This window comes from Falco peregrinus, chromosome 11, assembly GCF_023634155.1.
Source record: "Falco peregrinus isolate bFalPer1 chromosome 11, bFalPer1.pri, whole genome shotgun sequence".
In the NCBI taxonomy this organism is placed as follows: Eukaryota; Metazoa; Chordata; class Aves; order Falconiformes; family Falconidae; genus Falco; species Falco peregrinus.
The window spans coordinates 13,797,802-14,358,587 of NC_073731.1; the positions used below are offsets into that span (position 1 = coordinate 13,797,802).

Genomic DNA, 560,786 nt, shown 5'->3' on the forward strand with positions numbered 1-560,786 from the left:
CGTATTGCACACCAGCCCTGATTCAGTCACCCAGCTAACATCAACACGGATCAGTTTCCCTTAGCCAGCCGGCATTCAGCATCTTTCTAGAGTAAATGCAAGGTGGAGCAATTATTCTGAGAGCATTCTGAAGAGAAAACATATCAGATAGAGCTAAATATCTACTAGAAGGATTACACAGTTTTGAGTAAAATCTACCATAATAGAATTCTAATACTGAAATGGGTTTCGAATACAACAATACATTTCTGATTTCTCAAAAAGCACCATGGGAGCTGAGATTGGGGTATTAATAGCAGAAAGAACAAAAGGCAATAGGCTTCCCACACCGTATAATTCTTCACGGTAAGACAGTCTGACCCTTGCTGTGCTTACTGTTTATGGATTTCTTGGTGTAATTTTCTGTTTGAGAGAGCTTAACGGTGATCTACACTTTGTGGACACTGTGTAATTCCATAACTAGATAACTGCTACTCCAAAACATATGAGAAGAATAAAAGCATTAAGTCTTAGAATAGCTAATTTTTATCCTTTATTTTAGAGCATATGGCTAAGGGGTTGATCCCCTAAATACAAAAAAAAGCAGAAAAATGTAAAGTAGTAAATTCCAAGGAACCTGTGTAAACTCTTCCCGCACAGAATTCATCAGTGTGTTAATTCAGAACTGCCAGGTAAATAGCCTTCAGATTAAAAAAACCCAACCAACCATGATGGTGATTTGCTCGCTTCAGCCAGAAGCACGTTCTTCATGCCACGCTGCTACTGCGTACAAATTATTCAGTCTGCTGTCCAAGACTACCAGGGCCCTATCTGTGCCAGCATAACCAGACAAATAAGTACAAGCATTTCACCCCAACACCAATGAAGGCAGCTGAACTCCAAAGGTTCACAACAGGTAAAGGGTTTACACAATGCTCTTCTAACCAGTCTTTTGTATTACGTCGCTGCCAGTATGTAGGCCTTATGGAGCAACTGTAACAACTTCTTTTGTATTGGTGAAGTGCTGAGCGAACTAAGACTTAGTCAAATGCTGAAAAAAAAACCCAAAATAATAATAATAAAAAAGATCTTTCTTTCTTTCAGGATATGGAACCTGGTCATATTGCTTAAGTTGCAACAGGCCCAGGACACTCGGGACAGTCTCTCACAAGGGCATTAATTGACCAGAGATGACAGACTGTGCAGCCTTCACCTGCAAGCAGTTCAGCAATTTGTTCATGTAATTTAGCAAGGATAGAGAAGTAATACTTGGCTTTTAAGTATCTACTTATTCCAAGTTTATTTGGATGTTGTAGCCAGCTCTGATACAGAGTTACAGTCCAAACCCACTCACGTACAAGAATCAAGCTCTATTTCTGTATTTGTCCATGCTGACTGTGCCAAATCAGTAAAAGAAATATCATCCCCCGTGTGATTGGCATACAAGTTCCTCATCACTCCAAAGTCATAGCTAGTATCAAGAAATTCAGAATCACTGGGCCAGGCTGAGAACTGTGCACCAACCTCTGCAAAGAAAAGAGTGCAAACCCCTGCTACGGTGGAGAGAAGTCACTAGGAGCTTTTCCGTGCTGTTTTTGGTAGACAGACAGGAGAAAAGGGTAGTGATGTGTAAGATACAGTACAGTGTTTGTGCAGCACTGGAGCTAGTGAGGCATCTCCTGTTTTGGTTTCATGCTCTGCCCCTACATTACTTGGCCATGATGCAGACTCTGCAGACCCTCTCCTCCAGCAGTAAGCTTAAGACCTCCTCTGCAATAACATCCACCCATTTCCCCTCAGACAAGCAGCAGATCAACACTGTGATAAATGCTAGATCAAAAGCTCTAGAACAGAAGGGAAAAGAGCAGAACAGCCATGCCACCTTGGACTGCTGAACTCCATGATGAAGCCTTCTCTCCCTCCCCCTCTTTCAAGTCTTGTTCCAGGTCCTGAACAGTTAGCAGCAAAGATCAGTGAGGGGACACGTGCTCCACACCAGCCTCCTTCCAACACCCCACCAGCTCTTGTCCAAAGTTGCGGTGGTGGCTTAGTATTTGATGGTACTGGGAGGCATGAAGGGGGATGCAAGACTTGGGTGGAATGTCCTGGCATGCAACAAGGGAAATTGCTTTGCTCTTTTTTAGGACTAGCACTAGCCAGACTCTCTTAGTAGCCAGGCTGCGAGCAGAATCTAGCAGTTCATTTAGTGAATTGACAGTGCCCACTTTATCATCTTGGACACAGAGCTTTCAGCAGAAGTTAGTTTTAGTTACTGGCCCAAACTGTGGGTACAACAAGACCAAACTGTTCCTCAGAAACAGAAACAGTAGACCTCTCTGCCGCAGTTCCACAGCTGCATTCTCTTTTTGCTCCAGATCAGCCCTGCATCAGTGACTGCACAGTGCCAAGATATGACATATATGACTCAATGCTGAACTAATGCTTTGGCTCAGTATTTGATTTTCACAAGAAATGAAAAGCAAATAGACATGGAAGATTACTGAAAGGACAGATCACTAGCCAGGGTGACTAGGCTCTACACTAGACTGACTTCTTACAAGCCATTTAAGTTTCCTAGGGTTAGCCGGAGTACTGTTCTCTCCATCTCGCTAAAAGGGTGTTTGATTTTGCTTGCAATGTTGCAAATGTGGCTGTTCCCTTGCAGAGCTATTTGCCCTTTGGGAAGGGGATCAAAGCATGCAATCATATTTGTAAAGCACTGAAATACTTGTAAAAAAGTGTTACATACAGACTATTAAGAGGCTTTCTGTCAGTATTAATTTTAGAATAGCATAAAGAACCTTTTCTACCAGAAAAAAAGCTGCCTATGTGTAGGAGAAAGGGTCATACACTTATTTATTTCACTAAGTATAAATAAAGCCAGTGTGTGGCTGCTGAAGGAGAACATGAACAAAATAGACCCAGAAGCTGAAGGTTAGAGTTTAAAAGACTTCCATTTAAGTTTCAGCAGCCTTGAAAGTAGAAACTCTCCCCTATCTCACGTGGCTACCTCTTCCATAGATTAGGTCTTTGGTAGCATCCCAGTTTCACATCTATATCTATCCAATGATCAATGGACAAAACTTACTGAACTGCAGCATTCAGCAGCTGAGAAGTAAGGGTGAGAAGAGATGTATAAAATAACTATGAAGACTTCTGGTATCTGGCTGAACTGAAACTTGTTCCTAGATAAACTAGCAGCTCCTTCAGTTCAACCATTAAGATTCCTTCCCCTTCCAGTGGTATTTGAAGAAAACCTCTCTGGGAATGCTGCAGCATCAGAGAAATTGCACAAGACTTCTGTAAATTTCTGGGTTAATAGTGAGAACTTAAAAAAAAAACAACAAATACTAAATGCCATGAAAATGAGTTTGCTATCATCTCTTTAGGCAGCAAAGACTACACACAATGTCACTCTTCAAAGAAGTTTTATATTTGATATTGCTGACAACAATTCTATAGACAGAAATCAAATGCACAGCATTATGCAACTGTGTTACAATACTTCAGTATAAGGCATTCGACTTAAATGCTGTGGGAAATAAAGCAAGCAAAAGAAGAAACACTTCTTTAACAGCAATGAGAGGACCTGACGCCAGGAGAGAGGCAGCCATCCTAAAGGCACAACAAACAACTGTGTAGTGCGATTGCACTGACCATCCTTCCACTCCACACAGAAGCAAAAGAAGTTCTGTACTTCACCGGAGCATTGCTCAGTGTGTGTTCTTGGCTTGCCTGGCACTGATCAAGCTAGCTTGCAAACCTGATGAACAGTTTTCAGGCTGTACTTGTCTACAATAAGTCTGGTTGAATCCTTGCCACCAATCTAAATCTGCGGGTCTTGGAAAAGTCTGATGCTGAGATCTCTTAACTGCAAATTTGCTACCTATACAGTGCTCAACACCTCATATCAACAGACTATCACCATGCAACAAGGACAGCAGCAGCAACACTGACCAGACCAGAAAAAACTTGTATTACTTCTTATATTTGGCAAAATTGCCATTTTGGCAGCTAAACTGTGCCCAGCCTTGCCCTACTGAGCCTCATGGCCCACTCTCTGACCTCAGTATAGCCAATGCTTTGGCACAAGGACCATTTCCAGTCAGAAACTGGGCAGGGTCTTTTCGGCTCTAAGATCACCAGGCCACACCAGCCTGCAGCTGCTGAGCTCAGTCATCATCTTTGCTTTTAAAGCACTCTAGACAACCACAGTGCTGCACAAAACACACCCATTTATTTAGCCAAATGACATTAGGTCTGCCTATTACATTGATGCAGCCAAACTGACGTTTTTATTGATCCAGGTACCCTGTTCAATGTCCCCTCTTCATTATTTTCCATTTGTCCAATTAATGTAAAAGGAGAAAAGAAAAATAGGCTGTGGCAGGACCCTGAATCAGCCAGAGCATTCATGTAGAACTACTCTCCACCTTTTCTTTCAAATGAGCACATCAAAGGACACCAAGAAGCTCCCAATCTCTAAACTGGAATATGCACGAGTTTATCAGGCTCGAAAATAAGCCCACTCTTCAAACAGAAAACTGAGGTGTGCTTGGTGAGGCAGTCAATAAGAGTTTCAAAGCAAATCCTCCCTTCCTCATCACATTGTCCTTGTGGAAAGAGGGAGGGATTCTGTCTTTTCTGCTGGAGTTCCCCTACCCGTGTCATTGCTCTTCTTTCCCTCTAAAAGGTTTCCGTAACTGAGAAGAGTGCCTATTGTTTTTTCTGAGAGAAGGTGCAAATGCTGCCAACGGTGTTTTGCGTGAGTGCAGCAGCTACAAGGTAAACGGGCAGCTCTTCCTCACTGCTACCCTGCTACAACACACAGCACTTGAAACAAACTGAACAAACCAGGCAGGTATACCCTGTGCTGCAGACGCCCTCCGTCTGGTTCCCTTTGCATCTACAAAAACCAAGAACTGCCCTAGCAAAGCTCAACTGACATGTCCAAAATCTGCATTAATGCAGTACAGTATACCCAAGATACTGAATTTTCCTTGCAGCCAAGGGTACTAAAAAGTCATTTAGCATAAACAGAAGACCTGGAAACAATCAACTCACTAAATTTAATTCGGTGTTAAACCCTGACTTTTATTGTCAGATTTAATGGGCAACTTAAAAATAAGCCATGAAGAGCTGTAAAGACAATATTCTTCTCCTCTTTACAAAGAAGAAACTAAACAGAAGGCAGCTGCCAATAAGGTAGCATTTGTTTTAGTCACATAAATAACATCTTCCATAACCTCCATTTCTTGATGTCAACAAATGACAGTAATAGAGAACCTGAGATAACAGCAGGTCTCCATGAGCTGAGAGGTAACGTTGGGTCTGCAGTGATGGACAGCTGAGCACTGTGTGCCAGATGGCCTTAAAACCTGTGCAGTGGCTTGGCTCATTCTGAATGGCTTCTTTTTACTGTGGGATATAAATGGTACATGTTTACTATGCTGTGTGGGAATCAGAGGGAGATGGTTTGTGTAACAGCTCTATTTTTTTTTGTTGTTTTTAAATGAGATGTGTGAACCTGTAATCCAAATGTTTTTTAAAAGCTCTCCCTTTTTACAGCTTCCTTTCCCAGCTGCCAACATGTTTTATATCTAAAAGCTTTGAGAATTTTCATGATTGAAGCTATTACATCAAGCAACAGCAATTGTAGGGTTGTTCAGTGTTTATAGATATATTAAATTGGTTAGCATGGGGATGGCTTTGGTTCCTAATTTGTTCAATTTCTGTCTTTTCTGGTACATTTCTACCAAGATCAGAATACCAGAAACAAACTGCACAAGCCAATCAATATCAGATGGTGAACCCAGCAGATGAAACTGTGAGAAGTACCTTTTGAAGAGTGAAAATAGATTTTTTTTTGTTAATTAAGAGTCATGGAGCACCCCTCTCGCTCACCTCCCCACCATCCAAATAGGACATCTGAGATGGTGTATTTGGGCTAGGCTTTTTTCTCTCATTTGGAGTCATTTCACCAGCTCTACAAAACAGGCACCCAGCAGGGTAAAACAATTACCCAGAAGGTTTCCCATTCTAAGGCAAGATAGGTTATAATGGCTAATCTTGGGGCCCCACCCTCTGTCTCTCAAACAATTCTGTCGTTCTAGATGCAGGTGAGAAATCATTGTAATTAATACATATTTCTCAGTGGTAGCTGAACTGTCCTACCTTGTATACATCATTTGTCCTCCTTGTTCCAAGAGCACAGCAGCATCTTACTTTCAGCAGTATAAAGGGAAGATCAAGTCAATTAGTTGTGAGAGGGAAAAAAAAGCAGTTTCTCTTGCATATAAGAAGGGGACAGCAAGTACTGCAGAGATTAGGTGGCTCGTTACATTCTTTTTTATCTCAGATTTTAAAAGGCAGCAAAAAATTGCTAAAATATCATCATAAGTATTTGCTATGAGTCTCTACAGTCATACCAAAGTCCAAATGCAACAAAGAAGTATTAGAAATCCCATGTGAAGCCTAGGTGCCCAATTTCAAATCAGAGAACTGGTGCTTCACGTGGCATTTAGAATGCCGCAAGCATCAGAGATATGCCCTTCAGAGATGATACGAGGCATTGGTACATCTCATTACCCCTTACACTTGAAAAATCCAAATGTTCACTCCACTACTGAAATTTTTCTGCTAGACCTAGCCTCACTTGCAGAGGGCCCAACCACAAAGAATTTGTTCTTACAGAAAGAAAACCTTGGATATGAAGAGCACTTTCCTTCCACTGAGTTTCCTACACTGAAGTAAACAAAGCCCAACCCTTTTCACACAGGAAAATCATCACATGCGTGGTGCGTGGATTAAACACAGATAAATCACCCACTATACCTCTGAGCACACTGGCAACACTACGCATTTCTGTAGCACGAAAAAACTCCAATCATGTTCAAATGAGATTGCTGTCTCCATCCAGACTAGAACTGCAAGTGACTGAGGTACAGCAAACTACAGATCGTCCATCGCGCAACAGTAGCCAAGGCCATGTATGCCCTTAACCCATTGCAAATGCAAAGTAAAACCACTTCCACCTGGTTTAAGCTGAAAATTTATCCTAAGTTACCATTTATCACCAGCACTTCAGTAACACTTCACACGCATTCTCCTCCTCTTGCAACCATAGTCCTTCACACACAGTACCTCAAATATTTGTTATTATGTGACTGTAGATTTAGGGAGGCAGCACTGAAGTTGTTTACATGGAAATTTGAACAAGCCATGCAGAGTAAGAGTCTCAGTGCCTTGGGAAGTTTTCAGCTACAGCATAAACCAGATGCAATTTTCATGTCATGCATGAATGATGGCATTTACAGAAGGACAACATCCCCTGTTATCACACCAAAGTGTTGACTGCCCTTGAAGAGAGAGAAATGCCAGCTCCTCCACCAAAAAAACCACCACTCCTTGCAACACAAGATTTTCTCTTAGCATTCTCCCACCTAAGATCTGACCAAACTTGAACATTCCTTACCTCACAGAAGTTAGCAGAATCACAGCCTGTGGCAGCCTGCCAGCACTCCAAGTAAGAGTACTCTGATCTGTGCGGTCTGAGTGTCTATTTTCTCAGCCTAGGCTGATTGCCTTTGAGCTGGACCCTCAGCTGCAGTGACATCTTCAGAGACCAACAGCTGCAAGGGATTGCACCGATTACTACAACAAACTAGCACTAAAATGGCTGTGAAGTCTCACTGCATCAGAATGAGACACAGATAACCCACGAGGGAGATGTGAACTGGAATGGACAAAGACGACACACAAAATGAATACAGCATTCGCTGATGTTAAAGGGCAGTCACCCGCCCTGTCACCCATCTTTTCCTTGACCTTTGCAAGCCCTAGCCAGATCCTATAGCTTTCTGTAGGGTCACTAGTCAGGATGAGAACAAACCAACAGGCAGCGTTTCGAGTCAGCCTGACTCGTTACACTCAAGGCACAGCCCCATGTTTATATTGTGTCCATAATCCTTGGGTTCCAAGACCTCTCCTAGACCACAAAGCCTCTGGGATTCTAGATTAAAGCCAGGGATAACGTGGCAGCACACAAGGAACACAGACTTCACAAGACAAATTTCTTAAGTTTTATGTGATACAGGCAGAGAACCACAAACCAGGATTCACAAACTCCAGTTCGGTGATACAGCAGCTTCCTAAGCCCGCTGACGGTGCTAGGGAAGAGCATGAGGGGCTAGACCTGCCCAAAGGCTTCAGCAGGTATATGTTCTGCCCAGCTCACAGGCTGCAGCTACTGATGCCGGCCTCAGCAGCAAGGTTCGCCAGCAGTAACTGTGGAATGGCGAAGGGGCCCATGCTAACAAACTGGAGCTAACAGGCTGTAACTGGTGCTGTGGGAGCGTGGTGGCAGCAGCCCCAGTGACAGTGTTGCACAAAGAAAGCCTAACGGGAGTGCTGGCTGGCATGCAGGATGGGGGAAGCAGCGTGGCACGCACCCTAAGAAACACCTGGAGTCCAACAGTGTGATTGGCAGAAGCAGTGTGAGGGCTCTGAGGGCTTTCTTTTGTCTTCAACGCAAGTGGTTATCGCCTACAGACAGTTGTACTCTCAATGGTACAGGCATGACCTGGGCCTGCCTAAGCTGCTGAAAGGAGCTCGACAGTAGAGACAATCTACTCAAAAAGCCAGTGCTTTCTAGACCTGGACTTGGACAGTGAGCCAAATTCTGTTTCAGCTTTACCAAGAAAAGCCAGGTGACCAGAAAACAAATGAGAAAAGCAGAAGTGGGATCACAGGGTGAAACTAGAGAAGGAGGCGTCTAGTCCAACAGAAGCTGCACACAGGAATCACACTCTCCTTTTCCAGATGTTTTCTGTGCTCAACAGCTGGGAGCAACTGGAGGTGCAATCTCTGCCCTTTATAAGGGTTAGGCATGAGCATATGCATGTCAGAAGTGGGAGAAGAGATCTCAGGGTAAACTGAATAACTCTGCTGTAGACGCTCCTCAGACTCTGCATCTTGAGAGACCCAAGCTAGAAAGTATAACCCCAGTTAGCTCTGCAGTCTAACTCTGCAGCAGAGGAGCTGTCTGCCTAATAAATAAAGAACTCCTGCAGAACATGGATGGCTCAGATGCACCTCACACACACACACACCCCCCCCCTCACCCCTTAACTGTCAGTGTAGGGGGTGTTCTGAGCTAAGCACCCTCCCCACTATCCCAGGTGCTAACTGACACTGGGCTAGGAGAAAACCCCAGAGGTAAGTTCTTCCTTCCCCCAAAAGCCTAGTGTAAACCCCACTCACTAGACGACACTAAGAATGCCAGGGTAAGAGCCCGAGTGACATGCCGGAAGGCTTGAATCACTGCACAGCCTAAACATGCCAGACTTTACTTCCTAAAATTGCTTCTGCACTTGTTGAATCATCAGAAGAGCTCTCCTCACACCTATTGCAGTTTAATTGGTTTGACTGCAGGTGACCAGGCTGTATACAACATTCAACGTACGGTGTTACAGTCTCAGCGCTTGCCTTTTTCTGCTGACAATACCTCACTAAGCATGTCCGGAAACAGGAATACAAGACTGAGGTCAGCACAGGGTGCAGGTACAGTGAGCTCCATCATAGCACCCACCATCCACATTCAGTTCATTTGACGGCTCTGCTGGGGCAAAGGAATGGTCACCCTGTTTTCCTCTTTTCCTCAGCCCACTGGTTCCATTTGCGTTACTGCCACACAGAAAGCAATGGTCTTTACTCCTTCACAGTTCAGTCACCTCTACTGTTCTTCTCCTAACTTTGAGCCAAACTTAATTGTTCATCAAACCAAGTGTGCCTTAGGCCCTTTAAATGTGCAAGCAGTCCACGGCTTCAAAGAGCCACTGAAGATATTGTTCAGATCTCATTTTCACTGCATTGCCCACAAGATACACGACAATGGTTGGACAGACTGTGCTGTCTCAACACCGGTCACTCCCCAAGTTGCACTTTTTCCCCTGCTTCTGCTGTTACCCTGTGTTCCTCTGGCCTCTTTTTTCCTCTCCTATTTTTCTGTAATTGTTTAAAGGTCTTTGGGACGGGGCTTAGCTTTTCATTACATACACAGTAGAGTCTTGAGTCTGATTGGAGCTCTTAGATGCAATGATACAAGTTAATAATAATAGCTGCAGAACAGTGGTAATACTCTCTAGTTGTGATAGGCATGCTGGAAAGATTACTTGATGTTTATAAAGCTCTTTGAGGCTCTTGGATGAAAGTCAAGCTAGTGATACACAGGATTTATTATTCTATTCAGCACTTCAGTAACCAAGGCTAGCATCTATTCTAGTTGAAAAAGATTTTTACTATATTGTAAAATGGAAACAAAATGAAATATATAGAGTGCATGGTGCTTTATATATAAGGCACAGGCAGCACAGAAACAGAATTTCATTATTGAAATGGATGTAGCTGAAGCTGTTACACACAGCAGGTATAAGACCAGATTCACTGACCTCTTATTCCATTTAATCAAAACTGTTAGTATATGGTTTTCCAAAGGCCAAAGAAAATTTCTGGGGTTTTTTGTTTTGTTTTGTTTTGTTGAGTTTTTTTATCAGATATTTCATGAGTTTGCAATAAACCTTTGTAGCTGCTTATGATGTGAATCTCAAACAGACTTGACCAGCAATGAAATGACAATAAAGTGGATGTATGCTTGACAAACAAAACCACAGTTCTTCTGTAATACTGTGTGCATTTAACCACCAGATCGTAACATTCAAAGGGGCTGCACTCCCCCATCACAAGTTTCTGCTCATTTCACAGCATCCCCCACTGCTCTTTTTCGACACAGGTCCCCAGTAAGTTCCCCCCTCCTCCAGTTCTGTGCTTGCTGAGCACAGAGGGTAGATGATGTTGTTTTAATGGTGCTAGTTATGCTATATGTGGTCTTGCTGTTTCTAGGAATAGACATGCTCAGACATCAATTAACATCTAATTGCGGGAATTAATCTTGTTCCTCTGCCTCAGACGCCACAGAGATCAAACCAAGCCCATTTGCAGCTCTATTTTTAATTCAGTGGAATTATAGTTTTTCCATCCAGCGAAAACTAATTAAGTGACATGCTGTCCAAAGAATATACAGTTCAGGGATCAGGATATTTATGAAGAAATGAGATAAGCAGGAAGATTGTGCCAATAGATCGGCACAATCACTGTGCCAAAGCAAAAACATCTTTGTTACTGCAAGTCTTTCTTCTTCATCACACCTTCTCACCAGTATTTCTCTTCACACCTTCCTGCTTGAGTGATCCTCATGGAGGCAGTGAGGGTTATGAGCGTGGCTTTGGAAGGAGCTTAACTTGCCACTGTAGCAGACAATCCCTGATCCTCAGGGTCAGTCTGTGCATAGGGGCAAAACAAGCATGAAAAGATGATAAAACAAGGAAGTAGAGGGAAAGGATTTAAAAACAAGCACTATAAAAAAAAAAACCAAACCACAAACCAAAAAAAAAAAAAACCAAACAAAAAGACAAACCCAAAATGTTTTTGCAGCACTCACTTAAAGCAGTCAGCCACCTTCTCCATTACCTGCTAAAGAGAGAAACTGCAGGCCACAGACAAGGTTTTGTACTGTATTTTGCAAGTTTTTGTACTGAATGAAGCCAAGTAGTTTTCAGCAGACAGCTCCCAGTCTTAAGATGCTGCTCCAGTTTCCTATGTATATAAGCAAGGAAGACTTGAGCTTGGCTGGTGAAGTTGGGATAGAAACAGGCTGGATAATTCAGCAAGAAAAGAATAGAAATCTATATAAGAATGAACCTGCAACAGATAACAATCAGAAAGCTATTTGAGCCTGACCTTCCAAAAGGGCTGCATGAGGTAACTTGGTCATGAGCCTGCACTTTGGGGCTGGGTCACAATACCTTCTTATATTAAACCTAAAGCAGGTGAAGAAAACATTTATGTTCACTTACAACACAGACTAGTGACTTATATTTCTTACTGTATGGAAAGGGAATTTGATGGCTCCTCCAGTTTTCAGAAAAAGCTGAACAATTCCTGCCTCGCTCCTAGGTTAAATTGGCAAAGCCCTAGGTTAAATTCCAAGGTCAACTGACACGACATGTAGCTTCACTCATTTTTACTGCTTGTGTCAGTCCAATTATTCACTTGGCTCCACAGCATCAGTGGCTAGAGCAGAGCTGATCTCACCTGAGGCCATCAACCCTATGCTTCCTTCTTCTGTCATTTGCCAAATACAGCATGCCTAGTAACGAATACCATCAAACCCCTCCTTTGACTTCATCATGCTAAAGGAGAATGTGGAACATTCCCACTTCAATGCCTTCATAACAGCTCAGACTCACTCCAGAACTGCATCTTAAGGTAAAGGTGCCAGAAAGATTCACACCTTTTCCATTGGTCACTCTCTGTGTGAGGAGCCCATTTGGAATGGATGAACAATAGTAAGCCCTGCACCCACAGAAATTTCAGAATTTTCCAAGAAATAAAAAGGGTGGTGGAGGAGCGCCACCATTCCATCTGTGCTCAGACTTTCAAATCCCACTTTCTTACTTTAAGGAAAAAAAAGAAAAGCATGGTGCCTAGAGCTCTGGCAACCAGACTCATCTTTCCCACATTGCATCGTAGCCCTAAATGTGACAAGTGTTGGTGGAGGTTTGCTACATCACACCTGATTCAAGAAACTCCTGGTTCCTGCAGAAGGGGAAGATGTTCAAAAACGAGACCCAGTTTGGTGAAACTTTCCTAGGAACGGGTCAAATTTACACATGCTTATGTGTGAGTGAGAGACAGGCAGGCTGTTTGTAGCCATCTGCAGTAAGAAGACAAGAAAACCAAACCCATTTATTCAACGCACATCATTAGTTACTTGATTTCCTACCAAGCAGCAATAAACACTCTTCTGCTGCTTCCCATTCCCCTCCTCCCAGCGTTTCCATTAGGAGCTCAGACATCAGGAGTGGGAAAGGAGGGAAACAGAGACTCTAATTCCATAAACCAATTCCAAGTTCTCCAAATACTGGGAAGTATCAACCTTGACTTATAACCTCTGTGCCCCCCGCTGTCCTTACTCATTGCTGACAGTATAGCCCCAAACTACTAACACCACATCATGAGAACAATTTTACTTGATTGCTGCTTCTACTACCGTGTTGCTAGAGTTTTCCCTTTCCCTCCTAATTACAACCCCCAAATCACTCCTCACCAACAATCCATACCATCACAATCCAGTACTTTTCTGAAGCAAGAGAAAGTCATGTGATCAGTGAGAGAGCTGAAAGAATCCATTCCACAGTGTTTCACCCTATCCTACACCCAACATACTTCCTTTAGGAAACTGACATTGCAATAAAACAAAAACATGAAGAAAAGTGAACCCTTCCCAGCACAAAGTTCTTAATTCACTGTCACTTAATTCACAGGTGAAACCCCCACAAAACACATAAAGCAAGGACCATTGTAACTGAATAGTAATTACCTCTTTTGCAAATTACACAGAATTTTCTGGTAAGAAGAAGCATGTGCTATCACCTTGGAAATATATCTTATGGTACAGAAGAAAAGAAACAATACAGAATTCAAACTCTCTGATAAAGTGACCTTAATGTAAACCCTAAGCACAGAAACAAAACTGTAAAAAGTAAGCCACGCTAAGGCAAAAACATTCTCACATTCAGAGATCTCTTTTCTTTCTTTCTTTACAGACCTCAAAGGCACAGACAGTGACACCCTGATCCAGAGCAACCGGCTTACTTTTTCGGAGTAACAGATACACACCTGCACTCAACAGTATAACAAAGTGTTACAGTTAAAGTGGTGCAAACATGAGAAAAGAATTCAAATTGCTAAACACAACATGGTTTGGGGAATATGCCACAGGCATGGAAGTAATGCTAAAGCACACCAGCACTTTCCACAGTATTTGTAAATAACAGCCAAGACTTTACTGACTGGGAAAGAAGGGTGTTTAGATGAAAGACTGCAGTATCCCATTTCAGACTTCAGTTGCAAAGCAAATCAAAACATGACTTACATTCCTACCTCAGTTTCTCATGTATATGGTGATGATACTAATATCCAGACACCTTTTAAAAGTATTTTACTATCTTTGTTTGACAAGTGCAACATTGATTTTTTCATGCTAGTCACTTCTAGCATATTCATTAGCTCTACTTGAAGACATCACAGCTTTACTAGAGACACCAGAATGCTTCATAAATTTCAATTACCTGAGACAAATCATTATTACTATTATTTTATTAACTCTTGTCTAATTGCCTGTTGTGCATACAATTATAAAGTTAATATATGTAAATCCCACTTTAGAAGTTATTTCTGTACCTTTTATCTGCATACCTAGCACATGTATACGCCTGATTAATTTTTTTCATTAGCTTTAAAATCTCCATCCTGAAATTTTCACTGTGCTTACATACAGTAGTGTGATTTAGACATTAAAACATGATTTTTTGGGTGATACTCTTTACTTCAAAAGCAGTCATTTGTGTCAGTGAAAAAACAAAATCATCTTACCATTCAGATGTACGCAGAAATATTTATATTCACAGGAAATCTTGAAAAAAGAGGATCACATCATTGTTTCCTTGGGGTTGGGTTTGGTTTTTTTCTTAGAGAGGAAAACAAAGGCAGCCACCTTGTTGAGTCTGGGGCATAATTAATGGATCAAGATCCCAAATTACTAATCAACAGCTTTCAGCTGTTGCCTCTTGATGGCAATGGTCTGCTTTTATAGCACATCTGACAACTTAAAATATACACCTAAAATAAGGCAGCATTCCATTTTAAGCGTTAATCCCAGGACTATTATTAATTTGTAAAATAACTATTGTGTTCCTCAAGGCAGGGATCAGAACTCTGGACTCCCAGGTGATTGAAGTACTTCGTGTGGGAGCCAAGCTTCCTCTCCCCATGTATTATTTTCTTCATGGTAGCACAGCTTCAATAACACAGGTAGCAAGTACTCTGCCTCTCTCCCAGTAAGCTACAGGCTTAGAGTATTTCTGGGAGTAGAGAGATGTGGCTTTGAAAGTCATGAGGTTGCAAAGAAAACGTCTCTCACTTTCAGCACAGTTTCTCTGACAAGGTGTTATATACCAAGATTACACCTCCATCTCTTCTCCTACAATGATACATTAAGGGGCGGGGGGGGGGGGGGGGGGGGGGCGGGGGGAAGAAAGAAAACGCAGCTCTCTTCTCTTTGAAGGCATCTCTGCTCAGTAAAGAACTCCAGATGATATCCCAAGTGTTTCCAAATTAAACACCTGCACTCTGAAGAGAGACAGGATGGATGATAAACCCTTCCATTCAGAATTTCCTACTGGTTAGCTCTGTCCTGTGTTCAAAACACTGCTCTGAAAGTAATTTTGATATACCTAGCTTTTCCTACACCTCATTCAAGGAGTTCTAGTGGGATTTGATGCAGGTTTCAGATTCAACTCCAGGGACAGGTGATTAAAAAATAAAGCATTCCGACATTTAAAGTGCCACGCTTCATTGTGCTGAATTGTTTTTGGTACCTAGCTCTCAGAAACAGACGTGACGAAGCTGTACTTAACTTGCCTTCCCCAAAGTTAACAAGCATGTGAACGTTAACACAGCAAGGTGTTTTTTAAAAAAAAGGGGGTGGGGGGAGAAGGGTACAAAACTGAAATGATGGGAAGTGGAAAACAATGGTAATATTAAAATATGAGATTTCAGGTAAAACTATAGTAGTTTTACAACACTACACAAGCGTGAGCAGGTCCTGTGCAGACCCATACTCTTCCCTGGAGTGTGGCAGAAACAAGGGAACACACCTTGGGTGCCAGGATGCATGTCAGCCCCTGAGGGTTGGATGGGAAATGATGAAATCATGATGGGAAAAGCTGGGAAAACAAGAGATAAATCCCGAAGGAATCACGGGGCATCTCTTGTTAATAAACACGATGACGATGGAATTGGTGTCAAATGGAACCAAAGTAGCGTGTGGGCTGTGACTGTCGTGCCGTGACTGAGACTGACCTCGGCCCCACGGCCCAGCCTCACCTCAGCCCGGGCAGGGCCGCAGCTCCGCTGTGAAACTGCGGGTGGGGGGTGTCCTCGGCAGCGAGCCCCCGGCGCCGTGCCAAGGACTGAGGTGCCGCCGTGTGCCGCCTCTCACCGTGGTATCTGATCAGGGTAAGGTGCCTCTCCCTGGGACAGATAAGCGACTGTTCTTGTAAAAAGCAATCCCGTTATGAATCTGAATGGCCTCCAAGAGAGTAAGTTGTTTTTATCATCGAGTCTGTCTGTACAGAACACACCAGATCGGTTGCTGGAGATAAAGCAAAGGACAAGGTTTAACAAAGATACCAAAGGGTTTCTCACAAAGCTGTGCTCAATATACATGATGTCCATGGTTATTGATACCGTGGACAGAAAGAGGTGGCCACTGTAGATCATACATCTCCAGAGGGCAAAGGTCTTTCCACAGCATTTTTTTATGTGAAATTTTATCTGGTGCCCAAAAAGTCCCAAACGGTTCTTTCAGCTGTGTTTCACTGAGGATCCTAGAACAAAATAATAAACCCTTAAATATGTGATTGCATTAAGCTCACAATGTCAACCTTAATACATCACTGTTAACCATCTGACAGGGTGTGTGGAGATCAGAGAGCGTTAAATAGTTAGTAGGTTGCTTTCCCGTCACCCTTGTCTTGCCCAGCGGTTAGGCTGCACTTGCTTGGGATACTCTGAAAGAAACAATGTGAAAAGAGCAAATCCAAACATTGCCTCAGCTTCCAGAATGCTGATGATGGTGAAGCTCATACCGTAGCTCAGCTGAATCTTCCTTTGAGGTCTTGGCCAGACAAACTGTTATTTAACTCACCTGCTTTTATTTTTTAATAAAATTGTCTTTAAAATGTATGAGGCACATCGGAGAGGACAAGGTGTACAAGGACAGAAAGTGCACTGTCAGCCAAATAAGCAGCTAAATGTAATAAATAAGTAACAAGAAGAAGCAGAAGGCTCTGAAAGATGGGCCAATAAAGTTGCGGGAATGCCCAGGAGAGCAGTCTCGTAGAAGAGCAAACACTACAACTTTGCTCCCAGACAGCCACCCAGCACAGAGGACGTGGAAGAGAAAGCTACAGCTGCTTGGGGCAGATGCAGTAAGACTCCAAACGCAGGCACAGGCACTTCCAGGGTTAGAATTATTAATGCTTTACATAGAAGTAGTCGGACAGATGCTAATTACAAGTCACAAGGGGAAGGACAATGGGTTCCTACTTGCAGTGACTCTGAGCTCTGTGTGAGTGTTCTACAGCAATCAGTCAGTCTGCTGTTTCAGCTCGCTAATGGCTAAGGCAAATTCAAGGAAACCTGGAATTGTCCCCTCTTCTTCCTTTCCCTTCCCCCAAGATGAGAAGGGCAACACTCACCTTTCCCTAATGTCCTGTGTCCGGGAAGTCGGAGATGCTACACAGGATTTCTAGACCTTTACAGAAAGGGCAGTAAGTAACATGCCCAGGCTGCTTGCTTGTTCGTAAGAATTTAAGTGAAGATGGAAGTGGAGGGAGGGACATGACTACGACCTGCCACAACTGATATATACAGAAGTACACAGGGAAAATCCCGACATCCATTTGTTGGAAAGTGATACGGTCATGAAACTGTTAAATCTGAGTAGTTGATGCCATTATTCCCAAATGTTTCACTGATTTGTTACATCGCCAAAAACCTCCGTTATTAACTGCCCAGACTCTGTGTGCCCTTGGCTTCACATTTCTCCATTTAAATAGATGGAGACTGGGGAGATATTTTCAAAGAGGAGCTGTAAATTTAAACTATTTGATTTTCAGAGGTGCTGAGATTTCTTATCTGCCAGTGAAATGAATTGAAGGGGCATTTGCTCAGCACTGCTGAAAATTAAGGTGGTTTTGCTCAGGTAGTGCATCAATTTGAAAATAAAAGCCTAGTTTACACACCCAGGTTGAAGATTTTGACCATGATTTTTATCAAGCATCAGTCTAAGGCCAAGTGCAAGATGCATGTGGCACATGGAAAAAAAAAATCCTCTTTTCATACTTCACAAATATTAAGGGCAGCAATTTTGTCTCAGCTTTTCTTTTCAGTAGCACAAGGTGCTCTGGAGATTAATGGACCTGCTCCATTATGTTAGTACTTAGGTGCTCATTAACACAGTTGTCCCCTTTGGGGCAGGGTGAGGAGGGGCCTGAGGACTGATAGCTGAAATTCTGACACTGGCTGTGGAAAGCCCTTTTCTCTGTTCCTTAAGTGGGGAAAACCTATTAAAAGATTTGTTTTACCATGAAAATGCAGGAGGGCCTGTGGTACATTAATTTTTCATATGGAAAAGATAGAAACAGGTTGCAAGTTTAAATAATTTACTTAGAAGAGGTAACATCCCCTTTTTTATCTAAAATTCATTCATTTTTCAAATATAGATGTATCTGAGGAACAGATTACTGCTGGCTACTGAACAGTTCATAGTGGGTATGGATTTGCTGGCTCAGTGGAAACCCCAGGTGATACACCAGCCCCTAATGCCAGCTCATCCCACCACAGCAGGATCCCGTGAACAGCGTGGTGAGGCAGAAGGGCCCTGTTGGTCAAGACTTCTGTAGCAAAATGCACAGGAGAAACTCAATAAACAATCCCTTAAAGCAGCCTAAATCCTTATGGTGAAACCCTTCTGAATTTATTCTCAAACTGTCTAAAGTTGATATTATTCCTGGACTCCCATCCATAAGGATTTCTGGGATATTCTTTCACACTGCAGTTATCAGGCAAACGGCAAGCTTTGCTGTGCTTTAGTCATCCTGCTTCCTGGGGTTAAGCTCTACGTAAGGAATAGGAACACCTCCCAAACATTTTCTGGCTACATAGTACAGTATTTTTAAATCTGATAATTATGATTAATACTATGCAGAGGGGTATGAATGTAACAGTGCTAAATAGAGAACAAAACCAGAAAATGTTTGAAATGCATCAAAAACATTCAAAATACTTCACAACAGCAGAAAAATGGGAGACTGTCTATTTACAAGCAGTCTCATCTTTCGGAAATCTCCATCCCAATACCAATGATGGAAGCCTTTCTTTGCCAATAGTTCACTCTAGTTAAGAGACTGAATCAGAAAATAAAATCTCCTGCTGCTTTCAACACCTTTTGCATCAAGAAAGAACATCACAAGCATGACAATAAAGTCTGTTTTTTAAGGCATTGCTCTCATGCTAGGAAAAGCATCTTTGGAAACGCCACCGTCTCGAGCCTCCCACCGTGCCAGGAACAGCATTAGCAAAGAAGCTGGCAGAAGATGAGCGTGTTAATCTCTGGGTGGTATTGGGGTGTAACCACTCACACAGGTCTTTCTACCATGCAAGGTCTACTAATAAGGAATTAGATCAGTGTCTCTCATCTCTCACTACAGAATGGCCTTTTAAAAAAAAATGTAGAATAATAATTGTTTTCAAAATTCCACATCGCAAAACCATCTAACAGATGGCAGCTGACAGGGAACGTGGCTGGTTTGACCTAACTTACACTTCTGAGGAGCAAAGAGCATTCTGCACTTGGGATGGATAGCTAAATCATGCTTATATTATTTGCTAATGATTAGTTTGTGAGAGCTGATTATATTACATACTAGCTCTTTCCCAACAGCTGTATGACCTCATGTAACAAGCCCATATCAATCTGATTTTATATTATGAACGTTACAGTGCCAGTGATGGCTATGAGTACAGTCCCTCTGCTAAAATTTTTTCACACAAAATGCTCAGTGAGTAGCTCTGGGTGTGAGATCCACTTACAGAAACTGTTATCTATTCAGAAACAAAATTCAAACTCAGTGGGTAAATAATTTGTTGCGGATAGCTCATGTAGATCAACAGTGGCAGGCTGGGCATACTGTCGCTGTTCTTCTCTGTACCCACAAAACCCACTTGTAAGGGTACATGCTGCACATCACATAAAGGACAAGCAGAATATCAAGCATTTTCTTTAGGGAAAAAGTGAATGTGATGCTTTTGTCAGCTGCTTCCAGCAGACAACGTGAAGCTGTGGGCAGGAAATAGGAAGCTCTAATACAACAAAGCTTTTCTAAAGGGCAAGTCAAGTAAATGCTCTTTAAAATTTCCAGAAGAACAAGCACATGTTTTTGCAGGTAAATCTGCTGTCCAGCTGGATCTGTTTACTACCTGCCTTATCTCAGAGACACAGCTGAAATAATAACAGGGATTTTGATGCTGGCAAGTTGCTTAAATATGGCTCATTAAATGCCAGGGTGACTTGGGAAAGTGAGGAGTTTGCTGTAAGACACAGTAGTGTCAGTATTGGGGACTGGTACATAAGACTGCCCTCGTTGCGGGCAAACTGTAAGGGCTGTGTGCTCAAGGGGCTGGAATGTGACTTGGTTTCACGTTGAGGAAGGGGCTTGAGGACATGGGAAAAAGGGCAATATGTATACATCTGAGAAGCTGTGGATGGACAACCTAGTCTACATCTTTACCAGTGTCACTGTCACATTAGATGGTGGCCAAGACAAGATTTACTCTTCCAGAGCTTTTATAAGGAGCTGAACCTTGGAGACAGGCTGGAGAGAGAAACGTTATGGTTATGACGTGGTGCTTTTCTCATTAAAGAAATGTGATTAGTGTTATTGCTTACTATACATCCTAACCTTGGTGATTTGAAATCTGTTTCATGCTGACCATGTCCCAGTGCGCAGGACCCTGCTGTGAAGGCAGTTGGCTACCCAGGAGGGACGGTTATTGACTCCTCCTCATCACCCTCACCCAGAAAAGGAAAATAACTTCTTTATCTGACCTCTGCAGGAAACCTGAAGCCTCTAACAGCCTTGGCAGCAAGGTGATCTAAATACTGGTCAGTAGGAATCCTCTCACTGGTATCTTTTGTCCACTGCTGCCAGCCCTCAGAGCACACTTGGCTTTTGCGCCCTCCAGGGAAGACTCACACTTTTCTACCAGCTCCTGAATCATCTTTTTACAATCACACACATAACAGAGCAAATGGCTATTCACTGAAGCTTGGGACTTTTAACCAGGACTTTTCTATTAACATTCATTCTGAATCCTTATCCACAGAGGTGAAATGTTGGGCTCATATTGTTTATTGCTCCACTTTAAGTAAAACAAATGATTCTTCATGGAAGGGAGGTACTGGCACGGAGGTATCAATCACAATCCTAGTCTCTAATCCACAGCTGTGTTAGCATGTGGGAACCAGAAGAATGCGTCAAAAGAATCAACATGCCTTTACCCTTCATTATATAGTAATAAAGAAGAATTTCTGAATCTGTATCTGACTTGCTCTTTTCCCTTCTGTTTTTCTGAAGCAGGGCAACAGAACATACACACACTGAGGTATCCAAATCCAGTATTTAAGACAGCAGAAAACTGATTACCACACTATGCTCTGCCAGTTCTCCAGAGATCTTATAACAGCTCATAATTGCTAATTCAGCCTCAGAAGCCCCAGTGAGATAGGCTGGAGCCATTATTTTCATTTTTAAATATGAGGAAACAGAGTGAAAGGTTATGACTCATGGAGCTTTGCTTCAGTAAGACATCCTGGAAACGTAGCATTGCTGCATTAGAGCAGACTAGTTCATGACGGCTCGGCCCCCGTTCTCACTGAACCCCAGAGCAGCGTGCACGCTTAACTTAATGGTGTTGGTCACACACTCGCAGTTGCCACCAACAGATAGATCAGAAGAAGCTATAAAATCCCAGGGCATAAAATCCCATCATTCCCAGGGCATGCACTAATCACTTTTACTAAAACCAGTCTCCTTCTTACTTGCTGCATATACCTTACGTTATTAGCTGTACAGCCGCCAAACTTTAACAAGCCAGAGAAGGGTGCCTTCTTCCTACAGCTTGCTTTATGTCATCTTATGGTACCCTCCTGGAAGATAACTGGGAGGATCCTTCAGATGGAGAAGCTAAAGCTTGGCTATCCAGGTTTCTAGACAGGTGCTGCAACTGTTTATTTTTTAAAAAAAAATAGAGGCACCATCACAACTACATTTTAATGAATTTATGACTGCAGTGCTCAGTGCTGAACCCAGAGCTATTTGTGTAAGTTAGGTACCTATCCTTGGTGCCTTCTAGAGGAGGCCCTACAGCTTTTGTGTCTGGTTCCTGTTTCATCACTCTGAGCATTAGAATTCTGGATATCCTTAAAAAGGTAAAATTACATCTTCCAGTGCCTTTTTGTGTTCCCAGGATTGGACAAGCATTGGAAAAGGAGGCTGGGTTTGCTTTTGTTTTCTGCAGCTGTAATACTGAACCGAAGTGCCTGAAGATGACACACCTAAAAGCCCTTTGCACTAGCTCATCCTGAGCCCAAAGGAGGAAAGAAAACTGTACCTTACATTCGAGCTGTGGAACCACAGTAATTAGTCTTTTATTAGGGACCCCACACACACACACACTTTTAACTGCAGCCTCTGTGTTTTTTCCAAGAATATCTAGAACTTGAAATCAAAAATATTTTAGATTGTTTGCTTTGCCTGAGACCTACTGTTTTTTAACTCATCACCCACTAAAAAACTTCTTTGGGTCCTTTCTCTAGGCTCTATCAAAGGGATGAAAACAATAAGGGATTCTGGTGCTCATTTTTCTTTTACCTGTTACAGAATCAGGATAGTCTGCTAGCACTGTTGTAGTGAAAATACAGCTCTCCTTCAAAGTTTTTAGAATGACAAAGGAGCTGATTTTTGTTGTTGGTTACAAATTAATTTTAATGGATTTTTTCTTCATCCCTCATTAGACAGGAAGGGGAATGTTTCAGATTACCACTGTCCCCTGCAGTTTTCCCTGTTCTCCCAGGGAGGTGAATGTATCCAGGAGGCAAACAAAACCTGCTTTGGTTCTCTCTAAATATTTGAATACTCGGGATTCCCTTCAAGGGTTTTTGATTTAGCTGCCTCTCCTTCTGCATATACATTTAATTTGATCTAAGAAGCTCATCCAATTTTTCCGCTGAAAATACTGATAGTCATGTATCTGATTTACCATGGCAGTATAGAAGACAAGCGTTTTTCCATGCTCAGCTCAAGATAGCTTTGTAATCCATCTTCTTCTCCTGCACCTCCGTTTCATAGTCATCTCAGCCTTGCAGGGCTGCAGTTTGCAGAAATTAATGCCATGGACATTACTATACAAACCACCTCTCTGTTTTCTGGGACGGGATTATTCATACTGTGGTTTATCCCTAGTATGGCTGCGGAGGTAGTGCATTGCCAGGTGGGCTGTCAGGAATAGTGTGCAGGGACATCTTCCAGAGCCACAAGAAGTAAGACAGAGTACAGCTGTGCACAGCAGCTCTGCACAAGCTGGATCTGCACGGATGCCGTACGGAACCATTGTCTCCACACCTGCAGCTCTGTGCTCCTGGTTCCAGGGCTTGTTTGTTCAAGCCATGATGTAGCTGCAGACCTAGATCCTGGCTAGCACCACACTGGATTAATGAATCCCCTCTCTGGAAGACTGGGGAACACTAGTGTGACTGCAAGAGCCAACCTAGCTCTTGTCCAGTGCAGGTCTGATTTCAGTCAAGCTTATTATCTGGCCACAGACATTGGGTATATTATATTGTGCTCTCAGGTGTACCCAGTAATACTTGTATAGGCTTCTCATCTCACAGGTTCCCCCATTACCATTGATAATGGAGATTTTACTACAGGATCTCTCTCCCATCTCTTATCCAATAGTATCTGTGTATATGGGAAGAACAAAGGAGGTAGCTGAGATCTGCAGACTTGTCAAACAGTGCAACTGCAGCAGCTCAGTATGCATGTTTCCATTCTTAGCTGAATGCATTTTGAAAGAGGTTCCAAAGATGAAAAACTGTCCAGATATGACTTTATCAAACACAGCTTCATTCTTGGTTCATTTCTTGCCTCTCATGCTTTACTTATTTACACACAGGTAAGACAGATTCAACCTGGAGCAGAGCCTGTCCTACGTTTTCAAGAGGCTAGGGAATGACCAGGCAGAGTGCCAGGACTGAGCATGCTACTGGAGAAGACACCTGACACAGAAAAATGGACTGGTTTCTCTAGCAGGGGTGCTAAATTAATTAACTGTAGTTTATAATACATTTGATATGCTTTGGGGCTTTCATGTTCAGGAAAAACAACACTTTGGAGGGAAATAACAGTAAATAATTTTTGAACTAGCTAATTATGACTACTATTTCTCCACTTCCAGCTGTACTCCCAAGCCCTTGGCTGTCCTTTCTGCCCCATTTGTGTGCGTGATTTCCTTCAGACTGATTTAATAGAAAGCATCTTTGCATGCACATTTTGTTTCACTTCAGTATCTCCAAAACTAAGCTTCTTTGGGATTTTTGGCTTCCTGTATCTGCTTTTTGCCACAGCTTCTCAGTTTTCTCTTTGTTTTGGCTGAGATACAAAATTTGAGGTTCTGAGCAACTTTGTTTATTGAGGTTCCACGTTTTGAAAGAACCAGAAAATAACTCATGTTTCTTCATGGAAATTCTATTGGCTGTTTTCCTTTTTAATGCCTCTTCCATCTCTGTCTTAAGGACATGTACTGCCCTTTTTATTTATTCTAGTTCTCCACATCTCTTTTTTTCTTCCTATTCTTTCTCACTTTCCCCCCACTAACCTTTCATTTCCTCTGTCCTTCCAGCTTCTCTTCACTGAGGAGTAGAAGCTCCTGTTCTCCTCAGTCCTGAAGGGTTTTTACTTGCCATGCTTTGCATGAAAAGCCTTCCACCTTTAAAATGCTTTTCACCTTTAGAGTAGAAAAGTATACATTGGTGTCAGGCATAATATTTGAATATAGTGTTGGATTTTGAGTGTTTGACTGTCCTCTGTGCTGCCTCCTCTTTCTGTATGTCATTCTCCAGTATTGTCCTAACTTCCTTGGCAAGCCATAAGGACACAGTCGTGTTTATTCAGAAGTCCCACTTGAGAGGTGAAGCCAACTTCATGGTTTGCTGAAGCTTACAGGAAGTTTTGAGGTGGGTATTAGCTGACTAATAATCTTAGGAGAATTAGCAGTCTCCCAAGTCAAATCACTATCCTGCCAGTAGCATCTGACAGGCTGAGAAACCCATTTGAATGCAAGAAGTATGTACCCAGATTCACCAAACAGCATTTCAGGGGTGGGTGTTTAAAATTAAAACTATGTTTTGGCAAATAACATTTACATCCATAAAATGTAAGCCTGTAACTTTCCACCTGCAGCCAAATTACAGCCTGGTAGTCTAGTCAGAAATGCAACTTTGAGTTTCACTCTTGAACCTATCAGACGAGGCATAGCTTTATCACTTTTGAGCTTGTACACTACAGAGAATTTAAACTGCCTTGCAGCTATGGATGGTAAATCCCTGACCTGACACTGTGGTGAGGGACACTTGTTTGCTGTTTCCCTGCTACAACCATTAGAGAGTGCTTTCTCTGGATCAGAGTTTGCAAAAGTATTTCCTACGGATCTCAGGCTAGCTGGTGGGTTAGTTAGCCTCTTCTCTTTCTGTCATCAAAAGAAGAGTATAGGATGAATAGAAAGAGACCGTGAACATGGAGAACTGCAATTATTTCAAGTTCATGTTTTTACCAGCTGTTAATCACACCAGCAGTTTCCTCCTACTCTGCTTCATTTGCTGAGCCTCCTCATTTCCTTTAGCCATGGATTAGTGCACTTGTCAAGCAAAAAGGCTCTCACTAAGTCCAAGGCTCTTCCGAATTTAGTGATTGTCAACCCTGACAGCCTTTCAGCTAAGTTATGTTTTAGCAACTCCATTCACAGTAAAACAGTCTGTCACCTAGCTGAGATACCACATTAATCCTTGCTGGTTATATTGTGGGATAGCCACTTTCCTGACACATCCTAGTGCCAAAGGGACACTTGCCATAAAATGATGACCCAAAAGAGCAGTAGCAAGGACCAGGAAGGAGGAAACAAAAATGTGCAGAGCTTAGAATTTATTCATGTAAGATACTTAGTTTTGCTTGTTGGTTTCTACTCCCTCTCAGCAGCAGTTTTTTCCCTTAACATAAACGTTTCTTCCCACCCACATAAATTGTAAATCTGATGTCCCAGGCTGAATTTAGTTGTGCCGTTTAGTGCAGGCACAGCAGGCTAAGCATCAGTATAAATACACAGACTTCTGTAAATGTCTTGATTTTTTTCCCTAGTGAAGCCATAAGTCTTGTTCGTTAATCTAAATCCTGCTAAAGGGAAATTTAGACAAAACAGTAATTGAAACACAGACATACAATAGTGAAATATGAAAGACAACCTCTTTCACCTCTAGTTATGAGTGAAAAAAAACCCTCAGCACCCCAAGTTAAGTTTCCTATGTTGTCAGATAGTTGCAGCAAATCTTGAGCAAAGGACATCCTGGGATGGAATATAGTCATTGCTTTCTCTGGATTTAAAACTGCAATGAAAACAGGATACTGTGTTTTCTGCTGAGAGACCATTGTTCTGTAGTTTCCATTTTCGTGTAATAGACAATGAGGAAAGTCCATTTAAATCCACAATCCAGCCTCTAGTATATAAAAATCAACTTATTTTTCATTTGCTTCACAGATTTAAGTGCTTTGCCACAGATCTGTCTGTTGTTTTGCTACCTTACCTGTTATTTTGTGTTTGAAATTATATTTCAAGCTCCTTGAGACAGGAATCCCATGACACATTTTGCACTATAGAGATGTTTAGAATGCGTTCTTAAAAAATGTACAAAAAGGAGGAAACGTAACATGGCAATGATTCTGAATTTCACAGGCCTTCATTAATGCACATCTCTACCAGTTTGTACTTCTCATAGCAAGGATTCTGGGGTAGACTTGGAATTCAGGACTGCAGGTGGGTGAACTGTGAGGAGAGACTATAACCGTGTTGTTTTTTTTTTTAGTTATACAGATCTGCTAGTAGGCTGTCACCCATGTAAGTAAAGACAAATCTCTCCACTCAGCTAGCTGATCAGAAGTGTTTTCACCAGAGATATGACTTAACAATGGAAGTCATTAGCTCAGAAGGCTTTTTATAGTGTTTCTTGAGCATTTAAAGATCCTTTGTCTTGTGAAAATATCAGCTCTTTGGGAAAGAAGTTGCCTTCAAGCCACATGTGTTCCACTGTTTCTGTCTTTCTCAGACACCGAATTTTGCCATTGCTGGAACACTGATACTTCCTTCTGATTTTACATGGGGTTTTATTCCAGGCATTTTTTGTAAATCTGCATTATAGAAACTAATGTTGATTCAGTCACAGAGTTTAATGTTACATTCTCAACTCACTACGCCTATCTAACCTAGCTAGGCACAGGCAGTGCTCAATTCCATGGTACTTGAATGCCCTGGCAGAAAACTCCTCGACAGTTTTCATTAAGAGTAAATAGAGTACGCCAGACAATTGTGCAGTTGTGAGATCAAGTCCTTCTCAAACCTGCCTATAATCTGCGCTGGCTGTGCCACTCTGCTGATTGCTTTTGCCAGAGTTCATTTTCTGGGTGACACGGGACAGCAAGAAGCAGAATTTCTGAGAAATCACTGCATTCTCAGTCTCTGGGCAGTGACAACAGCAGCACAAACTGACCTTATCTATCACTGATGAATGCTCCCAATAAACACAAACAATGCAGGAAAGCAGCTGATATTGCAACTTCTTTGGTAAAACTCTGTGATTTAGTGTGCAATACACTGGCGCTTACTGTGTAACTTTGCTATGGAACTCCAGGATTTACAGCAGTTCGCACTGTGTGAGAACATTGCCAAACACTGTGATTTGTGCAAGGCAGAACTGGAAGAGTAGAAACCATGGGTAAATATAATACATTGTATTTGCTTGTTTTACTACTTTGTTAGAGCTTTGATATGCAATTGCCAGTTAGCTGACAGCCTTGGGGAGCTGGATCAAAGAACGCTCTCACGTGTGCATGTGCACCTGCATTTTTTCATACATACATGTGCATATATTCATACATCTTGTTTATCTAGAAAGGTGGGTGAGGAATTAGACATGTTTATACAGTAGTAGTTGTAGAATCAATATCCATGAGTTGATTATTTAATTGGTTTTATTACTATACTATTCCTATTTTTGTTAACTTAATGCTACTGTATTTCTGATGCTTTAGAGGTGTGACATACTAATGGAGTACAGGCAATAACTACAGATACTGCATATGCCACAGAACTTAGACTGTACCTTTTCCTGATTTATAGCCTTTGGGTAACCACCATCTGCCTGATTTTGACTAATAGGAGGGAGAAAGGACGAAGAGTGGATTTGGGTTTGAGGGGTAGAACATGACAGTTTATGTATATTCTGTTTTGAAACCACATGGAAGATAATCCAAAGACAGTTTAAAGTAATAAATTTCTCACGCTAACATTGTTTGTTACCATTAACTCATCTTTGTTGATGATATGCATACACTATACCTCTCACAATCATGATGGCATCTTTCAGTGTTTCTTTCCAACATCTGATGCCACTGTAATAAGACATTATATGAAACTCCTTTATGACTATGGCTAAGCATAGAAAAAATCTACTTGCTGCCTGAATGATAAACATTTAATGCCATAAACCATACTGTGCTGTGCTATGACAGGTCTACTCAGAACTGGAAAAAGCAGTGTCTACTTTGCTTGGGGTATTTTTTTTTCAGCTTGGTCTGAATTGGTGGTTCTTAAGCACCGGAAACCATTGCATAGGAGCAGTGCATAGCTCCTGTCCTGAAGAGTCCCACCTAGTTTGCATTTCTTTGGGCTCTGTTTTAGCCTTTGATGTCAGCGTGACCTGCTGGCTTCCCTGATTCCTGCTGCTCTCTGCAAGGTGAGCCTTAAGCAGGCCGATGCGCTTGTTCTTTCCCACTAGAGTCACTACACCACTAACAAGGACATTGCCCTAGTATGATGATGTGAAAATGTGAGGTCTTCAGGAAAAGATAAGTGAGGCAGCAGAACAAGTGCTTTATTATGAACAATATTTTTTAGATTGTTGGGTTTTTTTTTTCCTTTTATTAAAAATCTTCTGACCACCCAGATTTGACATGCCAGTATCATTAAGAAACTCTCATATTTTGACGTTGCATGGGTTGAACTACGTTACTGTACTGCATTACTGAAATAGCTCAGAAAAGATCCTTGAGCATGTAGCATGTTGTTAATTTGCTGCAATGGAAGAAAATATTTCTGGTCACTTCAGGGGAAGGGGAGGTCTCTTTACTGTGATTCCCCAAGCTTTTCCATGGAAATCATGGCATAGTCAGCTGCGGGGAGTAGGAAGTCAAAGCTGCCTGCTTGTAATAGCTCCCATCTTTGAATGCTCCTGTTCAATATATGATGCCCTCTGTTTACTCTTTTGTGTTTCTCCACCTCTCAGTATTCAGATACTCAGCTTTAAAAGCTTCCCCCAATTTAACACAGAGCCCCTGATGCATCCCTAACTAGAAAGGATAATTAGATGAACCAGGCACACAACGATGCTCCACTAAGGGTTGTCTCTGTGGCAAACCTCTGAAAAGCAAAAGATAAACTCCCACTGGAATACACAAAGAAGCAGTAACCATATAGGAATTATGATGCTGAATATATCAAAGAAATCAAGAAAAATATATCTCAGGATAAGTCAGTATATGCCACGCATCATCAAGGCTTACACGTTCTCAGCTTGGGCTGTGTGTTTCTTACGCAGGTCACAGAAAAAGTGTTAATGCCAGGAAAAAAAAAAAGAAAGATCAAATTCTGCATGAGTTAAAAGCATCTCAACACACAGGCACAGCAAGTAAGCCATGGAGCAAAATGAGCAGGGTGATATATTGCAAGCTGACGCTTATAACGCCTGATTGCAGCCACAGGGGTACAGCCCTTGGTTCCCCCAGCCTGCAGCCTGGTCTTCTGACCACTACTATCTGCATCATGAAGAAAGGAGTAATCAGACCCCATAGTGCAGGAAATCAGTCATCACATGAAGGGATAATTAGAATTTCTCTTTGCCTGAATCTTATACCAATCCTGATCACCAGGGTTTCTGAAAATGCACCTTAAACAAAAATTAAACAGTTGTTTTTTCCTTGCCTTCCCCTTCCCCCACCCCCCACCCTCCATCCTCTCCCCCTTAGGAATTGCTGTTTTTTCCTTGCCTTCCCCATCCCACCCCCCAGCTCCCCCGTCCCCACCCCCCCTCAGGAACTGCTTCCTGACTTGACTCTTAATCTTCCGTCCAGGACCACTCAACAGGTCATGCACGCTGACAACTCTTCCCTTCAACTGAGGCATTGGACACTAGTCCCTGCCAACAATAACTGATTTGACAGAGCAACACATGGGTGACAACATCTACGCTAGGAATAGTTTCCTCTCTTTTTGGAGGCAGTTCAGACATTCAAAAACTGGTCAGATTTGTTTTGTAATGCACCAGTCCATCATTCGGTGAAAGTGAGTTAGCAGTTTCCAAGGTAATTCCCCTATTTCCCTGCTGACAGCTCTGACAGGAGCCCCTGGGGAAATAGCCATTAAGCAAACATCTGTGCACTTCCTATCTGTCAGCATCTCACCAGCTTCGGGAGTGGGGGCTGACGTGAAGGACCTGCCAGCCTCACCAGAACCCACATTCTGAGATTAGCAGGAACTCTCACTCAACAGTGATAAAGACCCAGAGGTATTGAACTGCACAAAGTGGCAAAGTGCTGTTTTCCTAAATGTATTATGTTCACCTTGATACAATCTGTCAATTTTTACAATAAAAATTTCCCTTGAGAACCTGCTGCAGGATTAGTATTGTCATCTGTCTGGTGTCATCTGTCTGGTGATGATATGTTGTATTGTCATCTTGTCAAAATGATTAAGTGAGCTAAAAAGCTAAAATTTTAGCACTCTCATGATAAGTAAAATGCATAAAAGGGTTTTTTTGTTTGTCAGCATCTGCTGTGTTTTAGTCATTTGGCTCTGAAGGAGGAGGGAAAAGGCAAAACACGGTGGTGAGAAAGACAGGTAAGGAAAACCATTAATTTTGAGGAAAAAAAGACTGCGATCTGCCCATTGACCTTAAGATTAAAATCACTCAAAACCCAATGGGCAATTCTACTTTCATTTAAGAAGAAAACAATAAAGCAACTTGCTACTTCATATTCTCAGAAATAAAATCTACACAACAGCTGTTACCCAATAGTTTCTATAGTATTTTCAGGGGAGCAGAATATGTTATATCTTCCTTGCCATAAAGTGGACCAGCCAACCCTTCCAAACTACACCTGAAATACACCTTTGCATAGCACCTAACAGAGAATATTGTCTTCAGTTAGACCACTAGTGAAAATGTGATCTTAGATCACCCTTAATATTCATTAGAAACAGGGAGGTGTTGCAAGTGACATTTGTGAGGGGGGCTGTACTACAGTTATCTTAATACAAACGTGCAATCAAGTTGAAAATTTTTGATATTTTGGATTTAGATATTTCACAAGCTTCTCAACTGAATAGAAGTCAACCATTAAATTTGATGTACAACTGCTACAGGCAACCGTGGGGCATTCTCTATGGCATCTTAGATTTATGTGCCTACCGCTATGTCTCACCAAGACAGCATGGTTGATTTGGCCTGCCTCTGCTGCGATCAGCAGAGAGAATTAAAGATTATATTCAATACAGGTAAGATAGATATCCACCAGCTTCAGTGTTCAGCCTATTCCCACTACCTATGTAGTGACCCAGGATCCAGCAGCCTTGGAAAGCAGATGATCTGAACTATTTTGTCATCTCCTAACCTTAGAAATTGTTACAGACACCAACCTTACTTGTAGGTCACTTGGTTGATGTGGCCCTGAATATTCATGTTTCACCAGCTCCTTTCTGTCTCTTCTTCAGAGGTAAAAACCTTGCAACATATAAGAGCATCTCCTTGACTATGGGTCATGATAGCTTAAAGTGAAGTGCCAGGCCCTTTCATGAGCTCCTTCATAAATGTAAGTCGGGCCAAAGGACCATTTTCTGAAGATGAATAATAAGCCTTCCTCTTTACTTATCCTGTTGAGAGAATATTTGAAACGTGTAATAGTTAAGCTTAGAAATCATTGTGTTTAAGTTACTGGGACAGTCATTTCCCTAAACAGCTACCACTGGGAACTGTTCAGAATTCATGCTTGGAAAACAAGAAAGAACATGCCCTGCAGTATTAGTAAACTTGCAGCTTGTGTTTCTGAGGTTGCCAGTATTAAGGATAGAAAGGGAATAACATCATCTTCTTTGAGCTGAGGTTTTAATGGCCCTAGTCATGTGCTGTAACCCCCAAATGTTGGCCCATCACCCAAACAGATTATGTGCAAGCACGAGAGACAGTGGAAGTTCTTGAATACACCATCAGTCAAATCTGAATCTGGCAAATGCCAGAAGATTATGGGATTTCTTGCTCTAAGTCATGGGTCTTAGTCTAGTTTGAAACAAAAAGAAATATCAGTTTAATGGGGAATTCAGCTCTCATAAAATATGTAGGATAATATATGTATGCTTATATTATTACTCCAAATTCCAGAAAAGTAGAAACTGCTGGCTGTTCTAATCAGGGGCTAATACTACACAATTGTGCCAGTTTGTTTTTAAGACTAAAATTACCAACCCTGCATCCAGCATTCTCTGCCCAAATACTTCTGCTGGTCTGCAGTTGGGAATGATGCTTTTGACAAAGGAGCTACCTGTATTTCCTTCCATTCAAATAAACCTTTTCACCAGTCCTATGTGACAACACGGACAAAGAAAATGTTTGTGTAGTAATGCCATGCTTTATTTCTCTTTCAGTAGTTTGAACTTGAGAGCCAGAGAACAGAACTGTCACCAGTAAAAAGCCCTCCACGCTGGAGTTACAACAGCACAAAGAGGATTGAAAACTGCCAGGAGCAGGACAAGAAAGCATTAAACACATGGGAAAGAGTTAAATGTACAGATCAACTGGAAAGCTGTTGACTGGGAATATTTGTATACCCTTACTGTTATCTCCTGTGTTTTTGCTGAAAAACACATTTATTCTAACAGCTTCAATTCCAAAGGCAGCACTTTTTTATCCTCCTAGTAGGTTTTAATCTAGACAATACTACGACAACATTAAAAGCACATTTTCCTTTCCTTTTCCCTTTCCTCATTCACTTCCAAGGGTGGCTGCTTCTATCTGATATTATCATTAATAACCAGAGAAATCAAAAGCTTAAATGTTGGCAGCAAATTTCTACTGATGCTATATAGCTTTGAACATGGCTAAAAGAGCATTGTGACATATATTCCATTTATATTAATAAACTCCCATTTATCTGTTTATTAATAGTGAAACTATTAGCTTAAAAATACATCTATAAAAGAGTGTCACCTCCATTATGTGATGCTGAAGTCTGAATGGTTCAAGTAGCAATAAAACTACACTATGTCAGCACCTTAGCAAAAATATCTTTTCACCCAGCAGCTGATAACAGAATGTGATAATGTCATGTCTGAGTTAAAACAACAAGGATATTTATGTAGTGGTCTAGCACAGAGTGTGCAGCATAAAGAAAACCTGTCAGAAATACATCTATTTGTAAAACATTCTCATTTCTTAAAATACACATCTTCGGTGTTCATTTCATTAGGCTGTTAGAAAGCAAGACCTTTTGAGATCCTTATAGTGGCATCAGTTTAATACATTGCAATGATGGATTGATAGGAAATTGCCTTCTTAAACATGATGGACTTGTAGAACTGCACTAGGGAGCCTCAGGTGTTCCTAAAGCAAATTTCTTACATTCTTACTATGCCCCTTATTGACATATTCAAGTACATTTGTTTGTGTGTAATCTCTTCATACATGTTGTGCCTAATAAAAACATGAAATCAGGCTGCAAAATGATGATCAAAAATAAATACCTCTGAACAGAGCTGAGACTTGGTGTCATGCAGTCTCCAAGGCACGGGCAATTTAGGGGTAATTGTTGCTAGAATCAGTTTTATATGGTTTTCAAGCAGCAATCCTGGAATCTGCAGCAAAGCTTACTACCTAAGAATGCAACAGTCCACATTTTCAAAGCTCACAAATTTTCTGAGTCAAATTAGGGATCTCTCATTAGCGAGGAGCGTGCATGAACACAGCTGGTTTGCTTGGAGCCATTTGCGTACATCAGGTATGCAGAAACGTGCAAGTATGCATGACCTACAGGTAGAGAAGTCTTTATATTAAATAAGCACAGCTGTGTCTCAACCCATCTTGTTACAGGTCCCACAATTTGAGAATAACTGAGGCACAAGGCAGTAGCTAAGGAGACAAGGGAGCAGACGCACTGGAGAGCAGTTGCCTCTCCATGAGGGTGACCAAACCCCTTGGCTATTCCATAGCTGTGCCTCCCTGGCTGGGATTGCATGCAGCACACGCAGGCCCTGAGCAGCAGCTCCTGTCTTCTAAAAACCACACTGCAAGTGGTGATGAATGACTGCGAATGAAACCAGGGACAGGCAAGCAAGTCTCAGGTGAAGGCATACTTATGACCCGACAGATCTGAAAATGCAAACCCCATTCCACAGCGCGCAGAAGCGTGGGCCATCTCTGCTAATAAATGGAGCTAAAGTTGGCACTGTGACACATCAAACTTCCCAATGACTCAGCTGCATGAAGGGAAAATTTTGTGATGTACTTACCAAATGGGATACATTGGTGGTTTTTTTTTCTACGCACCTTGGTTCTTCTGATGCTTTTGAGACAAAACCCATGCACTTTTCCAGCTAGAAAAGAACAGCATTTTTTTAGGGAGAAAAAGGGAAAAAGAATGGCAAAGCACAGAAATACAGAGACTCAAGTAAGATCTTATATGATTATTTCTTTTTTGCCCTGAGCTATAAGGCAACCATTGCCTACTTTCCAGGAGATGTAATTTGCTTAGCACAGCCTACGAGGATATTTAAGCAGCAGTTAATAGAGAATAAATTACAATGAGTAACAAAAACGTCCTGTTTATGTGCATTTTGCTGCATACAGTGAAGATAAAATGATTGCAATCTGATATGTATCTGGTCTTTCCAACTCACACTCAAACGATGTGTCACAGTGTTTTAAGCTTCAATTGCCATTGCTCATTAGCAAGTGAGTCCATCACTTGGAATTAGAAACAACCTCGAAATAAATCCTCAGGCTGTAGCATCCAAACTGACTCTGCACTCTGCTACTCTCTGGAAAGGTAGCTGTATTTCCACTTCAGTCTGCATTCCCTTCACGATACCTACCTGCTGGCGATGATTTTACAAGCCTAAGGGCAAAGATAAGCTGGACCCTTACCAGAGCAAGAGGAAAGAATCTTTCTTCCTAGCTTTGCTCTTATCCAGCTTTTTTTCCTTTCTCTCTAAGTGTATTTTTTCTTCTAGTGTAATACATCCAACACTTGCTATGAATTCATTATGTTGAACACAATAAAAATTTTGCCTGAGGGCTGCAATGGAAACTTTCCAAAGCCCTCAGGAGGCCTCTGATTTGTGAAAATTTAGCAAAAATAATTTACCTTCTCTTAACTTGGGACACATGGCCTGGCAATGCAGTGGCTTCAGCACGCGCTGCTTCTCATTGACTGGATTGTACCACTTGCTGGCTTACATTCAGCCTATACTGCATTAGACAAACACCATTTCAAAAGCAAGGCTTCCTCACATCAGTGTTACCACATGCTGTGTCACAATTTAGTAACTGACCAGGGTGGCAGCTTGTGCTCCAAAATCCACACATCCATTTTTTTTTTTAAATGAACAGTAGTATCTGACACTTTAAGATCCCATTTTTACTCTCAAAATGTAACTGTCAAACTTATTAAAGGTTGTATGGCTAATCAACACACAAAAGAAATTAGATCTAATCATATTATGGCATTGTATGGTTTGCTGTGGTACCTTAGCTTGATCTTACAACTTGGTATCTTACTTCCATCTTTTGAGTTTGATCTCTCCGCTTCTAGGTAACACGGGTTACACACATTTATGAAAGGAATAGCATGACACACCTACAACTGCTTAAAAGGTAACACAATAGTGGAATGTATTGTTACTGGGGAACAGTCACTGCATTAGGGCATGAGGGTCTGAAATCCAGGCAAGGCTTACAAAAATTCTGTTCAGTATGTGAGGCTGATAAGCCAGGCAGATAAAGGCTTAATACTGATGAATCAAACACTCAGTGCTCCCACCTTTCATGGTAGTGCAAAGGAAAGCAAGTGCTAAATACCTCTGAAAAGCTAATCCTTCTTTGGTTCGTTTGAAAACAGATTCCCAAGTCTCAAAATATTGGCCCCCTTTTTTGTGAAATGAAGTGAAATACTCATTCATACAGTTCTTCCAGAGAGTACCAGTGGCACATCCTGGTGGGAACCTCCGGCAGCTCTTGTTCTCAACATTTGCAGGAGCTTCATAGATGCTCACTGGCCTGAAAGTCACTGCGAAAATAATTTCTATGTTGATACTAAAATCATGTCACTAAAAGTTAATATACCAATGATGATGACATTAATTTCCTTGTCATGCCAGGAAATCAATCCAGTTCTGCCAAAACTCTTCTACTCGCACATGCAATACATGAGCAGCACCAGACAGGTTCTAGCATTATTTTAACAAAACTACAGACAAGCAATTAAACACAAAAAATGACTTTATTTCTCAAATCACACCCCTCTCATTCTTGAAAAGGTGCATTTCTAATTGTCACTATTTTAAATATATTTTATATTTTCCTGTGAAGTTAAATACTGTAAAGAAAAATCTCAAAGAAATAAATACAAGCCACAACAGTTTCACTTTATGATTTGCTTTGAACATTGTCTGGTCCTGCATCTACTCTGGTGAGTTTTGCTCTCTTCGAAACTCTTCATCAAGAAATCCAGAGCCAGCCTTCCTTGCTCTCTAGAACCCTCTGCTTATCAGCTGTTAATACAAACTGTTAATACAATGCTAGAGCATGCACAGAATAGGTTATAGCTGTTTAATAATTCTATAACTCTCATTACAAATACACACATTGTTACTAAGGATACAGTTGTGATGCTTTTTTTCCCAGATGCTCATAGAAAATTTCATGTTACAAAATGCTCATTTGATGATGTGCACGTCTGCTGGTGAAAAGGAAATCAGCACTAACAAGGTTTGCCAGGTTGTTCAATGGATAACTTGCAAAACCAGACAATTCCCAAAGTTATTGATTGGATCACTGCAGCACAATCTGCAACCATCATTTTACCTGAAACCTAATTAGCCCAAATGGTTGGCGATGCGTGTCTGTTATGGTATAAATTGTTACCGAGGTCATCAGAACATGCCATGTGGGGTTTATTCTCGTATGATGAGCACAGTCCGATGCAATAGCACAGCTCCTGCTAAAGGCCAGGAATGGAGGTCTGATGACACAATTTTTAGGATGGTTGTCACAGTAAAAGAGAGGTGAAATTAGTCCAGTGCAGGCAATATCTTCCTTCAAAGAGCTGAGACGAGAAAGTTGAAGCACTTCCCACATCAGAAGATGTGCTCCTAAGAAGTGTTTCTTGTAAGAGGCATCAGTATGAGCCTGGATGGGTGCGGCTGTGCATCCATCCCAGTTACGTACCCCATTTGAGAAAGTATTCCTGAAAATGCAGTCAGGGTTTGGCAGGCTGATTTCACTACATATATATGCACTTAAAGAACATTCAAAGACTATGATAAAGTCTGAAAACTTTAGCTGAAACTTGTACCTGTTCACAACAAGGTCTGAGGTAGTTTAGAACCACTCTACGTTTAGGAAGTATGAGAAAGAAGGAAAGCGATTTAATGCACAAAACTCTCAAGATACAATGATAACTACTACAGAGCAGGGGAGTTTGACCATATAGTTTTAAACCACTGTCTATCAAGAAAGAGGAGCACCGACAGAAACGAGCGGAAAAGCTCATTAAAAGCTGAACTTCTATTTAACCTTGCTCCTTATATTTGATTTATGATCTTTGAAGGAACAACATTAACAGTCACTTCAGAAAGAAAACCAATGATAAGAACGGAATTGGACAAAGCAGAAAGGAAAGGAAGTTTTACAAGATATTGGGCAAGGTTAATAGACATGGGTGCAGAATTGTGAAGTAACGCTATAATTCTCAAAATGAGTTCATGTGCTCAGTGTGATGTTTGAATCTCTAGACAGCTGAAACACCTTCACACAGGAGCGCTGAAAAGTTATGAATTCTTTTGAGGTTCACTTTTGATTATGCAATTTTTTTAGAAAACAATACTTATGTACAACACATTGACCAATGAACAACTAACAAATTCAGTGTTTATCTGTTGCATCATGGTGAAAGAGAAATACTTAAATTTATATTTAAACTTAACTTAGATAAGCCTGCACAAAGCCTGAACCACTGAAGTTAACAGAAAACCTCTTACTGATTTTCCTCTTAAGGGTAACAAACAGATTGCAAACAGATTATGGAAGTAAAGCTCCAAAAAGGCTAGTATTTCCCATATCTGTAGATAGCCAAATAAAAATTTTGCTCACTAGCACTTGACAGGCTAGTGGAAGTTGCCTTTAAAGTCTGATGTGAATGAATGGAGATGAGGATATTTTATTCAGCATATGACAAAGAAGTAAAACTAAATAAATTTTTAGAAATCCTTATTGTATTACAGTTTGGAGGAAAATTCCAGGGAACACCACAGCAAGAGTGGTATGATGCCAGGTAGGGAGGAAAAGAAAAGAAGTAACAAGCAGACTGGTGCAAGCATGTAGGAAAAAGTAAGAGCTACGAAGACTGGAGACAGAGCTAGCTCAGTCCACAAGAATCATATTTGAGTTGTTCTGCCCATACAAGCTACTAAAGCCTTGCTCCCTCCCTATGTTTTCTTCCACTTTCTTTGTAATGCTCACATTCAGATGAGTGATAGATTCCTTAATAAAATTCCCTGAATTAAAAACCCCAAACCGTAGAAACACATCTTTGCAAATAGGTACTTCAACTTCGGTAACACGTACATTTTCTTAGTTATACATGCAGAGATGCACACTTTTAAGTCCATACTGGTCTCGCCCCCAAACTGCTCCCTCCAAGTCTAGATCTTTCCGTGATATGTTTCTAATCTAATCATCAAAGTCCCATGAACTTTGTATTACTGCATAAAAACATTTAAAGTATTTACCTCTCGGAATTACTAAGTGACATAATTCCTGAAATAGATCCAAATCATGCAACACCAATGACCCATTATTAAAAATGGCATAAATAAACTCACAGAATGACTCAGATGCCATCATGGCCTGCAGGAAGCAGAAGAAACCTGCCCCTATTCTCTAGCAATGAACCCGCCGTAATTGTTTCAAAAGCTGTTTCTCAGCGTGACAAATCTCTATGAGAAATTCCTGTGAAGTATTCTACTACCTTTTAGCAGCTGAAAATAACTAAAAAACCCAGCAGACAGCTATAAAAGATGCCAAAACCCAAATTCTGTGGCTTGATCATGCTTCAAAAGCACAACCTAAAATTTTTATGTAAAGACCAAAACTTCTGAACACTTATTGTTAAAGACATTTATTGGATTCTAGGTACTAACCATGAATCACCTAACTACTATAGTTCAGGAATAAAAAGACAACAGATACGTGATATAGACCAAAAATGATACGAAGGAAATGAGGGATTTCTGGTAGGTGTGCAAGTTCCCTGCTTCCTCTCTACAGAAAGAAGCTGTGATGACTACCATTCACTTGGATTACATGGCACATAATTTTAGATGCAAAAATCCTCACCTGAACAGTAATACTGCCCAACTTGATATCTCAGGAGTCACCTGGTACTTTTTGGACACATAGCATTCACTGTAAAGACCACACAGGTCAGTTTTGTAAATTCCTCAGGCTACTTAATATAGACTGAGGTTGTTGTGTATCTCCCAGTTTTCAGAAGTCACTGGAAAATTCTGAAAATCACGAGAAACCTGGTTACCTTCTTTTAACTGAGGGATGTGTACCTGCACAGAGAACAGATGTGCCAAGATGATAAATATAAAATAGATGAGTAAAAGTTCTAATGAGGAAAAGTACTTACATTGCACCAGCAGTGCAGCTCTCCTCCATATGATAGCCCAAGGCCTAAAGTAGCAGGAGTCACTGGGGAGGTGTGTTTACACCTGTGCAGGGTGAAGTCACCAGTCATTCAGATTTTTAGCCAAAATAATCTGAACTTCAATTCCCATGACATTTATGTAATGAATCAATTATAATTTTTAACAGAAAACTGACTTGAATTATTCTATTAGGCTGGAAGGAGCCCAAAAAGAAGTATCTCTCTGACGTCTGGCTGGGTGATGGCTAATGCCAATGGTGTGTAGAGCTGATTCTTCACTTACTTCCACCACTTGTATATATCATAGTCATTAAACACATACAGTATCATAAAACTGGTGTGTCGTTGTCCTGGCAGTCAGACTACTGGTAAATGACAGATACCTGCAGTTTCCTCGTATCGTACCACAGTTTTTAATTTGGGCTTTTTTTTATCTAAGAAAAGTTGCAGGGTGACTTCAGAACTGTTTTTCTAGTTAGCATGTTCAGAATCAAACACAGACCCAGATTCTATCATGGAATACAGGTGGGACTTTTACATTACCTCAGCCAAAATTTTGCAATGAAAGCTTGTGAAGGGCTGTCTGCAGAAGAATAGTCTGCAGGGCTTTTTTGAGCAGTGAACACCAGTCAAATGAAGGCTCACTCTGTAAACACTGTAAACCATAGCACATCAGATAGCTAGGAGGAGTATAGGTGTGTTCTTTGGAGAGCACCCGTCTTTGAGATGAGCATTTAGCTTGCTGTATTTTATACACCCCACTACAGCCGAATTGCCAATACCTAACTGGGCAAAAAACAGCTTTGGACCTGCTCACCCATATCTTGTTTAGCCATTGGCACTTTTTAAGCAACCATGAAATAGTCAGCATCCTGCCATACCACAAATGTAGCATTTCACACTTGCCTGCACAATTTTTTTCTCTCCCTCTCTCTTTTTTTTCCCCCTTTTAGTTTTGGAGCTTTAGAACCTGTTCTAAATTCAAGGTAAATAGCTACTAGCTCAGTTTAACACACATATATATATATGTATGAGTATTTAGGTTCTCCTAAAACTTGAGCCAGGACTTTTATTGCTGTATACTGAACAAAGCTTTGGTGGAGCTTCTATATACATCTGCGATTACTAGTACAACTCACAACAACAACGACCAGTTCAGAGAGAACTAAGGATTCTAACCTAAATACACCATTAACTGTGGGGATGGGAACCAGGCCTCAAACATCTTCTGAGATCTAAAAATTATTATTTCTGAAGCATGGTTTAGTCCTCTGGCAACTGATACAATGCCATAAACCCCTAAACATTTACTTTTAAGTACACCAAATCTTACTGGCTCTGATCATTTGCCGACTACTCCAGCCACAACAACAAAATTACCAATGTGTTCTCTGTCCATTTGAGAGTATATTAACACTTGTCAAAATATAAGCCAATAAATACTTTCACAGAGAAACGGAGTGAATAGCTTGTCTACTTTGTGTGAAACCACATCTAAGTTCTAATTTTTTATTGAGTGTCTCTGAGTGGGCATCACTGTACAACCAGAACTACAAAGACACAACAATCAGACAAGTACGGCACTGACTTTGTCTTCTGATTTCCATACTGACTCCAGATGCACAAAACGTTGCTGAATAATGAGTAGATGCTCGCATGAATGAGGTTGGAAATCTTAATTTACTTAGAGTGGAACAATTATAGACATCTTTTGCTTTCTTTCATGGAAACCAGCTCTCATCAAGTCAGATACTAAACTGAAAATTCTCTAATGTTATAATTAGTAAAGATGAACATGTATTACATTCATTTGAATTTTTCAGCAATGCTGAGAAGCACTGAGCTCTTCCACAAGTTGTCATAATAAACAAGAAAAACTGATTTTCATGGAGAAAAAAGAAAGAAATAGAGCTCTAAAAGAAGGAAACTGCAATGAAGAACAGTTTTTTCTCTAACAAAACCGGTGATTCCTCCTTTGTATTGTCTTTTGCATTAGACTTGGATTAACTTCTCTCATTGTAATTTCATTTAACATGCCATTTGAACTTTTTTTGGAGCTGATTGGCAATAGAAACAGCTCTTGGAAACAGAGCTGCACAATTTTTGCTCACTTCAGAAATGAATTTTCCTGGATAAATCACTTTTAAGGAGTTGATATTTGGCTGTACATTTCTGTGAATAAAAATCTTTTAAATGCACTTGGAATAAGTTAATTAAATAAAGAGACTTTAAAAAGAGCTTGGTTGAGCTCCATATGAGTTGAACTTAAGTCTGAATTCAACCTAAGGAAGAAAAACAGAAAATGAGGCCTGGGGAATTTAAAGGTACTAAAGTACTGAATAGAACTAATGGCTCAATAGTGACAATATAGTTAGTTTCATCACACAGAAATCTCACAACAGCTCTATTTATAGCTTCTGACAAGAAAGCAACAAATACTTGGTCAGTTCTACTCTACCCCTGTTGCAAATAAAATAAGAGTAAGCGATAACACAGTTCTGAATCATAAAGTCATTTAGGTTGGGAAAGACCTTTAAGATCATCAAGTCCAACCATTAACCCAGGACTGCCAAGGACACCATTAAACCACGTCCCTAAGCATTGCATCTGCGTGGTTTTTAAATGCTTGCAGGGATGGTGATTCCACCTTGCCCCTGGGCAGCCTGTTCCAATGCCTGACCACCCTTTCACTGAAGACATCTTTCCTACTATCCCATCCGAACCTCCCCTACGGCAGCTTGAGGCCGTTCCCTCCTGTCCTGTCCCCCATCACCTGGGAGAAGGGACCGACCCCCCTGCCCACAGCCCCTGCCAGGAGCTGCAGAGAGCGATAAGGTCCCCCCTGAGCCGCCCCCTCTCCAGGCCAACCCCCCCCAGGTCCCTCAGCCGCCCCCCGTGAGCCTGGTGCTCCAGCCCCGTCCCCAGCCCCTGCCCGGCTCTGGACACGCTCCAGCCCCTCAGCGTCCCCCCTGCAGTGAGGGGCCCAAACCCAGCCCAGGGTGCGAGGTGCGGCCTCACCAGGGCCGAGCACGGGGACGGTGACGGCCCTGGCCCTGCTGGCCACACAGTCTGTGACACCAGCCCGGAGCTGGTGGCTCCCTCGGCCCCCTGGGCACACAGCTGGCTCACAGTCAGCCAGCTTTTGACCAGCACCACCAGGTCCTTTTCTGCTGGCCAGCTTTCCAGCCACTCTTCCTCTAATTATAGTATTTCATCACTCTGATAAACCCTGATATTAAGCCCTAACAGCACAGCTTACTTCCACTGAAAGGAAAAAAAAAAAAAAAGGAAAAAGAAAAAAATGATTGCAGAAGAATATACAAGAACTACATCTGACATCAGGAGTCAATAAATACAGACGCTAATTAGAAAGAATGTGAACATTTACACCAAACCACAAATCAGTTCTGTGTGGTATCTTCGTCACTAGTAATGTGTTGCTGACACAATGTTTAAGACAGGGACCTATAGTAGGCAATACAGATGTTAGGGGTCTTTGCTGGTGGGTAGCGTTAGAAGACCAAACAGAGCTCAGGTCTCTTAAACATTTCAACATTATTTCTTTGTATAAAAAGGTAAACGATTCCCACTAGAAAATATGAAGTTGGGCAGGGCTTGTCTTAAAAGCCTGGGAGCTCTGTGATCACACTGGACTCACGTCAGTAGCAGGTTCTAAGAGCAACTCAAAGAGAAGGAACAAAGACTGTGACAAAGGCCATGTGTGACTGAGAATCAGTCTGACACCAGAAATTTCTATTCACCTGTATGAAGGGCAATGCAAAGTTGTTTTTTGTTTTGATTGACTTTTGTGGGTGGGAAACTGGAGGGTCTATAGGACCTAAGAGTTTTTGCTTTGGGAATCTCTCAGATCTGTTTAATTCAGATTCTTGGCAGAGAGTGAATGCCATGGGAAATAAATACACATTTCTGTTCAACAGTGAGTCATAGGACTAGATCAAAAAGATTTGCAGGAGGTTATAATCTACAAGACTTATTTGTATCATAAAAATTAATTGTGCACATCAAAGATTACAAACTGAAAATCATGCTCCTTCTCTGAGAGCCTAGACTCAGAATAGCTGGTTCAAACTGCTTAAAATTTTTTTTAACCATTCTCTACAATGGTGACTACTAAAGACTAACAGCTAGGAAGTTACGTCCTTTGCTTATCCACAGCTTGAGAAAAGCAAACTTGTGTGATAAAACCATCTGACACGGAAGGACTTATCTGCCAAAGACAAGACATGCTCCACGCATCTCAGTAGTTTCAGCATGGATTACAACCAGAATAGAAAAGTTTTCTGGTTTTACTTTTCAAAGCAAATAATAATAATAATAATAATAATAATAATAATAATAAAATTCCATTTTTTTTGACCTAAACAAGAGAGTTGTGTCCCCAGTAGCTGGTCTCAATTCATTTGTGCTCCAAAGGCTGTTAAGCCATCAGGTAACCAGCAGCCCAGACCAGGTGCTGGCCAGCATGAGCAGTATCCTGCCTCGGAACTCCGGAATGTCTGAGGCAGCTGTGGCACATATTACCAGCTATATATAACGCGATGGGCTTGCATCTTCACCGTCAGGCATTCGCAAGTCAGAAGACAGCAGTGGGAAAGGAGGAGGTTGTACGCAAATGTCATAACTCAACTGCAATTTGGCACTGAAAAATACTGTAATATTATTGATAAAGCCTAATCAATTTTATTTGAAACAAGAAAAAGGAAGCTTTTCTCCTTCAAAGTTTATACTGATTCATTGCTATCACTTGTTATATTTCTTCCTGTTTTAGCACAACCAGTATCCAACAGGGAAATTCTTTCAAATTAAGTAGTGTGATAAATTAACATCCTATTTGCTATGTTGATATAACTCATTTTATCACTATGGCTATGCAAAGGAAAACCATATTTATCCTACACTAGCTTTGTTTTCTTCTGACAAGGCTATTCATTACCACAAGACATTCCAAGTTCATAAAACTGGATAGCTGACATTTCCAGTATAATATACTTCGTAAGGAGTAACAACTCTCCTAATCAATTTTGTCAATTACTTCAGTGTTTGTCTTAATACAAAATCTCTTTATCCCATACTGAAAGACCAATGTGGAGCTCTTCCTAAAAGTCACATAGATCTGGAGAGTAAGAGACTGTATCATCAGTGTGGAAACACTCAGAATAAGCAAAGTAGCTGGCAATGTAATCCAAACAGACATAGATGGATAATGGATTCTGTGATTGTAGTAAGAGCCAGATCTTTTACAATACAGTGTAAAACCATTATATTTTATGAAGATTATGAGAACAGTTTACGCACGTAAAGCCTTTGCATTTTTAGCTGCAGACTGTAAAACATTTTTTGCTTGGAAAAAAATAAGTATCAGCAAATTCTTCTTTTTGTATTCAAACAGCTGCTTGTAGTGACCAGATGCAGTTTTACTTTTCTAAACCAAACATTTTTAATGACCTGTTGCAAGCTTTCTTAGGATCAGAGGTAAAATTTAAGTAATCATCTTCAGGAGTGAGAAATTTTTTTCTTCGAAATGGATGCTGGCTTTAGGAATTTCTTTTTGGGTGTAAGAAATGACAATTTTGTACTTTGAAAAGTCAGCTAAGGCCAAGATTAATATAGCATCCATTAATTAGTTTGTTGATATCATGAAGGCTTGTCTTGTCATCCCACTGATGAAAGAGGGAATTTGCATCTCAGCAGGTAAACACGTTTGATACTTCCTTAATCTACTGCACAGCGTTTGCTACGGCCAAAAATAAGAGACAAAGTGGAATACAGAGTCAAAACAATTTAGAAAACAGATTGCTAGTTACAAAGGAATATGAATGAAGAATAACTTTTAAAAATAACATATATTCTGGACCGATGTGTTCCATAAACATTTTCTTTGCTAATGGAAGCCTCCAGGGAACAAATACTTATTTCATATGCCTTCCATTCTGCTCAAGTCAGTTTAGATTTCCTCTGTAACTCTGCCTTTTATTTCCTTCTGTTCTCCTTGCCTTGGTTAGATTAGAGAGGTAGGGTGTTAATGGGGTACTTGATGAAGATTGAAGACCTATTTTCTCCCCCCTCGGAGACCAGCCTGATTTGAACAAATTGAGGAGAGTGAAGCAGTCTCTTCTTGTCCTTGGGAAAAGCCTTTTCCATTTCAGTATTTCCAGCTTTCAGACATGGTCCCCTTTGTTCACAGAGAAAAAGAATGAAAAAGTGCCAGCACAAGAAGGTTCTGAATAATTTCATATAACGTCAGCAGGGCTGCAAAAGCTCCCCTTCAATCTCCTTTATGGTTGGTGAGCATGTGAACGCGAGGTGGATCCAGGAGGGGAATGCAGGGAACTAGTGCTTGCAGCTCGAACAGGGTGAGGAACAAGCTGTTGTCCAACAGTCCCCACCTCTGTTGTTGCCACTTCCTTACCACTCTCATCCTTGTGGGTACTGTTTTGTGCTGGACACTCAAAATGCACACAGTGAAAAACCTGGAGAAAACAAAAAACGAAAGTAAAGCAAAACAATTAAATGCTGGCAAAAGTAAGATCAAAGTAAGATGAAGTCTATACGGAAGCATGCAGACCAGATCAGTGCTGAGGTACTTAAATTAGAACGTTTCACCATGAGGTCAAAGACATCTATCCATGGGCCATAAACATTATAAAGTGATACAAGCAGAGCAAGGGAAAGCCTTCAAATCATACCTTTACATATGGCACTAAAAATCAGAAAGACTGTTCCAAAGCGGATAGAGATATTTGCAAATGATTTTTTTCTTTGCCAAGTAGTATCTCCTACATGCTATTGGATGATGACAACAATTATATTGTCTTCAACATATCTCATGATCTAATTACTTCCTCAAAAGACTGAATGCTCATCCACACTAGAAATGGAATTTAAATAATCGCCAATATGATTCTATTTCAAGATTGCCCTCTGCTGTAATAGCAATGGTAGCTCTACAGACAGATCCTGGAGGATGTAGAAAGGCATTCAGTGTCCAAGGAGGCTGCTGCTTCACCAGATGAAACACTCCATTTCAAACAGGGATTATTTTCAGATGTTTCAAACAATACCTGGGACCAGCGTACAGGTGACTGTACCTTAAAGCAAGAGGACCATTTGTTCAGCATTTTTTTCCAATTTATTTTCTACTTTACTTACTCTTACTTCTACTTGTTCTTGAAGTGCCTGGGAGGAGAAGGGGGAGGAACTCTTTAAAATTGTTACAAAACTTTTTTCTATATGATTTCTCATTGCTAGAAAATGCACAGCTCTGCCACATACTAAACAAATAAATCTTTTTTTATACTGATTTAAAATTTGCTATTTTCTCATGCATTGTTGTTTTATAGCTAAAGCTTGATGATGAATAAAACCTGATTTTTAAAATTATTGTTTTAACTTAATTTTGTGTGCTTTTATGACATCTTCTATCGTGCTTTTTGCAAGCATATCATGCCTTTAAGGCTCTTCTCACAAAGAAAGGTAATCTCTTACAATCTTAACTGCCCTTTCCCAGACCCTTTCATGTTAATGTGGGCAAAATTAAACACCATAAACAAGACACAGGTATACTACATACTCATACAAGACTACAAAATATTATATTTTCTATCCTTTCTTAACACAACCAAAAATCTTATTATCCTTTTTGACCACCTCTGCTCAAGTGCACACTGAGCAAATGTCTGCAATGACATGTCTGCAATAGCCCCTGGGTCTTTTCTGAGGCAGCAGATAGTTAATTTGAATTCTGACAGCATACATGAAACTAATAAAAAAAAATATTCACAGTCACTGGGTTTTTTTATCCCTATTATATTTTCTTGTGCCTCCCAGTGTAAGGATTCTTGCCAGTTTTTATACAGATACACAGCAACGCATGTTTGTATTTCTATAGATATACACATGCTCACATAAAGATTTATTGCTATGCCTTTATATATACACATATGAACAGATTACAAATCTAAACCCTTACCCACACGTACACGCAGTACACAAAATGTTTTTTCTCTGCATTTCTTCTGGTGAATTTTTTTCTAAAGCTGAACTAATTTCTACTGTGGCATGAATTCTCTCCATCTGTTACAGTTCTTGAGAAGCCAATTTCTGGCATTGAGCTACGCTTCTTGAGAAGCCCTTTTTATACTCATCCTGCTCCCATGTTTTTAAAGTAACAGCTATTGTCATTTTTCCAGTTGTACTTATCAGCATCAGGATTTGCAGAAAAAAAAGATTCTCTCATCAGTGCACCTCTAGACGCTGCTTTCCTTGAAAGGCAGCACAGTCTAATGAACGGGATACAGGTCTTCAAAGTAGAAGATTCTATATTTCTACTGTATCCCAGGGATAGTGTTTCTCATTTAAAACTTCGCATAGTGATGCATGCTTTTTTAAAATATAGTATGGATACTACTGAAATTTAGCTAATACTAGTCTATAAAGTGTGAAGTGTCTGATTCTAGAATTGTAACTTTCATTTTCACAGATTTTTTCACACTAAATTCTTAATGCTCACTCAGCGCCTGGCACATCAACAAGCCTGCATTTACGACATTGTTTTCAGTTACTCTGCCACTTCAACATATTCAGAATACAGCTTGTGAAAGAAGCAGAGGGCAGAGAAGTACAACTGAGCTCATCTGCTTCATCCAATATGGGAAATATTTAGTATTACTAAATTATGTATTTCTAAAACAAATTATCCTGCACGTGTTTCTCTCAAAAGGCAGAGATGACAATTCAGCATCATCCTCTGATCAACGGCCTGTTATACTTCTCATGGATATTTATAAGAAAGGTCTGATGCACAAAGCAGGAAGGCCAAGTACATATACACTGGTGCAGTAATTTGTAAGATAAAGCTCTCACATTAGCACCAGGTGTCCTTTCCAGGTCAGTAACACTGAAGAGAAATAACAAGATAAAACTTACATAGTCAAAGTATCAGGTAACCTGCCTGACTAATAAATGATGACAAGCACTACGGAAAAATAATTATTTTCTTCATAAAATGTAGGATGTCTGGAAGCTCAAGAAAACAAAAAGTTGCACTTCTATCATGTTCTAGCATACCAAAAAGCATTCAAATGCCAGGTCAAAAAAAATCTGTGAACGTCATGTCTTCCAAAACTTGGAAAACATGGCAAAGGAAAAGATGAGTTTAAAAGAAGAAATCATTCACAAAAATGGATAAATTTTATGGGAGTTTTTGCAGTTCAAAAAATCAACTCTTTCCTTTGGGAAGTATAGATTGTACTTCAAAGTTCAAAGGTACATGTTGGTATAACAAGTAGGGAATATTTCTGTTACATTATGTTAACTATTACAGTAAAATTCCTTGATGAGAATTTGCTGCCATTACCATCTTTTGTTTAAAATGAGAATGATTTGACATAAAATACAACCAGCTGTGGGCAAATAATTCTGGAAACTGCTTGCATTCTTACTGAAGAGACTACCAAGACTCTATACCAAGACTCTATACCAAGACTCCAGAACAAACCAAGACTTTGGTTGCACTGTTATTATTTAAATTGGAAGTATGAAAAATATCTTGGTGCCTTCTTTGGCCAATAAAAATTTAGGGCAAAATGTTACAGACCATCTGTTTAATATATATAAAATGTAATTTAGTAATATGTGCATGCTGATCATGTTCCTCCTTTAAAAGCTATAGGAGCAATAATTAAAAAAAAGTGTTGGGTACAGATTTTAAAGACAAGAGAGGAAAAGACCTAGAACAGCAGCCTGTGTTTATAGTTCCGCTAAGCCATTACATGAATGGCTGTAACCTCAATTTGCACATACTGATCTTCGCTATAGTTACGCAGTGCTTCACATAAGTAACTACACAGGGTATTAAACTGCTTGGAAATAGTATCCAATTCAAAATTAGAATTGTGTTTAAAAGCCTATTACTCTTCAGGGCTTAAAGTTACCTTTAAGAATTAAGAATTGGAGGTAATGTTTCCTGTAGGCTGATTTGCTAAGTTTATGCAATGCACCTCCTTTTTTTAATAAAGGAATGAGAACTTATGCAATGCACCTCCTTTTTTTAATAAAGGAATGAGAACTTACAGACACTGGCATAAGAGCAAACAAGACTGTGTATGGATTAGTAATGGATAAGGCCCTCTTCGTACAAGTACAACAACCCTGGAGGCAGCTTCTGACTCAGATGTATTTCTAAGAACTCACTGATTAAGACTGAACGGTACAACACAAAAGACAATGCTTAGGACAAAAAAAATTGTATTCCCAGTTCAGTTGACTGGTCAGCTTCTTTCCAACTGTCTGCCGAGAACTAATGTTGACATCTGGTGGTTCACGTTTGCAATAATTGCTCTAAAATTGGATGCGAACTACACTATTTGACAATTCTCCCAATGCTTAAGAACCAGCAAACCCATATACTAAGTATGATCGGAAATCCTGACTCCTAGAGTTGACAAACTCCAGTTACCACAAATGTAATAGTGCTACCCAAAGTTCATTGTGAAGTGTGAAAGTACAATGTTTTGTGGTGAACAAGTGTGGGATGCAGACATGCATGCATACACACAGAAGCAGCAGGTTTTGGTGCCTCATAATCTTGTCATATAAGGTCCTAATCTCACAAAGACATATATATTCTTAAATTCATATACGGTATATTGTTTCACTGAAGTAAACTGTAAAATCTGGACTTCATCTGAGACAATACACAGCAATTATGAAAGACAGAAGCACAAGTGAAAAAAAGAGGATGATACTGCGCTTGGTCAGTTAGGGCAAAATGTGGTTTTTTTCCTGTATAAAATGAACTGGAAAAAAAATTCTCTTGTTTGGCCATATTGGTTAACTGATTTACCAGGTATGAAAATTAATTATAACAATCTTTTATAAGTAAGATTTTCTTATGAAGGAGATTTTTCTTACGTTTTATTCGTTAAAAAGATAACATAAAGGTGATAAAACTAAGTAACCAGAGACTATACACATTTCTCTAGTGTACTAAAATGGTATTTTCATCATTCATCACAATAAGCATTAATTTAAAACTAAACCCAATAGGAAACTTGATGGCACTATGGAAAGTTCAAAACCAGAAATATTTTACTGTACTTTGTCTGTAAAAGCCCCAAAATATCCCCCAGACTGGCAACAGTGCTTCAGCTCTATAGGGAAGATGGTAACACAGTTCACAAATACTCAAATAAGAAAAGCATTTGTTCTTATTTTGCTAGATTGCTGGAGCAAAAAACTGAAGCACGTACATTTTAGAAGTCACTATCAATTTCAGTGCAAGATACAAAAACCTGTACTGTTATATATTAATGAAGAATATAGGTTTTCTTAAAAGTTCCTTACCTCATTAGCTGTGTTGTGAGTTCCAACTATCCTGATAAAAGATGCAGGCTGTTTATCAAAAGTGATTGTTTGCCAGGATCTAAAAAAAAAAAAATATCCAGAAAGACATACAATTATTGCACACGGTCACAACAGCTTGCAGTACAAAATACAGACAATCCATTCAAGTGACAGTACATACTATTATCACTTAATAGGGCAAACACAGAAACACCTTTCATCACCTGGATTTCCAGCACTCCTTGTTCATTTTTATTTTTAAGGGCCTTGACTCTGCTTATGTATTTTCATACATATATACATACTACTATAATTTATATGCAGGTATAATATTCATACTATTGCTGAAAGGTAAGAAAATGGTAAAAATCCCCACCTGAATTAAAGTCTAAAATCCTTGACTAATAACTGTATTAGATAAAAGATCAGATAAATAAAAGTAAATGCATCCACCTTTTAACTACTAATGAGAAATCATCACAGCTTGGTTGAAAAAAATTTGGGAACCACCCAAAAACTCAAAGAAAATCCTCTTACTCTAAGTGGAGCAGTGGAGGCAGAAGAGCCAAGCTTTCCTTGTATGGGCCAAAGCCCTTGAGTAAATTACAAATGACATTAAAGCATTTGCAGTCCAGGTTGTGAGGATTTCCCCATCCTGACACAGAGGCAGTGGGGAAAACAGACCACCCTCGCAGAACTGGAGTATACCTTTTTGGGCTAGAGGTGGATTGGGACCACTATAATCTCCCCTCCTCATTCATACTCTTCTGATCTGGCTGAGGTACACCACCTCAAGTAGCTTAACACACAGTAGTAAAAAGATGATTCCTACCATACATTTGTGCTCGCAAAACATGCTAACAGCAAAACAGAAGAAACAAAAAGAATAATAGGAACTAGAGGTTTCAGTTTAATGCTAGTTTTTCACTACGCTAGATTAGTACTTGAACACATTAGAATTTCAATTATTTTATATTCATAAGGCATGAAAGCTAAATCCAGAATTTAACCTTTCAGCAAAACTAGACTCTATCACAGAAGGCTTCAGAAATAAAATGTAATTAAGTATAACTTGATGAACTCAGTACAGAAGAAAAGCACTGGGTAGTTTCCCTGTGCGTTCTGAATACCTTCAGAAGTGTTCATATAAGAAACAAGGGACCAAAGCAAAACTGGAGTCAAACACCAGCTGCCACCAGCAGACGACCCCAAAGCCTGGCAGCACGAACAGCCTGGTCACTGACTGTTTCTCAGGCACTTGAATTTTCCCTTAGCAGGAAAATCTCTTTGTCACAAACATAGCATTTCTGGCTTTAATTTAGTCGACTATTACTTTTATCGCTGCTGTCAGGTTAGATTTGCTTAAAGAAGAGTATGAGCCCAATCAAGACCTAATTTCAAGTAGTTTACTGGCATTACTACGTGAAGTAATGGATGTAATTAGAGCTACACATCATAATAGAAAGGCGCAGCCTGTGTCAGGCCTCAGAGGCACAGCAGTTATCTATCTAATGGCATGGTTTATTTTTATCTCTTATGTGGCTACGTCCTCCTTCTTTTAAAGCTCAGGCTGTTTCTTCAAGCTCTAAATAAAACATAAAATGAGAATGGACTATTTTCTTGAATGTCTCAAGATCTGAAAGACTGTTATGATTTAAACATTTTTTTTCCCTAAACAGAAAAACAGTTCTTCTTGAGTTTCCTTCTCGTATTACTCTAGTATACCAGGCAATCTTCATGGCCAAACGTAACTCGCTACCTTGAAGTAGAGTCCCAAGGATGAGTGGCTGGAACAATCAGACTGCAACGCTACTTCTCCTAACAAAGTATTGCCATAGTTTGCAGTATGCATATGCTTTCCCATTTACATGCCCACGCTTTACACAAAGAGAGTGATGATGTAAAAATCAGATTTCTCTGTTTAGTGGTTTGGAAAATATTCTAAAGCCATTCTAAATAAAAGAGTTAAAAATCCCAAAGAAGCTATTAAGCACAGCCTATGCATTCCTAGCCTCCACGGTAGAGTTCATGTTCTGTGACAAGAAAATAGTTAATTAGGGATCATAGAATAGAATATAAATGAGTCTGTATTTATTTATAGTACTTCTAAGCACTAGTCCAATACAGACTGCAAGAGTTCAGTGCAGATTTTCCAAAGATGGCAGTAAATGCCGTTGTCTGTCATATGAAGTGACAGCAAAGAAGCTGATGCATCTATCTGGTAATGCAGCTGAAGAGGATGACAGATATCTAAGAGAGGCTGAGAAAAAGACCTCTGAAGATCCTTTTGACAGCACACTTCTAGATTAGCTCCTCCAGGAAGCTCCATGGTTTTTGCACTTCCCACAGCATTACAGGTCCTTACTTTCTGCTACAATGTTGTTATTGAGATAGGATTATAATTACCCTCCTAATCATATTAAAACATGATAGAAAATAACAAAAAAAATAATTCTTGTGGATGTGAGACTTGAAGGGAGATAGGGTTTTCAATAAATTTGGTCCTAAGAATATTTACTGTTTTGGTATGTGTCCATTTTATTTCTTTCCCATTGGAAAAAGAAAGTAAAAATTATAGACAACCTGTAGAAGAGTTATTAAAATTCAAGTTATTAAAATTCAAGAATATTGTCATTAGGGAATTAATACTTGATGGGATAATGAGAAAATTAGGTGTCTCAGTTTATTTCCTTAGCAAAAAGGAAAAAACAAAATAGAAAATAACTCAAATGTATTTGGAAAAAAGCCACTTTTGAAATAAGCAAGGCAAACCTTCACTAGAAAGTTGCACTGATTCTGACTGTAACAGTACATTTGAGAACACAGGTACATACAAAGCAATACCCTCCAGTACAGAGATAATCATGCAAAGAGATCATTTATGCAGTGTAACTATACCCACGTGGGAAGAGAGATTACTGACAAAACATTATCAAGGCATATCTGCCCTCTTTTTGCATTTTTTGCTGATATAACAAATTCAGTAAGACTTCTATTTATGTATCAAGCCATAACAATTTCAGTGGCGTTCCTTGATTAAATTAAAGACATCATAGGTAAGCCTTAGGTTTCCTTTTAATCTTCTTGTTTTATTACTAGTTATCTCTTCTGATATTATTTTCGGTCTCCCTGTAGAAATTTTATTTTGCAAATTATTTTGTAGTCATGCCATGCGTATGTGCTTATTTTATACCTTCCTCAAAAGAGCTAGTCTTTGTATCCTCAAAATCGCTTGGGAGAGTCTTTACAAAAATTTCCTCCAAACTTTATACAGTCTTCTATTGATTAATACATAAGTCACTGTATTCCAGGAACAGTAGCATCAAAAAATATCATAAGCACCTCATTTTTGGTCTGGGATTCTTCTGTGTAGTAGATGCTACTTCTTCTGTGTAGTAGATACTACTTCTGTGTAGTAGATGCTATTTCTTCACCTTTACTCCCCATATGCCAAACAAAAAAATCTTTCAAGCTGGTGGCAATACATTCACCTTCTTTCCCTAGGACACAGTCATAAAGAAGCTATCAGAACTTCTCCTGTAAACTGATATTGCTGTCTCTGGACTTTCCACATTTCTGTACTCCATGTTAGTGACCCTATAACAAATAGATATTTCAGGGTTTAGCTTTTTTAAATATTTGGGAAGTGTTGATTTTTTTTCTCTGCTTGCTGGTTTATTCATTTTAGATTTTCTGCTTAATCTGCAGCAGTCCCGGTCATCCCTTTCACAACAGCAATAATCACTACACGTAAGCTGAGGTTTACATCTCTAAGAGACAACTCGGGACTAGCAGCTTACTCTGGTTTATCCCAGGGTCCTCAAGCTGAAATGCAGCACTACAAGTTGTTTGGCTAGCAAAAGTCCCCCGATACCACAGCTCCATTTTCCAAAAGAAATTAGCTTTGTTACAGTCCTACGGTGTTTTATTTAACACTCTACATCTCACCCCAGCCACCCGACTTCTAACTCTCTCGTTCTGCCCAACTCCCCAAAGGAGATGCAGTAATTGATGATTAGCATTCCAAAGCCATGCTTGCATCCTGTAAGCCTGTCATATTTAATTACATTTTAACTATATTCGTCTTCTATAATAGCCTGAACATAATTTAGATAATTATCTTTTGCTCTCTTATTCTCTGACTCTGCCTGTCTCAGAGCTCCTTGCAATGAAAATCACTTTCTTGGCTCAAACATATAAACAGACTCTTGGGCCAAGTGCTTTCATCTCTCCAACAGCTGTCACTGAGAACTCAATGGCTTTGTGCATCCCACAATCTCTTCACCATATTCTATTCAGAGGAAGAGGAAAATCATTAGAAACCGCTCCACTTTCATGTTTCTTCCCGTCCTTTTCTTTTTATTAGGCTATTGCAAGAAGAATGCAAGAAATACTGATGTCCAGCTAAATTATAACAATAGCTTGGTATTGCTTAGGCTCTCTATAGCTCCAAAATAGCAATTCACCTCTTAAAAAATTTAATGGCTTTTCTCAGCATTTAGAATGCTTCTCTACTTATTTCTATGAAGAGCTGCCATCTTTCTAAAGATTTATTAGATATAATAGGATATAAATAGTGACCCTTCCCTGTAATTTCCTTCTTTTCCAGAAAGAACAAATTAAGAAAGAAGTGGAAGCTTATCTTTTATTGAGGTTTTCCAGTGAGCCACTGGCACTACAGAATACTACCACGCTGTGGGATCACCAGCACAGCACTAATAATAGCTGAAACCAAGTTCAGGCCAAAGATGTAAGATGAAAGAGAAAGCTGTTACATGTCACTAACATTCATCAAGCTGTAATAACCACATATTCATATCATGGCTTGCTTTGGGCTAGAGCATGTACATTTTGTGTGTGCGTATTGTGCCTCTTCACTTTCCAAGGTGATATACAACCTCCATCTTTTGTTCCTCAGTCCAAGGAGAAAAGCAAATCAGAGTTGGAAGCAAATGGGGCAAAGAATAACACACCCTGAAAAATGTCAGTTACCAGCAAGTAACCTCCATTTTCCTTTCTAATGCTTGTCCACATATGCCTTGCAAGTGACATAACACTTCTCAGCTTATTTGGCTGTGGACTTTTTCAACTGTGACTACATGTCTTTTTAATGAAATACAGCATTTGTTACGATGGAATAGTGAGGAGAGATTTGTGAAAACAGATGACAGGAAAAGGAAAGAAGATTCATGTTGTCTTTCCATACACATCAGCCTGATGACTGTAGTGATGTAAACAGAGCGAGTAATCACATGTGATGCTGCCAAATCAAAAATTGCATGCACACCTAAAGCAAGCCAACTAAGACTCGAGAAGCACCATAGTATGTTCTGCCTATGTTTTATACCCCTTGCTTTATTATGCATTTTATGAATACCATGCTAACCTCTACTACGGAGTACCTACAAATAAACACAAAAATATGCACTAAAAATGCTGTAACAACTATTGTTACATAGAGGTTTTTTCCTTATAAAATACCAAAAAGTTCTATAGATACCTTATAAATTGCCTATAAAACCATGTTTTCCACCATAACAGTACTAAACAAGAAAGTGAAGTAATACTCCTCTCCTGTTAAAGCTGTAATTTAACTACTGATTCAGAGTCAGATCTATAGAGCACAGAAGTCAAACCGGGTGGCTGGCTCAGCCACCCCCTTTCCAGCCAGCCTCCCAAGCCACTGAGGGGAAGACAAAGCATAAGAAAGAAAATATTGTGAGGAATCAAAGGTCAACAACATTTTGGTTTTTAAATTAAAGTCACATTAAGGTGCAGTTCTACCCCTTGTCTACCTCAACTGAAAACTGAGACCTAAACCTGAGTTTCCATCTATTCTGCTGTCACCACGACAGCACTCTCAAGAGGTGGCCTGTCAAATGTGGTACTTCTAAGGAAGCAAGGCAGGTGCAAGCTAGAAGTAACAGCTTTCTCTCTGCAGCTTCCAGAGGCAGAGACAAAACTCGCCTAACAATGCACCTTGGTTATATTTATGCTATAGTCCATTGATGAGATAGCAAATACACTTTACCCAGTCTAACAGGGAGGAAAAAAACCAAAAAGGACTTGAAGTACTAATGGCAGAGGTAACAACAATGGTTAAGAGAAATATAATAAGAGTCTAGAATAAATATGAGGATAATAAATACAAAAAAATAACCTGTTGCAGCATTTGTTACATAATGGCTTTATATATTGACAATAAAAATATGTATTCCCACTTTTTGGGAAAAATTCCCTCAAAAGTTTTTATTCTAAAAATATTTCCCATAAGGAAAAACATAATTCTGAAAGCATCTGAACAAAATTTGTATTTATTTCTGCCCTGCGATTGGTCCCTCACACCAATCCAAACAAAATATCTGCCCTCTATAAGAACACTTTACTAAACTAATATGAATATTTTATTGCATGTGATTTATTGTAAAAACCAAATATGGGCTTGATAAAGCAGACCTATTAGAATAAAATTTCTGTCATAAAATAGATTTAATGAAGCCTATACCGACTTTCTGACATCTTTATAAAGCTTCTAATGTAAAAGACTCCTTACAGTAACCCCTGCTTTCACAGCTTCAGTGCTGACATTTTTGCTGTTTTAGAAAAAATATTACATAAAGAAAATGTTAAAATATAGCAAATTGAGCAATGGTAACACTGAATGTAGTAATTATTTTTCTAGCTACATGTAATAACCAATTTTCAAAATATATCCACATGCCAATGTAGACAATCAGCAGCATTTTTGTACTGCATAAGCTCATATAATTTAGCTTGCTCACATATTTTTTCAATTTTAACAGTTTGTCTTTCTGTGCTTCCAGAAATACAGTTTATATTTTAAAATCTTTCACAAAATTAAATTACTAGCCATTAGCTGGCAACTGTCTGGCAGAACACCATGAGCCAAATTTCTATGCCACAGCAAGAACTGTGCGTATAGTATCTAGACATACATCATTGGGGGATGGCAGTGGTGATGGATGAAGGCTGTGAACTTGAGTAACTTGACCTAGGAGTTCATCTTACGTATTTTTGTAGGATGGAGAAGACAATCCTAGAAGTTGTACTGCTTTTGGTTTTCTTACTCATTAGCAACAGTTATTGCTCCTGATGTTCACGTAGATAGCAAAGACCTGAGAAGCCATCCAATGCATTGACATATCAGTAACAGAACTAGTGGGTTGCTTTTAACTTTGAAGACTTCTCCACCCACCCCAGTCTTACAAGAGGTTGTAAGCTATTTTTATTGTGTAACTTTTCATACCAATAGAATAGTTGATTAAGAGCAAATATATAAACAATATTTTTAAAGATATGAGACAAAATCATGCTCTCAATTAATCAGTTCCTTTGTAGCATGTAGACTAATACTGTGTTTATGGCACTTCTCTCTTACATTCCCTCGGGTGTGATTTCATGGCCGACTCGTAAAAACTTCACATTTACAGCAACTGCCCTTCTATTACTGTTGATAACATCTAATTGACATGTCAAACCTCCAAGGAATGCAGTAAATTGAACCACAGACTCTAAGAAGAATAAAACAGTGAAAAAAGCAAATCAGCATGTGCCTCCTCATAACAGCAATACAAGCAATACTGAGGTTTGCTAATGGAAGGGAGGAAAACTGTAACCCTTTCTGCTACCACACTGAATTATCTATTAACCTCAAGGTCAGAAAACAAAGCATTGTGACCTCAGACTGAAACTCACCTAGAAAAAAAACAATGAACCCACATTGATGACTGCAGTCATTTTAGACGTGAAACTAAAGTGAACTAAGACAGACACAAATAACAAATACAACTTTTGCTTCTGTTACTGTGTTACAGAACAGAAAAACAATAGCTCCCCTCCCAATAGTTTCTGGTAAACTAGATTTGAGTATTTAATTTTTAACTCTCTACCTTAAAAATTATAGACAAAGAGCTGGGTAAAATTCACAAACATTATTTTAAAAGCAGAGGAAACCTGAGTCATGATGAAAGAACATAAAATAAAGTCAGGAAAACTTGTTTAAGTAGCAACCAAGGTAACAGGAAAAAGGCAGAATGACTTTATAAATATGTAGTTGAAGTGTATGAAATCCATTAAGAAAGAAAATTGGTTTACAGGGACACAGGAAAAATGACAAAATGAAATGAGGTAACATGATGTTCGCTACTAGTATAAAGAAAAAAAATCCTTACTGTGGGAACTCAGTGTGATAGAAGAGCAAAGAGCAGAATGGAAGCACCATCCCTTCAAGTATATGAAACAAACTGATGGAGCATTATTCTAAAAAAATATACCACATAGTGCAGAAATCCCCAAAGGATGAACCTAAAGATATAATAATTCTTCCATTTTGTGATTTATGGATATAATCTGTCCTGGTAAAAACATTACTGTGAATAAATCAATGGCTTAATACTGCATATATCTCAACTCAGGATATTTGTAACACTAAAGACCATACCCGTTTTGGTCAGCATAAGCACATGCGTACTTTTCAGAGTTTTAACAAAACTAGATCCTGAACATCAACAATCTAATTAGGGCAAACCTCCAGATTTGTTGTGTTACCATCTGACTGGCCTCCTGACTGTACAAGGTGTCAACAGATGCTATATTTAATGGCTTTAACTGCAAGAAAGGGCTACAGAAAATAGTTTCACAGGACACATCTATCATTCGGATAACTTTTTTGTAGTAATATTTATTTATAAAGGTGCTGAGGGTATGCATGCGGGTATGTGCATGCATGCACATTTTCAGATGAGAGAATATTACAACTCAGTGAAGGCAATCCAATGTACTGCCAGAACACAGAAGCAGTAACCCACATTGTTGAGTCCTTACCCAGAAGCTGCAAATCTGCTCCTGTGCTGATTGGAAAAAAGAAACCCCAAAATTTCACTTAACAGGATGCAAGAGGCAATTAGTATGCCCCTCCTAGTAAGGAAATTAGGATTTCTGTTACACTCAGTGAAGGTGGCAGTAGTTGGAGAAGACCTCTTAAGAGGACAAGATCCATCAGAATTGCTTGTAGGTCAAACTGGGACCTAAATGTTTAGGGGAGGAATATTTAAGTACTCCAAGCCTGTATGAGCAATCAAACACAGAAGGAGGACGATAGAGTTTACAAATATCTGAGAGGGGCAAGACACACTAAGGTAAAGCGGAACAACAGAATAAAGTTACAAGAGGAATAAACCTACTATGAGCAAGTTTTCTTAGACTGTCAAAGAGCTTCTACGTGGCAAATAACAGAAGGTCGAACAGGCTGTATATTAAGTGGGGCTGACCACTGTAAACAATGGTGTTGTAAGACAGAGCAACAGCCAAGATTCCAACTACAACTTGTAAGAGAAAATTAATGTTTACTCATAAAGCAAACTTTAATTCTGGCAAGACATTATTTATAAGGTTTAAAAGACACAGTTATTATTTCCCATCATCTTCACATTTAACCTGCATCTCCAAAGTAGAGTTTATGTACTGATAAAATATGCAATACGTAACTCTCCATCTTACTGATAAATAATATGAAAATACATTTCCTGAAAACCCCTCCCGCGTCTAGCACCTGCAGTAGAAGCAGCGGTTATCCATAAAGAGTGAGAACTAGCTTATACTTAGAATGTAATCTCTTGTAATAAGAACAACTTAAAATTTTGCTGTTTTATCACAGAAGCTTTAGAAAATCATCTGGCAAAAATCAAAAAGGCAAAGTCATTGGGAAGTGTAATTTCTACTGAAACATCAATGTAATAATAAATAATAATTACAAAATAATTATAATAATGAATAATAATGCTTCATGAAAGGAAATAAATGTTTGCTTTGGTTTTTATTTTAAGTAGAAGACTATGCAACAGATATTTCATACACACTTGATTACCACTATTTAAAAAGAAGTATTTTTCTAGATGATACATTATAAAGTAATGATACGTATATCTATCTATATCATTAGCTTGACAGTCTTTACTGTCCTCCAAAGAGATATTAAAGTCCTCAAAGGCATGGGAGAAAAATACAATGTCTAAAAGAAGCAGGTACTGATACTATGGGTGATACTTGGTATTGCTTCTTTTCTCTGAGGCAAAACAGAGCTAATATTTGAATTGATGTAGTATGATGTTTTGTTCACTCTCCTCACAGTAACATGCATGAAGAGGAGCTGAGAGCGCGCCAGCCGCATGGCAAAACGGAGGAAACCAAAACTTCAATGTGTATGGCGCATGCAGAGCTGCAGTGAAGCAAGTGTACGCCAAAACATTCAAGGGAGACTAAAACACTGCAGTTCCCAACTCCGTGCTACTCTGTTCAAGGCTTGTTCAAAAGATCTGTGCATATTTGTGGCTGAAAAGTGAGAATCACTGTTAAGAAACATGACTTAAAAGAAGCTAGATCTTTCTTCAATCAAACTAGACTCGGCTAAAATAAAAGCTGGCAAATGAAATGTTAGATGCAGAGCTTCCACACTTCTGAGAGGCGGTTAATGCTCTGAAATGGAATACAACTCTGGTTTCTCTCTGTGAAATCTTAATTCTTCGTGGTGGGTCTTAATTCTTAATAAGGTGCGCCTGTGAAGCTAGAGCCTTTTTCTTCTTTTGCCTTATTATAATCTTTCAGAATGTGAGCACATAAACACAAGGAAAAATATGTATTTCAATGCCTCTATCGTTCAGGGCTTTTAAGCTCAATAATTACACAAAATGACCCTTTAAATCTGTCTGACTTGCTCCAGTAGGCATTACTAGTAGCATAATGAACAGATTAATGAGAACCCTCAGTTTGTTTTTGTGAAGTGAGACTTGAAATTGAGCTTAACAACGTAGCAATTTCCCAGACATCTTGCCTGAATATATTTCATCTTTGTAGTGTACGAAGGTGGCTACAGTGAGTTCGGCAACTCTGGAGGAGGCATTAGGATTCCACAGAGTTGCTGTGAAATTTGTTTCATGTAAAATACGATGAACCATGGTTGAAATATATTGTTTGACAGACGAGGTACAAAACCAGTTTTGCTGTGAAATTAACTTCATGTAAAATAGGATGAAGTGTGGTCAAAATACTCTGACATTGCAGGTACAAGCGCAGTTTCTTTTATCCTGTTCCGCCCCACCACCTGGGAGCTCAGGCATGAGACAGAATTAAGGATTATACAAAAATTAGGAAAAAAATGTTATTTTCTTTTTCTCGGTATGACAGGACAGTAGGTGCATATAGTACTGATGGGAAGTGATGTGAGCATACAGTCAGCTGGAAAGGCAAGAGAGCTGAGAAATGTTCAAGATGTTTTGTTATGAGAGAAAACAGTCCTGTGAAAGTGGTTAAGAAGAAGAATGATGGATGAAAATGGTTGTGAGGGAATTTAGAGATGGGATCATGGAGTGAAGTGAAGAAACTTGAGGAGGACAGGAGGAAAAAGCTGCTATGTTTGTGGCTAAGTATAAGAAATAACAAATATGAGTAGGTAACATGCCATGTGCAGTTACAAGGAAAGGTATTCACACACTTCAAATATTATCTCTATAGCAAAAGAAATAATCACATCATGATAGAGATTAGCCTGCTTTCACGGAAGTATAGCCAGAAAAAAAATCCAAAATTGAATTTGTCACTAACATTGCGTAAAACAGAAATATTTTTTCACTTGAAATCCTTAGACAACATGTAAGCCAGTTTTCTGTACATCAGAATTGTTAAGACCATGACCTAGATCTCTCCAGGTGCTCTTTACCTGGGATTTTTTATCAAAGGAAAAACAGCAGTGCCTGAAAACTAGAAACGCATATAGTACTTTCTAGGACAGAAATATGAAACACTGGACAAGAGCACTAAATCTCAATGTTGAAAATAATTCTTGAAAAAAAGATCAGTCAGAAGACAGCTAATAAATCTTGCATTCATATCCCAAAGGGCTTTTCATGTGAAAGTACTAATTACATTAATATAAAAACTATAGAAAAAAATTGAGGGGAATTGAGCTGAGAGTTTAGGATTTCAAATAGCTATTATATAATAAAAAGATAATAAGCAATGGAAACATTAAATGAAGTTTGTAAGTTCTTAAACATTTATCATAACAGCAGTATACACTGAATAACAAACTGAGTACAGCAGGGAGAAAAAACCCACAAAATATGTTATAAACTTTCTGAAAATGAAGTCATGCCCTTCACAGGAAAATCATAAAACTGTCCCAAACCAGCCATATAGACAGCTGATAACAACTACCTTAGAACTGCCCATCAATAAACAATATTCACTGTCTCCCAAATTCTATCAGAGTATTAGAACCTTTTTTCCTGCTGGGGAATTGGACATGATATGTCTGCTGCCAATGGATTAGATTCATTTCACAATAACTACACAAGAGAACTTTAAAGAACAGTACTGAGTTGATAACAGTCGTGATAGCCTGTTTCATATTTGTCTTTGCAGGGCTTATTTTATTAAAAGTGTCATTAACTCTGAGGTCTGACTCCTACTGGCCTTTGGTATCTTCAGTTTTTCATCTGACTTTCAGCCTCTTTGTCAGCAAATTCTTCTAACAAGTGCAGGTCTCTACTGTTCAACACTAATACATTCAAGCCCACTTATCATAAATGTTTTAAAAAATAGAATAGAACATGACTGTTTTTCATTACTGTCATACTGTGTAGAGAAAAACAGCTTATTGTGGAAAAGAAAAAAAAAATACCCTCCATAGAGCATTTGAAAATTGACAATTACACAACCAGTATGCATTAATTGGCTCTCACTTAAGGAAGGTACACAAGCTTTGCCTGTGAAGATAACAGACATCCAGTTTCTGTCTTCAGCCTTTCAAAACTGGGAGAAGGTTAGAAGTAGCCTGGCAGTTTCTGGCTTTGAGCCCTAAATTATTAATTTACACAAAATATTACATTAAAAATACCATTAAAACAACCCAAAGCAGCACATTGTCATTTTAAAGGGGAAGCTCATGCTTCAGTAGGCTGCCAAACCCAATATATGTTATTTAAACATAATTTAATTTTCTGTCTCATTGTTTTGTTTGCCACTTACTGATCATGAAAGGTGTCTGTTGAGGTCTGTGTTTGCTACCTTCACGGTTCGTTCTACCCCTTGTGCCAGAAATTCAGCAAGATGATTTGGAGACCTCACAAGCCACTTGCGACACAGCACACTAATGACTTTCACAAAGGACTGTAACTCCACGGAAAAACTGGGTAGACAGAAAGGCAGGCAGCAAACAGCAAAGGAAACAGCTCTTACCCACACGTCTTCAAAGACAGGGAGGTGAATAGAGAATATTACTAGCAAAGTAAATTTTCTCATTGCAGGTATTCTGTCTCCTCAAATGTGGGCCCCTGTGAAATTCTCCCATGTTCTAACTCTATCCACGTTCATTTGCTACTGCAGCGTATCCAGAAAAGCCAGTGAGTTATTTTTCTGGAGTCTACCGCAGTATAGTAAACACACAACTAATGCCAAAAAGGGTAAACCTGGGATTTTGAAACCTTACTAACCACTTAGACTCTACTCACATCTCCAAAGTTTGTAAGAGAAACAGATGTAGCATGGAGTAAGCTTTTTGGAAAAAAAATATCAGTATTTTAGCCTGACACAAATACATGCATAATGCCTCCTAGCTGACTGTTGCTCTGAGGTACTCGTCAAACCGGCAATCACAGTCCCATACAAGGACACACCTGCTTCTCATTTTCTGTAAACAAACACACATAAGCCTATGTGAGGACAATTTTTATACCAATGCAGGTGTAGTTCTTTTTGGGCTGGGATGTCAAGTATCCATCAAAAAAATTAGGATTTGGCTGACACAAAAAATAGTTGCAAAATTTGACCACATTAGCAAAAGATTTGTTTTGTTTCCTCCAGGCGAAAGAGAGCTGCGGCATTCGTAAACATACAGAGAACAAAATGATGAGGGTACTGTTGCTTCCAGCCCATTAATGCTGTAGTCTGGTAAGGCAAATTGCTGAACGCAGGAATCTTTAACTGCCTGCCTAAACCTGATGATGAGTCAAACCCAGGCACAGTGCATGCGTTCGATTCTTGCCTTTCCTTGGGGAGCGCCTGAATCACTTGACTAAAAGGCATTCAGAGGCAGATTTCTCTGCTGGAGCTTTGCTGTTTGCATAAAATACCAATGTAATCATGGTAAGAGGAAGGACAGAGACAGAAAAAAAATAAGAAAAAAAATATCTATTGCATCCAGCAGGAGTATCTTTACCATTCACTATGACAGTAAACCAGACAAACTGTACCATCTCTGCCTCACTACAACATCTGTTAATTTTGGTTAAAATCCAACTTTTCAACTCCTCTGGTTGTTGTTCTTGTTAAAATTACATAAAGTGAAAATAACTTGTTTGTTTTCATGGCAGAAAATTCCATGTTTCCAATATGTTTTGAGATGATTTGGGTTTTTTTAAACTTACAGAAACTAAATCAAAACCTGTTCCTATCAGTGAGTGGTTCAATATTTTCTTCTTCATCAAGATGTCCCTGTCACTATATCACAACCTCACCCAACAATTCTAAGTGAGGGCCTTCATTCACTGCATGAGTCACTGAATATCTCTTCCGTTCTACATCCAACTATCTTGAGCGCTATCAGTATGACTTTTTAGGTCATAGAACCATGTTTTAGTATTTTTCAGCAAAATAAAACCGGCCCAGTTCTGACTGTATGCAGCTATGATCCTCTGTACTTTACAGACCTGTCCTAACAGTTGCAACATTTGGCAGTTACATTTTATATATATATATTTACATTTATATATATAGTACATATTTTTCTAAATGACACATACACCTATTTATACAGTATTTAGACTTATCAACCTGCCATCACAATCAAAGTAGTTTTTGAGTTGAAGTCATTTCAGCATTGCTGCAAATCCTACTTGAAAAGAAAATCAAATATATTTAAAGGGTTTTCTGTGGTGGTGTGACTAAAATAAAAAGTCAAATTTGCTGATTTTAAAGAGAAAGAAACTCAAACTGAACATGAAAAAGTGCTGTCAAATGCAAAGAAATCACCTGAAAATTGAGGGGGAAAAGGTGTGTGGATCCACAAACCTTTCCACTTATCTCAGTTACAGATGACACAGTATTTAAATGTAACTACAGAGGATAGAAAACTTTTGAAGAGACTAAGATTTTTTCAAATTGGTGCTTTTCCTTTACAATTTTCTACTTGTTAAATTGAATTGTACTGAAATCAAATGAGCTTTTGCAATTGTAAGCTTCAGAACCAGGTCTTTGTATTTGTTTTGACTTACAGACAGTGCTAGAACACTGAGTTTGGAGACCTCAGGATTAAAGGCTAGCATTTTGCCAGCTGGATGCATGTCTCTCAGAGCAGGAAGTTAGGCAAAATGCAATTCTCTAATCTGTGTAAAAATAGTTCCTGCAGCCACAGCTTTGAGAACTTCCAGAGCACCCAGGTTTTGAATCAAGATCTTGAAGTATACCATGAGAAAGCAGCTATCTTTATTTCAGGATGCACGTACAGTTGTCCAAGGTTAAGGCTTTTAAAAAAAAAAAAGAAGTGTAGTTTGAACGTGGTGAGTGGATACCTGAACTGGGCAGTCAACCAGCAATTCCATCTGCCCTGCGCATACTTAAGCAAGGGCTCCTTCTGACTCTCATATGCTATTAGTATCAAAATGTACCAGCAAAAAGTGTAAAGAAATGCTGATTCTATGTCTGTCTGTCTTTCTCCCCCTGGCCCTCTCTCTCCCCCCTCTCTGTTTCAGCTTTTTAGTGCTCCCAGTGCTGGAGGCAGACAAATAGATGCATTTTATCTATTACATTGAGATGCCTTTAAGAATGATAAAGTCTCCTCTACTCTTTCGCCAGACCTGCAGGCAGAACCCAAGTTTTCTGCTCATCAATACCCTGCCCTTTACAGACAGTGGAAGGACATGTCAAGATCTCCTTCAGCAACATGTCTAGACCGCATTGTAACATGTTTGAATTGCACTATTTGTTAAAGGATGGAATATAAACTTCAGAAAAATCTCTGTCAGCAGTGCTGCTAGAAAGGACTGAATAAATCTCTTGCTTGATGTGACAAATTAAGATGGATCTCTAAATTTGTAAAATCAATTTTGTTTTGGTTATCACAAATACAGGATGGGTGGGGGCTGTCCCCATATGAGCTGATGACTTCAATTTTGTCCCAGAAAAGAAAGGAAAGCATTATCAGGGGAAACTGACTTGAGGAAAAGGAGGGAAATAATATTTTTCTGAGTCTGAGTTTCCCTGGGGATCCGCCAGGAGATCATATCTTATCAACATTCACTGAATGCTGAGCATACCTGGCTTCTGGATATGTAACATAAATTTGCAGACTGTCCTTTCAGTCCCATAACAAGTATCCAGGTCATTCTTAACTTGGAATTAGAACTATCAAATGGTTTAAGAAGGCTATCAACACTGGATCGTTCCTCCATACTAAAAGAATGGGTTTTATCAGCAGATCCAATAATTGCAGAAAAGGCAACAGCACTATACATGTGGACAGTATTCATGCTGGATTTCTCTTCATTTAAGTATACAAATGAAAATGAGACAATTTTTCTCTTTTTTATCTCTTTTTAAGAAGTCTTTTTTTTCTATGACATGGTCTTGTTCAGAAGCAGAATGCTCAGTGCATATAAGTCAGGTACTCTGCTTTTGAACAGAGGCAAGGTCAAGCTCAGGTAACTTTGATACTATGGTTTGGTCCCTTATCCTCACTCTCCCTACCTCCTTCAAATATCATACAACACAATTATATGCTCTGATAAGAGAGAGAGGCATTTGATTAAGAAAATCCTTCACCAAGCATGCTCTCTTTTCTCTCCTACCATGTTTTTCAAGGTGGGGTGATTTGACACCAAGGTCACTAACTATGTGAACTCTGGAGAAACATTTCAGTGATCACAAAACCAAGGGTATGGCAGGCAGACTGTTTCTGAGAATGTACAATCAATCAGATTGTTTGAAGATCCAGTACTGATGTGGATCTTCGGAACTTGATTCTTGTTTCAAAGTCTAGATATTTATCCACACTAGAAGCCGTTACCTCCTAAAGCTGTATTTACAAGGGTCTAGAGTTAGTAACCTACAGATTATGTAATGAATCGTTCTTTCACAGTCAGAAAGGCACCTATGTAAGTACTGAACAAAAGAATAAAAAAACCCCAAGTTTCCAGTTCTGACTTTATGCAAATAAATGGAAAAAAATAAACTTACTTGCAGGAAATTTTTGTGCGATCGGCCACCATAGTCCACTGTTGCTGATTCGTTGAAACCTCAATGTAGTAGCTGTAGCTCCGATCATCACAGTCCCAAAGTAGCAACCTGTGTATGAAGAAGTTGTTTTGTGATAAGTGAAATAAATATTAAACCAAGCTGCTTAATTTTTCCAGTCCTTTATTTCCTTCCCTTACTCCTTTATAAATACAGCTGGAATGTGCCTCTAACATTGAACAAGGTCTTTACTGTTTCTGTCATCTCAGACATGAGTGTCTCTATTCTTATTATCCTAAGGCCAGTAATAAACTCACAGAATTACAATAACCATCTTACTAACATTAATCTATTATATTAATCCAATTATTTTTAATTTATTTGAAAGTCAATAAATAACAAATTTATTTGGCATGTTGCATTGCCTGCTTTAAACCTGAATCAAAGATCTGTTAGGAAAGTTCAGTTTAAGAGGAGACAGAAAAAAGATTCCAGTGACTAAAAAGATTATGCTGTGTTCTTAACTGTATTCTCTTTTTTTTTTTCTATATATATCAAAAATATACCCCCCCAAAAAAAACCCGTAAGAAAATGGGAATTCCCAGTCCTGGTTCATCATAATGAGGCGAAAAGGCAATGAACTGTTGATCAAATTGCAAAAAAGGAGAAAAAAAAAAAAAAAGGAAGAAAATAGAGGTCTCAAGGACTCATTCCATACTCATCCTAACAAATGTGCAGCTCTTCAGGAAGGGCACTAAAGGACATATTGAACAGCCTTCAATTTCCATACTTGTTTCACAGAGGAGAAGATCTAAAGCATCAGGGATGTGATTTAAGTGCACCATTCTCAAAAAACACATCTGGAAAATGCTATATCTTCTCTACTACATCTCTTTATATGGGGATTATCTCCCTGTTGTAAGAGATATTTGAAACCTCAACATCATTCCTCAATTTAATTTTATTTCTAAGGATACAAATTAAAGCAAAACCAAGAACCTTGCCTCTCCTCTCCTCTCCCCCTCAGTGGATGAGATCGAGATATGTGTATGTAAGAAAGATATCTAGCACAGAATGCCTTTAGCAAAACCATGAAAAATTATATCCTGCATGTTTGCAAACCAATACGGAACATCCTTTTTTCCAATGAAAGATCCACAAATGCGAAGAGGGTATTTACACAACTTAACAGGCCAATGGACTGGCCATAACAGAGGCAGACACATCTGCAATTTCTTCTTAAAAAGCAGTTAAATGTTGTTCATATGTTGAGGAATAGATGTGTTTTGGCCTATATTTTACTTAAAACATTTGGCTGGTGTCTTTCCACTGATTAGCTGGTACAGAGTTTAGAAAACCTAACTGCTGTTCTTACTATTCTCATGTAAACTCAATGGCAAATGTGATACCAAAACCCAAATTTCAAAACTCTTTTCTATTTGAGTTAGAAGTGACTGGAGGCAAAACCAGCATGCTGCATTTGCCATTCTCTGAAACAATGCTCTCTCATCCACCTACCCAAAGTTTTTGAATTGCAGTATGCTAAGTGAGCAAACCACATTATGTCTGTCACGGAAAACTATTTTTTTCTGATTTTGTTTTTCTTAAATTTCTTACTCTCTGAACCCTTACTCAATACATCAATGGAAAATAAAGACTCTACTGCAATATATTGGCTGTTAACAACTGCTGCTGTCTCTTGATCCTCAGATTCATGTCAAAGTTAGCTAACACTTACTAGAATTACTGCTTAAATCTGACCGTGTGTTACAGAAGCAAATGAACCTGCTGTAGTCAACCCAAGTACAGCTAGCTATCCAAAATAGCTGTAACTGGAATGATGTGATGACCTAAATGAGAATAGCTACAGCCACATGCACAGAGAAGTGCGAAAGCCAAGTAATAGAGCTAACCAGGGTTCCTTCTCTGGCTATGAGGAAGAACTTCCACAGATCAGCATGTTTCAAAGTGCAATAGATAAGGAAACATTGATTGTCAATGAAAATAGCAGAGATACACATAGAAAGAAAAGGAAGTTGTGCCACACTACAGACTTTCCCAGACATGGAGTTTCAAGCTGTCTCTCTTCAATTGCCTTTCAGAAGAGCATCCAAATTTTGTATTATAAATCCCTTTCTTCCAGTTGAGAGTCTTTCTTGCTTTCAACTGCTACCTCTTCTGGGAGGAATATAACTGCAAAAATTATTGCTCACTCTTAACATTTAAAAAACCAACACTGCTAGAGGGAGGCAATAACCTAGCCAGTTGCTGAATGCACAATCCTTCCTCTTTAGAGAGAGGTGCTGCCACAAGCAAATGTTGGACCGTCTTTAGAATCTGGTTATTAAGAACACGTGTGTCTGCATCTTTGCCCCAAAAGCCAGTGCCATCACCTTCTTTTCAAAATAATCCAGTTTAGCTTTTTTTGTTTTAGGTTTCGGAATCCCAGCATTCACAGTGGAATAAGGTCTACTGGACAAACATTTAAAATAAACTCCCTAGATGCTCTCAATCGAATCCAGCTCATTAATATTAAAAAACCAAAAAGCTAACAAAAATAGCTTTAAGAAGCTAAAATAAAACACTTTTAACAGAAGCCTTTTAGCATATATTAATACTGTCTTCTTGCAAATTATAAAAATTCATAGGGATGACGGAGTAAAAAATAAAAATAATTCCTGGTGGCATCATGAAAGACTTAACACCCCCCCATCCCAAAACAAAGCCACCCCAACTTCCACCACTCTTCCCCTGCTTCATCAGATCCTCCCCATTCTGCTTTTCTATAGCTCGAAGGTCTCCAAATATGGAAGAGACTGAATGAAGCACATATTTTGTTTGAAAAAAACCCACCACCACCACAAAATCCTATGGATTAAAATTTTGGATTTGATAACTACTAATAATCAAGAGATTCAGAGTTGATTTAACAGCAATATTTAAACCAAGCCTTCTAAATGACAAAAAGAGGGAAAAGCAAAAATATACATAAATCTATTTTCTTTTAAAAAAGGCTATTAAAATGTAGCTAATTATGCTTTTCAGTAGGATGTTTTTCATCGGGGGGCTCAGTGTTGTTTCCTTGATTCATGCTTTCAAAGCTATAATCAACAGTTTGAATATCAGAAGCACACTGGTGACTAATTTCAACTAATACTAATTACTAATACTGTAATTAAAACACAATTGGCTGGGCTTTAGAGCAAAAGGCTAACAGGACATATGTGTTCCTTTTAAGAATGCATATAGTTGCTCTCCCCCAAAACAACCTAGCCCAAGTTAAATAGGTTTAGAAAAGCATATGGCTTAGAATTATTACAAACCAAAGAATGAGTAAATTCAAGTTGGCAAAATCTTTCCCAAAGTGACTTAGCATGAATGCTAAATGTAGATTTTTGTTTCTTAGGGACTTGTGAAACTAAAACCCAATTTCTTTCTTCACCTCCCTGCAGTAGGTTTTTTAGAAAAGACTAGGGAGGGAGACTGATGTCAGGACCTATTTGGAATTTACTCCACATGAAATACCTTTCTGGATAATAAGCAGTGAAAACCTTTTTGGTGATTACATGAATATTCACCAGTGTACACAGAGCATAAGGGCCACATTTTATGCCAGGTACAGTAATCTTTGAAACACATTCCAGGCAAACTACCAGGCTAAACTTTCATATAGAAACTATGTCTTGCTATGATGGATATTGAATGACAGGAAGAAGAACATTCCACTTTAAAAGTCAGAACTATACTCATTGGGAATGCATCTGTTCACAGCAAAATTGCCGTGTTCCTAGGACTTTCCGTATTAGAATAAAAAGCTAAATTAGCTCTTGTTAGTAAATCTTGCTTTTAGGATTGAGAGGGAAAAGTGAGATGCAGCTTCATCCAGCTCACGCCCTGCAACACTCTGAGATTTAAGCATATTTCTCATGTGGCACTTCTGTATCTGAAATCTAAGCCTGTTAATCATATAACATGGTACTGTTATCTACATCACATGCTGATAATGCCCCATTTTATAAAACAAAAGCTTTTCAAATATAAATAAGATTTCATATTACAGGTGTGTGAAACTGATTATATAGGCTACCTGTTACGTCAAAAGATGCTGCAGTACTTTTTTTAAACGTATTTCTCTAAATGTCATGCATTGCCCTATGATTGATTGTTCTGCATTTACACAAGCATTTTGTGCCATCTCTGATTGCTTTTTATTCTTAGATTTCTGTGAGAAAGATTGTCATGGTTTAGTTCAGCCTGTCATATAACTACATATACTCGAGCTGTTAGCAGAATACCAAACAACAGTCATGCACCTGGTGGGATGATACCTGCTTCTTGAATACTGGAAGTTAGTAGTTACCACATAGAGCATAAGTATTTGCTAGTACTGTGTTTGTAAACTACTTGCATACTTATAAAACCCCAAAGAACAGAAATTAAAACTTGAGCTAGCAACACTTGTTGAAAGATAAGGAAAAAGAAAGAAAATCAAAACTGTATGGAAAAGATACTTTTTTTTTTTTTTTATACAATTGTCTACATTTTTGCCTCCAGTTGTCTATAATCCCCTTTCATTTTCTACAGATATTTATGTTTCAGTAGTTATCTTGCAGGAAATCAATCTTTCTTCAGGATCCTACAGATAAAATTCCTCTGTGTCTGCTATGTGCTTATATGATCATTTATTCTGAGTTACAATTTCACTCTCAAGTCAGGCAAGCACAGAAAATGAGCAGCAAAGAAAGAAAAACTTCATAAGCAGAAGTGGTGTGGAAAATTAGGAAGCATAAGAGATGTATATGATGATGGCATAAACAAACAGGAAACAGATTAAAGCTAATTGATATCATTTGTTAATTTAAAAATTACACTGAATATGAAAAGCAAGACAGCTGGCTATCACATATTCATATTAGTAATAAAGTCTTCAAATAGATTAAACTGGGATAAGTTGTTAAAATACTTTTACAAAGATGCAATTAATATACTCAGAGTAAAGCTGCTATTCAGGACTGATTGCCAGCCTCTGGGAAGACTAGGGACATGGGCAAAAAAGAATCTCATGAAACTCAACAAGATCAAAAGCAAAATCCTGTACCTCACCCAGCCTAATCCATTGCAGTAAACAACGCTACGGTCTGTCTGTCTGTGCTAAAATTTTAGGGCACCTCCTATTCGATATGACTCCCAAGTCCTTAGTTGCCTGCGTGCCCTCCCAGCAGTGAAGGCTAACAGCATACCGAGCTGTAGGAACAGGTACTGAGCCAACAGAAGAAAAGGAAGAGATTATGCTCATTTATTTGACCCTTGTTAGATAAAACATGGCACATTGCATCCCATTTTGGACCCAAATACAATACTGCTAGACCTGGGCCAGTCTAGTAGAGGACCATCAGGATCGCTGGGAGGCTGGAGCACATGCACTGTGCCAGAAGCTGAGGAAACTGGCTTGGTTAGCTCAAGAAGGTTCCTTGCTGGCCCTAAACCTAACAGCACTCTTTGGTATCTGAGAGCAGGTTATCAAAAAGACTGAGCCAGGCTCTTTACTGAGGTGCACAACAGGAAGAACAAAAGACAACGTTAAAAAATCGAAACAGGATGTTCCAGATGGACTAGAGGCATAGGAAAAAAAGAAATTGCATGGAGGCGGGGAGTACATTGGAACAGGCTACGCAGAGAAGTTGTGGTATTTTCTTCCTTGGAGATATTCAAGATTTGAGTGCATAAAACCTTGAATAGGATGATCTTTCTTCATAGCTGACCTTCCTTTGAGGAACAAGCCAGGCTAGATGCCCTCCTCAAGTCCTTTCCAACGTGAAGGGTTGTAAGCTTCTATGACAATGGGATGACTTTTGCAGAAAGCATGCATACAAGATAGACTCCTGAAACATTACAACCTCTATGCATTTCTAATGCATATTTGAGTACCAAGAGATGTTCTGCCTTTTTCATACTCAGAATTTAGTTGCCATGGCAACATGTTCTGACTTGGAGGCTCTCTCCAGTGGTATTCCAATTTCTATAGACTAAAAGGAGCTCGTACCCTTTTTTCAAAGGCTCATATATTTACGGTCTCTGACAGAAATATATTCAATGGCACATTCATGTCCCTGAACTTAAAACACATGTACTTTAATTCCTAATTATTCATTTAGAATCCAAACCCAGAGGTCTAATGACTCAGTTTCTGGGGGTACAGCAATTCATGTCATTCTGCAGTCATGCTGTACAGCCAGCCTCAAGAAAATGCTCCTGGAAATTTTTTTCTATTAGGTGGGAAGGTGAGATCAAGGCCATTTTCAAGCAAGCAAACAGCAGGAAAACAGGCACCAAACACTGTTATATTAGCTGTGGAAGACATTCCATTCAAAGAAATCTGTTGCTTTCATTAAGACAAAATATTAAGATTTTTTTTCTTTATGTTTATACATAATTTGATTTTCATATCAGTCACGGATCTCCTGGTGTTAAATAAAGAGACCATTGTCACCATCTTTAGCATTGCACAGTACAAGAACATGTTCTAGATCCTTGCCAACGCTGTAGTTACCACATAGTGAAACCTTGCTTCCCCCACTCAAGGAGGCATCTTTCCCTTGGCTGCCTATGATCTGCAACAGATGCGGCTGTAACTCAGAACACTTGTTCTTCTAGGTAAAACACAAAGGAAGAGATGACATAGTGCTAGCATTTCTGTCTCTAGGCAATGCAAGTAGTCCCCTCTGTCAGAAGATACCCTAGATGACGATGTTTATTATTGTTGTTTTTTAAGACAAGCTATTCATCTTGTTTCTACTATACATGCAGGAAAGCAGACAAAGAAAGAAGATTCTACCCTTATATGTGTACAATGCAATACAACATAAATCATTAAATGCCTATTAGTTTTAAATTATGTAATGCTTAGTTGTTGGTTTGGGTTTTTTTGTGGATTTTTTTTTATTTGCTCTACACACTTGCCAATTATGCAGTTATCATTTGTTGGTAACCTAAAGTCTAGTTCACCTAACATACTAATAATGGAACATTAAAAATCTTCTGCTCAAGAATAAACCCTAGTAAGGTCAAATTTTTTGCACTGATTTGAAGAGATGGTATTATTCACCGATTGAAAGACAGCAGAAAACAGTAAGTTAGGAAGACAGGGACTATGAACTGAGAAACTACACATTTTAGTTAATGCATTCCCCTCTTTCTCCTTTATGTGGCCAAAGCTTCCTGCTGTTACTTACATTTCAGTTTAAAGTGGCAAGAAAATTATGTAATTACATTTTCAATTACCTCCTTTAAGAAATCTGAGTACTGTGTCTTCCTGTTTTTTTTGCTTGAGATGCAACACTTAATTGAACATTAAAAACACCAAACAAGAAAGCATAAAACATTCATTGTCAAATGCTGCCAACTACATGCATTCTTTCACGCAGTGCGAACAATGCCAGACTTGCATTATGCATAGCATCTATAGCTAGTATACAAACAAAACAGTACTTTTGTTAGGTTAGAGATTTGCCTGGATGTCTGATTTTAAACTTTATCTTCAGAGTTTTATAACCGTCATAACAATGCCTCAAAGCAAACCAGAAATTGGCAGTTATAAAGGAACTTTCAAGTCTCACTTGTTCATCAGTTAGTTCGAAGAGGCAACTGACAGCTGGACAGCACCAAGCTAGCTCCTAGCAATACGCACCTATGTACATGGTCTCTGTTGTGAGCCAGTACCTCACCTGGGGTTTCCAACTTTGCTCACTGTTATTCTAACTTCAGAAACCTTTCTCTTTCTTTCACGGTCACAAAGAATACAAATCAAGTCCCTGACAACATAGTCTTAATTTACAAAGAACAGGAAGCCATTAAGATAAGGATTTGTATGTCTGATGTTATAAAACAAAAAATAATTTACAGTCGGAGATCTGAAGTTGGCAAGAATATTTTTGCCTTCACCTGTGAACAATCCCTCTCTCCAATCTACTTTCAAAGTTTCTACATTAAGCAAAAGTTTGTTCTTCACATGCTTACAAACATCCACTGTAGAAACAGCCCAATGAACTTCAGTCCAGATCTAAAGATATTCACTAACCCACCGCTGTAAAGCAATGTTCAGGTTACGGTGCCCTTATTATATACTCCATGTTCAAGTAAGAACCGGTACTAATTGTATAGTGCAAAGGAAACCTGGCTGGCTCGAGATGATGGCTTTCTTCAATAACTGTTTATGTTTTCACAATGAGGCGGATATGAGGAACTGCACCTACTTTGACCACAAATGAGGCTGCAATTAAGTTTCTATTTTAATATAAGTATATAACTTTAATCTTACAATTTGACTATTAGTATTATTAAATCTCTGAAATGTAATATTTTCTGGAATTGCTCTGCTGTATCTCAACACATAAGTCACACATTTAATTTTTAACATGCCCATTATACTGAAGTAAGAAGCCAAATGACAACTACTAAACTAGTCCCCTAATTACCATCATTTCCAAACATCATATATTCTAAGGAAAACAACAGTGTTCAGCAAAAGTTTCACTGCTGTCCTTAATTTAGAGAAAAATAAACCCTCTTACCGTATTGATCCAATCATGTAGGGCTGTGCTAGCTGTACTACAATAGCTCCGCTCCCAAGCTGATGGCATGTGTACCCAGAATCCCAATCATAGTTTTTTGTGTCTCCATTCAATAAGGCATTCCGACTGCGACTTACACCCTCTATCACACTGGCACAGTCTGCAATTGTTGCAACATTTTCAGTGGGAACTGTGAATTAAAAATACAAAGATGAGAGACATACAGTCAGAGAACAGTTCAGATACCAATGGTCTTTATTTCTAGCAAAGAATAGGGAAAAAGGAGAAAGAGAAAAAAAAGGATGAAAGTATGATCAACACAATGAAATTTAACTCTTATTTAATACAAACTATGAAACAGAATCAAGTGGTACAGATAATTTTTATAGCATCGATCCCAGAATAGCTTGCTAAATTAACAGATGGATTTCTGTCTTGGTGATATGAAATCAGTCCTTTAATACAACTGGGAGAAAAATACCTTATGTAGCAAAACTTTTAAAATTTTAAACTAACTTCTTCCTGTTTTCGTGACGAAAACTTCACCCCACCCCCGCCACCCCCAAATAAAAGAAAAAAAAAGAAAAAGAAAAAGAAGAGAGAGAGAAATAAGTGGAAGATAGTTTAAAGCATTGATCTGGACTGTGGGAAGCCAGGACTCAAAGTCTTTGAAACCAGGGCTTGAAGTCTCACAGCTCAGGAGACTATCTCCAACCCATACCTGCTGGCACTTCTGACAGGCTCTCTGTCTGTGATCAGAAATTGCACCCCAGAAATTAGAAAATTTAAATGCTTTTTAATACTTACAAAATCCTTCAATACAAGTATTGGACTACAAGAGGGAAGGAGACCAATAGGTCTGCCAGACAAATGGAACAGCAAGCACAGAACTATTTCTCATTCAGTCAAAAGACAGGATAAAGAGAAGATTAAATGCCATAAAAAAGAAATTGTAATAGCCCAATAGCAAAAGAAAAGAAAGTACTTAGAACTCATCCTACTGAAAAAAGGAAGGCTAAACCACAGGACAATGAGTTTCCTCCAGGAGACAGTAATGGAATCATACAGTACTTCCCCCCCTCCCTCTTAATTTCATCAAAGATCTTTGCTGGATAATTCTTTTTTCTATCCTATATGCAGCCATAAAAAAATGCCAGCATGCAGTAGCCCACTATGTCAAAGAAAGTCAAAGATACTACTGCAGAATATCAAATTGGCCTTCTTTCATTCACCTTACATGCAGTTATTTGAATATTAGAGGGAAAATACCAAATTAGGGAGCTCAAAGAATTTTCAAATTAGTAAAAGCATTCCTGGGAAAATCACGACAAGAGGAAGGATGTTTCAGTGGGAAAAAAAAGTAAGATTACAATTCTAATTGCACAGGCCAGTGCTAAACTGCTACCCTGTGCTGCAACATGTATAATGAACTTTCTTTCACCTCTACAACCCTCTTGCAATCAGTGTACATATCCAGCACTGTGGTCCATGTGTCAGCGTCCTCCAAGTTCAGTTCTTCCTCCTCCCTGGTACATCCGAAACTGAACTCTCTAGCTTGGAAACTGCTGTTATAAACCAAATTAGATAAAGGATAATATAACTCTTTACTAGGCACTTTTAGAAGCAGGGGAGCATTACATGCTTGGCAATAAAAAAAAAAAAAAAAAAAAAAAGGCTTAGCGTTGGGAGTTGTTATTCTTTAGCAAAGGATGTAACTTTAGTGTTGGTTTCCAGAAAGCTTCCCAAGGAGAGGAATGCTCTTCTTGTATGTACTTAGTCCTGCTTAATCTGACTTAAATCAACGCTAAGTAGTTTCCCCCTTCCTTTCAAATCAAACAATATTCATAATATAGTTAGAACCTGACATAATTTCAGCAATTTCATCAAAAATCAAGACAACAGCAGCTCCTCTGGGAGCAGGCTGTGAGAAAGAGGTTTATTTTCTTGCGCATAGAGTACTTTTCCAGCACTGTTTTACAAGCACTTCAATACTTGGTTTTGGAACCTCCTATTATTTCCCTTTGTTAACATTCAACCAAGCATGGTACTTTCTTTCTGTTTGTAATTTAGAGAGAATCCTGAGCTTTTTGAACATCACCTTCCAGCAGGATGGCAGATAAACATGAAAAAAAAAAAGAAAAAGAAAAAGCTATTTGAGACACCTTAGGTCCAGCACTTTACTAAAATGCTCAGTTTTTAGTTAAACTCTACAACTTTTCAAATTCTCTCTCAAAAAAATAAACAAGACTGAAAAATGATCCTCTCTGAACATGTAAAAATCAAGGTTGCCAGTTGAGCCTTTTTTGGGGAGGAGGTGGTGGTGGTGTTAAAAACACTGATTGCTTTATCTAAACGATAACAAAAAATCTTTCAGCACAGGCTGCATTAAAAAAATGCTAAGATTTTGTGTGACAGCTTCTGATAAAGGACAATCAATCTGTGTGGTAACGCAGTTTGGAAGACAGAGAAAGAAATAAGTTTAAAAAGTTATCTGAATGACAACGATCAATTTAACAAAATTTTCAAATTCACAATCTCTCATATAAAACATTTTTGAAAGTGAGAAAACCAAAAAAAATAGAATAACTAAGACTTCAAATGAACACTGTTGGAATTTTCACAAGAAAACAAATGATGTAGTACAAGTGCAAATGTACTATTTTAAGCTCACTGCACGCATAATAATTACATGATTTTAATAGTTGTCTGTAAAATATATATTTAAAATACTACAGCGTCTGAAAATGGCTGAAATATAGCTATGTGAAATTTCAGAGCTAATTGTAAGAGTCTCCAGCACCCAAAAAAAAGAGATAAGTTTCCATTAAAAGCTAGGATTTTACTTGTGCTGGTGGTGTCAGGAGCGTGACCTAAAAACCACCAACCAACCACCACATCATAAAACACACAAGGGAAAAAAGTGCAAGCTCACTGCCAAGTAATAATCCAAGGCAGTGGAAAGGCAACGGTTTCTGAAAAATCTACTGTACTATCATCTCTGCTCATAAAATATTACTAAACCCACCATATTATTCTTCTGGAAACCTCTTAATTCCCTATTACTGAAAAGAGACGTTCAGAAATCCCCAAATTCTTACGGGGGAGCAGGTGGCAGACATTAGAAGTACTTCACTGGGAACAGTCTGAATACAGCAAAGACTAACAATGCGAACCGAGAGCGCTGGCACTGAAACAGAGGTTGCCCTGGCTTCCTTTTCTTCCCCTTTTCCCTGGCAGCAAGGGAACGTTGAGTATCCATTTTACATAGGTATTAAAGCATCTATATATATTGCTGCTTTTTGTAGGAAGAGGAAACTACTGAAGTCTTGGTTAAAAAAAAAAAAAAAAAAAAAAAAAAGTAAAAGATGAAGTGTCAGAATCAATGTTCATGTTGAAGCTCTATGGCATGTTCCGGACCCCCCCCCGAGCTATGTGAGGCGTTACCTGAACACAGCATTGAACACAGCACAGCTCTCTTCTTCCACCCTTTTACACCTTCAGGCCCTCTGAGCATTGTCCTGCTCTTTCTCACATCTAGATTTCTGCACTAATCCGTGACCTCCTACGATGATGTTACCCTGATTAGTCAAAATCCTTAAGAACCACCCAGAAACTGTCTTAGTGTGTTTTTAATAGAATTCTGTGGTCTTCCCTACAAGGGTTAATTAGAAAGTGATTCTAACTAATTGCAGTGTGCGGGAGGTACCATACTCTTCCTTCTGTCTAGGGGGGGGGTCTGTCACTCCCTATTTTGAATATTCATTATCATCTTTTATATCCGCTTGATGAATTTATTAAAAATACCATCTGGTGGGGACTCTGCTCTGTGCTGTATTTTCAAGTCTTCTGGTTCTCTTCCTTTTTCCCTTTAGAATTCCTGCTTCAATTTAGGTCACTTGTTTACAAAAACATACTGCCAAAACTAACAGTCTTGTTTCTTTTTTTTTTTTTTTTTTTTTTTTTTAATCCACCAGCTACCCAGCTTTTACTGGAAACAATGTTGTTAAGAGAAAATAAAAGAGGGGATTAAAATATGGAAATTATTTTTTCACACTGTTCATACAGCAGTTTTTCTCCAATAAATCTGATTTTCATTTATGGAAAAGATGTGTGTTAGCAAAGCATACACATTCTGTAAGCAAACAAAACAGAGAAGATTATTGAGGTTACAGGACAGTAGCATCAGAACATTAAAACTTACTATCTTGTCTCTTGGTCTTATGTTACAGTACAGAGCAACAAACAGCTTGGCAGTATATTTAATTCTAGTATAGTATTTTTATAAGGGATTGTCATTTTCAAGGCATGACTTAAGGGCCATCTATACTGGCTACATTTAAAGATAAGACAGATATGTCATTCAACTGTCCTCAGAGATCCCACAGGAGAAAAACACAGCAGGAGTGTGTGGTTGCCTCAGTCTTATTTATTTATCCTTTATGCTTCCCCACCCCGCCACCCCTTAATTTTTAGCAGACTTGATTTTCTGTAGGAATTTTTTTTCCCCTGATGTATTCAAAAAAATTAATGCAGCCACTGTTAACTGCTTCCATGTCTGAAGTGTAAAGTTCTTCCTTTCACCTCCCAGTCTGGACAGGTCAGATTTTGCTTTCTGCCCATCCATTGTAACTTCACTGCAGTCAATTGGCTAATACTGGGGGTACGGGACGGGACAGGACATGATCACACAACAGAAAATCCACAAATAACTCTTTGCAACACAGAAAGGCAAGAACAGAATGGATGCCTGCACCAGCTCACAAAATCAGTCAGCAATGAACCTTAATTACTAAAATAAACATAGAGACAGCAGATACACTAAGTAGTCGTACTTTATAGGAAGGCAGTAATTTAAAGCATTATGGACTGTTGAATATACAAGCAACAGTCAAAGATTCTCAGCTAAAGTGTCATCATTGCAACACAACTGTTCATTTTACTGAATTCTCTTAAGACACAAAACTATGTCTTTGTGAAGAAACTATAAACAAGAAATTGTACTGGAAAAAAATAATTTTTGTTTTAGTTAATGTAAAGGAGTGATTTTTCTCCCATGCTGACATCTGTTAAATGCTCAGCTTTCAATTGCTCCATTTTTAATGGTACAATTGCATTCCTTCTCCACCTGAACATCAACTGAGCTGACAAAAGTTTCCTCACTAGGAAGCGATGGTTAGATAAAAGAAGCCTGAGAGCAAAGAAAAAAAATCAGGAATGTCAGTATTATTCCAGGGTTCAATTTTATTGTATTAAATAAAAGATACTGGGCATTTGCTTTCATTATTTTCCACATGCCAGAAGATTTTTTAATTCTTACCTTTATTCATTTAGAATTAGCACTTGTTTATTTGCTACACAGTAGAAAATACTGAGTCTACAGACTTTTCAGTTAATTAGAAGTATAAAGTCCTGTCTCCTCTTCCACACATTCTTTCTTATTTTCTTGAGATGAAATTTCCTGATGATATTGAAGATTCAAATGAAATGTAGCAATCAAGAAATCAATCAAGAACTCAAGAAATACCAACTTCAAACAAATAGCAACAGTGTTTCCACCTGTTTCAGTGGAAAGCTTTCTGCAAGCCATATTTAGCTGGAAAAGAAAACCCCACTAATATTTGTCTATGTCCAACTGTCAGGGTGGATTAGAATAACCTTAGAGAAGGCTGATTTTTCAGTTGATATATGCTAAAGCCTATGATTTCTGATCCAGTAAGTTAGAACAAACCCATTCAAGTCATTAGAACTGGCGATTGGCTGGCTACTGGGCTCCTTCATTAAACATTCTGCCTGAAGAAATAGCAACTGTTTCAGAAGAGCCCTAGTAAGTACACATCCTTCGTCACAGCACTGGAAATAGGAAGTATAAAACAATCAAATAAAAAGAAACTGGAGTCATACGGACAGATCTCTGTTGAAGAATGGGTAGCAGTAACCAAACCAACCATGTAGCTGCCCTTTCCTGTAGCAAGAAGAGGGGAAAAAAAAAAAAATCCCTGCTGTATTTAGATAGACTTCAAATTTTCATAATTTCCTAAGGCTATGCTTGCAGCAGGGCTGACTTATGTTGCTGGGTAAACCTGCATGGTTTTTAAAGAAGGCTAACCTTTAAAAAAGGAGAAGAAATGAAATACGATAGCTTTGTGTGGAGTCAACATTAAACTAGACACAAAAATAGCAACTCTCACTGCTTCCTTGGGGAGAGAGAGCATGCAATCTTTTTCAAAGCTGAACCACACACTAGGAAACTGATAGGACTCGTTTCTCTTGGTTATACATTTAATTATTATTTTTTTAGATAACTACCAGAAAGTAAGAGACAAGTGATTTTTTTTTCCCATTTAATACAAGTTCTCCTAAGGCACTGAACAGCACACAAGTGAAGGTTCACAATGATTCATAAGTACTGAACAGCATTCCCTAGAGGGTGACCAAGGACATTCCAGTGTTTTACATCCATCTCCTGCTCTTCAGTCATTATTCACTGTTCTCCCTTTCATGTGTAACGTACAAGTTACAAGACAGTCTGATAGACTGAGACAGACTACAGATAAACACAACTTCATATTAAAGCCTTCCACATCGCACTCCCTATGACCTTAACAAGGCTTAAAATAGGATGGTAGGCTGGTCAAACCCACATGCCTGCATAGTTCCTGACTGCTCCTCAGCACCGAGTACTGATTAAAAGACTAAGCATGGTTATAATTTTTTTCCAATTGAGACAGAAAAGAGGAAGTGGTTCCTATATTTAGGTGGAAGACCCCCCTGCCCCCCCCCCCCAAACCAAAAGAGGCACTACACAGAACCAGCCCCTTACACACTGTTGTAGCTTTATGCCACTGGGCAGATCAGAAGCTTTTATGAAACACCACGTCCCACCAAGTACTGCTTCTGCCTCCAAAGGAGTACGTCTCTTCCTTGTAACAATTTTCATTTGTTTTGGATTCTAGATTAAATATTAATGACTACAGACCATTTAAAATTTCAGAAACGGAAGTTCATTAAAAGCAAACAGTATGGTTTTGAATTTTAAAAAGATATTTACATCCCTGTTAAATGAACCAGTTATGTCACACTCATGAATCTAACACGTAGAACTGTTAACTTACACATTTAGAGATAGTACTATGCCAAAAGGAAAACTACATCTCAACCCTAACATCTGCATTAGAGAATAATTTCATTCAATGGAATTAATTTCTGTCACTTACTTCATCTCACAAGACAACAAAGTATAAAGCAACACTAAAACACCACACAGTGCTAGAAAGAGCATTTCTTGCTACTTTTACTTCAAAACTGTTACTCAACCACCAATGGGTCATGTCAGTACCACATCCAGTATTGTATAAAGTAATTGCATCTTTGGTATTAACTTTTATGTCATTAATAATTTGTCATGAAAACCATATACGCAAAACCACAGCAACATAAAATTGCTGTTATTATGAAAGAGCGCTTCATTTTTACTATTTGTTTACCAGCCTTCTAATCTTCACTTTACAGTGACAGCCGTTACATAGGTACTATCCATCAGTCATAATGCATCTGATATATTACCCTCTTTGTATATACAGCTTTCTGATCAAGTTGAACAGGTTTCACAAAAAAAAAAATAAAATATAATTACTCTCAAATCTCCAAACAAGATCCCTGAACAAATACTTCAGTAGCCTTTTTTCTTTGACATGAGGTTTCAAATGACAAACTCTTTGCATATTATCTTCAGCATCATTTTGGTAGAAGTAAGGGTCACAAAGTTTCTCTGAAAGGACCATAGGGCCTTCAAGGGCTGACCAACATCACATTTTCTTAATAAAACAGGTTATAGAAACAGCAGCTGTGTTTGTTCTAACCTAATTTAATACCATATTTAATACTATACTGGACAAAAACATAAAGCCAGGAGTATTACCTAATACTGGTTTTCAAGGGTCAAAGATTAAAGCTTCTACACTCAGTCAAGCTTAAGAGCAACCTGCTCTGATTGCTGCACTTATGTCTATTTTGTGGAGCTTTCTTAACTGCTTTCAGTTCACTCTACCCTATCAGGTCACTGCAGAAACAGAAACAAACATTACAAGTCCTCATTAGAGCAATAAAATAAATCTGTGCCAAATACACCATTGGTAGTCACACTGGTTTTTTTTACAGAAGTGGAACTGGGACAGCCTGCTTGATCAAGGGAGACAGACAACATGCTACCTTACAGTAACCACCACAGGTATGTAAAACAAAGCATTAAATGGAGATAAGGTCACTTTGATGGATCAAAGCTGTTGGGAATATTTTTGGATAGATAATGTTGATGGCCATAAATTCTAGTGAAACAGCCACTGTGCCCCTGCACCATTTCACAACCAGACTGCCCTGAAATAGTCCCAAAATCTTGCCATTTGTCCCTTTCTCACCATAAATTCTGCAGGGCCATGTATCCAACTGTTGCTACCTCATTTACAAACTGAAGTTCATCCACATCCCTCTTTCAATTAACTACTCACTGTATCCTTACTCTTTTAATTGGCCATTAATTGTGTTGACTCCCATCTCTTTAATATAAGATTATAATATATATAATTATATATTATATATTATATAAGATTATATATAAGAGGGCGATGTGATTTTGAAATGAAGGGGATAATGGCAAGGGTGTTGATTTCTAGTCCAGTCCAGGCTAGTACTCAGTGGTTACTTGAAATTGTGATGCTGTAGAGCCCTACAGGCCTCTCTTTGCTTATTGTAGATCACTTCAAATGACGTATGCATACAGCAGCTTGATTAACCCAACAGAGTGACAGCACAGTTCCACTGATCACCATGAACGAATACTTACTATTAAATGAGTACCCTATTTCCCTGTAAGATTCTGTAACTACAGAAAAAAAAACCATAATTGGATAAATTTTAATAAAGCCACATAAAGTCTCCATCCCCTAGATTATCTTTGAAACTCAAGAAATGCTGAAACAGATCAAATAGTTTGTCTCACCAAAATGCTCACTAAAGCCCAAAATGTCATGGAGTATCTCAAAGAAAAGCCAACCATGATACAAGCACACTTCCATGAACATGCACAGATTCACTTACTTGCCTGCTGTTACAACAAAACAATCTTTGAGTTTACACACACACAAAACCCAAATACATTATTTGAGTCCTAAATTAGGTATTTGCTAAACAAGACTGATAATCTTACATCAAATACATACAGATGTATGTACCACTTCTTTGCACACAGTACTCTAATTTTGTATTTTTAAAAATTCATAGCTGGCAGTGCTAAATATGAAATTTTTAAGGTTTTATCAAACTCAAAACATTTTGTTTCTCTGTTAACCAGCTTACTGAAGGTAGCTGTTTTCTTTAAACCCAGTTCGTCCTTAATGCTTATTCTATTTTCTTGTCAATAGCAATGGCAATACTGCTTGCAAACTCCCTAAAATAAAGGGAAAACGTTCTATTTGCATTATGGAACAGCTTGTACACTCTGGGGCTATATAACATAAAAATCAGTAAGGTGTGATTTGTCAGGCTACTTACTCCATGCTTCTAAAACAACAACAAAATTACACAGCACACCCCATGAATCAGGTGCAACCATGCAACGCCTTTATATAATGGATTGGGAACAGGCTGAAGGAGTTGGGTCCCATTTTTTCACAGCTAAATATTTTAGTTTTCTCAGAAAAAAATGTGAAAGAACTGTGTCTTATTAAAATCTTCCCTCTCATTCTTTTTTGAACACTGCTTTCCCTTCCATCTATCTTATGTGCATACTTTATTTAAATACATGTTTAAAATCAGCATGAACTCTGAGAATTTTGCTGAAATTCTCGATTTCATGCCAGAAGTAAGAAACTGTGGGAAATCCCACCTAAGCAGCTACTAAAAGGCACACAAAACTCTTCCCAATGGATTTCAGAATCTCACTTATGTGAGTTTATATGGAAGAAAGCACAAAAATCACCCTGTTTGGACTATTAAATCTTACTTTGACATAGTTCACCATTCAGTATTGTTGGTCTGTTGGGGATTTCTACCTTAAGTAATGCAGTACTATGTAGAGGTACTTAAATCAGTACTATATAAGCTGTCCGGAGCTCCAGAGGTAGCAGAGTGCCCCATCAACACAACGTTCAGAGAATAAGGGAAGCCAATATAACGTTCTGCCATGGCTAAGCGTGTCTATGACTCTTTGGGGGAAAATCAAGCATGAGAGTTTACTTTCAGCAGTTGAAACTAGGCTGTATAAGAGGCCCTAAATGCCCAAATCCATCTTCACTGCAATAAATAGCTCTGGTTACTCCATCCTCATTACAGAATTCAGGCTAACCTAGCGGGAGGTAACATCAACCATACTATGACATGCAAAGAAAAATTGGATTAGCACCACAGCGTGACTCAATTACCAGTGGCTTTGTCAGCAGCAGTTGATTTAATTTGAACTTTAGCATTCCTGCAGCATCACTAATTAATCCACAGAACTGGAATTTCAAAGAAGTTGCAAGGACTAGCCAACTAATTTTATGCTTACCATCATTTAACTCAAGTTTTCTGTGTAGAGTAAGAGTGCAATAATGAAAAGACAAGTGTTTGCAACAGTTCATATAAAAGGAAAACAATTTTATCTCTTACCTATCAGACCTTTCTCAAGAGTAAAAGTTTTGTTCGTGAACATACATTCAAATGCCACAATATGGAAAACTTTGTTCACTGTGTTGTGGGTCCCAACAATTCGAATATACCTACAGGGGGCGAAAATAAAAAGAACAAGTAAATAGTACACGTTAAGCATGACAAACTTCTATGCATTAAAACAACAACGATTCGGTTGGATTATATTGTGCAGACCTGCAAGAACAGAGTAACTGTTAAAAAAATAAAATAAATTAAGAAAAGGATTAAAACCAGTATAAATTTCACAGCAAACTTGTATCTACTGTGAAATCTATATATCAAAAAAATCTTTCTGGACTGATTTGCCAAGAAAAGCAAAATGAAGGACCTTCTGGTTCAGAAATAGATGGTTAGTGTAAATGTGTGCTCACAGAGTCTAATCACCATCGTCATCATCCCTTTACCAACTGCTTTTCATCAGTATGAAAGATTTCTTACAGCCAGGACAAACCCAACAAATCAGTGAGGCTTCTGCACAAACGCCAAAAATCACTTCCATTTTAATATGGCTGTTTCTAACACTGGATGTACAGGATAGCAATGTCTTTGCTGGTGTATCTTTAATATTTATTATAAATAATAATAATAATAATAAATATCTGAACAGTCAAGTGTTATGAAACAAAGCTAGCTCTGTGTTTCATTCCTGGTTGTATAATTTATACTTCTAGGCTCTAACTGAAAATCAAACAGAGCTGCTCTTGAACACTGCAACCTATTCACCTTCTGTATTACCCCAGAGTCTTCACCTTCTATAAACAGCCATTAACCTCGATTCAGCCTGATTCCTGCATTTTCCAAGTTCTTACTATAAATTTTGAAAAATCCCAAATGGAATATTGCATACCATCTCACAAAATGTCGAACAAGCAATACAGAAACCTACCTACAACAAATACCATTACCCCACAAAATGGGTTACCCACACCGCAGAAAGCTTTATATTAAATGAATTAATTTCATTTAAGAAGTGTCAGAATGTAAGAATCTTATGCAATATCCTCGGGTTTGTGGTACAAAACAACCTTTCACTTCGGTAGTGTAATTATAATTCCAACATAATGGCCATTCACCAACAGCAACATTTTGGCTTGTGTTCTTCATCACACCAAGTTGAAAAGGTACACAGCTTTCAGTCCTGAGATATTTTTTAAAAAAACAATAAAAAAACCCTCATAGCTCTTTACTGTACTAATGTTCAACCTCCTTCTACATTTCAAGAATTGAGTGCCTTATGACTTATAAGCAAGCCTCAATGACTGCTATTACTGATATTTGTCTATCACACAGAGAAAAAAATCTTCTAATAAAATAATTTTTAAAAATCCACCTATTACATGCAAATAACTGCAAGACAACCAAGTTACCTGATTATCATGACACTAAAATTCCCAAACTCTACTCCTTTTTGGTTATATTAGCTTCATTTAAAAACCCCAAAACTATTAACATATTTTGATTAAAATTACAAAACTCATACACAGTATACTCAAATTTTCACTTAAAATCTTTTTTCATCATCATTACTTGAAACAAAAAAGAAGGATATGCTATTCCCCAATTAATATTAACTTGCAGATCAATTAATTATCACAGTAGCAAATTTCCTGCAAGTCATTCTACGTAGAAAAAGTAAAAGACGTGAAACCGGAGAAAATAAGTATTTTTCATAAGGAAAAGGTGCATCTGTATTTTAAGAGTATAGCAGAACTTCGCCCTCATTATGTAAACTGTGATGAGTACCTGCAAAAAGCATCAAAAGAATCTTGGCTGACAGTCAGGGAAGAGCAGCTCTTGCCCCAGACCTGCCCATGTGAACAAGTCAGTTGCTGCAATACGATACGTGAAATGCCATATTTTGGGCAAAGCCACATCAGCTTCAGTTTTTCTTAACACACTGAAGATAATTTGCAGTGCTTTTGCAAGTGGCACACAGCCAGGTACAGCCACAGCAAAAGCATGGTAGACACACAGGAGCAAGCCCTCAAGGTTTCTACTCACAAACCTGACCTGCAAAACTGGCACTGATGATCCGCTGAAAACATTATAATCAAATTATTCAGGGGGCTAACAGTTCGCTGTTCAGAGAAAAATCAACCTGAAATTTGAAAGAATCCTTCAGTTTTAGGAGATCTGGCAGACATTTTCAGCTATGGTCCAGTCTTTTCATATTATTTTCTTTTTGTCAATTCACGAGCACAGTATGAACCCTAAATACACAGGAAATGACCAGGATCCAACAACAGCAAATGTTCTGATTCTATCCAGCATCAGAAGCACAGAATTCAACTAAATACAGGAATAATCTTGGAACATTTATCAGTGCACGGGGAGGCCAGCTCGCCATAAAGACTCCCTCATCGCTCAGGCTAGAAAGGTATTGATGGGAGTTGTGCTGCTTGGACAAAAGAGGCTCCAGGCTAACCAATGGAGCATTACTAATGGGGCTACTTTGACATACTTCAGTTACACTGCCTTGCTTTGAAGAGTTTAGAGAATAAACAAAGTAACAATAGGAACACAAGAAACTGCTTCATAATTAGCCTTAAAAGCTAATTTATTTAGACTTTTTGTGTTATGAAATTGGAACACCAGAGCAAACTTCTTGATTGTTTTTGTCTGGTTTGGGTTTTTTTTAAATGTATCAAGAAGGTTAAAGACAGACAAGGCTCAAATAGTTTGCCAGGGGAAAAGCATCTTTATCATCCTGCAGGCTTAGGTTAAATAACGTATCATTCATTGGTTGGCAAATACTCTGCCAACAACTAGAAAGGAAGAAAGCTTACCCGTGTACGCTACATAGCCTTTAAGGCTTTTTGAACAACAGGTGACAAAGCCTCACATTGCTGGAAAGCTGAAATTTTGTGGTAGCATAAAACAAAATCCCATCCTTAAAAATAATCATGTATACATTAATCTTCTAAAGTATACTATTGTGATATTGTAATATTATTGCAAGGTAGAATATAATGATATGAGAAACCCCATCCTTTCTCCCCAGTACAATAATTTATTTTTTCTTTTGTTATCTCTCTCAAGGTCAATGATCAGCATGATTTCCTGCCTGAATCTTGCATTCTTCTACTATGTAGAAATTAAAATAATGTAATCTCAAAATTACTTTAAACGCCCTAACTTCTAAAATCACATTCTCAGATTTTGCATAAAAAATGTGGCTTATTATTCCACCTGATGCACGATACTAAAGCCACAATATCCTGAGACTGTAATCTTCCTTCAAATAAGGCAGAAATTATTAGAAATGCCCAGTATTGCCAGGTAAACAAGCTGTATCTGAATTTCAAATATCTCCAATGAAGAGCGGTATTAAAGGTACATAACCTGTTTCAGAAGAATCAGATGAAGACATTGTAAATACTGCAGTAGTACATCTTAATGAGAAGAACACTAAACAATGGGTTGAAAACAAAAAGTTGGCTCAGAAACATGATAGTGAGAAAAAACTGCAACGTGGACTTCAATATGAACAACAAAGTCTTAATTCAAAGCACGTAAATTTCAGAAGTTTAACATGTCTATTATAGCTCATGACATGCTTGAAAATGTGCAAATTTTCCGAAGCAGTTTTCTGCCAGATGGAAATCCAAATGAATCATGATTAAAAATAAAAGTATCCTTCAGGCAAGCAGACTATGTGTACCACCTCATCATTTCCTGGAGCGATTTGTTAGCTGGAATATAAGAATACAGGCAACAAAATTAATATGAACAATTATTCACCAAGTGCAAATTTGACAAATGCTTAAAATGCATGGAACCTGTTCTGTGTGATCACTTACTAAGGTTTTTAAACATACTGTAGTGGTTTTGGCTGGGATAGTGTTAAATTTCTTCATAGTAGCTCACAAGGTGCTTTTCATGCTGAAATCAGTGTTGGTAACACCGAGACATCTCCGTTCCTGATGAGCAGGAACAGCTTCAACAGCATTCAAGACCTTCTCTGCTTCTCACCCTGCCCTGCCAGTGAGTAGGCTGGGGTGCACAAGGAGTCTGGAGGGGACATGGCCAGGACAGCTGACTCCGACTGTCAAAAGTGATACTCCCTACCAGGAACGGGGCAGACGTTTGGAGTGACAGTGTTTGTCTTCCCAAGTCACCATTACGTGACATGGAGCCCGGCTTTCCTGGGGATGGCCGAACACCTGCCTGCGATGGGAACTGGTGAATGAATTCCTTGGTTTGCTTTGTTTGCATGTGCAGCTTTTGCTTTACTTATTAAAGCGTCCTTATCTCAACCCACGAGTTTTCTCACTTTTACTCTTCCATTTCTCTTCCCATCCCACTGTGGGGGAACAAGCGAGTGGCTGCGTGGGGCTGAGCTGCCCACGACAGTTAGCGCACAACACCACATTACTGCTTTTGGCTCTGAATGGCAGATACAGATACCTGCAAGAGTATCACACCTGCAGATAATTAGGTACATCGACAGAGATGAGATGAGTGAGCAGACTCCGTGTACAACTATCTACAGCAAACTAGGAAGAAAATGCTCAGGCCAGATGTATGTTTGAAAATCCATCCTTCTCTCTATCAAGTGTAGGGAGATCCTTCTGCCAACTTGGGCTCCAAAGTTGGGACTCTTTTCTTCAGAACCACTGTGAATACTGGTGTTGACAATCTCTCTTCATGTAATGATCTGTTCTTTAAGGCATTTGCTCCAAAAGTGGTTGGAATTCAACTCCTTTTTCTAATAACAGGACTTCAAACCTAAGGAGTGGTCCCTCCTCACAGGGAGCCAGGCTAGACTGTGACTGTGACACCACATTCTCTGCCGCTGTGCTATGCACACCAGACAAGGTGTAAGGTCGCTCAGTGAATCACAGAGAAGTATCCAGTTCCTCACTCGGGAACCATAGTTTCATGTCCTATACATTGAAAAAGTTACAGGTTGAACACCATGCCCCCTCCAGGGGCTCTGGTTATGAAATGACTATATTATGAGACATCATCATGAGATCAAAGGATACTTAATTAAGACTGCAGGAGTGAAAATTTCAGTAACTATATATCTTTCAGAGTCCCACTTCGAAAGTTTCACTGTCTTAACATTTGCTTTCTATTTACATATTTATACAAAAAAACACATCCATTAAAAAAAACAATGAATCTTAGTTAACTTAATATTTTCTGCCTTGCAGCTAAGGGGAAAAGAAACAAGCAGCTGCAGGACTGGAAGTGCTGGAGCGAGTAACTTCACTCTCTATATCCTCTGTATGCTATGAACAACAATTCAACCCATATGGAAATCAAATAAAACCCCTAACTGCATAATAAAAAAATTTATTTGATTTCAATTCTTTTAGATACTTAAGTGCAAATCTTACATAGTCTTGCAATTACTTCCCGCCAGTTCAAGTAGTGAGAACAAATATATTCACCACCTCTAAAATGAGTGGTATTCTCCCACCTCCAACACTACATGCTTGCAATTACTAACCAGAAAAAACAGGAAACAACTAAAGATCAAATTTTTAACAGACAAGATTTCCTGAAATACAATACAGGGATCTTCCATGCTGATTAAATCAACATAAATGTGTATACTAATTATTTTTGATAGCTACACAAAGTCATTCTTCTGTAAGCTCATGTGTTTGGCAAGCATGTCATTAATTAAAAGACAACTACTGACCAGACTTACTTGTGTATGCTGAATTTTAAAATAATTTAAAAGCGCTGATTACCACAAGATGGAAGGGGTAAGTAGCAGAGAGCCCAAACCCTGAATGAATCAAAAACCTTTACAGCACTTTGTTAGTGGTCGACACAAGCTTGGGCAAACATGAATTATCTGAGACATAGGAATGATGAAGAATTAACTATATAATCAAAATCCCAGTGCCAAACTATGAATTTTAATTATATTGCTCACTGAGGAAGAGACATAGCAGACCAAAAAAAAAAAAAAAAAAAAAAAAGACAGACATTAAAGACACTACAGGCACTTTTTCCAGTGAAATTAGAAATTTTTCACTTTCCTGTCAGGAACAAAGCAGCTTCATACAACACAAAGTTATCTATAAATCTTTGTGTGATAGCAGAGTAAAAGAGTCATAATCCAATGGCTAGACTAGCTCCTCCGTCAGTGGACTTCAAACACAACTTGATATACTGGGGGAAAGACAGAAAGAACCCTGAATCATTCTTTAAAGAGAAAAAACTTGATCACTTTGAGGGGGCTTAAAAGTACTACCCTGGCAGGTAAACAGGACTGCAGCATGAGAATTTTGCCCCTTGAGAAGACCTTTTATTTTGGTTTCTGGCCCTGATTGAGAATAATGGATATTGATAGTATTTAGAGTGCTCTAAGAGTTTCATCTTCACAGACTTCTCGTTACAGTTAGTCATGCTACACCTGGCCCTGAAATTCCCACAACAGGAATACCAGAAAAATCTGTATTATTTTCCCCCCAAAAAAGAAAACTATTTCTTGGTAGAATTTTAAACTACTAAAATTTGAATTAACTACCTGGTTTGACTAATTAGGCACCCACCATCTCCTGCTTTTCCCAGAGCAATTCCTCACCTTTACCTGAAATTCTGACGGGCACAGTGTTGTAACTACAAATACATTTCTGAACAACTGTGTTATATTTTACTTCTGCTTGTTACATTTGTACAGCTGACACATTTAATTCAGATAACAGCTGCTGCTGAGCACATCACTGATTCAGCTCTGGACACCCTGGAGGACTACTAATACCAAAGCTCAGCTGCCTGCGTCACAACAGTACTTAGGATGTATGTGTCAAAACATAAAATTATGCAGACTCTAGGATCCATTTTAATCCTTCATTATAATAACACCAGTGAGATACAGGCAAACTCTGGAATACATTAAGCACAGATTCCAATCCCTTGAGAACATTGAGACAGAAGACTGAGTAAAGAGAGGTAAAGGAAATTAACGTATTTTGCACTGATATCCACTCTTAAGTTACTATCAAAGCAACCCAGAACAGCAACAGTGAACTAAAGTAAAGAACTAAATCCAATAAGTACAAAGTGAGCTCTTACAAACTTGGCATTTCATTTTCCTTGGTGGACCATTTGGTATGAGACATCAGTGCTAGCCCTACACACTTCATATCTTCTCTAACTGTTTAAAACCCGATAACATTCACATTCCGATCACTGTCACAGAGATCCATGAGATACAGCCCCCCACACAAGGGCATTAGAAGACATTCTGCCTGTCTTTTAGAGGAAAGGAAAACAGTGCTATTCACCGCCATCTAAACCTCATTTATTGACAACTCCATAAAACATATAATCCTTCAGAGTCACACAGCTGAATCAACAAACTCACGGCAGAAGAATAAAAAAAAAAAAAAAGGCAAGGAGGAAAAATCTATTGCCAGAATTAAATCATGTGGAAGAACAGTGGACATAAATAAATATTTAAAATAAAGAATTAAGCCAGATCAAACACTGAAAACATTTCTGTCTTCTGACAGGAGACAAGTTTTCCTGTGTTTAAACAAGAAAGTCTAACAGAGTTTATTTTACACCAAAGGAAAACCCTGCTGCAAATATAGAAAACAACAGTGACAAATCAAATAAAACACTTACACAAGACAAAATCATTGAACTCTAGCGGGGAAAGCATACGTAACACCTGCAAATCCTGTACAGTAACAAAGATTTTCACCTTTGCAACTGATGCAAACACAAGCAGCAGTGCAGGACCTTGAAAACACATTTCTCTTAGTAATTTGTTAAAACACATATCCAGATATTTTATGCTGCAACATTCAAGTGGCTAAAAATATTGATATACAATAATGACACAGGGTATTTAATTGTTTGTGTACTATATAAGCAACATATCAACAAAGCAACCATTGTTTCTGAATATACTTAACCAAATCAACACTTATGTGTATGGGAACATCAGTAACATTGGCATGATGTGATAACACATTTTGTATTCCATATGCAACAATAACAAGCTTCCAAATGGTAATTTTTTTCATTACTGTTTTCCAGGTATTTAAAAAAACTCAAACAATCAAAACCAAAAAGCCCCAAATTTGAGGCAAAGTTGCTTAAATCTGCATCTTCAGATTGTGCATCTCCAGTACCATCCAATTTCTAAAACCTGAACTTGGCTTTGCACATTTTGTTTCAGGTCAGAGCTCAACCCAAAAGAGCTGTTTCCTGTTATGGGCAGGAACCTGTAATTTCACCTGATCTCATAATGGCCTTCCACCACGTGAATTCAAAATCTGGTAGGAGAAGATAGTACGACTTTGATGCCATGAAATCTGTATTTAAACCCTATTCCTGTTCTGACTTTGCAGCCAAACCCAACTTAAATATCACCTCCATTTATCTTTATGCCATCTCTGTTGAATACATAAAACTGGACCCTAATAAATTTTATAGAAAAAAAATAATTGTTCTTTTAAACAGAGAAGAAAGCAATGTTCCTCAGGAAGTCTGGTTCTAGCACAAAGTGGACATAGGATTTAGAGAGCAGACATGAGCTTGCTCTGCATACCTTCCAGGATGGTGTGACATGGAGCCAGATTCTTTCCAAAATGCCCATAATCTTCAAAAGGACTTATTTTCCTTGAATCAGCATATCCTGACATGTTTTCATCACTTTGGGTCAATTTAGCTTAGGCTTCATTATACAGATACACTGTAGCATCCATATTTTTAATCAAATAGAACAGAAAAAAATACAGGAAAGTTCTGTTCAACGACATCTGAGAACGTTTTCCATTTTCCTCAGCTTCTCAAGTTCCATCACCCTTTGAATTTAGCATGCAATAATTGTTCCTTGCTCCAAGGACCACCTCAGTAAGAACTGTCTAGATCTAGACTGGAATCAGACTATATCTAGTATGACCAAGAAATACTTGAAAAGTATTAGAATGAAGTGATCTAGAAGCAAGTCGATGAAAAAGAGAGATCTCTACCTGCATCAAGGTAGCTCAACAAAGAAATAATTGTGGTTTTGACCTGTGTTTAAAGAAACATGGAATTTAGAAATTCTTCCTATAAAACTGTAGTGAAGATTCATACAGAAAATTGTACTCAGCTCTGGTGTCGCAATATCTGACAGACAGCGATAAAGAAGGGTGGATTTTTTAAAAGAGGATGAAACTGATAAGAGAAAAGGTAGCAATTAATCTAAGAACCCTTTTTACATAAGGTTTCCTTGGATGAATCATCACTAATCAGAAGTATAGCATGTCTAGGTATTTGAGCAGAGAAGCAGAAGAGAATAGCAGCAGACCTCCAGGGCTCTTAAAAAGAGATCATAAATGCACATGAAGAATGAAATGTTAAAATAAATAAATAAAAAATAAAATAAAACCCAACCAGGAACCCACACCCACCCACCCCAAGAAACAGCGTAACTTTTTACCTACTAAGAAATATATACAAGGAGATATGCAAGGAATCCTATCATTTGTTATGTTAAAATCATACCAGCAAGGTCCTAAGCAGTACTCAAGTGGAATTAGCTAAGTACTGGTAACATAAAAAAGAGTGGATGCATCTTTGAAATCAATATTTTTTATAATACAAAATTTGTACGTACGGATACAACTCCTTGTAGTTCAAGGTGGTTAGAAAAATCAATGCAAAGTATTACTGGCTCAATTTTTAATTTGCTATACCAACAATTTTGGAATGTTGAAATGTGGGATAATTCATTAAGCTGAGTCTGCCTTACACATTTAAAACATTTATGACAAAGCATTTAGTGTTAATGTTCAAGTGGTTTAGATCTGAGGCAAGTACGGCTTTGTTAATAGGTTTCTGAACTAAGGGTACAATCATACACTTATTAAAACCCTTGTACTATCCAGTGATTTACAGATTTACAGAGATTTACAGATGCCATGCCAACAGCAGCTGTCACTTACAAGCAACATCAACTTACATTCTTCAACAGCAGGAACAATGTTTATAGGAGCAAAACCTTTAAAAAGAAAAATAAATCACAAGTAATGTGCTGCTTAAACTAGTGGAATGTCAATTCTGATCGCTTTGGTGTTCTTTTAACATACTTAAAGTGTGCTACACCTCTTCTGCTCCTGACAAAACACAGCTTAACCAAACTCTTAACTATGACCATTCTTTAGATGCATTTCAGAAATTATTTAGTGAAGACAAATTCAGATGGAAATAGTATCAGACACCACAAAATGAAAGAGAAGTCTCATTAGAAACTATAAAACACATTTTTCATACGGTGAAACAAATGTCTGATGTGAGACAGATCAGTGAAAGTATCAACAAATTATTTCTAAATTCACTAAGTTCTGCATTTTATGAGAAATATCTGATATGGTATCAATTAGCAGCATCACCTGCTACATACATATATGGTTACTATCTCAATTAAGCAGTGTCTCTAATCTGCATTGCTTACACTTTCCAGCATATTCAAGACCTAACTGCTAACTAGTGCAGGCCTAAACTGAGCTATAAAATAAAGGACAAAAGAAGTATTATTTATGGGACTGTTCATCAGACATGGACAGTGCAGCAGATTCAATCTCATAAGCTTCACAGGTCTAGTTATTTTTACATCACGTTATGTTTTACTGGAAATAATAGATAACGTGGCGACAGAAGATTATAAATTTGGATTACAAGTAGGTCTACATTAACCAGCACAAATACTCCTACACAGCTCAGCAGCAGTAAGGACAGAAGAGAAGGGCAGTGACTTCCATTCTGTATACCTGTATACAGATAATAAAATCTCCAGAAACTCAAGTTCCTGTGAGAAGAAATGAATAATGGTTAAAGACAGAGCATTTAGGACACACTACTACTATAATATAAGTATTCCTTGCTCTTGCGGCTTCTCTTTTTCCACTTTTTTTTTTTTTTTTTTGTGATTTGTTTTAGCTGTAGAGTAGAACCACATTTATCATACACAATTTGTCACATTTTTCTTACTGATTTAATAAGCAGTCAGGAGAAGTGTTCGATTAATTCGGAACAGTGCTTTGCAACATTTCACTAATTCAACTGATTACAATGGATATTAGCTTACTGAAACACTACTATCAGGTTGGAGCAGTACATTGGGTACCATAATCCCAAGAAAATGTTATCGTTTTGTTAAAATGTAGTTCTTGATCTCCTACAATATGAAAATAATTTATGTTTGGCATATCTGTGAACTACACCACTAAAACTTGTGAGCAGGTAAGCAGACCTGCAGAAAACAGAAATATATTTACTGAGCTACTGAATTCAGGTCTCTCTAACCAGATCCTTAACCAAAGAAAAATTTGATTTAATAACCAGTAATATAGTTCTCTTCATATGGTAGAACATCTGAAAATAATAAAGGGTTTTAAATCTAATGTAAATCCTAAAATCAATTTGGAGGCAATGGAAGAACAGAATAAATGGTAACCAGAAAAATAAAGTAAGACTTTTCTTTTAAACCTTTTTTTTTTTTTTTAAGAGTAAAATAAAGTTCTCACATGTCCAAAATTTGCTCAGCACTAAGCTGCAGATAGGTTCCTTCTAGGTGATACTTACCCATCATAATAAATAAGCACCTGAAAATTAGCCATGAAGTTTCATTCTGTTGAAACACTCCAAGTCTAACAGCTGAAATTGCTATGCTTTGCATAAAATGATTAAAATCATTACAATTCTGGAAATAAGTTTGGTTTTGTGTGCTCTTTGGCTCACATCTTATCTTTATGCTTATCCTATGCTGCACTGGAATAGTTTGCTGATGATTCCAGCTCAAATGAAAGACGACTGAACATCTTTACCAATATCTGCAGTAAAGCCAAGGTGCAATAAATCAAACTTCTGCATGTAATTCTGTATTAATGCATCTCCCTCAATCATCCACCAAAAAGCTTCCACTGTTTCTGTCAATATATGCAGCTCAATTCATGCAAGACAAACTGGTGCCAGAAATACCTAGAAAATTACTGAATGAAGGAGTTGCCTTTCATTTTGTCTCAAGACATTAAAAACATACTTCCATTGAAAAACTGAGAAGCTAGGATGTATTTACGTTCAAACAATGTTTCACCACAGTTATTGGATTTTTTCCAGGAAAGCCAAAGAGTTGCTGGTTGCCACACCATCACCTGTATCAGTGGTGGAAGAAATACCTCACTGTGGTGAATGCAGCAATTTGTCATTTATACAACATCTTCAGGTCACCACAGCTTACCATAACAGGACAGTAACACCACAATACACTCCGACTGTGTTGCAGTGAAGGGTATTGCCACTGTAAAGACACTTCTGTGGAGATAATTTTATGAAACTAACTGGGCACTGTTAAAGGAGATGACATTGTTTATTTGTATCAGTAACAGCAACAAATCTGCCTTGATCTTCCTTTGTAATACCTTTTAAATACTTAATAACAGATCCCACAGTGCACTCAAAGGACATGAAAAAGTCAGTACTTGCCTGCACGCAAATATTTCTACCAGTTGCAGGATGACTACTTGTGCAGTGAAGTAAGTTTTAGGGTCATGGGAAAAACACCTGGAGTACTAACTTCCTTCACTATGAACAAAGAATCTTTTATTTGGGAATCAAACAGAGCTTTGTCTGGATATTTACTTAAAGACACAATGCATAAGCCATCATCCTGTTAGCTATCTATATGTTAAGGAGTGCCAGACAGAGGTTTCATCAGTTATTTCAAAAAAGTGACATAACCTTGCTGTGGATAAAAAGTTCCTACTGAAAATACTGAAAGTCACAAATTGATAGGCTTTAGAGCCAAGTTATGACAAAATAAAGGCTTACTAAATAATTCTAATGGTCTAACGAGGATCCTGTAATGTAACAAACTTATCTCTTCTCCATAAAAGCCTGCCTTTTTCAATACAGAAGATATGTAGTACTCTGAAAGGATAAACTTCTTTTTCCAGTTTAATGCTGTCACTGAAATATTTTCATTGCTCATGAAGGTACTGTATTAGACCCCAATTCAGGTAAATCTTCTTCGTATTTTTTCCTGTAGCATTAAACATGTTCAAGACAAAAACCACTCAAATGTATCTCTAAATAACAATTTTTTCTCTATATATAAAAAGAAAACGCAAAAGGTATTTTAAGTGCTCTGATCCTTCTGAACCCTTACACCACAATATCCCTGATACCTTTTTATAAACTTTGGTCCCACATCTGTTTTCACCTCGATAGCAGCTGATAGCAGCAGCAGCAAAATTCTGCCCATAGAGCACATCTCTAGCACTGACAAACCACAGCTCCCAAAACAAAACCATGACTTTGGTCTGCTTTGGAGTATTCCTGAAGTTACATAGGTAACCCTTTAAAATGTGACAATCAACTATACTTGAACCAAAAAGTCAGAAGTAAAAAAAGGAAGGGGGGATAGATTTTTCAATAGTCCCTATCCTGCATAGCAAGTGAGATAGCGGGAATGCAATTAGTGATTTAGGATATTAACTCTAACAAGTTGTACAGCCTATCAGAAACCTACAGTTACACATTTGTGTTGGAAAAAAAAATAATAAAAGAGTTGAGCTAGTGTATTCACACGCTTGTTTCACCATACCTACCCTCAGTCAGTCTGAGAGCTGACTGTCGTTACTACCTTGCATCTGGCTTTCCCAAAGTGGCTATGAGCATACACAACTCTCTCATATGCAAAATCCAATTAGATCATTACAACATTACACTGGAACAACTGCCACTGAAAGGCATTAGCTTGTACCGCATCTTCTTCAAGAAGATTCTTTCCTCTAAGTAACACAATTCTTGCCTCAGAAGTGACAGCAGAGCTCTGTGGTAAACAGGATCTTTTACAGGAATCTTACCATGCAGTTATGTGAATCTCGATTCTGTAGACATAACCTTCATTAGCATATGAATTCAATTTATCTGAATGTGCTATATTACCTTTTAAATCATCTACTTCACTTTATTAAACTGATAATTTGAACTCAGTACTGCATTATTTTGATATGCAGCTAAAAGAGAAGTTTATGTATTTTATTCTTATATATTAACATAGTGAAAACATGTTTCAGGAGGCAGCTCTTCATTATACTTCAGTGCATTATTCCTAGCTGTAATTGATGTCAGTTATGACTAGGAGGCTATTATCAGGCTATACTATCTTTTCCCCCATAACATTATTATTCTCAGTATAATTACATAAATCTCTGTTTGGAAATAGAAGCAATCAATATTATTTATTGCTGTATTTTCATTAACTAGAAATTTACAGGGAATACAGAACCGTGACTTATTTTTGTCCTTCATGGAGTGGAACCTTTGAACTTCAGAACAACGGTTCCCCCGTAACATGCCCCTCTGGCCTTCCTTACCTATGCCCAAAGTCAAATTTTCATACTTCATTTTCAGACCTGTTACTATTACCTCCTCTTCTGAGCTCATGCCTGCTTTCCTTCACCTTGGCAGCTTACTTAGTGTTTCCCATTTCCCTCCTAGGTCATGTATCCTGAAATAGATGATATATTCGATACATTTAGAATGAATCTTGATAGACTTAGAATATAGCCTCCAAATTTTAGCTGAAATCAATAACTAACCTGTGTACTTTTCACCATAAAATGTTTAAGAATCCTGCTGCTTCCATATTTAGCCGGTAACTGTGGTATTGATTTATGTAATGTATGCCCTTTCATGTAATACCTATCTATCTACTTCATATCTGACCACAGAGCTTTCCCGACTTTCTGCAACTCCCAATGGCTCAATTATATCAACCCTAAACTCAAACTTCCTGATCATTTTTTTTTTAATATTACTTTATATCACTGGTGGGTTTTTATTACTCCAGAGAAGGCTGGTCAGTGTTTCTACCTAAATACACACAGCTGAGACTCAATATCTCACTTTCAGATTCTTAACATCAACTCAGGAGAGGGATGAATAAGCCAAAAGTCATCAATAGTGCCAAAATATTAGTGAAACATTGGGTCATAGAAACCTTTAAACTGGTTTCAGGGAAGGGGTGGGGGGGCGCAGAAAATGCAGTGAAAATTAATAAACAGGCAGTTCCATATTATTCTATACTTATTACATTCCATCACATCTTTTAAAGGAATTTTTTTAAAGTAATATTTAAATGTAACCAAAAAACCAAAAATTCTTTCCCCATGCAAATGAGATCTGATTTTACTGCGACACCTCAACATACTTAGTTTCAGACTTTAAAATACTCATGTTTTGTGAAGGGAAAAAAACCCACAAAAAACCACACACCAAAGCAAAAGAAAACCACCAACATTTCAGAATTGGTTTTCCCCCTTAGTACAATGACCTCATGTTTGAGTTTACCTGGTTGGAACCTACCTGGGCCCCATAAGGCCATTATGGAAAGCATAAAGGGGCATTACTACACTTCTTTTGCTTCTTATAATACAAAACTCTGCTCTCCTGCACAACTGCAGCATAATTTTGAAGATATCTCATCAGACGTGCATTGCCAATGTTAACTTGTAAGAGTTCAAAGATCACTTTTATTATACACTATTGTTGTAGAACACCAGTATTCTAAAAGGTAAACTCTCTGTATACACTTTTAGTTCCACACCTACAGCTTTGGTTTTCCACCTCTGTAAGTCGCACATACATAAACAGAAAAGGACATCTACAATGAATAAATAAAATGTAGAAGTATGTTTTATTACACTGCACATGGAGAGCACTGTAGCTGCACCTGTACTATGGCTCTAGCCATATTTGTTTCAAGTCTATGAACATGCCTATTCTACAGCAAAAAATTCAACCACAAAATTACTCACATTCTCATCAATACTAATGCTAAAGGCCTGAGACACATTTAAATTAGAACTCCAAGTTAAACCTTCATGACTTTTAAAATATTAAACCATCAAAATCAAAAATATATTTGTAGAGGTGTTACATAAATTTTTGCTGTCATGTGCCTTTCCAGAAAGGGACATTCCAGACCTGTACTTAAATAAAGTTTTAGACTCTAGACAAAACTTCATTCAAATACAAGGCTGAATCTGAAAACCTGGTGAACCCTTTGGTCTGGAAAAAGCAGCCTTGCTTCCACAAGAAACATATAGTTTAAACTACTCATTTTTGAGAGTGAGTTCATATGTGACTAATGTAGCCCTTTCTTTTTAAAACAGAAAAAATATTTGAAAGATTCCGTTACCAATTTTCTTCTATATTTATTCACATATTATTGTTAGTGTCATGGGGTAAAAATTAAGCTCTGCACCAGTAACCAGGTTAAGCAAGCCTGATTTTCCTTACTGTCCATGGATTAACACTCTTCAGCTTTTCTTTTTTTAAAACTGTTCAAGACCTCTTTAACATCAGTATTCTCCACAATATAAAGAATTCACTGTATTATTGATAACCAATACAGGCTTCACTCGGTGTTCTTACTTTATAATAAATCCATTCTGAAATTTAATATTAAACCTGTCCCATGCTGTATGAGCACGTAGTTAGCAAAAAAACCCAACCCCCTTTATTTATCAGTGAAGATTAGAATGATTATACGTCCTAAAACAGGATACATTTGGGACAGAAGTCATTAGCGCTAGCCGTCATTAGCACACTCCTTATGCAGAGAACAGAAATGTACCAATACCAGCAGCCGCCTTTGACGTCCCCAAACATAAAGAAAAAGTTTCTACAACTGTATCTGAAAACTAACTGGTGGAGACTCCTGAAGGGGGATCAATTATGTCAAAAATGTAGCACATCAAAAATGACATCATGAAAATATCTGCTCCTCCCACCCATTATAGAATACATGATCATATTCACTGGGGATACCTAATGAAAATTACATGGTGTGTAAATATATATGCATACACACACATATACGGTACACCTAAAATCACTAAAAAAAAAAAAAAAATTAGCACAAAGCTACAGTTAATACCTAGAATGGACTTGATGTGTTAGGTAAGGAGCTTCAGATTTCAAAATAAGAAGTTGATTTAACATAGCACTCAATTACAAAGATCCAATAAAATGTTTTAAAAGCCTGAAAGAATAGAATTATGCACCTCATCTGCTCAAAGGCAAGCACAAAACCACAAGATCCTTATGTAGTGAAGGTTGAAATGACAACATGCAATTGATGATTGAAGAAACTTTATATAAATTCAGGCTCTCTGATGTTTTTGAGGTGGAAAGAGGGGAAGGTTAACTTCCACAGAAATGCAGGTCAATCAGATTACAATATCAGACACAAAGATAAATCATACTTGGATATTATTATTTTGATGTCAAGCTCCTAATTATTTTTTCAAGATTTTTGGTCTGCCTGCAGTGTTTTGGTTGGTTTATTTGCTTTGGTTTCTTAACATAAATGTCTTGATTCAGAATGGATGAACCTTACAAAACAATGCATTAGCCTCTTCCAAGCAGGAAAGAAGTGCAGAAGGGACATCCTGGCATTTAATTTAATATCAATAATATTGCTAGTTAATGTTCACATTCAATAAATTTGTAAGTGAAAATATGGAGCAGGTAACTAACATCTGATGCAAGTTAATTCCAACTTCACAAACATACTGGTTTTGACAAGGCCAAAACTCTTACAGCAAAGAAATTCATTCTCTTTAAAGGACACCCCACACAAGACAACAGAAGATTTGCCAGAATCATAAAAACTTCACCTTATTTAAATCTTAAAATACATGACAAACTTTGTAAACCTACCACTTGACAAGAACTATGTATTATGATTATTTACTAAGAGTTTGGGCTTTTTTTATCCACCTCAATTGGAATGAATCATTTTATGAAGGTACACAGCCTACAAGTTTAAGAGTACAGAACACAACAGTCAAAGGGGGAAGTTTTCAAGTACCAACATGAAATTACAAAGCAAACTGCCTCCTCCAGATACATACATTACTTTGTGCAGAAATCCCCCATCACGGAAGCAGGACCAGAGATTATCAAATGTAAAGGACAGATGACAATGACCTTGCCATTCTCAATCTCAGACAAAAGAGAACATATGATTTAATTCTGTTTCACTATATTGGTTTGAGATTTTTTTGCTAACCTTAAAATATCAATGTAGCTCTTATTCAATTCAAAGTCTCGCCTCCCCCCCCCCCCCCCCCCACCCCCCCCCCCCCTTTTTTTTTTCTTTATAATGCTTGCTCTGCTGAATTTAATTGCCTTGGCAATGCCAGAACACTGCCTGATCCTAACAGGTCAGCATTGATCGCTCTAAACCAATTGGTTCCTTCATTACAGGGAAAATGAAGTAAAGAGAAAAGGCAGGTGTGCTCCCACACAGCCAGCTGGACTTGCCCTTCTTCTCCCTCATTAACTAGCAACCAATCGATCAGGAACCTGCTCAGAACCCACAAAAACTATTCATCACTTCTGACATGGAATGGTTTTAACAGGTCAGTAAAGTAAAGAATATTTGAGGTATCTATCTTTAGAGCCTTTAGAGCTCACATGGTTTTTTAAACAGACATCCAAGAGAAAGGAAAATTGAAACGTTACACTCCTATACAGTTCTAGCCTAAACCTTGAATGCAAAATGAAATCTCTGTCAGTTATTTGCCTAAAACAAGAATCTGTGGTGTAGGGTACTTGATTTTAAATGTTCTTTATTGTGATGAACTTCGATGGATAGAGAGAAAGACCACAGCTGGGAGAAAGAGCACAGATGGCCCCACTCCCCCTTCCAGCTCGTTCTCCTGCATTTCCATGTTCTTTAGTTGTACATTTCAAAATGCCAGTGGATGTTCATTCTAAAGCTTTACACATAATTTCTACCTCCACCTTTTAAAATATTTGAACACTGTATTTCCAACCTTTGCACACCACTTTTTCCTAATAGCTTTCCTATCAAGCTCCAAGACTTCATTTGCCTATACAATTGCAACAGAACCTTTACCTCATTTGCTCAAAATTAAGAACTGTTTAAATTACCTTTAAAAAGTACTCTACTTGAAAAGTTATCTGTACTGATTAGCTCTTAGTTTAGTCAGTTATTCATGTTGGTTCTTCCCTTTCTCTGACTGTAAACTCTGCAGAATATGCCTTGCTGTTACGCTTTGCCCACGAGAACAGGTTTTTAATTTCACGTTACTATCAGTTCAAAATACTGTCACCAAGATGATTCAGAAGAAGAACTCAAAAAGATACTGTAATAAATATATAAGCAAGGAACAAGACATCAGAAAGGGAAAAAATCACGAACAAGTCCAGAAAAGAGCTAAACAGAGCATAAGGGAACAAGAAACTAACAAAGGGAAGAGGCAGCAGACAATAAACAGAGTGAAGAAACAAAGCAGAGTGGTACCACTTTGATTGGGAAAAAGAAAATTCCAATAGAAGGTATTGGATAAAACATTGCTCTTCTACTAAAAGAACCGGAAAAAAGAAACAGAACCAGTATGTCACTTTATGGTACACAAAATGTGAGGAAAAAAATTTAAGATGGCAGCAGAACAGAGGTGTAATACTTGTATTTCCAAATCAGCCTAAGAGCTATTTCTCTCCCAGTTATGTCTACCATCTCACAAATTACAAGAAAAGGTTATTATTTTGAAAAAATCCATGGAAATGAATTGACTGAATCCATAGAACATCATAAGAAAAATTAGGTGTTTCACCTGTGTTCTTTGTAATAGAAACAGGATATGATCGGTGAAACTTATTTCATCTGGGAAAAATTTTATCCTCTTCATCCATATTAATTGTTAATTATGCAGTAAAATGGAATTACCAAGGATAAATAAATTAACAAATTCTTTTGCTAAATGTTTCCTCTCCTATGGTAACATACAGAATCAGCTTGCTTTCTGCTGTTGTTTTTCACATTTTCTCTCCCCCCTCCCTTCTCTTTTTAAACCTTTGAAGCAACCATCCTGCATATCATTCAAAGGCCGTGATTTCTTAAAAGATGGTATTGCTATTCAGGAACACAGTCTCCTGGGAAGTAAATCAATTTACCAATACATTACACTATATAAAGGGCTATTCACATGACCCCAAGTTAGCAATTTGGATTCTGCCTGAGCTCCAGAGGATGATTCAGGTTCGTCAGGTCTGGCTGGGTAATACTTTGTCATTGAATCACACACAAACTTTCATGAGTAGATATCTAACTTAAACAGAAATTGGATGATTACACCTGCTGTGACTATTTGGCAACATGTAAATAGTTATACAGATGTTGAAAGAGAAGTATGAGCAAGCTCAACAACTGTTTTAAAGCCTGTATGATGAGGGAACTTAACTGATCTTTCCCATGAATAGTCAGAAACTATCTTCTAATAATAAAAATACATTCCAGTAGATTTCTGACAATCCTACTAAAAGAAATAATAATAATAAAAAAACCAAACCAAAAATTGACATACTACTGAAGAAAAAAGACCATTTTTCCTTTGGCATTTGAAAAATCAGTTAAATCAAAGGTTCCCAAATTCTTTGGACAAGATGATCATCTTGATCTTGACAATCCTCCAAGTTTCTCAGACCTCTGGATACTCTATCAAACTTACTAGAAAGAATCTATCTTATAAGTATCAGATTAAAATAAGTGTGGCTTTCTACTGATGTGTCTCACAGACTTGATTGGTTTTGACACAGGCAAGCTTCAAAATAGGTTTCTCCAAAACTGCGGTATTTATGAAGCTTTTTGCTGTCTCTGCCTGACCATTTTCTGAAGAAAGATCCTGCGATGTCTGATAATATTTAGGCCTTTTTCCGGTGAAGGCATTAACAGAATGCCTTTCCTATATTTGGCGTCCGTCATTACTTTATGGAACCAGGTACATACAGTATAAAAGAAATGTGCTTCACCATACTATGTCCCCACAAACACTGATCAGTATATCATAGTTTATATACCATGGAGCTAGATTATCCCATGAATCACTTCCAACTCATGATACACATGCAGACAACCAGAACGCCGAAGAAATATCAGCTTTTAGGAAACAATACCGTACTGACCCTACAGTTATCATGTTGTTTTTACTTGCATTACCAATTTGAGTCACACATAATCTAGAAATCAAGAGTCCAGCAGTCACAGGAAAAAAAGTGGGCTTAAAAGAGAATTTAAGATGCCATTTAGTCCATCCATCCTGTCACACAAAGACTAAACCACATTTATTATACTCCAGACAGATATCTAACCCCTTGTTAAAATTCTCCACTTATCAAGCTTTCACAGCCTTCACAGACTGTATTTAGCCAGTGTGACTGTTTCTTAGTGCCAAATCCAACTTTTCCTTGCTATAATGATGCCTATTAGTTCTTGCTCATTATGAAGATTATATTCATCTCTTGTTTTGTACAAGTTTTTTATCTGAAGAGGTTTTTCATGCCTCCCTTCAGATGTCTCTTCTCTAAAGCAGTCATTAGCAAGTTTGTCCATCTTTTCCTGTAGGTCTGACTGTGGTGGTTCTTGACGTTCCCTTCTAGACCCTTCCAAAGCTACTTGAAGTAGGAAATGGTAATTTCCTCAAGGGTCCAGAATTAGCAATTCAGGTGTGACTAATTTGAACAAATTATGCTAATTCATATTACAAGCTATATGCCTGGTTATATATTAAAATATAATTTTTTGCAACAGCTGATACTGCAGTCCCATGTCCAGTTTGGCATTGACTAAAAACTGATCCTTCCGGTGCTGAAGTGCTATTCAGCCATCTGCTCCTCACCCTCATTCTTTAAACTGTATTTTCCTGCACAGGTATAGATTCTTGCACTTTTCTTAGGAAATTGCATTCTATTTATTTCAGATTGTGTCTCCAGTTTGTCAAGATACTTTTTAACTCTAATTTTGTCTTTTCACACAACTGCATCTCCTCTCACAGTTTCATGCTATCCTCAAATTTAAGAAGCTGTGATGGTGTTTTTCGTGTCTAAGGCATTATGCATACACTAAAGCAGTACGGAACAGAAGAAAGACCCCATAAAAATCTCACTTCTTATACCTTTCCATTTTCTATATCCATACAACTATGATTACAAGAAGTGCTGCTCCAGTTTTATATTCGCCTTACTATATTTTCATTTAGACCATGTTCTCCTTGCTTGCATACTGAAATATCATGTTATTGTCAAAAGCTTTACTAAAGACAAAATATAACATGTACTGATTTATTTCTTATCCATGTCCTGTTTTTGTGTCTTAGAAGGAAACTAAACTGACTACCTGTTATTGACAAATCCAGTTTAGCTGACAGTAATTTCTTTATCTTTCAGTGCCTACAAACAATTTGGTTCAATTACGTGCTCCAATATTGTTCTGGAAGCTGAAGCTGCTGTATGACACAACTCCTTAGCTCCCTCTTTTTGCTCCTTTTAAAGAAGGGAAAAGAACAAACTTGGTGCCCACTACCTGTTTTCCATGAGTTTATGAAATCAGTAACTTTATCAAGCTAATAGGCATAATTTACAGCTACTAGTTCAAAAGCTTTTTTCTGGTGACTAGAAAGCAAGTTATATGTTTATATAAAGAAATAAAATGGGAATTAGAATATAAATTATGGTACCAGCAGAACAACTTTATTCCTGGTTCTACGATTACTAATTGTTAACTGCAACTATTACCGCCAAGAAATTGGGGGCTTACATATCGCAAATTTTCAAGGACAATATCTGATTGTTAAAGTTTAGCTTATTAATCATATTTCCCAATGTGCAGAGAATTTTATGAATGACAGAACAAGTACTTCCCCTTCCTTAACATGATTATTGCTCCTTAACACCTCATGGTGAAATAAATATGGAATTCTGGAATTAATTTCTGCGTGTCATGGAATTATATATAATATAAAAGTAAACAAACTTCAAAATGGAACAGAAAAATTATTCCTTAACAAATAATATTCTCTAAGGGGCACAAATTAAGAACATGAACAAAAGGAGGTAAACACACTGACAATATCCTTTTTTCCTTTTTTTTTTTTTTAAAAAAAAAAACCATTTGGAAGCACTTAAATTTTAAACAAAGCCTTTCAGTGAGAATATTCAGCCCTAGTGAGAAAACCTGAACATAAGCCACAGATGCCAATAGATCTGTTCTCTAATTTAATATGATGCAATAGTGTCCTTAACAAGACACCAGTGAAGGCTTTTCAGAGAATTCCACTGGAAGGCAGAGGAGGAGAAAAAACTTTAAGTGAGAGACTGCCATATTCTAACTAACCTTTGTACAGAAATAACTTTGATACCTTTCTTCTCCTCCTCCTTCCCCCCTCACTGAAAGATATAGCTCGCCTTACTATTTACGCTATGAAAAAAACAAGAAGAAATCTCACAGCTTTCTGACGTCTTGAGAAGATTCTACTCAAAAGAAAAACCTCTGTAGGTGAGAGAGCACCTTACCAGGAAAGCACAGAAACTACTGTTCGACACACACCATGACCGAAGTTTTATACCTTTGAAAAACAAGCCAAACTTATTTATTAATTTAGTGACTGAAATTATTAAAGATGTGATATCTGATCTGCTGGTATCTGCAAAGTGTCTGTAAAGGATTATCCATTGTTTTCTACTGCAAACTTTGTCTAAGCATTATAGAAAAAGTGTCTTTCAAAGTCTGTCTCATCATTCCATATCTGGAGGTTAAAAAAAAAAATAATTAGAGGGGAACTATATAAGAAGAAAATATATATATTTTTAATAAATGTAAATTGGGTGGTGGAAGGCATAACAAATCGAAGCAAGGCAATTATCTCTGTATTGTTCTTTCATTGTACAATAAAAATAAATATATGTTGAAGTAAAATGATGTGAAGTTTGTTTGTATTTGAAATAATTGTTTTATAACATGGCTAAATGGAAAGCAAAGAGAGAAACTATGGTTTGTTTCATGCAAATACCTGCATGTTATTTATACTATGGTTTCAAAATTCAGGGGCCCAAAGTGAGTAACCAGAAATTCAGCCCTGTCAATAACAACTCCTTACATGCTTTGCAACAAAGAAGTGAGAGCTGCCTTCCCACTTTAAGCAAATGGCTGCTGCTTTTAAGATGTTTTTACACTTCAGTAACACCAGCCTATGGTGTTGGTAACAGATCAGCGTATTTCATGTCGGCATTCTTAGATTACTTAGATGCAGTAATCTTTGGGTAAAAGAACAAAACTCAAACCTGGGAGACAAATTCTTACCCTAGAATCCCTGAAAAATTATACTCTGATTAGAGAGACACTTACAACCCTGCTGGGGCAGCTGAAGTTACTGCCCTGCAACTAGAAGTTACAGGCTGTTCGTATAAAGCCGTTTTCCTCTGCATTACAAGAGACACAGCACACAGCGTTGCATCTCAAAGAGACTCCAGCCCCTGTAGCAGAGGGAGCAGTAAATAAGAAAACATTCAGAGATTTACAACAAGAGGTAGTTAGATAAGACTGAGATAATAACATACGTACATTTGTTTAATGTAAGTGTAAAGTAAAAAAGCTATCTTCGCTCCTTTAGACATACTATATATTTCCTGACAAGAACAGCCTCACAAATAGCAAGAGGCTAGATAAAATCCAATAATACACTTCAGAAAGCTGAGTGCTTTAATTTTCAAAATTGTTATATCATCCTTTGATGACCATAACCAGGTAACAGAAGAATGAGCAGTATTCCACAAGACAGATTAATTACCCACTCTGCTTTTTTAAAGATCAGTTATTTTACATTCCCTTTTCCTCCATGTGATACATAAATCTTAAAAGAAACCAACAAAACATACTGTGATTTAAAAATATTATTTCAAAACCTGTCAAGTTTGAAAAAACAGAATGCAACAATAGACCAAGTTAGGATTGTGAGGAGAAGATTTCCATCTTCTGATCTCATGACCTGAAAGACATCTCAAGTTTTCCTCTTGGCACTGAGTGATGGGCCTGCCACATAGACATTGCTTGGATATTATTTTCTTCAAGATATTCTAGTCCTCCTAATGAGGAAGGATGCTAGGTGAGAGACAGTGATAGAATAAGAGTGTAAGTTTTCAAGGGTGACAGGAGGAAGAGGAACAGTTTCCTATTCCACTCAAACGAAGTGCATATTCTCAAATTTCAATATTGTATATAGATGAAATTATATACTGGTAACTGTGCATCATACTGAACAAGTATGAAGCTATGTCTTAAGAAAAAATGTCTTTAAGCACACTGAAGTTCTTACTTTTTGACTATTAGACCCCACAAAAGCAGCCTTACATAGGAGTCTTTAATCAATGCCCATGTACCAAAAAAATAACCAAACACTAAACATCTTCTCTCATTATTAAGTTGCACTACAGAAAACCATGGCTTAGGTAAAATCAAGCACTACATATTCTATGATCTAGTTACATGGAATACCAACCTATGCACACGCATTTTGCACTCTACCTACTCTTCCAGTAACTTGGTGAACATTGTCAAGAAGGATCAGGAAAACTCCCAGCCAAGACTTTAACAAGCACGGAAACAAGTATTTCTAACTAAGGCACAGAATGTCAATGTAGTGTTTGGAAACAGTGGTTTTCTTTACCGAAAGACCAGTGGTATCCTTAGTACAGAGTATAAGTATATAAGAATATAAGTATATTCTTTAAGTATAATTTAAAACTTTTTCAGTGTAAAAATAGATAAGGAAGTAAGGATTTCAGTATCTTTTACTACATTCATTCGCATTTTATGTTTTAGGCAATCGCACCTTACTTGAAAATTTTGCTTGTAGCACTTAATTGCTTTTTCTAATTTATAGGCACCTATTGTATCCCAAAGCAAGATTCCAAACATACATACTATAATCAGAAGCAGCAGTATATACTACATGTCAAAGAACACCACACTTGAAAATTATCAACAGATATTTTGGGGCCCAGTCACTAGTCAAGCTAAAGAACAACTGTTTGCAAAACCTATCTGAAAAAAACAATACTACTACTGGATCAAGAACCACACTGAATAATGTTATTGCTAAAAGATTGACACAAATCTGATTTAAAACAAAAAAAATGAAATAAAGATTAAAAATAAGAAGTAGCACTCAACTCCCAGTAAGTTCCGTTCCCTAACACACTTCCACCTGCAGCATGTTGAGTCTAACATGCTTTGTTCAGCTCAAGTACCCCAGCACATAAATGCTCCTATACTGCTTGCATATACTTGCATCTTCCTGATGTTTAGTCCCAAATAAGAGTTCCAAACCCAGTTCTGCACTCCAATGTCTTGACATTGCAATTCTGGAATTGTGACCAGGAGAAAGTACGGCATTGGAAGAGCAGTACTTCCATGCAGTTTTAACTCAGGTCCATTAAGAATGTTCAGCTCACATCCAGGCTAACTTCTGCAGTGCTGCTCAACCCCTTCCCACCCAAGTTTATTATATCACAACAAGCACAACACTGGCACACGTTACAAACAAAACAAAACAGGAAAAGGAAAGTGACTGCACAGCAGGAGTGGGCATTGCTCTCTGCTGGATCGTCTGGAGTAGGAAGGAACAGGGGGGCAGAAGCTTCCAGAAAGGTCCATAAAAGTCTAGCTGAGTCTGCACAGGGTCTGAGATGGTATTATTGATCTACTCTACTTCTGAGCAGCTCTCAAATATACATCTCGAAGATGTCTCCATTGAACTTTGCAGCAAAATAAGATTAAAACCCAGGCACTGAAGAATGTTACCCATTATATTACCGCCCCTCCCATTTTCCTAATTGATAACTGCACTGTAATTTTAAGCCAAGGTAAAGGTATAGTCGACCTCCCAAAGTAAACCTGATGGTTCTTTCTCTGTACTAGTACACTTCACTGTAAGAAGTGAAGTCTGCACATCGTTAAATGTAACACCTTTCCTTTGACAACAGGCTGTTCAAACTGCAAAGTTACAGTAACAGTTTTCTAGCTTCAAGGTTTCATCTTCCTTCATTTCAGACTGTTAACAAAGTTTAGCACTAGAATTTCAAAGACTGAAAATAGCTGTACTGCACAGAGGAATTTACGGGTTCTATTTTTCATGTCATTATGGAGGACACTGAAATGAAAGTCAAGACACTGTGTTCATAGTTAATTTTCACTCTGGGATCATTCTTTTGTAGGAAATCTATTCACTATGTATTCAACTAAAAGAGCAACACACATCTACTTACTTTATTATTCTGCCAATAGGTAATTCTCTATTTGTAATACATACATATACATTTTTCTGCCAGTGGTTTGCTGTTTCCCTGTGAAAAAAAGATGAGCTCTTACCCGTGACCACAGTTTACCAGTTGACAATCCAGCCAACACAGTGAAAATGCAAAAGACTGTCTAGACTAAAGCCTTCAAACTCTGAGGCACTCAGTACACTCTGGGCATTACAGAAGGGCCACAGCTATCAAAGCTTCAGTAACCCTAACTTCTTTGCTGACTTTAATTAAGCATTAACTCCTTTTTACATGATATCTCAATCAAAACCTCTAAAATACACTAAGAAAAGCATATTTGGAAATCAAAAATATTGAACAACAAATTTAATACCTGAGATCCATTTTCGTATAAGCTGCTTGACAAAAAGCTTCAAGAACACTACATCTGTAGCTTTGACACTTGGAAATTTCAAATAACATCAGCAAATTTCACTTTTGAAAAAACACTGTAAGTCCAAAAAAATGAGAATTAGTTATATTTCTTTACCACTCTATTGAGTACATTTTTTAGACTCTCTGCTGCTTTTCCCATCACCCACCACCTTCAAAGGGTGGTAGAAAGGACATCAGCAGCAGATTGTTTTGCTAGTTACAATACTGCCCTTTTGTTTGTAGCACAGACTATGGTTTTGATACGATAAGAGAATACGCAACAATGAATCAGTTCAACCTTTGCCTATCTCAAAGATTAATCTATTCAGCCCATTACAATACTATCTTACTAATAATATGGATGCAAGAATAAAATCAGAGCTAACAAAACTCATTCTGCAGCTTCCAGTCAGTACTTTATCTCCACAAATACTATTTCAAATTAGTTTTGGTTTGTTTTTTTTTTTCCTGAGACAGTAGGAAAGAAGAAGGTGGGCAGGCAATTTTTTCCAGTCAAACTTGTCCTTCAGTATTAAGACAATTGATACATTTAATGTACTTCCAGATCCAACAAAACATGGTTTCCAAACTAATTCAATGGCATGTTATCATTCCGACTTTCAATATGTTTATCTCCAAGAGATAAGGACCCAGAGCAATCACCTCAAATATGTCACTTTCCTTATCATACGGTCCTCGGTAGGGGGTCAATTTTGGCGATGACATAAAAGACGATGCCGTTACAGCCTCAAACACTATTAACTTAGCAGGAATGGCAATGTCTCAAATACATTGGCCTCTCAGAGAAAGAAGATAAAGGTTAAAAACCAGGATGCAAAGAACACACCAGCATCACTACCAGACTCAGAGAAGACAGCTGCACAACTTGTGCACTATGAATGCCTAACTTTGCAAATGTATTTAAATCAGTTTTATTTTTAAGCTAAAATGGATATCTTCCAGCAAGAGATAGATACAAAAACTAATTTCAATTAAATTCTCTACTCACCACATTTGTTTCCGAACCAGCAGTATCACATGGAAAGAATATTTCTCATAGCATAGATTTGATTCTGGAAGTGTCAATACTTTCAGACATCAATCAAATCAAATAAAGACATTTTCACAACTAAAAACCCAAAACACCTTAAACCTATCTTTCAGAAAAAAGGCAGGATGTTGTTAAATAGATTTCCCTTTTTCTGAAGGAAGTGGATACTCCAGCAGATACATTAATAGTCTGCAATACACAATAAAAATTCCCAAATTCACCACATCAGATATTATTTTATACATATTTACATTTCTGCTCTCAATGTCAGTTATACAATAAACCAAACTCCCACTATTTGAAGTGTAAAGCTGTAAAATGCATTTTTAAAACTACATCATTATTCACATTGCTAACAAATTTCCTATGAAAAATATTTCTATGGAACTGTACAGCAGAAACTCTCAATTTACAAGGAATTTAGGAAAATTAATCTTCTGAAAGGGTAATAGAGTATCCTTTGTTTGCTATCACATTAGTCTGAACAGCACAATTATATTTAAGAACATATCTTTTGTCTAGCCATGTCGGTATACAGAAAAAATAAAACCAAACCCAAATTACATTCTGACCCACATGTCTATACCAGGGTGCAACTGCACCAGCAAAAAAATGGTAGGAAATTAGTATAATATATAGCAGGAAAACAATACTTTCTCTACAAATATTTGATGGTGGTATATTTATACTGCAAACTGTTAAAGACCCAAATAAGCCACTAAAAGTTGCTTGTAGGGTTAAAGCAAGAGCAATCGAAGGCTACTTGATTTCCACATGACAGAATCATCATGGTGATTTAAGATCCTTAACTAATATACACCAATCTCTCACACTTACGCTGATTCGCTCTGCAGCCCTCCTGGGTGATTCCCATGCCTGTGCAGCCTGAGCAGGAGCTTTTTACACCCCTCATAAAGGTTACTTTACTATACCACATCCCGCAAAGTATACTTTGTTATAGCATATAAAATCTGCGCCAGAAAGAAAAAAAAATGCTTCTTACAAGATACACACTACAGTAGACTGGTACTGTTGAAGTTCTACCAGGGGAAAAAAAAAAGGGGGGGGGGGGGGGGGAGTGTAAAAATGTGGATAGATTCCTGAAAGCAAATGTTTTCTTCCCCTGTTATATTTAAGAGCAATAGCTACTTGTCACTTAAATTCTGATAATTTTCCAGCAGACCTACACTCTCTTTTCCTCTTCTCTTGCACAAGTGTTGGCAATAGCAGAACCTTTTATTTCTAATATACTGTTCATATTTGCCTGTCATTCATGTTGAGATTTAAATAATGAAGACTACAGATATTAGCAATGTTATGTCATTTTATTTGCAGTTTCTTTTGGCTCAACAGATGTACAGTGGGCTCTTCCAATATGCCATGTTTTATGAAAGTTAGCTTAAAACAAGTTATCAGTTAGTATATTTATTGTGCAAATTGTGTATAGGCTGGGTCTAAAGCTGTGAAAAAGTCTCTTCTGCTATCTTTCGTACCGCCTTAGTCTGCAAATAATGAACAGAATTGTTAAATCTCTGCATTGCACATAAAAATCCTCCAAGTCCTGCACCCTCACCTGAAAGATTCCTGTGCATCTGATGCCCACATACCTCAGCATATTCAAGTAAAACTCTTCCCTATGTTCCACGTTGCAGGGACTACATACGCCCCAATTCCCCACTCCTGCCCCACCGAGTTACTCATCCACCTTCCTCCATGGAACCTCAAGTGCTTCCACTTCTTCTCGATGCCCCTCTTCTACTTCAGGCACGCGATCCATGTGTTTCAACCTTTCACTTCTATGCTAAGACAGGTAATGCTATACTCTAAAGGGCAGGGCTCAGAGTTCATACTCAACTTCTCCCCTACATTTATTGATGTTTATTCCTCTCTACAAACAGTAGGGAGACTCTGTGTGTCTATACACATATATGAAACTTAGGCTCTGAGATGTATAAGCTAGACGGCAGGACTGTTCTAGACCTAGAGGATAGGGTATTAGCTGTTGTTTTAACTAGTGTAAAAAATTCACAGAAAAACACAAGATGGAAAATATGAGTGATTAAAAAATCAGAAAAAACTCCAGCAGCATAGCCAAAGCTAAGCTAATATTAGCATCAAACTGTGCCAGTATGATTCTCCCTCACTTATTTCATTTTTTAAAAGCATTTATAGCTCTTCTGAAAAGCTTCAGCTCAGTGAGGCCAGCTAAAATGTCAGTGGGTAACAATTTCAAATTCACAGTGAAAAGACATTTAAAGTCACATTTAGTTATATGATTCATTGCTATTGCTTTAATATGCAATGAACAAGGCAAATCAGAAAACATATAATTCGTTCTGATATTTTTTTTACACATGCTTTACAACAAGAAGAAAAAAAAGTTACACCTTTTAGTTCTACTGAAATTTGCAAAACATTAGTAAAAGGGATAAAACCCTGCTGCAAAGTGCCTTGTGGGGAACAAAGGCAATTGCACATCAGTAGTAGGGTTTAGAAACTTGTTAGATATTTTACTCTATGCAGATGCCATACAAAATATCTAAAGTACTAACAAAATGTTTAAGTTGTAGGTTTAACTGAACAAAGCTTGAAGTATTTAATTTAGAATCCTCTAAGTAACAGTAACTGATTTCCTTTATATGTAGTATTCATTTCATTTATTAAGCTATTCAGTAAAGCTTTAGGGAGTCATAACGTTAAGACATACACATGTGCACAAAAATCAGTAAATATAACATTCTCAACTATGCTTTAACTTCAACATATTTTAAAAATCGAACAGTTTTTAAAAACCAGTTTAGACTAATGGATTTAATGCTACAAAAAGCAAGATTTTTCCCTAGCTAGAAGGGATAATTTGATGCCTACAGTGTGTTTTTGAGCCTGCTAGTTACCTACGTTTATCCCAAGAAGAGGGCCATTTATTTGTCAAAATGTAATGTACATTCCCTGGTTCCTCAAAGTAAAATATAATACAAGTCTGCAAACGATGTATGCATACAGTTGGAGCTGAGAAATCAGGCTGATACATTAAAAAATTGTAAGACACTGCAGGACACCTGCTCCATTATTGCTGAGGATGAAAGTAGAGAGTAAATGACGAACAAGAGTGAGGGACATAATAAAGTGGCATGATTCAGGCATTTGAATGCTGTATTGTAGGACTGGGCACAGTCCCCTGACAGGCTGCAGAGTTCTCAGATGATGCCCAAAACCTGAAGTAAAACAGGCTTTTCTCAAGTGCCCATCAAGTAGGACTCCCCAATATTTGAAGCCCGTGCTGTCACTTTATACTCAGAATGGGAAACTGAGTTCAAGAGAACACAATGAAATGGCAACTACAGTAAACACAATACTGTATTTTAAACATAAATTTAAGAAGCATAAGTAAGGTTAATATATATTAACTTGATTTTAGCATTTCTAAACTTTTAATTACTGGATTTACAACTTTGCAGAGAAAATTTACACTGAAAATTCACATGGAAAATTCAGTAGTAATTTCTGAATTTTAAAGCTAATACATCTGTCTATCATACAGTTTAACACTTTAATCCACGTGGGCAACAACACACGTTCATCATGTAGGCTTGATAACTGAAGTTAACTAAGAGGAACGAAGGAGAGCAGCAGATACTCATTCTCCCCCTGATTGTCAGTACAGGTGAACAGTACACTCAGCAGGTTTCACATACATTTGCTGCCAACAGAGGAAAGCCAACATTCCAGAATTATCGGAGCTATTTTAAAATCAACTGGATGAGAGAGACAGAGCAAGTCAGTCAGATGTCTCCTGGGTCTGTTACCCAACCTCTTCCAAGCCACCACCTTACTTGATATCAAAGTTCAAGATGTCTGAAGGTGCTACTAGTTACAAACAGAAATGTGGCACAATTAGCAGTGTTTGGTTTGATTTTGCTTCTACTTCACTTACATATGCTCATACAGACTTCAGATTTTGAAAGGTGAGATTACTTTTTAGTTTGCTTTATTAGATTTCCTTTGTGTTGAAAATCCTTCTGCATTTTAAATGAATATACATGCTTGGGAGGGTACCACCAAGATATTTACCATTAAACCAATTACGAATAAGGTACTTACTATCTGTGTTGCTAATTTTAAATGGCAAAATACAGAAAAATATCACCACCCCTAAAATATCTGAACTTCATACTTAACATACTGATATTTTACCTCATTATATCTGCCCATTCTGTCATTAGGCCTATGAATTTCTAAGAATCAAAATGAAACAGTGACTATAAACAGAAGAATCTATTTTATCAAGAAGTACACCTTCATCTGAAAACCAAAGATGAAGTATAGTTGGAAGGTAAAATATTTTAAAACAAGTAAAATTGGAATACGGTAAATTTGTTCACACTACCAATACAAGATATAATGATTTCTATAAACCTTAATAAAATACCCTTTTAAATAATATCAATTAAAATAGGCAAAAGTATAATTGCTGTTCACACACTGATGCATATCCTGACCTCTAAATGATGACAGCAAAAAAAGTAGAAAAAAAACCCACCCCAAATATCAGCAGATTATTGCACAGCTAAATACCTCCTGATTGCACTACCTCCTGATACACAATTTCCAACCCACCACTCAAAGACAGGATATTTCCTGACTAGTCAGGGTGTTCAAAGGCAAGTACAAACCCCTGTGAAAATCAAGTATCTCATTCCTCGCAGTTTTGCCAAAAGAGAAAAGAAAGGGGGGGGGGGGAAGGGATCACTATAGTGAAGTGTCTGTAGGCACTACAGGCTACAGCATTTTGATTGGGCAGGATTGTTCCTAAAAACAAAGTTTTTGGGAAAATAAGTCTCCACAGCTCTCCCCCATCCTTTCCTCTCTATGTCAACATATCCTGGGAAAAAGAAAGTATATCCTCCAGTGCCATGATGTTTTCAGATGAACAAGAAATCAGGCAACTATCATTTAGGGCATTAGCCACAACAACAAAAAACATAAGGGAAAGGAGATGGAGAAAGAAAAGCAAGTTTCAGGCTGAACCAAGTAACACAGTGTAAGCAGAATTTCCCTTGTTATCAATCACTCGAGTCACAAGAATCCAAAATGTTTTCCTTCTTATTTCAGGGGGTTCAAAGATGCAATATACAACCCACACACCAGCACTTCTAGTATACCTAAAGAAAAACTCTGCTTTGGCTGACTTCCCACATAAACTATTTCCATTAAATTATGCAGCAAGTGCATCCGTTTTTCTTTTGACCACGCATGTGCAATGTTAACCCTTACATTTTTATGTAAACATATGAATGCACCTACAATAATGCCAAACAGAATATAGTTATGCTATTGTCATAAAGCAGGCTTATGAGAAAAATCCAGACTATACAAAGCAAAAGCAGTTGCACTTCACTTACAAATAGCATAGCAAGTGTAAAAACAAATGAGCAGGATGAAGGTACCTGTGATGTGCCTATCCTGAATACTTTAGCAGCTTGTCCTATAGAAAATTTTTTATTACTGCCATTCTTATGAAGTCATATTGTACTGCAAGATGAGAAAGTAGATAAGGAGGAGAGTACGGTTAATGGAAAGTCCTCCATCAGCTTCTCAACCTACAATAATACATGGAAACTAATAAGCAGAATTGCTACTTTCTTTAACAAAGGCTGTAATGGTAGGCTTTCAGGTGGAGTCAAGCCCATGAAACAGGTCCAGGAAAACATCCCTCAGATGTGCACTGGAAGCTTAATGTCTAAAAACCTGTATGCAACACTTCTGTAGTTCTTGCCGTTCACTTAATGAAAAAGGAGAGAGAAAAATCTATGTGAGGTAGAGCTGCCAGGTGTTTGGGGTGGGAGGCCCTTAATATTAGGGGGTTTGGTGTTTTCCAGGACCACATAAAACATCTAGACAGCGCTTCTCCTAAATAATTCACATGACTCAGAGGGTAATTTTTTACTTCAATCCTACCATGTATGCAATATGATTTTTTTCTGACTCCCTCTTTAAGACAATCCTGGGAAGCTAGATTCCTTTCTAGAGTTTCCTCACTTCCTCCTTTCTCTTAATTTCCCCTACATAAAGCTTGCTGATATTTAAGTTACTGCAATTTATTTTTTTTTTTTTGGGTGCTTTTATGCCTGAATACTTTCCTTCAAAGTTTGGGAAACTACATGCCCTCAAACACCACAGAACAGAAAAGCAGCAATGAAAGCATAAATATGCTCAACCCTTCTAGCTTGTTATTTCCAACAATAACTGTAAAGCTGTCCAACGCAAACATGAATTTCAAAATAAAACCTTATTAGTTAAAAGCAGAGAAAACAGTACACTAGACAATGCCCCACAATGACATATATTTCATGTTTCAATTAAAACCAAAACAAACAATGCACTCCTCCCAAAACATATGCTTCAACAGCTAATGGTCAAGTCATTTTTACCTGACCAACAAAAGATAAAAAGTAAATTTAACTAAGGCACAGTTCTTTGAAAAGGAAATTTCAGCTGTGGGCCTCTACTTTTTAGCTACTACTGTAATACACATAGTGCAGAAAAAGCAAAAGCTGGCATTTTCTCCACATCTCTTGGTATTCAACTGTTAAATTTAAAAACAAAGAGCTCTACCTTTCAGTTTGAGGAAATAAATCTAATTCAGAATTAATACAGAATTCTGTACAAATTCAGAATATACAGACAGAATTAATACAGAAGTCTAATCATCTGACAGGGTTAGAATTAAGTACTGTAATATAAAACATAGTGATAGGGACCAATAGTTGCAGACAAATTCAGTTCTACTGACCACAGATGAGCATGCTGTCCAGACACATTTGATTTCAGAATAGTTTTCCACACAGAAAAAGACTTTATTTGAACTTGCTGAAGACCAAATACTCTTTGAACCAAGCACTTTATATTCATGGATATTTTATTTTCCTTACATTCAAATTATCATGATGTGACTATTTGTTTTCTCCTAATCAGGTAACTCAACTTTCTACTGCTGACATTCTGAATTAACCTGCTAATTCTCGTCATAAACTCTCATCAGCTAGCCTCAAAATAAAATTAGTAAAAACAGTTGAGCTGATCTAACAACTTCTCTACCATCTGAAAGGGGAGGTCTCACTCCATTTCCAAGCTTATTATTTCAGGCTTCTCACCACTTTTTTCTACTTCCAGCCAAGGAGTTCTACCTCTTTTCCTCGCGAGACTTCTGCTGCTTATCAGACCGTGCTTATTCACTTAATCAACTCAACTCATTATGAAGCAGAAAACTATGCTGTCATGGATCAGTGAGTTGAAGCTGTTCATGCAGAGGCCAGACATGCACCAGAGCCAGCACCGTGGAGAGAGGCAACTGATCACCCAAGAATGAGGAAAAAGATCTCCCATCCTTTTTGACATTCCCAATATCCAGCTAAGGATTGTACTTGCACATACAGCTAACCTATCTTATGAACCAATTAGTCTCTTAAATTGCTTCAAAGTGGTAGGAAACAAAGATTTCCTCACTACTGAGAAGAATAACACTGAGCATTTCAGGAGATTAAGTGAGGAGACACTATTCACATCGCCAACTTTGAGCACTTCGCACAGCATTGCAATTCATATGGTGCAGCTGATGTACCTGGGATGATAAACAACATACTTGAAATCACATAAGCACCTAAAGCAAAGTAGAGAACTGTACTCGACACTTAACTCCCATTTTAGTCTTTTAAAGGAGAATAATCTGGCTAGCCTAGCTATTTCTACACATCCCTATAACGGTGAATCCACCTAATCCTAACTAATGAAACTTAATAAAGTTATTTAAGACTTTGTAGAATCCAAGTAAGCATCAGAATTCTAGACACAGGCATTGTTTTCCAGATATACTTTATATCCTTTTCTTTAAAAAGAGAATAAAGTAGGCATTTCCTTCCAAAATTGCTAAAGTGTGAGTATAACACAAATTGCAACGTAAATATATCTGAAGCAACGAAACATATAAAACATTAAATTATATTACTAAAGAGACGTTTAACTAAGAAAATTATCCTTTGCCAAAAATTTAGTAGCAACATTCATTAGTTCTTCCCCCAAGATGCAACTCTTCTTATTCACACTATGCCATTTCAGGTCTGATTAAAACATAAAATCTCTTTAGGAAACGTTAAGACTATATTATACCACAAATTACAGCTTATCTGTCAAACCATGATAATACTGTATTTCTTATCAAACAACCTGTATGTCATCTATTACTATGTATGAAAACTCACCCTAAAATAACTTCACAGTTGTCAGAGATGACTGTATAATTAAAAAAGTCCATGGTTCAGTAAGAAATACATTCAACAGATAATCATGATAGGTTGCACTGAGCTTTACATCGTATACCTGTTTAATGGAAGACATATGGCAACATTCACTCTTACTTCCGTCGCTCACTGTCTTGAGCTTTCCTCAATATTTCTATATGTGACAAGAAAAAAAAAGAGGCACGTTGGAATGTCCTGAACACCTGGAAAATTGGGTCAGGTAGCCGTACCATTACTGCTGTTCCTCCCCTAGACTAAAGATTAGTGGTGGCTAAAGGGAGCTTCAGTAATGGGGAATTTGAATAGTCTCGATTACCACAACTTCGAAGGTAATTAAAACTGAAATAATAGACTTTATGCAAAGGCTCATACCAACACTTTAACAATGGCAGAGTAACAACAATTCAAGCTGGCTTGACAATCTGGTCAAAGAGGCTAGAAAATTGAAAATGACAGATAGTGTGTAAGCACTGGATCACTGAGGGAAATGCTTAAACTGGGAAGAACGGGGGGGGGGGGTGGGGTGGGGGTTGGCTGACATACTGTAGTTTTAAAAACATGTATCAAACTTTCACTTCAGTAAACCAGATAGTTTTCATTTTTATTCATGGACACACCCCGATAAGGCATTTGAAAGCTACCCAACCTGTAGTCATTAAACATGCCATGATTTCTCCCCGTCCCTCCCAAAGAAAACGAATGACCAATTTTTTTTCTGGCTTTACCTTCGCTGTCAGTAATTTTTTTTTTCACCCGCTATAGCCGTGGTCTCCTAATAACAAAATACCATACTAGTGAGAGCTCACACAATGTAAACCATTGAATTCCAAAGAAGAAAAGCAGCCAAGACTCTTAGAGCTTTCCATCAGTTGTCTAATTTCAGTAAATTCAAACCTTTAAAAACTCTACAAAAAGGTGTATAGAAGTACTTTAATTACCTGAATCTATACCAAATAGAAAAAACATTCCTGATGAGATCTGTGGGCTTGAATGCTGAGGTTTTAACTTCAGCAATGGGAGACAGGAATTAAAGTACTACTACTGTAAGTTAAGGCAACATTTCACTCCCTTGTTTGGCAATTACACCAATCTTGTTTCAGCAAATGCAACATTCACTTCGGCTCAACAGAAATCATATAGGTTAAAAAAGCCTATACAACTGGTCTGCAGAAAATCAAGATTCAGTAGAAGCAGCACCTACATCGATTCAGTACTTGCTTCAAGTCTTGTCTATAAGTCTACTAAAAAATAAACACAGGAAGAATTATAAAGAAATATAAAACTAAAGAGAAGGAAGAAAACAATAGATGCATTGAGAAAATACATATTTTTAAGAAGAAAATCTTACAACCTATGTTTATCTTCAAATTTACTTTCTAAGTAACTTCTCATGAACCTGCTTGCAAAACAAGCATTAGGAAGTCTTATTTTAGGTGTTTGCGGTAGGTCTGGTTTTTCTAATTGGTTGGGGTTTGGGGTTTTTTTTATTGGGTTGCTGGGTGTGTGTGTTTCTTTGGTTCTTTTACATGTGATTAAATTAATGCTAAAAACAATGCCAGCAGCATTTTATTTTGATCTAGCCATATATGGAATTACATGAATTTGAGCAAATTATAACCTTAAAAATTTAAGTAACTTGCAATGAAACCATTACTGTTATTCAATCAAGTTTCTACAGTTAAAGTCCGCATGTTAACTGTAAATTAATTTGCCATTTGAAGAATATTAATCATTTATCTGTTTAGCGTGAGGATGCAATTGGAGATTTTTTTTCTGCAAAAAAAAAAATTAGCAGTTGCATAGCACTCTCTAGTGGCAAAAGGTGTTCAAGACAACTAAATCTTTGGAACAATTCTGGCTGAAGAAGTTATCATTTACATTATAATTTATATCACTTATATATCGTTTCTCATTTTTGAGGAAAAAATATGTTATTTTGGAAAAGTGCTTAGGTTTGTGGTGGTTTTTTGTAATTTTTGTGTTGTGGTTCTTGGTTGTTTTACACTTTACAATCTCTCACATGCAACTTTTCTGACAGCAATGTTTCAAATGTCATCTTTTTGAAGACTAGTGATGCTGAATCTAATAAGATTCAAACACACCACACCAAATCAGCGGGACTCCAGTTTTCCATTTGGAGGTTCGGGTATGAGATAGAAAGTGGCTCACCCAGCTTTCCATCGGCTAGGAGCAAGCAGTGCGCTGCAACGGCTGACGGCAAGGGCTGAGTACACTCTGATCAAAGCAAACACAAAAGCCATAGATACCAAAGGCCCTGGGATGTAAAAAGAACTTATGTATCTAAAAAACTGATCTTGCTTCAAGAAAGCAATCAAAAAGGTTTACATCCAAGGAATCACCTAGTCCTGGAGGAATGTACAACTCACTGGAAACCCCCCAGCTGGGTTAGTTTCTTTGCATGCTTAAAATTTAGATGGACAAGCTCTGAAGCATTACTGACTTCTGATACTTCGTTCCAGTTGATGTTATGACCCAGTGACTTGCTAGAAAAGTCCTAATGAGCCAGAAATTTTCTTTTATTTTCATTATTATTTTAAAAGCTTTTTACATTAGCAGTAAGCAACTCCTGTTGGGAATGCAGGCTCTCTGAACACCCTTCTTAAGACTCTCATTGATTTTATTAGGAGTTCCTCTGAGTAAAGGTGTATATTTATTATTTTGAAAAGCTACCCTGGCAGTAAACAGGTACTTCTGACACATTAGTATCATAGCTTCACAACTTCTGGAAAACAACACAGACACAAAACCAGCCCTGAAGTGTACCAGTTTCTAACAGGTATCCAGAATGCCAGAGAACTATCTTCAGCATCAGTATTTCTTACGAACTCATTGCTCATGACACCTTAGGAAGTACAGCTTATTCCTTTAACAAGAGTTGTATTAGAAACATTCTGATGGTTTAAAAATTGCAGAAGTATTGAGATCTAATAAAAAGCCTTAATTCCACAATAAGTTAAAGCACTGATCATTGTCAGCATGCAAGTCTAAAACACAAACTGCTTCCCCATAAAGAACTTTTCTCTCTATCCAGTCTCTGCTAGAACAGTCTGCACCACTTAGTTTTCATTTTTAACAGAGTGAAAACAACATGCTGGAGGGTCATACCAAAAAAAAAAAAAAAAAAAAAACACGTGGGCTTTTTAAAAATCCACGTTGATCCTTTTTAAAATTTTTACAGAAAATATTCTTATTTCAGGCTGTCATACATTTATTCTAAATTAAAAGATATTCTGAAGCATTTTTGATTTTTTAATTAATTTTAAGGAGTACATAACACTGAACATGCAGTTGTTTTCAGAAGGGTGAATTTAGGAAGGAAATTTATCAGTACTTTATTCTGAATTTCTTCTTACATTTTATTTAAGGAACAAATTCTTGTTCTTAGATATATAGTCTTCTAGATGATGAACAACTTTAAGTAGCCCTGTACTATATAAAGCATTTGTTTTAAAATATTATTACATGTGGTATCTAGCTAACTAGACATTCAATATTTCCAGTCCCATCTTAATTGTAAGCAACTTCTTAAATTTTATGTTGCATTACATGTATAAGCTGAGTATTATACTACCATAAAATGTGAATTTAAAACAATTATTAATTATATTTGTAACAGACCTTTATTTAATCTTCCTGAGAGTAGCCTTAAGATCCTTTTATGTAGGTTTATGTGTGTGTCTTCACGTATATATATATATACACACACACACATAAATATGTGCATAGGTGAGTGCATAGGTGCTTTATACTGCCACTGAAATACTGTGAAAATACTGAAGGCCCAATCAATTCTACATTTGCTACACATTATTTTATTACAAGACAACACCAAAGGAAAGAGTAAGGGAATCAACTGCTTATGTAAGAAAATCGGTTTTATTCAACTGCTATTTTATTGTCAGTAAGAAGGCTTAAATTAAAATTCAGTACCCTGCGTGGGGTTAAATACATAAGATTCACAGTTTTGTTTGCTACTGAAAGACGTGACTGTACATTTCATGTTAAACCTCTAAATTACTGTAAGGATGTAATGAACAGTTTCTCACAGGCATCTTGGCTTTTGGTCTGAAATTACACCGTACATGTATGATAGCTCTTCTACACTTACTGCTCCAATATAGTGTCCAGAACTACTGCACAGACTAAAAAGCCCAGTCTCTTGCTCCAAGAGGTGCTCTTACAGTATTTTATAGGAATAGGAATTTAAAGTGTTAGCATGGTGTCTCAGAACTGTGACTAAACGTAGTATTTTGCTGGCATCTTTCCTCGCCATCACACTCTGCATATAAACAGTCAGAACAAAAATGACTTGCGATTTCCTGCTCACATTCCCATCTCAAAGCTGATCTGCCTCTGCATTGCAAATTTTAGTATAATACTAAAGCCTAAGGAGCAGCAGGGTTTTTTTAATCTGGTATCACTATTTTTATCAACAGGCAAGCAATATAAACCTAACCAGTTTTCATCCTCCAGCCCTTGTACTCCTCTCTATGTAAGAATGTAGATGGCCCCAGTTCAACAGAAAAGCATCCAACAGCAGAGACAGAAACGCCTTTCTGGGCCCTTAATGAGGTCTCCAGAGCCCAAGGCAAACCAATAACAAATTGTACTTTCTACACATTGGGAAGTGGGGGCTGTGAGGGAGGAGGGGAAGAAAACTCTGGAGCTTGTCATCTGAAATTAACTGAACTGGGCCATTCCAGGAAAACACTGGTAAATAAGCCCTCCTCATCTAAAAAAAGGTTTTACACCATGAAAAAAAAAATATTTATAGCAGTAATTTCAACCTGGGTTTTTCAAGAAGAGCTTGCCGTTTTTCTTGCAAACAATAGAAAAATCCCAGAGGAGCAATGCAGGCAGCAATAAGGCAGACTTCTAAAAAGATATCACTTAATTTCCTCACTCCTTCCCTTGCACTATTGCTCCTCTTCCACTTTTATTTAACTGAATATTAACTCTATCGCTGCAATATGCTACCATAAGGTTTCACATTCTGTAAAGGTAGTAACATTAATGTTTCACCAGCCCCCTGGGAGGGTATTAGATCTCTGCAGGTTCACCATTCGTTCCATCATCCTAAAAACTGTCAAGAGATGCTAGACAGCTTGGGATGAACAAAATGGCATCAAAGATCAAGCAGAAAAGATTTTAACATATTAAAATCTCAACCTGGACCAGAGGACAAACTTTCTATATAAGATTAACTGATACTGCATTTCTTATTCCCTAGAAACAAAGTGATCTTGGATTTGACAATTGCTGAATACATTTTGCTTCACTCACTTATGTATCTTACATCCTACTAAAAATCCAGCAACTAATATTCATTGCATCTGTTTAATATACAGCATCCAAACCCTTCATTCAAGCACTAAACCCAAAACTTTGCAACTTTAGATTGTTCCATAAAAAAAAGCAGATTAGACAGTATCTTTTAGCTTTTTCTCATCTGTAAAAGGACAACTACTACAAGCTAACAGAATTTTTAAGACTACCTGTATTCAGAAAAAATATTATCCATCACTCTACAAAACCTAAAGAAATGCAGTGACATCCTTTATTGCTTCACTCTGTATCGTAACAGAAAATGAAAACATCTATACAGCTCACATGTTATCTAGCGTGTCACTGAACAGCTTACACAGAGAGGCTTTTGGCATGTCAGGAAAATTACTACCAAAGCTCTCCAAATCAATCATTTAACAAGTTGAACCTCATGCAAAGAGCTTTCATAATCTCTAGAACACTCCGTTCAAACGAATTGCAGCCATGCCTTTAATGGACCTGATGGCTCCCATCTCAGGTGCGCTACCTCCAGGCTATTCCCCTGTTCTGCGCAGCAGTGATTGGGCACAAAAGCACAGGATAAACTCTTCCAGAATTTGGTCTTGAGATTATTCTGGCTACACTATTCATTTTTAAGGTCATCTGAAACCGGACATACTGTCTGCATTACTAAAGTGTTAGATCTGTCACTAGCACGACTCCAGTCCAGCCCAACTGGCGCTCCCTTCTAAAGCACTGCTTGGGTGGGGGTGCGCACAGGCCAGAAGCTATCGCCCCCATGGGCAATGAGGATGGTCAGTCCATTCTGGAAGATGAAAAGAGTTTGATAGGGTAGATGTGGCCAAACTGTGACAGTTCATTACAGGACTACAGAATGGACAATGGGGCTGTTTAGTTCATGAATTTTTAGATGCAGTTATAGACTACTTGAAAAGGTTTCAGAAGTTTTATACAATAGCTACTAGAAAGAGCCATACTTTCTAGGAAGAATAATAAATTCTGTTTTTTCAGCATTCCTAAGCATTCTCTAGGCTCGTCTTGCATGACCACGTTTCTACATTTTGCACGACACTTGCTCCAAATCCCATCTTATGTACACAGCTTACTTCGCCCTTTGGCTAACACCCTCAGTTTAGAAGGCTTTCTTTACTTTAAAAGCTTATCCTCCTATTCTCCTCTTCTGTCCATGCTTTCTAAACCTCTCCAATCTCTTCTGAGACTCACAGGCTACACAGTTCTTAAGATCTTATTTAATCCCCCTGATCAGGCTAATACTGTATTTTTAAAGAAAGCCTGGAGAAAGCCAGCTGCCTTTATCTAGGATGAAATAACTGTTTTATTTCAAGTAAAAGCCATAAAATTTGGATGAAGAAAGAAAACAGTGTACCATTTGCTTCCCTTTAAACACAATAATTATCAGACTGATTTTCTGATACTTTGAGAATAAATCAGAGTGACATTGACAAGAACTATATTATCGTGCATTTATGTATTAATCCAATTATGTTATCCAAAGATGCACAAAACCACTTTACAAATAATCTTGGCTACCTGACAGATGTATCTGCCATTTCATTTGCTGAAACAGTTCCAAATCTTATTTAGCACAAATATCACATTGTTTTCACATCAACAAAACATTCTTCCTAATTCTGTTGACACCACTTAACCCATTTATTACCTCTTATGTACAGCTTTGAAAATATTTACCTGCAATTCAGGAAGAAGTCCATTCTAAAGCACTGTGTCTGAACACCTGAAACACTATCCACAAGAAAATATAAATGACAAAAAAAATTTCTTTCTTCCTCCTACAGTGATGTTAATTTGTACATATTCCTCTTTTATGACAAGTTGTGCATCATTAAGATGACATGTGCTAGTCTATTCCATCTTCACGCAACTTTTGCTTGCTGAGTTTAAGAGTATTTTAGCCAACTTTGATGAAACCACTGTATTAAGTGGGCTGGAGCTCATTAACAACTGAAGAACTGACATGTTTGTATATAACCTTCTTGACCCATTAATCAAGATAACTACAAAGTCAACATAAAAGTTCTCCTTACAAGACCAGGTTGGTAGGAAAACTTCATAGTAATGTCAAGTCATTTCTTTTAGCCAATGTCTGAAGTAGTACAGACTGATTCTGAAAATCAGAAGGTGGGAGGAGGAGAAAACTGTAGGAGGAAGCAACCCAAAAGGTGTTCACAGGACCTCAGAAAAACTCGCCTTTAAAAAGGCCCCTAGAAATAGGAAAAACACTGCAGAGAGACCTTAAAAGCTCAGTGCCGATCCCATGCACCTTGTATAAAAGAACTCTCCATTGTTTGTGACTCCTACGGTGACCTCTGTTTTCTCTTAAGTACTGCAACTACTTCAAGTAATTTCCATGGTAACAGCATATAGTTCCCAATTTTAATACCCAAACTGAATTCTTAACTGAACAAATGAAATAAAATACATAATTTACCTCCTTATGCAGATATAATTCACTAGAAGCTAAAATGAACAAAGATATTCAAGTGCAGTTATGCCTTAAAAAGAAAAGAATGTAATTTTCCAGTTTTACAGCTTTCAGAATTCTGCCCGAAGGATTACACTCAGCAGTTACTCAGCTGCAAAATATTACTTCTATTCCATAGATCTTGAATATGAACTATTAAATCTATTAGATCAATAGTAATTCCTCCCATCTGCACTTACAAAATTGATATAATGACCATAACATTTTCATACTGAAACATTTCCTTTTTAGGTAATAAAGAAGAGAACAAATATATTCAACTTTTTAAATTGCATCATGGCAGTTGCATACAATGTAAGCCATGAAGCTACATAATAAAGACTAGATTATGAATTTCACCAAAATGGCAATTTTAAATAACGTACCACTGAGCTTACTTAAAAATAGAATGAGATAACAGATGTTCTTCGGTGCCTAGATGCCTCTTTCCCCCTGCAATTTATTTTTTTATTATTTTTACTGCAACCACTAAATAAATTTGGTGATTTGTTTCTGAACAGCTCAAACACTGGTCATCCACAGCACAAAATCAGAAAAAGTGTCAAGTAAGAGTAAACAGTCAAACAGACTTTTCAAGCAGAGTAAATAGTCAGAGAAGATACATTTTAGAGATCAGTTATTTTTTGAAGATTTTATAAAAGATATACCAATGAAGTCCTCCAAGTGCTCAAGAACAGTACTTCTCACTCTCCCCACCTCCCATAAAAAAAAAAAAAAGTTTCAATGCCATTACGCCCAAGCACACAGAACAAAAAATGCATCACATTTTTAACTGAGGACCAATAATTGCCAAAGCTAATAAAGGAAACAGGCCAACCTGGACACACACTCAAGTTTGCATTCCACGGACTGCTTAAAGCAATTTTCCTTAGCCTACGCTTTGGAGGATTCTTTAACAATAGCTGTTGGAACAAATGTGCACTAAACAAATTTATAGCACAGAATAAAATGTTCAGTCAACTCCCCAGCTGCTAAATGTCTTTTTAGATTATTAATGTCAAATTAGTATTGTGTCTAAAATGCATCTTTTGAGAATTCCAACTTAGAAATGTATTTAATTCAAGAAGCCCAAACATTTTATTAAGTGTATGTGATAATTCAGCAACTTGTTGGATAGAACCCACAAAACTCAGATTTTCTCCAAAATACAAGTATCTCCTCTCAATCACCTTATATCTGTTGACAAATACAAGACAACCACAACACAGAAATAGATGCCAGTAAAATACAGACTGTCCATTGTCCCTTGAATAAGAAGTCTAGACTCATCGGTATTTAAAAGATGAATTCCAGAGTTCCATCATCTCCCCAGTTTACCAGACACAAACCTAAGGGCTTTCCAGTCAAAACACTCATGGGTTTTTCTTTCACACTTCCCTTATCTCATGTTGATGTCTGATGTATAGAAATCCTAGGTTACGTGAGCAGAAAAGCCATACTGCCACCTCTATCTCCTACCTACATTCCCTTTAATTAATTTGTACTGTTTCTTCCCCCTCAAAAGCTTAAGCGTTGCACATTAACTAAATTCAGAGCGCTGTTTCTGAAAATACTTTCCAGCAGTAATTTTCTTCCCCACTATCAATCAGTCGTTTCCTGAGCATGGGTCTTACCTGCACAGGCAGGCCCTTGTATTAACATGCCTCCAAAGTAGTATTAACCCCTTCCATCTCATGCATATCTCCAGTTCATAACATGAGCACTGCTAACAAGAAAAAATTCCTAAAGGAAAGAGGAATTATTTACATCATTTAACTGCAGGCATTCAGCTTGGGGAGCCACATTGTGGGAAGAGCCACCTGAGGTTCCCCAACACTATCAGTGAACATAAAAAGATTTCTCCAAAAGGCATTTGAAACACCACGTTGAGGTTCATGCTCTCTGTCAAGTCCTGCAGGAGATTCTCTGCTCTCTATTAATTATATGTGCAATGTAGCAAGATTAGCCTCCTCCAGCAATTTGTGTTACCTTACACTGGCCTCTAGAATTACTTTGCTGTGAAATTGGCAAATTATTATCCTTGTTAGACTATTTCTCTGAAACGTTATACACTTCTGTGCTGTAACAGATTCAACAGTAGTGGTGTCCAAACAATTCTTATGCGCCAGAAGATTAAATACCTAGCAGCATACTTTTCTGCAGAGAAACTCACACATCACATGAAAACTAAGGTGACCATCTGCACTTCTCCAGCAGTCGCACTAACAATAAGAAACAAACAGATACACAAGGAAAGCTGGCTTAAGAGCAGTCTCCGAAATTTTTCATTGAAGTCTCAGTAACAGAAGAATTCTTCATAATTTACTAGTTATGAAAAACATAACTAAACCAATTTTTGTCAAGGAAGAATGAACTATTGGCATGGATTTTGGCATACTACTACTCTGTAAACCAAACCGTGCAAGTTGAAATTGAGAAATGCAACTAAATTTTCTAGAAGAGAGGCATTTTCTAGTGACTTTGCCACAGCCATCAGCAAAACAGAAAGATGTGTCTCTTGAATGATCAGAACAGTTTGGATTTGATTTTCTTTGCATTCATAATAGGTGACCGGAAAAATGAAAAGTTTTGGTGGCTGCAGATACTTTTCCTGCTAGCTTGCTGGTGTATCATTGCTACAAAACCCACAAGCTCAGCTTGCATACGGCACTGTGAACTTTTCAAGGATGTCTCATTCTTTACAAAATGCTGAGAGACTGTCGGTCAGTTGTGGAAACCGCTGCTGACCCAAAACCTTATTGTTAGACTTACTTCCAGACACCTGTGGGGAAGACCAGTTAGGTGCTCCATCTGATGGTGCCAACACATGCCCACATGACAGAGGACAGTAAAGAATCTTCAGTATCTTCCCAGATCTATGCATCAGGTGATACACAGCTGACGCAGACAAGGCACAGGTAACAACAATCTTTCCATAATACAAAGGATAAAAAGGGTTTAAGAAGTCTGAACAATAAATTTTTTAACAGTGAACAGCAGCTTCTGTTAAAATGGTAAATTACATGCTCTTCTGTGTAAATTACATGAGAGTACGGTAAACCCCTTTTTCTTGACTGTAATTCAGTACTTGTGAGCAAGTCTGACTACTGTTGATGACAAGAGGAACATTCTCTTACTACTAATCTGCAGTATGTCAATCCGCACCAAGAGGATAAAATACATTTATAGTTTCTGGTTTCACCCAAGAGTGAGTTATTTCAATTTCATTCATTGTCACTCCAACGTAATAATACAGATTTGCCATACTGAACCAATTTGTTTCCCTTTCATTTACACACTTACCTATGAAGGCAAGATGAAATACGACAGAGGAAGTCATCTCTCTTTACAGCTGTTATATATGCTTTATAATTTACTACAAACTGGAATCATCACCAATAATGTCTTCCAGCCCTTCGCCCCATTTTGATCTACCGAAGTTTTAAACCCAGTTTTCATCTAAATAGACATTATTTAGATGTATATAGAAGAACAAATCCTTCCCTTAAAAAGAGGCGATGAAATACAGCTCAAATGGGAAGAGTGTCTATGTATACACCTATACACACTGTTTCACTCAGATTCAGTTTTCCTACCTATTAAATCAAAACCATAATTCATGGTCTTGTTTTTAAGTAGCGTGGGAGCTAACGAGCCTAATTTCTGTTGGTACAGTCTCCAGGTCTGCAGATGAAAGTAAGCTTTTGAGGGTAGTCAAATGCCAGGGGCAAGGGATCACTACAATATTGCACATCATTGGGAAGGGGGCTGAGAACAAAATAGTGTTGTTCCGTCACTCTGTAACACTTTGATGCACCCGTATCTCAAGTGCTTGTGTAGAGTTATGGTCTCCACACCTCAAGGAGTACACAGTAGAGTCACTCAAGCTACACGGAAGATCCCACAATACCGGAACTAGAAGACACAAGCCAGTAAAAGAATTTTCTAAATGGACAAAACTACTTTCTTTTATGCAGTGGTTAATGAGCTTTTGGAATTTGCAGCCACTAGAAGCTGTGAAAGCAGTTGGTAACAGCCCAATCAGAGAAGGACCTTAGATAAAAGAACGGACAAGAAATCTATCAACATATACTAACAGGATCAGAGGGGTATAAGGAGAACCAAACACAGAGGATGGCCAGGCTCACAGTCTCTCCCTGACCAGCACCTCCTGCTCTCAGGGTCACAGACAAGACACAGGGTGGGGTGCCAGTTGATCTGACTCAACAGGGCACTTAAGTTGTTAATGAGAATGCAGCTTGATTAGCCAACTTTGCAATTTGCCATTAAAAGAGACAGGATAATTGAATTGAACAGAATACAGATTTAGAAATCAATATTTAATACACCTTCCATTGCTGCTGTTATTCCCCAGTAGAAACAACAAAGAAAATGGTATAAAGAAAAGTAATGAAGCCACTACTTTACTGATCACTACTGATGTTACTTACAGTATCTAAAATTTCCAAGATCTTTATTACATCTCCAGTGAAGTATAGAAACATTTGTCCCAATCTTACAAATGAAAAACATGCATGAAAGCTGTAACATGAAACATGAAAGCTGTAAAACTGCTTCATGGTAAAAATCAAAACATAAATGCAGAATCTGGTGTTTTACAATGATCACTCTTTCTCTCTTTTAGCAGACATAACAAAGAATAATGTAACTGCTTCCATTAGCAGCCTCATAATGATAAGTTACACATGGTTTTCCTGTAGTTAACCCAACTGTAACACACTATATTAAAAAAAAAAATTTCACTTACACTGATTTTTCCAAATGTTGTATTTTCTGTCTGATCTCTCTTCTATTGCTTTCTTTTCTTCACTCACCATTTCTGTCAGTTGAAGATGCTTACGCACACTTTCATATGTCTTATCTCCCATAAATTTGGTTCTCTACAGCACCTAATTTGTTCATTTTTATTTATTTCAGCTTGATTCCTCATTTTCAACTGTTCACATGCTGTCTTCTTCCATATTAGGGGGTGAATATTCCTTTCATGGAACAGTAAACTATTCAAAAACTGCACCAAATGTAGCCATCAGCCTAATCCAACTGAAACTGAAATGAGAAAGAGCAAGGACAGTCCAAGCTCAAGCAGCTCAGGTTTACCACCAGTTCTACAAGCTTTTGTTGAAAAAAGGACACTGAATAAAGCAGTTTAGTTTATAGCTTTCCCATTCATACACTGATGTATACCTTTAAAAAGTGCTGCCCAGAAGATAATTTGAAATTTGCAAACAAAGAATCAAGTTTAACAACAGACAAATTTGCTTTACTATAAAATTTTTAATGTCATCTAAATTATTCTACAACCAAGACTGGCCTAGTGTTGGTTGACAGGTGGCTTTATGAAGTTCAAAACTGAAAAGTGATTCCATATAAGCGTATTACTTGGTTTTGCATATACAATTTGAGTATTCATAATGTGTAATTCTAAGTGTGGTACAGTGTTTCAGATACACGTCAACAAACCATGCCCATTATCTGCTGAGAAATGCAGAAAAAGAGAACTGATTTATACAACGGTATCAAACAACTTCAACAGATGGCCATCACTGATCAACAAACTAAAATAAACCAGAATTCTTACAAATCCAGCAAAACAAGATTTCCTTTTGTAAAAGCCTGTCTTTGTAAATACATATGGCAAGTTTTCACAGCTAATTCTAGCTCTTGGAGTGTAAAAGAAATCACGGAAGAGGATTTAAAGAGTGTTGAAGATGCCTTTTAAACACAGATTTGTCTTATGCAACATTAACTTCAAAATAAAACTTGCTGTAGAATTATTATGAATAATTTGATAATTTAGTGTTTAGGTGTATCTTTATGTATCACTGTCAAGTTGAAAAATTACTGATAATTTTCACCTATGTCAGATCTCTTAGAAGGTGAAACAGCTTGAAAACAGATCTAGAAACAATTAACAGTTTAAGAAACTCACAATGAAAACATCAAAATCCAGAATACATAGAAATTCTAACTACATTACAAACCTCCCTGCTTATTATTATGTCAAACATGAGAAATGTATTCTGGATCTCTTAAAAAGTTAATTCTTTCCTCTAAACTATAAACCAAAAAGAGAAAAATATACTATACTTTTTTATAATTTGTATCCAACAAACTGGATTGGCAGGCACTCTCTCACATTTCTCAGGTATTTCTATACAAGCCATATTGACCCCTCTACACACACTTTTTCAGACAAATTTCCATTTTCAGAGGATGAGTTGTCTGGCAGGTTGTTATTGACAGCTTAAATGCACGACAGCTTTTTTTGCTTTTCCTCAAATCTGTGCTGGGCTCTTTAGGTTAGGATAACTGAAATTGCTATGGCAGAGACAGAGAAGGAATTTGAGAAGAAAAAAGCTGCCTTGATAAAGTTCTTGATGAAAAGTGTTATTGATTACATCTGTAGAGAAATGAGCTTCTAAATCACTAGGACCACATTTGGAGCTGTAATTAGAAGTGTAAGCTTAAGATCAAAAGTATACATATCCTGAAATGAGGAAAGGGATCTTTTAAATCAGTAAACACTCGGTCGCAGATGAGGCAATAGCTTTCTTGATCCTGTGTAGATGATCTACATTGTTTGAAATATCTGAGACTATCACCTTATCTTAGGAAAAGAAATAAAATGCCAGACTGAATACATACCAGAAAAAAAGATGTTTCAACATGACAGACAGAAAGATAATCTAGCAGCATCTAGCCACTAAAATGGAGGCTTCAGGAAATAATTTCCTTGTATTTCACTAAGTTAAAAAGCAAGGTATTGGAAACATACCAGTAAAAATTTTCCAATATGATCACCTTCTACTAGAAAGAGTGATCAGCTCTTCTTCCCACCTCAAAAAAAAAAACCAAAACAAAACCAAAAAAGAAAACTGCATGCCTGCAGTGAAAAGTGATTTGTGAAAAGAACATCAGTGAAAACCCTCTAAGGTATGGAGTGACATTTCAAAATTGCTTTCTTTTAATAATATGTTTCTCTAACACAGGCCAAGATAATTTTTACTTATCTCTGGACATTACATTATCACTGTATTACACAGGAAAAGATGTTAAGATTTCAGTTATCCAGAAACGAAAAAAGCTAATCTGTTTTATGCAGCAAGGTGCTGGTTTTTTTTCTAAACTCCGAAACATCAGCATATCTGCACAGTTCGAAATAAAATATTTACACAACATATGCTTCCCAAAGCGCAGTACAAATAAAATAACTAATCAACATGTTGCCTATGCAACCATTTGCATTTCTCAAGTGCGGTAACTAAAGTAAAGATGGTTCCGGTTGCCCAAGTTTAATCATTCCATTTGCAAGAAGTCCTTTTATAAAGATATTAATGACTTCATGATGAAAATTTTTTCAAATGTTTTTCAGACTGACTGAAGCCCTTATGAGAGCTCCTGCCAGCAACTCTTAGTCTATGTTTTCCGGTTAGGTCAGTGATGTAGAAGGATTGCATTTTAAGTTAAAACAATTCTTAATTCAAGTTGAAATAAATGCTTCTTTTGGATGTCTGCATGCTTTTTCTGAACACCACTGTTCCCTACTAGGGGAGGGCAGAGGACGCAGAATTGCTTAAAAAAGTCAGTGCTAAATTAGAACTGCAGACACTGTTTTCTTCTCAGATTACTTCAAGTACCTGGGACAGTGCTTCAACTGCTTTTTCGAGTTAACTCCTCACTTGTTTCAACATCTCCTTAAACTGAACCATACTTGGAGCATGTTTGGCAAGTTATTATGCACTAAGTTTCCACCAAGCACAGTAAAACTGCAAAATCATTATCTACTACAGATAAGGATGTCAGAGACCTACTGGTAAGGCTGAAAGTGAGACATTGTTGTTTAATCAGTAGCTAATTTTAATGAGCAACTCTCCCAAGTGGAAAGAAAATTAAATGACTGTACCATAACCAATATAAAGTACAGGTATCTGAAGCTGCCTGATCAAGAACAGAATTAAAGAAAAAAGTCTTGTCTAGCCTGTATTTGAAAATCACATGTCTTCGCATGTCACTACCTGCAAAATAATTGTGCACAACTACTAATACTTCTTAGTTTAGAACTGTGTTAATACTGAAACATTTGCTCTCCCTACGTTTTGCCTTTTTCAATCCTCAGGAGACAGGAACTACAATTTAATTTGTCTCCACTCAGGCAGAGGGTTACAAATTGTGTAATCATTAGTAGCAAAAACTATTGAAGCACTGAACAAAAACCCCACCAAATATCATCAATGCTTAATAAAAGGAAAGGCAAGAAATCCTCTCTGCACTGATAAATACAGTTAATACACAAGTACACCTTTGAAAGCAAAATAATTCTGCACCACACTTTCTATACAGCCAAATACTTTAAGGGAAACACAAAGCACTTAAACATATTATACTATTACTAATTCAACCTACTAGTATTAGAAAATCTCAACATTTTTCAATTTAAATCAAAATAAAAACCAGGAAAAAGCATATGCTTAAATAATTTCCCACATTTACAGCATTACTCTACAGGCATCTAGCAGTTCTTTTAATAGAAACATACTTTAGGACCAAAAATTTATGCAGTAATAATTAATATTTCCCTTCTATTAGTCACATTATAACACCTCAGGAAGAGAGAAGACAATAAAATAGTAGCAAATGAAGATTAAAACTGACCTCTTTCATTACCTTTTCCAAATTCTGATATTACTGAAAAACAGCATTACATTTCAAACCACAGATTGGTCTGGCTAGGCAAATATTCACCTAATTCAAACTTGGCATCAACCAATGTCTGATGAAACATGGAAAACTGAATCGGGAAGAAATTCTCAATTATGTACCATCTCTGTACTTGCTCTCTGTATAGCAAAAACAGCAAGCCAGAACGAGTCTGTAAATCTGGGAAGTTTAGTATACAAGCACAATATACACTAGGAATAACAGTTTCACTAAAAGAGTTTAAACAGAAAGAAATTAAGTCTTCTAATCTTTTATTATAGTGACATCTTGTGGCTACATTTGACTTATTTTGAGACCTCAAATATTTTCATTTTCTTGTAATTGTTTTAATGAAGTTCTTCAAAATTTGTGGTCTAGGAAAAAGTAAAAAGATGAAGCCATAAAACAAAAGTGGAAGGATGAAAAAAAGTGAGAAGGATAACACAGAAGGCAGCACTGCCTGTTCAAAGATCTTTAGAGGTGTTAACATTCACTTAATGCATTTGCACTTTTTTACCCGCCAAAAAGAGCGCTATGGCTTAGAATCACAGCTCTGACTACGACCTTGATTTGAAAATCTGCCTTTTTTTTCTTTTTTTTTTTAAATGAACTACTGTTGCATACCCATATACAAACTGATACCCACATGGGTTATGAAAAATAACCTACAAGCAGCTGTTACGATTTTTATCACTGATTTCTTGAAACAACACAAAACTGTCAGGCGAATGAACTAAGTGCTATATAAGAACTTTCTAATATAATAAGATGGTATTCATTATTTAGGTTAATGACAGGGTACAGAGTTGGCTTAATTAACAGGTACATATTAAAAATACTTGGAAATAGGAAAGAAAAATATTAACCTCAAAAATCAGTAACAAACCACACAAGGAAAACAAACACACAGGCACTCTCTTCTACCTTGCCCAACTATATTAAGAGGACACTGGAATAACTACAAACCTGACATTTATTCCTAACTTTTGACAGGAACCTGCTTACAAGATTATTTTCTGTCTCCCATCTTCCCTCTAAACAAAGTCTTCAGCGCTACAGGAAAATTGCTATAAGTGCAAACAATGAAAACAGTTCCATATAAGAATTACCCTAAAATCCCGTGCTCTTATCTGCTTTTTCTGCATAGTATATAGCTGCCCGATTTTTAAAAGGTGGTGGAACAATGTCTTCTAAAAGCATTTAAAGGACAAAAGAAAAGTCTAAAATACAATTATGTCAATAAAAAGCCCAGGTATTATACCTAGCATTTTCTCCTACTTAAAAAAAAAATAATCCTCAAAACAGAGCAACACCTTCTCACCTGTTATACTAAGCTTCAATGCCTAAGAAATAAACTTCCTTGTGCAGATTAGTTTATATATCCAAATCAGGAATTACATCCTACAAATCACAAATAAATCATCTTCTGTGTGTGAGAAAGCATAAACAATCTTCTCATCTTCTTTTCATTATATAGTTTCAGAGGTTTTTGTCACTGCCCTTCCATTTTCCATCTACTAATCTAGACAAAGTTTATGGTTGGCAAAAGTTATTTAAACCTATTAGAACACAGACTGAAGCATACAAGTACGTAACAGGAAGAAGAAAAGAGCGTAAATAATCTTATTACATTACTTACTTGATTCTGCCTAATCAGTTTGGATGGCTTGGTACATGCTTTGCCAAGTACAAATTATATTTCATGGGCAGCACAATAATGCCCCCAAGGAACACTATTGTGAATATTCCATAACACCCCATGGATCAAAAAAATCAAAGTCATGATAGAAACTATGACACACAATACAATAAATTACTTGTTAAGGAGATTGAACTGGTCTTAATTCATTGCAGTATAAACTAATTTTTTTTAACAATTAAATGCCAGAAGGTTGCTTTTTTTTTTTTCATCCAGCTAGTGTGAACGAGGCATTGATTATAGATTTGAAAATGGACAGATTCACTTGAGAAAAGCGGAAGGTTTTCAAAAAACAAACAAAAACCCCAACCTGCACACATGCAAACAGAAGATACATTCCATCAATTTTTATGCCCATGGAAATACCTGAATAGCTTCTTAGAACTCAGGTGAGCCCTTCTATATTAGTGTAGCCCTTGACAGCTCTCACCTTGCATAACTAATATTAATGTGAAAGGTAACTCAAAAAGTCAAATAGCCTTGCCTAATGTTACAGGGCTCATATTCTCTTTAAAATCTATGTTTGAACAATTTCTCTGGTGTATCAGACACAAACAAGCTGTCCTTCAACAATGTGTACAGAATCTGGCGTGTTCTACTCCCTTGCTTTGAAAAAAAGGTGTGTAAATTAAAAAAATAGAAAGGCAATAAACCTAGTCTCCAATTCTTTGTTGTTCCTCAAAATATCAATCTATACAGTGATGCCATAAAGCACTTTGAGCTAAAATAATACTTTTTTTTAAATTAAAAAAAAATACCATCTATCTAGACCTATTCTGGTAAGAAACTGCACTGTGAAGGATACTTAAGTATATCACCTTCTGCTGAAAGTGAATACAAACCTTTAAAAAAAATTACTGCACAGTTCCCTAAGTGGTTGCTGGCAAAAGACTGCTATTTGCATTACCAAGACAATGCAAATGCAGTGCACTCCTCTGTATTGTTGCCCATGAACAGGAAAATTTTAACACTAGGACTTCTCACACTGACTCAAGGGTATACAGCAGAAGCAGTGTTGAGCAATATGAAAACATAACTAGCTTTAAGTGTAAAGAATATATTGATTAACCTAGTGCTAATGTGAGTGATTTGCTGAGTTACATTACAGTCTTCCTTTAAAAATGGGGCAGGTATTTACATCATCAAATTAAATAAATGGGAGTTTTTTTCTAAACAGAGCATATAAAACATTTAAAACATATCTACCCTTTGATAAGCATGCATAACTTCTCTGCAAAAACAGAATATCAAATATTAAAATAATATATTCTGGCAATCTCGTATTAGCTCATATTTTAAATTGGTGCTCACAACACTGGAGATATCCCTTTTTTAGATAAGAAAAAACTGCTACATATTTTAGGATTTATATTTTGTGTATGGTAGCGTCCTAGAGATAACGAGTCTAACTCATTTAAGTAAACAAAACTACTTTAAATACATAACCACCAAAACTTGAAATTAGAGACAGAAAAAAAAAGTTCAGTACCCCTTGCTTACTTCTTTCTAAACAGAATATTAATTAAAAGATAGATAAAGAAAAAGTCTCCAATACTAATACGTATGCGCACATAGCCTTCCCCACACAAAGCCTCTTTTTTGGAGGTCATGTGGTCCAAAACCCTGACCAAAGCAGAGCCAACCTTCAAATCTGACCTGATTAATTATATTAATATAAATAAATAAATACAAATTCTTAAAGTGGAACTCCTCAAAGAACTGTTAGCAATTTTAGGTCTCTAATTACATTTTAAATAGACTTTTCTTCTTATTTGGAGGAAATAATACATCAAGAGAACAGTAAATTATAGCCACAGTACTTGTACTTTTGACTAGCAAATGCACTCTTACTATAACGTAGGCTTCAATTCATTGATGTAAAGACAGATTACAGAACAGTCGTATCTAAACTACCCTGAATTATCATGTTGACTCACAACTGAGAACTTGTATTGCCTTAAGGTTACTGCTCCCTAACACTAAGTACTCATAAACTTATGCTGCTACATGACTTTCTCTTTAGCTCTTTGACTCACTCTTCAAAACAGCTGTACCTCCAGGGAATTCCCCACCACTCTGTGGACAAGATAACGAGGAACAGAGATTTATAGAAAATAAAAGGTTTACTGGGCATCATGGATCAGAACAGGAAAATTTTAGAGACATGAGGCCTATGCGATAAGGCAATCTGTGCTGTAGTTTCCTGGACAGCTATATACTTCAGATACCTGCTAAAACGAAACTGCGGGGGGAGGTTTCCAGGTGAGTTTGTGCATGCATTTAAATAAAAAATATATAGCTGTCCTGGTTTTGGCTGGGATAGCGTTGATTTTCTTCTTAGTAGCTGGTACAGTGCTGTGTTTTGGATTTTATGTGAGAATAATGTTGATAACACACTCATGCTTTACTTGTTTCTAACTAATGTTTACTCTAAATCAAGGACTTTTCCGTTTCCCATGCTCTGCCAGCGAGCAGGAGCACAAGACGCCGGGAGGGAGTAGAGCCAGGACAGCTGACCTGAGCTAGCCAGAGGGATATTCCATATCATGGAATGCCATGCTCAGTATATAAACTGAGCCACCTGGGAGCCACCAATCGCTGCTCAGAGACTGGCTGGGCATCAGTCAGTGGGTGGTGAGCAATTGTATTCTGTGTCTCTTGTTGGGTTTTTTCCCGTGGGTTTTATTACTCTCTCTCCTCTTTGTTGCAATTATTATTGTTGTCGTTATTTTTACATTATTTCCATTATTAAACTGTTCTTACTTCAACCCACATTTAAGCTTTTTTCTGATTCTCCTTCCCATTCCAACAGGTGTGGGGTGTGGGGTATGGGGTTGGGGAGTGAGCAAGTGGCTGCATGGTACTTAGTTAGTGGCTAGTGTAAACCACGACAATACCTATACACACGAACACACCACATGAAATGAGCTCCCTCCTAATAATTTGCTCCTTCAACAGAGGGCAAGCCACTTACAGATGATTAAGAGATCATTGGAGGTCCTTTGTGTCAAAAAATGAGGAAGGTACCTCCCAAAACTCTGGAATAACTTCTCCCCTCCACTCTTCCCTCCTGTACTTTCAGGCAAGGCTACAAAAAGCCTTCACCAAAACAGAACAATGATGCTCCCAAAACATAGCGCGCACACACACACAAGACAGCTGAGGGGTGTGTGTGATACACAGATAAACTGATGCTGAAATAGAAAAATCACTTGCAGACAAGTCTTTGGATGAGGCCAAAGAATAGCTGCCCTTTTGAAAGAAGATTAAGGAAAGTCCCACCATAACACCCTAGATCTCTTCAAATCTTCTTGGTAACATGATGGAACCAAAATAAAGCTGTGCTTACTAACTATCCATCCACTTTGCACCACATTGAGGTCACAAACACAAAAAGAATATCCCCATAACCTACAAACTCCATGAGGTACTTCATCATTGCTAGAGGATTTATCACAGACACCTTTAAGTAAAAATTTATCAAATATGCACACAAACTAAGGGACAATGCCAACCATTTCAGAAAGAGAAAACAGTAAAATCAGAATCAGAATGTTTACAGGGAAAAGATGAGAACATATTTGTCTGTATCGGGAAAAATAAGTTTCAAGTCAGTTACACTCATTATGAACTTGAAGGACAAGAAGGCTGAGAGAGAGTTATTTGAGGACACACACACAACTGACCACCAGAAGATTCTTTCCCCATAGAATACAACTGCTTGCCAGCAACATCAGTAAAGACCAGAGAAAGAGCTCATTCCTTGGGAAAAAGAAAGCACTTCCCCTCCTTAGGGATTCCAGGAGTTGCTGTCCTGATTAAAAAGTTTATGTCTACAGAATAATTATTACAGTAGAGGGAATTTCCTCTTCGAGCCTATGACCCAAAACATAATGATGGTAGTAACATCGTTAGAATCTACAGATTGTGGCCTCTCTATCAATGAACTTAATTCAGTTTTTGGGTAAGACAGCTTCCATGTGATTATAAGCTTTTTCCACAATTCCCAGCACCTACAGTAAAAAGACATTATCTATCACCTTAATAAAGATTAAACCCATCTAGTTCCTTTGGTTTACACAAAGCATTGCTCAAATCTCCTTAGTCCTAACTCTCCCCTTTCACTCTTTCAGAACCGTTTAAAAACTCTTCCAATGCAACAGCAGAAAATATAACAAAATACATAAAAATACATTTCCAAGTTCTATAGCAAGCATGTAAACATATCCTAAACTTTTTGGCAGTCAAGGAATTATGTTTACTACGGAGCAAAAAAACCTGCATCAGCTGCAAGAGGAAAAGTGCATATGACTCAAAAAAAAAAAAAAAGGAAGGAGAGACATATGTAGTTAAAGATGGAAGCACCAGGGTTTTCAAAACAGGATGCCTGCAATTTATCACCCATATTTATATTACAAAAGCATCCACCAATACAGGCAAATATATTTATTTTTAAGATAGTTGATGAAAGTAGTGTATATCATGAATAGCCTATGTAGCAAAATCCAGAAGCTTATTCTGGTGTCTACATCATTTAATTATAGCCATGCAACATTACATTGATGAACTAACCTGCAGACACGGGCAGGAAAATACAGGTTCTGCCAGGACCGACAGAGGTATTTAGAGTGATCAATAACCCGAATCCAGTCTAATTCATCCATGGACACCTCAATGTAGTAGGAATAAGACCTATGGATTGTCAAAAAACATTGGTTAGAATACAAGCAGCCACATTTAAGTATTCAGTTTTAACTTTCTTCTGCATTTTCAGTTGTGCTGAAAAGAAGGCTATTTGTTCCTACCAACAGACTTGTTTCTAATACATCTAAAAGGTACTCCTATTTTCAAACTAGCTTTGAAAATAAATTCACAGGCAGTTATTGTAAGACAGGGATGTTCAACAAGAAGCCACCATGCACTTGTACAGTTGCTAAAACATCTCTTTTGGAGATATTATTCATGTCTCCCATGAGAAAGATGCAGTTAAATGGCTGGCAATTTAAATGACTAGAAGTGTACATAGGTTGGAAAGGATCTCTAGAAAAAGCGAGGACAATCTTAGAGCAAGTTCCTTAAGGCCTTGGCTGGTAAAGTTCTGCACACCTCCACGGGCTGATATCCATAACCTCTCTGGGCAAACTCTTCTGAAGCTCAGCTACCCTGCTTTGAATTCCTTTTCTAATATTTAATAGGAATTTCTCCTGTTGCTTGTGTCCACTGTTCTATGCCCTCTTAGCACAGAGCTGTAAAGGAGTGTCTGGCCCTATATTCTTCCATTAAACAGGTGAAGACAGCAATAAGTTCCCCATTCTAAGCCTCCTCCTCTTAAAATGGCAAGTTCTCTCAAGACCTCCTTGTACATTGTGTGCTCAGGCCCTCATTATCTTGGTGTCCTGCTGAACTCACCCCAGTATGTCATTATCTTATACTGAGGAACCCACAAATGAACAAAGTACTCCAAATGCTTCCTTTTCTATTTATCTTAGACAGTTGAGCTGCTGGGGAAAAAAACCCAACTGGTAGTTCCGGTACTGTAACTGATAAGAAGCAAAAGAAAGTCCAACTGCAAACTTGCCTCAGAAAAAGAAAAAAAATCATGATTACACAGAAAGAAACTAGATTCTAGACCACTGTACCCTCAGTATTTATGAGGGCAAAAACCCCTAGAGTACAGGTCTGTCTTGTTTGATAGTCTGCCAGCAACAGTGGTTTGTTCTACAAATTTCAGAGGAAGGGCACAGGACACCAAGCAACAGAATTTTTTTAATAAGCTGCCCCAAGAAGAATGGGTTTTCTCTGAGTTTCAGCAGCTGCTGATTAATGCCTTGCAGATGAGGGGTGTTTTGCTAATCACAAGCTCTCTAAAAACTGCTAAAGAAGTCCTCATTATTACTATATCTCTAATACTTTTTCAAATTTTATAAAATTGGTTGATAACTGGTTTGTAAATTCAGTTGATCTTATGGGACAAGTAGCAAAATATTGTATGAATTAGCTCCTTGTATCTCCAAAGTTTTACTTTTCAATGTTTCCCAAAAGAATAGAGGAAAAGCATAAATTTCAGTTGAACTGAATTAGGAGAACTTACTTGAAACAATTAAATAGCTAAAAATTCACGCAGTCTGTTTTGAATATTTAATAACTGTAGTTCACATGTTTAAATATTTTTGTTTATGAAAATAAAAATCAAAATTAATAAAACATTAGTACACTGTTCTAAAGTAACACTGTTTAGTTAAGAAAACAAAACGCAACTGTTTTGCAATTCTAAACTGTTAGTCTGGAAGTAATATAAAATTAATCTTTTATCAGAAATGTAATAATGTGTTAAAAGTATAAGCAGCTTGTTTTATTGTCTTTAATAGAAAATTGCTTATTAATATCTGCATGAGCTGCCTACTAAATTGTAACATTTTTGTCATGGCAAGTTATAAAATTAATATATTCAATTTGTCATTGAAAAGAACATTCCAATTTTCCTACTTAAGCAGTCACTCAATTGTTCAAATATATATAATTTGATCTTTCATGCATTCCCATAACAATCTAATGTAGCTAAGCAAAAATTGGCCAAGGCATCCATGATAGCTCATACTTCATCAGTCTCACCATGAAATGGCTTCAAGGAACTGCTGTAGTTAGTTGGTAATTCACATTTTAAATAAATTTTACTAACTCTGAATTATTGTCGGTGTGTTATTTCTTAACAATGTTGATATATTGAAAAAATCTGTATGAACATTTCTTCAGCGTCTGGAATATAAATATTTTAAAATTATTGTTTCTGCAAAGGAACTAGAAAATTGTTTTTAAAACTAAAATAAAAGCAGTTTAAAACTAAGTGCCAAATAGAAAACAATATCATGTAAACCTTCATTAGTAATATAAATTATTTAATGAAGACACAGAAAATAAGTTAAAATATCATAAGTTAGTTTAGTATCACAAAGTATGTTTTGGTATGTAAGTGTCCAGAACTGCATTTAAAAAACAGGTTGTTTTCAAATAAAACTTCCATTGTCATCTCCAACACTGTATCATGCTGCTTCCAGAAAATATTTAATTAATATTTCACATTGATATATTTCACCAGTACAAAACACATTACCTTCCCTTTTTATATCAGCTTAGCACCTACCGACTATCCCTGTCCCACAGGAGTATTCGTATGTGGTTGATTATTGAAGGCTGGCCTAGTTTAATTTCAATTCCAGAACGGCAGTCATCATCGATCGGGTGTCGAGAGAAGCCATGATCCAAGTCATAGTTCTGAGTATCCCCATCCAATAAAGCAGACTTCAGCTCCCCTTTTACAACCTGTGCTCCATACTTCATTGTTGCAATATTTTCCCCTGGTACTAAGAAGAAAAGAAAATACTTAATTTTTACTCTGTCATATCGCAAATTAGATGTTCTGAACATCAAGTGTATTAGGTCATAACAAAGATTTATTGATAGTATCCTTTCTTGGCCACAAACACATGCTCAAGGGAAAAAAAAACAAAACAAAATAAAATGAACCTACAAAGAGAGGCATTTTAGAAATTCTGCTTCTTCCATTTCATTTGATGCCCCCTAAGTCTGTTACAGTAATAATAAGTAGTGATAATTTACTACCATGTAGTATCTATACTTCCGGTCCCCTTCATGACTTTACAGAATTGTATTAGACCTTCCTTATTCAACCATCACTTTCCTCCTGGTTTTAAAGTTTTGGTGTATTTAGTCTCTCCTTGTGACCAAGCTTTCATCATACCTCCCATCATTTTTTTGCCCCTTTCTTTCCTTCCACACACCCCCTAATTTCAGCTGTTGGTCTCTTTTGAGTTTGTGGTGGTGGGGTTTTGGGGGGCTTTTTTTAAGTGGAAAGAAACTAAAAATCACATAAAATGTTCAAGATGTGGATGCATCATGAATGTGCAAAGTGGTATATGTGCAAGGTATTTTGGTAGCTATACAAGCTTCTCGTACTCTGCAAAGCTAAATGAACCTGACAGAAAACTTTTGGCTACCTGGGCTCTGAACCAACACGGTGAGGCAAGATTTTATGCCGTAGTTCCACAGTAATAAACCTGTTACATCCTAGGAACAGATCTTCCATCAAGATAACTGGGGATAATGATCCCTAACTCCAACTACAAAACAATACATTGATGAACCAGCCTGTTAAGAAGATATTTTTAACATTCTTGTTTGAGGAGAGACACTAGAAAACACGATCTGAAAGTTAAATGATGAAAAGCTGCCCCTGAACTCTTCTGGCAGGTTCGCAACAGAAGCATCAATTTTAACAGGATGTGAAGTTTAACATCTAAAGAACGGAATCTGAAGTGGTAAAATTTTAACTATATTGTAGTACTACTACATAAAACCATCAAATGCACAACTGTGAAATTGCAAGTGGTGTCAATGTCTCCACAAGAAGTCCCAAGAGCCTGAAGTAGTACTAAAACAACACAGAGATTTGATTCTCTAAAAAGCTGCAATTTTGACAAAGCTAGAAGCTTTGAGATTAAAAGCATATTATTATTGAGACATGAATATGCAGAAAAAGTCAGAAGATATCATTTAACTTTTTTCAAATTGATCTATTGCACCGTCAACAGAATGTCTTGCATGACAAGACTCTTAACAATATCCTAATATTAAACTCATATGTTTAAATATCAGTATCTAACTTCAGACAGAGAACAAAGGGAAGATGCAGTTCTAAGCAAGCAGTTATTTTCAGGGCTTATCACACCTGACTGACTACAGTGCACTCTCAAAGAACGCAGTCCTGGTTTCGGCTGGGATAGAGTTCATTTTCTTCTTAGAAAAGGTTAAACCACAAACATTCAACTTTATTCTTTGCTGCGGGGCCAATATTCTCTAAAAATCACCCATTAGACAGCAAACTAACAGTATCTTTCTAAAGCTCAGTGCTAGATACTCTTGCTGAACTAACAGAAAGCACAGACAAAAGTAAAACAAAAGGCTTCTCTCACTTTTTAGACTTCCATTAATATGGCTTTGGAAGATTGGTTTATACTATTTGGGCAAGCATGTAGAGAGGAAGAGAAAAATCGAAAGTAGTGGAGAAAAGATGAAAATCTCCATGAAGCAGAAAAGTCACCATCAACATAAAACAATTTAAGTATCATATATCCCACAGCCAATGAATTTCTATTTTTAATGTTTTTGCAAATGTTTTTCTATTGAAATAGTACTTCCTCCAGGAAAACACAGTTATTACAACATTCATGTTTGAACAATATCTGAGATACAAAGCAGCAAAGTATGTTGACTAATATTATTTGAGGAACAAAACATCAAGAACAGTATATAGTAAGATATTTCATTAAGTAAACCTTTTAAAACACGTAACAATAGATAAAACTTCAACACACAAATTAACCATGTCCTTCAGACAACTAAAATCATTAAATAAGAAAACAAACAAACAAGCATACATAAAACTTGATGCTTACTTAACATGCCCCTGTAGTTGAGGTCCATGTCCCGACTCTCAGAACGGATCTTAATGGCATCTAGGATGGCATCAGGTGACAACAATCCAGAAGGTCTTACAACATTTAGTAGTTCTGTTAGACTCATTAGTGGCAAACGCACTGCTTGCATGATTTCAGCATGGTCTTCCTTGGGGTTATGTTTACACCAATTCATCAAAGCTTGGAAAATGTCCTTCTCAGGAGCTGCAAATGAGTCCCTCAATACAATACTTAGAAGAGCAGCCTGGAAAAGAAAAAACAGGGGAAAAAACAACAAAGGAAAATTAAGAGAAATAAAATTAAATATATTTTTTTAAAAAAGGGGAGTTAAAATAAGGCAAAAATTAACAGGTATTTTAACTTGTAGTCATTAAAAATAATCTCCAAAGGAGCAACTAACTGAAACTGTAGCTTTAGTTACTTATGCAAGAATTCTAGAATTCATCATGTAAATAACAGGTAACATTGCAAAACCACTAGGAGAAATAAGTCAGACTTGAAATGTGAAGAACTATTCAAGTAAATTTAATCCCAGTTACTACTTCAAATTTACTTTGGAATTTACTTTACAATTTAAGTAGTGATTTGGGGATTTGGTAGTACAGTTCAAAGCATTCCTTTAAACCTAGGCTGGCATAAGAACACTGATAAGAAAAATAGGCTTGGAATTGCCTTTTTAAACCATTTCTTACTACCCGAGATTCCCACCCCCTGACTCTTTCTCTCTCTCTCTCTTTTGGTACCAATTTGGAATCAGCAGGTAAAAACTTCAGTGGCTCTTACTCATGCAGAAAACCCACTGACTGCAAAATGAGAACAAAAAGATCTGAACAGCTTTTTGATTGTCACTTAGCTAGTAGAATAATTAAAGTTTGCCCAAGAAAAGGATAGATCTCTCGTATATATACCAGGACTGGCTATATGCTTCCCAATGAATAATGTTTGCTAATTTCTGTATTGATAATATGCTCTCAAAAGCTCAGATTTAACAAACTGCATCTGAAAGAGCACAGTAAAGAAAAAAAAAAAAACAGAACATTTTTTTCCCTACACAACTAGTAAGTCAGCAGAGTGTTGCCTTATTCAATGAACTGACCCATCACAGCTTTTCAACTGAAAACACTTTAAGAAAAATAATAATTAAACCATCATTCATTCAAGATGCTCTGCTACTTCATGTGAACACCACTTGAAAACACTCTTTCACTATTATGTCCAGCTCAAAGGCCACTCCAGCATAAGTGGAAAATTTCATGTCGTAGCATAGCTTGACTCAGGCACAAATATTTACACATCTCACTACAACAAAACCAACACACACAAAGTACAAACCACCCAGCAACAACATATACTATGCAATTTCAGAACATGATGTCAATCAGCAATATAAATCACAGCAACCTCCAGAATGGTTTAGCTTACACAGTAGAAAATCACCCGTCACTGAGGCAGCCCATGTCAAGAAATTAACAGAACAGAGTATCTTCTACTATCTTCAAATCTTTGCTTTATATCCCCTGGGTAGCATTCAGAAGCCAAATTATATTATTTCAAGAACGGATGAAAAAAGACAAATTAATATTTGATTGCCTGCTCCCACCTTTTAGAATACTCCATCAGATTTACTTTATTCAGCTATACTGACTGGTCAAAATTAAATGCTAAACCATTCAGCACAGATCACCAGGATCTGCAGTTCAGCTTGGCTTGAACTGTGAACATTTCTAACTGTCACAGTTTTACCAGTATAACATGATACCTCTTAACTAGCATGTAAACTTGCATTTGGTTTCCCCATTAGGATTTCATCATGAAGATGTACACAGATTAAAATTAACATTCCTGCAGGGAAAAAATGCAAACAAAAGATATACCTTAGAAAGTGACAGGAAGCCTTCACTGGAGAGCACTTCTTGCGCATTTCTGTCCATGAACATACAGCACATACAAGTTAATTTGGGAAGGGAGTAAAGACTGGCAACATCAAATGTCATACAGACATTCTGAATATTAAGTATTGTGCAAAGATACTCAGATGTGGAATCCTCCAGTTCTGGGAACCCATATTTATGTGCCAGGCTCAGGAAGTCTAGGAGAACCTCCTCTTTCTCATCTCGTAGCGTAGCACGACCAGTGTAAATATATTTCAACAGCATGGTAAATGCTTCTGCAGTGGTGTCCTGAAGAGGGATTTCTGCTTCAGGCTGAGATTCTCTCATTCCACCATACAACAATGCTCTATAAGGAAGATAAAATTTGAGAAATTTATATCCTAATAAAAAATAGGCAAAAAATAGAAAGAGAAAGGAATAAATTACTATTTACAGCCAGGGGAATAAAAGGGAAGATGGTTTAAGAATCTACAAAAGAAAACCCCTTCTACTTGCCATTTAAAGTGCAGCTCTGCTCTGAAAGCAGCTGCACAGGAATAATATTCTAATGCATCATGGTTTTATTCTACACAACTGCTCCATCTCTACTTTGAACAATAGCTTGTGAAGCATAAACTGAGATATGATTCTCATACCTTATTTTTTTTAATATAGTGAAATCAGCAAGAAAGAAAAAAATTAAAAACTTTCAGAAAGCAAGTGAAAAATAGTTTGCCACTGTAACAGCAGTGGCAGATTAACAAATATCAGGATTTCTTGATCCTGTTGATCCTCTATTTCTTACTGTAAACCCAGCACATAGCAACTCTGATGAAATCCTGAATCTGGAAAAAAAATCAAAGTACTCACAATTATTTGTTAAATATGATAGACAGTCTGAACACAATTTGCATTAACACTTCAGTTTAGTTATTAGCTTATCACTCTGACAAAATTAACTGGAAGATTAGCAGGAAGTTTATTAACTCCATCTAGAGTGAAAAATGCCCATCTCTTAAAAAAGTTGGATTAGTATTATTCCTAGGTTTAAGATATATGTTCTAACTTGCATCAGCCAGACCTCTTTAAACACTCAATTCCAACGCATCAAAATCAAATTTTCTAATTGAGTATAATCCATAGAAGCACAACATCCATACTCTGAGAAATCAAACCAATTTTACAGCAGAACTTTCCTGTTCTGAAGTTATCTTTCTCTTAAATTTGCGAAACTACCTTCAAAATCCAATTTAATGAAGGTCAAAAGAGTAACATCATGACATGGTATTTATCTTTTTATATTTGGACACAATGATTTGAAGTGCTGGGAAACATTCACACAGAAAAGGTCACACTCAATGGACAGATGATTACACCCTGAAAAGTTCATAGAGAAACAATGTTTATCTTATCTGCATGAAAATTTCCTGCCAGCCCGACAAAAAGCCATACTTCACCTGAAATAATGGCACCTAGCAGCCAGGATCACTCTGTGTGCCGGAAAACGTTTCTTCTCCACAATAAAGGTAACGTCACTATATTCTTCCCCATTCATCAGAGCGCCAATATGCTCTGACAGAATGTGAACGTGGTCAATCTCACCCACAGCTGTGTAAGGACGAAGCGGATGGCTGTTACTCATCTTGGAGGGATGGTGATACTGGTAGCCTAGAAGGAAAGAGAAAACAACCAGTATCACAGAGGGCACAAATATTAAAAAATAGCAAAGATCAAGCTGCAATTACCAAAAAAGCAACTAGTGTAAGTTACCATATATTACAAGAAAAATTAAATCAAGAGGTTTTCTATTGAAGTTCATTTATAACAAGATTTGATGCAGCTTCTATCAACAATTCTAGCCGACAAAATATTGCAGAGAATTCTATCACCTTGTTCTGTCAATCCATTTATTTAAAATAAAAAGATTTCAACAAAAGGAATTAAAAAATAGATTATTTTAATTAGTTACCTTTATAAAGCAATTTTATCTGAATTAAAATGTACATAAACTATAAAGAAAAATAATTAGACCGATTAAACATAGTCTTAACTCCCAAGTCTCTACCAAAATCAGTGACAAGTGAAAAATGTTCTTGCAGAATTCAATCAATTTTCCAGAAACGGGAGAAAATAAACAATCAGGACAAATTTTAATAAATAACAGACAAAGTCTGTCAGAGAGCAAGGCTTTACAATGTACAATGCAATTTTCTTACCCTTTCCACTCAGTTTTCTCGACACCTTCTTGTTCCCTCATATACATAAGAAAATAAGCCCCCTAAACCCTCTCAGTCATAAAAGTAGAAGGCTGTCCACTAACATACAACAGAGTAATGCGTTAGTCATATCTCCTATGGAATTACTGTGTCGCTTCTTAATTCACTAGAGATTTTAGTTTTGTTCGTTTTGGTTTATTTCAGCAACACAGGCTTTCTGTAGTCTCAGTGGCAAAAGTATCCACAGGAGAATTTAGGTCTTAAATCAGCTTCTACTGTTACACTTTGGTTTTACTTTTAACTAAAAAGAGGCTGGCTATTTTAGATAATAATCATTCATATTTTCAGAGACACCTTCTGTGCCCCAATGACTAGCCACTTTTCAAAATAGGCACAACCCGAAGAAAGATGGTGTAGCATGAGAAGCAGGAAAATGATGAGGCCATACCCTGCACACAGCTAACACATTAATCTTTCAAGTGAAATATTCATGATCCGAATGCATTTTTAAGCTATATTTTTAAAGTATTATGAGAAAATACACATCTGTTTCCAGTAATTTCTACCCCAAAAAAGAAAAGAACACACATGCATATGGGGTTAGGTATTATTTGCACTTTTCTAACACCTGGAAATACTTAACCCAAAATCAAGATACTGGAGAAACAGTCCCAAAGAACTTTAAAATATATTACTTTAGTTTAATGATAGAAATAGGTAGATAAAAATAAGAAAATAAGATTTGAGAAAAATACAGCATACTAACTTGATAATACAGATCACAGCAGAAAAGGGAACAAGCCCCCAGCTTTCCTCAGGTTGTTTCTGCTACTTGAACCAGAAGCTGCGTGCCCCTGGTATGTAGCCATTACAGCATGGAACCAGCATTACTGGCTGAGATACAGCAGACAGCCTAACCATGGAGACAGAATACCGTGCAGCCACTATTCTTACCCTGACGTGAAAGTAAAATAAATTTTATGGTTTTTCATAATAACAGACCGTTTCTTCTATTTGCACTGGTTAATTCACAATTAGCTAAGACAACTCTGCACTGAAGAGTTCAGATATTTACCACAACATTATTATTTTAAAGTTTATAGACAATAGTAAATTTTAAATGCCCTCAAAATATAAAGCCTTTTATTACACCAAAAGAGCAAACAAAAGGATGTATTTGTTATTCAGCTGCAAATCTCAAGCCCCAGTACTCCTCCAAGACTTCTGTATCTTACACATCTGTAACTGCTGTTGTTGATCTTCATTCACAATAGTCAGGCAACCCAACTATGTGCAAGTTACATGCACATTATCAAGCAACTCTGTACCATCTCTCTTCTGCTAGTTCCCATTTTGATTTATTAGGGAAGTTGATGTATGATACTTCACACATGTACAAGTACAAGCACATTTTAATTTTAAAATCCTACATCCTTCTTCTTTGTTTCCTTCATCCACTCTTACCTCTAAAAAATAAGAGCAGGTATTGTCTGCATAAAAACAGACTCTAAAAGTGGTAAAGATAAGGGAATGCCACCAGCTGCACACAAAGTTTGCTTCCAGTAGCTGTGGCTGTTGGCACATGCCAACAGGGTGAAAAGTTAAAGGGAAAATTGTTTCCATTTCAGGTTAAATAAATAAAATCAAAATGACACTTCCCTCTCCAAGGTACATAAACCTCTCACTAAACAAGGATCAGTGAATAGAAGAGGGCAAAGTCTGAAGTGTGGACACTTGCTAATAAGCTGATGGTGCCAGTTCTTATGAACATCAGGACCCTGGTCTACAGCAAGCGGTGAAAGTAGAAATTTAGAAATCCCTGTGTGTAAGCTGCAAAACAGATCTGTTTTGATCTTTAACGCTCTCCAAATTGCTAGTACAATGTACTATTCTAAATTGTCAGTTTCAAACAAGAACGCACTAGTCACAGGGAATACAGGCCTCAAAAGATGGCTAAAAACCTCGGGCTGAGGAGACTTTCAAAAGCTTGAATGACACGCACTGTTGGAAACTGGAACTTTATGAAACTATGTACATGCCTTATATGTTTCCTGTGAGTAACGCTACTATATTGAAGAAGGGCTCAAACTCATTTATTTATTACTATGCATTCCCAATGCAAATTTCATCTGTATTGTGGATTTTCCTTATAAAGCAGCCCAGTGAGAGCAGTCCCTTTAAAATACAGAATCAAACAATGCGTGACTTCAGATCTCCCCAGACTGGATTCGCTAATGGTACAAATTCAGTCAGGCTTTGAAGTGATCGGCACATTACTTGTTTGAGGAAGTAAAAAGTAATATACTGCAGTTGTGGCAAGGTGCTATGTGCTCACAACTTCCCCGTATAGCTAAACATATATTTTTCTAGTTGCAACTCAAAGCATTATTTATGATTAAAAAAAAGATGGCTGCTGCCAGGAGCTTGGCAAAACCCTTCCTGAAGATCCCTCTGGCATCTTGTGTCATTAAACAGCATCACCTTTTCAGAGAATACAGATGTTCACTCTTCCTAGCAAAGGATACTTAACTTGAGAAAAAAAGGCCAAGCCATTTACAAGCCTTTTGCCAGCACCATAACCTATTTCCAGGAGGTATTCAGAGCTAATTAGCTGTTTCAGGAGTCAGCTGCTGCAGCTTTGTTCTTGCCACAGAAATAAACAAAACAAAACAGTACTCAGAGTCTGAGGCACCACCAAAGCTGCCATAATCTCAAAAGGCATCTGTTAAGTCTGAAAGCATACAAATCACTTCTGTCCAAGACTCTATCAGAAGACAGGCTTCTTGGTGGCCATCTTCAACAGAGAGCTCATGAAAAATGTGGCCTTGTATTTATTACATAAGGCAATATGCAGTATTACACAATGTGTGTCGTGGCTAGAAAAACAACACCCCCTCCCCCTTCAGTTTTCAGCTTGCTATATTTCTTTTTAGTAAGTAATCTGTAACATGTCACAGCATCGAAAACATGATCTAAAAAATGCAGAAACACCAGCAAAACCCCAATGACATCTTTGCTAAACAACTCTCATACCAAAGCTGCAATAAAGACCAGTACTCAGTCACTTCCCTCCCTCATTTGGGCTATGACTAAAACATCGTCTCCGAAAAGCAGTGCTGTTTCAATGAAACATGGAGGAATTGTTGTTATACCAGGCAGAGAAAAAGGAATTTAAGACATTTTTCATGAATTATTTTGATTTTTTATATATATAAAATAAGTGAAAACTGTCTACATAATTGGTAACACTATTGATACTTTAGAAATAAAGGCAAGTGAACAGACTATTCATAGAATTTTAAATTTTATGAAATAAGCCTGGATTAAGAACACTGAGCAAATAATTTCATACCCTTGAAACATTCCATTCCTTACATCATCTAGTTGCAGCTGGCAAGATAATACAGATTTTGTCAGAATTACACAAAGGAAATTTTCTTAAATATAATTCTCCTACACCACTATTTTATTTAGAAATAGCAACTGGTTCTCAGTTGACTGGAAGGGATTTGAGTAGTATTTCAATTTTTTATAATTCACTACTTCATAAAATGTTTTTCTGGGCTTTAAATAAATTCCAGGTAAATATTACTTTAATTACATTTTCTGTTAACAGTAGACTCCCAGAAGACGGTATGACAGTAAGGCTACTGTATAAACATGAAATTGTTTCAAGTCATATGGTTTGGTTTTTTAACGGATATACACATCTTTTTATACAAAAATACTTCATTTTCATAATTCTGGTACAACAAGATAACTTCTCAGGAAACGGGTATTTTTAGTAAATATTTCAACATACACTGAGTATAACCCAAATAAACACTTTCAGCCTGTTGGAACCCTGCCTACAGAAGCAGCTTATTTGTATTTCTAAATAACTGTAATGAAACTGACTAGGAATTTTGTAACAATGTAACAGAATGTAAATTGTAACAAAAGGAAAATAAAAACACTTATTCTGATACTTAGTATCCAATAATAATAATAACAAAATCAATGCAGTACAAGTGTAAACATACAGAATGAAAGGCCAAGTAAATGAAATTCACAGAACTTGTAAGTTTCATCCCTAAGTTAAAAGGAAAGCAGATGTTAAGTCCCCTTAATGGTAAACAAACACACCATTGAATCACAGCAGTTTAAACAACGATTTAGTACCAAATGTTTTGACTTAAAGCATATGGGAAGTCCTGCACTGCTCATCTGCACACACATTCCCATTACTTAAATGTTCTAGCGCTAACATTTTACATTCTGCTCAGAGACATATTCCTCTGATAGAAGAGGAGGAGTAAATTTAGCTAGGTACAAGGAACAACACACTAAATGCAGATTATTTATTAACACACCTATAAAATAGGCATTAATGCACTTGATACAACCTGGTTAAAACTGCATACAATTAAACCTTTAAGTTAAAGTCTCAAGAAAACGTGCTGGTCCACTCACCACTAAAGCTGTCTGAAGATCTACAGTGGATGTAGCTGGTAGGCAGATGACCAGCTTCCTGAAAATTAGGGTTCTTCGCCATTCTGAACAACAGATAGATTGAACAGCAAGCTCATAGAAACGCTATTCAACAACATCCAGCTGCACAGCAACAACTGTACCATTTCCTGAAACAACACATGAAATATATACCATTAGAAACCGGGGCACGTAGCCTATGGCAAAGGTGAGTGAGATGTGTATTTCTCAGTTAAAATTTTTGTGGAAATAAATTCTTTAAAAAAACCCTCCATTCTATGGGAAAACTTCTAACAACGTTAGAACATAGCATTAGAATTTTTGTTTTAAAGGCATCACCATTTAATTTTGACCCTTCATTTTTTAACCATCAAAATAGTTGGTAACATATTGCCATTCATTTTTTCATTGTAAGCCACAAAAATTTCATCCTGACATTCTTGATATTAACATCCCTGAGAATACCATTCTCCTACATGGGTGTTCTAACTAAACCAGGTCTATACAAACTCTATCATACGCATTTTATTTCCTACACATCCAGTGTTCTCTGAGTGTTCTTGCCTAGCTAAAGGTTTTGGGGGGTTTGTTTGATTTTGGTGGTTGTTCTTTTCACAGTACTTAAGGCAGCTGCAGGTCTTTCTCCCGTGCAAGCCTTTAATTTTGCAAACCGGAAAACAAAACAAAACTGTAGGGTGAGGAAATACAGAAATATAGAGGCTTTATTTGTTTAAATACATAACCAACATGAGTCTCTCTCAGCAAGTATAAATTATTGTTATTCTTTCCATCATACCCTCCAGCAGGAAAAATAAACTTTATTTAATTTGCTAAACAGACGATACCTTGATCTATGAATTCTCTCACAAACAACACTCTACTCTCTTTAAAGTATATGTTCAGGGGAACAAGGGAAGAAAAGGAAGAAAAAAAGCATTTTTAGGTAGTCTCATAAACTGGAAAGCAACCACATCTTAATCCAGCAAACTGAAAACAGGTATGTGACAACAAAGATCTCCTGGTGTGAGAGAATAACATGTGATATATAAATATTTGTTCCTACAAATAATGTATGTTATCAAGTTGGCTTGTCCTACTAAAATACATGCAAAAGCCATTTATGGAAACTCTTGTGGGTTGGTGTTTTTGTTGGATTTTTTTTTTGGTTTGTTTTATTTTTGAGTGAACAGATCCCAACAGAACAGTATACTTCAAGCACCTGACTTACAGATTCATAACAGAAGATGTGTGAAATATAGCTTCATTGTTAGCAGGCTCAAATTAAATCTTAAAACACATAGAAAATTAAGTGATCCCAGCACGGGGCTTTGTCAGGGTTCTCTGTGCTGTGCTTTAAAAACAACGCGAGCAAAGAGCATCGCTGGGCAAGCAAGATTACAAGCTAACATCACATTATTTATTTTTTTTAGGTCTGATAATATGACAGCTTCTTCTAAGTCGAAAGTAATTCCAATGAATCACGGCAGGGCGTAACTTGCTACTTAAGTAACTACTTAAGTAGTAAGAGCGTAGAAGAACCTGTGAAAATACCGTACGTGCTATCGAGGGGTCAAAATACTGAACTAATATAGGGAAACGTTCAGAAAAAGCCCCGACAGAGTCCGGCCAAGCGGCGGGGACGGCAGACGCGAGGCGCCTCACAGCGCCGGGGCAGAGCGCGGCCGAGCGACAGCGACCGCCCAAGGTCGCGCCCGGGGAAACCGGGGCCGCCCCCCACCCCACGCCGGGAGACGACCCCGCCCGCGGGCTGCCCCCGCCTCGCCGAAAGCCGCTTCGGGTGGCCGCCCGTCATCGCCTCATGCGCCCCGCTGCCTCCCGGCGGTCGGCGCCGCCTCGGCCCGCTCCCGGGTCGCCCTGCCGGTGGGAGCCCCCGGCGGCAACACACCGGCCGGCCGCCGAGGGGCTGGGGCCCGCCGCGGGGGAGGCCTAGGAGCCGCCGCCCACTCATCGCGATCCCGCTCGGCAGGGGGGACGGGGATGCGGGGACGCTGAGCCGCGCCCGACCGCCGCCCTCCCCCGGGACTCACCGGCCCCACCGACGACGAGGCCTCCACCCCCTGCCCCGCCGCTGTCTCTACGTCAACCAGCGCGCTGACGCCACTTAGCAACCGCGGCCGTCCTCCTGCGTGCTGACGTCGGCCAGCACCCGCGGGAAGGGCGCGGAGCGGGTCCGGCGGCGGCGCGCGCTCGCCTCGGCTTCCGTTGTCCCGCCCGCGCGGCGCCCGCCTTCCGCTTCCGCCTGCAGAGCGGGGGCGGCCGGCGGCAGAGCGGCTCCCGCGGGCCGGGCCGGGCCGGGAGCCAGCGCTTGGGCGGGGCCGCGGGCGCCTTCGCTGGGGGAGCCGCAGTGCCGGGGCGGTTGGGAGGCCGGGCTGCCCGCCGGCACCGCCTCGGCGGCAGTGAGGGGCGAGCCGCCCTGCGCGCGCCCCGCGAGGAGGGGAACCGGGGGCGCTGCGCCGGCCCTTCACGGCTGCGCCCGCCCGCTCGCAGGCGGCAGTCGCCCCGGCAGCGATGCCCGCGTTTGTCAGGGACCGGGCACCGGCCCAGGCGGCGGGGACAGTTACCTGCCTGGCCCTCGCCAAACGGCAGCTGATGTTTCACCTGCCCCGTTGCTCCCACCTGCTGTTCCTGGGCTGCGTGCACAATACGCGTTCCCGTTGTCCAAGTGTAACGGGCCGCTTCCCGGGCCCTCGCCAAGCGGGATGAGGCCTCTGCGAGGGGAGCACGGGCTCGTCTCTGCGTGACCATTAATTTCTGCTGTGCTGCATGAAGCTACAGTTAGGCCCTCTGAGTGGCAAAGTGCTACATGCTATTTAATTCCATGCTTTAGTTAGCAGAAATTAAATGTTGCCTCGAAAGAAGTAAAAATTGTGTTGTCCAAAATCAGTGAGAATTTAAAATAATTTTTCACTAATTTGTACATCTAAAATCTTTTAACATTTTTGCAGGCTACAAGAATCACTAAGTTTTTCTGTAGTAGTCTGTTCTTGGATTTCATAACAGAGAATACGGGTTTTGATTAGTTCTCAGTATGGCAAGCAGCAGTAATTTTGTTTTTGTAAGAAAAACATACCTTGCCCATTTCACGATAATAATGTAACTAGTTTGTTGATCCCAGTGGGTTTTTACTAGTTCCCTGTTTATTAGCCCAGCATCTATCACATTGTGTACATTTTTGTCAAGCATCTAAAAAAAAAACCAAGAGCTATCCCAAGCTTAGCAAACTTGCTTAGAGTAACTTTGATTTGAGTACTAAGCAGAGAACCTTCAGCAATAGCCTGCTGCTCCTCATGTACTTACCCAGTGAACTAACCATGCACACCCTTTGACTTACTCATCTGATTTATGAACTATCCCGGTTTTAATTACTGGATTCCATACAATTGGGTCAATAGCTTTTCCAGTCACACCTGTACTTTGAAGCATAGCGAAGTCTGAATGAAACACCGCACGTTGATAAAACATGAAGTTACATGCTTGTAAAATGTTGAGACTTTCCTTGCCAATGGTTTGGTCATAAAGCTTTAGATGATACCTCTGTATTGACAGAAAAAGTTTTAGACAATGTCACTTAGTCTAACTAATTTTTATACTCACACAATCTAATGAGAGATTCTGAATTATAAGTGTAGTTAGCACTTGTGCTTCAGATGAGTTTTACTTGATTTTAAGTTCCTACTTCAGAACACCAGCATCAGAAGGGATGTATATGGAAAACACAGTTTAGCCATCAAAACCTACGTAAGCTGGAATCAACTGACTGTTCTGTCTCATGGGTGTAGCTCTCGTGCTTCTTGGCCCTATTCTCATCCTACCAATTTCAGAAGATAACATACTAAAGTTATGCTACAGTGGTCTTCAAATTAGAACTTCTCTTAATTGCTGCTGTGAGGTGTTCTGCAATATTGTGTACCTTTTTTTAAAAGTAGGGTGAGGTTTCATAAGTCAGCTGAGCCAACCCTTCTGCTAAAACTAACAGCTTTACTCATTCAGGAAATTAAGGAGCCTTAAAGTGGCTCCTTAAACTGGCTCCTTATTTCTGCTTAATAAACTTGGCATAAAACCAACAGCACTCAAGAAAAATCTTTGCTACTTTATTAAGCTGAATTAGCCTGCTTGGGGCAGGGTGTGCAATGTCAAAAGTCCCACATCTGGGAGGAAGAGGACTGTGAGATCATGTGGTGACTGCTATTAAGACAGCTCACTTAACTCAGATCTCACTCCACACAGTGGTAACTATATGGCCCTGATAAAAATGACCTAACATACGGGAAACTGATCAACCACACAAGGCACAAGACAAGGAACAGGCTAGGTATTAATTCTGGAAGTATAGGAGGGTAGAAATAGAGACTGGAGCCATGAACCAACAGTGTTTATTTGTTGTAGAAAAAAGGCAACCTGGAAAATATTCAAGAAGGGAAAGAATCTATTCTATATGAATAACACTGACAAGGCACCACCTAAAACACAGTATCTGTAGATACTGTAGAGACCAGCCAGAAAATATCATACAAATGACAATTTGAAATATCGGGGTTGCTTCCCTAACAAACAGGAAACTGAAAAAAGACTATCTTTTGAGTTACTATGTCTACCTTCCAATGAATTTATGATTGCTTGCACATCCGTAGGTGGTATTAAGCAGAGCAATAGTTTTCGCATTGCTTTTTCTAACACCTAAGGCTCAGATGAAGCATATAATCTATTTTACTCATTTCCAAGAGTAAACAAAATTATCTTGGATTAAGTTTTATGAAATATTTTTTCATGTGGAACTGTAAAATTAATGAGTCCATATAAAATAACTTGTTAAAATGAGGCAGGCAGAATTAAGGATTTTTCAGATAAGGTGACAGGACAGCAACACTTGGCATTTAAGTAATTAAAATCTACATTAGCATAGTAGAAATCAAATGCAGTATTTTCTACATTTCTGTTTTAACCTATAGGCCAGGAAGTTATTAACTCCAGACATTATCGTTAAGTTGAAAGTTATTATTAACTCCGCACATTATCGTTGACAGTTATTATTATCTCCGCACATTATCGTTAAGTTACTAAAACATCCTGCTGATCAAGTCACACAGTTATCTTCACTACTGTACTCCCAATTCATACTCTTATCCCCAGATTTCTTCTCAAAAAAGAACCCACAAACCAAAACCAATGGCCTTTCAGTTATCTAGGATTCAACAACTAGCAAAGCAACAAGTCATACTGCTTTAGAATTATTTTGTAGTTTTCACCAATGCTTTATTTGGAAGTAAACTGCAATGCCGTTACACTATTCAGGTCACATAAACGAAGACTTAGCAGGAGCTAAGTGCTACTCAAACCAAAGTAAGATGGGACAGAGGGGTTTTTTCTTTCTTGGAACGACCAACAGGATTTCAAAGCTTGTAATGGTTTACCACTGTCTAACGGAAAACAGTGTAAAGTGAAATACTCTGTGTAACATAATACATGTTACGTTTTCCTGCTGTCTAGAGGTACCATTTCAGTAACCATCACTTATTTTGAGAAGGTAGATCAAAACATCTGCTAGTAGGAAACTGTTGTTTAAAATACTCTTTCTGATTCATTTCCTAATGCAGAATGTACAGAGCATTTTAGTTAAATATAGCTCCAGACATTCATTGAAGCAGAAATTATTATTGGAAGACATGAGAAGGATCATTGCAAGTTAGCAACTATGAGACTTCTTATCCTGGCTCTCAATCTGCAGCCAGAAGCTGAAAGACTGAATTCTTTCTGCTGGATGATTTATTGCCTCCACAAAGTTTCTTGTTCCAGGCAAGGCTGTTTAAGGCTGCCCCTTAAAAGAGTTTTGCCTGGTATAATACTAAGTAGATTAGGACTTTCATAAACATGCTACTACTCAAGTCAAAGTGAGCCTGACATTTTATTTTCTAGTCTACAAACACTGCATGAAGCCTTCAGGATCTTTTGACTTATTAAAAAAAAAAAAAAGAATATTCTGAAGGGCTTTTTTTTCCCCTCCCTGTTGAAGCTCATCAGTAGTAATACAGGAATTTTTCTTGTTAGTTTACATCTAAACAGCATGAAATCCAGTGAATTTCTGGTCACATATGTTGTGATAGTGTTTATTGAAATATTAACATAATCAGTGTTCAAGAGGAGAATCTGTGTAAGCGCTCTTCCAAAAAAATGGTTGAGTATTCCTAATCGGAAACTAATTGCAGTGGCATCATAGGGCAAGAAAAAAGGAATTTAAGTACAGTGAGGTCCCAGGAGATAGCTTTAGAGGAGAGTGTGAACATGACTGATTCCTCTCCATTACATGAGAGTTTCACAAACACTGTTACAAATTTTCTCCAGGGGGCTGAGAGTGTGTATCTCTTATACAATATACTTTATTAGAACTAAGTGAGAGTCACCATGTGTTTAGGATTCAAAATTTCAATCCAGTAGCCATCCGGATCCTGAACAAAGGCAAGTCCTTTCATTTTACCTATTAGGGAAAAAAAAAAAAAAAAAAAAAGGATGAAGTTAAGACTACATGACTAGTTGTTAACATCAAATATGAGTACTTGGATTTTTTTTTCCTTTTCCTTTTGCATGAGAATTAGTTCAAATTTAGACAGCAAAATCTGAAAACAACCAGATGAAGTTTTAACCAGCATTAGACCTTTGTATGCTATACTGTCAATCCTTCTCTAAAAAAAGCTATAGTTTAAAGCCACTCTGAAATTCTACGTCCTGTTGGTTGACATTTTCTGCATATGCCCCTCTAAAGTGTTCATCCTCTAAATTCAGAAAAATATTTTTGTGCTCCATGATGCTTTGACATATTCTCCTAAACTGGCTTTGCCAGTACAAAATCCTTTGTTCCCCTGCCCTATTCATACCCCATCATTCCTGCGTCCACACTGAAGTTTTATGTTCCTGGGTTTTGTCTGTTTCCCCCCACAGTGTGGTTCACAGTACACATTTACATCACTTCACAGAACACAGAAATGCAGGGCAGCACTGTTTTAAATATTACTGTTGGAAAAAATATTACTCATTAAAACAGGGTTCCCAAAAGTTGTCTTCAACAGTAGATCAGGATAGCAGAGCTTAACCTGTTATCTTAAAGTGTTAACCACACACTTTTAATTATACTTGCTTTATTAAGCTAATTACTGTAACAGAACCAACCTAACTCTCAATATATTCTAGCTGCAAAAACTTCTGAGAGAACAGTTCGATCCAGTAATGTAAGAAAAACAATTAACATTAGGTTTCTCAGCCTGCTCCACAAAACCCAAATGTGAAGTCCAAAACTTCCTCCCTCCTTGGCATTTACTGCATCAATTTTATTTCTTAATGTTAAAAAACAGCTTTTTGTCTCCCTGGCCCTTGACCGCTTCCAGAGTTCTTTCCTGTGATGTATTCCATTTACAGTCTAAGCTTCCCCTCCTACATACTTAAGAGTGTGCAGTGATACAGAAAGTCAGGATCTCTCACTTCAACTCTCTCAGGGTTCAACAGGTGTTGAACAAATTAAAAAGGGTTCAGAAACTCTAAAATGCTAGAAAAAGTTAATTTCTTAAATTAAGAAATCTGTGTTCAAGTTAAGTTCTCAGCTACAATTTTACATTTGCTTCAGCTGAGAACACAGTGAGTAAGAAGAAAATCACTTGGCTCTTTTCAGTTAACTTGTTCTTATTCTTCTAATGAGGAATCTAGCAGATCAGTTCCAATACATGTAAACTGAAGCTTCATGTACTAATGTTATTTCCAAACTAAAAAAGCCCCCACCGTTAGTACAGGCAACAGTCTAGTTTCTATAGCCTGAAGGAAGAAGTATCACAGATTTGTGCATGCTACTGAGTGTTAGATGTCCATTTTGGAACGCATCAGTCATAAAACTCATGAGGTCTCTTCATGAAAAAGAATCCAGCTGAAGGACTCCTCACCACTGATTTCTGCATTTTAGGCTACTTTGACACAGCCTTTCTTTGTTTATGTACCTCTAGATATACGAGTTACACATTATACATTTTTTACCTAGTTATACAAGTCAAATATGATACAGACTAGTGAGGCTATTTCTACCAAAGCTGACAAACCAGTTAAAATGGTAACAGCTAGTAGGTGGCATTAGGTAGATTTAAATGAGAGTAGCTAGAAAAGTTAAGAATTACTCAGTTTTAATGGGTGGGAGTAATTATGTCTTCTGAATCATCTTATTTTCATACGAAAAGCACCAAACAGATGCGACGTGTGAATTTGATCCACATCAAAGTAAATTCTGCGCTAACTTCATACAGTAGCATACACAGTGAACTATGATAACAACAGAGCACGTGAATTTTACTGAAGGTCAGACTACATATAGAAGACATGTAACTGGATTGATTAAGTATTGTTATCAAGATGGATCTATTGCCAGTTTTGCCCACTGTGTAAGAAGGCATAGGGATAATTGGTTCTAGCACCTTCTGAGCAGTGACAACTACTAGAAACGTATTACCCAGATTCCCAGAAGATCTACTATATAGAATATATTAAAAACAAGGAAAACAATTGACTTGCATTTCTGATCAAGACTTACCATCATCTGGTTTCTTCACAAATTTCACTCCTAATTCTTCAAACCTCTTACAAGCTTTATTGACGTCAGGGACAGCAATTCCAATGTGCCCTGTGCAACAAGGTAAAAAGAGTGAAGTACACTGTAAGTATTGCTGGGCGTTACAGGAAAAAGTTTGCTCAGCATTTCATGTTGTGCAAAAAGTTTACATGCTGTAGTCCACATAAGATGTAACGGTATACAAGAAAAACATTGCTTCCAGAAAAAAACCAGCATTTCAGGTATTAACATTATACTCCTTCAGAAAGTTGGCTTTTTGATAATGCCTTTTAAAACAGGAACTTTAAAGTTATCTCATCCAGTTAAGAGGAGAATATTAGATTTTCAATAGGAGAAAATGAGATTTTCAATCAAACTGTTTTATCTGTATTTCCTTTCTCCAAGCATGCCCACGTAAAAGCACTTTGTTGCATTTGCTCAGTTCAACAGTACCAGGAGTTTATCATTAACGCTGCACTTGTAGAGACTAACACTAGCACTATGCAAGGCCTGAGCTTACAAATCAATTCAGAAGCTTTAAATGTCAAGCGGCTAGACTGAATACGAAACTTACTTCACAAGCCAGTGACCTATCAAGCATTCAAAATATCAAATCGAGTCACATAAATACTATCCTCAGTGCTACAAACAAAATTCTTCTAGCTTAAAATGGGTAGTCAGTGGATTATAAAATAGAAATCCAAATGCAAATCAGTCTAAACACCGTGATAATCAGATACACAAGAGCAATTATTCTTCATTCAGTAGTTAATATTAGCATGTGTTTGCTTGCCAAAGGATTAGATTCTTTATAACTGTGCCTCATTACTCTGAAACACATTTGTTTACCTATTTTCACTGTCTTTCAAAGCATACATGCTGGAAGCGATAAAGGATGAGATACAAGTTCCCTTCTTTCCTAGTACTAGTATGTTTTCTTCAAAGCAACCTACTGGAGAAGTCTTTTCATCCATACAGGCTTCAAATATTTTCTCTGCTGGTTCTCATAAAAAAAAAAACCACCTACAGCATATACTTACCCAATAAACTTTGCACAGAATTTATATAGATGCTTTCTAAAAAACAGCTGAAACTCCATTTTCCCCAATACATGAGGGAAAAAATGTAATCACAATAAACCAAAGCTTAAAAACTACAAATACAAAAACTAAAGACCTACCGAATCCTCGGGGATCTGAATTGCCATTGTGATAAGACTGATTTTCATCATATTCAGTGCCCCAGTTGCTGTAAGAAGCAATTATAACATATTGAAGAAAAGCATTGAAATTAACAAATCCTAAATGTTCAGTTTCCTTAGGAGGATTTCTCTTAAGAAACCAGAGAATTTCAGCTGTTGGCTGTATTCATTAAACTATCAAGATTTTCCTTAGTCACAGGTCCTAGTGATAGTCTCGGAGCTAATCCAGTCATGTTCACAGCCCTTCACTAGTATTCAGGTTCTACCTCTGAATCAGTCAGAAACACTCCTGTCTCATTCAGACTAGAGAGCAGGCTGTGCTGCATGAGTCAGTTTATCTACCCATCACTAGGGAACAAACAGTGAGGGTAGTAGGTCCTGAAGCTAAGCATGACATCGTGGTATTTGGGAGATTTTTCCTGCAATTACAATCATTAGTAGCATTAACCAAATTGTCCTGTTTACGGGAAGGGTATGTTTTGACTTAATACCTCTTTTGATTAGATTCCAAAAGCAATAGTTATCTGTTATGAGGATGCTCTGGGGATCCAAAGAAAGCTCTAACCACACTGGGTTTTCCTAAATTCTGTGGCTTCCCTACGCAGACAGCATGCACACACAAAATATAGCAAGCATTATTTCATATTTACGTACCACTGTTCTCCTAGCACTTTGAAAGAGCTCTGAAAAGACAAAGATTAAGCTTGCCAAGTATTTTAAGGCTATATGACAGCCAAGATGTTTCCACAGTAATTATTACATTTTTTATTCAATCCAACAGGTTTTACACTCATCCACTTCTGTTTAATCGCTGTTAGCTAAATGTCATCTCTCATTATATTAATACTTACTGTGTCAGTTCAAGTGTAGCTTTTCTAGAGAATGTCCAAGCTGTTCTCTCAGTTTTATCTTTCGGGATATCATTTTTATCTTCATACGCCAGGAAATAGAGCGAGAACTTCATAGTAGGAAAGTCAAATTTTTGAAGCAGGCTAAATGGCAACAATTATTTTGCAATAGTAACTTATAAAGGTCATCAGGTAGCTTGCAAATAAACCAAGATGCCTCCCCCACGAGACAATTATCACTGATTTTTTGCCTTTCTGCCTGTAACCCACATCTTAAAGTAGCTACGTTTTGAACTATCAAATAGAAACACTCCAGAACACACTACAAAACTACACAAATGAGAAGAATCAGCTACTTAACAAGCCAAACTATCAGTAACGGAATAGCAAAGCCAGTACAAAGGCTCATGTCTTAAGGCTGCCTTTCTGTTACCTGTCTGTATTTCCTCAGGAAGATCTTTATGTCTATTCGCTTTAAAATATCACTAAGAAATAAAAAGATTTACTTTGAAACTTATTCATTACGGGGAGCTTGCTGACAAAGTTTAAGAACACAGCAGGTTTAAAAACAAACATACTTTTAGATGAAATATTTTTACAATTTTGATAACTAGTATAATAATAAAATCATTTCAGGTGTGACACTTTAAGCAACTAAAAAATACTTGAGGTATACATTTTTATGTAGGACGTTTAACCAGAACAAGCAGGCATGCAAAGTTAATTTCTTTTTGGCTTACTAGATTTATGGGTTTTTTTTCTTACACCCACATCTTCACTAAAGTGGAAGTAGTTTATTTTACTTTAGTCTGTACTCATTTCAATATGTTAAAAATATGCTGGAATTTTGTTTTAAAACAATTAATTTCACATGTCAAGAACATGCAAAGAGCCTTAGCATAAATGTATTGGGCTACTGCAGGGCATCTGCCTCCTACAAGAGACTGAGTTTGGACCTTGTCTCCAGCTCCCATTGCCTTGGTCTCCTATGACCGGAGGTGGTCATAAGCCACCTCCAAGAACTAGTAAAAAACTTAATTTCAAGGCTTATGGTAATGATTCCTGAGTATAAGCACTGTCATAAAAGTTACCCGTTAGCTGCAGGCTCAGTGAACAGGAAGTAAGCAAGTTGTATACTGATAATTAATGATGTATTTAAGAAAAAAAGAAATTTCTAGTCAAGGCCAGTATTAGTTCATTTGCAGCTTAGTCATTAACTGTGCTGTGGGAGTTTGCAAAGACTGCCAGACTGTCCAGCTGGGCATCAGCTCATGGGCCAGCACTGTTTGTGTAGTTACACCAATTAGTATAATTACATCAAAATAACAGAACCCTTTTATTTTCAGAAGAATAGTAGGAAAAAGCTAACATTGTGGCATACAACTTCTACTCACGTCATTCCAAGAACTCTTGTATAAAAATCCAGTGACTTCTTAGGATCCTTTACTCTTAACATTGTCTGCTGCAACAAAAAATCCTGTGGGGAAAAAAGATTTAGGATTTTTACATCAACCGGAATTTAGTTATGGGTATAAACGAAGATGCCAGTTAATTACAAATCTAAACCTAGCAGGTTTAGAAGCAACAAATTGAGTACTGCTTTAAGTGTAAATAAAACCTTTTGTCCTGTTCCTACACATACAGGTTTGTGTTAAATAAATATGTCCTTGTAACATAATATTTAAAACAAATAAACAAAACCACCACTGGAATCATTAGATCTATATTATCAGTGGTATCAAAAAAAGGGTATCAGTCATTCTTATACAGAGCTGTGCTGCATATGAACCACTCCGCACGCAAGCACACCAGGCACGTGAATATTTCATATTGGGCTTCACCGCACAGAATTTGAATAAAGCTAAACTCCTGAACTCATTATTTTTATTTTTCCATTGCAAAGGCGTTGAACTTCTATCAAGCTCCATGATACCTAGGCAGCAAAACCAGCCTACAACTCTGTAAGGCTGTTTTCCTCAAGCCACTGGATAATTTTATATACCAAAGGCTAAGGAACATCTAAGTGGCTAACAGTGAATGGCAGGGCAGCCTTGACAGGTGTGCTAAAAATAAATAAAAAAATTAAAAAGACAGACATAGAACAACTGAAACGTAATGACAAGGTTCTCCTAATTTAAAAAATATATATCTTTGGGATGTTTTGGGGAATTTTTTATATTTTTTGGCGCCCCTGGCACGCCTGTCGAGGAGCCCCCGGTTGCCCGCGGCGCAGCAGCGCGGGTGCTCGCCCTCCTCCGCTCCTGCCCCGCACCAGGCGGCGCGGCGCTCCCCGAGCGGCAGGGCAGCCCCCGCAGGGCAGCCCCCGGCCCCCCCTTTCGCCCCCCCCCCCGCACGCCGGGACCCTTCCCGGCCCCGTGCCGCCTCCCGTCCACCGCGCGTCCGCCCGGCAAAAAGCGGGGGAAAGGGGCACCCGGGGCGCCCGCGTCCCCCCCATCCGCCCCACCTTCGTGCTGGCATCCGGCTCCGAGCAGGCGCCGTAGGCCGCCTCGTCGGTAAGGCCGCTGAGCTCCGCCGGGGCCGCCATGTCGGGAGAGGAGGAGGAAGAGGAGGAGGAGGTGGCAGCGGCGCCTGCGGGAGGGTGGTGCTGCGTTCCGCTCCGCCCGCAGCCGGGCAGCCGCCTGGCAGGGCCGTCCGCGGAGCCGGGGGATGTCCCCGATCGGGGTCAGCCCTGCCTGTTCGCTCCCATAGGCGTCCCCGGGGAGCAGCGTCCCCGGCCGGGGCGTCGCTTAGCTGGGCGCGGAATGAAGCCGTGGGTGCCCCGCGCGGCGGTGACGGAGCGTGCCGCTGGCACCCGGGGGTACCCTGCGCACCTCTACCCGGCTCCCATGGAACGGGGCTGCTTCTGTAAATCCTTCCCACTGGCGGTGTCCTGGGGTGCTCTGGAAACCTGGCCTTGCACCTTCAGCCCCCCTTACACACACCCCCCGCTGCGCTCCTGGTGCGGGCGGGTGTGGGCTGCTGCCCCTGCCATCGAGCGCTGGCTGAAAGACTTCGAGCAGCGTTTGGCATCCTTCAGTTACCCAGTGACTTTTATATGAACAACTATCTCCGGTCTGAAAGACAAGAATAATATTTTAGAAACTCAGCATGAAAAACGGGATTTAATACTCTGGAAATTAAATACACTTTTGATAATTGAGAGGAAAGCACTTCTGCAGTGCAGAATTCTGGCTGCGTTACTTCAGTGACTTCCACAGCTGCACGCACTTGGGCAGCGCTGCAGGCTGGGGCAAGGGGCTGGGAACTGCCCGGTGGGAAGGTGGGAAAGGGCCTGGGGGGCTGGTCAGAGCCGGCTGGGCATGAGCCAGCTGTGTGCCCAGGGGGCCGAGGGAGCCACCAGCTCCGGGCTGGTGTCACAGACTGTGTGGCCAGCAGGGCCAGGGCCGTGACCGTCCCCATGCTCGGCCCTGGTGAGGCCGCACCTCGCACCCTGGGCTGGGTTTGGGCCCCTCACTGCAGGGGGGACGCTGAGGGGCTGGAGCGTGTCCAGAGCCGGGCAGGGGCTGGGGACGGGGCTGGAGCACCAGGCTCACGGGGGGCGGCCGAGGGACCTGGGGGGGGTTGGCCTGGAGAGGGGGCGGCTCAGGGGGGACCTTATCGCTCTCTGCAGCTCCTGGCAGGGGCTGTGGGCAGGGGGGTCGGTCCCTTCTCCCAGGTGATGGGGGACAGGACAAGAGGAAACAGCCTTATGTTATGCCAAGGGAGGTTTAGATGGGATATTTGGAAATAATTCTTCACTGAAAGGGTGGTGAAGCATTGGAACAGGCTGCCCAGGGAGGTGGTGGAATCACCATCCCTGGAGGTGACTAAAAACCACACAGATGCAATGCTTAGGGACATGGTTTAGTGGTGGCCTTGGCAGCCCTGGGTTAATGGTCGGACTTGATGATCTCGAAGGTCTTTTCCAACCTAAATGATTCTATGGCTTAAAACGAAGCCCCGCGCCAGGCAGTTTATGGTATCAAGCCATGCGTGTCGCTGCACACAGCTCTTGGGTCGCCAGCACAATCTTTACGACAGAATCACGGTTCAGCTTCTGGGGACCGAACCGTGGTGAAGTCGCAGCGGCGCCTCCGTATCTGCGGCTCCCGGGCGCGAGCCGGGCGGCGGCAGTCACGGCCCCGCGGACAGCTCACCCTTCGCACGCGGCCGTCGCCCTCCGCCGCGCTGTGTAGCCCCGGGGCCGAGGCGGCGCGCGGGGGCGGGGGGGCGGCGCGGAGGGATCGCGGCGCCGCGGCCGTAGGCAACGCTCGCTCGGCCCTCTGAGGGGGCAGCGGCCGCTCCCCTTCCCCGCGTTGTGAGGTGTAGCTGCAGCCAGGTCGGTGAGGCTCTTCGCCTGCATCGCTCTGCCAAAGCAGCGGTGCCGGTTAAGGCACGTCAGCTTTTCAGAAGAGAGCCAAACGTCAGTGTCACTCATGCTCTGTGCTCGGGAATCCACGGCTTTTTCTTCCCTCCCTCACCTCATCTTGCCTTCTAAGTCATGTGCTGGAAACCAGACTCGCTTTTCTTGCCTGAACAGGTCCCGTAGACAGGGTGTAGGGCACCCTGGAGGGGAGGAAAAATTTTTAACGTAAAAGCACGTTTGGTGCTAGGATTGGGATAGGTAGCTAGGTGGAGTTCATGATGGTTTTTGAAGAGGTGAAAACCTCAGCTGACCCACCAGGTGTCTTGAGTGCAGGCATTTGGAGAGTTCAGGGAGAATTCCAGCACACAATCTACTCTGTTTTTAAAGAAAGCTGTGAGACCCCCACCCCTCTCATCTTGGCCTTCAGGGGAAGGTATCAACTTGAAGACAGCAGTTAAAAGGCTAGGAAATTAACATCCAACCTGTTCCACCTGAGTGAGTGTCAAGGAGGAAAGCACCATGTTGACCTTATATATGACCAGCCAAGTCAGATTAAACATGAAGGAAAAGAATTAATTTAGATTTTACATTTTCCCTTTTTTCTTCCCTGCTTTCCTAAGTTGGGTTTTTTTTGGTGTTTTTAATGCAAGAAAGAAGTGAATATTTTCTGCAACATGATTGTATGCCAAAGTCCATATAACAGTGGCTATTTTGCTAATCATGGTCAAAAATAGGGAGCTAGTACTGGAGCACCCAGGTGTTGCTTTTCATGTTAGCCTCACTCCTGATTTTCTTTTTCCTGAACAAGGCAAATAATGGTTGGCTGCCCTAAGGTATCATAAGAACTACTAAGTAGTTCTTGGTGGTTGTTTTAATTGTTATGTTAATGATACTCTGAGTAGAATAGCAATTTCCATACTTCTGGTTCTTTCTGTTATACTAGGTATGACCTTAATGGCATATCTTAACATTCGTTTTAAAAAATGTTTCTCTATTATAACATCCCTGTGAAACTGAACAAGTTATTTTTAAAAGAAAAACTAGACACACGGTAAGGACTTTAGATATAGCTTTACTGATGGTTACAGCACCTTAAAACTAGTTGCTCAATCCATGTGTAGATTTGAGCACGTTGAATAAAATGTTCGATTTTCTGTATATTTTTATGACTGATAAGATCTATTGAGTGGGACTGATGGCAGCCAGCAAATGCAAGGGGATGAATATGCCCCATAATAGGAAACATGGAGAGAGGATTTTGAGCTTCTTTGTAGCCCTGAATTACGGGCTTGGGTTTCAGAGACTAAATTTTGCCCAGGCTTATGTTCTAGTGGAGTACAAAGGGAAAGAAAATAGAAGGACTCACCTTTGCATAACAGCATACTGCCTAGCAGTCAGCTGTGAATTTACTTCGTTTTCCTCCATTTTAGAAACCGCCATCTACAATGATTAACCTGCTGGTCCCTGGCCACAGGAGATGGACTGAGAAATTGTTTTCTGCTGTTGAAGAATGGCATCCATTCCCTGTGAACTGCAGTGTTATAGGGCTTAGGCACAGAATTAAGAGAAAGTCTAACTCTTTTATTATGCTGAGGATGACTGATGCTAAAGTAAAGGTTTTCTACTGAAAAACACTACCAAGCACCCTCAATCTTGCATTACTTCTGCAAAACTTACAATGTTGAGAATATTATGCATGGTGAGGCATTTTGATAAAAATCATGTGTAAGTGCTTATGTGAGCAATGCTTTGACACCTGGTATGGAAGTGTATCAAGTCTTTTTGTAATGTCACTCGTTGAATATGTGTATATATTTTGCAAACTAAAATTTAAATGAATCATTTATATTCTAAACTATCTATATTTCTCAGTAATCATAAATTCAGTGAAATTATTTATATTTCAAAAAATGTGTTATATAGAAAGGTGTTCACTCCACAAAATATAAATGCATGGTATATTATTTTTAAAAAATCTTTCTGTAATCATCTTCAGACATTTGTAGGCTACCATAAAATGTATATAAATGTCTCTTGCCCTAAAAATCTGAAGAGGACCTGAAGAGACTATGTATATTTATATACATAGGAAGTTAATTTTGAGATGCTCTTGGGTTTTGTGGTTTTATTCCCTACCTTGCTCTTCCTTCCAATCTTTTTGAAAAGGTAGACTTGAACAAACTGGATTCTTACAATCACAATTATTTTTTTTTCCAGATTTTAGAATGGAGGGAATACAAAAAAATAATAAAGAAAGTTCAAACACTGGAGAAGATGCTGGGCCCGGTCTTGCTGCCACAAATAGTGCTGGGCCTAATCTTACTGCAGAGAGTTCAGTGCCTGCTCCTGTTACACCAGAAGATGCTGTAGCCAAATCTGTTTGCCCTGCTCCACAAATAGCAAGCTTGTCCTCTTCGCAAGAGTCTTTTTCTATTGCAAGCCAAAGGTTGTCTAAGTTTTGCCGGAGCACTAGTGGAGTCCTGGCCTTGCAAGAAATTTTAAAAGAAAAACAGGTTTAGTATTAAACCTTAGTTCTTGAAATAGATTTCTTTTTCATTTCTCACATGATTAAATCAAGGTTATATTAATTCTTTCTTTTTCCTTTCTTTTTTTTTCCCCTTTCCTTTTAGTTTAAACTCAGGGTATTTATTGAATTATTCCTGGTAGAAAGTGACTGAGTGTTTTTTTTCAATGTTTGCAGTATTTTAATGTTTTATTTTAAAGTAGTAGAGGAAGGAAGCAGGCAATATTAACTGGATAATTTACACTGAAGCAAAGCTGTACTCATCTTAGTTTGTGCAAATATTTACCCACTCTAGCTACTTCAGTTTTAAATTTAATGTTGTGACCTTTCAGTATTAATATAATAAATTGAAATACTGATTATGAAAAGTAAAACGTTAGTGTGGCACACAAATATCTTAAATTCTAGGTGTAATAAATTTAATGTTTGCTTTTCCTTGACATATCCGCAACTTTATGTTTTATAATAATTCTTAATAATTTGTTCTTCTGTCAGCTTCCGAAAATTGAGGTCTTTTTAAACAGCAGGGCAGTTATGTAGTCTTATAGTACAAGACAGTAGATTTCAGCATTAGTTGCAAGTTAAGTAGCAGGTTATTCTTGTGATCACTTGGTATATTTTTAGTTTGAAAAGCATGTTTAATGTTTTAGGCTCGATACAAAGAAGCAAGAGAATATCGAAGAGCAAAAGTTGATGCTTCATATAAATACATATTTGAAGTTCTCAGTGTTAGTCTAGGTTTAGACTTAATAACTGTGGAAGAAATGATTTTGGATGCCCCTTCGGTGAGTCTGTTCTGTATGTTTGTTGATTTCAATTATTAGTCAAAATATGTAGCAGATTGCCCCTTTGATATGAAGTGTTATTCATCATTTTGATTGTTTCTGCCAGAAAATCTGATTAATAAGGCATACAACTCATCTAAAATGATATCTGACTTAATCATTCTCTTTAGTTTCCTGGCAGATTTGAAAATATTCCCAAGCTTTTTGATTGTGGCTTTTTCATCTTTCTCACCTCAGGGAAGTTATAATTACTGTTGTTATTTGGACCCAAGAGATTCTTGTCACATCCACCAGTTCCAAAAGTTTCATCCATCTCAGACTGACATTATTATATTCTAAAGATGATTGTTTTTATTTGCTAAACAAGTTGTTACTGAAATGCCAAAGATTCTGCAAAAAATATGTGTAACTTCATAGGAATATTTTGAAAATTAAGAGTGTTATTTTAGTAATGAGGGAAGATTAATCCTGCACCATTTAATTACTGTAATTACATTTGGAAAGACCCATTAAATACTTTCCAGTTTTGTGTGCTTGCTTTGTTTTTGAATGTTTAAAAGATGGGATAAAGTGTAGAGTGAGTAGATCCCAGACCTGTGGAACTTCTGAAAGTTCAGTCATTTCTGTGTATCTTTCATAGTATTTCAAAGAGATTGAACAAACAGGAGCAACCAGCCAAACTTTTCTTTTAGCAGAGTATCAAAACTTGGTATGGCTGTATGTGAAAAGATTCAGCACTGGCCTTCTCTGATTGCATGATGCTGTTTTTGTCTGTTAGAAAAATTGAACTTAGCATTAAAAACTCAGCCAGATATTGTCTCCTTTGACCAAACAAATCAATTGTTAGAACTTCAGCTCTTCAGTTACAAGCCAGATTTAGTCCCAATCCAAATATGCTGTTTATTGTTTGATTACTGATATTTATATATCATAAAGTGTACTTAAACAGCCCTGGTTTGTCTTATGCTTACACACACAGAGGTGCTTTAAGTGTTGTTAATCAACTAACATTTCTTTTATTTTTTACAATTTCTAGATGGTATATACTGTTAGATGTTCCTGACTTCATGTAAAACTGCTGTTCTACACTGAGTTTGACTAATTCAGAACCTTTGGGTTCTTAGGCTTTTTGGGTTTTAGTTTTGCTTTGGTTTTGGGTGGGTTGTTTTTTTTGCTGTCACCAGGACCATCTGAACATTTTTTATGGTTGGAAAGGTGCCCGTTTTAGTTTATTCATAAATAGTTTAGGTGTCTGGGACTATGTCAACATTGTTCTTTAACAAATTTGTCCTAAGTAAATTCTGATATATGTACATGTCTCTGACATACGTGAGTTAATTTTTACCCTTTAAAGCATTAGCCTATATATGGATTTGCACAGTGAGTGTTTGTACCACATGGACTTGAACCAGAAGCTGTGTGCAGAAGCAGCAGCCACAGGGACAGCTCCCATCCCACTTCCTGTGTAAAGGCATGCAAGCCCTAAAGTTACTGTTCGCTTTTCTCTTCCTCTCAAGCTGGAGTGCTTTTTCTAGTAGTGAATCTTCTTCTGATTTTTGTCACTGTCCTTTCAGTACCTTACTAACTTTTCTTTCACTATTTTGGGGGGGGGATTTTTTCTGTATTTTTCTCAGTTTTAACCCTGTTACTCACTAGTGCCTATTAACCAAAGTAAAAGCGCAGCATGCATTTCTAGAGCTAGCTTGCTTTCATTTCTTTTATTTTTGCACAATGTTGTCTTCTCAGAAGAGTGGGTTTAAATTCTGTCCTACTGGGTGTCACTCATTTTCCTATCACCATTCTGATTCAGATTTTGTATTTGTTTATATGGGGGAAAAGGTCATGCTCATAAGAAATATACCACATCTAGAGGTGTATGCTTTGTGCTGAAACAGCTTACGCATCTCCAAACAAACTTGCTACCTGAATTTCTGACTTTTTTTTGATTGAGAGGAAACAGGAGGTCTCACTACCGAAGCTGAGAAGTTGGACAGTTTGAATGCCCAGTAACATATTGTTGAGTCACTCTTCCTTGCAGATAACTACAGAGATTGTGAAAGAAGCTGGATTTTGATGAGATCGGTACCTTCTGATCTCCTCCAAACCTTTCAGTGCTTTTCAGAGCGTTGTTCACTTCCTCCTAAGTCACATACCCTGGCTTTACCAAGACATGCAAGTTTCCCAGGGTGGTTTGAAAAATTCAGATTTTAGAATCCCTAGTGATAATTTCAGGCAAATTCTTCAGAATGATAATCTGTACACAAGCTGCATTTGTTTCAAAGCTTTGCATCCTTGCTATCCAAAGTAATTTGTATAAAATAACAAAATCAAAATGACCATCTAGAGACCTGTAGTGTTTTAGGGTGACCAGTTTATGGACAGGTACACCAAGCTAATTATGGGGCAGCATGGTCTCCCTCAGATATGATCTCATTGTCCTTCCAGAAGTCAGCAAAATCTTTGTCATCATTAAAAGATTTTGGAGCCAATGTGGCCAATTCACGTCCCCAGAATAAAATCCTCATGTGTTATGTTACTTGTCTTTTACAAATTATCAGGGGTAGAGTAGCAACAGCAGGGTATGTCAAGACATGCAAATCTGCTGTGTATGTTTCTAAGTCTCTTATGACCAGTTACTTCCAGTTGATACTTTGAACTTACAGATCTCTGTGAGTGATAGACTATCTTCCATTGTCTCTGCATTACTGGACAAGACTATAAACATTTGATATACAGTTATCAGGAGCTAGGTCATTTGCGTGTGCAGGTTCAGTAATTGAAGGCACTATTTGAAAAATCTGTTACGTTGTTTTGTAACTCCTCACAATATTTGAGGATAAACATTACAGGCCACCAAAACTTTCAACAGTGGCATGGTTGGTCAATTTATTTTGCATGTCTTAAAGGCACATAAATATATTTTGAGTAACAAGTATTCACTTTTTGATTTAACAGTTGGAAGCCTTTGATTCGTTTTTTGCCAAAGGGGGAAGTAAAAGTCTGAAAGTTTTCTATCAGGAAGGAGAAGCACCAGGAAAAGGTATCCACAGAGGACCTGAGAGTACCTCATATTCTCTGTTTTCTGACTTACACATGACATTGTGTGATAGTGTGAATCTGAATAAACAAAGTACCTCAGTCACCAGCAAATTAACCCAGAATCACAAGAGTGAGCAAATTCCTTTTTAAGTGCAGTACAATGCACCAGTATTGATTTGTAAGACATATGTTTAGTGTAGATCTTTAATCGTGGTTAATTACAACCATGAATTCTGCTGATTTTGGTAATCTTACACACAAAAGAAGAAAATAGATTATTTCTGTGCTGCATTTTATTTGACTATACTGATTTAAAGAAGTGACACCTGTGAAATTCTTTTCAGAGTGTGGTCGGACAATTCCAGGAGTTGAAAAAGGAAGTAAAATGATGCGATTGTATGTAGACAACACACCAGGCAAATTTGTAGGACTATGCTTACATTTTGTTCGTTGTAAGAATGACAGACGTATAAATGCAAAATCTATACATGAGGTATTCTCTTATATATTTTAAAACCTAAAAACTTTAAAAGTAGCTATTTTTGTTTCATTATTTGTTTCACTATTGTCACGAAGTTACTGGTAACTGTGTTTTTGAATGTTAAGCTCTTAGCATGTTCTTTGCTCTGTTTTGGGTAGACAGTGAATAGCTGTATTACTTCATCAAACACTCGGGATATCTTTGGATTCAGTGTCTTATAGGACTCTTGTTAAATAAGGCAGAATTTAGATAAATTTCTCATTCTCCTTGCTGGTTTTGAAGAGGTTAAAGCCACTAATTAAATTTTAGATGTGATAAAAATCTCTGAACTAGAAGGCCTTGCTGAGAAGGCTGTTGCAAATACCAGCAGATGAAAAATTTACTCATACCTTTCTCTTTTACCTGTCTTTGAATGTGTGAAATACGCGTTTATCCTATGCAAATTATGTAGCATGAATTTTTCTGCTTTATAAGACAAATCCTTAGGTAAGCGTGAGCTTCATTCTTGTTTATAGCTACATGTCTTAATATTCGGGCAGTGCTCAAGGGACTGTAAATTGGTAAGAATCAGAGCTGCATATGTATCTTCTAATTAATATGACTTCCAATTCTTCAGACAGAAAATCTACTATTAATTTATATACTTTTTATGTTATATTAAAATGTGTTATTGCTTTTGAGAGCTAAAAAGCTGAAGGGAGGAAAAGCACTATCAGAAGATATAAGATCTGTCTTTATCAAGAGTCTTAATATGGGTCATAAATATTGCCTTTGCATCAAATTCCTTACTGAAGTGATGAGAAAAGGAAATCTATGTTCAAGGAAGTTTGTTACATGAAGTCTGTTAATATTTGCACATTTGAAGGATATTTATAATATTGGAATATTAGAAATGGTCAGAACTTGTAATGTTTAGTTTTGGAGAGCAGACAGAAATTTCATCTGAACCAAAGTAATGTACGTTCAGTCAAATAACTGCTTCTAATGTAATTTCAGATATGGACATTCAGAACATTTTTGCTATTCACATATCATTAGATAGTACCTAATTGTAGATGGGCACATTTAGAATATTTTTAATTGCTCTGTACTATTTAAAAATTTCCAAACTTTCTATATGATAGGGAAATAACTGAAATTACAAAAATATAACATGGCAGCCTTTTAAAACTCTGTTCAATCATTGTTGATTTCCCTTTTTATTGGAAGCAGTATCTTATTGTCATGTTGTAGGTATCAGTATTTTATAAAGATTTTGTCTCCTGAAATTAAGGTTTTCAGTGGCATATTGGAATGCCTTTGTAAAAAAAATACACTGATTTTATAATACTGTTTCCAGTCTGAGCTACTGCATTACTGACAATCATTCTGTTACGATGCAGGATATATTCTTTGGTGTTTTGGATGCCACTGAAGGACTCCTACGTGGTGTTAGGAATATGATAGAAAAGATTTTTCTCCCTGCTATCCTCACAACAAATAATTGGGGTGCTTTAAGGCAGACCAAACAAGATACAAAAGACAAAAGGAGTTTGGTGGAAACAATTAACAGATACCTTTCATTTTTAGAAGGTAAGCATTGCATTTAGGAAGCAATCAAACTAGAAGAATTCTACTTAAGTATCACATAAGCAAGGAAAAATAAAATGATCAATCACTTGCATAATAAATACTTGGGTCGATTTTTTACTTAAAAGTTACTTAAAAGTAACATACTACTAGAGTATTTTCTTAAGGAGGAACACTATTTAAAATAAGAATTTTCTGCTTTATATGAGTGCAGTAAAATGGCTATTACATTGAAACAGCATTGATTACAGACACATATTCCCAAATTTAAATTGCTTACACTGTTAGAAATTGATTTTAAAGTCTTAATTGGTGCTGTATTGTAAGTGGTTTTTTTTACAGGGGTTGTTTTGTTGTTTGTTTTTTTTTATTCAGGGGCTGCAATAAGCATTGAAGGAACTGTTGAGTTGAAAAAAATAGATTACATTGATTTTTCTATACTTCAGTCCTTTGAGAAAGTAACTGCAGTAGCTGATAGTCCTGACATGATTCACCAGCTAGAGGAAGTACTTATGATATGGTATAGACAGATTGAACAGGTAAACTATTGTTTTAACATATCAATCCAGCATGAATATGGCTGGATATGTATAAATTATATATGAGACTTGCCTGAAGTTAGCTGAAGGCTTCAGCTGCATCTCCTCCTGCATAATACAAGTACTTCACTTCTACGCACAAGTGAAGTGGTTAGTCTTTATCCGAAGGAACTTTCAGTCTAGCAAGAACAACTGTTTCTGAACAGTTAATACACAAACATTAAGAAGGTGAGAACAGATGGATGCAGGAGTAATAACACTGAGGGGGACCACATATATGTACAGTTAGGTATACTCTACACATTACATCCGTTAAGTTTCTGCTGCCGGTCATGGTATGAGATACTACTCTTTGAAAGGTCTTTGACCAGGGCTGGTATGGCATTTTTTTATCCTGTGTAAATCTTACATGATAAGGTCTCAGTTATCCAACAAACTAGTGTCTGAGGCTTCCGTGATAAAGCACAGAACCCTTTGTCAAAATACAGAATCTGTGTAGACTGGGACATGCTCTACTGATAAAGTCATACCATGTTTAGTGTGTTTAGCTCACAAGAATGAAAATATAAAAGACACGTAAAAAGAGCTGATTGAATATTTGTCAACATACAAATGAGTATGTTTATGACTTTATGCCTGATATTTAATGTTTTTATTAAAATAGTTCTTCAAGTTTTTTACAAATGAAGTTACATTTGGTTTATTTCAATTCATAAATTCTGATTAAAGAAAAAAATATGAGTACATGCTGAGATTCACACAGCTTATGAGAGCAGTTGAACAGATGTATTAACTGCATTAATTTCCATTTAAGAATATGATTAAGTACAATTCAGACTTAGCATTCTTTTCCAAATCTGAACTGTTTTCACGTGTCATAAACTGCAGGCTTGTGCCTTTTTAAGTTAGTATCCTCAGAGTGTTTCTCCTCTTCCTTATAATGATTTGTCTATTCTTTATAGTAGACATTTGTTTTTGTTTTTTTTCAAATTGGTTGCAGGCTCTGATTGAGAGTAAGCAGGTGAGGAAAGAAGCTGATGATTCAGGTCCACTGACTGAACTACAGCATTGGAAATGTATGTCTGCTAAACTGAATTTTATTATTGAGCAGATCAAGAGACCAAACTGCAAAGCTGTCATTAATTTTCTGAATGTTGGACATTCTAAACTACTAAGGGTAATTATTTTTTCTTTTTTTATGTTGTTTTTTACTATGCTAGACAAAGCTTCTGTTATTTATTTTGTTTCATTGCATCTAAGAGATTTTCTGAGGAGAACTGAAAGGAAAATTTAGGTATGGTGCTGTTACGCTTAATATATTAAGAGAAAGAACAAGACATTTTTAGAGAGACAGACAAAAATTATCAAAAATGCTAATAAGTTTTATTACCTGCTTTGACAATGCCTTTTAAAAACTCATTTCCTAAGATTTACTTCTGGCAAATCAGAAATTGTTTACTATGTATGAAGTTTTTAACAGTACTGTTTTCTCCCTAGATGTGGCAGGAGTTAGATGCCAGAATCACAGATGCAGCGAATGAAGCAAAAGATAATGTGAAATACTTATGCACACTTGCAAAAGTTTGTCAGCCACTTCATAACTATGATGTTGTAAGTATTCCTTTACACAGAATGCCCAGAGTGAAAGAAAGCCTTTTTGTATTGCCTAAGAGTAAGCTTTTCTAGTTTACTTTTCTATTTTTGTAATTTTTCTGATTTTTTTTCTAAATGCCTGTCAAGCTAGATGTTAAAGCATTAGTTTATTATATTACATAAAACATAATATTTTAAAATATGTATTTTATCAATAAACATAAATACATGTGATTGCCTAGTAAGTCAGTCCTGCTGCCAATATTATTTTGAAAATGAGCTGAAACAGGTACATATTTTATAGTGCAAGAATCTTAAAATATGTCTTTCATTGAAGATTCCATGTGTCAAAAAATAGTCACACAGCTGTAACCAAAGTACCAAAAAATCTGTTATATAGAGAAAATGAAACCTAATGAGGTCCTAAATAGATAATATAATATTTTGCTTTTGAAAACAGTATTAGCTGTTTCTATTTGCAGAAGTACTAGCCAGTCAGAATTTAAATAATTTGTTGTCCATGTACATTAGTCAGCCCTAGTTCAAGGTACCAGTTATTACATATATTAACTGTTACTTATTATAACAGGTACATGTTTCAAATGTTTGTTGCAAAATAGGGTGATAGGAGGAAATACTGTGGGGAAAATTGTTTGTTCTGGTTTTTAGTCCTCCATGTATTGGTCCTATATGCTTCCTGTTCTTTGTCAGGAGGTGTTGCATTTCTTTTGAATTTCTGGCAGCTTAGGATCCTACTACAAAGTTTTAACTGAGGGGAAGTGAAAAGACACTGATAATTTATGACCTAGAGCTGATACTGCATGGAATAGTAGAAGAGTATGATAACATCTTCAGCTCTTCGGAGTATCACTAGAGGGTGCCAGGTACCAGGACATAATGATGAGCTGCTTCAGAGGAGCTGTGAAGAAAAATTCTTTTATCTTAAAGACAGACAGTCATCTGTCTTTAAATAGTTCATCATTTTACTAATACAGGATAGTTAAGTATAGTTCTTAGTTTAATCTGAAATAATTTGGATACATCTGAATTTCTGTTTACTCACTTGGAGCACTGTTACACAGATGAAGATAATTTAGGTGGGATTTTCTATGGTATGCAGCTTTAAAATAATTACATCCAAGTTAAATATAACCTCTTTTAAAAAAGAACTACATTCTGGATTGAGTTGAATTTAATATCTGATATTGAAAAGTATTTTAAGTATTAGTGGATCAAGAAAGATGTACATGCAGGTGTAATATGATATTTAATGTGGCATTTAGTACATGCAGTATTGCACAGTCACATTTGTAGCTGAGGTTGGTTATGAACTAGGTGTTTAACTCTGGACTTAGAATCAGAGAAATCTGTAGACAGCCAGTATTCAGGGTTTTATTTTTTGTCAAGGATTAAAAAGAAAACCAGTAGACTCAGAATCTCCTGATTCCATTTTGGGGGTGGTGATAGTAATGAACAAAATGTGGACACTGCGGTTTGGTTTTATACCACATAGCCTTTCTTTCACACTCCTGCCAAATGCAAATGCCTGCTATGTCTTTCCACAATATTAGTGTGTTCACTTTGAGTCTGCAGACCAAAATTAACTCCAGGAGCTTGACTTGTTGTTGAGGGCTGACAGTCAGAATTACTTTTTCTTGTTGCTCTGAATTGCAACTCTGATAAGACGTTGATAATGTTGATGAATTACCATTTTTTTACCTTTTTTCCCACTCTTTCTTTCCAAAATACTTTGGAATTGATTGAATTGCAGAATGCTTGTAATACCATAGTTTGATTTTAATGATATGATCAATGATTTCTTTAAATGTGTGAAAAATATAGATGTTTCATGTGATGATAGAATGATTTAGAGACTCATTAATGAAATTAACATTGTGACATTTATTTAATGATTTTTGTGAAATGTCTGAATGAAACATTTGATGTAATGTTGTTACCACAATGTAATCTCATAGACTACATTTAACAGCTGTACTTGAAGAACAGAAGTATTAATCACAGACAACCATTGTCAGCTGCCAGAAGAATACTTGGTTTTGTGCCAAAAAATGCAACCTGTACATTTTGAATCAATGTTTGATTTTGATCATCAAAATAGCATATTACAATATTCATGTTAATATATTTAATCTGATTTTTAACCAGAACATCTGCGTTTTATTGTTTTTATTACTTGAGGTTTAAAAAATTATTGAGCATGATTACCTTTTATTTTTATTTTTTTCTTTTTACAAGAAACCTTTTGGTAACATGCCATGGCATTTTGAAATTGGTTCTTGTGATTTAGGGGAAAGTGTAATTTAGAATTTGTCAATAGAACAGAAATAGAGCTGGTAAGAATAGGAAGTAAAATTTCTCTTAAAACTCCGCTTTAAGGTATCAATGACACACGGAATACCAAACTTGATAAATGCTATACAAATGATTCACCGTGTTTCAAGATACTATAATACTTCTGAGAGAATGACATCGTTGTTTAGAAAGGTAAATACATTCACTATAGTATTAATCATAAAAATGATGGTGTTTTTTTCAGGAAAAACCCCTCATTTTCTTTAAATGAGTTTTTTTAAATCAGGACTTTTAAAAAAAATCGTAATAATTAGGGGGTTTCTGCATGGGAAAGGAAGAGAAGCCTGTTGATCAGGGGAGGATTGAACTTGGGTTAGAGTCTTGTCTTCTGGAAGGAACTTTGTTGTTATTCTTGGTTCAGTGAAATTAATTTTTTCTTACCTTCTTGATTAATCTCCTGATGTGAATTAATCTGCTGTTTCATAACTTACTGAATCCATAAAGATTATTTTATCATCTGCCTTGAAGACCTATTAAGCAGATGGCTGTTGGTCTGACTAGGCTATTCCTCCAAAAGGTATGAAAGACAAAAGGTTCCTGTTTTCAGAAGCAAGTCAAACTTGAAAAGTTAATTGAATCTTAGGTCATAAACTTTGCCACCTTAAACAGAAAATTAAGACCAGCTGGGTAATTATACCAATGTCTTTTTCCGGAATCCAGGTATTCACTGCAAGGGAGGATTGTTTGTGTAATGGTTTTAGAACAAAGAAATCCCTTCATAACTAAAATACACACCTCCAGTAAGCATATAGGGGAAGTTCCCAGCAGACCCTCATTACACCACTTTTTGAATAAGAACATCCCAGATTTTAGTGTAAAGTTTTGTTACAATTCAGTTTGAACTAGGATATTAAGAAATATGTACTTTTTTGAGGCTATATTTATCCAGGGCTGGGGCTGTTCTCCATACATCAGATGTTAGGTATGGATTATGCAGCAATGTTTATATTGCCTGTTATGTAATTTTTAAAAATATGTTTGTGTATTGATACATATTGACACTTGCTAGTGTCTATTATTGAATGATCTAAGAGATTGAACATTTCCCTACAGGGGCTAATAATAAACTGGTTACATGAAGTTGTGCTAAGAAAGAGCAGGGAAAAGGATATATTTTATTCTGTTGGCTTAAGGTCCCCTTTACTGTTTGCTTCCATTTAAAGCTCATCAGATGTGACACTGGAGGTCCTACCTACAGCTTCACCAGTCATTGTGTTACAGTGTGAGGCTGCCTTTGGTGCAGCAGTTTTCAGTCTACTCAGTTAAGGATTTTTAAGACCTGCTTACAGTACTTTCATGTGTCAGGAGAACTGTGTCGAATTGTGCATGTTATTTAATAGACAAAAATATTGGCTGCCAGTAGCTGTTCTCTAAGATGTGTTTTCTGTATCTGTATTCACTCTCACACTCCTCTCTTTCTGTCATTACAAACTTTGGATTATTGTGGTTGAGAAGTAGAAGTATGTTCTCCCCTTTTCATACCCATGGGAGACCAAGGTAAAGACATACTACTAGAATAGAAAATTGTTTAACAACAGTCTTTAAGGTGCACACACTACAAAGTGTAAAGATGGCAGCGTTAAGTGTAGAACAGTTAGAGTTCTATAACTTCTATTTGTTCTTGAGTTATGGTTGGTGACATTCTGTGTTTATGCATATGTATTGCTGGACTCATAGTACTTACAAATACTTCCTGGGACTTAAATACACTTCTGGAAGTGTTTTAAGACTTTTTATAAAGTGTCATGTATGTTATATATGCTATTTAACCACTGTTATACCCACTGGTGAAATTTATCTGAACTCTAGTACTAATACATGCTGTCAAAATGTTGTTAGATTTTGCAAAACAGGTAAATTTCCTTATAAAATTGAGACCTACTTGTTTTCATTTGTCTGCACCAGGTTACAAATCAAATGGTCACAACATGTAGAGCATATATTACAGATGGTGGCTTGTCTCCTGTCTGGGAGCAGGAGACATCAACAGTCATTGGAAAAATTAAGGTTTGTATGGTGGCATTTTATTATTTACCTATCAAACCTATTGATATGCACAAGGAAGTCCATATCAATATGTATCAAGTACTTCACACCTCTTTATTGTTTTATGTTATGGTGGTTTTGAGTGTTTTTCCATTTTTTAGCCCATGGATGTTGTTTGAACTTAGAATGCCCTCATCTTTATCAGAGTGATCCATTGCTGATCTTGGAAATGGCATCTTTGCTGTATGTGCTACCACGGAATTTTGTCATCCAGCATAACCCACATTCTTCCCTCTTGGTAGTATCTGATATGGTACCATCTTCCTCTACCATGGGAAACCTGGTATTTGAATAGACCCCTGCTTTCTTACCATAGCTCCTTCCAATACCAGATTTTCTTGGCGCACCATGAAAGTTCAGTGCTATGAGAGTCTTCTTCAGCTGGTGGTGACATATTAAGAACAAATTAAGCACATGCAATATTCTATGGTAAAAGAAGTCCAGCTGTGGGTTACTGATTGCCAGTGCTGACTTGATTTCTACCTTCTCCTTTATCACACCTCAGCTACTGACTTCCTGTTTTACCCAGAAAGACATACGATTTCATAGTCCTTTAAAAATTAGGTCCAGAAATACAAAAGTATGTGTATTGAATGTGTCTCTCCTGAACTGACAGGATGATATGATTCTAATAATTCATCTATTTAATTGAGGTTATCCTGTGGCTGTTCTACAGCTGACAAACCATCATTATTCTATGAGAGAACTATAAGCCCAGTTTCTAATCATGGTGATCAGTCTTCATTCTAGTATTCGTATATTCCTGAAGATCTGAACATTCCTTTCATTGAGGACCTTTTTTAATTCCCTGTCATTCATAACCAATTGTTATATATATCTATATATGCAGACAGTCTGGTTACTGCTGCTATATTGTGATTAAAATCTGCTGGTTTCCAAGAACTGACAGAAGATTTTGTATTCCAATGATTATAGACCTTACATTTCTCACCGGTCATTATTTTTACATCTGATAAGGTCTTAGTATTTTAAGTAAATAAGTGACTAAGAAAGACGTATTATTCTTCAATCTCACTTTAACTCAGACTTGTCAACATACTTTATTTTGTATAACCAGTTTCCTCCAAGTACCCTGGTAGTTCCAGACAGACTACCCTGTTATGCCAAATTCTGTCCTTATCCAGAGGACAATCTGACCATTCTTAATTAAACTAATGGCTTTTGTTAATATTCAAATGTCTCCTGTAGAGCAGGAGTCATCACCTGCTCTTCGCTGGCCTCTAAACCACTCCGTATTTTAACATGAACTAAAATTTTCCTGTTCTTTTTTTGGTGACTCATTTCCCAGTCTTTCACTGTACTGTACTGTTGTGTGTTCATATGTTGTAAATATTTGCTACATGTACTGGAAGAAAACCACTACATGTAAGTCATTACTACCTGATGACTGAAACTAGACTCAATGACAATTAATCACTTTGGAATGACAGTAGGTTTGAGTTCTCCAGTCTCTTACCCATAAGAGTAGCATAATGAGTACAGTATTTGTCCCTTCACTTTTTAGGACTGCATGTTTCTGTTGAAAGAATATCAGAAATGCTTTCATGAAACAAAGCAAGAGGTTTGGGAAACTCTGGGAGAAAAGGCATTTGATGTATCAGAAATGTATATTTTTGGAAAATCTGAAGCTTTTTGTAGGAGATTAGAAAAAGTGAGTATACAGTGCCCTGTTGTTATCAGTAGAGAAGGGGGGGCCTTTCCAAAGAACAGTTTTCAAGGTAGATGCTTGTCAACATACACGCTCTTAATCATCCTATGAAGGAGTTTTTAACTCTTTATTGAGATAAACTAGGCACTGGCACAAAGTAATCCCAATATTTTAGGCAATTACTGCACTATGTCTTTCTGAATTTGTCAGTTTGTTAGTGTGGAAAGACATGACCTAATTGATCTAGATTTAGATCATTATTTTAGGAGGTTTAAAATTACATGGAAAAATAATGCACTTTTGCTTTTCTGAATGGTGTCCTAAGGCATCAAAAACTCCTGTTACTGCCAAACACAGTTCTTCAGATGATTCTGCTACTTGGTGTGGTCTTAACATTTAGCTTGCTAACCTGATGAAAGGATTTTAAACTAGCATTCATAGAGTTTGCCTGGAAAAGATAATAGGTGCTCCTTGGTGCAGAATAAGGTCAGATGACAGATAAGAGGATAATGGGACAGTCATCACAGGGTAGGAATTCTGTAAATCTTTGATGTTTTTCCTTATGCAGTATATATACTAATCTGTATGGCTGCAATTTTTTATTTTGTGAGATCTCTTTGTGCCATCAGTATGTGTATGTCATGTTTTAACTCTTTTTCCATATTACCCTATTGAATCTAGCAGTCAAATATAAAAAAGAAATGCTTTATCGTCAAGAAAAATGAAGATTCTTTTACCTTGTGCTGGGTTGTGGTGAGAACTGGTAGTGAAAATGGAATTAGCTATGCTTTGTTGAAGATACTTGACTTAGAAGCTCAGAAGCAACACATTTCTGAATGTAGCAGTTAGAGAAGTGGTTATTGTTTATTTTCTTTTACTCAGGTTTTAGTTTATAGATGAAGTAACAAATAATATGTTATAAGCCTGAATATAATGTTTATATTGCAGATTACAGAGATGTTAACTGTAGTACAAACTTTTTGTACCCTGAGCCTGTCTGCCATCGAAGGGATAGATGTGGCAGTAGAATTCAAAAGTATCTACCAAAGTGTTCAAAAGAAACCATATGACATCCTTGATCCACAAAAAACAGAATTTGATGTGGATTTTGTGGACTTCATGACAAAGATTGAAGATTTAGAGGTAAGTAATATTGCTACCAATAATTTACTTGTGGAAAAATCTGCACTACTTATTCAGTATCTCCCTGATACTGAATGTCACTTAGACTTTGGAATGTGATTAGGCTACATTGTTCTTCTTCCAGTGAACATAGAGTTTGTATTATTTTGGAGGGAGGCTTTCTCTGTTCTTTCTTCTCCTTCCAAAGGGAGCTGTAAAATATATCATAAAGTCCTCACTGAAGGTTGTCACTCAAGCAGCGAAAACAACAACAATTATGAGACCTGACAGAATGATCTATGTGAAGGTCGTTTATTAGCCTGGAGACTGGTGGTTAGATTTTGCATGGAGCAAAGCTGCAACTGTTTTTAATACAATATAATTCTTCACTAAAATTGTCTGGCATTTTAAGAGATTACTTGACTGACACTGGCTATTGATTTTATTAGCATAGACTGATGAAGGCTGCTATTTTGTGCTTTAAGCAGTAACAATTTCAAATGCCACTATGTTAAGAAACTATCAGACATAAAAATAGTATTATATGACCAGCAAAACTATACTAAATTATGTACTCTTTAGATACGGATACAGACGTTTATGCGTAGCTGTTTTGGGAGATCTTTGTCTTCACAGCATGCTTTTCAGTTACTTCAAAGGTATTGGCAATTATGTTTTGAAATATTTTAAACTACCTTCAAATTACTCATTGGCACAATTTAAATAGCACAGCTAATTTTAGAACAAAGGGCGTAATCAAGGATTTTTGAATATTGGTGTTCTGAACCATGTAATTGTTGTAAAAGACATATTTTAGCTTTCTTATGGGAATCAATATATTCCTCTGATTTTTAATTTTATTACAGTTTATTTCATATATTGAAGAGGATGCTAAAAGAAACACCTAAACCCCCACCACAACAACAAAATAACCCACCAGGGCAGAACTTTTCAGCTTTCTGAATCTTGCTCAAAGCAAAAAAATTTCCCAGATCCAGAAGCATTTCCTAGATTTGTGCTTCTTTCATTTTATGTAATTTTCATTTACCCCAAAATAATAATAAAAAAAATTTGTGGTTTAGAAATATCATTTGGGGTTCTCATTTTTAATACAGGGTTCAAAATCTAGGACTGCCGTGCCTTCAAGAAAAAACAGTACATATGGTTAGTTATATTCTTCAACAATATGCAGCAGAACTTGAAGCTACTAAAAAGGTATTTCATTTCTTTGCAATACATTTTAAACATAATGTTAAAATATGAGCAAATATTTGAATAGGTTTTATTTATTCTATTTCATTTATTGTCAATGCTCAGTCATACTTCTGTTTTCCTGTTACAGAAAACAGACCTTAGTGTGTAGGCAAAATATGATATACATGCTTTTGCAGGCAAATGAATCATCACAATTTTATTTTTTTTAACCAAAATCTCTTCTGTACTCCTTCATCAACTAAAGAAAAAAAAAGTACGTTCTTTACTGGCTGTGTGCATCACTTGCATATACCTTTTGGTTTTTTTATTATATGAGGCCTCTACAGTTAATTTGCATGTGTACATGGCTATTATCTAATGCTGTAACAGTATAAAATAGATATAAAGTGTAGGTAAATTGTGTTTATGTTCATTATAAAGTAATTTTCCATGATTTGTGTAGCATACCATGACTGTAGCGTAAATGAGAATTAACTTCTGGAGACTGTTCATAGCACTTGACCTTAAACTTTTACAGAGGAAGTCATCTAACCTGACTTTATATGTCTGCAAAATAAACATCTGCCTCAGAACTAGACTTTCATACTCCCTTTTTTCTCAAGAAAGAAACAAATATTCTAGAGACAATTAATCTGATCTATTTTACTTGCTAACCTGAAGATTTAAATAATTCCCTTGAAATGGCCATTTTGCTTCAATGAGTATAAAGGGAATTTAGAAACTGATTCCAGTTTGATCATCCAGACTGATGCAAATATATATTTTTAGAGACATTTACATGAGGAGCCAAGTATCTGTAAACTGCACTTCCTTAGAAAACCATTTCTCCAAAAAGTGACCTAAAACTGTAGCTTGGCTTAGTTGCTCTGAACTACTCGTCATAGTTGTCCTTTCCCTATCTACTCACTGTATATAACACTTCCTGAACCTCTAATTACTGGCTTAATTTGATAAACATGTTTTCAGCAGCACTGCCTGTTTAACAAATCACTGACCCCACCCTTGGCTGCCTTTTCCCAGCCAAAGAAAAAAAAAAGGTATGTTTTCTGAGGGGGTTTCATCCAAGCCAGTTCCTCTCAAGTTCACCATGAAGCTACTTTAATTTCTTGTGTTGGGACTGTGCAGGAGACAGTATAGGGGTAAGAAGACATACCAGTAAGTGAAGAGTTGTGTCTGCTTAAGCAGTACAGCTGTTTGTGTTATCACAGCATAAGTTTGTGTGCCTGAAGTTGGGTGGATACAAATATTCCTCTTTCTTCTGTTGAAGAATGTTGTCAATATACTGGGTAGTTCTAACTATTTATTAGATATTAATGGATTGCTATTTATCCTTGCCAAGCAAGTTTTTTCTAATAAAAAGTTGTTCCTGCTGCAATACTGGTTCTAACATACTTGAATAATTTGTTAATGCAAATTTTGTATGTGATATTTCTAAGCCAATTTTTTCTTTACTATAATGTAGCTGTTCAGTGAGCAGGCCCCACCATTTTTTTTTATTTTTTTTTTTTGGTCACCATGGGCTGTGTACCCAAGAGTGTCTATATGCATGTTGATGAGAAGTTAAAAGAGCATATCAGAAAATCATAGATTATCCTGAGCTGGAAAGGACCGACAAGAACTATTGAGTCCATCTCCTGAAATGTTAGCTATTAGTCAAGTATACATGTCTGAAGAACAATGTTGATGTTTCTATTCAGTTAAAGCCTTTCAGTTAACAATACAGCTTAGGCCTCTTCTAAGGGCAGTTCCCAAGCAAAGGAGGAAAAGCCTGAAGGGTTCTCACAACACTTCCTTACACAGCTTGCTTTCTCATCAGATGGCTCCAAAGTTACACAGCTACACCTGTCAGGCTTGGCCTTGAACACGGGCTGCTCAGCCCCTAGGTTTGCAAGGCCTTTTGGTGTATTCAGGGCTCTGTCATAAGTAAGCACAGCTAAGAAGCAGCTTGAGATAATGAAGACAGGAGACATGATGGTAACAATGTGCACGTCTCAGAAGTGTAGCAAGTGGGGGAAGCAATACATTTTTCTCTTGGTGAACTTTTGTGTAACTCCCCACAAATTTAATCTGTTTGGGAGAGGCAGAAATTGTGATACCAGAAGAAAAAAATCGTTTAACGTTTCAACAGATCTTTCTGTGTGTTTAATGAACTGTTTTTATCATAGCTTTACCAAATTCAGAAAGATGACCCTCCTCTTGCTCGAAACATGCCACCTGTTGCAGGAAAGATACTGTGGGTGAGACAGCTATTCAGAAGAATAAATGAACCAATCAACTATTTCTATGTAAGTTGATGTGAGGAAAAATTAGGGGTTTTGTGTAACATTGAACTTTCTGGCTATGATGATGTCACTTCTCATATGCTAGGCAACCTGTTTATTTGTATGTGAATACCTAGTTAAAAAAATATGCTCTGTAGTAACGACTGTTGTAGATCAAAGATGTAGTGTTAGAATAGAATAGACTATTCCAGTTGGAAAGGACCTACAATGATCATCTAGTCTACCTGCCTGCCCAGTTGAGGGCTAACCAAAAGCTAAAGCATGTTACTAAAAGCATTGTCCAAATGCTTCTTAAATGGCATTGGCCACCTCTTTAGGAAGCCTGTGCCAGTGTTTGACCATAATCTCAGTAAAGAAATGTTTCCTAGTGTCCAATCCAAACCTCCCCTGATGCAGCTTTGAAGCATTCCCATGAATCCTATCACTGAATACCAAGGAGAAGTGATCAACACCTCCCTCTCCACATTCTTTCGTCAGGAAGCTGTAGAGAGCAAGGAGGTCACCCCTCAGCCTCCTTTTCTTCAAACTAGACAAGCCCAAAGTCCTTAGCCACTCCTCACAGGACGTGCCTTCCAGCCCTTCCTCCAGCTTTGTTGCCCTCTCTGGGTGTATTCAAGGACCTTCACATCCTTCTGAAATTATGGTGCCCAGAACTGCACACAGTATTCCAAGCGGGGCTGCACCAAAGCTGAATACAGTGGGATAACCACCCCTTTTGACCAGCTGGTGATGCTGTTTGATGCACCCCAGGATGTGGTTTGCCCTCTTGGCTGCCAAGGCACCCTGCTGACTCTGCTGACTGATCCTTTCTGCATGGCTGCTCTCCAGCTACTCCTCCTCTAATTTATACTTGTGCTCCTTCCTAGGTACAGAATCTGGCAGTTAGACTTGTTAAATTTCATCCCATTAGTCATAGCCCAATGCTTCAATCTGTGTAGATCCTTCTGCAAGGCCTCCTGTACCTCAAGAGAGTCAAAGAGAGCACCTCACAGTCTGGTATCATCAGCAAACTTGCTGATGGTGCATTCAGCTCCTGCATCCAGATTGTTGATCAATATATTGAACAGAACTGACCGGTCACCAGCCAGATGTAGCCCCATGCACTACTCTAACCCTTTGAGCTCTGCCCTTCAGCCAGTTCTTCACCCAGTGCACTGTAAACCTGCTTATCCCACAACTGGACAACTTCTCCAGAAAGATGCTGTGAGGAACAATATCAAAAGCCTTACTAAACTCCAGAAAACCTATTTCTTTTACTTACCACTTAATTAGAACCCCAAGCTGGAAATCTGCAGTGAATTGTTCATATGTCTGTCTTCATGTTGCCCAAAGAACTATTTAATCATTCCAGTCAGTAGCATTTTTCTTCTTTTTTAAATGGACCAGACCAAGGCTTTTACATAAGACTTTTGTCCTGGGTTTTAACAGAGTAACCATCTCTTCTGTTCCTCTAGCCCCATACGGTTCTCTATGGATAATCATGTCTCTTTACCAAGTGGCTTCTAGAAGTAGCTTAAGGCATAAACATGGACTGCCTGACATCCTGAAATTGTTTGGTATATGTGTCTGGTACCAATGAAAAAGCAAGTCTATTATTAGGACCCACGCAATTCTGTAACTGAGAATCTGGTCACCAGTTTTACTGCAGATGATCTCTGAACTAGTCTGGGAACAGGGAATTCCATTACTGAACATCTCATTCTATATTTTCTGTACCATTTAATATACAAATGAAGATTGGTACCAGACATTTGAACGTTAGCATTATGGCCCTTAGGAATTTGTTGGTATTGTGCTTCCTTCCTTCATTGGAATAGTCAGCATCTTGCTATACTAGGATCCACTATAGCAATAATTACTCTTGAAATGTTTGAATGATTTTCCTACAAGGTATCTAGGGTCTCTTGCCAAGTTAACTTCTGTATGAGGGAGGTTTTCACTTTCCTGTTTCCCTTGGACGGGAATAATGATCACTTAAATCTGCTCCAAAGAAAACAGGCATAAATATAATTACTGATTAAAAAAGGACATTTTTAAAAAATGCATTTTTAGTTACTGATCAATTTGGAGTAGAACTGAGTAACCATTTTACTATGAATTACAGATGTTTATCACAGTATAATAATTGCTCTTACATGTGTTAAATATTTAGTACTTATTACAAGTTCTAAGTGACTTCATTGCCCTATAAATTTGAATCATAAATATTTGTTGCAGTTTTTAAGACCTCTGCAAGTATAATTTATAATAATAACTTATATAATATATAGTAAGTATTTAATTTGATAAAAACCCAAATAGTATGGTTTTCTTTTGATATGATTTTAATTTGAATGTATTTCTGTATTTTAATAGAAAAAGTCAAATATCTTGGAAAGTCCAGAAGGTAAAGCAGTTGTTCGATTATACAACAGAATTGCCTTTGTATTGGTGGAATTTGAGGTAGTCTATCATAATGCATGGATGAAGGAAATTTCACAATTACAATATTGTAAGTAATTAAATAAGAACTTGGGGTTTTTTAAACTTTCATTAAATGCTAAGTTGACACAAATCAAATAAGTTTTAAGCCTTATTTACCCTTAAAATCTGCAAAATAATAGTGATCTAATAAAGGCGCCTAATAATACAAATCTCTCTCCCTTACTGACCTTGAAACTCGGTTGTGATTTAGTAGACTCTGATAGGTGACTGGAAACACTAAAAAATCTAAAAGCACACAGTTTTTCTTTTTTGTATTGAAACTCTTTATGTATACCACTCTTCCTGTTTTCTTCCCACTATAATAATTTATACACTTGTATTATCTCAGTCCCTCTCAGCACAATTATTGCTTTATGCCTAGAAAAAATGTTTGATAATCAAGCTTTAACATTTAAGATTAAATGAGAATTGAAGTAAAAAAAAAAAAAAAGGAGTAGATTTTTCATGTAAATTGTAGACAATCTGTGGGCTTTAAAATTAGGAGTAGATCTGTAAGAATAACATTTTATCATCAAACAGTCAACAGAGGCTTTTGTATTGCTGTTTGGACTTTTCTTTTGGATTTTTGCAATATCCTTATGTAAGCATTCATCCTCATCATCCTTCAAGATACTGAGCATCTCATAATAGTGTTGTTTCCAGGTCCTTAGAAAATAAATTTCATAATTTCCAACTTGACCTAAGAAAAGATATGCCACAAATAAGACTGGATCTGACACTTGTTTAGCTTATGAGGAGAAAGGTTATATATGGCAGAAAGCTAATACGGTGAATGTCAGTTGTACATTTTCTTTAATGGAAAACAACATGAAGATATTTCAGAAGTAACCATACATATTTAATCACCATATAGCAATATTAGAATCTGTGTTCCATAATACTTCATGTAGCAGAAACAGTTGCCTTAGAAACTGATATAAAAATGTCTTTACAGCCTTACAAACCACAATATTTGTACGTCATCCTAAAACTGGGAAGTTCCTCATTAATTTTGATGCCCAAATTCCAGAGATTGTCCGAGAGACCAAATGTATGATAAAGTTGGGTCTGGAAGTACCGGAGCAAGCAAAAAAGTTGGTGAAAATAGAAAATAACCTGAAGTCAAAAAAGTTGCATTTAGAGGTAAACTTAAAAATTATCACGTTTGCTGTTTGAAAAAAAAAAAAAAAAAAAAAAAAAAAAAAAAGAATATCTGATTAACCATAGAAATTTTTCTATGGTTAAATAAAGATTAAAGATTGGTATGAAGTTCTTTAAGGTAAATTAGTGGAATGCACAAGTGGAAAGTGGACATAGAGGATCTCATTTGAAAAACCTCTACTAACTTCTGTATGGACTAGTATATACTTAAATATAAGCATGTATAATTCTTATATCCTGTGGAATGTTATGTATATTCTGGTGATGAAATAATTAAAGCTAAACAAGAAGTGTTCACTCTCTGAAAATCAATAAAACATAGTTTTACAGAGTTTTTGAGAAACAAAGATTGGAATTCTTCTGGATTGGAAGATACCATGAGCCACAAAAACATCAAGAATTTTGCAGGTTACCTGCCAGAGTAGTCAGATTTCTGATACCTGTAGTATTTGCTATTGTTATAGTATTTTGAAAAGTTTGTATCTTGGGGATGAGGTGTACCATACAAGATTTTTGTGTGCCTAAGGCATAAGACAAAAGGAAATTTTAAAACTGAGTTAATATGTGACTTGAATTATCTAAAGCATGTGATACTCAGTTTCAATAGGATATTGTAACTTAGAGTCACTAAAGCTTGAGCTGTCTTTAGCTCCAGATAAATATCATACTTGGTCTGGCTTTGTGCATAAAGAATGTGTTTCATGAAGGCTGCTTTCATTCTTCCTTGTGTAGCTTGATATGTATTCATTACATGCCAGAAACGATGTACATAGGTATGTAATGTCTGTGTGAAACTCTACAGTTGTTTTCAAATGTAGTCTTGTACTGCTTTCCATGTTTTTTTCTGATGATTTTATTGTATAACAGGCCGTTTACTTCAGAAAAGAAAGCACTTAAAATATTCTTCTTGATACTCTCCTTTCTAAAAATTAACAGGGTCTTCTCCAATGTTATGAAGATTTGTGTCAAGAAATACCAATGATTTTTGTAGATCTAATGGCACCAGAAATAGAAAAGGTTGGTATTGCAAAATACACTTCAATATACCTCAAAAGAAGCTAGAATAACTAAGTAACAGTTTATAATTTTAAAATACTTAGATGGATCTGCATGTTGTGAACTTAATGAACTTCACTCAAATCTTTTAAGATCAAAAATTTACTCTTTGCAACCCTCATACAGTGTTCAAATAATGTGTATTACAGTAGAATAATTTTAGTACCTATGACATGTAAACCCCATAGAACAAAGAATATGCACTTTGTGGGTCTATTTATCTACACAAATCTCCAGCTTTGGCATGGAAGTAAATTATCATTTAATATTTCAGTTTTAGAGGTTTTCATGGGAAGTTGTGCTTTTCATTTAGCTGAAATACTAAATGTCTTGATTCTTGTCGTTGCATGGAGAGAATTATTGAGTCAGTCCCATCAGTGATGTGGAAAGGTTATATACTGCAGTAAAGGTACAGTTTTCAGTTTTATTGGAGATGCAGGATGTCTATCCTACAAGCTTTTTTTTTTTTTTCCCAGACACTTGCAAGCGTATGTATGTAGCTGTTTTAGGTAGCTCTTCCCTTTTTTGGTTCTAAATAATAACATTAGAAGGTTGAAGAGTTTGCGTAAGTTTCTGTAACTACATAGTTGGCATTTACTGAAGTACGAGAAACAAAAAACTTGTCCTTGCTCTTAATAGATAAATAATAAAAGACCAAGAGATAAGGTGATGGTAGTCTTCACTGTAGTGATACTACTGTAAACATGATTGTATCATAGAGGGAATAACACACCTCTGTATTTTAGAGGAAACAATTGACAAAAGAGAAGGATGAATATAGTACAAACAACAGGAGATGGCAATGTTTATTGAAGAAGTCTTCAGTGTATAAGAAGAGGAAAGCACAAATCCAAAGATGGAATGAGAAAATCTAATCTATGGCTACATTGCTGCCATAATTGGACAGCAACTCATGTAGAGCCTTAAACTGTTTCTAGATTGGCTATGTTGGTTACCAGTAACAGTACCATCCCAGCATTGTGGAGTCAAATATATTCCCCAAAACATATATATTATGGTGATAGTAATGGCTGTATTTTCAAATAGCTGTGTGTCTATTTGAGTTGAATTCATTGTTTTAGCAGTGATATAGACATAGCAAAAAGAAGCATTAGGGTGGAGTCCAGGCTGTGACTTGGTAAACATCAAGATGAAAGAGCAGATATGATAGGTGGCTATTTAAAATTAAATATGAGCATAACTGGTTCAGAGTTTCTTCAGCAATTAAGCAAAATTAAACTTCTGTCATTTCAAGGATGATGGGGTTCGCAAAATATAAAATTGTGGTGGTTGTATACCTGGCAATCAGTGAGAAGTTTTGGAGTGCTAGGCAAAAATGTCAGGGGAACTCTGTGGGAGAGTCTGGAAAGATTGATTTTCATAGCCTGGTGGTAGTATAAGACTTCCTTTTCCTCGGCGTCCCACCTCCTTTGAAGGTACAGATTCTGCAGTGAAGGAAGGATTTTGGTGTAGATCATACAGTGACAGGGTAACAAGCTGATTTCAGCTAAATGCTGAACATCTTGATGATAAATCCAGTAGAAACAGACCACAGAGAACCAAGAAATCAGTAAGGGAAATGGTACGGAAGAGAGGATTTTTTAAAAAAAAACATTGAAGCTATAAAAAATTTGGAGAGGATCAGTGTTATTCAAAAGGGTATGAATGAAAAATGTCATTAGATATGTACCTGAAGTTGAAAGAATGTAATTATACTGTTGAGAATGGTCAAGATATATGTTAAAGGAGCAATTGTAAGATCAGTAGTGGACTTGATTTTAATTTTAGGAAGGAGTGGGAACTACTGAAAGAGACTATCGGGGAGAACAGGAAGGGGAAGATCTTTGCTGAGTGTGTATGCTTGACAGTTGTAGACAGAAGCTGTAGTATGCACTATCCTCTCCTTCCCCAATATTCCATAAATTTATTTGACGTTTTCCTTGAAAAACCATAACCTTCCTTTCAAAACTTAGGTGTAGCTCTTTCTTTCATCAGTGACATTAGTGATTCTAATAATGACATTTGTTTATAATTTTCTTTAAAACAAAAAAATCCCTGAAATTTTATTTTTATACTTAGATGGAAGCTGTGTTGACGCAAGGACTTACCATGTTGACTTGGTCATCTGTGACACTCAAAAGTTTCTTTCAAGAAGCTGATCAAGTTCTGAATAGATTTAAACAGCTTTTGAAAAAGGTATGCACCTGATCACTGTATAAATTAAATGACAGTTTAGAGAAATCATTTTTGGTACACTGCTTTAATTTTCTTTGCTTTTTAAAGTATGGTGGGGTTTGGGTTTTTTTTAAGAATTATATGTACAATGATTCCCTGCCATTATTGCCCTCAAATGTTTGACCTTTGCTTCTGTTCTTGCAGTAGAATATATTTCCATTCATCCTCAGATTCTGTGATTGCCACTCTGATTTTGAGTCAGCCTCTGATTCTCTTTGAGTGCTTGTCCCTCAGTGCAATTGCACACAAGATACCTCCATTGTCCAGTGGAGAACTTCTTAGCATTAACTGTATTCATAGCAGGCATGCCTTGAAACTGTCTCCTCTTTGAGGAGCCCATAAAATAATGAAGGAGAGCACGCTTCTCCCTCACAATTTTCTGCATACTGACTGAGTCCGAGCTCTTTTCCTCTCAGAGTTTGCCACATGATTCTGAATTTTTTTCATTCCATTAACGTGCTTGAGGACATGTATTGGTTCTTTTTCTTTTCAAGAGTTTACGTTGGCAGTCAGGTCATCCTTCTGTCTTGACGGTTGAACTGTATGGCTATGATCTCTCCTAGCAATATCATAAATTTTGTCTCCTGTTGTAGGAGATTGGTAGTTCCTGTTGGGTATATGTATGGCAGAAAAACATAGTTATAGTCAAGAGCTCTGTTTGCTGCTTAAACAAGGATTGGCTATGCAAGAAATTAACAGTTCTCTGAGCCTGAGTATATGTGAAATAACCATGTCTTTTGTAGGTATTTTTCTTAAATTTGTAGGTTGCGTACCTTTTTTTGCTTTCTTACCCCTCACATATCAATGCAAAAAAGTGTAAACCTTCTTGGATCCTTGATTACTGTGAATGGGATATTGTAAACAAATAGAGAAAAAGGGATGTAAAACAGAAGCATGAACGATATTATAACAAATATCCCAGAGATGGGATATCGCAGATGCAGAATATTTCAGGTAAAAAAAATAAAAATTGGACAGAATTCGGTTTTATTTGGATTCTGCCATGAGAAAGCCACTTCACTATAGATGACTGAATGCTGATAATGTATTTTAGAATCAAAAACTCAGTGAAAAGCTGTGTTGACTAAAAGAAGGAGAAGCACTGAAGACTTACACATCAAGCAAGTTATTGCAGGGACTGCCTTGCCTTGCAACTAGACTCATGGCCAGTAAGATCATGAGCAAGGATCTAATGATCTTCTATCAGCATAGCTTGTTTTGTTGCTGTGTTTTATTTAATCTAGCAGCAGTGTATCCTGCATAACTGGAATGGTCTGGGGTCTAACTTACTATTACTGCCTGTCTGCCTAAAACTGCAAGGATTCTTTGGGAATCTAGCATGGATGACATAATGAAGCAGGACTTCTCTTTTACTCCATCAGTTTCTGAGCTTTCAGGACAGAAGTAAAAGAAGTTTAAAGAAACTACTCTTAGTCTTGGGACCGCTTTCTGATGAAGTTCTTGGGGTATAGGAGATATTTTTTTTCTTTGTTACTCATTCATATAATCTTCAAGACTGATCAGCTGAAAGAGCTCTCAAGAGATGCTCATTCAACAGCTAGATCATTGCTGTTATGGTGCAGAAGTAGAAAACTACTTATACTGTCTGTGAAATAATTTCAGTTACACAGTGAATTTAAAAATATGGTTCTGATAACCAGAAATCTGTGAAGTGTGTGGAAACACCAAATTCCTCTAAGGATTTCACTTTCTCAAGGATTCATACGTCTCAGTTTCCCAACACAGAACCAGCAGATATTTAGAAAATTACAAGATTTTGTTTTCAAAGGACTGCCTGAAATGAAATTGTGCACACTACTAATCTTTTTAGAATTCTGTTATCACACTGTGCAAGATTTAAATGCATAGAGTCCTAGCAACTGAGTTCATGTCTTCTGTGGCAATAGTAACCATATAATTTCCAGACTTATATCTCTTTTTTTATTGTTTGTATTCAGATTGTCTGCAATGAAACATGTTAGCAAAAGATAAATTTTTTGTAGGGTACTTGTCTCCCTAAATCCCTTCTGTAGATAATGGAGAAAAAGGATAATTCACAATAAATGTAGACTATATTTAGCCATTGTAAATATCCACTAAGTTACCATAACCCATGAGGCATTGTTGTGCTTCCTTTTTTCTGTGCTTTTCTCATATTAAAGTTTTTACTGTTAGTGCTTATACCCTGGTGTGTTTTTTTTCTGTTATGGTTTACTTTCTTAGAGGATTTTGTACTGTAACATTCTTGCATTTTCACTGGGTAGAGAGGTACAATTTTTTGTTTTCTGCAAACCATTGTATACCTGTTAGAGCTCTCTGAAATAGAATATGTTATGCTTTAAACATAAATGTACAGTATTAATACAACTTTTTATTTTTAGGTCAATGATTTAAGTGAAGTGCGTATTGATTTAATATTAAAAGAAATATCAAATACTCTTTTAATTGCCTTACCAGTAGATGGTCCTATCAAAGTAGAGAATATGTTGATCTCCAATGAGGTGTGTGCCACTTTACATCTTCAAATTTTAATTCTTGCGTGTGTTAGAAAAAATGCCTTAGTAAATTAATATAAACCTATAAGAGAATTCTTCTAACTGTAGAATTACAGTTTTTTTCATTAAAATATTTTGGTTAAAATATTTTATATGAAGATAAATTGGTACTTAGATATTTGAGATACTTAAACTGTAATATTTCATAGATAAATTTTATTTAACTGCTTCACAATTAAATGAGATAATTTTTCTTTGTAGGAAGCTACTCAGACATATGCAGCCTTTTTTCACCCCCCTGTTTTTTCCAAACTGTTTTTTAAGGGAGAAGGCAAAAAATACTTTCGAGCAAGTACATTTGAGAATACGAATGAGGCTAAAAATGTATTTAGTTAGTACATTGGTGCAAATAAATAAAATTATTAAGGACATTTGAAAGAATATTTGGGTGATTTCAGATTCAGACTGTGACCTTCCTTCAATATCCATGATTTTCTTCTGACCCTTAAGAATATCATTGCATTTCAAAGATGGAAATGTTAAAAAAAAAATAAAAGCAGCATTAAAAACATAGTGATAATATAACAGAAGTTTTTGATAATTTTGAATAAAGATTATTGGTTTGGTTTCTCAATTTTCTTTTAAAACTGTGGTTGTTCTGTTGAAATAGTCTCAGTCTGAAGAATGCAATATTCAGGGAAATGTTCTGGCTTTCCATGAAGAACAGTAATAATACAATCAATGATACTGAGATAATTCATTGATATTTTTATTTAACAGGCTTATACTAAAGAATGTTCCCAGTTATTAAACTACAAAAGCATGCACATTGAAGATGCTGTTCAAGAACTAATATCTATATTTGAAAAGAATTATGAAATTCAATATTCTAAGAAAACTTCAGAAAAACATGTATTACCAGGTAGATAATGTTGAATATTTCAATAAAAATTTCTGTCCATAATTATGCAGGTTTAGCTAGCACATATAAAAATTTAATTGTTTTAGCTAATTTTCTTCAGACTTCTCCCTCCCATTAAGGTTTCATCTGTGTCTCAGTTCTGCCTTCATTTACTGCTATTAAACTAAACCACTAGCCTATGAAATACAGAGGTAATTCAGTATTGGTGGGGTTTCTAGAATTAAACTCTGTCCTGCTTAGATTAGCAAGATCTTTGCTCTAGAGGAGAAATGTTACGGCGGCATTTCTCTTAGGCACTCATTGTAACTTTTTTTTCCTTTCCATAAGTGAAATACAGTGTTTCCTTCTTAGCTATCTCAGGTATTTGGTACTGTCCTTCTCTTTGTGACTTTTCTGCCACAGCAGAATTGTATCTCAAATACCTGTGCTTTGCTCGCCAATCACTTTAAATTAGTATAGTCAAATAACTGCTCGTGTACGAGACTCACAGCTGATCAATATGGCTGGTTCCCGCTGCTCTGGGGTGTGTTACTAAGATTTTAGGAAGTCCTTTACCATTAGAGGAGAAATAGTTTATAGCTGGAGAAAAATATTTTGTTTTAAAGAAAAATTTTGAAGCTTAATCAGTAATGGAGCTCCTTTTCTTACACAGGATTTTTTTATTTTCCTTCTGGGTTCAGTTTCCTCCAGGTATAGAGGCACACTCAGGGTCAACACTTTAGGTAGTTCAATATGATGCAACCAGAAAAAAAATGATGATAACATACTTCTCTGTGTTTTGTTAAATTGTTTTTAATGATTTGGGGGAGGGGGGCTATTTCCAGCTGATACATCCATGTCTGCCTACCTGTCTTTAATAACATATGTGTTGTGCATGGTGTTCATTAGACTGAGGCTTATAAACTGGGCTCTTAACCAGATTCCTGGTGTGAAAAAAATGGTGTGAAATACAACCAATTAGCTGATCCAGGTACTACTAAAATAAAAATCAATATTTTTTTGCCTGTAAAGAGGGGGGACAACATGCTTCAAAGGAGAACACAGTGTTCAATTAACAGAAAGTTAATTGAATGTATGTTTTTTAAATTTACAGCAAAAGTAACACATCTAGTGTCTGAAAATAATGCAGGAGAGAGAGAAAATACTACTTCTGCAGCTCCTCATGGTGATAATAACAAGGGCAATAAGAAAGACGATGAGTTTAAAAAGGTATTCTGTGATAAGATGGTATTTTTTTTTCAGGTCAATCAGATTAGTAAACAGTATCTTGAGTTTTGGTAGCTGGATATCAGTGTTACAGAAAGACATCACATAGAGAATATAGGATGTCATGTAAAAAACGATGAAATAGCTTCCTTAAAAAGTTAGTTTGGGGTGGATTTTAGCTTTCAAAAATATATTCCATGTTACTACAGTTATCACCTTTATAAAAAAAAAATTCTTGATATATGGAAAGTATAAAATTTTGGAGAGGCTTTCTTTCTTGGGTGGGCAGAAACACTGATCCTTTCTGTCCTCCTTTTCCAAATTCACCCAGAAAGTTCGCCTTTCCTTGAAGAATATAATCTCTTCATATTCAGCAGAGAAGGGAAGTGGAAATGGAAAACAAAGAGTAACAAACTTGCAAGCACAAATGCAATAATGGTACAAGGTTGCATTCTGTTATTTTGTGCTAGTGATCAGTACATGTTGCTGTATTTTTATGTTCTTCTTAATCCAGTACAGTCAGATTTTACTGTATTTGCCTCTCTTTTTGAAAAGGGCAAGTATCCACCAATATTATTGAATGATTCATGAAAGGTTTTTTTAATACCTTTTAAAAAAGGTATTTTTTAATACTCTGAAGGAGTATGAAACTTCAGCCAGATCTTGGTATTCTGTCTCTGAATAGACAATTTGAGTTTCCTCAGTTGCTATACTCTCTTTTTCATGCAATTTCTACTTACTTACTTACAAGCTGTTCCTCCCACCCCCAGCTTCTCCCCTTGTTTTTCTTACATAGCTTACAGCATAAATTCCTTTGGACAAGAACTATTATGTTTGATTTAAAACCTTTTGACATAATTTTCAGGTTCCTGTCTGAGCACAATATTAAATACTGTGTGTTTATTCATTACAGAACTGTAAAGAGATAGTTGCTTATTTCAGTCACCAGCTGCTAGACAGCCTCCAGAAAGCCACCCAACTGTCTTTGAATAGTCTTAAAAAAAGAATATTTGTTTCAAAGTAAGTTGCAAATGAAAGCCTTCAATAGTAATACCAGAGCAAAGTTATTTAACTACTGTGTTAATATATTAATACAAATACACATTCACACGTGTAATGATACATGCACATGTATCATCAGTCAAACAGTTCCAGACCTTTTGGCCCTTTTAGCTCAGCCAAAACCTGGAGAGCACTCACTTTGTTACAGCGATGCTTTGGGCCCACACTTTTCTTTTAAGCTTTAATTCTTTTTGTTGTCAGTTATAGTCTATGTACTTTGTTTTGGACAAAAAATGAAGTTTGTTTCTACTATTGTTTCCCCACTGCCTGCACCTTTTTGTTTTTATTCCCATATATTTCCATTGGGATTGCTTTTTGCTGTTAGTACAATTTATAGTCCAACATAAACAAGTAGAACTTAAATGACCATTCCAGGTCATGTATGGCAGTGAGCCCATATATTCATCTCATTTCAGATTACTTCTGCAAGCATGACTATGCACTCAGAGTTCTTTCCCATGGGTTAAAGATCATCCATGCACTCTTTATGCATTCCATATGATAATGGCAAGATCCATACAATTTTATCATTCTCTTATATTCAGTATAATTTCTATAGATTCTTCTCTGCTTGAAGAGGCATACAATTCAGAGACATAATTGCTTCAGTATAATACATTCTATGTTGAAAAGCCTACTTAGAATTCTGTTAAGAGCAGGTGAAGCTGACGGTGTTTTGTGATTAATGTATGTTGAAGCTGGTGTTACTTTTTCTTTTTCTAAGGACAGTTTTCATAGATAATGTACTGAAGTCCTGATCTTACTGAAGTAAATAGGAATTTATTTGGCTGTGTCCTTTATATTTGTCTATGCTATCATATTGTTGAATCTTCCCTTATTTGGTCACCGTGTCTTGTCATAGCATTTAGAAACTGTACTTTGCGCTTTGTTTTTAATTTTAGTTTTGAGTGGGTTCAGGGCATGTATTTATCAATTTGCAACAGCTTGTCATCTTTGAACCTTTTCTGTTCTGTTGACTATATCTAAAATGTAATGAGGTAACTTTTACTCTTGATAGGCTGCTGCATGAAATTGTCAGTAAAACCTTCTTATAACCTAGTCAAAGCACTAGCAGAGTTCCATCATTATTAAACTGAGATATTAAAATCCAGAATCAGAAAATATTCTGGATTAAAAAAAATATCATGAAAACAATGGCTGGATCCAAGGTAACCTTTGTCTGAATGATGGAGCTCTGGCTATTATCTTCCCCTTTAAACAAGAAGCTCCTATAAGTTTTGTCAAGTAGTTCTAACTCAATGTGAAAATTCTCCATGAAGGTTTGCCCAGAAAAAGTAGCTCAAAATTATATTTCTAAGATAATTTTGGAGGATTTCATGGTGAAGTATTTACGACATGTTTCAAAATAATTTTCAGCAAAATGACATTTGGGAGAACAAAGTTTTCTGCTCATCCAAACAGATCTGAAGAGGTTGCTCCTTTTCTAAAAGCAGAAGTACACCTTGCTGCTCCCAATGTGGTAAGTTACGTGTCATATCGTTAAGGTAAAATATGTGCCTTTGTTATCTCTGCATTTGCCCAAGCACAGGATGTGGGTGCACTTGCACTGAACCAACATCCGTTCCAAAGGAGAACAGTTGTTCAGGCCATTCAGTGCACTGAGAGCACTGATGAAATGTGCTCATGCTCTTAGTGTTCCTGGTTCCTGTCTTAGTGGTTCTTGCAGAACCTGGCCTTTTATTGTTCTTGTGTGTTTCAGCAATTATACTGCAATCTGTTCATCAGGTTTCTTTGCAGAATAATGAGTTCTTCTTTATGTGTAGTAGTTGCATTGCTGGAATAGATTTTTCATGTTCGTTTTTTATTTTAACTGTTCTGTTCTTTGTGTGATTTAAAACTTTTGTTGAATAAAAATAATGAACAAAATCTTTACTTAGTTTGGCTTTAGTCATCTCAATAGGAAGTAAGATGACCAGAAGGAGGATCGCTGGACAAAAATGAGAGTGTTCAAAACCAAGAAAAGGGCTGTGGATTTCTGTGTGCAGAGATCAAAAAGGCAGCTTGATTGCAAAGAATACATGCATTTGTTTTTCTTTTGTAGATAACTCTGTGTTACCAATATGTATTTTATTTTCTGTATGAGAAGGTAACAATATTATTCATTGTTCTTATAGTAAAATATTAATGAAATTATAATTAATTATATTGAATTAATATATTGAATAAAAGCTAATGAAATTATTAAAAAAGAAGCTTTTTATTCTAAGGTAATATTCCTTTGACATTGAACTGGTGTTCATATTGGCATTCTGTTGTACATTCACACTATTTCTGTGTACATTGGAAATATAAGGTCTGTCAAAGTCTATAATTTTTACATTGTTGGTATTTGTATAAGCATAAAACCCCAAGCTCCACCCACTGCAAAGGGAAGTGCATCTGTCTTTCCAGTCCTCTGAAATGCTTGGCTGATCCAGGGCAGTAATCAAGTAGTGCTAGGTAAAATCCCACTTTGCTAACACTGATAGGATTTTGCAAGATCCTTGCTTTTGTGCATGCAACTACTAAGTCTGTGAAATTGACTTATAAAACATCAGAGTCACTTTTAAACAGTTTATATCCCAGTTCTGAACACTCCTGTGGATGATTTCATCATTTTAAAATGATGGCTTGCACATGAAAGCTGTAAGATGATGTTCTAAGGACTATATTTGAGGATTGAGTATATCACAAGAGTGATCTTCTGAGATTTTACAAGAAACGCTGTTTTTCTATTTTTTCTGGGATCACTCTCAGGTAGGTTCTTCCTTCTGCTCAGCATTTTGGCGAAAATTATATGTGCCTTTACTCCATCTTATTCTATATAGAATTATTTTCAAGCAAGGACAGGACAAAGTCACAATTAGCATTATTGTTCCCAATACAGTTTAAAAAGTAAACAAATTAGAGGGTGTTCTTTGACCTCAAAATAAGCCAACGTGAAATGGTGTGTATCCACAGTAATAAATGCTTTTCATCCTTAATCCAAGAGCTTGCATTCAAACTGTGAGTTAGGAACAGCCACTGTCATGTTTTATGCACCAAACTGCCTGATTTTTTTCTGGGAGAGTGCTTATTTTGCATCATCCCAAACTATGCTAAGGGAGCATCCTAGCATTTATATGCAGTGTGGATGATGGCAAACCAGAGGTTGTGTTTTGACCCTATTCTGTTTGCCAGTTGTTTTTGATTCAGATCAAGAATCCTTGTTTTCCTTCCAGTTCTTTTTACCATGTACTCTGGTAGTTGAACATGAGTTCTCTTCCTCTTCTGACTCAGGTATTAGATGGCTGTCAGAAATATGATACAAAATCATTGCCAAATATACAAGTTGAGATTTTCAGGGCTACTGCATCAAGTGCCATTAATTTGCTAAGTGTTGTGCTCTTGCAAAAGTTTTTGAGGTAATGCTACCTTTAGGAGAAAAGCATTCAGCATTTATTCAACTAGGACCTTTGACACTTTGATCCAGGTGATTTTCATTGAATCATAAAATGGTTTGGGTTGGAAAGGACCTTAAAGATCATCTATAGTTCCACTCCTCCTGCCATGGGCAAGGATACCTTCCACTAGGACAGGTTGCTTAAAGCCCCATCCAACCTGGAACCTGGCCTTGAACACTTCCAGGGATGGGGCATCCACTTCTCTGGGCAACCTGTGCCAGTGTCTCACCACATTCAAGGTAAAGAATTTCTTCCTTATATCTAATCTAAATATACCCTCTTATTTGAATCTGCCTGAAACTAGTCATGGAGTCAATATATGTACGGATAAAGGCTTAGAAGAGGTTATATAGCTGTAAATCTTTAAAATGAGCTGTCCATATATATTTTTATCACCATCCCTCATAACAATTCTCTGTCTTAGAATTTAGGATCCAGTGGTTAAAAGCAACAGAGAGAACAATCTTGGCCTACAATTTTTAATGCTTTATGATTTTAGAATGCAGGAAACAAGGCTTGTAATGTAGTCCCACACACTATAAAAATTCATTATAGAAATGCTGTTTAAAATACACTAGGAATTCTAGAAAGAGATGTATTGGGCTTTTTACAATTATCTAGTTACACACTTGCTTGTCATTTTACCCAAAGTATGACTGTACAAATAGATACTAGGTCAGTACAGTATGTTTCATTTCTTTACAGGCAATTTTGAGCCAGACAAACTGTTAGATTTTTCAGGTTGTCTTCTGGGGCAAGTTCCACAATCCACTGTAGGTGGAGTAAAGCTGAAGTCTTAGAAAATTACAATCAGTTGCATTTATTTCAACAATATTTCAACTGTTTTAAATAGGTAATGGTTCCCAGTTTAGATGAAATACAGCAAGCTGTCAATCGCATGATTCAGTTAATACTGGAAGTAAGTCGTGGAGTCGCTCAGTGGGGACAGAGACATTTGCAAAATTCTCGTTTGCAAGCAGAATCAAGCACACAGCAAGTATCATCAGCAGGCTTTGGATCACCACAAAAAGTAGCCAAAGAAGGGGAAAGTAAGTGGTGGCTGTTTTGTTGTTGTTGTTTTTTTTACTTTAATAAAAATGCCATGTAAAAGTATTTGTGAATAAGCTCAGTTTTCTTGAAATCGAATTAATTTGTTAGGTTTATTTTTCAGAAATAGCTTTTCAGGCTTACATAAGCATTAGAGCTCTGAGAAGCAACAAGTAAAAAATTAATCAGAAAAATTGATAGATTCCATATCTATTTAATCTGAGGCAAAGTAAGCTTGTTAATTTATCTTTTTACCTACTTACTGTGGAATGTAGTCATAATGATATAGTTGAAACCATAAACAATGATTGTAGAATAGCTCTCATTGGAATATTGAGATAGAACAAGAGCTAGCTTAATAATTAGATTTCAGTAAAGATTTTAATGGCTGGCTACATTCCTAGGATGGATTATGAAACGCTTCAAGTGTTTGTTCATGTGAATATTCAGACTGTAGACAGACCTGCATCCACCTTAGATACTTTTTTTCTTAATAGTATTTCTAAGTGTCTCTCCGTATGCTTTGCAAGCAGCCATAAAAGCCCAAATACATTTTTACCATCAAGTTCTGTCAGCTTCTTGACTCAGCCAGTGATCTGCAGTACAGTTTTATCTTTGTTGTGAATCCTTTGGAAAGTCTTTAACATCTTGGGAAGTTTTTCTTGTTGATAGTCCAGAGCTCAGACTTCATTCTTCTACTGCTGCTTTGTAAGACTTTAACCTCTTTTAATGGGCTTCAAGGAGGGTGGCAGGAAACTATCCTCATCAGATAATCATGGCCTTTCCCTCTGCTGTGTCAAAACACAACATCAGCAAGTAACCATTTTTATCACCCTTAAACTACTCCTTGGCTATACTGGGAGTGTATGTTAATATTTGGCTAAAGAGATCTATGGAGTACACTGATAAAGATGGATCAATCTGAGGCTTTGTTTCCAGTGACCAGATCTGTGAAAAGGTCTTCAGTATAAAAGAGAACCTGGAATTGCAATAAATCCCTATCATTAAACAATGTATGTGGTGGGAAGAGTGGATTATTTTCTCCATTCTCTTAAATCTGGTTGAAAATGCTCAGGCATTGTTATGACAGAAGTGGCTTATTAGATCTCAGGGATATTGGTGTCTATGTTGACCCTGATTGTCTCAGTAATTCATCAAAGATGAAGGAGAGACATAATACATTGTGTGTATTTTCATTCTATTTGAGTTTAGTTCTTAAAGGAGACAGGGCTCCTGTTTCAACATCCATAATGTAACTGAAGCAGCAGCTACCAGTGTTCTAAACTGCCTACAGAGGTTTAGGAAAACCTCTGAACTGTTAGATTGTCTTTTTTTCTTTTTTTTTTTTCTCCTTTATTTTTCTTTTGTTCTTTTGTCCTCTATTTTGTTCTTCATCCAGTTCTAACCTTTCAGGTGACAAGTGCAGCTCAAAACATGACAAACTTTATTTCTGCACTCATCAATATGTGACTTGGCAAAGTTTTGCATCTTTTTTGAACCCACTAGGTAGAATAACAAGTTATTTATTTGAGCATGTCAGAGTTCAAGAAGCTTACATTTTTTAAGGGGTTTGTACCATTAAAAAAACCTTTAATTATATGAATTTGAAAAACAATAAAATAACAAAGAATGTTTGTGAGGCCTTGTCACCTTCTAGTAACCATTACATTACAGTGGAGAAAATTAAGTTTGTGAATTAAGATTTTCTTTCCATTTGGAAATGTTCACTCTAGAATGATTTTACTCTAGCTGTGTAGTATCTGACCTGAACTAGCATTTGTTACTTTTCTAGTAAGCAGTCAGACAAACATTTGAAGAAAGATATTCAGCCTTACTGAAAAGCATCATTGCTTAATTTGGTATGCATAGGTTTAGAAGAGAATTCTAATCAGACTTCTAATGGTTCATTCATTTACATATAATTTTATTTTACAGAAGGAGCTGAGGATGTTGTAGTCATCAGAAAGCTAAGAAATTTTTACTCAGTTGTTGCAGAACATGAAGATATTTCTAAGTTAGTTCTGCTCCTCTCCTCTTCTGTGAATTCCATAAGAGAAGTAGCTAGTGAAGTTCTGCAGGACTTTCAGAAATATAAGGTACTGTGGACAGAAGATAGAGATGCCAAAGTTCAGGTGAGTTTAGTGATGATCACCTACAGGAGTGTTCTTCATTAATCTTATCTTTTGAAATAAGAAAATATTGATAAAAATAAAATTAAGCAAAAAGATGTAGAAAACACATTAACAGCTGAAATTTTTATTTTGTCTTCTAGTAGTAATAGCAGTGTATTTCTTAAGCAGAAGTAATAGCATGCTACCTAATTTTTGTGTTGGGGTTTGACTTTTCCTGCTTCTGTGCCATTCTAGATACTGATAAACCAGTCCTAATTTTTTTAATTCCTTTAATTTTGGTTTGTTGAACTCTGGATTTTAGTCCACAAGAAACTACTCCAGTCTGACATGATGTATGCCTCTCTGCAAACACACTTAGCATGGGGAAATAAACAAGTCAAGTTAAAGATGTGCCTGCAGGGCTATGATCTTACGGACATCATGGAGATGTGGTGAGAAGAGTATGGAGGGATGGAATGGAAAGATACAGGCTCTTTAGGAAGGACAGGCAGGGGAGATGAGGACAGGGTGTTGCCCTCTGTGTCAGTGACCAGGTGGAGTGCATGGAACTCCACCTTGTGGATGGATGCGGAGCTGACCAAGAGCTGATGGATCAGGATTAAAAGGAGGGCAGGGACAGGTGACATTATCGTGGGGTCTGCTACAGGCTGCCCAACCAGGAAGAACGAGCAGATGAGGCCCTCTATAGACAGAGAGAAGTAGCCTTACATTCACAAGCCCTGGTCCTCATGAGGGACTTCAACCACCCCATTGTCTGTTGGAGGGACAACACAACAGGGCATAAGCAACCCAGGAGTTTCCTGGAATGCCTTTACGATAGCTTCTCCAAGGGATAGAGGAGCCAAGAAGAAGGGGTGCTATGCTGGACCTTGTTCTCATCAACAAGGAGGGGCTGGTGGGGAATGTGAAGCTCAAGGGCGGCCTTGGCTGAAGTGACCACGAAGTGGTGGAGTTCAAGTTCATTAGAGCAGTGATGAGGGCACACAACAAGCTCACTGCTGTGGGCTTCAGGAAAGCAGACTTTGGTCTCTTTAGGGATCTGCTTGGTAAAGTACCATGGGATAAAGTCCTGAAGAGAAGAGGGGCCCAAGAAAGTTGGTTAATATTCAAGGATCACGTCCTCCAGGCTCAAGAGTGATGCATCCCAACAAAGACGAAGTCAGGCAGAAATGCCAGGAGGCCTGCATGGATGAACAAGGAGCTCCTGGACAAACCCAAACACAAAGAGAAAGCCTACAGACGTTGGAAGCAAGGACAGGTACCCTGGGAGGAATACAGAGAAATTGTCTGAGCAGGCAGGGATCAGGTTAGGAAAGCTAAAGCCCTGACAGAATTAAATATGGCCAGGGATGTCAAGGGTGACAAGAAAAGCTTCTGTAGATACATCAGTGATACAAGGAATATGAAGACTAGGGAAAACATGGGCCCTTTCTGGAAGGAAATGAGAGACCTGGTTACCCAGGATACCGAGAAGGCTGTTGTACTCAGCAACTCTTTGCCTTGGTCTTCACCGGCAAGTACTTGCTCCAGCCACACTGCCCAAGTCACAGAAGGCAAAGGCAAGGACTGGGAGAATGAAGAACCACCCGCTGTGGGAGAAGATCAGGTTCAAGACCATCTAAGGAACATGAAGGTGCAGAAGTCCATGGGACCTGATGAGATGCATATACATGGGTCCCGGTGAATGAAGGGGCTAAGCCACTGTCCATCATATTTGAGAAGTTATGGCAGTCCAGTGAAGTTCCCAAGGACTGGAAAAGGGAAAATATAACCCCCATTTTTAACAAGCGAAATAAGGAAGACTGAGGGAACTACGGGCCACTCAGCTTCACTTCTTTGCCCAGCAAGATCATGGAGCAGATTCTCCTGGAAACTATGCTCAGGCGCATGGAAAATAAGGTGGTGGTTGGTTACAGCCAGAACAGCTTCACTAAGAGCAAATCATGCCTGACAAATTTGGTGGCCTTCTATGACAGGTTTACAGCATTGGTGGATGAGGGAAGAGCAATTCGTGTCATCTGCGCCTGGACTTATGCAAAGCATTTGACACTCTCCTGTATGACATCCTTGTCTCTAAATTGGAGAGACATGGATTTGATGGAGGGACTACTCTGGGGATAAGGAATTGGCTGGAAGGTCGCACTCCGAGTTGCAGTCAATGGCTTAATGTCCAAGTGGAGACCAGTGATGAGTGGTGTTCCTCAGCACCAGCACTGCTGAACATCTTTGTCAGCATCGTGGACACTGGGATTGAGCCCACCCTCAGCAGGTTTGCTGATGACACCAGGCTATGTGCTGCAGTCGACACACTGGAGGGAAGGGACGCCATCCACAAGGACTTTGACAGGCTTGAGAGGTGGGTTCATGCGAACCTCAAGAAGTTCAAAAAGGCCGAGTGCAAGGTCCCGCATGTGGATCAGGGCAATCTCAAGCACAAATGTAGGCTGGGCCATGAATGGATTGAGAGCAGCCCTGAGGAAGGCTTGGGGGTGCTGGTTGATGAGAAGCTCAACACAACTCTACTCTGCTCATGAGACCCCACCTGGAGTACAGCATTCAGTTCTGGGGTCCCCAGTGTAAGAAGGACATGGACCTGTTGGAGTGAGTCCAGAGGGGGGCCATGAAGATGCCCAGAGGGCTGGAGTGCCTCTCGTCTGAAGACAGGCTGAGACAGTTGGGTTGGATCAGCCTGGAGAAGAGAAGGCTCTGGGAACACCTTATAGCAGCCTTCCAGTGCCTAATGGGGGACTACATGGAAGTTGGAGAGGGACCTTTTACAAGGGCATGTAGTAATAGGGCAAGGGGGAATGACTTTAAACTGAAAGAAGGTAGATTTAGATTAAAGGAAGAAATTCTTCACTGTGGGGGTGATGAGTCACTGGCACAGGTTGCCCAGAGAAATTGTGGATGCCCCACCTATGGAATTGTTCAATGCCAGGTTTGTTGGTGGGGCTTTGAGAGAATAGGGTATTCCTGCCCATGGCAGGGAGTTGGAACTAGATGATCTTTGAGGTCCCTTCCAACCCAAACTATTTTATGATTCTATACCACTACCCACAGAAACTCCCACAGATCGGTGCTGGCAATTGTGCGCTTTTCTCTATGGAAAGTGTTTACTTTGAGTTTAATACATATTTTTGTTTACCACCCTTCCTGTAGTTATTTTAGGAGGCAAGTTCTGCATTCTCTAGTCCAAGAATCCTCTATTCAATTCTTGGTTGTTTGAATTCTAAATTGAATTTTCAGGTGTAGTAGAAAAAAGTATTTTCTACTACAGCAAGAAAAAGTTAGTTTCCAGGAACTGGAGGTCCGGCTTTTGCTTCCAAATATTTCACGCTGTCTTTCTACAGTGGAGTTGAAATTTTAAGTTTGAATTTAGAGGTTCAGTAGAAGAAATCTGGCTTCTTTATCTACTTTATTGAGCCTTTCCTTAACTGAGTTTTCTGTTCTTACCTTTTCTGTTTAATACGTTACCTTAGATACATGTAGATCTGTGAATATCACATCATGTTTTCAGTATCACAGTACAAGTTGTGCAGTTTATGTGGACTAAACCCCCCCACTTTATATGCAGACCTGAAAAACTATTAGTCTAATTAAAATTTTAAGTCTAATCAAATATTATTAGTTTGATCTAGTTACTACTGAAGAAAAGGATACTGCTACAGAGAAAGCCTCAATAATAATGCAGTAAGGTTTCATACACACATGCTCGAGCTTCTACATTCTTTCTTTAGCATTATGATGACTCTTCCACTGCCTGTCTGGGTACTCCTAGACAAAAGAATTTAAGTGGGAAACACCTTTTGGCATTTATTATTTGCTCATGAAATTTAGGCACATTGAGTACAGCTGTTGTGTGACATTTCCGAAATGGAGCTTTTCAGAATCACAGAACCTTTCTACAGTTGAGTTCTGCTCATGGAACTACTTAGAAGATGTATTTTATTGTGATTATTTCACGTGTAATTGGTCTAATGGGGTAGTCTTTCTGTAAATGTGAGCATGTATTTTTTTTGTTTCTGTTTTGTCATCTGTTTTCCAAAGGCAGTAGGCACTTAGCATGTCTTAGATATGTCTGTTAAATTTGATTGGAATTTCCCAACAAGCTTGAGAATTACTGACAGAGAAATTGATAATGAATGCCTTATCACATGCATTATACTATGTTAGCAAGGCTACAGAAGGCTAAAACCAGGAATAATATTGGTATATATTTCCAGTAATTCCCAAATAACTGTTGCCACTTTTTTAACCAAAAATATGAAAAAGGACATTTGTTGATTGACTTTTTAAACTACACACAGCAATTTTTGGCTACCTGTCCATGTCTGACTGAAATTAAAAAAGAAATACTTCACTATGTTATGTTTGAGCAAGAGATGGAAGATTTTAAACCCATTATTCTTCTTGGTCCAATTGAACTGCATACAGGTATGATATTTTCCTATCATTTTATGTACAGAAAAATAATGAATATAATAGTCATCTTATTTGGTTTGTTCTCAGAAATACATGTATACAATATGACTTGAAATTACTAAAGAGACCACTCTAATCAGCCAGAGCTCACTCACACCCTTCTAAGAAATCTGACTTGAAAAAATCCTCCATTCCACTTGCCTTCTCCTCTTTGGAGTGGTGAAATTCAGTTTTGGCATGGTTGTGAACTTATCACGGAGTTTTGCTAAAGTGTTAATGAATATATATTGACATTTAATTTGGTCATCTCTGGCACCAGGTCAGCTAGTGATCATAAAGAGCATTGGAAGCATAAATCATAAGACTAGCACATAGCTGCATTATCTTCTTTTTCACTTTTGGTGCTTGTTTCAGCAGGAGATGGCTTCTAGCCATTCCCTTGTTTAGCATCCTTAGCTCTCAGAGTATCATGTATTTTCCTGTCCACCTCTAGTGTCTTTAAAGTAAGAGAAAGCTGGCACCAAGACTTGGTGTTGGAGTATATTCCCTCATACAGCATGTGTTTCCTCAGTTCTATACTGCACCATGTTTCAGTACCTGGCCTTCTGTGGCCGTGACAACCTGGTGTACTCATTGATCATGTTACTCTAAAGAACAGTTAGGGGTGGAAAAATTTTTTCTCTCCAGACAACTGCTTGTTGAAGAATTAAGCTGTTTGTGCTGACAAAGAAGCAAGGATTTAAATGGCAATTATCCATCTCACCTGACAGATTATTACATAGCTAATGTCTTCTCTGAACCAATGTCACTCTTCTTTTGGTTTTTGATTTTCTGTGGCAGATGTTTTCACAGTTGCTATCTAGGGACAAGTAGAAAATGTTTCCCCAGAAACTCTCCAGATATCATTGTGGCCATGTTTCTAGTGAGCAACCCCATCGTCTGAGAGATTAGATTGAGAAATAATCTCTGCGCAATTTGTCTTCCTCGTACATTAGAGAAGACAGAAGCCACACACTTCCATTACTAGAGTTCATTTCAGAATCTTGGTGGCATGCTATCCCTAGCTTTTTTTCTGTGAATAATTAAAATTGTCAGACTGTATATCCTCATCCAGTTCCTGGATACAACTCTTATGAATGAAACCACTCTGGAGCCAATTAATTCACCCTGGAAAACTCTTGCTGTTTATTATTCTGTGACCAAGAGTGGTAAGAAAAAGTGTGTTGCAAAGAGTATGGATTTTGTCACACTACTCCGTCATCTGTGATCACTGCATCAGAGGAAGCCAAATCCTCCAGGTTCAGGAGCAAGGATATTAAATGTTTTTATGATCTGGGGAAACAGGTTTGGATTGTTTTGTTGGGTTGTTTGTGTTGATGGGGTTTTTTTTGACTCAAGTTTGAGAATTGATTTATTATCATTTATGTATTTTCGCTTCTGGACAGGATACAGTACTTTTCCTGAATTACCCTGGCCTTTAGGAGTCAGATTTTAATGTTAATAGCCCCATCGTTAAAGAAGAAATTCGGATACAGTACTTTTCCTGAATTACCCTGGCCTTTAGGAGTCAGATTTTAATGTTAATAGCCCCATCGTTAAAGAAGAAATTCTATCTGCTCTAAAATTTTTGTGAGCAGAAAGGCTATATGCTGTTAGTATCTTTTGGTGTCTTTCACCAGAGTGAAAAATGCTGTCTACTAAAATATTAATATATTCTGATAGTAAGTTACGGTGCCAGTGATTGGCTTTTCTGTCTGTTCAGTGTTGGTTTGTGTGTATACATTAACTGCATATGACGCCTCACAGTTTTAGTTGGGAAGTATTCCAGATCCCAATATTGAAATTCAAAGATGCCACTTCTTCAATGGGTATAAACCATTTAAATATAACTGAACTTTATGCATTTGGTTAATATATATCCAAGGTATTCTATGAAAATCTACATTAATAAATAAACATTTTTGTCATTATTCATCTTCTCTATATGTTCTATTAGATAAGCTTACCAACATGTTTTACAGATATCATAATGTACAATAAACCAACAGAAATATATTTAAGTGTAATTGAAATTGTTTTAAAATGCAGTAATTGGATTGCCTGTCTACATTTCCTATTTGCTGTTAAAGAACCATGTGTGATGATGTGGGGCTTTTTTACAGAAAATATTAAGATGTAGATTGAATAAGTTTTTTTCAATTTTTTATTTTAAATCAGGACCACTGAAAACAGCTTTAGCAATTGAAGCCAAAGCCTGGAAGATGCTCCTCTGTCATTATTTACATGAGGAATATAAAAAAAAAATGACAGACATGATGTCGTTTATAACTGAATATTTAAAGAAATTGTCTCGACCTCTGCATGACTTAGATGATGTCAGATTTGCAATGGAAGCTTTATCTATCATTCGTGATAATAAAATACAAATGGATATGACTCTGGAACCTATAGAAGTAAGATGATTTTTATTTTTTTAATCTCAATTAGTATCTTGATAATTATATTATATAACAGGAGTCATAAGATAAACTGAGAACCCAAACAATGAGTTTACTGTCCTGAAGGATCTAGGCTGAAAATGGGAAAGAAAGTAAGATTTTTGCTGTTATTTTTATTATAAATTATGAATCGATATCAGATACTTTGCTAGACACTTTTGTTTGTCTTCATTAACAAATCTATTGTCTACCAGTTAGGAAATTATAAAATATGAAAATGATAAAATATGCAAATGATCTTATTTTTAAATAATGCCATGTGTGTATGAGGAGGATAATAAAGCAGAAGATATGCAAACAAATTGCAAATGAGAACAAGCGATAAGAAAGGGTCATTCTGTAACAAATACTTACACAGGCATTTGACAGTTTGGCAAGCATAGTAATAAATATGTATAAATGGCAAAACATTTAAAAATATGCAGTGTCTGTAATTATTCAAAGTCAGGAAAAAATCATCAAAATCTGCATTCAGGTGGAATGTAGATCAGTAGAATAAAAATACCACTAGGATGATAAAGTTTATGTATTTTTAATATTAAAATTGTTTGTAGATTTTTTTCCTAGCATTTCATCCAATACATCTTTGAAGAAATACGTTTTGCTGTTGTTCCCTAGTTCTTCATTCATCATCCTTATTTAAAAAAATAGTAATTATGCCTAAATTACATTAACAGATTTTATTTGAAATGTTTCTTACAAATTGGATCTGTGTTCCTGGAAATGAACTTTAAATGCATCATTCCTAAGGTTTTGCTTTTTCATCTAGGAAGCCTATGCCATTTTAAATACTTTTGAAATTGACATTACAAAAGAGGAATCAGAAGGAGTTGATACACTTAGATATTCTTTAAATAAATTACAGACCAAAGCTGTAAGTATATAAAACTGTTACTTTCCATTTGTCTTCATGTGCTTTTTCCAGATTATAAATGACAATGTGGGACCAATTGTGACTTCACTCCGTCTTCTCACACGGCCTCATTTGCACACTAGTGTCTACAGCTTTTATTAGTGTGTTCTTTTTCTAATTTTATTTTTATAGAACTCTTCAATATTTAAGTATTATTGTACATTTTAGATATATACTTAAAACATGCAAGAAAATGAGACATTTATTATGTCCATCTGCTCTTTCTGCTCTTTCTCATTTCTAGTTTTTGTGTCATTTGTCTGATCAGGAAGATTACTACCCTTAGATAACCTCTTTTTAAGAGGTGCATAATTTGTCAGTGCCCTTACCCCTAGGTGGTGATTGCATTTTACCTTTATTGCTCAGAACAGCCTCATATCCCTCAAAAGCTCAATGTTTATTGAATATATTCTGTAATGTGGAAGGTTAGATGGAAATACATACATATTTTGTTGGAACAATTAGGATTAATCACTCTGGAAAGGGCTCAAGCTCAAATGTATTTTACACTTATATGTCAACCAGCTTGAGAGAAAAACCCAAAAGCTTTTTAAAAAAGGATAAGGAAGTTGTTAAAGAGAAGGCTGAGCCATCCATTGAGGAAGAGTATTGTAACATTTTGGGTTTTGTGAGTTCTTTTGGAGTGAGGGAAACTGAGAAAGAGATTACAATATTCCACTCCCCCACCCCCCCTTTTTGTGTCCTTTTGTTCCCCCACCCCCTTGTAATGAAAGACATTCACTTAAAGATGGAGGGGAGATTTTCTAACAGGTTTTCGTTGGGGTTTTTTTTCCACTTTTTGTATCAAAAGTTGAACACAGCACCATAAAAGGAAAGAAAATCTATTTAGCTTAAAATAATTATTTTTGTTCAGAATTAATAGTTTTTATTTATAATTTTGTTCTATATATAGCTCAAATATCTGTTCCTTGTTTTTTTTTAAAGAAATAACTTTGATTTTAATCTTTTGTATGTCAGACCAGAGTTCAAGATGAGCTGGTTCGAGTTCAGCCCAAATTTAAGAGTCATTTGCTAGAATCAGTCGCAGTTTTTCAGGAGGATGTGTCAAACTTTGAAATGTCATATGAAATGGTAAATGAATTTAGTAGTTACCTGTAAGACTTGTACGTAGGTTTCCAATATTTTTGGTTTGAAGCAGTTGGGTGCCAGAATTTTATTTTACTCAGCTACTGGATTTTTGATGCAGTGGTTGCTAAGCAGCCATCATTATAGGTCAAAATCTTCAGTATAAAGAAATAATAGTGCACGCTAATCTGTAAGGAAATTAAAGAATCCCTGGTGGTAAAAATCACCATGAAATCTTAATTAAGAAATGAATTTAGAAATTGATTTAGAAATTGTAACACATGTTGTGGCACCTTTGCTTGCACATCAGCATTAAAGAGATGATCTTGGCCCACTCACCGAGTATTTTATTTTCAGCAAAAGAACAAAATCTGAAAAATGGAAGTGTAATCTTATTGAGTTTAAGCTAAAGAATTTTTCAATTTCATAAAAATAACATTACCAGGATACAAAACTTGATTGGAATTTGACTACCAAAAAATATGCATTTTATGATGACCTGTAAATTACAGTAGCTTTCAGTCACTTTGAGAATTAATACTCATTTTTTGTTAACTGCTTGTTTAAAAGGAAGGACCTATGGTTCCTGGTATTCCACCTCAGGAAGCCAGTAATAGGCTGCAGATTTTTCAGGTAAGAAAATGAACTGTTGAGTTTCCAAATAACTAAAATTAATCTGTGGTTGCTTATCAAAACAACTTTAGAAAAAGACACTTCTACAATCTTTGATAAATGTGTCTTGGTGGATAGTTTGTGTATTATTATGTTAACTATAGTTTCTATCAGACAATTTTTTTTTTTAACATGGAAGGACTGATGATTGATTGATGTGTAACCTTGCTTTGTTCTTCATGTTTTGTGAGCATAAATTATTGATTTGAAATAATACAAGCAGTATAAGAGGGAAAAGTCAAGTATAACAACTTGATAATGACTGAGAAGAAGCCAGGTTATGTATCAGTCACATAACCCAATCCTTTAATCTTTTAAAGATCACACTTTCCATTAGATAATTGTCTTTCAATTTGATACTTGTTTGCTATGAACCTTAGTTCATAGGTCCGTAACCAGTTTTTAATCTATTTTTAATCCTTGTTCCTTTCTCTGCATGTAATAGTACCTTGAAGACTTTTTCAGCAAGACTTCTGTCAGTCTCTTACATATCGTATAGACTCAGTAAAAAACAAAGTCAGAGTTTATGAAATGCACTAAGTAACTAACAGAAGGTGTTTAAACTTCCTAATGCATCTAATATGTACTGAAAATGAAGTGATTTTGGTTGAATTTACTGTATTTATTATTTTGCCAAGAGAATGCTTTGTGCTTATGGATAGTAACTGCCAAAATCATTCTTCATTCCATTTTCCTGTGGTGATCATATTCTTTGGATAGCAGTTATACTATGAAAGTAATTGTATTTTTTGGCACTCTTCAGTAGTTGTTTTCAGGCTGTATATTTTATCAATGCAAATATTTTCTTCTTTTTTTTTTTCCCTCCCTTGATAATGTGGAATTCATTTCACATCCCATTTTTATAAAATGCTTCTTCAAATTATTGCTTCTTACATAAACTTTCACTATCTGAATTCAATATATGGATTTGAGTATTACCTTACATGAGCCCTGTTCAAAATTTTAGATCAAAAATATTTTCAGACATTTAAATATGATCCTAATAGAATTCTTCTAAGACAAGTTTAGAACTGTTTAATTTATTATTAGACAATTTTAAATTTAAACCGAGATTATAAACATACATTTTGTCTGTACGAATCCTAATTTCATCAGGCTAACTTTGATGAGCTGTGGAGAAAGTATATCACATACTCAGCTGGTGAACAGTTGTTTGGATTGCCTGTCACAGACTATGGAGTTTTGCATAAAGTCAGGTAACTGTGGGAATACAGCTGACTTAGGTGTTTAAGTATGTTAGAAAGGCTTAGGATACACCAAAAAGGGAAATAATTCAATATGGAAAGTTTCCATTGCCTTAAATAAAATAAAAAAAAAATATAAAAAATCAATGATAATTTTAGAGGTCTAATGGTGTGCATATAAAAAAAATGTATTTTTTTATTATGGTAACAGGACCATACCAAATTATTTTAGTACATGTATATACTATATAAAAGAGCAGAACACTATGCCCCAGAAATATATATATATAAAAGTAGAAGAGTAAATATAGTATTATGTATTAAGATATGGTACAAATAATGAGTAAGGAAAAGGCAAGGAAAGGTCAGTGTGTCATATATGAAAAATATAACTAGAGTTTTTATGAAAGTCTGAATTTTTTGAGCAGCTGTACAAATCAGAATCAGATTCTGACATTTTTGCACCAACCATTTCAATGGTTTGATGGTGATTCACAGCAGATGAGGATCTGACCCTTTCTGGCTGTTTTTAGATCATTGTTTTTGTTTGGATTCAGAGTGCTTCCAAAGTAAATCGACTAATTGTCCCTATTTGCCATGCTCTGCTTTGCACCACAGAGACAGCTCAGGGTATATAAGCTAAGTTAATTTTGGATAAATGGAAGTTTTATAGGACTAGACTAAAGGAAAATTTTCCCCAAATATGTTTAGTGTGTATATTAGGTCTTTAGCACCAACTGTCTGCTCTTTTTTGTTGATTTTATTCATGAAGTGTTCTTTTCTACATTAAGAAACGTAATGTAATTGATCTACCTGAATTTTTTGTAGTAATATTGAATATGCCATCTATTTAACTATTGAGAGATATCCAAATAGCTGATCAAAATTGTTATGATAATTTTTTATTTTCCCCACAGGAAAGAGTTAAGCTTGCTTCAGAAATTGTATGGATTATATGACACTGTAATAAACACTATCAATGGTTATTATGAGATACTGTGGACAGATTTAGACATTGAAAAAATTAATGCTGAACTTCTGGATTTTCAAAACAGGTATGTTCATAATATAATTTATAACTGATGTTAAATGCATTAAGATTTAGATGATTTCAGTAAAGCTTTTTTGATATCTTTAAATACAAAACTTCCATGGATAAGGTTTGTCATAAAGTAATAAGATTCTTCAGGGAAGAGTGGAGTAACACTATACTTGTAGTTAACCAGCTTTTAACCTGCAGTTTTGATAACTGAAGGGCATACGTTCAGTTGAAGAGTCAGTCTCCTTAGCTAAACCAACCAAGAGGTTAGGAGAGCTGAAAGTTTATTTGTAAAAGGTAAGTTCTTCAGTTTTTCAGCCAGGAGATTAGCCCATTGATTTTAAGTTCATTGGTTCTTAGGGTTCAGAAGTATTTTCAGACCTTTTAATTTAACCGTATTTTTAATTTTTTTTTTTAAATTACATACATGAATTTAGGAAGAAATATAATACAGAAGACTAGAACAAAGATTATTTTACAACAGAATAACAGCAGCGAGTGCAATTGCCAGCTCTCCAGCTACCTATTAGAGTCCTGTTATAAGCTTGGCAAAGTCCATCCTGAAACAACTCTAGCTTTCTCGGCACTATCTTTGCACCCCCCATCCTCCTATTAGAACAACATTCTAGAAACTTCCATTATTAATTTCCAAAATAAAGGCATGGCTAATTGATGTACATTTTTATTTGTGCCAGTATTTGGTATTTTAGAGTATATCTATACTACAGTTACAGAGTGGTGCCAGCCTGTTATAGCACCTGTAAATCAATCTTAGATAATGTTAAAGCCTAATTTGTGTTCCAAATTATGTTGTGTTCAAACACCACGGAGTTCCATAAGAGCAATACATTGTATTAGTCTCTGAAATTGACATTTGTTTAGTGTAGTTCAACTAGAAGTGTATAACAGGGCAATTACTTTTGTAACTGCAGTGAAAAGCCTTCAATATAAATAGTTTGTTCTCAGGCCATTAAGTACTTATCCCACCTATTTACCCATTATTTCCTTCCATTCTCCATTTTGTCAATATATCTTACCTCTTGGTCTTACTTTGGCAGTTTTTCATGGCTTATCACACTAACGCATTCTGTAATTGAAAATAGTAGCATAACCTTCCTAAACTAGGGATAGAGGATCTGTAGTACAGAATGCGTGGGGTTTTTTTCGTTATTAGCTTCTAGTACGTGTTGTCAAGGTAGTCTAGTAAATACATGTTTTTCTGAAGGTTAACAGATCTATAAAATACGCCATTATAAGGCATAAAATTGGTAAGTGAAAAATTTTGATATTTTTGAAATTGCACTTTTGACAGAGTTGAAGATTGGGTCATAGATTTGCATTATTTCTGAAATTTTAAGTGGAAAACATTAAACAGAGACTAATAACTTTTCAAGGAAATACGTGCCAAAGAGTATTCTTTCCCAAATTTGAGGTTACATATGCTGACAGGATTTCAGGGATTAAGAGTCTCTCAAAGAAGCAAGACATTGACAGACATCTAATTGGCAGTATCTGGTCTTTGGGTAAAACAGTATCTTCTGGTTCACAAGAATCAGTAAGAATAAGAGGGCTCCCGGCTCTGGACCCTGCAGTGTCGTTCAAAGTCTGCCTCTTTGCTGTGCCAGATTCCTGTCCCAAATCACTGAACCTGACATTAATCTATCAGCTAGCTTCAACTCTCAAGGCAGATTTCTTACAAAATAACCTTAAGTACCTATGAGTTTTGTAAAAGTTAAAACTTCACGGTAGTCCAAACCCACACAAAATACTTTTCCCCCTCGGAGAAGGGCAGGCAGGTATTAAACATTGTTTGACAGCAACCAGGGACATAATCAGCATGACTGTACTGGCAACCACACAGCACTGACATAGTTCTAAACCAGACACAGGCTGCTGTATTGTACTCGCTACAGAAAAGATGAAATTACATCAGTGGGAGGTAGAGACGTAAGTGACAAAGGCTGCAAAACCAAGGGAAATGGGATTCAGGCTTTATTACTTTTTTTGCTAAGGATGTACTTTATCATTTACATTAAGACATTCCTGTGGTGGGTCAACTGCTTAATTCTTAGTGTGTAGGCTCTGTAAAAATGTGTTCAAAGAGGTGAATATTGACTTAAATGTTTCGCTGGGGGTTTTTCCATGTTAAAAGTATAAAATTTTCATTTTCTTTTGGAATCGTTTCAAGACTACTAACAGAAGGTAGAGGGAGAAGGTGGTCATATCTTTCCAATTTTCACATCTGTCTGAAGTGTATGTTAGTATGTGCCACGTGTATTACTGGTATTGTAAATTGAAGTAAATATTATATTTGTACAAGGATCACTTATGTGAATTTTAACAATTTGGCTTGGGTTTTTGTCAATAGTATCTGTGATGATAAGCAACACATAAGCTATGTTTTCATGCAAAAAGCAATATTACTGTTTATTTACAAAGAATATATCAATGGTTAAAACTTAAATATTATGTGGTTTTAGTAGGGCATTTGCATTTTTTTCTAAAAAGGTAGACTAATTGACACAAATTGGAATTTTACATAGAAAATGTTGACTTATATAAGCTACTTCATATTTCCTCATCTATTTTTAAAATGTTTAAACGATTCTTATTTTGACAAAAGAGGCATTTACTACTGCATCAATTGAACTCAACTGCAGGTGCTGTAGATTACCTAAAGGACTCAAACACTGGCAAGCATTTTTAGATCTCAAGAAAAAAATTGATGATTTTAGGGAGTCTTGTAATTTGTTGGAAATTATGACCAACAAAGCAATGAAGCAAAGACACTGGAATCGTATTGCTGAAACAACAGGACATCAATTTGATATAAAATCTGATTCATTTTGCCTTCAAAACATCATGGAAGCACCAATTCTTAAACACAAAGATGATATTGAGGTAGGTACATACATCTTTTCCCCCTCCTTGTTTATTTTAAATTGTCAGCAAAAATAATATGGTTGCTTTTAAAATTATCACCTTTTAAAAAAAGTTTTAATTCCTTAAAGTCCCTGACTCTCAATCAGACTATGCTAGTTTAAAATAATTTATATTTTATTTAGAAGTTCTTATCCATATGAACAAAGAGGTAGCAGCTGAAATCTTTGGATTCTTATTTCTAGGTAATCTCCTCACGTTCTTGCTGGCCCTATTTTCTATGATTTTCTTAGCCCTTTTTAAACAGGGAAAAAACCCAAAGAATACTTCAAATGATCATGGTCACCTAATTTTTGAACTCTGTAGTTGCTTTAAAAATTTGTAAATAAATCAGAAATTTTTGAGGAAGGGTCCATGTTTATTAATATTTAATATTAATGCTTTTCTAGATCTTTATACATACAACTTCATGAACCACACATCTTCAAAAGAATCCTCACATAACCTTAAAAAACTCTCAATGGAGTTTGCAAGTTTCATAGGGTAAATATGCATGCAAAAGCTAGTCTTATATTCGTAGTTGATTTATATGGAAGCATTCCAAGGTGATCCACTTAATTTTGAATTAAGCTCTGGTTTGAATACAATATTGTACTTGGTCACCTTTCCAACCTAAATTCTGTGATTCTATAAATAGAAATGGGATAAGAGTAAGAGTTCATCTGTTGATGAGCCTACATCACTATCCTAAACCTTGTAAAAAAGACAATTCAGAAATCTTGTTATGCAAAAATAACAAAATATGAAGCCTCAGAAATGGTATATCCATGCATTTCCAAATGTGCATTTTTCAGTTATATATACATGTAATTTGAGTGAGTAAAATTAGTACCGTGATCTCTGCATGTGTGACACATTTCTGTACTATTTTATAAAATTTAATATATTGTTTTAAAATACTCTATTACTAGATGTGTACTATAAGGAAAGATTTTATTCCTGAAGAATGGAGATTTTAAAAAAATGGTTCTTTCTTTGCAGGATATATGTCTATCTGCTACAAAGGAGAAAGATATAGAAGCCAAACTATCTCAAATAGCTGACATTTGGGAAAGCCAAATTCTGAGCTTTTCATCATTCAAAGGGAGAGGAGAGTTACTGTTAAAAGGAACTGAATCATCAGAAATTATAATGTTGATGGAGGACAGTTTAATGATTCTTGACTCTTTACTGACCAATAGGTACTTCTAAGTTGATTGTGTATGGTGTTTTCAGAAACACACTGAGATAGAAACTGTATTATTATTAGGCTAAATCAGTAGTAAATTTGAATGGAATATTATTTTTTAATGAAACAGAATGTTACAACGTCCAATGAAGCAGCTTCCCAGGTGGAAGGCTTTCATGTATCAGTAGCAAACTATTGTCTCAATATATTTGAATGTAATTGAGCTGGTAGAAACTTTCCATGAGATTCTTCTTGCTCTAAGTGAAACAAGTGTTGTTCAGTTGTGGGGGTTTTGTGTTGGTTTTTTTTTTTACCATTTATTTATTTTATAATCTATCTTATAATAGCTTTATTTAGAATTAAATAATTTCTGCTTCTCATCCTTTTTTAGATACAATACACCATTTAAAAAGGAAATTCAGAGCTGGATTTGTAAGCTTAGCAGCTCTACAGACATAATTGAAAAATGGCTGGTTGTGCAGAATCTCTGGATTTATCTTGAAGCTGTTTTTGTAGGAGGAGATATCGCAAAACAGTTACCCCAGGTAAACTTTAAAATGCTTGCCTATTATTGTGTATTAAAGGGTATCTGTATAATAATCATTATATTATATATATAATAAAAATAATAATTCCAACAGATTATGTTGTGAAAATACTTATGTTTTTGCTATATATAGGAAGAAAAGCTTTTTCAGAATGTTGACAAATCATGGGTAAGAATAATGCAACGAGCTCGTGAAAGCCCAAATGTAATTAACTGCTGTGTCGGGGATGGGACTATGAAGCAGCTTCTCCCTTATTTACATGAACAGTTGGAAGTATGTCAGAAATCACTTGCAGGGTATGAATTGTTTGATTTTTAATGCATTTTTTGTTTCTAAGTAGTTTATATGAAATATTAATAGTATTTCAGTCTTACTTTCACTCTTATGTAGAAAAAAACAAAGAGCTGAAATATTCTAATAAAAATCTTGTTCAATTTTAAAGATACTTAGAGAAGAAAAGACTACTGTTTCCTAGATTCTTTTTTGTTTCTGATCCTGCCCTTCTTGAAATTCTTGGACAAGCAAGTGATTCTCATACAATTCAGGTACAACCTTAGTGATTATTTTTTTTCCCCCTGCTTATAACAAAATGTTAGAATATGGAGAAGCATTTAGTAAGTTAAAATTTAAACATTTTCTTCTTATAAACTTTGCTAGAGTTTTTTTTTTTGTTTGTTTTGTTTCTTGCTCTGTAGTCTTTAACAAAATATGAAATGGATATCTGTAATTAAAAAAAAAAAATCTTCAGAATTCAGAACCCTAGAATATGGTCCCATCAAGTGATTTGCTGGTGACTCTTCTCACAACTAAACTAACAGAAAGGACCCTGTGACAATTTCCTGCTTTGCATATTTAAAAATTAATCCAACTAGTCTGGGTTGTTCCTAGGGATTGATTGAGATAAGAGCATTGATATTACACAGTAGCTGATCTCTGCTCTGCTAGATCACCTTATGGAAACTGTAAAAAAACCCAACACCCTAGCAAATGGAGATAAAATTGTACACAACCATTTCTGTAATTATTACCTACAGATGGCCAAAAATTCATCTGTAGGTTCAGATGAACCTTTGCAGGATAACCTAACTTGACTTTTTTTTTTTTTTTTCTGTTTTATAATGCTATGTATTTACAATGAATGGTTTCTGAATTATCCTTACAGCCACACCTGCCTTCCATATCTGACAATATAAATGAAGCGGACTTTCACCCAAAGGATTATGATCGCATACTGGCCGTCATATCAAGAGAAGGAGAAAAAATTCCAGTAATTCTCTGATTATTTTTTTTCCCAGAAATGTTGTTAATAGATAAATCATTCTATTATTGAACATAAAAGTATGCAATAAATTGTATTATTTTTAATTACAAATGAACAGTGTTGTGTCACAAAACTATAATAAATCTTCATTAAAAATTCCTAGTATGATTTATTGAAATTAAATCAGTAATTGTCTTGAATAGAAATGCAGCAAACATTCTTGAACAGTTTGGTAATTATGTTCTATTTTGTACCTTTTGCTTTTACTAATTTTTCAGTTGGATGCTCCAGTGATTGCAAAAGGACCAGTAGAGCTTTGGCTACAGGATTTATTGCATATGCAGCAGACTTCATTGCATGGCATAATTAGGGCAGCATATTACCAAATTAGTGACTCAGGATATCAGTTGCTGAATTTTCTTAATCAATTCCCAGCACAGGTGAGATTACAGGATGTGGATTTTTCTGTGCAGTCTGGATGGTGTGTGGGGGGAGGTGGGATGTAAAAAGCATATGGGAATGTCTATATGAGGAAGTTTTCATAGAGGAAACAAAGATAAGGATCTACTCAGTAAAAGTCAATCCTTAATGACTGCAATTTTGATATCCTATATATAGCATAACATTTTTCTTGTAATCTACTTTAAAATGACTTTTTTCTTCTCTTGGAGAATATGAAGTAGATCTTATATCTGCTATGATAGATATTGAACCCCTTTCAGAAGCAAATAAAATTTTATGCATACAATGATTTCTCTTTCATAGTTTAAGATTGCAAGAACTACAGTTATGATTATTTATCTCCTAATTTACAAGACTTACCTTATAATTCATATATTTGTCACTCCTGATAATGCAGTCCTAGTAGAAGCCTACCTTGAAGAATTCTAGTTTGCCTACAGACTCAATCATACTGATAATGTATGTTTCACTAACAAGTAATAAATTGTTTCCCATCCTGTACAAATTCTGACTCTCTAATTTTCTAATCTGTACAGTGCCAGGTGTTATTCTTTTAACAGATATTCTGCAAATACTAAAACTGGCCAATACAATCTTAAAGCTATATTTATGATGTAATTATGTATTATCTCAGCAGTGTTTATTTTTAAAAATCTCTTACTTTTCCTTTAACAGATAAGGACTCTGTCTTGTCTGCATGTCAGACATTTTGAAGTGGCTTTATTACCATCTGCAAAGATCTTCTTTCCCATGTCCTGCTAATCCAAATGTTTTCTGTGCAATTATTTGGGGTGGGGATTGGGGGTGAACTAGAAAATGGTCTTTGGCACAGAAATCTAAAGTACAGAGAAAGAAAATCTGTGTTATAGGACAGAGAAAGAATTGGGCAAAATACTGACAAATATTTGAAATATTTTCTTCAAACTGCTTTTTTCTTGTCTCTTTTGTTATTAGGTTGAATGAAAGAGTGACATTCAAAGATTTTTATTTTTTTCCTCTGCTAATTGGTCACTCTAAGATAATTTTTTAAATTTTGTTTAGATTCTGATGATGATGGCCTAATGGTTCTAAAATGGGGGGATATTTCCTGCTACAGTCTCTAACCATGAACTCATTACAGGTATAGGGAGTCAGAAATGTAAAAAGAGTGGTTAAGTCAAATTTTTAGGTCTTGGCAGTTTGTGTATATAGAAATGTGGCAAAAAATGGTATTGGTACGTTTGTCATGGATATGCCTGATCATCAAAATGATCTGAGACAGTAGTTTACACACAACATCCTGTAACTCTAGATATATTTGGAAGCAAAATAACTTGTACTTCAGTGTGCTCTAGGCTGTACTTCAGTTGTGACAGCATGTTTGAAAGATAGCGATCCCTCCCATATTCAGTAGGAATGCACAGGAATTTTTTTTAATGTTCTTCAATTAGCTACAAAATTGGCAATGAGAAATTTTCAGGACTTCTCCCCACACTTCAAGACCTATTTACGTTTGCGATACTGGAGTACACTAAGGGACTGTAAGTGAATCTGAGACTCATCCGTAATCTGTGTGTATCTCACTATGTGACAAATTTTCATAAAAGCTTTTAAATGTTTTCTCAGGAGTTTCCAGTACCACAGCAGAGCCAATTAACTCAGGCACAATATCCTGTTGAGAGAGCATCGTGCCGGATGTAGTGATAATTTGGGAGTCTCTTCACTATAATTTATTGTCCCTGTTACACCTAAGACTTCTATAATAAGGATAGTGTTCAAAAAGTGTTTTGTATTTTTTTTTCACATATTAAATTTGTAGGTTGGATTACTGGGAATTCAAATATTGTGGACACATGATTCAGAAGAAGCTCTACAGAATGCTAAAGAGGACAGAAAAATCATGCGAATAACCAGTGGGAGATTTCTGGAGATTCTGAATATGTTGATTAAGCAGACCACACGTGATCTTTCCAAGTTTGACAGAGTGAAATTTGAAACGCTTATTACAATTCATGTGCATCAGTGTGATATATTTGATTGTTTGGTAAAGTATATATTTTGATTTCTGGCAAATGCATTTTCTGTCATAATAATTTTTCTTACATGTGGTAGCTACAGTTACATGTGTATGTGTGTGTTTGTAAGACAGATATGTCCATAATCTCAACATAATAAAAATAGCACATAATTGCTTACACTAGAAAAAAACCCATCAGTTCTACCATCTCAATATTTGCTCCATTTTTTTACACTTTTCTTAGAATATTTTAATTTTCCACTTCCTCCTGCAAAACTATTTTGATAGACAAAAATGTTCCAATGTGTCCTTCATTTGAAAAAACTGTTGTATTACTCTTACTTGCATAACTAAACAAGTTGAGTTGGCTGCGGGTCTTGTAGCTTTATTATCATAGATAATTTCCTCATAGGTTGTTACAGAATCTTAGTAGTTGGTACTAGGCTGGACTTTAGCTCCGCCTATTCCAGAGTTAGAGCAATGATGGCAATATCTTCCATATCTATTGGTTTCTTCTTTCTGTCTCCCCTACACCTTCAGAGAGCAGGCTACTGGGATTTCTCTTTCTGGTTCCTAAGGAGAACACATAGAAGACAACAAAAACCCCTACTGAAATCAACAGATAACGCCAATCCTACTTCAGCTTTTTAGATTGTGCTAAATTGTTTATGTTCCATTATTCATTGAGGAATGTCATCCCTCAACACTACATCTCTCATGTATTTTTACTGCTGACACCAGCTTATTAGATCCTACATAATTTGCATTCGATGCATCAGTCAGATCCTTCCTTCATCATGCCTTTTGTCCTAATGTGTTTGGCAGATTCAGCAGTGTTTGCTAATTTCACTTGGAATGTGAGCTGCACTACCAAAGCAATTTAATATTTATTTAACACAGGTGTTGTAAAAATCAGGTTAAGTGATCAGGAAATTTTTTAATATCAGTTTAGCATACATCTAAACATATGTGATGCTTATATGTATTTCAGTTTACTTGCAGAAGCTTTACTTACAACTTACTACAGGAACTTTAACCTGAGTAATCACTCATTATTCTCATACAAATAGGCATTTTATCACAGTTATCAAAGACAATAAAAGTTGATGCTCAGTTATACACTTATTTACTTGCTTTTAAGGTAAAAATGCACATTGAATCACCGACTGATTTTGAATGGTTAAAGCAGTCTAGATTCTACTTTAAAGAGGATTTCGATCAAGTTTTGGTATCCATTACAGATGTTGATTTTGTCTACCAAAATGAATTTCTTGGTTGCACTGATCGGCTGGTTATAACACCTCTTACAGACAGGTTAGAAAAACCAATTATACATAATGAATACTTTTAATAGATGGTACATTCTGAATTAAGTCCTGTGTGGGCTAGGTCATTCATGAAAATCTTCTCATACATTAATTTTTTAATTTGTCTAATATTCACAGTTTTTAACACACTAGAGTAACAAAAGATAAAAGTTTTTGCTTGTATAAGTAAAGTTTAAATGCTGTGTTTTGTGACTTTTACCACTGTGAACCTCCTGCACTCACAGAAATCAATGGAACTGCTTTATGAAGGAGTAATGTTTCAACATAAGAGTTACAGAATCTATCGCATAACTCATTGTTATCTTATATATATTACACATGTATCTTTCATATGATTTAATAAATTAATATGAATTAACATTTATAGGTGCTATATAACTTTGGCGCAGGCTTTGGGAATGAACATGGGAGGAGCTCCAGCAGGACCAGCTGGAACTGGTAAAACAGAAACGACGAAAGACATGGGAAAGGCTCTGGGAAAATATGTAGTTGTCTTTAACTGCTCTGATCAGATGGACTTCAGAGGTCTGGGTAGAATTTTCAAAGGTAAGACTTCTTCATGCAGGATAAGAGAGACCTCCACAGCTGCAGTTAGGGCAGGTTGCTCAGGACCTTGTTGATGTTAGGTTTTGAGTATCTCCAGGGATGGACATTCCACAACACCTCTGAGCCCCTATGCAAGTGTTTGACCATCCTCATAGTACATTTTTTTTATACTTTCATTGACTTGGAATTTCCCACATTGAAACCTCTGTCCATTCTCTCCTCTTCTTCCACTGCACCTCTGAGAAGACCCTGGCCTTCTCAGTGCCTCCTGTTAGCTAGTTGTGAACAGTAATAAGCTTTCCCCTTAGCTTTCTCTTCAGGCTCAACAAATCGTGTTTCCTCAGCCTCTCCCTCTGTGTCGTGTCCTCCAGCCACTGACCATCATGGCAGCTGTCTGTGGGACTCATGCAAGTATATAAATGTCTATTTGTAAGCCCCAAACCAAACACAGTACTCCAGGTGCTATCTCACAAGTGCAGAGTAGAGGCAAGCAATCATTTTCCTCAACCTGCTGGCTACACTCTTGTCCAATCTGCAGCTGGCTTCCTTTGATATAAGGGCATAATTCTGATTCATGCTGAATTAGTTGTTAAGCAGGACACCAGGTCATTTTTTACAAAACTGCTTTGTAGTCAGTCACCACCAAGTCAGTACTGCTGCATGGAGTTATTCTGTTCCAGATGAAGGTCCTGAAGTTCATAAGGTTTCTGTCAGCTCATTTTTCAAATTTATGGTATTGCATGTACTGAGAAGCAAGGAGTGAAACTACTAATTTTAATTTGTTGTGTTTGGGGTTTTTTTGTTTGTTTGTTTGGGGTTTTTTGTAGCAAGCAAGTAATTATGGCATAAAAGTGCCTAAAGCTGTGGGTTTTAAATGTAATTACCCCTTTGAAATTAAAGCTATTCATATTTTTAAAAGATCTTGGAGTACATGACAGAATCCCGCTAAAATTACTTAGTCTTCACTGCATAACAATAACATGCCCTAAATTAATTGTATAAATTTTTACTTTTAAATAGCTGTCTTCCAGTATGCATGAAAGAAAAGCACTGCATACTGGTACTTCAGTATTATTTGGAAAAGAATGCTGCTACAAATTTTCTCATAAAGTGTTGCTAAAGGTACAACAATTCTCTTGTTACTTTTCCAAACTGAAATTAGGCAACTGTGAAATTATTCCTTCATGAAAATGTTATTGTTATCAATATAGTGTTTCTAGATTTCTCTTCCCATTTCATTTTCTTTCTCTGTTGTCCTCTTTTTTCATTCATAGACAAGTTCACACAGAGCATTGTCCACACTTTCTATGTTGTTATGTCCTATACCATTACATGAAAAACTTGCATTTTAGTGTGGACTTCAAATGGTAATGCTTAGACATAGAGATATATGCTTGAAGATTAATATTTTCTACCTTGTGAGATTCAGTTTTATTTAAACCTCTAGCTAGTGAAAAAATAATCATAATTTTAGCCTTTATGATTTATAAGAGGGAAGTAAAAGGTATTGTGAAGGCTGGAAGACCCAAATGAAAATAAAAAGTGATTTTTTTTGTTGTAACATTTGGGGCCAGTATTTTGTACTCTGCACGTATTTTTATTTTTTTAGACTAACAGCTTTTTGTAAATAATTGAATTGTCATTTTAAAATAAAATAGTACAATCACAGGAAGATCTGGACAAAAGATCTGCCAAATGCCCCAAGACATCCACAGATTTTTTCTGATTCACTTTTAAGCAATTTGTATACATCAGCAAGTATTGATTCAGATTGATATTGAAATAGTCAGTTAGGTTGGGGGAAGATAGGCCTTGGCCACAGGGCAATAAATAAAAATAATCTTATTTAATTATTTGAGGCAAAAGTAATCTAATTCAGATATCTCAAATATGCATGAAGAACAACAGATAATGAATTTTTCTGTCCTTGTTTTAGGTCTTGCACAGTCTGGATCTTGGGGATGTTTTGATGAATTCAACCGAATTGAGTTGCCTGTCTTGTCAGTAGCAGCACAACAAATCCACATTATTTTAGCAGCAAGAAAAGAAAGGAAAAGGCAGTTCATTTTTTCTGATGGAGACTGTGTAGATTTAAATCCTGAGTTTGGCGTTTTCCTAACAATGGTAAATCTAGTAATAATTCTAGAGAAGTGACAAATTATGCTATTAATTAAACAGTTAAATGGCAAGGTGAAAATAACTGATTTTATTAAGTGATGCTGTTGCTATAGAATTAGACTGAACTACTGGAACACATAAATAATCTGAATATTCATGAATTGCACGTCTTCATTTTTACTTTAAGATTATTGAAAAGGTTCATGACTATGTCCCTTTATTACTGTATTGCAATTCATTGAGTAAGAGTTTGACCAAACCTTGAGAATTCTCTGTGCTCACTAAGAGAACTGAAACACTAATATACTTTAATTACTACGTTAGCTTGAAATGCCTTGACAGTATTAGTGAAGAAGATACTGTAGGAAAAACAAAAGAACATTCACTTCCAGCAGGAGATACAGGAAAGATATTTTTCAGTGACATATTTCATATCTAATGGGTGCTTTACATGGATTTATGAAAAGAATTCTTTAAGCCGATTTACAGCAGACATGCATGATTCTGGAATAAACCACCCTCCTTGTATTGTGGTGACAACAGGTCTTTTCAAAACCCGTGCAAAAAAAGTTATCAGATCCTTTGATTGGTGGTTACAGGATGTGTCTAAACTGGTAACTACAATGCTGCATGTCCACGTTTGTTCTTCTGTGGCAAAAGGGGCACATTCTGTTCTGTGCATCAATACTGGAATCAGTGCAGGCATTATGACAAAACCATGTTTCTTATATCATGAAGTTTTTATGGGTATTATGAGATACATTGTTCCCTGTCTTATAATGATTATTTGTTAAAAAGAACTGCAGCATATATAGATCAAAGTTAGGTCCCACAGCTGAATGGATAATCTGCGCAAAAAAGATATGCAAGGTAACACCTATAATTTTACACGAGTTACCATTACCCAAAGGAGAAACACAAACTCCTGGATTTAGAATATTAACTTTCTGAGCATGCTGCCTTGTTCCCATAGGGTTCCTGAGGCTTCATAGCACTAGTTCCTGTAATCTCATGGGCAGGGAATTTTATAGTGTGTGTTTCCTAATGCCAAGGCAGAAGGCAGTCCAAGATGACTTTATGGGAAATTAAAATCTTCATCGGCATGTTTGAGTGCAGAGTAGTAGCAGAGGAGGTCATAAATATATTTTGAGTGCTTCTCATTTTGTAAATGTCACCTGTGTGATGTCAGAGTTATCCCTCATGTTGGCAACAAGTTTCTGGAAATCTTCAATTAGTCAGACTTTCTTGGGCATTAAAATTTTATTTCATATGATTTTGATGTAAAGTTTTATGTTTAAATTTTGTTGACTCTTATTTTTACTGTGTCATTTCAACATATTTTTGGGTGTTCTTCAGCCATTATTAAAACCAGTTCTGTTAATAAAAGGGAATTACAATTTCTTACTATGATTCTTACTTCAGCGGGTAGGATTCACTCATAAACTATTGAACATTCAGTGAGATTTTGTACTTTAAGGCTAGCCTTTCAGGCACAAGAAATAGAGAAGGGCATCCTAATTTTTTTCACCACAGGCTGCTTGTTATCTCTCTTTTTTTAAAAAAATAATATTATTTTGGGTCTTGCTAGACACTGGATTTTTAATATGTTAAAACCCCTCCCTATTCTGCAATATAATAATGAAAACTTTGTTCACATTGGGAATACACTAAAAGAAATCCACCAACTAGATTGTATTCCATGAAATCTTAACTTTCTGATTTTTGGCTTGTTATGATAAAAAAAATTAGCTATTAGTCTGGTAATTATGCAATGGTTACTAATTCTTAGTTATGGTTGATGGGTTTTCTTTACATTTTAATCATAAGTAGACAAGAGTTCTAACTCTGAACAGATCTAGGTATTTATGCATAAATCTGTCGAACAATAAAAAGTATGTTATTTTGACTGTTATAAATAATAATGCATTATGTTTTCTTATATAGAATCCTGGATATGCTGGACGTCAAGAACTACCAGAAAATCTCAAAATTCAGTTTAGAACTGTTGCAATGATGGTTCCAGATAAACAGGTACAGTTTCTGAATGAATTAAAAGAAAAGTATTTTACTTTGCTTACCAATCTTTAGAAAAACTAATGGAATTTCTAAAAAAATTGTATTTCAGATAATTATAAGAGTTAAGCTTGCAAGTTACGGATTTAGTCATAATGTGATCTTGTCTCAGAAGTTCTTTGTTCTTTATAAACTTTGTGAGGAGCAGCTCTCTAAGCAGGTAGTGTTATGTATTCCTTTCCTCTTTGTCTTTATATTTACGCAATACAACCCCTTAGGTTTTGGGTTTGCAGATTGTTTTTGAAGTATCACTTTTATGCTTTTTACAAAATATTGAAGTAGCTTAGATATAATTCAAACAAGTATTTGTCTAAAATTTTTGAACAAATATCCATGTTAATTCACATATATGTAGTCACATACATGCATTTGTCTGTTAAACAATGATAGTTTGTAGTTGCAAGTGCATGAGGCTCTCTACCTGAACATGGCAGCCAAGTGAAAATTGAGCTGGTGATGTAAGAATTATCCAGGGCTGGAGAAAGTAGTTGGAAGTTGGAAACCACAGGGGTAACATCTTAAGTTTGATTTAAGTTGCCCTTCTTCCCATAGCACTGCTTTGATCTGAAGTCTTGACTTTAAACTGCCTTATTTGGTAAGACCCAACCTGGAATGAAACTTATTTTTTTAGAATCCTGCTATACAGAGCTACAAAATAATTGCTATATGGCATTATAAATGTTGAAGTAAATTAAATTTAAATTAGAAAAGAAAAATACCTCCTCCCCCTTTCCTGAAAATGAGCTGTTTATTCTTCATTTATTATAATAGAATAATTCCTAAACAACAGCAACAATTCCTATTTTAGCTACCTTTTCCAGGCAGGCCAACTTTACTATACAATATGCAAATAAGGTTTGATGTACTTATGAAATAAATCTGGAGAACTTGTCACTGATGCATAAGCCTTTTCCCACTCTTTAGGTACATTATGATTTTGGTCTGAGGAATATCCTTTCAGTACTGAGGACTCTTGGATCTCAGAAGAGGGCCAGGCCAAATGAAAGTGAATCAAGCATTGTTATGAGAGGGATAAGAGATATGAATCTTTCTAAGCTGGTAAGAATCTAATTTTAGCACCACGTAGAGGCAAGTCTACTAGTTATTTCATGGGGTTTTGTAGAAGATTATGAAAAAACTCAAACATCCTTTTCTTTAAAATTGAAACATAATAATCATCATGTTATCATTAAATAGCAATGAGAGTTTATTAGACTTGCAAACAGTGCTCAAGGTGAAAAGGTTCAAGTAGGTTAATAGTGGCCTACTGTACTGACTTGTGCACAGACTGATTACTGTACTGTAAGTAATCTGAACAATTTGAGTGTCCACTAAATTAAACTTTTAAAGGTTTCTTTCCAGACAGGATGTTCTTTCCAATATATGCTGCAAGTGTTTTACAAATAGATTTAAAAAATAGATTCCAGTGTCTACTCTGTGGGAAATTTCTTTCAGTTTTGAATTTATTTCTCACATGGCATATGGATGACATTTTAAAAATGCTGTTTTTGTAGTGAGCTGTCCTGTTTGCTGGTTGTGTTTATGAACATAAGTGCCTGTATTTAGAATATATATTCTTAATTTTTGCTATTTTAAAATAGAGATTAATTTTTATTTGAGAACATCCTTTGGATATCCATGCTTTAAGTACTTAGTAACTTTTTTTTGGTTTCAGATAGATGAAGATGAGCCTTTGTTTCTCAGTCTTATCAATGATCTCTTTCCGGGGTTACAGTTGGATGGCAGTACTTACACTGAGCTTCAGGCTGCAGTAGCTAATCAGGTTGAAGAGGCAGGATTGATTAACCATCCATCATGGAATCTTAAGCTTGTTCAGGTAAAACATTTTTTTCTAAAACGTTTTTAACAAATAGGAGTCAGAACACCATGTTAGTAGTTAAACCATTGTCTCACTCAATGACCTGTGCTTCTAATATGGGAAAAATCAAAGGTTGTGTGTACACCACACTAAGGAAGACCAATCCAAGGGACTTGTGGATTTATTTCTTTAAATTATGCAGAAGAAGAAGAAAAAAAAAAGTTAAAACATGCTATTAACTTAGTCTTTCCAGATATGGTAGTGCATCTAAGTTATCTGAATGAAGCAGCAAGGCACCTACGCGGATCTCTAACGTGAGTTTCATAGCCTAGAGTAGGGATAGTAGGGCATAAGAAAGATTGGGAGGCATTTTGAAGGCCAAAGCTGTAAATAGAGTGAGAAGAAACATAGCCAGGGCACAACTCCTGCTGAGTAGGAGGAGAGAGCTAAAAGACTTTTATAAGGGCAAAGAAAAATGTAAGAGGTATGTATTTCTGACTTAAATATGTTTCTGTAATGGAGAAGAGTCTTCATCATGAGTTTGAGTGGACATTGCAATAAACAAAGTTTTTTTCATGTGAGTTTTGAGAACCTATACACTGATCAGGTAATGATCCAGCTTACCTGTACTAAATTGAAAGAGTTAAAGTATAAGGACGCATACACCATATATGTCTTATCATATGCTGTGACAAACTTATGGAAACCTATAACAAGGTTAAGCATGACAAGTGAACATACATGTAGGTAATATGAAAGAACCAAAAATAGTGTCAGTAACAGGAGTGACACTGTCATGCACAGGGAACTGTTTCTCTCAAGGACATGCATGACTGAGAGATTAAAGCTATAAAGAGGTTTAGAGGCTTTCTGGACTACAAAGGATGTAAACAAGCCCAGCTGCTGTAAATTTGTATCCGTAATGTTCAAAGCAAGTATCCTTCTGAAGTGCATTAACCAACCTCAATATTGTAGAAAGATCTCACCCAGGTGGATTTATGTATCCCTTTGTTATCTGCATGTAAAAGTTTTAGTAAAAACGAGTAAGAAAATACATGGAACCTGAGTGAGAGACTGTAGCAAAAAGTTGTTGCAAACAACGTTGTTTACATAAAGCAAAAAGTTGCTTATTTTTGACATGAAAAACACTTGGTTATTGGCACTTGAGGGATACTGAAATAGACCTTGTGCACTGGCAGTTTGCTAGGAGCGTAGTGTGTTTTTTTTTACCTTATGTTGCAAGCTTTTTAGACCTGGGGTGTGTTCTGATTGTAAAGCAAAAAAGAAAAAATGGTTAAGGTGTTGCAAGAAATTCTTTTGATTTCAGCATATTTGTAAGACATTATGTTTAGTAAACTAATGATTTGATGACTGAACTGTAATTTGGGATTATGATAATTTGTGTTTAGTGTGGGATCATCTTTATGATGTGTTGTTGATTAATGAATATGTATTTATTTAATTTGAAGGAAAAAAGATGCTTAAATGGCTTTCTGGACATGTACTCTGACATAACATTTAAATGGCTGACAGCTGTATTTCTGACATGCAATCATGTTTGAAACTAACTGAATTTATTATTAAAGACAGTTAACTCATGTTCTGATGAGCTTTATGCCAACACATTTCCCTATACACAACCTTCTTAAAAAAAAAAACAAACATTCAAATGCAGCAGACTAACAACTCAAGAAAAAAAGATCAGTCATTAACAACTGTAAATTGACAAGCTGGAAAGGTAACTAGAGCATTGTTGCTCTTTTGTCTTTTTGTTCTATTCTTTTTTGAGAACACACTTTAATTATTGGTGATAATGATGCTATTAAACATTATGGGTTTGTTGGTTTCGTGTGTTCTCTGATTCCTTGTTTTTTTCTGCATGCAGGCAACAAGGTGTGAACGCTTTTTCTTGTAATACCATGCTTTAAAGAAGGATCAGCTTTACTTTATTGGCTGTATTACTCATTGAGATTAAGCTTATAGCCTTAATTAGTGAAATGTATTTTTTTTTAATTTCATTAATTGATCAAATTGATTTTGGTTTGTAAAATTTGTCAGCTAAAGAGGAACTATGTTTTCTTCAAATATTCATATTTTACTTATGCTTACTTTTTGAATAATTGTTAAACACTGTTAATGGTTAAGACTAATAACCTTTACCACTTCCAGTGGCTGAAATCTATATTGCTTTAGACTAATTTATTCGTCATTTTCCTGGTTGCCAAGCTAAGAGTACAGCTACAATAACTGACACTTAAGAACATTTTACCCTGTCGAAATATGTTTGCATTTTCTTGAAACACAGCCTCAGAATAGACACTTTCTGAAACTACAGGCCTTGAAGTCCTAGGAGTGTTTCTTGGCTGTAGAGTCATAAATTAGAAACTACATCATTGGCTCTTACAAACTAAGTATCTTAAAAGAAACTAGATGTAAACCAAGAAAAGCAATCTGACCTTTGTGCTTATTACCAGGTGTCTGAAATTTCCAAACTTGTCTACCTTAAAAAGAAAAAAAACCAAAAAAACCCCAACAAAACCAACAAAAAAGCCCTGGCACATGATTTTTTGAATGAGAGCAAAAGATACAGTGCATTACAGTATTCTAAAAAGTGCGACATTCTTCCTTATGTTACTTCACAGCAACTAAAATATCATGTCTCTGTCATCAAAGCAGAGTTATATTTATGGCTCTGCTCAGACTCCACCTAATTTACAGAAGGTTTTGCTCCGCATTCTGCAGGCTGGATCCATATTGTCCTTCACATAGCTTCACACTAATGGCCAGCATAATTTTTACACGGCAGAAAACATTTTTGGCCATCCTGCTTAAAGTCATGTTCACCATTTTATTCATGGCTTAATATTTCAATATTTAATATTCAATATTTCAATACTTAACAAATTCCATCTTCCACTGGGACTAAGAAGTTTGAAATTGTCAAGTTCATGGTGGATTTGATCTTAGTGTAGATTTGTGGTGCCTGTAGATCTTCCTGGACTGATACAAGCCTTTATTCAGCTTGCAGCAGCAGCTATATATGCTTCTCCTTACAACATTCTGTCATCCAGGAGGACTACCACTTATTGGTTCCTTTCGGTTGCTCCAAAAGGAGATAGTTGTGTAGGCAGACTGCCACTTCCATAGCAAGCCTATAGCTAATAGTAAAAGAAAAACAGAAAATTCAATAAAGAACTCTCCTGAACCTAAACCCATCTGCAATCCTGGAGGAAGTGTGGTCCCTGTGTTTATTTTATATACTCTGGTGTTTTAGTACTGTGGTGATTAGCCATTCCTTTGTTGCCTTAATATTTTGGTAACCATTCATTTTTTCCATTGGAATAATGCAGAAAATCCTTTTTAAAATCTGGTAAATTTATTTTCAGTTTCTTTGAAAAATTTAGGCAAGATTTAGCTGTGTAAACTGTTTTATAGTAAACCTGCTTGGTGCTTAGAAGATCAGGATGTGAAGGTATGTACTATTCCACAAAATACTGGAAATCAGGAAACAAATGCTGATTTCAGTTCTGAGCATATAATTTGTATGTCTAATCCATTTATAATCACTATCAAATGTATTAAAAGCAAGCAAAAATCTTCCCAAAACATTTATTTCTTAAAATATTCTGATTTTTTAATAGTTGTATGAAACTTCTCTAGTACGTCATGGGTTGATGACACTTGGACCTAGTGGATCTGGAAAAACAATGGTCATAAGTATATTAATGAGAGCACTGACAGAATGTGGCCAACCTCATAGGGAACTGCGTATGAACCCTAAAGCTATTACTGCTTCTCAGTTGTTTGGAAAACTAGATGCTGCAACTAATGATTGGACAGATGGAATCTTTTCTGCACTGTGGAGAAAAACACTGAAAGTTAAAAAGGGTATGTAAATACTTTCTTTACAGTATCGTAAACATACCTCTTGAATGATATGTTGAAAAAAGCATCTTGAATTTGCAAATGTAGTGAAGTTCCCCCTTGAGAGAGCATGGATGAGGTTACAGTTCAATCCTCAAGAAAAGGCAACAGTTTAAAAATTTATTATTTCAGTAGTACATCATTAAAAAATTTGTTCATTTCCTAGTACTTCAGTTCTACAGTAAAGATGTGGTTTTTGGAAGCTGTTAAAGTATAATTTGGATTTACTTGTACTAATTGCACTAGTTTTAAGGTAGTGGGTTTTTTCCCATGGTTTTTCATACATTGATTACCCATGTATATATTTCAGTATTTTAGGATTGGGATACTGAAATTCATTTTCACAGTGATTCATTTGTATCTGAAAAAGAACATTTATATTAAAGAACAGGAATTATTGTAGGGAACATTCCTAGAAGGAGGTTCTTTTTTAAAGAAAGTTGAATTTTCTCTATTGGGAAACTTCTATATTTAAAACAAAGCCAGAATTGTAAAATTTGATAGCCAAAATTTAGGCATTTTCATCTATATTTATGTTTCAAAACAACAGAAAAGCAGCTAGATTTTCAGAGTTGATGAGTGATGATAGTTTTCATTAACTTAACTACCATCCTGTTATGTGAATATTCAGTGGCTTTTGTTTAGTGGCCCAAAGAACCTTTATTTTAGCAATAAAATGCTGAATTCCCCATTCACCCTGTGCTGTTAAGGAGGATGGGATGCAGGGAGGAAGGAGGAATTAGATTAGGTTGGGGAGGAAGAAGCTGAGTCTGGAAAAAGAAATGAGGTGGGGGAAAAGTGGTTTAGTTTTTTGTGTTTGTTTCTCGTCATCGAAGTCTATGTTAATTTGCAATAAATTAATTTTCCCTGAGTCTGTTTTGCCTGTGACAGTAATTGATAAGTGATCTGTCTTTACCTCAACTCACAAGCATTTTCACCTTATTTCCTCCCTCTGTCCTGTTGAGGAGGGGGAGGGAAAGAGTGGTGCAGTGTCTGTGAGGCAGCCATCCAAGGTAATCTCACCAAAGATGTCCAACATTATAAAGATATACTTGTGCCCTCATTTGCTGCTAATTGTTTCAAAAATAGTTACTCAAGTATGCAGTTTCTACAGTAATAAGCATCCATGGAGATGGCAGAAATTACAATAAATAAAATACATTTTTATATGTTATTTAAGTTTTAGACCATCTTTTGTAAACTTATTTTCTTGCTTTTTCAGCACGGTGATATGAACTGTATCTCTTGATTATTTTTTCAGGTGAAAATGTGTTTCTGATTTTAGATGGTCCTGTAGATGCAATCTGGATTGAGAATCTAAATTCAGTTTTGGATGATAACAAAACCCTCACTCTAGCAAATGGAGATCGAATTCCTATGTCTCCTACATGTAAACTGTTATTTGAGGTCCACAACATTGAGAATGCCTCTCCAGCAACAGTTTCTCGAATGGGCATGGTCTATATCAGTTCTTCTACCCTCGGCTGGAGACCAATATTGCAAGTAAGATGATCATTTCTGGGTACTCCTAACTTTACATTATACATTTCATACAGAAAAATATTGTGGATGTTTTTCAGGCATGGCTGAAAAAACGTTCTTCTCAAGAAGCTGAAGTTTTACAAAGTTTGTATGATAGAATCTTTGAACCAGCATATAGATATATGAAACTAAACCTTAATCCAAAAATGGAGCTTCTGGAATGTAACTACATTATGCAGGTAAAACAATACTGTGCAAGTCTGTATGAGGTGACTGACTATAGTAAGCATGTAGAAATAGCAAATAGAACATCTAATATCAACAAAATTTAATTTGAAAAGATTGTTTCCTGACAAAGAAAACCTCCAACTCAGCATTTGTTTCTAAGGCACTATAAGAAGAACTGTTACAGATGTGCAGAAGAAAATTTTACTTCTCTTTATTGCTTTCTATGTAGGCTAGTGTTCTGATGACTGGAATTTGCAGGCTTCAGTAAGTTTTCAGAAGCATATGTTTGATAAGCTAGTGGTCTCATTCCACTTCTTTCAATATTAAATAAATTGTGGTAAGGGTCAGTCTAACCCTACAGGTAGGGTCAGCAGCGAGTGTGAAGAATAATTCTAATTATCTTTCTGTCTCCAGATGTGATAGCTGTGATTCTGTCAGTCAGGTCTTCAAGGTCAATGTAGTTATTTTTGCCTGTCTCCTCCTATCAACTGGAATTCTACCTTGAGTGGAGTCCAAACTTCATCAGTGAATTATTAATAATAACATTATGTTTTTGGCAGATTTTGCAAGACTCAGTCCTATGCTGTATGTCTCCAGATGATTTGTTAATAAGTTTGTTGTCATCTGCAGTTTCTAAGTCACCAGAATTTCTGTTTGTCCGTGTAATCTGTTTTATACTCACATGCTCATAACAAATCCAGTGGTGCCTTTGAATAAGAGGCTAGACAAGGTAATATTTTGAATAAGACTTCAATTTAATAATAGTCAATTTGCACCCAGTATTTCTTTACTATTTATTAGGGATTTAGTTTCAGATTTTCAACAGTTTGAAAATATTGCTGCAAATAATGTTCACAGTAAATGCTGCAAAGATTAGCTGTGCAGTATTAAACGGAATTAGGATATCTATAGAATTGAAGTCCACAGGCAGAAAGTATGTAACTTTCCAATTATGATGATAAACAGGATGGACATGCTATACACAAAATTTTTAGAGAAAGATATTTTTTTTCTTCTACTTCTGTTATCTGTGAAACCTCTGACTGAATTGATGTTATCTTCATGGAAGACTTTTCCTGGGACTAGAAGTTTCTATGTTATTTTTGATTAGGGCTTATTAGGAAGCGTGAGCAAGTCAGTGTTCTACTCTGTTTGGTCAGGGAAATATTTTCCTGATTTAACCTTTGTTGAATGTTTCTTCCTGTGAATGAAAATCTCTAGCAAGTTTCTTTTTATTTACAGTATAAATAACCCTTAGTGGATCTCCATTCTGGGGCTTACCTAAGAACCTGTGAGACCAGAGCTTTTACCCTACTTGATCATTGCGCAGATTCCCTTCCTCACTTGCTTCCCCCACCTCCAGTGTTATATTCACTTAGTCTTGATTTCTTCTCCCATCAAGGATTTTATTCTTGGTGTGGTGAAGTAGGGCAGAAAGTCATGTTGGTTTCTGTGCTGTGCAGCTGCTTGCAGCTACCAGGATTGGGCATTAATTGACAAGGTTTCTTGACAACATTCTGCATTAGTCTACATACGTCTGATTTCAAGGATCTTCCCCCATTTCCTGGATCTTTCCTCTAACAAGAATGTTCACCAAATTATTTCTGGGCCCCATTTTTTCCCTAAGACCACTTCTTTTGGAAACTCTTCCACACCACCTCTCCTTTTAAGATCCTGGTTTTGCCATAAATGGTCTCTGTGCAGAAGCACTGTACCTTATCAGCCCCCTGACTGCTGGCTCCTTTCTGTATCTCTTTATCAATTGTGGTGTTCAGGATGTCCTGCTTTTTTGTAGGTCAGGTGTTTTCAAAATGTATAACCATCTCAAATCTGTTGCGTATAGCAGATAGCAGACTTGTATTTGACTTACAAAGTTCAGTTTTGGATGTACAACCAAACATTCACATGTACCCAATTATCTGCCATTTCTTAGCATTCACTATTTAAGCTGCTTTTCCATCTCCAACAGCTTCATAATGGTTTTATATAAAAAGTGATCTCACCTTTGCTTTCCTCTGTGTAACTTCCACTGACTTTCTGTTTACTATCCTCTGGTCCACCTCCTTAGGTAGAAAAATATAATTTACCATAGGGGATTCAACACATGTTTTTCTTAGAGTTATCCTGCCTTACAAGCCTATTGGAAAAGTCAATAAATGTGTAGCTGAAGGAAATCTGATAGATATGGTCTGCATGAAGGAACACAGGTGTTCAATAAAGTTCTTTACCAGAGATTTACATGGAAGCTAAGCAGTCATAGCAGAAGATAGGAGATTCATTTCTAGATAAATACCTGATTAGAAGATAGGAAATGTGTGACTGGAGCATCAGTTCTTTGGAAGGACAGAGGTTACCATTGATCCGAAGGTACTTTTGCTGGGACCAATGCTGTTCAAAATGTTCATAAGCAATTTGGAAAACTTTTAGTTTAAGGAGTTTACTGATGATACTAAATTATTTAGAGAAGTAAGGACAAAGCAGCTAACCATGAAGAACTCTAGGCAGACTTTATGAGACTCAATAAACAGGTAATAAAATGGGAATTGAAATTCAGTGTAGATAAGCATAAAGGGGTTCACACAGGGGAAAAAACAAACTGTTCAGAGCCATGAATAGCAAACCTACAGAACATCTTGCCAGACAGTGTTATAGGTGATAAAAGTTTATGTAGGTTCAAGACCAGTCTTGATATTTTCAGGGTGGAAAAGTCTGTAGAGGATTTCTAAACCCATGAAAAGTGTATTTGGTTCAGAAAACCCCACTCGGAAGAGATTACCAGCAGGAAGTACCACCCCTAGTACCACCACAAGCTGAAAGAGTTTTTTCTTTGTTTTTACTCTTCTCTAAGGGTCCACTTTTGGTCACTATTGCAGATGAGATGCTGGGCAAGCTGAAGTTTTGATCTGATTTGTGGCAAACATTTGTGTGTGTTTATAAGTCAGTTTAATTTTTTTCCATTTTCTTTCTTCAAAAACTTGTTACAGAACATTGCTAAGACCCAGAGGATCATGGGAAATTTTGGACTTGAGCTTGTATTTGAGGGAGAAAAAAGATTTTGTTCAGATAAGCTGGGACACAGCCTGTCCTGGAAATAAATAATTCTATTGTCCTCTAAAGAAAAGAAGTGACATTATTGTAATGTTGTGACATGTAATATTTCTCTTTATACTGAACTTTAAAGTAATCAGAAGTGTTCTAAGTCCTTTAGGCTACATTGAAAGTATAACTTACTGCATTACTTCCTACTTTAAGTATGAGATCCAAGACAGCATGAAGAACACTAATTCCAAGAGCTGATTGAAAATCTGCTTCACTGTTAAAAAAACATATTTTGAAGCAAAGTCCTTGACACTGCCTTGTATAGAAAAGGGAATATTAGTGACGTTATCTAAGACATTCAAACATCTGGTTTCATGAGTGACATCACAAAATTGTAGCTAGCAAGTTACTAGATTTCTGGAATATGGAATCTAGTTCCTTAGAATCATAGAGTGAGGCAATCATAAAATAGGATATTGTAATCTATTTTTAAAAACACAAAATGGAAGTTAATGTGATAGATACTTTAATTGACTGTAATTGAGATGAATACAATAGACAGATGTGGAAAATTCTTCCATGGTTAAAGATGGAAAGAGATGGATAGGCCCCACCTACTTTTGGAGTTCTGAATATCTGACTAAATATTATAAAATCCCTTGAAAAGCTGTTCTGATACCCTAGCTCTTAAATAATATTTATTATATAGTCACAATTTTAAAGGACAGTTGATGATCAAGTTACTTACATAATTTTAAATTTTTTTCCAGTTTTTTATACATATCTTTAACCCATTTTCTTTGGTTTGTAGTTCTGAATTTTATGTTATTCTTTGTACCCTGTATTGGTTTTCAAATTAGAATTTAAAGTTTAAATACATATAAATAATGCATGTGCACCTATGCATAAAATTTAAAAATTATTATGTAATATATTCTTAATGCATGATATTTTAATGTATTTTCAGTCTATTAATCTTCTGGAGGGTTTGATTCCATCAAAGGAAGAAGGTGGTTTATCAAGTATATTTCATCTGCATAAATTGTTCTGCTTTGCAATAATGTGGAGTTTAGGTGCCCTTCTGGAGTTGGACAGTAGAGATAAACTTGAAGCCTTCATTAGAGCTCATGATAATAAATTAGACTTACCAGAAATCTCCCTTGGCACCAGTCAAACAATGTATGAGTTTTATGTTACTGATTATGGTAAGTAAAAGTGCTAACATTCTGTTTTATAGTGGCATTTTAAAATTTATTATAGCTTCTTTGAAATTTAAAATTACTCCTTTAGTCCTTATTATACAGTCATATGAGTGGAGATTTTTGATGACAGTATAGTAGTAACACAGATTCTGTGTGCAATGGCTCTGCAGATGTGAGAATTCAGAAACAAGGGATAGAGTACTCATTGGTAACATTTTCTTATTTCTTTTGGTTTTAATTTCATTCTTGCACATTTCTTTCCTATGAACCTAACAAGCTTACAATTTTTAGATAATTTCTGCTTAAGCTGATTTAGTCTAAATTAACATTAATTTTGTATTTAACTTTCTCACAGATAATATTTTTGTTTAAAAATATAATCTGATTTTAATTCCACTTAATAATTATTATTTATCCATGCCTGATAATCAGTAATAAATCTTACAGTTTTATAAACTGTAGTAGTGTGATATTTTGAATATTGTGAATATTATTTTGAGTAGTGTGTAGGTATTTTCCATAATGAATTTATAGCTTGAGTAACACACACACAACCAACGTCACAAAGATCTTGCTGTTCTTTCAGAACATATTCTCACTTGAATATATCTATTTCTCTTGTATCAAAAGTCAGGTTATTATTTTTTTTGCCAGCCATGTTAATTTAGTGTACATATACGCAATCCATACTCCCATGTCCTATAATTTTTCACCAGCAGCGTGAGAACGAGTTTCTAAGTAAACATTCCTTTCGGTTGGGGTTTTTTGTTTGTTTGTTTGTTGTTTTGTTTTTTTTTTAAATTTAGATAGCTATATATAACTTCAAGAAATATGTGTATATTCAGTAGGATTGTAGATTAATTAGAGTTCATGACTAAGTACATCCTTTGTTAGATGTGTTTTATCTAGATTCGAGAAGATTTATCCTTTTTTATACTTTCTAGTACTTCCCCCATTAGCTCTATGATTAAATGGTTTTTTTGTGTGCTAACAAGAACATGATCAAAATATGGTGAGATATTTTCCTCTTTTTTTTTTGGCCAATTCAGGTGACTGGGAGCACTGGAGTAAAAGAGTTCAGGAATACGTTTATCCAACAGATCATGTCCCAGACTATGCATCTATTCTTGTTCCAAATGTTGATAATGTCAGAACTCAGTTTTTAATAAACACAATTGCAAAACAACAGAAAGTAAGTACAAGATTATTTATTTAAGTATATACCTACTATACGAAATAAATAGAAACTTAAAGTAACTGGGGGTTGCAGTCATTCTCCATATTCTCTCTTTAGTCATTGCTTGCCAGGTGCATTCATAATTTACATATTGGAGAGAACATTCCTCATACAGCTTTAACTAGTAAGGAACAATCTGGTGTCGTGGCTTTTGACTCAGGCCACATTAAACAATAGTTATTAAAACATATATAGGCCTATTTTCAAGCAGAGGAAGATCTGGAAAATACATGTTTTGCTTTAGCACAGTGCTCTTAATAACCCTGGAAACTTCCTATGGAAATCTCTGTCAGCTTGTGAAACAGAAGTCAATGGGCTCCCTCCTACTGAGCTGGAGGCAATATCAGAAATACCACAAGTGCATGAGCCAGTGCTGGAACCTCTTTTTTTCTGTAAAATTCTAGGATTTGGACAGAAAACTTGTTGATTTGGTTTGATGAAACTGTTCCAGAGGTCATAATGTGTCTGTGTCTTTGATGTATCTGACACAGATTATGAAAACGCACAAAATCTTTGTATTTGGAAACATATTATTAATCTTTGTACATTAATGCCTTGGGAGATATTGGTTGTATTTCCAAGTACATTCTTTTGGCCACCATTGCCATAGAAATAACAAACATTTGCATCTTCCAAAAAGAGTCCCTAAAACCTGGCATTTTCCACAATTTAGTTTTTCTGTGGTGTACAGTTTATATCTTACTTTCTTTAGTTGAAAAGTTTCAGTATTCAGTGTGCAGTTGGACTTGTCTGTACTTCGCTGTTGATCAGAATGTTCCCCTTCAAGGAAGCAGTCAGCTTTGTTTTCAAGCATTTTTTTTTTTTCATTTGGTAAGGTTTGATTTAATCACATATTGAACTGTGATAGAGAAATATCTAGATTATTTTTTTTTCTCCCCTGGATCAGATCACAGCAGCATGAACTTTCTTTCTAACTACAGCTGAATTACATGCACTAGATGAAACCAAAGTGGTGTTTTACAGGTCTGACTTCCTTTGTTGGTTCTGTGAGTTTCTTACTATCATCTGTGCTATGATGGTCAATTGTTCATTTGGATGTTCAAAAACAGGATGAAGAATAAGACCTTGTGGTATCATTGTGGCTATCTGTTGGAGAGCATTAATTTAAAGCAGGATCTAGTCAGTCAGGAGTATTTGAGCATGTCAAATCTGCATTATCAACTTTTGCAAACTGTTTAAATTCCTTTTATGGGGTGGATATAATAATTAAGATAATACCATCTGTCAAAAAGGTAGGATGAAAATCTGAGCTACAAAAAAAGAATGGAGGAGTCTTAAGTGTCTGAAAACGAGAAAAGGGAGCAAGGTTCTTATCTACCTCACTTTCATGAGATTAAGTTGGTGATTTCTATAAAAGGCTTAAGAGAAAAGAAGGAAGTATTAATCCTTTGGTTCAGCAACTTTCTGATTTAGATTCAGATTTTACCAAGACAATAAGGAAATGAGGAAAGACTTTCTTCTTTCTCAACACATTTTTTTTTTCAGGGAAATGATACTTAGTGTACAGATTAACCAGAAAAAAAAGGTCTATAATATTATATATTTAAATGTAAAGAGAAAGCTGAAATGAAATACCTGCTATCAAAAATACCAGCTTGAAGCAAGAATTTTCTGCACCTTTAATTATAAGGAATAAGCTGCCAGAGAAGCGTAAAAATTCTTTGAAAAATACAAATATATATAGTGAGGCATACATTAAGATATCGTGAGTTGCAAGAGAAAAAAGTACCATATCAGAAGCATTAAATGCTCCTGTTGTATGTACTGCAGTGATAAAGAGACAGAATAATTATATTCTCATCAAAAGGGAGTTTGTTTCTGATAATAACACAATCAGTAAGGGGAAACAAATTTTGAGAAAAATTCCAAGATTTCCTAACTGTTCTGTGAACGTCCTTGGCCAAAATCTGCATTGTCAAAGCTTGATATCCTGAGTGATCTAAAGGCCCTATGCAAGAGCAATCATCTTGTTAAAAATATTCTGAAAAAAACGCATTGGTTTCATATTCCTGCATGGCTGTTTACAGAAAGAGGCACGTCCATGAGCAGGCAGGCAGCGAAATTCAGTACAAAAAGCACAGGTCAAATTTGGTTCAAATTCTGAAAAACATACTTCTGTTAGAAGACACATGGACTCTTTAAGGATCCAGAAGGCCTTTCTTGCTAGGTCAGTTTATGTCAGTGTAATTAGGTTGGAGAACCTGGGTAATAGGCATAAAATTCCAGTTTAGGAGGAGGGGTGGATAGGGACCACTGTTCCTTAAAGGAAGGATGGTGTTCTTTTGAGGAACGTTGAAGAATAACTGCCAGCTTTGAAAACAGGTAATGTGCCTTTGTTGCTTTTAAGTAGGCGTGCTGCTCAGTTCCTTTTGTGAGCGGAGCATAAAACACATTCCAGAGTTAAATTGTTTCCTCTCCTACGAGTTTCATGGGCCTTTCTAACAAGGGACATGAGCAGTATAATATCACTGCAAATCAATTTTATGTATCTCCTCAAACATTCAGTTTAGAGAAAAAGATTGGGTCAGGTATTTCAGACAATATATAGAAACATAAGAGGAGCTTCAAAAAGGACTGCATTTCCAGAGGTGGAAAGCAACGGCTTTTTATTAATCTAATTGTTTCCCAACTTTACTAACATTCACCACAAAGCTATAAATGTTTCTGGGTCAGCTAAGACTTCTGTACACAGTTCAGTATCTGTTATTCTTATTTGTAATTATTGTTACATCATGTTTTTACAGACCTGTAGAGTACCTCTTTTAGTAATATGCTTGAGAGGGGATATAGCTAAACCTAATCTATACTGTATTGTTGATTTAAAGACAGTGCTGGGAAGAAGGAATTCTATTACAAGCATGTGTCAAAAGGATACCTATAGCCAAATCAAACAGCAGAATTTTATATTTAAATTAAATGTCACAGACTACTTTCCATAGTAAAGAAAGCTTTTTCAGGGTCATCCACTACAAAAGACTGCTGTAGTGACTGTGTTGGTAAGTGGACAAAGTTAGGCAACTGGAAAAAAAACCTCTAGTTCATTCCCATTTCACCCTTTCTCTTTTGACTGTAAATAATGTTCTTGGAGAATCTGGGTGGGATGAAAAACACAAACTGTGTCACTGCATATGGAGACACAAAAAACCTAACAGAATAATGTATCATTCAAAAGTAGACACAGAAAGTATCCTTTTCTCTAGAAAAGGTCTGTTATATGTATTTAAGTTTTGACGGTACTTATGCGATGTAAATATCTGTTACAGGCAGTTTTGCTCACAGGAGAACAGGGAACTGCAAAGACAGTCATGATTAAGGCCTATTTGAAGAAATATGACCCAGAAGAACATTTGTCAAAATGTTTAAGCTTTTCATCTGCCACAGAACCATTTATGTTTCAGGTAAAAATGTAGATTTTAAGCAATTCCTGCATAAAATTTCCTTGCTAAGTATTTAAAGTGTACTTAATTCTGATCATAAAAGAAGTGATTTAGATATAAAGTCTAAAGGACCTTTTCCCTCTTTTTCCTTAACTCACTTAAACACTTCAGAATGTTCCACAAAAAATAAATTTTGCAGATCAGAATAAAAAATAGTCACACATAGAGATACATCTATTTATGATTGCTGTGGAATTCTAATAATCCATTTTTTGCTGAAGACCTTTCCTTTTCATTTTAGAATAACCAAAATTTTTGGTTATACTTCTTCAGTTTTTTTCTTGATTTTGTCTTTTATAACTGTAAATTTTATTTTTGTTGAATAAAACCAGATTTCAACTCATAGATCCTCTTATTTTTCCTCAGCTCAGCAGGGACTACAGCCTCAGAAATCCAACCTTTAAGGTCCCCTGGCATGGCAACTTTGTTGAGATTTCCCTTTCCCAATATAACTGCTAAAAATCTACACAAATAGAAAAAAATACTACAGATAATATTTTCAAGTGATTGAAAGGATGATTTATGCCACTTTGGTATGGTTCAGTACTACTAATTTGCTAGAATGTGATCCTGTAAGTTGAATTGGCTTCATTACAAACTCAAAGCAATGAATTCATGGTGACAGTCCTCCAGTAAGATAAATCATCTTGGAATATTTCTTGATTGAAAACTCTGCTCATGGAGCAAGCCTTGCAAACTCTGTTCCAAAATCTAGTGTCTCTTTTGAAAAGATGATGTAAATGTTATTAAGAAAATGGTGAAAAATAATGGCTTGAACATCTATTTCTTAAAATTCCAAACCAATGGAATATCTGCTGAGCTCTTCTGTTATGCATAAGATCTCATGGTGTGGTTTGTGTCAAACTGTGAGACAGAATAAGCCAGGCATCCTTTCGTGCATGCAAGATCAACTGAACAGTCAGTATCTCTGTCTCAGTGTCCATTACACAGTGTATTATGGGTCTCTAGAACATTACGGTCTTGAAAACAAAACCCAGACTTCGTCCTCTCTGGTACAGTCTGTGGAAGGATCTTACTGTGTCTTGTCTCTGCTACAGTCCTGTAATACCCCAGAAGATATGCTCTTTCTTTTCAGCTAGCTAGCTGAATACATAGCTCACTCTGCTCATTTCCAAAAGATGTAGCAGAAAATCACTTGAAATACTTCTAAACACTTGAAAGACACATTTAAAATAGCTTTTTAATTTTGAGTCATCATTCTGATGATATTTGAAAGACTGGATGATTTTGGATGTGTTAAATGTGCTACAAAGTTCTTGATTTCTTATATAATCACTTTCTCTTAGCAGTTTCTGTTTTTCACCTTAATCACATATCTCCAAAGTGGCACATTAATGCTAACAGTGTTCTATATGTGCTTATCTTAGAACACTCAGATAATTATTTTCTGTTGTGAGAAGACAGGGCAGAAGCATTAGACAAAATTTGTATCTTTCTGTTTCAAAAAGGCTATTCATGCTTCTATTTTTATGACGGCATATGCCACATTCCTCATATAGGGTGGCATTTATGCTTGTAAAACTAAAAAAATATTTCTCTAAGAAAGACTTTTGCTACTGTCTTGTAAGGTATTTATTTTGCCATTGTTTATGTTCCAAGTACCTTTAGAAAGACTGTAGAGCTTTGAAGATGTATTTCAATGTCTTGTCTATTGCATTCTCCTTCTTATTTAATTCAAAACTCAGTCTTAAAAGATTATTGCCACCAAAATGTTAAAATACTGCATTACTTGGCTTACAACATACCTGGGAAATCATTGTAAAAGGAATGTTTTTTTTTTTAAATTGCCTATATATGGTTTGCAGTTGTACTGCAAATATAAAAGAACTGAGCTTAGCTAGGGGAAATCCAAAGCAATCGTAATTTTCAGACAGTGCATGACAAAGTGTCTGAAAGTAGATTCCATTCCTTTCCAGAGCTACCCTTTGGAAAGGAGATTCTTAAAAAGTTTCTAAATAAGTCCAGTATTTATAAAAATTATGCTGTAGATAATGAAAATATTATTTCTGCTTGTTGATATTCTAACTTGCCCATAATTAATACAGTTTTGATAAATCCTTCATTTCTCAAATTGTGTGTGCTATGTTCCCACTGTTTCTTACTGATTTGAGAAGCAAAAGAGAAAACAAGATGTGCAATAAAATTCACAACTTCTGATCTATTAATTTTCTTTTAGCAATTTCTCTTGCATTAATCTTGATGTGTTTGAAAACTGAAATACAATTCACAAGAAGATGTAATATTTCATACAGACGTAGGGTATCATACTAAAGTTAAGGTCATTTTTGTTTGCTGACTCCATGATAATAATTAGCTTCAATACTAATAATTAAATAATGTCCAAGTTTGAAAATGTTTAAAAAAACTTCTTTGGTAGCCAGAGGTGAGTTGCAGTCCTAAGGCCAGGGAATTACGTAGGAATGAGTATGAGGAACAGGGGGAATAGGGTTCCTTAATAATGAATTAAAGACAAAACTACCAACAAAAAGAGGAAACCACTGGATAAGTGTTATAGCAGAAAGCAGTAACACATTTTTTAATAATACATTTTAAATATTGTTGCTTTAGATGCAAACCAAAAACTTTCATTAATTTTTAGAGGGCAATAGAGAGTTATGTGGACAAACGCATTGGAAATACTTATGGACCTCCTGGAGGCAGAAAAATGACTGTTTTTATTGACGATATCAATATGCCATTTATCAATGAATGGGGAGATCAGGTAACTTTAAGAAATATGACTTATTCTCAAATTGTTGTGCTTTTATATATATACACACACACAAATCAGTGGACTCCCTCAATATTTTAATTAACTGTAATTATTGCAAATACTTTCTAATTATGGTACACCAATTAAGAAAAAATGAGAGCAAATTAGATTTACTGAAGAGACATGTAGGATAATGGTATCATATCTTGCATTATCTCTACTTTCTCATGTTTTCGTAAGACTAAATAAAAAGTGTCACTGTACTCAAGTACCATATTATTAATTTCAAGATTGGCATTCATTTGAGAGCAACAGAAAACAAACTTTCTGCAAAACAGAAGTGTAATGATTTGGAGAAAGTAATAAAGTCTGTGTCCAAATTCAAGGGTAACACACTGACTTGTAAACTGGATTAAAGATTTTTGGCTTTTGATAAGCCCATCTACAGTCTGGGTGTGTAACATTCATATGCCTGTACAGGCCCAAAACATAGTAGGTCGGAAGTATTTCCAGCCCAGGATGCTAGGTCTTCTGGAATGTCTATTCTAACATGAAGACCAAGTATACTTACATGACTTTTTTAATTTGCTCAGAGTAAATAACAAATGAGAAACCTGGGGCTTCTGTACACTTTTGGATGCTCAGGCTCTCTGGCTTCTGTGAGGCTCACAGTTCGGATTAAAGCTGTTCATAGCATTGAACTGGTTTGTTAACAGTGTGGGTCTAGTCATGACAGTAGTCTTGGGCATGTATTTACGTAGCAGTATGAATATAAATAAATCTATGTAGACTGAATAGTTCATCCTCTTGACTTTAGAAGGCTATTTTTGTCAAAACGAAAGCCAAGCCTGTGTTTTTAGTGTCTCTGAAGTGGAACCTGGCCTTCTACCTAAATGCCAATATGTTTCTATTATTTGATTTGCATTGTGTGGTCTCACTTGAAAGAACTTTAATGGTTTTCTTTATTGAAATTGAAACTAGCATTGAATAAGTCACAACACTGAGCTGCTTGACCATAGTCTAGATCATAGGTGGCTGTGTTTGAGGAAAAGCCCTCACAGGCCCAGGCAGTGTTCAGTGATAGGAATGATCTCCATTATGGACCTCCTCTAGGTCTTTTGTTATAGCCCAAAGACATTGTTGAAATATTTTTAAAGGGATGATGGTTTGTGATTGGTGCCTTGCTGCATATCATGTGGCTTTGTTGGGGTATGTGAGCACAGGAGGCTGGCTGAATATCATTTGAACAGTTACTGTGGGGACAAACCCTGATGCTTCCTGATACATGCAGATGCTGTAGAGTGGAATGTGGAGTGAATAAACTTTTGAGGATAAACAGCTTCCTGTTTCAAAAAAAAGTTAATGTTTTGCTTCAAAGGAGGCCTAAGGAAGAACTGAAAGACATAACTTGAAAATCTGGAGCTGAATGTCCAGGACCAAAATTTGGAAAAGACCCAATTTTTTTTCCAGTTCATTGCCTTAACTTTATTTAGTTAAAAGGAACACCAACACATTTTGTTGATATTAGATAGTAGTACAACACTGAAAGAATTTTCCTGTTGCTTAATATCATGTAAACCAAGATGTCCCATATGACTAAGGAAGATATTTTAATCTGAGTTTAGATTAAAGTTAAAACCTCTCTCTAGGGATTAGTGGTACAGTTACAAGAAGAAATTAAAATATCAGGGTATGTTTTTTTCTTATTTGATTTTCCATCTGTACAAATTACATAAACTTACAGGTAACAAATGAAATTGTTCGTCAGATGATGGAAATGAAAGGAATGTACAGCTTGGATAAACCTGGAGACTTCACTATAATTGTAGATGTACAATTAATAGCAGCAATGATACATCCTGGAGGAGGCCGTAATGATATTCCCCAGCGTTTAAAAAGACAGTTTTGTGTATTCAATTGTACATTGCCATCCAATGAATCCATCGACAAAATTTTTGGTACTTCTTTCTCTCATTTTAGTACAATTATTTTTTTTCATAATTAGCTTACAATGTATAAAAGTCTGTTCTCTTTGTCACTTCCACCATGCAAATTCAGAGTACTTCTAATAAAACAACTGAAGCTGTATTACAGCAAAAATAGTGCTGTGGAGGAGAAATTAACCCCTTGAAATGCTTATTTTTCTACTTTTGGACAAGAAAAATATTTACTAAGAAAGTAATGGCATTTCCTGGAAGAATATGAGCACTGCTATTACTATGTAGATTATACTTTAATGTCTGTGCTGCCTGAAATGCCTTCTGTTGTTAAAGTTCTCAATTCTGTTAACTTTGTCAATATAGTATATTGTTAAAAAACCCAGCACTTGCTGCCAGCTGTTTCTATTCTTTTTCAGAAAAGCCATGGACAAGAGAGACAAAACTATTTAATCTGTAATTTGAAAGCAAATTACTGTTTTATATAAGGACTTACATGTCTTGCTCACAACCTAGCTTATTATATCCTACAATCTGAGATTAACTCTATATGGCATTTTTTTCTTTTCAGGTATTATTGGCTGTGGATACTTTCATTCCTGTAGAAAATTCAACCCTGAAGTATGTGATATGGTGAAAAAATTAGTCCCAACAGGCAGAATATTGTGGCAGCGGACAAAGGTATAAATTACAGAGAAAGTTCTATCACAATCAGTCTAAAGAGAGTACCTATTAATGCAATTTAGGCACATACTCGTTGACAATGTATCTATAATGAGAAAAAAAACCAGGAGAAAGATGGTCTGAGAAAGTTTTGGAGATATAATCTGGAAAAAATCAGATTTCAGTATACAAGGCAGATGAATGGAAATATCAATCCATTCTTTCCTATAGATTTATTCGTGTTACCCAAAGCTTTAAATACTATTGCTAAGGAACAGGCAGTGAAATTATTTATAAATTATAATGTTTAATTTATAAGGCCCAGAACAACATATGAAATAATTACATGTTATAAGAGTTGAAGTTTTAAATTTAGTGCTAGATCCTGCTTCCAAACAAATGAGATATATTTATGACTTCTTAGTTTTTCCACAGTATTATGTGTGAAATTTAGTAGTTTTGTTATGTATACATTTTATGTTATTAATTATACATTTATAATTTATATTTTTCTTGATTCCTTCTAAATGTTACTGGGTTTTAATATTAACAATATTTTTCTTTAGACAAAGATGCTTCCTACACCATCTAAATTCCACTATATCTTCAACCTTCGAGACCTTTCTAGGATTTGGCAGGGAATGTTAACTATAAAGGCAGAAGAATGCAACAGCAGCGCTGTCCTGCTAACACTTTTTAAACATGAATGTACCAGAGTAATTGCTGACAGGTATAATAACTATAACTTTTTATATTTAATAGGTTTAGACATTTACTTAATTTATGTTCATCAATTTGTATAACTGTAAGCCTTCTTAATATGATAACCCTTTTTTCTGGTTTCAGCTGTGATAGAGTTAATTTTCTGCTTTCAAGTTAGAAGCAATATTACTGACATTTACTGAAATGTTCTTATATTTTTGTATTTGTTCTGGGGAATTTAAAAATACATGAAAGATATGTATTTGTACAGTTATGTTATATATTGGGGGGTGGGGGGAGAGTGTTGCCATCCAGTGTCGTCTTCCATGCTGCTTTTAGATTCTATAGTGGTTAGTATTAGAATGTCATCACTAAGAACCTCAAACAATAATGAAGTATATAATATATATCTAGGCTTTCTCTATACCACAGTTCTTCAGGATTCTTTGTCTTATTTGAAAACGCAGAGCACTGTGTACATCTTTTTAATGTTTCGCCTATTTTCCTCTAAGTTGTATAACTGAAAAGGAAAAGAAGTAAAGATTAAAATTTCTTTTTTCTGTAGTTTGACATTCGAAGTTGGCATTTCCTTTTTCTGGGGTCAAGGTGGTTATCGCCTTTTATGTTTATCAGTTCTACTGAGTATCATTCTTGATTACTTCTCAGATAATCACAGCCATAGATAATTAGAGTCATCAAAGATCTTGATCTTTATTAAAATAGTCTTGAACCAATCAAGTGAGGATGATACAGTTTAAACAATGGAATGTAGTCACTAGTATTTGTATTTGCAGTCTTTTATTTCAATTTGCAGTAGTCTGCCCGGCCCCCTCCTCCCCACAGTGTTTATTCCCCTCTGTTAATTATAGATTTTGATGTAAGAGGGATTGAGAAAGAAGTCGGGTTGTAGTGACATACATTATCTTCCTTTCACTATTCCTTGTCTCATTGCAGTTTCATAGGCAGTACTGTAATAACATAAATTATGCTATTGTGTGGCAGGTTGAAAGATGAAAAAGGTCACTCAGCAATGTCTTTTTCAGAAATCATTCATCCTTTTTCATCTGAGAAATTAAATGATCTGTCATTGCCTAGTTCTAGGTGAAAGTTGGAAAGTCAAGTTGGTTTTATGTTTTATGTTTTATGTGATTGACTATTATACTTTAAAGTATGGAAGCATTTAATTCCTGTGAATATTGCCTAATTAATTTCTGTAACTATTGTTTAATATGTACTGCCTAATGTGCAGTTTTCTTTCAAAAGTTACAAGGTTTTTTTAGTATTGAATTAGCTGTTTTTCTCCCTACATAATTACAAATAAGTTTTTAAAAATTGTACTAATTTTGATTTTTAGATTTATTACTCCTGAAGATACAGCCTGGTTTGATAAAACTCTTAATAAAGCAATTGAGGAATATGTGGATACAGACTTAACAAAAGTACTCCAAGCTGAACCATATTTTGTAGATTTTTTACGGGAGATGCCTGAACCAACTGGTGATGAACCAGAAGATATTGTGGTTGAACGACCAAAAATTTATGAGAAGGTATTTTATTTTAGACCTAAAATACTAGGTGTCAAAGTTTTCCTTTAATTGTTAAGTATATTATATTGCTGAACTCCTATCATACAAAAAGTTTTATTGAATACCTACCACATTTTTTGTAAAGGTATATCTAGATTTTTCTGGTTAGTATGCAAGAAATCATGTTAGTAATGTTAAAGTTAATAATGCCATATAAATATAGTTTATTTGTTCTTAGTCTCCTTGCTCCTTTTTTTCCCACCATTAGCAGAAAAGTTCTGCTTAAACACAACTACAATCACGGCAGTGAATTAACAAGATAATCTCATTGTGTGTGGCCAATACAGGAGCTCAGGTTTGTGCAAGAATGTCAGTGCAGTTTTAAATTCTGAAGGGTCATGCTAGTATTGTTACTGATTTATTTTATTTGATTTGATTTTCTCTAGATTCCAAGCTTTGAATTTTTTTGTGAAAAATTGCAAATGTATCAGAGGCAATACAATGAATCTGTAAGAGGATCATTTCTTGATTTGGTGTTTTTTAAGGACGCTATGACACATCTTATTAAGGTTTGGGGATTTTTACTTTTTTATTAGTTTAACTGTTGCAACAGTATTCCTGATTTGGGCAAGCTATGATCAGAGGCCACATTCTGAAAAGTTACTCTTATCCCCAAAGTTGCTTGCCATCTTTGCCTAGTCATTTTAAAGAACTAGTAAAGAACTACAGTCATTTTACCTGTATGCATGTTTTGCAATAAATACCTTATTTTATATATTTGTTTAAGCTTCTCTGTATTCAGAGGTATGTAGATTTTCCTTGATAGGAAAGCTGAGGTCATAAAAAGGCACGTTTAAGTTTTGTATGTAGAATGATTTTTAATCATTAAGAATTCAGTCCAAAGGCATCTGTACCTGGCAACTGACCAAAACAACGTGAGAAAGAATCTGATTAGGTGAGAGACATTAAAAGAAACATAAATCGGGGCTGCAGTAGAATCAGTATGTAGGGTAGAGGAAAGTCTCAGTTTACAATCAGTTGAATGCCTATTCGGAAAGGAAGATATAAAGAAAGAATTCATCTGAAATGAGAATCCAATTCATGGGGGGGGGCGGGGCTCAGCTAAGCATAAGATCTCTTTGAAGTGCTGTGCCTCAGGTTTAAGAAGTTGTGTTAGTTATCTCAGGAATTATTTTAACTTCATGATCTGTTCACTGAAAGGCAAAAGACACATAGAAGCCACAGTGAAACCAAAACAGGAGATGGTTGGTTCTCTAGTTGACCTCAAGTGAACAAAATTATTTTGTTTGCTTTGCATTTAAACAGAAGAAAATAATTTTAATTACAGCTCATGTGATGCTAGGTGATTTTCAGAAGACCTTGAAATCTCTAATACTCCATTTCCATAGTCAAGTTTTAACCAGAATATCTGGAATATGAAGTTTGGTAGTAGAAAGGAGCCCTGCTGTCGTTATGGTGACAATAAATATAGTCACCCTCATAACTGCACATTTAGACTTCTATTTAAATATAGTTATCTGGATAGGCTGAGAGGGAGATGTGCGTAAAACCAAAATTTCTTCGAAGGAAAAATTGAACAGAATTCACAGGTTTGATGTGGATGCCAGTCTTTTGCATTTTATACTTAATTTACATGAGGACCAAAGGCAAAGCAAACTAACATCTTAAAAGTAATGGTGCACTAGCATATAATAAAACCAAGATGTGATATATACACAGGAGATGTGTAAAAAAGCAATAAGATAGTAAATTTGTAATCCTGCTTTTGTATCTGTGAGACTTGTTAAGAAAACTGTTTCAAAGGTAACATTGAAGGCAAATAAAATAGAAGATAACACTGATAGTTAAATGTGTCCGGGTCTTTCAGACTCTTAAAAATATTAATGCAGTGTGTTTATTTTTCCACCTATTTTTTTATTGCAATTTTTAAACATATTTAGGATCATACCTTCAACATAAAATGAAGCTTAAAATGTCTCCCTTTATGCATTTAAATCCTATGGGTAACTGATTATAACCATCTGAACCATGCAGCTTCTTCATTAGCTACACAAAATTCTTGAAGAATGTACAAGTGCTCTTTTGAGAGGAAGAATTTTCTGCAAGCATCCTTTTAATAATTTTACATTGTACCATAGTAAATAAAGTGTAGATTATAACAAATTTTTAATTTTGCTAATTAACATTTTAATTTAAATGTATTAATGAGCTTTGCTTCTATTTTTTCATGTATAGATTTCCCGGATAATTCGGACAGCATATGGAAATGCTTTACTTGTTGGAGTTGGTGGTTCTGGAAAACAAAGTCTTTCAAGGTTGGCCTCCTTTATTGCTGGCTATAAAATATTTCAGATCACTTTAACCAGGTAAGCAATGCAAGAAATAGAAATATATAAATCCAATTTATGTTATTAATTTCTCTTTACACAGTCATAACCTTATGTTTTTAACAGTTGGGGTTTTTTTTTCCACGTTTAAAATGTGGAAAACAATAAATTCTTAACATTGGATTATGTTTGAGCTGAAAAAGCTGGACCATGAGTTAGCTATTCCTGAGCCAAAATACATGTGTTTACAAAGGATGTTTGCACTATCGTTTATAAAACTCTATAATATGAAGATAGCATTATTCTAAGTTATTTTGAATTAACAAGTAATGTTTCTTATTCCTCCTAGATCCTATAACATAAACAATCTGTCAGATGATTTAAAATTATTGTATAGAACAGCTGGAGTAGAAGGACAAGGCATCACTTTTATCTTCACTGATAATGAAATAAAAGAGGAGTGTTTTTTAGAATATATAAATAATCTCCTGTCTTCAGGCGAGGTAAGAGTGTCAACATGCCAGGCAATGTACTTTAGAAGCAGGAAATTGCAGAATTTGTTTCCACTAGTTTATTTATTTTGGTAATAAATTGTAGAATCAATAATGATTAGCTCTAAAATATCTGAACTTTAAAAGTAAGGAGTTATGTTGGTATGAAGTTCTTTATTTCAGGTAGGCCAGAAAAAGATAAGGAGCTGTGGTGGGTATTTCAGTAGCCTTTATTAAAGGAGGATTCACTGGCCAGTCAAGATCCATACTCTTCCTGAGTTAAGACTTCCTAGTTTTTAATGGAGTAACATAAGACTAAATCACAGACGAATCTTGGTTTTATTGTGTCTAAACTGTATATATGCAGAGAAAGAAATACAGCTTTAAGTAGAAAAATATTTATAAACTCTATAATAATTACATCCATGCAATTTATTTTCTTATCAATTTTAATTTTATAAAAAGATTTCTAATTTAATTGCTCGGGATGAATTGGATGAAATCACCCAAGGATTAATACCTGTGATGAAAAAAGAGATGCCTCGGTGCCCTCCTACCTTTGATAATCTTTATGAATATTTTCTAACCCGGGCAAAGAAAAACTTGCATGTTGTCCTCTGCTTTTCTCCAGTAAGTTTTTTCTTCATATCTGTCTTGCTTGCTACCATTAGCAAACTATCCTATAAGGTGCGACAGGATTAGTAAAGCTTTATATTTTTAGTGAGATTTTAATACACATTAAAATATTACTGAATTCCAATTATAATTGCTGAGATAATAAAAGTAATAGTGCAGTTGTCAGAATTTAAAACCAAAATACTTTAAAATTAGATCATTCTTTACATGTCAAAGTAATTTTCACTTGTTCCTCCTGGCTTATTCTTTCCTAATACAAATTAATGAACATCCTAATACAAATCAATGAACATATTTTTGTGAAATTCTTGCTTGTTACTTGAAAACAATAATTTAATGGAAATTAAAATAAGTTAATTGAGGTTTTAAAATATTAAGCCATATTTATGTTTGTCATGAACTTCTTTCTTCAAATTTCAGAAAATATGGAAAATTGGAAATTTAGCAAAATACTTACAGAAAAGAAAAAACTGCAGGATTTTCTAAGCAGAAAATTAGCACAAAAAATAGCCTGTTTAGTGATTTATGCAAATTAAATATTTTAATGGACATTATTAAGTATCATATCACAAATTAACAGCGTTACTTTCTTTAGGTTGGTGAGAAGTTCCGTGCACGTACTTTGAAATTTCCTGGTCTTATATCAGGATGCACCATTGATTGGTTCAGCCCATGGCCCAAGGAAGCTCTTGTAGCTGTAGCCAGTTATTTTCTTTCAGAATTTAATATGATCTGCTCTTCGTCAGTTAAAACAGAAGTAGTGGAAACCATGGGTCTCTTTCATGATATAGTTTCAGAAAGCTGTGAGAATTATTTCCGAAGGTAATATTTTATACAAATGGAATAATTTATCCCCAAAGTATTGCTACTGATAGAGTTTTTTAAGCTCATGTTGTATGAATCGATAAATGTCTTTAAAGGCTAATACAAAAATAAATCTGCTATATCCATATTTGCAAAGGCTATGAAAAATAATTACTATTATGTTGCAAATTAATTATCTCAGTTCCCACTACTCAGCAATCTAATGTTGCTTTTGTGGATACAAAGCAATGTAATTGGAAGTAAGGATTTGCATTCTGAAGAAATTTTATATTGACTGAATGAAAGACTTGATTTATATAATCTTCTTTTGGATTGGAATTAATCGGATAGCTGTACATTCCAAAAATATGTATGAAGTTGATGTTATCAATATACTATATTTTAGGTATAGAAGAAGAGCTTATGTAACACCTAAGTCTTATCTCGCTTTCATCAATGGCTACAAAGAAGTTTATACTGAAAAATTAAAGAGTATTAGCGAACAAGTTGAACGTATGCAAATTGGTAAGCAATATAGGGATATATGTGTTTTTCCATGCATGGTCTCCAATGATCTGTGTTTTTAATATTAGTCGTCTTATTCAGTAATCACTTAAAATCAGTTTTGCTGGATCAGTCCAAAAGTAGCGGCCTATGAGAACCATTTCAAAGCCTTCTAGCTCTTACCAACTCACAACGATTCTCTTATAAAAATGCCTCAGAGAAGGTGCCAGCTTTTAATCATTCATCTCAGCATTATATTAAACTTTATTATTTCCAATTTAGCATTTGTAATAGACAGTAGAACCTGGAGATGGCCAGAGAGAGCAGCTGATTTACTACTGTAGAGTGAGGTATCTCTAAACAGTTATTAATTTACTTCTGGACTTGTCTATGGAAATTCTTGCTGTACAATTTGAGCACTTCAGAATCGATTTGTTTCAGATTTCTACTGTAGAATAAGTAGCTGTTATTTGTGGTCACTTTATAACTAGGAATCTGAAATACAGAAAAGCATGATTAAAATGTCCTTCTAATTTTGGATATATGTTTGAAATGGCCCAATTTTTCACATTAGATTAGTACTTCTTGAGTTCAGTATACATTTCAAATTCTCTCCGGTTAGCATCTAGACGTGCTTCAGTAAATCTGCAAAAGCAACTGAACAGCTTAGAAAACTTGGTCTTCTTGGGAAAAGATATTGTATATCAATCTAAAAGAACAGAGAATTCTACATAAGAATTTTCATACAAAGATAAAAGGTGTAGCATTTAGACTATTAAAAATGCAACTGGTACACTTCACATGAAGAACATAATAGAATAAGAATGTGTAGATATTTATTCAAAAACTGTTTACTGAATTAGAGTGGACTGTAGAGGAGTAAGTGATCCTCAATATTTTCACATTATGCAAATTTCCCTGTATGGATCTGTTGCCATTTCTAGAAGTCAGAACTTATCATCAGTCCTGCTTGAGATGCAAAAAAAGTCTGAGAACCTTGAAGATTTCTGACAATGAGTAGGGTTTTTTTAGTCTTTCTCCAGTTCTTCTATTTTCAAAAATAATTTAAAAGAAGTAACCAAAGTAGCTTCAGCTTTGTAAAAAAAATTTCACATGTAGTGAATTTGTCTCTAATTCCTTACACGGTCTTCCAAACAGGTGATGAGGTACATGTACATTATATCATTGATGCTCAGAAAATCATGTCTGTCAGCTTATGGGCAATACTCATGCCAGTTAGGAGGTATTCTAAATAGTTTTACTTGCATAAAAAAGATGTATTACAAACCAACAAAAATACTGGTTATCCCTGCCTCCAAATATACTATAAAGTTTATTGCATTCTAAGGAACTTTCTCAAAAAGTTTGTTATGTATTATTTTGCTATCATCTCACACATCCCTCCTTTAATCCTTAGTCCTTCATCGCTTAATGTCAAAAAGATTTAGAAGGTTAAAAAGAGTAACCTTGAAAGTTGTTTCAATTTGTTAGGAGTTTATCCTGATATGAGATTTAAATTTTATGTTATTAAACTCAGATGAGATAACATCGCTGTTTTCATCTCCTTGTTGAAATATTTTTCCTGTATGTCTGGATGTCTGGGACAATTCAGGATGCTTGTATTGCAACAAAATTGTAAGAAATAGCTCAATCAATACTGATTTCTAGAAAAGTCCCTGGTGCGAGCACACTGAAAGTATGCTTGTCAGCACTGTAGTATCTTATGAGCAACTTATTTTGAAAGATAGAAGTAATCTCTTTTCTGCTTTGTCACTTTGGGTGAGAAATCTTGTAAGAGAGATGAGGGAAAACTGAAATCCAATGACAAATACCATTATTTCTGAATGCTTCATGTCTTATGCTGTCTCAGAATCAGTCTGGGGAATCCTTGGTAGAGCACCACATGTGTAGATAGCATCTTTTCATATAGAACTGTGGTTCTACAGAAGACCTCAGTTTAGCTTCGACAAATTGGGTGTGTCATCCATTTGAACAACTTGTTGCTAGATCTGCTAATTGTCAGAAATTTCATCTTTGAGGTGCTGAGTACTGTGGCTTAGTATCTTACTAAATATTTTTATATTTTTTCTATATTCTCTATTTTTTTGCTAGTTACATAAGACATGGACAAAAGATGAAGACTACTTCAATTTTCTCTATAGGATTAAAATATATGGTGCCTTTTTAACTTGCTTAGATAAGCTGTAGCTGATATCAATAAGGTTCTTACTTGGAGTTCTACATATCCCTCTGAAAATTACAGTTCCAATTTCTAATGCCTAAATCAGGCATTCATTTATTACTACAAGCACTAAAAAAAAAAAATGTTTCTTGTGATTGGAAGTATGCAGGGTACCTGAAAAAGCTATTAAGTTTTTTATTTGTAGCAGAAATTCTTCGGTTCTTCTTATTCTGCATGTTCCCATTCTTTGGCCATCTTTCTTTCCATGTTACAATCCTAGAGTGCAAAGAATGTTAAAAGAGCAAAGGCTATTATATCATTCCCTTTTATAGCTTCCCTTTCAGAACTTTTTTTACAGTGACGTGAAGTAACAACCATATTGAAAATTGTTGCTGTCAGAGGAGTGGGAGGTAGGCGTAGAATGTTAGTGTGTATGTATGTATCCCTTACAGTATTTTAAGAAGTGTCATATGTCTGGGAAAAGGAAACATTCTAAGACATCTCTCATCTCCCACTCAATGTCTTTCAGTGAATATACCTTTGGACTTTATTGTTGAGAGTGGCAAAATAACCTTTTTTTTTTTTGAGGAGTAATAAAAAGCCCGTAGAATGGCCATAGCCTGATCATGAGGCAGCTGTGTCAGAAGAACAAGAAATGTTCTAGGAGACACTGCTCATCTGTGTGAAATGTGGCAACAGATAAGTGGAGAGTCATCACAGCGAAACATCACACATCAAGTGTGTAACTGCAAATGGGCTCTCTCTGACTCTAGCTCTCAGGGAGAGAGGGATATAAGGGGAGTGCTTCCAGGCAAGTTGTAAGATTTTAAGATTCAGTAATGAAGAAGAGAGGAGAGGCTAGAGAGCCTTCAGCATGCAATGGGAAGCTCAGGATCAGCCAAAGATCTGTGCTCAAATCTATAAGCAAGACAGCATGAATGCATGGGAAAGACTATACGTATAATTGTAGAGGGAGCAAACTTACCTCTTTCTGGGAAACAGCGTAAGGCTGAACAGTCTCTGGATGGTTGCTTCAGCACACATAAAAGCTATAATGGGACTGGCCCTAAGCCAGGTGGGTGCAGAGGCTTATATGTGTTTTTCTGCACTCTGTCACCAGGGACGAGAGGGTAAACTTAATATGCAGGAGCTGGAGGTCATAATCTTGCTGTGACCTTTGGGTTCGCTTTTGTCTCCATTTCTTCCCTCTTCTTTCCAGAAATAACTCCTTAATGGAAGGCAGTTATGAATCCTAATATTTGTGTCATTTCCTCATGCAATCATATAAATGCAGTATCAGTCTGCTGTTCTGATTGTCCTGTGACTTCATAACACAACATATCCTTGACAGATCCCCTTTTTTCCTTGTCTCTACTTTTTTTCCTTTCTTTTCCCTTTTTTTTTTTTTTTTTTTTTTTTTCCTCCCAGGACATCTATGTAATGAGCATAAGGATATATTTTGTTGCAAATAATATCTCAGCTATACACTTCTAGGTACTGTTTACAGCTATAACAAACTAAAACTAAGAAGTATGGATTTCTTTTTTGAAGAATCAAGCTTATTTATAATAATTTTGCACCTTGTGAGATTATTTATATTTATATATTATATCCGTGAAAAGTGAACAGTAGGCACAATCATGATAGCATAACTATTTATACCCACTTTCTCTCCTTTACACAAATTAAATGAGTACACAAGGTACAAGGCATTTTGGATGTAGGGCTGGATTGTATTATCTAACTAGGAAAAGAACGCGTTTAATTTTCTGAATTTTATCTTTTATTTAATAGGTCTCTCTAAGCTGATGGAGGCCAGTGAATCCGTTGCTAAACTCTCTCAGGAGCTGGCCATTAAGGAGAAAGAACTGGCTTTGGCATCTATTAAGGCAGATAAAGTAAGTACTTAAGTGTTAAAGAGCAAAAAACAGCTGATAGCACCCAGGATATATATAGTAAAGTGCTATTGCAGAATCCTCTCATAATTTGTACAAGCCAAAAAATGTGTACCACAGTCTAAAATGCACTCCTATCTCTGTGGCATGTTGTTTCAGCATTTGCTTCTGAAAGTAAGGTACTTTAAGACTGCAAGAGGTTAAGTGCCTTCCTTGTTTTCCTCCCATTTCTTACCCACTTCTATGAGCATCAGGTTTCATTTTTTATTTCATGGGAGGTTTTTGTGCTTCATTGACATTTGTTACATTTGGGGTTATATGTGCGCTTATTTGCAGATAAGAAGTTAACAGATGATAACGGGACTTTACTGTTTAAAAATTGCTTAGAAAAAAGTTCATCACAGTTCAGTTTCATATTTTGTCTTTTACATTAACAAGGTGTCCATGTGTTCATGAGATTGTTGGTCTGGTAGAAATCTAGTTTCCAAAATGACTCTCCAGAAAGGTATGTTAGGGAATGTATTAATATAGGCATTCTGTTTTCTGAAAGATACCATAATGCTGTGATGTTGCTTATTTAGTACGCACCCGAGAGCAAACTTTTGGCCAGCAATGGCTAAAGGGTCTGCCTTTAATCCCATAAGAGAAAGTTATGACAGAAAGGGATGAAATCACACTTCTCACATTACAGGATTATGACAGATATGCTGTTGGAGCTCACTTTGTTCAATATTTATATTTGATACACATTTTGAAATAGCTTTCCGGCATTCATGCACATAGCCTCCTAGTTGTCAACTTTTTCAAGAGAGCACTACTAATGAGTCATCAGAAGTAGTAGGACCAATAATAAAATAACATACATGTATTGAACTGCATATATTATTATTGTTCACATTGTGTATATTTCTTCCTTGTCCTTAGTACTGAGTCCTATAGAAATCAAAATTGAATTAAAAAAAAATATTAAAAAAAAATATTGAGGTTTTTTTGGGATTTTATCTGTCATGTTTTTCCACTGGTATTTGACAGTATTATTTATGTTCTTGTAAATGCATAAAGTGTCAGCCTTGACCTTATAGCTGATACTGGTCCAAAAACATTCTGACACCAACTGTATGTCACACATGTACAAGAAAATTAAAAACATATTTACTGAAGAACTAGTCACAAATGGATAACTTCATTCTGTGAATTCATATGGGGCTGTTCTTTGAATAGGCTTATTAAAAGTGAGCTTTTTAGACCAAAGGAATAAAAGGCTGACTATTGGTGCAGATGGTTTGCCATCTTCCATTAGTTTTATTGGCTATACTATTGTTATCTGCAGATTTATAGTGAAAAAAGAAAATACTTATTTTATTGAAAAAGTATAGGTTCAAATAGGATAAAAATCCATCATAGGCTAAAAACCTGGCTGTAAAAGCCACTCAAAGGTCTTCTATCCATTATAAAAATAATTCATTTTTTAGTATCCAACTTCTGCTGGGAGAATCATAAACTATTTCTCTGTAGAGATTCTGTAAATTGTATTAACTTTTATTCCATATTTATATAATGCCATATATACTGTTAGGGTTAGCTTTATATTTTTCTATATAATAGCCTTTACGTACTGGTTTTCTTTTGTGCCTGATAACTTAATCACTTGTTCCATCATTTTGATTTATATATTTTATGTGTTTATAATCATTTCAGGTACTTGCAGAAGTCACAAAAAGTGCTGAAGCTGCAGCTACAGTAAAAAATGAAGTCCAAGGCGTGAAAGATAAAGCACAAAAAATTGTAGATGAAATCGATTCAGAAAAAATGAAAGCAGAGAGTAAACTGGAGGCAGCTAAACCAGCATTAGAAATAGCAGAAGCTGCACTGAATGTGAGTAAAATTCCCAACATTTTATTTAGTATAATACTACTTGAGTCACCTGTGAAAGAAAGGCTAGAGCCACCAACATGCGGCTGTCACTTGGGTTTGACTGCTGTCACCAGCTCTTCACAGTTATTGGTCATGTCTCTGATGAATATTTCTGGACCTCACATTTTTTCCTTAAACAGATACAGAGTATTTGAAAGTATTTGTTCTGCTTCCACCCTAATACTTGATCATTATGAAGAATTTCCAAAAGTTACAGATGCATTTAGAATATGTTATTCTGAATACAGGAGAGTACTTCTGTGCTAAGAAAAAAATGGTTTTTCTTCATACTTAACCACTAGTCTTTCTTTTAAGACCAATGAAAGGCTGCCTCTTCCTTCACCAAAAACCCCTTACTTTGCAGGGAAACAGGAAACAAAGGGGATTTGTGGTGATCAGTATTAGGTTAAGAAATTTGGAGGCATTGCTGTACTACAAGATTTCATTATTCTGCTCTGGACAATTAAAAAGTAAAGAATTATATATTAAATTTTTAAAGCCTTCTGTTCCAGTTACCAGAATTTGTGGCAAAAAATATTGAGTGGGAAAAGCCAGAAAAGGAGCATTTTTTGCTCTTACACTGACATTTAGATAATGAGATAAATGAAACTTCAAAAAATGGTCACAAAATTCACTTGCAAAATGTGTGGACTCATTCTGTGTTTTCTATAATGTGTCTGTAATTATTCCTTCTAGACAGGTAGTAGCATGCATGAATTTTGTAGACAGAAATTAATATGTTAGTTTTGAAGTTTGCAATCATTTATTTGTGTTGGTTATTGAACTAAGCAAAGTGTCAGTGATGCTGCTAAACATGAAGTAAAAAACCTGTATCTCATATCTATAACAATTTAAACCCCATCAAAACCAATAAAATCCACCTCAGAATAAATGACGCTTAACCCTTAAAAATCCCAAATACTACTACTTTACCAAGGAAACTGCTTTTAACTAAGTCCTATGCAATTTTACAACATACTTTTCTTCAGACACTTAGACTGACAAGTTAAGTTAATGCTGCTGTTCCATGTATTTAAATTTTATTTTGAGTGATGTCTTTAGCACTGGGAAAATATTCTTGTATAATATTTATTAATTAAAATTAATAAAGTTTCATGAATCTATGAAATTTATTAAAGTCCAGTTACTCAGTTTTTTGTATGTGTGTAGTACAAATTTGCCTCAGAGAAGGGTATGACAAACAAACATTAAAATCAAGATTTTGAATGGGAAAGTAGACTAATGGTATTGATGCAGGATTCTGTTACATTTCTTGCCAAACAGACCATCAAACCAGTGGATATCGCTACTGTTAGAAAACTTGCAAAACCTCCTCACCTGATTATGAGGGTCATGGACTGTTGTCTGCTACTATTCCAAAAGCATGTGGACCCAGTTACCATGGATCCAGAAAAGCCTTGCAGCAAGCCATCATGGGGAGAATCATTGAAAGTAAGTAGAGTTTTCAAACATTGTTTCTTAAACATCAGAAATAACTTGCATATCAAAGAATTTATAATGCCCTTTGCTTAAAACAGGACAGAATTTTCTAAAAAGGCAAATACATGGTTTTAAGATAAGCATAGTATATAAACAGAGTTTATTTGGTAGCAAAGTAGTAGGTGATTTGCTTAGAGACTTTTGCCGTAGGAGCTTTAGATTTTCCTTGTCCTGTTCCTGGCGTATGACTTGATGGTAAAGAAATAAGTCATACTAAACATGTTAACCATACATGAGATAAGGGCATCCTGGAAATAAAACCTCCTTTTCCTTGGTAACTTGTATGTTACACTTAAACAGTCTTTTCTGATTCTTTAAGGCTCCTTGATTGTCTGAGAGATTATTTGACTGACTAAGAGATAGTCACTTTTCCTATTCTGCATTTCAATATTCTGTGGTCAGACAGTCATCTCTTCCTTCTGGACTTTGATCTTCTCTTAGGAAACCCTTTGTTTCCATGCCTTCTCCTGCCATTCTTTAAATCCTGGTCTACCTCTATTAGTGTGATAATTTGCCAATATTATTGCCTCATTTTTTTCGTCATGCAAATAAAGAAAAAATATGTATTTGGGGTATGAATAGAGCTCTTGCTTTTTCTTTAGCCTTTTCCTGGAACTAAGAAATCATCAAAACTTTAAATTTTCCACTAATATAATGAAATGGGATAAGCAGTTATTCCATGAGTTGCCTTTAACTTCTAAAACATTTGTTAGAAAAAAGTTAAAACCAATGATTTCCCTTTCTGGAAGAATTTAGATCACATTTCAGAAATGCATAAGCAGGGTTTTTTTTTGTATTCTTTAGATATGTATCTCTGAGGCTTTATCTTTGTTCAAGTTTTTTATGAAATGCTGCTTCTTAAATGCTTTTTAAATGGCAACACAGGAATATGGAAAGTACATCACTAACTTTCAAGCCTTGTTACTGGAGTGTAACTGCTTAAAACTGAAATAATTGAAGGCATGTGGGAGGTGTTACAACTGAATAGCACACTTATAATATTAACTATATGAACGACTTCTTTTTACAGAAGAATTTTAGGAACTTTTTTTCAACATCTCACCTACGAACAAGCTTTTGAATGTAAAATGTGTAAATAGCTTATAAATATCCTGTGTTGGTTTTTGCAGCTTATGAGTGGCCCATTCTTGCAAAGTCTACAGCAGTTTCCTAAGGATACAATCAATGAAGAGACAGTAGAATTACTTCAGCCTTACTTTAATATGGAAGACTATACACTGGAGCATGGTAAAAAGGTGTGCGGTAATGTGGCAGGACTCCTCTCTTGGACACAAGCCATGGTAGCATTTTATGGTATTCACAGAGAAGTCTTACCTCTTAAGGTAATACATAATTTCTTGCCTTGTGTTTCCTTTCCATGCAATTTAATTTAATTTCCTTTAATATTAGTAGGATGTAAAAAATATTTTTAGATAATTTTATTTAGATATAATTGCCTGTGACTTAAGGATGCCAAAAGCAGAAAAACCACATCTCCTACTCTTAATTCTAGACGTAACACAGAACAAAAAGTTAGCCTAGATTAAATTTATGTGCTCTCGTTTACTGTGTACAGTGAACGGTGTTTTCAGTCTTTGTTTTTATTATGTTATAATTATTTTATATTGTTTTCAAAAATTTGCATGAGGGTCTTCATTTCTCTTCTAGAGTCCTGCAAACACAGCTTTGCAGCTATTTCATCTGCTTTGTTTTCAGACAATAACTTAGAGGGAGTGCAGGACTGAGATCTTGTGTAAATATTGGCATTCTAGAGAGATTCAGAGCTCGCATTGGTAAAGGATTCATGTTGTGATAGCAGCAACCAAACTGAGGAAAACATTTTTAAGAGTATTTTTTACTTTAGTGTGGGTGTTCTTTTTGATGTTTGTGAACAGTTGAATAAAGAATTTTATCAGAGGTAAAGACCTTATAAAAACTCTAAGGCAGTAATTGTTACTTTTTGGATTCTAAAACAAGTATTTAATCCCTACATGTAGCACAGCTTAAAAAAAAAAAAAGTAGTAAAAGAGGAAAAGATCTGAATAGTGACTCCAAATCTTTTCCACATTTTTTGTTCACTGGTAGAAGTGTTATTTACAAAAGCAACTGTAATGCAGGTGGATGATTCAAAAAAATTATTTAATGAATTTCCCATGTTTAGCATAAATATCAGTTTAGGAGCAATGATTCACTGGTTTTGGACCCTGATTTTCTAGGGAGTAAAAGCTATATTAGTGATACAGAACCAATTTCCTGTTGTTGTGATTGTTGATTGCTACAGAATATACAAATAAAAAAGGAATAATAAAGAATACAATCAAGCAAGAAGATTGAGTGATTGTTCCTTTAAGCTAATTAATATGTACAGATCAGAAACCTTACTTCCCTAATCAGCTTCTTCAAATGTAAATTTTTTTAAAAGAAATAAAGTTGCCAATATATAATAGGAATCTTAAGTACTACATCGTTACTTAACAAAGAAACCCATAACTGAAGTATATATATAACATAGTTTTCAGTTTAAATATTTTTAATATAAATATTAATATAAAAGATTTTTTTATATTATTGTCTCATGATTAAAAGCTAAACAGGCTTAAAACAATTCATCAAAGTATATTCAAATCTTGTATGATTATTGTTTTAATATTTCTTCTCTTTGCAGGCTAACTTGGCAAAACAGGAAGGCTACTTGAAAACAGCTAATGCAGAATTAGCAAAGGCTCAGGAGGCACTCGATGAAAAGCAAGCTGAGCTGGATAAAGTGCGAGCAAATTTTGATGCAGCAATGAAGGAGAAAATGGTGAGATAAAAGTATTTTAGTATTATGAAAAATGTTTGCATATAATGCTGTTATGTAATCAGGAATTGATACAAACACACATTTAGGGCCTTCTGCCTTGAATGACGTGGATAAAGTTCAGATATAAAAATAACAGATTTAAATCTGTGTTCTCCTGTATTTCCTTCTTTCTGTAAATAAAAACGTAGTAGACGATAGTTTATACATGCACTTAGAGTTCTCAAGAATGAGTTATAAATAAATAAAATAATCATAAGAGAATGAAAAAAATATATAAAATAACTCTAGATTTTTGCCTTTAATATAAAATTATGTAGAACATTTTTATTCCATTTTAGGACTTACAGAATGATGCAGAAACATGCAAAAGAAAGATGCAAGCAGCCTCTGCACTTATATATGGACTGAGTGGAGAGAAAGTTAGGTGGACTCAGCAAAGTAAAGAATTTAAATCTCAGATTAACAGGTATCAAATTCATCAGAGGAAAAAAATGTGTAAAAACTGAAGACCTAGTAAGCAATTTAGTAGATTTAATAGCTGTACGTAATTTTCCTCCTGGAAATCTTGATATAGTTACACAATTAAGTGAAATATCCTGATTTTTTTATTTTTCATAAGTGAATACCTGAGTGTTGAGTGCTTGTATTTCAGTTCAGAACAGTACCTCTGATTTTGGAACTTATTTCCAAAGGGATTATTTTTAGTACACTAATATGCCTGTATTACAGTTGCCTCTCCTGTCCCCCTAACTGCAGCTTTTTCCAATGTTACTGGGGAAGCGAAACCTTCAGATAAGCGGGAGGTAGAGATGATCTAAGGGTGGAACTGAGAAGGAAGAAGGAAAGATTCTTAGCCTAATACTGAATAGGAAAAGAAGCATCCATTTTGATTTTAATTATGACATATTTGAATAAAAGGAGGAGGCTTGGAGACCAGACTCTTGTCCTGTAGTCCGTGTGTCAAAACACATTGGACTGTAGGCCTTATTCTGAGAAACTTGGGAGTCCCCAGTGTGTTGCTGTCTAAATGACAAAATGTTGAGCAGCCTAGGAGCAGAGGTCCTAGCTGTCTAGAAAACAGGTAATGTGTCAAAATGGTTGCTAAAGGTAAAAACCCTGAAAGTTTGGGCTTAGCTTCTGTGGAATACATCTGTTCCCATAAATTTCGTATGGGGAAACTGGGCATTTCTGGTAAAGTCTGCCCATTCCAAGAAAATTAAGTTGGTTTTTCTGATAAATATTGTATTGCAGGCATATTTTTAAGAAATAAACCAATTTCCTGCTTCATTATTGAAAGAAGGAATAGTTTTCGTCAGGGCCTTATTAACTTGTAGGGATGAAGATAATATTTTCATACAGTACTACTCAAGTTTTGCCACAAAAATATTTTGAAAACACAAAGAAACTATTTGTTGTTCTCAAAGAGCAACAGTTCTCTCCTTAAATTTTCTTCAGAACAGAAATGTTATGTTTCAAAAACTGGTTGTCTACATCAATAGAAACTGAAGTTGTACATCACCTTTTAATTATTATTTTGTTCCTTTTCTAGACTTGTGGGAGATGTTCTGCTCTGCACAGGTTTTCTTTCATACTGTGGACCTTTTAATCAAAACTTCAGGAAGCTTTTGCTTAAAGATTTATGGGAAGCACAGATGAGAGCCCACAAAATTCCCTTTTCTGAAAATTTGAACCTGATTTCTATGTTGGTAGATCCACCAACAGTAAGTTTTTGGTGCTTGCTAGGTTTCATTTTAATTTTAATTAATATATTCTGTGACTGTTAGCCAATTTACTGTTATGCTTGCTTAGAACAGAACTATAATCCCCAATATTTCTGTGCAGTGTAGTTCAGTGGTTTACAAATGTTCTTGGCAATTACCACTAAAAATTTGAGTACTGAGTAATTTTAGACAGATAAACAGGTGACATACTGGCAATTATATAATAGTACAATAATATAGTGCACTTTCAAGTACCTTATTTTGAAAACCCATCACCACAGCTATAGATCACATCTACTAAAGCTGTGAGTTTGGTTGTTAGCTTTTTCTGTCAGTATTATCTGGGTCTAGTTTCAAAATTTTTATATTAAAGAGGACATTTAAAATAGAATTCATAAAGTCTTTTCACTGTGAATATATGAAAAATCAAACAGGAGACAATGCCAGAATCTTCAAGCTTCCTGAAGTCAATATTAAGCTCCCAAAACGCTCTCAGCCTGGGTTTCTCATACTTGATCCCAACATTTAATTTGGATGTCAAGCTGCCTTTCGACTTTCTTACATTTTTAAAATCTATTTTTTGTCATACTATATAAATGTTAAAAACATCCATAAAAATAAAAACAAATGGAAATTTTTTTTCCATCTACATTAATCATTTTTCAGCAAGTTCAAGTATGCATCCCATTTAGCTTGATGTCCCCATTATTTCTTAGGAAAATCATAACTGAAGGATAGTTCCAGTGAGGTTTTATTCCAAACTACTTTTTTTTTTTTAATTATTATTTATTCTATTCTTCAGATTAGTGAGTGGCATCTTCAAGGACTGCCTGGAGATTATCTCTCAATTCAGAATGGTATCATTGTCACTAAGGCAACTAGATATCCACTTCTGGTAGACCCACAAACTCAAGGGAAATCATGGATTAAAAAGAAAGAACAGGATAATGAATTACAGGTGAAGAGTGTTAAAGGAATAATGTGCTGTATTATATTCCTTCAAACATTGCTTTAGGGTGTGTTTGCATTTGAGTCAGTGTAACTCTCATACATACATATCTGAGATAACTTCAGATTGTATGGAGACTGATGATGGTGTAGATGCATCAGCAGGGAACTTGACAAGAGCTGTAAATCCCATTCAGGAACTTGGAAAAGATTATATATAAGTATACACTGGTATGAAATCTAGCAAGAACTATGAAAGAGAAAGAAGTAGCCTTCTGTTCAAAATTGGTGTGTTCCCTATACAGAGTGCAAAGTGGTGAAAAGTGTAGTAAAAGAGCATAATATGAAATTATTAAGTGGGAGTAAATCTGGGAACTATTAGCAACATTACAGGCAAAGGCAGAATAACTTACAGCTTTGAAAACATAGGCAAAGTACTTGAAGTGGTGCAGTCCAGAATTTAGAACCCGAGATGAAACTCATACATGAAGTTATGGCTACAAAAGTAAATTGAGGAGAGCCAGTTTAAACCAAACCCAAGACAAATTTGTCTATCCTATATATTACTGCAATTTGAATAGCTCTTAAGCCAATAGGGTTAAATGTCTGCTCATGAAGTATGATACAAAGATGTTCATGTGTCACCTGCACACAAATGAATTTTTCACAAATTGAAGTAGCATGGGAAAAGGAATCTGCATTTAAAATCCTTAACCTGAATGTTTCAAAATCTCATATGTCCTCCTGAATCTCAATATTTGGGGGTTTAGGATCTCTAGATTTTGAAGATTTAAAGTGTTGGAATAAAGTGAACATGAAGTTCATGCTTATTGTTTTATCATTAACAAAGCAAACTACCAGAACCACAGAAAAGCTGCGGTTGGAAGGGACCTCTGAAGGTCATCTAGTTCATCCTCGCTGCTCACAGCAGGATCTACCAAAGGAGGTTGCTTTGTGTCCAGTTGGGTTTTGAATACTTTGAGGATGGAGACTTCACCACATCTCTGGGCAACCTGGTTTTGTGTTCAGTCACCCTCACAATAAAGATTTAGTTGGGTTTTTTCTTATGTTTAAGTGGAATTACCTATATTTCAATTTGTGCCCGTTACACCTTCTCCTGTTACTCTGTGCCACTAAGAGGGGACTGTCTGCCTGTTTTCATTCTCACGCACCAGCTATTTATATACATCGGTAAATACCCTTGTGAGCTTTCTTGAGGCTAAATAATCTCAGCTTTCTCAGCATTCCTTATATGTCAAGTGCTCTGATACCTTAATAATCTTAGTGATCCTTTGCTGGACTCTCTTCAGTGTCTTTTATACCAGGTAGCCCAGAACTAGACAGAGGATTCCAGATATGTGTCTCCAGTACTGAGCAGAGGGGAAAGATCACCTTCCTCAACCTGTCAGTAATTTTTTTTCCTAATGCAGTCCAGAGTGCTGTTGGCCTTGGCTGCAAAGGCAGATTGCTTGCTTGTGCATGACCTGTTGTCCACCAGGACGCTGATGTCTTTTTCTGCAAAGCTGTTTTCCACTAGAATGCCCCTATTATATATCTGCAGAGAAAATCTTGAAAATAATATGAGAACTTTCTGAAAGAAAATCTAGGAAGAAATACAAAATTAGTGGTTTATTTTGTATCCAGGTTTTTTAATGATTTCATATATTGAATCCCATTAATGATATTTCCAGCATCTGAGTTCATAATATTGTAACAGCAATTCATTTGTTAGAATGAATTCAGGTTTCCAGAAAGAATTTCTCAACACTTCAAAGCTAAAACTAAAAAAATCTAGTCCTCAGGACATAGAATAAAAAAATGTTAGGTGTCTCTGATTTCAAAAATATATGTAACATCTTCAATTCCCAATAAGCTGTACCAGTTTAATTTGTTACATTATTACTCTCATAATGAAGTTTTGTGTATTCTATTACAGCCAATCTTTAAATTCACCTTTTGATGGTACCTTTCACTGTACACACAAGAAGTATTTCTGCATAAATTGCTGCATGGTCAACATTTATTACTTTGTTTAAAATTCAACTAACTAAAACAACGGAAGACGTTTTCATAGTTAGGTCTGTGGTTTTCATATAAGGCTTTGAAGAAATGTTTTTGTCCTTACATAAATCTATAATTTACATTTTTAGGTAACGACTTTGAATGACAAGTATTTCCGCACACACTTAGAAGATAGTCTTTCACTGGGGCGATCACTCATGATTGAAGATATAGGTGAAGAGCTGGATCCAGTCCTTGATAATATATTAGAAAAGAATTTCATGAAATCTGGAACTTCTTTTAAGGTTAGTAATAAAACAAAAGATGTGGAATAAATAATTAACTTTATGATGAATGATATTTTGCCCTTTTATTCCAAACCTCTCCTGAATCAGGTAAACTTTGTATTCAGTAGGGTAGTGTGGAGAATCAAACTGAACTAATAAAATATTGGAGGCAGAGCCTCTGATAAGTAGTAAGTTCATGAGTCTAAAATTGCACTTTAACTACTGAAGATTCCAAACTTGAACCAGTTATGTATGTCGTATTGAAAGCTTACAATACTTTCTATGGATTTTTCGAACAATTTCATTTTATACCCTTTAACAGAATTCATAGAATTGGAAAGATCTCTCTCTTCCGACTGTGGATCACTGATTGTAGAAACTGCAAAATCTTTAATTTGGAGTAAAGCTGTTTACTGACAAAGAAAGCCAAAAAGCTTGTAGATTTATTAATAATATTAAGTATATTCCTAACCTTGAAAAATCATGAATCTTTCTGACCTTCATTAAATAAAGAAATCACTCCCAAATTTTAAAAACAATCCCCCTTCAAACATCCTGAAATAAAATGACTGCACATGCACATGTCTATTTCCATATGTATTTTTCTCGAAGAATCTTAATTAACTGGCTGGTTTATGAGAAAGATGGTAGACCAGATTGTTGATGATAATGAAAATAAAGTGTTTACTATTTTTGTGGAGTAGTTTTACTTTGAATGTCACAGCAAACAATATGCTTAAGGAAGTGGTTTTGTCCTACTCCTTCTTGAGCTAGGTATTTGAAGTAGCCTTGGAGGCTCATACACAGTGATCAGATTTCCTTGAGCACATGCAGTTTTCAAGTTAGACTGCTGATTTGGAATATCTTAGCTTCTGTAAAAAATTCTGTGGAAAACTCTGAATAAATTTATAGTTCTTTTAGAAAGATTCTTTAAGATCTGCTTAGTCTTAAATAATACAGAATTAATTCCAATAATATATGTTCCATTGTTGGATCAAATAATTTCTTTTTTCCCCTGAGCACAATCAATGATTTCTCCAAAGGTCATTAGTTTCTACCTTTCTACCGCTTTCATCTGGGGTGTTATTAGTAGCACAAAACCTAAACCAAATGGTTCTGAACCATTAATTAGAACTCACAGTAGAACTAATCTCTATATTTACCTGGAGTGAGAATGCTTCTTCTATAATGTACCCTAACTTCTACCTTTGGTCATCGTTTTTTATTTTCATGACAAACTTGAATTGTGAAATAAACTTCTTCTCTTTGGCATTTCAAATAATGTAATTTTTTTTCCTGGTCAATATGATTGAGTCGAATGAAGCTCATTTTCCCCTGCTTAATTCTATTCTAACTTACTCCACAGGTGAAAGTTGGTGATAAGGAAGTAGATGTTATGAGTTCATTTAGACTGTACATTACTACAAAGCTACCCAATCCTGCTTTCACACCTGAAATTAATGCAAAAACATCAATTATTGATTTTACTGTTACAATGAAAGGACTTGAGAATCAGTTACTGAGAAGAGTAATCCTTACTGAAAAACAGGTAACCTAAGAGTACACACAAACCACTGATGTTTATTTTTTTATTATTTAACTGGTTTTAGTACATAGGGAAAAAGAAATGTTTAAATGGAAGAAAGACATCAGCCATTTTCTAAGAAATTATTCAGATTCAGTATAGAAATTTCCAAATAACAAAAATGCACCTAGAGGATCTTCTACATATGACTGTCAGTGTGACACAACTAAACACAAGCATTTGGCATTGATATTTCATAAGAAAAAACACTGCTTAAAAATAGAAAGGGTGTTATAAAAACATATTTTAGATACCCAAAAAAGTAAAATGCACATTTCATGATGGCATCCAACTCTTCACCTATATCTTCAATCACATTTCATGATTTTAAAAAATCAGCAGCTGAATTTTAAGTATGACTTGTAGTTACGGTCCATAAAGTGTTATGCCATTTTCTTGGTTTTTTAACAATAGGAACTAGAGGCAGAACGAATTAAACTCACGGAAGATGTAACTTTTAATAAGAGGAAGATGAAAGAACTGGAAGACAATCTTCTGTACAAACTAAGTGCAACCAGAGGTTCTGTATCAAAGGATTAAGCAAATAGGCAGATTAGGCTGATTCACTTTAAAAGCTCTCCATACAGAAATTGATTTATCCATCCAGGGTACAATAAGAGAACATCCAGTGGTAGAAATTTGAAGTACGGTGATTTACTGGGGTATGAGGAATTTGGTACTACAGTATGCCACTATATACAACCCTAGTCACTAAGTATTTTTAACACCTGAACAAGTTTTGTGAATCAAATCAATTTCTTGAGAGCTTTCTGCCCCTCAGATAAGGTATCTGATCATAGGCAAATCCTTGACCCATTGAAAATGCAAAGTAAAACGGGCTAGCTTAAATGATGTTGAAAGCCTTCTGCAGTATATTAGGAGACTGCACATGATCAATTACCATTTCTTTGGTGGAAAAAGAAGGTAGTAACTTCCAGAAAATTGATCAGTAAATACTTGAGATGCATGAATACTGTTGTGTGACCATTGCCTTTAGGACCCCAAGTCTTTTTGACTTGGAATGTACCAATCATCAGACTTTAAATAATTGAAGCACTGCACATTAATATGTATGTGATGTTAATGAAAAAGTTGACTGCTCTAGTACATGCCACAAAGGTGTTGGTATAGATACATTCATATTGACATAGGTTGAATGTATTTGTTTAGCATGTTGAATTTAAAAATAACTTCTACTATTACATATCCTGTTCAGTCTTCATTTTAAAAGCTTTCTGCAATTTAGTAAATAATTTCCATTTGTTGTAAATAATGCCTGTAATTTGGCCTTTCAATTTTTACATATATGAAGTGAAAAGTTTCTTACAAAAATGTCCTAAAAAATCCGATATTTGACTTTTTAGGTTCACTAGTAGATGATGAATCCCTGGTTGGTGTTCTGCAAACAACTAAGCAAACAGCTACCGAGGTAGCTGAAAAGTTGTCTGTGGCAGCAGAAACTGAATTGAAGATTAACACAGCTCAGGAGGAATATCGACCCGTTGCTACACGTGGAAGCATTCTTTATTTTCTTATTACATCAATGAGCATGGTCAATAATATGTATCAAAATTCACTGGCTCAGTTCTTGAAGTTATTTGATCAATCCATGGCCAAGTAGGAAGACAGAGATTTTTCTACTATTCAGATATTTGTCTTTACAATGTGTTGCTGTTAACATGCTTTTTTTCTGCTTTGTTTTCATGGTTCAGGTCTAAGAAGTCTCCTTTACCTCAGGAAAGAATCTCAAATATTATTGAGTATCTTACCTTTGAAATTTACTCATATTCTGTTAGAGGCTTGCATGAAAACCACAAATTACTCTTTACCCTCCTCCTGGCATTAAAAATTGATCTTGAGAGAGGACATGTAAACACCAGTGAGTTCCATGCACTCATTAGGGGTAAGTTTAAGAAATTGTGTTATATGTAGAATTAATTTCAACTTTTAAAACTTCTATACAATTTCGAAGTTTGATTTTTTTGGCTGCATGGTTTCTACCAATACCTCTGTGGGAGCTGCTTCTGTCCTTATCCCTGCCATTGTTCAGCGAAATTAGATGGGTTCTCCATCTCAGTTCCACCTCTGCCATTTACCCAGGCTGTGTTCTATCCTGAGATCAAGATGATAGTTCTGCTTCTCTCCATCAATTGGTTTAATAATTGTATATTTTTGTGTTTAATTGTGTACTTATTTTTATAAATTAGGTGACTGCTTGCTCCTTTGCTTCTCTGCTTTGATGGAGCTAAATAAAGCTGTCTTCTAAGTCACCAGAACAGGAGGCATTACAATCTTTTATCAGTTTCAGCTCGAGCTTTCTCTTGACTTTTGCCAACCAGCTAACACTTTCAGAGAACACAATGTGTTTCTGTGGTTCTGCTGGCCAGGTCTGTGCCGCCTCTGTGCTCTGTAAATTTCTGTCTCTGCTGGAAAATGTTATCAGGATTGCTTATTTGGAGGTCCATATAGGACCTGTTTGAATTTCCAATGTTCAAATGAATCTTGCAAAGTTCTAATATCAAAGTAGTGAACCTAGATTTCAAGATCATTATCTGCCTTTAATGAACAAAATGGATAGGAAACAAGATAAAATTCACTTTCTGTTTTGCTTTCCAGTTTGTTGCAATGTTTTTATCCTTTAAGAATGGTATCCAGCTACCAATTTACCACTGATGTCAGGCAGGGCATGCTTGGAAATACTTTCAAAATGAACTGTCTGCTTTAGTAAATCATTAGACAAGGAATGATATTTCTTGGCTTCTCAGCTCATAGATTCTTGTTTTGGCAGAGGAAAATATGCCTTGGGCATATGAAGCAGAAAGTGATCACTTACTCCTTTTTACCTGGTGAGAATCTGTGATAGAGTACTTTTAGCTTTTTTTGTCTAGAACATATGATTGCTGTTTCCTGCGTAGCTTTACTATAGTTGATTTGATAGTGAGAAATTCTTCTGGTGTATAAAATGACACCAAAGCAACAATAGATTTTCTATAATTTTTCACAGTATATTAAAAAAGATTGGCAAGTGGGCAGATGCCTAGCCAAATTGTCCTGGACTCTTGGGTATCTTCTGCAATGAATGAGTTGTTCAATTTTCCTTCTTGGATGAGCAGTTCTTGGTGCAAAATGAACACCGTGTTACCAAACACCATTGGGCAGCTAAAGGATTTATTACAAAAATAAACCTTTCTTCCTCTTTTTTCTACTTCTTTTCTGGGAGAGCTTTCATGGTTTATCATCAGTTATATTATTAGGGGACGTCTCAGTGAAATAAGCATTATTTTTTGAAATGAAAAAGTCTCTAGACTTATTCAGCTAGTCTTAGGAGATTATGAACTCTAAATCTTTCCTTCTGCTAAAGTACATAAATTGAATTTTGTTCTGTTTACTGTATTCCATTAAAGCCAAACATGAAGCCCTTCCTGAATATTTTAATGCTACAGCTTGGAGGTAACCTTAAGTCAGCAAAACAGAGAAAGCAGATCCCCAGATTATGGGAAAACAGCCTCACACTATGGTGGCAAAGAATTCTTATTAAAACTGTAGAAAGAAGAAAAAAAATATCTCAAAGCTATGAGAAAATCTAAGGAGTTCATTGATGATTTTGTAGGTATCTTGACACTTAGGTAACCCATGTGCTTTACCAGTAGAAAGTGAGGGACTAGCACAAGTGAAGAATATGACCTTCTCCAGCAGCAAATATATTTTACTAAGAAGCTCTATAAATATTAGAAAGCATGTCACAAAGCATGTTTCACAACATCTTTGGCTTTGTTGACTGCAATAAAAGCCAGAAATGTTGTCAAGTATGCTATTTTGTGGACAAATAATGATTGCATTTTAAAATAAAGAAAAGTCTTCTTGCCTAAAGTGATTGTGATTGTCTCTCACAGAATTAAATAGTTTGCAAAAATATTCCGTTGGCTTATTGTATTAAATGTGCAAAAGATGTGATTCTAAAACAGGGTATCACTTTGTAATAAAAGTTCTAATAGCGGATTACAGATCTGTAAACTTTTTCTTATCCTTTTTTTGATTTCCATTATTTCAGTTTGCAGAGACTAAGAGGAAGTTCTGGCTTCCATACATGCAACCCAGGCAGTTATTTCAAACTATATGTCCTAACACCAAAGACACTTCAAGAGTATGCTTGAAGGAAACCTTAACAATGTCCATATGTGGAGGAAAGCAATGCACAAATTTTTCTAGATGCTGGAACTTATAATATATGCCTGTGAATGGCAAAATGAAAACTAACGAAAGACTTCAGGCATTGCATATTTAACTCATTAACATAACAAATGACTAACCGTAAGAACTTAGCAGGATTTATCAGAAGATTAGGTATGCATATTAACAGCATTAATATCAAGTATTACAATGACAAATACATTGTTTATACTTTTGTAATTCTCATTCTTCATTTAATAAGTATGCCTCAAAAATTAAAGTTTAAAAATTTCCCCAAAAGCCAAATCTAAGATGTTTACTGCCCACTCACTGAAGCTTTTGCTTTCTTTTGAAGTTAATTGTTCCCATTGGCCTACTAATATCCAGATTCAACATAGTGATTCTTGTGTTTCTACCTAAGGATATTTAAGTAGCTAGGAAAATAGCTAGTATTTCTAAATCATGTGTTAATTCTTTTAAAAGAAGAAAACCTGCTGTTTCCTGGAATCATCACTGATAATATAAATAAAATTCTTGCATCCCAGAAGCCTGCAAGAAAACATCTCAAAAAATAAAATCCTTCCCTGTAAAGTCTATAATATAAGCAGAATAGGCTTCAGAAAATAAGAAAGAACTTGTTGCATAACAGCATTTGCAGCACCATAAACTCTTCCCTATAATATGTTAGAACTTTAAAGTCTTAGTTCTTTAGCTGCATCAAAAATACTATGTATAATGTTTTCCCAGTAATTTCTTAAATAACAAAATTTGTTCTTTACTTAATACATTAATATTCTAATCTCCTTTTCACTCCAATGGTAAGTTTGTCTTCTTTTCCTTCTTTGTTTCATGATTCATTTTCTCTACATCTTTGTAGAGAATTTGAGGATAAGGTGGGTGCAGAATAAGAAGAAAGATCTCTTTGTTAAAACCTCTTGATATTCTATGGAATAAACTCCCTCTTGATATTGTATGCAACAATTAGACACAGTTTGTGAAACTCTTAATAAATTAATAGAAATGGAACTACATCTTTATGTATGTATTTTTTGGTAAGCATGTATGTATAATTTGAAAGTATTGAAATAATTACAGCTCATAAATGTAAGGAGTAAGTACACACACACATACATGCTCAGGTACATACAAGTACTTAAAGATAGTAGTAGTTATTCCAAAGTGGGTTTTTTGCCAGTTTGTAACAAGTTCTTGAAATTCATTATACCAATGACCTAAATGAATAAATGATCTCGGTTCTGCAGATGACTGGTACAACACCTTTTCCCAACAAGTGGTATTAATTAATTTGTGGAGGACTGGGGAAGAGGCAACTACAAGAAGGAAATTATGATAAAAAGTTAAAAGTCAGTCTGTTTAAAATTGGATTGCACTCTTATCCCAGAGGTGTTCCTTTGTATTTCCTCTTCAATTGCATATCTGAGCATGTGAAACACGTGTATTATCTACTGGCTATATGGCCTTATATATGCTATTTAAAATGATTTGCACTTGTTGGGCTGTTCTAGGATTGACTGATTAATTCCATCAGTCCAGAGAGGTTCTTTCTTCTCTTGATGTATTTGGTCTTTTATTCCAGTGATCCCAGGAGATTACTTTGCTAATGTGTGTCACATTCTTGAGATATTGTAAATTATGCATTTCATTAGAGAAGAGGTAGAAGTTTGCAGTTGAGAAAATAAGTCTTTCTTTTCAATTTCTTTTCTTTTTAGGAATACTGGGATAAAACATAGACTGTCTAAGGGAGGGCCTTCAGAGGAATATTTTTATCTTTCAGATAAATACAAAATTATCTTTGCTGTATTATCAGCACAGATGAAAAGGAAAAAAATCTTAAAGAATTTTCCTTACTTCCAATATAATCAATATCATTGTAAAAACTTAAAACAAACTAACTATATGAAGCACATGATTTAAGATGAGAGGCTGAGAGAACTGGGCTTGTTCAGCTTGGTGAACAGAAGGCTTACAGGAGACCCAATCATAGTATTTTAAAACCTGTGAAAAGGCCATTAACCTGGCTCTTCATAGTGGCATGCAGTAGGAAGATGAGACAACAGAAATAAACTGAAAAAAATACAGGTTCAACATGGATGTAATGGGATTTTTTTTCATTATGAGGACAAACAAACATTACAATATATGGTCTAGAAAGGTTGTACAGTCTCCATCCTTGGAGGTTTTCAAGACCAGACAGGATAAGACCTGGTTTTACCTCATAACTGACCCTACTTTGAACAGGTTGGACTAGAGACCTCCTGAGGTCTCTTCCAGACTAAATTATCCTATGATCTTACGAAACAAATGCAAAGCACACAGGAGTGCAATTACTACCCAATGAAAATTATATGGCCAAGAAAACATAATTTAAAAAGAAATATCAAATATATCTTGACCCCTGGAATGTCATGTGTATTTTATCTGAATGTTTTCATCTACAGGAGGTGCAGCACTGGATCTACAGGCTTGCCCACCCAAACCATTCCACTGGATTCTTGACATGAGGTGGCTAAACCTAGTGGAATTGAGCAAACTTCCACAGTTTGCAGAAATTTTGAATCAGGTGATATCTACTAAATTATCTTTTTAATGTTAATAACCAGTTTCCCAATCATAATTGTGCTCCCATATTTTACCTGTGGAATGCATGAGAGGTGTACTTAAGAACAAGGCCAGAGACAATACAGACTAAAGGCATAGAAATGAACAATTAAGTGTCATGAATGGGGGTATATTTATTTGCTCTATATTTTTTTATCTGCTTTATTGTATTTTGTATTCTAGTCATTGTGATAGAAAGAGAACAGGAGCAAAGAACTAGCAAGAAAGGAAGTCAGTGACAGAGAGACAGAAATAAGGAGAAAGCATAAAAAAGTAGAGGTATCAAAAAGGCTCAGAAAGTTAATCTATGAGTGTCAGGTTTTAAATTACAATGTTTTGTCTTGAGTCTGACAATTTTACAAACAAATTGTTTGCTGTTTGGTTTTAAATACTCATTTCCATTACAAGATTAATTAAGGTATGATGAACTAGCTACACAAATACAATTTATTTTATTGGCATATACATGAACTTGTATGTACATAGGCTTGTGCCATGTTTACATTGGTAAATTTATCTCTTTGCTGGTGTAGTTAAACACTCCCTAAGCATTTCTTTTTCTGTACCTCCTAACCACTCCTTGTTAATCAGGCTGATAGCCAGGACACTAAGTTCTTGTGGTTACAGCATTGGTCAGCCAAGTCCCTTTTGTGATGGCATTTAGTGTCCTGAAGGGTAGCAGAGATTTTATCTAAAGGGTGTGTCTGGAAGTGGTCCTGGCTGTTTTCTAACTCTGCATCAAGGCAAGATCTGGATACATACCAGCCCATTTCCTCCAGGTTTTGGTTCCTGCAGGTATCAAACCAGAATATTGAGTTAGGACAAAGTTGGAAGAATTCTAGTTAGGTCTTCACTCTGGGGTGTTAGGACACAAGAACTCAAAATGCCACTGTACACTTACTAATATTATTTAAATTTAACCATGAGGTTATGAATTATGTATTTTTCCTTTTAATTTGTAGATTGTAATGGGGCTGTTATAGAGCTTTTCTAGAGTTGGTGCAAACAAAATTTGAGACTCCAAAATACTTAGGAGATTATGTTACCCAAAAGGCCTCTCTTTTTATGAATCTTTTAGCACTAACTTAAAATTGCCATATATTTACAAGTTGAAGTGACAATTAGTTGGTTTTAGTAATAGATAGAGATGGAATCTGGGAGAGTGCCAACTAGGTTACAATAAAAAATGGAAATAACATCTTTTTATTACTTATTTGCCTCCATTAGATATGCCATTCTATTTGGCTCATCATATTACATACAACTGTTTCATTATTTACTTAGATAGAAACAGATAATTATTTAAAGTAAGAAAAAAAAAAAGCTTGCAAATGGTATGCCCAGTTCTCAAGAGATTGCCTGTGTTTTTCTTTTTTTGCCTGTTACAATTTTTTTTTCTCTAAACATTAAGTCCTCTGGTCCCAGATGCCTAACTTAATTTAACAAGGGCATATTCCTCTTTAAATATTTAGATGACACTGTTACTTTTCACAATATTATTACTTCCAGCTGTGCTTGAGTGACAGATGGTACAAAGAAATATGTAATGAAAGCTTAATGGTTTTACTGAGTCAACAAAAGATCCTTTAGCTCAGTAATCTATCTCTGGCTGTGGCTTAGCTTTGGGAAGGTACCTCCTCTGAATACTCTCCTAGCATCTGCTCAGGTTGATGTCAGTTAATGTAGAACTCAGCTATTTGCTTATAAAGTAATATTATTTTGTCAAACTTGGTTTATAGTTCAGAAAGGAGTATTTGGTGTTTAATAAGGAAAGTTTTATAAGGAAACTCTTGGAATGAGTTTCATTATAGGAAATATGTGGTTGGAAGAGATCCCTGTATGTTCATTTCTCAGTCCTCTACCAGTCCATTCTTGGCGTACATTGTTCTGAAACTACATATATTTGAAACCAAGTCAGTCACCTGGACAGAGCTCCTTGGTGGGACTGTATTTCAGAACAGGTGGTATCGGTGTGCTCCTTGTTCTCTTTCCAGTGATCTCAGAATATTGCGGTAGTTGAATCGATCTGTCACTGCATAGAAGGTTCAACTGCATCGCAATTTTCACTATGTTCTGTCCACCAATATCCCTTCTTGTCTTAGGTCATGGATTCTAAGAGATGCCTAAATAATTATATTTGTGGTCAGATTTATTCTTTCTCAAGTCAAAAGCTTACTAGAGTCTATTATTTTTAATTTTGTTATTCTTTGGCTGGCTGGACAGTACTGGTACAGATTTTTCTATTCCTCTTGGTACTTTGTGATCAGAGGGAATAAATTTATCACAGTATGTTCCTTTTGTAGTATAGAATCCTTCTGCTAATGACTGATTTTTCTTCAGTAGCTTCATGTGTTTGGGAGGGGAATCCATGGATAACTGATTAGCTTAAGAGCCTGCATCTTAGTACTAAAATTTCTGGTTGTCATATCCTAATAGCAATTCACATGGCATATGTCTTAAATGCTGTAGATTCTTAATGTTACTTGTAATATATCCTAATTTAATAACAGACTGTCATTAAAATATACATTTACAACAGGATTTTACTACAACTGAAATATATTTATATGTGTGTTAATGTAATAAATTTAGATAGACCATAATGAAAAGGGATGGAAACGTTGGTTTGATACGGAGGCTCCTGAGGAAGAAATTATACCTGATGGATACAATGGTTCACTTGATACCTTTCGCAAGCTTTTACTCATCAGGTGAGCATCTTCAGAAATTTGGGAAATAACATACTTGGTTCCATCATGTGTCTCAGTCTATCAGTATGCTATTATGATAATAGCATAATTTAAAATTAGTTTCTGGGTGACATGATATATTTAATTCACTCACATGAAATATGACTTAATTTGCTCACTTCAGAGTTAAACTCTGAGGAATCTAAAAAAACCATTTTTTATAGCTTTGCTCTTATGTCATGGCAAATGGAAACTGGGAACCACATTGCAGCCTCCTCCAAAAAAACACTAAAAATACAGAATAGTTCAGATTGTTTTCAAAATTATTTTTAAAAAAATCTTTTAAAATGAGTTATTTTAAATAACTTTAATTTAAAAAAAAAAAAAGATAATGCAAAACAGGTATTCAAAAGTGCCATGGTTTAACCCCAGCTGGCAACTCAGCCCCATGCAGCCACTGGCTCACTCCCCTGATTGCATAGGGGAGAGAACTGGAAAAGTAAGAAAACTAGTGTGTTGAGATAAAGACGGTTTAAGAAGTAAAGCAAAAGCCATGTACACAAGCAAATAAAAACAAGGAAATCTATCACTACTTCCCATCAGCAGGAAGGTGTTCAGCCATCTCCAGGAAAGCAGGGCTCCATCATGTTTAATGGTGGCTTGGGAAGACAAACGTCATATTTTCAAGTGTCCACACCTTCCTCCTCCTTCCCCAGAGCTTTATAGGCTGAGAATGGTGTCATATGGTATAGAGTATCTCTTTGGTCCTTTGGGGTCAGCTGTCCTGGCTTTGTCCCATCCCAACTTTTTGTGCACCCCCAGATGAGTCACTGGTTGGGTGGTGTGAGAGCAGAAAAGCCCCTGGCTGTGTAAGCACTGCTCAGCAGTAACGAAAACATCTCTGTATTATCAATAGTGTTTTCAGCACAGATCCAAAACATAGCCCCATACTAGCCACTATGAAGAAAATTAACTCTATCCCAGCCAAAACCAGCACAAAAAGCCCCCTGTGAAAAGTGTGGTATAAATTATTTTATTGCATTAGCTAGGATCTCTGTGGCAGGGCTTGGGATAGAATGGATTTCCCCAAAGCAGTATTCAACTGCCTGATGCATGAGATCATATCTTCCTACATTCATTGTATACTTTCCAAGTCCTGCAACAAATAAATCAGAGACTCTACAAAAAACCCAACAACATTAATTACTTGACTATGATTTGTCTTTGGAGCAGATTCAACCTGTGCAGTAAAAAAAGCCAGAATCTGATGGAAGTAGTACTGTATTGTCATAGGCTATGCACCCTGAAAGGGGAGGGGAGCATCTAAGTCCTAAACATTTAAATAATATGCCTATAAATGAAGTTTTGAAAGGTCATAACTTTATCCAAAAGTAGTTGTTTGGGATTTTTTTTTCCATGGGAAAAATAACAACTCATCCCCAACACAAATGCAATTCAGTGCAAGAGAGTTCAGGCTGTACCCTAAAAGACTAACAGACGCAATGAAACATCTGCAGAATTTCACTAAAGGGCAAAAATAATGTTACATTTTGCTACTTGTGTTCTCAGATACAAAAGCTCTGTTTAAAATTAAAAATGACCCAACCTGGTAAAGGTACCCAGAACAGAAAATTCCAGTGCAAATAGTTTACTTTAAATTGTAAGTAACTGAAAAGTATTGAAAGGACTACCAGCTCTGTCTGTTATTACATCTGTAATGACAACCTACAAACTCACACATATATATTTGTGTGTGTGTATATGCGTATTATGAAGCAAAAATCTCTATTGATAAAAATGGAATTTCTAATATAATTCTGATCTTTCAACAGGAAGAGGCAGTGAATTTGTATCTTGGTATATATTTTAACTTCTAGGTCTTGGTGTCCAGACCGAATGCTTTCCCAAGCCAGGAAATATATTGCAAATTCCTTGGATGAGAAATATACTGAACCAGTCATTTTGAATTTGGAAAAAACTTGGGAAGAAAGTGACACACGAACACCTCTCATCTGTTTCTTGTCTATGGGATCTGACCCAACGTTTCAGATTGATTCCTTGGCTAGGAAGCTGAAATTGGGTATGAAAGTAATTCTTCGTTGCCTTGTGTTAAGATACAGAAGAGTAATGTAACTGATTTCAGAGATTTATTTTTTTTCTGAAAAGTATTTCTTAAATTCTGTTGCACTATTGTTTGTACCTGAACTATCATCTTAGACATAAAATAATATTTTAAATAAGAGATGGTATTCTGAGAATCATTCTGTTACCGTTGGACGGTATGTTTTCAGTTCCTTTTTTATAAATTGTTATCATCCATCCCAGTGATTATATTTTTTTAATGCTTATCTCTAAGACAATTATTTTTTTTTTTTTATTCTGGCATGGTGACAATACTGTTTTCTTGTTTTAACTCTTAACTGAAGGTAATGTAAAAATCAGCAATCTGCTTAAAATATTACTTTGTAACAAAAAATACCCACAAGATCTGCATTTATATAATCTAGATTTTATGTCTGTGTTATATGGAAACTTTGAAAAGATGTGCATACAGAGTTGGAAGTAGATTTATATATTCATGATGTTACTCACATTAATATGTTACAAATGCAATTTTACAATTAAGCGTTGTGCTCATTTATGTAGTTGTGTTATCTACACGTAAAAAAACCCCAACAACTAGGTTTGTATTTCAAATGCTGTGGCTTACTTGGCAAAAATTCCCATTGGCAATAACATTAGTCATAGTCTTTCACTCCTAAAAACACTGTAAATATTGTATTTTAATGCTTTTTTTACAGCGTTTCAACGTTTAGAAAATTTATACTTAGTAACATCATATGACGGTGAAGGGATTCTACTTTAAGTATATATTTCTGGAATAAAATATACTTAATTGTGCTGTATTTATATCACTGGGTTTTAGACTGAATTGGAATTCTTTTTCTCAAGAATGTAAGTTCATTATATACTGTTAAATATGTTGTAGAATGCAGGACCATCTCTATGGGTCAAGGACAAGAAGTTCATGCACACAAATTCATAAAGATATCAATGCAACAGGTGAGAAAAAATCATAGCAATATAAGTTGATTTTATATTCTATTATTCTTTTACGCCTCTTTTGCATGCCATCTTTAATATTTTGCATTTTCACCATACCATCAGGCATATCTCAGGGTAAACAAGTCTCCTTGAGTGTCTGAACTTAAAAACATTCCCCTGTGGGATATTTATGTGCTTGTGGAGTCCAAGTCAATATTTCTGGCAGCAGTGATATTGAGCAGCTTTTCAAAGGTAGCACATTCCATTCTTTTCACTATGCTGTTAACCAAGGGTAAAAGGACATCTTGGCCTAGTTCTGTCCTGCAGGACTTGAAGATCTCAACTCTGCTGGAAATCTTCCCCCCTCCCCACCCACTTCCCCTATGAGAGCTACCTAGATGTTACATAGTTTAGTATATTAAAATGGTGAGTACACACATAGCTGAAAGCTGTAGATAGGGAAGGATGTGCTGGCTTCTAATACCACCTCACGTTTCCCTCACATCTGTGCTAATGAGAGGGCCCCTTGCTCACCAGCAACTGTTTTCCATTCTTTGTTTCTTTAATTGCCAGTCCTTTTGGCTTTGAGTCCCAAGGATGTCTAAGAATTGCTAAACAATATTTTAAGAATTTTTCTTTGAAGTACTTTGCTGTACTTTGTTATGGCAGATTATATTCTCAAACAGTAAAAACATGAGAAGTCTAAGGAGTAGCCACAGAAAGATGGCAACTGAAGCATCAGATACAATATAAAAGTTACAGTGTGAAGGTAACACAGTCTGGTGAGCTGAACACTTTCAAAGAGTTGTGGACAATGTTGCAAATAAGGACATACAGCCATAGTTGCCTGTAAACTCAAAATATTCAGGGATTAGTTTTATGCCAATATTCTGAATGCCTAGAATATCTCCACTAACAGAGAGCAGAAGACTGCAAGTACTATATTGATAAATGAAACACATTTGTGACATGACCATTACCAACAGTTAGTCCTTACTAAACCAGGAGTACAGCACTGCTTGTGTATATAATAATAATTATTATTATATACTTAATATATCAACTAAAGAAACAACCTGAACTGACTTGTGTTCAGTAAAAGTTTAATTGGTACCCTATTACCTATTTGTTAAGCAGTATATGCTTTCATACCCACAGTGGGAGTATTCATCAAAAATTAGATAAAAAGCTAAGGATGGATTCGTTATGAAGGTAAAAACTCCTCAGAATATGTGACATTCATTAGATTTCCTGGGTCTCCGTCCTCACCCATTAGGGTTCTGGAAGCACAAATGGTGAAAATGAGATCGCAACACAGAACACTCTGCGAGAACAAATGTACTTTTGAGACTGTTGCAGGTCCATGATCAAGATCACTTCAGATTTCCATCTGAACTAAACATTTGTCACTTGATTCTCCAATGTTTAATCATAATGGGATGAGGAAATGCTTCTTTAGACCTCTACAAAGTCCTGTTGTCTTAATCTGATAGACTGAAGTGCTTCAGAGCCTTTTCAGGACTTCTTGCCTTTCATACAGAAAAGAGAAAAGGTCAGGGTATCGGTTCAAGGAATTCCAACTGTATTATAGAATCATTGTCCCCCTGTACTCGGCACTGATGAGGCCACATCTGTGTTCAGTTTTGGGACCTTCACATCAAGAGGGATGTTGAGATGCTGGAGCATGTCCAGAGGTGAGCACTGAAGCTGGTGATGGGTCTGGAGCACAAATCTTATGAGAAGCAGCTGAGAGAGCTGGGGGTGTTTGGCATGAAAGGAGGAGGCAGCTGGGGAGGGACCTTATTTCTCTCTACACCTACCTGAAAGGAGGTTGTGGGTGCAGGGGAGGGGTCAGTCTCTTCTCCCAGGTAACAAGCGATAGGACAAGAGGAAGTGGCCTCAAGTTGCATCAGGGGATATGTAGCTTGGTTATCAGGAAGATGTTTTTCACTGAAAGGGTGGTGAAGCACCGGATCAGGCTGCCCAGGGAGGTGGTAGGTTCACCATCCCTGGAGGTGTTTAAAAACCACATAGATGCAATGCTTAGGGACATGGTTTAGTGGTTGACTTAGCAGTCCTAGGTTCATGGTTGGACAAGATGACCTTTTAAGGCCCCTTCCAACCCAAATGATTCTATGATTCTATTCATAGAATCGTTCTATGATCATAGAATAATTTAGGTTGGAAAAGACTTTCAAGATCATCAAGTCCAACCCATCCTGCAATGAGCAGGGACATCTTCAACTAGATCATTGCATTCTATCTGTAAAATAACTTCATTTGAGGCAAAAATAAAATCTTTTCAGATGATATTAATTCATCTGACCATAGTATAGTCTTCTTCATTTGTTGTTTTCTATTATGGACATATAATACTTGCATATGGCCTTTACTGCACACTTTCTACTGTACAATCCAAGGTTCTCTAGGTAATGCAGCCTTGGTTGTGGAAGTTCTCTATATTGGATCCCAGTAACCTCTCAAATCTTACCAAATGTTGTGACAGTACTGGAATATAGATGTACACCACTTTGAAAAAAGAGAAAAAAGAAATCCCTTTAGAGAAGACGGTTTTTTTAATGATGTGCAAATGCATGTGTATCTCATACTTCTTTGTGTTTATATATCTAGAATGGTCATCATCAACTTCCAGTTCATTGTAATGGTGAAAACTGGGGCATCCCTGCCTTTCTTTTGCCCTTAATTAAAAGCAGAAGGATACTCAAAACCAGCACTCCAGGAGAGCTACTAGTAATAATTTCTGAACTAAATGACTTGGTGGTGCACATGTTTTACAGAGAGAGGGATATGTGAACATCACAGTTGAAAGAACAAAACAGAATTAGTGAATATGAAGACAAATATATGGGGTTTTTTCCTACCTCTGGCCAAAAGTATATAATATGATTAAAACTGCTGTGCTTGTTACAGATAGATAAATTTCAAAAACTGACCCTGATCCATTCGGAAATGTGACAAGTTGATTAAAGATCTTCCTTTAAAAAGTGAATCCCCATAAAAGAAGGAAAAATATGCCTTCATTTAATCTTTTTTTTTAATATCCATCAATTCACCATAAATATTTCAATTGTATTTTGTGGCTAAATGTTATTTATTCCTTTTTAAATGAGCTAAAACAAAATTGCCAAAATGAAATTATAAGCTGTAATGAAATCCACACATCACTGTTTAGAGCTGATTAAATAATGTCCCATTTTAATATCAGGCTTCTGATTCATCAGGCTTCTAAAGTGATGCCACAAAAGCTGATTGAATTTAATTTCATAAGAAGAATTGCAGAGAGATAATAATAAAAATAGAGCTTTCATGCAATATGAGAGTTGAATAAGATCAAGATTAATACGTGGAGGTTGAATTTCATGCAATTGGATTTATTGCAGATAAATGAATTGCAGTTGAAAAGTTTTAGAGTCTTGTTGCTATCTCTTTACACTTACTTCAGATTATGTTATTACGAAGTTTTAAAAAAGATGTGTTTCTTAGATTTCAGCTGTTACTTTTCCACCCACATTCTTTTGGATCTGATGGCAGGATTGCTCATCACTGGTGTTTTGCTGGGAGAGGACAGGAATTACTTCTTTTTGCCACTAGGTAGCACTGATACTTTGCTTAGAATAGTGGTTCTGGTTATTTTCAACGAGAACAATCAGACGTGGAAATAACTTTTGCACTATCTTTTCCTATTTGCTTTAACTGTGCCAATATCATATCAAATCAAATGATAATACATATTCAGGAACAGATCAAAAGTAAAAAACAAAACAAAACCCAACCAAACAAAGAATAATTACTTGCAAGACCAAATGTGCTTCTAAATATAGACGGTTTTAGCACCATGAATAACTTGTTCTAAATTGTATATGGTAATAGTCTATATTCTTATTTAGGGAGGCTGGGTGTTACTTCAGAATTGTCATCTTGGACTGGATTTCATGGACGAACTACTAAAGATGCTTCTTACTGCTGAGATACAGGATGAGACGTTTCGAGTTTGGATAACTACTGAACCACATCCTAAATTCCCAATTACACTGCTACAGGTTTGCTCAAATTCACTCTGGTACCTCATGCCATCAAAATTATTTGAATTAAGTGTGAAAACAGAAATTAAATAAATGGGGGGGAAACCTTAGAATTCAAGAAAAAATGAACCTGTCTTACAATGCAAATATTACTTTAAACAGGAAGGTTACTTACCAGTACTGGAAGTTCTCAAAGATGCATTGCGTATGTGTGAGTTCACACTAATAAGAAACACTTGCATCAAAACTATCAGGCTTTACCTGATACCCTTTTTTTCCCAGCCAGATGCCTTGTGAACAGATTAATGCCCACAATTTGCTCTTAGACTCTTTCACCAGATTTCCCTATCTGAAATAAAGGATAAAGGGGACAGAACATACATGGACAGCACATCTCAAAGAACATCATCTACCAAGAAGTAACTTGTTTCAATTTGGATAAAATCTAAATGGTTGTTCTGTAGGTCTCAAGGAGACATTTTTCATCGGTAAAATCGGTAAAAAACAGGAAAATTGCCTAAATTCTTACAAAGTGCATTTAAGTCATTTACGATGCTTCCTAGCACTCTCACACCTGGTCATAATGCTAGTTAATATCTAGTGTAATAGCTGTGTGTTGCCACTTCTGTGTTCATAGACCCCTTTCCTCTTAAAAACAGTGGAAGTCGTCTTACTGGTTCTCCTCCTTTCTAAATAAAAATAGATACCATACCTGATATCTAGGATGTGAAGGTGAGGAAGGGTTCCTTTCTTGAATGAATCTAGGAGACAACCTTCGCTAAGAAATTTATATTGCCATGGAAAACCACGGTGTGTAAAAAGCTAGCTGTATGGACCTACGTTCTTTTGTATTCTCTCAACAGAAAATTAAATCACCCTACATCTTCAGGGGGTTTATGAATAGTGAGGTATATAAATGTACAGCTTGCTAAAAGTGAGAATAGAGAACTGAGAGGGTCACTAGATGAATCTTCACTGCATTTATCTCAAATGTTTCACACGTGATTTGCCAGTCTATAGTGTCACATTATGTGTTAAAATCTTAACATATTTAGGGATTCCAGAAAATGAATAACTGACAAATCAAAGGTCAGCTCCTTCTCAGAGGAAAGGAGAGAATAATTTGCTTTTTTTTAAATCCAGAACACGCATCAAACACTGAACAGGATATGCTTTGAAATGTGGAAAGACTGGTTAGCAAGTGTTCCCATTCAGTCCAACACTCTAGTGTGTTCATGTGCAGATAAGTCCTTACAGAAGATGAGCTCATCTCTGAGACAGCTTGCTTGGGCTCTGGAGCCCAAAAATAATTTTGAGAGACTGAAGTTGAAAAGTCATTCCTTAAAAATATTTGAAGTTCTTTACCACAAATATGCAGACAGTAAAACTGCCAGGTGAATTACTTGTTCATTAATGCCTTCTGTTAAGGGTCTCAGAAGTAGAAACAGCTCAGAGTCACTCTTGAGTTCAGCCCACGAGCAGCCTGGCATTTGCTGTCCTTTCAATGCATGCTGCCGTGTTACCCAAGCCAACCAGACAAGTGCTTACTGTTGGAGTAGAAAAATACTTACTGTTTATTTGGCTTTCTCCAGCATTCCAAAGTGTCTCAAGGAAAGATTCTGGTAAGGCCAGTCTGTGTCTGAACTAACAGATTCACGTGTGCCCCATGATTGTTACCTAGCACTGGAGTTCTCTGACATGAAAACCTGTGTTAACTAACACTCTCCCAAGTAATGTGCAGGTATAGTTTGACAACCAAAATTTTGTAGCAACTATTCCCATTAGGCAGTTCGCATGAATCTAAGGGGCTGTAGCAGTTTACTACCACAAGTGTGAATTCCATGCCTGCTGACCAGAGGGGTCAAGAACATTCTCTTGTAAATCTAATTTACTGCTGCAGACATAGCCACAGGGTCTAGAGTAGCCACTGTGAACACATAGATCTGAGCTGAGGATAGGTGAGATTTCTTTTTATTTACTGGGAAATCCTGGGGCCAGACAGAACAGAGTTTTTGTCATCTACTCTGGGTAGCTCTTTTCCATCAATCATTGAATTAGGGGTAGAGAGCCATATGATGTGTTCTGATAAGCATGGCAACTGCTTCCAGGTTGTTGATGAAAAATCTTAGATCCATGGACAAGTGACAGTGATGGTTCTGACCAACATGAACTAAAGCTCTATGTTCAAAATCTTTTGTTGGTCTAATCTACTATGTGCTCCTTTTATGCAGTTTATAGTAAAAATATATATCAACTTTGTATCTACAATGCTTCAGATATTTACATTTTATTTACAGCTAATAATTGTGACGTTAGTATGTTGCTGCTTTTGTTTCAGTAAACAAATTCAATTCCTTTATCTTTTTCACATGACAGATTTCTATAAAGTTCACAAATGAACCTCCCCAGGGTATACGTGCTGGATTGAAAAGAACATTTTCTGGAATTAATCAAGACCTGTTAGATGTTAGCAATATGCCCATGTGGAAACCTTTGCTTTACACTGTAGCTTTCCTGCATTCTACTGTTCAGGTATTTCTTATAAGGTTTGCAAATAGTGTTACAATTTATGCAGTCACTTTATCAGAGGTTCCTGAAATATACATTCTGATATTTCTTGTAGCATAATGTTGCAGGGCTGAAGTTTTAATTTCTATAATCTGTACTGCAAGGTTCCTTATTCTCGTAATTGTTTTATAAATTTTACACAATTTTCATACTATGGACATTTAGAATGAGTTTCTTTCTCACCTAACTTTATCTGTCCAAGAGATAGTAATTTGGTGTAAGGGCAAAAATCTCTCTCTGTAGTCAATAGAAATAGAGAGGCACTCTGAAAAAATCAGTTTATCTGTCTTGGCTATCTCTCTATAAGAGAGCAAATTATTTTCTAGAGATATATCACTCTTTCTGTCCATTGATTTTAGGCAATCCAGATGTCTAGCTTAGAGTAGCTGTCTACTTTCTAGAATGCTAAAATTAAATAAAATTCTCTCACTTAGCGTCTTGTTTTTATCTTATCTATGTCAGTGTGTTTTCTACATTAATTCCAAAGTGAGCAAAATGATATTGATACCTTGTACTTTAAAGATATATGTTTTAAGATCACAATAAATATCAACATTTTGAGCTCTCTGAATACACCTTTTGATCAAGAATGTCAAAATAGTTATAGAATACATTTAAGCCTTAGGGTCTGTTGAGCTACTCCTATTTTCAGTGTTGCAAAGATGGTGAGAGAAGGACAATTTGTTGGAGGTCCCTATTAAGATACAGTATTCTGGTATTCTGCATTATTTTCCTCCTTCTACCTTTTTATAAACAGTGAGTTGTTCTGTGCACTGCCTCAGGATTACACTGTTCTTGTGAAACTAGAAGACCCAAGTTTATTCAACCATCAGTAATTTTAAAAATTATTATAGCTATTCATCTGTTCAGAAAATTTATTTATGGATTACGATCAGCAAGCAATATATATACGCTGCCCTGACATTAAACTGACCAATTCCTAACATCCTTTGGCGATAAGATTGCTATGATAAATATAGATTGAGTAGTAATTCAGAGAATTTGGCAGAAAATCATTATACCTTTCTGCAGGGTATTATTGGTAAATGCTGTCTCATCTGCTTATAAACAATACTTGATTTTGAAAAAGAGAAGGTTTTTTTCAGTTCTAGTTCTTTTTAAATATTGTAACTAAGGCACATAAATGTTACTTAATTAGATGGCAAAGACTGTCAGTCATTATTGAACCAGTAATTTAAACTCTAATAAATATGTTATCACTTAGTTAATTTTAGAATGTCAGTATTATGCTGTTTATTCATTTAATAAATGTCAGCAGTATTCAACAATTTAATTCTTAACTTCTTGGATTAGTTTGTTCTACATTCTGAAAAAAAAAAATCATTGAGTGATGTAACTGAGGTGGCTAAAACCAAGTTGTAAGAAATCTAATAGTTTGGGAGGTTTCAAATGTTTCATCTCAGATTATATTCTCTTTAACAGTCAACTGTTTTACTGTTACTGCAAGTATTATAATTTCATTTTCAAATGGGTATGCAATAATAAATTTGAATAATGTAGTGGTGGCAGCCTTATTATAAAGTTGTGAATTATGAAAAATACGTGTTAAAAAAATACAGTGAAACCATAAGTCAAAAGGGGCAACCTAGAAGCCTTTGGATAACTGAGCACCAATACAGGAGCTTGAAAAATTGAAACTGTCATTAGTAGGCAGTATATGTAGAAAAAAATGAAAACCTATAGAAATCAGAATTGTTGAATGTGCTGAAAATGCAGAGATTTGGCAAATCTTTAAATTAATTAATATAGAAATCTGATCATCCATACAGACATGAGGCATTTCAAACCTATGACTGATGACATTGATTTATCCCTGATGGTGTAAATAAAAAAGTTTGTTTATTACTGATATGTATGAGGCACATAGCGGTTTCCTAGGCTACCTTTCTTCTTCAGTTCAATTCTTTACTCCACTATTATTATTATTACTATTATTGAACTTTAATAATAAAACAAAATTATATGTTGTTTCGTAAACATGTTTGGTTTTTATTGTATTCCTAAGGAACGACGCAAGTTTGGGCCTTTGGGTTGGAATATTCCCTATGAATTTAACTTGGCAGACTTCACAGCCAGTGTTCAGTTTATACAAAATCACCTAGATGAATGTGACATCAAGAAGGTGAATACTAAAATTTGCATACAGTATATTTAATTGCTTTGTATAGCATCTGTAATTTTTTTTTCTTTTGTTACTATTTATAATAGTGCATCCATTGCTGTTCTTTCAGTGCAGCTTCTAATGATCAAAGTTTCAGATTCTCTGTATGAGTCAAGCTGAAATATTTTGGGTGCCTATCCTCCACGTAAAAATATGTAATAGTTAAGAACTTCTGCATTCAATCTTGGTTTTTTCAGTACCATATCCAAAATATTGACAGGTCTATAGAATATCTGTTTTGGAAAGGGAGCTAAAATATTTACAGAGTTTGACAGTCAATCAAATATCTCTTTGGATGCCATTTGGTCTTCTGTTATTTATCAGGGAATAATGTAATAGAATATCCATTCCTTACAAAGCAGCATTTTGCCAATAAAGAACGATGAGAAACTCGGTGCGGGGGGGGGGGGGGGGGGGGGGGGGAGAGGGGCAAAAAAAAGAAATAGGAGAAGCAATAGCAGCTGAAAGTAATTTTAGGTCACACGAGTAATAATAAGATATATTTCTAATAGTGGGATCAAGCCCAACTACTGTAGAATTGTAGAGCTGAGCTCACAAAATACATTGGAAATAAAGTGTTACTTTTTCCTTCCAACAATGATCTTTGCAGCTTAAATTTCAGAGCCTTATGAGCTTCAGATGATGTTGAAATTACAGGCTGGATACCTTCTTCTTGTATAACTACAGTCTCTCGTTTGCTTTACTTTCATCCAGGGGATATCATGGAAGACAGTACACTACATGATTGGAGAAGTACAATATGGAGGCCAAGTCACAGATTACTTTGATAAGCGTCTTCTTAATTGCTTTGTAAAGGTAGGAGACCTTGAAAATACAGTTATTTGTAATTTTTTATTGGCAGCTGCAATACAAAATCGAAGACCTCCTTTCTGCTGAATATGCATGTCTTCACAGTTTAGAAGACTCCTCGAAGTGAACTGATTTTTTCAAAACATCATTCTTTGGCAGTGAGGTTCTTCCCCTTTGTTTCCTTTTAGTGAGGATCAGCAATTAGTAAAATGTTAGCTGGAAGTCAAACTTAGAATATGTAGTTCTTAATGATTTACTCGTGTATTCAAGTAAAGTTAAATATAGTAGCCAAAATATTTTATTCCCTAAGAATAAAAATGAGCTTAAAAAACCTCTATGTAGCAAAGTAATTGTGGGGTTTTTCCTCTGGATTTTTCACAGTTGTGGTTTAATGAAAAGATGTTTGACAGCGCCTTCTGTTTTTACACTGGATATAACATTCCAGCATGCAAAACCTTGGAAGAGTATTTTGAATGCATCCTGTCACTCCCTGCTGTGGACAGCCCAAAGGTCTTTGGTCTCCATCCCAATGCTGATATTACGTAAGTAGGTCCCAACACATATTGAAAACAGAAACCTTTTATTTTATTATTTGGAAACAAAACCCTCTGAAATACTCAAGAAAAGTATATTTTTCATAGGAAGGCTAGGGTTCATGTGAATTTCACTATTGAATGGCAACACTTGACATGTATGTACATGGTTATGAATGCAGTATCTTCAGCTACATTTTACATATTCTTTTAAAGCAGTTGGAATTCTTATTAGTCCCCATGGTTTTAGATTATTTGTTTTAACATCTGAAAGCATTATAGAACTTTTATATGAAGATATGATACAAGCTTCTATACAGTGCAACTAGAGAAAGTTTATAATATCTGCCTTCTGATCCAAGTAGTATATTATTTTTCTGTGTACACTTGTTAAATGATTCTCTGAATTGTCATTTGGTTTACAAGTATGCTTTTGGATGTAAGTACAATCTTTTGTTGGCATCAGTCCTGCCATTTCCATTATTAAAAGAGGCTTTTCAACCACACTAAGTACTATCTCCATTTAAAGTTTTATCTTTGACTTGATTCACTTTTTCATTCCAATGTATGTAACAGTTGACTTCTATTTCCTTCTGGTGTTATATGCCCTGTGAAAGGATATGAATCATCATTATATTTTTTTTCATGGATGTTCTTAATAATTCTGCCATGAATTATTGCATTTTCATTATGCCCACATTCATTGTTTGTTAACTTATCTTTTTGTATTTTTAAACAAAACAGATGTTACTCAAGTGCCCAGCTGCTGTGGAAACCTAGTATCTTCTAAAATTTTTTAACAAAACAATAATTTCCCAAAATTTTTCAGTCTCAGATTTCAGAGTCTGATGCCATATCAAAATCCCAGTATTCTAAGCATGCTGGGAGAACAGTACAGTTTTATTGTCAGTTCTGCCTAGCACCTACCATTGTAAATATATACTTAAGAGTAGGTTCTGTTTCAAGTCATTCTGTGATACCTGCAAGACCTCCCTTCCAGAAGTGATCAGAGCAGAGCCAAGATTTAACAGAAAACTAAGTCCTGAAGAGAGAGATAATTTGGATCCAAATTAGGCTTGTAGGAGGGCTGATTTACAGAAGAAAACTCGAGGGTAACAGTGCTGGGTGAGTTTTAGTGAGTAGGAACAGCTCTTTCATTTCTCTCTAGTACTGAATCTTCCTTCTACTTGGTACATCAGCATATTCCTTCTACTTTAGTCCTTTTCCTGGAGATTTTCTTTTGTAGGTATTTCTTTAGAGTTTTGGGGGAAATGTTCAACATCTTCATGCTTTTTTCCATGTCACAGTCTGTTATAGGCAGCTATGCATGTGTCTGTCTGAATTTCATCTTTGACACACTCGCCAAATGGGTTAGCATCGCATACAATATAAAAGTTGCATACAAATTATCCTTAAAATAACCTATCAAGTAATCTTGGAGTATGCAGAAAGCTAACTGCTAGAATTGGAACCCTGAGACAGCCAGGACCTCTCCATGTTACTATTACTGAGGACAAGACAGATCTCTCACTGGTTTAGTGGGACAGTTTACCAGTTCAGCCAAAAGCTCGATCCATTGGTTCCTTTGAATTGGATCCATTGAAGCTATAAGACTTCACTGAATGTCACTACTTCATCCACCTGGGATTAACACCTGAAATCACTGCAATTGGTTTTAACTTGCTATATGAATCATAGGCTCTGCTAAAGCACATAGATAACAGGCACCTGAGCAGGCAAGGAATATCCTGACCATCTTGTCAAAACCCCTTCTCCAATTGGTTCCATACTGAAGCCTTAAATCTAACTGAATTTTTGTAAAGCTAAAGCAAACTGTTATTAACCAACTGGAGATAGAGCAGAATCTCCCATTGTCCTCTGGTGAATGTAAGGTTCTGCATGTTGCAATAGATATTGCTGTTTTCTACCCAATACTGAGTAATGCTTTGGTCAAACTGCATTTGTTCTTAGTTTTAACTATGAATACAGAAAATTCCTAATGGCACAGACTCCAGCTATCATACTATAATAGGTTGCCGAATCCAAATGCTGTAAGAAAATACTCTTAATAATGGTTTCTGGAGCAAATAAAAATCCACAGAAAATTCCTTCTCTTTCTCTTCTTATGACACAAGTTGCTTTTCAATAGGGCTTCAGGAAAAAACAATATAAACAGGTATACAGTGCTTTACCTTACATGCTTACTTTTAGGCAACATTGACACTGTAAATGAGATTCATTTAATGTTGCTTTAGCTTCCTTTACCATTACTCAAGACTTCCTTTACTCTACAAACCTGTGCAATCTTTTTTTCTTTATTATTTGCATCTATACTTCAACATTTTATTTGCAATGTAAAGGAAAGTCAGGTTTTCCAAAGCCCAGAAAAATTTTGTTTCAGAGTGTCTTTTACAGTCATTGTGTACAGTCACTGTTACATGAATGAAATTTCTTGTTTCTATTTTCTTTTCATTTCCATGCTGGAATATTATTTTTAATTATGTACACATTGAGATGCATGTTTGTCTTTTCTATTTTTGATTTAAAATTCTTTTTTTTTTAAATAAAAAAGAGGTTTTATATAAAACTCTTCTTGTTCAAACTACTGTTGCTATTCATGTTTGCTTCTTTACACAAGATTCAGGCAATAATTTCTCCTCTCCAGAAGAGTTCTAGCTTGTGTCATTGAAGAAAGGAGTATTACTTACCTTTGATTCTGCTCCTTTCTGGTTATTTTTCAAAAATTGTTCTCTGTTTTTCCCCAAAGTTTACATATTGCCTATTTTAAATTGTTTATATTTTTGTTTAGATTTGGGGAAATACCATTTTTATAATTCTGTAATATTTTATAATTTAATTGCTGTTATAATCACGGGATCTACCCCTTCCACATAGAATAGTTTGACAGTGGTATTGGAAGGACAGTATTTGCAGTGTGAAGAGGAAGGTTCACATGTCTCTTATCACTAGTAGTTAGATCACAAGACCCAGAGTAAGGATTATAACCACCAGTTTGTCATCCAAATTAGGAATGAAGCCATGAGTCCAAGAGAAATTTGATTTTATCCAACCTTTCTGCTCATATGTGGTCTTGAATAAATTTCTCATTCATTAAATAGGATCATAAATAGAAAAAAAAGCTTGAGAGTTCTGAGTCTGAAGTCAAGGGTTATTAAAAACTGCGAAAGCCCCACCACTCCTACATTCACAGGAAGAAATTGTATCCTCTGAGACGCAAACTGCCAGTAGGATTTCTTCTGTTTTTCTGATGTATAGTCTTCCTAATTGCATTCACAGTGTGTGTTGAAATGCTGCAGTATCTTGCTTCTGAAGTCTTATGATACTGTCCCCAAAACTCTGATGTTTTAGGAGTTCATGTGTTCTATCCTGCAGCACAATCCTTGTGTTCATGCCTTATATAATTAGGTATGACAAAGTATATTGTCGTAGGAGGAGACAGGTGTTGTATGAAGGTTGAAAAGTAAAACTGACATGCAAAATTATATTCTGTGTCAGATGCATGCCGTATGTTCCTTATGTAGCCGATCCTATAAGGTAAAAGGAGGCAATGCCAGCACGGCAGTACCAACATACTGTTATGTTTCCTTTCTTACTGCCTTTCATAGCTCTATGCCATTAGATAGCATTGCAAGAAGAGTACTCCTATAATTCTGCTTGTGTTGAAGGACTGATGTGGTCTACTGTAATTTACCATCAAATGCCACATTAATTTAATTCACTTTTTTGTATTGACTTGGATCATAAATTTACATTAGCACTGCCAATGCTGTACTATGGAATAGAAGGTTTTGTTTTAAATCTCCAACATTGTAAATCTAGCAGCTTTTATTATTAATACTGAAATACCTCAAAGTAGAATTAATTTATTAATTAATAAAGGGGCAGCTTCCAGAGTTCTGCCTCCAGCTTTTCCATCTTCTCCATTCCACTTTTAAGAAGCAACTAAATGAGGGAAATATTTTTCCTTGCTACAAAACCTTTGTTGCTTCTTCCCAGCAAGGAAGACTGCGACTGTTTAGAAGTCCTTGTCAGGCATATGCCATTTTCTTGTCTTTCCTCAGAATCCCTAGAAATCATGGCAGGATTTTCTGCCACCTCACATTCTCAGCTTGCAGAACTTCTTCTTAGCCCTGAATGAGAAAAACAGTAAGTATATAACAGGGGGTGTGTGGGGGAAGTTCATATTCTTTACAGACATGGAAAAAACAAATGTTCATGATCAATGTGTTCAGCCTGGGGCAGGATGTGAGGGAAAACTATTTCTTAGGTGTTTTGATTTAACCTGATGAGACAGCATGTTTTTTCTCCACTTTCAAGTTGTGCATTCTACAAAGTATCATTTGACTATTAAAAATCCCTATGTAATTTATAATTCTTATCCTCTCAGATACCAGAGTAATACAGCAGCTGATGTTCTAGATACTATTACCAACATTCAACCTAAAGAAAGTGGTATAGGACCTGGAGAAACTCGTGAAGCAGTTGTTTATCATTTAGCTGAAGACATGCTAGAGAAACTTCCTCCAGATTACATACCTCATGAGGCAAGCTAATCTTAGTTATTTTCTTTCTGTTCTCTCTGCTGAGTTTTCACATAAGGCATTCCAAAAAAGAAACCCTGAAATGTAAAGAAAGATCATATAGCTAGTAGCAGATTCAGGCAAGGAACCAACATCTCAAAGTTGCATGTGAAAACACAAAAAGATCAGTCTTGACTTTTTGTGACAGCAGTCCTCTGGGCCTTCTGGGTGAAGTCCTATTCTAGCACAATCATGAGTAATTGTGTAGTATCAGACACAAAAAAAAAACCAAAGAAAAAAACCCAAACAAACCACCACCAACAAAAAAACCCAAAAAACAAAACCCCACAAACCAACAACAAAAAAACCAAACTGCAATAGTTTTAAGGGGATAAATGTTAGTTGAATAATGTGAAATACAAGTCTACTGTTTACTTTTCTGAACACAAGAAAGTTAAGACGTCTTATATGAAAACAGTATTTCAACAATTCAGATTTATCTAAATTCCTTCTGTGTCCCTATATTTCAGGTGAAATCTCATTTAGTTAAAATGGGACATCTTAACTCTATGAATATATTTCTTCAGCAAGAAATTGACCGAATGCAAAAGGTGATCACAATACTCCGCAACAGTTTGAATGATCTTAAATTAGCCATAGAAGGAACTATTGTTATGAGTGAGGCAAGTAAAGCATATTTGCTATGTATGGAATACTGCATTTTAGACTATGACCTTGATTGCTTTAGTTCATGTGTTATGACTTAATTCTTTCAGAGTTTGAGAGATATACTTGATAATATGTATGATGCTCGAATTCCTCAAGTATGGAAAAGAGTGTCTTGGGATTCTTCAACACTTGGCTTCTGGTTTACTGAACTTTTGGAAAGAAATACTCAATTATCTACTTGGATATATGAAGGAAGACCAAATGTGTTTTGGATGACTGGATTCTTTAATCCACAAGGTAAGGTACTGAAAGGACTTTAGTAATAATGTATTGGATCACAATTTAATGGGTTTTACTACATATCTAGCTTAATATTGCACCTAGAAAAGATGTTTTCACAGCTATCAGAATATGTCATAGAAGCCAAGATGATAAATGAGTTCAAAAAAAGTGATTAGATAAAGTCATGGGAAACAGGTCCAATGATGGCAATAAACATGACTGTCCAAACTTAACCTTTGAGTTTGGAGGTCCCTAAACTCCAGATTGCCTGAATCTGGAAGAACATAGAAGGGAAAGGATTTATGTGTCATTTTGCCTGTTGTAATATTATTTCACCAAGCATCTGCCTTTGTCTAGTGTCAGAGACAGGATGTGTGTACAGATGGTCTTTTAGTCTGACCCGTAAGCACAGTTTTTGTATTACAAGAAGGAAAACATGTAGTTAACTAATAAAATGCTATATCTTGTTGACATATTGTAGCATGACATGATGCAGCTTCTAAAGAAAATACACTTAATGATAATGATATTTTTAAAGAAAATATTCTTTCCCTGTGGTTTCACACTGTTTAACGCATTCCAAATTGTAAGTTGCGCGTATAGAAGAGTTTTAATCTAAAGCAAGATGTTATTTATATGCTGTACAGTAGGAACAGAAAGACTTTTTTTTTATAAAAGATTTAAGAGCAATCATTCACTGGAACAATATTTAACCTAATACCAAACAAACCCAAGACATAGATGGTCTTGAACTTGATAATTGCTTCAGCCTCTGTGTTCCAAAAAAATTAGTCCTGTAGATGGAGAAAGAAGTCTACTAAGCACAAAAGGTGCGCTGTGGCTAGGGGTAAGGTAAGTATAGTTACTGTATTCATAAAACTGCTTACCAGTATTACCTTTTTTTTTTTTTTTGAGTAAATCAAATCATACAGTAAAGTTTAAAAAATGACTGGTGTGAGGCAAATCAGAATTTGTACTGCCCGATACTGCCACTGCAGGAAAATCTAAACTGATTGCTCTAAATCTATCATAACATTGGCAAATACATTATAATGTTAAAACATGAGGAATGGATTTTATCAGTTTAGTGGAAAGATCTATTTATAATACTATAAATTATCACCAATAATTGTATTTAAACCTGTTGTGATTCTTTAGTATCATCAGTGTTTGTTTCCTATAAACTATCATTATTAAGGGAGAATGTATGTCAATGGTCATGCAATATCCCATTCAGTACACATGGCACTTGGAATGAACAGTCTTATAAAACAACAAATATCATATTATAGAGATATAATTAATTTTTAGGAAAATTTAGAAGCCTAAATAACACTGTTTTATTTTTATCAGAATATATAATATCTGAGAAATGAAAACATGTTCAAGTACTACATTAATTGTATTTATATCACATATGAGTATTTTAGCTGTGACAAATATCATAGCTTCTCATTGGTTTTGTCCTAATTAGCATGTTAAACCACTTCTTAAATCTTGAAATGCTGTCTTCTACTGCATGCCCATGTACTTTCATTATTTCCTCCCTGGTTTGTCAGTATTTCATTCAGTGGTTTTCTTCTCCTTGTAGATACTTGACAGCCCACAAAATGCTAGTCCTCTTTTCCTTTATGCCCTATCAAGAAAGAACAGATGCCACTTCACCTTTAAGTCTTTCCAGTAATCACTCTGAAGTATGCAGTTCTCCATTGTTAACTTTTCTCTCTTTACCACAATCTCTTCCTGACAACTCCAAGTAGTTCTTCATCCAGTAGCATAAAATAGCAGCTGTTGGTTTTTTTGGTGACTGCACTGTCATCTTCTGAGACACTTATACAGAAACAACCAGGTGTTCGCTACAAGTGTGCAATTTTTGTAGCTTTTTCATTTATAACACATCCCAAAGTCTTTGCTGCCCAGTTATTTGTCATCTTGTGCTTATTCTATTCAGCTCTCTCAAAGCTTTTTTATTGCAAACCTCTGTAAAGTCTGTTCAAAACAATACTTGAAAAATCACCTGTCTTACTGTTTGATTATGTCATCCTATACCTTAATTTCTGTCTAGGACTCCCTTTTCTTCACTAACAAAACATAGATTTTTTTCATCCTTTGTAGGCACTGCCTTGTCTAGATTCCCCACACTCATATAGTTATTTTTATTATTACATTCAGACATACCTTTTCTGTTTTATATCAGTGAAATTTATTTTATTTTTCTGTCATCCTAAAAAATTGCCTTTTTCATAAGGTGCCTTTACATGAATACCAGCTCATATAATTGAAATCTTGTCTGCCTTCAAATTCCTTCTTGAAACACACCTCTACCATGGAATCTGTACTTGACCACCTAAGACAATTAATAAGTCAGTATCCTGAGCACACATTTGTTAACTGAATAATTCAATAGAAAAAAAAATTATGTGCCATTTAAAAATGTTTTTTTTCAGTGTAATAATGCATTCTATGCCACTTTCGCTGTTTGTTCTTCTTTTGGCTCCAAAGCAAAGTTTGCTGTCATTAGTCTGGGTTCCCATGGAACTCTGAATATCTGTCTATAACATTTGTTGCAGAACTACACAGATAACTGAGCAAGATTACTTTTCTTTTTGTCATGTGAGATATATACTAAATCTCTGGTTTAATTTCTCAAGGCTTCCTAACAGCAATGAAACAAGAAGCAACCCGAGCACATAAAGGCTGGACTTTAGATACAGTTACAACACATAATGAAGTGCTAAAGGATAACAAAGAAGAAATCACAGCACCTCCTTCTGTATGTATGGCATACAAAGATGTTTCAGTATTAATTTTGGTATTTAATTTATACTGTGCATCATTCAGTGATTTTGGATTGCTAGAGGAAAAAAGTTAATATTTTCTTCACAACATTTGTTTTTGCTCAGCATAGAAGATAATAGTAATTATGAACATTTTAATCTTTTTTTCTGCAGTTACAAAATTATTTTATTAAAAGAACCATTTCATTGTACCACCGCTTGATTTTTGGAATTTATAGTAAACTTTAGATCAAATTTTGTAGTGTTTGGGCTTTATTAAAAAACTTTTAGTGCCATCCATTTCAGTAGCATTATCCTCTGAAAAAGGATGATATTATATTTTTAAATTAAATAGTTTGAAAGGATTCAATGTCAGATATTTTTTACTGTAAAAAATATATTCCTTTTAATGGTTAAGTCAATTGGTCATTTTACAAAACAGATGCTTTATTTTGTGTGATATATCTGCTTCCTTTCCACACAGGAAGGAGTATATGTCTATGGGCTATACTTGGAAGGTGCCGGCTGGGACAGACGAAATAGAAGACTCGTTGAATCTACACCAAAGATTCTGTTCGTCCAGCTACCTGTGGTGCATATATTTGCTGTTAATAAAACCAGTCCTGAGGATCCCAAGCTTTATGCTTGTCCTCTTTACAAGAAGCCCAAGAGGACAGATCTAAACTATATTACAGTGATGTATTTAAGGACGGTAGTGTCTCCAGACCACTGGGTATTGAGAGGAGTCGCTCTCCTGTGTGACATAAAATAATTTTTTTTTCTTACCGTAACAGAAACAGAATATATGGCACATGTAACCAATTACATGCATAATTCTTCTACTGCTTTCTATTTTGTGCCCATTGCTTATTATACTAGAACTTTCATTTCAGTCTTGGCTTAACAGATTTTTTTCTCTGCTTCAAGTAAATTCAGTTTTTATTGGCTATTTGGTGATAGCTTTAAAGTAAAGTTTTCAGAATAAGTTCACTGATTGTAGTCATTGATGTTTCCATTATATTACTTTAAAAAGTATTATTTGGTTTAATAATTCAATTAATGTAAAATAAAATGTTGTTAAAACTTAAAAACCTTAGCTTTTTCACATTGTTTCTCATATACAGCTTTTAGCTTGTGTTCCAGTGACATACAATGACAACAGAATATAGAATATAACAAAATCTCTAGATACAAGTTTTAAAATATTCCTGGATTACGCATGATTTCCTTTGATTCTGCAGGAAACTTTCTAGTTAAAACAGAAAAGTATATTTGATTCGTATTTTTTCTTGTGGTTTCTCAGGGTGCACTTGTTCCTGTTAGACTATATAGATTAAGAAAAACTACATTAGGAATGTTTGTGTCTAGAATATCTGGCAGAGACCAGTACGTTCTTTGTCCAGTTTTGTTGTGTGGCAGCATAGCTACAGAAGTACGGTGCTAACTACTTAATATGGATGCTTTTGTAATTAAAATAGAGAGCCAGATTACATGCAAGTACAATTATTCTCCTACATCTCGTCTTAAATCTAAAATATAGGCTGGAATCCTTGGAGTGGCTATCACAGCACTATTCTGTGATAAATCTGATGAACATCCGTTAATTTTTGCAGTCGTAATTAGTCTCAAACTAATTCCATGCATGTAATACTAAGCAAGATATGCACTCTACATTACAATGGGGAAACAATGTGTAACCCTGTGAATGCCTCCACAGGTGGATGATGTGCATTGCTCCATTTACAATTGAAAGTCTTTATGGGAAAATACCAGGGAAGGTGCAAATTAGTAATGTGCTGAGTTACATAACTTACAATGAAGACGATTTTACTCTCTGTTCTGTATGGTATCAAGAATAGAGATGAATAGTATATTGTTGAGCTGAACTATTATTGCTATATCTCAACACACACTGCAACAGATTCTTGAGAGCATCTCTTTCTTCTGTTTATCACAGTCTAGTCACTATTTCCCATCTTCTCTGAGCCCGTCTATGGGTTTGTTCTGTTTCCTCAATACCATGTGTTAGTTCATTACTTCCAGGTTACAATGAATGTTAATTTCCATATAGTTTTGCAGTTAGTTTATGGAAATAATCCATGTTTTGTAACAGCAACAATCCACTATCTATTCAGAAGGTTCCTTTTTTGTTTCTGTGTGCTTTAAGAATATTCACAAAGTATTTCTCTGTCTGAGCCATATGTGGGATAGTATTCCTGCAATTAATTTGCTTACAGGCAGCTTTTCAAACATCTAATGAGGTGCAGTTAATTACTTGAATCACCACAAGTCATTCCTCCCAGCTGACATAATCTACAGAAATTCAAGACCTCAATTGAATACCTTTCACTCCCAGGAATGCTCTATACATCCAAGATATTGTAACAAGCATTCAAATTCCTAAATTAACTCTAACAGGTTTTTTTCAAGTTTGAGATACTGCCGTTCAAGTTCTGCAATGGTATTGTGGTGCTTGAATTGACAAATGTCAGCAAACCACAAATATTTAACAGATGGTCAAAAAAAGGCAAATACTTGAAATTGGACATTTAAGTAGTCTCTGTGAAAGCAAGGGTCTAGCTCATGAAGATCTGTGTTTGAGAATATAAAGAACATGTCCAGAATTAGCTGAGAGGGTGCATCCATAGTCTGTATTATTCTTTCCTCGCTTGGTGGAACTGTCACCAGGAAGAATTTTCCTACCCATTTCCTCTGATTTTCGGAGGTAACTTCAAGCAGGTGAGGCAAGGGAAGGCATATTCTTTCCTGCTGCTTTAGACTGGGCACATTAATGGAGCTTCATTGATCTGCTGGTATGCCAAAAGATACTCACTTGTCACAGAAGCGTTTCTTCTTAGCTGATGATTCATGAGAAGTCCGGAGCACGGCTGTATGGTGAGCTTTTATATAACAATGGGTAGAGTTTATAAAAACCATGGAAAAAAACTTGCAAATGGTGGCATCTGAGATTTGTTTTCTGGTCAGGCTGCTATATCTCACAAAACTACTGACTGGAACGGGCTTGTTCCAAGAAAGTAATATTTCAGCTAAACTTTAAATTAAAAGATTTGTTAATGCCATGAAACAATTTTCTTCCTCCACACTCTCTGTTTCTGCCTCTAGATTCTGGTTGGTTATAACTAAAAAGTGTTCAGCAGAGATTCAGAATATTTATATTTTATGGAAAGGCCTACAGTTTTCTTGTTCAGTAATTTCATTCACAGACCATATCTATTCTTAATATTTAATTCATTATTTTTTGATGCTCTGGAAGAACATTTGGCAGCAGCATGGAAGTATAATTCTGTTGATTGAAAATCGAATGTGCGGTATATACAAGCTGCAGTTTTAAGTATATTGATGTTTCTGCTGATTTTTTAACATTTGAGTGTAATTGCAAAGCTGTGACAAGTGTCTTGATCAGATTTTTTTCAGAAGCTGCCAGTATTATTTATGCTCTGGGCAGACATCACACATACTAAACTGAACATTGTAAGATGCGGCACCTGTATCTGCGCCATACAAGCAGGGTATTCCTGAGGCAAGTCTAGTGGTATAAAAGCCAAGAGATGCCTTTTCCAGTGATTAATACTGCCTTCAGAGCATTAGAGAAACCTTCATAGATTAACTTTTAGAAATTCAGGAATACTTACTTTTTTTTAACTTAGCAACAGTTCACAATAAAGGTCAAATCCAAAACCAGACTTTGGAATTAGAAATAACCCATGATTCTTATCTAGCAGAGATTAGGATGGGGAAATAAACAATGGCTAACATGCACGACTTATTTTTATGCCTCTTTATTTCCATTACAATTTCTCATTTCTTACATATAAATATATGCTAAGCAAGGTTGTTAGGGATATCTAAGTCTCTGACTTACTGCATCGACTACTTAATGAAGGAATGACTCAACTAAGGTATTAGTTACATGACTAGTAATGGATATCCAGAATGCAAGACCTGACTTATTGAATTTCCACTGTCTTCACTCTCCCAAATGTCTAAAAGGATTGGTGGTTGTGTTCTGCTAGTTAGAAAGTCCATTTTTGGGGACTTCGACTTATTATCTTGATGATAGACCTATCATTTGCCTTATATTTTTGTATTCTTTATTATTAATCAAGATATTCTTCACAGCATTCAGATGAGGTTCAATCTTTAACAAAATTATTTCATCATTTTTCATAAATACTGAGATCTCAGCCATAATTTATCCTCAATGTCAGTTCCAATATTTACCTTATTTAACATACAGTTAGCAGTATTTTTCTCCCCAAGCATCATTCAGCTCCAGGGAAATGTGATTCCACTCTCTGGGTATTAGGAAAACACTACCTTTTATTCTTTCTATGACCTATCTATCATTCTAATGATACATATGATGTTAAAGAAGGTCCTCTCTGACCCCTTGCCTTTCTCGTCACCCCTGCCCCAACTTCTGGACTTTCCTTGTGGATCTGCAACTTCTAATGTCTTACAATATCAACAGGTTGACTCCTCCAATTCACCTTGCACTTCATTTTTCCAAAGCGATCTTGGCAGCTCATCTTAACAGATAAACTGCCTGCAGCTTCCTGCATATATTCACTAACCAGTAATTCCTCCCACCAAGGTTTATATTTGACATTCAGATTAGTGAAGTGGTTGTTCAAGAGGTTAGCTAATTAAAACTCTTAATATTAATTTCTCAGAGTCTGCTGGCTAATCATGAAAGCGGGATTTCTGTGAACAGACACTCAAAGGCAGAATGATTATTTGCCTTACAGACACTGTAATTGAGAGAACTGCATTAAACAGACAACTGCCCTTCATTCTTGCAGCTTCAGATGATTTATGATCAGGCTGCTGTATGGTCGTGGAAATGAACAATGGTTAGGGTCACCCTCTTTCTGGGGGGATGTTTATGATGCAAAAAGCTATGGCCTCAAAAGACACTGGAATTAACAGTTTGTGATCTTCTCACTGGGCACGAGCACAAAAAAGGTAAAATTACTGTAATGTAAATGGCTGGCCATGTAAATGGGAAGGATTTAACCTGCATATTTATAGTCTAGAGAATTTAATCCAAACAGTACCCTTCTCTCTCTCTTCAGTCATAGCACATGGGAAACCCATGAAACAGGTTCCCCATCTCATTGATTCATCCAGGGGATATTTTTGATACAAAATGCTAGACTATAAAATATCACCTCTTTCTCAAGAGACACATCCTGCTGCTCTTCAAAGTCTGTTTTTCTCAAAAAACCCCAAATGCTGCAGACAAGATACTAAATGCTTGTCTCAGCATTTGGGAAGCCTTTTACTGAGGGAATTCAGGTCCTACCTACTAGGCACCTGGCAGCAGAGCAGACAGAAATCATCTGTGCCTCTTCGAAAAAGTCCAGCATTATGATCATTGGATGAGATGTATATCAAACCGTACAAGGCAGCTTTCCTTTTCTGTATCAAGGTTTCCCTTGGTGAGAAGGTATTCAATGGAGATTTCCTCACAGAAAAAGCTACCACTACAGAAGAGAGATTTCTGTCAGTTCTACTTTATAAAGAATAATTTGATATTACTCTTTCCTTTCTTTGTTCTGTGATTCATAGCTTCCTACTTTCTCCTTGTGAAAAACGAGCAGAAAAACTGAATGCTTTACTGTCTGCTTCTTACCATCGTTTCCTCAGTGCTGGGATCTTTTAATTTTGTTCATCATAGCAGACTTCTATAGTCCAAAATGCAATTCTTAATAAAACATTCTTGAACAGGGGATTTTTATTTAGGAAATTTAATTAGGAGTCAGGGATTGTTGTAAGAAATTCAAACTGTAATAAAAAAAAAGTTGTTTCCTATTATATTACTTGGCCGCAAATAACCATTACATTTCTGTACTTCTAAGACTTTTAAATATAGGAATGTCTGGGTCACATTCACAAATCACTAAACACAGGGCCATATGAACCATTCAACAATATTTTATGGAAAAGATTTAAAGCAATTTCTTCTTTATAAGACAGAGAATGTAAGCTCTGTATTGAAATTAAAAAAAACCTATCTAAACCATTCCCTCCATAGAATCATTACACAGAATAAGTTCCATGAGACAGTTAGACCTCAAAAATCAAACAGCTATTTCAGTTCATTAAGTAGTTTACAAAACTTTAGTTAAAAAAAAAAACCAAACACAAAACAAAACAAACCCCCCACCAAGACACCCCCAAAAAAATGAAACAGACAAAAACCCCAAACCCCAAACAAAAACCAAAAAAACCCAAATCTTTGCACTCATTTATTTGTTGTCATCAAGAAACGCATAGCCCGAAGTATACAAGCTGTACCATATGACAGCTGAAAAATGGAGCTGTCCATTTTGCTCAAGTACTAGTCGTTCTTTTTGTATATTTACAGCCAGGCCCTTACATCTGGAACTGCAACTAGCAGCAACTTATGCTCATTAATTCCAAGTCTGCATCTACAGTACTGGGTGATTTCAACCTGCACTCCAGCACTGCGCAGCTACCATGAGACATTTCTTATACTGAGCACGTTCTCCTGCATGTAGGCAGGTAACTTGAGAAACAGGACAATTATCAGTTATAAGCACTTAGCTAAAAATAATGAGATTTAATGTGTAAATGTGTACTATGGCCAGTTATCAGAAGAAATTCTCCTGCTTCCTAATGCACAACACATTTAAAAATTTTGTATGTTGATCTGTCGTATAACCATTTGCTGTAGCCATGTTCTCATACAAAATACTGTAAGATCATTATGAGTATTACTAAGATGCATAAATTACCCACTTCCCAAAGTCCAGGTTTCAAGGTGCAAGTCAGACAATTTAGTTTTTCCAAAGATATTTCAGTATATGCAGCTCCAAGACAAGATCTCTCTTCTAAACACCAATGTGCTTGCAATCACAGTTGTAGCTTATGTGTAAGTCTCATTTGCATAATACTGCTCAGAGCTACCTTTTTTGTCCTTTTTTCTTATCTCCAGAAGGCCTATGGAAGGATTCTGCTTAGATGAACTTTTATTTCAGTTCAGTAGGTACTTATATGAATTAGAATTCTATGGACACCATCCACATTCAATGATTCAACACTAAAATTCTTCTGCTTCCTTTCCTAAACGCATATTTCAAATCTTTTAAGTGATTTATTTGAATAACATTGTAGGTGCTGGTCCTCAGCTCAGACACTTTAGCCTCTACTGAGCTTGGAAAGATCTTTACTGACAGCTCCTCTTGGCTTTGTAATGAAAAAAATGAGCCAAAGTGTATTCACTGCTGCAGCACACCGCCGTTTCAAAACACAAGTGTAAATAGCCAGGTGCCTGTCAGGCACACAGGCAATTCTTACACAGCCACTGTACAGGGCAGCGACTCCCTCCATTTTTCATCTAAATCCCGAGTTTAGGTACAACACGTCATTCTTCACATCTCAGCAACCCTGTACCCTGCAGCTTCACATACACAAGGTAGAAACGAATAAAATTTCACTAAGAGTTTAGATCTCTTTGCACTGCAGTTTCCAAGGTTTGTCTCTATCCCATAAACAAGCTTATTATAAAGGACTATGTTTATAAAATTTATAAAATTCATTTTATAAAAAAATGAATAATCACTGGTCATGGGGCGGCATGATGTGTGTAACTTGCACTGACAACTGATAACATTCTTTAGGATACTGCCTAAGACAACTTAGGAAAATGTCTGTTACTCAGCAAATGTCATAGCAGAAACATGCAATTTCTCCATGAAACAGATTTTTCTCTTTAGAAAGTTTCAGAGACAAATCACGGATGTTACTTTCTGCATATACGAGGCTAGTGGTTATCGTTTTCAGGTAGCAGAAAGCCCAAACTCTTGCGAAGGCTTTGTCTCTCACCCACAGGAACGTCCCGTGGTGAGCCACTGGTTATGCTGTTCCCACAGAAAAGGCTTGTCAGGGGAGGTTATTAAAAGAGACACTGAGCTTTTCCAAAATGCACCTTTGCCCTCAAAATATAGTAAATTGCATTTACTATGCTCAACAGTCATAGGAGTATAATAATCTCTGTGATGCAGTGTAACTGCAAGGTAGCTTCTCCTTAATACATCTCAGAGGTTTGGTCCAGCCTAGAGGTAAAGGAACAGGAAAGAAGCTATAGAGTCCTGCATTTTAAATAGCATTTGCAGTCATTCGGCTACAGAAAGAGGTGTTTGCCACAGCAAACAAAATCCTTAAGCTGAACAAAGCTTCCTCAACTCATTGCACTGTATTTTTTTTCAAACTGAAAGGACCCCAGGTCCTTTCAAATTTGGATAGTTTTAGTGCTTCACTTGGTTATTTTCAAACTGTTCTTTTCATCCACTAACACTGATAAAAGATCAGGTTAAATTTTAGTATTAATAGAACCATGAATAAATATTACAAAAAATGCAGCAGACCCAGGTTTTACAAACTACTTTCAGTGGTATTTCCCCCCCAAAAGACTTGGATTTATAGGACGAATACCTTTCCATCTCTAGAAAAATAACCTCCCTTTCATTACAGTGATTTAAGACAACAGTATTTGTTCAGTTTTCTAATAGCTTCTTAATGGGCACAATGAAAATATACCTGTTCAGTTTACTCTGATCCTTTTTTTTTTTCCTCTCCAAAAAATTCATGTAGATAACACTAGTGAAAGCAGTTGACTGCTGGCACACAGGTGCTGGGAGTCATCTTCGGAGCAGAAGTCCTAACTAAAAAATGTAATTAATACACCTGGAAACAACAGCAAGCAGTAGAGATTTACATGTGAAGTAGGTGCACCCCGCTGAAGCTGGTGGTGCTATCTAGGTAGAAAAGGTTTCTTTCCATTTATTTAAAGGTTTCTGTTGCCTGGCCCGAAGGAAGCTGGAAGATATTTTGCTCGGTTGCCCGGTGGTTTTGTTGGTTTGAAAGCAGATGTAGCATGCATGGTCTTCAGGTGCCAGGAGGAAAGGCCGACCCATAGGCACTTCCAAATGGGATCAGGTGTTGGGCTTCAAGCAAAACATTTCTGTGAGGTGTAACCATGGACAGGAGCCTCTCAGCTGAGTCAAACCACGTCAAACAGCAGCCACCTGTTAGTTTTCCTGGCCACATTTCTCAGCAGTCTGGTATTGCAGGTGCTCTCTGGTTGCTTCCTTCAAGGACGCGTGATAACTGCAGGTAAGAGAAATGCAGGTTTTTTACTGATGTTTCTTATATCTATGTGTAATTTGTCCTAGCACACACAAATACAGGTTCAGGTAAAATAAGCAGGCTTTTTCCTGTTTTATCTTCATCCCTTTGAGGCAAACAGTAGGTGTGCATTTAATCTTTTAAATCCAGGGGATCACTGATTTCTTTAAACATCACAGAGTCTTTTCATTGTTCCTGGTGACACTGCTGTGGCTGAACATGCTTTTTCAATTAGATCTTCATTCTTCGTTCCTTCTCACTGTTCCCCAAGTCTTCAGTAATATCTGTAGCAAACATAATTATTCTACAGGAACAGAGTATTTATTTTACTGGGATAGTAAAAAAATTCATCTCAACGAGCAACATAAAAAATATCACCTGAGGCAGATATTAGGGGTTTCAACTAACCCAGGGTGTTTGGGATCGTCTCTTTGAACAACCCCAAATGCATGTTCTTTCTCTCTTTGAGAGTAATTCCCCCACCCCACCCCTTCAATCTTTTTCTCTCACTTTAGAAAACTTGAAGGAAATATCTTTTTGGCCTTCAGTCAACTAAACAACCATGGCAAATTCCTTCTGCCTGGAGTTAGCTGTTGAGATGTAACTGCTGTCCTGGCAGCTCATGTGCTGAGGAATTTAATGATTTTATGATCTCACAGCATTGATGCTGTGACTAGTTACTTTCTCAAAGCATCAGTCTGGTGCTGTGTTGTATTTGAAATTAATAGACATCATCAATGTTTAAGCAATTTTTTTTATATATTCCAGCAGCATTTAACAGACCGATATGAAATCTTATCCCCAGTTCAATTTTGAACGTTTCTTCTATAATCTGTTAGGATCTGTACGCTTTCTTCTTCCAGATTCTGGTGTATAATCTCACCAATTACACATGATTTAGGGAAGGCTTAGTTTTACTAGTCAGTGCAAAGAGAATAAGGACAATGACACAAATCTAGTGCAAGGCAGATTTAGTCGCCTTTTCCCAGGCAGAGAAGCATTCTAAACCCTCCAAATTCACACATCATGCTAGGGCTGACCTGTGCCCCGACTTCAACTTGGAAACCCAGCTCAGACCTGACATGCAGCTCTGCAAATTCACGTTATACATGAGTAATTGCATTTACTGTTATTAAAAACTAATCAAATGTGGACGTCACGAACAGCATGAAGGCCACCGAGGCGCCCGAGCCTGGACAGAGTAGAATAATTTTTAAAAAGGCGGGGACGGGATCTCAGAGGCGCTTTCTCGGCTTTTTGGTGTTTTGTTTTTTCCCTTCCCCTCCCGAGGCAGCCGCCGCGCTGACGGCACCAGCGCCCGGGCTGCGCGCCGCGGGGCGACCCCGTCCCCGCACCGCACCGCACCTGGGCCGGCCCCGGCCCCGTCCCCGCCTCCGCCGCCGCTACAAAAGCGGCCGCCGGAGCCCCCGTGGCGCCCGCTCCCACGCCGCCGTCCCCCGCCGCGGAGCCTCCGCGGGCAGCGGGAGCCGCAGCCGCAGCCTGGCCGGGCCCCGCGCATGGGGGGCCGCTCCGGACATGCCCTTCTCCGCGCCGGCGGCGCCGCTCGGCTTCGCGCTGCTGCTGCTGGCGGCCGCGGGAGGGTCCCTCCCGGCCGGGCGGGTGAGTGCCGCGCCGTGCGCCCGGCCTGCGCGGCCGCGCTGAGCCGCTGGGGCTCCGCCTGCCCCCGTCCCTGCCCGGCCGGGGCAGCTCCGCGCCCGCGGTGTCTGCGCGCCGCGGAACGGGACGCGGCTCGTGGCGCCCGGGGGACGCGCCGAGGCTGCCACCGGGTGCGCGCGCCGGCCGGCACTCGCGGCGGGACGTGGCCGCCGGGCTGGGGCGGGGGGACACCGCGTGCGCCCGCGCCGGGGTCCGGGGGCGAGCTGGGGCTTCGCGGGAGCGCCGCCGCCGGGACGCTGCCGTCGGGGGTCGCGCCCCCGGCCCCCCGCGGGAGCCCCGCGCTCGTCCGTAGCGCCAGAGGGGCGCGGGGGGAGCCGGGGGGGGCGCGGAGCCGGCTGCGGGGGGCGAGCGCGGAAGAAGCGAGGGGGGGGCTCGCCGTGACTGCCCCCGAGCGGGGACCGCGGCAGGCGGTCGCGCAGCGCCGCCTGCCCCCAGCGCCGGGCCGGGGCCGGGGGTCCCTCCGTCGCGGGGCCCGTGGGCGCGGCGGGGCGCCGGGCCGGGGAAGCGGCGTGTAACGAACTGTCCGCGCTGAGCAGCGGGAGCGGGAGCCGGAAGGGGCGATGCGCGGCGGCGGCTGGGTACGGGTTGGTGGGGCTGGGGACAGAGAGCGACAGAGGGAGCGGGCGGGGATGGAGGCTGCAGCGCCGGAGGTGGCAGAAGGGCTGCTCCGAGCTGAGGGCTGCGGAGGGCGGGGAAGGGACGGTGAAGCTGGTGGCGGGCCAGCCTGACCGTCTGTGAGGTTTCTCTTCAGCTGCCAAAAGTTTTTGAGGTGACAGGCTGACACGGAGCAGCGCTAAGGTCACCTGTTTAGTTCCCAACTAGGTCTCCAGCTGTAGGGTTTTCTGAGGTATTGGCTTCTGGGAGGGTCGGGTGGTTTTGTTTTCTTTGCTATGAACATTGGGCCCTTAAAGAAGCAACAGGCACAAGCTGCATCAGGGAGGATGCCAGCCAGGAAAATATCTTCGCTGTGAAGATGATCAGGTGCTGAAATGGGGCTCTAGAGAGGCTGGGGAGCCTCCATCCATGGAGGCAGCTGCTACGTGACAGGAGAAGGCACTGAGCATCTTGAGCTTGTACCACTGAGCCCAGCTAGTGATGGGGCAGCCAGGGGTGGAGGATCAAAGCCTAGCAAAGCCCTAGCAAAGGGGTCTCTAGCTGGAGACAGAACTGGGGGAGGTGAGAAGAAAGGCTTCTTGGGTCTCAGCACTATGGTCACCCTTTGACTTCAGTCTTGCAGTAAAATGAGTGCTTTTATAGCCTTCTCTGACACTAGAGGGTCTTATCTGACAACTTGTCTGGAGCAGCGATTGTGCTTGTACGCTCAGAAAATGTACAAAATGCTCTGCTCAGTCCTGAGTACACAAAAGCACGGGACTTCTGCTGTCGGGAGTCTCTTCTCAGGTTAAGTTCAGAATAGTTTTAAAGATAATATTCAAAATAAACTGAAAATAGCACTGCTTAGGCAGTAGTGGATGGTAAAATCTAGGTGACCACAATTAGCTGCAAGGTCTTCTGGTTTAAATGGGCGAGACAGGTGTGAAAGGCAGGTAGAATGATTTGATGCAGTGTTGGGGGAAGAAGTATTTTATTGGTGCTGTGACTGTTGTTTTGCTTTGACCTTCCCGCTCTCTCCCCCAGCCCCTCAAACGAGTGAGAAAGGGAGAGGATAAAGCTGAGAATGTACATTGAAGGAATAAAAATCTAAGTCCAGAGTTTTTATTTGAGGTGGTGCTGCTTACTTGCCATCAACTTAAATGCAGGGTGACTAGAAATTACTTAGTAAGTGTCTAGATCTTCCCTACTGCATTGAGGGTAGTAAAATGACCAAGAGCTGGTAGCACGCGGCTGCATTGCAGAATCTTATTACTAATGACAAGCCCGTGTCCTTTCCCTGCTTGGCCTTGAGCAGTAATGTCCTGCTGCTGACAGAGCTGACACACAGCTGGACCCTGGTTCGCTACCATCGGGTTCTCTCTTGGATTTGGATTTCAGATTCCAGTTTTCTGTGTAGTACTTATGTTCAAAGGTTTGATAAAATAATCCTGAAGAAAGCCGTTTTAATGCTAGTGAAGAGCAGACAGGAACTGTGCCACGGTTCTTAATCGGGGGTTCTATTCTTCAAACTACCCCGGTGCTTCTGTTCACAGGCTAAAATGTGAGTAATACAGGCTCCTGGGTGGAAGTACAAACAGTTGAATTCAGTGAAAAGGTTACAGATCTTTTGCTTTCCTCAGCTCTTATTTCCGAAGTGCTCTTGTATGGAAATAGAAAGTTCATCAATATCAACATTAGTTAGAGCATATGGATATTTTGGTATGGGTATATAATTGGCACTCTCAATTACTATGGTGTTATTCGGGTTTATTTGGATACAGGTGCTAATCTCTTTCCCAAACCAACAGTCAGCATGATTTCTTAGCTTGCAGTTGTTAGGGGTGCATATAGTTACCGCTACTTGCTCACCGTTCTGAAGCCTGCTGCGTCGGCTTCTAGTTCTGCAGCATCTGCTTCTTTAACTGTGGGTGTCTAGGATCAGGTTTTTGTCTCTGAGAGTGCTGGCCATGATGAAAAGATGCAGTGTGAGGGGGTGGGTTTGAATGTTTCGTTAATCTGCTGTACTCTGCCCTTGATAGGGCAGGGGTTCCTGTGTGAATGTCCCAGCACAGGCTTGCAAGACCGTGCCTATTGTGACTTCTTGCCTTCTGTTGCATGCCCTAATGCTGGGAGAACTTAGCTAAGGCTCCTGACTACCACTGTCCTGTAGATTTGTGTTCTTTAGAAAGGATTAGGGTGGGAAAAGGTTTGTAGAGCTTGGCTGAAGAACAAATACAAAAGTGACCTGGACACAAGTGACTCCATGCAGAAGCAAGGTTGGGAGGTTGGACTGCATCTTGATTAGTTGGGTTTGTACCTGGGGAAAAATCCCTCCATACTTAGATTGGCTGGAAGTTCTGAGTTATTCTCCCTGTGTCGCACAACCCCCCACCCCCTACCCCCACCCCCCTTATTTTCTGCTCCCGAAAGCTTGCATGGAGCTGGTTTTCGTGTTGCCTGCACTCTGAAAATCAAAAAGTGTTAGACCAGTCTTAGCAGCACGTACTAGTGGTGGTATAGAAAGCGTGAACAGACAAGGTCTGACGCTGTGCCACCTTGCTGTAGTTATCAAAGGATTCTTGGCTGGCTTCTAGGTAATGGGCTTCTTTACCAGGAATCTGGCCAGGTTCTTAAAAACTTAATATTTGTAGGACACTTAAATTGATGACTATATTAGTACGGTGTAAAACTTTGAATTGCTTAATAATACAATAATCTAAATTAATACAGATTAAATTGTCCCAAATTACTGAAACCTTTATGTATTCATAAATAATGTGGTGGCTTTTGGTGGTTTTGGTTGGTTGGTTTTTGGAAACAACTCTAATTTTCTGGAAACTGTGTAAAGCTGGTGACTGTACATGTGCTATAAAGCCAGATGGCCTAACACAGCAGATCTGATTATAGAAGCTAAAAAGATATGTGTTTACTTGTTATAATATCCCAAACCTATGGGGGGGGGGGGGGGGCGGGACAACAACAAACATGTCATGCTTAAGGGGCAAGAACTCCAAGGGCCAAAGGAAGGGACTGTATTTCACGCAGCAGAACAAGGACTTGGCCTTTGGCATTGTTTTAAAGCTCTAATGTCTGGTCTGGGCAAGTTTAAATTAGTGAAACAGTTGTCAAATCTTTCTACCTTCCCCGTATTTCTAGTGCCATTCCTGTACCCCACCACCAAACTAGGCAGCAGTCTGGAAGAGTTTGGACAAAAGTGTTTGAGATGAAGTGTGGGCAGATAGAGCTGGGCATGGAAGGACATGTTCCGTGGCTGTGCCAGCAGTGGAAGCACTTGTAGCTCTCTTCTCCAAGAAGAAAAACTCATAAAGTGAGGGAAGTGACAGAGCTTTGCAAAACTGAAACTCCTGTCTTCCAGAAGTTGTAGCTCTACAGCTGCAATAAAGTTTAGTGAAACTGGGCCTGATATGCAAAACATAAACAGTTGTCTGCTAGCTGTCACACAGATTTTTGAAGGTATTGTATCATATCCTGTTTCTGTTAGCCTGTCAAACTGATTTGAGCTTTAATTTGCTGCACTGATTGATCACCAGTTACTTGAGAGGACAAACCAGGAGGAGTTGTTATCTCTGAAATCATGGGGCCTTTGCTACTTTACAACTTGGATAAGTCCTTTGCGAAACTGATTGTTTCCTTCTGCAATGCTGTAGTGAAAAGAAAGCTATTATCTTTGTGTTCGGCTTCTTTCATTAAAAACTTCTGCATGTCTTCCTCTGTGGTAAACCAGTGTATGTACTGCCGCCAAGGCTGTCTGCTCGTTTCCTTGGCACAGCACACCAGTTCTATTAGTTTATGTCTTGACAAAAGTAGGTTTACACAATAGCAGATATGTCTTTGCCTTGGAAAAAAGTTCTCTGCTCATTAGATAAGTGACCTTCTATTTAAGCCCTACAATGTTGTTTTCTTGTGAAGCTGAATTAAAACATCGGGCAGGAACTCTTTTAATCAGATCTTCCTAGCCTAGCTAAACAAGAAAAAAACAAGTTTAATGCTTGCATTCAATGCTTCCCATCAGAAGAGGGATAGAGTAAAAAGTATCTAGGCATCTCTAGCTTGCCAAATGGGAGGTAGTCCCTTCAAATGTCATAGTTTAAAACAAAATGCAGCAAACTTGAACTTATGATAGGAGAATACAGGCTTGCTGCTGGTGGCGGAATGCTGTTCTTTGATGCCTCTTTTTGTTCAGTATTGGAAACTCGCATTTGTCAATTGCAACCACGCTGGTCTGTGATCTGCTGCATTCCAGTGATCCTTTGGTGTCAACGTGAAGGAGCTTATAAAACGCGTGCCAATCTTCACAGGTAGGAGGAGAATCTGCAGGCAGAGTTGCAACAGCATCATCTGTGGTTTGCTAGCATACGTGTGTGAAGTCCGCCTCTCTCACTGCTCAAGGGAAGCAGGTAACTCTACTCTTACTGCCACAAATGTGGACGCACGCAAAGGGAGACTCCCTGCGCTTTTATCAGGACTTCAGTAAGCCTTGCAGACCATGTTCTGGGGATGCAGTGTGACAGAACTCTGTGGAGAACGAGTGGATTTCTGCCAGTTACCTTCCCCTTAATCTTTATGGTCTTACCTTCTTAAAGCAATGAGCAGTAACCCCTGCCCTCCGATGTACGTGAATGAATCGATGCAGCTTGCTAAGCGCAGACATGATGGCATAAGAATCTCATTCCCAGATGCTTATGTGAAAACCTTGTGAGCAACCCTCTGCCCCAGGTTCAAGTGTGGCTTCTTAATAGTCTCATAAATACTGCAGCTGTGCATGGAATAGACACAGGCTTCATTTAATTGAATGAACAATTAAAAAATGGTAACTGGATAGAGGAAATTGTAGTTTACACATGGAAAAGAATTCCTTCAGCTGGTCATTTTACTGACGACATCTTATTGCTCTTTCACTGTAATTGGTTGTTAATGGATTGTCCTCTTAGTGCAGTCTGGTATTGACTACTATTTTTCTTGCAATTGATTGCATTTCACTATTAGTTCAGCCTCTCGCCATCTTTCTCCTGAATTGTTTTATGCTGGCTTTCCTAATTACCGTATTTTTCTGTCTTGTGCTATTCTGTCCATTGAGCTCACCTGCATTCTCCTATTCTGTTGTTGCCTGGTCTCACTCATGCCCTGCCACAGTCTCAGTGCCTTTTTTGATGCCTTTGGGACAATTTTTGAAACTTGCTTTCTTGTCTTGATGGAGTTTTAGCTGTGGTTTGCTGCTGCCCTTTTCCTTGCTCTTTTGCCGCTCCTATGCACTCTCTCTGCTGCACTACAGGAGAGGTTCAGGAAAGCAAACCTGATTTCTTGTTGTGCCTTCGAACTAGCTAAAGAGTCAAGATCTGTGTGGAACAGCCTTCTGCAGATGTTAGACTATGAACTCCTTGAGCACATCTGCGAACTCTTTTGGTGTCCTGCATTCTTCGCTACCTCCTTTTTCCTTAAAGGACAATGCGCATGAATTAGCTTGCCATCTAAATTTTGCTGTACTTGGGGCATATTGTCTTCTCATCCACTCGTGCCTCTTACCATTGCTCAGACTGATTTTTCACCTGCCCCCCTTTGTGTTACCCATGAAGCAGTTTCTTGCCAATTGTTAAGCAAACATCTTCAGGGCAAACAGGAGGGGGGGTGCGTATGGACGTATCTGCATAGGACAATCTCTGAGATCTTGCTCTCTTTTTAGACTTACATTTCTGACTAGGACATTTTGGTAACCCTTCTGACATCTGCAGTTCTGGTGCTGCTCGGCACATCAGTCTGAGAACAGCCATGCTGAAAGGCCAGCCTGAGTAAAAAGATGGAGGAAAACGCGTGCTGTCATATATATCCTTCTCTAAGTGGGAGGGATGGTGGGCACTGAGACTTTTGCATTGCGAACATCTCTGGTGCTTGGCAGAAGCTTGTGGAACAGTCCTACACCAGAGCACGCTTTTGTGGCAGCATGCTTAGTTTAGACTTGACTTGTTCTTACATGTGGATAAGCCAAATGCAGACAAGAAGCTCAGCTATCAGAAGAGCTGCCTCTGGAGTGCTCTGGCTCTGTTCATAATGGGTATTTCTCCGATGCTTTGGAAGGTGGTCCAGCTGCTTGTGAGCATGTCCTGTGTTGAAGCAAGCTGAGGAATGGCAGCTGACGCTATAACCAAGCTTTACCACGCTGTCTACTGAGCTCTGATAATTGAGGGAGACATAAAAAACTCCTTCCGGAGGAGTGTGTGGATTACACCTCTTAAAATCAGACTCAGGATGTTTCAGGACATGTGGCATCAGTCTTCCTTTCCCTCTGAATTCTGCTGGCAATAAACTTCTATGTGTTTCTTTCCCATAGAAATCAACTGTCTTATTCTTCCTTTTTATAATATTCCTACTTCCTTTCTATTCTGTAGATATCAGCACTGCTCGTGGTATTGACCAACATCTCCTGGATGCAATATTCATCCTTAAGTAGTGTTTTGTTCTGGAAACTGGAAAACCTTTTTTTCTCAAGCCTATTCCTGTTGTTTCATTGCAGCTCAACTCTTTGCAACTAAGCTTCAAAGAGTTTGTTTTTAATGTGACCAGATTATGAGTCAAATCTGGTATTTGCTCATCTCTTTCATCAGTCCAGTCTTTCTCTGTAGCTGAAGAAAGCCCTCATAAAATTAGTGTAATTGGACTGCATGACAATGTAGGGTGTGACAGGGGTGAGTAAAGGAGGGACAGCAAGTAGGTGACTTCTTAACTGCAGCATGTGTGACTCAGTCCTCTAAGAATCTTTTAGAGCAAATAAATCAGAGGATTACCTTGTTACCTTGTTAGGTGTCGAAACCCACCACCACTTAAAAAAAAAAAAAAATCAAACCCCACCATAAAACAGAAAACAGAACTGAACTTCCGTAGCATTGTAGAACATTTTTTTTTTTTCTTTGAAGTCATTAGTAGGACAGTAGGTGAGAGGGTATGGTATGTTCCTGCCATTGTTAAGATCTCATCACCAAATCTTTTATTTTTTCAAGATGACATAGTCGGCCTTTAACAGAGAGAAGAAAAGACAAAGGTCTGTTCTCAGTTAGATGGAGTGACTCTGTTTTTAAGTTAGTTGTTAGATTTGAGGCCATGTATGCACAAAGCATATGAGAAAGTATTTGATGTGCATGTTAGCAGCAGCCTTGGTGGATGTGGCTGAAGATTGTATTCTGTGCTGTAGTTCATCTCTAAAGCCACATCTATGGGGAGAGGTTGGAGACGTTAGACTAGCTTTCTCTTGACTTTTGTCTCTCAGTGATATTTGTCTCTTAGTGTTTTGCTGAGTGGAAAATGAATCCTAAGCAGAGCATGCCATACATGCTGTCAGCAACCCAGCAGGGATTTTTTGCTCCCTCCTGTAAAGGAGACTAACTCAGAACTACTACAGGTAAAGTAATGGCAGAAGCCTTGATCCCTCTTGGAGGGTGTTTCTTGTCTAGTTTTCTGGTTCTGCAGGTACCTGGTAGAAATTCTGAAGTATAGGGTTATTGTAACTACCAAGCTGTGGTGTGAAAAGGTAGTAATTGCTGCCTTTCAGACCTTCTGGGAGAGTCTGACATGCCTGATACCTGTGGGCTGCTATCGCAAGATTTGTTTCCTGACATGCACAGACTCCTAGCAATGCAGTAGTCTTTTCATAAACTTTTTTCCAGATGGAAATTGGTAACTTTTTTTGCTCCTCTGTCATGCCTAGAGAGCTGTACAGAAGCTGCTGAAGAGCTGCTGTAAGACTTTTTGGGATACCGAAAGGGTTGGATGTACAGAAGCATTGGCAAGCATCAGGTGCCTTCATAGCAAATTGGAGGGGGGCAACCAGGAAACTTTCAAAATCCTTGGTTTATAAGTTATAGAATGCTCTATTCGAGTTACTACTTTATGAAATTAATCGATTTACTCATCCAGACTTTTTCTTTGTGTTGTCCAGACTCGGAGTGAGCCCCTTGCGAGCTGGAGTAGGGTGGCTGGCTGAGGTGCCCGCCTGGTTTGGGAGGTCCAGGAGCCTGGTGCCTTTATGTCTGGCTGTGACTCCTCTACAGACTGACTGATCATTGCACTGGGGAGTTTTGTATGCGGAAATCTGAACTCTGCGCCTATTGGACAGAATCCTTTTGTGAGAATTTAGGCATTTGCCTGGATTTTTCAGTCTTTCAGTGAGTGAAATCGAGGAGGAAGCATGAAGGGAACAGCAGCGTCTAGGGAGGCGACAGCCTGCCTCGTGCCTTGATGCCACTAGAGGTGGTACTGCTGTTGTGGAAAGAGCCAGATCCTGGGGAAAGAACAACACTTCCACGCAAGTCACCTATAAAAGTGTTGTGGATACTGGTACAGCTGCGCATGGGCTACAGATAATAGATGCAGTGCTGTATCAATGGATTAATGATATTCAGTTAAGTCAATCATCATTTTCCTCCTTCAGTCCTATTCCTCCCAAATAAAAATACTCTGGTGTTTGTACAGCAGCTAGTTACACGAAACAAATTAAGCTTTTAGTTTTTACCCCTTGAGAAGGGAAAATGAAAGGTACAGTATTTGATCTGAATTACTTGAAATAGCTGTTGGTGTTTGTCAGATGTTGTGGTGTCCTCTAATCTATTGCTCTTCTCATTACCGTTTCTTAGTAAAGAAAAATTCATCAAGTACCATTTGAAATGCATCACTATAAGAATATAAAAAAAAAAAGTCCGTTCCTTTTAAGCTCAGTGACACTGCAAGCAGAGTACACTTTGGGGAAAAAAAAAAAAAAAAAAGACAGGAAGCTATTATGTGGTGTTTACAGTGACACTGTGTAGTTATAAATTGCACATCAAATAAATTCAGATGTATTTGTAGTAGGCTTCCTTCAAAAAGCCTCAAATCCTTAATACGTACAGCTTCTCTCAATGAAATACCAAGCCTCACAGAGATGGTATGGTATAAAGGTGGTCAGAAACACCCTGTTCAAACAGTATTTCAGAAAACTGCTCCAACACAGTTTGAGAGAGATGTGCTTTAAGCCTAGATCTCAGCACTCCTGTTTAGTTGAATTTAGCTAAAAGCTATCACAGGAAACTTTTAAGAAAAAAAACCCCCTGCATTCAGTCCCATTCAGCTTAGCTCCTTGTGGACTTCCAAGGGGCAGCTGTTGTTATTTAAAGGACAAACTTGCATTAGAAGATACCTGTAAAGTAATTCAGTATGTTCTGAGTCTCGTCATTGCTCTTTGGGGATTAAAACACCTGGTAGTAATGAATAAGGCTATTAAAGCTTTCTAGAATAAAACTGATTCTGTTACTAATGAGATGTAAGGATAAAAGAATCTTAGCTTTATAGTTGAACTGTTAACTTAATGGCCTTGCAATAGTAGAGAGGGTTGTAAATTGCAGGAGGCAAAACTGGAGTTTGAAACTGCATTTCATGATTTCTTACTTGTTTTGATGTCTGAGCTACATTAGTGTCTTGGGGCTGGAATCACGGAATGGCTGAGGTTGAAAGGAACCTCTGGAGGTCATCTTCTCCAACCTCCATACTCAAGCAAGGACATCTACAGTTGGCCTTCTAATGGAAAAAAATTACCGATTTATTTACTTGTGTGGTAAGATAGCATCCATGCCAATGGGTCATTGAGCAGCCAAAGAGCACTCTGTTTCCTAATTTATTTTCCTACTTCCTTGCTGCTTATGGTGAGTGAGTGTTGGGACATCCTCTGGTAACTCAAGAAACCTTTCATCTTGCTCCTCACTCCTACCTTCTTTTACACTCTGCCACCCTTCATTCTTCTTAATTAACTGAGAACTGAGTTTATATATTGTATTTCACCATTCAAAACTTTTTTCAAGGTGCAAAGGTCTACTAAATCTCTGTACAATAGACTTATGATCACCTGATTGGACTCGTAGATTTTTATGTGATTGCACCAGCAATTAAATGTTATATGAGTAGGGAAATGTGCACAATTACTTGGATTAATCTCTTCCCTTACATATTCATTTTAGAGGAAGCTGTTGCAGTTGTAGACTGTTAGATTTCTGTAAAAGAAGCCTTGAGTTAGTGCAGCTTTCACTACTAGGGTTTGGCGAAAGAGTGTCACAGGCTTTCCAGATGTGAACAGCAGTCTCCTCTTTAGACCTTTATGGTGATCTTTCAGGATGCTCTTTCCTTTCCCAGAAAGAAGATATAGAGAGGGGGTTTTGACTTTTGGGTGTGGTTTTTTTTTTGGTGGGGGGCAGGGGGGTGGTGTATTGTGGGGAAACTTTCAAAATTTGTTCAGGATAAAATGTTTCTTGTTTTCAACTGAAATTTCTGTGTGGGAATGGGTGGGATGTACATACTTTCAGCTGTAAAAATTAGTTGGGGTCCTTTTTGGGGACAAGGCTCTGACATGGGAAAGGAAAGTGAAAATGGGTAACAAACTGTCCGTGTTATTGCTGTAGTAGTCGTGGTTAGCTTGAGCCATCGAGGGACATGTGCCAACCAGGACAGTGGTTGTCGGTGGCAAGGGGTCTGTCCAAACTGAAACTTGTGGTTCATTCACAAGCTGTTGTCTGTTAAGTTTTCTTTTTCTCTTACATAGTGCCTGTGCTTGCAGATAAAGTCTTTCACCTGAGGGTGCTGAGACACTGGAACAGGCTGCCCAGAGAAGCTGTGGATGCCCCATCCCTGGCAGCGTTCAAGGCCAGGCTGGATGGGGCTTGGAGCAGCCTGGTCTAGTGGAAGGTGTCCCTGCCCATGGCAGGGGGGCTGGAACTACATGATCGTTAAGGTCCCTTCCAACCCAAACAGTCTATGATTCTAGAAACAGAATGAAATACTCAGGTGAGGAAAGAAACGGAAGTGGCTGGAGATCTGTTAAATGTCTCTGGCCCCTGCGCAAGTCTGGTGGAATATCTTGTGACTGATAGATGACAAGGAGTGTCCAGGTTTGGGCTTGGGGGTGGTTTGCTTTTTTCCCTTGGCAATCTTGCACAGAAAGATGTAAATTTTTAGTATCTTACTCCCTTCATTTTAGGTAGATTGTCAGGTGATTAACATGCCTGTGGACATGTGTTCTAACTATTGAATAGGGGAACAGGTTACAGTGTTGTTGTGCATTTTGCATAGAAAATAGAAGTGGTCACTCTACACTCTTAATAACAAGGTGGGACGACCACACATGCATGTTGCTTTAATTCATGTGGTAAGAAGACCCCTTCCAAATAGCTGTTTTGGGAAGGAGTGGTGTAGGGATGAGCTTTCTTCAGTGTGGACTAAATATACCAAATCTATGTGCTTGGGTACTAGTATGATGGGTGCCTTGGAAATATCAGTAATAGCTACAGAAAGCAGTAGAGCATGATTCCTTTTTTATATTGAGTTGAGGTTGAAGGGCTATATTTTTTTTCTGAAAATGTTCTTGGTTCCTGTGTAATTGATTTTGAGGGGAGGAAGGGTTACAGCTGCACAGTAGATGTCTTAATCAATCAGACTATTTGTACTACTAAACAGTACTCTTTAGAGCCAGGCACTTAACAGCAAACTAAGCTGTCAGTTGCTGCTACACATAGTACTTGGGGAGCTTAATTAAAGGCTGCAATATTGAGAGAACAAAGCTAATGTAAACATTGTTTGTAGTTCATGAGGTTAACTTTCTCTACTAGCTCAAGCTTTCAATAATTAGTTTCAGTCATGTCTGTCCCTTGTATTGCCCCGTGCTTGCAGTTCCCGGGTTCAGCAACTTGGTTCACAGCCTGGCTTTGCTCTTTGCTGTGTGCTCTCCCCTGTTGTCTTTGAAAATACTTCATAGTTTGTCTTCAACAGAAGGACTTACAGTCCTCTTCAATCTTGGCACCGCCATTCGATCCGAGCTGCTTGGCATAATGTTTAAATAAAGCTTTAAAGAAAATTCATATGTTCAGGTAGTTAATGTACTTCAGAGAAGGGGAGGGAGAGAAAGCCTGTGTAGTGGCTGACCAAGAGAAACTAAATTTCCAGTTAGTGTGCTAGAAAGAACTTGCATTAAGAAAAAAAATGAATTCCAAATGCTTTCTCTTGTCTCCAAATTACATCTGAGATGATGATCTTTACGTTGATGATACTTTATGGTCTCTGGAGTTTCTTGTTTGTTTTTGTTTTGGTTTTTTTTTTAATTTATAGCTGTTCTTATTCTTCCCTCTTTCCACTATCTTTGTCATGCTGGAAATATTTGGAACAATATCAAGCTCTGGAAAAAAAACCAGATTTATTACCCTGGTCAAAGTGTCTGTATCCTGCTCAATGGACAGCTGGGATCAGCACAGAAGAAAAGTGTTTCTTGAAAGGAAGCATGGACAGCAGACTGTCACTGGGAAATGAGAAGATAATTTCATAGCAAATATGTAGCAAGCTTGGAACACTGCCAGGTATGGGATTGACAGGCAGCCGACATGGAAATATTCAACTTCCAATACCATTGTGAGTTAGCTGCTTTGTGCTTATTTTGCAATGCTTGTCTTTTATTTAGTTTTATGATCCAAACTGGAAAAGAAATTGTTTGAACAGTTGGGAATGGAAAGTGTCAGCCTATTTTGGTCTTGACTAAATCACTTTCTTTAGTCGTCTTTTCCCTGTCATCTGTCTTTTCCTCCACCCTGGCGCCTTTTTAAGTTTTTTGACCATTTCTGGTCCAAGTAATCTGACAAGAGAAATGTTCTGTGGGTTATTGTCCTTTTCATTAAAAGTTTTGGTAGAAACAAAGCAGACAAGCTGGCCAGTCTGCTGTGTTTGTCTGGTTGCCCAAGCTGCTCATCTAATGGGCTCCTCCAGGGAGCGTGTCCCAGCTCTGGCAGGAGTTGTCTTCCTGTCCTCCATATAGTGAGTTACTGCCTGTTTCAGTTACGTTGTTTCTTTCCTTGATTGAATTCCACGGAACGGACAGTTATGAACAACTCCAGTTAAGGGTTTTAGAATTATTTTTTCTTTTGCTTGAAACGCTTGTTTGTGTAGTGATCAGCCTAGTGAAATCCTGTACACAACTGGAGTCTTGCTAAGTTGTGATAAACACTGGTGTTTCTTGTGTTTTTTACAAGCTAATAAATTGTTTTTTAAAAAAAAATATTATTTTTAAACACTCTATATAGGTAAATGAGTCTTCGTTTTGGAGGTAGGAAGTGCAAAGGATGGAACTTCAATGAATTCATGACTTGCTGACTTTAATAATTGGAAACTAGTGTAAAGGTTTTTGAGAGAGGTTTGCATGCACAAAGAGTTATTCACAGAATCTGAATAAATTTTGGCTACCATATGGGAGGAGGATGCACCTTTAAAGTGACTTGAACAAAAGCTGTTCCTGCAGGTTGTTGAAGCACAAGGTTTTTCATGTACCTGCCATTTGTAGCCTGATTTTGGCTGCGGACTTTAAGAATATAGTCCAAGCTGACCGTTCTTTCCTTTACTTTGTACTTAGCACTTTTAATTCTACATAGGTAATAAGAATGTTTGGCTCACTAGGTACAACCTTAATTGCAGCATATTCTATGGTGCCTATGTACCACATGGCAATCTTAAAGGTCTGTCTGATCTGCTGACTGGCCCTTCATAGGGTTTAAAAATTGTGATTTTTATTACTTAGTGATGAAGAATAATGGTTTATTTTGTGGGCTAGGTTTTTTTGCTGGTCTTGTTTGTTTTTTAAAGAAATACTGGTGATGGCTTTCAGCCTGTTGAGAGCTAGGTGTGACACAGTAATAAGACACGGAAAGAGAAGCTGTGGTAGTGAGCTGCTTTTAAAATGTGCTTTTCTAATAAAAATGCAAGAGCATCTCAGACAGCTTTGGAGATATTGATCTTGGGTTGAGATTTGTTGTATTTGCATAACATATGACATAAAACTGGATTTAAGTATTGTACGTGGGTGCATGTGTAAGTAAGGAGGGTAAGGCAGCTAAGAAATTTAGGCAGAATCCAGTAATGAAAGTTAACAAGTGATTGGAGGCTATTAATGCTTCCATACTGTGAATCCACTTAAGGTCTTGTGCGTTGAGTCACGTTTTCCTAGACTCTACATGCACAAGAGGAAGAGGAAAGAAGATGGCAAGAAAGGAAAGAGACGTGTAATACTGTATTCTGTGGGCACCTTGGAAGGGTGTAAGGGTGTGTGTGTGTACGCACACGTGTGCATGTGTGGCTGGTGAGATGTTTGAGCAGGACTTTCACGTACAGTGACTAACTTGCCTATTTTAAACTTGAATGTTTTAGTGAACTTTCTGTCCTCAAAATCTATGCTGCTAAAGCAAAAAGATACCTGAGGTGGAAGAGGAGCTGTTGCCTGTAGTATATTGGAGTGCTACTGTGCTAGCTATGAGGAACAAACATTTTTTTGGGGCAAGGTAGTCAGGCATGAAAGCTTTTACCAATCTCTAGAAGCAGATGTGATCTTCAGTGCTGATACTGCAGCACTTCCATCTGCAGATTTTGACTTGTTTACTAAATCCATTCCTTCTTCTAATTGGAAAAGTAGAAAGAAATGTAAGCTACCATGTGCAGCTGCAAAGCTGAAAGAGTAAAACTTACGTGAAAAGAAAAAATCACTGTCTAAAAGTACAAATACTTTTAACTCTGAGGTGTTCAAGATAGTGTCCCCAGTACCTCCAGCTGTGTCGTCATCTTCTGCAATGACGTAAACCATTCTTGTAAGAAATAGAAGTGGCGGCTAAAATAACTCCAGCAATGATATAACAAGAAGATAAGGAAGATGATGGCAACAACTACAAGCCGAGAGTTTAAAAAAAGCTAATGAAGGTTAAAGTATCTGAGAAGTCTGTGTCAGTTGGGGCTAAAGGACAGCTGACTCCTTTGTCAGAAACCAACTTGGTCTCAACAGTGGTGGAGTAGAGGAGCCTGGTGTCTGCTCCACAGGGCTCCAGAGCAGAGTGTTAGCACAATGCCATATGGCAGCGATGCTATGAAAAATTAAATTTGTGTTTGCTTTCACTAGTGACTACTAGCTATTTAATCTGATACTCATCCAACAGTATTGTGAAAAGGCTGAAAAATTATCTATTACATTTTTTATATTTAATAAAAGTTAATATTACAAATACTAGCCAACCTGCTATCTAAGGAAAATTGAATCAGATGTATTTTAATTACATCAGTCCCATTTCATTAATTAAAACCATTGTGACCTACTTCATGTTTTGCAAGTTAAGTGCAGAATTCAATAGTGAGGGTAATCAACCACAGTAGCAGCTTGCCTAAGGGTGCAGCGGGTTCTCTGTCACTTGGAGTCTTCAAGTGAAGATTAGGTGTGTATCTGAGTGGTATTTGCTGGTTAAGCTAGCGTGTGTGAGATGGATGCTGCAGCTAGTGTGGGGCTCTAGAAGGTGCTATCCAGGAAATTGATGAGATTATCATCATGGGTCCTTCTGGCCTCAAGGTCACTGTGGTTGTCATATACCTTTCCTAGTGGCAAAAGGTGAAAAATCATGACTTGTCCAGTAACGTAAGTAAGATGGCGAGGCCTTAAGGGCTATTTCTCCAAGAGCTTGAAGTCCTCAAGTCTTTGCTGCTTTGTGTGCAATAACCATTTGACTCCTAGCTTAACATTTTTGCACAGGTAGTGGGCTTGATTTTTAGGCTCATCTTAGTTCTAAGATGGTGGATAATTGATTATTCTTATGTCTCACTGTGAGCTGTGCTGCTTTTGTCTCTGCTTCACAGCCACTCTTACCCTCTTAAACATTTTGCCTGTTTAATTTCACCCTGGAGAAGTTTACCTGTCTGTCCTCACAGTGTGACGGCATGAGTGCTTGTGGTGGCAGAAAGAGAAGAGGGGAGCGAGGCACTGGGGGAGGAGATCCCAACCTTCTCCAGGGATGGAGAAACGACTTCTTGCAACGGCAGTGCTGGTTTGTACTGTTTTCAATGCTGATAGTTATGTTGTAAGATGTCTCTGTGCTCCAGAACTATGTTTTAAGGATGAACTGAGATGTAAAACATAAGTCCCTTGCAGAGTAAGTTAGTTCAGAGAGCAGTTTTCCTTAGAAAACACATATCAAATAAAGCCACTGCTATTGAAGTTCACAAGTGTGGTTTTTTTTTTCTCTAGCCTCCTCGGTGAATCCATTCTGTACCTACAAGCGCTGCTTGATTTAAGGTTAATGTCAGATGGGAAATATGTGACTATGAAATTACTTACATGGAACTAATGGAATTATTTTAATTCCTTTAAGTGACCTATCCGTTTTCAGCTTTATTACTGTATGGTCACTGCTTCCCTCAGTGCTTTGAAAACTGGAGCTGGGAGAGGGGAAGCTTTGTGCGGAACTTAAAATATTTGTTTTGACAAAGGTCAGACTTGACTGGAGGGGCAGCTCTTTTGTCTGTGTTTCCATTTGTCCAGGCTGAACAGCTTTCTTGGGAAGGTCTCTGCGTGTTTTTCTTGGCTTGGCTAATGAAGTTGTTTCACCCTGCTCTTGGGCTTTATCCTATCTCTTGCTTTCTGAAAACCAGCGTGCTTGCTGCCTGAACAGCAGTTTTCCTCTGTTGCTTGCTTTCCCCTTTCTTTTGAAGGCCTTCCCAAAGAAGGGTGGGAAGAAATGTAAGTCCACTCAGCTTAACCGTCAACACAATCGCAGTTCAGTTCGGTGGCTGAAGCCACAAACCTCTCTAGCTCCGTGTACCTCTGTGAGCGTACGGAAAGGAAAGAAGGACTGAGGGTGAGGCAGGCTGATTTCTGTGCTGAGTTATGACTGTCTTTGACTGTTGCCACAGTCCTGCAGGGCTGAAGGCTGCGATATCCACCTAAAGAAAAGATCCAGCTCTGGGGTGGGTAAGGATTCTGAATGAAGAAAATCCACCAATTTTTCCACATATTTGGAAAATGATGTGGTGAGACTCCAACTGACGAAGACTAAAGCATGCTAGAAGTGCCCTGAAGATAGGGGTAGGGATAAACTTCTGAAAAACTTGTGGTTACATCTTGCATTTGAGTTTCTGTCGTGCTGTTGTTGAGAGGCAGAAGCATGGCAGCGTATGGCATTGCCTTGCAGAACTAATGCATAGATTATTTGCACAAATTGAATCGGCAGCAGTCAGCGCCAGAATCTCTGGGCAGAAGAGGGACTGAGTATTAGTATTTGAATATTATGTGTGCCAGGTTAATGCAGCAGAGGTAAGAATGTAGAGGAATAGGGAGAACAGTGAGCTGATGCATGCGTGGTACTGAAATGGGTTGCAGGCTGCTTACTCATTTTATTTCATACCCATTCAAAATACCTGGAGAGGGAATTGGGAAAATTGCTGGGGTTTTTGTTTGAGAGGTTCATGGTGTAGAATGTCTGATAAACTGGCTGGCCCAATATTGACTATTTAAATAAGTGTTTGAGGATTAGTTCTTGTTAATTTTTAAACTACAAAATCCCCTGAGCTTGAGGAAAGGGTATACTGAAGCAAGATCTCCGGATTAAGCATACAGAAGGATTTTTAATTAACTTCTCTGTCATCTACACATGCAGCTGTCGTGCTACTAACTTCAGAGAACCAATACTATTGTCATCTCCCTGGGGAACTAGGAAAAGATAAAACTCCTAGGTCTATTTGTGTCCTGGTCACCCATTTGCTTGCTGTTATGCTTGGCATCTCTCATAATTCTGCCATGCTGCTAAAAGGAAGAAACTAACTTATTCTTTTTGAAAGAGGTGTTGTGGTAGACTAAATTAGATTAGAGGAAAAGTGTGATCTGATTCCTATAGTAATAGTGTGGTTCATAAGTTGCTTTGCAGTCCTAGAGTAAGTAGTCTGTGATTAAACTTGACTTGCCTGTATTTCTGTAGTCTCCTTCCCTGGCTGAGGGGGACTGTAGGAAAACTGGGAAGTAAATCTCTTGTGGATAAATTTGAAAGATACTTGTAAAGGGGGAGGAGAGAAGGGTGTTATTGACCTTCGAAATCATTTGAGTCGAAGGTGGTAACAAATGTTGTTAAGATGAAATACTGAACAGCTAAGAATTGTTTGGAATATCTTGATTTCAGAGTCTTCATCCTCCTTAGTCCTATGAAAAGATCTAAAAGCATCAGTCCTGTATTAAAGGTATAAAATAAAAAAATAAAAAAAAAGGAGAAAACACTAATGTCAATTAATGTATGAATGAATTAATGAAAGCTTCTGGGTTTTATGGCTTTCATTCTTGTGTCTTGTAACTAGATGAATTCTGTCTGATTGTAATTTTAAGTATTGTAGAAGATGGTGATGACTGTCCTCGGAGAATGAGAAAGCAGAAAATTCAAGTTTCAGGCTGGAGCTGTTTTATTTTTTGCCTTCAAGGAAGCTGGATTGGCTTCTTCAAATAAAAGCAAATGTAAAACTGTGCAGATGTGAAAGCAAACATCGTAGTGCACTCATATCTGCTGTTGACTCTTGCTTGTAACATCACATCTGAAGAAAATGACTCTGTGGCCTTAGCTACCAAAACCTCACAAATAAAGCAGGCTGTTGTCAAGTTAAGATGATGCTCTGCTTAGAGGCTTCCAGGACCATAGCCAAAACCAACCAACCAAACAAACAAAAAAAAAAACCAAACCCCAAACAAAACAAAAAAACCCAATCCCTACCCCTGTACAGGGAAGATACACCCTTCTGTTCTAAAAGAAGGTAGAAGAAAAAGGGCATTGGAGGTGGGATGAAGGCAGGAACGCAAGTTCCATGTTTGTGTGGTCTGTGGAAGTGGTAACATCATCTGTCTCCCTCTGTCTGGGAGCACAGCTCTGAGGATGCTGCTGCAGTAGAGTGTAATGCCAGGTATTTTTCTTCTAGTTTGTGTACCCTATTGATTGTGATGTCCAGGGACTGTAAGATCTACCTCTCAAACACTGGGTAAAATAACATGATCAATCCCATGAGAGCTTAACTTCAAGCACGTTGATTTGGTCTTTCTTTGTCAACCTGTGTTACTTCTGTATTTCACGTGATCAGAGTGCAGACCCTGGGTGGCATCTCAGTACACCTTTTTGTTTGTCTTGTTACTCTCTTTTGTTCATTTTAATGTTTCTCCATATTGGGCTAAGACTCTAGCCTTTATGGAACATTGCTTCTGTCTTGTTGTTGACAAATCAAGCCCTTGGAATATAACGCTTGGCAGCCGTATGGGATGAATGCTGAAAACTGTAAGATTCTATGCAGGCTGTAAAACACCACACTGCGGCCAACCAAGCAAATGTGAAATCTGCTGTATATGGTACCTCACTGCAAGAACGTCACTGTAGAAATTCTGTCCTGTCATTGCATTATGCAAAGGTGTAGTTCTGCATTGTCTTTTATTTAATATTTGGAAGGGAAACAGATGATGTCTAGAGAACGAGCTTCACTGGCAGAACTTCTCTTGTATGCTCTGTTCTCAAATGTGTCGTAACTGTTGATGAAAACGCTAGCAATTTGTGAAGGCGCTACATGTAACTGCCTTGGCAGCGCGATGGGTAGGCAGGAAAGAGCAACATGGCAGGGAACGGGACGGTGGACCTTGAGCCGCTGTGACAATGAGCTGCTGAGGGAGTTAATTCTTCTCAGTTTAAACCAAAATATACTACTGCCCTCAGCTAGAACTGCAAAAGCCATACAGGTTTGATTTCGTTCTTCTCCAGCAATCTCTAGACGAGTATTTGCAGCACCCATGAAATTATATACTGGAGTCTTTGGGTTGGTGTATTGCTGTTTTTTAAATAGCTTTTTGGTATTGGTTTTCCATTAACCCCCCCCCCCTTTTTCCCCCCCCCCCCCTTTTTTTTTTTTTTTAACTAAGTTTGTTTTAAGTGTAAATGGGAACACATTCACTATGAGAAAAGTCTGTGATGGTCAATCTGTCTGATTTATTTGGGGTTTCTTTCTTTGTATTGAGCTTACCGCAGGGATTGCGGTGATGGGATGGCAGGCTGGCCACCGGGTTTATGTTACTATAGGATTTGTGATCCTGGGAAAAATAGCTAACTGTACACCTTGCCTTCTGATCCAGCACCATGCCTCTTTAAGAGTGACTGTTACGTAGTTGTTTGAAAGCTGGGGGGAGCTTAACTTCCTTGGGAAGCTTTGGTGTGAAAGGTGAAAAGATTTAGTTTCCCTTGCCTACTGAAAATACAGGTTTGCAATGGTGACATTCACTCAGTCCTTGAGGTTGTGATGACTATTATTTTTGGGGAGGCTCTTTTGTGAAGTCCTGTTTATTTTCTTGTGCTTGGAAACTCAAATGTTGCAATTCCCTGGCTCTACAGGACTGCAGGCTCTGCCTATGTCTCTGCTCAGCCAGCTGTGGGACCAGACCATTGCTGGCTGTTAAAGAAAAAACAGTCAGTTATAAGCTTAAGAAATAGATCCTGTTAAATGCACTTGATTCTGTATGTCATAAAGAGCCAGCTTAACTAATTGCATTTTAAACCACAGCAAGAGGAGCCAAAAGTCCAGCTTTGACAGATGTTCTTTGCTTTGTTTTGCTTTAGCAGCTCAGAGACCTTCGGGATGAGTCAGTTGCCCAAATGTAGGCATCTAGTGCTGCTCAAAACTTCTGCAGTATCCAAGACCCTGTATGGGACTAACAGATTTGATGTAGGGTGCAGGGGCAACCTGCACCTCTTTGCAGCTGTGGCAGGAGGCATAGCGAGGCACTTCTACTGTTCCTCTCAACATGTACGTGCCTCTGATCAGTTGTCTGGATTCCACCCTGAATCTCCTACTTTTTCAATCCCATATACCTTTCACTGTTCCTGTACTCCAGTGTGAAGTACGTGATTGCAGTGTTCCTCAGTGGTCCGTACTGGGACCAGTAGTGTTAAATATCTTTCCTAATGACGTAAGGGTATTGAGTGTGCCCTCGGCACGTTTGCAGGTGACACGAAGCCAAGTGATGCGGTTGATTTGCTTGAGGGAAGGCATGACATTCAGAGGGACCTTGACAGGCTTGAGAAGTGGGCCCATGTAAACTTCATGAAGCTTAACAAAGCCAAGTGCAAGGTCCTGCACCTGGATCAGGGCAATCCCAGTATTAGTGCAGACTGGGTGATGAATGGATCGAGAACAGCCCTGCAGAGAAGGATTTGAGGATACTGGTGGATGAAAAACTGGACATGAAGTGGCAATGTGTGCCCACAGCCCAGAAAGCCAGCTCTGTCCTGGGTTGCATACAAATAAGGATGGGCAGCAGGCTGAAGGAGGTGATTCTCCTCCTCTGCTCTTGTGAGACACCGCCTGAAGTGCTGCATCCAGCTGTGGAGCCCCCAGTGCAAGAAAGATGTGGACCTGTAGAGTGGGTCCAGAGAAGGGCCATGAAAATGATCCAAGAGCTGGAACACCTCCTATGAAAAAAGACTGAGAGCACTTGGGTAGCTCACCCTGGAGGAGAGAAAGCTTTGGAGGGACCTTATTGTGGCCTTTCAATACTTAAAGGGGGCTTATAAGAAAGATGGAGAGAGGCTTTTTATCAGGTCTTGTAGTGTGATAGGACAAGGGGTAATGTTTTTAAACTAAAAGAGGGTAGAATTATATTAGATACCAGGAAGAAATAATTTCATATGAGGGTGTTGAGGCACTAGAACAGGTTGCCCAGAGAAGCTGTGGGTGACCCATCCACGGAAATGTTCAAGGTCAGGCTGGATGGGGCTTTGAGCAACCTGATCTAGTGTAAGATGTCCCTGCCCATTGCAGGGGAATTAGAACTAGATGACCTTTAAATGTCCATTACAACCCAAATTATTCTATGTAATTACAATATTTTTAATGAAATGCTGAGTTCCTCTTCCAGTAGCATAGGCTGCATTTTGTCTCTAAATCTGTGAGGGTAGATCTGAAGTGCTCTTTTGATCTTCAGTTTTGTAGTGTCTCCTGCTCCCGTGTCACTGTTCAACTTTACCTTTGTTCGTGCCATAGCACTTCTAGTGCTACACCTTCTGTATCTGTCTAAAAATGCAATTTAAACTCTTTAGTCTGCTGTTTTGCTTGCTCTGTTGTATAACTGCATCAATAAAAGTCTTTTTCTAAAGAGCACTTCACAAAGTATATTTCTAGCTTTGCAATGCACAGTAAAATCTTCTTGTACAGGACTCCTATGATAATAATTCTTGTGAGTGCTGGCACACTATGTCTCTCGCTAAAATTGTGAGATTGCTTTCTGCTCTCCAAGAGTCTGGGAGTTATAGCTGCTTTTGGATTTTGCTTTTGTTTTCTTTTGTGTCTCTGCATAGTTGCTCACTAGTTTCTTTTGTCACGTTTGACTGGCTGATGTAACACATCCTTGACAGGAACGTTTACCAGAACAGATGAAAGACACTGTAATGAAAATAACATTTTCTGGTAAAAACAGCTGTCAATTTAAACATGTGTCTGCTTCAACTGTAAGCATGCAGGTTCATGGGTCTTACAGTGACCAAAGAAGAAACTTCTTTCCAGGCTGGGAAAGCTCTTCATGGAGCAGAAAACCTTTGTAGGTAACTTCTCATCCCAGGTCTGTCCATCACTGAAGACAGAAACAATAGAATAACCCCTCAAACACAGGTTTGTACCGCATTTTCAGTCTGTCCTACCTGGCCTACAGGAATTTTATTTGTGCCTTTAGAAGATGATACTTAGTTTTGCAGCATGATGAAATATTAGGCTGTACTTTATTCCCTTGATTTTTAGACTGTATGCTATGCAAGTTGATTTAGGTGTTAAAGAAAGTTTACTTTGATATCTATGCCTCTGAATGCCAAATACTTTGCCTTGATCCAGAAAATGATAGGGGCAAAGGGATATTATTCTCATTGAAATGCACTTGTCAGAACAAAAAGATTGATGGGTGTGAAAAGTGGTCAGTTTCAAAGCACGAGTGAAGTATCCCAAGACAGACCTGGGATGTTTGGTCTTGCAGTGGAAACCCTTGTGGTCAGGGCTGACTTCTGCCTGTTCAGACAGCTTATGTATTTGGAATGATTTGTGAAACGGTAACTCAGCTGAACCGGGAGCTGCCTGTGCCTAGTCAACAGAAGTACTGAGAAGCAGGAGTGTGCCTCAGGTCACTTTTGGTTTTGTAAAATGCCTTATCTGAAGCTCTGGGAGGAAGCACTCTGCATTTCCAAACCTTCTTCAGGAGATGCATATGCTTACCCTTTTCTCCTTAATCTAGCAAGAACGGGTCTTAAGAATGAGGAGAGGGGGCTGGTGATCAGTGCGCTGTTCCAGGCTGCTGTGGGATTGAGCACAACCAACCCCTCCTTCTGAAGCTGTGCAGGTGTGTAAAAGGGGGGGGGGGAAGAAAAAAAAAAAAACAAACCAAAAAAAAACCCCGCAGGTAGGGCAGGATGAGGGATGATGTGGTGCAGTAGTTATTTTCAGCTGAGAGAGGAATGCTGAGATCCAGCTGCTGATTTAAAACAAACAAACAAAAGACCACCACTGAAAATACACAAACCCCAACAAAACAGAGAGCACCACACAGGTGTTCTTATACATATTCTTGTCTTTAATAGTGTTGTTTGCTTTTTCAGGATGCTCCTTGTATGAGCTGAAATACTGTTTTGAAAGCTGCTCAGGCAAAGGATGAAATGGAATGGGGGGGGGGGGTGCGGGATCTTGTGTGTTTTGGGAAGCTGGTGGAAGCCCAGTGTGACTGTTCAGGACTGGAGGTGTGCTGGTGGTCTGGGCTGAGCAGCTCTGAAGAGGCAGGCAGAGGAGGAGTGTCTCTTCTGGGCATTGATCAGATGTAAGTGCCTGATGAGAGCTTGCTCTTGTAGCTTTGAGTTCAAAAGCTTGATCTCATGAAACTTGAAGTCTTAAAACAGTGACAGAATAGAGGGGTCTCCATGGTTAGACAGCTGGTGAAACACAGTTTTCAAGTTTTGCCTTTATCAAAATCCTGGGAGTTTTTGGTTTTATTGAAGGTCTCGTAAGTGCTAAGCTGCTGCAGCCGAAGAGAAAACTCAGCTGGCAGATGTCACCCGGGAGTTTCTCGCTGAATCTGGTAGCTCATTTTGTGGGAGCTCGTTTGCTGTTTTTCACTAGCAGGAAGGATGCTGAAAGGTTTCTTTTTCTGGCCCTCTTCAGCTACTGAAGTCGTTGGTTCGTTAGTTACTAGGGAACAGAAGCATTTACAGGAAAAACCCCTCAAAGCTGGCAATATACTTTTCTCTGAAAGAAAAGTTGTTTTGATCCCATTTGTTTTTTCTGAAGGGTGAGGGATTTTTCCAGAATGATCCAACTGCTGACAAAATATCTTTTAAAATATGACTTGGGAAGCATAATTAATGTTACAGCAGCTGATAAGTCAAGTAGCCCTACGGAAGGGACCGAAGATAATGACTTTACCTCAGAGGGTTGCTTAGTCTTGCCTAATGTCAAATGACTACATTGAACTCAATACTGGGCATTGTAATATGGGAAGAATGTGATAAATATGGAAATTTGGAGGGTGTCAGATGTCCTAAAGTATGATCTCATTTTATGATTCTCTGGGAAAGGTATAGCTCAGGTATCTTTAATGATACTACTTTTGTGTTATCTATAGTAGAGACAGCACTGTAATTTTTTATGTACTTTCTTCTTTGACATAGCTTCAGTGCTTAAAGGAGAGTAACTGGACTGTTGGAGATGTTGCTTGTAATGGATTCCGAATAGTTCATTACACAGATGTTGAACTAAGTAGTTAATAAAATCAGGTTAAATCTCATCTCGGGGGGGGGGGAAGCTGGTTCTTGAACAACAAAGCCTGCTGCCATACTAACACCTTTCTAGAATCTCTTTTGGGATTCAAAAAGCATTGTACTTGAAAGGCTTATCCTCAACAAGATTGCTTTGCCATGGGGTGAACAGTGGGTGTGTCAAAGGGCTCTATTCATATGAAGTTCAGTGTTGGGTGTTTTAGTTTAGTGCTGGGGTGAGTTTTTTCCTGCATCAGTTAAAGAAACGTAACTGTTCTTATGAGCTGGTGGTTGGAGCATCACTTGCAGGACTTTTTTGATAAATTTGTGGTAACTGTTGAGAAATGGGATCTTCACTGGTTGGCTTAGGGCAAGGCAGTGATAGCATGCTGCCATTCATATGCTTTCAGATTTACTTCAAATTAGAAGTGAAGTGATGGCATTGCAGGGGGAGATAAGAGTGTTCTGTGAATGGCTAGACCTGTTGCAGCACTGTGCTGTGCTACAGCCTCTGTTTTTAAACTTCTGTTCCCAGAGGTTCTATTGTGGCAAGTCAAAGCATTTTGCAAGGTGGGAAAGTTCTTTCAGGAAGGTGACTGTATTTAAGCCCCACATGAATTCATTCATTCAGGTTTGAAGCCTGGAAATCATTCTTTCTTGGACTTGGGTTACATCCTAATAAAGGCAAATTTCTTGGAATCTTATCCCAGTAAATGCAAGGTGATATTGGGCCACAGCAAAGCATTCTGGGCTAGCAGTGTTGTGCTCTTCCCCATTCGGGCTCTGAACTGAAGACAGAACTCTCTCCTAAGTTCAAGTTTATGTCCACGCTATCAATTGAATAAACCAGTTAAGTGGCCAGCTTAGCTTCCACTCTGTTTGCCTTTATTGATGCAGACCTATAGCTTATTCTGATGTAACAGGTGATTTAAGAAAATCCGTATTACACAGAAGAGAATGTCAAGTCAGAATGAGCATAAAGCTAGTAATTCTTGTAATTGGTGCAGTCTTCACCAATTTTGGACTTGGTTGCTGTGCTGATCCTGAGCTGAATAGCCTTGAAATAATGTGTCACGTTGGACTGTTGAAAAAGGGCAGTATAATTTAAAAGTAACTCACTGTACTTCTGAGATAAAAGGCAGTAAATGTGATTTGAACCCCTCTCTCAGGAGGCAGGTATGTCATCGTTACTGTCCAAGGGAAGAATACCAAGGCCATACCAAATTGTGCTTCAATGCCAGGTTGCCTAGGTTTTTCATTTGAAGACTAAGATTAGCATTTTGGAGGTCCCAGTGGTTGTAACGCTGTATGTGAGCCTTTAGCAGCATTTGAAGTCTTGCTTATTATCCTGAAATGTTAAAAGTCTGAAAAAGCTGTGAGGTAAGTGCTTGCGTTTGAAAACAGACAACCAAAGACATAAGAAATACAAATGTAAGGAGGAAATTCTCACTGTCTTGCATGTGAGACCTTTTATATGGTGATGGAGAAGAGAAGAAGGTAACCCCAGGAGCTGCCAGCTGCTTCTGAAGCCCTGAGAATCCTCCCTTCCACTCTGGATGATGCAGTTCAATGGCGTGTTTTGTCTGGCTCCAAATCGCCTGCAGGTTTATACTCCACGTGCTCAGGTTTCATCGCGTTAGAATAGTGCTTTTGTAGCCATTGATCACCATGGATCTGTGTCGATGTGGTTTTTGTCATAGCAGGGATAGTTTAAAAGATGTTGGGAAGTGATTTAAATGGTTCCTTTTTAGAGTAGAGTCTATGAAGACAAATAAATGACAGCTACAGAAAGGAGCTTTCTAAAAGGTGTTAAGGATTTGTAAGGAATTCTGCCTGTTGAGTGAGCTAATTTATCACTGGATTAATTATACCTAATTGTATACATACATTGAAAGGCTCCCAGTCTCTGTGCTCTTGTCTGTCTTAATTTTTCTGGATCTGTTTTATGCTGCTTAGGCTGCACCATTACTTCTCTCCTTAATGTCATTCATCCATTCTTGCCTTCTGACTCCTCCCCATAACCAGTCAGACATGTTTCCATCTTCTCCACTATCCTTCTGTGAAATATTTTCACCACAGAAAAACTACTGCTATTTTTCCTCCAATCATTGAGTATAACTGGGGAAAAATAAGCAACCAAACCTGCAACTAAAATGCAACACCCAGTGCTTTTAGCAACAAACATGCAGTCCTGAGTTTAATAAAGCTATTTGAACTTTTGCAGTTTGCTGCAAGTTTTGGGTACTGACCCAGGAACCTAGTCATCATATATATGTGTTTAGTGTTTTGATGTTGCAGAAGAAATTAAATCACTTTTCAAGAAAATATAGTCTCTCTTATTTTAATAACTACTCAGATTGTAAATCTGTGGCACTGTATAGCTTGTGATTCTTGCTCACATGGGCCAAAATCTCTGGGAAATGGGGATTAGCATATATTAAAATCAAATTTAAGTTGATGTGCTGTTTAGCTGAACCAGAGTAAACTGTTGTGTAGAGAGAACAAATTATGTAGCCTTGGAATTTATATTTGATTGTCTTATTGCCACAGACTATAGATAATAAAAACCTGTCTACCAAATCAGTCACTTCACAAAAAGGCATGTCTAATTATTTTACTGTTATAGTTTGCTAATCTCCTTGTTGGTTGTCTTTTCACATTATGAGAAACTAATATAAGTAGAATGTTTCTACTTTTTCATTAAATGGAGGGATAGAGGCTTGCTTTTTCCGAAGTTGTAATTAAGGCTGGTTATTCCTGCATTCATGAAGGCAATAGATGAAAACTTAATTTAGAAGAAAATACTTTAAGGCTTACTGACTCCAAAAGAGCTAATTTTCTTAATGCAAGCAGTTTTAGGATATTTTCAGGATATTTTAAAAGGTAGAGTCTTGTTTCTAAATGAAACTCTGTATGCATCTTTATCTTGTAATGTTTTTAAAAGCTGAATTTGGATTAACTTGATGTGGTCATCTGCATGCATGTTCAATAGTTACTTTTTTGGGAAGATGTATGACAGCTTCTGAAATTATTCTGAATAATAATTTAAGAGTTCATCCTGAATATATTCTTTCTAATTAATTTATTAAAGTGTTAACCTGGTGGTGAGAGGGTGGTGAAACAGTCCTGTATAACTTCCATAACCATCCTTGTAAAATTAAGACTTTTTAAACAATGCATAACCTGGAAGTTACTTTTTAAAGACTGCTTGAGAGAAGCTTAGGTTTGAAAGTTGGTTTTTTTTCCCCCCTTTCCCTGAACTCAAGTCATCCATCCTTATTCAGCCTACATGGATCTGTAGATGGCATTTTAGTTTGAGTTACTGGTTATGTGTTTCTCTAGACACACCTGTAGGCCTAATTTAACTGATGATGTTTTCTTTCTCCTTCAGGTATGTTGAGCATAGATCGCTACGCTATAGGTTTGAGTGTTTCCATAGGCACATGGGGTTAACTTTCAGTAGGACACATTCATTTTACATTAGGGACTTCAGCACAGACAGACTTTGACAGCATTTATTGGCATAGATAAGGTGATTTAAATCGGGCTCACAAGGGTCAGAGTTTCAAAGATCCACAGACTTGTGCTTGTTTGGACTTCAGGGTGAGCTGGCTAAATTCTTCTATTATTATGGCTATGAGGGTCTTAGCTACAGTTAAGTTGCATGTAAATATAGGCAGTTATTCTTGAAATGCAACATGGATATCTACTAAATGCTGTACTTATCATGTGTACAAGAGCATCTTTGTAATTAAGTGGTGGCTTAATCCAGGCAGAAATGTGATGCATGTGGTGTGGTGTTTTTTTCAAACACTTTTTTTTTTTTTTTTTTCCCCCCTCTTATTTGGAAGGATACGAGAGAAGAGGACTTGAGAGGTCTGTAGTCAAAAAATGCCATTTCTGCTTCTGTTTTACACCAGGGTGATTGCACTGGTGTCTAAATTTTAGTCACGTTGGTTGTAGTGGACAGCATTCAATTTGGCTTTCCTGAAATGCAGTATAGGTTTAAAACTACTTCTTCATTTTAAAACAATCCTTCACATGCCCTGGCTTCCTTCTAACCATCTGTAAAAAGGTTTAGAAGCACAAATGGAAAATAAAAATTAGCAGTTGAAACTGTGAGGGTTCTACAAGGGTTATTTACTCTCATGCTTCACTTAATAAACTGATCAACAGCTGGGATTAAATGAATTTTCCTCCACCACTCAATGTATTGTACCATTAGGTTCATGCTGTTAATTGTGTATCTGGGGCATCCATGCTGGGCCTTTCTCTGGAAAAAATGCTGAATTATCTGCGTTATTGATCAGTTACAACCTGTTAATCCTGACACTTGTAGTTCAGTTTATACAATTGCGGAGAGGGGAGAGAAGGACTGATGTCTCTTTACTTAACTGCAGTGAGTAAACTGGGTCCCTGTGAGCCAGGCGGGCATCCCCTAGGGCTGAGTGAGCAGCCACTGCTAAATTTGGCAATTTAAGAACAGCTGATTTCCTTTGTGCTCAGCCAGAGTTTATACATACGTTTCCCCCATCTCCTTAGTACTTGGGGTAGCTGGTGGTGGAACCTGCAGCCTGTGAAACCACACAAAAAGGAGGTCCTTGCCCTTTCTGTGGTTTCAGGAGAAATACGCTGGATGCAGGGAAAAGCTGTTGCTCATGGAAGGAAAGCTGACTTGGAAAAGGTTTCATCCGTGTTCTGGAAGTGCTTGGGGAGTATGCACTGAATACAATGAATTAACTTGGTCTCATTTATGGGAGAGCAGAAATACTGCTGTGGGAAAGAAAACCGCTCCTGAAAGGACTTGCTGCTGTCCCTGTCTTTTAATGAGATAAATCACGCAACTGGGGCATGTTCAAGAGAGTAAGGCTTAGCTCAGTTTGAGTTTCAGTGAGGACATGGTGTAGTTGAGGGGGTTTTCAGTTCTTTGTGGTACAAATAGAAAGAAATTTCTTCAGTTGCAATCAGGCAAATGCATAGCAGCATCTTGTTCCCTATATGATAAGCAGTGTTGTTTTGGCTTATGGTCGTCATTTTCACGCCCGCCTACTCAGGCTGCATGAAAAACAGCATTTAAATCCCTGCAATGTCTGAGGCTCATGATTTCTCTTTCAGAGTTCAGATGGTTCCCTCTCTGGGGTTATGCAGAAGTGGAAGGAGTATCAGCTCCAATGCCTGCAATACTTGTATGAGGCACCCCCCATTGTGACAGGTAAGAGATAGGTTGTATTAATTTTTAAAATGCATCGTAACAGCATCAAGGGAGTGATTATGAAATTTAAAATTCTTCTCCAGCTTGCTTTCCAGTCCATTTCTTTTTTATCCCATTTGCTTCCGCCTGTTCTCTGTGGGTCTCTTTCCTCTGCTGAGGAAGCATTTTATAGAACAATTTAATTGTAAAGATGTTAGTCTTTAGGTCCAGAGTATTTTTCAGTGGAAAGTGGTGGCTGTAGCACATCAAACCAGCGTACCCTGAAACTTTATAGGGGTCAGGGTTGAGAGAGCCACACAGGTGCTGGGAAATCTGGGACCATGCTGTTCACATTGACCTAGCAGTCTGTGGGCCTTCAAGTTGCCATGAATTATTTTGAGCATCGTAAAGTGCTGAAAAGGCTTTAAAAATATATATATATCTTAATAAATATGAGAATGCAGCTTGTCTATAGCAGTTGAGCTGCTTCTATAGCAGTTGAGCTGCTGTAGTGTGCTGAGAGCAGCTGTGATGTGCCAGCATCGTGGTATTTAGAGGACACTGATGACTTGTCAGTGGTGCTCACAAATGGATGTGGTGCAGCCTCTTCTGCTTTTGCGACACACTGAGAAAGATAAGATGGGTCTAAAGTTGAGTCTGTGAAGAATTATTTCAAAACCGTTAATTTTCCTTCTCTTAACTACATTATTATAGCAGAGTAAGAGCAGTAGCTGATGACAACAATGGCAGGGAAACGTTAATCTCCCTCTACTCTGTTATCATGTTGAGCAGTTGAGTGCTGCCTTCTGAGAACGACAGTTTAATAAATCTGAAGTTGGAAGTATTCTCGTGGTGATTAAGCTGTAACGCAGAGTTATGGTTGTGTGTGGGTATGTTGTTGAACAATCTATATATTAGGCTAGACTTTCCAACTGCATGACTATGAACCATTCTCATGAATGATTATCTACAGTATTCATGGCAAAAATGATTTTAAACTGAGACACATAAGGGGGTAAAAGAGAAAAGGTGAGGATGGATCAGTATTGATTTACCTTTCTTCTCCCTTGATTTAGTCAAGGGCCCTAATATGTTCTTCAGTTCCCCCTGAAAAGACAGTTTCCTGTTGTGTGGGGATAAACTCTTTTGGACAAATAAATCTTGTCTAACTCCCCATCAGAGCTTAATTGCATAATGCTGTTACGGCTTAAGTGCATGCGTCCATGTTTCCTCTTATCTTCTGTTCTTCAGTCTTTTCCTCCTTGCACTATTAATACAAGGCAGTGGCATGACCCCCTCTTCCATCTCTCTGCAGAAGGCAAGTTCTGCAACAGAACATTTGACGATTACGCCTGCTGGCCAGACGGGCTGCCTGGTACCTATGTGAATGTCAGCTGCCCCTGGTATCTCCCCTGGGCTGACACAGGTAAGAGCCTTTCCTTACAAGCACAGCCTCAAACCAACGCTGTTTTCTTGCGCAGTCTTAGCAATGATGAAATTGGTTTAAATGGCTATGAGTGCAGTCAGTTTGCTGCAACGTATAAATAGGACTGAGGCTTAGTATGATACACTCTATCTCCATTTAGCAGGAGAAAATTAAAATGAGAGAATAAACTGTTCTGAAGGGTTGCATTTAGTTTGGAATTTTTTGCTTTCACCTGTTTTTGTTGCTTGAATAGTGGTGACTATTAAAATAGAACTTTGGTGGTTGTTGAAGATTATCTAACGATAATAACGGTGTAGTTTGAAAACTGAGATAGAAGTAGTAAAGCTAGACAGTAGGTTGTCCTGTGGTAAATAAAGACAAGAAAATCTAAAGTGCAAGTGTTTTGTGCTGCTTCCTGACATAAACGTATTTCTCAAAATGCTGCAAGATGACGGCATTGTCAGTGTTTGCAAAGACACTTTTTGCCTCTGAAGGACTGAATGTTGCCTTTAGATTTTACACTCTTATGTACATGCACATTTGATGCCACTTGAAGGCAATGTATATTAGATCACTTCATTTAGTATTCTGTGTTTGAAAACAATGACTTGTATAGCTTCTTCTTTGTGAAGACTTTACTGTGTTTTGAAGCCTAAATGAAACAGTTTATTAGCTAGCTAACTTGGTGTGGTGAATTGGCTTTTGCCCCTGTCGAGGGTCAGAGGATACGGTTCATTGAGGATGTATAAATCTGACTGCTAGACATAAAGATGGTTTAAGTGTGCACTACATGTTGTAAGTGTTGGTATGGAGGAATTTCAGGAATAAGAAAGAAAAGGAATGGGATGGTCAGAGGGTACTTAGATGTATTGGATAGTGTGGGGCATAGGCATGATGCAAATGATATGGGATAAGGGGTGGACATTGTACTGGGTCTGGCTGGGATGGAGGTAATGTTCTTTGCAGCATCCTGTATGGTGCTGTTCTTTGTATTTATGGCTGGAAATGCTGATAATGTACCAGTGGTTTGACTGTTGCTGAACAGTGCTGGCACAGCATCAAAGCTTTCTTTTCAACCCGTGCCCTGCCCAAGACCAGTAGGCTGGGGGTCTGCAGGAGCTTGGGAGGTGATGCAACTGGGATAGCTGACCTGGTCTGACCAAAGGGATATATTACCTACCATAGGATGCTGTGGTCAGCAATAAAAGCTCAGGGAAAAGGGGGAAGAAGGGGGTGAAGGCACTCATGGATATGGTGTTTGTCTTCCCAAGTACTGGTTATGTGTGCTGAGGCTCTGCTTTCCAAGAAGTGGCTGGACATCTGCCTGCAGATGGGAAGCAGTGATTAAATTCCTTAATTTGCTTTGCTTGCACATGCAGCTTTTGCTTTCCTTCATTAAACTGTCATTATCTTGAATGGGTGGTGGGGTGTGTGTGCGCGTAAATCCTCCCATCAAAATCAAAATGTTGTCAGAACACTAACAAAGCTGGACAAACTACACACACAATAAAACTTGACCCCTCGTCCCCTTACCGCTTTACAATACTCCCTAAAGTTATTCGTGCCTCTGGCAACATCCAGTACCAGTTTTGCCCACTACCTCTCCCAGCTGCTGTCTTATCTTGACCACTGAGCTTTCCCATCTTATTTTCTCCCCCATCCTGTTGAGGAGGGAAAGATGCTGGGTGGCCGTTTCCAGCTGGCCAAGGTCAACTCATTGCATCCACCCGGTACATCTAGGGGCTGCAAGGAAGTCTCGGCTCTGGTGCCTGCAGTGCCTCCTCACCTCCATCTTGTCTGACCTCAGTGCTTGCAGGGCTGTTTCTCGCACTTTTTTTATTTTTTTGTTGTTCTGACTCTTCACTGACAGGCAGTGTTTGGCCCTTTCTTACATACATTTCCCCTGAGGCAGCACCATCTTGGCGGAGGGGCTCAGCTCTGCCCTGCAGTGGGTCCATTGGAACCGGCTCCGTCCAGGATGGGGCAGCTCTCCTCAGAGGCCACCCTGCAGTCCCCTGCTGCCAACATCTGGACAGATGCCCAGTATACTTGGTAACCTGCTGTAGCACTTAACAGCTCCTGCTTGGAAACGTACAAATGTGATGGTGTGTGTGGGGAAATATCAGGTCAACTCTTGCAACCCTTTAACTGTCTGGCTACCTTTGAGCTTGTCTCAGAGGTAAGTCCCTAGAACAAAATTATGGAGTCTGGATTGCTGTTTTACTCTAACTTGGTGCATCTTTTACATTAAGGTTTCAATAGTGTACTTAGTGTTTAGGGATATCTGTGGTGTGTGGGAGAGATGATCTGCTCCGCTCTTTCTGTCACCGTGCTCTAGGGTCCTGCTGCCTCTTGGTTACCTCTTCAGCCTTGACTGCTTTCCTAAGTGACCTGCATGCTTTGGCAGCTTTATTCCTGTCTTGTTTGTGCTGAACATCTATGTTGGAGTGACTTCTCCCTGCCCCCCTTTCAGATGTCTTGCTTTGTATTCTACTCGGTGTATATTACGCTACTGTGTCCATACTTCTAACTTCTGCACATCTTTAGTATTATCTCAACTGTCTTGGTAGTAACTGCCAATTTGACAACATTGGAAGTTTAAATGCTTGCTAAACCTTTTCAGATTGTTAACAAAGATGTTACGTTTTTAGAATGGGTAAAAAAGCTTTTAGAACTATATTAAATTAATATTTACTTCATAATTAACTGGCATAAAACTATTGGATGCTGCAGAATTTTTTCCAATAATGCTAATCTTTCTGGATATCTAAAATGCTTCACAGGATTAAACTTCTTTCCTCTAAACCTGTTTACTTGCAATCTGTAAGACCCTGGATACAGTTATTTGCCTTCCAACTGCACTTGAAACATCACTGCTGAAGAAAGTCAAGGTTTAACACAGTACTGCAGATTAATAAATTATTGGAAGGTGCAATATCTTTCGTACTTTTGAAAATAAGTCTTAAAAAATGAATTATCCTAAAAACAGTGTTTGTTTTCGGTGAAAAGAATAGCAGCATTTTGTATAACACCTTGCTAGGGAGGACTGCAGAAGTACTTAAAGTCATTAAACCACTGGACATGTTACTTGTTGTACGTACTGCGTGTATACCTCAATCTCCCTTTTATCAGTGAGGAATAAGAATGGAACAAGGAGGCAGCCCTTTACCTAATAAAAACCAAGAAGTTTGTATTGCTGCCAGGTACACAGTTTAGGAGCCTGAATTACCATGACCTGATACTATTTCATGACATCCTGTGGAGTCATGTTCAAAGTGAATGCTAATGTGCTGCCATGATGAAAAGGTAACATCTTTATAATGGAAGATCTAGAGCAATAGGAAATTGGACACCCTGTGATTTACAGTAATCACTAAAACGTGCTTATTACTTGTTCTTGCTTAGCCCCCTACTTGGAACTTGAAATAGATTCTAGCACTACAGAGCTTCTATCTCTTCACCTGATGAAAATGGAGAAAATGAAAAGATAAAAACTTGTTTGGGAAGTACCTTCAAAACATGTTCAGTGAAGTATGAAGTGCTTCAGCCAAGCTTGCTCGTTTAAGGCTGCTGCTCCTTTGATTAGGAGTCAGGTTTTCAAGTGGGTAAAAAGTTTACTGGGGGACTTCAAACTATACCTCCAGAAGTCCCCTGGGAAATAAATACTTGAAACTGAATACTGCTTATGATAGGGTACTGAAATGCAGCAAGCATTGAGTGCAAGTCTTTTTATGACCTGGACATTTCCATAAAAAGTGTAGGAGTTGGAGGCAGGGACAGGTGACCCAGGAGGCATATAGAGACACCGATTGTTCAAGGACAGGATTCGGAAAGCCAAAGCCCACCCAGAATCTGACAAGTGATGTGAAGGACAACAAACAGGGCTTCTAAAGAGATACGAGAGAAAATCTGGATCCACTGCTGAATGGGGCAGGAGGATTTTGTGACAAAGGATGCTGCCTTCATCATGGCTGCTACTGGTAAAACTTGCCTTCAGTGATCCCAGGCCACTGAAATCAGTGGTAAAGTCTGGAGGAAGGAAGACTTACCCCACAGTGGAGGAAGATCAGATTATGGATCACTTGAACAGGATATACACAAGCCCATGGGACTTTGTGGGATGCGCTAACAAGTGCAGAGTGACCTGGTTGATGCTGGTGTGAGGCTGCTTTTGATTATCTTTGAAAGGTCATGGCAACTGAGGGAGATTCCTGAGAACTGGAAGAAAGCAATTGTCACCACTATCTTCAAGCAGCACAAGAAAGAGAATTTGGGAGCTATAGGTGATCGGTCTTGCATCAGTCCTCAGGGAAAGTTATAGAGCAAATAATCCTGGAAACTGTTTCCAAACACATAAAGGACAAGAAGGTGATTGGGGGTAGTCAGCATGGATTTATGAAGGTGAAATCATGCTTGGCGAACCTGATGAGATGACTAGCTCAGTAGGTAAGGGGAGAGCAGTGGATGTCTTTATCTTCACTTTAGTAAGGCCTTTGACACTGTCTCTTATAACATCCTTATTGACCAACCAGTGAAGCGTGGACTAGACAAGCGGACAATGAAATTAACTGAAAACTGGCTCAGCCTGCGGGGCACATAGGGTTGTGGTCAGAAACACAAAGTCCAGTTGGAAGTTGATCCCTAGTGCTGTACCCACCACCAAGGGACATCTTTATTAATGATCTGGATAACGAGACTGAATGTACCTTCAGCAAGATTGCAGACCATAAAAACGTGGGAGGAGTGACTGATACACCACATGATTGTGCTGCCATTCAGAAAGACCTTGAGAGGCTGAAGAAATGGGCTGACAGGAATCCACCAAAGTTCTGCAAAATGAAATGCAAAGACCTGCCCCTGGGGAGGAATAGCAGCATGCACCGGTACTGACTAGCTGGAAAGCAGCTTTGAAGAAAAGGCCCTGGAGGTCCTGGTGGACACCAAACTTGGCATGAGCAGCAATGTGCCCTTGAGGCAAAAACCACAACAGCTTCCTGGGCTGTATTAGGAAGAGCATCACTGGCAGCCCAACAGGATGATCCTTCCCCTCTACTCTGGGGGGTGAGACACATCTTGGAGTCCTTTGTCCAGTTCTGGGTTCCCCAGTATGAGACAGACACGGACACGCTGCAGCAAGTCCAGCAAATGACCATGAAGGTTATTAATGGATGGGAGTGTCTCACAAGGCAAGGCTGAGAGAGCTGATATTCTTCAGCCTGGAGAAGAGAAGGCTCAGAGGGGATCTTATCAACGGTCACAAGTTGAAATACAGGAAATTTCCTTTAAACATAATTACTTTACTGGGAGGTTGGTCAAACACCTGGAACCAGGTGACCCAGAGAGGTTTTGGAGTCTCTGTCCTTGAAGGTGGTCAAGCCTGACTGGACATGGGCCTGAGCAACTTGCCCTAGTTCACCCTGCTCTGAGTGGGGTGTTGTCCTAGGGAATCTCCAGAGTCCTCTTCCAATCATGGCTGGTTTGTGATTCTCTGCTCCTGTTAATTTTTTTCTAAGATGAAAATTCTTGATAAGTAGATACTGTCAGTCAGGTGTTACTAATTTCCATTGGTGTTGGCCAGAGTAGGAGATAGGAAACAAATTTGCCTGGAAGGGGTTGTAATGCTGGAGAATTCCTTGATCAATTACAGGCTTTTCAAACCTTATACTTTAACAGCTTTTATTTTTGTTTGTGTTCCACTCTTCTTGTCCCTAGTAGCTGTCAGTTGTGAGCTTGCCCTTCTGCAGATCTCAGCAGCAGATGTAGCTCAGCAGGTTGCCTAGCAGAGTGGTAAGCCGAAAATGATACGGAGAACTTTTTACTTGCTCAGCAGGTATGTGCTGTGTCACTGGTCTGATCCCCCGTGATGTTAGTAGGTTCTTGTCTCTACTTGTTTCCACAGAGATGCTCACTAACGTGTAATTTTCTTCCTTAATGTATCAGCTTCTGAATTACTGCTTACGTTGTTGGGCATGGGTTCAGCAGTAAAGATTTCTCCAGGTCTTTGGATTGCTCATCTCAAGGTACAAGAGCAATTGCAGGGATATGGGAATCTGTTAATTGAGAAACTCGAGAATAAAACTGGTGTTCTCAGTGCTGTACATCTATTCAGACTTTGTGTACAGAGACTCAAGACTTGTCTTTCACAAACAAATCCATGGAGGATGGGCCTGCAGGTCTTTGGTGCTAAGCAATTCATGCAGTTGCAAGGTTTTATCTTGCAGCATCACTTGCCATATGATCACATTATTCTTCTGGCCTTTTTCAAAGTGCTGCTTGCTAAGGCAGCCTATAAAGTACAGCAGGGACAATCAATACTGTCCTACTTGTGTGTCAGATCTCTTGAGAAATGCTAAGTCTGAGACATTTTGGGGTTTTTTGTCACCTACTGCGTGTCAGCATTCCTGCCAAACTCTGCATTGGTGTGCTGTCTGCAAGGATGGGACTGAGGGCTGTGAATGTGCCACTGATACTTGAATAGAAGAAAGACAGTGACATTAGACCAAGATTTTACGTCTGAAACCACGTAACCCTGTACTGCTACAGACTTGCTTTGTGACAGGCAAGTGAATTAAACCTGAATTTTTAGGGATTTTTTTGTTTCATAGCTCATGCTGGGCACTGGGTTGCCAGTATACTTTTGGGATGGGGCCCAAAGGTTGGTTTATTACATGTTTCTTCCATGGCACTTCACTACTGCCTGTTTGCCTTCTGTAGTTGTGCAGCAAACTACACTGGGAATTTCATCCGGCTGAAATGTGGGGTTTTGTCCTCATTCCTTTGAGTCTCCCCCCCACCTGCCTCATGCAGATCAGTTTCCTCACTGGTGTGATTGCAGCTGAATGCTAATACAGCATTACAGTATTAGCAGTCATCTGCTTCAAGTATACTGGGCTTTGTAGTATTGTTTTAATTAACAGGAGATTGTGAAATAAGGATTTTATAGGCATCTGGGTAATAAGTATCACACCGAAGCCAAAGGAGCTGCGGTTTAGAGTAGCCTCTGCTTCAATGCAGGTTAAACCATCATTACTGGAATGAGAAATAGGTGGCTAATGTGTCTCACAGCACAGTGCAGGGGTTTGGTATCATAACAAGTGAGGAACCCATACACTGCTGGGCTGTAAGTACATGGTAGGAGTTCATAGTCATCTGTGTCCTTCTAGTGCCATATAGTTTTGTGCATGTAGTGAAGCCCTTTGGGACAATGAGAAGCAGTGACATTGAGGCAAACAGAAGATGGAGTGGAATCTAATTTTGGTCAAACAAAGCATTCTGTTCAGGACTCTGTAGTGAAATTAATAAATTTGCTCTTTGGAAAGACTTTTTGAGGTGGTGTTTTTGAAATGCTCTGAAAATATGAAGTGAAATCTGGATTATCAAAACAAACAGATGCTTAGTTTCTGCCATGAATTTTTCTTCTCCACCCTCAAAAAACCCAAAACCAAACCAAAGTTGATTTTATTTTTTTTAGCCTGCTTATACATGTTTGAAAGAGCAAATTACAACAATTTCAAGCCCGTATGGGCTATTTCACTCCAGCTCTGCTTTGCTTCTATTTGCTTTTATGCAACTCCCACTGTTGGGCAGGTCTTCATGGGGAGATGCTGAAGTCACAGGAGGGAGATTTTTGCTAAAAGGATTTGTTCTGTGAAGGTGCCAGCACAGATTTTGGACCATGGCCAAAGCCTGTTGAAGGCAAATTTCACGTACTTCTTGGCTGCCTGAGTCAAAGCTTTCTCTCCCATATGTGTCTTGGGCCAAACCTTGCCTTTGGTGAAAACTGAGAAAGGCTACTCAGTTTCTGGTAGCGTTGAAGTTACACCAGGTAAACTTTGCACATCTTGCTATCCGTGTTGTAGCCAGTGAGATTACTATATACTATGCTAAGGCAGCGGCTGTCTCAAAGTCCAGTCAGTGCAGAAACCTCCAAGGGGAGCAGTATTCCTTTAAGGGACAGCGGGTACCTCACCTTACTGTCACTGGCTGCGTGCTTTTCTTTGTTACCTTCTTATAATTGAAGGCCAGCTGCCAATAACACCATGTGGATTTGGAAACTGTGGAGCTGCACAATTCATCTTGCAATTATGCCTCCTTTGGGGTTCTGATATTTTATTGTTTAATAGCACTAAATCCTTTTTAATTAAAAAAAACCTTCCAGAGGTACTAGCTTCAGACAAGAGTTGCGTGAATAGTAGCTACATCAGTTGCTCCTATATGCACTGGGCTGCACAAAGGCTAGCCGCAAGCTTGTGTTAACACAGATGTAGCTGTTTTTTCAGATCTCAGCTCAAAATCTTCTGAACTCTTTGCTTTTGTTTTAGCTTAGAACCTGTCTGGTTTTGAGGCATCTGATGCCTAAATTAGCTTGACTGCTGGTCTGTATCTGTATTGGTATCTTGTTCTGGCACTGCAGTGAATTTTGAAGCAGCCCTGTGATTGTCCTACTTGCTGTGACTGAGTCAGAACAGTTTTGGGTTGGATTCTCTTCAGTCCTGGGTGAAGACATAAGACCTAAAGACTTGCTCCGTACTGCTGTGAAGTCTTCCAATACGACCTTACACAGGCCATTGGAAGACTCCTGAACTACCAAGCTCTTATTAAATCCGGAATGTTTCTTATGCCACGTAAGAGGCCAAATAGTTTGTATGCCTTTAACTGCTGTTGACCATAAGGCCTCAATGCTTTGTAATTCCAAGTGCTCTCTAGATCCTCCTTTCTCCTAGTTATAAATCCTTTCCTTTAACTAATGATTTCTGTTGCCATTCACCTTTGCTTGAATCCCTTGTCTCCTATAATTCCCTTTATTTTCTGTATTATCCTCTCTTTACTAAGTTATGTGTTGCAATGGTGATACCTGCGCCTTTGTTCTCCCAGAAGAGCAGGCAAAGCACAGCCTGGGGACCCCTGGGAACAACATAGCTTTTCAGCCTGTGATGTGAAAGACCTGCGAGTCTCTCTGGTGGCAGAATAACCCAGCAGTACTAGCAGATGATCTCTGGTAGTAAATAACCTTGTGGCTGCTGCTGATTACTACAGATGCAGAGTCTGATTAATAAGCTGAAGGGAGTCATGGAGATCTGGGACCACAGCTGTACGTCGCACAGTAGTTTTGGCCAGTCACAGAGATTGCTTGAACTGAGCTTTGTGTGGGAATGTGGTAATGCAGTAATGCAGAGGCCAGAGACTGGATTGCTGCTCCAAAGTACCTTTAGGTGCAAGGACATGTCCAGGTCAGCTCTTTTCCATTTCCACCTGCTGTAACCTACATTTGAGACCCTTTTTCCAGCACTCCCTATTCCCCCTCTGGTGACAAAACTGCTTTTCCAGATGGGTCTTTAGGTAGGTGTGGGCTCTGTGTGAGGCTTTGGGTGGAAATGGGGCATTACCTCAGAACTGCCAAGTGCCGGAGGTTGCCAGTCTGACTATGAGGGTTTTACGCTCTTTTTAAAAGTGATTTTCTTAGGGCTATGAGGTATAGGCAAACCTTCTTGTGGTGCAGCAGAGATGATGGAAATCATCTGCACAGTCGCCACCCGGCATTAGTGTCTAGCTTAGTCTTGTCTACTGTTTAAATCATGAACTCAGCAAACCCTCACACTTCCCTCCTGTGTGGTATCTTCCCCTTCCCAAAAGCTGTGATTGTAGACTCCTACAATTGCAATAGCATCATGCAGAGCAATGCTGCAGATCCTATTTCCTGTGACACAAGCAGCAGAAACATAAGTGTTGAGATGCATTATGTTTACGATTGAAGAGATTCATCTGTGTTGGTTGTGCCCACTGGGGAGAAGGGCTGAAAAAAGAAAGAGAACCTTGTGTTTGTCAAGGTGTTGCCTCACGTGCTATGGGTCCATGGCGTGCCCTATTGTGACCCAGGTGAGAGAGGATTACTAGCAGACTTCTGGCTCTGCAGGGGTTATGGGTTGTTGACCGATGGTGGGGGTGGCCAGTAGCATAATGCCCTCCCCACAGCAGAGTGCTCCCATGCTGGGCAGGTGGCAGTGTGGTGAGGAGCAGGCGGGTGGTAAGCACTGGTTTGGTGTCAGGGGAGTGATAGAACCAGTTTCATCTATCTGTATCTATAATCTTGCTTAACTGTTGTCCTGTGATCAATGTGGTTCCACCATCTGCAGGCCACTGGGAAAGCTGCTGCAGCCAACTTTTTCTTGAAAGTGATGTAGTGCTGCCTTCCTCCCCCAGAATGAAACATTATCATGGAGGGCTTGTGTTCGAGCAGCTGCACCCTAGGACATCTGCTGTGCTGCAGGATTAAATCCACTGTTCTGGTCCTCTTCCCTTTCCCCAGGGTTGCCTGAGTTTGGGCACTGTTCAGACTCATGGGAAGGAAGTTTGGGGACAGAGTGCTATAGTGCCACAAGCAAAATGCAGAAACAGAAAGAAGATGCTCGCTTTTGTTTGCGAGCCCTCCCATGGGTAATGATAATGGGATATGAGCTCTCCTATGGGTAGTGCTTGGATGGTGAAATGTTACTGTCACCTGTGTGAGACAGACCATAGGAAATAATCTATGTCCCTTTCTAGAGGGGTCTGTGGAAAGCCCTGCAGCTGAGGAAGCACACTTGTGTGAGAGTCTTTCTTCAGAGAGCTTTGAAGTATATGCATGACTGGAACATTTGGTTCTGGGGACCAGGTTAAACCTTGTCTGGTTTAATCTCTCACTTTTTGTTTAATCATTCCGTTTCATAGCTTGATCTTCTTAAAACCAAGATAGTTAGCAGATGGCTGTGTGAACATACAGCTAAACTGTTTGTCTTTCAGCATGCAAGCAAATAAATTTCACTTCAAATACTGGACACAGTGAAGATGATTAGACATTTATTGCATTTCTTCCCTTCTTTGCTCTAATTAAACCAAGTTTCCAGAAAGGTCCATAATGCTGGAAAGGAATGTGACCTTTTTTCAATGAAAAAGATGTTGCTTTGCATTTTCTAACTTATAAGCAATTCAAAATTTATACTTCCTTGTACTAAAAGCTGTCTCAAGCTAATTGGCAATCTCAGTTTGAAAAAAAAAAAAAAAACAACCAAACCCAACAACCCTGACAGAAAAACATCCTAGTCTTTCAAGTTCACCTCTGCCTTTGTCTCCATCTGGTAGTACACCAGAGAACTCCAGAACATATGCTGCTCATCTCAAGGGTACATACAGGGACTGTTGCAAGAAATAATTTTAAAAAATCCTGAACAGATAGATATTAACGCTTATCTGTTGTGGGCCACGTGGCAATGCCATTCTACATTTTATCAGTTTTGTTTAAACAAATATTTTTAAATGAATTGGTTAATCATTAGATGGATGTACATGCAACAGGGCCATAGCTTATGAACTTTCAGCTGGGGTGAGATGTGAATTCCTTTGAGGGCAGTGAAAAGCTAAATGCTGTGATTCCCCTTCTGCTGCAACCAAAACATGGACATTCCTCATCAAATGTGCAATAGGAACAGGAGACTTTGCATGTGGCCAGCTATTGAAGTGCATATATGGGTGATGGGAGCAGCTGCATGTCGTTTATATATCGGGTACAGATCTGGTTGCCTGAGGCCCTCTAGGAAGAATTTAGTTTTCTGCTTTGCCAGACATGGCACAAATGCTGGACAGCCTTGCCTGCAGGATATCAACTTGCTGTGACTGCATCTGTGGGAGTTAGAGCAGTTGGCAGGATTGCGTGTTTTCCAGCAATTTTTCACTTCTAACTGTATAAGGGTTTTGTTTTGTTAAAGTAATTTCTTGACATGTACTGTCAAGGATATCAAGGCACACCTCTGCAGAGACATAGCTGAGCCTTGTCCTGCAACTGCTTGAGAATTTGCCCCCAGCTGATCTGACTGTGAATAGGATATTTAAGTGAGAAGTAAACACCGGTACACCCAGCTGCATGGAAGCGACTGGACTACCTCTGCGCCTTGCCCATCCTAGTCTAGCAGGTAGCTGGATGTGCTTGAGCTCACCAGTTGCCTTGAACTTCATCTGTGCTCTGACTTAAGGTCTTGCATAACTGAAGTATATATTATCTACCCGCTCTTATTTGCTCATATTACCAGTATACTCTGTGAAGTGGAGGGACCTCAAACCTTTCCTCGTGTTACTTGCGCTTAAAAACTTGCAGCTCTTAACTACAGTAGACAAAGGGTAAACTGAACTAAGGGACTGAATAAACATAGTGCTTGTGTGTGCTGTATAATAAAATGCCTTGCTGAAAACAGCTCATTATCTTTCTGGCTTACTTAACTGTTTCTAATTAGTAAATCTATACCACCACCACCCACCCCCAAGTCCCAAAGATGGGATGAAACAAGAATACCTGATCTTAAAACAGCATAGGTCGAGAGCAACTTGCTAGAAGAGCTCTGTGACCTACAGCCCATTTCTTTCTCCCTTTTTCAGGAATCCCTTGTGCTTCACCTTTAGGTGATGGGAAATGGTCCTCTCACATCCAACCTATTTGTGTTCTCTCACATAACAAATACGCTTCTGCTGAGATAGTGAACTTAAAGGTTATTTTTGGTCTCCCAAGACCCTCAGTTGGATTCGGTGAAGATACAACTCAATCCACTTATATATTTATAGAAGTAAATGCTAAAGGCAAATCACACTCTTTGCCTCTTGAAGTTATTAGGTCTGTGTTTGCTTTTTTTTTAATAATTTCATTTGACAGAAAAGTCTTGTGAAAAGTACGGACTGACTTAAAAGATGTCTGCATGTAGCCTGATTATAGAACATCTTCCTTTCCATGTCATTTCACAAATGCAGCTTTAACTTGAAAATGTGCTAAGCTATACAACGATTACACTTGTTAATCATGCGCACGGTTTTATTTACTTTACAGCATTATCCTTTTCTGCTTGTGTGTTTTGCTGGTAACTTTCCCCTCCAGAGTTTTCTGTAATAAACTAGATCTTCCCTGAGAGACCCAGGTCCCTGCTATGAATTTTGAAAGTATGTCTCATCCTTGCCTGTCAGACATCCTCCAAATGTTAACTATTAGGATTCCCATACATCACTTTAAATGTTCTTTAAATAAGAACAAAGTTTTTTTCTGGGCAACATGTATACAAGAGAACCCGGGTCTGTGACTAGTTCCGTGGCAATAACAATGATACAGGTGGTTGGTGCCCAGCCATGCTCATCTGATTTTTCTGGAACTAATTTACTTTTTGACAATTGGAATGAGTAGAAATGAATTAGGAAAGAAAAGGATCAAGTGCCCATCAGCATAGTTCCTCTGAAAGCAAAAAACCTGGTTTCCATAGCAAAACCTGCCTAATAATTGTCTTGGAGCTTAATGAAGCAGGGGGTCAGCAATTTCCTTTAAACAGAATGAAAATATGGGTAAAAATGTGGAAAACACTGTGTTTGTGTGGCTGATGAGTGACAGTGGGTCTTTCTAAGTTTTTAAAAATGTGAGGTAGCATTGGCAATGGATATTCAAGGGAAGGATTGCACCTTGGCAAGAAAAGAAAAGTTTAAATTGAAAAGATTATATGTCCATCCAAATACTTTCAAGCAATGAAAACTGAGTGGAAATAAAAATGGAATGGAAAATCTGTGGAAGATTACCAGTATAATGGTCTAAGAGTTCCTGATTTTTAGATCTGGGGTAGGTCCCAACTTTGGGATGGAGACTAAGAATCGGAGATTGGTGTAAAGATTGGCTTTGTAATGGGAAGTAATATCAGACATAACTGCAACTTTAGTGGCCTCTAGTCATTATTGATAGGAAAGAAGGTGGTTTCCATAATAAAAGCACTTGATGCTTTTTGAATTTGTAAGAACATATATTTACTAGCTTGTAGGTTTGCAGAACTTTACTTGACTAGGATTCAACACTATAGAAGTCTGTTTTAAGGCTGACGTTTTCCTAGCACATTTTGTCAAAAACCTTGTTCTGCATTTCAGCATGTGGATGAGGAATACTGCTCCTATGGTAGTGGTGATATGCCTCTTGCTGCTCATGGGGCTGCATTCTTTACCTGTGCTCCCTGGACTTTCTAGAGTTTGTACCTACAGCCTCCAGAGGCCATGCGACAGTGGAGCACTGGTCCTTTCTCCTCAAATTCCATGTGACTGTCAGGCCAGATGTGCTTTAGGCACACGGGACTTCTTGTGCCCTTGCCAGCCACAGTGGGCTCCAGGCGGGAGAGCAGAGGTGCTTCAGTGATGTCACCCCACTCACTGCATGGCAGGAGCAGGGGGAGCTGCTGGGGTGCGAGGAGGAGGGCTGGGGGATGCATTAGAGAGAAAGGAGATGTGAGAAGCTGGAGTCAGGTTGCAATTTTGTTTAATTACAGTGGTTTTGGAGAATGGCAAGTTGGATTAGGAGCTGAGAGAGGAATAGGCAAGTGCGGGGTGAAGGGGAATGGCCAGCAGTGGGGTAGGTAGGTCAGCATAGCAGTGCGCGTTGCAGCAACAGGGAGGGCTGGAGGAATAAAAATGAAGAGGAGAACCAAGGAGGGAAATGCAAGCAGGTGAGAAAGAGGAATGGTGTGACTAGCTAAAAGGGGGAGAGGGGCAAAGGAGGCAGAGAGAAGAGGAAAGGGTTGGGAGAGGAAAGCAGAGAAATGTTAGTGTTAGGGTATATTTGCTACAAAGCTTGAAACTTTATCGGTATCCCTTTGTTGTGCAGCAGAGGAATCCATTGGCAAAGCAGGAGGATATATTGATGTGGCAACGGGCAGTGTCCTGAGTGGTAGGATCAAGAGCTGTATTTCTTCTTATACTTGAGCTAGCTGGGTTTGGGGTTTTATTGCGTAGTACTATCTTATCGTGTAGATGCAGCTTATATCTGTAGCACTAGGCCTGCAGAAGTATAAGTGCAATGTCTGTAGGAAAGTCTTTATCAGTTGGTATAATTTTTCTTTACAGCTTCAGATGCTTTAACTTACGCATACAGAGGTAATAAGCCTTTAACCAATGCCAGAATGCATAGCTTGCTCAATAAAAATCTATGTCTTCATTCTCTGAAATACAGAAGATGTTTCATTGTATTTGTTCAGCTTTGAAGTATCCACTTCCTTGACCTTCTGTAGTTAGTGGTTAATACCTGTCGAATTACAGTCATCTCTAAGTGAAGTTTGGTCTGGGCTCCTTTTTATGGTATGTTTTGCAGTTGCCTGTGCTGAAAGCTTCTAGTTGTTTAGGATTTTTTGTTTATCTTTATAACTGTCCTGTGAGAAAGGATAAATAAGGACTATTGAGCCATTGATTCATTTTACTATTGGTTTTGAGGATAACTAAATATCACTAATCTCTCTGTTGCCAAAGATTGGCAGTTCGTTTGCAGCACCTGGCATTGGTTTTAGCTTGTGTCTCCTGGAGCTTCTTGTTTTGCTCAGAAGCTGCATCAAACAACTGGTGTCTATTTGCATGTGTACTTCCCCTCCTAGCTATGTGTATTTAACATGCTTGTTATCTGTTAGCTTTTCTCAAAATTGTTTTTCCTTGCTTTAGCTCAGCAAGTGTTATGCTAATGATTTTCCTAGTTATTTCCTTTACTTTTAGCTTGTTTTTCTTTCACTGCCTGCATATTTTGTTTATTTGGGTTGTGGGTTTTGCTTATTTTTCTAAGTCCTTGGAGCATGGGCATAGTAAAATAGACCCCTATTCCTCTGCCCTGGGAAGACTTCAGTGGTGTCTTCTGCAGCCTTTTAAGAAAACTTTTTATTGCATACTTTTTTTGCTTCATTTTAACACCCTCTAATGAGATGTATTCTATTGATCTAGTAAGAATAGATGTCTTCTAACTGATCCAATAACTTTAAAACACCAAACCTCTTAGCACTGGTTTTACAAGTTTATTATGCATTAAACTTCCAATCACGGTTTTTGTTGCAATAAATTTATTCCAACCCACTTTCATTTATTCTGAACAAAATTTTTAATGGTGCTTTTTGGTATCTTACCAAACTTTCACAAAGCTGTACCATTATCATAAATACTTGTTTTTCATAAACAACCTTCTTCTATTACATTAATTCACATGTCTTTTATAGTTCATAAACACTCTCTATTCAACCTAATGCATGCGTTTTCATGAGTTTTTAAATGTTTCAAAAAGTTGTTAGGTTTCACTGTGGTCTAGCATAGTTAATGTAGCTCTTGGTATAAGTTACTCAGCAGGATTGCTTGGAGAGTATAGCTCCTTTTAGGGTAATACTTTCTGTTAAAACACAGTACTGTTTTTCAGGAAGATACTTTAATTTTTATGAGGCATTAACTACAACACAACAATGTATAAGGTTGCAACTTAATTCATGCTTTATGATTTGGCATCATCTACTTTGCTCACAGAACCTTTATTGGCCACCATTATGCAAGTAGTTTTTAATTATGAAGCTGTATTCTATAATTTCTCCACAGGTCTCTTTCTCCTTCGTTATGCAGAATGGATCTGCTTGTGAGATATATAGCAAGGGGGGCTCTTCTCTGCAGGACCATTACCTCATTAGCTGTGGAAGTTTGTGTTGAGTGGGTCAAGATATTGCAGACCTGGCAAGGGTGATCTCTGCACTAGGAGAACTGAATGCCCATGTGGAACAAATTTTGTGGTTACATAATTTACTGGCTTTACTATGTGACTAGAATATGTTTTCGTTTTTTTGGATCATCTGTGTACACGTATGAGATAACAGCACTTAGTCATCATGTGGGAGCTGAATTAGTGGTCTTTGAGTGGACCATACAAATCAGAAAACACTGTATTTGATATAAAATTAATTCAGTATGCTTAAATATGACTTGACATCTCATAATGGTAAGGACAAATAATTTCCCATTAAATTATTTTCCTCTATTCTGTATCCCGAATAAAACAGTGGATTCTGTTGGAAAAAATGTATGACTGTGTACGTAGCAACAGTGTTAATGGGTGGAACTAAAACCCACATAAGGAGCTTTAGCTTAACGGTTTCTAATTCTTGAATATTTAGGGTTTTTTTGTGTTAGTTTCATTCCAAGATGAGTATTTTTAAATAACAACTTACATGCAGGCAATATCCCTTGGATAATGCCAAACAGCATCATTTCCATATGCAGTCTCCGGCTGTGCTTTTGGTAGCACAGAAGAGGGTTCAGGCGCTGAGCATTTGCAGGGCATGCCGGGTGGGCTTGTGCAGCCTGTGGCACAGCCTGTGCTGGCTTTATTGGGTCTCCCCTTGCTCCATTTGAAGGTATCTGTTAGGTCTGTGTAAGCTCACATCCATCTCTTGGTAGAGTGTGGATGCATGACTTTTTCCCTTGTCGCTCTTCTTTGCAGTAATCATTTTTTCTGTTGGAGCAGGCTGGAGGTATTCTTGGATCTTTCAAGCTAGGAGCTAGTGATGGGGAAAATTCACAGTAGGGGTGTTTGGATCTGTTTCCCCACCTCTCACCCAAAACATAGAATATAACTGAAAGTTACTCTCTTCCCACTGCAAGAACTTAAAGTGGCCACCAACCTTTCTGCCTTCAAGGCAAAATGCAAGATACAGCTGTTTTGCAGTTTTTTATATCATCACTGAAGCAAAGGAGCTGGGATGACTAATACTCTGTGAGGGAGGAGGAATAGTGGGAAAGGATACTAAACAAAGTACTCATAGTTAAACTGCCTGTTGAGGTAATATAGTTCCAGACAATGTGGCAGTGAGCCCAGCGTAAATGCACGTTTTGATAGATGTGATCCTGGGACAGCAGTGCAGGCTGGAGCTCCTCCTGCTTCCCGCGGGCTTTGGGATCAGGATGCTCCCTGGTGTTGTATTTCCAGCAGCATGCTTAGGGGCGAGTCCTGGGTTTAGGACATCCTCGCTGTAAGCAGCACCAGGATTGGGAGAGTGACACTTATGCAGCAGCTTTTACAGCCAAGAGCAGCTCCTTTCAGGAGAGCAGTGCCCAGGTCACACCAAATGATAGCTGCACAGAGCTGCTGACGGGGGCGCGACCTCCTAAACTCTGATAAATTGCTCTCCCTATCAAAGGGCAAGTTGCTCATTTCAGGAACAAACCAGCCTGTTTTTAAGACTGTTGTGAGCCTCTCATACTACAGAGTGCCTGATTTATGGACAAAATTGTTACCTTTTCCAAAACATTTCCCCTGCTGGAAATAAAGAGTAGGTATTAACAGAGGAGAGGTCTATAATACTTGACACACAGCAGCCAGACAAAACTGCAGGTCTCTCTTGTTCTTTTCCTCATTCTCTTGCTCATCTCTCTGCCTGTGTAGAATTGATTAGATAGGACATGCTGTAATTTGTTTTTACAATGAATAATGTTCCAGTTTGTCCTTAGGGACAGTTGGGTGAGTAATCTCACACTGACCTTGACACCCTGATCTTGTAAAATTCAGAGCAGGTTGGTTGTTTTAAGCAGAGAAATCATTTAATTTGTTTTGGGTTTTTTTTTTTTTTTTCTAGTAAAAGGGGGGTAGTAAAGAAATATTTGTGATCCTCCTGTACATGTGATAACATATTTTTTCCATATATAAAAGTACTTTAGTTATAGTATTTGATTTGATTTACAGGCTCATCAGAGAACTAGATAGATATTATTAACTTCTGTGATAACTCTTAGACTCTTCTCTCTGTCTTTTATCAGTTTATAGAGACTGAGCTTTGGGCATCAATCCATGTTTTGATGTGTAATTCTAATGAGGTGCGATTGACACTGTCCAAATAAACCTGTGTCGTTAAGCTGCTGTTCAAAGGTTGTGCAACTTTGTGAGTGAGTGCATTTAGCTTACAGGTTAAATAAAATCAGATTCTATATACACTTGCAGTAGAATTTTGTTTGGTTTTTTTGTTTGCAGGTAGCCAATTTTAGAATGTAATCATCAGTGTGATTTGAAACATTCACTATATGGTAACAAAAAAACCATTGCAAGACAGGAATAAAAAGTATTGCAGGATAGCAAGGAGGCAGCAGCCACTCGAACATTCAAAAAAGGTCGTTCATCATGCTGGTCTATTAGAACTGAAGCTGATCATTGTATGTTTAGTATTTTCACTGCATTAAAGGTAAGAAGACCTGAGTCACTCCGCAGAATTCAGGCATGGACAAATGTGAGTCACCTCTAACTAAACTACCTGCAAGAAGCTGAAATTGCTCAGCAGCTGAGGGGAAGCTGTGTGCACCTGCCTTCTGTCATGGCACACAGGCAGCCTCCAAGCATGTCGTTGTTAGTTTGCCTCTGTACGTATTAATAAGCTGAATTTTTTTCAGCAACAGCTTCATATGAAAGCTGAAGGAAATGAGATTCCTGGCAGGCTTTGGATCAGGGATACAGCAAGGAAAGGGTGTGTATGAATACTATCCCTTTATCCATTTTGGGAGGTTGAAGATCTCTGCTATCCTAAGTCATGACCAGCCATGCAGAGAGGGAGTCATAAAAAATCTGGATGAAAAAATTGTTTTAAGAACATTTATAGGTAGCTTTAATGCAAACCACATGCTTTCCTCTGAGCAATAAGAGTGGTAAGATACTTGCAGGGCTTGAATCAAAATGCCCCTAATTAATAGCCAGTGGATCTCCTTGAAATCGGTTGGAACAGAATTTAGCTTGTGTACAAAACAAAAAAGATCTGAAGTCTCCACTTCAGGCTTTTATCAGTTATTTTGGAGACACACCAGTTTCTGATGTTGAGACTGTTCTCTGTCCCTCTCTTCAGTGAGGCAAGACCAGGGAAGAGCACTCGGTTAAGGTAAAATTTGTTCTAAGCTGTCAGTCGTTAACAGCATTTTTCTTGTGTCTGGGCAGGTGGCTGCCTGTGTTGGAGCCTGTTGCTCGGAGGATGAGTGGATGGAGGCTGTTTGCCTTGTGCTTCTAGGAAACGGAGAAACCAGGAACGGCTGCAGGATGATGCAGTTCAGGAGAGGTCTGCTCCAAAGGCGCATCCTGCAGCAGCCATGCGGCACGAAGGCTGGGGCTCACAGAACTGTGGCCCTGGACCTTCTTTTCTGGGGGCCTTCTGTGGCCAACCATGCAGCCCGCAGAGATGTCAGCACCCCTGCGCTGGGTTTGCCCCACAAGTCTGCGGGGTGCTGGTGTTGGATGTGCCCAGCTGCAGGGGGTGAAGGGTCTCACACATGGTGTACGTCCATCACGGAGCCCTTCGCAGCCACAGCCCACACAGTAGACCTCTGCTGATGACACATGGGTTCTGTGGTGTTCAACACATAACTGAAAATAATCTGTTTCCACAATGGTGAGACAATTTCACGTTCCTGAGAGTAACTGGCTGCCTGCAGTCCATCAGCCCTGCACTCTCTTCATGTCGTGGTTTGAGCAGTCTCTCGACTCTTTCATGAGCATCTCTCTGTGTATCAACCAGAACCTCAATTCTGCCTTAAAGTCTAAGTTTTCTTTTTAACTTTTTCTATCTCATCAGCATTTTGGCTAATAAATGATTCCATAGACCAGACATCTCTTGCACTCTCATACACAGTCTCATCTATTTGGATTTTTGGTTTGATTAATTCTTTTACTTCTTAAGGCTCTTCCTGGATGCAGGCAGCCCAGCTGGTCTTTGATTGCCTCTGGGTCCTGCACTGCCACCACTGTTTTGGCAAGCAGTGAGGCTACAGCAACCTGATGCAGCTGGCTTGTGGCTACCCAGAGGTCCACCACAGCTGTCAGTCCAGCTTGAGTGTTTGTGACTCCTAGATGTTGCAGGAGCTCTCCTTTCCAGTGTAATAGGGTTACGTTTGGTTTTCTTCATATCTAAATGAATTGCTTTGTCTTTCTGTCTGATGGCAAATTTCATGTTTCGTTTACTGTAAACTCTTCCATTTTCCAGTATAAGCCAGGCTTCAGCATACAATAGATTTTCCTCCTTATTTCGAAAGAAGTGTTATCAAGAAAAAGAAAATTAAAACGTGTCATGATGATTTGGAGAGAAAATAAATACACTGAGGCTAAGCTTTTATCCCAGTTAGACCTTGACAGTAAGAAATACTGGAGGGGAAAAAAAAATCACAAAGAATTTCAGAGAATGTGAAATAATCTATTTGGGGATTTAGGGGGGGGTTGTTGTTTGGGAGTTTTTTTAATCATTTTTTTCTTAGCAAGTTTTTCTTTTTTTTCAGGAATGCAGTGGAATTTCTTTCTGTGTGAGATTGTTTCTCATACTAATTTTGTCTTGTGGTACTTCTTGGTTACAGCTCATGCAGTGGCAGTCAGACTGAATTTCTGAGTCCTGTGACCTTCTGGACTTTAACCCCCTGGATTTCACCTTCATTGGCTTCTAATATATAACGTTTCCTAACTCCTAGAGCTGCGTTTGACATTTTGAATGGTTTGCTTTAATCTGTGGTCCGTTAATCTCGAGGGGAAAGAAAAATGATGCTTTCCTACTTACTGTCTTCCACCAGGTGTGAGATCCTTAGCATTATTCCAACATCCCGACTGAAGGAAGTGTTTGGCACTGGCAGCAGATGGAGTAGGTGACAAAATGTCTGTAGCAGTTAGTGGATGTGAATGTATCTGTTGCATATGCTGACCTAATCTCCTATTTTTGTGTAAATATATGTGAACAGATATTCTTAATAGTATGGAAAAACCTCCAGCAAGCATAACACAATTTTTATATCATTTTCATATTATCTCTTACTGGTATATTCAGTACACCAATTACAAAAGCACATAGACTCTGCCTACCAAAACCATTATCAGTTACCATTTAGCATACTTATTAGAAATGGCTTATTAGAATATGAATGTCTATATTATATGTATCTATATACATCATTCTTCACTTAAGGTACCTGCTGCTGGTCTACCACTGACAATTATCAAAGAAATTACCAGCTTCCAACTAATATGCAAATAGCTTACTGGGTTGTTATAATTTCAAATAAGTTTTACTATTTTCCCATTGAACAGAAGTGCTGCATCCTAATGAGTTCCAGTTTGCAGTAATGAGGGAGTTGACAACAGGATGAGGCTGCAGCAGGCAAGGCTGGCTTGGAGCAAAAGCGGTAATGGAGCAGCATGTTAATACCCATGTAGAACTGAATCCTCCTAACTTGGCTTCTCACATGTCAAAATGTTGCAAGCGTTTATTTCCGAACATTGCTTCAGTAGAGGCTAAGCCTGGTTGAGGGGCTGACCCAGCACTGCTTTTTGACGAGCAGATTCATAACATAGAATAGGTCAGTTTATTGGGTCAGAAATGTGATTAGCAAGAAACTTTGTTTGCAAAGCAGCCGACATTATCACTCCAGCTATGCTCTGATACAGGTGCACCTCCAGGTTGCTTAAGTACAGCTTTAAAAGTTGTTAGACTTCCCCAGTGCTCCAGACATTAGAGAGAGGGTTTCTTTTGCTACACTGTGGTTGCGTGCTCCTTCCCCTTTGTGCTTTTATTTTGATGCTTCGGTCTGATGTGATTTTATTATGACCCATTTCATCATACCTGCTTTTACAAGATCAGGCTGCTAACTGCTTCAGAATGGTGTTTTATTTATTGCTGGTTTTGCTATTCAAACAAAATAGAAGAAATAAAAAGAGTACATGGGTAGTTTAGGCAAAGATTTACTGCTTCATTTTGTAGCACAGATGTTTGCATAAGCATTTACATTTTTACATTTTGGGGATCTTGTGTTAGCTTACCTAGTTCTGAGGTTTCTCTGTCTCTGGGTCTGCATGATCTCAGAAAAGAAAAAGCACATTTACTCTTTTTGCACCTTCTTTTCCCTGTGAATTTTGTAGCTGAGGCTAAACATTTCCAAGATGTGTGTGTCTTAATAACTGATGTTTCAGTGAGCTGGAATGCATGCCCATTGTAAAATCCATACAAAGATGGCAGTAACTGCTTGAGACTGTTGTTGCTGCTGAGCGGTTAGCAGCTGTCCTGGAGTACGTGCTGTCTGATCCCTTTGCAGCCGCATCCTCCCAAGCCACTCCCTGGCCTTGAGGATGAGCAGCAGCAGCATCTGCCGCAGGCAGGGAGTGGGCAAAGCACTCCTTCCCCCTCCAGCCAGGAGGGTGATGGGTGAGGGAGGAAGGTTGTGCAGAGCCTCAGAGGACTCTGTGCGCTTTGCCCCAGGAGCAGGCTCTCCTCCTGTTAACCCTGCGGCTCATTTCGCTTCTGGCAGTGCTGCATGGGCAAGTGTACCGGTTTTGCACCCTGGAGGGCACATGGCTGCTGAAGGAGAATTCGACCCTGCCCTGGAGGAACCTGTCTGAATGTGAGGCCTCGGACCAGGTAAGAGTTTCCATGTCTTATTGCTGTTGTCTAGGACAAAACAGAAGAGAGGAAACATATAGTCATTGGTGTCCATCAGAAGAGAGGAAACACATAGTCATTGGTGTCCATGCATTTTTGTCCTGTCAAAGTAATCTTTACTCCTGGGTGCCTCGCTTCAGTGAGCCCAACGGTAAGGGACATCAAGGCTTTCCCCTTCAACAAAGCGAGCGTGGAGGGTAGGTGAGAGCAGGCTTAAATGTACGTGAGGCAGCCAAGAAAAGTGAACCAGGTAGCCCCAGCTGCGGTGCGGTGCAGGGGGCTCAGCTGCAGCCCACCTGAACCAGAGGAGTGACCTCATGTTATTCCTTTGCCTTTTCTTCCATTGGTACATCATTACGTAAAGTGACTGTTGGTTCTCTCTGTCTTGTTAGTAGTTATTAAGGTGATTAAGATGAACTGAACTGAAGGATATTTGCTTTTCACCTTTGGGCAGAAACCTGCTTTTTGTTTGTTTGGGGTGGTTTTGTCTTTTTACCTTAATTTGCTGTGGGCGATGGAATTAGGCTTGTCAGTGTTACTTTCTTGCCCTAGTGCTTTATACTCTGCAGGGAGCTGAGACGCCTGGCACCAAATGAAGGGGAGCGTAGGGATTTCCAGGGACTTTTTTTCAGCCATTGGCGTCAGCTAGAGCACTGTGTGCGTTCCCATGACACGTGATACCATTACTGCTGTGAGCCTCCAAGGGCGATGGTTTTCCTCACAGAAACTAAGCGTACTCTCTCTGTCCCTGGGTACTGTGAACTAGTACACACCTAGCCGAAACAGTTCAAGTATACAAAATTCCCAGGTGTTGTGGGATCTGTGTCCTCTGCAGTTCCCATTGCTCAGTGCCTCATTCTTTAGAAGAAATAAATGGCTGCAGATTAGACGGAGATGGAAAAAGGGATAGTTTCTAATTCTCCAAATATGTTAAGTTTAGCTTTTCCCTTTAATTCGCAGCCTTATTCCTTGTAACTTCCATGTTCTGGGGTATCCCAGCAGAGCATGTTACCTTAAGGCAAAGTGTAAGTCTGCTCATTTGACTTGTTTGCCATTATGGTTTCTTCTAGAGCTGTGTTGGGACATGCCAAGGAGAGATACCTAATGGTAACACTTGGTCATTTGGCACCTCCCTCCAAGTTCCTGTGAACTGATCTGGATTCTGAAGCCCTGAGAGCATGGTGCTGCTCCCTGAAATGTGAACAGCCATGTTTGGGCTTCCAGCTAATGTATACAGAGCTCCCTAATAACCTACTTTGGCTTAAGTATCTTGAACATGAGAAGAACAAGAGGTTGTTTTGCTAAGTTTGCTGTGTATTATGTTACAACTGTTGCTAAAACAAAATGCAAAGGGTTCGCGAGTGAATCCTTTTAAAATAACATTGTTTACTTTAAGCGTGTGATACGGTTTTGATCTGCGTAGATGTTTTAAGTTGTCAGGGCTTGATAGCTTGCCTGAGCTTTGGTACTGAAGGGATTTTTTCTTTTCTCTTCGTAAGGCAGCTCTCATATCATTCCCTTTAAAATATTAACCCAGCAAATCCCTGAGGAACAGCCTGTATGTTCATCTTAAATCCTCCTGGCTGTACACAGTACATCTGAATAGCTGTACTTATTTCTGAAGTACAATAAATGTATTCCTTTGTACAGCACAGGTCTCAGGAGTCAATTGCAGAATTAGCAGCTTGAAGAAGGGAAGTAATATGTGTGAGTCTATTTAGACAAAGATATATGATATATGCTTAGAAATGAACCAGGACAGAGAATGTGAATGTGCCTCAGAGGGTGAGCAATAAAGCTGCGTTATAATTCAGATCTGCCTGTAGCTTTTGAAATGTTTCTCTTCTCCCTAAAAGTTTTTGGCCAGAACTTTCAAGCAAGGGTCTCAGTGGTCGTGCCTTTAGCAATGAATCTGAAGAGAGCCACAGCCCGGGACTGTCGGGGTTGGGGGGGGATGGTGAGCATCCCTGCTGCTCTGGCCCATGTTGGGTCGCTCCCTCCCAGGCAGTGCTGTGACACCTGGGTGACAAGATGGTGTTGGGCTGTGGTTTGTTACCAGGAGGTTGCATGGTTGAGGCAGAAGAGAGGCTTTTTTGGGGCAGAAAAGAGTTTATTTGTATGAATGCAAGGTGTGCTGTGCCTCAGAGTCAGTGGATGGGACCTGGCTTGTTTTATTTCAAAGTATCGATGTAGCCAAAGGACCCCCCTCGCTGCAGCAGTAAGGACACTTGCTTTAAGTGTACAAGTCTGAAAACATCAGCTTTGCCATTTTTACTACAGGGTTGAGTTGTGCCTGTGCTTCCTGCCATCTGTTTATTACTTGCTTGTATGGTAATTCATGCCTCTCCAACTTTATTGTGAAATAGCGTCACATTATCTATTTTCTAGCCTGGCTGCAGAACCCAACTGTTTGAGTGAACACCTGGGAGCAGCTGGGGAACTATGATTAAATTTTTATTTCTTTTGAGCATACGGAAAGTGAAAGACTGATTTGTCTATTTAAACTTGAAAGTAGGAGAATGACTACTGGTTATTGTTAAGAAAAGTTAGAAAGCAGGTGGGAGAAAAGAACTGAAGACCATGAGCTCTGTCTTCCCCTGCACACACACACACACCCTTTTTTTTTTTTTTCTTCTTTACATGCTCTCAGGATGCACCAGAAGAACAGCTCCTGCATTCGTCCATCATATACACCATTGGATATGCTCTTTCCTTCTCTGCCCTTGTAATAGCAACTGCCATTCTGCTTGGATTCAGGTAACTGGTGAAGCTCTGAACAGAGTGGAGAAAAGGTGTTATGCTTTTCTATATGATAGTATTGGACTTTGACAGAAACATTTGATTATTTTTTCCCTTCTTTCATCACCTTAATATTTCTCTACCTTATGTCACTTGTGTGTTCCTTTCTACAATCATTTGTTCTCAAAATGCAAGTAAAATTCCTAAATTTTTGCAGTGTTACCTGTATGAATGTGTGGAACAGATGCTTTTTATTAGTTGCAGTATTTTGTTGTGGTATTTTTTATTTCAATGAAATTTCCACTGGAAGAGATGGAAAAAGAGAGATTCCAGTTTTCCCTCGTGGTGTCACCTTGCAGATGAGGCACTAGCCTGGGGTGTGAGATGACATTTAGGACAGAAGTTTTCATCTTGCCTTGCTTGGAATTACATAGAGCATAAAGCTTAATCTGGTCTATTTCCCAACAGGGTGTATTTCAGAGCAGAAATGGGGTTTTGACACAATTTCTCTTCTTGGAGAAATTTCAGAAATTTTCATTTTTCTTTTGCAATATGGAAGAGAACCTGATTTTGAAACTTTAAAGGTGACTGTAAATACATTACTGTCACCTGGTCAGGTTGGCGTATTGGGTTCATCCAGGTATGCACCAAAAAATGGCATGGAGTGCATTGAAATTAAGAGACTACTGGTTGCACATGCCAATGTTACACTGTGTAGGTTTCAGGGAAAAAACCCAAAACAAAACACCAAAACAAAACAAGAGGAAAAAATAAAAGAACACAAACAAACAGTTTTGCACTCCCAACAGAGAGATCTTGGGTTTGTGTTTTGGTTTTGTTTTGTTTTGTTTCTCTTTTTTCCCCCCTCTGTAAATGCAAGAGGTGTTTTGATTCCAGCCAGTTTTTCCTGCAGCAGGAGACATGATCCTGCTCTGTTGGGAGAAGGAAGCTCTGCCATGAAGTCCTGATCCCTGCTGCTGTATCTAGCTAGGTCCCATCATCCCTATTACATGCCGATGAGGCTGCCTCCTAAAAAGTATAATTCTCCATTTTCTGGTACTGTTATTTGAAATCAGGTCGGGAACTTTCAGTGCTCTGATCCTTAAGAAACTTTCTTTCCTGGCTAAATAATTATCATTGCTGGTTATCATTTGCTCTGGTGCCAACATTCTGCAAGTGTGGCACTGCAAGGGAGTCCCTCTCCTTTCCTCCCTCCTAAGTGTTTATACCCCTTTTGTATTTAAAAAGATCAGTCGTGCCTTTTAGCTTCTAATTTCCAAAACTGAAATGACACAAGACTTCTAATGTTGTCCCACACCTTTTAGCATTAGCATCCCTCCTCCTTCCAGTGGAGAAGCATAGGCTAGCAGTCTCAAAGATGATTTACAATGACTACAGAAATGGCGAGGCATGCTCACCGTCTGTGAATGCCACGTGGTAATTATGAGTTATACATGTTGTACCTGTGCAACTTTAGTACTCATCTGACAAAACCCCAGGTAGCCTTGAAGTCCCCAGATGTCTGCCAGGATAAGTGCTTTCTCCTTGTTTCACCCATCAGTGATGCTTTTTGAATGATCTTAACAGCCCAAAGGTCACAGAGCACAACCATATACTTTTGAAGGAACAAAGGAAGGATGCATGTATTTTTTGGCAGGGAACAAAGAGTAAGTTTGTCAGGAAGACCCAAGAGAGGGAATTCTGATGTCCTGACTTGTGGAGAGATGCTTTAGCATCTTTTCCTTTAACTGTGAAGCAGGGACTTGAGAAGTGTACGTGAGTGTGTGCTGCTGATTTTGAAAATGAGGTTTCAGAGCTGTCAAAGGGACTGAGAGCCTTGTTAAAGCTATGCCATCAATCCATTTTGTGCTTTCCTGTCTAAATTGTCTATCTGGACACAACCTAGTCCTGGATCTCAGGAAATACATGAGACCTACCCGTACGTGGATTGCAGTTGCTGGATCCTGACTGGATGCTCCACTTGTGGCCTCTGTCCCAGTAGCTGTGCGACCTCAGCAAATCAGGATCAAAATCTAATTCAGTGGCACCAAAATGCTAACGTCTTCCATTTTTGTAATAGGAAAGCCTTTTTAAGTTTTTAAACTACATAATAACCTTTGTATTTGTTTTTAATGATGATACAACAGAGGAAACAATATATCTCTAGTATCCAATTTTGCATCCTCTAAAAAAAATAGAGGGAAAGTTTGTAATTTCAGTGATGGAAGCTGAATTAGGCCCATAACTTCATGACTGAAACAATTTGAATAACTTGCATCGCCTGTAGCAGAAATACTCAGTAGCTACTAGCAACCTATTTTCTTCAATTGGCCAATTTACATAATTTTTTCAATCAGATCTAAATGTGTAGCAGTTCTGAAGGGTAGCAAGAAATAAATTTTGAGTTAAAGGAAAATTAATATTAATCTTAGGTAAATTTTGACATAAGCGGTGACTTAATGCAAAAAATTCTATTTGACCGGTGAAGAAAATTCTCCTTCCTTTTCAGTGCAAAACCGGTAACTTTCAGACCAAGTCTATTTTTCTATCCAAACTTATAGAGCAGTAAAAATAGACACGTCAACCATAAGCTCACTGAAACTCTTGCTAGAACAATTTCTGCTTATCATATATTACCTATATCTTTTTAGCATCAAAAAGGAATCATACCCAGTGTAAATTCCTTTGAAGCAAAGTGTGTACCCTTGGAGTGCTGGAAGAAAAGCGTTTGTGGGTAAGGCTGGTAAAATATTGGCAGCACTCTGCAGTTGGATGCCATTTCCATGACTTCAGTTTCTTTTGCAATCCCTTAACATGCTCTTTTTTGACAAGTAGCAATTGTACTGTCTTTGCAGTTGGCTGCTGAAATTTAAGAGGATTTTTTTCTTTGGATTTTTTGGGGGGTTTTGTTTTTTTGGTTTTTTTTGTTTGTTTTGTTTTAAATTCTGAATGCAGAGGTGAAAATTCTGGTCCTTTTAATTCTACAGAAAGTATTTATAATTCGCCCAGGAGGCAATCTGAATACAGATTTTTCTCTTGTCAAAGCAGTAATTTACAGGTGGATGTTTTTTTATTGTGGGTTTGAGCACAGACAGAAGCTGTACTGCCTACCAGTTCCTGGGCCTTGCCAAGGTAAACCTGTGCACTGACACTGGGGTCAGTTCAAGGAGATTAGATTCAACATTACACAAAACTTGACCTTTTTTAGTCCTTTCAGATATGTCTTCTGAAAATTACTATTTTTACACTTTTTTCAACTTTTAAAATATTTTTTCCTTACACACTGATCTCCTTTCTTCCCCCAAACATTCACACTTAGGGCTGACATTTTGAATGTCTCTTCTTTGATAGCGACTTCTTCCCAGAGGTGGTTTGATATCCCTACAGTCATTCTCAAATTATAGGGTACCTCCTGATTTCTCACAGGGCTCATTGTTCCCTCCCTCGGTCCTATGTGTAATGTTGCAGCTTTTACTTAGTTAGCGGATTGTAACTGGTTCTTCCTTTTCACAGACATCTGCATTGCACGAGGAATTATATTCACTTGAACCTCTTCACCTCTTTTATCCTCCGGGCTATATCTGTCTTCATTAAAGACTCAGTGGTGAAGTGGATGTACAGCACAGCCACACAAGAGCACCAGTGGGAAGGACTTATCTCCTTCCAGGTAGGGGCAGATGCCGTGGTGGTTCTCAGGATATTGGAGTCATCACTGTTGTGTGTCTGTGTGACAGCAGGTGATTTAATTTTGTACAATGGGGGCTGTACAAAATGCTGTTCTTCAGTCCACGGAGTTTCTCTGAAACTTGCAGCACAATGTATACAGCTGTGGTTGTGCCACCTGGGGCTTGGTACAGGCAAGTAGTTGATGCTGTGGCATGTTTCTCTGCCTATGGGAAGTTTGCCCTTACTAGACAGAGGAAACATGAAAAGGTGGATTTTTGATGTATATACAAATGCCCCTGTCTTCTTTCCGTGTGGTAGGTTCATTTCTTTCTAGCAGTGACAGAAGAGCATTCATTTCCCTAAGCCAGCACCTCTTGTGATAGGACTGCCCATCTTGTATAACGACCAAATTATTTGGTCATTCTTAGAGATTTTTATAATCTGTTGATGATGGAAAAAGGGAAGCACCTGATTAAAATGCAAATTTGAAAGCATTTAGAAAAGCTTTGGAGGAACAGGCTAATTAAATACTTCTGATCGAAGGGAGAGGATATACAACTCTTTTTGTGAATATGATGAAAGCATGCATTTCCCTCTTCAGATTCGGAATACAAAATGTAATTGAATTGTCAAAGAAAGAGATTTTCATTATCTGTATAGCTTTTGTGAGCCTAGAACATGGCTACAGCATTTGCTGCTGCAATGCAGGGTCAGGGTCGTAAAGGGACGTCTTCTGACGCATACTTAGTACCATCCTTTTCTGATACTCCGCCTAAGGCTGAAGACCTAATATCGCACAGTGAATCTCATACAGTGGTTGATTCCTTTTCATCTCCAATGTATAAATTGGCAGAAAATAACGTTGTAATATGTATCTTAAATGGTTGGGAAATGTTCGCGTTGGATTGGTAGTCATTCCCTCCTTCCAAAAAATCTTAGGCTTTATGCTTTCACACATGGTTAATCCAATAGTGGTTTCATCAGATCCGATGGGTATATTAATTAGGTAATCAGGTTTCATATTTATCTAAAGCCCTGCTGACCAGCTCTCTGTAATTTACCAGCCAAGAGATATTTTGCACTAAATGTGAGGCACTGGGCAATATTGCTGTTCTATCAAAAATCTTTTGATTTGGAAAATAGTCAACATTATGGCATACGCTGTTTGTGCCTTAATAGAGAAATTATCAGCTGCAGAATAGAGTATCTGGAGAAGCAAAAAGATGCGCCGACTGTAGCTGATACAGTGCCTTTCACTTGCTCTTCTTTTCATCTTTGTGTTGTGCTTTTCAAATTATAGTCCATTGCTTATTGAGAGAAGATGCAGAACATGTAACTTTAATTATTTTTTTTTAAAAGGATGGATGTTGATGAAAGCAGCTATCTACTGTGTATAGCTCCTATTACTGGCTTCTGGTCCCTTCAGTAGTCAAATGTGATTAACTTAGCAAGTGTTGTTTTGAGGAGCAAGAGTAGGATAGGGAACCCGTCTTTTGGGTTAGTATCCTTTTATTCTCAGCCCCTTTGAGCTATGCTTTCTTCCGTCACAGGAATCGCTCAGCTGCCGCTTGGTCTTTGTGATGATGCAGTATTGTGTGGCTGCAAACTACTACTGGTTACTGGTGGAAGGCATGTACCTGTACACGCTGCTGGTACTTTCAGTCTTTTCTGAGCAGAGGATTTTTCGGCTGTATCTCTGCATTGGCTGGGGTAAGTTGATCTTTCCATGTGTCTGCCTGCTCCAGCAGATGGTATAATAGGAAAATACTGTGTGTCTATCATAGTGCTGCCCAGTTCAAATCCTACATTTTCCATTCCCTTTTTGTTCCCAATCCCTTACCTGGTTTGAGCTGGAGGGTGCTGGACCAGCACAGCTCCTGGATGCTCGCAGTGTAGGGGCTGTGGGTTCATAAGGCAGGGGCTGTGCAGAAACTCCCCAAACCAGTGACAGGCCATGGTCCTTTTCCTGCAAGACATCAGCTTCCCAATACAGAACTCATGTGGGTGATTCCAGGTGAGCGTGGACTTTCCTGGACTGCCCTGCTTCACCTCCTGAAAGTTCCCCATTGCATTCAAAGATGTGTTAGCTACTTGTGGTGCAAAATAACAATGATACCTTGTATTTGGGTGTAGCAGCAGAGATGTGGTGACAGTATGAGCCAGGGGGTTGCCAAGGGGCTGGTGAAGAAGGGGCTGCTAGCACAGAGTTGTCAGGTTGGTTGTTTGGGCAGAGCAGCTCAAGTGGTGACTGTCGGACAAAAGAGTGGTCAGGGTGCGTGTGCCATGGGCATGTGTATGCTTGAGATCGAGTGTGGTGCCTTGAAATCAGTTGTTTGAGCCAGAGTTGCCTTCTGTAAAAATGCTAAAGCTTTGATTCTTTCACTGTCCAGTTAGCCTGAAAATATATTACTGTTCAAGATTAATTCTATTTTTTGAATGATCTCTTTTGTGCTTTTATTGCATTCTCTCCCTTCCTCCTCTTCCCCCTTCCCTTTTGGTGGAAATCAGGTGATTTTTGGAAAGCTGAAAGTAAATCCAAGTAGATACAGCAGCGCTTTCATAAATATCAGTTTGAACATTTAAATTGCTTTGACTGTCCTTCTCTCTCCATGGGTTTGCCAGCTGTGAATATTCTAGCAAATCAGTTCACTGGTAAAATGCACATAAATGGCTTACTGTGAATTATCCAATTCTACTGAAAGTGATGTATGAGGAGCAAAGGCTTTCCAGTATATTGATGGGAATAAATAAGTGCAAGTAATAGCAGTTTCTTGCTGGAGAGTTTTAGTTAAAAAGCTCTATAACTTCCATTATTGTTTTATATAGGACATGCAGCAGAAGCAACAACATCTGGTATAACATTTCAACTATATATGTTTTAATCATGTTTTATAAATAGCCATACCCTCAATTAAAAAAAAGGGGGGGGGGGGGTGCTATCCTGAAGCACTGACTGAAAGGAACTGGAAAAGCAATTAGAGTGAAAGTATATCTAGCCAAATACTGAGGGTATTGTGGTGTTTTATAAATAAAGGATAGTAGCTGGTTTTGATCTGAATCACTTCTAGTTAGTCTCTTGCAAAAGCAGAAGGCAGAAACAGAAGATACTATTTTGGTTTTGTTCTTCCTTTACAATGGCAGTTTTGCTACTGTATATTGAATTTCTGGATGAGTTTGTGGAAATGAGTGGCAATGCCAGAACTTGGCACTGGTTAGAAAAGCTCTGCCCCTGCCATTCAGTCCTCATCTGTAGTTTCTTGCTATTCCAGACATGGCTGCATGTGCAAACCTTGCCAATGATTCTCCATCTTCAAACGCAGACACGTCTGCTATTTCAGTGCTCCCAGATTAGTTATACGAGATCAGTTTCATCTCTAACAAGTGGAAAGTTACGAAGATTATTTTTTTCCAGTCCTCCTTGTTTCTTCACTGGCAATTCCATGTTTTGGGTGTTCAGGTCCCTCACCAGGTGCCTTTCTGCTGTACGCAAGGAGATTTAATTTTTTTTGAGCAGCACGATGGCCTCAGCATAATGCCAAGGCTTCAGAGAGACAAGGCGGTTCCTGTTTGAGCTGAGAGGGTCCTGTTCTTTGAAATCTTTTATCAACTGTAAAAATAAAGCTGGATCAAAAAATAAATATCTTATTGATTTTCAGAGCTGATTTACTACCCTAACCCTTTGTTCTGTTAATGAATTGTCATTGGAACTAGATGATCTTTAAGGTCCCTCCCAACCGAAACCATTCTGTGATTCTTACAGGACAATTTTTAACTTGTTCATTACTCATCATTTGATAAAAATATTTATGTTTTAGATTTTTCAATATGTATTGTTCACTAACTTAGCAGGTGTTAGTCATTTCATGTTGTTATTTCTTCTAATTAACTGAAATTTGTGATCACTCACAGACCATATGGTATTGCTTTTGCTGTCTGAGTAGCTTCTGCAATCCCCCATGTGATCACATATGTTTGCACTTGTACTTCTCTCAGATGTACATACGAATAAAGCTGTGTATTCGCCTCAAATGTTTTTGTCCACCTGAGTGTTTGCATATACTCTTGGTTGTTATGTTTGCCCTGTTGTACCTCTTTCGAGGAACAAAAGGTCTCAGAACAACTAACTATAGGGCAAATTTAATTCCTCAGGTAATCCCAAGCAAAACTGTAATGTAATGGCCAGCTTTCAAATAGGTAGGACTGTTCCAATAGCTATTTCTCTCAAGCTTTTAAACTGCTGCATTTTCTTATAACAGGGGGGAAAGTCCATGTAATTGTGTAAATACAAAAAAAGTACTTCTCCTATTTTATGTCTATCGTAATTGTTTCTTTTCAAGTCAAAACATGGAAAGGGTAAACCTGCTTTTCCAACAGAAATATGTAAAAGATACCATAGTCAGTCTGTGTTTTCCTAGGAACAGTTAGCATACAGTGAGGAGTGTAAAGACAAATGAGTAAATATTCCCCAAATATGTTTTTGCTATATGATAATTTCAGGTCAATTCTTGATGTTACTAGACAGTAGTTGATTTAGTATCAGTTCAAATGAGTAATTATTCTTTGCTGTTTAAGTGTTGTATAAGGGAAAAAATCTGTTTATCTTGTGTTACTGTACTTTGCAAAAACTGGAAAAGTTACAAAATCCTGATAGACCTAAGGAAGCTAATGTAGTTTCACAAACTGGGAGTCATTTTGGGAGTCACTGGGAGTTGTATACAACATCATGTATATTGATAGGATTCTATAAACCTTCCTGGTTTCTTGTGAGGTAACTGTATTCCTGTAATGGCCACTTGCTTGCTGAGATTTCACATCACACTAAGCTTTGAGATGGCAGCGCTGAATTTTTCTTGTTTCATTTAATGTGGAAAATGTTGTGCTTATGCCTTCTTTTCCTTTGTAAAAGCAGACTTTCATACATTTACGTCAACCCCAAGTGCCAGTTATCTTACTGCAAAAACAATGGTTTGTGCTATTTTCAAAGCTGATGAAAGAAAAAAAGGCAGAAACACTAACAGCTTCAACAAACAAAATTCTTAAGCTGATGGCAGAGCAGATAGATGAGTTGTTCCCTTCAGTCTGGAGGTCAGCACAACAGCAGCTAAACAGGATGTTGGTTTAAATAGTCATTATCACTTGCAGAAAAAAAGGAAAAAAAATATCTGTTGCTATACATTGCTGGTACCTGGTGCGTCCTTCCTCTGGCGTAAGAGAAATCCTTGCCTACAGTCTCACCTTCTAGAGAGAGCAAAACACTTGCAGAAGAAGGAAGGAAAGCAAGCCACGTAACTATGGAGATCAAGATGATTACTTTGGGGGTTTGATTTGTTTCTCAGGTTGTGCAGCCTCTTAATCAGGGTGTCCAGGACACCTTTGACATTGACTTGAAGCAGATGTGTCAGTGCTGTACAAAGTAGTCTCTGGAGAAGAGCAGTTTATACTGTAACACTGCTGTACCAGCAGCTTTTAGTGAAAAAATGATCTGCTCACATTCAGGAGCAGGGAGGAGGGAGGAATGGGGAAACAACAGCAACATCCCACAGTGACTGTTTGCGACGTCCAGGCAGGAGGAATGGCAGGAGACAACTTTCAGCACTAAAGGCTAAGAAGAAAATGTTAATAAAAAAGCTAAACATTCTCTGAGCTTCTGTGGCAATTTTACACCCAGCTGCATTTGCAGCAGGGAAACTGCCATAAAAAATAAATAATCCCCTTCCTTCCAAACATTGGCAATCCAGACTTGCTCTAAGGAAGAACACTTTGAGGGAATGGAGCTATTAAAGGCAGGAAGCCTGGATAGGGTGTCAAAATCTACATCCTGATTGCAAGGAAGATCTGACTGGAACAGAGCCAGTAAGAAACCTTCCTTCTGAAGCCCAGTGTGAACTCAGTGTGGCAACAGGGTGCATTCATTGCACTGACCACTTCTTTTTTGTTTTCAAATAAAAATTGTGTTTCAGACAAGGATGTGAAAATAGGTTTTGTGTCCAGGCTGCTTTTGGTAGGAAATGCATGTCAGGAGTGTCTCCTAATTCTCTTCACTCTTCGTCATGTGGATTAAACTCTTTCATGCTTTTTCTTCCTCAGGAAAGGAAAACATTTCATCTTTTCTTCTCACATCTTCAATGCTTTTACTCTTTCTATATCTAGACATATTTATTTATCACTTCTTTCAGTTCCTTATCACATATGTTCATACATCAAGCAGTTGATCAAGTCGGACCGTTCTGGATGGTGTCAGACAGCAAGAGGCGACTGGAGTTCTGACAGCAGCAGCATCTTTCTGGTTTGATGGCCTGATTGTCTTGGAGGTCGAACTTCTCACCACGTGGAAATCAGTGATGTCGGGTTACATCTGAAATACGGGCTTATACACAAACTCATCAGTCCTAAAATGCTGTATTTGGAATATGTCCTTATCTAAGGGTCTCTGCCGGATGGCAGTGCTGTGGTCCTACAGAGAAAAAATTACTTCAGGAAGAATCTCTAATCAGTACGTGAGGACGAATGGAGCCTCTCTTGCTCCTCATACATCTTTCTTCCTTGAAATTGCTGTTACGTAAAATGTGGTACAATGCAAAGCTAGAAATACGGTGTCTGTAAGAATGGGAACTTGCGTGCACATCAAGGGAAGGGAAAGATCGCATGGAATAGCGCCACCTGGTGACACCTTTCATGGTAACTGCTACTTGGTGGGCTCCAGAACGAGCCCGAGTTTTTCTGCTCCGTTACCAAAATATCTCAGACCCATTAAATGCGGAGACTGATTTCTACACGCTGTTATCAGAACATGGTAACTTCCATTAGCAGCTCCACAAATTGCTTTCCTCTCTGCTCCTTAGGGACAGTGGAGCGTTGTGACAATGTCAACCAAATGGTGGTTCCTGTGCAGAATTTCTCACAGCTTTCTTCTCTGACGTATCCCATCCCATTATCCTTCTGGATAATGCCTGGTTTTCCAACTTCTTTTTTCTTGGTATGAAGACACCTGGTCAGGTGTAGAATATATAAGCTAGAGTGAAAATAAGTAGGACATGCTGCTTATTTATGCCGTGGGGTGTTAAGATGTTGATTTGGCAGTTCCATTACTTTCTCATCGTCTAATATATATATTATTATTGCAGCCTATAAATTCAGGTGCCCTGTCCTCTGTCATTTGAAGTTGAACTTTATTAGCTGAGCTGTCAGCATGCGTATTTCCTAATACACTTGACAGATTTCATAATCACTATGTAGTGTTCAAAGATTTTTGGTCAGTTGTCAGCCTGCAAGAATTAACATGGCAGACTATTACGAGCAGGCTGTTGCAGTTTCTGCATCTTCAGCAGTAATACAGTACAGACAAAAGTGTAGATGTTACCTTTTCCAGAATTCAGAGACCTTTCTGTGGTCAGTTAATTTGGGAAATGATCAACTTTGGAGCTTTCTGTATGACAAAAGGCAAAACTAGAAAGAGTTCAGCCTGTATCTTAAATAAGCGCATCCTATAAGTGGGTGCAGTTTTTTTCTCAGATAGCTGATATTCTTTCAATAGCAGCAGCAAGTGAAAGAGGTGTAGGACTGAAACTCAAATGCACCAAAAGAGCTGCGTGTTGGGAGCCCAGGACTGGATTACAGTGCTGATTCTATTAATGAATGGTAGTCACCTATAGTTTATTCAAGGAGCTGTATACAGTTCATTTCCACTGCCTGCTCAAGCCAGCCGTATTTTTCTTGACGGAGTGAAGTAACCAGAATAATACGTGTATTTGTGTCAGTTAATGCAGGTTGATTAGGTATCAAGATTGTAAATTAATCTGTGGAGAGCCTCAGTGATCTTTGCAAACTACAGCTACTGCAGAGATGTGTCTTTTGCTGTTGTGAATGACTTCTGCAGACTCGAGGTGGGTTAGGGAATTTTCCTGGGGCAGTCTGCTCTTTAGATCTTGACTAGGGCTTTGGAAAACTGGATGCATTCTCATTTGCTGAGACTGTGTCCCAGACAGTTTTCAGAGCCACCCATTTCTCAGGGCAAGGCTTTGTCAGTTTGGTAGATGTCAGATGCTATCCACGTAGAATATGCGATGATGTTCAAAGCTGACGTGTATGTGTTGCACTGTTAAATCTTTGTATGCCATATTAAAATGTGTATTGCTAGCATGGAAAATAACGTGACTGAGTGTTGCAACACTAAGGCACCAGGGGCCTGTGTTACAAGTGGGAGTGGGCAGAAGGTATTGAACAAGTCACCTTGTACATGTTACCTATCAATTTGTAAAATATTTGCATAGCAGGATGCTGGTGCAGTTCAATAATACTGGCCTCTTTCTATCCAGGCTCTTTTGAAATATAATATTAATAACTGATTCACATTTCAAATGTCAGGTAATGTGATTAAATATGGGAATATTTCTGATATATCCAGAAGATGGAGATATCTGAAAATCATCATTGTAATCACTTGATACATCAGTTCCCTCCACTGACATGCACCCTTTGTGCTCTCAGTGTTCATGTCTTATCCTGTAAATTTCATATTAAGAAGTCTTAATTCTCAGAAAAGTCGAGAGAGGAATGATTCAAACTATATTTCGTTTCTATGAATCAAAGGCTCGTTTGCATTTGGAGGGGATTTGCAATGAGCCTGTTCTTAATCCGTTATGCTGCTATCAAAGCAGCATGGAGCTCTCGGTAACTTTGCTCCCAAAATATTGTGTACTTTACATATCAGGTACATCCATAGAACATGTTCAACTACTTGCCCCAATAATCTTTACTCAATTCATTATCTTTGCTGTTATTCTGACTGTTGGGTTTTTCTTCTTGCTGCTCTCTGTTATCTTTTTTTTTTTTTAACTAATTAAGGAGAATAATTGGTCTTTTGGGTCTGTAGTATTTAGCTGTTCTGACAGGAGAAGAATACGGTACAATAAGAGAGAAGGTTTTTGCTGATAATATCCACTATAGATAGTGCTTAGACTGGAAGACATCACAGATTCCCTGTGGCTTCTGCTGGCAGGAGCTGCATGTGTGCCCTGTGCAGTGCTTACTGCTGCACGCTGATGTTCTTATGGTCCCTTTCCATACTGGTTCTTAAAAATGCAATAACAAAGCACATTAAATGTTGCCTTTCCTATACAATGTCCATACAGCATCGGGCGCTGTCCAAGGACGTACATATATATGAGTTAGAACATCTTGATCCATCCTTAGGCAGAAATTCCTCATCCTGCTCGCTGAGTCTCAAACCTGCTCTCCTTCACGGTGGGATTTTTTGGCATTCCCTGTGCTAAGTATTGCTTGGTAGATGCACTTTAAAATTATTTTGCAAGACCTAAGCATTTCATAAATGAAAGCAATTACTTTGAGAGCCTTTGACATTGTAAAGCAAGTAATACTGACAGTTTATGTGGCTTTTCTGTCTTCCCTTTACACCCCAGAAAAACTGACCAGCTGTAGCACATGCACTGTCAGGTAAGCATAGGAGCAAGCCTGTTCTCAAGACCAGATGTATCTGCTGTCATTGCTGCAGCCACTCAGGTCCATGCAGCGCCACAGCGCAAACTTGGGACATCTCGGGGGGGTGGGGGGGGTGTGGGGCGGGTGCTGGGCACACTTGCTCTGTGTCGTGCGCCCACAGTCCCCTTGGCCATTGGGGGTACATGGGGCTCAGTGTGCCAACAGACAGCCTGAGCTTGGTGCTGCCCAACACAGTGTGGCTGACCCACAAGCAGAAATGTGGATGCAAATGTTCAGGTCAGAGCGCAGTGTGATCCTCTCTCGTGTGAATATAGAGGCTAGTAGAGTTTCCAGGAATTTCATTCCCTTGTCACCTCTGTAAAACTTTCTACAGAAAAGCTGGTATATACAGAGTATGGTGGTGATGGTCTGGTGTTCATTTTTCATGCTTGTTAGGAGCTAGATGGGGGCCCAGGCAAAATGAGTTAGATTTATGAGTTACTTGCAGGCTGGATTTCTCATCCCACCATTGACAGCCATCTGTGCTGGGTAGGAGCTGCAACCCTGTCACCAGACAATTATGTTGCTCATCATTATGTGGGGGGTTTATCCTCCTTTCTGCCTTTCCCTGTCTCTTAATGTCAGTGTCAACCTTGTCTCCTCTCTTCCCAGGTGTGCCAATGCTGTTTGTTATCCTCTGGGGAATTGTCAAGTACCTTTATGAAGATGAGGGGTTGGTTTAGTTCTGATTTTTCTAGCGATTTCGTTTGTGCTGTATGTGTGCGCCAGCAGGTCATTGTTTGCTTTGCGTTCGGTGTGGTTTGCTTTGGCAATGTGCTGAAACTTCACGTAATTGCTTCTGTTTTGTTTGAAGGTCTTGCATAACATTTCAGAAAGGAGCATATGTTTCTTTCTGATCAGAATTTTCTGCATGTCTGAATGAATCTATCATTTTGCAGGTCAAGGAAAGGTATGTTTTGTTTTTCTGTAGTTACAGTATCAACAGTAGAAGTCATCATACCCAACCAAGACCACTCCTGATACTATGCCTTTGGCAGTAGCCTTTACAGTTATGCTTCAGAGGAAGGCAAAAACCTCCCACAGGATTCTGCCTGCGATTTGTAGTGACTAGCTTATGCCTAGCAGCGGAGACGTGATTGCCTGTTCTTGTTTAAGTTTCCATTATTTAGATCTTCTTAAAACAAAGGCAAGTTCTCTGCCTGCTTACGTTAGTCTTGCTGGTCAACTGTACCACGCACAAGACTGGCAAAACTCAAAATACTTTTCATCCACTTTTACAATAGTGACTGTTCTGAAAAATTGCCTTTATATATGCTTAATGTACCAAATAGCGTTGTAGTTTGTTGTGGGGTTTTGTTTGTTTTTGTTCTTTTAAGCAAAAGGGAGCAAAGTGGCTTCCTCTTCTCAGTGACAGTGACTGCCTGGAAATTTGGGTAACTTTCTTTGTGATGAAATAAATAACTTTATTCTATTTCCTTTTTACTCTTAAGTGTACTATTTATGGGGTCTTCCTCTTACTTGGTTTCCAAACAACCCAGCCAGCACTTTTGTAGAGGGTCCTTTCCTCTTCCCCACCCAGACACAATCCTTGCTGGAGAGATGCTGCAATGTGAAAATTCAGTGTAGTCAGAGCCACCTCCAGATTTTTTTCCTGATGTTCATGAGTATTAAGAAATGTCTTTTTTTAAAGTGTCTTTCATAATACTGAACCAGTTCAGTCAAAGATGCCTTTTCTGGCTTAAGCAATGCTAGGATTTTCTGACTTTCCTTTTCAAGGTTGACTTGATAATATTCTGTAGCAAGATTGGGGCCATACTGATGTATTGCAAGTTTTGTTGAAATTATCAGACTAGGTATAGAGAACACGCAGCCTCTGAACAGGCGATGTTCCATGGGCATATCTTCCCATTGATGCAGAAAATGTATTCAAAGTGCTCATGCTGAGCCTCCTACATTATGCAGTGCTCAGAGCTGATTTATAGTTTCTATTAAGGAAAACTGTCACTCACTGCCTTCAGCGGACCTTAAAAAGGGGTAATTTTGCACCTTATTGAATTTTCTAAATCTTGTATAAATATTTGTAAAATACAGCCCATAAATAACCACGTGCAGCAGCTTCTCTGAAAGGCAAGATTTCTGTGCCTTGGGCGGGCATTTGCTGGAGCAGCCAGGGATATCTTTCATGCTGTTTGTCATAGCACTGTCACCATGGATGTGCAGTGGGCTGTAAATTTAATTTGTGACTTAACTACTTCCCTGACTATGAGGAATAATGGGAAGTAAATGTGGTCAGGACTGGAAATTTGTGGGAGTCCTGTGAACGCTACGTAGCTTTTTGGATAAAACACTGAAGCCTGCAAGACATACTTGCAGGCTGGCTCCTTTCCTTACACATGCAAGTGTGGCTTACAAAGGAGCTGCTGTTTTAAAAAGTGGGCTACTGAAAAAGACTTTGTCTGGATTAAAAATAAAATTAAAGGTAAGCTGTGCTTCTTAGTTATTAGACTGTGCCTAAAGAGCTGATACTTAGACATCTTTGTTTCTATCCGCAATTAATTATGGGAGCAAGATAGCAAGCCTACAGTCCTTTTAAAAAAAAAAAAAATGGAGTCATACAGCTGTACATCTTTAAGGTAAAAATTCAGTGTTTTCATTTTTAGAAAAAGAATACCAGATCGGTAAGCAAAGGCAGAAACTTCCCAGTACATTTGTTTCACTGGGCCAGTTCTCCGTTTGTGGCTCTGAGGCTGTTAGTTAGGCCAAGCATCTTCTGAGTGGTGCTGAGCAAACTGCAGGGACAGACCCTAAACACACTAGAGGGTGATGTATTTATCAGTGTGGCAATCCCAGAAAGCACAAATGGACAAGAAATCAGGCACAGATCTATCAATTTTATTTTCTGGACACTTTAATGGCTGTGACAATTTGAGCTGTAATGACATTTTTATTGCACATATTTGTATAAATTTAAAAGTAGTTAAACTGCTCTGTGCCACAGGAAGTAAATTAATACACACAGAAATGTAGCTGAGTTAATGTAAAGAATCATTTTTCAGCCTCCATCATTATCAGGAAATTCTAAAATTGCCTCTGCTTCCACTGCAGCTAGTCAGAAAATTAGAACTGCACTTCTAGCCATGCCTATTATCCTGCCGGTCTTGAGGAGTTCAAATAAAATTAATTGTAAAGGCTCCATGAAGCTGGCTGCCAGTCACACGTACCAATTAAGAAGTTCTTCTGTTACTCAGGTTCCAGCTCAGGTACACTGACTGCACACAGTACATACACTTTTTTCTCCAGTATCTAAAATACAATTGAACTGTAGGTTGCGGAGTTGCTGGTTGCAATAATATGCTTGTTATATGCATTAAACTGAAATTGCAAGGAAAAATGAAATCCTGAGACCTTCTTGGGCTTGCAGTATCTGCAAAGGAATATAGAATTGCCACCTCCAAGCTGTTCCACTTTCCTCTCTAGTATGTGAGGGCACGTGGGTGTGTTGTTGTAGCGTGGATCCCTACCACGTGCTGCACGGTTTGCTAGTTTCTCTCAAGTTGACTGTCCCATTACAAGGTTGGGGAGGGTTTGCTTTCTGCCAGCATCGCCCATGCTGAAGTTTCATAGACCTGTTAAGAAAACTTAAGGAAAATTGAGCATATATATGTTTGGGCGGATGAGATTTGGAGATGGAGAAACGTGTTTTGTGAAGGAACCTGTTTTCTGCAGTGCTGTTTCATAGTTTATGTTTCACAGCCTGTGTAGCTCAGAAACCTGCTTGCTTTACTGACTGTTGCTTTTGAGTAATGCTTAGCAATATGGCAGGAGGCTAACAAAAGTTATTTCATAGAAATATTAAGAATGCTGTCACTGCAGCGGCAAGTGAAGTGGCATGTAAACACTGCCCTAACACATGGGCACTGTGCACTCACACAGCCCATCACAGTCAGGGGTGGCTGGCTGGGGCCGGAGTGCGACCTAAAAGAACTAGATGTACAAGCGCCCGAGAGTAAAGTTCACTTCAAACCAGTGACCCCAAACCGTGGCTTTCAGGCATCATTTTTCATGTGATTTTTCTCGAATGTTGCTCAAGGACATAGGAATTTAAAAAGCTAAAATGAGACTTATGGGGAGAATTAAGTATTATATTGCCTGCAGCATGTTACTTGGCAAAGGACTAGCTGGCCAACAAAAGTTGGGAACTATTGCTCCCATATTTGATTTTACTTGCTTATAACCTTTAAAACTCCCTTTGGGCCTGAAACCTGTACATATATACTGAAGAAACTGGAGTTTGCTGCCTTAATTGCTATCTCCTGGTTGAAATTAGTAGGTCCTTTTTGAAAATAAGGACAAATAAAATAGATGACTGATCTAAATACTGATGCAAGGAAAGTGATGGTAGGTAATGGGATAAGGAACTAACAAACAGTTAAATAATAAGATAACCTGACAGTGAAGGCCGAAGAGTAATAAAAAATAATGCAGAAAGAGAAGGACAGGAATCATGAAGGCGAGGTATGACTCAAACAGATTCCCCCCCTTCTCCTTTCAGCCACATGACAAATTTGACCTTGGTTTTAATGGAGAAAATATTCATAATTAAGTGATGATAATTCATAGCAATATGCGGGGGAGAGCTGGCCATTAGTGAGCAAGAAAAGCCAGCGAGTAGTATCCAGTTGGATTAATAGCTGCAATAGTACAAAGCATTCAGTGTTTCTAAGAAGCAACTGCATCTGTTTCTATGTCAGCATGATATGCTTTCCTGGTATCTAGTCCTCAGTAGTGTTTTCCATTTGCATTGTTGTGACAGAATGAAAAACAGGAGATTTTAGTAGTGGACTGAGAGTTTTTCTTCTGTCTCCTTCTTTTTGCCATCTTCCTAGCTGCTGGACCAGAAACTATAACATGAATTACTGGTTGATCATCAGGCTGCCCATTCTCATTGCCATTGGGGTGAGTATGGCACGTGTGCAGCGAGCTGGCAGGTTTCCATGAGAACGGGACATGACGCAGTACAAAGACCAGATGTGGGCATGGCTGTTGTGCCATGTCCAAAGGAATAACCTTTGAAGGGATTGACATTTTCACTCAGAAATGTGATTTTTATGAAACCGAATGGGTTTCTGTCACTGGAATTCCCAACTAGTGTTTTGCTTGTTTAATTTGCCCACATGCTGTCATGTTGTAGTGGCAGCACACGATAACAAAACAGCATGCCACAGCAATCCAATTTAACACCCCTGTGTGCAGAAACGTAGTACAGGGAGGTAATATTCCAGGTACTGAGCTACAGAAGAGCATCAAATTGCGTGGCATTCATTGTGGAGAAATGCTACATTCTGCAGCCACACAATACCATGTCAGTCATGCCTCCAGATGAGTCAGAAAGACAACTCACACCTTTACTGTGTTCCCTCCCCAGAGACGTAGGTGACTTCCTCTGCTTTCGGTGAACTGCCTGTGTTTTCCAAGTTGGCTGGTGCATTCACAAAGGATGTATTTAGAGCACAGTTCCTTAGCAAGGAGTTGAGATCCATGGCAAATTCTGCAGCTGCACAGCAGCAGCATGCACAGGGACCTACACGTGCATACACAGCCCAGCTTTTTTGAAGACTTATGCACATGTGTTTCTTGATGATGATATAAATCCTTCTTTCATTTCTCCAGGTAAATTTCCTGATCTTTATCAGAGTTATATGCATCATCATCTCCAAACTACAGGCTAATTTGATGTGCAAAACTGACATAAAATGCAGGTATGTCGTATGATCTGAGACTTTTCATGCTCATCAAAATGGAAGTAGACAAGGAGGTACTTGAGTGGATTGACAAAGGTGGTTGAAGATCACAAACCTCGAGTAATGCCCAGGTGTGGTGTCGTGCATTATTATGACTACTTGGACAATCAGTCTCCAGAAAAGCAAAAGCCTCCTGGTTAAAGCCAGGGCAGGTGTACACCTGTGTTACAGATTAACAGAAGGGTTGATCTCTGAGTTCGTTACTTTACAGTTTTCCGTAATATTGGATGAATATTAATTAAGCAGATATTTTTTAAATACTTGCAGCATATGCAAGTACTGGATGTGAAGGTCCTTGAATGTGTCCAGAGTTGGACAAAAGGTGGAAGGGCTGGAAGGCACATCCTATGAGGAGCAGCTAAGAAGGAGGCTGAGGGGTGACCTCTTTGCCCTCCACAGTTTACTGGGGAGGGGAAGTGGAGAAAGAGGTCCTGATCTCTTCTCCCTGGAATCCAGTGATAAGATCAGAATAGGATAGGATCCAGTGACAGGATTCATGGGAATGGTTCAAAGCTGCACCAGGGTGGGTTCAGACTGGACATTAGGAAGCATTTCTTTACTAAGAGGGTGGACAAACATTGGAACAGGCTTCCTAGAGAGGCTGTCAATGCCCCAAGCCTGTCAGTGCTTAAGAGGCATTTGGACAATGCTCTTAATAACATGCTTTAAGTTTTGGCCGGCCCTGAGTCAGTCAGGCAGTTGGACTACACAATCATTGTAGGTCCCTTCCAACTGAAACAGTCTATTCTATTCTAGTCTAGTCTAATTTGAAAAAAATAATACGAGTAATAGAAATAAAAATTTTGCTTCAATGAAGATCAAGATAGGGTTCATTTAGAGTGCTGCTCCTTATTCTTCTTGCTAATTTTATCGAGACAAGCTTTCAATCTTGAATGCATAGGATGTTCCAAGAAAGATGTCAGGGTTATCAGAGAAATGTTCAATTTTTGTTTTGCAGGCTTCACCCTGTCTGTGTCTGTATTATTCCTGTTATTTAATCACCTTGCTAAGAATCATGGTCACATTCTTCATTTCTGCATCTTGGAGAATACTTTTGTATTGCAGTCTGAAAAATAAGTAGATCTAACAAGTTAGCTATTGAATTAACTAGTGTGGAGCTACATGCTGTGGTGGCTGGACTGCTACTGGCAGTTGACTTAGTCTGAAGTTGGATATTTCAATGCTGCAGCCTTCTAAGCTAGACACAGCATGTATTTTGATGCATTCTCGTCAGAGTATAGTGTTGCTTTCTATGTTGCCTACCTTTTTTACCTCACGTGAGATTTTTGGAAATCCTAATGCGTGTTTAGAGCTTCAAACAGAGAAAAGGACTCATTTTAATAACCTGTAGGCTTTGCTTTCATGCCTACTGTTTTTTTTAAAATATGTGACCTCTATTTGCCAGGGTAAAATTGTGATGGCTTGAAGCTATGTAAAAGCCTGACTGTAAATTTACCCTGTCAAGGGAGAAATCCCTTGCCCTCATGGCTTCTGCAAGCAACAGGAAGGTTTGATGCAGTTGAGCCATATCTGAGAGGTGCACGTTCATTCATTTCTTTGTGTTGTGTGTTAAAAAAATCTGCTGTGTAAACAGCAAAACTTTATCAGAAAAGGATTTGCCTAGCAACAGAGTCTTTTTCACTGATGAAGTCTATGGTCTTGGTGGTCCATCTGGAGTTGGTGGTTATAGCCATAAGCTTTGGGGAGATTTTTTCCCCAGAAGAGTTCAGTGCACTGATATGTTTCTGATGATAACAAGACCAGTAACCAGAGATTCCTGTATCAGAATTCCCACCCCCCTCTCTCAGCCTTATTTTCTGCTCAAGGACACTAGAAAAGATTTTGGAAGGAGGGAAGATAGAACTGCTACGTTGAAATATGTTATTTTAAACAAGGACTAGTCTAGGTGCCCTATAAAGTCACTAGCTTAGGTACGCTTGTGTACGGAAAGGAAAAAAGAGTGGTTTGCTCTCAGGCCAGCCTTCCCTTCACCTCTCTCCTGTTGCCCATTCATTTGACAAAGAGAGAGCTAACTGTTCAGTATGGCAGCAAATCCCTTTTCTCTACAGAAAGTCTGGAATTGTGGAGAAACTTCTCCCCTTGCTCAGGGAAAGGATTTTCTTTAGGGAGGTCTTAATTACCCAGGAAGCCTTTTCGTTGGCCTTTGCATGGCTTCCTGTTCAAGGCAGAGCTCTCCAAATGTCCCATCCAGAACAACCAGCATTCACTAAATAAGCTAGGGGACTGCTGTACACCTACACAACTCCGGTCTCTTTACCCAGGCGGTGTCTGCAGCATCAGCTTCAGGCAGGTGGTGGTGGAGCAGAGCCTTCATCACAAGACTTGCTGATAAGCTGCTCATTTAAACAAGCCTCCTATCCCCTAATGCAGTGGTCTGCCTACATCCACTAGAGGTCTGCATTTATGTTTACCTGTATGTATAACTTTTTTTATTTATTTAATTTCAATAGTTGCTTTGATTCACCATTCCTCGGTCCTTGTAGGCCAGTGGATGGGCTGACAGGAGCCTTGCATTTGTTGTGTAACAATACAGGATGGGCACTGGTGGGGGAGAAAGCAACTTTAGAGAAGACCCAGGGATGTTGAGGACCACATGTCGAACATGATTCAGTAGTGTGCCCTTAGGACAGCGTAGGCTGACTGCATACTGGGCTGCACTAGCAAGAGCATAACCAGAAGGTCAAGGGAAGTGACCGATCCCCTCTATTCAGCACTTGTGAGACTGCCTCTGGTGTCCAGGCTGAGGCACCCCAGTAGAAGGAAGACACTGTGTCCTGTCCCTCCAGCCCCATGGGACTTGCATCAGTTTTGCACCAAGCTAGTTCAGGGCCTGGACCAGGTGACATAGGTGGAGGTGCTGAAAACTAGGTTTATTCAGTCTGGAGAACTGAAGACTAAGCAAGGATTTAATTGCAGTCTTCAGCTACCCAACGGTGGTTATACCGAGAGTGGAGCTGGAGTCTTGTCAAAGGTGCACAGTCAAAGGGCACAAGTGGCAGAGTTCATAAGTTATAGCAAGAGAAATTCTCATTACTTGTCAGAGGTGGAAAAAAAAATGCAGAGTGAGAGTGCTCTGATGCTGGAAGAGGGGCCCAGAGGGGCTGTGGAGGAGCTTGGAGACATTCAAATCTTGGCTGGACACAGCCAAGTAACCTGCTGTGAACTGGAGTTGGACCAGAGACTTCCAGAGGTCCCTTCCAACCTGGATGATTACATGATTCAGAACAGCAGCCAACAGCCCTAGGGCACGCAAGACCTGCTAAGTACTGACAGCCCTGAAAATTGAGTGATTTTGTATCTGCTCAATTGTCTCAAGACAAGGTTGTTGTGAGGCATTGATAGGTTCTGTGGCCCAGGACAGCCCTATAAACTCCTGTCTGAGGCTCAAGCATCTTTCGTTATCCTGCTGGGTGGCTAGCTTGTATGTCTATCAAGAGAGTTCAGGACGATTCTTGTGAATGTTTTCCTGTGGTTCTATCCCTGAGCATTGCTCTTGCACAGGTGAAACGTTTTATTTCAGGTCAGTTTGTCTTTTTTCCTTTCCTAGCTGTGTCTTTGAACTTGCCGTTTATATCATGGAGACATCACTCACTTTAAGACAGTTTAACTGCTTTTACAAAGTCATCTGCAGTTACGGTTAGTTTTGATGTTTTGGAGATTTAACACACTACAGCAGTGAGAAGGAATGGCAAGTACTCCTTCCTTTGCCAAGATATTTTTTTAAAAATTCCGTTATTTTATATGTTTTGTGTGTGTGCATATATATATATAATTATATAATTTTTTTATGTATTTTAAAAATTACTGATAGATTATTTTTTTCAGGCCATCAGCAAGGTAGGTTTTGGTCATCTTTCCCGCTTACAGATGGGGAAAAAGGATACACACACAAGATGACATCCCAGGTACAAGAAAGCTCATGGCTTCCTCCCGAGTTTGGAAGATTTTCCAGGTGAAATACAGCCAGCAGCTGAAGAGAGTGTTTTGCTTTCAGCAGGAAACAGTCTGCAGTGGACTGGGAGGGGCAGTTAAAACATATGGATATCTGCTAAGTTTATTTGGAGGATCTTTTTTGTGGGGTTTTTTTTCTGTAACCTCTGAAGGAGGACCCTGCGACACAAAGTGGTGCAGTGACTTACCAAAGCTGCCATTTGTGACAGAAGCAGAATGCAGAAACAGTGACTCCCAGTGATCATTGGGTACTCAGTGGCATTGCTTTTTTTCTTTCTTTGTGATCTTAGGCTGGCCAAGTCTACGTTGACTCTGATCCCGCTGCTGGGGACCCATGAGGTCATCTTTGCCTTTATTACTGATGAGCATGCCAGAGGGATGCTGCGCTTTGTGAAGCTTTTTACTGAACTCTCCTTTGCTTCTTTCCAGGTAGCACTTGCACTGTGCCCCTGTCCCTAAGAAGTTTTTAAACTTCTTGTTGGGGACCTGCTTTCTCTTGCATTCATTGCATGTTCCCTGTTCTTTATATTTCTTAATTTAGCGTGGATATTACAGCATTATGATTGTGGAAGGGAAAGTATAAGGACTAATTTTTTAACAGCCTACTTAGATGTTAGTATCACATACTCTTATTTTCAAAGTCTTAAATTTGCCACAATAAACCGGTATTCCTATCCATGTATCAATATCTACTTCCTCTGGGACACTTCAAGGCAATAATGAAATTAACTGTGATTTCCTGTAATTGTATTGTGGCACTGCTGAAAGCAAATTTTGTGGTTTCTCCAGTGTTTCTGATACTCCTTGGAAAATCTGGGCTGTGAGAGGTAGCTGTCTACAGCTGTAACTGCATGTGAGGAGGATGTAGGTTTACTGTGATTTTTGTAGCTGTTGCCCATTTCAAAAGAGTCTCCTTGTCTAAGGGAATGGAATAATTATTTTTCTAGTTTCCCTGCCTACCGACTCATTCCCTTGTTTATCATGAACAGAGCTGTATTTAAGATTACTGTGAATCATTCTCTTCGGAAGTGTTTGTAACTTGAAATCAGGTAAGGAAAAAGAAGGGGAAAGGAATCTAGAAAAAAAAACCAAACAGGTTAAAGAAAAGAGTATCACCTTTCTCCTAAGACTGTGTGCTTTGAGACATAGTTTGGTCAGATCTCTCCTCTGCCATCAGAGCTGAGAAGGGACCACAGGGTGTCTCCACCTTTCAGTCTTATATGGGACATGCCAGTGTGGAGACTTTAGCCCTCTGCAAGTTTGTCTGGCAAAGCAAGGAAACTGCTCTGCTCACTGCTTTTCTGTTTGTTTCTGTTTCTTATTTTTCTATCAGGGGCTGATGGTTGCAATTCTCTACTGTTTCATCAATAATGAGGTAAGAGAGACACTAGTTCTTCCAATTTGCCTTATCAGCATCCACTGTAGGAAAAGAAAATTGAAAATGGTCTTGAAATGCTGAATTATCCTTCTTCAGGATTGTTACTTTTTTTTTTTTACAGACCCTCCTCTGTACAGCTATACAGGATAACTCCTCAGACAAATGTTGTTGGAAGGAATTCAGGCAGTATAATTTATGGCCACTATTTGTAGACATGAAATCTTGCAAGTTGCCTTGCTCACAATTATATATAGTTTGCACTGCTGGAGCTTTTCTTTTATTAAGAATTACAGCTGATGCTCTTAATCTGTCTCACAGTGCAGCTTATTTCCTTGTTTTGGTGAATGTGGGAGTAGAGCCCATTTTATTCTGAGAAACTCAGCTCAGCTGGCTGGTGAGGTTGGAGAGTCCTCTTGGCTAATGCCTGTACAGTTTGGTTTTGTTTGGTTTCCCTGTGGCCCAGCTACCTGAAGACATCACCTCTCTCTCATTCAGGCTGACCTTCATGGAGTGGCAACCTCTCCCACAAACCCAGAAGAAACGTAGCAAGGGCTTTTAGTTAATTGATCGCAGGTACCATCCTCTGTGTCTTCTGCTGAATCGCAGCCCTGTTGTGGGAGAGGGTGTTTTTTTGTTTCAGTATTGCAGGAATCTCTCATGTCACCTAAGTGATTATTCATTCATTCAGCAGCCAGGTTTGCAAGGGAAGCAAAGACTACTAATTTGGCAGTACATTATTACGTTTAATGCACATCAATGTGTTTTACAGTCATGCTAAATCTACTTTTAAACATGACACGGTAAATCAAGAGCAATTTAGAGATAGACCTCATAGAGGAATTGGAATAAATAGAAAATGTTCTACTTGTGTCGTTATGGCCAGGCTGGAGTCAACAGACAAGCAGCAGGCATCCTGAATTAAGCCCTGCAGGAGACTGTTCACTTTTGTAGCTTGTGGGTAAGATTTTGTTGAAGTGAATTTGTTAATTGTACTGCTTACGAAAGTCAAAGGTAGTAGCAGCAGGCTTTGCTCAAGCATGAGTTAGAGAACATTTGTTTCAAATCCCTTGTACAGCTTTGCAGGTGTACTTTCATCCTGAAAGGCAGCACCGTCTGCTGGTACATATGTATTTCTTCTGATTCACTGGGGCCTTTGCTCATAGACCCCCTGTGCAGCCGCAGCCAGGCCTCTCATGAGGAATGCCCAGTAATTTCCTCCGTGTGATACATGGGCAAAGTTACATCACAGCCCAAACTTTATTACAAACCCTGAAACAGATAGGCCTGTTTCATTTGAGGGAACTTACTGTGAAGTAGCCTACCTGCATTTCTTAGAGGTCCTCCAAATCTCTTGTTGCTATAGCTCTCTTGCCCCTGTAATATAATTGACAAAATTCAACCACAATGTGCTCAGCTTCACAGAAAGCTGACAGACAATTTAGGATGAATTATTTTGCTTGTTCTAACTCATGTTAAAAGAAGGGAGTAGGATTTTGTCAAGCCCAGTCATCAGTATCCATAAAATAAATCCATGTAAAAAGTTTGATTAGGTCAAGTCTCTTCTATTTCTTTCCTAAACTACACACGGAATTTTTCCTAAACTCAGTGAGAAACTGTTTTTCTTCTGACAGACAATGCGTACCTGAAGACTATCCTTTTTTGCAATCCGGTCTATATTTTTATCTGTGACTCATTGACTCCTTTTCTTTTGCCTTAACCATACAGAATGTAAGTTTTTTTTGCCAGTCCTGATGCCAGATCAAGAGTAGAAATGATGCTAGAAGCTAAATTAATGTCCTCTTCTAGAATCCGCTTAGGGAAAACTATTAAAATATGTTCATGTTTCAGTCATATTTCAACTGAAAGATCCTGGATTTGCTCTGATATTGCTTTGAAGCTAACAGCAGGGTCTCATGAGATTGCCTGTTATCACCGGTGTTCTTTGGAAAATGAGCTGGGCATACATATGACCAGTTTTTCTGCAGTTGCTTTTTGTAAGAAATATTCTAAACCACAGAGATGTTGCCTCTTTCCACCAGAACTAGTTTAAGCTGGTTCAGGTTTCATTTTCTGTAGTCTTGCTTCTTCTTTTTCCTCCTTCCTATCACAATGGAAGTACACTTCTTTTCTACGTTAAAGAGTATGTCCTGAACTATAGGGCTCCGGAATTCTAATTACTGCCCAGTCTTCCCTTTTTCATTTCTTATCATTCTCTACACAGACTATCCACTGAACTTTTCCACCAGCTCCATCCCATCCCATTTCAGATCTACATTCCTTTCACTATGATTTGTTGAGATTTTCTTTTTGCTGGTGTAACTTTTTTGTAATCAGATTCCAGATTCATTGCTGCACTCTCAGCATCCTCGCCCATTAGCTGCATTAAGCTCAATCAGCTGCTGTCTGTCTTCTCCACCTTTAACCTCTACAACCATCTTTTCAAAGTTCCCATACCTCTTCTCTTTCAAAATACTCTACACAAAAATTTTTCCTTCTTCTCCTTCCTCATGGGAGCTTTGTTCCTGGTTCCGTTTTCCCTGTATACCTTATTTCTAGGGAATCTTAACCACCAAGGGAAGACAATTGGTTATTATACAAGGTTTTGCTTGTGGTTTTTTAGGGCTGTCTCCCAGACTCAGTATTTCACAATGAACAAGCAGGGAAGACAGACGTACAGCAGCTGGTTCCCTAGCAAGTTTTCCTCAGAGTATGGAGGTTCTAGCAGCCTGGGTATGATGACAAGCCTGTACTGGAACTGCCATCAACCTATTTAGTTTCTTGGTCATCAGCACCGGACCCAGTACCAGCCCTAAAAGGAAACAAAAAAAGAGCTCTCCAGAAAAGGCTCACTTGAGTGACACACCTATAGTGAATTTACTTCCAGGCTGAAGAACACACTAGAATGAATTGATCATTTCAATTTTGTTCAATTTTGTGTCCTCTGCCTTATGTGTTAAAAGCTAATGGAGGTTCTTACTTCAGTCAACTTTGCCCATGGAACAGGCAGATCTAAATGCTGTTCTTGTTTAGCAGTTACAAGACCCTGGATAAATTTCCGAATGAGTAGAGGTTACACAGTTTAACCCAGAACCTCTCACTGGGTGAGCATATTCCCTAGCTTTAGAAAAAGCCAGTATCTGGAATAAGATATTGTAATTGCTATTTAAAAAAAAAAAGGGGGGGGGGGGGGGGGGAGAGAAGTACAGTCTTTAACGTGCTTAATTGTTATTTTTGCTATTCTGAATAAATCTTCATTTTTCTATGTAATTACAATTTTTTTAAAAAATATTCAAAGAACAAAGATAGTTCAAGACATGATACTGTTTAAACCAAACCAGAAGTTAAAACAGAACTGTTAAGAACATCTTAAGACAGTATTGAGCAGGAAGCCAGTCTTTTCCATCATTTCATGGCTGATAAGCAAAATCAACTTAATTGTTAGTACTGCTAGGGCATAGAGTACATTTAGTATTGCAGCTGAATACAATTTAGAATAAAATAATGAAGGTAAGATTTCCTGGTGCATCAAAGAGCTTTATTTCTGCAAGGGAAAGAGAATGCTGTCGTTATTTTAAATAGCGAATACCTTACAATGGACTAATGAGATAACTGGATAATTTGAAGCAGTAATATCACAAGTTTAAAGCACTGCCAGCTTTTCTCAGAAGTATGGTATCTTTATTTTTGCCTTGCTCTTTTCTAATGGAGTCATTTTAAAGATCTGATTAGTTCTACATTAATTCCTTTTGTTTCCTTCTTTGCTTCTGTTAGGTTCAGATGGAGTTTCGAAAAAGCTGGGAGCGCTGGAAATTGGAACATTTCTATGTTCAGAGAGACAGCAGTATGAAACCTCTGAAGTGTCCAGCCAACAGCATCAGTAGTGGAGGCACAGTAGGCAGTAGTGTCTACGCTGCCACTTGTCAGGCCACATTCAGCTAAGGTTTCTGCAGGTGAATCAGACTGAGAGCAATGAACTGTATAATATACCTGGAAACCCTCAAATACCCAAGCAAGTGGCTTAAGTATGCCATCTCCAGCAAGAAACTTAAGCATATGCTGCTCATTGCCTGCAGGCTGTTGGACAAAGGTTTCTAGGGAAAGCAATTTGCTAATGTAATCAACACATCAGAGGAAAAATTGATCATGTCTAAAGTAAGTTAAAAGAGTTTCTTCCTATTTGCACACAAGGCCTCCAGGTATCCAAAACCTAAGCATAGCATTGATCCGGTCTGAAACCACAGGGTCAATGGCTTATTATTGTTGAGTGGGTGAGCTGACTGATCGACCGATTGAATTACAAGGATACAGAATATCATTATTGCCAAAAAGTAGACTTAGACCTTTATGGAGACAGGGTGAGGTAAAACCAGTTTTAGAAAAAAAACACTTAGTGAGGCACAACTTGCATTTTAGGGAAGAATCAGTTTTGTAGTAGTAGTTTCCCAAAGCTAAAGTTGAAAATATGCTTACCTGTTTTCTGGGTAGGTGAAGAACAGCATCCTGAAGGTCTATCAATACAGCAGGTAGGGTGGTGTACATTTCATGCTCTTAAGCTTCACTTGAAAGAACCAAAACCAGTATATGGTAGGGGCCTCTTCCGTTATTAGTAAGTATGCATTATATCAACACGGATGGAAATATCCCCTGAAGGCACAGCCCTTCCGTTTTTGTGGTACTCTGCCTCTCCAGCTGGAGCTGGCACACAGGTGATAACAGGGACAGAACAACGACTTGTGCCTCAAGAGGACATTTTCTTTCCAAGCTGTACTCTGCTGCTTGTGGGTGCAAACATGCAGAAGTCAGCTTGCAGCCATAGGTGGTCTTGGGCTTTCACCTGCTTGGAAAAGCTTGGGCAGGCGGCAGCGCGGGCTCGCTGCTGCTCCCGCTGCTGCTCCTGCCCTGCGCCGTCTCCCCGGGCGGCGGGCGCTGCGGTTCAGCACGCGGGACAGCTCCCGGACCCCGCCCGCCCCCCCAGCCTGCCGGCAGCGGGACCCCCAACATCCCCCAAACCGCCCTGAGCTCAGCTGGCTTTGGTCTGTTTAAAAGTGCCAGGGCTCCTGCAGTGAATGCATCTGCGCTGCTAATTGCGTTACCCTCCCTGATGCTCACAAGAGTTGCTGAGGAAAAAAACCTTAAGTACCTTTACAAGCAGGACATGATCCACTGCATCACTTAGTAACAAGCTTTACATCTCTTTACTCAGCTTTTACTCAGCCTCCCTTTACAACAAAGAGGCAAGGTGCCAAAGGCTAGCTCTGAGAATAGCCCTCTCCATACATTTCTTGTAATAAGTAACTTCCATGGCATAGCAGTGAAGACTACTCAGCAGACATTACCACCACCACCCCCGATTTTCAAGTCTCTCTTTGCACTTATATCCACAGCCCCATTGCCAAGAAAGTGGACTGGATATTCTGTCATTCAACATCTTCCCTGCCTGAAGCTAGATTGCTTTGCATGGGATTATTTAATCATTGTATTAGAATCCAAATTGCCAACAGGCTGGATTAGTTTTGCAATCATCAGGTTAGAATTGAATCAAGAGAGGATGTGTTACCTTCTTCTGCTATAATGCTTGTAATTGAGCTCCAGGGGGAGGTGGGAAAGTCAGATGTGTTTTAGAAATCCACCACAGTTCTCAGGCTGGCTTACGTACGTTTAGCATGCTGGCTTCTGTGCAGGCCGTTTCCAGGCTTTTACTTCTAACAGCTGCAGAGCTGACCTTGGAATAAAGCACCTCAGGTTCTTCTGTAAATTTAACAACTAGCTTCTATGTTGTGTGACCATGAATACACCACCCGACTACTACACCCATATGTTAACTGCTGTCCTATAATTTAATTAATTAGCTTCCTGTATGTAGAGTATGCTTGATGTTTCTATTTAACATCTACCCTTAAGTGCTCTGAATAGGAAAAGACTGATGAAGTTAGTCACTGGTAGGTGAAAGGGCAGCATGATGACAGATGAAATTTATAGCCGTATGATAATGCACACTGGAGGGAATAATTTAACTTATGAATATTCAAGAGCGGGTGCTAGTTTCCAGGGCTCTACTTAGTTGTGTGCAAACCTGGAAAAAAAAAAGTTTCTGCTACTTGCACAGCTGTCAGCAAGCTGAGTTTTGCTATGACAATAAGAAGTTACAGAACTGTTTTAAATCACTATTATGCTGGAAAAAGTATATGTAACAAATGAAAGAGGACCGACGCAGGAATAGAAGGTATTTACACACATATAACAAACCTGTATTTAGTTGCTGTCACAAGATTCTTTCAACAGTTTGACACGCTTTTGAGTTACTAGGCTCTTGTCCCTCCTAAGAACTGAGGGCTCTTGGTGCACAAGAATAGCTCTAACACCAGGTGTCAAACTTACCTTGGTAACTTCTGCCTTGTTAGAATACAAGAGAAAAATAAGATGACAAAGTGAGATCTTAGCCAAGCAGAGGGTTGTGGTGGAACTTTTTTCTCTCTCTCTCTGATTAAGCTCTCACTTCTTCAAACCTTGTTAAATCCCCTCTAAGTACTGAGGGAAAATCTCAGTGAAAGCAAGTGCCACCAAAGCAGAATTACAGTAATTGTGTATTGTGGGAAATAGTTTTGGCAAGGCCTAATCACCAATTTCCCCATCGCACTTCATCTCCTTCAGTAAAACCTTTTACAAGCCTTTATTATTCATGCCAGCTCTACTTCAGAATTTATGATGTGCATTTATTTGAGTAGCATGAAATAAGCAAACCAACACAAAGCCCTGGAACATACAAACCGCGTGATTTTTTTTCCTGTGCCTTTCAGCTTCATGCTCACTTACTGTGGTAACTTGTTTCATGAAGCATTAAATAGAAAATAGAAGCCTATAAATTCACCTGGACATAATGTAACTAGAGTTTATAGCAAATGAAAACTTCCAGCACTGCTGCTATAAAGTTTTATAATTTCATGGATGTCACCTGATATTTAATATTTATTTGCATGTACTTCCTTGTTTTAAAACCCACAGAATCAAACTGAGATGTCAGATTATCAACTCCCCATAAACACCATGCTGATGTTTATTTTTATCCTTGTGAATAAAGTTTCAACTCTCAAAATCCTATCACTTACTGGTGTATTTACTTTAAGTATCACCTGACTACTTCTTACTCTGTAATTAGAATACTTTTTAAAAACGGAAAGACTCACAGTTCATGGTTCTTCCAAGGTAACAAAGCATTTTATTTACAACTCATGTCCACTACAAAGAGGCCTTTGAACCTGCAGAGGCTATGTTAATCAAAACCAAAATGCAGCACGTTATTTGTCTAAAGTCAGAAGGACTCAGTAAGAATAATGCAAACTCTGAAGGCTTTTTACCAGAGGATGGTGAAATACCGGAAAATCCCAAAATCCTGTCCTCGCCTTTAAATAGCAGCATTTGGAATTTATACAGCAGACCAATACAGAAGCCAAGAGAGTGCTGCGGAGAGCTACTGAAAGACGCTTAGTAGTGTTAAACATATTACTTGTGCTTCAATCTATGATTCTCTTACCACAGCAATTAAATTCAAGCCAACAGTTCCTTATGTTTCCCCAACCAATGACAAAACTTGTGGCAAGTCAAACCTGAGCACTGTAACTGTTACATTACAAAAGGTGTAACAAAACCGGATTTGAAAGACCAGTCTGTGACTTTTCTTCTCACCTCAGAGGCACAAGTTCTACCAGCTGCTCTTCACTATGACTTAATAATGATGATTTATTTTAATACAATGACCTATAGACTAAAAATATAGGTGGATCATACAAGAAGTCCATTGACATCTAGGGGATGATGGTGAGATACACCATCAGCTGTGCTGTGCTAAGAGGACTGTACCCATTGATCGGGCAAAGCCCCTGCCACCTGAAGGCCTCTTGCATTCCCATGTCAGCTACACACTCACCCTGGGGTTTTTTAACATGACAGTTAAAGAAAAATATGTTTTACCTGCCAGGAAATAGAAGTCCTTTTTGCTTCCATTACAAGAGATGGAAGCTGTAATATGAAGCAATACAGGTTCCCCATTTTAAGATCAGCTATTTGCGGCAGATGAGTGCCAAACAGAGGCAGCAGCCTGTTTTAGGCACACTTCACGCCATTTCTTCAAAAAGAGGGTCCTGGCCAGTGCTGGGAAGAGAAGCACTTCGTCATTGTACTACAGGTGCCATCAAGCGCCAGCCTTCCCGTCACCAGTGCCCAGGTCTGAGGGAGCTGACCCCCGCCGGGCCGACAGCTACAGCAGCGCAAGGGCCCTGCTGCCCCTCGGCAAACCGGCCGCGGGGGCTGCTGCCTGGCCCCCCCAGGAAAGGAGACCAGAGCACATGCTTTGCTACGACTTTATTCGGGACCACCGCGCCCGGGGAACCCGGCCCCCAGTCCGGCGCAGGCGGCGTTCTGCGCAGGCACACCCCCGGGGCCGTGGGGCGAGGGGCAGCGGGGCCGGCCCAGCAAAGCGGCTCGCCCCGCCACCGGGCCGGTGGCTACCTGCCGGCGGCGGGCCGGTAATGCAGCTCCCGCTCCAGCTGCTCGGCCGTCAGCGTCCCGGCGATGGCGGCGCAGCCGGGGTTGAAGACGGAGTAGGCGCTCAGCTCGCCCCGCCGCCGCTCGGCCGGGCCGCGGGTGCCGGCGTACATCCAGTACAGCCCGGAGAGGACCAAGTAGGGCAGCCCCAGCTCCAGCTCCGCGAACAGCGCCAGCAGCACGGCCCACAGCAGCACCTTCAGCAGCAGCGGGCGCGCCCACACCGGCGCCGCCACCCCGCCGGGACGGGCCTGGAGGCGGCAGCGAGACGCGGCGTCAGGCACCGACCCGCCGCCACACGCCCCCATCCCGCCCGCCCCGGCGCTCACCTGAGCGCCGCCGCCCGGGCCTGCCGCGACGGCCCGCTGTCCCTCGGCGGCCTCTGGTGGAGCCGCGGCCCTTCCCGGCGGCTCCGCGGGGCGCGGCGCGGCGGCGGTGCTGCCACGGGTGGCGCGGAACCGGGCTAGCCGCCGCTCCACCGCGGCCGACATGGCCGCCCCGCGCCTGCGCAAGGGCGACGCGGCAGCGGCGGCGCGTCTGTGACGGCGGGGCGAGGGGCGGGGCGAGGGGCGGGGCGAGGGGCGGGGCGAGGGGCGGGGCGAGGGGCGGGCCCCCGCCTCCGGGGCAGCCGCTGGCGGGAGGCGGAGCGCGCTGCGGTCTGGCCCGAGCGGGCGGCGGGACGGGGCGAAGGAAGGGGCGAGGGGCCGGGGCCGCCCGAGCCCCGGGTTGGGGAGGCGCGCACAGGCGTAGCCCCCGCGTAGGGAGCAGCAGACAGCCGGGTGCCCCCCGCCTGTCCTGAGCTGATAGCAAAGCCTGCCCATTAGCTCTGGAGAAAAGCTCTAGAGAATCGACAAAGGCCTGCCCCTTGTTCTGGGGCTGGGTTTTTTTCATATTTAAACCTTAATGGCTAATGTTGACACAAGAAAGAAAAGGAGAGGGAGAGAGTAAAAGGCGGGGTGACCTAAGCCTGGAGACGGGAGTGAGGTGTTAGCAGCTGGGGTGAATAGGCGTTTGTGTGAGGCAGTGGGGCGGCCATTTTAGAAAAGCGCTGAGTGGCCAGGGAAGGGCAGCATGGCGGGAAGGGCAGCATGGCGGCGAGGGCACCCGTGGCAGGCACGGCTAGCGTGGCCTGTGCTCTGCGGGGCAAGAGGAGCTGGGACCTGCCCAGTGCCAGCGGCTGGCGGCCGCAGGGAAGGGCAGTGGGCTCCCGCCCAGGCAGGCCACGGGCCTTGCCGGTGTCCCTCAGCACCAGTGTCTGCTGCAATCGGCCTGGTCTGTCCCGCCTGCTCTTGAAACAAAAATTAGAAATCGGGGAAACCAGCTCTGTCACATCATCTTTCAGCTGGTGGTACAGCTGAGAAATAGAAATTTATTTACAGGAGCTGGCTCTTTAGCCTCAGGAGTAAGAGATTTATCACTCTCCAGCAGTAACAGTTAGCAATGAAACATCGTTTCATCCTGCAGTGCTGTTTCCAGTTACTTATAGCTTTCTCAGAAGTGACCTTTAGGGCTGAATATCTCATGCATGTGTCAGCTCAGAAGCGAATATGAGAAGTCTAATAAAAATCAATTTGGGTGTTCTTAAGTTATCTTAATGTGGAAAAAATTGTGTTTTTTCCAGCTAAATCATTTTTCAAATGCCTATTTTATGCTTGGTTACAAAATAACTTTCTTTTAACCTTCCGACTTTGCAAAAAGTGCCACAATGAACAACATTTTTCTCTTTATTTGTGGAAATTTGATTTTGAAATAACAGTAAAAAATGTTTTAAGATAGCCTGCACGGGACATTATTTTATTTCGGGTGGTTTCTTTCTTCCTCTTGTACTACTGCTGACAAGAACAGCTCCTCCAAGAAGTGCTGGGCAATTCCACACCTTTATGTTCTTAATTCATTTTCAAGTGTCTCTGCTCTTTCATGCTCCTTAAGGAAGCAAGAGAACTGAAAACTGATTTGGGGAAATATTTTTACGTGACAGAAGGCATTAGAACTATGGTGGCAAAATACCAGCCAGAGTTAAAGCAAGCATTGACAGCAACATTCGGATCCTGTGCCACCCTTTGCATTTATCCCACCAGCAGCCCATCACCACGTCTTGGCATCAGCAACCTCTTTATTCAATAGTACAGGCTCAGGGCCTTCGCTCAGTGGTTCGGAGTGTTGTTGCTTACTTCCTACAGCTGCAGATATCTGATCATGCACGCCAGCTTTTTCAGATATCAACAGTAATCAAGCCACATTAATTCTCTTGATGGATTAATCTAATTCATTGACAGGAGCTTTCTCCTTCATGAGATAAGCATACACACACACACACTGACTTGCTAAGTGCCATAAATGCAGACAGAAGGGCAACCCATTATTAATATAATGGCCTAGCTTAATTAGTTCAATGGAGCTGAGGGAGCATTAGCTTTAGTTGTTGAGGTCTTGGAGAACATTTACAAAATAGATTGAAGTGCACAGACTCACACTTGTCTAATTCCATACAGAGCTTTCTGCATATGCATTTACTAATCAGTTCTGAGCTGTTTCCTTTGTAAAAAACTATCATTAATTTTCCTTCCCAAAATAGCAGGGTATTTTGGCTGTGGACATAAAGGATTTTGTCTGTCTTTTCATTGGACTAGTTTAAGTTCTGAATTGCAAATTTTCACATCTGTGTGGTTTCAAAATGTGTACATTTGTATATTCAGCAATGCATGCTAAAATGATACTGCTTTATATTCTGAAATGGTCTAAAAACATTAAAAGATGGGCAAAGCAGAATTGTTATTTCTGTCACAACTCTGAAACATTCCTTATCATTTCATGGCAAACTTCCATTTGAGGAAAAGAAAACAGTAAATATCCCTTACTAGTACAGCGTCAGCTGTAAATGTCAGTTATTTAGTGAAATCATTGTAACAGAAAAGGAAGATAAGCTATTTTAGTACATTTAGAAGATAACACTCCATAAGAGTTCTAGCTAGGATTGTTTTGCCATATTCATAACTTTAATCTGACTCAAAAGTTAAAGTTTTTAAAACTGTTCTAAAACTTCAAAAGATCAGAATACTGCCTTTTGGTTTTTATCATAGAGTGAGGAAAAAAAATGCAGCTGCCACCTGAAACTCACTATAACGTAAGTGAAAGGAAGCCTGATTCATCTCTCCTGGCTGTCAGCGTTGTTAAGTTGGGTTCAACCAGTCCACTCTTCTCAAAACTTCTTAAAAAAATTACTTTGTAAGTTAACCGTCAAAACACTTTTGTGAGACTGGACATACATAAGGCTCTTTGGGCTTGAAATCAGTATTTTTTATTTCTAGGTTTGCATAGTGTTTAACCACAACAGTCTAACTAGGTGCTGTAGCAGCATTTCCCCCATGTTACAGACAGGGATAATGAAGTAAAGAGAATGTCAGCGAACATCTTAAAACCCATTCTAGATCTGAGTTCTGGTTCCACATCTACTTCCTTCAAATCCATTGGAGTTTAAAATATAGAAAATACTGTATGCTAGAAGGGGAATAAAGAGTGAGGAAGACATTACCCCCTTACAGACATACATACTCGGTCTTCAGAAGCACCATAAACTTTAAGGTTCACATTGAGTACCGGTTTTATACAGCCACTTCCACAATAATGCAGAGGGTGGCAGAGCACTGACTGGTTTCATTTTCTAGGAGCAGAATGCCCAGAAAGGTTTTGCAACAACCTTTTCTCATACCTTCATATCTCTGCTGTATGCAATGAGGCAAATCATCATCGAGAAGCACTGAGCTGTCTTAACAGTTGGCAACGTGCATTCCAGCCAGCTAGCTGGAGCCTCAGGCTCTTGCTGATAATTTTTTGCCTGTAAAGAATCCAAATGGGGGTGAGACTGCACCTGCACCCCTGAAATAGGTATACCGGGCATTGGGGCTTAGTGTTATTTAATTCACACAGATTAGTCAGCAGAACAGAAGGTGAAGGCGGGAGATATCATGGCGGTCTTATTCCTCCTCAGCTTTACGTGGAAGAAATAAGCTTACCTAAAATAAAATCATTTGATATGCATGTCTCCATGTAATCCACAGGAAAAATTACTTCTGACAATTGTATGGAAATACTATCAGTTTACTCTTTTTGCCGGTTTCGTATCATCTCCTCTTAACACCAACACCTACACTGGATTTTGGACTATTTTTGATGATTGCCACATGAAGTGAAACTGCTCAGTCAGATCACAGCCAACAAGTGACAAAGGATAAGACCTCCCCGAGTCTTTTCAAAGACAGGAATAAACTAGCCAATCCACACAGAGAACTTTAGCCTTTCTGCATGACCTACAGAAACACTTTTCCCCAAATCACTATTTAAACATACAATATACCAAATACTCCTTTCCGAACTCTGCTACAGAATAGCACAAAAAGCTGATTGTCATTGCAACAGAATGTTTGAGCTCTAAGCTGCCCTCAGTGACGCACAAAAGTTGTGTGTAGGTGCACCAGTGAAAGATGGTGGACAGCGCGTGCACACGCACACAAATAAAAAACAGGTACACCAGTAATGAACTTAATCCCTAAATTAATCTGCCAGTTATGGAAAGAATTTTTATGGGCTTGTGAAGCCTGGGAGGAAGGCAGGAGCAGAAAGCTTTGTATCCCAGCAATGCAATGAGCATCATCAGAATCAGCTGTGGGCATCAACTGGGGCATCATCAGAATCAGCTGTGAAAAACCTAGTGTTCAGTGGGGAAATACTCCAGCTGTTATACCACAGTACAAAAAGTGGGCATCACCACCAGTACGAAGTTCCCCGCGTGCTCGTTCATTTTCTAATGGAAGTGGTGATTACTTTTTAATGCTCTGTGCTGAATCCAGAGCTGTCAGGTATCCCAGCTATGTACCAGTGCAACATACTACACCTAGGGATGAGTAGTTTGATAATCCCAGATTAATTTTATAGAAAATAGGACACGAGGATGCTCTGCTCAGTTAAAATGACAGCACTCTGTAGACACACAGGAGCACACAAGAAAGCTTTCTGGACGAAGCCTAGCTAATCATCAGGGCAAAGACTTTGTACATGACTGCTTTGGATTTCAGGCATGCAATCTAAATTCTGTCCAAGTCCCTCACCCATGTTTAGGTGACTGCATCTGCTCTTCATCTAGCATCTCATAACTGTCATTATGGATTGAGTTGGAGTCCGGAGTGCAACTGATCTGTGTTTAAAGGTCTAGTGGAGGTTTTGGCCCCACTCTAGGTAATTACCTGCTATTTTGGATCTTACACCCCAGATGTTGACTTTTAATTCATTAACAAAATACCAATGAATTTATCTTCATGATTGTAAAGAAAACACAGGAACTCAAGTAGATACAACTAGAATAAAAGGGGGAATAGTGGTACAGAGCTTTTAGGAGTCTGAGTTCCTTGCTTTGCAGGTGAAATTTAGTAGGGTTGTAATTCACAGACAGAGTATTTGTCATGCCAGTATTTATTCTAATAAATGGAATAAAGATCCAGAAGCAAACCTGTGTGAAGCAAAATGGGAAAGAGAAGCAAGAACTAAGTATGTCTCAAATCCACAAAAGACTCACAGAACACACCCGCTACTAACTGCTGAAAGCTAATAAAAAGCAACTTTGCCTATTGAAACAGATTAATAAGTCTTTGGCTTAAACACATTGCCAACCCTGACTTCCAAAAAAATCTACTCAACACTCCACAATCCAATACATAATGCAGAAGCCTACCTCTGACATCGACAAAAGTGGAAAATCCTTAGTCTTCCACCAGTTACCACTGTCTCTTGAAGTTATTTCCATGGCATAGAGCTGACTGTGAGCCCAGAGAATACCCAAGTCTTTGCAGAACCATAGCAAACACCATTTCAAGCAGAGACTCAGCAGCAGTCTCCTCTGGTTAGTGATGAAGACATAGTATCTCAAGTGTAAATCTATTTTGTGAGTAAGGTGGGACTAGATGAACACATAGGTAGGAGAGAAGAGCAAGGGAATTCACGTGAGAACAGCAGAAGTGAAGATGGAGACACTCCAGTGGATCTGAAAGAAATGGAGAAACCAAGCCAGACCCTCAGCTCTTCAGATACTGGTGAGACCCTGCAATGTGAAATCCTGACCCTGCTGAAGTCAGTGGGAACTTTGCCAGCGCTGCACTGGGGTTGGGATTACATCCCCTGATGGACCAAACAGAGCTCATACCTCACATTCTGCTTGATGAGAACTGTGGGCCTCACACAAAATTCCTTCACATTATTTCCCTGAAAAGCAAGCCAACACAATAACAAAAACTTGGTAACTTTTTTTTGGTGTGTTTTTGAGGTTTTTTTTTGTTGTTTGGGGGTTTTTGGGGTTTTTTTTGTTGTTGTTGGGTTTTGGTTTTTTTTACTGCGACAAATCCGGTTAATTTATTCTATTTATTATACTGTAAGTACTCCCCACAAATCTCACACCTTATGCATACAGTCTTTTAAAATAAGATGAATTACATGAGGAGGACAATGAAGACCTAAATAAGGTCAGCTTCTTACACATCGAATTGTAAAGACAACCTGGAATGTGGCTGTCTTGTTTAGGACAAGTAAAGTTCAAAACTGGATCTGGCTGATTCTAGCGCAATCAGAGAATGTGGAGTACGCATCCTGCCTCTAGTGGGTTTAGAAACCACAGGCTGTGTTTTGGCATTTTGGGGCTGACCCTGAAGGACACTCGGCATCGGTGTTGCAGCAGGCTCAGCAAGTAACTTCACGCCTGGGCTGTCTCTGCAGTCAGACTCAACCCAGAGTTGAAGTACTTCGCTTGTCTGGGGCCTCACAGGCCATCAGCAATCAGGTTTCAAAATGGAGGGGGGAAAACCCAAATCCAAGGAAACCATGCTTCATATGTGCTGGTTAAGCAGAGATTTCAGATGGCAGAAAAGGCTGAGGACTGTTTCCTGGTCATTCATTTATCTCAGAGGGCAGCAAAAGATGCAAGACGTTCTTTTGTCAGTTCTTCCAGAGAATGACTAAGTGGCTTTCGTAGGCAGGACCTTGTGAATATTTAGCAATTTTATTCGATTATTTCTGTTTGAACACTTCAGCAAGGACAACTATCTGTGGCAGATGAGGTATGAATTCATGAGGGAGAAGCATTTACAGATTACAAATTCTGACATATATGTTTCTAGACAAAAGAGAACAGACAATGGCAAAAATGTCTACATTTTAGTTTTGTAAAATCAAAGTGCTTGTTGCAGAGCCTTCACATTTAGAAGTTGAGTTCTGGCCCTAAATACGTACCGTGTATATGTACTTCCTCCACCCGTGGTCAGGCTCCCTTCTGGGTAGCTTCCACTGAATTCTGAATGTCAGAGTTTGTTTTTTCAAGATTCTTGAGAGTAGCAACAGGAGGGGTAAGAGCCCGTCGTGACGCCATGAACTGAAGGAGAAATGATAGCACCCTCTGCTGTCATTTTCAAATATTACCTTAAAGATTTCTGTATTAACCTCAGTAAAAGCTGCCAGAGTATTTTGTTCATAATTTTTAGTTCATGTTAGAAAGACTGTGACTGCCTTGTGATCTATTTCTCTTTTATTGTTCTGTAAATGACTGTAATATTCCACAATTCATATCAGTTTATCTTTTGGGATCTAAATAGAATTGAAATCTGAAATCTATGCCATCTGCTTATGTGAGGTAGGATTCACCCTTCAAAATATACCTTCTCTTTCAGTAAGTGTGTTTTTTATCACGTGCACACTGAATTTAAGCATACATTTTCTAAAACTTACTCTCAGACTGACAAGCCCAAGAACTAGACAGCTTTAGTCTTCACTTCTGTAATTCATTCAGCTAACATTGGAAAGCTGCACAATACAAGTTGAGTTTACATTTCCCTTTTCCCTGCTGCAGACACCGCCAATTCAGATGCTGATCTCCCCAAAATATATTTGTGGATTTACTGCAGATGCCTGAAGGGATTTAATTCCAGGATTAGGGATTGAAGTACAATTTACATTACAGTAGATGAATGTACACTCCCTTGCTCTCTAATTCCTGTTTCCCTTCTGTGATGGACATATGTTTGTGGTTCTGAGGTAAATAAGTTCTAATATAAAAGTAAACTCACATATGCAGAGATCCCTTCATTAGGTATTTATGGAGGCAGACATACTTGCTGTAGAACTTATCTGATGGATCTCAAGTTGTTTTGCATTCACTTACACGCAGGAACAGAGTTAAATATATTGGATTTATACTATTGTGATGTACACAAAAGCATCTGTGTCTCCAGACTGTGGGATGCTGAAAAGGGACCTCTGGGCCAATACCAAGAAAATCCTTTTCTTTAGAAACTTTCTGTGGTGTATTGAGCCAGAAATGGATCAAGTCTTCCTCTATATGTAACGTCTGTTTCATTAAATGGATTTCAGAGTTCAATTTCAGGTTTTCCAATTATTGCTTTTTCTTTCTGGAGGAATTCTGGTATTCTGTCCTCTTTCTTTCTTTTTTAATGTTCAGCATCAACATTTTATATTGAAGTGCTAGGAAAGATTCTCCTGTATTCATTAAAAGAAGCTGTTCTGCTGGTAGTGGTTCTAAAACTTTGGGTATCAGTACTCTTCCACATTCTTGAACAAAAGTGATTTTAAGAAATGGCAAGTAACTACTGTTCATATAAATGAAATAATAGAATTTTTAGTAAGAGAGAACAAACACGTAATTATCCCAGCATTGCTTTTGCTCCATGTCATTGCTGAGATTTGCTAGCATGCAGTAAAATGACAAAACCAATGGGGCAGAACCAACTAGGTTCTCAGCAGATATCAGCTGGTGCGTAAAAATCACTAGTGCTGCATACACATAGAGTAGTGAGTATCTGGCCCAATATTCCTCATGGAAAGTACAGGCCTAATGCTAAGGCTCATATGGTTGGCTCAATTCAGTGTCTGTGTTTATTTCTGCAAATAAAGTCCCAGGAGATTGAACAAAATGGCATTTGCTCTACAGTTGTATTGACTGTGCATCGTTACCTGCAGACTACGTGGCCAAAAGAACTCGTGCTGTACCTCCAGACCTATCACGGTTTGGGTCTGGCTGTAGTTGCCGTATTACCACTGCAGCCTCAATTCACAAGCACGTTGGTTCCCTCTCCTGTTGTTCTGTTGTATTCTCCACTCTTGGCTGACTGCAGAAGAGTGGAATCCACGTTCACAGGTCATGGCCTCTGTTCTCCCTCCTCAACACGCAGCTGGGCCATAAGGTGTCCAAGGCCACTTCCATCTAATGGTGCTTCAGTACTTCATCGTAACTGCTCCTGCTAATGCTTTGCGGCACTTGCAGTTTTGGTGTATGCATGCAAAGACAGAAATATTCTCTCCCTTTGGTAGGTGGTAATCTCTTCAGGCCAAGGCCACCTTTCACAGCACGTAAATCAAGGTTCTTGATGTGACATACACTTCTCTGGCCTTCGGAGAAATTGCTATGGTGTTTTGCTGTTGCCGGCTGACACCTCCTGTGATGTGGCACTCATCATGGTCCAGGACATTCAGCAAAGTTTCCTCTGATCTCCTGAGGAAACCCAGTGCGGGGTCAGAAGACAGCTGTGGTCTTTCCTTTAATATAAGCAGTGCTGGGGACATCGTTGGGGTCTCAGGCAGTTTGACAGCACGCATCACCTCAAAGCAGCCAAGCACAAGCAAGCACCGGGCACCTGGGAGCGCCAGCTGAAGGAGCTGCAGGGTCATGGCAGGCAGATGTCAGGTAAGAGCATGCCACAGCTGCCTGGGCCGGCAGGACCACCAGTGGGGTCAGGGCCCAGGAACGGCACCGCGGGATCGGGGGAAATGTCTGTACGCAGCTGTCCAGGCTCCTTCCCTGCCACTGACATCCACCTCCCTTCGAAAGCGTTTTATCACACGTGCTTGTCCCCGCTAGATGGTAGCAAAAAGGCGTCGTTGGGGGAGAGAGGCGGGCTGCTGCTCCTGGCGGGTGGCTGGGGGGAGCCCTGAAGAGCTGCGGTCTACGGACCCTGGGCTATGAATTTGCTGAAAAGTCAATGCTTCTCAAACATCAGGAAAATTCAAGGCAGGCAAATTGCAGCAAATGTTTTTGCTTTTTCAGAATTACAATATGGGAAGAAGGGAGTGCTTGGGGTTTTTGGCCATGAAAGCAGCCCCAAAACCTGCAAAGGAACGCTCTGGTGCAGTGCTGGCCACACACAAGCTGTCAAATGTGTGGAGCTTTCCATGTTCAGCTCGTTTCTTCAGGGTATGCTACATATACATATATATACATATAGGGTATGCCACATATACATTCCCTAGGCCAACCCTAGAGAAAGCACTAGAGGTCAAAGAGGGGAGCAAGGCAGTTCATGGTGTTCTGATGACATTATTACTTCATTTAAAAATACCTACAATTAATAAATTAACTGAACTATCTGTTGGGATGACAGTGCAGGCACAACCTTAAAGACCCAAACATTGATCTCCTCCTGCTCCACATCTGTAACACTGCTCGTACTGGAGCTTAGTGAAAAATTATGAAACTTCTGATCGCATGGAAGTTTTCCATATGGGGACAAACTCATATTTTTTAAATAAAAGATGAGAATTTTTTTTTGGTGAAAACAAATCAAAAGAAGTACCTTAGGGGTATTTACATGGAAAAAAGAAAGAAAATAAACCAAGAAAGATACCTCATTCAAATCCCAGCCCTGTTTGATACAGGGCAAGCACTTGATTCCAAAGGGCAACTTTACCAGAGATGGTGACCTCTACGGTAGTGCTGCTGGGTCACCTCATGGGACAGAGTGATGCGGTCTGTCTCTGCCCAGCCTCTGCTGCTTTGCAGGTCTCTCTCAGCATGTTAATCTGAATTACCACACTACAGGAAACATCTTCTGCTGAAACATTCTTGCAATATATTTGGATTACAAAAAAAGCATCTTTTATTTGGAAAATTGCTCCAGGAACTCCTGACCATCTCTGTACAAGGGAGCAGGAAGGCCAGAGTGAAAAAGCAAAGCTCAGCATATTGCCTGACCTCCTCTTGTGCACATACAACTATTGCTGGAGCCTAGTAGAAAGGGTAGCAGAACAACTGTGCAGCAGTTTGGTACCCACCAAGTAGCACTGGAAAGGATGCAGGTTTTCCATTATTCAGCTTTACAGTGTTTAAACTGCAGCAGCTTGAAATTTTTGAGAGAAATCCTCACCAGACTGCAATTTAGTTGAGTTCTTACTGTCCTGCAAGAGAAAAGCAGAGCAAGGAAAAAAAAACACAAACAGAACAAATCCAGTATCTCTTTATTAAAAATGAATTGGTTCAAGAGCAAAAATCCAGAAAATGTCCCAAGTCAAACAGGACCAGTTATATTACCTTTTCATTCCTGCATTCCTGCAGGTTTGATTCACAGGCAAGGTAATCAATAATCCACATTTTTTCTTGATCTTAGCAACATTCTAGAGGTAGTACTTTCACAGGGATAAACTGTTCAGCAATTTCTTCAGTATATTAATCACAAGCAAGCCTTTCTTGAATGACAGGCAACCCTTCTGCAATTTATCTTTTATTTTCTTTTCTTTTTAAAAAAGCTGTATTAAAACCCAAAAGAAATAGCCCTGGCTTATTTGACTGTTACTTAACTTCACATCCTTTTCACAAGACAAATTTACCTTGGAACCCAATCCCTGTGGCACCTCCATTTCCTCATATAAATTGTTATTTATCACAGTTCCTGCATTTAAGTTATAACCCAGTCTTGCTCTATTTTTAGATTTCACCATAAAAAGAATGCTTTAAATCAAGGTGAATACATTTCTGTTACTATGGTGGACATCACAAAGGCTTTTCCTGATGTCAGATATTCTCTAGCCTCTTAACAAATACCATTGCTTTTGTAGATGAAAGTTTTCCCACTGACAGGATATGTAGCCTTTCACCTCTAAGATGCTGTTTTGAATCCTGCCCTTTTCAGTTGCCAAACAAATGTCAAAGAGCAGCAATTTAGATTGCAAGAGTTGAAGGATCTTGATCTAATTTCCAGGGAAATTAGAAAGCATAGGAGACCATTTGGCCCCTTTTTTTTGAAGTTGGATTGTCCTTGCTTGCCAAAGAGTTAATAACCAAAAACTAAAGTTAGACGATCAGCTCAGTTATGAAATAAAGTGAACTTTTTCAGTAAGTCATGCAATTAAGTATCTTACAGATTTAGCAGACTTTACGTTTTGTCAGGGTGAGGGTATTCAGTGACCAGAAGCACGTGCTGCAGGTGTCATGCTAATGGAAGCTTTAATACCTTTGCTTTACCTCCTGCTAACAAGGAGCTAGTGACTACAGCATCCCCTTGTCACGTCATAGTTGTTTGCCTCTGTCCTGATGCCTACCAGTGCTTTCTTGAAACCAGCATTGGCATACAAGCAGAAAAAAAGGTTCCCTTTTTGCATTCCCAAACCATACCTACCCCATGTTTAAATAGAGTATTCTATTATCATGTTCTTCATGGGTGATTGTCCAGGAGCGGCAGTACTAATAAACTCTCTTGCCCTGTGCAATTTCATTAACCTTGTTCAATTTGTGACTATGAGCCTTGCAACATGAAGTGTCACCTCATTTTCTCCTATCAGGTGCACAAGTTAGTCATGCATAGTTTTATTTATAAATGTAACATGACCTTGTTTATCTGAGCCCCAGAGCCTTTGGGTGAGCACAGAGCCTGGACAAATGGGGATGCTGGCCCTGAGCATAAAGTCCAACATTTTCTGAGCACACTGTGCTGCTGTTACTGAGAGTAGGGGCAAGCAGACATCCTAACCAAAAGGGAAACCATAAGGAGAGCAAGCAGGAGGACTTAAAGTTAAATCCAAAGGCTTTGCACACACACAGAGAAACCAACCACCCACACACAAACCAAAGAAAAACTCTACCAAAACCCATACATACCATGCACGGAGACAGGGAAGAAAGAGCTGCTCTTTGGGTATGACCCATACTGTGCTGGGGCAATACAGATAGTGCAGTTGGCTCTTGCCAGCCCTCCTGTCACTGCTTGCCATCTTTACCTTTTTGAGGGAACAAAGGAGGTTGCCAGCTGCCATGGGACCACTCTGCCGAGCCATTATACTCTTCTGTCAGCTGCAGTGGGCAGACAATAGTGTTCAGGAATTTTCCATGTTTTGCTCTACAAAAACGTCTTCTTGGTTCTGGCAGGTTTCTCTCTTTTCTTCCTGGCAAATGCTGAGGTGAAGAAACTGCTCTGTTTCCCAGCACTATCTAGCACATCCATGAACAACTTCCCCTTGGCTCAAGCAGTCTCTCACAGACCTTTTGTTCCTGACATAATTATAAAAGTCCTGCTTTGTCTTCACAGTCTTCAAGCCTTTTTTGTCACATTTTTTGTTACCTTCCTGACATTTCTGGTTTTGTTGAGTTTTTTCCATAATTTTCCTATTTCTTTGGCTTTGTGATGTTGCATTGATCCTGCTGATTTATATTTTTTACTTTGTGTTTATCTGCTCCACACCCCAACGTTGAGATAACTGGCCATTTTTTGCTCATCAAGTACTACTGACTTGGTAATAAATATCTGGACGCCCCTATTAGTTAACTTTCCCACTCCAAACCTAAGCTGTTCAGGGCTGTGCTCGGTGAAGTCCATAGCCCTCCCTCAAAAGGTCAGTGAAAGTCATGTTTGTACATATCAGGACAGAATTTGGCAACAAAAGCTTAAGTTTTTCCATGCTTTACTTTCCGGAAACTTAAAAATAGAAAAAGAAGGAAAGATTTTTCCTAATCCACATTTCTCACTAGAGCAGAGATGTTTATTACCTTAGTGGTGCATGTTTTCACTTGGATCTGCTATCCCAAAATTGCTATCCAGATGGGTATTTCTTAGGAGATTAGGACGCGTGAAGTCAGTGAGTGTTTCCCGGGGACTTTCAGGGCCCCAACTTTGAGCGTTCACTTAGCTGCAGACCTGAGCTTGGTTGCTTTTCAAATATTTGGAAGGTAAATGGAACAATATGGGTTTGGGTAGTTACACTCATAAAAACATTCACTAATTTTGCCATATAACAAGAGTTGGATCAAGAGCTTCAGTCCCTTGGTCTGGATTCTAGCAACAGCTTACTGTGGGACACTGGAACACAAACAATTGCTACACTAACACAATGATCTTGAATTGGAAGATCTTATAAAAAGGCAACAGAAGATTAATTAGTACCATGCTATCCTCCATTATGCTGGGCTTAATGCAGGGAATGAATTTACTATAAAACATGAGCCTGACTGTGCTGGGTAGGCAAGAGGACATCCACTGAAGAGAGACAAGTAAGTCTTGAAATTCATCTGCAGGTGAAATTTTTCGTTTTCCCTGATTTTATTTACCACTGCATTAATTCGATAAATTCTCCATTCTAAGCAATATAATATCCATAGTTTTGCTCTTTATTCTAAAACAAACAAACAGAAAAGTAGGTGTCTTGCCTCAGTTTTTTGGGTAGCTAAATTGTATGTCATAGGTATGAGCACAATATCACCTTCAAATTTTTTCAGTTCTGGACACCATTTTATTTAACAGCATCAGTTAGGGCAAGTAACCAAGGCCAAGAGGTTACCTGAACCTTAACAGTTTTTTAGAAAACTGTTGTAAGATCAACAAGATAGACCTTAGGCTGCTGTATTAATTCAGTCCCATCAAAGAGTTTCTTACTCCATATCTGGTATTTGCATACCACCTGAAGGCAAACCTTTATTTTTGTGCTCTGAGTCCTGGAAACAAGATTGCAATATTTTTTATATTACTTTACTTGCAGATGTACTTTACTGAGGTCACGTAAACCAGTAATTTTTCATCAACATTCTGCCCGGGAGTTTGTATTCCTCTTTATACAACACCAACAACTCCACAGCTGCTTGCTTACGGGGCGCATTCACAGGCTGAGCTTCTCAAACAAAAGATTTCATGTTTTGTTCACTTTCTTGCTTTACTTTTACAAATTATCTATTTTAAATTGCCAGTATTGAAATGTGAAACAATTGAAACAAAACAGAAATATTAAAACTGGCCTAAGGATATAGTCACAGCAATATCTGTACATACAGCCTACATGGGAACTGTCTAGCCCTCCAACAAGATAAACATTATTTTTCAAGAAGAGTTGATATGTGCTGGGGGATGCATATACACTGACATTTCATCCTATCCAACTTTTCATAAATGTTTCTAACAAATCACCCTATTGAAGAAGAATACAGATTCATTCAAAACAAAGCATAGTGCTCGTTTCTGATTGTAACATACATATAATAGTTTAAAGGAATTATCATATATTAGTAGCAAGGGCATGATGATACTTTCCCATGTTACCTGATAGCAAATTAGTAGGCGGTGTTTGCAATGCCTTTCATTTGGCGTTTAGTAATTTCTGTAGAATGCATTTTACAGACTTATTAAAACACACTCAGACTTTGTTAATAAAAAACATTTACTCTGAAAATAGAAGTGTGATGGCTTCTGATGTAGCGTTGCACCTGCAGCAATGGCAAACAATATGGGAATGTACAGAAACCAGCATGAATTTGTTCTTATCTCCCACTACCCATGGTTTATATTTAGAAACAAGAAATCATGACCAAGGCCATTGTTGTAATTCTGAACTGTGCTCTGCATGTTTGAACGTGTGTTCAAAGGCAAAGTTTACCTAAAAGAAGCAGTCAGACCAAGATCAAACACTCCCCTTGCAGGGAGCAGGAAGCACCAAGAACTTTGCACTCCATGAGTTTGAGGTTCTGCTGCGTCGCTTGGTGTGCAGCCTCTATGCTGTATGGAAGTAGAAGAGAAGGCAAGGACGGTGGGAGGGTTTCACAGGTGGCTTCTGCTAGTCTAGAGCAAGTGGAAGGGGCAGAGAGGAGAGACAAGAAAGTGGGTCTGAGTGTCTTTTGTTCCTGATTCCTATGTCAAAGTGTCTGAGAGAGGAGGGTGGGGACAAGAATTGCCAGTTGGTACTCAGAGTCCCTGCTAAGCCAGAGGTCCCTGCAGCCTTAAGCATCCTCTTAACCTATCCTGCTTCTGACCCACACTCCAAGCCCCAAAAACTTTTCCTCTTCTGACCCAGATGCCCCATCCCTCACCTCCCTGCACTGCAGTGACCCACTAAGAGCTCAAATGACCTAACTGCATTCACTCTGCAACTCTTTCCTTTGTCTTCATCACCCTCTTTCCTTCCAGCTTTCCTCCAATCCCAGTTCTCCCCACTCCAGTTTCAAATACCCCACTTCCCCTTCTCTCAAATGTCCTGTAAGTTAATCACAGTGCCCTCAGCTTCTCCAGTTCAGAAGCATCTCCTCACTTAACCCTCTTCTGTTTCAAATTCTTAGTCCTGACCCTGCAACCCACCCAGGAGCTTCTTACCACCCTCTTCTCACTCCTCCCGTCACCCCCAGTCCTCTATCCTGCTCCCAAATTCTCTTCCAGCTCACTCCCCACCCTATACACACTCTTTTATCTGCAACTCCTTTCCTGCCTACGTACTTGCCTCAGATCACCAAACCCACTGCGGCTTTTTAGTTGTTCTTGCTCAGCTTTGGTGATGTGCCCATCCGCTATGCTCTTCCCCTGTAGCTGGGTGGTCAGCTAAAGCCTTCCCCTTTCCTGGCTGTCCTTGCAGGATAAAAGGAAGGAATCAGAGCTCCTCCTTTATCCAGGATTTCAAAAGCTCAGTCTGCACTTGCAGATGTCAACAAGAACAAAACAGTTTTCAAAAGAAAACAGTGAGGTGAGATAGAGGATGTAGGGTAGTCGTATTTATCAAGAAAAGTCTCTGTAGTCCAGGTATCTGTCCCTAATTCATCATAGGAATGGAGACTGGAGAAGGGAATTTACCTAGGGGAAGAAGTAGGGCAGAAAGCTTTGGGCAGGTCAGCATTCCCCTAAGCAAATCCCTGGAAGGGTAGAAGGGGTCAGAGCAGGACATCTCCATCTCCCTCAAGTCTGTGTTACACTTGTGTTCTCCAAGGCATCCAGAGAATCACAGCTCAAGCTGTCCTACATGTATCACGTGTCAACCCTGTCTCTGGACAGAAGGAAATGGGGCCCTGGACCCCCAAGTCCTTGGGAATAGAATGAAGCAAGCCATCGGGGACGTAACAGAACCAACAGGGGGAATTTCTGGTTTGGATTTTGAGAAGTTTGCAACACAGGCCATAAAAATTTCCCCAGAGCTATGTATGAACAACTACACTGCAGCAGCCTAGTGTTAGTTGTAGGACTTTATGATGGCAATTGGAGAATTCCTTCATGTATATTGTTGCAAAATGGTACTGAGCAATATTTATGAGCATATCCTTGAACATTTTTCCACCACTGAAAGTGACTAATCCTGTGCAGGTTTAGCCAAACTTTCTCAGAATGCCAGGCAGTGCTGAGGAGCAAAGCAGTGGGACCACTGCATGAACTACAGTGTAGCTGTTAGCACTGTTAGCAAGGACAGCTGGCATGAGGGGGAAAAAAAACAGAAAGAAAACCTGTTTTCCTTCTGCTTGAGTAGAATTTCTTGACAACGTAAAATTCGTTCCTTAGAGAAGAAAGGGGCTCCTCACTATGACTGAAGAGGAGTGATTTCTGCTGACAACAGGCATCCAAATTCTGAAGAAACAAAACAGCCAAACAATCAAGATATTGTAAAGAGCACTACACTAACAAACTTAATGTATTTACAGCAAATGGCTAGGACATACTCAGAACACACCAGATTCTTTCTCATAGATGTCACGTGCACAGACACTTCCCTCCTCATTATTGTACATGTGATTTGCAAATTCTTGTGCTGGCATTACTGAAATATCAGTTTTAAAACAACAAACAATATTTCCCCACATGCCAAAGAAAACAGGAATTTTAACATCTTAAGCCTTCCCTAGAGATGGCAGGATTCCCTTGGTTTGTGTGTTACTCCACAGAGTTGCATGTTACGCCAATGTGAGGGAGGGACGACTCCTCTGGTTTTTTCCATTTATTTCCCAGTGAGGAGCTCTTTGTCCACAGACTCCTGTGACAAGTCTTTTTGTGTCCTGGGGGTGCTCATCATTCATTTCAGAGTCTGCTAGGTAGGACAGTTTTGTACAGGGGAGGGAAAAAAAGGAATTGCATTTGCCCAGTCTCCTGTGGCAAACAGCAACTGGAAAGGAGGAAGCATGACAGGTTAAGGCTAGTTGGGTCTCCCTGAGCTTTGGTCCTTCTTCAGGAAACTCCTTTCCTCCTACCAAGCAAATGCTTCTGCACCTTATCTGCTCACCTCTCCGTGGAGTCTCTGGTTTCCCTCTGCCACCAAGGTCTGTGTGTGGGCTGCTTCTTGTGAAGGATGAATGTTCAGCTCCAGCAGCAGCCAACTGACCCTCTGCAATCAGGGCACCGCTCCTCTGCCTGACTCTGACTCAGAAATGCCTGGGGGCCCTTCTACCCTTGGCGCTTGGCTCCTCTTGCCCCAGGTTTGTCTCCCATCACACAGTGCCATGCTGGGCTGCCAAGTATTCCACTTAGGTAACACTTGGCATTTCCAGCCCCAGGGCCTCAGCACTGACGCAATTTCCAAACTCATTTTTTAAAAAAGCCACAAATATTTTTAATTCCTAGCAACTGAGAAACCCCAAAAGCAAGAAAGCGGCATTCTTCTGCCAGGAAGGGAAGAGGAAAGGCTGCAATGGGGAGAAGAAGGGTAGATTGAGAACTGCTTCATCTTTCTACTCCCTCTTCCTTCTCTTTAAACTTGCTGGTAATGCAAGGTCAGGGGAGAGGGCAGAAAGAAAGAGAGGAGAAACTAGGGTAGGGGGAAATAAGTTCTGCAATCCTTTCTCCAGGAGTAGAAGTAGAAAAGATCACAGAAAGCAATGGCTGCAACTTTCTCTCTCCTCTAGCTTCCCACCTCCATAAACCCCATGTATCAGCACAGGTGAGAGACAGATGTTAGTAATTTTTCCATTTCTTTCTTTGTTAAAAATAAATAAACAGAGGCATAGTTAATGGTTAATGCTGCTGAGTACATGGAGCAAACAGTTCTCTTTTCCCATCTTGCCTGTAGTTTAATTATGAACTTAGGCTGCCTTCAGGCTACAAAGGGCAAGAAAGCAAGGAATACATATATCCAGAAATGCAGTCAGTGTTTGATGTCTCTGAGCTAAAAAAAAAAAAATAAAAAATGTGAAGAATAAAAGCAATGTGCAAACCATGGAGCTTGGAGTCAAGGGGAGAAGAAGCAAAAAAGGGTCTGAAGATAGCTGAGCAACTAGTAACATGGAGAACTTCCAAATTCAGAACTAATGCTAAGAAGTAGGTTCTGTGAAGGTTGTTAGTAAATGACCTTCAAAATATTTACAGATTAAAAAATAAATTAATGAGCTGTGGGTGCTATAGGCATAGCACCAAACAAGTAAGGTAGGAGGAAAAAAATCAAGACCCCAGGGTATGGAGTCAGGAGAAGGACAGAAAAAGCCAGAAACCCTGTGATGGTGCAGAATGTGGTGTATCCCCACACTCCTCCAAAACACATGGGAAACTTCAGGATTGCCTTGGAGTATATGGTGATCTGAAGCACTGAACATTGAAGCTCAGTATTTCTCTGTCAGGGAGGTGAAAGCAGAGCTGAAGGACCACATTGGATAAGGGTGCTCGTACAAGGCTGACACTCAGCAGTGCCATAAGCAGTCACTGGACAACTTCACAGCCACAGAGAGCAGGATGCAATTCCTGGTGCTGCTGGAAGGAGAGGGGGGCTTCTGTCCCCATTATTCCACAGTGGAAAGGGACAGCATTTACAGAAGCCTGCCTGAAGGGGAAGAAGAATTTGGAGCTTTAGTGCAAATAGAGCCCAAAATATTTCCTGTAAGTGGTCCACAGTTTTTTGAGGCTCAAAGTGAATCAGAGCTCCTAATCTCAGCATCACAGCAAAACACATGAGATTAAGGTATTGATCCAAAGTTCACTAGGCATCAGAGAAGTGAATTGGGCTTGCCTTTGGGTACAATAAAATACAGGTGACTTGCATTAATCAGGAATAAGAGGCGCACACAAACTAGCTGACTTCACAGAACATAAAAGGTCACTGGCATTTCAAGAAGCCATAAAACACAATGAATAGCATAGATATGCTCAAAGTTGTTAGGAATGCAAAATTAATAATTACAAGTACCTGATAACATGTAGGTAGCTCGCTTTTTGGAAGTCAGGCAGGTAGGTAGTCAGGCCAGTTTCTAGGAGAAAGTCCAGGGAATGTCTCACATAGTTTAACACTAGAAGAATAGAGTACCCCAACATCAGACTGCTGCTAGAAATCCTGTGCATCAAAAGAACTGTAGATACTGAGGAAACAGCACCTGCAGACTCTCAAAACATCTAGCTGATGCAGAGTAAAAAGGTACCCTAACTTCACCCAGTTTGTAGAACTCGGAGAGCTGTCTTCCTGATCCGTGCATTTCCCTGTATCATCTAGTGAAATCTCCTTGTTAACCAGCACGAGTGTGCTAAAACAATTAAGTACTAGGTGAACACTATAGGAAGGATACAGTTTTGACGGGGAAAAAAACTGACTCCAAAACTGCTCCAAAAACTAAACCAAAACAAAACCCAAAAAAAAGAAAAATCAAAATAGCTACTTCACAGTTTTACCTCTTTAATACATAAATCTTATATTTAAATGTAGATACTGGCATACAGATTACAGGCAGTAATATTTACATATGCATCCCAAAATCCAACTATTTTGATACAAAAAGAGTCCTTAAGCAACATGAGTTAAAAAAAAAAGCAACTTGTGGCACAGCACGTGATGACTTTGACATGGTGATATATATTTAAAACTAATACTGAAGGGAGGGGGGATAAAAAAAAAACTTTCAGTGATGTTGGAAGAACAGCCCTTGTTGTTAGAATAACCATGGACTTTCAAACAGGAGCCAGAGTGAGTTATTCAAGCCCCACTGCACATCTATAGTTTACGAAAGGAGAATTCAGGTACTATTGTGAAATAAGGTGGAGATAATATATACTCTTTTCTTTGGTTTTGGGATCATTAGTGATCAGATTAAAAGTGGGATGAATTAATTCTGAGGAAAAGAAAAGCATAATAGTGTATTAATGCATGGTCAAAGGACAACACACTATTAATATAATTATATACTTGTTATATTACTAATTGCAATGCCTTATTAAAAAAAAAAATAAATCAAGAAACCCAATCTTTTCCTTATCAGAAAGCTGACTAGTGGGATTTTCATAAAAGCTGTTATGATTTACATACATTTTTTATTAAAATAATATTTTTTTGGCCAGTCTCTTCTCTATGAAGGATCTGACCACTAGTTGGCATTGTTACTTCACTCAAATAAATAGCCTTTGGACGAGGTGTTCACCTACAAAAACCCACCTCTGTATTTTTGAGCTCTAAGTTTCATTTAGCAACTTCTAGGAAAGGTGGTGAGGCAAAAATGGAGGAAAAAGTAACTGTGATTGGAAAATTATTTTCCCCTCCACACCCCAGGTATCTCTTTCAGGGAATTTCTAGTTCTACCTTGAATTCTGAAAGAGAGACTGAAGCAATATCAAGTGCATTGGGGAAAAAGAAAGAAAAAAAAAAAGAAAAAAAAAAACCCAACCAGAAACAAAATCCCCATGCCATAGTCACATGTACTTAAGTGGTAAAGTCCAGGCTGTGAGTGTAGACTCAGTGGTATACCGAGGTCAGGAAGCTTAAATAACAGAAACACAACTCTGGAATGCAAACATGAAATAATAGCACCTTATACCCCTGTGAGCTGCTCCTTCTGTTACAACTCCAACAGGCCAGTGCTACAGCGGTGCCTTATGTTCTGTTCTACCAGCTCTGAGCCACTGGTAACAAAGCAAGTGACATCTCCTTTGCATGGAGTTTCTGTTTATTTTTGGAATAAAAGGAAGGGGTTTTTTCCTCATCTTTGCAGAAGCAGCAAGGTGCTACCATTGTGAGTTAGAGTGCAAAGAGGCCTTTGGGGCAGAGTCTGTCCGTGCTGGCTCCCAGAATCTGCTCAGCCCTGAGTCCATTTGATCTGCATCTGTGTTACCACACACAGGATGGGATGAGGGGTTCCTCCTGGCTGTGCTACCCATAGCTCTGCCATGCAATACTGGGGAGCATCTCTGGGGTTCAGCAACACAATTGGTTACAGAGGTCCCTGCAGACAGGCAAGTGGAAAAGAGAACAGGCTGTGTCTCTATGCCCAGCCACTGGGCAAAGAAGAGGGGATTTTCACCTTTCTAGGGCTGATGTTGACACAGTTAGTATTTTGCTTTAGCTGCAAATCAGACTTCCTTTCAAGTAAAGTTACCATTTCAGTTACATAGAAGCAAGCTTTCAAAAATACCCACTTCTGAAAGGAAAACGAACACAACCTGAAAGAGCTGCTGCAAAACAATAAGGAAGATGTAATCTCTATAACACTGAAATCCTGGCTCGTACACAAACCCACAGACTGACACTACCAGCACATTAACTATAGTGAGTCACAGAAAGGTTCTCAAATTAAGTCTTCATCTGCACTACTGACAGACTTTATGGCCTTAGGTATGTCTCATCTTCTGAGCTCTAAAATCCGCATTAACGCTTACCGGCATTAGAGAGATTAATTCATTAGTGACTGCAAAGTGCTAAGTAAATGTTTACAACAATTAACAACCAAGTAGGATGTTTTCATCACCAAAACAAAAAGAAATGTAAAATGCAAGCAACACCAATGTGAATGGTGGAAAATAAAATTAAAGCAAAAACTTCCTTCCATTCTAATGAATGTTTGAAAGCCAAAACAACAACAAAAAGCAGTCAATCAACCAGGCTGTGGTTTTGAGTAACCTGAGTAGCTTGACATCAACTCTCTAAGAAACCACTGTAGGCTGATATGTAAGAAAATTTAAACAGACTTTGCAAATGCTTTACATACACAACTTTGTAAAGTCTCATGATAGAAAGCAGCTGATCCCACAGTATCCAAGATATCCCCTATTGCTCTAGATTTAATTAAATTAAACCACTCACAAGATTTTGCTGTCCCACAAGGCAACCGTGGATGATCCAGAAACTATAGTAAACCATCCTCAGATTTTCCACTATCAAACATCTTAGCAATTGGTTTTTTTTGGAGAAGCTATACATTAGAAACACTCGGTGGGTTGGAGTTAGATGGAATGCTGCTTAAGGTACCCCTGTATGCAGTCTGATCTCACTCTTTGCAGCAGGAGGCAACTGAGGTATGTGTGGTGGCTCCTAGTTTATAACACAGACTGGAGTCTGATATCCAATTGTACTCATTATCAAAATCTATATAAATGCTGTCCAAATTATTTAGCATTAAAAGCTTCCATCCTTTGAAGATAAACAGGTTAACAAGCTTTAAATTCATTAATTAAGTAAGGCTTGAGGAATATCCTTCTAAGCAGCATAAACATTGGCTCAGCTAACATCTCATGCCATCAACGAAGAAAGATCACTAGCAGACTCAGGCCAAGATGCTGTGGGAAATAAGTGGAAGGCAATAACAGCTGGGAATATTTGGCACATACAATAAAGTTTTGAAACTCTTTGGATACTGGCTTTCCAAACTCTCTCTCTCTTTTTTTTTTTTTTTTTAACCCACAAAATATTTCATTAGCACTTGTATGAGAGACAAGGTCAACAGCACCCAGGTGTGCTATGACATTGTTACCTGCCGTGAGATGATACAAACATCCCCCCTCCTTCCTCCTGCTCCCCCTCCAATTATCTATTTGCAGAATGCATGTAGTAGCACATCTTCAGAGCTAATGTTACATATCTGGGTAGGAATGCATATCTGTCTGTGTATATTGCAATTAGAAATCCAGTCGTCTTAAGGTGCTTTTCTGATTAAACGGACTTTATACAACGTGCTGTGCATCTGTCCTGCCTTGCATTTCCTCATGGCTTCTGAACACAACAGGCAGTTTTAGCCACATGTGACGGATGGGGTAAGGAGATCCCAAATTCCTGTAATGCTGTGGGAGATCTGCATGAGGATAGAAGATACCAGCAAACGCCCCTGTTGAGGGAAAGGCTGCAAGAGGGGATCAGCAGCTCCCTGCTGAGCCGAGTACAGAGGACCCATGCAGCTCAGAACAAGGCAGCGCGCACACTGCCTTGTGCCCATGCGGTAGTTTGGAGGAAGATTAGAGTATGTATGCAGGGAGCAGAAAGCAGGGAACACTGAAAAGGGAAGAAACATATTGGTGGGGGGCTCAGAAGAGGTACAACAGTTAAATCTGGAGGTTTCTTTAAAAAATATTTTATTTATTTTTTTTACTGGCAGAAAGTTGGGATGTAGGATGCAAGACTTGGGGGAACTTGATTTCTGCTGACCAGAAGAAAAATAGTTTCTTATTACTGCAGTGGTTCCTGACTACTTAGGCATCTCACGCAATCAGATGAAACCTGCTTATCCACTGATCAATGTGATGGGGAATAAGGAAAGAAATAACACAAATACAGTCCCAGTCACTGAACTGACCTGGCTGTGCTCAGTCCACAAATGTAAACAGAGAAGATTACTCCTGTCCTAAAAAAAATTACATAAATATTTTTCCCGTCTGTCCTAAAATAGTGAAACCCAAACTAAACATAAACCAACCACCCTCTTTAATGGTGATTATAGCCTTGCTGGACTCTATGCACAATAACAATGTTCTGAATTTGTTAGGTTGCAGGGAAAAGTACAGCAGCAAGACCTTGTAGCTGGCAGCATGTCTTTGTTCCTCAGTGAAAACATACGCAGTATCAGTGAAAACATACGCAGTAGTTGGCTACACAGCAAGTGCTTTTGAACAGTGATCTCTACAGGAAAAATTAACTATGAACTACTGAGCAAAGTAAACCGGCAGATTAAGGTCTGACGGGTACTCAGAAATTTCGTATTTCACCTGTGCAAAAGCCATCAGAGAAAAAAGGTAAATAACTGTGCTTGCCTGTGCATTCTAAGGAGGAGGATCACTCCTGCTGTCATTACAGTTACATACAGAGCTCTGCCATAACACTGGGACACAAGGAATATTTAAGGAATCCAGAGAGTGCTTCTCTCCCATGATGCACCAGAAAGGATGAATAACAGAAGCAAAATAAATTTGGATTCAGTCAGTACAGCGTGACAAGCACTCAGTTGTACTCCAGGCCTTTGCTTGAATAAACAGTGATGTGTCTCATGAAATGTTCAAAGCAAAAAAATAAATAGTCTTTAAAGACACAAACTGTCTGTATAAACAGAGGGTGGGGGAACACTACTGGATTACCAGCACCTTCTGAGGGAAAAAGAAATCGGTAGCTCTCCCTTTAGCAGGAGTGGGGAACTGGGATGCAGGCCCTGCAGCCAGGCTTCCTGCAGCCTCAGAAAAGCACAAGACAGATGGCCAGGTACCCTCTGCCACACAAGGACCTAACTAACAGCTCAGACAAAACAGTTGTAGACAGCAATCAGCAAAAGAGAGGCTGAAGGCACCACTGATGTGCTAGATCCCTGCAAGAAGCAAGAAAATGGTTAAACAAAATTTGTTGAATGGTTTAGGGGGACAAATCCCTGCTGATCCCTACGAGAAAGGGGCAGATGTCTTAGCACAGGATTACAAAAAAATAAATACAGTGTAAGCAGTGATCTGGTTTCCTTTTGAACCTCACAGATACACATTAATTCTTATCTTCAGGAATTCTCCAAATTAGTTACACAGTCCCTTCCACTGGATTTATTGTGCTCAGTCTCCCAACAACTTAAACTTCTCACTCCCTCCAGTCCTGTTTGGAGCTTTACTCTACAAGCGTACAGGAACCCTCCAGTTTCCAGCCTAAATTAACCAGATAATAAACACTTGATCTGGGGTTGATATTATCCTCTCATAGAGGATTTTTTCCATCCTTGATAGAAAATTCTCCAGTCCATTTCCAAATGATTGTCCTATCCCTTTAGAAGTGTCTGCCAACTAAGCGAAACAAATCAAGGCACTATTATCTCTTTGTAAAGAATAACAGGAAGAGGTTTAATCCATCCCATTCTTCCAACCAACCTACTAATCCTCATCTGCACCTGTCCGAATTCACGGTAAACTTTGTTAAAGCCAGGTGACCTCAGCTGTACATGAAACTCTGTCATTGTCATAGAAAATGGCTTGGATACCTCTACAAAAAACATCTCGCTTAGTGTGCCCTAAAAGCACATTAGGCCTTTCACTGCGGCTTCACACTGGTTGCTTGTAGACATCCAAAAATTTGATTAACGGTTGTATTCTTCTCTTTTTTTCTCCTACGTTCTGGTTTCAAAAGCCAGCAGTCAGTACAAGCAAGGTGGTTCACTGCAGAGGATGGTGGTTGTGCTCCTTCTGCCCCCACCACAGGGCTTGTGAGATACACATTGTATTCTGCGCCACTTTCTTAAAACAAGAAGTGGGATTAGCACACTGGGTTTATGAATTATTTCACAAGACAGGTATTGCAGAAATGCAGTACTCCCCTGCCATAAGGAATTAACTCTCTCAATAGTCCTATACCTACAGATACTTGTGGTTACATGTAAATTGAAAGGGAAATATTCATGTAGCTTTGCATGCAAAACAATTAACAGGGAATAACTTTTGCCTACAGATAAGTGAGACCCCACCTGGAGTTTGGCATTCAGCTCTGGAGCCCTCAGCACAGGAAAGACACAGATCTGTTGGAGTGGGTCCAGAGGAGGGCCACAAAAACGATCGGATAGATAGAACACATCTCCTGTGGGGAAAGGCTGAGGGAGCTGACGTTGTTCAGCCTGGAGAAGAGAAGGCTATGAGGAGACCTTATTGAGGTTTTTCAATACTTAAAGGGGGCTTATAAGAAAGATGGGACAGACTTTTTTGTAGGGCCTGTTGCAGTAGGACAAAGGTCAATGGTTTTAAACTAAGAGAGGGTAGATTTAGACTAGATATAAGGAAGAAATTTTTTACAACGGTGCTGAAACACTGGCACAGGTTGCCCGGAGAGGCTGTAGATGCCCCATCCCTGGAAACACTCAAGGTCAGGTTGGATGGGGCTCTGAGCAACCTGGTCTAGTCCAGCTCACTGCAGGGGGTTGAGACTAGATGATCTTTAAAGGCCCCTTCCAAGCCAAACCATTCTATGATTCTATGGTACTCAACTACAAAGGAAGAAAACGTACACTTGTTTCAAGATTTTAAAAAAGTAAAAATCCATCCCCCACCCCACCCCCCCTCCCCAAACCCACTACCAGGATATTGCTCAATGCTTTGACAGCAGAGACAACAGCTTGGCAGTGATAGAGAACACACCCAAAGCTCTACCTCAGGTAGCAGAAGTAGGACTTTTGTAAGTCAGAGAAATAGATCCATGGGTTTCCTGGGTCAGCCCCAGAACAGTTCATTATGTTTAAAACGCGTGACAATCAAAAGGTGACAAGCCCCGAGAAACAAAGGCATGTTTTTGTTAGTATGAAGGGAACACATTTACTCCAGCTCCAAAAAGACACCCCTATTCAGAAACAAAACCCCAAAGCCGACAAGAAGCCAGCCAGCTTTCTGCAGTGGCCTCTGGACTGACATTCAACGCCTCCGCCTGAGGTTTGGCAGGCGGGCTGCGGGTGGAAGGAGGGACAGCATCACTGGAATCATGCAGCTGGAAAACAGCAGCAGCAGCCCGCTCCCAGAAGCCCAAGAACCCTGAGAGCAGCTCTGCAAGATAATTTCGGGAATGGGGAAAGTTAGATTGGCACCACTTTGCCTCAGATGAAGCATTTATTTTGATGAAATTGTATCATTTTGTTTGAATGGAGGATACAGTTCATGACTTGGAAGTCTCAAGGAGAGCACAAGTCCATTTTCAATAGTTCTGAGGAAGGTAAAAGGCAAAGTGTCTGATCTCAGAGATCTTACAAACTTTAACGAGACCCACAGGGATGTGAAGGCACAGATCCAAGAAGTGCCTGATAATTGGGAAGACCTGACAAGCAGGAGAAACAGAAAAACTGAAGGTCATAGGAATTCACAGAAATGTGAGGGCAAAACCCTAGTGATGGCTTGGAAAAAGAAGTTTAAAATTGCCAAATGTAACACAAGAAACAGCAAAACACTCACCGTACTGAAAACTGGCCTGCAATCTGCACTGCTCTTTCATGGCTGCTGGCTACCACCAGAAGGCCTGCTGCCATGACTGACAGTGCAGAAGTAAGAACAAGATTAATTGCATAATTTTTTTATTGGTTGGTTGTTGGCTTTTTTCTTTTAGGTACACAAATTCATAAGACTGAAGTGACATGTTGCCTGTAAAAGGGTTTAACTAGCTTCAAACACGTGCACACGCTTACAGTGGTCTCAGGGAAAAGTGTAAGTCTTTGGCCTGCAGCAGGTCAAGGACATACCAAAGAATTATTGAACAAAATGAACTTAAGGTTGAGAAGAGCCAAAGCTAAGATTTTTGCTTCTTCTTGAATTATGACCTGCTTCTGGACTGCATGGCATCACAGGGGAAAGGAGTAAAATATTACCTAAAAGGATTGCTTTCAGGTGAACTCAGACTCCCAGCTCTTCATGACCTGCAGACAAGCGACTATGAGAACCGATCTGCTGTAACTGCTGCCCCAGGTTGGTTGGGTTATAGCACAGACTATGACACTGCCATCCAGGAAGCCAGGAAAGCAGAACCTCTTCTTCTGGGACACCTGGCTTATGAGAGGAGCATACTACAAATGCACCCTACTACCTATCCTGTTAATTAGCCAAGAGAGAAGGCTTTTACACCACCCTGCCCCTACACAAACTTTATACCACTACTAATTTCCTTTCTTTCTGATATATGCATTTATTTAAAAAATACATAAGCAGAGCACTACTGAGCACTAGAGGAAGCACTTTGCTCATGATGCTCCTTCCAGCTAGCTGAACCCTGAAAGCTCCTTCTTTCTCTCAACTTCATGCTTCAAATAAATCTGCTGATGTTTCTGTAGACTTTCCTTGGCTGTTACTCTCCCAGACCCACACTTCTACAGGAAAATCGGCATCAGTTTCGGTTTTTATTTGGCTGCTCATAAATTCTGCCTACACAGCTCACAATGTCATTGAGCTTTCCATGGACTTATACATTGGACAAGGGTGCTTGTTACTTTATCTATGCCAGAAGAGAGCCAAATAGCTTTCTTACACTTATCAGGAAAGTTTCACCTAACTCCTACCACTGATTTTTCCACGGACTCTATTCTTGCCCTCCCCCAGGTCACAGGCCATTTCTGATGATCAGCTACAAGACAAGGCAGAGAACCATCCATTTTTCACCGTTGCTTACTGCTATGGTTATTTTCTGCCCAGGAGTCAAAGGGACAATCCTGGTCTTGGGCTTGAATCTAGAGTCAGGGCAAGTCTGTGTTCCCTTTCCTTTGGAAAAAGAAACATCTGGACACAGACCAGGCACCAGAACTACTGAGAGCGATGCAGTTAGGCAGAGCTGAATTACTCCCCTTCCAGGCCTCCTGCCCTCTGACTAAAAACCTTGGGAAAGCTCAAATCCAAGCTTGATCTCTAGGTACAATATGCGTCAAGGCCACAAAGTGCAAGCTTGCAACTAAAGGTGCTTTGAATACACAACAGATTTCCCAGATGGGAATTTCCTCCATTATTATTTTTAATTTTCCATTTCCTAACATTCAAATACCAAAGAATACATCCAAGTGTACTCGGCTTTGAAGAAAGCAGTTAAGCAAGGACTAAAGTAGGAAAGAACACTTGGCCTTCTGCAACATGGCCATTACACTAACTCCTCTGAGAGCTGGTCTTTTGAATCCAAACACAGTTTGTTTTTATAAAGTCACTAGTGATTACCAGAGGAAAAAAATAATTGTTGGGAAAAGCTTGGTTTATTCACTGACCAACATAACATTTAACTCCATCCCAAGCTTTCTTCGGCAAGATACATTGCAAGACGATGGTATGCTGTACGCCAAGGGTCAGGAAAAAACAGTCACCCAGAACTTGAGTTCAAAGGAACAGCATGGTTAATTTTTGGAATGGAATGACTGGTGGGCACACAGCGCTAGGATTGAACTCTGGCAATATAAAAAGACTTATTTTTACATATAAACTAATTCTATCTGCAAGTTTAAGTAAGAAACATCTCCTCAGGCAGCTTTAGGATCAAAAAACCCAGGTTTTTTTAGAGCAGCATTTGAAAAAAAAAATCTATTCAACAAACCCTAAAGATATGCAGATGAAACCTTAGACTATCTCAGCATCTTTGGTTTTTGCCTTCATTACCACTAAACACCAGGGAGGGAAAAAAGAAACAAAAAATATTTTAAGGACCCTTCCAGAGCAAGTTGTATGCATCAACTGCAGACTCCCAGATCTTCCTCTTTCAAGCCAAGATTGCTCCAGCTGAAAGCTGTTCACAATCCACAGTTAGATCAGAAAGGTATAGCAAAGGGGCAATGACCCGTATAATGCAGGCCTAAATGTAGCTTGTGGTTTTGCCAGTGAAAGCTGGTATTTTGTGAAAGAACAAGCACATCAGTGCCACCCAAGTTTAAGCTTTCAAATTAACTTAAGCTGTAAACTATTTTCACCTGAAGTGAGGTGTAAGTAGTAAGACTAAGTGTAAGTAAGTGTTGGCAGTACTGCCAATGCCCAGGAGAAGGGGCCATGCTCTTCCAAGCACACAAATATAGAAGGAAGCCCCATAACCTTTGAAAAATGCAAAAATGTTACATGAAGATAAAAATCCAACTATTGTTCTGAACACACCACAGTAAATTGTGCTTATAAAGCAGAAAACTTGATCTTTAGTCAGATGTTATAATCATTTCAGTAACTGGATGCTTCCACAGTTCCAGGGCCACATTTAATTGGGTTTACTGATTGTGTTTTACGAAATGGTCACAGAGGGCCAAAAAGGGTTCTCATCCACCCTGTGTGCCTCTGCCAGCGTAACAACGATTTCTGCCTCATGAGGTACTGCAAAAATATGATGATGGGACAAAGCCATCTAGCTCCAGATGAAAGAAATGAAGGAAACCACAGGTGAATTTACTCTGAAATAGTATTAGGGAGGAAAAAGCATTTCCTCCCTTTTCAGAGTGTTTCTAATTTTTGTCATTGTATTATAGTGCAGTTTGTTTTAAATACAGAAAATGTTATTCCCAGGGTGAGGTGAAACTGAAATCCTGGAAAGTTCCTCTGATCTTGGCCTATCGGTGAAAGCAGTTTGAAATGTCTGCTTCTACTAAATGTTTTGTTTGGGTAACTTCCACTAGGGATTAAGTCTTAATGCTTTATTTCCATTAGAATGTCCTTTGAACAGGATTTTATAAAAGCTTAAATGAAATCAGAAAACACTTAGGTCAGAACTTGTTCATAGCAATGTCTCTTCAGGACTTTATTAGCCTGGGATTGAATGAACTGTATTGTATCAGCTGACAATCAGTAAATAAAAGTCTGAGTAATTCTGTTTTTTTCAATTCAGTGACCCTTTCACAGCAACTCCAGAGAGGGAGCTTGGTAAGCAGGAATGTGAAGTTGTTCACTAAGAGACAGTCAGAAAAGGGCATGTTTGCTCGCTGGTGCATACACAGTACCTCAGAATACAGTCAGCTGAAAATAAGTGCAGCCGATTTTGCAGTCTCTGGCCCAAGTTTTGTTCACACTTGGACAGGCCTGTATCCAGGTCACATTTATAATTTCCCTGAATTTAAAAACATGACTAATCGTTCAGCCATATCAACAAAAGCACTGTCTGGGTCTCTGAATCCAGCAGAGAGAGTCAAAAGACAGTTAAAAGTATTTGAAAAGAAAATCATCCTCCTTTGGCACTTCATGGTATGGATTAACAAATAACAATTTAATGAAACCATCAGTAGGCAAGTGTGAGAGAACATCACCCTCCCTATCCCACATACTTCAAGTCTTAATCCAATCTCTAGTTACTAGAGATCGGGATAAATCCTGTAATATGAAGTGTACCACCCTCTCCAAACTTTTGTTAGTATTATTTACCATGCCTCCTCTGCTATCTCTTTTTTCTTTCCATGGCAGGCTGTAAGGAAGTGAAGTACAGAAATATTCCTGTGGCCACAGCAGCCCTTAAAAAGCCCCTTATACAGAGCATTTCCCTGCAGGATGCTCCAGCTGGTTTTCAGCTTATGAATGAGACAGAGAACCAAAGCAGTAATCCCTAAAAGGGGGAACAGAGTTAAGAGAAATTTGTTGCCAGAGTACACGTGCTTTCCAACAGCACTGAAGAGGTTAATCGTGACAGCAGCAGAGCCTCTGACTCCATGGTTACAGCCCTGAAAATTTGTCCTACTATAAAAGTGTCTCTATATTTCTTCTTACATTGTAATCTTTAGCAGAAAAATGTTACTCCCCTGATTTGCAGTAAATTACAGCTCCAGGCAAGAACTTCACCAGAAGAGAGACGTTTCTGACCATCCACTTTTATCTATACACAAGATGCAATCAGTTTCTGTTGCAGAAAGCCTCCAGCACGTTGTTCCGTTATGATTTCATTCAAGGTTAACCAGCATCCCCCAACCCCCCCGGCCCAAACCCTGGGCTTGCCCTGGAGCTGCAGCGTTGCTCTGGCACATGCTGGTGATTTTCCACTACCTGCACCACAGACAGACTCTGACATTTCTCAGGTGTCTTGGCTACATGGCTCGGCTCGGGATTTTCTAACCAGACAATCCATTTCTTTGTGATGCACCGCACTTAAAGCTCTGCCCTTTTCAGAGAAAGTTGCAAGTTCCCGCCTCTGAAATTAAGTCCTACCTGTTTGTTCAGTTTGTCCCAAGAAAATAAGTTATTTATAAGTTATTAAAATAGCTCCCTCTTCCTCAGTAGTATTGCTTTTAGTAGACTGTTCTTCCATATTCATTTGAAGTCTTCTCAAAAAGCACTGCTCATTGCTTTTGGTGACACATAGGAGGCAAAAGGAAAATATTTTATAGGACATTTTTAAACAAGTGAGGGCTATGGAGTTGGCTCAGTTTTACAGTGCTGTGAACAAGATGAGATTAAATACTACATAAGCAATTTGAGACTGTCCTCTTTGATGGCAGGGGGAAATGTCGTTAAGCAGAGGCCCTCGCTATACAGCCTCCTTCTCCCCATGCTTGCCTTTTCCTCCACCAGCCTTTAGCAGAAATGCAACCTGCTCTTAAGAAAGCAAACCAAACCCTCCCTATTTCAGCTTTTCATTTTCCCATTCCATCCTGACACCACCATCACTTTCCAGCCCCGGTTCCCTCTCCTATGCTGCACAGCTACTCTGCTGGACCACGAAACTTTACAACCAGCCTCACCCTTGACTTGCTGTCTTTCTGATCATAGGCAAAGGTGGAAGAAATCGACTCAAACCAAGAGTCAGTTGAAACACTACACTAACAGCATGACTTTCAGGTACATGGGTGACTTTGGTTGTCACTGCCGTCTACCTGTACTACTTACATTAATTCCAAGTGCCTGCAAAACGGCTGGTGGCAGCTCCAGAGGGAGGCTGGCTGTGCAGCGCACTAGTGCCACTGACTAAACACTGTTCAGAGACATACCAGCTTGGGTTTCCTAGGAATCCCTCGACCCTCCAAAAAGCAACATGTCCTAAGGCTTATTTACAATCTCAAATCAGCTTAATTTCCTGCTTTACTTTATTTGTATTCATCAGGCACCATCAGGCTTAGAGGGAGACTTCTTGCTGCAGCTCCCGTGCAGGGGAAGCGTTTGCCAGAAGCAGAACTCAGAAGTCCTGCTGGAGTCAGTCTGGCACGTGTTTTTTTCACCCCCTCATCCTTGCAGAGGTCTTGTATCCTCCAACACTTTTTTTACCCCAACATCCACAAATCTGCCTTAAACTTCAGCAGTGTTTGAACAACCAGACGTGGCTTCTCTAGCCCCCTAGCAAGGCCCCAGGAGCTAGCGAGGGAGACACCTGACCAGCATCCTTACGTTTTTCCAGATCTGACTGAGGTGCTCACAGAACCTGAGCTTATCAGGAGATGTACACAGTCAAAAACATTTTAACTGTTCTAAGTTCAGAGCCACAATCTTAAGACATAGTTTATTTGTTTATTAAACAGCATTATGATGTCCTGGGAAACTTTTTAAGTTGCTTATATCCTATGAAGTGACATCACTGAAATGAAACAGTGGGTCACAGTGTCACAGCTGGAAACCTTGAACCCATCATAACAAGATCTTCAAGTTTCCAATTCAAAAACTCTGGAGTGCTGAAGTATTTTTCCTCCTAAGGGTATTTAGCTCAGGACTCTGTTTTCCATGGTTCATTGTGAATAGGATTTGGTACTAAGCTATTGATAGCATATCTTCTGGAAACCTTAGCTGTGAGAGCACTGTGTAAGGCAAAAGCACCGTGTCAGAAGGCATGGCACAGCCCTGACCAGCCCCAAAGGCAGGGTGACATTGCCATATTGCCATGCATGGGGTGTTTACAAGCTTCATAAGCATATTAAATACAGGTAAACAGTCCAAGCGCGATGACAGGTAAGCACAGGCTTAGGTGAGGGAGTAGGTGTAGGGCACAGATTGCTTATGGCAGAGCAGGAGTTACAGGCTTAGGATCAAACAAGAGATCCAGAGGGATAATTGACAAGAAGATCTATGTTCAAGAGAGATTCATTGAGGCAGAGGATGCAGCCATGCAGATAAATGTGTGGAAGAGGTCCCTTATGCAGAAACATGTTATGTTCAGCTTCTTCCTGTTCACCTGATGGATATAAACGTTTTTGCTTCTCTATGAGGTTACAGACAAAGAGACCGGTAGAAGAATAATGCTGAAGCAATTTGGATAGGTCTAAGGACTCGAGCCTTCAGATTTTTCACAAAGTGGGTAATCCTGAACAGCGATGCACAAAGTTTCTGCAAATGCTTCTGGACAAAGTTTAGCCTGTCTAGCATCACTTGTCTAAATATTCTCTTCTCTACTGAGACTGCTAATAGGGACAATATTTCTGTTAATAGACTTACTACAAAACTAGCATCTAGCTAATGTGGAAACCCAAATCCAGCAGGAGTTTTATGCCCATTCCTTGAAGGTGCAAATTTCCACGTTTTCTCACCAGCCACAGACTGGTTTACTTTTTCTCCCAAGCCCTTTTACTGACTACAGGTCACTTCTGAGATTAATATTTTATTGAAACTCACTGTAGAGGGGGGAAAAAAAATTAAGTCACCGGTTTTACCAGGGGGAAAAAAAAAAAACCCAAAACCCAAACCCAAAACACATTTAGAAAAACCTTGCAAAGATAAACAGAAATTCCTGCATGGCTTAATGGCCCAACTAGGGTTAATCAGCCCAACCAGAAAGATTATTATACATTTTTAAACCACAAAAACTATCTGACAAACTTCAACATGATCTAGAGAAAGAAGAATAATGGGTGTTCTTGCACTCACATAAAATACAAAGGTTTATTTCTTAAAGATAAAAGTCACAAGAATAATTATTTTAGTGCCATGTCTAGCTGTCTGGAGAACAAGGAGTAACCTGATACAATCTCAAGTAAGTCTGATAGTCAGGTAACCATGTGCTGTAGCCACTTATTTTTTTAGCCCTATGGGTTATGTGCTAGTGAAACAAATAAAAGGGGGGAAATAGTGGGAACTGAAGGTGCCCTTCAAGGAAGGAAAAGAAGCATGAAGCAGCTAGGTGACTCACATGAAGTCACCCAAGGCATTTTGGACAGAAAGAAGGAACAAAGTCAGGTCTGATTTCAGCATTAGTGACTGAGACAGAAAATAGTGATCTTTCTCCTCTTGTCTCTGTATCTGAAATACTGGCACCAAGACTCACTATGGACCAGCAGAGAATTTTGCCTATAGAAAACACCAGAAGGAAAAACAGTTAAGTACTCCATTTCTCAAAACATCAGGGTAAAATTAATACAAACCTATAATTCTACTTCCTGAAAAATGGGGACGATCTCAGTGTCATTCAATGCAGTACAGCCAGGGGGTAGGGGGGTGACAAATCCTTCCCTGCATAATCCTGAAAGACATCATCTTCAAGAGCTGCACAACATTCTGCCCCTCTATAAGCTATCAAGAGAAGACGAAATAAAATCTCTTCCCAGTGTTTCATGCTTTCACATAACACATTTAAAGAGAAACAAACAAGTTGTGTGGGATGGTGAAGAGCCGCTGAACAATCCCGCTTTTCATCAGGATCTAAACAGGGTTTCAAAAGCTGCTTGGGACATGCCTAGCTATTTCTGTTCCACAACAGTACAGTCATGGAAAGTTTTCCATGTACCACCGCAAGGCCACAGAGCAAACAGTTTATCACCAGAGTGTCTGAGCTTGCACAATAAAAAGCAGGGAGTAATATATGACAAAACCTTGAAAGCAGAATTTTGGGCTCTAATCACCTGGTCAGAGGCTCTTTTGAACAGGTTGTGTGGGCTAATAAATTTGTTTAGAGAACAAGAACAAGTCTTCTTTGTCTGGACTCTAATCTTGGGTTTATAGTGGATTGTTATCAGTGCTTTTTCCCTGGAATTTAGTTTCTCTGTGCAGATTTAAAAGAATAAGTCTTTTTCTGTTCCTTCAAGGCAATAGCATGTTGTGTAGCTGCTCCTGTATACTTTTTGCCCGTATTTGGGGTGAACAGCAATTGGCTTGAATTCCACTTATTTGGTTCCCTTTGGCTCTGGCCAGAAGAGCCTGCAGAACACCTACAGGCAGCCTCCCTCAACAGCACTGAGCTGGCACTGCAGCTCTACAGTATTTTTCACTTGCCTGTTGCTGTGCAAAGATTTTAGCAGGGAGCCTTTAGACACATGCCCTGTATCTTCAGGAGCTAGGAGAAGGGAGCTAAGAGCATTTCACAGGCAGAAGGTGATGGGGCTTCTCGTGGCTCAGAGATGTTGCCTGTGGGCCTGGCAGGCAGCTGTGCTCAAAAGCAAATGAGCAAATTCAAGCTCAGTGTTTCTTGCTCTGTCATATCTCACAGCTGAGGACCTGCACAGCTTAAAACTGCCCGCTGGTATGCCTTTGCTGGTTAGATGCCACAGCCTCTATGTGGGAACAGCAACATTGCTTAAGAGCTATGGTTTGGCTGCTCCCAAGACAGAATGATTTGAAAATATGAAGAATGGTAATAATCAGGATATGGGATTTCTCTAATTTTTGTAAAAATCTGGAAGAAATCACAGAAAACAAGGATGACTTGCCCCGCTTTGTTATCCACCTTAAGGACATACGGAGTCAAGAGGACCAACGGCCTCTTGGTTTTATGCATCTCACTGAAGTCTTTCCATGTCTTCCCCTTCTTTTGTTTTCTACACCAATCTCACTGAAGTACTTGGGGAAGGCCCGCTTGACTGTTCTGTGATCATGTTATCACAAATATAAGACTTCTCCAAAAGAACAGATGTGTCAAACCAGCCAGAGGATGCTGAGCTGAATGGAAAGTACATGCTGATCAAATATTTACTATTACTGATGGGGAGGGAGCTGAGAAGCGGCATTTCCATGACATTTTGTTCCTGTAAAGCCAAGAACTGTTCTATAACCTTTGAATGTCCCTTGAAATTGTTAATCTCATACCAGAAGCAAATTGAGAGATTTGGAAGGGACAAGATTACTTATTTGTAGTCCATGGTATCACACAAATAGCATGTATTAGTGAATGTCATTAATACATAAATCCTCATGATGACTATGAGAAATAACTGATCATAACAAAAGGACAGCTTAAGAGCAGGGTGACATAGCAACTCCATCCAAGGTTATCTTGCTCAGTCCTGTTGTAAAAGGCACACGCGTTTATCTGAAAATTTATTTTTAAAAGCATACTTACATTCCAAAAATCAGCTAAGAATAGCAGTCTACAAATACTAGGTGTTTCCTTATCATCCATCAGCCAGAGATCTGAGAACAGTCTTTAAGAATCAGTGAATTAAAAAGTTTTTACCACCTCCACCCTGCACTGGGTCATTTCTCATCCCTTTTGAAAGTTGCTGTTAGAGATGTGACCTGAGGTACAGGCTGGTGGGACTTGCACAGACAGTGAGGAGAGGAGGAACAAGAAATGTTCCTGCCATGTTCAAGGAGGTAACAGTGGAAAGATTCAAAATACAAACAAAATGTTCAGCACAAGAGATTAAAATAGTTCCAGCAGCTGATTTTTCTGGTAGAACAGAAGTCCTGTTTGTCTTTTCTAAAAATGCATGAATAGTCTTCTACTGAAGCGCCTGCTTTCACCCTTTTTCTTTCCGCTCCTTTGCAACCCTGTTGGGATGCAGTAGACATATATATGCACCTTTTTTATCAGGCATCACAAAACATGTCTTTTCTATCTAGTTCTTCTCCCTGGGAAAAATGCAAGACTGCTACCTGTCCTACTTTTATCAATATTAATGTCTAATATAGTTTATGTACCAAGAGATTTAAAACAGTAAGATCTGTAATAGAGGAGAACTCAGTGCATTTGGTAAATGGTCTCGTGTAAACCTGTAACAGCATGCTTCTACTAAGGGAGATCTGTTATGGAGGGGGGATAACAACCAACAAAACCCCAAACCAAAACAAGAAAAAAAACCATCCCAAACCCTCAAAGGAAAAAAAACCCAACCCCACAAGACCATAAAAATTGAGAATAAAAAAATCTGTTCACCACTGAGCCTAAAATCTTGGACCTGCAACCTGTAGGAGCTATAGGCTGGTTTAAACTATGCTTAGTTTTGTGACAGATACAGGTTTCGCTTATCCTTTTGTAGCTTATTTTATTCTCAACCTGCATTTCATTATCACAAATATCACATAATTGTTACAAAAAAGAAAACCAAGATTGTTGGGGTGACCTTATACAGCTGTTTCTATTCTGCAGTCTGGTTCCTCCATGCCTCTGCAGAGATGCATGATTTATCACAGCAGGCGAAGTACTTTTAAAATTACTATTAATGAAATGCAAGTCCTGCACTGATTCCTCTGAATCCAATCCCTCATAAAACAGGGAATTACATAAAATTGCTTTCATTTTACAGAATGGGAGAAAGCAACAAGACAAATACAGGAGAAAGATTTTAGATCACAGTTTAACTGCAGATGCTGCCTGCTTCTCACAGCAGCCCAGCCCACCGCCAGCTGGTGAACATCACAGATTTTTAGAAGAGCTTGGAGGGATCCATACACCCCTCGCTAGACCATCATCAAATTCCAGTAAAAGTAAAAATAACCAACAGCCAACCCTCCACCCAAATGGATACACTGAAGTAAGTCTCCTATATTAACCTAGTATCACACCACAGAGTATGCATTTTTCTTGAACATTTTCTGAACAGGTCTATACATTCACCCAGGCTCGTGCATATAATATTTAGTTGTTTTCACTAACATCTGATCTAAATGCGACCATTAACTTCTGGAGGCTTCTTTAAAATGCAGTCTAGAAAATCCCTTCTTTCTGTCATTTTGTTGTTGTTATGTTTAAAGACTCTTCCTTCTGGGAATTTGCCTTGGTCAGAAGTCTTCATCACAAACTCACTGTACTACATTTGATGTAAAAACAAGAAGTCAGTGCCTTCATTTCCTTTTCAAGAACCGTGGTTTATGATGTTTTAATTAATCTCCTCTTAGCTTGACAATTTAAGTACACAACTTCAATTCCACCGCAATTGGTACAGAAGCCTGGGTGCTCATAACATATCCCTAATCAGGTTCACTTCTGAATTATCAGGCAGCAGACTCTTTTTCTTCCTTAAGATGGTCCCATAAGACATAGATATTAAAATCTAAAACGCGTGGAAAGAAGGGAGACTGCACTATCCTCCTGATCATAAGATCCTGGGAGCTCCAAGTAAAACAAAGGCAGCTCAAGCAGTACCATCAAATAAAAGCCAACTGTTTCAAAACCAGTGCTGAGACAGCTTTGATATTTTCAAGGCATGATTTATAGTAAAACTTACAATGGTAACAAGGATGTAAGAATGCCTAGCACAGGCAAAGCTCAAGAAGAGATGAGAAAGAGAGTTCAATGTTTCAGATAAAGGTGAGAAACAAAACCCAAATGAATCCAACTGTGCAATCTGGTAGCAAAATTACCAAAGGGTTAGAAGAAGCCTATCACTTTTTAAGTCTCCCAAGAATCAGAAGTATTTGGCAGACACGTGAGACAGGAAACAAATAAGTTTTATTTGAGGCCTCAAACATTATTTATAAAAATGTCAGCTAATAGTAATCTTCCATGAAAACCTCATACTATCACAGCTGTAAAATGTATATTTTAAGATGTGACTTTAGAGTTTCAGAGTTGCCTGAACCATCTGCATCTCTGTCTCTCATATGTGTGTGTGTTTAAGTATGCATGTATCTGTAAGGCAATTTGTTTGCCTTTAAATTATATTTTGCGTAAGTCAAAACACCCTCCTGGTTGCATTAAATTGTTTGGTTTAAACGTTGATCTCTAGGGCACTGATAAACAGTACTTTTGTGGGTTTGGGAAAGCTGCAAATATTTGCACTTTAAAAATCCCATATTGCAGAAAAGCAAGTTTCAGCAATCAAGAACATGGCCCGCTCTCTGAGCATGATTCACTGTAGCTAAGCCCCCAAAGAAGCAGAGCTAGTGGATGATCGCCAGTAGCAGTGTGTTCTAAGAAGGTTAAAAACAAGCCCTGAAAACACAAAGAGGTGCCGTTTAAAACAAGTTGTGCACAAGTACCATTCACAGACCAGTTACATCGGAGTCCAGACATAGATTACGTTTCCTCCTGGCATACAGGAGCGCTCCCATTAGACCTTCCCAGCCAAAGCAACCAAAACCAAATTGGGGTCTGATTACAAAGCGGTCTACTCTGTTAAGTTTAATCTCTTCTGGGGACCACATCCCGAGAGCGCCCTGCCCCGTTTGCTCCTTCCAGCCGCAGAGGGGATGGCAGCCCCCAGCCACGGAGGGGATGTGCAGCCAGCTGCCGGACCAGGCTTCCCCCTTAACATTTGCTGCTTTTGTCAGCCACTGACAAGGGACAAATTTTTGTCAGCAGTTTTGTAGACCGTATTGGGGCTGGCTAGTCAAATGCCTCAGCATTTGAATGACTCCCAGCTACCTAGCTTCTTTTGGCCTGGGCTCAGCACAGCTGAGCAACCTCAGCAATAGCGTTTGATATACAGCAGTGCAAGAACACAGCACCTGAAGCTCCTTACCGTAAGCTATATACCAAGAAGCACACTACAGACATTTAGCAGCCATATAAGGAACAACCCTGGCACTGATCTGCTGTTCTCATTTAAGTCTCCCCCACGTCACAGTGCTGCAGCATAGCTTCTGCCTGTATGAACTCCCACAGACTTCTGGGTTGCACAACCCTGTGTGTGAAAGCAGGAGTAGATGAACCCGGTAACTCAATGACCAGTTCTACAGTCTGCAACAAAACAAAACCAGAAAGCAGAACAAGCCCTCACATCTGTGCTTAGTTCTGAGCCCTGGTGCCTTTTTGCCAGACACCTCTAAAGCCAGAGGGTTCGTGGCAAGGGCTGTCTTCTCGGCAGTCCTCAAGTGGGCTAACTCCATGGCTCCCCCATCCTCACCAGGGCAAGCCCCAGAAGCACCTGTGGTACGAGGGCCCCTACACCCCCAGACCCTCTCGCTGTGGCAGGACGGCTCCAAATTGAGACCAGCTTGGGCTGAAGCTGCCTTTGCGCAACTTCTCCTGTTCCAACCTGCCCAGACAAACAGATCCTGAAGAGCTCGTTCCTCTACTTGTTTTTTATACAAAAGAAGAGATAGTTTTGCAAAACAGACTCTGCCAGGGTGATTTCTACCTGGCCTGCACAGCATCTGTAGGAAGGCACAGGTTATAGATATGACCGGTGCTTCCAAGGAAATATTGCTATCTCTCATTCCTCAGGGTCTGGACAGGGAGAGAGGGACCACCACAGCAAAGGGCAGCAGAAGTTCCTGCCACGTTTGTAGGGACTGTTACACATGGCTTTTCTGAAAGGGGAACACAAGCATTTTCCTGCACTATAGAAGAGCAGGAGACCAGAGAGGGCTGGAGCAAGAAGCAAAGGCAAATAACCTCTTTCAGCATTAGTCTTGGGAAGCTTTGTAGTACTCTGTGCAATACAAATAAGGTGTAACTGAAACTCACCTGCTCTCCCTTGATCTCTTTGACAAACCATTGTAGCTTCAGCAGCTCACCACCTAATAGAATATTAAATAAAATTAAAAAAAAAAATCCAACATCAACTGAAATAGACCCACCTCTGTGCATCTGGTACTAAAAAGTTGGTCTGAGGAAGAAACAGATACCTCACCACTGGCCAGACAGCACAATCTGTAGAGCAAGGGACTTACTTCTGCAGGTCGCTGCTTAAATAGCAGTGTGAAGCCCAGCTGTAACAACTGAAAGCAAATAAGCAAGTGCATAATCAGCAGGAGCCCTACACATCACAGCTTCAGGTGTCAGATACCCAACCTTAGGGCAGGCAGTAAAAGTCCCTGTGAACTCTGGCATCTCATGTTCGATCCCTCCTGGAGATGACCAAACCAGCACTGACAGCATGTCTATAAGGGGCAGCACAGGAAAAATTACTTTTGCTCAGTAAAGGAGAATAGAGGTGGTTCTATCTGCACCCATACAGGCTATTTGTGTTGGTACAGAGATTGTGTAACTCCCAGGGAAAATGAAATTTCCACCTCAGAAACGCTTCACAGTGAGATGACCCTCTATGCTATTCTCCGGGTGAATATTGCTGAGAAAGACACAAGCGAAGGCATCTGGGCTATGAACTAAAGAATATAAAAGAATGTTTTGGTCTATTTCAGAAGAAAGGCATATTTGCAACTCTACTTACATTTTTTAAACAAGCAGCTAAAGAGCCTTTATCTCCCATATGAGAGACAGACAAGGAAGAACTTGTTTATTTAAACTGCAAATTTTATAGATGGTCTGAAGTTGGGGGAAGCATTTTAACCAGCTGAAGCTTGAGCTACTTTAGGGCTGGGAAAATACTTTATCTTCCATGTTTGATCTGGGAGGCTGTATAAAAGAACAGGAAGGTCTGATTTTGCAACATAGCCAGGCAATCTTGTTTGTGAGTGTCCCAGGACCATGAAATAATTTTAATCCCCCAAGTTACCCTTCCCATTGACCAGTCTCCAGACTCACCTATTTATAAACCTAGTTATCCATTTTCTCTCCAAAGTCAGATTTTGTCAGAGTATGGTAAAACTGCTGTATGCTTTTCCATGCCCCAAAAGGTGCTCTTTCTGCTTCCAGCCTTACCTGGCCATATGCGTGGTTTATCCTGTTCTAGCTTTAGCAAAGTCACAGGCTGCATGTGACCTAACCTATGTCTTATCTTATGAAGTGTCTGCTGCTATGATCTGAGGTTCTTCATATATTTGTATTGTCTTAATGAACTATTGACAGCAATATCTCTGAGTTTGATTTTTATTGTTTGTTCCTTCCATCATATTTGCATGCCTCTTTGTCTTCTCAAAGTTGACAGCCTTACACACAGTTCCAGTGTGTAACATAAGTAATAAAGTAAATCATCAAGTGAAAGAAAACCTTACCTGTATTATCCAATTGCAGCAGAAAACAAAGCAGCACATGGCTTTCTTTAACTACAGTCAATGCCTGATAATGCTAGGTATTTTCAGCAACTCTAGAGAAATGTACCACATTTTTCTTTGGATTTATCAGTAAACAGTAAAAAACAAAAGCAGCTCATCTGTACACAGATGAAGATTTTTCCTGTTTGGCCTCTCTTGTTTTCCGAGTCCTACAAACCAAACCAAAAAACTTGTAGGGCTTCTCTGTTTCTGCCAAAACTTGAGACATATATGATCGAGGCATGTATTTAGAATAATTCAGATGTCACTGATATGTCAGTGATAGGACAAGTTCCTCTAATTTTATTTACTGGAAATAAATGTGACTGCCAGATAGCAGTCTTCTCTCCTGTGTGTTAGCTGTGGCAGAGCTTTCATAAGCCATATGCACTTGAGGCCATATAGCTTTACCAGGTGAAAAGAAAAACTGAGAGGGGGCAGCTTCTCACAGCCTTTTATTGCAGGTTCCTTTGTGCGTTTGTGTTCCTTTCAAAAAGGGCAAAATCGTGGCAGTGAAGCAGAGAGAGGAGGCTCTTGGCAAAGCCTTCACTGTCCCACCTTCAGGTCCCACCCCTTACAAAATAGCTAATCCTGAGATTACATAGAGAGCTTTCCCCGGCGCTGCAGTCACAGGGGCATGTACAGAAGAGTTAAACAGCTGGGAAGGGCCTCCTGTTGAAGGGAACGCATGGATAGCTGGGCATGGGGATGGTGAAACTTAAAGAAGACTTATAATTCCTGGAGCTGCCAGAAAAGTTTTGGCCAGAAAATGCTGCTTTGATTTCATATAGAGGAATTCAAAGACAACAAGAATATTTAGGATGCTGGTATACTTACCGATACACTTTTTTGGGTCCATTATTCTTTTCATTATCTTTACTCCTGGCAGCACCTCTGGTCCCTACCCTCTGATACTAAACCTGTGTGTGGTGGGGGTGTTTACACTCTTTCCATGAGTGATGCTTACAGTTTTCAGACTAGCCACTTCCTCCACCCAGCCCACACAACTTACAAAACAGATTGCAACTTACCCTAAAACCTTCCCCAAAATCCCACACCCACTCATCCAGGAAAAAGCTGATACCCACAGGTTTTTAAAGTAGTGCTCCTGCTTAGTCCACGCCATGAAGGCAGAACTTATGATTCAGTCTGTATTTGAGTGTAAATTTATTCATTAAGCCTCTTCACAGCAACATTGATGAAAATGTAGTGTTGATCAGAGACACTGAATTGATTTACCCTGGACACAGAAGGCCTTTGCAGAATTAGAGGCAATCTGCTGTTGTGGAGTGTCCACAGGAGGTAAAAGTAAGACACGCTGAAACATGTTATTGGGAGTTTTGTAGGCTGGATAGCACAGGCTTTTTCCCACCTTATCACCATGTCTTTAAGGTTTTGTAAGAACAGACTGCTTCCTCTCACATGTTAAATGCCATTAAAAAATCGGTAGATTTTCCCAGCTTGCTTTTTTCATCTGGTTTTCTTTTGAAAACTCAGCTAGGTTCTTCTTCTTCTAGCTCAATACAATAAAATGCACTCAATCCTTTGGTAACAATTACCTCTGCCTCAGTATACAAAAGAAATAGTCCACAGGGATTAAAGAAGTAGCTTTCTCCCTGCCTCTCCCTCTTCTGCCCATACATTTACAAAACACATGGTTTTGACTTTTTTTTAATTATTGTTTACTGTCCTGTGGTTGTATGATGCCATTTCCAAAGCTGTAAGCTGACCTGGCTTATTACTGACATTCCTAATGCTGCTACTGCATTGGGAAAAAAGATTCCCCATTAACCACCTACATGCACAAAAATCCCTTTGGAGAAGAGGCAAAGTACCAAGTTGGGAAAGGATAAAGGTCAAATCCATAGCACGTAATCTCTCAGCAAAACCATCTGAGGTTTTGTGGTGGAAAAGTGACATGACTTTTTTTATCATACAGTGGGCACTGATGGTGTCATGGCTTGAGATATTATTCCACTTCTTGACTCAGCACTGACAAATGACCCAAAAAGCAACTACTAAAGGAATAAGCAATTCAGTGATAACTTAGTAGTGGATGAAAACTATTTGAGCAATGTGAGACACACAGTGTCCCAACCACAAGACTGCCACCAGATGTCATTTCTTGTCACCCTGTGACTCACTCACAAGGCAGCTATGAAAACCATGAAGCTCTCTTATTCATCTTCTTCTCCATGAAGCTTGGATCCATTTACTGAGCACTTGGATGACAGAGGGTCTAATGCTGAGTGGTTTATAGCATCAGACTACTTAGAAAGTATAAACTAATGCTTCCTTCCTCTGTTCAAAGTCTTTATCATTAAAGTTGTAACTTGAGCCTTGTTAAAGCTCAAGTTGCTCCATGAGCAAAAGAGACTGAGCACACCAGCTGTTTCAAGCTTGTTGCATGTGGGACTTGCAGTGTTAGGGCCCAGTTTCCAAAACGTGCTGCATTTCACACCTTGTTCTTCTGCAAAGCAAAGAGGAACAGGTGGTTGTGGCTTTTTTTTTTTTTTTTTTTTCCCCTGAAATGAAGCTATCAGTATCTCAACAGAGGAGAAAGCCTCTGCAGAAATGTGGGGATGCACACAGGAACAGGAGATGAGATTCAGGCAGTTGAATTCTTAGGGACGGACATGCTGTTCCATGTTAAGCCATCTCATCCTGAAGGACACTGCTCTTACCAAAAGCTTATATATGAATAAGTAATTTGCATCACTGTCAGAGAACTTATTCTGGGAGGTAACGAAATTATAAAACTCTCTGCAAACAAGAGCAGCTGCAAACGCTGTATACAATGAAAAGAGAACAAGGCAGGAAATTCACTGGACTGGGGGCTCTACGTGCTTTTTTCCAAGTCCTGCAAATTGCACTGAAATGTGCTTGTGAAGGGCAGGTAAACACCAAATAAGTGTTCTTTATGTCTGGTCCAGTCAAGAGCTGAAGCCAAAGTCAACACAAGGAGCTAGCTTTAGTCATAAAACCACTCACTGTGTCTCGATGGCTTGGGGTTTTTTTCCTCCTTCCTTAGTAATGTTGTTATTACATGCAACAAAGAAATATTTCATGCAGTTTGTTTAAATATTAACTACTTATGATTTGAGAGGAAAACACTAACCACAGGCTTTGCATAAATATTCTACTGCTATATTCCAATGAATTACACATAAGCCCTCTTCTGAAAGGACATCATGATTGCCCTTTCTCAGTAGTATGCAGAAAGTTGCAACTACTTGGTTGGTAAGAAGAATTGCTTTATACTCCCATTAAGGGGGGAATCAGAATATTACAGCAACATCATATGCTGAAATATAATATAATGGGCAAAACAAATGAAATAGAAAACACAATACCTGGACCAACAGCATAAAAGTCTCTGTGGGAAAAAAAATGGTTGCAGACTTTACATAGCATACATTGAAAACAATGAAGCCTTCATATAAAGGAGACAGATCTCATCTAAAAAAAAAAAATCTGGAGAGGGACTTTTTACAAGGGCATGTAGTGATAGGACAAGGGGCGATGGCTTTAAAATGAAAGAGGGTAGATTTAGATTAGACATTAGGAAGAAATTCTTTACTGTGAGGGTGGTGAGGCGCTGGCACAGGTTGCCCAGAGAAGCTGTGGATGCCCCATCCCTGGAAGCACTCAGGGCCAGGCTGGATGGGGCTTGGAGCAACCTGGTCTAGTGGAAGGTGTCCGCAATGGCAGGGGAGCTGGAACTAGATGATCTTTAAGGTCCCTTCCAACCCGAACCATTTTATGATTCTATGATTCTAAACCTTCTTGGGAAAGAAAAACTAATACATTTCAAAACTTTACTGAAAGTCAGGAGGAGACATTTGAAACAATGAGAAACACTTGTGCTACACTGTGACCTTTACCGTTTTCAAACTGGAGTAAGGACATCTCCTTTGGGGAGCTGATCCATACCGATGCTTGCCAAACATGAAAATGCATAATTGAAATGCCTCCTTTTCTATATTACCAGATTTGGAATTGCTTGAGTGCTCATTCAAGGCACCACTTCAGGGCCCTTTTCTCTCTATCCAAATGCAGCTCTGGTGATGCAGACTGCGGAGCCTGCAACAAACACAGAGAATTCACCCAGCCCAGGGCCAGAGCAGCTGCCACCCACTCACCACAGCATTTGCTCTCCAACCCCAGCTATGGAGGCACAACTGAAGCATGTACAGCGTTTGTGTTACCAACATTTAACACTGATGAGCCATATGGAAATTAAAACAACCCACCCAGATTTCCTGTAATTTACACCAGAATGAGTGGGCAAGTGGATCCACGGGGAGCCAAGGGCATAGGTAGCACAAGACAGTTTTGTTGGCCTTTCCTTGGGCTGCATCTTTTGTGGAGCATAAAGCTGCCAGAACCTGAAATAAAACAGCTTAAGGACTACCACATTATGGTGGCTAATCATAGCTATACAAATGCAATTAATAAATGTTATTTAACTGCTGCATTCATCATGAACGCATTATATAACCACATTATTGCATGCTTGGGTTTTCACTTATGTCCTTGTTGCTTGAATACCATGACTCAGCAGAGAATAATTTTGCAGTTATTTTCCAGGTTCTTTGTGTTCTCTGTCACCGATATATGTAGAGTAAGAACTGAAAAAGACAGCAGTCAGACAGCTCAGACCCTGTCACTGTATGTAGACCTGAAGACCAAATCTTTCATCATTTTTGCATGCAGCATCACTCACTGATGGGAACCATTGTGCTGCTTGGCCCTGGTCTCATTCATTGGAGCTGTGCTGCCAGCTCTGTGAGCTATCAGGACTGAAGCCGCCTGAATCTTTCTCTCCCAGCCCTTAAGCAGACACTGGCAGTAGCGTTTCCAAAAGTGAGGGCAATACGAGTGCAGGATATGATGCACCCTTCCTCGCACAGGATTTGACTCAGACTCCCTTACCCAACGATCTCCTGAGCAAGTCCTACTTCTCCTGGGCCAAGCCCCTGACAGTCAGCTGCCCTCCTGGACCCTGGTGCCATTGGCTGGTGTTGCTCCTCCATCCGTTCCCACCACCCATGGTGGGCGTCTGCAGCGTTCACAGGGCTGGTCTGGGAGGATGAGGGGAAACGCGCACACAGCTCAGCACGGACACGAACTTTGCCATCTACAGAAAACATTCACTTGGATGCCCCAGAGGTTGCAAGTAGCACATGTAAATCATTCCTGGATCTCTGATTTTTATTTAAAAATTTAATCATGCCATTTTACATTTTCTACTACAAGATTTTCCCAGTGGTGAGCTTGAATTAGGTCAATGCACCATCTAATCACACATCTTCAGAGCTGCCAGCTGGATCACTCAGTCTCCTACATAAACACATGTTTTTGAGAAGAAGATGTGTGTGTGTGCATGACATGACAGTGAAGCTGGACAGCCCTGGGAGTCACTGCTGACCGGGTGAAACAGCCCTCAGCTCCCCACAGGTTTTGAGAAGAGGTGCTGTTCTTTTTGGTGTGATTTGAACTAATTTAATAAACAAGGTGATGAAAGACAGAATGGCCACTACTCCCTCCTGTCAGATTTCTTCAGACTTTTCATAATGCTAGACAGCTGCCTTATCTTCAGTAAATTTAACATTCTTATCACACAGCCCCCAATCCTTCAGGCTTCAAAGTCACTCAGTGACTCTGCCTCGGTTTTGGGGGCTGAGAAAGAATTTATTGCAACAATGTTCTTTCTGAGTTTTAAAACCTACTTGGCTTTAGGTCATTTACTTGGAGCACATTTCAGATCTGTTATTTTTTCCAACTGTGATGGCTGGACTAAGTATTAGTTGTATGCTAAGGAAGAAGAGCTACAAGTAGAGTTGAGGAAGAAGAGAAGCTGTGGTAGCTGCTGGTGTTGAGAAGCCACCCAGCTGCCCTTGCTGGGGGCCTCCGGAGCCATCAGCCTGGGCGGCAGCAACCACAAGCAACCTACACTGACTTCCCATTATGGAAAAACCTTGCTGCAATATTTCCTATGCTTCTCCCATGCCAAGACAGCTTGAAGACAGTAAGAGACCATTTCAAATAGCCTTTTTTAATTCTTTGGGGGTTTTGGAAAAAAAATGTTCGAAAACGGCAAATGTTCAAAACTGAAACTTCAGGAAAGTATCTTGGAATGGCAGAAGCTGAAATCTATAAGGGCCTCAAGATACCGCCTACAACTTGTTTGATCCAGAAAAGAATAGCTGAACCTAGATGTTCCCTGGTATATCTCTCAGATGGTTTAAAAACCTCTGATATCAGACTCACCAAAACAGGCTATGTAGCTTATTCCTGAACTTAGAAAGCTCTTTCCAGTCCTGCAGATGAGTGCTGATCTCTTCACTTTTACGTTCTGCCTGAACAGGACTTGGGAGAGCAATTGCGCACTATCATCTTTGCAACAGCTTTTTTATATTTGAAATCTGTTATCAGGCAACTTGATGTCTTTCATCTGGACTAAATACATTCCTTCGAACTCCTCCACCTTCCACATAGCTGTTATCATTGTTCTTGATCATTGAAATTTGTTGTATCTACCGAGAACAGTTGTGCCTCTGCCAAAAGATTTTTGAAGGCGTATGCCACTGGGGATGCACTTTTACATTGTCTTAATTTTGTACAAATTTGAGACTTCAAGCCTTTGGGAAGCTCTGTTGATAGACCAGGAAAATTATTTTCCCCTCTAACTGAAGATTTGAGCTTCTTTATAACAATATACTTACTTGCATTACTTCAGGTTTAAATTACTTCCTAACAAGATAGGTAGCTTTTTGTGCTGATAGGCTCATATAATGCTTTTGTCCAGCAACATGTTAATTCATTGAACTTCCCTTCAATTCCATTTGTTCAACCCAACAAAAATCAGTGGTGATATATCACAGATAAATATTTCCACCATTTAAGGTTTCTAAGCTGTGCACCCATGGATTGGGTGTTTATGTGACCTTTATTTGCGGTTGTGTTATTGAATTGCTGTCTGCAGTAGGAGCAATTCCTTGATATTGCGTATCACTAGCGCACAGTAAAACGGGATTAATAATACAGGCATGTTGCAAAGATTTGCTAACGGTTATGAGTATTTTTTTCATCCTTGTTCTTACACAGCATTTGGGCATCTGTCAGTCGAAAATGTTGTGCAAGTGTTTGGCAACACTGTGTTAACCGTCCTCCCTCGTGCAGTTAGAGCTATTGGCATTCTCCGTAGTAGACTTTGTTTGTTTAACGTAGTGATCAAAAGGCACATTGTACTGCCACCAAACCCTGAGTCACCCTCCCCAAGGAACAATCACCCTTTCTTTCCATTTGGGTGGAGATAGTATGTTTCTTACTAAGGGAGTGGTGACCTCAGTCCAAAATTTCTTGATAATATTTAGTAAGATGAAGCAGGCTATTTTATGTTGAGGAGACAAGGAAAAGGAGGCTTATTGCATGCACGTGGGTAACTCTTGTCATTGCACTACTAAGATCACAGCAGCAGTTTAGTGTCTCCTTTTCCTAGTGCAGTTACAAGAGGGAGAGGGAAGGAGCATCAGTATAGGTGGTGCTGCAAACTTTACAAAAACATCTGGCAGATCTTGGCTGTAGCAAAAGAATAGAAACATCTCTTGTTTTTTTCCAGACACTGCCTGTGCACCACCTTACTTTCTAACAGGGAAATTCTTCTGTGGAACCACTGGTTTTGACTTTTTTATGGTTGGGAAGATGTAGCAACATCAGGATACAGCAACAGCCACCCTGGCGGTGACTGTTTGCCTGCTATGGGCAACAGCGTGTGGTAGCAGAGGGAAATGTGGGAGGTGGAGGGGGATGAAGCTGTCTGTCTTGTGCTAGGGGGTGGGATTTGAGCATGAGGAGGATTGGTTTATCCTGCCCTAGAGGTCAAGCAGAAGACTTTGCAGCTGGATGCCACTTCCTTACGCTCCAAGATGAAAAAGAGGAGGGAGGAAGGAAGGGGAGGAAGGGCAGGCTTCAGAGCCACGGCCGCAGCAAAACTTACCCCCGGGGAGCTCCCCATTTCTCTCCCATTAGCTACTATAACCCTCCCAGCAGTCTGGTCAGGAGGAAGCAAAAAGAGAAGAGCGACTAAAGGAAAGCACAGGGGACACAGGGTGGCACATTAGAAATTTGCTGGAATTGGTCATTTGGGCTGGAACATGAAGGGGCTCTGGAGAGTTACTCATCATACAAAGTTTCGAAATATGTACAACTCATGCTGAAAAAATGGCTCGTGTCTGAGGGTGGGGAATGTTTTCCTCAGCCCCTGCTTGCAAGACAAATAGGAAATTGGGGGGAAATATTACTACAGTAAACTGCTTGTTTAAATAAAGATAATTGCAGGGAAGTTTGCTCACATGATGCTTGTTCTTGCTGCCTGCTTCTTAGAGGCTGTCCAGGGCAGGCACCTGACAGCACAGCTGGGTACTAGTGGGGCACAGAAGTGGAACAGGAGCATGCCTGGAAGCCCCAGTCTGGGCTCGGGAGGGCCTTTGGGGATTTTAAGTAGGCTTTCTTATGAATCAGGAAAAGTGATACTGAGTGACTTGTGTGTTTGGTTTTGGTTTTTTTTAAGGACAGTCTGTAATCACAAAGATTATTTATTTTAGCTGCATGGAGACAGTAGCTGGTAGGCAATAGTTGCCTTTAGCATATTGGTTTTTCTTATGTGAATTTTTGCTCTTGTTTCCCAAACATATAGAAGTTTGAATTTCCTTATATGCAGCCACAGTTCTTTACTGATTTGTCAAAAAAATCATTCCTTAGATCAATGGCAGTAAATCCTTCTGGCATACAGTATCAAATTTCTTGTAAAAAATTATTGGCTCTTATTGTTGGTCCAAATTTCTGCCTGTGTTAAACTGGGTACCAGTGCCAGTGCTTTACCATCACTGACCTGCAGTGATTCTCTCCAAGGTATTTTTTAATAGATGCCTGTTGCGTGCTGCAAATAATTCAACTGCGACAATCTTTGCATGATTGTGGTGTGACCAACAGCGACCAGTTACCTGGATTTCTCATAGGTGACAGGACCATGTTTGAGCATGATGGGAGGAAAGCAGCCTTCCTAGCCTGCTTCCCAGCCTGCCTGACTTTAAAAAGATCTTTGCTTGCCTCTGCCATGTATCAAGTCACTCTGACCTGCCACAGTTGGATTTCCATAAATATCATCTACAAAAGGAAATACTTGCTCTAGCTAATGCTGTGGGAAATTACAGGTCAGTTCACCATATCAGTATAATATATCACTGGGTGCACACAGTATTACTTTGATTATTCAGAACATTGTTCTAAACCACTTAGTGCTCAGGATGTGTTCCTGAAGATGGCAAGAACCAGCAAGCTCAGGCTAAATGGGGGAGCTGTAATTTACTGTCAGTGACACTGACAGCGAGGTGGAAGCCTAAACTGTGGTGCAATGGGGCTGTAGTGCCCTCATCAGTGTAAAATTACCCTCCGGGTAACGTCTGGATTAGATGTACACCAGGAGCCAGTGAAGACTAATCTTATCTGAAGTGGGGATGCAAACTGAAGGGTGTTTCCCCTCCTTTGTCTCTGGCTCTTCCCCTTCCATTTCCTTCTGTCTTCGTCTGAAACTGCTGATACATAGTACCTGCCTTGCCTCTTCTGTAGCTGCCACTCTGGGGGGAGATGGGACAAGAAGCAACCAGAAATTAGCAATACATGCGAGGAGTTTGCCTACACAGTAGAGTGATAATATTGCTCTTTGCTCTGAAGCTCTTTTAATCTTGCAGATTTCAAAGCACTTCTCCCCAGGGTGGAACTGGACTGCTTTACTCCTTTTTCAGCTGGGAGAACTGGGGCACAAAGATGTACCAGAACATGTTCTAAGCCACCTCCTGAGACATGCATGACTTCTGAGCCAGGACTGGGTGCACCCACCATTCCAAAGAGCACTCGCTTTTTTCCATTAATTAAAATAACGTAGGGTGGGTAACTCTCAAAACTACATTTGAGATACATTTAAGGAAGCAAACATAGTCTTTGCAAGTGTCACATATACAGTAGCAAGGACTCTATGAGCTGGTAACTCTTTTCAAGCTCTGTTAGAGTCTGTCCCGATATTTCTGTCTGTTGCATTCTCTTCCTGTAGATGTTTTGAAACATACATCGAAAATATGCCTGAGGAGTGTCTTCATGATGGATACTCAGTTCTTCAGTGAAACCCAAAGGCGAACCTTGCTTCTGAAAGCCTGTTTAAGACCTGAAATTCTATGTAGGAATAAGGACCTGTCACAATCAAAGATTTCTAGCCCAGAAGACAAGAAAAATACCCCAGACTGATCCAGCGTGGACTAACATCATCACTCAGCTTACCTTTGTGCTAGGTGTTTCCATGAATCTGCTCTTCCAGAAGCAGAGGAAGCCTCTAAGTGCCACCTGAAGGTATTGGGAGTTGTCTGAAGAACAGCAGGTTCCCTTAAGTAGCTCGTTCTGTGATCCTGGTGTTCCCTTCCCCTCAAAGTACTTCCAAGTACTTTCATGTGTTTTGTGGTTTAGGGGCAAAGAAGCTATTGGATAATAGCATAGCCAGACATATCTTTAAATACTTTGTTTGAGTTTGCAAGGGTTTTTAGAGTGAACATTTTGGGGAGGAAAAGTTTTTGGTCATTTTAAAATTTTTCACTGTAGAGCCTTACAGGTTTCCTTACAGTACACATAGTAGGTGAGGTAAAAAAAGAAGGTTTCACCTATTGGAAATTCAGTTTTTTCTCACCCTGAGGCCTCAGAGAGTTGTAGTCCTTGCCACATGCAGCTCTTTATGACAGGAAAATGAAGTTCCATAACCGAAAGTCTTCATCACAAAGGTTCTGGCAATGCAGTCACACTTGGATATTTACTTACATTAACTATTGTTTAGCAAATTAGACCCACTTACCACAGCAAGGTGTTTAGATATGGGCGCATATTGAATTGAAAGATAGAAAATTCAGCTGCTGGTCAATTAAATTAAACTGAACTAAGCATACATTGGAGAAAGGTTGCATAAAAATATTTCTGTGCATAAGTGAAATTTGGTTTATAGGTCCTCCACAATTTCAAAATTTCAATATGCTGCAAAGCCCGGCTGAAAACATGTGACAATATTGCAGAATTATCAAAAGGAGATAGAGCTGGAATGAGAACAGCTGCTTACATGAAGGAACGAGAGGCAGTGTGGGATAGGGATGATAAACAAGTTAGTTGGTTCTTCTTTCTGAAATCCACCAATATTTCATTTTCATCAAGAGGCACTAACTCATACCTGCTAAGGTGAGCAGAGTAGCTCAGAGTGCCGTTTTTCAGGTAGTTCATACTGATGCTTGTGTTCAGGTTCCCTTGCAATCACAGTGGTTGGAAACCAACTTTTCAATAAATGGAGGCTAACTTCTGAACGGGTTTTACACTAAGGGTAGATGCCCTATTGCAGGGTCACAGAAGTCATGCAGCATGCACAGGTCTGACATGAGAAGCCTGGATGATTCCTCTCCAGGCTTTTTGGGGATTAGAGCCTTCCCCCACAGGAGGGGTGAGCTCAGTGTCTGGAAGGAGAGATGCGTCACCAGAGCAGCAGAAGCAGCAGACCTCAGCAGAGTGCCTGGCATGAGGCACCGCAAGGAAAGCAGTTCCTCTCACCCCTCTGGTGACAGCATCCCTGTTTATAGAGTGTCTTCAGAGCCTCTTAGGAGAGACATTTCAGATGTGCAGAGCCTATCTGGGCCTGCCTTCGGTGCTCAGCCTGCGTCCCCAGCTCCTGCTGTAGTCCCAAGTACTGTTACTCTTTTAGGGCTTTTCTCCAGCCTTGCAGTGTTGTCAGCAACCTGCCCTCGCTAGAGAAGGCACAACACTGCAGTTCTTTGCTAACAGAGATCCAGTCAATCCAGTCAATGCAATATAAACTGTACCAGAAAAAAAAGACACTTCCTTGCTATTACGTCTACATCAAGAGTTTTGCAGCTCTAGTTACTGTGGTTTTCCCTCCTGCCTTCCTAAATTGAGACAAGCAACATTTTTTTGCAGAGGAAATCAAGTCTTGCTTTTAATCTCTATTCTTCTGCATCTTGTGGGCTGTTCCCTGGAATACACAGGGTTTGGTTTTATTCCCTGAGAGAAGCTTGGGAAAATTCAGCTGAGTTAAAGCTGACCTAAAATTTGATGTCAGCTCTTATAACTGAAGTGTGTTAAAAATGCAGTGTGAATCATTAAGAAGCAAGTGACTGGTTCCAGGATTATGGTTCTAGCTAGAAAAAATGACAGCCAGTAAACTAAGGCTTCAAAATGATGCTTCAGCCTTGATGCATTTTCAGGGGGTCCTTGAAAGGGGAGAAGAAAGAAGTAAACACATCAGCTGATCACAGTATGAACAGGAGATAGACTACAGTTTATTGCTATTGATAAAATAGCAATAGTATTGATAGCAACAGTACCATGAGTTTATTGCTACAGTATGGTTTTCCTCGTTGAATTTCTTAGAGCAAAAAAAGAGTCTTTATTTGATGAGTTTTAATCTGTAAAAATACCTGACTACTGCTGTGTACACTGAGCGGAACACAAAAAGGCAAATACGCTAGTTAAGGAGAAGATAAAGGACATCAGCTTGTTTAGTCTAGCAAAATCAGGACAAATTAGTAGAGTGGGTATACAATTACTGTAAGTAAATACACCGGAACATAACACTAGAAAAGGAAGAGAATACTTAAGCTAAAGGACAATGTTAGCTTACTAAAAATAGGTAAGAATGGGTCAAGAATAAATCTGTGCTGGAAATCAGGTTTCTAAACCCCAGGGGAATGAGAGTTTGGAACAGCTGCCTTCTAGGGCCAGAATCCCTCACTAGTTTTAAAAGTAAGGTGGATGTATTTGTGAAGATGATAACCTGTGATGCCCATGGAATATGCCTGTTTGCACAGGAGATACTCTCTGCTCTGCCATTCCTTTTGGATGCATCATGAAAACATCTCAGAGAGAATGCAGGTCATATATACGCCTTGGGATGCCTTTGCCATACAATTACAAGGCGGGGTGTGTGCGCCCCTTGTGCGTCTGTCAGTAGGAGCTGGATCGTGGCCTACTCAAACTCAGAATTGTTCAGTCAAAGTAATCAAAACCAAATCTTCAACAAGTGAATAAAGTTACTTGTTTCTCCCCATGCTGTATTTTGTCCTCAAAGGGAAGAAGCCAGGAATGTATTGCCTTGGTAGGAAGGATGAAAGGGAGAACCTTTACCCCTTTGGAAATGACCTTGTTGAGTTTCTTCAGGACAGTATTGTTTTACATCTATTACAAAGGTTAGGTATTAAGACATGTTTATAGCAGTGTAAGCAACCCTCCCTAGTATGCCTAGGCAGCAACAGGAGAGAGGAAACAAAATACTTAATTTAATGGGAGTCAGTGAATCTGAAGGGCAGAGCTGTCAATGGGGAATCATGCCTGCCAAACCTTTGCTACATCAGACCGGAGGTAAACTGCCTCCTCTGTTTTTCTGCTGCCAGTGCGATTCCTCAGGCATCAGCTCCGGTGAGATCATTAGCTGAACAAGGTATCCCTCTCAGCAAAATTAAGTCACAGTCTCCAAACATTCAGACATCATGACTCAGACATCTTAGGGGCACAAGCTTTATCTTTAAAAGGCCTTAGATTTGTTAAGTGTGTAATCTGATAAAACTTTAAATGCTGTTTTACCAGCCTTTTGCATAAAAGATCAGGACAGATTAGGATATGCCTAATCCTTGGTGTGAAGTTCTGACTGCTGCAGGCAGTGGGAGTTCTGCTAGTGACTTCAATAGACCAGATGCCTCTTTCGCTTTCATCTCAGGAACTCTTGCTACTGGTGAATAAAAGCCTCGTTTGCGAATTACAGAGGAAAAAATAGTTCTCTTCCTTTGTAATTGAAGAAATCGGTGACCAAATGGTCAATTTGAAAGACATTGTTACCCTATAAAAAAACGGGGGTGGGGGGTGGGAATGGAACTGCAGTTTCTCAGATATTATTACAATTAAGTTACATTACCTAAACTATCATTTCTTAGATCCTATGGAAACAGGGTGCATTTAGAGTTTATTATAGACAACCAAACAAGCAATCCAGGAGATGTTTCTTTGAGAAATTGTTGATATTGTGACTCATTTTTTCTGTCTACTGGACTACCTTGCTATGTAATTTCTTGGCCAGTGGGCTGCCTGTCCCATGAAAGCTCTGGTAATTAATGCAAGTTCACCAAAAGCCTTAAATCTTTCCTGTGGCGAAGCTTGACAATAATGTGAACATTCACATCCCAAAACAGAGCTTCTCCACTGTTTCTTCAGTGCTGCAGAGAAGACAGAAGCAAAGGAACATCTCAGTGCAGCAGGATCTTGAGAGAAAGATCTCTGGGTTGAAAAGGGCAGAAGACCAGAAGCTGGAGATAAGGATCAAGGTGACGTAAATAGCTGAGCACCTACATCCGTTCACACGTAGTATGGGACATTTCTGCATGTTTGCATGAGCAAGAGGAAGACATAGCCTTTGGGGTAACAGGATGGAGTATCTCAGATACCCCACTTGTCTTTCCAGCTCAGAGGAACAATCAATTCTACAGGGCACAAGGGCTGTGTAATGGTTTGATTTTGGTAGTAAATTAGTTCCACAAATTCCTTATGATCTGGAGGTGGAAAACCAATGGCAGAAAAGAAACAGCTTTTGAAGCTTATGCCAAGGTCTCAGAAACTTTTTGAGGTGTATGGTCTTGTGAGCCACCAGAGCATTAGCACTTCCAAGGGCAAAGCTACATGGGGATGATGTCTGGGATGCAAAGTTAAACACGCTGGCTCTGTCAAAATGTTCCAAATGGCAGCATGCCCTGGTGGTCAAGGTGGCCAATGGGACCCTAGGGGTACCTTTGGAAGAGTGTGGCCAGCAGGTCGAGGGAGGTGACCCTCCCCCTCTGCTCTGCCCTGGTGAGGCCCCATCAGGAGTGCTAAAGTTGTCCAGTTCTGGGCTCCCCAGTTAAAGAGAGACAGGGAACTACTGGAGAGGGTCCAGAGGAGGGCTGTGAAGATGGTGAGGGGACTGGAGCATCTCCCTGGTGAGGGAAAGCTGGGAGAGCTGGGCCTGTTTAGTCTGGAGGAGAGAAGGCTGAGAGAGGATCTTGTCAATACATACCAATGCCTTAAGGGCGAGTGTCAAGAGGACGAGACCAGGCTCTTTTCAGTGGTGCCCAGTGACAGGACAAGGGGCAACAGGCACAAACTGCAAGACATGAAGTTCCATCTCAATATAACAAAAATCTTCTTTACCTTGAGGGTGACAGAGCGCTGGAACAGGCTTCCCAGAGAGGCTGCGGAGTCTCCTTCTCTGGAGCTGCCTGAGAGAAAGTGAGGAATGGAGAGTTTGCAGCGCCCTTCCCATTGTCAGGGCAGGGGTATAGCAGCAATGGCACTGCCATCCAGGTTTTGGCAAGGCAAAACACCTGATCCTGGCACATGGTATCCACATATATCCACAGTAATGTGCACATTGACAATGTCTCAAAGAATAATCCAGGTTTTCTAATTGCTGTTTTAAGCCATGATTAAATAAGTTATTTTGATAACTTTGTTTTAAACATATACAACTAAAGAGCACAAATGGCATCACAAGTTTTGAATTACAGAATATTTTGTCTCCAAGAAAACTATTGCTGTTCACTGTTGGAGCTATTTGTGCCATTGCTGGAGTTGTCCCTCGCTAGTTGTCATTACTGACATACAAATTGAAGGAAGAGAAGAAATTATTTTCTGAAAATTGTTACTCATATGGAATTTCATATTTATTTCTGATATGTAGAATTTTAAAAATAGAAAAGAATTATAGTTACTAACAGTAGTTTATTTAGCATTAGCTACCTATTGTAAGTTATTTTATATTAACAATCTTTTCTGTGAGTCTTTTCATGGTGTATTTTATCAGGTACTGGAATCTATTGGCTTTTGTGGCTGGGGTTGATATGAAAGATCCCTCCAAACCTTGCAAGACAGGAATGGATCAGCCTGAATACTGAAACTGTGGTCTAATTTTTCAGAAGTGTTGGTGTGCTGACTCCAACTATCCAGTAATCTGTTGCCAAGACAAAATGTCCACATAACTTCCAGTGAGTAAAATGCTTTTTCTACTTTGTCCCAAATGTCTGCATACTGTAGGAAGCCACTGCATCCCACCCCAAAGCTGGCTTTCCAGCAGTTTTCTTTTTTTTTTCCAGCACTTTAAGTGCAGCGTTTCAAGCCTATACTCTGTTTAAATACTGCATGAGCCTTCAGGATTAATAGTGTGATCCAGGATTACCAGCCTGCTCTCACATCCATGGAGCCTTTTGAGTAATTTTCTGTGGCCATTCTTGCTCCCATTCCCTGAGCTTGCAAACCAGCCGGGGTGTATTATACCTAGAAATGAAGGAAAGAAACACCATGAACAGCAGCTGGCAGAGCCGCTTCTCCTTTTCTGGATTGGCTCGTTCATAAATAACCTGAAACCAAAGAGCACTTTAAAAAAGTGACAGATTTCCCCCAGGCAAACGTCTGGATGGAGTGAGGAGAAGGGGTTGCTGTGCCCTATCTCACCAGGACCTTCTGGCTGGAGGGGCTGGAGGAAGCTGCCCGCTGAGCTCCCAGGCAGGGCTGCTGCCCACCGCCAGGGCACAGGGGCAGCCCCGGCTGCATGTCGGCTCTGTGCCTGGTGGGTTCGGACAGCTGAAGCGATGGAGCTACTGCCCGGTGTGCTCCTGTATTTCTACAGGATGCCGGTAGAGGGCAAAGATGACTTTAGGCTTGACGCGAGAAAACACGCAGTTGCCCCGCAGAGCAGAACGACTGCATGAGTTAGGGGACAATGGAAAAATGAGTGGGAGCCTGGGAAGAAGAGGTGCCCCAGGACTGCTTCCTCAGCTCTTCCTCCTGCCTTGCGAGCGCAAGTTTCCGTGCGGCGCAGCGGCGCCGTGACTCACGGTGGCGAGCCCCAGGCTGCGTGGGAGCGGGGCAGGACGAGGGGCCATGGACCCCAGACCCACAGGAGCCCGGCGGTCCTTGGGACACACGTGTCCCTGCCATGCCCGGGGAAGGGGCAGGCCTGGCTGCTGGACAGGCTGGGAACACCGGCCGCTCTGCTGCACTGGTCCAGCCCTCACTTCATCAGCTTTCCCTGTCTTTCCTCCATGCCTGGCATAACGCCACGGAGATACGGGGAAGGGTCTTCCATCGGAATCACGTGGAACCTCGTGGCAGTGGAATATTTCCTATTTCTTTACCAGGAAAGCTTAAATACAAAAGTAAATAAGTTTTTTGGCTCTAGTCTGGGGAAATGTAATTAGCTGTAATATAAACAATCTTTAAAGGCCTTGTAATCCAAATAACCCCAGAAATTAGGACTCAGAAATGCAGATCTTATTTAAATCCTTTCCCTGATCTGAATAAAACATAATCTACATCAGTAAGTATTTCATATGGTCTCTAACATACCTAAGTAAAGCAATTTTTTCAATTTTCACTGCAATTTCAAATATAAGTACAGCTGATATATGATTTCGTTATAATATGCTTCTCTTCTATACAAGCAAATCCTAGAAGATTGTTTATTCCTTTGCTTCAGAAACAGAAATAGCTTAACATTTTGTAAAATTGTAGGAGTCTGTCTCAGGAGCTGATGTTAAACCTTTCACACAAAAAAAAAAAAAAAGTCAGGGATAAAATTGGAAGTGAATTGTAAATAAGCTTCTTGTTCTTTTCCTGAGAGAGCCGTTTTCATAAAACTTCCTAACAGTTAGAGGTTTTGCCAGTTCTCTCACCCACGAAGGGAATGACATTCCTCTGAGATACCAGCTGCTTTTTAGCTGTAGCTGTGCAAAGCATCTGCTACTCTGGGAAGGCAAAGCCTTTCACCAAATGCCTTGCCTCTTTTTCCATCCCTTCCATTAACAGTGGGGTAGATGAGCAGGGACTTGCTACACAGCAGTGAAAGGCCACCAAATCCAGAATCTACAGGACTATAATCAAGAGATGACTTTTGTAACTTTACATGCATGATAACTAATGTACAGTACAACCACTTCATCCAAGTCACAACAATCCATACATGTGGTTGAAAAGCAATGGAAGGTGAATAAAGAGTGGGAGGAAAAGCTAGGCAAGGAGGACACACTGTTCAAGGAGAAGCTGCTTGAAAAGAAAAAAATCCTTGTTTCCTTTCAAGAAGAAAAACAGATGGAATACACTGGCTGCCTAGGCACAGCAAACTTTGCCTTAACGCCAATATATCCAAACACTTAGCATTGGAAAGGGATGCCAGACAATGAAGGTCCCGTTCAACATCACTTTCCAGTGGCCTCAATAACTAAGGAAGCTCAGGAAACAGAAATGATATGAAGTCTCCTTGTCTTTTTATTATTTACATGGTTTCATTCTTTTTAATGTTAGTACATTTGAACCATGTTAGGGCAGCCAATCAATCTTGGTAAGTGGACAACAATATTTTAGTTCTAAGATATATATGAAATACTGCATCTGATTTCTAACAGACATCTAACAGAGTAACCCTAATTATACAATATAGGAATAATGTTAGGGAGTGATAAACATATACCAGACCTCAGAAATGGACACCAACCACAGAAGTGTAAAGCTGAAAGGGACCTCAAAAGATTACTGAATCCACTCGTCTGTACTGGGGGATCTGTAAATGTAGCAAGATGATCCCTGACAGCTCTTTGCCTAAATTGTTCTCAAATCCTCCAGCAGTTTGAAGTCTATGTCCATCTAGGAGACATTATTGCTCTTGCAGTTGGAAAGCATTTTGCAGCATCAGGCACTTGTTTATTGCAATGTGAACACATTTCTTTTTTTATTTTCTCCAAGGTCTACAAGAAGCAGTTTAGACCCCACTTAACACTCTTCAGCTGTCTTTTACCTATCAGAAAACTTCTGTGTACTAGCCATTTTATTTTCTTTTCCAGTCTGAGTAAGCCCATTTTTTTCAGCCTTTCCTAACGGTTTTCTCAAACACCATGCTTTCTTAAAACATTTTCTTGTTGCTGTGATACAGAATACTCTCATCTTATCTACAGCTTCCTTAAAATCTGATGATCTGAACCCGTATTAGAGCTGATACTAGCCCCACTGTCCTAGAGAATGGAATAGTACCTCCCATCTCTCACACAATACTCTTGCTCATACAACCCAGGATAACACTCATCCTTTTGGAAGCCAACACACTTGCTTGGCTGGGGAGCTTTTATACCTCCCAGATCCTTTTATGCCATTGTAATTCTGATGCTATTCCAGATCATTTATTTGATTTAATTAACTTTAAAGTGCTTGGGATTATTTTCTTGAGGTGGAAGGATGGGATTTTAAGAATTTCCTGATATGGGCTCAATAGTGATACATGATGCTTTTTTTCTCATGAATTCTGTTTTTAGTTTCTTCCTATTTGCTGCCCAGAGGCCTCTGCACCCAGGGCAGCCAAAAATTAAAATTCAGATGAGAACAGGAACTAATTATTTCTGCTTGCTAATAAGAGCAGAAAACAATCATGAAATTAAACTGCAGGGTTGCATATTACACATAAGAAAAATCAGCCTATGTGAAATAATAATTCTGCCAAGAGAGATGGTGCAAACACTGTCAGTACATCCCGCCAAAGCTACAACTAGCTGGCTACTCATTGTCAGCACACAGTTGTACAGGTTTGCTTACTGCAGAGAGTTGTAAGTTAGGGAGGAAAGAGGTCTGCTCACACTCTTTGGCCTTCCAAGGCTATAAATAGCATTGAACAGCTGCAGAAGAACTAAGTTTGTGTAGGGCTTCTGTGAAGAGGACCTACCCAGGCTCTGGTCTGATCCTGAGGGAAACAGTACCACTGCCTCCCCTGTGAGAAGATGGGTGAATGAAGAAGCAGCAACAAGACTTGACACGCCTCATACTTTGGAGCAACAGGCAACAAGGTTATCTCCTGCACAATTGTCAGCTGCCCTCCTGAAGAGTCTTCTCCACAGGAGAAGATTGTATGCTTCTTGTGAAGCATATGCACATGAGGTTTTGTTTACATTTCATATAATGGAGACCTTCTGAATGAAGATGTAGGCTTAGCTCCTTTTAACCCTTGAAGATCACTGTGCTGATTCAGTGGAAGAGAGGAAAGACCTCTCTCTACTGTTGCTCCTTGGGAGTAGATGCTAATTTTTTCTTCCCCCAACACCTTTCCCAGCAGATGGCATATGGCAGCTCATGCTCTACCTTCCCCTTTGGTGGACTTCTGTTAAGGGAACGTGCCACAGGGGTACTTGAAGAGAGGGGCCTTCAGCTCCAACAGGTGAAAGCGTCCTGAAAGTGTTGCATTTGCCCAAACTCATGTTCTTACCCTTCCCACTTCAAATACCAGCCAGGCCTAAACATAAGCCAAAGACAAGATCTGTTTAGCAGGACATGGCTAAGTAGAAGAATCTTCTTCATCCATAGTTAACAAGGCTTCTTATTCCCCCTCATGTAGGGTACCTACTGTATGCAGATGCTCTGGAGTGAGGGTCACTGCATTGTCCTCCTCCTTTCCCAGAGCTTTAGGTGATGACTGTCCCCATTAGCCATGTTTCTCACTCCCAGGGTTACATTTTTGTGTACAAATACAATTATTTTGATGGTGCTAGCTATCCCTGGTACTTGAAGACAACTCCTCTACCTCAGTTCTTGACTAGCCAGCCAGGAGGTATGCAATCTATATGAATGCCACCAGCAATTCTGCCGGGACCACTGGCACCTCCTGTTCATCATCTGTTCTTCTGTGTCTGTAATCAGCTGATTGTCCCTGTCTAAGATGTTCCCTTTATGGTCCCTGGCACCGTAATACACTAGAATTCAACTATGTCACATGGTAACAGCTATATCCATGCTATGAACTTGTGCTGTCATGCATGACTAGCTTTCTGTAGACTTTTTGATAACACAGATGGCAAATCTCTCAAAGAGGGCTTCTGCGTGGCTGTGGTGTGAGACCCCATTCCTGCTCCTGCCCTCTCACTGGTGCTCCGGGGCTGCTTACATTCAAGTGTTATGCAATACTCAAATGGTTCCCGACATCAATCTATGATATTTTTAAAGTCACAGTTTTGGCATTTATTTGGAATAACTGTAACTGGAAAAGTAGCACATATGGATTTCTCTAGTGCTTAAAAAAATTGTGCCGTGGGAGTTTTCTGTACCCTAAAGACTCGTCATGTAGGCTGTCTAGGTTACATTGGTTGCCATCTGGCTCTCAGTCCCACTCTTTGTTTTTAGTCTCCAGGCCATTATGCCTTTAGTAAATAATCAAACATATTTTGTTCTATTCAATTCCTTTTCTTCTGTTGAATTGTTGATTAGGAGCCAAAGCCTTATTTAAACAGGTGATAACTTTGCTGCTTACTTGGTGCAAGTGGAACATAGTTTTAGGTCACATCCACATGATAAATGGAGTCATGTCAAGCAGTCTGAACACACAGCAGCAAGCTGAAGTGTTTCTAAGGCTTTGGAAGCCTTCTGGAGAGCTCCAGACTAAAAAGAGCTAAGCTTTATCCTCCCAGTTCAGGGAGGGGGTCAAGCAGTAGGGAGAACTGTGGTCATAAAGTGGGATTGGGGAGTGTAGGAGTGGTGGTAAGGTTAATGGAGTGGGAAGAAGGGAAGGAGGAATATGGAAATGAAAGGGGTGTAACTACAGCTCACAAATAGCCACAGCCTCTTTCAAAAACTGTTTTGAACCCCAGCCTCACTAACATGTCTCTGCGAGTATTTAGATGGACTTGCCTAGTCCACTTCATGGCCACATAGTGAAGCTCTACCCTTGCCTTTACCAAACCACATCCCTGCAAATCTAAATCGACAGCAGATATAGATAGCATGGCTGAGAACGTGCAAAACCTTGAACTTTTCACTGAAGGAAGCCATGCCCACTCAGCTGGGTGCCTTGGTTGTTGAACCTCCTTTAGCTGAAGCAGCCTCCTTTAAGTCTCCCTTAGCTGAAGCAGTTCAGGCTGTCACTCTTTGAGTGGGAGAAGCCAAATCTATCTTCTGGCTGTCAGCCTGAAATGCCAAGTGGCTGTTGTGTCCTGCCTGAAGGCAACCACGAGGTTCCTAAGGGCCACAGGAACTGTAATGGGACAGATGTCACACAGTAGAGGAAAGGGAAAATTAAGACATATAAGCCAGGAAAGCGGTGGGAGCCAGAAGAGACAGACAAAAGGGGTGGAAGTGTTACCCTTCTGTGAAAAATGAGTTGGGTCGTTACTGCGTAGACCTGAGTAGAATATTGTTTGAAACCAGTCTCTGCTCTCCCCATCCTGAATCTTGCTGTTGTTGTTTTAAAGAGTGGTCATTTTACAGTAAATAAACTGTGATAACCCCAAAGCCTTTTCCTCCCTCTCTGTGCCAGAGGAAGCTAAGTTTATCCCAAGCATTTCCAAAACCACATACCATTTGAAGGCACAATAACATATAGGGTCAGAAACTTTTAAATAAAAGCCAGTTAGAGCTTCAATCCATTTCCACCTTATTTTCTACTTTTATTGCACTCTCTGAAAGAAAAAGCCTGTCTCAAGCCTACACATTTTAACAGGCTGGCAGTTCTTTCCTGCAGATTTTGCAGCTTTCAGCTATTATGCCCCCATAAGATTATACTCTTCAGCTCCTGATAAACATCACAGAATTAAACTGCCTTGGAGAAGTCAATATCACTTGACCAGACAACATCTTCAGAAAACCACTTGAAATTATTTGCCAGAAAACTTATTTCCTAGTGTTTTAGAGCAAATCTCCCCACAAATAACAGATTCCTCAGCTACTATAGCTCTAGGCCTCTGATTTCTTCCTGTACTTGATACAAATTGTGTCTCTTACCCTAAAAAAATTGTTCTCAATTCAACACCACATCCCTTTAACTTTTTTCTTTGACATGTTGGTGTTACCAGAGTGGGGACTAAATGTCAGGTGCTCTCCTCAGTTTAAGCAGCTCTAAAGGATAGAGAACTTGGAGGCTGAAGTTTAAAAATAGGTATTTGCTTTACCTTCTTGCCTTCATCTCATGCCTATTGTATGTCTCAGAGATTAGTATGATAATTTAGATTAATTTTAAGAGCTTCACTGTCTGAAGAAATGCAGCACAGAAGAAAATCTTTAAACCTGGACCTTCTTCCTTAAATGAAAGAAAGCCTTTCTCTGGCAAGCCTTTTTCACTTTAAGCCACCGGTTTCGTATCATTTATTAAAAACTGACAGACACAAAAGCAGCCAAAGAAGGCAGTGTCCCCCTCAGATGTCCAAGGCATGTTGCTTACCCCTGCTCTTGTATTCATTTCCCATTCTAATCAGCAATTAAAAAGCAGACCAATTAGCTTACTATTTTTCCTTCCTTTCCAGCCGTGCCAGAGATGGAGTTGGCAAAACTCCCAGGCTAAGAGGAATAGACAATGTCTTTTGATATTTTCTGTGTCTCAGGTTTTGATTTGTTCCTTTACTTTGTGCTAACTGCCAATGTACAACCGACAAACAGCAGATATGAAGGTTGCCAGAGAAAGACAACACAGCTTTATGAATAAACGCTTATCCTCTAGCTTCAGAAGCTTGTGACATCTATTTCAACATGAACATGGATTTATTTTGCATTCGCATGCACATATTTTTCAGTTCTGCCCAGCAACTAGGAGTATGTAGGAACGAGTGCTCCTCTGCACTCAGTTTATTTTGATTAGTAGGGGTAGGGCCCAACCCACAAATGAGCACAGTTTTTTGTCTCTGATCTTACCGGCATTAGGGATTAAGATACTTCCTTATACACCCAGAAACTTAACTAGATAAACAAAAATGTGATCGAGTGCCCAAAACTGTAAGTCCACAGAACAGGGCAAAGCTGTTGACAGCCCTTGAACAGGATTTTTGCACTCAGTGTGGGACTACGGTCATTCATACAGAGTGTATTCATTCTCCGTACAATTAAAAAGCATATCATGGTGCCACACTCTGCTTTTATATTCAAATAAGATTAGAAGCATGTCAAAGTGCTTGCTTTTTTCCTGAATAAATAATACATAGATCTAATTTGAAAACACAAGTACTTTTGTTTGGCATATTTAGGAAAGGATCCAAAAGAATTTTATTAAAGGTTAGCATGGGAAATCTCAAAGAATGTCGATGGGGAAAAATGTTAACTTTTACTTTAGGTATTTTGTGTTTTAACCTCCTCACCCCAATCTCAGAACTCATACTTTCAGGTTTTTTGTTCTGCTTTCTCTGTCAGTCACAGCCCCACCCTAGCAAGGAGAAAAGTGGGGCAGGGGGCATTTTCCATAACTTCCTCCATGCAGAAAACAACACAACCATATAAAATATGAGCAGAGATTGTCACCATCTCCATTCTACTCTTTCCTATGGGCAGCAAGGAGCAACAAAAGGGAGAAAACTTCTGGTACCCCAAGAAAAAAATATTCTAAAAATAGAAAATGAACTCTTAATTCACAGTTGTTTCAGTTCAACTTGTGAAATTCAAAGCACTTATTAAAATATTTCCATCAGAATATTTCTCATGTCAATATATACATAATATTTGTTATACATATAAAATACATTGGGCTTATATATACAAAAATATAAAATCTATCTGTATTAACCAGAAGGAGTTCTCCTACAGGCTGTACTTGGAAACTTGGCCATCAGAGGAAGCCCTCCTAAATAAAGTGTGCTACCTGGCTTTCAGGGAGCCTCTGTGCAGGATAAAGACTCCAGCATCCCAGTCCACCTCAATGTCCCTTTCCAGATAAGCCTTTACGATGTGAAATAGCAAATTTCCTTGATCAGCAAGCTGAATCTTTGTGGGTGTTTTGTTTTGAGTCTCTGTGCTATCAGTTGTAGTGCTACTCCCCGTGCTAGGGTGTCTGTGTAGTCCAAGATAACCACTGCTTGAATTTGTTTTCATCCCAAGACACAAAACACCTGCTTGGACACCTATCTTTTTCCACAAAACATCCCCCCCCAAAAAAAACCCAAACCACTGCCTCTTATGAGTCTGGTTTTCTTGGGAGCTGGAATGGAAATCAAGGCAGTAAGTGAAGGTCGGGAGTGCACCGCTTTTCCCCCAGAACTTGCCCACATGCCACATCAGCAGGAGTCACATTAGCTGCAATCCAGAAGGTATCTGCCAACATGCAAGTGAAAAGCAATCCTTTAGCAAGCTCTTCAAGTACCCAGGCTGTGCGAGTCCTGTAGGTGATGAACTCGTTTTTCATGGAGAGCTACGGGTCTGCCAGGGAAAGGCACTGTCACGGGTTTGCTCTCCGTGAGATGCACGGCCCTGGGCCCCTGGCAGGGCTAAGGTGCGGAGCCGACATAAAGCCACAGCCTGCAGTCATGTACTGGGAAGCCAGGCAGTCCCTGGAGGAAGCCCAGTCTGTGTGCAGGTCAGGGGGGCTCTCTGAGAGCTTTCTGGAACAAGAAGCAGCCAAAATTGAACGGGTGCTGTGCTCAGCCCAACCTTTTATTCCTAGATATTACAGTATTAGTTATCTTACCACAGGGAGGTTGAGCCTTCAAAAAAAAAAAGAAAAAAAGTTTTTAAAAAACCCAACAAAACCCACCCAACCTTTGCTGAAAGGCACAAGGTAGATGTCATGAATTTAAAAACTCTTCCCGCTTGAACTACAGGGCAGCAGACCTCCCCCACCTCCCCGCAGGTCCTTGCAGAAGAGTTGAAAGAGGTATTTTTTGGGTGCTTCAGGACTTAAGACCAGCTATAGAAAATTGCCCTGAGTGAAATAGCATTTTCCTGTGTAAAACAGTCCTGAACCGCAACTCTACCTGCTATGTCACTGTCTTCATCTCCCAGAATTAACAGTTTTTCTTCATTTCCATGAACTGTGGGTATCATGTTGCACCATGCATTGTAAAGACCTATGATTAAAAAAAAAAAAAACCAACCTGAAATCTTTTCACTTGTGTCACCTGGTCTGCGATTTTATCTATTAAGCTATTGTGTTCAGAGGAACCCGCAGCCAGGCATGGACCTTAAGAACAGCCACTTAACAGATACAGGTTTATCCTGTTTTCCTACTTCTTGCTACCCTACCCCCTATAAATTACAAACACTCTACTAAAATACTGAGGGCAGAAGGTGAACAATAGTCTGTGGGCTCCAACCTGCTGGGAGCTGATAGAAATGTTATCAGGTACATACCAGACTCGATGTTATGTCCTGCCCTCAGCTCCATGAGGGGACCCCACCTCCCTCTTTGGCTGTTTTTGGCATCAGTCACCTGTCAGGCACCTCTTCCTCCTCTACTACTCATCTGTTGTGGGGCTAAAAGATAAGGGTAGCCAATCTCTACATTACTGAAATCATGATAGAATCCACCCTGCCCTCCTGTGCCTATGCATCTCCCTACTTTCCTAGCTCATGCCTCAGCAATTCCACTCAGTTGCCTAAAAGCCAAGGTTCAGTCTACTTGCCCTCAGGCTGAGGCTGTCTCCGCTTGTGCAGATGGCTCCATCTCTGTCACCGGTATCACCAAGTTTTGCTACCCATTAAGGTAGGTATTATCCATTTTCCAAGGTGTTTTAAGGAAATTACTGGAGTTGAAGGACTGCAAATGCTTCTAGGTTGCAAAATGGTGAGCACTACTGCTAGAAATCTTGTGAAAATTCATAAACAGCTACTCAGATATTTTAATAGCTCTGGCATAAGATTCAGATAGCAGTCAGATGCCCATTTTATTTTCCTGGAGTACTGATCAATTCTAACACCTCCTGTCTCAGTGCATCGTCTTGAAAAACAGCTCCCTGAAAAAACACAAACCCTAGAATAAACTTCAGTTTCTCTTTCAACAGCTGTCCAAAACCCTCACCGAATAACACTTTGCTATGCTGTTATCTAATTGAAGACTAGGTGCCCTTGAACTGAAGTCATCAATAACCCATACAAATTCAGGCATCTGCTTGCATAAAACTTGCTTTATCAGCTCCTTAGGTTTGAGCTCCATGGACCAGGACCAGTCTCAGCTGTCATCTGTGAGGTGCATTACAAGTGTAGGTAGTTGTAAAAAGATATCTAATTCCTTGATTGCTATTCACATCATGACAGAGAGGATAAATTGTAAATTTTTTATTGCAAAATATTAAAATAAATTACATTTTACAAAGACTTAGCAAATATTTACATACAGTGTGATTCCAGTGACAATCAGCAACAAAGAACAGACAGACAGGCATATTATGGAGTGATAAGAGTCAAAACTGTACAAACATCAAAAGTCATATGAAAGACAAGCTAATTTTTTAAAAGGAAAATCCATCACAAATGGAATGAATCCCACGAGGCACAAAAATTACAAGTCTACAACAAGAGTCCTTGGTTTGGTTTTTTGTTTCGTTTTGTTTAGGTCAACAGACTTGTATATTGCTTTTTGCTCTCTTCATCAGTGACGCTTGTCTGTCTCTACACATACTCTCCCAGATCAACTGGAGAAAAAAAAAATTCTCAACATATACAACTGTGTCACCATGGATCTGTTATCAGCCTGGTTTTATTTCTACACGTTTTGTGATGTCCATTGCCAGCAACAGATTCACAAATCATTAGTTCAGAAAAAAGTAACACACGACTTTCTGTATTTCCTCAGTGATTTCGTACCAGTGTATCACATGTGTTTGCCTGCTGTGAGATATGTATCTGAAAATGATGCCCTTCTGGTAAAACCAGGATTTAATAGCACAAGACAAAACCAAGAAGTGTCACAACGATGTCAAGGATGGGGTCACATAGTCTATAGCACTTAAAAGGGCTTTTGTAGGAACAGACTTCTGTTGTCACATTTCAGGATTCTTAAATTTTTTTTTTTTCCAAAAGTACTGGCTCATCTTGGCAAAATTATTAAGTTCATATTGTGAAAGTGGACCCATGCTTCACATGATGTGACTGGAAATACAATCTACTTGTATGCAATAGCTAAAAAGAAGTTTCCACTTCTATTCCATCCCTTCCTTATACGTGCTTTCAAATTTCTTTCCTTCTTCTCCTTTTTTAAAAATACCCTTTCCTCTGTTTCCAGGAAGAGATCTGTCTCACCTATAAAACCAATTCCATATAATTAAGGAAGCTATTAACACAACTGATTAGCTAAATGAAATCTTACATGGCATCCAAAGAAAATGTTTCCAGGTTGACCAGATAATTGAAATAACTACAAGACTTTACCAGGTAGCACTGGGGATTCACTCAGAGGCACTTTTGGGGCTGAACAGGCCAAAATTCAGCCTGAACACCCCTCTAACTTACTATATGTAAATCTGAAGGCAGAAAGACATTAATTTAGATCCCTCAGGCAGATGCTTTTCTCAAGACATGGAAGACAGACAGGCAAAAAGCTGTCTTGCTTAGCACTTCAGCAGTTCCAAGATGGCACCATAATTTCAAAAACCCTGGGAAATGGTTCAGCTTTTTGGAGAGAGCCAGTATGAAAGCTATGCGCTAACTAACCCCCCTCCAAAACACTGAAAACAAGTAGGGCTTAAGGAGACCAATTGTGTTGGCCCCTGTGTAAAAAGGAATTTTTTCCCAGTGTTAGAATTATGTTAAGGCACATGGTGGGATGTCTTGAGAACAGTTTTGTGAGGTGCGATCATGTTTCCCAAAAAAGCGGGAATATTGTACTTTGTTTTAATAAATTTAAACTATTACTTTAAATCCCATGATACTTATTATGCAGACTTATAGTCTACACTGACTCTACACTGGGAAAGGCCAGAGAGCCACATCTAACTTGATAATATGAAACAGATCCCATCCATTCTCAGCTCTGGCATACAAGTGTACTTCACTATGGAGAACGGAGAGTCTGGGTTCCAGTGTGCAACATCCCCTCCCAATCAAAGCAGCCCAGCCAAGTGTCTGGGTTGTATTATTTCTGTATTAGAGAAATTTTTTTTTCTTTAAAATGAAGACTGGACTATGCTTTCCCATTTCATGCACTTTCAGCAAGCCTTTTCTCTCCTCACTGTCCTGCACCTAACCGTCACTGAAACTTTGATGTTTGCATCAATAATGGAAGACAAGTTGGAGGACAACAAAAGTTATATGGAGTGCTTTCTCATTTTAAGTTAATGTGCACTTTTTTAGACAAAACAAAGAAAAAGAGAAGGCTAGACTTGCTACACAGGCATCTTGTGTATCATGCATGTAGTCTTACCTATCATTTCTTACAGTTACAAAGTATATCTGTCAACCACAACCCTTCAGATACATAGAAATACTGAAAGGGCTTGGAGTAATTTTAAAACGATTCGGGTGGAGGTGTCTATTACAACATCTCGATATGGCCTCTCCCTCTTTCTTGTCAGATATAAGTCGAATTCATCCAGCCACCCCTTCCCCAAATAGCTGTAATATAATAAAATTTGATTTCAAATTAGAATCTCTTCAGTGATAGTATCATAAAATATAGATTAACCACCAAATCCCATGATGCCAATTCCGCATTTTTGCTAGTAAACAATTGGCCCTAACCTTGTGTTCCCTTTCTATTTGAAAAAATGTCATATAAGTGGAAAATTCTGAAAAGACAAAAAAAAAAAAAAAAAAAGAGACCAGTAAAGTCAGTCACTTGTTTCACAGTAGATGACTTCAAAACTTCCCATCAAGACGCTATCCAACCAGAGTGCCAGTTTCCCATATGTCCTCCTTCTTCTGTGTAAGAGGCCAGCAGCTGAAGCTGCAGCCAATATCTGCAGTTATTAGAAATAGCTAGTAATTCAAGATTAGCATTGCAAGATTCCATAAGCTCCTCTTAAAGAGCTAGTAAGTCTGCCAGCATTACACCAAAAATGAAAACAAGACAACTTTTAAATGTTCACTGAACTTTGGAACATTTGGACATACTGGAATGACTTAAATACTGTAAAACTAAACAGAACAACAGAACTTGACATGTTAAGGTTCAAAGGTCTTGGCTATTTTCTGTTCCAAGCAAACTGGATACAACTGAAGTCAGTACCTTTTGCCAACACGTAATCAAGAGCCTCATTTGAAAGAGTTGTCAGGGTTAATGCACAGACATTGAAAAAGCAAGAAAAATAAAACCATGGTATGATTTTCTTTGTAGCCAAAATAATTTGGGCATAAATGTTGTGAAAAGACATACCTCCTTCTCAATGAGAAGCCCATCTCCAAGCCAAAAGATAGTACTTTCAGGAGCTTAGAGCCAAAGTTCCCTCTTTAAAATGTGCCTTATGGCTTTAAGTCACTTGATCACATCTCAGTTTGCCCAAGATTTGACATTGCTCAACCTTCTTTAAAGTGGGATAGAATAACCATTGTATGCACATAGGTCAAACTTCAAAACAAAACGAATAAGCAAAGTGTAATCAACTGTTTCAAAAATCATCTCTCGTTCAAGTCTAGTCTGAAGTACCAAGGCAGAGGGGAACATCAAACAACAATACTGACTAACACACTGCGCAGATCAGCAGCAGTGCTACAGGTCCCTTCTGACAGGCATTAGGGCATTTGGAGAATATCTGTGCCTCCCAAGGTGATTTTTTCCTCAGAAGAACAGTGTCAATAAAACTTCACCTGTACATAGATACTGTATAAGGTTCATTCAAGTATTTCCTCTAGGAAATGGACAGTGGAAGGACACTTTCAACATTAAAAAGTTCATTGCATCCTGCTTGTGCTCATACATCCTTTGATCAATAGGTCTTCCAGTCATTTTACTCTTTTAACAGTTCTGGGGCTGACGTACAGTTAAGCAGTCCAACTGGTGAGCTTCATCCCAGATGATTCGTCCTTGTTAGAGGGCTCCTTCTCAAGCCATTCCTTTGGAATTCTTAATTTTAGTATTTTATTTATGAAATTACAATTCACTATAATTCGACAAGCACTGACATATTCTAGACAGATGTTTCAGAAGCTTCCTCCTCAGTCTGCCAGCGCACCTCAGCTCAGACCTGTGGGTCCTGGTATTCCATCTAAAGCTTCTCATTAAGCACAACTAGTGGTTGCACCATTGTTTTTTTTTTTGTGGTAACAACTTAACAATGGGCAACTTAAAAAAAAAAAAGCAAACCCCTTGCTTTCATTTCTGATCAAAGCAGGATTCAAATCCAGGTTTTCAGAGGTGAAAGGCTAATGGAGTAACCGAACACATTTGATGCCCAAAACAGTCTCTTTGCAACAGTATAGTTACACTCCCAAACTAATTCCTCAATGAAATGCATAAACGCAGAGCAGGTCCAGTGTATTAACTAGTCTTTTCTTTTCTACTTCGTTCAAGAACCATAAAATCCAAAGAAGGAGCAGAACTCCAGATTCAATTGTTATTTTACAAGTTTTTCAGATAAGCAAAGCTGATGGGCTCAGAAACCAACTTAGGATGGGGAAAAGACACTGGAATTTATTAGTTTGGGACTTGCTTTCATTTTCAAAGAGACAGGAGAACCTGCAAAAACATGCTTTTCTCCTTGCTCTATTAACTTGTTCAATATGCACTGACAATTTCAGAAAACCATTGTCAAACATGTTCACGTTGCTGCTTTCACATTGCTTACTGTATTATACTCATTCATCAGTTGTTCGTAAGGCACAGAAAGTTCTAGCTCGTTATTGGTAAAGGTAGATTCATCAGAGGATGGGAACTTTACCAGTTTTTTTGCAGTTTCAGATTCCTCTGCAAGATTATCATCCATGGAGGATTTTGATGTTTCCTCATCATCTGAGATATCTTCCTCTTCATCATCATCTTCATTTACAAATGTTATATTGGCATTCTCAAATATTAAGGGTCGATAGTCTCTGGAATCCCATACTTCGCCTTCTTCTTCACTAATCCTGTCCAGCTGGTTTACGAACATGGTTCCTTCTAGAGGGCTGTCTCCAATGTGTTTATCATGCAGAGGTCTCAGTACATGACCATTTTGAATGTCCAGGGAAGCCTCATCATAGTCAAATGACTCTGTCTTTGTGTAAGTCACCTGGGCATCTATACTAGGATTCTGCATATTTTGTTTGGCATTTTCTACTTTAATCATTTTGTCATTGTTTGTCTTCAGGGCCTTCTTCCCAATTTGCTTAATAAGATCATTGTAGGTCTCTTCCTTCTTTGAAAGGAAACTGAAAATGTTGACATCCTTTGAGGTACCCATTTGAAGGGGTTTTTTAGACCGAGGATGGTTGTCAAATGACTCTTTTCTTTTTTTCCTCCGTTTCTTGATTGCTTTGTGGACTTCCACAAACATACTGACCTTCCAGTTAACAAAGAGTGAAAGCCAAGCTAGTCCCAGATAGATCCATAACTCCACAAAGTATCTGTAAAGGGCATGATAGTTTGCATCTGGATTTACACCTACAAAGAAATAAAACCAAGAATGTTACTGAAAGAGGACTCACAGCTGATAAACTTTTGAAGTTATGAACCTGAGAACTACTCCCCTTCCACACTAACAGCCTAGCTGTTTGAACACTGAGAGGTGGGAAGGGGAGATCTGAAACCCATCTGAAAGACAAAGTTCATCCCAGGTCTTCTACTTCTTGGCTGCACGTATTGCGACCACTGGACTACAACATAAAATGGCAGCATATTTATACTCTCCTTGTTAGCTGTAGAAGTGAACTTTTTTCCTGTTAGAAAATTATAAAGCTTCTCCCTGACACTGAGATATGGATATAGTACCTCAAGGAAGGTATGGTACCTTCCTTGAGAAAAGGATTCAGAATTCCCCTTTCAAGGACCATCTCCAAAGCCCTGAACAAGGAAGAGGATTTTATATAAACACGAGATTTAGGAGGGAGACACCTGTACACTCAGCATTTCCTGTTGACCAGCTCTAGACAGCTGCACAGAGAGCACTGCCCAGAACTTGTGCATCCTGCTTAGTATACTGGATCCCATTCAAAGGTGCAGACTATCATGGCGGATAGGATAGCTCCTTGCCTGAAATAAGGACCTGGGACATCTGAAAGGGTTATGAACTCCAGAACTTGGCTCCAGAGTTAGCGCAATGAAGGTCTAAATATCCAAACCAAGAGTGAAGAGCCAGATCTGGTCCATTGGATCAGTACCAAGCTTTAACTGAATCTTCTATTCAGCAAAATGTCTTGGAAAAACTAAGAGAGCACCTTTTCAAATTACAGTTTGGAAACAGAATTGCCACACTATGCGTGTAGTGAAATAATATATAAAACACAAGTACTGACCAGCAACAAAATCTCCAAATCCTATGGTAGTGATAGTGATGAACGAGAAATAGAGGCCTTCAATGTAATCCCATCCTTCAGTCACCATAAAAACAAAGGGAGGAATAACCAGATGGACCAAGACACCCCAAACAATGAAAATAGCTGTGCATGTTATTTGTGCTTTCCTCTGTAAAGGAAAAAAGGAAAAAAAAAAAGTCAGGAAAAGATCTCCAAATTTTCTTTTCCCACCCATGACACGAAGCACCATCTGACAGTATCAGACATTTCATAGTTTTGTGCTAACAGTTTACCAACCATAACTAAAAGTCACTGACTTAAATAAACACACACCTTTTTCTTTATGCAAAACTCACTATTTTTACATCTACTTGCTCAAACAAGATTATTTCCTCATAGTTTTCTTTCACATTCTTAAAAAGTTTAAGGAGTTCCTGATACTTTATAAATAATGATATAAATAGGATGCAGACATAGCACTCTAGTCTAAAAAGCAGTCAGCACCTCTGATTTTCCTTTTATTGGAGTGGAGAGGATCAGAAGTGTTTAAGATGCTTCTTTCCTATTTATGTTTCCAACCTTTTGCTACTCACGCAAGCTCTGCCCGAAGTTGCACACACACATGCATTTCACCATCATTTTCTGTACTTTCTTCTCAGGTGTTGAACCAAGAAAGTTCTTGCTCTGTTTCTGACCCCAGGACCTAAACCAGTCCCGCTGTCCTCCAGCTCCAGGCACTATGGCCCTGCATTGCCTCCCATCTCTGTGCAGAGTTAGAACTGAGACAGAACTCATTCAAGGGGGGGACAACTGACCACCACCAAAAACCCAACAAAAAGCCACAAACAAAACCACCACAAGTCAGTAACTCAGAACAAAACATTACTTTCCAGTTGGTTCACTGCACAGCAGGAAGTACTCATGCTAGCGTAGAAGCAGGTTGGAACAAAGCAGGACAGCTTATTCCTGTGCCAGGGGAGCTTGCACAGAATGTCTGTGAAATGCAGCCTCACCTACATTTGTCCTACAGGTTTCTAATGTAAGGAGATACATGTCTCCTTAGAAGCTGCAAGATCTATATTTACAATCAAAAGTTTCTACAAGATCTCATTTTGCTAAAACTTCTTGCAAAACAAACTTATCAGGCTGAATCCCCCTTTACAGTTATTTCTATGCAATGCCATTTGTGAAATCATATTTGCACAAATTTTCATTTACTACAAGATTAGCAGGGACGCTTAATTCATGCATCAAAAATACACAGCACAAGGGTAAACAAGCAAGGGCCTTACCAGGCTTACTCCTCTTTTCGTCAGAAACTGGCCCAGCCTCTTGGCACGTCCTCCAAAGAACTTCCCCAGAGCACTGATCCATGTCAAGCAGAGAGGAACTCCAAAGAGCCCATAAAATATGCAGAAGAGACGCCCAGAGGGTGTCTTTGGAGAAACATTTCCGTAACCTAAAAGAGATAAGTATGCGCACAGTTGGCTCTTGCTGCAGAGAATTCAAGGCAATTCTACCTATGCACAGAACGTTGTGTGGGCTTCTCCTGTATCACATGCTTCTTGCTTCACCATCTATAAGGACTTTAGCCTACCCCAGCTGCTGATCTTCTGAATCTGGATGATTCCAGTTCTACTATAGCAAACACGTATTCCATTAATGCAAGTGAGAGGATTTCTACATTTTAAGGGCTGCCTAGATTTTGTGCATCTTTTTCTTGACGTGATGAGATAAATATGAAATAAAGCCCATCTCAAAACTTCTGATGATTCCCCAGGCTTAAGCAGCAACTGTTAACAATGTGACTGATTCCACTTTATAGAAAAAAAGCTCAAAATTCATCCTGAAGCTAGCTTCCACATGAAAGATTCACTACACACATTTAACTTGGGACCTGGTACCTTTCCAGAGTAAGAGGTTTGTGAGTTAAGTGCAAGGTGACTTGTGACATAGCAAGGTATTTAAACTGAGTTTAGTTCTTTGCTGGTCACAGAACCCAACAGGGCATTACAAACTCAGGCTCCAAAATCAGCATCCTATATTCTGCCACAGCTTTCTTATTTCGGTGTATTCCCAACTTCAACATTTTGTGTTGTGAGTTATATTATAAGCTGGGTATTGCGAGTTTCAAACAATAAAGAAAAACACAGTACTGCATTTGGTTTCACAGCAAGACTTTCATTTCTGTACATGTCCAGCCTTCTCTGGTTATTTTGCATTCCTGTTTTTTTGCACTGTAGTTGTAGCAAGGGTGTAGCAATACCATGTAGCAAAGATTTTTCTGTAAAAGCAGAAGGCAGATGTTGTTGAGCTCTGGAAATTTATATATCAAAGGAAGAAGTAGTCTTTCAGTTTCACAAGCACAAATCAGGAGTGAGATTTAGAAGACAGCAGTTGTTCTACTTTGCCTTCTTTAAGAGATAAGATTGTTCTGCAAGCCAGAAACACTGATAATTCAATAGCTTAAGAGGATGCACATGAGTAACAGGACAGCTATACAAAACCCTCATACGCACATGCTTTAAATACTAGTTTAATAGAATGCTTTGTAACACTTTTGTTTCAGGATTTTTATGATTTGGAAATTTAAGTGCACGAATTAATGGAACTGGAATGGCAACAGTCATCCCCGCAAGCACTTTGAATCCATTACATATTGGAAAGACACACATTTCTCTTCTGTATACCCATGGAGAGAGTCCCAAAAAGCTGAGTTTTTTCCTCAATGAACCTGCAGTTGAACACATACACTAGGCAACTCCAGCCATGGGGCCTTCATTCAGTGGCCAGCTTGACACATAGATGGAAGAGTACAAACATACTGGAGCATACACAGAACTACAGTTAAGGAAGTTGACATAATATACACTTACCAATTGTAGTGATCACAGTAGCAGCAAAGATCACAGCATTAGGCCAATTCCAGTTGTTGAAAGTATTGTTCCCAGTGATGGCAACCCCCTGTCCAGCAGCATTTGACACAACCTGTAAGAAAACAGTTTTCAGTCATTCTTGGAAAACCTGGCAGCCTGAAAAAGAAATGGGTCTGTCCCTGTCAGGTTCTGCCCCTTTGTTCATACTTTCAAAATGACAACTCAAGTTTTTTGTGAAGGCTAGCCTAGTATAGTTACTAACTATAGTTACTAACTATTTTATGAAATATTAAATACTTGCTTCACCTAAGAAAAAGTAGTGCAGGTGCTCTGACATTTAAATAGGGAAGGGGGTTAATTAGATAAGCTTTTACTTATTTACCAGTTTAAGCAAAATGGATCTCTTCCAGAGACTAAACACACTCCTCCAGACTGAACTAGCATTTAACGTCCAGTGCAGTTCTTGAATTTGGTTTAGAAGGGACATCTTCAGCACTACTATCCATTTCAAAACAGTTACATGTCCCATTGACTTGGGTATGAGGATGTCACAGAATCCTTGGCAAAGCTACTGTGATTAATGTTAATTGCTGCCCCTGGCAAAGCCAAACCATCTACAAGCCAATGTAAAACTGTACTTTTCAGCAAAGACAGACAAATTAACACTTTTCTGAAGTATTTCATGCCACAGGACTCCAATAATTGTCCTTGGATCAGGCCCCTTTCTTATTCCATCTTTGAATCTAGTATGCCATGATGAATGCAAAGCACTTGTTTACAGTATTTCAGGGAAGCACATGTAGTTACTGGCATTTCCACAGAATCACAAGTCAATTTCTTAACATCTGCTCAGGTACTCAAGAATTCTTAACCATCTTCACCTTCTGCAGAAAGCAACTTGAAAGACCCAGCCTCCCCTGCCCTTCCAAAACTAGACTGCAGAAAATGCATCAATAAAAAAAACCCTAATAACTATTCAGCGCAGAAAGTCAAAGTTTCAAATCAAAATCATGCATATTGCCAATTCTGACATGTATTTCTACCTATCCAAAGTAAAAAAGAAAAAAGATTTATCATATTATCTCCTAGAAATCCCTAGTTATTTAAATCTTTGCTCTGTCACATCATGATGCAGTTAAAGCCTTGTCAGGTTACTCTGCTTTTTTTTCCTTCAGTGTAAACGAAGGTTGTATGAACAAAACTCTGAGGCTACATCCATATACAGGAGAGGTGAAGTTGATGCATAACATTATAGCACTTGCTGTGTTTCTCTCTCAGTAAGTGTTGAGCCCAAAACTATCTTGAGCTAAATACCTAAACTTGGAGGCAGTGTGTGTATATATATATATATATATAAAATATTTTTTTTACATAAACATGACAGGTGAGGTTTATCTTAAACTGGTAAGAACTTATAGAAGTACCAACAACCAGCTCTTCCTTCCCTCATCACCCCTTCCTTCCTTCCTACTCGATTAAGGTCTGATCTTGGACCCAGCAGAGACTCAACACAAAGTTCAATCGCTACTGAAAACATACACAAGTTAACACAGGTTTTAATTATTCTTGAAACTTATTACATATCACCACCCTCCTACTGTAATAAAAATGCCCTCAAAGTGAATGTATTGTGCATATACGAGATGCAAACAATTTAATTAAAAAAGCACTTTCAACACACAAGCTATTATAGTAGATAAAAGGAGAAGCATTGAAAGTGAATGAAGGTACAGAACTAGATTTTTCCCCTGGTAGATGCAATATGTGTGCAAAACTGCATGCAGTGTCTTTCCATAGCCTACAGGCTCTGGGTAGAAAAGCAGAGAGTTCTCACTAAGACAGTCATTTGACATAAGAAAGTAGCATTGAAATGAGGAGTAGCCCTAAAACAGGCAGGTCGAGAGCGGGCAAGTAAACATGTAATGCCATCCTCTTCCAAAAAAAACCCGCAAAACCTGACCAACCAAACAAAAAAATACCTTTGAGGCAGCTACAATGGATCACAAGAGCTCATCTGAGTAGGGACCAATCAAAGTAACTTGGTTCATTTCTGCTATGGTCTGCAGATGAACTTACTAAAAGTTCCAAAGCACATCCAAAGTACCCGATAGGTACGTTCTGTGATCTATTGTCCCCAAGAAGATGCTGGACTTCCTCCACTGCTCAGCAACACTGCACAAAATGTCATATCAAACACCAGTTCTACAGCCATTTTCTATGCTATAAGCGCACTTGGATATTCTTTTTTTATTGTTATTTCCTCACAGAGCAACTGATCTCATGAGAGGCGCTGAAGTATCTGTTTCCATTGTCACTGGGCCATTATCTCATCTCGTTACTCCACCTTCAGCCTGAGCTAACAAGCTCAGGTTCACAGTTCTGCTAAGATCTGCCTGCATTTGAGGTCTGGAGGTGTGAAGGGGGCCCAGACCCAAGGGGAAGAAGCTGCTGAGCTGAGTAGTACACAGCTGCCCTTCACACCCAGGCAACTAACAGTTTGGGGGACATGGCCAGCTCTGCATTGTACACGAACACCTTACACAGGGAATCACACTCTCCAGCCAAAGCTGCCACCCTTGTCCTGTCCCTATTTGCACACAGCTATCTGCTATTAACACACAACTATCTACAATTTACAGTCTAGTCTTTTAAGTTACTTTATGCCTGCAATAAGCCTGAATGCGCTATATGCATCCCAGCTGCAGGAACGAAGATGATCACAAAACATGCTTAGATAGCTTTGGTGCAGTGGGAAATATGTAGCTGCTTTCCAAGCAGCATAACTTTTGCCCATACTGAAATAATTAAATATTTTGGCTTCAACAAACAATGTGAGTGGACACTATACAACTGAACAGCAAATATGGTTTTGGTTTTTTCCTTCTTTTTCTTTATTTTTTCTTGGTAAATCTGTTAGGTGATGTCAGAGATGCTTTTATTTTCATATGCTAGCATACAGAATGTCCCAAGTTGCCTGTGCTGTATTTCTTAAATCACAGAAAATTTGCTCTAAAAAGTCTTTGGATGGGAAAATAGGGGTCAAGGAAGGAGAGGAAGAAGGTAGATGGTGCAAGAGTTCTTAATATCTTGAAAGACGTCATTTAGAAAACACTTTTTCAAGTATGCCCAAATTCAAAAGCTGACAATAGTTAACTCATCTGGATTTACACATCACCTTAGACCCCATCTCATGAGTTTCTACCGATGAAGGCAGTTAAACGACTTTTGCCTCAGAGGAATCCAACCCCTTGTTCTCCCTCACTCCCCATCACTCCAACTCTGCACTTTGGCAAAGAGAAAAGGGAAAGAAGATCTGGAGTCCCTGAAGCTATTGCTAAACGTAAAGAAACTTGCAATTGCAGAGGGAGATTTAAGACACACATAAAACTAGTTACATCTTCTGATGACATTATCAAGCGGACAATTTGTTCCATTTGCAGGTGCTTCCCCACCAACAGACCCACCCCCCACTACTCCAATACACCCTTGTGTTTCCTGGGCTTGGTGACATTTTTATTAACCCTCTGATGACCAGGTTCTCTCAAGATTTACCAGATTTTTGTTAAACCTCCTCTATCTTGTGCAAAGGAGATGAGTTTCTCTCTGATGCTTTGGGTATATCCCACTTGCATCCCCTCTGCATGAGTAACACTAGGGCTGAAAAGTTCTCAAAACACAGCTGAAAACAGCAAGGAGAACCTTGACCCATAGAGGTATTATGGACACATTCCCACCTCTATTCTACTTCTCCATTTCCTGCTGGGGGCAAGCCAAGAACAGCAGCAAGGTTTTCCCAAACTGGGAAGCTACGTGTATTTATTAACATTATTTTTTTTCCCTACTGGCCTGTCAAGCTTTGCTAGGGCACGTCTCTATGGTGATTTAAAAGCTTGCAATAGTCAGCAGACCCATCTTGGCTGTCCTTGTCTTTCTTTGTATTAGCAGGAGGGAAGGTGAAGTTTGACCAACACCACTGCAAGGTAAAATGGTTCACAACAAAATGACATTTAGTACCAGTAGAAGTAATACAAGGATACAAAACTAGGAGAACAAGCACAATAGAGATTGCCTCCAAGTGAGCTTTGTCATAACTAGGTATGTGGAATATGCCATTTTATTTTAGCTTCTTGGCTTTCAGAAGAAGGAAAAATGGGACAGAATTATCACCTTCTGCCTCTGGCATGAACAAGTGCACAAGGCTTTGTTTTCTTCCTAAGAAAAAATATTATTTTACACACTCCTTTTAGGTATTTATATACACTGATGAGATCCCCCCGAGCCTTTTATTCTCCAGGCTGAACAGTCTCTGCTCCCTCAGCCTTTCCTCTGGAGCACTCTTCAGTCCCTTGATCACCTTGATGACTCTGCTGGACTCTCTCCAGCACATCCCATATCTCTCTTATATCGGGGAGCCCAGAATCCGACACAGCACTCCAGGTGTGGCCCCACCAGTACAAAGTAGAGGGGAAAGACCACCTCCCTTGACCTGCTGGCAATGCTTTGCCTAAAGCAGCCCAGGATACGTTTAGCCACCTTTGCTGCAAGGGCACAATTGTTGGCTCATGTTCAAGTTGATGTCCACCAGGACTCCAGGTCCTTTTCTACAAAGCTGCTTTCCAGCTGCGTGGCCCCTAGCACATACAGGTACATGGATCCACATGTGGTTAGTGATTTTATTCCAAGAGTTAAGGACTGCAGGAAAGTTGTGATACAGGTTTTGCATATCAAGTAGGAATAATTTCCTATTTGGCATGAAATCCTAGACACTTTAACAAGGATTAATTGGGTCTGATAACAATGAGCAATAGGGAAAAAAAAAGGATTTCTGGGGTACAAATGGCCAGATAGAGAGACAGGCTAGAAGAAAGACACAGACAATAAACAGGCTATATAAACTACAGCAACAAATCCTGCCCTGCAGGCACCCAATTGCATACAAGAACAGCCAGATATTGATCAGTGCCAGGTCTCCTTTGAAGAGGCTGAAGCCTCCCTTGTTATTCAAACCATTCCCTGGAGATCTGACAAGTCTAATGGTAGTTTTAAGCTTCTTCCAGTGGTATGAACAATTCACTTTTGCAAATGTTAAGTGTTTCTCCATAAGAAAGGAGATGTAATTGAACTACTAAGCCTGAAATCAGAACCAGTGGCTTTCATTCTACTCTCGAGAGTATTACCGTGTACATACAGGACAATCACAGCTGGCTGTTGCATCCATAAGCAGTCCATTCAGGACTCCTAGGCTTTGTCCCCACTTCTGACACTGAAGGAACATGAGGTATTTTTTGCTTCTTTCTCAAGGTCTTTTATGAAGGATGTAAAGGTTTAATGCACAGAAAACTACTGAGAATTACAAACGTACCAAGTACTGTAGGGACCTTCCTACAAAGAATAAAACTTCAACAGCAATCTCTTTACACATCCAAATCTTTTATACAATTTGGAGAAACCAGAAAACTGTGCAGTAGTTATCTAATCACAGGTACATACAATACTGACAATTTAGCCATCATAATAAAATTGGCCAGAGTAATAAGGTTTAAATTTATAATATCAGATGGAACTCTATACTGCTGTTCATCTTTAAGCAGATTTTAATTTTAATCAAATTCCAGCAGCAGAGCAAAATAAATAGCTGAAGTGGTAAAAGAAGCTGTATGGACTCTTTCCATGGCTTTTAATTTCAAGAAAAGGCTTAAAGTAACTCCTAAGTTACTTTAAAAAATAATTAAATAAAATCCATGCCATGCAAATTGCACACCCCTCTACCTGTCCCTCCTGGTTTCTGCAGTTACCTAGGTTTTCTGGCTTCAGCTATGAAGTTACAGGAGCAGTCAGTTGTTCATAATGATCAGATTTTCAAATGTAATCAAAACATAATTAATTGTTAGTGCTTATCTTTCCAATAAAAAGAAACTGAATCGGGTTTTAAGACTCCCAGATCAGTTATACATTCCAAAGTTCTGCTAACCTAGGTACTATTGTCTCAGGATTACATGTAAATAAAGAGAAAAGAAACCCGCTCAGTATCTCTTTTGAAAGAAAAAAGGTCTGTGGGTGGTCACAGCTAGACTGACAGAACAACTTCCTCAGACTCATCATGCAGACAGGCAACACAGTGGCCACGGCCAGAAATCTCCTGCCCTGTTGGTTGGCATATTGCACTTTTACATCTGCTTGCACATTAAAAGCAGCAGAAGCTATTTCACAGGCACAGTCTGAATATGTAAGTACTTTATAGCTATATCAAAAGTAGTAGATTCAGTCAAACTAGGAATACATTAATCTTGGATGACAGCTGTCACAGCTCATCTATTGAATATGTTTGTGTGTTTCGTTGTTAAGCAATAAATATATATTGAATATACTAATAAATGCCATAATCTATTGCTTTACGTTATTGTAGTTGGAGAAAGAGAAAAGAAAGAAAGAAAAAGAGAGAGAGATTCAAAGCCAACTGCCTTCCACCCACAGCCCTGATGTGTCCTGACTGAATGGAGGATACTGCCCTTCAAAGAAAATATTTTCGTCACTAGCGTATCTTGGCAGCTTGTGGTTTGGGTAAGGAAAGCGAAAGAGAAGCCAAACTGTGCAACTGATGGTTTTACCAATGAGTAAGAAACTTTTTTCCCCCAAATTACTTTTCATGTCTAGATATACGAGGTGTATACATGTAATGATTTATTAAAATTTTCTGTTTGAGTTCTCCAAAACCTTCATATTAACCTATACATTGCTGAGACTAAGATGTTTCACCTCTCTTCCCAGTCTCCTTCTGCTTCCAAAGACAGCTGCACCACTGCTAAGAATATCTTGCTATGCCACGATGCTCACTTTGGTAACCAGAGACACAATGTGGCAGAGCTGCAGAAAGATGACAGAATACACAGAAGGTTAAATGATTTCATTCAGGCAGCAGAAAGAGCAGCTATTCTAATGTCATCTTTAGGAGGGCTGCTATACACATGTCTGTGCACAGAGAAATCTAAGCTCATGGCTTCTCGGAGAGAAAAAAGCCCCAAAAGAAATCCTTTTATTAGAATACAAAAAAACCAGCCTAGAATTCAAAACAGTGGCACCCCATTTGGACATGCATATTTCTGGCAGCCACTTGGCACCTGGCACATTTAGTATGCAATTGGCTCAAGGCAAGAATTCTCAGGAAGGATGGTAGTAACTACCTCTCCAGAGCAGCTCGAAGTCACCAGAAAAGCATATGCTTGTGGTTCCTGCCATCCTTTTTTTCACCTCCATCTCCAGCGTAATGACAGGCTTATCCTGATTGCTCACTTGACTCAAGAGTTCCCAGCTGACTGAAACATGCTGGCATATGACCAGGGCCAGTGCACAGGGCCAAACGAACAAGCCTTTCAGGCTGCCTTAGCCACTTGACAGTCTCTGCAGGCCTACGCTAACCAGCGGGACTTAGGATAGCTGACCTTTCATTTCCCTCCCAGCATTATCTGTGTTTGCAATACGAATTTCATGTTTGTCAGGACAAGAACCATGCCAGATGTAAAAAGAAGTCTTTCAGCCGAGTCCTGGATTTCCTACTTCACTTCTGTGGGGAATGGTTTGCGACCTTTTTTGTAGAAAGAAAAATAAGACAAGTGAACCACATTGTCTCGGTCTAACAGGCAACACCCTTGTGTCTTGCTAACCTGTGAAAGTTTTACTGTCCTTTACTGACCTATGCAGAGGGTTGAGTTGGAAGGTGGTTGGGGCAAGAGGTGCAGGATATGAGTCAGCAGCACCTGCATTAGAGAAGGATGGTGGGATTTAGTAAAGTCCGCATTTATTAAAGAGGATGTCAGTTGACTACATGAGTCCGATTCTGGATCAACTGAGCATATAGGAGTGAATCTGCAGTTAATTCAACTGCTGTGCACAGCATTTCTTCCCAGCCAGCCTTATACTAAGAGTAGCTAGGTTCTCCAAGACTTTCACTAATCCTAGAACTTGTATAGTCTATTTTAACTAACATAAAATCCGAGGCAGAAATAGCTTGTTTCCAAGACCACAATGGGGTTATATCCAGTGGCCACCTACCACAAGGCCAAAGTTGAAACTGAGGCAAAAAATAGGAAGTGGTCATTGAGGCAATAATGTTAATTTTCACTTCTAAAAGAATAAAAACCCCACAAGCCTCATGCTTGGTGTTGACTGTTGTAAATAATAAACCTAACCAAAAGTATACATGAACATTACCTGAAAAGCTAGAGATATCAATATGTGTATGCAGGTTTCCTTCCCCCTTACCTATGAATTGAACTGGGACAAAAATCAAACCCTGGAAAGCAAGCGTTAATCCCAGTGTTTACATTCCTACATAGATCAAATACATATCACATGGGAATTTTTCCACCTTGCTGTCATGATCAACCATTTTATAAAGTGCATTGTAAGGGTTATTGCAAGTAAAAACATATTTTGCATTTTCAATCAACATTTTAGTCTTAAAATATAGTTCCTATCAAAGCACAAACTTTTGAAAATTCCCACTTGGGAAAAAAAATCTTGGCAAAATATGGGTTTACATACTTTAGGGGAGGGTTTTCTTTCCAACAACAGCAAGATTTAATCCAGAATGAGATGGTATTTTCACACTCCTACCGATACAGCTGACAGAATGTTATCTTGTCAGTTTTCCACAGTCTTCAGAGAAAGGACAAGCTTTAAGTTCTCCTAAACAATTCCTTTTAACTGCTTCAACATGTCAGTGGGCTTTTTTGGTTTTTTTTTTGTTGTGCAGTGGTTGTTTTTTTTCTTAATAAGGCAATTACAAAAAACTTATTTAAATTTGCTAAAAGTGACTTTAAATGATCTACCAGTACCTTAGCATACAAAATAGAAAAGTATATGTATAGGTCACATGCACTGTAGATACCACATTTTATCCAAAAGGTTATAGAACAAGTCTGAACTTGCTCTGCAGAGAAAGGTTAGCTAAACTTGTTGATTCTTCATTTACCCAAGCAACTTCTCAGTGTTTCATTCTATTCACGCAACAGTGCTTCTCAATGCATAAATGAACTAAAGAGCCAAGACACTCTATTGCTTTCCCTTCATTACACTTAACTTTGGTCTGTCAGCAACTTGGACCTCCATCTAAGCATACCTTTTCTTACCTAATAGAGCCTCCAGCACATGCCACTTATACAGAGCTGTCCCTACATCTAAGCCTGATATATAAAGAATGCACGTAAATACATGCCTGGTTTTCACTTTGCATAGTTTTGTTATGTAACAGGACAGCAAACCAGACATCGTTTGTGTCTGTTAATTTAGCACACCCAGAGGGCTTTTTACACACATTGTGGTCTTGATTTCTTCATTAGGCCATATTGTCACAATTTTTAATTGATTTTTTTAATTATTATTTTTTTTAGTATTGGCAAAACTTCTGTTCCTAGAATTCATTTTCCTAGCACTTTTGCTTTTAAAGCAGCCTTGCTAGTTTTGTTAGCTGGTAAAAGCACAGAGTGGGATACATTGTCTTGTACTGGACTTTGAAGCCAGATTCTAATGAAAGTAATTAAATACATGCTATGAAGAAAGCCACGGATTAGAGCTGCAGATTCGTTTGCATTTACTGATTAGCCAGGGAAGTAGAACAGGCTGTTTAGTTAAAATACCTGAAGATCACAGCACTAAACACTGTCAGGCATACAAGATACTACCAAACACAGAAGTGGTCTTCAGCAGAAGGAAAACGCCGTCGACCAAATAACTGTGTAACTCTGCTGTAAAGAAAACCTGTGTGTGTCCTTCAAAGAACATGACTGAGCTTGAAGAGAGACTAGAAAGCATTCATATCTTAACCCTACACACATACTTTTATGCTGGAAAATATTCCCTATTTAGTGTAGCTCTGAGGAAGCTTCATCTGAGGTTTATTTAGGTGCTCAGAACTGAGGAAGAGCACAGAAATATCCCAAAGCAAGCTGCAACAGCTCATCAACAGTGAGCTCTAAGATACCTCTGTGCAAGAGACAATTTGTTGGATAAACCAATGAATTCACACCTTAACGTATATCACATTAGGTGTTCTTTTTAAAATTCACACTACCAAATCGCAGAATAACCTGTATATACAAAGAGGATTTAAATAAGAGCATCCTTGCTATATGTTAATGTACTACTGCATACAGATTCCAGGACTTCAGAAAATGTTGTGATTCAAAAGCACTTCCATTTGGATGCAGTGCCATTATAAATAAAACTGAAGAGATAATACCATCACAGGTCCCTACCTTTATTAAGTTACTGGCCTAAAAATCCATCCTAACCCCGCAGAAGGGACATTCTATCTATTCTGCTAAGTGGAAAGGAGTTTCTCCGCCTCTTCTCCCAAGCACTGATGACAGCACGTTTTTCCCTGCTCTGCCATCATTATTTTAACACATCACCAATTATGCATGTTAATGCAGGGAGCTCATCAGTGGACTGAGTCTCAAAAAGAACAAAGTGAAAATCTAAAGAAGTCTGGGCATTTCAGTTTTTCTCTCCTGGGTTTTGCTTTATCATTTTGCAAGTGCAATGTGAGTGTGGGAACAATATTAAAATGATAAATTTGTAACAGGGACCAAGCATAAAGCTTTCTTAATCCATAACTGCTGACACTGACAATCCAGTGAAGAGAGGAAATAGCTTGTTTAACCTGCAAACAGCATTCTCCCTGAAGACAGTACTACAGGCACAAGCATCTCTTCTTGCCACTGTGTTCTTTTAAAGAACGAGGGTAGAGAATGCACAATTGTCACAAATAGGAACACTTGTTATTTCAGTCTTTTTTGTCCATTTGTTTTCTTGTTTTTCAATTACAGTTTAACCAGACTAAGTGATCCTTTAGAAAGGCAATCTGTTAATTAACCCATATTGGGCAGAACAAATCATGCTCTTCAAGCACAATCTTAGTTTATTAACCAGGAATAGCTCTAATCAGTCAGAGACAAAAAGGGGAATGAGGGTTTTTACATGCAGAATTAGAAGATACATGCTATGCCCTGGTTTTAGCTTGTTATCTGCAGCCCATGCAATAAATATTGAATTTAGAGGAGATGTTAAGAACCATCTTTGTACTTACTTGAACCTGAAAGACTCATAAAAATTTAATTGTGGCTAATATTTATGAGTCTGGAGCCCTCAGGACACAGTCCAGTGGAAACAATTTGTGAGTCTACAGTCAAATTACTTCCACATTATTCTTTGGAAATAGAAAAGGTAAATAATTGTGCCAGCTATTCCCTGCTTGGAAAGATGATCAGAATTAGTCAAAGCATGAGCAGGATGAAACAGGATTCAGAAGTGAGAATAAGTATCTTGGGCACTTCTGTAGTGCTAACATTAGATATATTGAATATTCTTCTCTCCTCCTTTCCCCTGCTTCCCCCTCTCCCCAGTTAAAGCCAGACGTTCATGTTCTGACTATTTTAGTAGTTCATATAGATGTAAATGCTGACCACTGTAATGAATTCTACTCTAGCTACAGCAAATCTTCAGGGCTGCTTCTACTTGCAGAAACAGAGCCTTAGTATTGCTATAATTGAGCAGGTTACCTGCTCAATTGGCACCGGTAACTAGCACCATCACCTCTTCATTCCCACCAGGGTGAACACAAACTTCACAAAATGTATTGGTATTTTTGAGGTTTACATGGAAAGTTACAGCTGAGTAATAAACCTAATCGAGAGAGCTTGCCTGAGGACATGATGCTTCCCAAGATGCAAGTACACTCTTTTTTGGGTTTTTTGTTTGTTTGGTTTGGTTTTGGGTTTTGGTTTTTTGGTGTTTGGTTTTTTTTTTTAAATTTGCTTTTTATTGGTTTTTTTTGTTGTTTTGTTTGGTGGCAGGAGGGGGTTTGGGTTTTTTTTTTGGTTGGGTGGGTGGTTTTGGGTGGGGTTTTTTTTGTCCCTTGGCATGGAGAACAATGGCTGAGGGTTTAAAAGTTAAGGGAAAATATCCTGGGAAGTAATCAACATTGACAGGACAAGAGAATTACCTCCTGAGAGACAAACAAGTGGGAAGGGAACAAATATACCACTTAACCCTCCTAGCTTCCCAACTTCTGTATTATCTGAAAATTAATAGAAAAACAGTAGTTCCAGGGAAGGGTCTTGATTTAACAACAGACAATGCCTGTCTGTAAAAATGAACCACTGTAAACCCATGTGATTTACCTGAATTATATACTTCCACAAGAAATAACAGGCTAGCAAAATACAGCTTAATATTTATCTAGTTTTCATAATTTCCTCCTTCAGCCTATGCTATGAACTGAATCTCTCCTTCAATTAGCCTGAAGTTAAGAGGAGAGTTCCAGAACTTCTGTATCTTGGAAGCGGACCTTCTTGCCCTTGAAAGCAATATAGGTTTTGTCATCAATATTATTTAGAAAAGATAAGGTCTTGTACAGGTAGCACATGGTTAGTGATAAGCCCTAGCAGTGCTGTGAGCTTTAGAACAGCAATCAGTGGGCACACTGGCTGTATCTTGTAGAGCAATTTACTGGCATCACTTCAATTAGCAAGGACGGCACCAGGCTTTTCATTCATATTACCTATGTACTTGGGCACCCTGTAAATCTTGTGATATTACAGACCTTGACATGCCTTCAACATATAAACACCTTTTTCAAACATGTATTGCTTAGCTGATTTGAGAGGCCTGCAAACAGTCCTGGCCAATTGTACACTAAATCATTACTGCTGTAGTTGCAAGGATAACATATCTTAATGAAGAACCATGTTTCAAAAACTGGGTGGTTTTAAAGTTAGCTTTAAGATGTCCTAGACACCCACTGCAATTTATTCTGCCTCTCCTTTCCTACCCTCTTGACATAGAAGTGGTATTATACACTACAGCAGTAATGGAAGGGGAATATATTTTTTCCATTACGTCTGATCAGTCCAGTCATACAGTTTAGGCATCTCAACAACAGAAGCACATTAATGAAAAGGAAAGGAGAACTTCAAGGAACAGCTATATGCTTGGAATCCCTTTCCTGACATCTTGCTGTCATTCTGCAAAGCACTGGTGAAACTCAGCTGGCACGTTTTCTACAGTTTCTGCAAAAATAAAGGCTGACATGGAACAGCATTGCTTTCTTTTGTATTGCATCAGAAACTACAATGCAAGACCACAAACAAAAGCCATTTAAATCAAAACACAGTGTTGGTATAAGAACAAAACAAAAAAAAACCTGAGCATGAGTAAAATTAAACTGTAAATTAAAAAAGGTTCTTAACCTATGCAATAGTTTTTAATCAAAGCATTCAGCATGGTAGCGTAGATGAACCTCACTGTCTAAACCAAGACCCAACTTAAGTGATGGATTTAGCTTAATGTAAATATTTCTACAGTGTGGCGTTACAGGTAGTATTTTGGATCCAAAATATATATTACAATTATAATGCATTGGGGAGCATATTATTGTTCTACAGGAAAATCCCCTTACTAGAGAGGAGTTTTTCAGACAGAAGTGAGAAACCAGAAACAATTTCAGCATTTTCTGTGGCACCATCCAAAGGCATGAAGTTCTTCCTCAAGGACTGACATGATGCAGAGTAGGTGAGAGATAAATGCTGAAGAGTAAAACAGAAACAACTGTACTGATAAATAGAACACTGAAAACTTTTGCAGCACCAGCTCAATTTATATGTTTTCCTGTTAGACTTCTAACGAGAGTTTCAAAAGATCCTAAAATATGGCTCCAGCATCAAAAAATATACGTCATTTCCTTTACTGAGTACACTAGTGGTTCTACAAAGCCTACACATTGCCCTACTGATTTTATGAAGCCTTATCTTAAGGCCACATTTAAGAGAAGTACAAGTCAACATTAGTGATTTTGTAATGATAATCTGCAGTCGTTACTTGTACAAAGTGCTGTTCTACTAAAGGTTTACAGATGGCTGTTAAGTCTACAGATACAGACATAATACAAAAGTAATTTTCTTCAAATTAAGCAAATTTTGCATGAAAATATTACAGCTGATAATAGAAACTAATCAAGGGTTGCAGCAGAAACACTACACAGCTTGGGGTGGGGCGGGAAGCCACAAAGAAGGGTAGGGCCTTTGTTCTTTCATTTTGTAAAAAGCTAAGCAGGAGTTACATTTACCCTCGCACCTTTCCATCATGAACTTCTATTTTACAAAACAGTGTTAAAAATAGGCAGTTTGAGAAATTTTCAGTCAAAACACACATTAAGCGTTTTCTAAAAAGTCCTCACATTGTGTACCTGTGTGTTTATGGAAACCTGTTGTACTCTGCCCACCTGGGCTTTGGATAATGCTTATTGATTTCACAGTCTGCAACAAGTTCTGTGTTTTGCCTTTTCCTCCATTCTCATGGAAACTCCCCATTGCTTTCCCAAACTGCCTCTACTGAAAGGAATGCCCCAAGTCTGAGGCTTCAGTTTTCAAGCAGTAAATTCAAGAATAAGGCCACAGAAGGATGTTCAGCCTGAACAAAGTTGGACCTAAGCACATGTCCCTTCTTCCTTACCAAGGCAAATTGAGACCAAGCCAGCATTGCTCACGTGACTTGACAGAAAAACTGTTGAGTAGTCAGGTCTTTGGAAATATTTATTGCTGTTTCTGTACTTTAGTGTGTAATAATGATGTGTCTACATCAGTAGTCTTCATTCTTAGAAATTAAATCAAGCATGCAATCAAGCCCCTAAGAGAAAGCACAGAACTTAAAAGCCACCGTGTGATCAGAAATCAAGTTGTAAGCTGCTACATGGTGAATTTTGAGGGGTTTTGGCAAAGTAACCATTACAGTTGAATGATTAAGTTTCCCCTTGATACCTAACTACCCTTGCTGTCCTGCTGCTAACCTTCTCTTCGTCATAATAACTAGCTAACAGCATGCTTTATTAGTGACCTCCCAGCCCAAACGTGTGAAAAAGATGACCAAGGCTAAACTAGTGTAATGCAAGAATGAATTAATTCTGCAATAAATCCCCAAGTTTTGGGATAGTTTCTATTTTAGGATGAAATGTGCAGTCAAGAGAGACACTGGTGGTATGAGCCCAATAATTTTTTTTTTGTAAAAAATCATTTGAACACATGGAGGTCTACTTCCATTCTGCAGTACAAATAGATGTTACTGTTTCCTCTGGAAAAAAAGTTCTAACTTGTAGGGATATTAACCTCTTGGAGGCATGTCAATATTTTTACAGCATGCACTGTTTAAGACTTGCTTGTGTATGATGTATAGCATGGACAGTTAATTTTCCTATAAGTCATAACTCATAGGACAAACAATGTGAGGGGTATTAATGGAAAGAGATCAACAAGGTTATTTCCTTTTTGTGGCTTTCTGCAGAGTAAAATAATGTGAAACTCATAATTCAGCAAATTAGTTAACTGGAACTATTTTGTCATTGCAAAATTGAACACTGAAGCTTACCTATCTGTGATACATAAAGATCCTGTGTTTGAATGAACTAATGCTGCTTAACTTTATTTCTCCTTTCCATTTATGCGCAATGGATGTAAACAGCAACAGTTTTGAAGAGGCAGTTGGCTTCTTTTACAGATCATTGCCACAGAATTTAACAGCTGATATGGATTTTTTCCCCTATTAATTTTAGGACTAGATTCCAGTTTAATGAACTAGCTAATAAACTATTTTGATGAAAAGCATATTCAGTGCTTTACCAGCATTCCCTTGCTCTTGTGATTAATGCAATTATAGAACCGTTTCCTTTTCACTTTCCCAAGTTCCACATAGACATGTTTTGAAGACAAATTAACTAAAGGTTACTGCTGCATGAGAACTGCAGCTGTTCTGCAGATGCTGAGTGTCCCAACTTCTTTTTGGCCTCAGATTACTCTCATTCAGAAATAAAACCTATCAGACTTCATAGCTTTCATTAATACAGCTTAAATTTGAGGGCTTCTGTGCCAATATGCTAATAACACACTTTTCCTTGATTGTTAAAAAAAAATAAAAAAAAAAGTATTTCAACTTTTACATTGCATCAGCTGAAATTAAGTAGTTGAAATAATCTATAATAGCAGATTAGGCTTCCTTCCTATCTGAATACATACATGGTGACTAATGTAGCCAACTCCCCTTTAAAAGGGCTTTGGAAAATGCTGTTGTCCCCATTTTAGAGATAAGAAAGTGGAAGCAGAAGAGTCAAGAATTTAATCAAGCCCTCACACCAGTTGGTGACCTATGTTAGGCAGGGTTAGAACCAGTGTTTACATGAGACTATTGCAACAGAGTTGGTACCTATTGCATAAGCATATGCTAACCCATGTAGCAGTTTCCAAAATAATACATTTCAGTTTAGCTGCAATTGATTTAAGTAGATTTAAATTGAACCAAAACAATCCTAGTGTCAATAAAAAGTTTACTGAGATTGATTTCCTAGATGGGGAGGGGTTGGACTGTATCTTTGAAGTGTTGCAATTTTTTTCCCCCCACTTATTCAAACAAGGCCTCAAGATCTGAGCAGCAACCCAGCAATCTATTTTATCTTTGCAGATTCTCACCCATCCATAAAATGGTATAAACTGGAATATATGGACAGAGAAGCCTTGATACTACACAAGAAAAGTAAAAGAGGAAGCCGAGTTTAAAAAGAAGCTTCCCCCCTGCCCCCCATGTTTTCAGCGTGTAAGAATAGTTCATTAGGACAAGTCAAAACACCAGTGACCCAAGCCTGACAACTCTGCTTACAGAGGCCTAAATAAGCTTTTCAACTCGGTGAATGAATTGCAGCATAAAGTAACGTTGCATGAAGCAGCACATTATGCTTTCTCCCATTTATAGCCATGCCGAAAAACATGCTTCAGATTATAACATTTCCAGAAAGTCACTTGGTTAGAACACCCTAAAAACTGCTTGGAGTTTGTTTCTTAGTAGCTAGGACCAAAATGTTATTATATAGGCTTTTGGTTTCACAAGCATTTTTTTATTTCACCCCCAAATTTCAATAAATATTAAAAGTATTGCTTCTGTGAAGCCATCACACATCTCATTTCCTATTTAACAACCTATTTTAAGAAGAAAGAATTAAAAGAACCCCAAGAAGCAAACAAAAAAACAGAGAAGGCAAGCAGGTCCTGGTAAAACAATTTCTACTTGTCTGACAGTTCACTGAACTTAGACATGCTAGAATAAAATTCTGATCTGTCCCAACAGCATCAAATCAATGAAACAAAACTGAGAGTGATCAGACTTGGGTGGAGCAAAGTACTAAGCATAACAACATTGTTAATCAAGTAGACTTTTGAACCACAGAACAGGAGCGAGTAAGAGTCATGCTGCTGGCTATTAACTCTCTGTTAACTACACTCACCTTGTTAAGCTAAAAACAACAAAAGTTTCCAGGGTCAACCAAAAACTTTACATAACCTCAACCACACTAGTCTCTCTCCCTGTATCAGTCCATCACATAGCAGGAGGAGGAGGCAAAGCAAGGCATGCTTCCAATGTCAACATGGACAGGATGCTTGGTATGAATGGTGATGGGTTTGAGGTGATGGGTTTATGTTAAGAGGAATAATAAGGGGGGAAAACCTGCCACAGACACTATATTTGCTTTGAAATTTTGGCTACTATGTATTTTGCTTTATCAAGGGCTTAACCTGAAACTTTTTTTTTTTTTTTTTTTTTTTTAATGTTACTACAAATCCCTTCAACACTATATTAGCTCAAGACTGATCTTTAAGGAGGACTGGGGAAGGAGAAGAGGCTGCTCTGGAAAAATCTTTTCAAATATAGATGCAGAGATCTGTGAGCACAGTTATGGCAGGATAGAAAGAAGCGCAATCAGTAACAGAGATAAGCACACTGGGAAAAAGTCTGATCTAGACACTCTCAGACCTGTAACAGCATAACTTGCCTAGTCTATCTTGTTTCTTCTGCTAGGTGAGTGAGCTAGACTGGCAATAGCATCAGTTTGCTGGTAAGAGCTGCCTATGCATAAGAATATTTCTTAAAACACAGTTGTGTCAGTATAGGCACAGACCCCATTTTTGCCGGAATAAGTATAACATTAAAAACCACACACACACACACAACATGTACACGGGAACACAATCTTCCGCTATTCTACTATGTTCAACACTATACCACGAAGTACACAGAAGGGGCTTTCTTCCCAAGACAGCTTCCAATCAGTAACATTGATAAAAACCAAAGCACATACTGCTTCAGTAATTCTTCAGTAATCTCTTCAGTCCCATATCACATTTAGTTCCTGGGCAAGAACCAATGCTAAACAAGTCATTGCATGTATCCTGTAGAAAGTGTTTTGAATAAGTGAAAAAGCAAGTGTAGTCAACTGAAAAATATTTCAAATTTAAGACTATCAAACCATGCACGCTTACAGATTCATAGTTTCCTGTGTATTTGCAGGTCACTCCTAAGCATGTAACACCAGACAAGTTGAAGGCAAAGAGTAATGTACAGCATTGACACGCGGCAGGTAATTAACACACCCTGTGCCCTGTTTGTCACTTCTCAACTGTCCCATCCCTGACAATGTAGAAAGCCAAACCACTTTGCTATCTTCTTGCTACTACATTGAAGGGAAGAAGGATCAGCTGACAGAAGCACTGTAGCTACTGCCTCACATTTGTTACATCTTTTCCTTCCTAGCCTGGATTTCCTGCAACTGCCACCTCTAACCACTCAGCAGGCATCTATTATCTTACAAGCTGAGACAGAGGAAGCACTTGCACATTGCTAAGTAGAGAACCCTCATGCTTTAAAGCTGCTCGGCATACAAGATAGTCATCAAAACCACAGAAAAGCAGCAGTTACCTCAAATAAGCGAGACTGTTTTCCTAAGAAAGGTGCACAGAATTCAGCTGAAAGCACCTAGGTCAATGCCTGGTGTGAAACTATTTTATTGCAGAGTTCCTCCACTACAAAACAACAAGCAGCCAGCTGTGGGGACATCTGTCCAAATAACCAACTGCCTCATTGTAGCAGAACTAAGCAAGCATTCTTAAAACACATGCAAATAAAAGCAAGGCACTGTCAGAGTGTGAACTATATTTTACTTCTTTTAAATGTAAGATAAAGACATCTATGTTCATTTCATTAATCAAGTTGACAGCTTTAGGATCTTGCAAAGACTACATAGCAATTTCATGAAAAAGCACAGTTATCTTATAGTCACATCCAGCTAAGATACTACCTTGAAAATCTAGTATTACTGTAACGAATCACATAGAGACACAATAAAGTTAGCTACGAGCTTTGCTGCTACAACAGAAGCAACTTCGAAGTTTTTTATTCTTTCTCTCCTTTCTATTGCCCTCCACCCCAAAAGTTGAAAATAAAATTGTCGGAAACATACAACTATTATTTTTAAAAGGCAAATTGATAGGGCACAGGTGGAAAGCCTTCAGAGTGCACTAATACGAGTAAGAGTGAATGACTTTCTAAGCATAAACCCCAGTGCCCTTCAAAAACGCTTGTGCCAACAAGGCAAGCGTTGACTACAGAACTGCCCTCTGATATTCTGGTCACATACATACCACTTACACATACCTGAAGGTTGAAATTCTAACTTCACTGGCAAGTTATCATAGTTCAGCTATCTAACTTGATTTTAACATATTTGCATTACAGTCTGTGAAGCTGGTTAGCAGCAACTGTAACAGCTGAGCATGCAGTAAGTTGAGGGCTCCAGCCAGACTTATTCAACACAAGCCAAGGGAGAAGTTGGTTACCTCCAGTGAGCTTGATTAGACCCCCTCTCTTTATACAGCTGCTTGGCTCCAAACACCTCCCCTGTTTCTTTGGTGCCTGGAGGAGACTCAGCTGCCTCACTTCACTCAGGCCAGAACAAACATACAGCTGCTGTTTCTCTAGCATGGGACCACACGTGCTTCTTGAGCAACTTTCCTTCAAAGCTTTTTTACTCCCTTGGAGTAAGTTGGGAGTAGAAAAAAGGAACAGAAGTATGAGCGTTTGGAGATCACACACACAAGTCATCACTAATTAATTTTATATTTTAGCCAAGCCACCAAAAATATTGTATCATATCTGAGCATGCTTTCCACCTTAGGACTATCACAACCCTTTGCAGAATTATCTTCAAGTTCCATTAGCTACCACTCATTAGCTGCCATTATCTGACAATCTTATGACTTACTTTCAAGTCCAAACTAATGTTAAATAACTGACAGCTTTGTTGTTAAGAAGAATCAGAGTTCAGAGACCTGCGATAGGTCCAACTAGACTTTTTTGCACCTGTTGCAACCTCAAAAGAGACACACAGGTATGGTTTTTGTTTCTCAGCAGTTGGAACCTGCATACACAATATCTGTAAGATGCCGGCACAAAACAGTCAATTTAGTATTTGCCAGTTGACTCATTCATGATCTGCATCTACTTTTTCATTAAGGCAGAACTATAGTCCTACAGATGGGCTGATCTGTAGCAATTCATCCCACAACAGGGGTTAAATCATAAGAAACACTACAGAGATGCATATTGTTAGAAAAGGAACTCTATTTCAGATTCAACAGAGGCTACGATATACGGCCTATTACTAGTTTCCTACTCCCTTTTCATCACTTAGTCCTCTTAAGAAAACAGCTTTAAACACTGTTTGAGTTTAAAACATTCCAGAAGCTACTTTGCACCTAACAGTGCCTGTGATCCACAAGAGTTCACTCAAAACAATGCAAAAGGAGGAAAGAAAGAAGGAGAGAGGAAGGAAGGAAAGAAATTATAACTCCTTTACTGATTTGATATAAATAGAGATGCTAGGGCAAGGCATGCCTAGGAGGGGTCTCTCTTGCCTACAATTAAAATGTTGATAAGTATATAACTAACACAGTAATATCTAAGAACTCTAATATAAAGACATAATAAAATAAGATGTGTTGACACAGAAAACAAACTGCCAGTCTGAAGTTGCCTGCTAGATAACTTGGTGTTTTAAAGAAAAAATCTAGTAACACAAGAACTACCAGTGCTGCTGAATCAGAACGAAGACAGGAAATAAAGGAAGGTAAGCTACACCTTCAAGCCTAAGCCAACCCTTCAATAAAGAGAGCTAGTAAAAATGCAAAGTGCATACTGCATGCTATATTTTAAGGATTCAATATGCCTCTAAGTGTGGGTCTCCAGAGGACATCTGTAGCACTGTAGAGAGCTTCAGGTGTGATCACAGTGGGATTTTAATTTAGATGAAGAGTACAACTCTTCCAGTTGTCCTGTTACCGTGTTTTGTTTCATACTACAGAGCAGACTCAGGGTTTATGAGCTGTACTCATTTAAGACTGAAAAAAACCTAGAGACATACTCCATGAAGAAATTTAACTACTTGCTTATAGGCAATCAATCCATGGGATCATACAATAGTCAGCAAAAAATAAAATCCCTACAAGTACAGGCACTGTCATCAGCAAGTCTATAGCACCAAAGAGCAAAACCATTCTCACTTGCTCCCCTTCTAATCAGACTATTGACTGCCACTTGCAATCCAGCTTGTTTCTGATTGTATGTTACTATGTTGACGTCTACTTGCAGTACCAGTATGAAATGTGATTGCTCTGAAGGTCAACAGCATTCAGAGAAAAAGCTAAACAACTCATTTTGTTTAATCAGTATTAATAGCAAAAAAATTTTTTAAAAAAAGGAAATCTGTACAAAGTCATCATTACGCTACAGAAAACATCTTGCCATATATATAGTATGAACCAAAACAGGGGTTCCAATATCTTTTAGGACAAGCTGCTGATAACCTGCAGATTTTCTTGAATACCATGATATCTAGAGCAGAGCTTGCCAGAAAACACACCTAGCAGCAAAAGGTAACATGTCAGGCAATACAAACATTCTGTCCTAAAGTAACAGAAGCAAAACATACCACAAGCACTCAAGGATTAAGCCCATAGCAGGAAAAAGGAAAAGCCATAGCAGGAAAAGTAAAACTTCTGATCGATTGCTATTGCTCCATCAGCAGAGAGTTGCAGTGTATGCACTAACAGCTTTGTTTAACTATGTTCCAAGAAAGTTTAAACAATGTAATGGTTAAACAGGGGAAAAGGGGGGAGGAAACCACAACACAACAGCCTGCTTACATTTGATTTTGCATGTAGAAACACACAGAAAAAAGCTGTGGAGTAACGTATTACTGCCTGAGCTCAATTTTTTTTTCTCCTAATGCTTACAGTAGCAATATCCATAATTCATAGTCTGAGATGTCACAGAGAACTGTGGCCAGCAGTCCTACCTTTTCATCTCAGCTCATCCCTGCTGAATTTAGAGAGTGCATAATTGGAGATACACATCTGACAAATCTAGCAATGCCTATTTCTCAGGCATAAGCTTTAATTTGTGCTGTCAAGTTTTTATATGAGTGGTATTGCATGTACTTGACAACTTTACAGTTAAAGATTTTCTATTGGCAGCCACTTGTCCTTGTCCAATAGCTGCTCAGCTTTACTTGGTTCAGCCCATGCAAAAGTCTTAGTCTTGAAAGAGACAGCTCATCTGGCATTCCAGCTAAGGAATTTGGTCTCCTCTTTGTCTCCCCCACATTAAATCAGGAAGTTAAAGACCAACCAACCAACCCCTAGTAGTCTAGAACCTCATTTACACAACTCCTAAAGTAGAACACAAGGGAAAGGAAAGATTACGAAAAATATGCCCCTATTAACTTTAGGTTGGAAAACAAATCACTCTACAAAACATAGTAAAAGCCATAATCTCTTTATTAAATGTTGAACTAATTAAAAGCATTTAAAACCTAGCTCAAGTGTTTCAGAAAACTATAATCTGCATACTCAAGAGTACTGCAGAATTAAACCTTGAGGTAGTAGCTTGGAAGTAAAGCATTATAGGGAACAGCGCTCAGAGAATATTTGTCAGTTTTATAATGTAACTTTAAAAATTCCAAGAATCAACAAATGTAGAAGCAAACTTCAGCATCCTCAAACACAACCCAAAATCCTGTAAATGCACCTGCCAGTGTTTGTGAGTAGACACCCTGACTTCGAAAAACTGAGGGGAGAAACTGCTATTAAGCCACTTGACTTACTTCCTTTAGCATAAACCTCCTGCATGCCATGTATATCCCGGCAGAAGCTCTCCTTAGAAGTCTTCTAAATGTTTGTTCACAGCACTGGGCTTTAGGTCTAAACGTTTAGGTTTCTTAAGTTGTCTCTCAGGCCTGTTAAGAGTCTTGCACCCTTTTCAAATAAAGACCTCAATTATTTTTTCTCATACCCAGTATGTTTGTCTGCTTCTCCTGAACAGAGCCCGTAGTTTCTCTTCTCATTTTATTGCTGTTTTCAAAGTAACCATTTTAACGAATTTTCACATCCTCCCCTTTCTTTTGACCAGCCTTGATGTTTATCAATGGGAAGCATTTAATTTTTTTATGACTGCAGTGGGCCAGTAAAAGAGATTTCCCAGGAACTAAGATGTGGCATAGTGTTGGCAAACCTTTGCTCATGTGAATAGTGACACGAGGGTCAAAAGGACTCCTCCTTGCATGAATAGCTCCTTTATCATTAAGCTGATGTTTCACAATCAGGATGGAGCAATAAAGAGTAAAAGTAAGGAACTGCAGAAGAGAGAAATTACTGAATTGCTTTATATTTGGCTTCAGTCTCCAAAACTCATTCCTACAGCAGGGTAGGCAAAGGTGTCATCACTGTAGATCTATGCCTGCTGCCCCTTCCTAAAGGAGCCCAGGACTTTGAGCCACAGCAGCAAGTAGCAAGGACAAGCCATAGAATTTTATCAACAGACAGATGTGTTACACTACTTTTAAGATTCTACAATGCTGATAAATATGGCACAATTACATAACGATTAAGTGTTTATGTTTGCAGATAGTCTACAGTGTTACAAGACATTTCTATTCCAAGGTAATTGTATGCAGTGATGAGAGATTACACGGTTCCTTGTGTCAATACATGGTTGTGGTTGAGAGTCTTTGGAGGCCTACATAAATTGTCACGTGAAGCATCTCTGCAACATTTTTATTTGAGCAATCAGCTTTACCCAGAAGAGCATGGGCAGGCAGCAACCAGCCCATACACTGTCCAGAGTGAGTCACTTTTAAAATCAGGGTCTACGTAGTATTACTCCACAAAGAGTTTAAGCACTTTCTTTACCTCTTATAGTTATGATCAGTAATAGGGTACTTACAATAATAAAAAACAAATAGATTCTTCACATAAGAGATTTCTAAAAGCTGTTTTTAAACAACTTTATTTTAGGTATTTCTCAGAACTGGGGAAAAAGGCTTTCACTCTTTAGCATATCCTACAATACTCAGCTTGTGAGTTTTCTGAAAGTATGTTAAACACATTTAGATAAACATTTATTGCAGTGTATTTCTAGTAACACATTGTGAAATCTTTATTACAGAATATAAACTTTAGACAGTATTTGACCTAATACAGCCCACTTAATAATCACTTAAACTGTTGGTACAGAGATACTAGTCTGTATGTGAATTGAGAATCTGTGCTGATAACCTACTTGTCTTTTTAAGTGCTTAAGATCACGCTACAGATCTAACTGTGTAGCCATTCCACACAGAGTTTCCATCATGCTTACAGCTAACTTTAGGCTCAGATGAACACACGAGCTAACCTGGGTGGGGAACAAGGGCAGCAGAGAGATCGGTCTCTGAATAACTCAGTCCTTGTCACCTTCCAGGCTGCTTCTGGAAACAAAATTGGTATTGTTAGTACAACTTGAACATTTCTTGGCATTCTTGCATATTACTAACAACCATTTAAAATTCTACAGTTGGTGATATTTCTTGAAGAACTTTATCCAGTGTGTTTTAAATGGGAATATTAAAAAGTACCAGTGAACTAATAGCAAAGCTCAGTGTGGCTCAGTAGAGTCACATGAGCATCAGTGGAGACTGCAGGCAGAGTGAGAGAAAAGGCTCCAAGATGAAGACTGAAGGCCATTTTGGGGAAAAAAAAAAAAAAAAAAAAAAAAAAAAAGGAGAAGAGCAGAGAAATTAGTCAAATCATGCAAAATCTCAAGAACAAGTTCAGAGAGTCCATGGAAGAGGCCAGACACGGAAGGTCAGAGGAACAAAACAGGGGTTGGGGGTGGGTGGGGAATGCACGTTTTTCAAGTCAACAATATTCTGGATTGTAAGAGAATAAATTTGGAGGTTTAATATGAGAACAGGATGATCAGGAATTGCCGAAAGACAACAGATGTTAGTAATGTTTTAAAGATTCAGCAGAACCCAACAGAAGCAGCATGGATAGTGGCTGCAAAAGGACAGCTACAAAGCCTGTTTCTGATAATTCCATAGTAAGCTGTAGAGTGTAAGTCTTTATGTCCTTACACGATTCCCCCCACTCCATTTAGCTTCAGCTAGGCTAGATTTCACCCTGCCATCCTCCTCTGTAAGCCTTCTTCCCGTCACTTCTCACGTAGAAGTTGACTAAGAACAGAAACAAAAGTGCAAGTCTGGAAGAAAGCTGGCTGTGAAGTTTCCACTTACCAGCAAGAGCAAAATAAGAGGAAGGTAAGACTTACATTTTAGCTAACATGAGCCTAAGATGACAACAGAATATATATGAGGGATAATCAGACCAGCAAGACTGGACATGGAAAGTAAGGTATGATTGGAAGCAGCAGAGGCAAAACTGAAATATCAGGTGAAAAATCACATGAATATGAGAATATTACCAGGAGCTAACATGCACTGAAGAGGGAAGGCTCTCCACATTGTGCTGTAGAGAGATACTCAAATCAAACGTTTTGATCTGGCCATAGTTTGCCTTCTACTACTTTTTTTTCCTTCTCACTGGCTCTGCACCTATCGCACATTCTACTGTGTACTCTATTGTACAATCCATTCTAATGAACTGCCCAATATTTTTTCATTGTCCTTTTGTACTTTAAGAAAAATATTTCTGCCACTTCAGGATTAATTGTGATAAGGATCATGGGGCAAAAACTCAACAATTCCTTCATACCAACATGAATTTTGTCCTAAATTGAGCAGAACCTAGATTCTGCATTATGTCTGCAAAAAGTTAAGTATGCCAGGCTTAACACACATCCCAATCCAAATAAGTTTTTTTTTCTTAAGGATGTTAGAACAGGTTTGGGATATAACCTAGAGTAAGATTTCAGCAAGATTACGGAACAGTAAACGCATACTCAAAAAAGATGGCATGTCTTTCCAACATCCCTTTATAGTTTCAAGCCTCCATCCACCCATTCCACTGTGTACCACAAAAACACATTTAACAGGAAACTAAGATGCTAACTATAAGGACACTGCCACCAGAAAGCTCTGCTATCTGAAGCAGACAGAAAGCAGCCACCAACAGAAGAAAGGCGATTTAAACCACAAACTTAGGATGGAGAACTATATCGTCTTCTAAGCTTGCACAGTATCAATTACACCAATTACACAACTAATGAGCCATTTTCCCTGTCTTCTGTCTTTTGAAATATTAGTACTTTTAGTGGATTTAAAAATAAAATAATAACAAGAAATCCAAAACACTATGACCAGAAGATCCAGTCAATATAAACATCTCTGAAATAAACTCCCAAATGATTAATTCTTACCACTGGAGCCCCACATATCTGGGCAGCCTGGTTTTTCATGGTTCGCCATTGCTTGCCACCACGTTTTAATGGATACCACGTCCATAAAATGGCACTAACCAAGCTTACACTGCTCTACGATTTAATACATACTATTGATTAATAATTACTTTTGAAGAGGCATCCTGGCAGATGAACAAGATAGGACGATTATCAACTCCTTATGGCTTGGAAAAAAGTCATTCTCCTAGAGTAAAAATAACAGCACAAGAGCTGCAAACATCCCTCTGTCGAGCCACTCAGCCTTTCCCCCTGTCACCCCGCCTGACCTCCGGGACCCGCACCCGGACCCCCAGGGGCATTTTCAGTATTTAGTATGAAAAAAATAGAAAGAAAAATAAGAGGAGGGAAATCGGACGAAACAGAAGATGACCAAGGCGCTTGATTTCACCTTGCCTTCCTCATAACACAACATCCATCGAGGCAGAAGAAGCCACCGCGGGAGCTACAAGAGCTGCATTCAGGGCTGCGGGGTTCGGGAACCGCCGGCCGTGCGGAGCGCACCGCGGGTGCCAGCCCCGCCAGCCCCCCGGACCGGCCGGCCAAAACCCGCGCCAGCCCCCTGCCCCTTCATCACCGGGGCGGCCGGGGAGGAGGGAGCGCGGCCCCATTTAACCGCTCTATCATTAGGTACAGCCTGCCCGGGTTGAGAGGCATACCCACGCTCCCGCTCGAGGGGCAGTTTTTAGGCATCGGGCATTGTGAGGACGCACCTGGGGTCAGTATTCCCGGGGAGCCGGCTGGCCCTCCGGCCCGGCGGCAGCACGTCCCCGCCGGCCCGCCCGCCCGCCCGCCCAGAGCCGCGGTGCTTCCCGCTCCGCGGGCCCCGCAGCACCTGCCGCTGCCACCGCCCGGCACCCCCGGCTCGGCGGCGCCCGTCGTACCTGCAGGATCTTGTCCAGCCCCTCTTGGCCCAGGCAAGGGAACTGCTTGAGCAGCTCCGTCTTCTGCCGCTTGTAGTCCTCGGTAGCCGAGCGCCAGTGCGGCTCCTCCAGCACCTCGAAGATCGCCGCCCCGATGGACAGGTAGAAGATGATGGCCGAGGTCAGCAAGGGGCCCCTGTCCACCATGGTGCCGGCGGGAAGGCGGGTGGAGCGCGGCGGGCGGGCCGGGGCGGCTGCCCCGCGCTGCGGCCGTGGGTGCCCGAAGCCGCCCTGTCCTTCCCCTGACAGCTCTGCCTTCCCCGCCGTGCGCCGTGCCTCCTCTCCCGGCCTCTGCCGCGTTCCCTTAGAGTCTTCCACGCTCCCCTCCCACTCCCTCCTCCTCCCTCCTTTCCTCCCTCCTCTGCTCCACTCCCCGCGGCTGCCTCCTTCCCCCAGTTTTCTCCCCTCCCTCCTCAGCAGCGATTTGAATTTGGTGCCCTCCCGCTTCCTCCCCCCAGCCGCCCGCGCATGCGGGGCTGCCGCCGGGGGAAAAGCCGGCGGGGGCGCCCCCGGGTGCTCCGGGTCTCACCGCCCCGGTGAGGGGCGGGCGGTCGCCGGGGGGCGGCGGGGCCGCGGTTGGGTCTGGCCACCGCCACCGCGCGGGGCCGCCTGGGGCGGGGGGAGCGGGGCCGCGAGCTCCCCCCTTCCCGCCCTGCCCGCGCGGCCGTTGGGAGCGGGTGTGGGGGCCGCTGAGGTGAGCCCGGCCCCGGGCGCCTTCCCCCTGCGCAGGGCGGCCCCGGCGCCGCGTTTTCCTCGCCCTGTTTTTCTTGAGTCAAGGGAAGAAGGGGTAGCGTCCCTCAATTCTATTGTACTTTTCCCCTCGCGTTGCCGGGTTCAGCAGAGCTCCTCGTTGCCGACGCTGGAAGGCTGTGGAACGAGAACTGTGGCTTGCCTGGTTCCAGCGAAGTGCGGGGTGCAGGCTAGCAGGAGCTCTGAGGAGAAAAGAAGGGGGGCTGTCGGCAGGTTTCCCCCCTTTCCCGAAATGGTGCCCATCCCTCAGGGCACGAATTGCATCTCACTTTCTTTGTGCGTTTTCTACGTTCAGTAAATGTTCCTATGGGTGCCCGCGTATCTGTGAGTTCAGGAGTGAGGGACAGACCCTGGCTAGTGATTTTCCATGAGATGCTGTCTTGAAGCTCACCCTGCTCGTGAAGCCTTTCCCAGGAGCTGCTCACAGCCACGCACAAAAGCATGCTCCTCTGCATTCACACTTGAAGGTCGAAGGAAGGCAACCCAACTTTTGAAGCTGGAAAGGGGGTTAAATGGGTCAGGGAAAGAGTAAGTCAGTGAGAGGAGATCCTGATGTGTTACGCACCCGGGAAAGTGCTTCTGGTGTGGACATGGTTCGTTGTATAAACACTCTTTTTGTGGAGCTAACTTATTTTCTGCTGCCTTTAGCCCCACCCCCCAGGAAGAAAACACTCCAAACCACAAGAGTTGTCCATAACAACTGCATCATCAACACTAAGGATTTTGGGATGTAAAGGTAAATCAGCTGGAGTCCACACGCAAAAAGGCTGAGATAAGCCGGCTGAAATGTCTCATGCTGACATAGTTGAAACAGGAGGAGTGAGAATGGAGGAGAATGGCAGAAAGGAAGGGAACAAGAAGAAAGTACGCAACAGAGTATGAGAAAACTAAAAGGAGAGCGTGTGCAAGGCAAAGGAATGTGCCTTGGTTAGGTATCCAGAGACACCTATCTATAAAACTTCAAATCATGCCCGATGGATGCTCTTTTGAGATTGCCCACAGAAAATTGCATGGCCCTTAAGCAGTCCCTCCTACTAACGTGCGTAGGGCTCGGTGAAAATACATCTGCAAGAGGTTCCTGGCAGCCTAAAAGCAGGACTGGAGAAACCACAAAATCCACAAGCATGTTACGTGATCAGCATCGCTGTCTTTGCATGGGATTCCCCAGTTATGTAAAGGAAACGTTAAGAATAGAAAAGGATTGCCAAAGCAGTAGTAAAACAAACAAACAAAAAAAACACACACAAAAAAAAGGAAAAAAGGGCATTTAGAGGAGAAATCAAGTAGAAGGCATAATAAATATTTTAAAAATAATGGCTTACAGAGAAACTACAAAACCTTTTTATTAAGGCAAAAATGGGGTGTGTTTCATGAAGCTGTAAGAACAAACTTTCAATGAAAAGGAAAAGAAGAATTTCATGGTGCATAATTAGCCCTTGAAAATTGTTCCCAGTTGTTATCGCTTCGCCCAAGACCTTTGCAAAACTTGAAAAGCCATTGGCCACATAATAACGTGAGTATCCAGCATTGCTTCACTTAATTATTTAAACTTAAAGTTAAAAACTGCAAGGTATGTAAATATTTATGGCAAGTGACTGAAAATATTGAGGAAGAACTCTTCCCATAGGCAAACTGTGATATAATTTTCCTTTTGGTGCTCTCACACCTTCTTCTGAGTCACCTGCAAATGGTTAGGTTATTCCAACAGCAGCATCAGTAGCCTGACACGTTATAGCAATATTACACTTGTATGTTCCTGACCCTGAACATCTGTGCTTCGTAACGGGAAGGTATTTGATTAAATTTTGAAACTGTACTCTTCTCCATCTGTCTTTAAGTCTCTAAAGGCCCATTTATACCACTGAAACACTATCTTAAAGGCACAAGGAATGACCCTGAACCTACTGCAATTATAAAGTGCAGATGCGACCAAAATAATTTCAGGCATTTCATAGAATGTTTGTTTGCAATTTTGATTCAAAATTTCTCCTTTCCACTCTAAACTCCCAATCAGTGATTGCATAATTAACTGCTTTCAGTAACTGAGTCAGTGTTTAAAAACAAACAAACCTGTAAGTCACATACCATTTTTCCCTGTGTTGTAATGCTATTGCACTTGTTAGACTGTCTCCTTGTGTTTCAAAGAGGCGAGCCTGATAAGGGACACCATCCAGAAGAATAGTTGATTCCCCAGGGAACCATAGCCAACTACTCCTACAAGTAGAGGTGATCCTCTGAGAATCAACAAACTTGCATTTAGATATTTCACTTTGACTCCTTTGTCTTTTGCAGAACAAATTACAAGGCATAATTTCATGCTGGTGTCCAAGTGAGTGTGGCAAGGAGGAATGTTTTGTGTAACTGGCCTCTCTTTGCACCTCTTGATCTAAAATGCCTCTCCTGACCTCATAAAAGATCCCATATCCTTTTATTCATGGCCCTTTTCTACTCTCTGTTTCCCTTGGATTAAACAGTACCCCTATTGTTAACCCATAGCACCTGCCACATAGGCCCCACAGCTTTTCATGCTAGCTGAGTTAATGAAAAGTCTGGGGTTATTCACTCAAAGGCTTTTAAATCTCATTAAAAAATCAGAGGAGAAAAAGCAGATAGCACTGTGGTGAGCAATACCACAAGTATCAATCATTTGTATTATTTGCGTAGGTCATTATTTCTGGCTGTCCAGTCCAAAAGGAAATCTCTTTCATCCAAGCTGTACGTCTAAGACACATTTGCTGTACAGATGTTTCCTAGAACAGCCTGAAATGAATGAATAAATGTCAGAAAATGTTTTAGACAGAGCAAATAAAAGACATTATTTGGGCAAAGGAAACCTGTCATGTAGTGGCAAAGACTGCATGTTGTACTGAGTATGAACAATGAATCTCTTTTCAAGCCTCTGCCATTTTTCACTCGGAAGTCTATTTTCGTCTGGTTGATTGCTCTGTTCTCGATGATGCCTGTCCACTCTACATCTTTCACTTTCCTTTATCCATTGAAATTTAGAGACCTCCAACATTGCTTCCAGGTGTTATACACCTAGGTGTGTATGGTTTTAAGTAAGTTGAGGGGTGTACTATCATGACAAGCAGTTTGGCTTTTTTGGTACAGTCTGGTACATGCAGAAAGGTTAAGGTTGGTCTGCAGATGGCGCGGAATTTTATATAAGACATTTGTAGAAAGTTCAGAAATTCGCCATGGTATTGTTCACACCTCTTGGCCTAAGTATTTACACATAGCATGTTTTGTGCCCTGAATGTACAGTAGCACATACTAAAGAGTAATGAAGAATAAAAACCTTTACCAAAACAACCTGCATACCACTGCAACAGAGTTCTTCACCCATGGACAGATAATGAGTGAACAAACACCACATGACAGATGTTAGTCATGCTGCTTAATGAATAACTGGTGATGAGTACATGTATGGAATGGCTGTAATTTGTTCAAGGAAAAATATGCATTTGGATCACCTGTTTTTCACTGAGATACCTACAGTGTACAAGAGAAGTGTCTTCATCAGGAAGTCCGGATATTTCAACATTTTTTCTGTGTGTATTTCCTTGACTGCCTTGTTCCTCAGCCATCCACAGCAGTCACTGGATCTTCAGAACTGGATGGTGAAACCTGGTTTCCTTCAAAATATTTTACAAAGAAAGGCTCTGGCCGCCTCTTCCTGTTTCACCATGGCCTCAGTCCTGCAGAGAAGCACTGACAGTACCCAACGCTTATGATAGTCCTTCACCCTAACATTCATGTCAGTAATCTAGACAGTTCAGCATACAGCTGTACAAAAAAACCCCAACTCAGACAATTTCAGTCCTGTACTGGGTTTACCATCATGATACCTGGAGCACATTACTATTCTAGATAGTATGCTCAAGGCTAGATGAGCACCATGGTAACAGAGCCAGTGAATAATGCAACAATCTGTTATTTTGTTATGTAAAACATAACTGTCGAGTCCTATTTTTGTGTCATTAAGAAGGAGTTAAATTCTATTGGTGAACAGTAATATGGATGAATGTCTGCACACTGCTCTGAGACTTGTTTCCCAAACCAGTTTAGCTTTCATCAATCTCATGTCACACAGTGCAAAAGTCTTGTCCAGTGTTACGACAACGGCCTGAATGTGACAGGGGCATATTACAGGGGGGAATTCAAGGAGCTGTTGGAATCCCCCGTCTCCCAGTTGGGTTGCACAGCTGCATGTCTGTGTGCCAGGTTGTGCAGCAGAGGGGCTTGTGTATGACTGCACAGTTCCTACATAGACATCAGTCTCCCTTCTGTGCCTGGCATGTAATGCTCACATTTTGTTAGTCAACATGCCTGAAGAGGTGTTCCCACCTACCTCTTCCCTTTATAGAAACAAAGTCACAACATTAATTTTGGCAGAGGAAAAGCAGAGGGAAGGTTGATGGCTTTTTTTTTTCCCCACTTGGGTGAATAGAGTCTTGCGGATAACAAATGAGGACAGCTGTACACCCTAAACACATTGAAAAGGATCATAGTGTTACCATCTATTCTCTTGCTCCAAATGCTGTAGCAATAGCCTGTAAGGTTACGTTGGATTTTATCTGGAGGAAAAAGAGTAAGCAATCAAGAGAATTGGGCTACATACAGTTCACGGAGTATGAATATTTAGGAATTGTTTTCTATGGACACTAGTTGCTTTTGTGCCTGGTGTCCTGGAATGAAATAAGGGTCATGGCCCATGCTACCCCCATGCATGTGCCTCTTCCTTCTAGAATTAAAGGAGTTTTGTAAGAAGACAAGAGTTCCTGGCATAGTCTACCTCCACAGCCCCTTCATCTGTCACGTGGTCCGTTGTGGTCCCTCCTCCATCTTGTGTGGTATTGGGAAAGAAGACAGCAAAGGCAGAGCCATAACACCCACAGCTGTGCTGCAAGTGAAGTGCTTGCAAGCCACCAGTGGCTTATAACTTATGGTTTGTACTCTCCTAGACCATTATGAGGAGAGGGGTTAAGAGGGCTTGGAGGGAACTGGGATATCAGTGTTTAGTGCCTTCCAGTGGTGCCTCCCACATGCCAAAACCTGGTGTAGAAGTAGCAAGCAAATCCAGGTCACTAGCAGATGTGACTCCAGGGAGGCAACTTGGCACAAAAATGACTGAGTTAGGACATCAGGAAAAAAAATCCACCTGGTCTGGTGCTTTGGTCAACAGCTAAGCTGTTGTCACTGCTGTAAGCGTTAAAGCTGCCTGCCAGTTATACCTTACACTGGTCCTGTTCTTGCGGTGAGCACCATGCTCGTGGCTCTCAATGGCTTTTCAGGGATGTCTGTGGAGAGCGTCACGGTCAATTGCAAGATAAGCCATGACTGAGGTGGTAAAGCAAGTCAGACGCTGGGGGTTTTCTTTGTATTGTGTAGCACCTCAGTGGTGCTCTGTTCTTCATTCTGTCTGATGGCCCGTTGGTCTCAGCATTGAAGCAAAGTCTGGGGAAACTGAGGAAACATCGAGTGAATGGAAGCAGATTCAAATTGCCCATGTTGCCGCTCTCCTTTGGGAGCTCCTGGAGAAGTCCTGGTAACTCAGTTCAGACTCACGATGGTGCCAGCAATGAGGTGTGGGAGAGTCCTGGCAGCAATCAGAGTTGAGGGAAGGCAGAGAACATAAGAATAGACAACGCCTAACTATACCTGGGTATCTGGTATACCTGCAAAAGTCTGTGGAGCAGTTGGTGGGGAGAGGGAGAGAAAAGGGGCACGGAAGGGAACACTGACCCCATGAAGATGAAGTGGTACTCTCTAAGGGCATCCAAACAGAGGTAACCATTCCTGGCTGCTCCTTTCACTCAAGAGGACCATCCTGAGCCAGCCAGAGATCCCCAGTGAATACTGAATTGTCAACATGGGTTATAGGAACTAATGGTTAGCAGGCTGTTAGAGGTTTCACAACTCATTTCCTTTGGATATTAGTAATTTCTTTTGCCAAAGAGAAAAGGAGAACAAGGGAGGAGGAGGAAATAAAAACTACATGGGGTAGTTAATTTATTTTAAAAGATTGAGTCAGTAAGGAGATGGACGAACTCTGCAGATGGCATTGCTTCAGTCAGGACAGCAAATTTAGTACTTGCATGTGTTTAAGGTTTCTTTGGAACAAGGAAGCCATATGCAAATAATGGGACCAATCTGCACACTCCTGCTCTGGTCGGCAGCCTTTGCTCAAGAGCTCTCACTGACTGGGGATACTTGTAACAATAAAGATTCCCCAGGCCGGGGAGCCTGGCTTTTAGGTCTGCCTCATCTTCTGCCCTTGCTTCACTCCCTACTCTCACCCCTGATCTTTTGCAATTCAGTGACAATCAGAGTTAATAAAAGGTGTGTCTGTGATCCTATAAAGCAATTTGCATCATCATCTTTTGTGATGAAATTTTCACAGGGGAAGGAGGAGCAGAAGCATTTTGCCCAAGTTAAGGTTGCCCTGGCAATAAACCAAGAAGCCTGAAGCCCTTAATTTTCATAAGAGATCTGATTACCGCAGCCCATATTTGAGTGCAGAGATGTGTCCTGCAGAAACTGTACCCCATGACCCTTCCATCCCTCACTTCCAAGATAAGTCTAAAAGTAGTCTAGCATTTACAGTCTTGCATTACTGCCACTGTGTCACAAGCACATGGACAGGCTGGGGCTGCCTTCCTGAAGTTATTGTACTGCATCTACAACAGACCACACGACACCTGCCTCTGCCCTACCAAAAACATCATTTTCCTTATCTGGGTTGAAGAAACTACTGCTTTCGCTAAAGAGAAGTGTCCAGAACCTGCCAGCTGACGTTAACTGTGTTGTATGTTATTTCAATGTGTGTCTATTATAAACAAATTACAATGCAACTTTCATTTTGACTAAAGGAACTGGTAATTGACACACAGCTATTACAATATGACGAACAAGCAATGTCTAAGCCAGCTGAATAAAAGAACTGTCAGAAATGTCTTTCTTCTGCTGTGCTGTCTAGTGCAAATACAGCAGCCTTGCTTAATAAACAAGGCCTCATTTAGTTCTGGGCTTGTCTCAACACCAGTCTTTTACAAGCACTTAGGACAAGATCATTAAACCTGCATGTATCAGCTGAAGGCCTACCTCTCAAATTTCCTTCTAATGCCGGGAAAGGCCCTAGTTACACAATTATACATTAACTAACAAATAATTATTCTCAGCAGTGGGAAGTGAATTATTTTGCATCTCTATTGGTGTGTTTGGATACCTTGTATGAAATCTAGACAGATTAAATTCCTTTGCCTTTCTTTGTAGTTGGACTGCTTGTCGGGCATGCTGCAATGCTGGCATCTAAATCTGCTTGGAGAGCGATGTGGAAAGATTACAATTGGAATATCCATTATCATGACAATGTGTGGAAATCTGGCACCCGTTAACAGAGCAGTGTGGGAAGGACATTACTGGGGCTCATAGGTAAAGCGCAGAAGGGATTTTGATACCTAATGTCACTAGTACAGAAGAGCAGGAAAAGCTGGTGTGGTCCTTCACTGACAAGACACTGTGGGGAGGCTGCTACTGCAGTAAGTTGGGTGCTGTAAGAAAGGGTGGCACTGGAGCCTTCAGGAGTGGCCATTGGAGGCCTTCACTGAATGCCTTGTAGGCAACAGGGCCACACGATGAACAGATACTACAGCTATCATTTTTATTTTCCAGAAAAAGTTTGGCTTTTGTATCTGGAGTAACTAAGCTAAAATGTCTTTTGTCCATTTAACCCTTATGAAAACTCCTATCTGTTTCTGAACAGAGATCCCAAGTTTTAACTTCCAGTTCAAATCTGAACCTTTTCTTTCTGTCTGGTCTCCACTTTGTGGAGAATGCCTCGGAGTCTGGCAGTTTTCCATATCAGAAATGTAGTATTGTTACTTTGATCATGGTTTAGACAGAAAGCCTGAGTTCAGTCCTGTGTGGATAGGAGGATTTAATACCTTCAAACAGTGTCAGAGAGAAAAAAAGGGAGAATAAAAATGCCTTGAATAATATAAAAGGTGCAATCTGGCACTGCTAAGGATGGTGGATCAAATAACCTCTCAGTCTTTTCCATGTGTGATTTTTGCAGTTCCACACAGACTTTTCACAACAGTTGAGTGCCCCACATCAGGACCAGGGTGCAGGGGTAAGGAAGGGCTCACACTAGCAGCTTGTCTGTTTGCCAATGCATACAGAAGCAGTACGCACCTTTCGGTTACTCACTACAGTGAATTATGTTTTCAGTTGTACCTTGCAGAGCGAATAGAAAATAACTTTAGACTGTAACACTGTCCAATCTGTTCCCCCATATGCACTCCTTTTCCAAAGAATACACCGTACTTTGCACTAATGAGGGCATTCAAATAACAATGGAAAGAATGACTCTGATATTCTCCTGAGCTAACTTCAAAGTTGCATATCCAGTTCTCTGCCTTTTTTGGTCAGTCTCTTTCCACCATTTATGCCTGGGTTTAAACAGACTGGGGAGAAGAAGAGATTTCAGCACACCCGATCCAACTTTTAAACTCAGCTCCACAGAAAGGCAGACATTAGTTGTACAGGGTAAAGTAGAACTGTACCTCTTCCTTCTAGAATTAAAGGAGTTTTGTAAGAAGACAAGAGTTCCTGGCATAGTCTACCTCCACAGCCCCTTCATCTGTCACGTGGTCCGTTGTGGTCCCTCCTCCATCTTGTGTGGTATTGGGAAAGAAGACAGCAAAGGCAGAGCCATAACACCCACAGCTGTGCTGCAAGTGAAGTGCTTGCAAGCCACCAGTGGCTTATAACTTATGGTTTGTACCCTCCTAGACCATTATGAGGAGAGGGGTTAAGAGGGCTTGGAGGGAACTGGGATATCAGTGTTTAGTGCCTTCCAGTGGTGCCTCCCACATGCCAAAACCTGGTGTAGAAGTAGCAAGCAAATCCAGGTCACTAGCAGATGTGACTCCAGGGAGGCAACTTGGCACAAAAATGACTGAGTTAGGACATCAGGAAAAAAAATCCACCTGGTCTGGTGCTTTGGTCAACAGCTAAGCTGTTGTCACTGCTGTAAGCATTAAAGCTGCCTGCCAGTTATACCTTACACTGGTCCTGTTCTTGCGGTGAGCACCATGCTCGTGGCTCTCAATGGCTTTTCAGGGATGTCTGTGGAGAGCGTCACGGTCAATTGCAAGATAAGCCATGACTGAGGTGGTAAAGCAAGTCAGACGCTGGGGGTTTTCTTTGTATTGTGTAGCACCTCAGTGGTGCTCTGTTCTTCATTCTGTCTGATGGCCCGTTGGTCTCAGCATTGAAGCAAAGTCTGGGGAAACTGAGGAAACATCGAGTGAATGGAAGCAGATTCAAATTGCCCATGTTGCCGCTCTCCTTTGGGAGCTCCTGGAGAAGTCCTGGTAACTCAGTTCAGACTCACGATGGTGCCAGCAATGAGGTGTGGGAGAGTCCTGGCAGCAATCAGAGTTGAGGGAAGGCAGAGAACATAAGAATAGACAACCCCTAACTATACCAGGACATATATCTGGGGATCTGATATATGTCCAATCTGTTCTCCCATATGCACTCCTTTTCCAAAGAATACACCGTACTTTGCACTAATGAGGGCATCCAAATAACAATGGAAAGAATGACTGATACTCTCCTGAACTAACTATAAAGATATCCAGTTCTCTGCCTTTTTTGGTCAGTCTCTTTCCATCATTTATGCCTGGGTTTAAACAGACTGGGGAGAAGAAGAGATTTCAGCACACCTGATCCAACTTTTTAAATCAGCTCCACAGAAAGGTAGATATTACACATCTGTAAAGGAAAAAGTCAATGGAACATTCCCTGCTCCCTGGGAATTTATATTTCTTAAAAGTTTCCAAATTATATGTTGGTAAAGTAGGTAAAAAAGGGAGTAGAAGGCTGCACATGAACTGGAATGCAGGACACAAAAAGTCATATCTTCCTCTTATTAAATATTATCTCACATATGGGAGGCCACTTCCAAGCAATATATATGAGAACTCACAATCCTTTTTAGGCACCTGTGAAAAACCACTGAAACCGACAAAGGCCACCTGCTACATGGAAAGCCCTCAGCTGAAACAGTCACATTCACAAAGCTGAGCTGTAACATCCTCTATACTGAAAAGTCCTCCAAACTACAAAGATTTATTGTTCTTCTGAGGGGGGAGTTTTAGGCACACAACTTACTCCCATTGAGCTCTGACAGTTTCTCATATTCTGTTTCTTCTCACAGTATCTTCTCTGTAGCCAGTCCTGCAGCCAGCTCTTCTTCTAGCTGGATAAGTTGTGTCTGCTATAATATCAACACTTGTTGGCCCAACAGGGAAGACAGTGGAACTAGATATATACATAGTCTAAGAATGGTAATACTGGTATATTATTTCCGCCTTATATTGACTTTCTCACTGAAGCACTGTGTGCAGCACAGTACTGGGTGAATTTCAGCCCTGTGTGCAAGGCCAGGATACAGTTTATATAGCACCTGATTTCTATTTAATCTTCAAGTTGCCTGTAAGTGGGATATATAACTCTTGTGTTACACTTCTGAACATGGGAGAATTTTAATTAAAGAGAGCTAAAGATTACTTGGGAGGAGTGGGGTTCTTTATTTTTTCTTCTTCCTCTCAATCTGGAAAGGAACTCTGAAGCCCTCGTGTCTGCTGAACTATGGAGACAAAGAATAAGGGTTGCAACTACTATGGCAGGGAAAGCTTTTACATTACACTCTGTCCCATTTGAGTGGTCCACCTCCATACCTTGTTAATCCTTGGACAGTGCAGTTTCTGTTCAGAAATGTTCCCGCTTGAGTGTCTGCTGCATGCAGTGATAGTTAACAGAATGTTGTGTCATATACAGTGCCCGGCAGGGAGCATTGGTCTGCCTTTCCAACCTGCTGCAAAAGGGCTCAGCTGAGTACAGTGGCTGTGATGACATGGGTCAAGGTTCCCAAGTGCACTTGCTGAAGGAAATGTGTTTCTCCAAAAATAGTGGCTCAGAATAGCTCAAACAAAAACGAACAAGCATCTCATTGAAAAACAAACAGCCCATTCTTTCAGATTTTTCTTCTCCTGTTGGTCCAGACAGGAACCTGTTTCATCTATCAAAAGAAAATTCTGTTTACGCAGGGGATGGATACAAGCCTTCCATACCTCTAAAACCCTCTAGGTCCTATAGACAGACAGGCCTTATTCTAACTGTCTTCCCAAATGTATTTTATCCTTAATACCAAATGAGTCTGGCTCAACCCTTTGCAGACCTCTGAACTGTCAAAAGTCTGGCACAGCAAGGCTCCTGGGTTAATTGCATCATGTGAGAGGGGAGGAGGTCGGAGGGAATCATCATTTGAGAATTCATGCCCACGTCTCAGCTCCTGTACATGATCTGACACTGGGCACGTCAGATCATGCATGGAGGAGATGCAGAGGGCCTGCCATTGCCAGCAGACGTGTGCTGTTTAACAAGGTTGCTTTCAATGTGGGCCCCTGCGGGGTCTCCTCCACCTGCTCCAGCTCCAGGCCTGAGCGCCTCGTCTCTGCAGCTGCACTGCTGGCAACAGCTCTTGCCTTAGGAGGTGCTGCCGGGAGGGATGGGTGCAGCAGAGGAGCGGCAGTGGGGTGAATCTCTCAAAATGCTGCAGGCTTAGCAGGGCTCCTATTGGCATCTACCAATAGATCATGTCACTGCCTTCCCAACTGCAGAAATAATGACCAAGGTTGACTTTTCCTTTTAAAAATGGAGAAATTTCATACAGTGAACTACATATTTCTGGGATGTTATTTAACTTGCCAAATGGCTGTAACCTGTCAACCTTCAGTTTCTTTTTACCAGATCAGCCCAAGGCCTTCTCTAAGCTCCTAAAAGTGCTGTGTCTTGTATCTTATTGCTGAAGGATTAGTTTGTTCATGCTAGGCTAAAGAGGCTCTTTTCATGAGAATCTGTTACCACAGTTTACTAAGCTCCTTGTAGCTTCCTTACAAAACAAATATTGTTCCCTTTTCCCTAGAAAAACATTGAAATTGTCAAGGGATTAGCATATGTTAAAGAATTAAAAAAAAAATTCTAGCAAGGAGGTCAGAAAATATACACGTTCTTTGGGTTCCTGTGTTTCAAAGCCAAAGTACTGAAAAGCACTTCTATTCCAACTCAGAAACTGCAGCTCTCTGTGCTCTCAGAAGTGTCAGCAATTGCAGAACTGTGGAAGAGGAGAGGAAATCTCATGGCGCCAGCTGAAGGAAGTGGAGGCAGTGAGATGAACAGTGCCCCTTCAACCAGCAAGAAAAAGAGGAACCACCAGCTCTGTTTCTGAACCACCAACTTTATTTTCTGTGTTAGCAAAATGCTCCTCCCAGCCCCAGCTTCAATTTAAATTTGTATTTCAGAGAAGCAATTGCAAATGCCCCAGGTGACGACTAATTTGTATCACATAAAAAAAAAAGGAACCCCTGAAGTCAGGGAAAAAAGGACCTGAAAAAGGGCTGAGTTTCATTGCTCTGCACTTTCCTTTGAACTTGCTGAGATTCAGTTACATTTAGAACTGGAGTTTTGGGGCAGACTCATCTTTGTTGTCAACTCACTTAACTGTTGTCATGGATTCATTATTACAGAATAGTATCCGCAAGATATCACTCAAGGTAAAAATGTAGAAAAATGAGTTGTAAGTGCAGTGACTGTAACAATTTGATTGTTTAAAATGCTTTAAGTAATATGCTTATGAAAGCTAGGGACAAGTACGTGTTAAGATATACTGTTTAAAACAGTGAACTTTAACCATGTAGATCTGCACATTTTTACAGACAACCACATCATAAACTCAAGCACTTTTAGGTTGAAACAGGCTGGATTCATTAGGAACTCTTCATCTGTGGACAGAACATATTTCATCAAGTTGGAAGTAGTACAAAATAATCATGGGCTGAAAGGGCTTTTACTGTGCTCTGAGTTGTAAACAGAGCAGGATTTGGCCCAAAAATATAACATCAGAAATTCTTTGAATTAATGTAATAATAGATATGGTGGTCTTATACCTTTTATCTAATGTTCCCAAATCAACGTATAAACTTTATTTAGCATTAACTACAGCTTTGAGTTGTGGGAATGTGTTTTCACAGGCAATTCTGATAAGGTTGTGTGAATTACCCTAGGTCACAAAACTGGGGAAAAAAAAAAAAAAAAAAAAAAAAAGAACCATAAAACAAAAGCAGGTAGGTAAAGGGAAGCAAGAAAAGGACTGGAAGAACAGGGCCAGGGAATCAAGTGGGACTGGAACATGAGAATTTTGCCTCCTATTCCTGCTGGAAAATATTCTCTGTCACCACCGTTCTCACTAATTTATCCAACCAACATAGCTCTATATAATGTTAGTTTTAAGATTTTTTTTTTATTTATCTTCTTTTTGAATGCTTACCAGGTTCACTCAGGGAGGGATACTAATGTCTCCCCTCAGAGAAGCCTAAACTGTGTTATCATACTTTAGGAATAGTTTCTGAACTCAGTTCCTCCTTAGATATAGAATAAGCTGTATTTGTCAAGCCATCTGTTTTATCCTTCCCAAGCATTGGATGTGTGTGCAGTGCTTTACATGCATACAATTACAGTGACACAATTGAAATAGTCTTTAAAAGTCGTTTTATAATATGCCTTTGGGTTATTACTCAAGAGAGGTTACTTCCATTTCCGGCTTGTCACAAGAACCAGCCATATAGGAAATGTATGGGTCTTTTTCAAATGGGAGAAAAATTAATACTGGGAACTTTGTAACTAAGAAGATGTGGAGAAATGTGCATCCATTAAAGACTCTGACTAACAAATCAGGGAAATGACAGCAGACCACTGGTCGCTGTGAGAAAGATGCTCTTACAGTTACCGCACCCAGTAAAGGCTGGGTCCAAATGTTTGTTGTCAGTTACTAGAGAGCCTGTAACTTGACGTAACCAGGCACTGATGTCAGGGCTTCATGGCTAATACTGAGCTAAGATCTTGCCAGCATTTACAGTTAACCAGTTTGTACCACAGATCGATAGCATGAAGCAAACTTAAGTCAATGTTTACTGTTTAAAAGCAAGGAGAAAGTGAGAGAACAGTTGGTGGCTTCAAGACAGCTTGATAGCCAAAGACTAGTGTCCTTGTAAAGCTGATAAATAACAGACAGTCCAAATTTTTGTAAGAGCTCCAAGGTTTCCTGTGGGATTCCTTTAGATAAGAATTTGAAGGGCGCTGGTCACTTCTGAAGGTACATTCCCCTCTCAAGGTCCAGCATATGAGGAGAAACAACTCTTTTATTAAAAAAAAGCCCAACAGCTATTTGTCCCTTCTTTGCATAGAGATGATCTGTACACTGTCTCAGAAGCATGCAGTCAGTGGATGTGTAAAGCAAGAGGAACAATTAGACATGATAGTGGTGATTAGAAACATACAAAGCAATGGAACTGAAAGACAAACAAACCCTGCCATATGTAGCCTCCTGAGCCAGGGTCATGCCCTAAATACACCTCACTGTCTGAAAGTAGTACATGTAGTATTTAAACATACACTTGTAAAATATTTCCCAGATTCAGCATAATAGCCTTTTACCTGTACAACATGTTCCTTTAATAAGGAAGAGATGCCAATCCTGAACCAGTAGTCAGAGGTGCTTGTCTTAGAGAAGGTTCCTGGAACCATCTCGGCTCAGGTTCAAAGGCTACTCAAATGTTTAGGCTCAAACTAATCAAGTTAAGTGTGTTCTTGACAGATTATTTTCTCCCTTTCCTAGGTCTCCCCTGAGGGTTATTAGTCATAAACTCAGCAGAACGCCTACACTGCATCCACACAATTTGAGGTAGATTTTAAAACAATCCCCCACCTGAGCACACAAGTCTGGTAACTGTTCAATCAGTTATGCGATTTGCATGTGTAAATGAATTGTGCATTCACAGATGGATTCATATGTGTACTATGGATAGTTAAGAGGGGAATCTGAAAACTGTTCTGTAGCATTCATTTCCCATAATGGAATTTTATCACATTGAATTATAACCCTGTATTTGTATATATATAGAGAGAGATATAAAGATGCACAGAACATATCTGGCTGTGTCCCCTTTACTTCTGAAGCTGTAACAGTGCTTAACCAATTGAGAATGGGACAGTGAAGCTCTGCACAAGATAGTCTTTGCTTGTCTCCTTTTCAGAATGTGAGTGGGACAGCAAGACTGGTGATTTTTTCAAACTGTAGTGGCCTATGAGAATGGCTGGTTTGGTACTCTCGGTGTTTGGATTTCAGATTGCACATCACTGCAACTTATCTGTTTTTTGGAACGCAAATATTCAGGTTATGCAATGCACTATTCAAATTCTGTATTGTCAGTGCTCAGAAAGGAAGTGTGTCACCAGTCCCACTGGCCACTTATTGGCACCGCGTTGTTAGCAAAGGATTGCCTGTGCTGGGTTTCTGGAACTGATCTTTTGAAATACTTTTTTCTTTAGAGAACAGACAAACACACAGTTCTAAGCTTCGCAGATGAGTGTAGGAAAATAGAGTGGCTTAAGGTTTGAGTCTGTCAACTCTCTGACAGTTTCTATAGTATAATAAAAAGTGAAAGTATTTTTGCATGATCAGTCCAGGATAAAATTGGATGGTTGCAATGAGTGATACTTCACCTAACCTTAGAGAATTCAACTCTCAGCGATTTCTCATGGAAACAGAAATATCTTCCAGATATCATAAATCAAAAATATAACAACTCTCACTTGTATGTTTATAAAACAGTTTCCCTTTATGATTTTCAGTTTCTATATGGTTGAGAACTCCAATAAAGGCCATTTTAGAAGTCATCCTACGTTTCATGTTTAGTGATCAGATTAAAATTTGGGAATCAGTAATGGCACTACTAGGCTTTTCAAATTCCTCTTAGGAACCACAGAGTTACTATTAGGAGCCATGAATGTGGCTTTGCCTATATGCCTATAGGCATAGGTTTATATTATGGGCTTATAGTTTTATATATTTGAATATACCCTGTCAAATAAAAGAACATTAATCAATGTAAGATGTTAGGAATTGATCAAACCACTTGACTAATTCTCCAGGGGCATCTCCCTCATACTGAGCTGTTTTTGGATTAAATGAAATGTATTTACCTCAAATTCTGTTACCACATGGCCTTTAAAATCTTAATCTCAAAGATTCCCAGCATATTTTCTTCTTCAGTCATAAAAAACCCTCTTTTCTTCAGTCATAAAAAAAATAATATTTCAGTACTTTTTCCTTTTAGAAAAAAGAGCAAAATGATACCTCTGAATTCATATATTCTCTACCTTCTTGATTTATTTTTTAGGAAAAAATAGTAATAGCTATTTTAAGAATGATAAAATTTAGAAAAAGTATTATACCAGTGAGCAGACACTGATATAAGGCATTAGCCAACTAGAAAAATGAATGCTAATTAAATAAGGTGATGTAGACTCTTTTCTGCATGCTTAAAACTTAGTTTCTAGTTTGCAAATTTCCAATTCTAATGCCCTAAAAAGAGTTAGAAGGCAAAAAAGTCTTTGCTAAAAACTTTATGTTTCCTTCCTTCCTATTCTCTCACATTATTTAATCAGAGACTGATGCCAGTAATGCAAATAAACAAAACCAAAGGGTTCACTGTAAAACATCCAAGATCCCCAGAAAGTCCTGTAGCCAAACCAGTCCTAAAAAACCAGCACTGACAATTCATCTCAGTTCCAGAACTCACAAGAACTAGAAAAACTATTATTTTCCCTTTGTAAATCACTTTAAGGTCAGGGTATGTTAGTCTACTTGAAAATTTCAACCCTTAAAAAAGAAAGTGTCAAAAAGAATATTAATCCTGTCCACTGATTATTGCAGAAGACGTGCTGTTACGGGTACTCTCTGTCCTTTGCTGGTTTTTGGCTGCTGCTAGCTGCCCTTGTTTTTACCTACTGCTGGAATATAACTTTATCATATGAGGTTGCTGTGTCATAGTGCTGCTTCCTACTGGTGTGCTCCTGCTTCATTTCTTCAGTTACTGTCTAATGTTTATGTCATTTGCAGTATATGAATGGAAACAGAAACCAGGGATGAAAGACATTGACAATATAGATAAAGCTATTACTCTGTATCTTCTTTTAGTCCCCTACTTCAGTCTTTACTATCCTCATATTTATTTTATTTTGTTACAGTGATAGACCGCATTTGTGTTTACCCAGAAAAAGGCCAATCATTTGGGAAGCCTTTGGTTAACTAAGAAGTAGGAACATTTTTTTCAGGCACAACAAGTGTTTTTCCATCCAGCTCTATCTTCACAACCTCATGATGTCTTTGACAGATGAGGTTATCTGTTTCTCTTTCATTTCCAGTATGGACTATTTAGTATTAGTATAATATTTTAGTCTGAGGCATGACTTCTGCCAGCACAACTAAATAGCTGAAACCTATAGGAAAAATGCAGCTGAAAAAAACAGATAGAATTTTCTGCTTTTCATATGGTAGTGAACTGCTCTGATATAAACACTTCACTGTTGATATATCTTCATCCACACTTTAGAAGGTGCTTGGAGCAGTACAATTTCTGGGTGGAAGCACGGCCCAAATGACTTTCATTCCTTTTAAACCCAGTTGGCTATCATGGTCAATGTGGAATTGTAATTTGGTTTGGTTACAGATGTATTTACTTTAAGTGTTTTCTTGAAAATAAATGTATTTTAAACCTTGACTTAATCTAAGATTAAGTGCTTTGCTGCACAGGAATTTAGGTAAGTGCTTAAGAGTTCAGCTGAATCAGAACCCAGTGGGTAAATGAATATCTACATGCTTTTTTTAAGTTCTTTTAGGTTTTAGATTACACATTCACAGGCTCAGGAACTACTGATGATTCAGCGCAATAATTATTATAGTTGTTTTTTACCAGGAAAGATGTTAAATGATACCATACACATAAAACAGCACCTGTTTTAAACCATTTATTATATTAATGATATTTTATGCTGTTAATATAGTATCCCCCACAATATGCTAGATGGACAGAATTCAGAAAAAGAGTACGCTTGTTCTGGGAAGGCAATGGTGTAAAGACAGATAGAAAACTTAATTAGAATTTTGGGGAGGGAAATAGTATATATGGATTAACCTTAAAATCTTTGGGAGGTGATGTGATGCTGAAGAAAAGAGTGTCATTAACATATATAAGATAATTTTATCTACTCAGACCTCAAAGGCAGAGAAAGATGAAAATCTTTGTGAAGGCTATCTTTATTTTTCTATTGTCCTTCTTCCTTGAAAATGACTTTTTGGGTGATCTACAAGCACTAGCAGAGCCAAATGAATCGAATATGTTGGGACAGACTGTGTAGATATGACAAAAGGTGATTGTGAAAATTTAACTGTTGAGAGTAGTGAGGAATTCGCTGTGTAAAAGGATTTTATTAGAAAATATGTACTTACAAACCCCAAAATATTTTGCAGAAGTATTTTCAGTGAATTTCTGATGAAATGCAGGCTGCATCCACTGACAACATGCAGCTTGCTCAGAGCCCAGCCAATAGGTCTGGAAAGTAACCAAGAACTTGAGCTTCCAGGTCCATAGCTCTGTCAGTGCCACGATGCTGATTTGGTGGCTCAGATTTAGCCTCCAAGGCTCCCAGCTCCCCTGCTATCAGCCCTGCCTGGCCATATAGGTTGCTTCAAAACCAGTGGTCTAAGTTTCCTTGCTTCCTGTCTTCCAGGTCAAGCACTGTAAGTATTGACAGCCAGCTCTGCTCAAGGGCTGTCTCTGAGTGCCTGTGCTGGGAATGCGGGAGTCTATGTAAAATGAGGTCTCTCTCAGCTGGAAAGAACTTCAGGACTCCCCGAGGTGGTGGGTGATCATATGCCACAACCGTATTCTCATTCTAAATGTATGCAATACTAAGGAGTTATTGAATTTAGGGTGCAGTGTGACATTTCAGCAATGATGATCTAGGGCCTGATGTCACCAAAAGAGGTGTTCACGTTTCTCAGAGCAGTTCCTTATGTAAAGTTACACTCACACTGCTATAAAGGTGGTGTTAGGCAAGTAAGTCTTATATTTGTACAGAAACTGATATTAACTGATGTAATCTGAGTGGACACAGCATTCTCTGTGTTGATTTAGCTTCAGTTAATTGCCTACTGGCTTAAGCTAAATCCTTAAAGCCACTCATAACTTCCTATATATCAAGGTGTATTCTGTCTAATCATTATAGTTTTCTTTCCTGTAAAAAGGTTAAGTCTTCAAATGCACTTCAGTGATTTAAAAGCCTAAGACTCCTTTTAGAAATTACTTGCATGTCTAGGAGCCTCAGTCTTTTTGCAAGACACTAAAACTTAAGCTTATCTTGAAAATAATATTGGCGGTCTTAAAATGGCAAGAGCCTGCACTGTGTTGTGCAGCATAAAGCCCTAGATTAGAAAACAAGTCCAGAGTAAATATTTAATTGAGGATAAACAACTAACAGTTCAGAGAGATCAAAGAGAGAACTCACGAATCTGACTAGGAATGTTTAAACTTGTCTGGCTGCAGGTTAGGAGCAGTGACCACTTCGAGGTCACCTTCACAGTCAGAAGCGACAGGAGCTTCAACATTTAAGCAATCTCAGATCTCCAGGCACAAGATCTGTAAAGACTCCTGAACTCCAAGCTAACTACACATTTTCCATACCTGGGGATTTCTCACGTCTCATTTAATAACCATCTCCAACCATGAAAGCCAGTGGTGATCACAAGTTCTTAAACTGTCAGTTATCTGGTATTTGCATCTCGTGTTGAGGGGAAAGAGCAGGGCGTGGAAGTGGGAAGCATGGCATGCAAAGTGAAACTGAAGTCAAAGAGAGATCTGCAAACACGCAGGCTGAAAAGCCAGCTGCTAAGCTATCCTATAATAGGGAGACTCAGGAAAAGTTAGGAATGGGGCATGTCTTCTGGCAGTGTCAATATACTAAGAAAGCAAAATGTTAGCATGGCTCAAGACAGCTTCATTAAATTAATTTTTCTTCCCTGCCTTATACTTTAATTTGATTAATTTAATATAACCAACTTTCATCTTCTGCCTCCCTTGGACATGGTGGTATCAATTCAAAATCTGAGACAAAAAGGTACGTCATCTTCATATATTCTTGACTAAACTTAAAGACCTCACCTTGTAATGTGAGTAACAACAATTTTAACATTAATCTTAGCTTTCTGAAGGCAAGTATTTTCCATCAGGAGGAAAGGTGATTTAAACAGAAAAATATCAAAATACCTACATAAGAGACTCATAGGATATCCTTTTTCTGTGTCTTGCTGGTGGAACATGGCCAAATGACAGACCTGGTGGCCTGACCATGCCAGCCTTTTATATTTGCACCATGAAGTTTCAGGATTCTGTTTGAGGCTCTGGGACAGCTGAGCAATGCTGTTCCAGTCAATGTTCCCCTCCAGTGCACTGCCTTGAAAATATTAATAGCAACAAGATACTTCCCTGTCAATTGAAAGGGCTATAATACAATAAAATGACCGAGATGAAGGTACAGAAGGGCCTTAATGTAGTTGAAAACAAAGACTAATCTGAGTGTGAATCAGTGTGAGAAGTACATAACTGATGGGTTTTTTCAGTTCAGAATGAAAAAGTCAGGCCTCTAAAATGATGATGAAAAAAAATTCTGTTTCTTGTGAACACTGTACAGCCTTTACCCCCAATCTCATTTGCCCAGCACGTGTGCCAGCATGAATGAGATGACATGGTAGACAGTTTCCAGGTGTCCTTATGATTACAAAATCCTACTGTATTGACACTCTACTCCATAGCCAGCATCTCTCCCCCGTCCCACTGCAACTGTTCCCTCAAGGTTAAAAAAAAAAAGAAAAAGAAAAAAAAAGATAGAAAAAGAAGCATTTAGCACTGAAGACAAGCCCTAAGGAGATACTGACAAGCAATCTGTCTTGGGGGGGTAATTTCCAGATGGATCCAGTGCAGAAACCACATTCCTGAAACTAGTAGATGAAAGCATGGCAGCTGATACAGCTTAAATTTGTGACTCGGGCAAATCTGTGTTTACCCAGGTAGGATTAATGCTGATACCAGCCAGAACTGCAGTCACTTAGTGGCAGCAGTAAGGGTTCTGGGGCTGTCCATCTAAAATGACTACTTGCTCTACTGGCTGCTGTGAATACACCACTGATTTCTTCATTTATTTAAAAAATGACAAAACAAACACTCCCAATACAATCCGGGCTTTCATTTGCAGGAGAGCTGAGCTGGTTCGGGCAGGTTACGGTAATTTGTCTGTTGACATTCTTCTGATGGACAAAATGCCTATTATAAATAGGTTAGTTGCTTCTCTGGCTCTTAGTGGCCTCTAGCCAAAAGTATGGTCTGAATCTGGCTTTAAGAGTTTGCTCTGCAGATACAGTGCTCGCCTATGCAGTGCAGATCCAAATATTAACAGAAAATTAATTAGACATACCACTAGGTAGAAGAGGGAATTTTAGAAGGTTAAATCTTCCCACCTGAGTGGAAGACATGGATGACGTGTCCTTCTGTGGCTGGTGAATTCAAAGCCTACAAAGCTTTTACATCCCATTTACCATTGGAAAAAAGATGTAAATGGTCCATAGGCCTGCAAATCGCCTTGGCAATTTCCAAAAAAATAACATAAAAAAGTTTTTCTTTAAACCAGATCATCTCACAAACCAGTTCATATTGCAGACATGCGAATATTAGTTCTAGCACAAGGAAGAAGGAAGGAATATGAGGCTGGAAAGGAAAGAATGGAGAAGTTAAGACTAAGGCTACCCAAACTTAAATCAGCTCAGGGTGCCTGGAACCCTACTCAGAGTTTCAGCATATGCTTTTCAAGGTCTCACATGCATTTGCTTTGAGACCAATACAAAATGAACTGAAACTGTATGTGCTTATTAAGCTGATCTATCTGCAATTTTAATAGTTATATCAGAGAAGTCAAACCTCATTTATTTCCCAGGGTCCCAGTTCCCTTCAAATTACATCTATCGTTAATGCACACTTTACTCAAAATCCCTTATGGTTTTCAGGATCAAAGCTTGCAGCAATAAGACGACACATGGTGATAGAAAGGTGCAGGGAAATTCCATCCCTCTCCCTGACCCCTCTGCTTACCAGTGGGAATCAAAAGTGGAGCGGCACCCTGCTGTGCCAGGCACCAGGCAGGATGCCCAGGGACTGCCATAGGGCCATGGCAAGCCACATTGCAAAGGCTGCTGTGAATCCAGAATGGAGAATGGGAAAGTATGATAAATGATCAAAACCTCTCACAGGAAGAGAGACTGATATTTTCATAGAACGGAGGCAAGTAAGAGCTACATGAGAAAAGTATATAGTATGACAAGTGGTCTGGAAAAGGGAGACTGAGAACAGGAGAGTATCTTTGATCTTATAGCTCAGTACTTAAACCGCTCCGGAGCCGATGGATTTCCATCTGCCTGTTGCAGGCTTCTTCTGCCTGCCTTGTAAACCTTTGGTCTAACCAGTCTCAGGTGGGTTTGGACTAGCTGGATATTCAGATTTCTCATGGAAATTCCTGTATTCTAATTGAACAAGACTTTTCATTCAAGGTTCAAATATGATTGCAGCAGTTATACTGAAACATATGTTTAAATGCCTTGTTAAACCAGAGTTTATGTTGGTACCTGTTTTGGGAACTGCAGAAGTTGCACCACAGAGGAACAGACTTCTGGCCACTCTGGATGAGAAAAGATACTCAGACTATTAGCTCTGCTGGGTGGATGTTTATTTAAAACCATCTGCTCAGGTAATCTGTATAACTATCTGAAACAACTCCTGAGGTCAGGTCTTTTAAACAAAGGCATTGGACTGATGGTCAGCATTGCAATGCAGGTGGAGCACTACAGGCTTAAGGAAGCAGATATAATTCCAATATAAGCTTGAATTACCCGCTTTTCTTGCAGTTATTGGATCGTTAAAGCTCTTGCATCAGTTCCCAGGCATTGCTTCTGGTAACATAAACCATATTACTTCATGCTGCTAGTAAGGTCTAGCATCCGGGACCAAACATTAGCATATATGCATTTATACAGTAGTTTCATTGCTCAGTTTCCAACTATCACCCCACAACTAGCACTGGGGTAGCTCATACAGCTGAAAAAGCACGACTATTTGAATGTGAACAGCATCAGACCCCTTCTAGAGGACTTGTCTTCTTAGTTTGCACTGCTATGACGGTTACTATGGCTGTGATTGGTTACTGTATCTTAGCTGAAGTGGGATGAAACTAGCCTCTGAGTGCTAACTTCTTACATTTACCAAAGATATGAGAATATCTGACTCTACACACTTATTACTTCTGCAGGCTCTGCCTGAGTAGAGTCAAGCGACAATCTACCTACCTATGTCACATTTTCTGTGTTTAAACAAGAAAGTGATAACACGTATCTGGCTCCTCAGTGGTGCATGCAACATAATGAGAAAATACACATGTATTTCAAAAACATCCATGGAAAAACAGATGTTGTCCAGGTCTTGTGAGGGTACCACATTGAGCATGGAAATCCCAGCAGAAAAGGACAAGCTATGTTTGGATATTTTGGTTGTCCTTGAGACTTTACAGAAATGTGGGAACCAAAAGAAAGGTAAATAGCTAAAAATGTTTGTTTGTCAATAAGGTTTTCTATTTACATAAACACAGAAAAAGTGTGAAATTTCAGTAAAATTTGTTCTGAGCAACTTCATCAGACACATCTACCAGATGGTCCAAATAATTGATTTTGTGGCTTGACAGTCAAATACAAATTTGGGGGAAAATTCAGAATTTGAATCTCCTTGCCAAACAAAAAATAGAAATTGAATTAATTTGACATGTCATGTTCTAGCTAACATGAAATATTTCATTTGAAGAATTTTCACAGAAGCAGAAATTTAAATATATAGAGGGAGTGGTTCTCAGAACGGCTGCTGGGGAGATGGTTGCCCCTTTATTTGGTATCTCAGGGGCTGTAGCACTTACACAGGACACGAGCTATCCAATTCAACTCCATCCTCTGTCGCCATTGCTCACCTCCCAGAAAACTGGCATAATCATCACATGTGGTTAAAGACCTGTTCTTCAGTTATCTGCTGATACATTTTCACTTTGGATAAGCATTTGCAGCTCCAGCCTATCAGGGAGTTTATCACACATCAGGTGGAGGCTTATTTCCGGACACTTTTCTGTGGTCTTTCTTTTGTAATATTTAAACATTTTATGCAAAGTGGACTTGTGGTGCCCAGGTTTCTCACAGCCCAGGTAAGCACTCCCAGGCTGTCAGATAAATCCAGTATCTGTCACATCCTCCTTTATCTTTGCAGTAAAAGAGGAGGAGGACCAGGTTCTAGTCAAAGATATCTAAGGAATTCAAACTGAATTTGTAAATAACATTAGGATAAATAATCCAAATACACTGTGCTGAAAGTTTGCCTAGCTCCAGTAATTTCTTTGCAAGCTCTTGAGGAAGGAGTGCATGTTATATATATTGTTTGACATGGGAAAGGTCAGAGGATCAAAGGAGGTGGATTGTGGTCAAAAAGTTTTAGTTGCAATTACATTGAATGTGTGCAGTATGTAATAGTCTGCATGAATATATGAGTTACATTAATTAGATATAAAATACGTTCCTGGGCTGGGCAAGAAAATTGAATGCAACATGTGTATTAAACTGATTGCCATTAAACAGTTTTACACTTCAGATGTACAGGGTCATGCCTCCTGAAAAAAATATTTTACACACAAATTCAATGGAAGTATAGTGATCCTAGCCTCTAAAATATGACATCTGTACTCCTTATCAAAATGGTTGTCAGTTAGTGACATTTAAATTCAAGAAACTGTGTAGAGAAGACAAATAGAAGACATATTTAAGGGGTCACCTGAAAAAGATCTAAGAAGGCATGCTGTCTCATGTGTTGCTGCTGGTGTACAAAAAAAAAAAAAACAACGCCTGGAAGAAGCTAAGACAGTGTCAAGAATGCTGGCATAAGTAGATGAATGACCAATGCCTTTGGGGCACTGATGTTTCATTAGACAGACAAAAATAGACGAGATCATCACATGCATTCACATGTAGCGGGAATGAGGAAAAATTCTACTATTTTCTTAATGTTAAGAATCTAAGCCAGGAGACTTTTTGAAATACATTGATAGATCACAAGATGAGGAGGAAAAAGCATGGCACAGAGTGGCTTTCATCTTCTTTTTTACTTCTGTAAAAGTCAATCAGTTGATGAAAATAAATCATATTTTAGACCACACCAGAAATGACTGCAGTCTACTGCCACCATCCTTAGACAAAGGTCACAAACCTTGGTCAAAAGTCATACCAAGATGTTTGTACTTGGATGCAACAGCTTATAAATGGGGCATAACTCAGTGTTGTGTATTCCTAGTGACTAGTGGTGGCAGGAAGAACAATCCCAGCCAAACCAGCTTCTGCTTTGTGTTAAACTCCAGGCTGCTAACATTGTACTTAGGACAAAACACCAGTGGTCAAGATTCCAGCAAATAGGAACAACTCAGTCCACCAGCCAGCCAAAATACCTGCTCAGCTACAAGCAAGCAAGTTGGCTGGTTCCCTAAGAAGCTAGCCAGATTGTGAGCCCATCAAGCAGTCACACCTTTAGCCAAGCAGCCAACTTGCCTGGCTTCTGCCAAAAGCTTTCAAAGTGCCATTGTGTCTCCAGAAAACAAAACAAAACAAAACAAGTAATTAAAAAAAGTTAAGAAGTTACCAGTGAAAAAGAGTTATTTTCTGGAAAATGTGTTTTGGTGGAAAAATTGTGACCAGGTCAAGAAGCAATTCTGTCTGTGGTGCTTAAACAGTCTCTGTTGCCTGAGGCCTGGAATCATTACAAAATATTGCTGCCAAATGGGAGGTACACACTGGAAATACGGTCTGTGATGTTGAAGGGCTAACTGGTGAGGTAGAGGGTGGTAGGACTCAAAGGCTAGACATGGACAATGTACAGAAACCTACCCTGCTAATGATACTCCACTGAATAAGGAGTTACTGTTCTTCATATTCTCATTACTAGCTGTTTTTACTCATGGGACTAAAACACTTGAGAAATTTTGCCTCTAAATTTGCATTCTTGCAAATACAGGGGAAAAAAAGCATTTGCTAATATTTGCAAACTTCATAAAGGTTATGTTTAATATGTAACAAGAGTACACCAAGAATCACATATGTTTGAGGTATAGCTGACTCCAGCCACAGCCCAAAAATCCTATTTTTATAAAACAACCCCTTTATTATTAGTCATACTTGGCTTGCGCACTTGTGTATCCTAGGTTGACCCTCACTTGAGGTGGGTATCGAATAGAAATCTCATTTGCCTCACACCTCTCTTCTTAAATGTTTCTTTTATGATGCTTCCATAATGTGTCATAAAAACTTAATGGTTGTCACTAGAACTTTATGGGACTCGAATAGTCAGAAGTAAAAGGGGCCATTGAACTGTGATGGATCACTTGAGTACCTTGGTGTACTTTCCACTGACAGAAGCCAGCAGCAATATCTAGCAGAGATGAGGCACATTCTCTGCATCACACAACCATAACAAGCTGGACAGTAAAGTGCTCTGTGTCACTGAGAAACAGCAACTTTACTTTTAAAGAAAATCTTCACTAGCACTAAATATTATTCCTGCCCTCATCAGATTTCATAAATCCTGCCACATACCCAAAGACCAGCTAGTTTTCAGTTCTTAAAGGGACTGCAGTTGGTACTGGAGCCTTAGCCAAGACACTTAGCCAAGGCAGACCTTGACAGTGTCCCCCTTTTGTATTTATATTATAGAACCACTTTGCATTCCTCTAACACCTTTTATCAGAGGATTGATCTCCTTTACAGACAGTAATGAATTAATGCTCTCAATGCCAATGTAAATTGGGATTTGTTTTCCTTGTTCTGCAGATGGGAAAGAATGAAGCACAAAGATGATGCAACTCGGTTAAAGAAGGCTTGGCAGAGCCAGGCACAGAATCCAGATCTCCTGATACCTGAGCCAGTGCCTTCACCTCGCTATTGCCACCCTTTCACCTGCACGCTATGCAACAGGCATTCAAGCTGGACACAAATATAAAGAAAAGCTTCACCTGCTTTTAAAAATGGATGCCTAAACTCATAGTTAGACACCAAGTAAGTTAAATGTCCAGGACATCTTCAGGTATGAGATTTCACTAGTTCCAAGAAGCAGAACTTAGTGACTAAATAAGGATTAAGAACCCTAGTTGCGTTCATACATTTTTTTTTAATCATTCCCTTTTTCTAATAAGCACTTCTAAGTGGCTATGCTGACTATGACAGTATCACAGAACAGAAAAAGGTATTGTGAAAAGAAAAAGAAACTGCTTTTGCTTCACTAGTGTCTATATGCCTATCTGAGGTGTCATTATAACCAAGGCTGATTTTATTTGTAAACATTTGGCAAAGTTTCCAGGAAACATGTGTATGGACTAGGCCTCAAAGTATGTGGTCTTGAATACAGATGCCCAAGTTTTTTCACAGGTTGACTACCAACAGAGCATCCTGTGCCATGTGTTCACTTTTTTATCCTGCCCAATGGCATTCTCATTTCACACTTACACCAACTCATATTCACATCACGTCTATGCCAGCCAAACAAATTACTAATATTTGAAAAGAGATAGGAAATCATAATTGACATCCTGTGACACTCAAATTCTATGTGCACCAAAAACTTTGTCATTTACTGTGACTTGGGTATATTCCTTGATGCAAGGAACACCTGCAAAGCAATATTCCAGTGGAAATAAACAAAAGCGGGTATAACCTCAAATGCATCCCCATGCCTACCCCTCCAGTAATTCTGTGGTCCTGAGCACTCTCTTTAATTTCATAACATGTTTGAGAGTGTTTCTGTTGCAGTCTGCCTGTTCTTGTTCCTCCTTGCACACAGGGAGGCATTGCCTACGTGAATCCACTGATTTAAGGGATACAGCTTCAAACCCAGCCTGTAATGTGAACTACTTCTGGGCCAAAAGTTTTTGCTTTTCAGCTCCTGTTGTTTCACAAAATCATGCTTAGAGAAGAGTTCTTGAGACTTCCACCGGTTTCATCCAGGGCCACAACTGTCTACAGGTTTGTTTTTTTTTTTTAAAAAAAAAAAAGACAAGGATTTAAAACTTTCTAGTTTAATAAAAAAGATAACTGGGAATAATAGACCCTTTTACAACACAGAGAGCTTGTTTTTGCTCTTGTAGACATCATTTGAGAGGTCAGCATGGGTTTCCCCATGACAATACTAAAGAAAAAGTTTGAATGCCACCATTTAGCCAGTGGGTTAGGGTTTTTGTTTTATGTTTGTTTTTTTTTTTTTAAACTGTGTTTGCTTCATCTTTGTTATAGCTACTGCTCTGCTCTGCCATAACTTCAAGTCATGTACAGAATGAGTCCAACCTTGTCAGCTATAGCTGTTTACTGAGATCTGAGGGAGAAAAAAAAGTCCTATCAGTAGTGAAATACACTATGAAGGCAATTCACTCTAGCTTGAAGTTCTTGTCCTTATTCTATAGAATCTGCTTTTTTAATTAACAATTCCTTTACTTTCCTGTCTGAATGGTTTTTATAACATGAATATTACACTGTATTGTAAAAATCCAAGTGTCAGTTTTTCTGATGTTATCTCTGGCAGAAAAATCATTGTCAGTAAATACACCAATAGATTACTGTCCATCCCTAACGTAACTCTGCTGTGAGATTCAGGTGTTGGGGTTGGTGGGGTGCACCACTGTGCTGTACATGCATACAGTCCAGTCTAAGAGCTGTTCAGGCATCCAGGCCAAATTCAGAAATTCAGAGCTTCCAACACCAAGAAAGCAAGTTGTCTGCAGTTAGGTGTTTGATGCACAAATACTTGATTTGTATCTGTACTACTGTTTATTAGCTGCACTGAGTAGGCATCAAATTATATATGGCCATCGATTCCTTGTGTTTTTTTTAAAAATCACTGATTCTAACATGTGCTCTGATCCTGGCTCTTCCTGCCTTGTTCTTTATGCTTTCGGTAATAGGAACAGTATTGCATGATATATTTGTACAAAACTGACCACCAGTCACTAATTTTTAGAGTCTGTTTCCAAGTCAGATTTCTGCTTTAGCCTAGCCTGGAGCCCTCAGTTCATTCTGTGCAAAGGATCTGAGATTTTCAAGCTATAACCATTTCTCAGGCCACAGACATCCCCTACTAACCCTCAGTTTTGTCCTTCATCCGTTTCCACAGATATTCTTGCCACTTGTTTCTCCATTCCTCTCCTCTCTCTCTCTCATAAGAGCAGTCAATTAACCTTTGCAACAACCAGCCCTGAAACCACCCCTGGGGACAAGGCAGACTGAAAGCCTCACAGCAAGCCTCTGGAGGGAGGCAATAACCAGCAATCATGATGCAATTTTTCCATGGAGCCAGACTCAGGCTGGCTACCACATTAGACTGCATGAAGAACCTCTGTTATAAGAGGAATTTAGACTAGGTGGCTCAAAGCCCTTCCTTCAAGCAGAGATGCTTTTCCAGACTTTTGATTTTCCTAACCTGCCACTGATCCTGTTTTCCTCCTATTCACACTATCACCACCTCTCAAGCAGACCTAAATTTAGGCAAGACCTGGACTAAACCCAAGTCCAATTCAGTGGCTTTAGTTTACACAGAGCCAAGGATGCTTCAGCTACTCTTTGCCATGGGGAGCTTTCAGGAAGGCAAGCCTCCTGCAGAAATGTCTCTCTAGTGAGCACCTGTATGCATAGCAGTGTTCAAGCAGCAAATACAGCCTATCTCTGGGATAGTGAAGTTAGGAAGGCAGGCCAAGGTTAGCTTGTTTAACCTAGGGCAGGGACAGAGGCATCTCTTTTTGGCTTACAGAGCACCACACACACTAATGATGCAGTTCCTGGGCAGAAGAAAGCAACAGGAAAAAAACCAAGCAGGTATTTTAATTTGGATGCTGGACTTCATGGAGTAATTTAGTTCAGAATTTGGTTTTCTGTCTTTCCTTATTTCTGTTTTTTCTTACAGGTCTCACTTTTTAGCTTTGAGGAAAATATTTCCTAAATAGTTACTATGCAGGTCATTCTTATTAATCTGTAGTTTCAGGTGCTTCTGATTTTAAATCCTGAAGTATCTCCCCTAATAGCATGTTTAAGGTTCACAGTCATAACATAGAAATATTTCCAGACACCGATTGTGATGATATATATACCTGATTTTAACCCTGTTACAGTGCAGCCATTTTCCTTCCTTGCTAACAGTCTGAAATGCAGTTCCCTTTAAATGCCCAGAAAAATATAAGTGCATTTTGGAAGATGAACTCCAGGACAGGACAGGACAGTGCAGCTGGGTGATGAGGATGAGTAATTAGTTAATGCAATTCCAGCCTCACCATCCCTAATGTCCAAAGGGGCTAGTAGAAATTTATCATCCCATTAGTTAACTGTGTTAGCTAATCATGATCCTGGGTTATGTATATAGCAAAGGTATTTTCTTACCTCATATAGGGTTTGAGGTTTGATGTTTGACTTCTTTTTGTGTAAAGCCACTGACGCATTAATTCAATGTGCTGGCTTAAGATCCCTAGCCATTGAAAATGAATGAGTGGAGGGTGGTAGTGACAAAATATATTGTTTCTGTCTTGCAAGGCAAGGTTGTAGGGCTTCTCAGGGACTTAAGCAGTATAGACAGTACTGGTTGAAATTAACATGCAATTAGGAGCCACAACTGTAATCAATCTTTATACAAATCTGGAACTGTGCAGAATACCTCCAGATTTTCCACTCCCCATTTTTACTTTTCTCAGTGAAGCGCAATTCATAAAAACTGGATTTCTTCTGGCCAAAATATATGGTAATACTGAGCAAAGACATTCTTAAACAGATAACTGTAAATATGCTTGTGTCATCAGAATGACTGTGTTTGGGCTTTTGGTTCTGCAAGATATATTTTAATTTCATTTATCCTAGAGCATATGTACACTAAAAAATGGAAATCAGTGCAGGGATTCCTAATTTAGCATCTCCAGGTGGCTTTGTGTGGATGATAAATGCTCAAGACGCTTGCTGAGGTCCAGAAGCAACATGTATGATATGCAGGCTGATAAGCCTGGCCACTCCACAAGGCTTATTATGACCTTTTGGGACAGCCTGGATTTTAATAACCCTGTCTAAAGAGCATCAAAAATTCCTTCTGAACAATGATACGTTTGTAAATAACATCCCTGGGAGCTGGGAGCCTGGGATACAGGAAGATGCTACCAATCAGCTGTCCCATGCAGCTGCAGGAGCAAGGCAGCGGCAGAGCTGGGCTAGGAGGTCTGGGCTGAGGGGCTGAAGGTGGGAAGGTGGAGGAGCTGGAGCCTGGCTGTGGGAGTGGAGGAACCATAGACATATCAGATAACAGGCAGTGACATGGTAGAAAAGGTTGCTGGGGACTCAGACTGAGGTCTGAGGAAAACACGGTGTAAGGAGGGGTAGATAACTCCCTGTGTGTCTGTGTGTGTCCAGACTTTCAGCAGCTGCAAGTGCCTGTCTTGGCTGAATGCCCTCCAGTAACAGCCCTGAGCAACGAGAGCTCCAGTTCCTTTCACAGCTCTCTGCCCTGTGCCACAGACACCATACCAGGATAACTGCACTAAAGCCAGTGATCTTAACTGCAGATACCTGAGCTAAAATGTAATCCTGTGATTTTAACTCACAGCATATGTTTTTCATTTGTCCGCAGCCCTTCTGCGCTCAGAAGGTTATGTCCTGGGTACATGATGTTTACCTACAAGAAATCTGAAGCATTTAGTGGCATGCCATCATCAGGGTAGTTACTGCCATGCTGGAGCTGCCCCTGGCTCTGATGTGATATCCCCTCTGAACAGTTGCCAGTGCTCTGGTCTTCACATCCTCTTAATCCATCAGAATTCATAATATTCATTTGAGGGTAAGCTGAGGCCATGTAATTTTGTGTCTGTTTAAAAAGTGCATCCTATGCACTATGAGATTCTCCTAGTTTCCTCCACCAAATAGTAATGGGTTTTATGCGATGGCATAAGGATGGCCTGAAAAAGTCACTCTAATATAACCTGAGAAGTGAATTTGTATCAGTATGGGGAAACTGATACGGACACTGCCATCACAG

At 38.8% G+C, this 560,786-nt stretch overlaps 6 protein-coding genes across 6 annotated transcripts; 2 read left to right on the forward strand and 4 right to left on the reverse strand.

The window, feature by feature from the left end:
* Window positions 1-44,700: 44,700 nt before the first annotated feature.
* Window positions 44,701-163,213, reverse strand: BTBD9 (BTB domain containing 9). Its single transcript, XM_055815914.1, has 12 exons — window positions 163,071-163,213; window positions 161,005-161,171; window positions 155,794-156,004; window positions 154,340-154,703; window positions 152,445-152,709; window positions 150,113-150,332; window positions 147,544-147,663; window positions 87,842-87,951; window positions 77,201-77,390; window positions 68,634-68,741; window positions 51,387-51,465; window positions 44,701-46,513 (listed from the first exon to the last, which is right to left on the reverse strand). Exons 2-12 carry the CDS (start codon window positions 161,084-161,086, stop codon window positions 46,319-46,321), a joined length of 1,944 nt encoding a protein of 647 aa, XP_055671889.1. The 5' UTR covers window positions 161,087-161,171; window positions 163,071-163,213; the 3' UTR covers window positions 44,701-46,318.
* A 2,187-nt stretch (window positions 163,214-165,400) lies between these two features.
* GLO1 (glyoxalase I) lies at window positions 165,401-174,291 on the reverse strand. The gene is made up of 6 exons (XM_005238666.4): window positions 174,135-174,291; window positions 173,065-173,147; window positions 171,674-171,814; window positions 170,802-170,869; window positions 169,604-169,693; window positions 165,401-167,515 (listed from the first exon to the last, which is right to left on the reverse strand). Exons 1-6 carry the CDS (start codon window positions 174,213-174,215, stop codon window positions 167,427-167,429), a joined length of 552 nt encoding a protein of 183 aa, XP_005238723.1. The 5' UTR covers window positions 174,216-174,291; the 3' UTR covers window positions 165,401-167,426.
* Window positions 174,292-182,754: 8,463 nt separating this feature from the next.
* Window positions 182,755-320,041, forward strand: DNAH8 (dynein axonemal heavy chain 8). Its single transcript, XM_027788521.2, is given in 89 exon segments — window positions 182,755-182,877; window positions 184,248-184,437; window positions 184,810-184,973; window positions 185,974-186,150; window positions 186,471-186,584; window positions 188,964-189,071; window positions 190,845-190,946; window positions 192,511-192,657; window positions 193,603-193,797; window positions 194,359-194,435; window positions 194,892-194,991; window positions 197,157-197,276; window positions 199,629-199,764; window positions 200,692-200,879; window positions 201,834-201,914; window positions 204,033-204,149; window positions 206,570-206,689; window positions 207,464-207,605; window positions 208,699-208,814; window positions 209,725-209,835; window positions 211,276-211,353; window positions 214,170-214,365; window positions 216,299-216,495; window positions 220,803-220,929; window positions 223,135-223,370; window positions 224,185-224,289; window positions 225,307-225,420; window positions 225,985-226,047; window positions 227,203-227,303; window positions 228,209-228,346; window positions 230,991-231,231; window positions 232,252-232,451; window positions 232,830-232,983; window positions 233,119-233,282; window positions 233,429-233,531; window positions 234,149-234,253; window positions 234,526-234,687; window positions 236,508-236,732; window positions 237,847-238,019; window positions 238,401-238,579; window positions 240,516-240,703; window positions 242,642-242,728; window positions 242,823-242,930; window positions 243,695-243,829; window positions 244,446-244,607; window positions 248,231-248,477; window positions 249,775-250,016; window positions 250,094-250,234; window positions 254,230-254,467; window positions 255,514-255,656; window positions 258,986-259,120; window positions 261,780-261,902; window positions 263,638-263,851; window positions 264,402-264,511; window positions 265,060-265,223; window positions 266,550-266,742; window positions 267,168-267,290; window positions 268,978-269,108; window positions 269,419-269,572; window positions 270,026-270,190; window positions 270,792-271,018; window positions 271,407-271,525; window positions 275,481-275,584; window positions 277,280-277,456; window positions 278,780-278,947; window positions 280,126-280,338; window positions 281,661-281,798; window positions 282,137-282,264; window positions 283,348-283,519; window positions 284,322-284,477; window positions 286,618-286,773; window positions 288,122-288,304; window positions 288,755-288,860; window positions 289,705-289,957; window positions 290,053-290,243; window positions 294,970-295,091; window positions 297,722-297,840; window positions 299,697-299,899; window positions 300,809-300,882; window positions 304,773-304,925; window positions 307,284-307,439; window positions 309,502-309,618; window positions 310,372-310,473; window positions 310,849-311,009; window positions 315,409-315,565; window positions 316,072-316,224; window positions 316,318-316,507; window positions 319,144-319,265; window positions 319,754-320,041. Coding segments are annotated over 89 exon segments (13,485 nt in total). The 5' UTR covers window positions 182,755-182,769.
* Window positions 320,042-329,898: 9,857 nt separating this feature from the next.
* GLP1R (glucagon like peptide 1 receptor) lies at window positions 329,899-419,714 on the forward strand. Its single transcript, XM_055816526.1, has 13 exons — window positions 329,899-330,063; window positions 360,438-360,534; window positions 361,829-361,939; window positions 385,022-385,131; window positions 387,803-387,909; window positions 391,405-391,558; window positions 393,108-393,267; window positions 401,668-401,728; window positions 405,903-405,972; window positions 406,687-406,775; window positions 411,080-411,218; window positions 412,123-412,164; window positions 415,939-419,714. The coding sequence occupies exons 1-13, from the start codon at window positions 329,980-329,982 to the stop codon at window positions 416,104-416,106; spliced, it is 1,392 nt and encodes a 463-aa protein (XP_055672501.1). The 5' UTR covers window positions 329,899-329,979; the 3' UTR covers window positions 416,107-419,714.
* Window positions 419,715-420,508: 794 nt separating this feature from the next.
* SAYSD1 (SAYSVFN motif domain containing 1) lies at window positions 420,509-421,233 on the reverse strand. The gene is made up of 2 exons (XM_055816525.1): window positions 421,038-421,233; window positions 420,509-420,959 (listed from the first exon to the last, which is right to left on the reverse strand). The coding sequence occupies exons 1-2, from the start codon at window positions 421,197-421,199 to the stop codon at window positions 420,669-420,671; spliced, it is 453 nt and encodes a 150-aa protein (XP_055672500.1). The 5' UTR covers window positions 421,200-421,233; the 3' UTR covers window positions 420,509-420,668.
* Window positions 421,234-491,402: 70,169 nt separating this feature from the next.
* KCNK5 (potassium two pore domain channel subfamily K member 5) lies at window positions 491,403-528,247 on the reverse strand. Its single transcript, XM_005238668.4, has 5 exons — window positions 527,863-528,247; window positions 500,381-500,492; window positions 498,797-498,963; window positions 497,505-497,673; window positions 491,403-496,653 (listed from the first exon to the last, which is right to left on the reverse strand). Exons 1-5 carry the CDS (start codon window positions 528,046-528,048, stop codon window positions 495,833-495,835), a joined length of 1,455 nt encoding a protein of 484 aa, XP_005238725.1. The 5' UTR covers window positions 528,049-528,247; the 3' UTR covers window positions 491,403-495,832.
* Between the last annotated feature and the right edge of the window lie 32,539 nt (window positions 528,248-560,786).

Excerpts from the sequence above, each read along its gene's own strand:
- KCNK5 (XM_005238668.4), bottom strand. The coding sequence starts at position 528,048 with ATGGTGGACAGGGGCCCCTTGCTGACCTCGGCCATCATCTTCTACCTG. Across the intron at positions 500,493-527,862 it reads GGCTGGACAAGATCCTGCAG|GTTGTGTCAAATGCTGCTGG; the intron begins GTACGACGGGCG and ends GTTTTCTTACAG. Across the intron at positions 498,964-500,380 it reads TACTGTGATCACTACAATTG|GTTACGGAAATGTTTCTCCA; the intron begins GTAAGTGTATAT and ends TATCTCTTTTAG.
- BTBD9 (XM_055815914.1), bottom strand. The coding sequence starts at position 161,086 with ATGGCGAAGAACCCTAATTTTCAGGAAGCTGGTCATCTGCCTACCAGC. Across the intron at positions 152,710-154,339 it reads GCTTCCTGTCACTTTCTAAG|GCTGCTCTTCTAAGTATTGT; the intron begins GTATATCTTTTG and ends TTTCTTTTCCAG. Across the intron at positions 147,664-150,112 it reads CTGTGGGACAGGGATAGTCG|GTCTTATTCCTACTACATTG; the intron begins GTAGGTGCTAAG and ends GACAATCCATAG.
- SAYSD1 (XM_055816525.1), bottom strand. The coding sequence starts at position 421,199 with ATGTCGGCCGCGGTGGAGCGGCGGCTAGCCCGGTTCCGCGCCACCCGT. Across the intron at positions 420,960-421,037 it reads GCCCGGGCGGCGGCGCTCAG|GCCCGTCCCGGCGGGGTGGC; the intron begins GTGAGCGCCGGG and ends TGCCGCCTCCAG.
- GLO1 (XM_005238666.4), bottom strand. The coding sequence starts at position 174,215 with ATGGCGGCCCCGGCGGAGCTCAGCGGCCTTACCGACGAGGCGGCCTAC. Across the intron at positions 171,815-173,064 it reads ACAAGAGTTCTTGGAATGAC|CCTGCTTCAAAAATTTGACT; the intron begins GTGAGTAGAAGT and ends GTTGCCATTTAG. Across the intron at positions 167,516-169,603 it reads TGTGAAGAAACCAGATGATG|GTAAAATGAAAGGACTTGCC; the intron begins GTAAGTCTTGAT and ends TTTCCCTAATAG.
- GLP1R (XM_055816526.1), top strand. The coding sequence starts at position 329,980 with ATGCCCTTCTCCGCGCCGGCGGCGCCGCTCGGCTTCGCGCTGCTGCTG. Across the intron at positions 385,132-387,802 it reads AATGTGAGGCCTCGGACCAG|GATGCACCAGAAGAACAGCT; the intron begins GTAAGAGTTTCC and ends ACATGCTCTCAG. Across the intron at positions 393,268-401,667 it reads GTATCTCTGCATTGGCTGGG|GTGTGCCAATGCTGTTTGTT; the intron begins GTAAGTTGATCT and ends CTCTCTTCCCAG.